The 576,716-nt window shown below is 44.0% G+C and overlaps 1 protein-coding gene and 1 non-coding gene across 2 annotated transcripts; both read right to left on the reverse strand.

The window, feature by feature from the left end:
* Positions 1 to 33,241: 33,241 nt before the first annotated feature.
* Positions 33,242 to 443,434, reverse strand: SLC35F3 (solute carrier family 35 member F3). Its single transcript, XM_052640362.1, has 8 exons — positions 443,382 to 443,434; positions 442,758 to 442,987; positions 138,390 to 138,714; positions 49,697 to 49,916; positions 42,748 to 42,873; positions 40,011 to 40,203; positions 38,426 to 38,515; positions 33,242 to 33,477 (listed from the first exon to the last, which is right to left on the reverse strand). The coding sequence occupies exons 1-8, from the start codon at positions 443,432 to 443,434 to the stop codon at positions 33,242 to 33,244; spliced, it is 1,473 nt and encodes a 490-aa protein (XP_052496322.1).
* Positions 155,147 to 155,218, reverse strand: TRNAG-UCC (transfer RNA glycine (anticodon UCC)). Its single transcript has one exon. It is a non-coding gene; the product is annotated as a tRNA-Gly (tRNA).
* Positions 443,435 to 576,716: the final 133,282 nt, after the last annotated feature.

Below are 576,716 nucleotides of genomic sequence, written 5' to 3' on the forward strand. Positions count from 1 at the left end.
AAGATCTTTAGCTAAACTTCCCCTTTCCAGAAATTAAAAAAAGGAGAGCAAAATTAAGGAAAGTAGGAGGGAAATAATGCTAAAAGCAGAAATGAAATGAGAAGTAAGAGTGGTATCTCAGACACTGCCTGTCCTGAGAGCCAGCTGTGCACACCTCTTCCCAATTCCATAATCAATAGTATCATACTGCTAGCTTGAAATCGCCTCTGATGGGAATCTTCACACTGTGGAAATCAAACAAGATAGTGTTTTGTTTTGTTCAGAGCCAGTGCACTAGCACATCACTTCATACAGTAGATTTTTAAAATCCAAAGTTGATTTATTAGGGGGAAAAGACTAATAACATTGACAAAAGTTTAATAGGATTGGGCAATAAAAGGAGAGATATTAACAACTTATACCAGTAATGAAACTGTATTTTAGAAATCAAGAGAACATCTTATAAACAACTCAATGCAAATATAATTTAGATGATTTTGCAAATCTCAAGGAAAACAACTAGCTCACTCAAGAGAAGAAAATAAACCAGTATATAATTTGAATCAGTATTAAAGAACTCACACACAAATTCCAGGTCCATGTATCCACCAGTTAATTCCTCCAAACTTCGAAAAATTCCATTTTTTATTATATAAGGCTACCATAACTTTTGCACTAATTACAGAGTCTCCAAACTTTGAAAACCCAACTCTTTGGAACTCATTTGGTGAAAAAAAAAAATGTGACTTAGTGACATGATAATCACTTATATATCACTTAGCTGATGATATGTTTTGCTGTGGAAATATTGGTATTTTTGATCATAGGTACTGGCCCATTTCTTCTCATATAGTGTACATTGCATGTTCTGTGGTACCTTTCCAACATCCAGAAAAGTCTGTATTCCAGAACACATCTGACTCCAAGTATTTCAGGTAAATTAGGACCTATATGGAAGAGTGATTTTAAGACTTTAGGTTTGAGAACAACTTTTGTTTAGCCATAAAGGAAATGAGCAATAAATTCAACTACATTAAAATTAAGGACATTTGTTTACTAAATACCACCATAAAGTGAGTGGAAAAGTCACAATATGGGAGAAGAAGTTTGCAAAGCATATAATGAGGAATTAGTAGCCAAAATATATAGACATGTACAAATCAGCAAGAAACAGATGACCTAATACTAAAAATAGGCAAATGGCTTAAGTAGGCATAGCACCTATGAGAAAATATAAATGACAACAGAAAATATGCACATCCATATTAGTAGCCGCAGAAATGAATGTGAAAATCACAATGCCATACTAGTAGGCACCCACCAGACTAAAGAATATTTAAGTCCGACAGTAATAAACTTTCAAGCAGGATGAAGCAAAGAGAATCCTTGAACACTAATTAATGGTAGTGTAAATTGATGCAACCACTTTGGAAAACTGTGACTTTATCTAGTAAAGTTGAAGATACACATTTACTATGACGGCAATTCTATTCAGAATCTCTTACATATGCATCTTTGTAATAGCTAAAAACAACAAACAATCCAAATATATCAACAGTAGGATGGGTAAATTGAGATGTGGTCACACAGTGAAATATAATGCACCAGTGAAAATTGACAGCCATTATAGCCGTCTAAAATAACATGATGAATCTCCATGCTGAGTAAAGGAGCCAAATCGACGAAAGACTAAATATGTTTCACTTACATCAGGTTCAAAAATGCAAAACTCAACTCTACTGTTTTGGATACATACATTAAATAGTAAAACTGTTAAGAGATACAGGATATGACCAGGGAGGGCTTCTGAGGTGCTGATAATGTTCTGTTTCTAAAACTGGATGTTGTTTCATACTTATTCTTTGAACTGTACAAAATATCTTATACACTCTTCTGTAAGAATGAATATATATCATATATAATTTTTAAATAGAGTAGTTATTTGGCCAGATAAAGGTCATCTTTAGTACATTTGAGTCATAGAAAGGTAAAAATAATGGTAATTCAGAATATTTATAGTGTGATTACCAAGTTTTCACCAGCTTATGTGAATTTACCATCTTATGTGCTCTTCTAGGTGAAAAGTCAGTGGTCTCTAGTGCTAACTGCCGCTTGGGCAGCTAAGCAATTCCTGCTGGTGTGCCTGGGGCACAGTGCACGTGCATATGCTCAGTCGTGTCTGACCCTTTGCTACCCCATAGACTGCAGCCCACCAGGCTCCTCTGTCCATGGAATCTTCCAGGCAAGAATACTGGAGTAGACTGCCATTTCCTCCTCCAGATCTTCCCAACCCAGGGATTGAACCTGGGTCTCCTGTGTCTCCTGCATGGGCAGGCAGATTCTTTACCAGTTGCAACACATTGGGAAGTCCATGCCTGGTGCACAGACAAGGTTCAATGAATTGCAATAATGCCCTTTCCCCCACCCTTGCTTATTCTCAAGAAGCTCTGTGGTCTAGCCAAGAGCAAAAACAACTAGAAGAGAGAAATTTTGAGGTGTTGGTATGGTAAATAATAAAAACAATACTGTAGGATAAGAATTGCAGAGGCCATATTCACTACAAAAATTTTGAAGACTGTGGGCAAGTAAAAGAATATGGGTGCCATAAAATGATTTCAGATGTACTGTTTTGACCCAAAGGGAGTGTAATCTCCAACCTATGTTTAGAGAAGAGAGGAGGCGAAGAGACGTCAGGGTGAAGAGGTAGAAGGCATGTTGTATTGTCATCGAGAGAAGCTTCGTGTGGGTGTCCTCCAGTCTGAACTAAGTAGCTCCCCAAACCAGTGGTGGGCAGGGCCAGATAGATCCAGTAGCACTGAAAACCTATGTGTTGTTTTTCTGTTGCTGCCCACAGACTTGTATTTATAATCTGTACTGTTTTACAAAGCAGTTATCACAGACACCTACTCAGGGACACAAACAAGAAAGATTCCTTTGACTTCAGTGTTGTTGCAGAGATCCTTTGAAATTCTTTTAGATCTTTGTGCTGAATCCTTGTCTTCTTCCTCCTGTTAACTATAGCTATGCCTAACTGTAGGCAGAGGAACCAGAGATCAAATCGCCAACATCCGCTGGATCATGGAAAAAGCAAGAGAGTTCCAGAAAAACATCTATTTCTGCTTTATTGACTATGCCAAAGCCTTTGACTGTGTGGATCACTATAAACTGTGGAAAATTCTGAAAGAGATGGGAATACCAGACACCTAACCTGCCTCTTGCGAAATCTGTATGCAGGTCAGGAAGCAACAGTTAGAATTGGACATGGAACAACAGCCTGGTTCCAAATAGGAAAAGGAGTACGTCAAGGCTGTATATTGTCACCCTGATTATTTAACTTATATGCAGAGTACATCATGAGAAATGCTGGACTGGAAGAAACACAAGCTAGAATCAAGATTGCCGGGAGAAATATCAATAACTTCAGATATGCAGATGACACCACCCTTATGGCAGAAAGTGAAGAGGAACTCAAAAGCCTCTTGATGAAAGTGAAAGAGGAGAGTGAAGAAGTTGGCTTAAAGCTCAACATTCAGAAAACTAAGATCATGGCATCTGGTCCTATCACTTCATGACAAATAGATGGGAAAACAGTGGAAACAGTGTCAGACTTTATTTTTTTATCTCCAAAATCACTGCAGATGGTGACTGCAGCCATGAAATTAAAAGATGCTTACTCCTTGGAAGGAAAGTTATGACCAACCTAGATAGTATATTCAAAAGCAAAGACATTACTTTGCCGACTAAGGTCCGTCTAGTCAAGGCTATGGTTTTTTCTGTGGTCATGTATGGATGTGAGAGTTGGACTGTGAAGAAGGCCGAGTGCCAAAGAATTGATGCTTTTGAACTGTGGTGTTGGAGAAGACTCTTGAGAGTCCCTTGGACTACAAGGAGATCCAACCAGTCCATTCTGAAGGAGATCAGCCCTGGGATTTCTTTGGAAGGAATTGATGCTAAAGCTAAAACTCCAGTACTTTGGCCAGCTCATGTGAAGAGTTGACTCATTGGAAAAGACTTTGATGCTGGGAGGGATTGGGGGCAGGAGGAGAAGGGGACGACCGAGGATGAGATGGCTGGATGGCATCACTGACTCGATGGATGTGAGTCTGAGTGAACTCCGGGAGTTGGTGATGGACAGGGAGGCCTGGTGTGCTGCGATTCATGGTGTCGCAAAGAGTCGGACATGACTGAGCAACTGAACTGAACTGTAAGTAGGGGCTTCCCTGGTGGCTCAAATGTTAAAGCGCCTGCCTGGAATGCAGGAAACCTGGGTTTAATCCCTGGGTTGGGAATATTCCCTGGAGAAGGAAACGACAACCCACTCCAGTTCTCTTGCCTGGAGAATCCCAAGGAGGGAGGAGCCTGGTAGGCTACAGTCCATGGGGTCACAAAGAGTCAGACACGACTGAGCAACTTCACGACATGATGATGCTCCAAGATGTCACGACATGATGATGCTCCAAGATGTTGCCTTTTTTTCTTTTCTTTTCTTTGCATTCTATTTTCCATGGTGAGCTGATCATAGCTCTAGTTTGCCGGGGGTTTTTTTTCCCAGAAAGACTTGCAAGTCTGTGTTTTAGTCCTGAAAGAACCTTTGTGCCAGTTCTCTCTTTCCAAGTCTCTACGGTTTATCTCCATCTGTTTGTTCTTCCATCACTCCAGTAAGGTTAAAATTGGAACACATAGTCTTCTTTCTCCAGAACAACTTCTGCTTATAAGCTGTTCTTTTCATCAGTTCTGTAAGTCCTTTGGCCTCTAGTTGGAAACTGTTGACTCTTCTTTCACGCTCCTTGCCCTGTACTTACATAGCCAGATTACTTCACAGATATTAAGGACCTGCACAGTGCCAGGCACCATGGTTGGCCTTGGGGATACAAAGATAAATAAGGATAGATCTTGGGAAGCTCAGTCTTGTGGAGGACATAAGCCATACTGCCCTCTAATAAAGAGTATTAAGAGCTATGGTAAAGGCATGCACCAACTACAGTGGGAGCCTGGAATAGGAATTAAATCAAGAAAGGAAACACAGGCAGTGTCAGAAGTTCAGTGGATAAGAGTGTGACTAGGCTTGAGTCCTACCCCCTCCTCCTGCCAGTAATGTCAAGCTATGGACCTTGGACAGGTTACTGAACTTATATACACATGGGTTTCCTCAACTGAACATGTGGATGATTAGAATATCTACTTAGGTTTCTTGTGAAAGTTAAATGGAATATTCTAAACAAAGCACTTAGAATAGCACATGCAAAGATTTCATTCATTTACTCACTCACTCACCAAATGTTGATTGAGGACTTACTGTGTGCTGGGCACTGTTTTAGAGGCTTGGGAGACATCAGAAGACAATATAGATGAAAATTCCTGTTCTGTGGAATGTGAAATCTAGCAGAGAGAAAATAAGCAGTAAACATAAAAAAAATTCTGAATATAGTGTGTTAGATAAGTGCTCTAGGAAAAAGTGAAGATAAATATTAGTTTTTAATATTACTCTATTTTAGAGGTCACTTGATCTTGAACTTAGAAAACTTCAGTTCAGTTCAGTTCAGTTCAGTCGCTCAGTCGTGTCCGACTCTTTGCGACCCCATGAATCGCAGCACGCCAGGCTTCCCTGTCCATCACCAACTCCCAGAGTTCACTCAGATTCACGTCCTTTGAGTCAGTGATGCCATCCAGCCATGTTCCATTAAATCTAAGATGCGTTAATTATAATTTGCCCCATTGTTTTATGTACCCCTAAGAAAAGAAGATGAAAGTTGCTTAGTGTCTGACTCTTTGCAACCCCATGGACTGTAGTCTGCCAGGCTCCTCTCTGTTCATGGAATTTTCCAGGCAAGAATACTGGAGTGGGTAGCCTATCCCTTTTCTAGGGTATCTTGCTGACCCAGGAATCAAACCAGGGTCTCCCGCATTGTAGGCAGATTCTTTACCAGCTGAGCTACCAGCAAAGCCCAGCTATTAGGGGAGCCCACTTAAGAAAGGGAAAAGCACCGTCAATTAAACTATAGCCCAGTGCTTTTTCATTACTTAAGATTCTTATCTTAAACTGACTAAAACCTATTTAAACATAAAAGGATGAATTAAAAAAAAAATCATATCACAGCAATACAGAAGAAGGAAAAGCAGGTGTTCCTGAAACTTCTTTACGTTTTAACTTCCAGTCCTCAGAATCTCTCTGATTCAGTCACTTTGGGCACTTTAAGCAAATCCTCTTACCTTATCTTCTCCCCTTCCCTCTTCCTGTCTTTCCAGATCCACTGAAGAGCTGAAAACAATCCAGCCAACTTTATAATTAGGTACAAGGAGCCTATTCTTCACTCCTATTTTAGGAATGTTACTTAAATACGTTCAGTGACCTTCCACTACCTAGCTCCCTTTAACATTTTGATTCTTAGAGGTCAACAGTGCCCCCTTCTGACCTCCTAGATTTTCTAGGCCTTGGACCCTCAACTCTGCAAATTTGGATGCTAATGTTTTTTATGTATATGCACACACAGGTAGTGACAACTGTTATGACTGAGGTCTGGCATCTGTAGGATGCGTTTGTCCAAGGTGTGGAAATGCAGGAACAAAAATGGAGTCAGTGAAATACTACATTACTAACTACTCTTAGGCACTGGGCTAAACATTTTACACTTATGATCTCAATCCTTTTATCCATTGAAGTAAGCCCTCTGTTACCCCCATTTTATAGAGCTAAATTATCCAATAGAAATGTAAGGCAAGCCACATATATAATTTAAAACTTTTTAGTAGCAATAAGAAAAAAGTACATTTGAAACAGGTGAAATTAATTATAATAATACAGTTCCTTTAACTTAGTATATTTAAAATATTGTCACTTCATCCTGTAATCAGCCTAAAATATGAATAAGATATTCTGCTTTTCCTTTTTCATACTAAGTCTTCTAAATCCAGTGTGTATTTTGGGGGGAGATTTAAAAAATTATTTTTTTATTTTTTGGTCTCACCATGCAGCATATGTGATGTTAGTTCCCCAACCAAGGATTGAACTTGCCCCCTGCAGTGGAAGCTTGGAGTCCTAATCACCAGGCCACCAGGGTAGCCCCCAGTGTGTATTTTAACTTAAAACACATCTTAATCTGGACTAACCACATTTCAAATGCTCAGTGGCCACGTGTGGATAGTAGCTACTGTATTAGACAATATAGTTATGGATGACAGACAGTTCGAATTGTTTAAGACATACATTAAATGTTAGTAGCTTAGTCATGTCAAACTCTTTGCAATTCGATGGACCAGGCTCCTCTGTCTATGGAATTCTCCAGGCAAGAATTCTGGAGTGGGTAGCGATTCTCTTCTCCAGGGAATCTTCTGGACCCAAGTCCCCTGCAACCTAGGCAGATTCTTTACCATCTGAGCCAACAAGGAAACCCATTAAATATGTGGCAGAGTGGATACTCCAACTCAGATACAGAAATAGCTATGAGAATATCTCTTGACATGTTAGTAAAAGTATGTTTTTGCAACTGTGGAAACTTTCCTAAAAAGATAACTGGTGTGATCCATAATGCAAATTTGGGCCTAAAAGGAGCCTGACAAGACCCCTTCATAGAGTAGATGTGTCCTGCCAATGCTGGGCAGCCTACCTCTGGACTTTTGCATAAGAGAGATATTTCAACTCTTGTCTTGTTGAAGGTATGACTTCAGGTCTTTGTTACATGCAGCTGAAGAAATAAAAAGGATTTGATAGACTCTTTCTGAAAGACAAACAAGAATAAGACAGAATATAAGAGGAAGAAAATTAGTGGATCTGTCCATTAAATCCAGTATCCTACTAAAAGCTTAAGAAAGAGAGAAAAGAGAGGGGAGGAAATTTCCCAGAACCAAAGGACACAAAACCAGCTTGAAATGGCTCACCGTGTGCCCAGCAAAAGTTGTGGAAGAGACTCAAATTGAAGCATGTTATTGGGAAAGTTCAGAACACCGGAGAAGCCCCTGGAACTTCTAGAAAAATAATGACAATTTACAAATCATTGGCAATCAGAACGGCTTTGTATTTCTCAAGAGTGGCATCAGAAGCCAGATGGCAACAAATCCAATGTCCTCGCAGTTCTGAGGGAATATTATTTGCAGCTTAGAATTTGAGAGCCAGTTTTAAAAAAACTTTCAATCAAATATGAAGGGAGGATAGAGACATTTTCAGATTTTTAAAAAACCTCTCATATATTCTGTAAAGAAGCTATGGAGAACACCTTTCCCCAGAACAAGAAATTAAATGGAAGACATGACATAGCATCCAGGAAGGAGGATCTCTGGCAGAAAGAGAAATCTCACAATGATATCTTTGCAGAGAGCAACCAATCCGTTCAGTTCAGTTCAGTCGCTCAGTCGTGTCCAACTCTCTGCGACCCCATGAATCGCAGCACACCAGGCCTCCTGTCCATCACCAACTCCCAGAGTTCACTCAAACTCACATCCATCAAGTTGTTGATGCCAACCAGCCATTTCATCCTCTGTCATCCCCTTCTCCTGCCCTCAATCCCTCTCAGCATCAGAGTCTTTTCCAGTGAGTCAACTCTTCGCATGAGGTGGCCAAAGTACTGGAGTTTCAGCTTTAGCATCATTCCTTCCAAAGAACACCCAGGGCTGATCTCCTTTAGAATGGACTGGTTGGATCTCTTAGCAGTCCAAGGGACTCTCAAGAGTCTTCTCCAATACCACAGTTCAAAAGGATCAATTCTTCGGTGCTCAGCTTTCTTCACAGTCCAACTCTCACATCCATACATGACCACTGGAAAAACCGTAGCCTTGACTAGATGGACCTTTGTTGGCAAAGTAATGTCTCTGCTTTTTAATATGCTATCTAGGTGGGTTATAACTTTCCTTCCAAGGAGTGAAAGTGAAGTCGCTCAGTCTTGTCCGACTCTTTGCGACCCTGTGGACTGTAGCCCACAAGTCTCCTCCATCCATGGGATTCTCCAGGCAAGAATAGTGGAGTGGGTTGCTATTTCCTTCTCCAGGGGATCTTCCTGACCCAGGGATCAAACCCAGGTCTCCCGCATTGCAGGTAGACGCTTTAACTTCTGGGCCACGAGGGAAGCCCTTTCCAAGGAGTAAGCATCTTTTAATTTCATTGCTGCAGTCACCATCTGCAGTGATTTTGGAGCCCCAAAAAATAGTCTGACACTGTTTCCACTGTTTCCCCATCTATTTCCCATGAAGTGATGGGACCAGATGCCATGATCTTAGTTTTCTGAACGTTGAGTTTTAAGCCAACTTTTTCACTCTCCTCTTTCACTTTCATTAAGAGGCTTTTTAGTTCCTCTTCACTTTCTGCCATAAAGGTGGTGTCATCTGCATATCTGAGGTTATTTATATTTCTCCTGACAGTCTTGATTCCAGCTTGTGTTTCTTCCAGTCCAGCATTTCTCATGATGTACTCTGCATATAAGTTAAATAATCAGGGTGACAATATACAGCCTTGATGTACTCCTTTTCCTATTTGGAACCAGTCTGTTGTTCCATATCCAGTTCCAACTGTTGCTTCCTGACCTGCATATAGGTTTCTCAAGAGGCAGAGCAACCAATGGGTTCATACCAAAAGGAAGGCAGGTATTTTCAGGAAATAAATACAACTGTTAATATGCATATGGCGGAAACATCAGTACATTAGAGAAAAAAGATAGTTTGAAATTCAGACTCCCCAAAAGGGCCAGTAGTAAGCCTCAGTAAAAAGGGAGGAGAAAATAGTAAAGAAATATGTAAGTAGTACATTACATGGTTGAGCAATGAAAAAGGTTGGTATAACCACGAAAATGTAAATACCACCTATTCATTTAACCAACAATCAAAATAAAGTCAGGGGGATGAGGGGAATACAAGCAAGGTGGGGAGAGGAAATAGAGAGCTAATAGAATAAAAGCTTAGTGTGAAGTAGCCAAGAGGCTTCACTTCAAATCACAGCTGCTTTTTTTTTTTAATTTGTTTTTTATTGAAGGATAATTCCTTTACAGAATTTTCTTGTTTTCTGTCAAACCTCAACATGAATCAGCCATAGGTATACATATATCCCCTCTCTTTTGAATCTCCCTCCCATCTCCCTCCCCATCCCACTCCTCTAGGTTGATACAGAGCCGCTGTTTGAGTTTCCTGAGTCACACAGCAAATTCCACCCGCCTCTCTATTTAACATATGGTAATGTAAGTTTCCCTGTTACTCTCTCCATACATCTCACCCTCTCCTCCCCTCTCCCCATGTCCATAAGTCTATTCTCTCTCTCTGTTTCTCCATTGCTGCCCTGCAAATAAATTTTTCAGAACCATTTTTCTAGATTCCGTATATGTGCATTAGAATACAATATTTATTTTTCTCTTTCTGACTCACTTCACTCTGTATAATAGGTTCTAGGTTTTCATCCACCTCATCAGAACTAACTCAAATGCGTTCCTTTTTATGGCCACAGCTTACTTCTTACTGGCTGTGTGATGTTAGGTAAATTATTCAATTTTTTTATCTCTGGGTTTCCTCATCTGTAAAATAAGGAAATAATATCACTTACCTCAGTAACTGGCTTTTGTTTTGTTTTCTGGCCATGCTTCTTGACTTGCAGGATCTTAGTTCCCCAACCAAAGACTGAACTCAGGCCCTCAGCTATGAAAGTGCAAAGTCCCAACCACTGGACTGCCAGGTACTTCGACCTCAGTTATTGTAAGGATAAAGTGAGTGTGTGTTTGTGTGTCCATATACAGTTTAAGCATATAAAATGTACTGGTAAAAATATTCTACACAAAGTAAATACTTAGTGAGGGTTTATTATGTTATTGTAGTAACACCGATGTGGTGGGGAGTGCTAAGTGCTAAGTCACTTTGGGGATGTCCAACTTAAGTCTATACTCTCTCTCTAATCTATATTCTCTAAACTTGACTTAGAGTTTAAAATGCCAGTAGTGGTGGTGGTGGTTTAGTCACTAAGTCGTGTCCAACTCGTGCGACCCTGTGGACTAGCCCGCCAGGCCCCTCTGTCCATGGGATTTCCCAGGCAGGAATACTGGAGTGGGTTGTCATTTCCTTCTCCAATATGCCAGTATATGCACACTACTTAAAATATGAAGATAAAAATAGAAGAGACACGGGGGCAGGGGCAGGGCAGCAAAAGAAGGGAGACTGTTAGATCTCGTTGATTTAACAAAAAGCTTCATGCCCAGACTAATACGATCAAAGTAAAACTTATTTCCAAACAAGGTGCCCTTAGTCCTCAAAGCACTCTGCCTATTGGAAGGTCTGAGTGAACTTAATGAGCCTTAATGAGCAATTCCTGCTATCCTCTGATAATGACGTTCAATCCACTTTCCAGCTCACTTCTCTCCCCTTAAGCCAAGTTATCTTTGCTCACTATAAAGCCTGTCACTTAAAGCCCAGTGACTTTAGATAGCAAATTGAAGGCCAAATGAACAAGGTTACTATAACCACGGTAGTGTAAATACCAACTATTCATTTAACCAACAATCGAAATAAAATTAAGTTAGGGGGATGAAGGGAATACAAACTGGAGTGGGGTGAGGAAATAGAGAGAACTAATAGACTTCCCTGGTGGCTCAGACGGTAAAGCGCCTGTCTACAAGGCGGGAGACCCGGGTTCGATCCCTGGGTTGGGAAGATCCCCTGGAGAAGGAAATGGCAATCCACTCCAGTAGTGTTGCCTGGAAAATCCCATGGACAGAGGAGCTTGGTAGGCTACAGTCCATGGGGTCGCAAAGAGTCGGACACGACTGAGCAACTTCACTCACTTCACTCACTCACTCAATAGAATAAAGGCTCAGTGTGAAGTAGCCAAGTGGCCTCACTTCAAATCACAGCTTACTTCTTGCTGGTTGTGTGATGTTAGATAAATTATTCTATTTCTTGTCTCTGAGTTTCCTCATCTGTAAAATAAGGAAATAATACCACTTACTTCAGTTACTCCTTGATACTCCTACCAAGTCAAATGGCCCTACTCCAGAGCATCAAAACAAGCCCTACCGCATTTTTTGTAACAGAGCTTAGAGGTTCAAACTCTGAATCTGTCATTTACTAGCTTCATAATTTTTGGCAATTCACTCACCTCTCTATGCCTGTTTGCTGGGAATTAATTGGAGCAAGGAAATCTTCAGTTGATGCTCTATGCCCTTGTCAGTCAGCTTTTAAGGAACAGTCATCAATACCATGTCAAGCTTTCAGTTAACATCCCCTGAACAGGAAGCAGAGCACTCTGAGGACTCTTCTGTGGACAGAAAGCACATTCTGAAACTGACCCCAGTCCTTCATTACACTCGTAGTCTCATGTACTTAAAAGAAAAGTCGTAGGATGACAGCCTGGCTGTGGCCCAGTTGCTAACCTCCTTGGAAAGACACTGGGAAGAAAAGTATTGTACCTTCACTCATCACATCTGATGCAAACATATAACAAAATTAGGAAATAAATATTTTCTTTTCTACAATAAATGTCAAAACACATATAGGGATTAAAGCTCCCTTGTAGTGTATAGAGGAAAGGAAACAGTATTAGCTATTACAATAATTCGCATATCTAAAGCTTGTTTTTCTGAAAAAACAACCACTGCTGTTAACAAACATGGACATAAAAGACCATCACCACCAAGAACAGTTCAGGTAGGAATAACTATTTAGTCTTTCTTAGATGATGCTCTTTTATCCTATTAAAATTCGAAGTGTTTCTTTGATACAGACCAATGGGTTTCCATGGAAACCTGCTTTATTACCTAGGCAACTAAGGGTTCATACTGGCACTGTTGGATTATTTTAAAATTTTCAGGAAATTCAGGCCTACTTAGATAAAAATTATGCTTCTTGGCTAAGTCAAAACTATTTCATTATTCCTTTGTGCCTTGAAACTTTCCAGTTAACCTCAGTAAACACAAACAATAATGAAGTTTCTAATTGGTCCTTTGAATTCTACAACTCTTTATATTTGACAGATATTAAAGGAGTACAGTGGATCAAAGGTTTTATGAAGGATCTGTTTGACAAAATCCATATTTTCTTTAGAGATTGATTGAAGAACAGTCAGTACAAGGTTGAGATTCAAGTGTCTGGGGAAGAAAGACTTTGCAGTTTAAAATAATGCACAGTAAGTTTCAATAGCTTAATCTTAGAGGGCTAGTGAACGGTAAATCATGTGTATTGAAATAGGCAATCAATAATATCTGCTATTACTGTCAAGAACTGTGAATTGGATGCCATTATATATGAGTATTAACATGGATAAGCCTAGCCCAAAGAATCTGAGTATTCAACCTGATGGGAGGTTACTTTTAGAGTTATGACTATGGTTATGATTTTTATGTATTTTGTAGTTGATTTAGAGAAGCATAATCAAGGATGTCAAACCTATGTGGGGTCTGGGGATGGAGGAGTAGCTCATAGTTTTAATGAAAGACTCAAGGATACCAACAGGCTAGGATGATGGGCTGCAATAAACAAGACAGAATCACGCTATTCCCCTGCTTAATCAATTTTAGTGGTTTCCTATTGCTGACCAACAAATGCCCTAATACCCCAGAATGGTGCTGAAGACCCTCACATTAGGACAGCTCGTCTTCTGGCTTTACCTTCTACCCCTCCCCTACCTCTCTTTATCTGAGCTATTTGCTTTCCCCAGATCTTGCCCTTAACATTCAGCTTTCTTCCTGCTTTTTCATTCATCCAGAGTGCCTTGTCATCCACTTCTTTCTGAAAATCCTATTCATCCTATTAGATTCAACTCAAAAAGCTATTTCTTTATTGAAATAGTTCCCAGTCCCTCCAGATCTAAACAGCAAGAAGTCAGCCTGAGAGTCAACTGTCTCACACTGCCTTATATTAGGGGTCTTGGTCACCTTGATCAGTCCTCTTTTTAACTTCTAAGTTTCTTAAAGATAGGAGCTGGTCCAGGGACTTCCCTGGACATCCAGTGGTTCAGATTTTGTGCTCCCAATGCAGGGGACACAGGTGTGATCCATGGTGGGGGAACTATGATCCTGCATGCTGCATGGCACAGCCTAAACCATAATTTTTTTTTAAAAAATTAAAGATAAGAGCTGGTTCAATTATGCAGATTACATTTTTAAAGTATTTGTAGAACAAATAAATGATAAATGTGAAATCCTATTTGTGTTCAAAACAAAATGATTTCAGGAGAATAGGATGGAATGAACATCAGACTAAATCTTAGGGACCTACTTGACCATAAGTAAAATAAATACTGTGAGTACTAAAAGCTAATGTAAAATAGGTTACGCTGTCCAGATGAGAGGACAATTTTTGTGTTTCCAGATGTGAAACAATGATCATTCTATACGAGCTCTGCCTGTTGAATGCTTAAAGAATTGCTGCAAAGTGTGACTATAGTGGGAAAGGCTTCACCTGCAGGGTGTAAATTATCATTTACCGTGCCAATAACAGCATATCCCTCAGTCTGGGACCTGATTAGATCTCTCCACATCCTCAGACCTACAGAGACTAATAAGCTTGAATCCTGTGTCTCTGGCCATGATTCAAAGGGGAACACACTGGCCAAAAAGGAATAGATTCATCTTATGGTGGGAAATCAAAATGTTGGCAGCTCTCAGGAACAGTCTTAGAACCGTGAATCAGGATGGGGGCAGAAGGATGACCACTACATGTTAAGCTGAAAATGTGTGGGTCAAGTCAAGAGCCATGAACGAAGTGACCACTGGGGGGAGGGGAGCGGGAGCCAGAAGCCTGCAGAGTAACGCAGTCCAGAATGTTCAGAGGGTCTATGGGTCCCTAAGGAAAGGCGTCTATGTCTGAGCAGTTTGTGTTTCTGTAATCATTTACAGAAACCATGGAGGCAATAGAAGGACTGAAACATTTAAAGTGTTGAGAGAAAGCCCCCACCAATCTAGAATTTTGTATCCCACAAAATTATCCTTCAAAAATGGAGATATAAAGAGACAAAAATGAAGGGAATTTGTTGCCAGTTAAATCTGACTTGCAAGCAATAAGTAAAGAAATTCTTTAGAGAGAAGAAAAAAAAAAAAGGTCAGAGACTTAGACCTACATAAAGAAAGGAAGAGCTTTGGAAAAGGAATCAGTGAAAGTAAAATAAAGCTTTTATTTTCTTATTTCTAATTGATCTAATGGATACATTTATTAAAATAATAACAAGGCATGGAATTATGTATGCTTATGTATCTTTTTATGTGTATGTATCTATATATGTTTATGTATGTGTGCGTGTTCAGTCGCTCAGTTGTGTCCAACTCTTTGCAACCCCATGCACTGTAGCCCTCCAGGCTCCTCTGGAATTTTCCAGGCAAGAATACTGGAGTGGGTTGCCATTTCCTACTCCAGGGGATCTTCCTGACCCAGTGATGGAACCCACATCTCTTGCATCTCTTGCATTGGCAGGTGGATTCTTTACCACTGCACCACCTGGGAAGCCCATGTTTATGCATGCTTATATATAAATAAAATTAGGATTATCTTATTATAATGTACTCACACTACGTGTGACATGGTACAGTGTTATCTGAAAGTGGTTGGGTTAGTTGATATGCTAGGAAAGAAGAGAAAATGGAATCATATAAAATGCTCAGTATTAAAACAAATATATAGAATCTACTGTCAATTGGCTTTCCTGATAGTTCAGTTGGTAAAGAATCTGCATGCAATGCAGGAGACCCCCGTTGGATTCCTGGGTCTGGAAGATCCAATGGAGAAGGGATAGGCTACCCACTCCAGCATTCTTGGGCTTCCCTTGTGGCTCAGCTGGTAAAGAATCCACCTCCTATGTGCGAAACCTGGGTTTGATCCCTGAGTTGGGAAGATCCCCTGGAGAAGGGAAAGCCCTACCTACTCCAGTATTCTGGCCTGAAGAGTCCCATGGGGTCACAAAGAGTCAGACAGGACTGAGTGACTTTCACTTTCATTTCATGAGCTCAGGGGATGACTTTTTGCAGATTATGACTTTGAATTTCAAAAAGGCCTTTCTGGAGATGATGTGCTTTGCCTCAGAAGAGTTTTTCAGTAACCAAGGTAGTGAGTGAGACATGTTGTAATAGCTGTAGACATGTTCCCAAAACAGATCTGAATAATCTTTCCTGCTTTCTCACTGTAGGGGGTGCTCAGAGGCCCGGTGTAGACCAGACAGAAACTGTAAAACAATGAATATAGTGATTGCTGCTATTTCTTGTTGCTGCTGTAAAGCTGGAACTGTATCAAATATTGAATTTAATTAATAGACCCTCAAAAGTAATGCTTGGCTAAGTTGGTAAAGAATCTGCCTGCAGTTCAGGAGACCTGGGTTCAATCCCTGGGTCAGGAAGCTGCCCTGGAGAAAGAAATGGCAATCCACTCCAATATTCTTGCCTGGAAAATCCCATGGACAGAGGACCCTGGCGGGCTACAGTCCATAGGGTCATAAGAATCAGACACAACAGAAGCAACTGAGCACACAGCATCAAAAGTAATGCATTACATCAAAACACCATAAATGATGAAGAATCACTTTAGTTTCCAGTTGTATTAGTAAATGTTTAGAACAGTTCCCAGATTCATACATGAGAGTCACAGACGAGTACAGATCAAAGAGTAAATGTGAGCTTTCATATACACAGAATTTTTTAGAATCGATTTCTTCATCAAAAGTGAAGTATTAAATAACTTGGTAAAAGCCTAAAAGAGTCTCAAGATTCCCTATGGTTGAGTTGTTTGGAAGTATGCGCTGCTTCCTGCAAACATCTATTATTAATTCTAATGTTAGTAAAATCATCCGTGTAGTAGACACTTCCGAGTTCCCATAAAAGTTAAAAGTGTTTCTATTTTTAGTTGAATTTTCTGCTTATTGACTTTCCATCAGAAGTCCTCACAGAACTCTCTCTGCCAGACTTTGGCCAGGGAGCTGCCCTCCTTATCGATTCTATGCTTGCTCGATTGATCTAGTCACATTTCTGTGTTGAAAGAGGCCACTCTCAAATCCATTAGCTACTTTTATGAGCACAGCGCCCATGTAACAGCCCCAGATGGGATTCTAGGACCAGTCTGCCTTTCCTGCTCTGACAGCTTGTGATGGCCCCCGGCTCCACTCTTTGTAAGTTTTTAGCAGATGTCTGCTGTCTGCTCCCGCCTAGAGTTCCATCATGGTGCTTGGTGAAGAAGGGACATCTCCCTTTTGGTGTTTTTTGCATAAGCTCCTTCTGGTCACAGTTTAGGTACCATCAGGTGAAGGTGGATTAATACTCATGATTATGCCCTTCCTCTCTAACATTATCTTCTTCCATAAATACTGCTCTTCCCTCTGTTTTAGTAGTCCTCTCCCACTTTATTTACCTTGAAAATGCCCACTTAAGTGGTGTCTTCTCTCTGAAGTCTCCCTGGACTCCTTCTTTTCTGGGCCATTAGTCAGTTCTAGTCCCACCCCATCTGTTCCCTGGATATATGACCTATATATCACTTACCAGATTCTATTTTCTGTCTCCATCCATAGCTCAGTGCTTTTTTTTTTAAGTGGTAAAATAAATATAACATAAAATTTACAATTTTATCCAAGCAAATCAGTGTCATTAATTACTTTCGACTTGTTCTATAACCATCACCACTAGTATTTCTAAAACTTTTCACTCCAAACAAAAACTCTGTACCTATTAAGCAATAACTCCTCAATTTCCTTCTTTCCCTTCTGGGCCCTAATAATCGCCAATCTACTTTTGGGGCTAGAACTAACTAATGTCCCTACTTTTGGCCCTCTGCATCCACCACAAAGGGTGCTGGTTTGAACCCTGATCGGGGTACTAGATCTCTCATGTTGTGCAGTGTGGTCAAGAAAAATATTTTTCTCTCCAATTCTGTGGGTTGTATTTTTTACTTCCTTGATTATGTACTTTGGTGCAAAAAATTTTTGATTTTGATGAAGTTCAACTTACTATATTTTCTTTTGTGTCTCATGCTTTTGCTATCATTGCCAAATTCAAGTCATGAAGATTTACTCTCATCTTTTAAGTTTTTTTTGCTCATATACTGAGGCTTCTGATCCATTCTGAGCTAATTTTTGTGTATGGCATAAGATAGGGTTTGAACTTCATTCTTTTGCATATTGTCCCAGGACTATTTGATAAAGAGACTGATCTTTGCCCAATTAAATGTGCTTGGCATCCTTGTCAAAAATTAATTGATCATAAATATTTGGGTTTATTTATGGATCTCACTGCTATTCCATTGGTCTATATGTCAATCCTCATGCCAGTACCACACTGTTTTAATTATAGCTTTGAAGCAAGTTTTAAAATCAGGAAGTGTGAGTCTTCTGATTTTGTTCTTCAAGATTGTTTTGGCTATTTGGGTTTTTTGAAATTCCATAAGAATTTGAAGATTAGTTTTTTCAAATCTGAAAAAAATAAAGGCTATTGCAGTTTTGATAGGAATTGGCTTGAATCCATATATCACTTTGGATAGTACTGATATCTTAAACAATGTTAAGTCTTGCAATCCATGAACATATGATATCCCCCCATTTACTGAGGTCTCTTTAACTTTTGGGGGGCAACGTTTATAGTTTTCAACGTACAAGTCTTTCACATCCTTGGTTAAATTTACTTCTACATATTTTATTTTTTTATTGGTGTCATTGGTAGATGGAATTGCTTTCTAGATTTCTCTCATGGGTTTTTTAATTGCAGAAATCAGATCACAGTTGATTTCTGTGTGTTGATCTTGTACCCTGCAACTTTGTTGAATTCATTTATTAGCTCTAGTACCTTTTCTGTGAATTCTTTAGAATTTTCTGTATATAGGATCATGTCATCTGAAAATAGAGATAGTTTTAGTTTTTCCTTTCCAATTTAGACATCTTTTCTTTTTTCTTGTCCAGTTGCTTTGGCTTGAAATTCCATTACAATGTTGAATAACAGTGACAAAGCCATTTATCCTTGTCTTATTCCTGATCTTAGGAAGAAAGTTTTCAGTCTTTCACCACTGGGCATGATGTTAGCCATGAGTTTTTCATAAATAATCTTCATTATAATGAGGAAGTTTCTTTCTATCCCTAGTTTTCTTAGTGTTTTTTTTTTTAATCATGTAAGGATGACACCACCCTTATGGCAGAAAGTGAAGAGGAGCTAAAAAGCCTCTTGATGAAAGTGAAAGAGGAGAGTGAAAAAGTTGGCTTAAAGCTCAACATTCAGAAAACTAAGATCATGGCATCTGGTCCCATCACTTCATGGGAAATAGATGGGGAAACAGTAGAAACAGTGTCAGACTTTATTTTGGGGGGCTCCAAAATCACTGCAGATGGTGATTGCAGCCATGAAATTAAAAGACGCTTACTCCTTGGAAGAAAAGTTCTGACCAACCTAGATAGTATATTCAAAAGCAAAGACATTACTTTGCCGACTAAGGTCCGTCTAGTCAAGACTATGGTTTTTCCTGTGATCATGTATGGATGTGAGAGTTGGACTGTGAAGAAGGCCAAGCGCCGAAGAATTGATGCTTTTGAACTGTGGTGTTGGAGAAGACTCTTGAGAGTCCCTTGGACTGCAAGGAGATCCAACCAGTCCATTCTGAAGGAGATCAGCCCTGGGATTTCTTTGGAAGGAATGATGCTAAAGCTGAAGCTCCAGTACTTTGAACACCTCATGTGAAGAGTTGACTCATTGGAAAAGATTCTGATGCTTGGAGGGATTGGGGGCAGGAGGAGAAGGGGACGACAGAGGATGAGATGGCTGGATGGCATCACTGACTCGATGAACGTGAGTCTGAGTGAACTCCGGGAGTTGGTGATGGACAGGGAGGCCTGGTGTGCTGCGATTCACGGTGTCGCAAAGAGTCGGACACGACTGAGCCACTGAACTGAACTGAACTGAAGGGTGTTAGATTTTGTGAAATTCTTTCTCTGCATCAATTGGGATGATCATGTGAATTTTCCTCCTTTGTTCTATTAATGTGATATATCACATTGATTGTTTTTCTTATGTTGAATTATCCTTGTATTCCAAAGGTCAGTCTCACTTGTTCATAATGTATAATCCTTTTAATGTATTGTTGGACTTGGTTCACTAGTATTTTGTGAGGATTTTTGAATGAATATCACAGGGGATATTAATCTATTCTTGTGATATCTTTATCTGACTTTGGTATTAGAGTAATGCTGGCCTCATAGAAAAAGTTAAGATGTGTTCTCATTTTGTCTATTTATAGGAAGAGCTTGATAAAGATTGGTATTTGTCAAATGTTTGGTAGACCACAACTATGGAGTCATTCTTGTCCTGGACTTTTCTTTGCTGAGAGGGTTTTTATTACTCAATTCAATCTCTGTTGAGATTTTCTATTCCTTTTTGAGTTGGTAAAGGTAATTGTGTGTTTATAGGAATGTGTCTTTTACTCTAAGAGTACTAAGGATTTTGCTCTTATATTTAGGCTTCTAACCTGCTTATTTAATTTCTATGCAGAGTACATCATGAGAAATGCTAGGCTGGATGAAGCACAAGTTGGAATCAAGATTGTCAGGAGAACTATCAATAACCTCAGATATGCAGATGACACCACCCTTATGGCAGAAAGTGAAGAAGAACTAAAGAGTTTCTTGATGAAAGTGAAAGAGGAGAGTGAAAAAGTTGGCTTAAAGCTCTACATTCAGAAAACGAAGATCATGGCATCCAGTCCCATCATTTCATGGGAAATAGATGGAGAAACGGTGGAGACAGTGGCTGATTTTATTTTGGGGGGGCTCCAAAATCACTGCAGATGGTGATTGCAGCCATGAAATTAAAAGATGGTTACTCCTTGGAAGGAGAGTTATGACCAGCTTAGAGAGCATATTAAAAAGCAGAGACATTACTTTGTCAACAATGGTCCGTCTAGTCAAGGCTATGGTTTTCCCAGTAGTCATGTATGGATGTGAGAGTTGGACTGTGAAGAAAGCTGAGCACCGAAGAACTGATGCCTTTGAACTGTGGTGTTGGAGAAGACTCTTGAGAGTCCCTTGGACTGCAAGGAGATCCAACCAGTCCATCCTAAAGGAGATCAGTCCTGCGTGTTCATTGGAAGGACTGATGCTGAAGCTGAAACTCCAATACTTTGGCGACCTCATGTGAAGATCTGACTCATTTGAAAACACCCTGAGCTGGGAAAGATTGAGGGCAGGAGGAGAAGGGGACGACAGAGAATGAGATGGCTGGATGGCATCACTGACTCAATGGACATGAGTTTGTGTGAATTCTGGGAGTTGGTGATGGACAGGGAGGCCTGGCATGCTGCGGTTCATGGGGTCACAGAGTTGGACACAACTAAGCGACTGAAATGAACTGAACTGAACTGAATATATTTTGAATTAATATTTATACATGTTATAAGGTAGGGTTTGATCTTTATTCTTTTGCATGTGGTTGGTTATCTAATTTATTTATTGGTACACAATTGTTCATAATATTTTCTTATAATTCTTTTTATTTCCGAATCTGATCACACGGACCACAGCCTTGTCTAACTCAATGAAACTAAGCCATGTCGTGTGGGGCCACCCAAGACAGAGAGGTCATGGTGGAGAGGTCTGACAGAATGTGGTCCACTGGAGAAGGGAATGGCAAACCACTTCAGTATTCTTGCCTTGAGAACCCCATGAACAGTATGAAAAGGCAAAATGTAGGACACTGAAAGATGAACTCCCCAGGTCAGTAGGTGCCCAATATGCTACTGGAGATCAGTGGAGAAATAACTCCAGAAAGAATGAAGGGATGGAGCCAAAGCAAAAACAATACCCAGCTGTGGATGTGACTGGTGATAGAAGCAAGCTCCAATGCTGTAAAGAGCAATATTGCACAGGAACCTGGAATGTCAGGTCCATAAATCAAGGCAAATTGGAAGTGGTCAAACAGGAGATGGCAAGAGTGAACGTCGACATTCTAGGAATCAGTGAACTAAAATGGACTGGAATGGGTGAATTTAATTCAGATGACCATTATATCTACTTCTGTGAGCAGGAATCCCTTAGGAGAAATGGAGTAGCCATCATGGTCAGCAAAAGAGTCTGAAATGCAGTACTTGGATGCAATCTCAAAAACGACAGAATGATCTCTGTTCGTTTCCAAGGCAAACCATTCAATATCACGGTAATCCAAGCCTATGCCCCAACCAGTAATGCTGAAGAAGCTGAAGGTGAATTGTTCTATGAAGACCTATAAGACCTTTTAGAACTAACACCCAAAAAAGATGTCTTTTTCATTATAGGGGACTGGAATGCAAAAGTAGGAAGTCAAGAAACACCTGGAGTAACAGGCAAATTTGGCCTTGGAATACGGAATGAAGCAGGGCAAAGGCTAATAGAATTTTGCCAAGAAAATGCACTGGTCATAGCAAACACCTTCTTCCAACAACACAAGAGAAGACTCTACACATGGACATCACCAGATGGTCAACACCGAAATCAGATTGATTATATTCTTTGCAGCCAAAGATGGAGAAGCTCTATACAGTCTGCAAAAACACGACCAGGAGCTGACTGTGTTCAGATCATGAACTCCTTATTGCCAAATAATTCAGACTTAAATTGAAGAAAGTAGGGAAAACCACTAGACCATTCAGGTATGACCTCAATCAAATCCCTTATGGATTATACAGCGGAAGTCAGAAATAGATTTATGGGACTAGATCTGATAGAGTGCCTGATGAACTATGGACAGAGGTTTGTGACATTGTAAAGGAGACAGGGATCAAGACCATCCCCATGGAAAAGAAATGCAAAAAAGCAAAATGGCTGTCTGAGGAGCTTTACAAATAGCTGTGAAAAGAAGAGAAGCAAAAAGCAAAGGAGAAAAGGAAAGATATAAGCATCTGAATGCAGAGTGCCAAAGAATAGCAAGGAGAGATAAGAAAGCCTCCCTCAGCAATCAATGCAAAGAAATAGAGGAAAACAACAGAATGGGAAAGACTAGAGATCTCTTCAAGAAAATCAGAGATACCAAGGGAACATTTCATGGAAAGATGGGCTCGATAAAGGACAGAAATGGTATGGACCTACCAGAAGCAGAAGATATTAAGAAGAGGTGGCAAGAATACACAAAAGAACTGTACAAAAAAGATCTTCACGACCCAGATAATCACGATGGTGTGATCACTCACCTAGAGCCAGACATCCTGGAATGTGAAGTCAAGTGGGCCTTAGAAAGCATCACTACGAACAAAGCTAGTGGAGGTGATGGAATTCCAGTTGAGCTATTTCAAATCCTGAAAGATGCTGCTGTGAAAGTGCTGCACTCAATATGCCAGCAAATTTGGAAAACTCAGCAGTGGCCACAGGACTGGAAAAGGTCAGTTTTCATTCTAATTCCAAAGAAAGGCAATGCCAAAGAATGCTCAAACTACCGCACAATTGTACTCATCTCACACGCTAGTAAAGTAATGCTCAAAATTCTCCAAGCCAGGCTTCAGCAATACGTGAACCGTGAACTTCCAGATGTTCAAGCTGGTTTTAGAAAAGGCAGAGGAACCAGAGATCAAATTGCCAACATCTGCTGGATCATGGAAAAAGCAAGAGAATTCCAGAAAAATATCTATTTCTGCTTTATTGACTATACCAAAGCCTTTGACTGTGTGGATCACAATAAACTGTGGAAAATTCTGAAAGAGATGGGAATACCAGACCCCCTGACCTGCCTCTTGAGAAACCTATATTCAGCTCAGGAAGCAACAGTTAGAACTGGACATGGAACAACAGACTGGTTCCAAATAGGTAAAGGGGTACGTCAAGGCTGTATATTGTCACCCTGCTTATTTAACTTCTATGCAGAGTACATCATGAGAAACACTGGGCTGGAAGAAGCACAAGCTGGAATGAAGATGGCCAGGGGAAATATCAAGAACCTCAGATATGTAGATGACACCACTCTTATGGCAGAAAGTGAAGAGGAACTGAAAAGCCTCTTGATGAAAGTGAAAGAGGAGAGTGAAAAAGTTGGCTTAAAGCTCAACATTCAGAAAATGAAGATCATGGCATCTGGTCCCATCACTTCGTGGGAAATATATGGGGAAACAGTGGAAACAGTGTCAGACTTTATTTTTGGGAGCTCCAAAATCACTGCAGATGGTGACTGCAGCCATGAAATTAAAAGACGCTTACTCCTTGGAAGGAAAGTTATGACCAACCTAGACAGCATATTCAAAAGCAGAGACATTACTTGGCCGACTAAGGTCCATCTAGTCAAGGCTATGATTTTTCCAGTAGTCATGTATGGACGCGAGAGTTGGACTGTGAAGGCTGAGTGCCGAAGAATTGATGCTTTTGAACTGTGGTGTTGGAGAAGACTCTTGAGAGTCCCTTGGACTGCAAGGAGATCTAACCAGTCCATTCTGAAGGAGATCAACCCTGGGATTTCTTTGGAAGGAATGATGCTAAAGCTGAAACTCCAATACTTTGGCCACCTCATGAAAAGAGTTGGCTCATTTGAAAAGACCCTGACAATGGGAGGGATTGGGGGCAGGAGGAGAAGGGGGCGACAGAGGATGAGATGGCTGGATGGCATCACCGACTCGATGGACATGAGTTTGAGTGAACCCTGGGACTTGGTGATGGACAGGGAGGCCTGGTGTGCTGCGATTAATGGGGTCTTGAGTCAGACACGACTGAGCGACTGAACTGAACTGAACTGAAGGTCAGTAGTAATTTTCCACCCTGTCATTTCTGATTTTAGTTGAGTTTCCTCTCTCTTTTTTGTCTTTGTCGATCTAGCTAAAAATCTGTTAACAATATTGATCTTAAAAAACACAACACCAATTTTTAGTTTTGTTGATTCTATTGTTTTTATATTCTCTATTTTATTTATTGCTTCCCTGGTGGCTCAGTCGTAAAGAATCCACCTGCCAATGCAGGAGATGCAGGTTTGATTCCTGGGTCAGGAATATCCCCCAGAGAAGGAAATGGCAACCCATTCCAATATTCTTGCCTGGGAAATTCCACGGATAGAGGAGCTTGGTGTGCTGAAGTTCAGGGGCTTGCAAGAGAGTCAGTCACAACTTAGCGACTAAACAACAAATAACAATTTTACTTATTTTCATTGTAATCTTACTATTCCTTCCTTCTATTAGCTTTGGGTTTAGTTTCCATTTTTTATATTGTCCCCTGCTGACTAAAGTGAGGTTATTGACTTGAGATCTCTTTCTTTTTTAAATGAATGAATGTGCAGCTATAAATTTCCCTCTGAGCATTGCCTTCGCAGCATTCCAAGAGTTCTGGTATGGTGTTTTTTGTTTTTATTTGTTTCTAAGTGTTTGCTGATTTCCTTTGTGATCTCTTTTTTCATGCATTGGTTGTTTGGGCATGTGTTGTTTAATTCCCACAAATTTGTGAGTTTTCAAGTTTCCTTCTGTTACTGATTTTTCGTTTCATTCCACTGTGGTCAGAAAGGATGGTTTGTACGAGTTCAATCTTTTAAATTTATGGAGACTTTTTTGTGGCCTAGTATATGGTCTGTCCTGGAGAATGGACCATGTGCGTTGGGGAAGAACATGTATTCTACTATTGTTAGGTGGAGTGACTGTATTTGCAGACAAGACAATAAAAAACCTATCATTGACTTTAATTAAAAGCAATATCAGAAGGAAACTTATGTAGAAAATGTTTAGCCTACAGAGCTTTCATGCTTATTGAAGTCTTTGAAAGTCTCAGGAGACTTTTCTTCCAAAAGGTCGATAGACAGAATCACTCAGCAGAGAAGTCTGTCCTAAGAGCCTTTCTCTCTGCGCAGTCTCCCCTCAGGCAAGTCCTGCGGGACAAGGCAATCTGCTTGGCCCCTCCCAGCCATATGGTCTTGTGAAAGTCCCTTGATAATTACTTAATAAAGCCATAGAACATTCTGCGTTATAAGTTACTTTCACAAACATATCCTTGACAACCCTGGGGACCAGGTTTCATTGCAGTTTATGTATTATGATTGATTTTAGCAGTTGACATTTAAGAAGCAGATGGCCTGCTCATTGTCCCTGACCTCAAAATCTTTTCATTCATCTTCTCAGAAGTCCTGGTCAGATTTTCTTTAAGTGGCCTCTTGGCATCTGAAATCCTAGCAGCATTTGTCCTGCATGGGAAAAGATGGCAGAACATGGGTTATTCTCTAAATTTTTATAGAAACGCCAAGCAAAATACAAGAGAAAAAAGCCTAGAATTCACTAGAATTTCATTTCACTCAATACTCATTAGCAAGAGACAATAAAGGATCTGAGAGAATAGGTAGCTGAGATGGCTGAACAGTAACTTAGCATTTTTTTTCTCTGCTAAAAAGAGACAGGAAATCAAATGTTGGAAAATAGAAGAAAATCCAGGCCAAAGTAATGTGTTAATGCTTTTGATGCAATAATACCGTCAGGTAAGCCAGACCTGGGGGCAGCTAAATGTCCAAATGTGCTCTGGACTTTAAATCAGTGCTAATGGTAAGACTGCATTTTAAAAAATTAAGCTATAGAGAAAGACACCAGATCCACCTTAAATGGTGATTGCATGCAATAAAAGATTAAAGAAAGTCATCAGGCTGTAGGTAGACATGTATGTGCTCAGTCACGTCCGCCTCTTTGTGATCCCATGGACTGTAAGCCACCAGGCTCCTCTGTTCATGGAATTTTCCAGGCAAGAATACTGGAGTGGGTTGCCATTTCCTTCTCCAGGGAATCTTCCCAACCTGGGGATCACATCCACCTCTCTTGTGTCTCCTGCATTGGCAGGCAGGTTCTTTACCTCTGTACTACCAGGGAAGCCCAGATGAATAAGTATATGTCTAATCTAAATGGTATCATTTTAAAAATTAGTGATTATTATGTAGTGATTAGTTTGCATGAATATTTTACATAAACAAAATAAAAAAATAGAAATAGCCTAATTCATTGGAAAGATGTGCTAATCAAAAGCCCACAGTAAATGTGGCAAATGCTTGCACACACACTCACACATGAGGTTCCTGAGGAAATCCAACATCTCAAGCAGTACCATTCAGCAGGGCTATCTACACGGTATAGATATTTTGCAAAATCCTTGATAAGTGCCGGGCTGTCAGCATCCCCACAAGGCTGCTCACTCTGCACACTCCAGATTACAAAGGAAGGTACATCATACATGGAGTTTTCTCACTAACGGGATGAAATCAGCTAACAGGGGGAGTGAGGAGTGAATGTAGGTACATCTCCTTGGTGTAACTGAGTTTGCAGTTCCCATAAATGAAGGTACCACAAAAAGAGTGGTCAGAGGCATAAAAAACATCAAACTCTAATCCCTGATAATGTATCATGTATATGTTGAAAAAGATCACCACAGTGACATAACAAAAGCATTTCTTTATTTATACCCAAATTTTCCCCTCATAGGCACTGCTGTATGTGGACACAAGCCTTTAACTCTTATCTGTCCCTAGCCTCTGAGATTCCCCACGTCATTAGCATAGCATAGATTCCTAAAAAATATTTGTGGGCCAGCAGGTCTCTTATGGAGTTACTATTAATAGATGGGATATAAACACTGGGAACTCCTGAAATTTCCATCAGGAGATTTTTTTTTTTTAAGTTCTTCTAATTTTTTTCTTATTTCAAAGAGTCCTTGCTTCTGGGTGCCTGTCACTCTCAGAGAGGAAGTGCCTGGAGGCTCCCTCTAGCCCTTAGTGAGATTGCTGGGTCTGTGGTTCCCTCTGGGCTCACTGTCCTGTGGCAGAGGCCACTGCTAGCACTGCCACTGCTGCCGGAGTACACATGCACTTCTTGCTGGCTTGTGGCTGCATGGGTATTCCTCATTTTTTACAGAAAACCTATGAGAAAAAATTCACATTTTTTTGTTGTTGAGAGTTAAAAAATTTACAATACATCATAATACATTCATTCATAAGATTTCATTTGTTATGATTCCAGTAACCACACTTTTTGTTACCTTAGCTGAAGTTTACCACTATTCTAACTCAAGAAAATGACTTTTTCAAGATTTTGACACTGCTAAAATACATTAAAAATATGTAAGACAAATACTATTCTTTAAAAACTTTTAAAATGTATTTTAAGTGCTGTGAAAAACTTTAAAACCCTCTTTGTTTATATATTGTGGGTGTATTTCTTACGAATCATTCTCATCCATTCTTTAAAGCAGTTTGACCAAGGAGTCCTGCTTGGCCGTAATGAGCCCAGATTCAAGAAATGTGAGTACCAGAGTCAAAAGAAACAAACAACCCCCAAATAAAAGTCCAATTTTTCTTTGAATATTCTACTTTTCTCCCACATGTTATCCAGAGTTCTTGAACTTAAGCAACAGAATTGCATCTTGCTGTCTTAAACAGGAGAGAATTTTTTGGAAGGCTCTTTGGGACTGCATGTATCCAAAGGACCTGTTTGGAAAAAGAAGGAATGGCAGAGACTTGGGGACTGACCGGTCAGCAAGCCTTTCTCGGGCTGTTCCTTGGGGGCTGGCCAAGCCCTGGGAGACTGCAGCCCGCTGGCCAAGGTCAGTTCATACCTTTCCCTCTCCACCGGATGCTGGCATCTGAGATGGAGACTCTGCTCCCTTCAGCTCCTGCAACAATAGCAAAGTGCTGCTTCCAACAAGGATCAGATACTGGGCAGCCAAAACCAAGCCAACCGCCCCACAAGTGTCCTTTATACTTGTAAGATTTTGGCAAAGAAATTGTAAATCATTTTGTGAGGCAACCATTTCATAAACCACTCGACTGAGACATAATTCACATATCATAAAATTACCTGTTTGAAGTATACAATTTATGAAATGTTGGCATATTTGTAAGATTGTACAACTACAGCTACATTCTAATTTTAGGATAAATCATTTATATTCAAAACTGAAGATAAAGAACTCCGTGCCGTGTATCATTGGCTAGATCTGGAAACACCCTTGTTCTATGGAGGTAGGTCTCTGACCACAACTTCCTGTCTCTGCATTCTCCTTATCCGTGACAGCCCAAGTAAGCAGGAGCTCCGGACATGTGCTCCAGCTGGATTCCTTTGTCCACTTTCTGAGAGGGATGGGCTGGAGAGGCAGAGGCCCCATATCCTCTTTGTACCTTCCGTCTTCCTCTTACTTTTATATTCCTTTAAGGAGCGAAGGTAGAATTCTTTAGTTCTTTCCAGCCTGTCCTCTAGAGGGCAGACAATTCCTCAGTGAGAGTAAAAATGGAGCCTGTTTCCCAAAGCCACCCCACGGTTCCATCAGGAAGAACCCCTTCCCAAGAGTTTCTGTTCATGGTCCTTCCTTGGTTTGTCACAGCTCATCCCAGTTCTTGAAATCTGCGTGGTAGGGGTGGAGGGGGTGGGAAAAGTTGTAGTTTGTATTCTTTCTAGAAAAAAAAAAATCCTCCAACCCCCACCCCAACTCATGTTTATAATGTTCTGGAAGAAACATTAACCTCTCCTGAAAGTTTTAACCTTTTAATTTCACATATATTAATCTTGATAGTCTTCTTCTTACTGGAGTAAATTATACATCATATAAAATGTACCATTTGGACCATTTCTAAGTGCACAGTTCAGTGGCATTAAGTACATTCACATTGTAGTACAACCATTATCACCTTCAACTCCAGAACTTTTTTATAATCTTACAAAGCTGAAATTCTGTACCCATTGAACAATGACTCCTCATTCCCGGTCCCTAATAACCACCATTCTCCTTTCTGTCTCTGAGTCTGACTATGCTAGGTACCTCATATTAGTGAAATCAGTTAATATTTGTCTTATGTGACTGGCTTTTTTCATTAGTATGATGTCTTCAAAGCTCATCCAACTTGTAACCTGTATCAGAATTTCATTCCCTTTTGAAGGCTGAATACTACTCCACTACATGTATTTACCATGTTTAGCCATTCATCCATTGATGGACACCTGGGTTGCTTCTACCCCTTAGCGACTGCGAATAATGCAGCTCTGATGATAGGTTTACAAATATCTCTCTGAGTCCCTACTCTCGCATCTTTTGGGTCTTCATAGTATTTTATGCCCATGGAAGAATAAGGGAAACCTGTCATGTGTATGGTTTCCCAGTTTTTCACATTATGGCTTACACAGGAAATGCTTGGCTGTGTACCTGGAGGGGTTGGGAGCCCAGGAAGTCATGGAGGTGACTCCTAGGGGCTCACAGCACACAGGGTCGGCTCGGGCAGGCAGCCCTGTCCTAGATGGCGACATGCTCCAGGTTCTGACCCCATGTACCAGCGGTCCCCAACTTTTTTGGCACCAGGGACTGATTTCTTGGAAGACAATTTTTCCATGGACTGGGGAAGGAGGATGGCTTCAGAATGATTCAAGCATTACATTTATTGTGCACTTTATTTCAGTTATTATTATAGCAGCTCCACTTCAGATCATCAGGCATTAGAATCTTGAGGTCGGGGACCCCAGTGTAGATGCTGTATGTGTGGGTGGTGGGACAAGGTATTCCAAAGAGGCTGTCATCTCCTTTCCATTTGATACCAACCAGAGTTTTTAGCCTCCTTAATCAATCGAAATTGACTAGAGGCCAGACAAGAAATTCAGACAAGGCTTTTACCAGGGCCCCTGATGCAGCCAAGGGAAGCAGGGAGCTTGTTGGCTCCCTGAGGTTGGGCAAGCTTGTTCCTTACACGGGGTGAAGGAAGGAGTATGTCCAGGGGTCGGGCCAGAGGAGTGGCTTCGATGGTTTGCCCAGCCCCTAGGCAGAGTTTGAACTGTACCCTTGGACTGCAAGGAGATCCAACCAGTCATTCCTAAAGGAGATCAGTCCTGAATATTCATTGGAAGGACTGATGCTGAAGCTGAAACTCCAATACTTTGGCCACCTGATGCAAAGAACTGACTCCTTGGAAAAGACCCTGATGCTGGGAAAGATTGAAGGCAGGAGGAGGAGAGGACAGAGGATGAGATGGTTGGATAGCATCACTGACTCAATGGACATGAGTTTGAGCAAGCTCCAGGAGTTGGTGATGGACAGGGAGGCCTGGTGTGCTGCAGTCCATGGGGTCACAAAGAGATAGACACAACTGAGCGACTGAATGGAACTGAACTAGGAGGTGCTGTGTGAGGGGTCATATGCAGTACCCTGCTTTTCCTCCTGACATGTACTTTTGCTTCAGGCTCTTCAAAAATGGCAATTGGGTTTTTTTGGTTTATTTTGTATCCTCTGTCCATAATTTTGCCCTAACTGTGCATGTGCACAGTTATTTTTAGTCCCATACAGGTGGTTTTTTTTTTTTTTTTTTTTTGTTGGAGGAGAGGTTTGTCCAGGTGCAGGCACTTCAGCAAAAGGTCTCAAGTCCAAGCCTGCCTCACGGTTCACATGCCCTCTTAGAGAACTTGGCCTTCTGTGGCTGGAGGATGAGAAATGTAAGACCTCAGAGCCCCTGGCTGCAGCGGCCTGGAACAGTGATACACACGTTACATTAAATTCCTTCTAGAGCCAGGCAGAAGTCAGGTGTGGGAGCAAAGCTGAAAAGACCAGGTCAATTTAGGGACTGAGGCTGCCACTCTGAGGCTCAAGTGCAAGGAAGCCGAGGGACTGGGTTGCACAGGACAGGGAAGCAGAAGCCATACCAGAGATGCACAAGGCGGGAAGGCAGGTGCCCCCAGGAGAGGGGCGGGTGGGGGAGGAGGATAGGAGGAAACCCTGCCTCGAGACATTTCCTTCCAGGGCTGGACCTTTGCCCTGCATTTCACTTTTGTGAAAGCAAAGTGTGTTAGTCATTCAGTTGTGTCTGACTCTTTGTGATCCCATGGACTCCAGCCCATCAGGCTCCTCTGTTCACGGAATTCTCCAGGCAAGAATAATGGAGTGGGCTGCCATGCCCTTCTCCAGGGGATCTTCCCAACCCAGGGATGGGACCCAGGTCTTCTGCATTGCAGGCAGATTTTTTTTTTCCATCTGAGCCACCAGGGAAGTTGTGAAAGCAACTCTGTCTGCATTAAGAACTTTCTTTCCTTGAAGTGGCAAGATGGCTTTCTGTGCCTTGAGGGTGCAGGAGGATGGGGCTTGCTGGGAGAAGAATATCTGGTGAGGAAGCCAGAAAGTCAGATCTACCTAGTGGGAAAGGAACAAAGTTGCCACCAAGACAGCACAAAATGCTTCTTTTTTAAATAGTTTATTCATCTGTTTGGCCAAACAGGTAATGGAAACTGAGAATAATAATTTGCTAAAAAGTTTAGGTCATGAGTACTCCTTTCCCCTAGGAAACAAAAGACTCCATGGTTACAGAGTGCACCATTGGGTTATGACAACATTTCAAAATAAGGTTTCCATTTCGATATGTAACAATGTAAACTTCAAAAATAGTAAACTCTAACCCCCTCATCCCTCTTTACAGATCTATCACAGATAGAATTTTCTGGCAGACCTATAATGTGGAAGTAAACAGCCTGGTGCTTAAAAGTTTCATAAAAAGGTTTGCAGATTCAGTAAATAATTTTTCGGTCTTAGGAAGTAAAAGCAACCAGCGATTCACCTTCTGCGGACTCTGCCTCATATACACACCGTGACCTGCGTTCTGTGACACTGGTCATCAGCTTTGCCATTTTTGTACATACAGACATATATATAGTATTTTGTTTGTTTCTAAAGATTTCTACATCTAAATGATAAGACGGCGCCAGTGACTTATAATGTCACCTCGCTTCACATAGGTAAAGACAAAAGTTCTGTAGAAGGCACTGTAATTTCTCTTGCACGATCTTACACAGACATGTGAGGGCAAGCCAGCTGGGGCTAAGACTTAACTTCCCCTTTCTGTTACCCAGCTTGGCCTGTCCTCCTCTAATCACCACCCCCAGGTTAGCCACAGTCGATGGTTTTCCAAGTCCATTTTCCTTTTCTGCTCCAGCTCTTCACATCCCATCTACCCACCCATCCAGAAATCCATTTATCCCAGTTAACTCAGAGTGATCTTTTGGTTCATTGAAATCCCTTAAAATTAAGAGTGCAGCTCTGGTATAAAACAAAATATGACCTACCATCGCTGAGAAATAATCACAGTGTGCAATGTAATTTTCAGTTGCAAAGATTTGAAACATCTGCCCTGCCATGTCGAGAACACCTGTCATCTCAAGCAATCTAGGCAATCATTTTAAGCTGCTTTACATTCATGTAAAAAGAGCGGAGAGGTTCTTCTTTTCTCTCCCGTATTGAATCAGTACCCTTGAGTGAAAGATCTGATGTGAAAAAAGTGCAAGCAAGTTGGACATGCCAATAAATACCATATAACTTACCGCAGATTACCAAAACTGTACAGGTATGTACACCTCACTGAGGTTCCCCCTGCCAGGAAGAGATTCCGAACCCCCCTCGTGAGCGGTTGCCACAGAGTCCTAGGGCAGATGGTCAGCGGGCGAAGGAGGGCCGGGCCCTTCTGCTCTTGCTCTGAAGCCCCAAGCCCAGGTCTGCTCCACCCTCAGCCGCCTCCTCCTTCTTCCTCACTTTGAGGCGAGTGAGCAGCTTAATCAACCAGACGTCCCACTCCTCAGGCAGGAGGAGGAGGAGGAAGCCCAGGCCGATGATGATGATGGCAATTACCCGGACGCTGTTGAAAACGATCTTACTGGTGTAGTGATCAACCACTGCAGGAGACAGAGAACGGAAGTTACCCGGGGGCCGACAGGCCTGGGCAATCAGGAGGTGGGGGACCCCGCCAGGCCAGGGCCTGGGGCAGCCCCTTCTGCGGGGTGGACGCTGTGCTCCCTTGACCAGGCAGGCAGAGCTGCCTCCAGCAAACCCCCCTTAGCTTTAGAAACGCTGGCTGGCGGGAGGCCTTGCACCAAGTTTCACTTTCCCAAACTGACTTGACCTGGCACCTTAGTTTGGACATCGATTTGGCTGAGAGACAAAACAAAACCCAAGGGGCACTTAGAGACGTGTGTGTGCTCAGTTGCTCAGTTGCTCAGCGTGTCTGACTCTTTGCCGCCCCCTGGACTGTAACTGTCCAAGCTCCTCTATCCATGGAATCCTCCAGGCAAGAATGCTGGAGTGGGTTGCCACTTCCTACTCCAGGGGATCTTCCTGACCCAGGGATTGAACCCGTGTTTCTTGCATACCCTGCATTGGCAGGTGGGTGTTTGTTTTTTTTAACCACTAATGCCACCTGGGAAGCCCTGTATATATACTGGTTGGCCACAAAGTTCATTTGGGTTTCTCACACGCTCTCCTGGAAAAACCCCAGTGAACTTTCAGCCAATCCAGTATATACCAAAATTGATTGTGGCCACCTCTGGGGTGTCAGGACAATTAAAATGTTATTGCCTTCTTTCTATTCCTGGTGCTTTTTACATTTTAAAAAGATTTTATTCATTTTTATATTTCTGGCTGCACCCCACGGCATGTGGGATCCCAGCTCGCCAACCAGGGATCAAACCCGTGGCCCCTGCGCTGGAAGTGCAGAGTCTTAACCACTGGATGGCCAGGGAGGTCCCATAGTTTTATGTTCTAAAGACCAAACTCAACCTGGTTCTTTGAAAGTAATAGATACAAACCTTTACTCCACTCCAGGGTATTATTAGCATGAGGCTCTAATGCCACCTATGTCATCACTGATTATGAACATTTATTAAAGGCCAGAAGCTCATTTCTGACCGATGAGGTGAGGGAACAAAATGAGAACAGGATTCACATCAGTTCATACAAATCTGGATCATCATTCTCTTCATAACTAAAGATCAAAAGTGTTCCAAAGTTGGTTTTCTTTTCCTTTTTCTGCTTTATTTTTCTCTTTTCTTAACTAAATCAAACAAAGCAAATTTGGAGGCAGGTCTCCACATAAAATGGTTGTCTGAGGAGGCCTTACAAATAGCTGAGAAAAGAAGAGAAGTGGAAGGCAAAGGAGGAAAGGAAAGATATACCCATCTGAATGTAGAGTTCCAAAGAATAGCAAGGAGAGATAAGAAAGCCTTCCTTAGCATATTTCCAATGCAATTTTTGCATATTTCCCAATGAAAAGAAATCGATGAAAACAATAGAATGGGAGACACTAGAGATCTCGTCAAGAAAATTAGAGATGCCAAGGGAACATTTCATGCAAAGATGGGCACAATAAAAGACAGACATGGTAAGGACCTAACAGAAGCAGAAGATATTACGAAGAGGTGGCAAGAATACACAGAAGAACTGTACAAAAAAGATTTTAATGACCAGATAATCACGATGGTGTGATCACTCACCTAGAGCCAGATATCCTGGAATGCAAAATCAAGTGGGCCTTAGGAAGCATCACTATGAACAAAGCTAGTGGAGGTGATGGAATTCCAGCTGAACTATTTCAAATCCTGAAAGATGATGCTGTGAAAATGCTGCACTCGATATGCCAGCAAATTTGGAAACTCAGCCCTGGCCACAGGACTGGAAAAAGTCAGTTTTCATTCCAATCCCAAAGAAAGGCAATGCCAAAGAATGTCCAAACTACCGCACAGTTGCACTCATCTCACTTGCTTTATTGACTACGATCAAGCCTTTGACTGTGTGGATCACTGTTGTGGAAAATTCTTAAAGAGAAGGGAATACCAGACTAGCTTACCTGCCTCCTGAGAAACCTATATGCAGGTCAAGAAGCAACAGTTAGAACCAGACATGGAACAACAGACTGGTTGCAAATTGAGAAAGGAGTACGTCAAGGCTATATACTGTCACCCTGCTTATTTAACTTATATGCTGAGTACATCATGCAAAATGCTGGGCTGGATGAAGCACAAGCTTTAATCAACATTGCTGGGAGAAATATCAATAATCTCAGACATGCCAAGGATACTACCCTTATGGCAGAAAGCAAAGAGCCTCTTGACGAAAGTGAAAGAAGAGAGTGAAAAAAGCTGGCTTAAAACTCAGCATTCAAAAAACTAAGATCATGGCATCTGGTCCCATCACCTCATGGCAAATAGGTGGGGAAACAATGGAAACAGAGAGTTTATTTTCTTGGGCTCCAAAATCACTGCAGATGGTGACTGCAGCCATGAAATTAAAAGACACTTGCTCCATGACAACCTAGGAGCTCTGACCAACCTAGACAGCATATTAAAAAGCAGAGACATTACTTTGCTGACAAAGGTCCATCTAGTCAAAGCTATCATTTTTCCAGTAGTCATGAATGGATGTGAATCCATAAAGAAAGCTGAGCATAAAGAAGAATTGATGCTTTTGAACTGTTGTGTTGGAGAAGGCTCTTAAGAGTCCCCTGGACTGCAAGGAGATCCAACCAGTCCATCCTAAAGGAGATCAGTCCTGAATAATCATTGGAAGGACTGATGCTGAAGCTGAAACTCCAATACTTTGGCCACCTGATGCAAAGAATTGACTTCTTAGAAAAGACCCTGATGCTGGGAAAGATTGAAGGCAGGAGGAGAAGGAGACGACAGAGGATGAGATGATTGGATGGCATCACCAACTCAATGGACATGAGTTTGAGTGAACTCTGGGAGTTGGTGATGGACAGGGAGGCCTGGCGTGCTGCAGTCCATGGGGTCGCAAAGAGTTGGACACGACTGAGCGACTGAACTGAACTGAACTCCACACAAGGGAGAATCAGATTGCTTTTCTGAAAAACTCAGTTTGTGAAAGAGTTTCTTCTGACTTGCACGTGCAGCTTTTGAAGCCTGCGTGCTCTTCCTCCCTCTGCGCCCCCTACCCCGCCTCGTCTGCCCCACGAGGGGGCTGCTCTGTCATCACCCTTCCTGTTCCTCCAGTCCTCTTGCCCCATCCCCTTCTTCCTGCACTTCTCGCCTCCATCCAGAGGCTGGGCAGAGAGGTAAAAGGCAAACCTGAGAAAAACATTTTGTTAGCAGTTCTTTTGTGGAATTAAAGCACCTCTTTTATCTCCCTCAAATTCAGAAACACTTTAATTTTTAATACCGGCAGATCCGGCACAACAGCCTGTTAATTTACAAATGAAAGAAAGTGAAAGTGTTAGTTGCTCAGTCATGTCCGACTCCTTGCGACCCCATGGACTGAAGCCCACTAGGCTCCTCTGTCTACAGAATTTTCCAGGCAAGAATACTGGAGTGAGTTGTCATTTCCTCCTCCAGAGGATCTTCCTGACCCAGGATCTTCCAAACCCAGGTCTCCTGCATGGCAGGCGGATTCTTTACAGTGAGCCATCAGAGCCAGTCAGCCAGTCCCGTGAGCTATGCTAGAGAGAGTGTCAGAAAGCCCAGCAAGGACTCTGCTCTGACAGGTCAGAGAACCACCGACTCCTCTACTCCTCCTCCCCTGGAGAACTGACTGTCATTGCTTCCTCTGATACACTGCTGACCTTCTTACATTGCAGAAGATTCTGATTAACCTCTCACACACACTGGCTGTATGATACAGTTCAAGTAGCTTCTATACAAGGGTCACCTGGAATATGCCTCCCTGAAACAAGACTGCTCTGTGACTATAAAGACAACACTAAGATGCAGTGGGGGTATGTTGATGAGTTATTTTTCTAAAGCCTGTGCTGTGTGGACACAGACAGGCTGGACCACTTTTCTACCAGCTCTCCAGCTGTTTAGGGGCTTCCTGCCTTTGGAAGTTCTGCCTCATAAATCATTTCATGTGGTCCTCCTATGAACCAAGGTGATGACTCAGGGACAACCTTCATTTTTAGGGGATAAGTAAGGGCCCACAGAGGTTATGAGAGGGGACTGGTCACCCTCCCTCTGGGCAGGTGCCAGGCCCAAGGAGTCTGGGACCAGGGTAAGACATATATAGACCGTGTGGAATGCAATGCAAGGAAGACCTCTGGAAGTTGACTGTGGTTTTACCTATGCTTCCAGGCTTATTATCACCAGACTGAACAGGATGTGGGGTTGCCATTCCCTGGGAGCCTAGTCCTCTAATGACCCAGAAGTGGGCAGGTCAGGAGATGGCTTTGGCAGGAGCTGTGCCAAGGTCACGGGGGTGAGTGCTCTGGGAAGTGACTCACAGATTCTACAGGGAGGTTGGGGTATAACTCAGGGAGATTCTGGGAGGAAAACCCAAAGTTCATAGCAGCATGAGCCAGGAAAGGGAAGGAGGTGAGGGGCAGCTGATGGCACGCTTTAGAAGAACCGACTGAGTGTGCTGGTCAGTCTCCAGTAAAAAACAGAGTGGGGTCCTGAGCAGTTGGGCTCTCTTCTGGGACTCCGGGAGCAATGTCGACACTTCTCTAGTTGTGGACATGTCTCTATCTCATGCCTGCCATACCCTGAGCTAACATTTTCTAGAAAGCTCTTTATGAAAACTAGAAAGCTTTTTCCTGCTACCGATTCGTCTCTACTTATTAATAATATTAATGATATTCATCTCTGATCTCCACGCTGGCTCAAATAAAGATGATTTTAGACTTTCTGTACCTTTGTGTTAAATGTGAAAATCAACCCATTCTGAAGAAAATATTGCATGTATCACAAACGTCAACATTTTACCCAAGTGGTTTCTTTCTATACAGGAAGTTAAACCTGTACACTGTACCAGGCAAGCAAGAATATATGTGAGTATGTGTGTGCACGTGTGTGCTTGCATGTGTGTGTTTACAAACAGATACAGAGAGCCACAGAAGTTTACCTGCATTCACAGGTACGCTGAGGACGATTCCAAGAGACATCAGAGTTGGATATGTAACAGCAATTCCAAAATTTAATACAATATTGAATGCTGAAATAAAGAATAAAAAGATCGGTGTTATGCATGACCAGCTCTGACTTCCCATCCTTTCTGGCCTATCCAACCCCAGCTTCTCTGAGGAGGCTGGAGTCTGGGGGTTTTGCTCTTTATTATGACTCAGGGGACTTGGTTTCCTGCAAGGGCTCCAGGACTGGGGATTAAGGCCAAACATCCTGATTACTTACTTCTCTTCTCTTCCCTGAGCTCTGAAGAAGAAAGAAATTTTAAAAAGCTAAGTGAGAAGGCACTAGAAAAGAGGATGGGACTATCCTACTTATCTGCCTAACTTTGCTTTTTTCTGCTGCTGGCAGTGATTCTGGGACGACTATGATCAGGAGCTTTGGGATGCACATTTTAGATAGAAATGGGTGAGGCTCCTCCTTGGATGCTTCCCTGCCGAGGACCAGCCTTGCAGCAATTACTCGTGATGAGGATGGTGATGATAATGAAGCAATGGTGATGATGGCACTAATAGTGATAATGTTTACTGAACACCATCAGGCAGTGTTCTAAGAGCTCTGTGTGGATCGTTAACCAACTCTAAGCTTATACTGCTTGCTGCATGACAGGCCAAAAATTGAAAGGTCAGTTTCTGGAGGGAGGAATAACAACTTTATTCATAAAGCTGCCAAACTGAGAAGATCGTTGAGTTCACGTCCCAAAGAACCATCCAATCTGGGTTAGAATTCAGGCTCCTTTTATACTAAAAGGGGAGAGAGTAGAGTCAAACACTTCCTGGTTCCCATCAGTCTCCAGAAAGGATGTGTCAATTTCTTCCTCTCTGCAGTCATTCACAAGCAGGTCTAGTCAGGTTATTTCCTGTGAGCTGCACAAAGGTATTTTCGCTTAATGCACATTACTTGGGGAGCATTATGTATAATTTAAGCTTGTAGGTATCATCCTTTTAGTGATAAACTTGTCATAGAATACAAAAGTTTCTTCCCTATTATAGTGTTAATCTACCAATTTCTAACCAGCCCTATATTCAATGGAAGGACTGATGCTGAAGCTGAAGCCAATACTTTGGCCACCATATGTGGAGAGCCAACTCATTGGAAAAGACCCTGATTCTGGGAAGGATGGAGGGCAGGAGAAGAGGGGGGTGACAGAGGATGAGATGGTTGGATGGCATCACTGGCTTAATGGACATGAGTTTGCACAAACTCGGGGAGATAGTGACGGACAGGGAAGCCTGGCGTGCTGCAGTCCATGGGGTCGCAAAGAGTTGGACATGTCAGCCCTAGAAGTAATGTACTATTATTACCCTTGGCCACTAGATCACTGTTCAGAGCAGCAGACCGTAGTCCTGGAATTAGAGCTAGTGTCATCATCACAAAGGCTTCCTTTGTGCGACACAATGACCTAGAAAACCATGGAGAACTTAAGGCTAATAATAGGCTTGGTTTTCTCCTTCAGGGCATGGGTTTCCGGATCCCACTGTCAGTCCCTGCTTTCTGGGGATTCTGGCAGGGTAGTCGCCACTTACTCAATAAGAGGACTGAAAATCCACAAAGGTTTCCCCATGGAATGTCATCAAAAGAGCTCCAGTATTCCACTTTGGTAAAGTAGAGGATGACAGGAATACAGGTGATGAAGAGGATGTTAAACACACCCAGAATGGAAAGAAATAAGGCGGCTTCTCCAAACTTAGCACTGCCCAGGAGGAGCTTGAACAGGACCTGCCGGAGAGAGCAGAGGAGGAGGGTTGACAGTTCGCCTTGCACTCCAACTTGCCACGGAGAAGCGAGTGCACTTGGTAAGCTGGGGCTGGACCATGGGGCCGACAGCCATGTGATGGGAAATTCCACCTCACGTGGCCTTCAGTGAAGGGCAGTAGGGTTCCTCCATGCTCAGTAATGTGGCGATGGAGGGTTACTCCTCAGGTACACAGAGAGCATTTTCAGGAATCATGGGTTTTCACACCACGCTTGAATCCTCTGTGTTGTATATATGACACCACATCGCAGCCTCATGGCATTGAAGATGAGAAAGCCACTTAAATTAGAAGTATCTGCCATGATTGCATGGGCTTCCAAGTGGTGCTAGTGGTAAAGAACCCGCCTGCCATACAGGAGACCTAAGAGACCCGGGTTTGATCCCCAGGCTGGGAAGATCCCCAGGAGGAGGGCATGGCAACCCACTCCAGTATTCATGCCTGGAGAATCCCATGGACAGAGGAGCCTGGAGGGCTACGGTCCATAGGGTTGCAAAGAGTCAGACTTGATTGACACAAGCCACAATTACACTTTCCTTTCGGGAATCTCTAACATTCATCCCTGAACAGTTTGAAAACCACTGCCCCACCCCACAAAAAGGGATCTGGCTACAAAGGCATTTCCTGTAAACCAAATGGAGAGGTTTTACAACACTCACAGCTTACCTCTGCTCCAGTCCACCACCCACATTCCAGACATGGCATGGGGTTTCAGTGGAACACTCCCGATGGATTTCTTGCCCCTGTGTGTACACATCTCACATGCATGAAAAGCCAGGAAAGGGACAAAGGTGGCTGGAGAAGGCGGGAAGCTGAGCTCCCAAGGGAAGCAGGCCCCGTCCAGCCTCCGAGTTTACTACATTGTTCACAGTTACAGAACTGATGGTCCAGTGTCAGCCTCTGCTCTGCTCCTCCTTCTTCCTCTTGCAGTCATTTCACACCTCTTTGGGGTATCTCTGGACATTTCTGGGCAGGAAGCATGCAAAGGGAAATGAAGTCAAGTCCTTTTACCCTTCTGCCCACCAGCCTGTCTGGATAAAGATCAGCCAGTGGAGGAGTTGGAAATGTAAGTCTAAATCAGAATATTTGTATTCGTGGTGGATGGAGTATCTATCCACTCTGCTTCCCATTAGCATGCAGCTCATTGAAGAGAGCAGAGTATTTAAGTATTTTCTGTATTTGGGCAGTGGCTCTGGAGTCATGAATGGGGCTAGACTATCACATCCTCTGGGTGAGGTGTATTCCTCTTGGGCTGTGTTTCTCTGAGGGCAAAGGGCAGGGAGCTGATGAAAGATAAGAAGGTACAGTTGGGATTTCCCTGGTGGTCCAGTGGTTAAGACTCCGAGCTTCCAATGCAGGGGGGGTACAAGTTCGATCCCTGGTCAGGGAACTAAGATATCACAAGCCTCAGGCCAAGGCCAAAAAAAAAGGTATAGTCATTTCATTTTACAAATGCATAAACGTGTTCCTCCCCATGCTGGAAAAGTTCCTTTTCTTAGAACCTTCTACAGTCGTTTATTTTCTGACTATCTGGATCCACAAAGGGCCGTTAAGACTCAAAGCTAAAATGTAATTTTTCATTGAATCTTCCAGGTCAGTTTCCCAACATGGAGACCAGAAAATATTTGCATTCTTGACTAAGGATCCGAAGAGAAGGGGAGGCAAAGCGGGGGAGCAGTTGAGAAGTGTGTTGGAGCAGAGAGGGTGAGAGATAAGTGTGGGGGAAATAATTGTCTTCTCGAGACATGCAGTTGGCACACACACACCACCAATGGTTCCCAGCATTTTGTCAAAAATATTTTATAATTCCATATGATAGTAATTGTGCTTTTATTTATTCAGTCTAAAGCAATACTTGAAACGCACATGGATTCATGTTGAGTCCTGGTGGCCTCAAAAACCATGTGATAAAAGACTTCAAAGCTGCAGGAGATATTCCAATTTTCATTTCCAATCTGACGGGAAATTATCTGACCAAACACAGAAGCAGGCAGTTAGGGCCCCTGATCCTTCTCTGTGCAGGGGTGCTAAGTCTCCTCAGACCTGTCAGACTTTTTGTGACCCCATGGAATGTAGCCCGCCAAGCTCCTCTGTCCATGGGATAAGGCAAGAATACTGGAGTGGGTTGCTACCCCCTCCTCCAGGGGATCTTCCCCACCCGGGGATCGAACCCACATCTCTCATCTCTCCTGCACTGGCAGGCTGGTTCTTTATTACTAGCATCACCCGGGAAGCCCAATTCTCCCTTGTCGGGCCAAACAAGGAAGTCACTCCCTGGACTCAGTCGATCCACCTATCCTTCCACCCCTTTTATCCCCAGTGCTGCAAATGTATGGCCGTCGGTGGAAAGGTCTGGGAAGCCAGAGCCAAGAGCTGCTGCACGTCCCCGGCAGCGTCAGGCTCGCTGCGCCCGGCGCTCGTCTTCGAGCACCAGCTCCATCCAAGGCTCCCGCAGAGCACCGAGCCGGCCAGGCCAGGAGAGCCCAGAGGGCCCGCTCCCCGCGCCTACCTTGTAGAGGGCGGACATGGATGCCGAGCCCACCACCAGGGCTATGCCGATGACGGAGTGGCTGTGGAAGCCATCCGCGTAGGTCATCATCACGATCCCAGCGATGGCGAGGATGGCGGCCACGATCTGGGCGGAAGGAAGACACTGCGGTCAGAGCAGCGGCGGGGAATCGGAGGGGCCCCCACCTGCCAACAGGGGGAGGAATGTCTGCGAGGGTGCCGTGGAGGGCGCCGGGCCCCCTTTCAGTCCTTCGGAGACCACGCAAAGGCTGCTCTCCTGTCTCAATGTTTGTCCCTGCTTGGAAGGGGGCCCTCGGCAAAGCCTGGCGTGACCCAAAGCCCGGAAATGGCTGACGGCAGGGAGCAGAGGCGTGACTCGGCGTCATGTCTGGGGAGGGCCGGCCATGCGACTCCTGGGGCCGGCGGAGGGGCTGGTCACAGTCGCAACGACAGGTTCTTCGGTCATGACTATGGCCTGCTCACGACCCCCTCTCAGTTCCTTCCCAACTCTCCGGAGGTGCCTCTCAGGGTCCTGCTTTTACGTATTTCACATCTCAACACAGTGACCACGACCACGGATCGTGGCCCTCTTTTATACACCAGCAGTAGAACCTTCTGGACGGGCATGCGTCACTGGCCCATCAGGGCTACATACAGTGCCTTAACCCTGGCCCTGCAGTTCTTTCCTCAGCTACTGGAGGGCCCCCCACTCCAGCCGCCCCCTCCCCCACCCCGCCCTCCCGCTCCCACCCCTGCCCCGCCCCCAGCCCTGTACTCCTCCAAACTCCTCAGGTGGAATCTTTACACATTCCTGTTGTGCAAAGTCAAATCGTCAGACTGCACAGGAGAGAAACTTACTTGGGATAACATTTCCTAAAGGAGGAATGCTTTAGCACTGGGTAAGTACCCGTTCTAACCGGAGGTGGTCCTGGAGCGACATAAAGGTCGCTGGGCGGCAAGTGGGAGGGGCTGCTGGAGGCAGGACAAACGTGGGCGGAGCAAGTTCTGACAACTGGATTTACTGGAGTTCTCTCTCTCAGAGACTGTTCAAATGACCTCTGCTCTCTGCAAAAATACCGGGTGGCTAACATTTACTGAGTGATCAGGGGATAAGTGTTTTCTGTGTACTTTCTCATTTAATCCTCAGACTAGGTAGATATTTCAGTTTATTTCATTTTATAGACACGGGCACTTAATCTCAGTAACTTGCTGAAAGTCATAGAGCTGGCATACACATTTCAGGTTTAAGTGCAAAGTCAGTGTTTCTATATATAAATAGAAAGTAGGATTCACCTCTGAAGCCATTGCCATTTCTACTCTGACATCTGAAGTGAGGTTTCGTGAAGGGTTGAACCATGTTGTGTTTAGGTTGGTGAAAGGCACTGTGTCAGGGCTCAGCAGTTTGAGCTGTAGTGCATTCCCCAGGCAGTGTAAAGACACACGCGCCCTCACACAGGAGCCCCTGAGAGGGCCGGTGGTCATCCTTTCTTGGAGAAGTGCCAGCCCTGCTCTGTCTACCAGCTCTTTCTGGTTTCCTGCTTGACTTTTTATCACTCATCATCACGTAATGCGTGTGTTTTACATTCAAATGCTACATGTACTGTGTACGGCTCTTCATTGAGAAAGAAGAAGAGGAACAGGAAGAGTAAGGGACCTTCCCGCCCAGGAGAACGGGGATAAGTGAAAGGCAGGCAGGGCAGGCTTTGCTCCAGAGGGCCTGCACAGTACAAAAATGCAGCACGGGGCAGCTGGACCTGGCTAGGCAGCTGGGTGAACAGAGAACCAACTAGAAAACGAAGGAAATGGGGGTGGGCGGGGAAGAACACAGCTCCACTCCAGGTGACATGGCACGTCTCCACAGGCACCTGAGTCTTTCCAAACATAAAGATGAAATTTAAGGAAGTGAAGGGGAACCAGGGTTATTCTTCCCTGAAGATCTAGAGGGCAGATTTCAGACCTCCTCATTCTCCTTTCTCTATTGATCAAATCATAAAGAGCTAAAAGCTTCCATCTGAGCTGTGCTGTGCAGAAGAGCTGAGGGGAGGGGCAAGAAATAGAGAGTGTGGGTGGCCACTGGCTTCCCGGTCAACATTTGCCAAGTCCAGACCAGCGAGCTCATTCTGGCAGATGGCACTGCGGACAGTGCTCACCCCGCAGCTGCTCACATCCAGAGCCTCTCCTCTTGGAGGTCCTCTCCATGAGTCACAGGTTTAAGCAACTCGATTCCAGGGCATACTGTCTGGGCATCGGCAGCTCCCTGGGACTCCCGACCCTGAACCTGGGCTCTGACCTCCATGCCAGAGGGGAAGCTGGTGGTTTTCCTTGCGTCTGATATCCCTGAAAGCAGAGCAGAGTTGAAACATACACTACGGATCTCAGAGGAAGACCTGAGCATCCTTCCCCAAGCCTGAAATTCCTTTGACGATGCCAGATCTCTTTAAAAAAAATAAGCGTGGAGTTCACACTTTATACTCTGAAATATCTGGCTTTTGGTTTACATGTGGAAATGTTTCCCAGCCTATTTCCTGTTGTAAGAGGAACTCTCCAGTAAGGCTGGTCCTGCGTGTTCTGTGGTTTCACATAGTCCTCATGTGCTAGATCCCAGCCTCCTGGGGGAGAATGCTGAGTCTCAGGATGGAATAAAGTGGATATCCCTACTTCCCCTCACCCCTGCTTTCTCACCGTCTCCTGTTGCATCCCCAGTGTGTCACACTGAACAAAGACTTGGGGATCCAGACAAATGGCTGACAGTGGCTTTGAGACCAAGAGGAGGGGAACCGCCATCACTACTCTGGGAAAAATGAGCCGGAGAAGAGGAAGAAGCATGGACGTGGGAGACCCCGAGGCCAGCATCTTACCGTTTAACCTCTGGATGATGGTCTTGCCTGTGTGGTTATAGCCTGCCCCACCCCCAGGGCTCTGGATTCATCAGCTCCCTGATGCACCCGTACCCCCCACGGGCACACTGCTCCCCATCAGACGTCAGGCCGAGAGGAAAGGGGCACCACGGAAGGCACGAGGCAGGAGGCTGCATGCCTCTCAGACCAGCACTGCTTCCCACTCCCGCTAGAAATGTGATGGGCTGCATGCCCTCTGCCAAGCAGAGCCTCGTTTGTGATGGGTTTTAGATTTGTACAGTTTGGAGAAGTTTAAAAAAGGGAAAGGACAGGCTAAGTTTTACAGATATGTCCCTCAGCCCTTTCCCTCCCAAGTCCTGCACTGCCCTCACCGATGCCAAGAGTCTGGAGGAATTAGCGGACGCTCTAGCTCACCCCGCTTGTTTCAGAGGCTGGAAAGGCATCTGGGCCCTGAGCCCCCCACCCCACGCTCCCCCACACTCTGTGTGCCCTGTGCCCTTCCCCAGCTGTGCTCGGGTGGTGGGGGACAGCCTCCCCAACAGAAGGTGAAGTCAAGGTCAGCACTAGGGGTTACCGTTCAGGGCTGGCACTGAACCAAAGGCTGCAAGGGGGTGAATTAAGGAAAACATCAGCTGGGGTCAGACTGAGGCGGGGCTTGCTCTTGAAAAAGGGCCAGGCTCCCCAGGACCATGCTGCTGGGGTTTGAGGCCACTCGGATGATCCCTTAGCTGCCCTCCTTGCTGCTTCTCCACTCCTCCTGGTTTGACGCTCTAGCTGGAGTGGGTGGTTCTGAACAGCTGAGAATGCCATCTGCCCTCCCCTCTGAGATGTGGACTGGGGGTGGCATGGCCTTTATCCAGCTGCTGCCACAGCTGGGTGGCCTCTGGCTTAGGAGGGGCCATCTCTCCTTCTCCAGAATTCTACTTGCTCTCATTCTCCCGCTGCTTTTGCTGCCCACAGCTGCCTTCCTAAGTGTCTGTCCGCCTCTGACACTATCACGGAAAGAAGTGGGCTGGTCCATCAGACTCCTCTACTTGAGAAGGAATAAGAAGAATAACAACAGTGAGAGAAGATAACATTTATGGGGTTTCCTGTGTCAGACATGCATCACTTTATTTTATTCTTACAACTATTCTATAAGAAGAGTCCTAACGTTCTATTTTATTTTTTGGCCTCACCCCATGCATGTGGGTTCCTAGTACCCTGACCAGGGATTGAACTTGTACCCCCTGCGTTGCAAGGGTGGAGTCTTAACCACCAGACTGCCAAGGAAGTCGCCAACAACTGTATTTTAAAATGAGGTCATTAAGGCTCAGAGACATTAAGTAACTAGCTTAACATGCAACAGCTTATGAGAGTGGACCCAAACCCTTGTCCCTCAACTCTGGGATTTACCACCTCCTTGTTGCGTTATGACCCCCGAGCCTGGAAAGCCAGGACACATGTGAAAAGCAGAGTCGGGGTGACATGGGGGCCAGATTGGGCTCCTCTCAAACACTAGCCTCTGACGCCACGTGTGGCCACAACCTCCCCAGCATTTGAAGATGAACATTTGCTCTTCCTGGTCTGTCCACCTGACGCAGACCTGCTGCTGTTTTCCAGGAACCACAAACTCTTGTGATCTCAGTCACAGCCTTAATAATGCAGGCCCTCTATGTGGCCTGCTCCACAAACATCTGTCCTCTGTGTCTGCGTGACTCTCAGGCCAGTGTGCTCAGCCATCAGGATGGAAATGAGTGTCAGTTCCCTTCAGTCTCTGGCGATGACCCAGCAGGTGGTGGGCAGCTCACCTAGCAGTCCGAGAGAAGTCTCAGAGAAGCGTGCGTGTTAGGCCTCATCCTGGGCTCAGATCTCCATCTGTTTCCCCAGGGTGACCCCTGTCACTCTGCCCAGCTGCTGGCACCTTACATATTTTTCTTCAAGCTCTCTGAACTCCTGATGATAAGAGGTGCCCCACCTTGACTTGGAGTGGGACGATCTTAGAGGACACGTCACTTCTAGGAGGGGTGACGATTATCAGAGTGCATGGTGCTTTACAGGTTGGTAAATTCCATCCCCAACACTGGCTCCTGGATCTTTATTTTAGTGCTGGCCTCGTGCCGAAGGCCTCGGTATGAAAATCTGCTCCGTCTGCAGTGGTCAGTGCAGACCAAGCCAGTGGCCAGGATGGCAGGACCGAATCACAGCTCAGGGAGGTGAGGGGGATCTTGCATGGCAATGAGAGAGAGATCTGGGTGTGTCACTCTGCTCTCTGTGAGTCAGCATTTTCACACCTCCTTCTCTTAACCTCAAAAACGTTTTCTTCCACACGATGCACAACGAACCTTGCAGCATATTTCCCCAGTAATGTTCCCATCCAGAATCTGCCTTGGACTTTTAGAGCCATGCCCCGAGAGTGCTCCGCCAGGCATTTTTCTTGGCTCTTGGCCTCAAAAGAAAGCCACCATGGGCCTCAGCACATCTGAGCCTTCAGTATCCAGTCAGGCAGGCTGTTGGACAGATTGCTGCTGGCTGTACCTCTTGTGGAGATGTATTCTATAGTTTATTTGCTCAAAGCTTTTCTGGGTGGTAGCACAGTGAGCTGAGTTCTTATTCCAAAATTAACACGAAGCCTCAAAACAAATTTTCCCCCTACTGCAAGCTAAAAATACAACTCAGCAGTTGACTCACGTCCCCACTGCTGTTTGAGTAACGAGGTGGGCGTGAAGCCACCCTGAAGGTGATGTCATTGTTCCCAGGACAGTGAGCCAAGGACACAAGTAGAGAGCCTGGAATCTGCCCCTTTGCTGGGTGCCAGCGGGGTTCCCTCTAATGGGACTGCTGTCCAAAAGGACTCAGCTTCCTGGCCTTCCTATATGTTCTGAGGGTGCAGGAAGGAGTAAGCGATGCATTCTGACTAGCAGAGATCTAGCCTACTCAAATCCTTTCTGTCCCTGTTGGTGACAAAGTGATAGTGCGGCCGTGGTAGCTTCTGGCCACCAGAGGGCGACAAGCAGAAGGCAACAGGATTCTGTCCCAAGGCCTGCTCAGTTCCTTAGTTGTGTCTGACTGCAACCCCATGGACTGTAGCCTGCCAGACTCCTCTATCCATGGAATTGTCCAGACAAGAATACTGGAGTGGGTTGCCATTTTCCAAGGCTAAATGTCGTCTGTTCCTTACATCCTGGGTGGACTCCTCTATCTGTAGGCTCATGTTTCATACTGCATTTATCATATTTCACATAATTGTTCTAAAATATGACTAGCTAAGTTTGACTCTATTTTAAGGGCATTTACTCAGTCTCAGAGGTGACAACAAGAGGTAATTCAGGGGGTATCATTTCATTCTCCCTTCCTCTGGGGTTGAAGCAAGTGAAACTGCCCCTCCAAAATTTGAACTGAGCTTTAGTGGATCTTAAGTGTGTTCAGAATTTGAACTGGGCTTCCCTGGTGGCTCAGCTGGTAAAGAATCCACCTGCAGTGCAGGAGACCTGGGTTCGATCCCTGGGTTGGGAAGATCCCCTGGAGAAAGGCGTGGCAACCCACTCCAGTATCCTTGCCTGGAGAATCCCCATGGACAGAGGAGCCTGGGGGGCTACAGTCCATGGGGTCACAAAGAGCTGGACATGGCTAAGCGACTTTCACTTTCTAAGTGTGTCTGGCCCACTCAGGCATTGAATGCACTGTCCATATAAATGGCCCACCAAGAGGGCATGTCCACGTGGATGAGGACATTTAGTTTTAGATATCAGTGTTATGGCAGTGTTAGCTGAGGGCTCTGGGCTGCAGGGACTGTGAGAAGCAGGCTGAATACATCACCCCTTCCCTAAGGGGGGACCCCAACTGGCACACACTTTAGGGAATGCTTGTTGAAATGCTTGAAATGAAAGGTGCTTTAATGAACGCTTGTCTAGAATGGTTCGCAAGCAAGAAGGTTTGCAAAGCACCCCAAGAGCCTGGCCGTTGGCTGGGCTCCTTTTCTGCTGCAAATCAGAAGGAGAGTGGTTAGCAGCTTAGGCTGAACGGTCCAGCACATGGAGTTAAGCAAGCCGATGGGCAGGTTTTGGCTGGCATGACTGAGTGAGGGAAGAAGACAGAGAATAAGGAACTTACCCTCACTCCCATGAACCTGTCCCTGAGAACGATCCATGAGAGCAAGAACACAAAAGCTTTGTTGCAGCAGAACAATACGGAGACATCCGTAGTGTTTATTTTCTTTATTGCATGTAAGTACAGGTAGTTTGTGAGAGTCCAAAGAACACCAAAGGGTGCTGCCTTGGTAAAAAACACCTTCAAAGTCAAGCCATTGTCTCCAAAAAATCGACAGCACTCCCTAAAACAAGGAAAGAGAGGCAGTGTTATTATCTTCTTGGGTTGAGACAGATCATTTTTATTCCCCTCTACCCAGTTTTTTTTCTGTTTGTTTGTTTTTAGCAGATGCAGGAAGGGGTGGAGTCCTTTTATTTTTTATTATATTTTAGCAACGTCTTTCTACCAAAGCCCTTCAATCTAGTCCACTGAAGAAAGCACTGCACGAGGCTCTCAGCACAGGGATTGGCCACTGTGGATTATTCCTTTGGTCCGTGTTGGGTATGGAATGGTTGGTTTTGGAGAAGGTCATGGTGGGACCATTTGATCTAAAGAAGCCCCAGTTCCACGGTGACCACCTAAGGGATTCTGCTACTTGGTTAGTAAAAGAAGGAAGTCTCTAGACCAGGAAGTCTCTAGGCCTTTCTTCTCAGGGGCCTGGACACTCAAAGAGAACCCCCAAAACATATTTTTTAAAAATTTGCCTCCAAATGAAGTTGTCTCTGGGATCAGGCAGTGGCATTCATTTCTTGGGCACATCTAATACATTTTGACTATTTTATCAGTGATGTTAACTGTACATTTTCTCCATGAGGGCCTTTTCAGCTGGTCATTTCACATGTGGAAGGTCCTGTCCCCACATCATCTGAGAGGTGATCACAAGAAGGATGAGCAGATCCAAGAGCTCAGCGGCTTAAGAGAGAAGGAGCTGAGGAAACAGCTGCAGACAAACGTTTTCCAACATCACCTTTCCAGAATCTAGGGGAAGGATCACTGGTATTTGAAAAACTGCTTGAGAAAAAGAAAGCCAACCTTGCTCAGGCAGAAGAGGATGGAGGGGAGGAAGCGGGGGGGCAGAGGGTGTGAACAGAGGACTAAGTGGCTGGCTCTGCAGACAGCTGCCCGCTGCCCTGCCCAGGAGCAGACAGCATCGTTCTGCTGGGCTGGATAAGCCAGGCAAGGAGAGGGCTGTGAGAGGACATGCTGCCATAGCCGTCACAGCCCAAGCTCACAGCAGGGCCCAGTGTGGCCCAGACACCAGCAAGTGAGCAGGGGAAAAAAGATGGAACTAGAACAAGTCAAATACACCAAGGTGGAGAACAGCCGCAGCCCAAGCCACCTATTAATAACATGAAAATGCCACAATCAAGGAGAACAATGAAAACGAGTCAAAGGGGATTGGCTGCAATTGTAAATTTAATTTGATTGTTCTTTCCATCAATCTAAAATGCAACTTGCCTTTGTTCATTACATCCATAGAAGAAACGGAAAACTCATTGCTGTTTGCTGAACTCTATGCTGCTTCTAAACCAGCAACAGGCAAAACAGTCAAATCACTAAATTTACCAAGACACTGATTCAATTGAATTGACTCCATTATGGCTTTCTATGAACGGAACTTTCATCTAACTGACCTGATATTTCTGTTTGCCCTTTAATTTTCATACAATAGTTCAGTTGCGCTTTTCATGCACTTTTCTCCAGCCCCTGTTTGCAAAAGAGTCTTCCTTCTTTCCAGAGAAGAGCAAGGAAAGATAAGAAGGCCTTCTTCAATGAACAATGCAAAGAAATAGAAGAAAACAACAGAATGGGAAAGACTAGAGATCTCTTCAAGAAAATTAGAGATACCAAGGGAATATTCCATGCAAGAATGGGTACGATACAGAGCAGAAATGGTAAGGACTTAACAGAGGCAGAAGAGGTTAAGAAGAGATGGCAGGAATACACAGAACTATACAAAAAAGATCTTAATAACCGAGAGAACTATGATGGTGTGGTCACTCACCTAGAGCCAGCCAGACATTCTGGAGTTCACAGTCAAGTGGGCCTTAGGAAACATCACTACAGACAAAGCCAGTGGAGGTGATGGTAATTCCAGCTGAGCTATTTCAAATCCTAAAAGATGATGCGTTAAAGTGCTGCACTCAATATGCCAGCAAATTTGGAAAACTTAGCAGTGACCACAGGACTGGAAAAGTCAGTTTTTATTCCAATTCCAAAGAAAGGCAGTGACAAAGAATGTTCAAATTACTGGACAATTGTGCTCATTTCACATGCTAGTAAGGTTATGCTCAAAATCCTTCAAGCTAGCCCTCAGCAGAATATGAAAAGAGAACTTCCAGATGAACAAGCTGGGTTTAGAAAAGGCAGAGAAACCAGAGATCAAATTGCCAACATTCATTGGATTACAGAGAAAGCAAGGGAATTTCAGGAAAACATTTGCTTCATTCATTATGCTAAAGCCTTTGACTGTGTGGATCATAATAAACTGTGGAAAATTTTTAAAGAGATGGGAATACCAGACCACCTTACCTGTCTCTTGAGAAATGTGTATGCAGGTCAAGAAGCAACAGTTAGAACCAGACATGGAACAACAGACTGGTTCCAAATTGGGAAAGGAGTATGTCAAGGCTGTATCAGTTCAGTTCAGTCACTCAGTTGTGTCCGACTCTTTGTGACCCCATGAATCACAGCACGCCAGGCCTCCCTGTCCATCACCAATTCCCGGAGTTCACACAAACTCATGTCCATTGAGTCGGTGATGCCATCCAGCCATCTCATCCTCTGTCGCCCCCTTCTCCTCCTGCCCCTAATCCCTCCCAGCATCAGTGTCTTTTCCAAAGTCAACTCTTCACATGAGGTGGCCAAAGTGTTGGAGTTTCAGCTTCAGCATCAGTCCTTTCAATGAACACCCAGGACTGATCTCCTTTAGGATGGACTGGTTGGATCTCCTTGCAGTCCCAGGGACTCTCAACAGTCTTCTCCAACACCACAGTTCAAAAGCATCAATTCTTTGGTGCTCAGCTTTCTTCACAGTCCAACTCTCACATCCATACATGACCACTGGAAAAACCATAGCCTTGACTAGATGGACTTTTGTTGGCAAAGTAATGTCTCTGCTTTTTAATTTGTTGTCTAGGTTGGTCATAACTTTCCTTCTAACGAGTAGGCATCTTTTAATTTCATGGCTGCAATCACCATCTGCAGTGATTTTGGAGCCCCCCAAAATAAAGTCTGACACTGTTTCCACTGTTTCCCCATCTATTTCCCATGAAGTGATGGGACCAGATGCTATGATCTTAGTTTTCTGAATGTTGAGCTTTAAGCCAACTTTTCACTCTCCCCTTTCACTTTCATCAAGAGGCTTTTTAGTTCCTCTTCACTTTCTGCCATAATGGTGGTGTCATCTGCATATCTGAGGTTATTGAGATTTCTCCCATATTGTCACCCTATTTGTTTAACTTATATGCAGAGTACATTATGCGAAATGCTGGACTGGATAAAGCACAAGTTGGAATCAAGATTGCTGGGAGAAATATCAAACACTTCAGATATGCAGATGACACCACCCTTATGGCAGAAAGTGAACAGGAACTAAAGAGCCTCTTGATAAGAGTGAAAGAGGAGAGTTAAAAAGCTGGCTTAAAATTCAACATTCAAAAAACTAAGATCATGCCATCCAGTCCCATCACTTCATGAAAAATAAAAGGGGAAAAAGTGGAATCAGTGACAGGTTTTATTTTCTTGGGCTCCAAAATCACTGCAGACGGTGACTGCAGCCATGAAATTAAAAGACCTTTGGTTCTTGAAAGGAAAGCTATGACAAAAAGCAAAGACATCACTCTGCTGACAAAGATCTATATAATCAAAACTATGGGTTTTCCAGTAGTCTTGAACCAATGTGAGTGTTGAACCATGAAGGAGGCTGAGCACCAAAGAATTGATGCTTTTGAACTGAGGTGCTGGAGAAGACTCTTGAGGGTCCCTTGCACTGCAAGGAGATAAACCAGTCAATTCTAAAGGAAATCAACCCTGAAGATTCATTGGAAGGATTGATGCTGAAGCTGAAGCACCAGTACTTTGGCTACCTGATGCAAAGAGTTGAGTCATTAAAAAAGACTCTGATGTGAGAAAGACTGAAGGCAAAAGGAGAAGAGGGCGGCAGAGGATGAGATGGTTAGAGAGCATCACCAACTCAATGGACCTGAATATGAGCAAACTCCTGGAGATAGTGAAGGACAGGGAAGCCTGGTGTGAGGTAGGCATGGGAGTGCATAGAGTTGGACATGATTGAGTGATTGAACAACCACCTCCTTTTTTCGGGGATGGTGACCAGGGGCAGCTTCCTTCATGTTTGTGATCATGAAGGCTCACGAAACAGTGATATCAGTCCCTTGAGTATGATCAGTAGGAGAGACAAGTATTTAATGTCATTAATATCAGTGGGCTTCCCAGGTGCCACACTGGTAAAGAATCTGCCTCCTAACACAGGAGATGCAAGAGTTGCTGGTTCGATCCCTGGGTCAGGAAGATCCCCTGGAATAGGAAATGGCAACCCATTCCAATATTCTTGCCTGGAAATTCTATGGACAGAGGAGCCTGGTGAGATAAAGTCCGTGGGGTTGCAAAGAGTTGGACGCAACTGAGCACACACACCTTGAAATTAAACTTAGAGGTTAGCCTTCCAAAGGGAACGTAACACAAGGAGGAATTCCAAGTTTCCCTCGACTATTATAAAAAATGATTCATGTTGTGGCAAGGGGCCATACAAAGACAACTCAGGTATCTCCTCTCTGAGAATCGATGTTTGGCTCATCTGAAGTGCAATGGCTGTCTCAGTGGCAGATGGGGAACAAGTATGGCCGGGTAATGAACAGTGCAGGTTGCCGATCGGAAGTAGGGAGGAGAGAAGGCCCAGATGGCGCGTTGGTAAAGAATCTGCCTGCTAGTGCCGGAGGTGCAAGAGATGCCGGTGCGATCCCTGGGTTGGGAAGATTCCCTGGAGTAGGAAAGAGCAACGCACTCCAGTATTCTTGCCAGGAATATCCCAAGGACAGAGAAGACTTCTGGGCTACAGTCAATGGAGTTGCAAAGAGTCAGACATGACTAAGCACACACTCAGAGTGCGACTACATCCCAGAGATGGAAAAGGCATGATCTCTAGGCCCAGCAGAGCTCTGTTGGCCCCCTGAGGATTCATGGTCGGGGGGATTACAGATCAGGTGGGTAGATTTTGGTTCTAATGAGCCTAAGATGATTGGTCCCTGAGTCAGTAAACCTGAGTTGTTTTCAGACTAGGTACTAAGCCATGTCAGCTGGCTTGGGTATATGACCCACATACACCCTTGATAGGAAAGGGACCCAAGACAGATGATGAGCACAAATCCCTTTCTGCCAAAGACCTCTCCTTGGTACACCAAGAATAGAGGATAGTAGACACCCTCTTGACTGCTTCCACTTGGCTGACACGACGGTCTAACACCATTCATTCCTGGCAGGACAAAGGCCTGAAGCTGGCAAGTTACTCCCTAGAACACCCAAGCCCTTCAGGTCCTACCACCCTGAATCATGTTGGGAAAGATTTCAATGTGTTTGCTTCCAACCCTGCTTGTGTCCATTGTTCTTGGTTGTTTCAAGTGCATAATTCAATTAAATATTTCCTAAATCAATGAAATATGACTGAGAAAAGAACGTTGTGCTTTTCCTACGAAATTTTTGTTGAGAGCTTCAGGGAACACTTAATAAAAGGAATTCACTAAAATATCACTGCTGAATTAGGTGTAGCTGAAACAACATTCAGATAACTAAGATCATGGCATCTGGTCCCATCACTTCATGGCAAATAGATGGGGAAACAGTGGCTGACTTCATTTTTTTGGGCTCCAAAATCACTGCAGATGGTGACTGCAGCCATGAAATTAAAAGATACTTACTCCTTGGAAGGAAAGTTATGACCAACCTAGACAGCATATTAAAAAGCAGAGACATTACTTTGTCAACAAAGGTCTGTCTAGTCAAAGCTATGGCTTTTCCAGTGGTCAGGTATGGATGTGGGAGTTGGACTATAAAGAAAGCTGAGTGCTGAAGAATTGATGCTTTTGAACTGTGGTGTTGGAGAAGACTCTTGAGAGTCCCTTGGACTGCAAGGAGATCCAACCAGTCCATTCTAAAGGAGATCAGTCCTGGGTATTCACTGGAAGGACTGATGTTAAAGCCGAAACTCCAGTATTTTGGCCATCTGATGTGAAGAGCTGACTCATTGGAAAAGACCCTGATGCTGGGAAAGACTGAAGGTGGGAGGAGAAGGGGACGACAGAGGATGAGATGGCTGGATGGCATCACTGACTCAATGGACAAGAGTTTGGCTAAACTCCGGGAGTTGGTGATGGACAGGGAGGCCTGGCATGCTACAGTCCATGGGGTCGCAAAGAGTCGGACATGACTGAGCGACTGAACTGAACTGAAACACCGTGAAAGACAGGGAAAGCTATAAAAATCTGTAAGTTCTACGCTTACATAATTTTAAAAATACTTATGTTCTTGGGGCTCTTTAAAGAACTCTCACTGGGATAGGTTGGTTTGGTGGGATAAGGATGGCTTATCATTTAGTTCAAATCAATGAGCACCTGTTTATCACTTGTTATAGTCACAATTCTAGACAAGGCACTGTAGCTGATGCAAAACAAGTAAATAGTCCCTCTTTTTGAAAGATTATGGTAAAATTGGGGAGATAAGACTGATTCCTCAAAAGGAAGTAATGCAAGTTTAAATAAAATTACCTATTAAGTAGTGTGGAATATAATAATGCTATAAAATTCCTATCTAGTGGCAAGAGTTGGACTGATTGGAGAAGGTCTAATAAGAGATAAGGTTTTGAGTTGAACCTTGAAGGATAGTTGGCATTCCAGGTGGTTCAGTGATCATGAATCTGCCTATCAAGCAGGAGATGTAGGTTTGATCCCTGGGCTGGGAAGATCCCCTGGATAAGGATTTCCCACTCCAGTATTCTTTCCTGGGAAATCCCATGCATAGAAGAGCCTGGAAGGCTATAGTCCAGGGAGTTGCAAAGAGCTGGACATGACTTAGCAACTAAATAACAACAACAACAAAATTGAAGGATAGTTAGGATTTATACAGGTCGGGTTAGGGAGGCGGTAACATCCTTAGAGAGAGGAGAGAAGAGTTGCATCCACGACACAATAATAAATGGTTATAAAAATGGCAGCAATTTTTCAAATTAAATATAGAGTAGCCACATTTAAAAAAGTAACAGAAGGGTTAGAATATAAAGTTGATTAATCTCCAGGAGGGGGAGAGAGTGAGAGAGAAAAACAAAGGAAAAAAAAAAGATAGAATGAGAAGGTCAAGCTAGAAGGTCTAATATTGAACTGAAAAGAACATTAGAAAGAGAAAATGGAAAAAATGAAATGGAGGAAATGACAAAATAAATAATTCAGGAAAGTGTTTTGGAACTATAGGATGTGAGTCTTCATAATGAAAAGGCTGATCAAGTACCAAGCAAAATGAATGAAAAACCATGACAAGGCATATACTCGTGGCAAAAAAGGGATAAAGATAAGACTTCACGCTCCCTAGAGAAATAAAACTGGCCAAAGGATGTGCTTAGTTGCTCAGTCGTGTCTGACTCTTTGAGACCCCATGGACTGTAGCCCACCAGGCTCCTCTGTCCATGGAATTTTCTAGGCAAGAATACTGGAGTGAGTTGCCATTTCCTTCTCCAGGGGATCTTCCAGACCTAGGGATAGAACCAAAGTCTCTTGTGTCTCCTGCACTGGGAACTGGATTCTTTACCACTGTGCCTCCTGGGAAGCCCATATGCCTGAAACTAATACAGCATTCCAGAATACTGGAGTGGGTAGCTGTTCCCTTCTCCAGGAGATCTTCCCAACCCAGGGATCGAACCCAGGTCTCCCACATTGAAGGTGAATTCTTTACCAGCTGAGCCACAAGGGAAGCCCAAGAATACTGGAGTGGGTAGCCTATCCCTTCTCCAGAGGAACTTCTCAACCCAGGAATTGAACCGGGGTCTCCTGCATTAAAGGAGGATTCTTTACGAACTGAGCTATCAGGGAAGCCCTGGGGCTAAAGGATAGGAAATCATAATAGCATCAGACATCTCAACAATAAAAACAGAAGCCAGGCAATAGTGGCCTTAACAATTTTTCAAGGAAAATAACATGCTGACAGGTTTCTGAGGTGGTGGAACATTTTCAAAAAATAGCAAGCATTAATGGAAATCAAGGCAAAGGCAACAAAAAGAGGCAAATACTGCTGGCAGGAGAAACGGGAGTTCCTGGTAAAAGGAGACAGTCGATGAGTTAAATTTGTCCACTTATAACTAGCCAAAAACTGGGATAGCATTACGAGAGAACAGACTCAGGTGAAGAGGGGATGGGGTCTAACAGAAATCAGTGCATCTAACTGTCATAAATATCCATAAGAACTCGGCGTGACTGAGAGTGAGCAGGTGTGGAGCAGGAGTTGCTATTTTTATGATGCTTCTTTTACTGTTATTTTGCTTTTCCAAGATATGTACATGTATCAGTATTAAGTTGCTAAAAACTAAAAACTGTTTAAAAACACATGAGAGGTTGCTGTGGCTGAAGCTGCCACGATGAGTGCCCTGAGATGGCTTTGAGGGGTGCAGTTTGAAAACCATAGATAGAGAGAAAACCTACCCTATTCTTTGATTGAACTCAGAAAATTTAGAGCTCCTAAAAGAGCGCTGAATGAGGATGGGTACTCCTTTACCATCAGGGACGAGATCCTCATGGATGCCGTAAAGCCTGGTTGAAGGCAGGGCACACGTATCACCTTTGAGAAGGAAGGGGACCAGAATCCCAACATCATCTCAGCTGACATCATCTTCATCATAAAGGAGAAACTGCACCCTTGCTTCCGCAGGGAGAACGGCAGCCTCTTCTTTGTGATGTCCGTCTCCTTGAGCAAGGCTCTGACCCACTACTCCATGGAGGTGAAGACCCTAGATGACTCTCTGCTCAACATCCCCACCAGTAACACTGTCCACCCCAAGGACTACAAGAAGGTGCCAGGTAAGGGGATGGTGTTGCCAGAGAACCCCATCAAGAAGGGGGATGTCTTCATTTTCTGCACCAGCCAGTTCCCACCCCAGTCTCACACCCCAGCAGAAGGAGATGCTACTCCAGGCATTGCTGACATGGGCTGGGGCCTGGAGCAGGGGAGGTGAAGGCCAGCTGGGCCTGACCAGCTCAGCCTCAGGGTGTGCGGTGGAGCCAGCCCACTGCATAGACATGACATGAGGATGGGATGGCATGGAACTCTTAAACTGACACAATAACGTTTTTGTTGTTGTTCCGTCGCTAAGTCATGCTAGACTCTGCGACCCCATGGACTGCAGCACGCCAGGCCTCTCTGTCCCTTTATATTTAAAGAAATAAAGTGGTTTTTTTTTTTTTTTTTTAAAAAAAGATGCTGTAACTCAGACAGATTAAGTGATGCTCTCCAGTTCAAGTTTGACTGAACTGCAGCCTGGGCTCACTCCTCAGTAAACACTCCCAAAGACCCCCTTTCTCTTCTGGATCCTTTCCATCACCATTAAACATGTCTAAGCCTCACCAAGCTTAATACTAACAAAATGCTCGCCCCCACCCAAAGCAAGAGCAAGCATCTCATCAACCCCTTTTCCTCTCTCCAGCCCTCTTTCCGAGCCAAGCTTTTAGAAGAGTCCTGGCATTCACGTCCCCCATGACCACCTCTCTCACCCTCAGCTCACCCTGATTCAATGTCTGCTCTCACCACTCACCCAAACCCCTAGATCAGTTACCAGCGACATTCTGTTGTTAAATCCAACAGGCACTTTCAGGTCTTGATCTTACTTTTGGAAACCATCACTGACTGTTCCTCCCTGAAACACCCTTTTTGACTTCCAACTCAGCACACTCCTCTGGGCTTCCTCCCACCTATCCACACCCTCACAAGGCATCCTTGGTATCTTCCAGGGTTCTCTTCTAGTCCACTCTCTTATTACCCTGCAAACAATGACTGAGGCAATCTCATCTACAATCAAGGTTTCAAAGGCCAGCCAGTCACTGTCTAGTGAAGAAACTTCTCCAATCTGGTACCATCCGCATTCTGGACACCAGAAACTGAATATTCAGCCTTTCCTAATGAATGCCCATCTTTCCCCCCAATGCTCAATCACCATAGTCAGTTCAGTTCAGTCGCTTAGTCATGTCCGACTCTTTGCAACCCCAAGGACTGCAGCATGCCAGGCCTCCCTGTCCATCACCAACTCCCGGAGCTTGCTCAAACTCATGTCCATCACATCGGTGATGCCATCCAACCATCTCATCCTTGTTATCCCCTTCTTCTTCACCCTTCAATCTTTCCCCAAATCAGGGTCTTTTCAAATGAGTCGGTGCTTCACATCAGGTGGCCCAAGTATTGGAGTTTCAGCTTCAGCATCAGTCCTTCCAGTGAATATTCAGGACTGATTTCCTTTAGGATGGACTGCTTGGATCTTCTTGAAGTCCAAGGGACTCTCAAGAGTCTTCTTTAACACCACAGTTCAAAAGCATCAATTCTTCAGTGCTCTGTTTTCTTTATAGTCCAACTCTCACATCCATACATGACTACTGGAAAAACCATAGCTTTGACTAGACAGACCATTGTTGGTAAAGTAATGTCTCTGCTTTTTAATGTGCTGTCTAGGTTGGTCAGAGCTTTTCTCCCAAGGAGTAAGCGTCTTTTAATTTCCTGGCTGAAGTCACCATCTGCAGTGATTTTGGAGTCCCCAGAAATAAAGTCTGACACTGTTTCCACTGTTTCCCCACCTATTTGCCATGAAGTGATGGGACCGGATGCCATGATCTTAGTTTTCTGAATGTTGAGTTTTAAGTCAACTTTTTCACTCTCCTCTTTCACTTTCATCACGAGGCTCTTTAGTTCTTCACTTTCTGCCATAAGGGTGGCATCATCTGCATATCTGAGGTTACTGATATTTCTCCTGGCAATCTTGATTCCAGCTTTTGCTTCATCCAGTCCAGCATTTCACATGATGTACTCTGCATAGAAGTTAAAAAAGCAGGGTGACAATATACAGCCTTGATGTACTCCTTTCTTGGTTTGGAACCCATCTGTTGTCCTATGTTCAATTCTAACCATTGCTTCTTGACCTGCATACAGATTTCTCAGGAGGCAGGTCAGGTGGTCTGGTATTCCCATATCTTTAAAATTTTTCCTCAGTTTATTATGATCCACACAGTCAAAAGCTTTGGTGTAGTCAATAAAGCAAAAGTAGATGTTTTTCTGGTTGGCAATTTGATCTCTTGTTCCTCTGCCTTTTCTAAATCCAGCTTGAACATCTGGAAGTTCTCTGTTCACATACTGTTAGAGCCTAGCTTGGAAAATTTTGAGCATTACTTTGCTAGCTTGTGAGATGAGTGTAATTGTACGGTAGTTTTAACATTCTTTGGCATTGCCTTTCTTTGGGATTGGAATGAAAACTGACCTTTTCCAGTCCTGTGGCCACTGCTGAGTTTTCCAAATTTGCTGGCATATTGAGTGCAGCACTTTCACAGCAGCATCTTTCAGGATTTGAAATAGCTCAACTGGAATTCCATCACCTCCACTAGGTTTGTTCATAGTCATGCTTCCTAAGGCCCACTTGACTTCCCATTCCAGGATGTCTGGCTCTAGGTAAGTGACCACTCCATCATGGTTATCTAGGTCATAAAGATTTTTTTGTACAGTTTTTCTGTGTATTCTTGCCCCCACTTCTTAATATCTTCTGCTTCTGTCAGGTCCATACCATTTCTGTCCTTTATTGTGCTCATTTTTGCATGAAATGGTCCCTTGGTATCTCTAAGTTTCTTGAAGAGATCACTAGACTTTTCCATTGTATTGTTTTCATTTATTTATTTGCATTGATTGCTGAGGAAGGCTTTGTTATCTCTCCTTGTTATTCTTTGGAACTTTGCATTCAAATGGGCTTATCTTTTCTTTTCTCCTGTGTCTTTCACTTCTCTTCTTTTCTCAGCTATTTGTAAGGCCTTCTCAGACAACCATTTTGCCTTTTTGCATTTCCTTTTTTGGGGGATGGTCTTGATCACTGCCTCCTGTACAATGTCACGAACCTCTGTCCATAGTTCTTCAGTCACTCTTATCAGATCTAATCCCTTGAATCTGTTTGTCACTTCCACTGTATAATCACCATAAAGAAAGTGAACATGAAAGAAAGTGAAGTCACTCGGTCATGTCTGACTCTTCGCCATCCTGGGGACTGTAGCCCGCCAGGCTCCTCTGTCCATGGGATTCTCCAGGCAAGAATACTGGAATGGGTTGCCATTTCCTTCTCCAGGGGATCTTCCCAACCCAGGGATCGAACCCGGGTCTCCTGCATTGCAGGCAGACGCTTTATCCTCTGAGCCACCAGGGAAGGCCAACAGGTACCACAGTTGCTAGACACTTGGGAGTCGCTCTTAACATCTCCTTCTCCCCTTTCACATCTAATTCCTCACCAAGGTTTATTTCTCCTAAGTTTCTTATCATTGTGACCACATTTGCCTCTGTTCCTTCTCAACTGGACCACGGCTGCTGGGAGCTTCCCTTCATAGTTGCCTCTCCTCCAATTCAACCCATTCCATACTCCATGCTACAATCAGAGAGAGATCCTTCTTTTCCCTTACTTTCATGTAGGATGAGGGCCCAGCTCCCCACAGGCTTACCAGGTCCATCCTGAACTGGCCTCTGCCCATCCCATAGCTTTACCCATCACTTCTCCTTCGCTACTCGGAATTTAAGCCACTTTGAAAATGTTTCGGTCACTTGGCTTCAATGCTCTTTATTCTGCTCTGGGTCTCATTGGATTCTCTATTCCCTCGAAATACTCTTCCTCCTTCTTTAGGTGGTTTCTTTCCAACCACTGGGTATCAGCTTATACATCCTCTTCAATGAAGTGCCTCACGTATGCTTCCAATGACCTGGAAGCCTCATCATAGGTGTAGCATCCTTTATTGTAACTGCTTATTTAATCACCTGACTTCTTCACTAGAATGCAAGATCCATGTGGTCATTATATTTCTGCTTCATTTTATATCCCTAGAACTTAGCCCATAATATGTGTAAATAATTTTTTTTTTCTAACAGAATGAATGTGTTTATTCCTTTCTGGGGACTTCCCTGGTAGCTCAGACGGTAAAGCGTCTGTCTACAATGTGGGTGACCTGGGTCGGGAAGATTCCCTGGAGAAGGAAACGGCAACCCACTCCACTGGTTTTCAAGCACTGATGCACACACCATCAGTCTTAGAAATCTCAGGGAGCTTTTAAAAATACAAATTGCTTGGATTCATCTAAGGTCCGTCTAGTCAAGGCTATGGTGTTTCCTGTGGTCATGTATGGATGTGAGAGTTGGACTGTGAAGAAAGCTGAGCACCAAAGAGTTGATGCTCTTGAACTGTGGTGTTGGAGAAGACTCTTGAGAGTCCCTTGGACTGCAAGGAGATCCAACCAGTCCATTCTGAAGGAGATCAGCCCTGGGATTTCTTTGGAAGGAATGATGCTAAAGCTGAAACTCCAGTACTTTGGCCACCTCATGTGAAGTGTTGACTCATTGGAAAAGACTCTGATGCTGGGAGGGATTGGGGGCAGGAGGAGAAAGGGACGACAGAGGATGAGATGGCTGGATGGAATCACGGACTCGATGGATGTGAGTTTGAGTGAACTCCAGGAGATGGTGATGGACAGGGAGGCCTGGCGTGCTGTGATTCATGGGGTTGCAAAGAGTTGGACACGACTGAGTGACTGAACTGAACTGAACTGGATTCGTCTCTAAACATATCCAATCATACTGTTCCTCGAGGGGCCTAGGATTCAGTCGAGAATGGTGCAGTTTAATGAGAGTGACATTTCTGACAGCATTCCATAATGCAAAACGTATATTTCTTGATGTATTTCCCGCAGTAGCACTGTGTTTCTGTTTGCAACTCATGTTAACACTGCCACTTGGCATTTATAGTTCGCTCCAAGTTGAAACTGTGATTCTTGTTTAACTGTTAAAATCTCAAGGGAGTCACATTATTTGAAATTTTATGCATAAATGAAACATTAGTCATACCTGTATTTTGTTACTGCAAATTTGCATTAAAATGAGACTGTGCTGTATTTAAAAGTTTCCAAAATGATTCTCAGGTGCAGCTAAGTTTGGATCCCAAGGTTCATGCTGTCTGTCTGTCTCTCTCTCTCCCTCCTCTGTTTGCTTTATTTCTTAAAAAAAAATTAAAAATCATGGTAAAATCCAGATAACAAAAGGTACCATCTTTACCATTTCCCCTTTTTTTTCCCCATATGAATTTTTTCCCCTCATTGAATTTTGATCACATCTATGCACTAGATTCTTTAAAAAAGTATTTATTTGGCTGCAGCAGGTCCTAGTTGCAGCATGTGGGATCGAGTTCCCTGAACAGGGACTGACCCTGAGTCCCCTGCATTGGGAGTGTGAAATCTTAGCCACGGACCATCAGGGAAGTTCCCCATCTTAACCATGTTTAATTATTTAGTTCAGTGGCATTAAAAACATTCACCTTATTAGCTAACCGATCTCTAGAACCCTTTTTATCTTCCAAAGCTGAAACGTTGTACTCTAAATGACCACTACTCATTCCCTCTCCTACAGCTGCTGGCAACTGCCGTTCTACTTTCTGTCTCTGTAAACTGCCTATTGTATTAATAGGTACGTCAAGTAAGGGGGGTCATACAGTATTGGTCCTTCTGTAACCGGCTTATTTCACTCAGCGTAATGTCCTCAAGGTTGATCCATGTTGTGGCATGTGTCAAAATTTCCTTCCATTTAAGGCTGAATAATATTCATTTGTGTAAAAAAATATTCTTTTGTGTGTATATATATCACATGCTGTTTATCCACTCATCTATTGATGGACACTTCGGTTGCTTCCACCTCTTGGCTATTGTGAATAACGCTGCTATGGACTTCGATATACAAATACCTCTTTGAGACCCTGACTTCAATGCTTTTTTACATATACCCCAAAGCGGTATATAACCCAGAAGCTGGACTGTAAAGAAATCTGCGTGCCAAAGAATTGATGCTTTTGGACTGTGGTGCTGGAGAAGACTCTTGAGAGTCCCCTGGACAGCAAGGAGATCAAACCAGTCAATCCTAAAGGAAATCCACCCTGAATACTCATTGGAAGGACTGATGCTGAAGTTCAGGCTCAAGTTCCAATATTTTGCCCACATGATGCGAAGAGCCAACTCATTGGGAAAGACCCTGATGCTGGGAAAGATTGAAGGCAAAAGGAGAAGGGGGCGGCAGAGGATGAGACGGTTGTATAATGTCACTAACTCAATGGACATGAATTTGAGCAAACTCCAGGACATAGTGAAAGATAGGGAAGCCTGGTGTGCTGCAGTCCATAGGATCACAAAAAGTCAGACACAACTTAGCGACTGAACAAAAACAACAACTCAGAAGTAGAATTATTGGATACTATAATTCTACTTTTCTCTTTTTTTTGAGGAATTATGACACTGTTTTGCCTAGTGGTCACATCATTTTACATTCCACCAAAAGTGCACAAGGGCTCCATTTTTTTCACATCCTTGTCAACACTGGTTGGATATAAGGTGACACCTCATTGTGCTTTTGATTTGCATTTCCATCATAATTAGTGCTGTTGAGCACCTGTTCATAAGCTTGTTTGCTATTCTTTGGAGAATGTCTATTCAAGCCCTTTACCCATTTTTTCATTGTTTATTTTTGTTGTTTAGTTGTAGGAGTTCATATATTCTGGATATTAACCCCTTATCAGATAAATGATTTGCAATTTTTTCCCATTACATAGATTGCCTTTTCATTCTGTTGACTGTGCCCTTTGATGGAAAAGGATGTTAAATTTCGAAGGCATCTGATTTTTACTTTTGTTGCCTGTATTTTCAGTGTCATACCCAAGAAATCATTTCCAAATATAATGCCAAAAAAGGCCCTTGTGCTTTCTTCGAAGAGTTTTATAGTGCTACCTCTTGGAAATTTGATTCATTTTGAATTAATTTTTGTATAGTGTAAAAAGTTAGGATCTACCTTCTTTCTTTTGCATGTCAATAGTCAGCTTTCCTAGCAGTATTTGTAGAAAAGACTGTCCTTTTCCCATTGGATGGTCTTGGCACCTGTGCAAACATCGTTGACCACATATGTGAGGGTTTATTTCTGGGTTCCCTATTCTATTCTGTTGGTGTATATGTCTATCTTCATGCCAATACCACATTTCAAGCCAATTTTAATGACTATGCTTTATAAGTTTTGTAATCAGGAAGTGTGAGACCTCCAACCTGGTTCTCGTTTTTCAAGATTGTTTTGGCTGTTTTGTGTCCCTTGAGATTCCGTATAAATTTTAGGGTAGATTTTCTTATTTCTGAGAAAACATGCTGTTGGGATTTTGATAGGGATTGCATTAAATTTGTAGATAGCTTTGGGCATCAGTGATATCTTATCAACATTAAGTCTTCCATCCATGAACACTGGATGTCTTTCCATTTGTTTGTGTCTTCTTTAATTTTTTTCTGGTATATTTTGTAGTTTCCTACATGTAAGTCTTTCACCTCCTTAGTTATGTTTGCTCCTAAATACTTTATTCTTTTTGACAATACTGTAAATAAAATGTTTTACTTTTTTTTTAGAAAAATCTTTAAAAATATATAACATATATTTAAGTGCACAAAAACACACAGTTTAATTTTTATAAAGTAAAACACATATCTCTACCAAGATACAGAATATATACTCATACCCCAGAAACTTCCCCTGAGCCCTCTCCTAGTCATTATCTACCCCCTTAGGTATTATACAGTCAGTATAGAGAGTTCTATCTCCATATTTATTTTTTTCATCTTGATAAAGTTGGAACCATACATTATGTACTCTTTAGTGTCTGGTTTCTTTTACTCAGTATTATGTCTGAGAGAGCGTATCCATATTGTTGTAAGTACCAGTAATTCACTTCCTATGCAGCATCTAACTTTATGAATGTTCCACTATTTATTCATCCTATAGTTGAAAGACATTGAGTGGTGTGGATTATGAGCAGTGTTGCTATGAACGTTTACATATATTCGGTGCACATCTGTATGCATTTATGTTGGATATATATCACAGAGTGGAAATGAAGTTTCCGAGGATATCTATATACTGTATATAGATACATTCCTCCCAGATGGTGCTAGAGGTAAAGAACCCACTTGTCAATGGAGGAGACATAAGAGATGTGGTTCGATCCCTTGGTTGGGAAGATCCCCTGGAGGAGGGCATGGCAACCCAGTTCAGTGTTCTTGCCTGGAGAATCCCATGGACGAAGAAGCCAGGCAGGATACAGTCCACAGGGCTGCGAAGAGTCAGACAAGACTGAGGCGACTTAACATACATACACATAGATACATGCACATACGAATAATGGTTTTCAAAATTAGTTGTGCCAGTTTATCCTTCCACGAATCTTTTAATCAAGACTTTAATTTATTTACATTTAGTGTAATTAATGCTCCGTTTAGTTTTAATTCTGTCATTTTACTATTTTCCATTAAAAACATGGTGATGTGTTATGTCTGGGAGGACACGCAGGACACCCCCAGCTGATACCAGGCAGAGATCCCCCACATTGAGTGCAGTGTGGTGCCAGGGGGATGCAACTCAGTGCCAGGGCAGGGAGCTCAGGACTTAGCTTAGATCCCTAGGAGTAAATCCAGTGTTGAGCGCTAGGAAGAAGACTACCGATTTTCTTCTCGGATCTGTCTATATTCAGAGGCGCTGGTGTGCTTTTGTACTTGTGGCTCAGATCTCTGTACTAGGTTCTTTCTTATCAGAGTCATTGGAATAATTCCACCAGACAATGTTTTTGATCCCAACCACCCCTGTTCACCCCCGCCCTCCTTGTGGTTCAGCTAGTAAAGAATTCGCTTGCAATTTAAGAGTCGGACATGACTGAGTGACTTTCAGTTCAGTTCACTTCATCCCTGTCCACAGTCTGTATTAAATAAGCTTGCATTCATGTTACTATATATTGATGGTGATAAAATATGTTATCCAATTTCAGGGAAACACACATACACACATAGTAGAAGATCAAAAATATATAGATTTGAGTAGGTCAATAGATTGGAGGAGGAAATGCAACCCACTCCAGTACTCTTGCCTGGAAAATCCCAAGGACAGAGGAGCCTGGTAGGCTGCAGTCCATGGGGTTGCTAAGGGTTGGCACGACTGAGCGACTTCACTTTCACTTTTCACTTTCATGCACTGGAGAAGGAAATGGCAACCCACTCCAGCGTTCTTGCCTGGAGAGTCCCAGGGATGGAGGAGCCTGGTGGGCTACCATCTATGGGGTCACACAGAGTCGGACACGACTGAAGGGACTTAGCAGCAGCAGCAGCAGGTCAATAGATTAAAAAAGAGAGATTGCCTAATGTATGAAATAAAAATTATAATTAAATGAAATGATTAATTTGGGCTTCCTTTCTGCTGCAAATACCAACTATACTTACTGAAAATAAAAATCATGATTGGAAATATAGGCATGGCAAAATTAGAACTGTAACCACAGCTATATGCTTTCATCTCCTTCCGTTCATAGGTCTTAAGGCCTGTTAATATAAATTGTCATTTAATGGGACCTCCCTGGTGGTTCAGTGGTTAAGACTCTACGCTTCCCCCACATGGTTCATGGGTTCGATCCCTGGTTGGGGAACTAAAATCCCACATGCCACACAGCATGGCAAAAAAAAAAAAGAGAGAGAGAGAGAGAGAAAATGTCATTTAAGTACATTTGGATACACAAAAGACAGTTAAATGTGTGGGTTCTGGCTAGGAAGACAGTAAAAGGAATAAGAAAATCAGAAAATAGTTTCTGAAAAATCAAACTGGTGAATCAATAGTGCAGTAATGGGGGGTTTGGGGAAGGCAGAGGCACAGAGATACAGGATAAATTTCCAACAGACTGAGATAATCCTTCGGGTCCTCCCCTGAGAAATGTGTCTACATGGGTGTGATTACTGTGTCACGCCAGCCCATGCTAAGTCACTTCAGTCGTGTCCGACTCTGTGCAACCCCACAGACGACAGCCCACCAGGCTCTGCCAACCCTGGGATTCTCCAAGCAAGAACACTGGAGTGGGTTGCCATTTCCTTCTCCAACGCCAGCCCATATTGGGCTTTTAAACTGATGACATCTCCTAAGAATGTTCCCTTGATGTTACGTGGTTTTCTACTTACAGAATTATTTTTTGTTTCAACTATGTAGCTCTGGGTCACTGGTATTCTGCATGGATACCTGCGTGGATATTTTGCTATATTCTGTATAGATTTAAGGCTGATGAATTATATTGTGAGAGTTTCAGCTATTCCCCCATTGAAGTGAAGTGAAGTCGCTCAGTAGTGTCCGACTTTTTGTGACCCCATGGACTATAGCCCACCAGGCTCCTCCATCCATGGAATTTTCCAGGCAAGAGTACTGGAGTGGGTTGCCATTTCCTTCTCCAGGGGATTTTCCTGACCCAGGGATCGAACCCAGGTCTCCTGCACTGCAGGCGGACGTTTTACCGTCTGAGCCACCAGGGAAGTGAGTATCCCCCCATTATTAGACACTATATTACATCCATTTTCCCCTATTATAATAAAAAGGTGACAAATACCTTCCTTCTTACAGTTTTATATACATTTTAGAAAAATTTCCTGAAAAATTCGTAATAGAATGCTTGCAAGTTTAATGATGACCCAAGTGTTAGCTTAAAATTCTCTACCAACTCCCATGATTAGCACATGTCTGTATCATAAAGAAAACAGGTGCCATGGAGAGAATTAGGTTACAACCTCTGGGGTGGAGGGAGTTGTATTTGGATGCTCATTTCACATCCAAGGGGTGGTTCTTTAGACTTCAGCACATATTGAAGGACTTTGTTGAAAAAGATCAGTGGCAGAACAGCTAAGATGCACAGCTTATTCATAGAGCCTTGTGCCACTCGGCATCTTGATTCAGACTATCAATGAGCAGATAAAAACTGGTTGTAAAAGATATTCACTCCAGCATCAGGAGGGGAGTTGGACTTCATAAACTTGAATGCTTTTCAACTTTAAAATTCTGAGATTAGAAAATAAGACCTTTTAGGGACTTCCCTGGTGGTTCAGTGCTTAAGACTCTGCCTTACAGTGCAAAGAATATGGTTCAATCGCTGGTGGGGAAACTAAGATCCCATGTGTGTGTGTGTTAGTCCCTCAGTTATGTCAGACTCTTTGCGACCCCATGGACAGTAGCCCACTGCCGAGTTTTCCAAATTTGCTGGCATATTGAGTGCAGCACTTTCACAGCATTCTCTTTTAGGATTTGAAATAGCTCAGCTGGAATTTCATCACTTCTACTAGCTTTGTTCGTAGTGATGCCTCCTAAGGCCCACTTGACTTTGCATTCCATGGTGTCTGGCTCTAGGTGAGTGATCATACCATTGTGATTATCTAGGTCGTGAAGATCTTTTTTGTATAGTTCTTCTGTGTATTCTTGCCACCTCTTCTTAATATCTTCTGCTTCTGTTAGGTCTATACCATTTCTGTCCTTTATTGTGCTCATCTTTGCATGAAATGTTCCCTTGGTATCTCTAATTTTCAAATCCTAAAAGATGATGCTGTGAAAGTGCTGCATTCAACATGCCAGCAAATTTGGAAAACTCATCAGTGGCCACAGGACTGGAAAAGTCAGTTTTCATTCCAGTCCCAAAGAAAGGCAATGCCAAAGAATGCTCAAACTACCATACAATTGCACTCATCTCACAAGCTAGCAAAGTAATGCTCAAAATTCTCCAAGTCAGGCTTCAACAGTACGTGAACTGTGAAATTCCAGACATTCAAGCTGGATTTAGAAAGGGGAGAGGAACTACAGATGAAATTGCCAACATCTGCTGGATCATTGATTGAAAAAGCAAGAGAGTTCCAGAAAAACATCTACTTCTGCTTTATTGACTACGCTAAAGCCTTTGACTGTGTGGATCACAATAAACTGTGGAAAATTCTGAAAGAGATGGGAATACCAGACCACCTGACCTGCCTCTTGAGAAACCTGTATGCAGGTCAGGAAGCAACAGTTAGAACTGGACATGGAACAACAGACTGGTTCCAAATAGGAAAAGGAGTGCGTCAAGGCTGTATATTGTCACCCTGCTTATTTAACTTCTATGCAGAGTACATCATGTGAAATGCCGGGCTGGATGAAGCACAGGCTGGAATCAAGATTGCTGGGAGAAATAGCAGTAAGCTCAGATATGCAGCTAACACCACCCTTATGGCAGAAAGTGAAGAAGAACTAAAGAGCCTTGTGATGAAAGTGAAAGAGGAGAGTGAAAAAGTTGGCTTAAAGCTCAACATTCAGAAAACTAAGTCATGGCATCCAGTCCCATCACTTCATGGCAAATAGGTGGGGAAACAGTGGAAAACAGTGACAGACTTTATTTGTGGGGGCTCTAAAATCACTGCAGATGGTGACTGCAGCCATGAAATTAAAGGACGCTTACTCCTTGGAAGAAAAGTTATGACCAACCTAGATAGCATATTCAAAAGCAGAGACATTACTTTGCCGACTAAGGTCCATCTAGTCAAGGCTATGGTTTTTCCAGTGGTCATGTATGGATGTGAGAGTTGGACTGTGAAGAAAGCTGAGCGCCAAAGAATTGATGTTTTGAACTGTGGTGTTGGAGAAGACTCTTGAGAGTCCCTTGCACTGCAAGGAGATCCAACCAGTCCATTCTGAAGGAGATCAACCCTGGGATTTCTTTGGAAGGACTGATGCTGAAGCTGAAACTCCAGTACTTTGGCCACCTCATGCGAAGAGTTGACTCATTGGAAAAGACTCTGATGCTTGGAGGGATTGGGGGCAGGAGGAGAAGGGGACAACAGAGGATAAGCTGGATGGCATCACGGACTCGATGGATGTGAGTCTGAGTGAACTCCGGGAGTTGGTGATGGACAGGGAGGCCTGGTGTGCTGCGATTCATGGGGTCACAAAGAGTCGAACATGACTGAGTGACTTAACTGAAGTAAATAAATAAATATTTTAAAAAGAAAGAACATAAATCCTTTCTACCAGGCAAGAGTCAGAGTAGCATCCACTACAAGTCGCGAACTATTGGGTAAATGTTTATTTCCCACCCTCGACCCCCCACTTTTTTTTTTTTGCATTTGCCTTCACTTAGAGCTTTAAGCTGACAGAAGCATAAAAGACCAAACCAAACTTATGAATTAAGCTTTAGTTTAGTTTGAACATTTTAAGACATCTTTGGGGAAGTTTTAAGTAAAATGGGTTTTACTATGAGCCACCATGGCTCATAAGTAGGTTAAAATGTGTTTGCATTTCCCAGGAGTGTTTTAATGTTACACATTCCACAGCAGATCCAGGTTTAGCCAAGTATCTTTAGAATCAATTTATAAAGATATGCTTAAACAATTTAAAAGATTAACCTTTTATAGCACAACAAAAATATTGAAGTATTAGTTTGGTTTTCTACACTGTAGTTTTTCTGAGCAACTAGTACAGTGCTCTGTTAGCTGTAAGTCCAGAAATTGTGTCTGTCTATAATTGCATGCATCTGTATCTATCTATATATCATGTATCTACCTACCAATCTATCATCCATCTTGCTATTGATCTGTTCCTAAAACACATGCCTGAGACAGTTAGAGGCAGAAAAAGATAGGTCTTCCAAGATGTGAGTGGTGAGGACTCTTGGAAAGGGTCTGAGAGAAATGAAAGGCATTCAATGTGTACAAAGAATTCTGAGAGATCTTCCCCTAGGAATGAACCAGCCTTAACCACGTCTTGGAGAGGGAACATTTAAGAAGCACAGATTGCATCTGTGTCCCACTAACTAGGAGTTTCACAGCCTCGTCCACAGGGATCTGTTCCCTGTTTAGGGTTCACCGGGTTTCGCATGGATAATCCAACAGCATGAGTGTCTGTAAGTGCTGGGAGACTGCCCCCCTGTCCACAGGGCTCCTGGCCAAAGTGCTGGTCACTGTGAAGCAATTCTGTGTCCCCTCCAAAGGCGAAGACAGAAGCAGTAAAGACAGGGTGGTATTCAAAAATACAACAACTTATTTCTTTGCCAGCTCTCCCCAAATAACAGACATCTCCCAGAGGAGCCATCATCCCTGCCCTGCCAGGCAAGAGCAGGAGGGTAGACCCTCACCTCATGTGCATTTCATGAAAAGCCCTAAGTCCGTCTGGTATCACATTGAGGATATGAACGAAGAAGTACAGGAATAGTTCAGGCCACGAGGTTGATTTCTACCAGCTACCACCAGCATCAAAATTGGGTTCTAACACACTGAATGATGGGTTCCCCTGACGGCTCAGATGGTAAATACTCTTCCTGGAATGCAGGAGACCTGGGTTCAATTCCTGGGTGGGCAAGATCCCACAGCTTCCACTTATATGTGGAGACTAAAGTACCAGCTGGAGTCCTCTGGCCACTTAGGAAGGACAGGCCCCCAGAATTGATGAGCATTTCCTCCCAGTCTGAAACAGCCTCTCAATATCAGAAACCACTCTGCCTGTTCTAGGAGTTCATTCAAATATCTGTGCCCAGAAGAAAGCTGCTCGGGGAACCTTGGCTTGTGGTCCACTTAACCCAGTGAGATTGGACACATGGTTTCCTGTAGCAGGAAGACATCACAGGACCATCTGTTGTAGCAGAGGATGCCTCTCCTGAGCTGGTAGGAGACAAGCTGGAGATGGGCTCTAAAGAGAGCTGTTAGCCCTGAGATAGGACCAGCGCTTCAGGAAGAGTCCGTGTACTGCATTAATGAAGCGCATCCCACTGTGAAGCTGAGGGACACAGCACCCAGCTCTTGAGAAACGGGTCTCAGAAAATAACAGCTGCTGAGCATTTTAGAATTTCCAAAGATTTATTTATGTATTTTTGGCTGCACTGGGTCTTCACTGCTGTGCGCGGGCTTTGTCTGGTTGCGGCGAGCGGGGACTACTCCCTGGTGGTGGCGTGTGGGCTTCTCCCTGCAGCGGCTTGTCTTGCTGCAGAGCAGAGGTTCTAGGGCGCTCAGGCTTCAGCAGTTGCAGCTCACAGGCTCTAGAGCACAAGCTCAGTAGTTGTGGCGCATGAGCTTAGTTGCTCCGAGGCGTGTGGGATCTGCCAGAACCAGGGATTGAACCCTGGTCTATCTATCTGTCTACGTGTCCCCCGCGTTGGCAGGTGGATTCTCAACCACTGGACCACCAGGGAAGCCCCTGAGCTTTCGCATCTACTTCTCTGCCTTTCAGTAAAGATTCATTTTGAGTCTCACTAAGCTGTCAAGACTTAAACCAGAAATATATTTTTATAACACCTGACTCAACAGCACTTTTATCACAGTGAAGAAGCCGTGGCAGATCTGTGGACTTTTTCTTGGTCATCAAAAAGAAGGTGAGACTTAAACTTCATGAGGATGGGGTGATATAGATCTGAGGGTGCCTGCTGGACTCCTGAGCTGGGCCCCACAGCTGTAACTGACGCCTGCATTCACCTGCTGGCTGGACTGGCTTTCTTCCCAGTGGGTGGCTATTTGTCTGGGGCTTCGGAGAGGGCCCATTTAGTTCATCTCAAGGAAGAAGTTTATAAAAACTGTTCAACAAGAAAAAAGCCTTGTTCAACAATGGAACCTGTGTGCTCACTTCTGTTCTTCCACACCACATTTCAGGGACCTAGGATTCTATCCATGTGGAGAGACGACTGGCAGATACTCCCCAAATCTAATGGAATTTCCTGAAGGCCTTGGGTGAGCATCTGTCCCTCTGGCCCTGTCTGTCTCTCATCTTGGCACTGGAAAGTCCGAGGCTTGAGACCGGGGGCCAATGACTGGGGCGCTCTCTGCTTCTGTCACAATGAAAGGCAATGGCATTTGGTCAGTGGCCAGAATGGCAATCTTCAGTGTCCGAGCTCTGAAGGAACTAATGCAATGTACGGTGAGCTATTGCATACAGATGTTTCACAGATCTGTCCACAGAGATGCAACAATGGTATAATGGGACCATTATATTATGCTATGGAATTTCAAAAGACCTTGAGCTTGACTTTAGCCCCTTTGTTGCTCCTGTTGTATCTTCTGATGTCCTGGATCTTTCTCAGAGGAGTATAAACAATATCTTGTCCTGATGGCCTGTCTTTGAAAGATGGCTGCAGGAAGTCATACCTAGGACCTGGCCAGGACAGCAGAGCTCAGAGGCAGGGTCCTGCCTTGTCAGGAATCAAGGCATTTCTCTGTACTGCATTGAACTTGGTTCTTATGGGCTTCAGAAATTCAGAGACATTCTGCCACTGCTATCCCCTCTCCAGAGCTGCCAGGCACCTTCTCACTCGAGGCTTCCTCTTCCACCTCCAGCCCCACCCAGCACCCTGCAAATCTGCCCCACAAAATCCTGTGTCAGCTCCATCACATCTCCCCAAGGTTTTTAAATTCTGTTTTTGAAGACCCCCTGGAGAAGGAACTGGCAACTCGCTCCAGTACGCTTACCTGGAGAATCCCATGGACAGAGGAGCCTGGCAGGCTACAGTCCACGGATTGCAAGAGCCGGACACGACTTAGCGACTAAACCACCACCACCTCTTCCCACTGACTGCTGCTTTCTTCCTAGGTGAAGGAACCTGGCTTCCCTGGTGGCTCAGCTGGTAAAGAATCCGCTGGCAATGTGGGAGACCTGGGTTCGATCCCTGGGTTGGGAAGATCTCCTGGAGAAGGGAAAGGCCACCCACTCCAGTATTCTGGCCTGGAGAATTCCATGAAGTAAGCCCATGGGGTCGCAAAGAGTCGGACACAACTGAGCGACTTTCACTTTCACTAGTCACGTTTGTATCTGTCAGGGCCTAGGATAGTGCCCGACTCAAAATATACTGGTGAATAAATGACCACAACTCAGTTCTTGATATTTAAGCATTTTTGGCAACATTAGCACGTTTATGCTGCTAGAAAGTTTGGCAAATGGATATTCTAAGACTGGACTGTCTATGCTGGTAGGGACGTTGGAAATCTGACTTTCTTTTGTAAAGGTAGGCAACCTCAGGCACAGAGGTGATGAGTTCTGTCTAGGGTTGCAAAGCTGGTTAGTAGCAGGGCTCAGTTTAACTAGGGGCTCCCAATTCACTCCCCCATTCTCCGCATTTATTTTGGTGACACCTTCGTGGTGGCCGATGTACCAGGTAAACTGGCTTATCTTTACCACCCACTCAGCTGGCCCGGAAAGAATGAGAAAACCAAGCCCAGCCTGTTGCAGCGGTTCCCTTGCCACTTCCTGCTCAGTGACTGTGGAAGGGGCCTGCGTGGAGTGCTGACCGTAAGAAAACTGCTTCTCTGCATTTTGTAGAAACGGGTATGTGGATTAAGGGTATATTCCCTGCAACTAATTATGCAGATGTGTGGGCAATGCTCTTTGCTAATTTCAGGAGCTGTGCCCAAACTATTTAAAAGCAAGGGCGTGCTTTGTCTTCAGAAAGAAAAATTCAGGGAAGTTATCCTAAAGGCTCTACCTCTGACTTGTCAATGGGTTTTTTTGCTTTTAAAAAATAGCTTCCTTCAAACTGCAGAGTTTAAAGATTTTTACAATTCAGTGACAGATGACCAGTCTGTGTTTTCCTGATCTCGAACTGGGAATTTAAAACAAAGATGCCACAAACTCAATGGGGGCTGAAAAGTCAGGGTTGTTACTAAGGAGAACAATTTTACAAAGGATGAAATTCTGTTGTATCTCAAGGACAGAAAGGTTTTGGACAAGGTCAATTTCATAACGTGCCATTTTGGATGGGATTGATTTACATTAACTGTAAAGCTTTTCAAGGCTGGTACCAGGAGACTGGTGTGTGGATATGTGTCCGCTGATTTTTGCAGGCAGTTTTCCTCTCTCTCTCTCTCTCTCTTTCCCTTACACACACAGCTAGAACTGCCTCTGTCCAAATGAACAGCACTGACTTTTTCAGAGTTGGATGGATTTCCATGGCACAAACCAACAGCTCCTTTAGAAAGAGATTGGACCTGAGGAATTGTTGAAATACGTACGACTTGGTCCTGACTATTGACTGTAGAAACGCACTGTACACCTTGAAGAAGACTCTGGTGATTCCTTGAGGTTCAAGGATTCAAAAATGGCTGAGAGACAATATGGATGGACCTAGAGAGTGTCATACTGAGCGAAGTAAGTCAGACAGAGAAGGGGCAACATTGTATGACATCCCCTACATGTGGAATCTAAAAAGAAATGATACAAATGAATTTACTTACAAAACAGAGACTCAAAGACTTAGAAAATGAACTTATGGTTGTCTGGGGAGGGGTTAGTTAGGGAGTATGGGATTGACATGTATACACTGCTGTATCTAAAATGGATAACCAACAAGGACCTACTGTATAGCACATAGAACTCTCAAAGTTGTGTGGCAGCCTGGATGGGAGGGGGTTTGGGGTAGAATGCATATATATATGTGTGGCTGAGTCCCTTTGCTGTTCACCTGAAACTATCACAACACTGTTTGCTAATTGGCTATATCCCAATACAAAATAAAAAGTTCAAAAAAAAAAAAAAAGTAGTAACAAAAAAAATGGCTGAGCGAGAGCTGCCTTTACTTTGGGGTGTTTCTCTGGCTTAGTGAGAACTTCAGGGTTTACCTGAATTGCTGCTCTCATTTCATCCCATCCTAGACTTTGGCCTGCACCCCAGGAAGTGTTGTTCTCAGGGGTCCTGTTTACTCCAGGAGCTTCCTGATGGGCCTTCCTATTTCCCATATTCTTTCTGTTCACCCAGAATCTACAAATATCCAGAACATCCAAGTGGTTGTGAGAGAGGCTGTCTATGTTTTCTAGGAAAGTGGAGGCTTCCAAAGTAAAGTGACCCCATCTGCCTGGGGGCAGCAGAGGTATCTGGAAGCAAGATCTCGCTTAAGTGCCCTTTCAGGGAATCTGATAATGAATGTAAGAGTCTTCAGTCTAACAGTGAATTAGCTGTATGTCTCCAGGCCTCAGTTTTTTCATCTATGAAATGCAGGATCAGTTCAAGATCCATTTACAGTCAATCATCTATGAATATGTGATTCATATTCTGGTGCGTTTCATCCTTGCTCAGTCATGTCCAACTCTTTTCGACCCCCTAGACTGTAGCTCACCAGGTTCCTCTGTCCATGGAATTCTCCAGTTACGAATACTGGAGTGGGTTGCCATTTCCTTCTCCAGGGGATCTTTCAGACCCAGGGATCAAACCCGCATCTCTTGAGCCTCCTGCACTGGCAAGTGGATTCTTTACCAGTGTGCCTCTGTGCAGAGCTAATTCATGTTCTAATGGCTTAGACGTCTACCCCCTGGAGCAGAGGCTGGACCCAGGGCTCTGGTCTGTGCAGCAGCAGGAAGAGAGGTTGAGCCTGCTCTGCGGCTTCCCCTCTGTTCACAGGGGCCACCCAACCAGCCATGGCCCCTCACTCTGAGCCTGTGAAGACAACAGGTCCTACTGTACAGTACAGAGAGCTATACTCAATATCCTATGATAAACCATAATGGAAAAGAATATAGAAGAAAAGAACGTATATATATTCATAACTAAAATAATTTTGCTATACAGCAGAAATTAACACAACATTGTAAAGCAACTGTACTTCAATTAAAAAAAAAAGACACCAGCCCAGTGTGGGCCCGGGCCCCACAGTGCAAGCTTGCAGGGCCCTTTCCCATCCAAGGCAGGGATTTCGAAGTGTCAGGATTCTAGGTGTATTCTAGCCTCCCAGAATTCTCCATCAAGCATCACAATTATTTTCATCATTTCTTGGTAACATTTCAGAAAGCAGATGACTTAGGGAGACAGAATCTTCCCCATGTTCTGTATGAAAGCCCAGAATGGTGACCCCACTGGCCTGTAGAGGGCCACAGGTGAGAAGCCAAATGGTTTTTCAGCTGTTCTCAGCCAAACCCGGAAGAGATCAATTGCTTCAACTGTTACTATGCCTGTCACGGTTCTAAATGTGCCAAGTGGTCAAAACTCAGCACAAAAGGCAGTTGACAGGCATCAGAACCACACTTACAGGAAGTCGAATTAAATCAAGGCCTTACGAATCTCTGCCCACTTCATCCTGAAACATACAAGCCCAAGCCGTCAGACATGCAGCCAAGCCCAGACGCGTGTATCCGAGCTATGGTTTCCCTGGAGCCAGGACAGCCGAGCATTGCTCTCTGCCTCTCAACCTCATGCTCCCCTGTGACTCTTATCCCACCTCAGAGCTCAGTGCTTCTTTTCTGTCCTCCGTACATCAAGGACCCTCACCAGCTCCTGATGGTTTTGCCTCTTGCCTTTACATGTATTTGGAAAACACCAGATACCAACTGCAGTTTTTTTTTTTGCCTTCTGAATGCAAGAACACCTTGATTGGGATGAACACAAATGATGGTGGTTTCTCTAACTACAAAAGTCCCTTTAAGTGGGCAGCTCTGTACTAACCCTCTCTATTTTTGGGGGGAAACTGCTCCTCTTCCTGGTGGACCCCTAGCCAAGGTACAAGCTCTAGCCAAGGTCCTCGTGGGGTGGTCCAGGGACCAGAAACATCATCATCGGCTGGGAGACTGTTAAGAATGCAGAATCTCAGACCACTCCAGAGCGTCACCTTGAGACCAGAATCTGCAGAAAACAAGTTCTGCTGGTGATCTGTGTGCAATTCTGCTTTTGAGAAGTGACCTCCAGCCATCTGGATTGAATTGCAGGTGTCTTTCTGGTCCCAATGATTAGTGTGTGTGTGGGCAGGCGGCAGGGGATGGGGGTGGGGAGGGGGAAGGCAGAAGGTCAGGCATGTGACTCAAGCTGGGCTCTCGGCCCTCGCCCACAACAGCTATAGTAATCCCGTGCCTTTTTTGAATCTCTGGTGAAGAGTCTATTCTTCCTTAGTAGAACATGTGAAGTTCAAGACTATATCTTGACACTTCTCCCATCAACTTGGTCTGTATATTGACTGGAAGATCTGACGACAAAGGCCCCCTAGGGCTTCCTGGTGGCTCAGATTGTAAAGAATCTGCCTGCAATGCGGGAGACCTGGGTTCGCTCCCTGGGTTGGGAAGATGCCCTGGAGGAGGGCATGGCAACCCACTCCACTATTCTTGCCTGGAGAATCCCCATGGACAGAAGAGCCTAGTGAGCTGCAGTCCACAGGGTCACAAAGAATCAGACATGACTGAGCAACTAAGCACAGCATAGGACCCCAGAGAGGGCAATCCTCTCCCATGGAAGCTTAATACAATATCATTCACTGGACACCAGTTAATTAGCATTTCAAGGTTCTGGGCACCATGTCTGACTTATAGAATTGTGCTCATCATACATATATTTTCTCCTTCCCCATTTTCCCTCTGAGTTGTACTGTGATGCTTATAATTCTCTGGCCAAACAACTGGGGAAGCCAGAGGCTTCTGGTGAGCTTCAGAGGGAGCAATCACATCTGAAATGGGCAGCACCACAGTTATGGTCAACGAAACCAAGGCCTTTGGTTCCTAGAGCCTTGATCAGAAGGCAGCGTGGGTCAGTGTATGAAACAATAACTTTTGAAGCCAGAGAGATAAAGATGAAACACTGCTTCACTACTTATACTGGCAGGGCCATAAATAACTTGTGGAACCTTTGGGATCCTTAATTTCTTCATCAGGAAAATGGGCAACCTTGGAGGATGAAGGTAGTAGCTAAATGAGAGAAAATAGTTCACTAATCACCAAAGCAGCTGCCATGGTAGAAACACCTTATATATTACCCTCGTCACCCTTTCTATTCTTTCCTTTTGAAAGGACAGACTTTGGAAGTAACCTAAATGTTTACCAATAGACGAATGGATAAAAAAGACGTGATACATATACACAATGGGGATGAAACTGGGTCATCTGTAGAGACATGGATGGACCCAGAGACGCTCATACAGAGGGAAGTAAGTCAGAAAGAGAAAAAACAAATACCATCTATTAACGTATATATGTGGAATCTAGAAAAATGGTATAGATAACCCTATATGCAAAGGAGGAATAGAGACACAGACATACAGAAAAAATGTATGGTTACCAAGGTGGGAAAGGAGTGGTGTTGGGGGAACTGGGAGATTGGGATTGACATGTACACACTATTGATCCTATGCATAGAAGAGACAACTAGTGGGGACATACCGCATGGCACAGGAGCTCCACTTACTGCGCTGCGGTGACCTAAACGGGAAGGAGGCCAAACGGAGTGGACAGATGTATATGTACGGCCCATTCACTTTTCTGTGCAGTAAAAGCTAACCCAGCATTGTGACACAACTATACCATTATTACAAACTAATTAATACAAAATAAATAAAAGGACAGACTTCAATTTAAAGAAAATACTTTGAGGCTTGAGTCTAATCTCTCATGTTGTCAACAGAATAAACTAAAAACGGCCTTAGCATTTTGTACTAAATCACAGTAGACACAAGGACTAGTCTGACTGCATTTCAGAAACTTCTATTAATTGCTGCTACACTGCAAGAATCATAAGTGTTTTTTTTAAGAACTAAATGTATAATGATTTATATTTTGAGCATTTGATTAAAGTTCTACAAATTTCTAGATTGCATTCAATGATCTCAGTTTCCTAAGGCTGTGAGATTTACCGCTTTGCTTCCATGGGGGCGGTGCCCTGGTTTGGAGGTGGGGAGTTGACGCTGTGGTGCAGACACTGCCCTTGACCATCTGGGTAACAAAGGCTTGCCCAACACCATCCTCGACATTGAGGCCACTGTCTTTCAACCCAAAGTCAACCCAAATGAAGGAAATGGAATTTAAGCTTGGAGTCAAAGTAAATAATCCCATTCAGATTTTGAAGTCTCATATCCTTGGGCAAAAGTTTTCATGACATTGCAATGCCCTTCAGTGATGCTGGGAACCAAGTAAAAAATGTGGTTAAAAACACGAGCTCAAGAGCCTGAGTCCAAGCACTGTGTAGGATGGTTACCTGGGCCAGTTCCACAGACTCCCTGCTCCTGTGCCTCAGCTTCATCATCTGTGAAATGGAAACAGCAGTAATATCCACCTCACACGGCTGTTAAATGAACTGCTTTGTATGAGGTACTTATGATTAGTGCCTGTACAAAGTAAGCACTCAATGAACCTTACCTCTTATTACTATTATTATTTATTTATTTGGCTGTGCTGGGTCTTAGTTGCCTTCTTGAAGCATGCAGACTCTTACTTGTGGCATGTGGGATCTAGCTCCCTGACCAGGGATGGAATCTTGGCCCCCTGCATTGGGAGTGGTGAGTCTTAGCCACTGGACCGCCAGAGAAGTCTCATTCTTGTCTTTCTCAAAGTATGGCCGCATACAACATTACTAGTATAACCTGATCACTGCAGAAAGGGACAAAGCTGTCAGTTCCCAAATTCAAATTATTGCAGTTCATCATATAACCTGCTGCTGCTACTGCTGCTGCTGCTAAGTCACTTCAGTCGTGTCCGACTCTGTGTGACCCCATAGATGGCAGCCCACCAGGCTCCCCCATCCCTGGGGTTCTCCAGACAAGAACACTGGAGTGGGTTGCCATTTCCTTCTCCAATGCATGAAAGTGAAAAGTGAAAGGGAAGTCGCTCAGTCGTGTCTGACTCTTAGCGACCCCATGGACTGCAGCCCACCAGGCTCCTCGGTCCATGGGATTTGCCAGGCAAGATTAAACAAAATTCTTTGATGGCCTCACCATGCAAATAACTCATTTTACAGTCATAGTCAACGGAAGCCCTTTTCACATATGTGTGGTTGTCGAGCTGTGCCTCCCCCCCGTCCAGCTTGCTCCTTGTTTTGTAGATTTATGTGGACACTTTAGACAAACTCCTATTGCATTTCGTATTGGATCTGGCCCTGCTTTCTAGCCACCCAGATCTTTTTGGGTCCTGGTTTCACCATGTGCTGTGCTGTGCTTACTCACTCGGACATGTCCGACTCTTTGCGACCCCATGGGACTGTGTCCGTGGGGGTTCTCCAGATAAGAATACGGGAGTGGGTTGCATGCCCTCCTCCAGGGGATCTTCCCGATCCAGGTATCAAACCCAGGTCTCCCGCATTGCAGGCAGATTGTTTACCATCTGAGCCACCATGGAAGCCCCCAAGACATCATTAATCCTCCTAGAGTTTGTCATTTACAATTTTAATGAATGAAACTTTCATGATTTTACCAAAATCACTGATAAACATATCCACTGGACTAAGCCCATGTTCCAGAGTTTGTTTCAGCGGTGGCCCACATTATGGAATCCATTCACTCTCACCATTATTAGGATTTCTCTAAGGGACAGCTAGTCCAATCTGGTTTTCTTGTGGCCCCTAGTACTATTTTGTTTTCACCAGTGCTTTTTTGTCTTAATTTTTTTAAAATTTATTTTTGGCTGTACAGAGTCTTTGCTGCTGGGTGTGCGCTTCCTCTGATTGCAGCCAGCGGGGACTACCCTTTCTTGTGGTGCACGGGGCTCTCACGCAGTGGCTTTTCTTGTTGCGGAGCATGGACTCTAGGCATGTGGGCTCAGCAGCTGTGGCACATGGGCTGTTTGACCCATGGCATGTGAAATCTTCCCAGACCGGGACTGAACCCATGCTCCCTGAACTGGCAGGCAGATTCTTAACCACTGGACCGCAGGGAAGGACTCCCCAGTGTTTTCAAGGAAGCTTCAAGTGGACCTAAACTCCTGGCTGCTAATTAGCCACGAATTGTGAAATTGTTGATTACTTGTGAGAAAATGACAGTAATTAGCAGAAAACACCTGTCCTTTGTGTTTTAAGAATATTTGCTGGATGAAGCATAAGAAAGAGATCATTTGTTCAAAAGGGTTCCTGCAAAATCCAGGTTTGGCTTGTAGTCATGTGCACTCGGGCATGGGCCAGCCTGATGGGAGAGGGCTGTGGAGTCAGTCCTCTGACAGGAGGGACCCTGGGAAGGCTCTGTTCTAGACCTTGGAGAGAGGCAGGGGTGAGAGAACCACCAGCTCCTATCCCACCCGAATCATGAATTAAAGGCCCAGTAGAACTTGTCCGGCTTATGGACCAGATGAACATCTGAGGCTGCAGTCCTGGTTAATATCAGGGACTATGCATCAGGGCCTCCCAAGATGGCATTCGTGGTAAAGAACCTGCCCGCCAGTGCAGGGAACGTAAGAGACGCAGGTTCAATCCCTGAGTTGGGAAGATCCCCTGGAGGAGGGCTTGACACCCCACTCCAGTATTCTTTCCTGGAGAATCCCATGGACAGAGGAGCCTGGTGGGCTACAGTCCACAGGGTCACAAAGAGTCGGACACAACCAAAGAACTTAATACGCACACACGTGCATCAGTGTGGTGGGTCCTTTGATCTCCGCCCCCCTCCCACCTCCCCCAGAACTGAGCATAGCAGAGACTGCCTGGTGAAGGATTTAGGGCTGCTTATTTCCTTTAGAGAGTGGCTGTGTGCATCCTGGCACCACAATGTCAAAAGGCGTTGGGAGGACCCTTTGTAGTGCCTGGCAGCTCGCTCCACAGGGCTGTGAGGCTGGGATCCTCCTGTCCACCCTGTACCAGGGCAAACAGATGCTCCGGTAAAAGGGCAAAGAGCCTGGCTCAGCTGCAGCGGGTAGTCCCAGCCTGCTCCTTGCTCCTCGGGCAGGGCGGCCGCTCTGACAGTAATTTGACATGATGCGTAATAGATGAGCAAGTGGTTGGCTGGGCCTTCACAATGTGTTGTAATCTTGAGTAAAATACACAGAGATCTTCACACAAGCTGGAGATGACGGATTCCCAGGAGCTGATAATGTAGGGAGTCTCCTTCCAAGCGAAAGGTCGAACCATTTCAAAGGTCCCCTTGGCGGCATGGGATATGTGACCACTTATCATGGACCTGTTTCCAGTTCAAGAGAAAAACTGAGCTTCCTGCTTTGTTTATATATACGGATTCTTTGATACAAGTCTAAAGATCCTATTTTAAACTGTTGTTATGATTAAACTACCAGCTATTTTTTGGGTCAGAAGCATTAAAAGAGTCTGTTTTAACACCTCATTGAATCTCTGTTTTTACAGAGATTGATGTGGATTGAGTCCATGTCCTTCCTCTTCTTTGCGAACTGGGGACGAAGAGGAAACAGAAGCCTCTGCTGTAACATGGCACCACTGGCTGGGTGGCTGAGACAACAGATGTTTATGTCCTCAGAGTTCCGGGAACTGGAAATCCAAGATCAAGATAGTAGCAGGGCTGGTTCCTTCTGAGGCCTCTCTCCTCAGCTGGCTGTCTCTCCCCTGTGTCCTCATGGGGCTTCTCTCTGTGTGTCTGTGTCCTAATCTCCTCTTCCACCGGTCAGATTGGATTAGACCATCCTCATTTGAACTTAATCTTTGAACTCTTTCAAGGGCTTCCCTGGTGGCTGAGACCGTAAAGAACCTGCCTGCAATGCAGGAGACCCAGGTTCGATCCCTGGGTGGGAAGATCCCCTAGAGAACAGAATGGCAACGCACTCTAGTATTCGTGCCTGGAAAATCCCAGAGACAGAGGAGTCTGGCCGACTACAGTCCATGGGTCGCAAAAGAGTGGGACATGATTGAGTGACTATCACACACACACACCTCTTTCAATGCCACGTCTCAAAAAAAAAAAGTCACATTCTGAAGTTCTGGAGGTTTAGGATTTCAGCATATGTACTTTAGGGGTACACAACTCAGCCGATTAAACTCAAGTAAGGACACAGTTACCTGGAAAAGCACTTGCTGTCCCCACGCTGACTGCTGCCTTCAGGAGGGCATTTCACACTGACCACAGCTGCTGATGCCGAAGCCACAGGCAATCATCAGGAGGTCCCAGGACCCAGCCAGAGCAGACAGGATGAGGATGCTGTCAGCGAGGCAGCATCTGTGTTTTCCTGGCCACACCACGTGGCATGCAGGATCTTAGCTCCCCGCCCAGGGATTGAACCTGTGCCCTCTGCAGTGGAAGCGCTGAGTCCCAGACACTGGACTGCTGGGCAAATTCCAGCAAGGCCGCATCTGGAGGCACTTTGGGTTCAGATCCTGCCTGTGATACCTGACAAGTTAGTCAACCTCTCTGAGGCTCATCTTTAAAGAGGATATGGCCATAATGCTTACCTCCTAGGATGACTATGCAATAGAAATGACATACAGTAGGTACGCGTGCTTGGCACCCTGCTGGCAACTGGGGAGTTGTTTGAGAAATGGGGCTGTTGATAATAACAAGCAAAGTCAAGTGACTGTCCTGGCCTAGGGAGAGTTCGCCAGGCTATCTAGGGTCCAGCCACCCTGCTTCCTGTCTGTCTAATCCAGTACTACCCAGCTATTTCCCTGTTCCACCCCTCCCTTCTCAGAAAGCACCGGGCTCAGTGAATACTGTGCTGTGACTTCCTGGCCTCGGGGCATCCCAAGTCATTCTCCTCTCCACTGGCCTCCAATAAACAGCAAAGCGAGTTTCAGTTCATTTAAGGATGAAATCTCAGTAGAAGGGTTAAAACACAGCCATCAGCTTATTCTAATTATAGCCCCTCCGTCCTGCAAACATGCTCAGACATCTGAAAGTAGGTGGTGAATAGGAACAAGGAGATAAAGTGTGGGCTGTCTAGGAGGGAGTCCATTTGGTACCCACAGCGATGTAGTGGGCATCCTCATTTGGGGTGAAGCCTTGAGCTGAAAACGAAGCAGGAACCATCTCCACTAAGAGTACATGGGAAGGAACTTCGCTGGTGGTCCAGTGGCTAAGACGCCACACTCCAAATGCAGGGGGCCCGGGTCTGATCCCTGGTCAGGGAAATAGATCCCACATGCTGCAACTAAAGATTCTGTGTGCTGCAACCAAGACCTGGAGCAGTCAAATAAATAAATAAATGTGTTTTTTAAATAGTACACAGGAAAATGAAGATTCTTTGCCATTGAGATGCTAAGATGTTCTATTAAGGAAAGTGGCCCCTGGTGGATAAAGGTGGGGCTCTTCCTGCCCCTGGTGATCAGAGCTGGGTGAGGAGCAGACCTCTCCAGCCACAAGAATCACCAGGCCAGTTAATGGGCCCGTTGCCGGACACGGTTAATAAAGCAAGGATGACCTGGGTAGTGGTGCCCGACATGCCAGCAAATCCAGGGAAGTCTTAACTCACGCGCTGCAAGATACACATCCATTGCTTACTTACATAATGGAGCAAAGCCAACTTCTGGTAACGTAACTGTAAGTGGAACTAATTCCCAAATTAGATTTTTTAGTCTGTTGTTCTCAATCAGGAGGCCGTCTTTGGCCACAACTTTTTTTTCCTGTTCTAGACCTAGCCTGTAGGGGAAGCTGACCCCAGGCCCACTCCCCGAGTAGCCTGGCTATTTCCCCCATCTCCGGCCCACCGGCACTTCCGTGTCGGGCTCCTGGCCTTCCTGACCCTGTGCTCTGCTCCCCATCCTGCCCTGCCTGTGGTCTCTGGGTGCCCCACGAGCACTCTGTTGGGACCTGCTGGCCCCGCCTGCCCACCTGCCTCTCAGGCCCCCAGCCTAACAGGGACTTGAAAGCTGGAAGCCCCTTACTCCTCTCCTCTCTGTCTTTCCATTTCTTTTTTAAAAACCACAAGAGTCAGGACTTTGCTGGTGGTCCAGTGGTTAAGAATCTGCTTTCCAATGCGGGGGATGTGGGTTTGATCCCTGGGCAGGGAACTAAGATCCCACATGCCTTGAGTCATCTAAGTCCGTGCATCGCAACTAGAAAGAAGCCTGTGAGCTGCAACTAGGGAAGCCCGCGTGCGGCAACAAAGGTCTCGCCTGCTACTATTAAGACCCGACGCAACCAGATACATAAATAAATATTTTTAAAAACCACGTGAGTTTAAGCAAGTCTGCATAAAGTTATCTTGGGAGAAAGATACTCAAACAATAACATTCTAGCTTTGGTTCCCTCTCTCCTAAATGATGTAGCGTCCACCTTTTACAGTTGATAACTCTTTTCTCAGCTATTCCTGCTCTCAGGCTTCAGTGTCTCTGCCTTCCAGAAACCCACTTTAGAAGCATAAATCTTGTTTGTCCTAATTCCTAGCCAGGGTCTACCACTGTCTGTTTTAGGAGGCCACGATCACTTGATGAAAAGAATAAGAGGTATCTGCAATGAAGGGGCTTCGGGAGGATGAGAAGAGACCCTCTGTTGTTTTCCTCTTTAGAAAAGTGAGATCAGCATTTATAAGGCTTCAGGCAAGAACACAAACCCAGGCCAAAGACAGTAATTTAGAAGGGTATCAAAGGGCCCTAAGTGTAGACACTGCCTACTTGCTGCTATTACTGCTGCTAAGTTGCTTCAGTCGTGTCCGACTCTGTGCGACCCCATAGACGGCAGCCCACCAGGCTCCCCCTTCCCTGGGATTCTCCAGGCAAGAACACTGGAGTGGGTTGCCATTTCCTTCTCCAATCTACTTATGCAGGACTGATGTAAATTCAGCTGAGAAGTCCTATGGGTGTAAGGGACCTGCCCTTTGCCTAAAGATTCTGGTTAAAGCACAAAGTCCTTGCCTCCAAATTCAGTGTCTCACCCGACCTTCTCTTCTCTCTACAAAATCACAATAAGACAGAACGAAGCTGCTGGGTGAGCCGCCCTTGCTCTAAAGCTCCCTAATCAGACAACATTTGAAACTGTGCTTCAAAAAGCCTCCAAACCAGACGGGAAGGAGTCTCGTCCCTGCTTTGCTGACTTTTCTGCCCACTGGCCCCACCACGACCCTCATCCACAGGGACAAGACAGTCCTCCTACAGAGACCAAGATCCTGGAATAGAGGGCTTTCTTCTTCTGTTTTCTGCTGCACTACCCAGCCCTGACTGCAGTATGGAGACCCACAGGTGGCTATTAAAAATGCCTTTGAAATCCCCATGTATTTAAGTGCACCAGCTCTCTACCAAACAGATTCGTTACATAGGACATGTACAGATTTGGGTACATGGTACATGTCATGCAACACAAGCTAACTTAACTTCACTGAAAATCTCTTCCAAAAGTCCCTAGTTTTATGCTCCTCTTTTGACCAGATCTTAGGCAGGGTCTATTCTTCCTACTGGTTCATCTCCTCTGTATCACGTAAGAGGCATCTTCTTTAATTCCTCGATCGTTGAGAAAGCAGGTGACTTTCTTTTTGGATGCCCAGTCCTGGGAATACAGGTCCAAATTACTCTCCTATATCTTTTTTTGTTTTGTTTGAAAGAAAGTATTGAAGTATAGTCGATTTACATTGGACTAATTTCTGCTGTACAGCAAGGTGACTCAGTTATGCATACATATATTCTTTCGCATTTATCACAGGATAGTGAATATAGCATATGCAGATGACACCTCTCTAATGGTAGAAAGTCATGTACGGATGTGAGAGTTGGACCATAAAGAAGTCTGAGCACCGAAGAACTGATGCTTTTGAATTGTGGTGCTGGAGAAGACTCTTAGTCCCTTGGACTGCACGGAGATCAAACCAGCCAATCCTAAAGGAAATCAACCCTGAATATTCATCGGAAGGACTGATGCTGAAGCTCCAATACTTTGGCCACCTGGTGTGAAGAGCTGACTCTGATGCTGGGAAAGATTGAGGGCAAAAGGAGAAAAAGGTGGCAGAGGATGAGATGGTTAGACAGCATCACTGACTCAATGGACATGAATTTGAGCAAACTCTGGGAAATAGTGGAGGACAGGGGAGCCTGGCATGCTCCCATGGGGTCCATGGGGTTGCAGTGTCAGACATGACTTAGTAGCTGAACACATGGACAGCCCACTGAACATAGTTCCGTGCTATATAATAGGACCTCGTTTCTTCCTATAGCTTTCTGGCCTTGGTTTAGTGCTATCTGTTGTTCAGTTGCTAAGTGGTGCCGGACTCTTTGTGACCCAGTGGACTGCAGCAAGCCAGTTCCCCTGTCCTCCACCATCTTCCGGAGTTTGCTCAAATTGCTATCTGTGGATTTGCCCATCAAGATCCCGGGATCTCTTTCGCTGGAGGCACCAACAATCCTGAGTTACTCCTCTGTTTCTGCACACCTGCCCCCCGGACTCTTCTCTGCTGGCACCTGCTCCCACCTCGGAGAATTCCACCTGGATAGGTCCCCACCTGTGGCTGCTCTCAGACCTTTTCAGCTATAAGTATCACTGCTCTTAAGGGACATCTGGGGTGACCTGTCTCTCATCCTACCCTCTTTCACCTCCAGCAGCACTTGGTGCAGTTCCAGAAGCTCTGGGAGCCGAGGGGAAGGCCGAGCCATTGCTGCACAGCTCCAGGACTAAGACACTCCATCTTTATTGTGTCTTTGTGTAGCAACAACATAGTGTTAACATTCACAGCTCTTGTTTATGGGAGCCACGGTCTATAAAGTAGTGGAGCAGGATTTGAACTCAAGAAATTAGGCTCCAGGATTAGCAGACACAAGTTACTTAATAAAATAAATAACAAGGTCCTACTGTATAGCATAGGGAACTATATTCAATACCTTGTGATAAACCAAAATGGAGACAATATGAAAAGGAATATACACACACGGATAGACATACATTGTGCGCATGCAGTCATGCCTGACTCTGTGACCCCATGGACTGTAACCCGCCGGAATCCTCTCTTTGTGGAAGTTTCCAGGCAAGAATACTGGAGTGGGTAGCCATTTCCTTCTCCAGGGGATCTTCCTGACCCAGGGATTGAACCCACGTCTCTTGTATTTCTTGCACTGGCAAGAAGGTTCTTTACCAGTTGAACCACTGGGGAAGCCATATATATATATATATGTTTAAATATATAAAAATGAATATATTTAAATATACCCATATATATAAATGAATATATATATAAATGAATCACCTTGCTGTAAACCTGAAATGAACACATTATAAATCCACCATACTTCAATAAAAATGAAAAATAATGAAAAAAGAAATCAGACTCCACTGTCTTCACTATATTCACAGTCATCAAAAGTCATGTCCAGCCTTCTTGAAGACTTCTAATTTTTCCCTCTAAAGCAACTTTAAAAATAGTAAAAGTGTAACCCACCCTTGTCCATGACAGCATCTCAACATATTTGAAAACACTGAGGAGATACCCTTCTTCTAACCTTTTCAAGTTAAGCATTTTAAATTCCTCCTAAAGCTAGATTGTACAATATGGCTAAACCACAAGTTGGTTTTTTTTTAAAAAATATAAATTAATACAATGAAAGAAAACTAAACATCCAGTATATCGGTCAAATTAGCCATATTCCAAGCATGCAGTAGTTAGTAAATGGGTGCTGAGTGGGGGATTTGCTCGAAAGGGCAGTCAGGGCATATCCTCCATGGCAGGGAGTTCTGACAGCGCTGCTTGGGGACCTTCAAAGTGCATATTCTAGACGCATCACCATCCCTTTTCATGCAAAATTTCAAGGGGCAGTGAACAGACCCCAGGCCACACAGAGATCCTGTCCCTCCAGTGTAGAATTCCCATCACTCTTCTAGACGCACTAGCATCTCTCCATACCTACTGTGATCCATCCCTGTGACTCACAGCGGAGGCCGCAAGGACCATGATGCACAGAATCAACATACCCTTCAAGATCTGGGGCTTTTGTTGGGAATCATATTTTGTTGCTGCTTTTTTTTAAGTTTTTTTTCGGCCGCACTGGGTCTCAGTTGCTGCATGCGGGATCTTGGATTCTCCCTGTGGCATGCAGAATTTTCAGTGGCGGTATGGGAACTCTGCCTTATTTGTGGTTTGTTGAAGCTGGTTCTCAGACTTGGCATCTTAACAAGCTTCCAAGTGATGAGCTGCAGGTGGACCACGTGTCATATTTTGAGACCCTCCCACTTCCTTAAAAGGACAAGCTCCCCCAAAGCATTTCCTTGAAAAGCATGAGGTTCCTAAAGACTTTCCAGAAACATGCCATCACTTTGCCAGTTTCCTCTTTTTGCCCGGGTCACCCCGGGAGCTGAGTGGCTTTGTCAGCACCTCCAGATTCCCCTGGAGAGGGATTCCTGGATCAGGGGAGGGGGGAGCTGGAGCAGCAGCTGGGGCAGGGCAATGACAGAGAACTCTCTGCCACTTAACGCCTGTCTGGGGAATGCAGCTGGCTGACAGGCCTCCATTTACCCTGGCGGGAAGATGGGCTGGGTCCACTGCGGGGAGCAGCACGGGGCACCCTTGGTGAGGGGCTCTCCAGCTGGGGAAGCTGGTGGCCGTAGGGGTGGAGGGAACCGAAGCAGGCGAGAGCAGACTGGCTGGTGGCTGGAGGAGCGTGGGGTAGGAGTGGGGATGGACCAGCCATTCCCACCGGAGCAAAGGGGTGTGCAGTGAAAGAACCCTGGCGGGGGCGTGGAGGCTGGCGGCTCCCAGGAGTGCTGAAATGCCTTGGATGTTATTTCCCCATCATTAAAACAGGGAATGGGGTTGGAGATAGGGTCTCTAAAGCAACATGCTATGAAAGGCTGACAAGGTCACACAGAGCTCCGCAACCCCTCCTCTCCCCACAGCCTCATGTCGGCACCCCCCTGCCCCACAACCAAAGCTCTAATAAAATGTGAGCTCCATATACACGACTGATGTGCGTGCAGGCTAAGTCACTTCAATTGTGTTCGACTCTCTGCAATGCTATGGACCGTAGCCCACCAGGCTCCTCTGTTCATGGGATTCTCCAGGCAAGAATACTGCAGTGGGTTGCCACGCCCTCCTTCAGGGGATCTTCCCGACGCAGGGATCAAACCTGTGTCTCTGCAGGGATGGAACCAGCGTCTTTTACATCTCCTGCACTGGCTTTTTACCACTAGTGCCACCTGGGATGCCCATGCACTATTGATAGTATGTATAAAACAGACAACTGAAGAGAACATCAGGAGAACGCTACTTAATGCACGGTGGTGGCCTGAATGGGAAGGAAATCCAAAAGGGAGGGGATATAAGTATACATATGGCTGATTCCTTTTGCTGTGCAGAAGAAGCTAACACAACATTGTAAAGTATACTGCAATAAAAACTAAATAATAAAAAGAAAGATCCATAAGACATTATCATTAAGTGAAAAAAGCAAGCCATCAAGTAATATGTATACCTTGATAGTAAACAAACACGTATACATTGTATATTCATTTATTCATTTAACAATAGCAAAATTAGCACCTATTACATGGCAGGAATTACTCTAGTCAGTGGAGATAAAGTAGTGACCAGATAGACAAAGGCCCTCCTAGAGCCGACACTCCAGTGGGCAGGCAAACAGTGAACAAACAAACCAATTAATAATCAAAATGAAAGAAGAAACCCGAGCTCCTTCCCACAGCTGTCCCGGCAATGTTCTTTCCCTCACTTCCATCCCTGGCTCCCCATCACATCTCACTGCTTTGGTCTTACTCACTTTTGTGCTTCTCATCACACCAGAGTCTTTTAAAATAATTTTCTTCAGCAGACCCGCATCATTTGAAACTGCATTAATGGGTATACTATATGTGCACACACATATCTTTATATATGTCATATATGCTTGCACTTATTTGAGCACATACGTGTGTGCGTGTGTGCCCCTGTATATGAATGTGCGTGTGTGCGCCCCTGTATACGAATGTGCGTGTGTGCGCCCCTGTATACGAATGTGCGTGTGTGCGCCCCTGTATACGAATGTGCCTGTGAGCGCCCCTGTATACGAATGTGCGTGTGCGCGCCCCTGTATACGAATGTGCCTGTGAGCGCCCCTGTATACGAATGTGCGTGTGTGTGCCCCTGTATACGAATGTGCGTGTGTGTGAGCCCCTGTATACGAATGTGTGTGTGTGTGTGCCCCTGTATACGAATGTGTGTGTGTGTGCCCCTGTATACGAATGTGCGTGTGTGTGCCCCTGTATACGAATGTGCGTGTGTGTGCCCCTGTATACGAATGTGCGTGTGTGTGCCCCGTACATGAATGTGCGTGTGTGTGCCCCGTACATGAATATGCGTGTGTGTGCCCCTGTATATGAATGTGCATGTGTGTGCCCCGTACATGAATGTGCATGTGTGTGCCCCTGTATATGAATGTGCGTGTGTGTGCCCCCGTACATGAATGTGCATGCATGTATGTGTTCACCGCCTGCTGCCTTCCCAAGAACGCGCGCCCCCATGAGATCAGGCACTGGGTCTTGCTGGCTATGTGATCACTAACGGTTGGGACAGGTCTTGGTACAACTTAAATCCTCAATAATGTTTGCTGAAGAAACGAGTAAGTTATGTGTCAATAATATCTTAATAAAACTGGGGGCAGGGAGAACAAAGAAGTGGTGAATAAGTGAACGATCACAGGGTAAAGCAGAAAAGAAACAAGGCAGGTGTTAAGAATCTCCTTCCACTTTGCAGATGCAGCAGCTGGATGAAAGGAGGACTGAGTGATCTGCTCAGGGTTACAGAAAAGCCAGTAAAGATCAGGGGAAAGAAAGGCCCCAAGCCAGGGACGTCCCTGGTGGTCCAGTGGCTAAGATTTCATGCTTCCAATGCAGGGGCCAGGGTTCCACCTCTGGTCAGAGAACTAGATACCCCACATCACAACTAAGTCCATCCCGTGTGCCGCAAGTAAGATCCGGTGCAGCCAGATAAATACATATTTAGTAGAAAGAAAAGAAAATCCCCAACCCAGGCTCTTTTGTCTCTTCCTCCCTCTGCAGCCGTGGTGGGTGGCGTTTGGACCAAGTTCTGGATCCAGGGGTGGTATAAGGCCACTATGTGGGATACATTACTGCGCTGAACAGGGCTTTTTTTATAACAAGGGATCACTTTCAAGTTTATGCTTAGTTACCTCCTCTTTCCTAAGAAGATACCACCCCCAACATGCACAAGTACCGTGGTTATGCCCCCTTATTTGAACCCTCCCAGCCATGGCATCGCGTCAGTGGGACTGAGGTTCCTCTTGTTGGACTGTGTATGACAATGGATTTTGTAAAGGCCTTCCACCCTCCTCCCAGGTGATGTCAGAGACGGAGGCACAGTCCCTATCAGAATGCCTCTAGCCTTTCCCCTTTTCCTCCCAAGCAACTGAGAAATGGCTATTTTAAGTCCCTTGTGGAAAGACGCCCTGAAGCTGCCCTGGCTGTCCACGTGGGCCCCTCGGTACTCCCTACCTGCCTTCACCATGGTTGTTGGTGGCAAACGGCCAGATGTCGGCCTCTGTGGCCACCAAGTATTATTTATAACAAGGCCTGAGCTGGAGCCACTAACATCCAAGTCAAGATTTGTCCTCATTTTTCATTTTTAATTCGAGCGTAATTCCTACCTACTATTCTGCATGATCCTTTTTTTGTTTCCTCCCGGCCTGCAGATCATTATAAAATAGACACCGAGCCACAGAAAGTGACCTGGCTCAAGAAAGATTCTACCAGGAGGAGAGTTGCCACTGATGTGACCTCGGGTTCTTTCCACCTGGTCTTGCGCACATGCCCACTGTGTTTCTAGTGATCTCCCATCTCAGGTTAGGGTTCGGGTTCTCCCAACTCAGGCCCTGGGCTAGGACCTAATGAGTATTTAGGTCAACAGGAAGGGGCCCTGCCTTCATGGAGGTGCCCACTGGGTTGTTTAGAGAGCATATACTGTAGGCTGTGACGTTAGAATCTGCATGTAATGTCCCTCAGGCAAGGTGGACACGGATCCACAGAGGTGCTGGGGGGCTCCTGGCCCCACCCCCAGGACCCCAGCACCCACTGTCTCCTCTGCCCTGAGGCCCTGCTCTGAGCACGCAGATTCTGGGGGTCGTGTCTCAGGGTGGATGAAAAAAGCCAGGCCTGGAGGGCTCAGCGCCAGTCCAAGGCCAGGCCGTGCCAGAGAACCTCGAATACACGCTGTGTTTCAGTGCTTCTGAGACAGAAGAGACTCAGACGATTTGCATGTGGATTGTCACCGGCTCCCGATGAATAAAAATATTCCACGCATTGGCTGTGAAGCAGGAGTGAGAAAATGCTAAGTCAGTGGCCGTGACCTCCCCCAGCGCTGCTTCAGGGAGGCAACTCCTGCGTAAGCTTGGGTTCGGAGCTGAGGCCTCCACGCAGATTCTGACTCTTCATTTCGTAGATGTGTGTCTTGGGCAGGTGAGTGGTGAAACCTGCCAGGGCCTCAGCCTCACATGGAAAATGAGGACCATCTCGTCACTTCTCCCCTAGCAGGGGCCTAGGGGACTAGGCTTATAATATTTAGTAGAGGCACAGTGCTGAGAAGAGTCTGTGGCACCTACTGAATGTAGCAAAGGCTGAACCAGTGTTACTTATCAACATCATCTTTTGCGTGTATATATCTCTATCTCTGGGGCTTCCCTGGTGCCTCAGCAGTAAAGAATGTGCCTGCCAATGCAGGAGACACAGGAGATGTGGGTTTGATCCCTGGGTCGGGAAGATCCCCTGGAGAAGGAAATGGCAACCCACTCCAGTATTCTTGCATGGGAAAACCCATGGACAGAGAAGCCCGGCGGGATATAGCCTGTGGGGTTGCACTGAGCACACTCATATATATAAATGTATATGCTGTCTGTGCTCAGTGGTGCCCAACTCTTAGGGACCCCATGGACTGTAGCCCGCCAGGCTCCTCTGTCCATGGGGATTCGCCAGGCAAGAATACTGGAGGGGGTTGCCATGCTCCAGGGGATCTTCTCAATCCAGGTATCAAACCCAGGTCTCCCACACTGCAGACAGATTCTTTATCATCTGAGCCACCAGGGAAGCCCATAAATGTATATACACATACTCAGATATATATGTACCACATATATCAGTCCATCTAACTGTCCATCCATCCTTCCACCTATCTACCATCTACATATATCTATATATGTATCCATGTACGTAGGTATGTGTACATGTATATACATTTAATGTTCATAGGCATTTTAAACATCCTTCTGTCTCTGCACAATATTGAAAAAAGCATCTATGTCCCCTTAACTAGGGATGACATAAAATGAGAAGTGCAGGGAAATGCAATTGGAATCTTACTAAAATAAGGAGATGTGAAATGCAGAATTCTCGGTCTTCCGTCTGCAGCACTGACGGTGAACGTCTGTGACAACAGGATAGATGATGACTTGAGGCGAAGCCACCGGCCAGGGAGCTCCTCCTCCTCTGAGAACACTGTCTGCACCATCACACCTGCCCCTGCTGGGGTAGCTCTTCACTGCTGGTTAGCAGATATGCAGAGCAGGGTGGCACTGCAGTCAGCAGGGGGCCCCGAGGTCTCACGCCTCCACCTGGGCGTGTTCACACCCGTGTCCCCTCTCCTGAAATGACTGCCTAGCTCCCTCACTCGGCAGCTGATCATGTGCTGTCTCTTGTGAAGCTTCCTGGGTTCTTTTTTAACATGTCATGTGTAGTTGTTCCAAATGAAACATAATTTCCCCAGAAATACCAGACCATGTCTTTTTTTGTATCTATTCTCATTTTCCTGATTCCTCCACCCATGCTTCTATGTGTCATAGCTCATATTAAGCCTTTATTAAGATTTTTGCCTCTCATAACAGGACCAAAATTCCAACAAGATACTTTTAATTAGAAAAAAATATCCTCCTGAAAACAATCAGAATTTTACTGCCAACTAGTCTAAGTGTTGAGCTAGTTCATAAGTTGCTTATTTCATCTCTACAGCAAGTCCCCTACATACCAATGAGGTTCATTCCAAGAGCACATTTGTAAGTCCACCTTGTTCGTAAGTACAACAAAGTTAGCCTAGGTACCCAACTAACACAGTCAGCTATATAGTAATTACTGAATTAGGTTTATATTACTTTTCACACAAATAATACATAAAAAGCAAAAACAAAAAAAAAGAAAACGTTTTAAATCTTACAGTACAGTACCTTGAAAAGTACAGTCGTACCAGCTACATCATTGCTGCTTTTAGGCTTGCTTTCAGACACCCTGGGCTAGAAATAAAGATGCTTACTACTGTACCCTGTACAGTGCTGCACAGAAAAATACCCAGAAGCACAATCATTGGTAGAGGAAGCACGTGTGTGACAAAGTACGACAGACGTGTGGACTAACTTGTGTGACTGGATATCTGAACATACATTTGCATCTTTGAAAATTTGCAACTTGAAGGTTTGTATGTAGGGGAATTTATATATATATACACACTTAAATGTAAACAAATAAAAATTTAACCAAAATACTATGTCCTAGAGAATGGCCTACTTGGTACACCAATGTTACTAAGTGGTATGTGATGAGAAAGAAAGGCTCAAAAACTGCCCTACCCGTCAGTCTACACTTTTGACTTGGAAACCCCCCAGAGCTGTTTCCTGGCACCCCTGGGCTAGGGGGAACTTCCCAGACTGCTATTTATTTCCCCCATATCTCCAGCAGCTCCAGATTTCATTTCATCAGTTTGCCATCCTTCACCAAGGTCCCACAGGTTCTTTTATCCCCCAGATCCATTCCTACCTGATTCCAGACCCTCACACTTTGATATGCAACCACCTATGCAAAGGGTAGAAAAAATGTGTAAAGATATATCGGAAGTCAGATGTTTGGTTTTGGGAGTGAGTCCAATAAAAATCAGTGCACTGATGTCACTCTTGGGCATATACCTGGGAAAGATGAAAACTCTAATTTGAAAAGAAACATGCACCCAATGTTCACAGCAGCACAGCTCGCAATAGCCAAGACATGGACGCAACCTAAACGTCCATCGACAGACGAATGGATAAGGACGATGTGGCACGTGTCTACAGTGGAATATTACTCAGCCACGAAGAGAGTGAAACACAGCCGTTGGCAGCAACATGGATGGACCTACGGAATATCAGGCTTAGCGAAATGTCAGAGAAAGACAAACACATGATATCACTTATATGTGGAATCTAAGAAATGATGCGAATGAACATATTTATGAACAGAAATAGATTCACAGACATGGAAGATAAACTTGCAGTTCCCAAAGGGGAAAGGGTGGGAGGGATAAATTAGGAATTTGGGATTAACAGATACACATTAATAAATATAAAACAGATAAACAACAACAGATACAGCAAAGGGAACTATATTCAATATCTTGTAATAACCTACAATGGAAAAGAACTTGAAAAAGAACACTATATATATGTGTGTGTATGTGTGTGTACACACTCTCTCTCCAGTTATAACAAATATATACACGCATAATATATATATATGTAAAACCAGACCACTTTCTACACACCTGAAACATCGTAAATTAACTATAAAAGTGAAAGTGAAAGAGTCGCTCAGTCGTGTCTGACTCTGCGACCCCATGGACTGCAGTCCGCCAGGCTCCTCTGTCCATGGGATTCTCCAGGCAACAATACTGGAGTGGGTAGCCATGGCCTTCTCCAGGGCATCTTTCCTAACCAGGGAATGAACTCGTGTCTCCTGCAATGCAGGCCAATTCTTTACCATCTGGTAAAAGTAGACCACCAGGGTATATTTCAGCTTAAAAAATTAATGCATTGAAGGAGGGACTTTGACCTACAGATAGAAAGACAGGACAACTAGAGTGAGCCAGTATCGGTGGGGCTCCAGAGCAAAGGAGGCATCAGATGGTAACATTATGTTCACGTGATTACATAATAGATGGAGCGGCAGAGAAGACGCTGAAGGAAGAGCGTGTCTGGTAAATGCTGACTCCACAGTCACTTCACACCATGGGGTCTAAGGTGCAGACCCTTCCTGTTAATGAATTCCAGGGGCTGCCGCCATCCTATTGAAAAGGAGCAGGATCCTGCCCATTCCCTCATGTCCTCTGTCTGCCTTTTGTCTGTGGGAAAATGTAGCCAAAGATAAGTTTAATCAGAGAAGTGAGAAAATGCAGAAACAAAGGAAAACAGTCAAGTAGGAGTGAAAGTCGCTCAGTCATGTCCGACTCTTTGTCACCCCACAGACTATACAGTCCATGGAATTCTCCAGGTCAGAATACTGCAGTGGGTAGCCATTCCCTTCTCCAGGGGATCTTCCCAAACCAGGGATCGAACCCAGGTCTCCTGCATTGCAGGTGGATTCTTTACCAGCTGAGGAACCAGGGAAGCCTGAAAATAGTCCAAGAGACCAAACGGTAACACTTTAGTCATTAAGCATAGTCAGGGTCCTCTTGTTCCTTCTCAAGGGCAACAGAAAATATTCTGAGCCATGTCCTGTGAACTGTTATGCAGATGCTGAAATCCCATCAGGTGAGGAAGTTGACTACATGATGCCCAGACTGTAGACGACATAAATTACAGTTCTGAGAACTGGCCTCAAAAAACAAGGAAACAAATCAACCCTGGAACTGCAGGTTAACTGTACGTCAAACGATCAAGATGATGCTGGTCAGGTCACGGATGACCCATTCCAAGATGACTGTCAAGAGCTGAATATGCTGTTCCTAGCTGTAGCCCACTGATTGTTGGAGCGGGGGAGCCGGCCTTTGGACTGGAGTCTGTCCTCTCCCCATCCATGGCTGCCAGCGTCCAAAATAAAGCAAATTTTCCAGCTTTTTGAGCAGCAAGCAGCCAGACCCTACTTTCCGTTACATTCTGAAGACTTCAAAATCCATCTGACACTTCTCATACCATGCTGATCCCCGTGACTCACTAGGGGTGTCTTTACTGTCCAAACCAGTAGAATGAGAGGCAGCCACGAGGCAAGCAAAACGACAGACAGGGGCAGGCAATCAGGTCCCTCCAAGACAGCACATGGAACTAGGCAATGTTTCATTGGGAAAGCAAATCTACACAGCAGTGGTCACCATGACAATGGAGGTGGGGGGAGGATAGGAAAACAGGTGGGATTTAAGAAGATTTGACACTGCTTTTACACATCTTCAGAAAAAGCAATAAAGCTCTGATGAAGTCGCAGGACACATACTCTCAGGGGGTGGAAGAGTTCTTAAGAGCACCAAGTCCGACTTTACATCCATCTCCTGACTTCCTTCACGGTCCATCTGATGGTGACTGGATCGGCCAGTGCTTGCACCACACGCTCAGCCCACCTTCCTGCTGTCTCAGGACAGATTCAGATGCAAGGGAGGACCACAAATAAAGAGGCCACAGGTCAAACAGTGCTCCAGCAGCTGCGTATGCTAAAGAGAAAGTGTTCAGTTCAGTTCAGTTCAGTCGCTCAGTCGTGTCCAACTCTTTGTGACCCCATGAATCGCAGCACGCCAGGCCTCCCTGTCCATCACCAACTCCCGGAGTTTGCTCAGACTCACGTCCATCGAGTCAGTGATGCCATCCAGCCATCTCATCCTCGGTCGTCCCTTTCTCCTCCTGCCCCCAATCCTTCCCAGCATCAGAGTCTTTTCCAATGAGTCAACTCTTCGCATGAGGTGGCCAAAGTACTGGAGCTTCAGCTTTAGCACCATTCCTTCCAAAGAAATCCCAGGGTTGATCTTCAGAATGGACTGGTTGGATCTCCTTGCAGTCCAAGGGACTCTCAAGAGTCTTCTCCAACACCACAGTTCAAAAGCATCAATTCTTCGGCGCTCAGCCTTCTTCACAGTCCAACTCTCCCATCCATACATGACCACAGGAAAAATCATAGTCTTGACTAGACGGACCCTGGTCAGCAAAGTAATGTCTCTGCTTTTGAATATGCTATGTAGGTTGGTCATAACTTTTCTTCCAAGGAGTAAGCGTCTTTTAATTTCATGGCTGCAATCACCATCTGCAGTGATTTTGGAGCGAAAGTGTTAGCCACTCTGAAAGTGTTAGTTGCTCAGTTGTGTCTGACTCCTTCCGACCCCATGGACTGTAGCCCGCCAGGCTCTTCTCTCCCTAGAACTCTCTAGGCAAGAATACTAGAGTGGGTTGTCATTCCCTTCTCCAGGGGATCTGCCCGACCCAGGGATGGGACCTGGGTCTCCTGCACTGCAGGTGGATCCTTAACAGTCTGGGCCACCAAGGAAGCCAAGGTATGGAAAGGAAATGTTAAAGATGTCCTTGATGTGCAACTTCTTAACCTTCCCGATCCTGCGGTCCATGGCTGACATGAGTTATTCTGCTTCCAGAACCCTTATGTCCTATTTTCTATCTTCTTAAAAAAAGTTTCATTGATAGAGATCCACTGCTCTTTTTTTTTTTAATTTTTATCTATGTTTGGCTGTGCTGGGTCTTTGCTGCAACACACAGGCTGCTTGCGGTGGTGGCTTCCCTTCTTGCAGAGCACAGGCTCCAGGGCACACAGGCTCAGCAGCTGTGGCACGTGGGCTTAGGTGCCCTGTGGCATGCGGGATTTTAGCTCCCAGCCCAAGGATTGAACCCATGTCCCCTGCATTGGCGGGTGGATTCTGAACCACTGTTCCTCCAGGGAAGTCCCCCACTGCTTCTATGCCATCCTACTTTTCACACTCTGGCAAGTATACACAGTTTCAAAATATTCCAATAAGAGGACCAGCCCATGATCTTTAACTATAATGGGTTTCACCCTCTCTTTGCTTGTGGTCCAAACATGTTTATTAAGGAGAGATCAATCCCCAAATTAATTGAAGGTCAAGGCATTATCACTATTCACTGAGATGATGACATCAGATCAATTCATTGGTGATATTTTACTCTTTCTCTGCAAGCAAAGTCTATTAATGCCATGATAGAGCTTGAGAGTCAAACCTCTGCTGAATGAGATTTTTGAGTTAGTCAGATTTTATTTGAAAGAATACACTTTAAATTTTATAGCATTTTTATGGGTCTCAAAGGACCTCTCACACACCTGTAGAATATAAAAAAAGAAGGAAGTATGATTTCTATGTTGCAAAAGAAAGAAGCTCTGATTCAGAGAAGGTTATTATTTACTAATAATTCCAGGAATGAATCTATTCATCAAGACCAGACTCTAGATGTTTTTAGTTTTTGTACTGATTGTCTTCACAAGATTTCCACAACAAGTATTTCAAGAACTTCTTTTTTTTAACTATCTGTAAAGAATAAAGAATAACTCATCAACTGTTGGTGGTCTATGAAAGTGTTAGTTGCTCAGTTGTGTCAGACTCTCTGTGACCACATGGACTGCAGCCCACCAGGCTCCTCTGTCTGTGGAATTCTCCATGCAAGAATACTGGAGTGGGCTGTCATTCCCTTCTCCAGGGGATCTTCCCTACCCAGGGATGGAACCTGGTCTCCCGTGTTGCAGGCAGATCCTTCACCTATTCTTTCCCTGTCGGAGCCACCATATTGGTGGTCTGTACATGGTAGTAAATAGAAGTTGCCTCTCAGCCCTGTGTCTGTCCAGGACTTCTGCCCAATAGGAGAGAGAAGCTCAGATCAAAAATCTACCCCAGCAGACTTCACTGGTGGTCCAGTGGTTGAGAGTCTGCCTGTCAATGCGGGAGACAATGCCTGGTCTGGGAAGATCCCATGTGCCACGGAGCGACTAAGCTCACATGCAACAACTCCTGAGCCCAAGCTCAAAGAGAAGAGCTTTGCAACAGAGAAGCCTGCATGCCCCGAACTAGAGAAGGCTTGTGTACCATAACAAAGACCCAGCAAAGGCAAACAAACAAACAAACAAAAAAGAGTATCTTTTGGTGGTGAATACCAGAGTCACTCAATGGATTAAATCAACTCATATTTCTCCACATCTGTAAATTTACAGCTAGTCTCCTACTATATTAGGAAGTTTATGATTTGAACTTCATTAAATTTTAAATTTCGCAATAAAATTCCAATGGTATAAAGAAACCAGAGTACATAGGCTATTGCTTCCAAATAAACTGTCCTGCCATCTGAGCCTTGCTGCTGGACTGCCAAGGAAGCCTCCTCCTTGGTGGTTTTCTGACTCAGTGGCAGAAGCACAAGGCCTGTGAGATGGTTTCTTGGATCGGTATGAGTTGAGGGGTGCCCCAAAGTCTGTACAACCAAAAGGAACTGAAACATGTCCATATGTACAAATAAAGGCATTCATTGGGAGGTCTTACACGTTAATTGCGCTTCCCTGGTGGCTCAGGCATGAAGAATCCGCCTGCAATGCAGGAGGCACAGGAGATGGGGGTTCAGTCCCTGGGTGGGGAAGATCCCCTGAAGGAGGGCATGGCAACCCACTCCAGCATTCTTGCCTGGAGAACCCCATGGACAGAGGAGCCTGGTGGGCTACAGTCCATAGGGTCGCAGAGTCAGATAGGACTGAAGTGACTGAGCATGCAAGCACATTAATTGGGATTTAAAATACCAAGACAGCACTTGTTACTCAATTTGTCCTAGAGCGTAAGTGAAAATGGGCATAGGGTTTTACACTTCAAGAAGGGAAGGTTAGGGATGCTATGCTCTGCTGCTTACCAGATTGTGCCAGGAATGCCAAGGGCAGCATGGCAGGCCTGGAGAGATGAATGAGGGTTGGGACAAAAAAGGCTGGAGGGACTCAAGGCAGAGTGGTCTGCAGCAACACGGATGGGCCTAGAGACTGTCATCCTGAGTGAAGAAAGCCAGATAAAGAAGGGGAGATACAAAACAGGAACAGGCTTTCAGACTTAGAGAACAAGCTTATGGTTGCCAGCAGGGAAGGATGATGGGAAGAGATAGTTAGGGAGTTTGGGATCGACTTGTACACACTGCTATATTTAAAATGTAAAACCAACAAGGACCTACTGTGTAGCACAGGGAACTCTGCTCGATGTCATGTGGCAGCCTGGATGGGAGTTTGGGGGAGAATGGATACATGTGTATGTATGGCTAAGTCCTTTTGCTGTCTACCTGAAACAATGACAACATTGTTAATTGGCTACACTCCAGTATAAAATAACAAGTTAAAAAAAGAGAATTCTGTGTAGTCAGCCTGGGCCAGCCCTGCACTTGACTACGGGGTCACTGAAGAACGTGCCACCTGGTGGATCTGGTGGATATATTCTGTTCCATTCTGGTTTCCTCCCACTTTGTAGGATCCTCTCCAAATGTTGCCTCTCAGAGATCACGACTTTGAGGATCTCCTCTAAGAGAGCGCAAACCAGTTATAGGCAGGGTAGGAGAATCGGACTACTCCTGTTCACAGTTTTATACCAGGGAACAGTTCTGTCAAACGTGTGGGTGCTAAGTCGCTTCAGTCATGTCCGACTCTGCAACACTATGGATGGTAGCCTGCCAGGCTCCTCTGTCCCTGGGGTTCTCCAGGCAAGAATACTGGAGTGGGTTGCCAGGTCCTCCTCCAGGCGATCTTCCTGACCCAGGGACTGAACCTGTGTCTCTTATGTCTCCTGCACTGACAAGCAGCTTCTTCACTAACTAGTGTCACCTGGGAAGCCCCTTCTGGTATATAGCTCTATCCATTTTTTTTTTACAGCTGGATTCTAGTTCTTTAAAGCATAAAGTAATTTAACATTAGATGTGAAGAAGCAAACATTTACACCATATATCAAGCAAAACAAAAGGATGCTCAACAATCAGCTTAAGATCTAGAACATTTCCAGGTAAAGCGGGGTTGATTTCAACTCTCTGTCAGGAGCACAACTAGTGGTTTCTTCTATGTCTTATCATTAAAAGGAACTGGAATAGGAGATATAGTGAATCACAGGAGCATGGGTGCTAGCTGAAGACAACTCAGACAGAGAGCTCCTGCCTGGAAGTGATTGCTCTAACCTGGTGCAAACCTTATAAGAGGGAACCAGCAGGATGCCATGAACCAGAGATTGAAGAAAAGTGAAAAGACACTTGGGCATAAAGGCCTGGGTAGAAGAGCCGTCAGTGGGGACAAGGTACCGCCAGCCCAGCAGGAACCTCCGGAGACAACGTGGACCTTATGTGATGAGGATGTGTTCTATGAGGCTAGTGTTCAGGTCGCTGAAGAGGATTCCTTCTCTTACTCTTACATAGAATACATAATAAGAAGTGAGTTTTCTGAACCTATCACGGAAGAAGACTCACTTCTTAAGTCCTTTGTCTGCAAGAAGGACTGGAACAAGAGCTTTCTCAACAGGTTCTTATGGCAAGCTCACTTCTTGAATGTTCCTTGGAATACATGAAAAAAAATTAAAAAGGCAAAACAAGAATTTCCTCAACAGATTGTTGGGCAGAATCCACTTCTTGAGTTTTCTGAGTACAAAACAGGCAAGAAGCTTCCTCCCGGAGGAATACCCAGCACTGACTTTCCAGATCCTAAACAGCTCACAGAATGTATTAGAATGAAGCCAAGCACAAATAAAGAATACGATGCTCCAGAAAAATAATTGTCTTCACAATGGATACATAAGAGAGTTCAAGAATAGAGCATTCCTGGGAAAGCATCTCTGGGTTCACAGTCCCTGAGATCATGGATGTGCAGAATGTGGGAAAGCCTTCAAGGGGAGCACAAAACTAAAAAGCCATTTTCTGGTTCATACTGAAGTGAAGCCATTTACATGTACTCTTGAACGGTCCAGGAAAACATTTTTCCCTGTCCAATTTGTGTTCACATGTACTGGGGAGAAACCTTTTGTGTGTCTGTTTGAAGGCTGTTGTAAGTTTATTCAACCAAATAACATGAAAGTTCACCTCTTAACTCATGCAAAAGCTAAAGTGAGTCAGTGAAAGAAGATGGAAAATAATTCTCCAACAGGATAACATCCTGTTGGATGTGCTTAGCTGCTCAGTCGTGTTCAACTCTTCGCCATTCCCATGGACTGTAGCCCGCCAAACTCATCTGTCCATGGGACTCTCCAGGCAAGAGTACTGGAGTGCATTGCTAGGCCCTCCTGTCGGGGATCTTCCAGACTCAGGGATTGAACCCATGTCTCCTGCACTGCAGGTGGATTCTTTGCCGTCTGAGGTACCAGGGAAACCCTTAAACAGGATAAGCATATTAACAAAAGAGTGACTGGGGACAAATATGCCTCATATGCCTCACTGATTATTGTTTCAGGAAATAATTTTTAAATCAATATAGTACCATATATATATATATATTTAAATGTTACTAAGATGCTCCTATAGTCTGTGATAATATTTTAGAACTCTGTGTATGCAATTACAGTGTGCTTCTAATAGTAAGGTCAGTAATGAACTTACTTCAAAAGCAGAATCTCTAGTTATTATGAATTGTATTTTTGGATATGGGCGTTAATGTCTCATACTATAAAAATGAAATTAACTTTGCTTGTTGAGATGTAGTTTCCAATTGTTTAGCTTTTTCCTTTTAGGAATATACTTCTTAATACATGTGATAATTCCAGGTGGCACAGTGGCAAAGAATCCGCCTGTCAATGTAGGAGACTCAAGTTCAAACCCCAGGTCGGGAAGATCCCCTGGAGTAGGAAACAGCTACCCACTCCAGTATTCTTGCTTGGGAAAACCCACAGACAGAGGAGCCTGGTGGACTATAGTCATGGGGTTGCAAAGGGTCAGCCATGATAGAGCATACATACATAATCCTAGAGAATGTAAATTTTGCATTGAATTGTCAATAAATGAATGAGTAGCTGAACTTTAGTTAAATATGACATTTAATCATTTTACTTTTTATCACTGTATCACTGTAACCATTTACAGTGATATGGTTATTTGATAGTATCAATGGTTATTTGATAGTATCAATCCATTTGAATCCATTTTAGATATTTTAAAATAAAAGGAAATAATCCCACTCCAAAAGAACTAAGACAATATGTCCTTCTTTTTCCTCCTTTCCCCCAATAAAGTACTGCTATCCTGGGCTTATCTTCCCTATATATTTCTTTATAGTATATATACTATATATATATACACCACTAATCAATATGTAGTTTAACTTTGTATGCTTTAAACTCTGCATCAATGGAATTACAGTGACCACCTTTTTCTGTGACTTGCTTTTTTCCTTTTTCTCCTAACACTATGTTCCAGAAAGTCATCCTTAGAGATGCCTACTGCTGAGTTTCATTCGTTGTCACCGCTCTATGGCATTCTATTGTGTGTGTATAACACAAATTACTTCCATGTTGCTTCAGGGGTATTTGGGCTTCCTTGGTGGCTCAGGAGGTAAAGAATCTGCCTGCAATGCAGGAGACCTGGGTTCAATCCCTGGTTCAGGAAGATCTCTGGAGAAGGAAATGGCTCTCCACTCCAGTATTCTTGCCTGGGAAATCTCATGGACAGAGAGAATCCTGCTGGGCTACAGTTTATGGGGTTGCAAGGAGTTGGACACAACTGAGTGAATAACACACACACACACACGGGTATTTGGGTTGTTTTCTGGTATTTTGTTATTACAGACTTTGCAGTTGCTATGAACTGTTTTTAAAAGGGATAGGCCCAACTTAGCTTTCCACCAGTGAGTGCAGGCTCTAGATATTGCACATGGCACCGCCTGATTTGTTAATTTTTGCCAGCCTGATGGGCACAAAAGGCATCTCCCATAGGTCTTCATGTAAAGTTCCTAGATCACTAAAGAAGTTGAGCATTTCATATATTTACTGGCCAGCAGGTTTTCTCGTCCATGGCATGCAGGTTAAACCCTTTGCCCATTTTTCTATTATATTTTTTAATAATAAGCAAGATATTTAAACATCTTAAAATTTGATTAAAAACTAGGTACCCAGAAATATAAAAAAATCCACTGTAACATTAATACAGAATCTTAAAAGATGCCCAATAGCCAAAGCTATCTTGAAAAAGAACAGCAAAATTGATTCTTGGTGTCAGAATATAGTACAAAGCTACAATAATCAAAACAGTATGGTAGTGGCATAAAGACAAACAAAACAATGAAATAGAACAGACAGCCCAGAAATAAATCCTCGTGTATATAATCCAGCAATTTTCAACAAGGTTGCCAAGACCATTCAGTGGGGAAAATGACAGTTTCTTCAACAACCAATGATGGTAAACAACATGAAAAGAATGAATATGGATCCTTACCTTGCACTGTATCCAAAAATGAATGCAAAATGGATAAAAGACTTAAACATAAGACCTAGAACTATACCACCCTTAGAAGAAAACTTAAGAGTAAAAACAGCCTCATGATGTTGGATTGGGCAACGACTTCTTGGATGTGGCACCAAAAGCGTTAACACAAGCGAATGTAGATAAATTGGATTACATCAAAATTTAAAACATCTGAGGTCAAAGGACACCATCCATAGCATGAAAGACCACTACAGAATGGGAAACAATATTTGCAAATCATTTATTTGATGATAGTGGGTTAATGTCCAGAATGTATTGACAAAACTCCTACAGCTCAACAGCAACAACAAAAAGACCAAATAACCTGATTAAAAAACAAGCAAAGGACTTGAATGGATGTTTCTCCAAAGGTGAAATAAGATGGCCAATAAGCATATGAAAAGATGTTCAAAATCAATAATCATTAGAGCAATGCAAACCAAAACCGTAATGAGATATCGCCTTACATCCATTACAAGGGCCAAAATTAAAAAAAAAAAATTTAACACTGAAAATAAACACTGATGAGGGTGTGAAGAAACTGGAGCCCTTGTGCACTTTTGTGGGATGTAAATCAGTGCGATGCAAAACAGTGCGGCGACAGATTCAGAGCACAGCTATCATCTGATTCAGCCATTCCACTTCTGGGCATACAAGAAAGAACTGAGACAGAGACTCCAGGAGGTATCTGCACAGCCATGTTCAGAACAGCCATATTCACAAAAGCCAAGACATGGAAGCAATCCAAGTGTCCGTTAATGGATTAATAGATAAACAAAAGGTGGTGTCAACACAAAATGGAATATTAGTCAACTTTAAAAAGGGAGGAGATTCTGACATAGGATACAGTGTGATGGATCTCGAGGACTATTATGCATAGAGCTAGGCGGCGTAATATTAGTGGCATAGGAGGCATAATTCTAAGAGAAATATCAGTCACAAAAGGACAAATACTGTACGAGGTCTCTAGAATAGTCAAATACATAGAAACAGAGAGTAGAGCAGTGGCTCCCAGGGGCCTGAGGGGAGGGGAAGAGGGATATTGTTACTTAATGCAGACAGAGTTTCAGTTTGGGAAGATGAAATAGTTTTGGAGATGGATGGTGGTGATGGTTGTACAACAGAGTCAAGTACTTAATACCACTGAATTATACAGTCAGAAATGGTTAAGATGGTAAACCTGATGTCACGGATACTTTACTACAGTTTAAAAAAAGCAACACAACACTGCAAACCCACTATCCCTGCGTGCGTGCTCAGTTGCTTCAGTCGTATCCGAATCTTTGCTGCCCCACGGACCACTGCCTTCCAGGCTCCTCTGTCCACGGGATTCCCCAGGCAAGAATACTAGAGCAGGTTGCCATGCTCTCCTCCAGGGGCTCTTCCCCACTTCCCCATCCAGGGATCAAACCTGAGTTTCTTGCATATCCTGCACTGGCGGGCAGGTTCTTTACCACTAGTACCACCTGGGAAGCCTGCAAATCAACTATATTCCAATAAAAATGTAAAAAGAGAGAAACAACACAGACAGAAATTACATCAGGCTTCTTCAGAAACTATGCAAACCAGAAGATAATGGAGAGACTTTTTTTTGATACTTTTCTGGAAATAAACCAGTGAGGGAGTGATCTCCTCTGAGGACATGGAATTTCCATGTTTTTTCCCCACTCTGCTTTGCCTAGCTGTACTGTAAAGGGGAGCAAGGGACTGGCATTTTTTGCATGGTTGCAAAGTGCTTTAGAAACCTAACTTTGACCTTGATATCTTACCCTCTCAAGTCAGTACTTCCTGAAGTACCTGAAGTCAGTACTTTCTGAAATTTGGCTTCCACTCAAGTTACCAATGAAAAGACTATGACTTGGAGAGATTAAATAAACTGCCAAATTAGGATAGCTCATACGTAGTGGAGCTTGAGCCTCAAACAGAGGTCTGTCTAACTTTGAAAGACCTCATGTTGGTTTGTTTTTCTTTTGGGCCATTTGGTACAGCATACAGGATCTTAGTTCCCTGACCAGGGATAGAACCTGTGCCCCCTGCGGGTAGAGCTGTAGAGTCTTAACCACTGGACGACCAGGGAAGTCCCTGGAGAGACATCTTTAAGATACTGAAAGATAAAAATTCTATATCCAGTAAAAACATCTTTCAAACTTGAAGGCAAAATAAACAGCCCCCACACCTGATCCCCCGATATACAAATCAAATGCGTATTCTCTGCAAGGTACTATTCTAGGTTCTGGGTGATGACAGTGAGCAAAGTCAACATACATCCTAAAAGAGAGAGGACACAAGCAAACACTCATGTAAATGAAGAGTGGACTAGCTGCTCTTAAGTACTGCGGAGGAAAGAGAGCAGAGCTCTGAGCTCTAGGATTAGGAAAGGCCTCACTGGAAGAGGGACATCTGAGTGGAGACCTGACTGAGCTCTGCAGATACAGGCAGACAGACCTCTAGAAAGGAGAGAAACCAAGAGCAGAGGCGCAGAATTGGGAGTCAAAGGTGGAGGGCAGGGCTTGGAGGCCCTGGACAGTTCAGAGGTCAGGGAGGAGGACGGAGAAGAGCCAGGGAGGACTGGGGGCTGACACAGAGAGTGTGGGGTCCCAGGAGTCGGGGGAAGACAGTGTCTCCAGAAGGGGGGTGTGCCCATGTGAGGGGAAGAACGGAAGTGAGTGACTCTGGACTTGGCACGTCTGCTCTGATCAGGGCCCCTCGGTGACTGTGGGGTTAAGAGAGAAAGGGAGACAACCAGTAAAGACTGCTCTGCGGGTGAGCTTCTCTCTATTCAGAGATTAATGAGGCGGCCCTGGGGCAAGGGGATTTCGCAAATTCTTGGAGCTACTATATTATGGTTAGCTGATGGGAATGTTCTAACAAGAGGTCACAGTGATGAGCAGGAGGGAGTGAAGGCAGCTGCTGGAGTGAGGTCCTTGAGGAGACAGAGCTGGGCTCCCTGGGGTTGGGGAGAGCTCAGAGAGGATCAGAGCTGGTGGCCCTCAGGATATTAACTCTTTGTCAGTAATTTGCATTGCTAATCTTTTCTCCCAGTGTATGGTGTCTTTTTCTGAAAGATATTAATTTTTTTTTTCTTTTTTGGCATAACATGTAGCATATGGTGGGGTCTTAGTTCCCCAACCAGGGATCGAACCTGTGCCCCCTGCACTGGAAGAAGGATTCTTAACCAGTGGAATCCCAGGGAAGTCCCAAGATACTCTTAATTTTAATGTTGTCAACCTAACCAATCCTCACTTCATCGCTGAGCCCCTGAGCCGCCTAGGGCTGTCAGGATGGAAGCTCCTGATCTGAGGGTGGGGTACGTGTCCCCAAGGTTAATGTTGGGTCCAAGGCTCACCTCAAGCTCTGGATTCTTGCCCCTTCCCGAGCAACAGAGCCCAGAACAGAGGATTAAGCAGGATGTGCCAAGTCTCAACAGTCATGTCCGACTCTTTGTGACCCTATGGACTGTAGCCCGCCAGGTCCCTCTGTCCATGGGATTTTCCAGGCAAGAATACTGGAGTGGGTCGCCATTTCCTCTTCCAGGGAATTTTCCTGACCCAGGGATCGAATCCATGTCTCCTAAATCTCCTGCATTGGTGGCGGATTCTTTACTACTGCACCACCTGGGAAGCAGGATAAATTTTACTTAAAGTTTCACAAAGGAGGCAGAAGAGAGAACTTTTTTTGCATAGGAAACTATTCTTTCTAAGAGTTAAAATTCTCACTAGAAATGTCTGCTTCCCTTTAAAATTCTTCCAGTTCTCTTGGACATCCTTCTTTTAAAAATTTCCCTTTTAAACATCCCTAGCCCTCACTCTCATCAGAATGGAATCTTCCCCAACTCCCACCGTTAACTCCCAGGGTTTCTCTCTGCCTTTGCAAGCCCCTTTCTCAGAGCATCTCTGATCCCCACAGCAGCTGGTGCAGCCGGGTTACCAGGGTCAATCATTTGAGTTACTGTACATAGCAACTCTTTCCTTTCATCAGCAATCCTGTGTGTATGTGTTTGATCCCATTAGCAAGGTAACCAAATGCAGAGCCCCATGACCACAGGCACACCTGCTCCAAATATGAACCGTAACCCAGAAGTCTAACAACCTAGACACGTACGCAGCCTGCTCTTGTTCCAAGGCCAAATCCATTAGTCAAATAGCTGTTTGCCTAACAAAAACTCATCTCTCTCTGGCTAACTGAATGTTAGAACACAAACAGTCCTGTTTCCCTAAGGCAGATGGAGTTCCAGAAACCACCATCTGGGGCCTGTGTCAGGGGGGAAGCGAGAAGGAGAAGGTGGGGAACAGAGCCCTGGGTCTTGGTATCTGCCCTGAGGCCACAAGCAGAACCTCATTCTGGAACCAGCCTCGTGTCATCTGGAAGCTGCTGCAGGTCAGTTTACCCACAGGAAACATGCTGATGGGATGGGCAGGAAAGAGGCTTCATTTGGTACACTCGGGTCCTGATTCTGCCAAAATCAGATGCCGAGGACAACCTGAGGACCCTGGAAGGAAGTGGAGCTGTTTCCTTCTCCTGTAGGAAGACACATACCCAAAAGCCCAACCCCATACCAGCCACTGGGCTAGGGCTTTTGCACGCTGCGTGCTAAGTCGCTTCAGTCGTGTCCGACTCTTTGTGACCCCATGGACTGTAGCCCATCAGGCTCCTCTGCCCATGGGATTCTCCAGGCAAGAATACTGGAGTGGGTTGCCATGCCCTCCTCCGGGGGATCTTCCCGACCCAGGGATTGAACCCACATTTCTTATGTCTCCTGCACTGGCAGGTGGCTTCTCTACCACTAGTGCCACCTGCGAAGTCCAAGATGTACTTTTGTTTTTTTTAACCACTTTATTTTGAACTAATTTTAGATTTAGAGAAAAGTTGCAAAGATAGTACAAACAGTTTCCTTTAGAGGCCTGACCAGGCTTTCCCAAATGTGAGCAATGTTTAACCTCTTATATAATCACCGTACATGCACTCCTTGTTAACGCACAAATTCTCAAATCATTTCGTAGAGTCAGAGCAAACAATCCCGGGGTCAGGAAGATCCGCTGGAGAAGGAAACGGCAACTCTCTCCAGTATGCTTGCCTGGGAAATCCCACAGAGGAGTCTGGCGGGCTACAGTCCATGGGGTTGCAAAAAGTTGGATATGTCTGAGCAAATACACAGCAACAACAGCGGCTCCCCCTCTATCACTGACCTGTTTTCACTCTGCCTATAGTTTTGCCTTTCACAGAACCTCATAGAGTTGGAATCACAGTATCAGCTGTATGAATCATTTCTTTCACTTAGCAGTATGAATCATTATGTCCAACCCATACTTAAGGTGAGGAAAATTAACCTCCAAGGGTGGGCGGGTAATATTTTGAAACCACCATGTACTCCATGCTTCCCTGTCTCTACTAGCCTCTTACTTTTTGCCTGTTTCTTTTTTTTTCTTTAAGTAAAAATCTATGTTTTTCAGTTAATTTTACTTTAGTAAATTTCTTTGGTTATTTAGGTTAAACAGAATACACTCATGATGAGAATACACTCTTGGCTATGTTCATGAGATGAGTTTAACACTCTGGGCATTCAATTATCATCACTGGAAAACTAATGTTCTAGGCCACGGTCTGAAAGAAGTCATGATTGCATTTGGGGTAACAGGCTTTGGTTTCTATCTGTGGGGTCCTTCTTTTTTACTGACTGACCAGTGGTCGATATTTCTTCTATTGCTATAAAATAGTCATGTGGTGGTAATAACAGCCACAGACAAGCCTGCATTGAAGATAAGAAGAGGAGCCCCCGACAGAAGCAGTCATTAGAACCTGGTTTCTGACTGCCATTCAACATGGACCCAAAAACCTGAGGCCAAGCGTAAAGCAAACAGTGAGCATCCTTATATACACAGATGTCGACAGATAAATTTCTCAAAGTAGAAATAGGTGGGTTAATGGGCATTTAAAACTTTAATAGACATTGTCAAATTGACCCCCAAAACTATTGTATCAATCTATCCTCCCACCACAGCATGTGAGAATGCCAAACTCTTGCCTGCCTTCCCTTACACGGGGTACCACTAAACTGCTCCATCTTTGCGGTATGAGTCATAGCTGTTCTCAGCACGTTGGCAGAGAGAAGTAGGGCTAGTATCTGTGAAAACTTTAAGTGTCTTGTTCATTCAACACTTGTGATTTTTATATTCATGATTTTACTGGTATTTTATGCAATCTATAAGAGTAGAGGATGGGAACTGAGGTCAGAAAGGTGGAAGATGGGTCCAAATGGGATGGGAAGTGGTTTTAGCTGACACTGGCTGCAAGTATCCTCTATTGACAGCTGAGTAGCATCCACTGTAAGCCTGTACCATACACTCATTAGTCAGCCTCTAACTGATGAATATTTGAGACTATCTCTAATCTTTAGTTAATTACAAACAATGCTGCAAAGTTACCTTGTTTATACTTCAGGATCCAGGCTTTCTTGTATATCTTGTAACATAAATTACTAGCGGTGAAGTCCTAGGTCAAAGTGCATATGCATTTGTGATTGTGGTAGGTACTACTACAAAAATTGCCCTAAGTAAGGTTTAATAATTTACACCTCACCAGCAAAGTAGTAAAGTACCTGTTTCTTACAGTTTTACCAACACAGCATATTATCAATTAGGTAAAAAAAAGTACCAGTTTTAATTATTTGCTTTTCTCTCACAATTTTTCATTCATTCATAAGCTATTTTAATTTCCTGTCCTATGAACTACTTCTTACATCTTTTGTACATTTTCCTATTGAGTTGTTGGTCATTTTTATATTGATTTATAAAAGCTATTTATTAGAGAACTTAACTCTTTGTTTATTAAATGAATTGCAACCATTTCCCCCAACTTGTCAGTTTGTTTTTCTCACTTTGTTTATGGTGATTATTATTTTTTTTGCCAAGCAGCAGTCTTTAAACTTTTTTTTTTAATGTAGTTTTATTTATAATTTGTTCAACTTTTCTTTGATGATTTCTAGACTTTGAATCAAAGTGAGAAGAACAATAAAAGTTATAAAAAAGATTTACTGTTGCTTTTGTTCAGTTGCTGAGTTGTCTCCAACTCTTTGCGACCCCATGGACTGTAGCCAGCCAGGCTCCTCTATCCATGGGATTTCCCAGGCAAGGATACTGAAGTGGGTAGCCATTTCCTTCTCCATGTAATCTTCCTGACCCAGGGATTGAACCCGGGTCTCCGGCATCGCAGGCAGATTCTTTACCACTGAGCCATCTGGAAAGCCAATAACAGGATTACCTCATATTTTATTTAGCACTCATAATATTTTAAGTTTTACAATTAAATTCCATTTGGAGTTTATCTAGGCTTAGAGTAGTCAAATTTATTTTTTTTCCTAGATGGCTTCCCAGTTGTCCCAACATCACTTATTGAGTGGTTCATCTTTCCTTCACTGACACGAAACAGCACATTTATCACATACTAACACTCTTCATGTATCCAGGTCTACTTGTGATGTTCTGAGGCTTGCTCAGTCCTCTAATCGTGTGGCAGCATCACCCTGCTTTAATTCCTCCAAAACATGGCCTCCTATCAGGTTTTCACCTCTAGAACAGCGAGTTCCCCTTAGTGGGATTTTTTGGTCCATTTTCTAAAACAAACCTTTTGGTGCTTTAATTTGGATACCATTACACTCAGAAATTAGCGTAGGGAGGACCGACATTTTTATGTTGTTGAGTCTCCAGAGTTTTGAAGTCTTCTTCATAGGGGTACTATAAAAGTTGTTCTGTTTATCACTAGGGATTTCAGCTTGTTTTGGTGGAGCTTGTAAATGGGCTCCTTTCCTCCATATAGCTTCCATCTGGTTGTTATTTCCATTACTAGCCCACAGTGCCAAAGGGTCCAACCCAGAGGATCTCTCATTTTAAGGTCTCTCCACGTCTATAAATACGTGTTTCCCTTTCACAAACTTTAGGATGACATGGTCACTTTCTCTTTTTAAGATTTTATTTATATATATATTGTTAATATTACACTGTTTTAAAATTATTTTTTTTTTGGCCATTCCACACAGAATGTGGCATGTTAGTTCCCTGACCAGAGATGGAACCTGAGCCCCTGCAGTGGCAGTGCAGAGTCTTAACCCCTGGACTGCCAGGGAAGTCCCACTTTCTCTTGTGTCCCTGAAATTGTCACTCACTAAGTTGCTTTTCCTTATTGGTCAGATAACACCATTCCTAGTTATTTCCTTTATCTCTTGAGCAATGAAATATTTCTAAAGAAGGTCAAAGGTTTATCAGAGGACCAAAGTCTAGCTTAACGAGGCATCCAGGGATGGTCAAGAATACCCAACTGCTCTTGTGTTTCCACTGGAGTTGGCTGGCATTGTCACCTCTACAAAGCAGGATCCGTCTCTGGCCTCCCTCTGCTGGGGACCATGGCCGAGCTGCTCTGCTCTCCGCCTCTGCTTTCTTCTGTCTCAGCCAAATGCTCTCCTCTTTTCTCCCAACTGCCACGTACTGCATCTCTTTTTTGTTAAGAATTCAATCTATTTCTTTTCCTTCTAATAATTATTTTAAAAATTATCTTCAAAAACATACCTCCCAGAATATTAGCACATGTGTTACGTTCAGTAGAAAAAGGGCTGTGGTGGGAGACAGCCCATATTCCATGTCACCTGTAAGGTTCCAGTGTGTGTTAACACTTCAAGACCAAGAATTGCTGGCCTTAAACACCATGCATTTCACCAATGGATCTGCCCACAGAAGCCTAATGAACACTCTGCACCCCTCACATTTGGGGAACGCATTCCGGGGGACACAGACTCAAGACAATAAGCACCAGATCTGCCTGAGTCCCTCTGCTGGGGACACCTATGATATCCATTATCTTCCTGGGCTGAAGTGTCAACATCATCTATGGACTGAGATGTGGGATAGTGGAGCAGCGATTCTTGAATCTTTTTTTCTATCTAGCATTTACCTGAGTGATCTTTTTTCTAATTAGAAGAAAGTATTTCTATGCTAAATACCCCCAAACCAAAAACTAACTAGCCAACCAATCAACTGCCCAATTGCCCAATCAATTAGCCAGCCAACCAACTAACTAATCTATCAAACAACGAAGTTTAAAACCATTGTTATGGGACTTCCTAACATTGTTATGGTCCAGTGGTTAGGACTCTATGATTCCACTGCAGGGGGCTCGGGTTCGATTCCTGGTCAGGGAACCAAGATCTTGCATGCCTCACAGTGTGGCCAGAAAAAAAAAAAGATGTGCCAAAGCTTAAATGGAAATAAATATTACTATTGTAAAAGAACTGTTATATTTCTTTCCCCCTCCCCCTGCCCCATCCTTCTCTCTTCTTTTCCCAGCACTCAACACCCACTACACCCACGCCCCTAACTGCTTACCGCCTGCGCTTCATCCCATCTGGTTCCACACTTTGGTTTCCAGCCCCGTGAACTCCGAGGTCTTGGACTCAGCCGTGGTTTTCCCTCTTTCGAGACTACCACATCCTGTGGTGTCTGTCACCTCTCCTGTGTCCCCCTGGCCCCTGGGTCAGCACATGGTCTGGCCTTATCCCTCACCTGTACCACCTGACTTGAACACACCGGGCAGCCAAGAGAGACTCACAGCTCTCAGTCCACAGAGCCGCAAGGATACTCTGCTCTGCCATCCCTAAGGCTTCTGGGAGCAATTTCCTATTCATGCTTTAATCCAGCATATGGCTGTTTTGATCTTCTGTGGGGTTTTTTGTTAATGCCAGGTCCAGTGCATCAAAGGACGTGACTTGAGTTATAAATTCCTGTGCTGTCAGGGACCTGTAATACTGCAATCCTTACATTATTTGCATAAAAATAATTCACATCTTTAGAAAGGGAAAAATCAGTACAGAAAAAGACATCAAGGTGATACCTGGACCGTAAACACACAATGTGTTTGTTCCTGTAACTGAGCAGTTTTGGAGTAGTTTGACATTCACTGAGTCAGTTATTATCACTTTTGTTAGCCCTCTCTACCCAGGTTGATATTGTTTTCTGCTTTACTGATAAAGGCTTTGATTCTCAAAGAAGGAAGATGGCAGAGGCAGTGGCAGATGCCTGGGGTGAAGCTGGAGCAGAATCTGACCTGGAGACCCCACAGATGCCCAGATGGGCTGGATGGCTGGTCAGGTCATGTCCACCAGTGTCAGGAGGGCATTGGGGCTCTGATGTCTCCCCAGGTCAGGGGAGAGAAGTGTCTTGAGGCTCCGCTGCATCCCTGATGGAATCCTCCTCCAGAACCAGGTCCTCCGCCTCCCACCCAAGGCTCCTGCCTGCCTTTGGTAGCCCGGACACAGCTCTTTCTGACAGAGGGGTGTCTACCACCCTCCTCCACACACCACACTGGCTTCAGATGTTGTGTATTCTTCAAAGGTGGTGGCAACAAAACCTTCCATTCTAGGCACACTTCCTCCAGGGACCTCACCATCCTCCAGTTGAGAGGTGGGGTCTATGTTCCCTTTGAAACTGCATGGGGATTCCCCTGGTGGTCCAGTGGTTAAGAATCCACCTGCCAATGCAGGGGATACGGGTTCCCTCTCTGGTCCAGGAAGATCCCACATGCCACAGAGCAACTAAGCCCCTGGACCACAAGTACTGAGCCCATGTACCCTAGAGCTTGTGCTCAGCAACAAGAGAAGCCACTGCAAGGAGAAGCCTAGAGGGTAGCCCCTGCTTGCTGCAACTAGAGAAAGCCCACACGCAGCAACAAAACCTATGCAACCAAAACCACAAGCAATAAAAAGAAACTGGGTGGGCTTGTGACAGAAAAAAGGGGCAGTGAAAACATCCCCGGTGGCTTCCGAGACCAGGTCCTAAAAGGAACGAGGCCCCGTTCCCCTGGGGCACTGCACTTTAGGGCTCCTAGCCACGGTGGGAGCAGTCTGACTCCCCTGGGCCACCACGCTGTAAGGAAGCCCAGGCTACCTGCAGAGGCCGGGCAGGTGTAGGTGTGCAGGTCGACAGCTGCAGTGGAGGTAACAGGTGACAGCCAGCCTCAACCACCACACACTGGGAGACCCCCAGAGGATTGCAGCCCCAGCTGCTGAGTTACCCAGCACATCTTCCCAGTGGACGCTGCTGACATCACAGAGCGGGGAACATCCACTCCTGGTGCTCAGCTGGAATTCCTCACCCGCAGACCATAGCAGAGGGGTGCTGACACCAGGAAGTTAGGGGCAGCTTGTTAAACAGTGACCGTAACTGAAACAGCTATAAAGTCTCAACTCTCACAGCAGGTTAGAATGTCTGCCGGACCTTTAAGACCCTGAATGCACAAATCTTCTAAACTCCTCCATTCTGGGGTGCGATGAGCATGTAGTTTTAAAAGAATGTGAAACCCTATACATCTGTGTCTCTTTTGCTGGATTCCTGTTGATGTATGGCAAAACCAATACAATATTGTAAAGTAATTAACCTCCAATTAAAATAAATTTATATTTAAAAAAATAAATAAAGGAGACTTAAGAATATCAACCAAAAAAAAAAAAAAAAAAGAAGAAGAAGAATGTGAAGTCCTAACCAAAATGCCACACTGAACTTTCATGAGGATGGGTTTTTTGCTCTGGCTTTAATCAGACAGCTAAAGGGCATCCCCTGAACTGGAGTGTCCTAATTTCAGACCTAACTTCCAAAACATATCTGATAATCAAGCCCTGCTTTTTCTGAAACTGTTTCATCCTTAAAGAGCTCTTTCAGAATAGGGTCAGTCAGTCATTCTGGCTGGAAGGGGCATGGCTTGTTGTAAGGACAGAGCCGCCTTCCCTGCCCCCCTGGGGCAAGTGCCCTCTGAGAGCGGGTCTCAGCATCAGCTGTGACAGCGTACATGCCAAATGACAAGCTGACACTGCCCACTGGTAACTCCTTCCTCCTCCTGCCCTCTCTCCTACCAGCACCCAGTCTGTGCTCTGTGCCAGGGGCTGAGTTAGGGGCTGGGGATCTGCAGGTGAGACACCCCTCCTTGTGTTTAAGGGCTGCCATCTTCTGTCCAGGTATGCTTTTACAATTTTTATTATACAGTAAGTCCCCTACGGACAAACCTTCAAGTTGCAAACTTTCAAAGACAGGAACATGTGTTCTCAAGTCCAATCAGATAAGTTAGTTCACGTGTCTGGCACACATCATCACGTGCATGCATCCTCTACAAGTGGCTGTGCTTTTGTGTGCTTCACTGTACATATTGAGTAAAGTAGTACAGTATCTTTATTTCAAGTCCAAGATGTGTGGAAGCAAGCCTAAAAGCAGCAGTGATGTAGCTGGCAGTACTAAGGAGTGCCAGCTATTGTACCGCACTATGTACTTTTCAAGGTACTCTACCATAAGATTAAAAATGTTTACTTTTTGTGTTTGCTTTCTATGTACTATTTGTGTGAAAAGTATTATATACCTATTATAGTATAATGGCAGAAAGTGAAGAGGAACTAAAAAGCCTCTTGATGAAAGTGAAAGAGGAGAGTGAAAAAGTTGGCTTAAAGCTCAACATTCAGAAAACGAAGATCATGGCATCTGGTCCCATCACTTCATGGCAAATGGATGGGGAAACAGTGGAAACAGTGTCAGACTTTATATTTTGGGGCTCCAAAATCACGGCAGATGGTGATTGCAGCCATGAAATTAAAAGACGCTTACTCCTTGGAAGGAAAGTTATGACCAACCTAGATAGCATATTCAAAAGCAGACACATTACTTTGCCAACAAAGGTCTGTCTAGTCAAGGCTACAGTTTTTCCAGTGGTCATGTATGGATGTGAGAGTTGGACTGTGAAGAAGGCCAAGCGCCAAAGAATTGATGTTTTGAACTGTGGTGTTGGAGAAGACTCTTGAGAGTCCTTTGGACTGCAAGGAGATCCAACCAGCCCATTCTAAAGGATATCAGTCCTGGGTGTTCATTGGAAGGACTGATGCTAAAGCTGAAACTGCAATACTTTGGCCACCTCATGCGAAGAGCTGACTCATTAGAAAAGACTCTGATGCTGGGAGGGATTGGGGGCAAGAGGAGAAGGGGACAACAGAGAATGAGATGGCTGGGTGGCATTATTGACTCGATGGATATGAGTTTGGGTGAACTCCAGGAGTTGGTGATGGACAGGGAGGCCTGGCATGCTGCAATTCATGGGGTTGCAAAGAGTTGGATACGACTGAGCGACTGAACTGAACCGAACTGAACTGAACTGAACCGAACTGAACTATACAGCCGATTTGTTAGTTAGGTACCTAGGCTAACGTTGTGGGAATTATGAACAAATTGGATTTATGAATGTGCTCTCGGAATGGAAATTGTTCATATATAGGGGGCTTGGTGTATTCAGAATAAAAATACAACTCCACGGAAGCTTTTGGGTAGTGAGGATGCTGAAATGCATGTGGTGGATGACACAGGTTTTCAGGTGAACTTCAGCTCTACAGGCTGGGGGAGAAACATGAGGACTGTACTAATGAGCATATCAGCGGCTGTGTCAACCCCACTGATTCAGTGGCTGAGCACAAGAGAAGTTCAGTACTGATCCGTGGTGTTGGAAGACAGGTGGAATTTTACCACTTGGTGATTCTCCTATTTGCCTTGCCAAAAATGTATGCACATCATGCTGTTTCTGCCCTTGGCATTTCAAAAAGGACCGCAGGATACTGGTGCCGTTCCATCCAGGCTGTACAAGATGAAGGCTGATTTTGATCACTGCCATCGGTGGTGTGGAGATCCCTCGTGGTTTTGCCATGATCCACTTTCACCAAGTGGTGGATTTGCAAGTAGTGGTGAGGATGAAAAGTAGTGGGTTCAAGAATGAACTCAGGAAGAACAAAGAAGACAGTGAGTAGAGACAGCTCTTCTTAGGTAGTCTTTTGTTTTGTTTTAACCTCAATTTACTTAAAAACTTGTCACATTTGGGAACCAGAGGCTCTTCCATCTTTAAGACCATGGGAATCCTGTGCAGGCAGTCAGTGGGGCAGGGAAGAAGGTGGGAAATGTTTGCTCGCCCTTGAGTTACCTTTGTTGACCACCTTTGGGGGAAGTCCCTTGGCCCAGTGTAGATGCAGAGGGAGGCTGGGAGATATAGTTCCTAGCCAGATACTTCTTCTGGCAACAATCCCACAGTGTGGTAGGAAGAGCAGGGACCTCGTGATGGATGTCCCTATCTCTGCTGCAGGATAATCTGAAAGTGCTTCACGGTGCCAGTGACTATGAATTGCCAGGGACTTGGTTCCCCTGGAGAGCTGGGGATGTGGCCGGGAAGCTTACGAGGCTCCGTCCCTCCTCTCCAAGGAAGATGTACAAAGCCTCACAAGCCCCCCAGAAGGATCCTGTAAAATGCACGTGTGCACATGCCCCTCAGTCTGCCTTGTCAATTCCATCTGCTCTCTATTCCATCTCCTTCTCTAGGTGAAGGAGAAAACACCTTCACCAAGAAACAAGGGTTCTCTCCAAGCTGGGCTTAAACACACCAACTTTCACCTAACTTTCATAAAACCAAACGTTTGAAAGACAACCAACAAAACACTGAAAAGACCCAATCCTCCTGCCTCAACACTAATCCATAAGAAAATATTTACAAGCCGGTCTCCATCCTCTTGGAGCATCTAAAGTTCATCACTGAAAAAATTCACTTGCATTTCCACCACCCCCCCACAACCTAGAGAAATGCACAAGAAAATATTCCATAGAATGGTCCTCATGAGATATTCCTGCAATGAGGGAGCTTTAGTTTCCAGTGCTTTTAATTTCGTTTACACTATAAATTAATTATGTATGTATGGTAGAGAGTAACTCATTCAACGTAAGTGTCATAAAGTCAGGCACTTAGAAAAGAAAAGCGTGAAAGGATCCTGATGTGCTCTGAAATGTTACAGTAAGTACATAAATCATTTTGTTTTTTAAAACAGCTGAGGAGGTAAATGAAACGACTATAATTCTATTTTAAAAGGTCCAGGAAGCACGAGAATAGAATTTGTACAAACATCCAAAAAGGCAGTTAGATTTGTCATCTTTTGTGACAAACTCAACTAAACGGTATGAAGTGTGGCCACTAAACCAAGATGTACTTTCAATGACAAAGACCTTGGCAGAGCCAGGTTCAAGGGCTCTGAGGTACAGGAGACCCACCAACCGCTGGAGTCTCTCTTAGAACAAAGGGGTCCACACTGGGAAAGGCACCTGAAGTTTCTCAGGGACCCTCGGCTGGGGACTCACTCCCCTCCGCTCCCAGCCCTGCCATGCACCCAAGCACTACAGGCCCAGACAGACCTGGGTGGTGAGTGGAGGGGAACATTGGCCCAAGGGGGCCTGGTCTGCTCTGGTTCATACTTGAAGTAGACAAAACGTGTTTTGGGACTTTCCCTGGTGCTGAGTGATGAAGAATTAATGCTTTTGAACTGTGGTGTTGGAGAAGACTCTTGAGAGTCCCTTGGACTGCAAGGAGATCCAACCAATCCATTCTAAAGATCAGTCCTGGGTGCTCATTGGAAGGACTGATTTGAAGCTGAAACTCCAATACTTTGGCCACCTGATGTGAAGAGCTGACTCATTTGAAAAGACCCTGATGCTGGGAAAGATTGAGGGTGGGAAGAGAAGGGGATGACAGAGGATGAGATGGTTGGATGGCATCACCGACTCAATGGACATGAGTTTGGGTAAACTCCAGGAGTTGGTGATGGACAGGGAGGCCTGGTGTGCTGGAGTCCATGAGGTCGCAAAGAGTTGGACACAACTGAGCAACTGAACTGAACTGGTGGTCCAGTGGTAGGACGCTGCACTTTCACTGCCAAAGGCCCAGGTTCAATCCCTGGTCAGGGAACTAAGATTCCCACAAGCCTCCCGGCATGGCCACAAATAAGTGTTTTGGTGGAGTGGGGAGGCTGACTCCAGGAAGTGCTCAGCATAGACCCTGGCTATATAAGAGAATATGGTTTGATTTTGCTTTAAAAATTAGGCAAAATACAAAGAGGAAGGGGCTGAGGGGGGGATGGAGTGGGAGACTTAGGTTAGCAAATGTAAGCTATTATATTTAAGATGCATAAACAACAAGGTCCTACTGTACAGCACAGGGGACTGTATTCAATATCCTGTGATAAACAATAATGGAAAAGAATATAAGAATAACAGAAATAAAGTTTAGAACCACAAAAAAATCAGGCATAACAGTTTCCAGTGACTGCTTTTCCCGTAAGTTCCCAATTTCCTAACTGAGGAGTGAATGTCATGTAATGAAATAATATAGGAGACGATGAATGTGTACAAAAGCTTTTTGCTCTGGGGCTCAGTTAGAAGTGAAATAGCTCAGAGAAGTACGGCCAGCGCAGTAAGGCTGTTCAGGTAGAGAATGTAAATTAACCACCACCACCCCAGCAATAATTGTTCTAGTAGCGGGAGGAGCTGTGACTGCTGTTAATTCAGTCCCAATCAACAGTCAAGTTCAAACAAGTACCCTGATCCTACAGCCAGCCTGTGGACATAGGCATTATTGCCCCATTGTTCAATATCAGATCCCTGAACAGAAATGAAACTTTGGAGTCATGCAGAATTTTTTTAGTCATGTGATTTTCATATTACTATTCTTAAAAACTTTTTCTGGAGTACAGTGCTTTACAATGTTTGGTAGTTTCTTCTGTACAACAATGTGAGTCAGTTATATGTACCCATATAACCCCTTTTTTTTTTAAAGATTTCCTTCCCATTTAAGTCACCACTGGGTAGTGGCGATTCATTATGTGGCTTTGTAAACAGTGGATTTGAGAACCTGAACCAGACAGACTTCAGTGCCTGGGATTCCTTCCCTCTGCCATGTTCCTCTCTGCATCCTTGGTGCCTGGTGCAAGGATCACACTAGTAGGTGTGCGAATACTATATGGGGAAGGAAGCGAGGTGAGGGATTTGCAAGCCATTACAATGTCTGTGCCCAGGGTCAGGGGTGGCCATTCCAATTCAGCTCTGCGTCACATGCAATCAAGGCTAGGGTGCTGCCTGCAGAAGAAAGAGGATGGAGCAGGGTTGTGCTTTAGCAATCTGCACAGTACCAGCATTTCCACCCCCTTTTCTTTTTAGCTTCAGTGAACCAAAAATAACATCAAGAGTTTGACAGGACACCGCCGTCGAGACATGTGAATCACCTTGCATTTTTGTCTAACCCTCAGGTCACTCTAGATGACATGACCGTGGCATGGACCACATGAGTTCTCTGCCCTTTTCCTGGCAAACTTGTCTCAAAGCTCACTTCTGCCAAGAAATGCCTCTTTCCCAACAGGCCAAAATAATAACAAGGCATGAATCTGTCCTCTCTGCCATGGGCTCCCCACTGGCTACACGACTTATCTGAATCCTCAGGAGGAGAAAGACTCAGTCAATGTGTGGTTGGGATGTTTTCCAACACCATCACCATCATCATCATCATCACCATCACCACCATCATCATGACCACTATTATCATCACCATCTTTATCATCATCACCATCATTATTAATACCATCTTCATCTCACCATCATCACCATCTTTATCATCATCATCACCATCACTATCATCCTCATTATCACCATCCTTATCGCCATCACTATTATCACCATCACCTTCATCTCACCATCACCATCACCATCATCACCACCATCACTACCATCATCACCATCACCATCATATTACGATCTGCAGAGAGCAGGAGGCAGGATTTGTGTGAGTTTGAAAATTCACATTTGGAGTCAACCAAAGATGGGTCAGAAACCTCTGGACCAGGTGAGGTTTGAGGTTTTATAGACACTAGCATATTTAATTGTGTTCAGTTCAAACACCAGATCTCTGCAGAAACTAGGAGAGCCTGGAATAAGGGAACTGTCAATTGCAACCCTCAGAGGTAGGAATTAGGGTTTCCATTTTATAGCTAAGGAGCAAGGCTTAGAGCTTTTGGTTTACTAAATCATGGCAATATAGCCAAATAAAGGCAAAGCTGGGTTTCAAACATCAGCTGACTAATGGCAAGCCACCTTCTTATCATTTTATCCCAGTGCTCCAAGATAGGCTGGTAGCGTCCTCTCCGCCGTCCCCCCGCATCATCTATCCTGTCCGGTGCTGCCTCCACCTTCCTTCCTATGAGGAAACAGTATCGACCATTTATGCCCTGCTAGCATTTGTGACTTCACTTTCACTTTTCACTTTCATGCACTGGAGAAGGAAACGGCAACCCACTCCAGTGTTCTTGCCTGGAGAATCCCAGGGACGGGGGAGCCTGGTGGGCCCCCGTCTGTGGGGTCGCACAGAGTCGGACACGACTGAAGCGACTTAGCAGCAGAAGGATTTCTGGAGGGGTCTGGGATTGAAGCCAACAAAGGTCTCACGCCCTTCCTCTGAGCATCTGTGGCCGCTCTGACTAGTATGGATGATTTGGGTTAAAGAATCGTCAAAGTTCCTTTTTCATCTTTGAGATCTCCATGCAGGTATCTTTTTTCCTAAATGTGGTAAGATGTTAAAATTCTAATGCACCTGTGAGCTGGCTTGTTAGTCTTGATTCTTTGATTAGGAAGCACATGGAAAGTAAGAAACGGCTTGACATGAGCTGGTGGGATGGCAGGGGTCTGTGCCTCCTGGTGGCTTCTAGCAGTGTCCCCTCTTCCTGCAACCCCCACACACCTGCTTATACCTCTTTGCACCTTCCCTCATGCAATGCACAGGAGATTTTTCCCATCACCTGACCTGTACAATGTTAGCAGTAGTGTTAGTCACTCAGTTGTGTCCGATTCTTTGCGATCCCACAGACTGTACCCTGCCAGGTTCCTCTGTCTATGGGATTCTCCAGGCAAGAATACTGGAGTGGATTGCCATTCCCTTCTCCAGAGGATCTTTCCGACCCAGGGATCAAACCCGGATCTCCTGCATTGCAGGCAGATTCTTAACTGCTTGAGCTACAGGGAAGACATACAATGTTAACTGCCCCTCAAGACCCACTGCCTGGAAGATCTCCCTCTGGGACCTGGAGATTCCCTGTTCTCTACCTCTTATGCCTTTAATACTGATCTTGCAAATATTCACAGTGACCCTGGTGCTTTGTGCTAAAGCTGTTACGATATCTCTTATTAATAAACCCAGCCTGGGGTATCTTGACCATCAAAGAGCTGTAATCACCCACTTATGGCAATTATTTAAGTGGCCAGCATTCTTCAAGTCCACAAATATGAACACTGGAGTCAACCTTTGGAAAAATTTCAGTGAAACTGCCTGAGAAAAACCACACAGCTGCGGCTGAATTAGACATGCTCTGAAATTACAAGGGCACAACCTCCCGAAAAACAACTGCACTGCAAAGACAAACTCTTGATATCTGTTCAAGGCTGAACAGAGACCTCAGGTAACTGGGGGTTGAACAGTGACTGAAGTACATGAGAACAGAGGCGGTCAGAAGCTAATACAGTATTTCCTGTTTGCCTTAGTGAAAGCTGAAAAGTCACTCTTGGATGTTCTGGACTCCACTTTGCACGTGCCTGGCTGTCACTCAACTTCTCTGCAATGAGGCTGGCAGCTGTTGAACCGAGATGTGAAAGTGGGGTGGAGGTGACACCCGAGGGGAAACAAAGTGAGCTAAGCTACAAATACCATGACGACAGGATAGAGCAGCAGGGATCTGGCAGCGGGGACGTGGCATAAAGGCATGAGGTCAGCGTCACAACCCGGGGGACACAGGGATGATGCTCTGTGTTTCATTTCTCCACTGACACAGCCCTGAATGTTTCTGACGCTGTCTTAAAACATGCAGAGACTATCTAAGCCTTTACCAGCCGCCCCCATCTCATTCCTGCCTCTGCTGACCGGGGGACCATTATGACATCTTAGATTCAGAGCATTGACTATGGACGGTCCTGCGCCTACACCATAGGTTCTGACGCTCACCTGACTATGTGTGTGTGTCTGTAGGGGGAAGGAGCTCTGCCTCAGCAGCAAACCTGACCAACGTCTCCTGATATGAAGATTATTTTTTAAAATGTTTTATTTTGATTGAAGTATGTGCATGTATGCTCAGCTGTTTCAGTCGTGTCCAACCCTTTGCAATCCTATGGACTGCAGCCTGCCAGGCTCCCCTGTCCATGGAGTTCTCCAGGCAAGAATACTAGAGTGGTTTGCCATGCCCTCCTCCAGGGGCTCTTCCCGACCCAGGAATCGAATCCACGTCTCCTGCAATGCTGGCAGATTCTTTACTACTGAACCACCGGGGAAGCCCCAACTGAAGTATAACTGAGTTACAACATCGTGTTAGTTTTAGGTGTACAGCACAGTTATTGAGTTACACACACACACACACACATATATTTCTTTTTCAGATTCTTTTCCCATATAGGTTATTACCAAATATTAAGTAGAGTTCCCTGTGCTATATAGTAGGTCCTTGTTGGTTATCTATTTTATATATAGTAGTGTATATTTGTTAATCCCAACCTCCTGATTTATTCCTACCCTTTCCCCCTTGAAGATATTTATGCACAATTACTGTTATTTGCCACCAAGCAGAAGACACAGGCTAAATGAAAAACCACAGTTACCAAATATTGTGCCCATTTTCTCTAAACCAGTCACAAAAAACAAACAACAACCACAACATCAACTGCAAGGGCTCTGGACGTAGCGTGTTGCTTTTTGGGTGGATAATTCTTAGATGGGAAACTTATCCTTAGAAATAAGATGGGAAACTTATTGGAAATAAGACTGCTTCAAGTTAGGAGGAAGACGGATGGCAAAAGGATGACTGTTGTACTTCTGTTTAGTTGCTAAGTAGTGTCTGACTCGTGACCCAATGTACTGGAGCCCGCCATGCTCCTCTGTCCACAGGATTTCCCAGGGAAGAATACTGGAGTGGGTCACTGAGATCTCCTCCAGGGGATCTTCCCCACCCAGGGATCAAACCCATATCTCCTGCATTGCAGGTGTAGTCTTCACTGCTGAGCCACCAGGAAAGCCCCCCAAAGATGACTGCTTGCAGGATATCCTGCCCTCTCCTCCATCCCCGGCCCTGGCGCTGGTGGTCACATAGGACTGTTGGACCCCCTACAGGTCAATCTGGTCAGACTCCCTTGCCACTGGACTCCAGTATCCTGGGCTGCAAAGACAGCTTCATCTCTGGGGCTTTAGACAGACATCTGAGGGGCAGCAAAGTGCTCAGAACCGTCCCTGGTCAGAGTTAATAGTCACAAGTGTACATTACTGTAGGAATGAATAAAGAATGAACGAATCAGTGAGTAACCGGGGCTAACCCAGGCATTTGGGTCTGGATGGGGTAAGGAGATGCTGGAGTAACCACAAGTGCCTCCAGAAAGACACACAGGTCCCCAGCCTGACGTTAATGCCTCTGCACCCAGCACTCCTACTCCAGCCCTGTGCCATCTTTCTCCAGAGCACTCAGCATCATCTGACTTATTCTATTTTGTTTGTTTGCTTCCCAACAAAGAGGTAAGCTCCACAAAGGCCGGGATTTTCATTTGCTTAGGTCACCGCTATTTCCATAGCAGCCAGAACAGTGCCTGACACACAGCAGTCCCTTGGCAGATTTTGTGTCATGAGTGAAGGGCTGTCTCTGTCTTCCTGGAATGGAGGGGTCCCTGTGGCTCTGTTTCGAGTGCCCTCACCCTCTGGAGAAGAACTGTTGGTGGCAGCAATGGGTCACAGCATGTTCAGGGCTCAGGGAAGCAAAAGCGAGCAAGGAGGCCCATCAGCTCCCACCAGGTGGGAGGCCCAACCATGCCAGGAGGGCTGGGCGTGCTGGGGCATCGCTAACTAGGGCGACCTTGGCCACGCCTTCATGTTCACCATGGGCCTGAAAAACACATATCAGTGTTTCCCGGAAAGAAGATACCCTTCCAATTTCCAGAATGGCCGAGTTAGACAAGAAAATAACCACTGAAATGCTTTTCACCAACGTTAACAGTTTGCTTTCAGCTGAAGGAGAAGCTGAAAATTCACAGCAAAAGACCCGGCCTTCAAGGTCTGCACTCCAAACAAACAAACAAAAACCGTAATACTGAATCATTCTGCCTCTGATATGAGATGGGCACGTGTTCTGTGCCGTTATATAATTAGCACTCGGACTCTTAATTTTGAAAGCAGCTCTGATTGGATCAGCCCTGGACTCAAAAACTGTCAGAGGCTCCCACTGCCTGGGGAATAAAGCCCCAGTCCCTTGACCCAACGCCTAACGGTTTCCCCATAGCTAGTGGTACGGTAAGTCCATTAACTGTCTGATTGGTTAGTCTTGCTGTCAACTGAAGCCTGTCCTCGCACTCAAGCTGCAGCGCAGACAGTCTGCCCTGCCTTCTCCTCCTTACACCCTGTTCTGTTTTTCATATGGGCGTCTCTCCCACTTGGATGTGAGCTCCTAAGTTCAGGAACAACATCTGTGTCACTGACACATGCCCGCATGCCTCGTGGATGAAAAATGTCACCTGCCACGTCAGTAAACAAAGGATGTTTCAACCGTCAAGCTGTCGCATTAGAGCCACCCGACAGTGAGCACGGAGGGGACTCAGGATGGAAACAAACAGGATACCCGTCACCAAGCCACCCTCAACCCTGCACCCTGAAGGGACTCAGGATGCGAAAGCACAGGATACTGGCCCCAGGTAGCTGAGCTGCATCGAAGGGATGATTTCAAAGAGCCCAGACTCTTACATCTTGCCATACACAGGAAAGGGCTAAATTCCTTAACTCTGAGATATATGGTTTTCTTTAATTAACAGTAATCTTTTAATGGGCTTTCCAGGTGGCACAGTGGTAAAGAATCTGTCTGCTAATGCAAGAGACACGGGTTTGATCCCTGGGTTAGGAAGAACCCTTGGAGTAGGAAATGGCAACCCATTCCAGTATTCTTGCCTGGGAAATCCCATGGTCAGAAGAGCCTGGCGGGCTACAGTCCATAGGGTTGCAAAGAGAGGACATGACTGAGCATTAAGCATGAAGGCAATCTTTGGATGTTCTGACTATCTGGTCTTTGTTGCAAAAACTCCTATATATTCTGGCTCCTCTCATACATCTTCAGAGTAATTCTTTAGCGCTGAGAGGCTGTATCCCAGGCTTAAGTTCTTAGTATGTCTGCTGAATAAAATATAATTCTCAACTCTTATGCTGTGTATTTTTTTCAGTTAAATCCTTGACACATAGACATTGGGCTTGTGCTTGTTCAACAGGCCTGGCCTCCACTTGCCCTCAGTCCTATCCTTGACAGAGGGATAGTGGTAGAGTAAGCCCCCTACGTACGAACAAGTTCTGTTACGACAGCGCATTTCTAAGTCCAGTTTGTTCATAAGCCCAACAAAGTTAGCCTAGGTACCCAACTAATACAAGACTCTCACAGAAGTAACAAATAAACCTCTTTACACCAGGGCTTCCCTGGAGGTTCAGCTGGTAAAGAATCCACCTGCAATACAGGAGACCTGGGTTCAATCCCTGGGTTTGGAAGATCCCCTGGAGAAGGGAACAGCTACCCACTCCAGCATTCTGGCCTGGAGAATCCCATGGACTGTATAGTCCATGGCCTCGCAAAGAGTCGGACATGACTGAGCAAACTTTACTTTCACACACACACACACACACACACACACACACAAAACAACACAGAAAATAAAGAAAACATTTTAAATCTTACAGTACAGTACCTTGAAAAATACAGTAGTACAGCACAATAGCTGGGCATGTTCTCATCTTTGAAAGTTTGCAACTTGAAGGTTCCTATGTGGGAGACTTACTGTATTGCTAAAGATCCAATCTGATGACTTTTCTGCCATCCCCACCCTCTCCCAACATTCACACCATAACTAAACCTCTCTGCATGCACTGGAGTCACACAGTCTGCCCTCACTGCCCTCCCCTCCTCCTGACCTCCCCCACTCACCTCCCACACAGGATCAGAGCTTCTCAGGCACCAGGCTCTCCGCCAGCCTTAGTGCATTCCCAAACCCCCCAGGATTCAGCACCTACAGGTCCAACTGCTCGTCTTCTAAGAGACTGCTCCTTGGTCATTTCCTCCAAGAAACCCCCCATCTGCTCCGGGACCCAAGTACCTGGGCCTCTCCCCTGGGGCCCCTGCGCCTACCCTCATCCGCTTGTCTATCGGACTCTCCCAGGGATGTGAGCTCCTTGAGGACAGGGACCATGGATAATTGTGTCCCTGGGAAGATGTGCAGTTACCATTTCCAGAAGGCACAGGCCTCCAGCTTGGGACGCCCTGCTCATTAGACTTTGAACGTTACAGCTGCAAGACCCCTTGTGGATCCCGCGTAAGTCTGTCCAGCCAGGGGCACACACCTGGCCCCTCAGGACAGAAGACAGACAGGAGGCGTGAAAACTGTGTTCTCCCCTTTCCTGGCTCAGAACGTCTGTGGGTGTTTCTGAAGCAGAGTCAACTGGCTATCTTCCAGAAGGCGGAAACACTGGTCACCACAGCATCGTTCCCTTTTCTGGCAGCCCCATGTTAGCAGAAGGTTCTAGCGCTAGCTCATGAAAAGAGGTCACCACTGGGAGAAATTCCTGAAAGACCTGATAAGGTCGCGAGTGCCCCAGATCTGCTCTGGCTGATTCCTGCTTGCTGTGGCGGCCTCTGGGATCAGAGACACCGTCCCCGTGTCTCAGGGTCAGAGAAGCTAGAAGGCTGTATGTCATCACCATGCCTGCCCATGACAGTCTTTCCAGGGTCATGAACCTGACATAGTTTCCCCTGCGTGCCTCCCTCTGGCGCCCGGCTTCACATGGACTCCTGGGAGCTGAACCCCCTCTCAGGTCACGCCTGCAGTTTCCACAGCACCCACATGCATCCCTCTGGTCAGAAGCCTCCCTGAGTACTGAGCACCTCAGGGCATCTCTGTGGCTGGCTGTCAGTGAGAAACAGGGATGGTGAGGGTGGGGATGTTGATGATCTGGGGAAAGAAGGAAGTTTTTAGCAGGTTACTGCGGAGGCCACAGGCTTGAGGCTGAAAATTCAGGACAGCTGGGTTTGGGAGGTTTTCCCACCCACACTCCAATTCTTGAGAACAATGCCTGATATCAGGAAGGCCTGATCACTCTAGAATGCCTTGTGTAGTCAGCAGACCTGCATGCTGATTTCTTTTTATTTATTTATTTTGGTTGCATTGTGAGTCATGTGGGATCTTAGTTCCCCAATCAGGGATCAAACCCATGCCCAATGCATTGGAAGTGCAGTCTTAACCAATGCACCACCAGGAAAGTCCCTGCAAGTTGATTTCTGTAAGGTGTAATACCTGCATGAGTCTGCAGGGGTGGGCAGTCCTGGCAGACCCACTCCTGCAGTTTAAATAGGCCAATTCATCCTAAAGGCTGTGAAATGCCATAAAAATGCCAGGAATTATCACTGTATTGTGATATCCTCTATGGGGTCCAAGGCAGCCCATGCTTACTTTATTAGCTGCCTTGTACAACACAGAGGATACCACAACACAGTGATAGTTCCTGGCATTTTTATGGCATTTCACAGCCGTTAGGGCATGGTGTCTCATTTGATCACACAACAATCTTTTGTGCTAAATGGTACATGTGTCATCACCTTCTGTTTACAAACGAGCATCTGAGGCTCCTGGAGCTTAAAAGACTTGCCCAAGGGGCCTCCTCTTCCTCGCAAGCAGCAGCAGATCAGGACTCAAACATCCTTGGGGCCCAAAGAGAGTCACCTGCCAATTGATATGGTATGGTGAGTCCTGCTTCCTGCATTTCAGCAGATCAGCAGCATTTTAAAACCTGTGTAACTGAGATTCAAGAACTCCAGGGCCTTGACAGTCCAAGGGCAGCCCGTGGGCCAGCAGCACCAGCAACTCCTGGGAGCTCATTAAGAAAGCAGAACCTCACGTCCATCCAGACCTACGGAATCATCGTTGGCCCATCAACAAGATCCCAGAGACTCAGAGTTTGAGCAGCTCAGAGTTTGAGGCAACATATGATTTCCTCCCCGTGCTTTGGCTGACTTTTCTAGCCTCGTGTTGGGGAACTAGCCTCAGCGGGGAGGTTGAGAAGGAAAGAATCTACCTGATTTTTCCTGAAAACCACTAGAAAGGTTGGCTTATCTGGCCACCTTCACCTTTTTCCTTCTCTCCCCAGCTTCCTGCTGAAACTTTCACCCAGATACATCTGTTCAGTTGACTCTAGATTTTCCATTCATTTCAATAAAAGTACAAACATGGAAGATGCGATTTCAGTTTGCCTTGATTTCTGGGAACCCTAATATCTGTTTAAAGAACACCCAATGTGATAGGGGATTAAAATGTACAAATTACTGATACCAAAAAGGACCCAATGGGGCTCCTGGCACAAAAGCTTTTCTATATCCCCTGAGAAATGGAGTATTTCCTGTATAGCAGTAAACAAGGATGTCACAGTTATCAGTGATTCCAGCCCTCTGGGGCACTCGGGAAGGAGAGGAATGCCTGCACAATCTGGCAGCCACTAGGCTGCAGCCCCTCCCTGTGGTGAGCACTGAGGAACTCACGATGTGAAGAAACACAGGATATGGCCCCTAGGGTAGCTGAGATGCATATGAAAGGAATGATTTCAGTGAGCCCAGACTCTTGCATCTTGTAGAAAAGTGCTAAATTCCTTAACTTAGGATATCTGGTTTTCTTTAATTCACAAAAATACTTTTGATGTTCCGATTCCTTGCCCTTAGTTGCAAACTTCTATTTAACCTGACACTACCCACACCCGCCTCCATCCCACTCCCACCCCCCACCCCGGCTCCTAGGAGCAGTTCTCTCAGGTTACTTGAGATGCTGTCTCCCAGCCCTGAAGTCCTAAAAATCCCCACTGAATAAAACAAAACTCTCAACTTTTAGGTTGTCACTATTTTTTAAGTCAACACCCCCAGTTTTTGATTCCAGGAAACAGGCTTCATTCAGCCTCCATGACCTTCCCTGAGATCCAAAGAGCAGGTTCAAATAGATGCTAATCAGGGAAGGGAGGGGATTTGGAGATGAGGAAGGAACAGGCAAGAAACAAGAGTGCAGCCTTGGGGCAGGGTCCTGGTTCCCCTCCAGGGATGCACAGAAAAATAAGATTGAACCATTCTGCAGATACTGAAACCCCCACCAGGTGGGAGAAGTTAACTGCATGCTGCCCACAAGCATGTAGACCCCAGACCCATTGGAACAACAGAAGGTTGATGAAGCTGACTCCCACTTTCCTCACCACCAACCCATCCGAAGAATGCCCGTGAGCTGATCACATCCTCTCTGAACCGTTAAGATGAAACTCCTCACCCCGCCCTCCAGGTCAGGACACACAGTTCCGAGGGCATTAGTCTGCTGTGGTCCTCTTTGCTTGGCAAAGCAATAAAGCTATTTTTTTCTACTTCACACAAAACTCTGCCTCTGAGATTTAATTTGGTGTTGGGGTATGGAGGCCTGATTTGGCCTCACTATTAGGTATAAAACAAACTACATGGATATACAGTATAATGTGGGGAAACAGCCAATATTTTATATTAACTATAAATGGAGTATAGCCTGTAAAAACTGTGAATTACTAGCCTGCACACCTAAAACTTATATAATATTGTACATCAACTAAATGTTAATAATTTTTAAAAAACAGCCAATAAAAAAAGAACTCCCAGTTTGAGATGTGACGTAGTCATGAGTTTCTAGGTAAAGTCTGTGATGTTAACATTTTCCTCTCCCTTTTCTGAGAAAGAATATTCTTTCACTCCTCCAGTGGTGCCTAGATTAACTGGCTGCCCAATCATCGACTGGTAAAATCAGCAGCTCTGTTTAGACACAAGCAGAACACAATTTATAACCAGAAAGATTTTTTTTAAAAGTGGTGAGCTCAGCTTTAGCACAGAAATTGGGCAAGATTTTACCTGGCTTCTCTAATCAAGTTATGGTTTTGCCCCTTGCCCTCCACTGTTCTTCAGCTGACATAATCATCACTATGATTCTCTTCTGATTTTTCCCAAATATTTTTAATATTTTAGCAGACCATAAGCTGAAATCAAGGTGTGACATCTTTCTATGTTTAATCTGCTTCAATGATCTTGCGTTTGTTTTTTTTCCCTGTAGACCTTTTAACCAACTGAGCCTGGTTCCTCCTGTGTTGTTTTCAGCACAATTAATTAATGGTGCTGGGCCTGCACTAAATGGCCAGTGATGCCAGTCTTGTCCCAAGGTGAGCGTCATGTTAAAGACACGTGCTTAGGGCAGTAGCTGGTGTTGCCTCTCAGGGAAGCCCTCTTTGAGTCCACATGTTTGAACAAAGCAGAGAAAGACCATTTCATCTTCCCTCCAGAAATTCTCCATGAAGAAAGGGCACATACACCCATTTTGCGAGAGGCAGCGGCATACTATCCTACTCTGTTTAAAGAAAGGCAAACTCCTAATTACAAACTGAATACACTCAGGGCTACTTTACTATTAATGCATTATTTACTGAATATTTGCTTTTCTCTGTGACTAAAAGCAGGCCATTATTTCTGTCTTGACTTTGGGACAATCTGGGGCTCTGTTAAAGTTTCTAAACCAATCTGTTTCAGTCTGCTTTTAGCTGCTGTTCAGAAGAGGTACATTAAGTGCCTCCCGAGTGATTTCTGGCTGGGCCATGAAGCCACTGATTTCAGTCAACACTGACAATGCCCCAGGCCTGGGCCCCGGTTCTGGGTTCCAGGCTGCCACATGCCTGTCTCTGGAACTCACTCCCAGTCCTTTCCACTAAGGGATGCTGGTCACTGAAAGCTCACCAGTGCTCCTTCCTCTAGAACGAGTGCTCTGACTTACCACTTGGCCTTTTAAAGGAGCCAGTCCAAATTATCTCTGAACATTCAAAAACTTTGGCGCCTCACACCTCCAAGTTGAATTTGACATTGACAAAATGGTAGAATCGCAGAAAAAAATTCTGATCTGCATGTAACCTTCATTCCTAAAACCTCTTTACGCCTTGAATTCAATGATGTTTTTTGGCTACCTTGCAACTTCTAAAGGCAACTTTTCAGACCGGGGCTGAAGTTTGAACCAGATGGTAAATGGGACAAGGTGACGGTACAGGGGGTTTGGTGGTGTGGAAGTAAGGGGGTGGGGTGGAAACCAGGCAGTGGTGAAGGAGTGAACAACCCTCAACTTCCAGATTTTTTTCCACCTCTGAGGCTGATGAAAGAGAAATTCCCCAGGCCCACCTGGTCACCTTGACCAATATTCTTTCCTGTTTTGTTTTTGTTTTTTTTCCTGAGTAGATCTGATTTGGGCCAATAGTAAGGTCCTTGACATAGTCACAGAGGACCTCAGCTTTGGGTGACCATGAGAACCAGGGATGGGCATAGTTGATAACCCAGGGCCAACACTAAGCATCTGACTCTGGAGGAGGTTGGGGCACCCTGCTGTACATTGTGGCAGAGGGCTGGCATCTGGACTTCTGACCTCTTTTAAAGGGAGGTCATTTCAATGAGAAAATATGCATGCGTAAATACAGTCAACAAAGTTCAGACAATGCTTTGACTTTGATGGCAACACTGCCAGATATTCAGACACCCGCCTCCAACCACGTAATCAAAAGAGGAAATGTCTTGTGCGGAGAGGAAATGAGCAATCAAGTGTTTGCTATGAGCACCCGCGGGTGGAGAAGCTAAGTTACAGGGAGGAGCCAGCTCACCTGGCTCCATGGACCTATCCTCAGTCCAGTCTGAGGAGGATAACAGAGCCATACAGTTTTCCCGTTTCTACCCTTTCCGGGGACTTAGCACAGCCCATCTCTGGAAGCTGCTGCCTTCTCCCGCCTACTAGAAAGGAATTCCTGGGGTGAAGAGCTAGAGGCGGAGGAAGGGTGTTCACCACTTCTGAAAGGAATGAATTCCGGTCCTGGAACCTCACTAAGACAACGAGTGACACGGTGACTTCTCCCTACGGTGTCTGCTGGCCCATCTCATCACCCACCCAGCAGCATCAGCGTTCCAGAGAGCAGCCCCATGCCGAGCCAGCATCCCAGGGGAGGTGCCTACCTGTATCTCTGCTTCACTGACTGCTTCTCCGCTGACTTGCAGATGTGCCCCGCGTAGTACAAGGGGAAGAATAAAAAGTTCCAGTTGGTGGCAAACCACGTCAGGGTGAAGGGAGCATCGAACTTCCTGAAGGTCAGCTTGGCGAGCTGCGTGGCGCCCGCCCAGGAGGCGCACACGCACAGCACCACCGCCACACCCCAGAAGATCTTCTTGAGCTGCGCGCGGGAGCATCTCCAGCAGCGGCGGCTCGATCTCCCACCGGCCTCGGTGCCCGCCGGCGCCTGGGCCTCCGCCGGGCCCGGGGAGTCCCGGGGGCGCTCCTCCCCTGGCGGCAGAGAAGGGAGAGGTTAACTGGGGCCTCCACACCTTCACGCAGCCAGGCCGAACGGGGTGGGGGTGGGAGGGATGCCAAGAGGGCAACTGACTCCCCCACTGCCATTGTCATCGCGACCCTGGGGAGGAGAGTTGGGGGGTGGGTGGGGGGAATGGGGGCCTGGAGACAGCTTCCTGAAACAAAACTTCAAGACATCGCCTCTGGTTTTCTGGTCCTCTAGAATTGCGATTGTTTGATCGCCAAGTCGTGTCCTACCCTTCCTCAAGAATCCTCTAGAAGCTTGAACCCCAAAAGATGGTTCAGGCGTGGGCTGGCAGCATCAGCACCATCCCCAGCTTGCTGGCAATGCGGAATCTCAGGAACCCTGGCATCAGAATGTGTATTTCAGCAGGTGATCTCTGTGCACACCTGGAGAAGCGGAAACATTTCTCCAGAACCCAGAGTGGCTGAAATATTTTTCCAAATATTTCGCTACTATTTCAGTTTACAGGGATTGATGTGCAACTCCAGCAGTGGGCAGTGCTAGGGGCTAGGGATTCCCTCCTGAGAAGGTCATAGGCCTTGACCTCTAGAAGCTCCTGTTACAGTGACAGAAGCTCCTCCTTGCCTGGCACTTAAGGGCATGGATGCCAAGAGCAAAGCATGCATGTAGAGCAAAGACAGATTGTCCTGGAACCTCCCTGGTGATCCAGTGGCTAAGACTCTGCCCTTCCAATGTAGGGGATGTGGCTTTGACCCCTGGTCAAGAACTAAGATCCCACATGACTGTGGGGTGTGGCTAAAAAAAAAGAAATAGGTATCTGTCACTCATCGGAAAAGACCCTGATGCTAGGGAAGACTGAGGGCAAGAGGAGAAGGGGACGAAAGAGGATGAGATGGTTGGATGGCATCACTGACTCAATGGACATGAGTTTGAGCAAACTCTGGGAGATGGTGAAGGACAGGGAAGCCTGGCCCGCTACAGTCCATGGGGTTGCAAAGAGATACAGCAGGAGACACTGAACAACCCTCTTACTCCTCTATTTGCTCTTACTGACTCCTAGCTGATGGCCATCAGTCCCACTGTGCAGTGTTACTTAAAAACCACAGCCTCTGGCAGCTGGTGCTCTGAAAGCCCTCCGACGATCGGCTGGAGGACCGTGTGACTTCTGGAAGCCAGGCTGCAGCTCAGAGCATGGCTATGCAGCAGCACTGTTCCCACAGACCATGAGAAAATGGAAAAGGCATTCTCTTCCACTGTTTGGTTTCCATTCATGATTGTGTGCAGGTCAGTCATCTGGAAATTTAAACAGAATTGTAACTTGTGTAAGGTGTGACCATGGGTGGGGGCGAATTTCCAAGAGACGGCCTACTTGCCTTTTATATGATCAGCCAGGCACTCAGCTGAAAGACGGCAGACCCTGCAGTGGTACAGGAGATGGGTACAAAGTATATTGGGGTCAAATGGTACTCTATGGAAGCTGTTTAAACTTAATTGCAATTTCAATAGCTCTAATACTATGTCACCCTGCTTATTTAACTTCTATGCAGAGTACATCATGAGAAACGCTGGACTGGAAGAAACACAGGCTGGAATCAAGATTGCTAGGAGAAATATCAATAACCTCAGATACACAGATGACACCACCCTTATGGCAGAAAGTGAAGAGGAACTAAAAAGCCTCCTGATGAAAGTGAAAGTGGAGAGTGAAAAAGTTGGCTTAAAGCTCAACATTCAGAAAACTAAGATCATGGCATCTGGTCCCATCACTTCATGGGAAATAGATGGGGAAACAGTGGAAACAGTGTCAGACTTTATTTTTCTGGGCTCCAAAATCACTGCAGATGGTGATGGCAGCCATGAAATTAAAAGATGCTTACTCCTTGGAAGGAAAGTTCTGACCAACCTAGACAGCATATTCAAAAGCAGAGACATTACTTTGCCCACTAGGGTCCATCTAGTCAAGGCTATGGTTTTTCCTGTGGTCATGTATGGATGTGAGAGTTGGACTGTGAAGAAGGCTGAGTGCCAAAGAATTGATGCTTTTGAACTGTGGTGTTGGAGAAGACTCTTGACAGTCCCTTGGACTGCAAGGAGATCCAACCAAGCCATTCTGAAGGAGATCAACCCTGGGATTTCTTTGGAAGGAATGATGCTGAAGCTGAAATTCCAGTACTTTGGCCACCTCATGCGAAGAGATGACTCATTGGAAAAGACTCTGATGCTGGGAGGGATTGGGGGCAGGAGGAGAAGGGGACTACAGAGGATGAGATGGCTGGATGGCGTCACTGACTCAATGGACATGAGTCTGAGTGAACTCCAGGAGTTGGTGATGGACAGGGAGGCCTGGCATGCTGCGATTCATGGGGTCGCAAAGAGTCGGACACGACTGAGCGACTGAACTGAACTGAATACTATGAAACCAAGTTTTATATATTATACTGTCTGAAATATAATAATGCTTTTTAAAATATTTATTTACTTATTTGGCCATGCCAGATCCTAGTTGTGGCACTCAAGATCTTGGTAACTTTCAACATGGCATGTGAGATCTCTAGTTGCAGCAGCAAGGATTGAACCCAGGTCCCCGAATTGGGAGTGTGATGTCTTAACCACTGGACCAAGGGAAAGTCCCAGAAATATAATAATTCTATGAGGCAAAATCCTGATTCAAGGTAGCCTATTATATGTTGTTATTACTTAGTTGCTAAGTCATGTCCGACTCTTTGTGACCCCCATGGACTGTAACCTGCCAGGCTCCTCCATCCATGGGATTTCCCAGGCAAGAATACTGGAGTGGGCTGCTATTTCCTTCTCCTAGGGATCTTCCTGACCCAGAGATCGAACCCTCGTCTCCTTCATTGGCAGGCAGATTCCTTACCACTGAGTCACCTGGGAAACTCCAGCCTATTATATAGGTATTAGCTAATCCTAGCATTAATTGCTAAGTCTGGCTGTATCTCTCTTTTGTGTTTTTTTGCCACACCACGCAGCCTGTGGGATCTTAATTTTCTGAAAAGGGATCGAATCCAGGTCCTCAGCAGTGAAAGCACAGAGTCCAATCACTGGATTGCCATGGAAGTCCTGGGTTGTATCGCTTTTAGCCAAGGGTAATCCAAAGCCTTTGTAGCTGGCCAAGGAGAGACAATGTCCTTTACTGACCCCAAATCCTTGACACCATCTAGTAAACATATTGTGCTTCTGTGCCTGCTTTATTAATATTTATTCTCCCTCCTCCTCTTCCTTTTCATGTGTGCATATATCTGAGTCAGAAAGCACTTGGAAAACCACATGCTTGATCACCTCTCAGCTTCCAACAAGTTGTGTGTTTCTGGCATGGGCTGCAGAGAGGGGAGAAGCAGAGGGCGTAAAAGCAAGGAAGATCCCTCTCCTTCTGCCTAATACCCTTCCACGAGGACATCGTGTCTGTTCACAGTGAATCCCTACATCTTCCATTTTCAGACAGAAGCACACAGGTTTCAGCGTATACACTAACTCCCTGACATTTGGGGTGAGCCTCTGCAACCCGTCACTGCTGAGTGTTCAAGCAATGTTAGGGCTGGGTGATACCTTGACCACCAGCATCAACTATCAGAAACTCATACCAAGAAGATAATTATGGAGATGAAAGGAAAAATGTCCACATAGAAAGGAAATGCAGTTTCACAGTATTAACTGGCCATTTAAGAATAGAACCTAGAGGAGGCTGAAAAAAAATTCAGGCTCCTAACATGTTCATCCAGTTTTGCCAATTAAGTTTGAAAACTTAAAGAATGAAGCGATGACTGATGCTATGCAGTGTTACAATGAAGGAAAAATCACCAAATCATGGCATATTGTACTGTTAGGACTTCCTGGTGGTCCAGTGGGTAAGATTCTGCCTTCAAATGGACAAGATGCAGGTTCAATCCCTGGATGGGAAAGATCCCACATGCTGTAAGGGGGGAAAAAAAAAACCAGCCAAACAAACAAAACAAATTGAGCTCATAAAAAGTGTAAAATTAAATCTCTCTTTTAAAAGACTGGACTATCTAAATGTCTTTATATATTTGGATTAAAGAAATTATATCCAACTTTTTAACCTCTTGGCTCATTTGACCAGGGCATATTGATAATACAGAAGCAAAATAAAGACATTCTGCACTCTGTTATTAAATAATAAGATAGAACTATGTTTCCCTAAGTATAATGCAATTAACAGGTACAGTATTATCAGAAAGAAGAATCCCAGGATCAGAAGTTTGGGAAACAGATTCTTTTGCTACATGACTAACAGACGTAGTGGATTTCCAAAAGGCAGCTGGAGAATGTGTGCTTCCCATATTATTTCAACATAATACCTGTGGTAGAACTCGGGTCCCCTAGAACACACTTTTGGAAAAACTGGAATAGACGATAAAGAATGAGAGGGATTCAAACCCAATACATTGCAAACTTTCCATTTCATGGCCTGGAGTCTCATATAGTGATAAATCACTTGCCAATTTCATTACCTCACTCATTCCTAATACTTCTTTTAAACCAGACCTACCTCATGTAAACTAAAAATATTCTTTACAGAATCGTTACAAAAGTATTTCATAGTGTAAGTAAAAACAGTGCACTGCAAATTCGAATCTTAGTACCTAAAGATATCACTGGACATTTAGCTGCATTTTCCCCAGCAAAATTTGTATCTTTGCACAACACATACACATTCACACACAACAAAACTGGGGTTCTACTGTATTTTTGGCCAGCAGTCATCTAACTGGATGCATAAGAGCACGTGTTTCTAAATCTCGCAGGGCTGCATATACTGCAACACATCCTAGGAGTGTTTCAATCTGCTAGGAAGTTACCACGAAGCGTCCGCCCTGTGCCAAGAACTTTGGCGGTCAATAAATAAATATAAAACATGGCTGCATCCTGCTCTTCAGGAACTTGCAGTCTATCTGGGAGTGACAAAACAGATCTATGAAAGAATTACAGAACAATCATGGATGGAGAAATTTTGACTGCAAGGCAAACTCTGAAGACAGTGACACCAGTGTGGCCATGATCCCAGAAAGATCAGAGGAGGCAGAAGCTTGGCTTGGGTATTGCAGGATAGACAGGATGAAGGACAAGAGAAGCGAAGATCAGGATCAGGACCTGGTCTGCCCCAAGAGTGGTGAGGAAGACGGTGAGCTCTGAAATCCCCCACTGCCTGGCGCCACTGCAATGCCCAGTCTTGCTCTGGCCAGATACACAGCAGGAGAAGTTGCCAGGCTAGCAGAAGAGACGTGAGCAAATTCAGATTTTGGAACTTCCTTTTTCTAGGAAGTAAACATACATTATACATGCCCCAGTGTCCATAACAAACAGATAAAATTAAAGAATAAAGATAGAATGACACAATTAATTTGGTTAGCAGATGTGTTTTTTCTCCCGTATCTGAAAGGCAGCAAACACGTCCCCCCCCATGCTACCGTTCTCAAGGTCATTTTCAGCAGCCGTCCAACTGATGCCAGATTTCAGAAAGGAAGAATGACACCGAGGGGGCCAGTTGCCCCTTTCGAAATCCTCTTGCATACTCCTGTGCAAGAAATTCTGGTTTATTTTCTCTCCCCTCCTAAATGACAAGTGACTCCTCCGTACCAGTGCCTTCGTGGTCACAGCAACACAAGTAACCAAGTGTTTGTTGTTGCTCCTTATCACCCCTGAAAGAGGCACTGCAGAGTGTCACTAAGAAATCAGGGCTGAATGAGCCTCATGCTGCGTCCCGCCTCAGCTCCTCTGACCGTGACGACACAACTAAAATACTCTTTATGTCATCCTCACTCGCCAAGACCCCCTTCCCACTAACAAGCCCTCTATGATCTTGAGTTGGCCATCCTAACCTTGCACTTGAGCCAAAGGTTCTGGGCTCAGTGCAAAGGAGATGATATATTCTGACCGCATGGTTGTACTGACAGATGTGGTCATTGTGGCGTCATGCATCACCCTTTGGCTGTGTTGTCTCTACACGTCCTGTGTACACCACTTGATTCACTCGAAACAGCTGGGAGACAGGTGGGCGTTTCCCAGTTACCGTCACTGGAGCTGCTTCCACTGAGCATTTTGGAGAAAAGTATGTGTGTGTGTAGGAAGAGTGTTCTCCTACACACAATGCATATTCCACGGCATGCTAAGATATAACCATACCTGTGTGTAAACTTCCATCCTGAGCTGTGTTCATCCATGCTAAGTTGCTTCAGTCGTGTCTGACTCTTTGTGATGCTACAGACCGTAGCTTTTCAGGCCCCTCTGTCCATGGGATTTTCTAGGTAAGAATCCTGGAGTGGGTTGCCATGCCCTCCTCCAGGGGTCTCCCTGACCCAGGGGTTGAACCCATGTCTCTTCAGTCTCCTGCATTGAAAGGTAGTTTCTTTACCACTAACATCACCTGGGAAGCCAATAATTATTATAATATTATATATTATAATCAATTAACAGAGTGGGTTGCCAGTCCCTTCTCCAGGGGATCTTCTCAACTCAGGGATTGAACCCAGGTCTCCTGCATTGCAGGTGGACTCTTTACTGTTTGAGCCAGTGTTCAGTGTCACACAATTTGCTGGAACCATACATTAGTCCTACCTGCAAAATCATATCTGATACTTCTCTCTTAAAAGGGATCTAGAAAAATTTGCACTCTTCACTCAAGCAGTGCCTAGAGGCTGTGTTCCTACCTAGCAGAAAGAAACTCTTGGAGGTCTGGTTCAGTGGCTAACTCATTCTGGGACCTAGGCAAGTCCTCTGTCCCATGAGATGTCTATTGTTTTTTGCTGAGAAAATTATGAATTGAGGGCCTTTTTGGGTTTAGTTAGTGAAAGTCATTTCTCCAACAAGAAAGCAAGAACAATTGGAAAATCACTCACCGTCAACTTCAAATTCCCATAAAATGGCTCCTCCAAGCCTCTGAGAGAATACAAATGGTGACTTCTCTAGTGGTGCAGTGGTTAAGAATCCACCTTCCAGTGTAGAGGATGTGGGTTCAATCCCTGGTCAGGGGACTAAGATCCCACTGACCTTCTGCTTGACAACTACTGGGCCCGTGGGCTCTAGAGTCCGTGTTCTACAACTAGAGAAATGTCCACGCGCTGTAACAAAGACCCAGCACAGCCAAAAAGAGAGAGACAGAACACAAATATTTCTTTTCTGAAGTCCCCTAGTAAAAGCAGATGCTTGTTGACTCTTTCTCTGAAGTAGCCAGGAAGTTCTGCACTTAGAAAGTGCAAGAGTCACTGTCTTAGGGATGAGGGACTCAGAGCTGGACTCAAGGATAACCCACAGGCTGGCCAGGTCCCAGCCTCCTGGAAGTGGAGGGGTTATCATCCTGAAGAGAACAGGAGAAGAGACTGCCCACGACGCCTCCATCAGTAAGACCTACACGGTTAATTTTTCAAAGCTTTTTTTTGAGGACTAATTTTCCTAACTGCAAAATTCACTTGTTTCAGAAGTGCAATTCACAATTCTTAGTAAATCTACAGAATCGTGAATCTATCACCCCATCCAGTCTTAGAACACTTCCACCATCTGAAAATGGGTCCTCATGTGTGCTCTGAAGTCACTCCCCAGGCCCCTGCCCCCATCCCAGGCAACCACAAATCTTCTATCACTACAGATTTGCCTACTCTGGTTTTTTCATATAAATTTGTTGACTTTTGCATCTTTTCACTCAGCATAATGTATTTGAGGTTCCTCCATGGCACTCCTGGCATGCGGCAGGAGCTCATTCTTTTTACAACTGGATAGTTGGGCATATGGCTAGTCTAAATTTTGCTTATCCAGTTATCAGTTGATGGACAAGGGTACAGTTTCCAGTTCTTTGGCTACTGTGAATTACGCTGCTATGAACACTCATATATACAGTAAGTCCCCTACGATGAACCTGCAAGTTGTAAACTTTCAAAGATGTGAACGTGTGTCCCATCAATGTCAGGAGTGAGAACACTGCAGCTTGCCCCTCGTCTCCTATTGCTGATGATCTTTCAGCTCCACCATCTCCCATCTCCACCCCCTCCTCCAGGCAGTAACTCTTGCCTGTTCACTTGACGCCAGACCCTGTATGCCAGCAGTTATACTGTACTACTGTGCTCTTCAGGGTACTGTACTGTAAAGTTAAAATGTTTTTTCATTTGTTTTTATGTATTGTTTGTGTGAAAAGTATTATAAGCCTATTACAGTACAGTATAATATAGCAGATTGTGTTAGTTGGGTACCTGGGCTTACTTTGTTGAACTTAGGAAAAAATCAGACTTAAAAACACGCTCTCAGAACAGAACTTGTTTGTATGTTGGGGACTTACTTTAAGTCTTTGTACAGATATGTTTTTGTTTCTCTTAGATGGACTAAAGTTTTAGCCAATTTATTGACATGTACTGTAAGGCATAAGAAGGCAATGGCAACCCATTCCAGTACTCTTGCCTGGAAACTCCCATGGATGGAGGAGCCTGGTAGGCTGCAGTCCATGGGGTCGCTAAGGGTTGGATGAGACTGAGCGACTTCACTTTCACTTTTCACTTTCATGCATTGGAGAAGGAAATGGCAACACACTCCAGTGATCTTGCCTGGAGAATCCCAGGGACAGGGGAGCCTGGTGGGCTGCCATCTATGGGGTCGCACAGAGTCAGACACGACTGAAGCGACTTAGCTGCTGCTAGCTAGCTGTGAGGCAAAAGGTAGACACACACCCTTTCCTAGGGGAGCTTGTCTGTCCAAGTGTTGGGGTTCACAGTATCCACGTTGTAGATGGGTCAATGTCTCCAATTGACCCACACAAGACACAATTGATGGCTGCTCTGGGAACAGAGCCCCCACCCTTTTCTTTTTCTGGATTGCCCTGGGAATAGGGCTTGATGAGCGATTTCCCCATTTGCTGATCACTGACGCATATATCCTTTCAGGGCCTGGTCACCCAACAAAACCGCTTTTATAAAATCAGGAGCTTGGAAGAAAGCTTTTGTTTATGGCCATTTGCAAGTGTAATTCATCTCCCAAAAATGCAGTTCAGGTTTTGTTTACTTCATCTGCTCATTAAATACTTGCTCAGTGAATTTACGTGTGACTGTTTCTTTTAAGACATGGTTTCGCGGGAAAGGAAGAAAAGGCTGCCACATGTGTAAAGCCACCCCAGCCCTGGGTGTCCCCAAAGCAATCCTGATGTCACATATCCTGACAGATGATGCTCAGCTGCACTTGTCAAACTTCTGTTTGTATTCCTGGCCTTTGGGTCAGAAAATATTCCCATTATTCATGCATGATGAAGGATCAGTCACACTCCTGTCTGGCAAAGGGCCCCAGGAAAGATGGACTCCACAGATAATTAAAGCTGACCCTGAGTAAGGGAGAAGAAGAGGGCACGGGGAAGCAAAGGGCAGGTGATGAGGTTTTTGTTTTTTTTTTTTAAATTTATTTCAGACTGTGTGGTCATGCAATTGCACTGCTTGCAGGATCCTAGTTCCCCAACCAGGGAATTGAACCCAGGTCCTTGGCAGTGAAAACATGAAGTCCTAACCACTGGACCCCCAGGGAATTCCCCAAGTGACAGTTAAACATAAGTGTATATGCTCTCTGCCAGGAGATTACACAGCTGTTTCCAAAACTTGCCTTAATGTTGGCAAAATATGACTTTTTTTCCTTTGTGGGACAGCTGAGGGTCTCACAGTTAGTCTCCCAAGGTCACAGAGTAGTGAGGGGCTGAATGCAGTTCCAAGCATCCATCTGGCCCCAAAGCATCCAGAGGAATGGACAGCATCCTTATTCTTCCCTTTGGAACTGATTGGTGCTGACCACCCTGGTCACATCTGCTGATCACTAAAGAGGGGCTTTAAGTTTTCAAAAGGACAGACTCTATTTTTAAATTTGGAGCATCCTGAGTGTGTATGGAACTCTGGGTTGGGGTTCACCAATATGAAATGAAGACTTTTGTGAGCTGAATGTCTATGTCCTCCTTCAATTTATACATTAAGACTGTAACCTCCAACGGCTGCATTTGCAGTTGAAGCCTCTAAGGTCATAAGGGTGGGGCCCTGATCTGATAGGGTTGGTGGCATTATGGGAAGAGAGACAGCAGGGAGCTCTTCCTGTGGATATAGAGAGGAGCTGCATGAGGACACAGCAAAGAAGTGGCTGTCTATAAGGCAGGAAGAGCACCTCCACCAGAAGCCAACTTTGCCTACAACTTGATCTTGGTGATTGCAGCCATGAAATTAAAAGACGCTTACTCCTTGGAAGGAAACTTATGACCAACCTGCTAAGTCACTTCAGTCATGTCCGACTCTGTGCAACCCCAGAGATGACAGCCCACCAGGCTCCCCCGTCTCTGGGATTCTCCAGGCAAGAACACTGGAGTGGGTTGCCATTTCCTTCTCCAACCTAGACAGCATATTAAAAAGCAGAGACATTACTTTGCCAACAAAGTTCTGTCTAGTCAAGGCTACGGTTTTTCCAGTGGTCATGTATGGATGTGAGAGTTGGACTGTGAAGAAAGCTGAGCACCAAAGAATCGATGCTTTTGAACTGTGGTGTTGGAGAAGACTCTTGAGAGTCCCATGGACTGCAAGGAGATCTAACCAGTCCATCCTAAAGGAGATCAGTCCTGGGTGTTCATTGGAAGGACTGATGTTGAAGCTGAAACTCCAATACTTTGGCCAGCTGATGCAAAAATCGACTCATTAGAAAAGACCCTGATGCTGGGAAAGATTGAAGGTGGGAGGAGAAGGGGACGACAGAGGATGAGATGGTTGGATGGCATCACCAACTCAATGGACATGGGTTTGGGTAGACTCTGGGAGTTGGTGATGGACAGGGAGGCCTGGTGTGCTGTGGTCCATGGGGTTGCAAAGAGTCGGACACGACTGAGCGACTGAACTAAAACTGAAACTGGTCTTGGACTTCCAGCCTGCAGAACAGTGAGAAAGTAGTCTATTAAGTCATCCAGGCGGTGGTACTTTGTCATGGCAGCCTGAGCAGACTGACCTGAGCATGTTTAAGCAGGGAGTGCACTGTGTTTGTGAAGGTGTGAGGCATAGACCGAGAGCTGTCACTGTGCAGGAAGTGGTGACAAGCTGTGGATGAGTATTTATTGTGATAACCTCTTAGAAGAAATGTCGCCACATCGTAACCAAGAGAAGACTGAGGAGGCATGTGATATGGCATGCTAGACAGCATCCTAGAACAGAAAAAGATGGGAGGTAAGAACCAAAGAAATCTGAATAAATAAGAATTTTAGTTAATAATAACACACCAATGTTAGCTCATTAATTGTGATAAATGTACCATACCAATAGAAGATGTTAATAATAGAAGAAATTGGATGTGAAGTATTTAAGAACTCTCTGTACTATCTCTGCAACTTTTCTGTAAATCTAAACTATTCTAAAAGAGGGCATCCCTGGTGGCTCAGTGGTAAAAAATCCACCTGCAATGCAGGAGACATGTGTTTGATCCCTGGGTTGGGAAGGTCTCCTGGAGAAGGAAATGGAAACCCACTCCAGTGTTCTTGCCTGAAAAATCCCTGGAGAGAGGAGCCTGGCAGGCTATAGTCCATGGGGTCGCAAAAGAGTCAGACATGACTTAGCGACTAAACAACAACAATTCTAAAATACAAGATATATTTTAAAAAAAAAAAGAAAGAAAGAACTGTCATGGATGACTACATTAGAAATACCAGGTACTTCTCTGAATTGCTTAAGCCTTTGCTGTAATTCAATGTCTAGTGGGCCTTAGAAAGCATCACTATGAACAAAACTAGTGGAGGTGATGGAATTCCAGTTGAGCTATTTAAAATCCTGAAAGATGATGCTGTGAAAGTGCTGCACTCAATATGCCAGCAAATTTGGAAAACTCATCAGTGGCCACAGGACTGGAAAACGGCAGTTTTCATTCCAATCCCAAAGAAAGGCAATGCCAAAGAATGCTCAAACTACCACACAATTGCACTCATCTCACATGCTAGTAAAGGAATGCTCAAAATTCTCCAAGCCAGGCTTCAGCAATACATGAACCGTGAACTTCCAGATGTTCAAGCTGGTTTAGAAAAGGCAGAGGAACCAGAGATCAAATTGCCAACATCCGCTGGATCATGGAAAAAGCAAGAGAGTTCCAGAAAAACATCCATTTCTGCTTTATTGACTATGCCAAAGCCTTTGACTGCGTGGATCACAAGAAACTGTGGAAAATTCTGAAAGAGATGGGAATACCAGACCACCTGACCTGCCCTTGAGAAATCTGTATGCAGGTCAGGAAGCAACAGTTAGAACTGGACATGGAACAACAGACTGGTTCCAAACAGGAAAAGGAGTACGTCAAGGCTGTATATTGTCACCCTGCTTATTTAACTTATATGCACAGTACATCATGAGAAATGCTGGGCTGGAAGAAGCACAAGCTGGAATCAAAATTGCCAGGAGAAATATCAATCACCTCAGATATGCAGATGACACCACCCTTATGGCAGAAAGTGAAGAGGAGCTAAAAAGCCTCTTGATGAAAGTGAGAGAGTGAAAAAGTTGGCTTAAAGCTCAACATTCAGAAAACTAAGATCATGGCATCTGGTCCCATCACTTCATGGCAAATAAATGGGGAAACCGTGGAAACAGTGTCAGACTTTATTTTGGGGGGCTCCAAAATCACTGCAGATGGTGACTGCAGCCATGAAATTAAAAGACGCTTACTCCTTGGAAGAAAAGTTATGACCAACCTAGATAGCATATTCAAAAGCAGAGACATTATTTTGCCAACATAGGTCCATCAGGTCAAGGCTATGGTTTTTCCAGTGGTCATGTATGGATGCGAGAGTTGGACTGTGAAGAAAGCTAAGTGCCGAAGAATTGATGCTTTTGAACTGTGGTGTTGGAGAAGACTCTTGACAGTCCCTTGGGCTGCAAGGAGATCCAACCAGTCCATCCTAAAGGAGATCAGCCCTGGGTGTTCTTTGGAAGGAATGATGCTAAAGCTGAAACTCTAGTACTTTGGCCACCTCATGCGAAGAGTTGACTCATTGGAAAAGACTCTGATGCTGGGAGGGATTGGGGGCAGGAGGTAAAGGGGATGACAGAGGATGAGATGGCTGGATGGCATCACGGACTCGATGGATGTGAGTCTGAGTGAACTCCGGGAGTTGGTGATAGACAGGGAGGCCTGGTGTGCTGCGATTCATGGGGTCACAAAGAGTTGGACACGACTGAGCGACTGAACTGAACTTACTGTAATTCCTGGAGATTAACATGCAGAGATGGATGACAACATGGCAGCTGCAAAGTTGTTTTTAAAAAACAAAATTATTTCCCTAGTGTGGATACAGAATTGGGAGGTGAAGGAAGGCTGCTTTTTAAAAGGAGGTGGAGCCAGTTGGCAGAAGGAACTTCACTGGAAGTTCCACCTGGCCGCAGTGCTCGTCTGAATCAGCCCCAAATCTGGCCTGCTCCCCGGCCATCATCACCACCTCTGAGAACAGACTGGCTTTTCCGCCCCACTCCTCACATCCTTAGAGGTCCCCAAATAACTCCCAATACCCAAACCACACTGCCTCTTGCAGTGGATTTAAAATAATTCTGGAATGTTCACAGCTCAAAGCAAACATGACTTCTGAGAAGGTGAGTGGATACGGGTAAGCTTGAGATAATGCCCTAGCGCCTTGGGGGAGGGAAGAGGCCACCTTGGGAGGGGAGCAAGGGCCTGTTTGGATCCGTGGTCTGAAGACACCTGGGCTGGAAGGGATCAGTTTTAATCCCAGCACCTGCCAGTCGTGGCCTGTTAGCCTCCAGAGTTCCACTGCCTGCCCAGGCACATCATGCTTCTGTTCACAGCAGGCACTCACCCCAGAAAGATCAGGGGATACTCCTGAGCTGCTGGGACCCGCACACAAATACCAACTTATGTACTTCTCTCAAGTCTGTGTGGTGGGAGTCAGGCTGTCGTGCCTCACAGGGAGATGGGGGTTACAGGAAGGCAGACTGTGTGCAGCACAGCCCCCCAGGAAAGAAGGGGCACATGGAGTCTCCCCCTCCAACGGGGAGCAGGGAGACAGGGCGACATTTTAACTGGTGGCCTAGGCGGTTACACAACTCATCTTGATGCACAAAGAGCATCGTCTTCTAGAACATCTGGTTCTCAGCAGAGTCATATAACGTCCATCTCTAAGGCAGGACTGAGGGTGCTTGCTCAAGGACCCAAGTGCGGTCAGCTTAAGGTATCAAAAGTCCTCCTTGGCTTCGCTCCACCCCTCTGCCTGGGCTGAGGGTGATGGGCTGAGCACATCCCAGGCAGAGAGGCTTTGTTGTGGAAACACCCAGGCCAGCTCCAGGCAAAGCTGGACATTTGCACACTCCTCTTTGGGGTCTTTCTAGACGTCTTTCTGTACCCCCATCATGGGGGGCTATTGTCTGGAGTCCATTGCTTTCCTGCTGCTGAAGATTCATAGAATCTAAGTACTCATTTAACTTTTCTTCTTCTTCCTGCCCAGATGCCAAATCCCACCCCTGAAAAACACACACGCACATGCACACATGTACACACATATACATAAATACAAGCATGCACACACACACAAGAACACACAGACATACAAGCACACATACACACACACATGCGTGCACACACACGTGGGGCTTCCCAGGTGGTGCAGTTGTAAAGAATCCACATGCCAGTTCAGGAGGCGCAAGTGACTCGGGTGCGATCCCTGGGTCAGGAAGATCCCCTGGAGGAGGAAATGACAACCCACACCAGTCTTCTTGCCTGGAGAATCCATGACAGAGGAGCTTGACGGGCTACAGTCCATGGGGTCACAAAACAGTCAGACAGGACTGAGCATGCATGAAGACACATGCACACACACACACACATCCACACTTATATACATGTGCGCACACACACACACATCAAATTTCTGACTTGCTCTGGGTCTTGTTCCCTCAGTCTTGCTCTCTGATAGTAAAGAGATTTCATTAGATAAACCAGTCCCTGCTAATGAGTAAGCTATTTACTAGACTCATAGACTCTTTCTGCTGAAGCAGCCAAGGAAGCTCGACTTTAATCCCCTTTCTTTTCAGAAAAGAGAAGCCCAGGTTCCAGGAGGTGAGAATTAGCTAGTAGGGAAGCAGGACATGAAATGCCAGCATCCTGTGCCCACAGGGCGTTCTTCCTCCACACTCCCCTTCAGTGACACGGTGTCTTAACCAGTGAGAATAGATCACTGGCCAAAAAGGCTTTTAAGAGTTATATCTCTCCTGGGCTCTCCCACACAGCTTCTCCGAACCCTTTCTCACCTCTGTGAGCCTTCATCTCCATCCATCATTGCTGGCAGATGGTGCCACTTCGTACATTACAGAGAAGATCCAAGTCATCAGCTCAGATCCTCGGCTTCCCTCCCTAGCAGCCGACATTTCTGAGGTCTTTGATCTCATCTCTTCCCTTCTTGCCAGGCTAACCATCCCTTCTCTGGCCTGGTCTGTCCTCCCAAGCCCCTCTGCCTCCAGTCTTTGCTGCCTTAATCACACTCTCCTGGGGCAACTCCAGACCTGCCCCGGCACTAAACTCCTTCCTCCGATTTTCAGAAACATCAGCTCTCCCTAGGGCTTCCCAGGTGACTCAGTGATAACAAATCTGCTTGCCAACCAGGAGATGCAGGTTCGATCCCTGGCCTGGGAAGATGCCCTGCAGAAGGGAATGGCTACCCACTCCAGTATTCTTGCCTCAAGAATTTCATGGACAAAAGAACCTGGTGGGCTATCATCAGTCCATGGCATTGCAAAGAGTTGGACACAAGTGAATGACTAACACTTTGACCCGATCTCCCCAAATCTCTCCCCTTTCCCCTAAAGAGAACCTAACTCCCCTCACCTCTCTTACTGACCAGCACCTTTACTGGCCTCTGCTTTTCTTCTTTGCCAAACACTCACCCCTTGCAATCTGGTTTGTGGACCAGCAAAATTGTTTCTATAAAACTGTGTCCTGGGGTCCAGAGGTTAGGACTCTGTGTTCTCACTGTCAAGGACAAGGGTTCTAGTTCCACAAACTGAACAGTGAGGTCAAAAGACAAAACCAAACCTGCTTCCTTTGGCCCTATTTGATATTGCAGCACGATTTCTCATTCTTGGTTTTCCTCCTGGGATTTCCACGATGCCCTTTGATCTGGGCTTTGCCTCTTCCATCTCCCCAACGTCTGCGACCAGCAGGCTTCTGGGCCAGCCCGTTCGTCCCCACAATGCCACCTCCCACCTGATTTGTCACTGGGCCGTCACCACCTCTTTCTCCCAGGTCCTTGCCTCCTACACGCAAATACCTGCACTCAAAGGCGCTGCCAAGGCCTCACTCTTGTCTCGTCTAAATTTGACGCATCCCCTGTCTCCCTGCTGTGACTGCCAATGACATCTTAATCTTTATTTGTTTTTATTTAATTTTTTCAGGGGGACCCATGTCACTCAACTTTCAGGATCGTAGTTCCCTGACCAGGAATCGAACCTGTGCCTCTGAAGTGGAAGTGCAGAGTCCTAACCACTGGACTGCCAGGGAATTTAAAGCATCTTCATCTTTAGAGTCCTCTTGGATGACTCCCTCTCTGCCCTCCTACTTCAACTCAGCCTGTGATATACTTGACTGTTTTTGATTCTACTCTAATTCCTTTATAAAGATTTACTGTGATTGGTGAAATCCCCTTCATGGTTCATTCTGAACATCATAGCCATGTATCCCAGACTCAGTCTCCCTTCTCTTCCACACCACCCTCTTTCTACTAGTTTCCGTCTACTCTCCCAGGGCCAGAATTTGAGAGGCCCTCCAAGTTTGCCTGGGGCCAGCCTTGACCTTGGACCTTCTTCCCCTGACTTCTACGTAAGCTCTGTCCCCACCAGACTCCCACAGGTCTCTGCCAAATGCTACCCTCTTCTAACTCTGCATCTTGGTCCATAGGGCTGCCTCTGCCTGGAACCCCATGTTCTTACCTTTCACCTATGACACCAGGGTTTCACTAGTGGCTCATATAGTAAACAATTCGCCTACAATGCAGGAGACCTGGGTTTGATCCCTGGGTTGGGAAGATTCCCTGGAGGAGGGCATGGCAACCCAGTCCAATATTCTTGCCTGGAGAATCCCCATGGACAGAGGAGCCTGGCAGGCTACAGTCCATGGGGGCCGCAAAGAGCTGGACATAACTGAGCAACTATGCACAGCACACGAGGACAGCAGAGGGCAGAGGCGTGGCCTCTACCACGATGCTGCGATCATGCTCCCAGAAGACCAGTGTGAAAGGAAACATAACCATCACCTGGAGTTCAGTGATGAGAAAGGTTCTGAGACCACATCCAGGCTCAGCAGGAAACAGTGTCCTGTTAGATTGCGTCATTTTGACAAAGCAAGGGTAAGAGCGACAAGAGCGGCCATCTGCGTCCCCGCCAAAAGCGAGCTTCAGGGATTTCCCCGGCAGTCCAGTGGTTAAGACTGTACTTCCAATGTAGAGGGCCCAGGTTCCATCCCCAGTGGAGGAACTAAGAGCTCACGTGCAGGGGGCACGACCAAAGAGAAAAGTTACCTTCCAACATGCAATCTTTCTTTGCGACATTTCTCACCTGTTTGGGTCAAGGATTTTAACTGGCTCCTTTTAGCACCTCCAGTAATATCTGGTTCCTTCTCTTGCACATATTAGGTAACACACTGGATCAATTCAGGAGTGATTTTTGTCCTTGAGGTTTTAGGCCTAGAGCGATGCAACCTAGGAAACATTTTGGGCACGGGAACCCTTCAGCAGTATACTTCTCAAGACAAGAGGTTTCTAAGGTTGACCCTCAGGGCTGCATGTCCCCAAATAACAGTCTTATTCCTTTAAAAAAAGCAAAGCAGGTGGCTTCCCTGGTGGCTCAGTGATAAAAAATCAGCTTGCCAATGCAGGAGACACGGGTTCGATCCCTGATCTGGGAAGATCAGACATGCCACGGAGTAACAAGGCCTGTGCACCACAACTATTAAGCCTGGGCTCCAGAGCCCAGGAGACACAACCACTGAAGCCACATGCCCTAAAGCCCGGGCTCCACAACCAGAGAAGTCACCGCAATGAGAAGCCCGTGTATCCCAAGTAGGAAAAACCCTTAGAATCAACAAAGACTCAGCACAGCCAAAAAGTAAAATAAATGAAACCATCTTTCAAAAAAACAAAAAACAGAGGGACTTCCCTCGTGGTCTAGAGGTTAAGAATCAACCTTCCAAGGCAGGAGACATGGGTTCCATCCCTGGTTGGAGAACTAGGATCCCACATGCCTCGCGGCAACACACCACAGCAAGAAGCCCCGCCCGCAACAAACACCTAACAAAGTCATAAATGAATAAACAAAGGAGCCAGATCGAGGCTGGGGGAGGCTGAGATGGGCTGACCACCCTGAAGCAGAGGCAGTAGTGACAGCAACAGTAGTGGGCCCTGTGAGCCATAGCAGTGGTCCAGACCTCCAAGTCACACTGTGACGGGAGCAGATAGGTACTGAGCACGTACAAAGTGCCAGGCAACTATGCCTGTGTAGCCTGGCACCCTTGCTTCTTCCTTTTTTTTCTAATAGAATTTTATCTAAAATTTTTTATTGGCCATGCTGCAGTTTACAGGATCTTAGTTCCCTGACCAGGGATTGAATCCAGGCCTTCTGCGGATTCACAGATTCTTAAAGCACTGGACTACCAGGGAATTGACAGTACCCTTGATTTCTCATTGCATAGCTTCTATGAGTGAATCCCAGATGCCTCAGTTTCCTCAACTGTAAACTGCAGTAATAATGCTTGCTTCTTTTAGAAGGCAAAGAGATTATGTAGCCACCTCCCCCAGCAAAGTGCCTGCAACCTATTGATAACACTCATTAGCAGGAAACTGTTACTCTCATTATTATTAGAGACAGATCATCACCCTCATTTCCATTTGAAAGAACTGATTCTCAGAGAGCTTTAATCATCAAGCCAAAGTCACTTGCTTCAGCAGGAGAGGTGGGCCCCAAACCCAGTCCACGTACAGTCCACAGGCCATGGCGGCCTCCTGGGGGAATTTATTGTCCTGTTCTCAGCCATTAATTCCTACTGAATGCAATTTTATTGAACATGAATTAGTTGGTTGTGAATACAGACAATCCAAGTAAAGATGCGTTACTGATCAATATTCAGTGTCTGAGTCCAGGGGGAACGCCAGGAAAGGAAGATGAAAAAAAACAAGGTGTGCTGTCAGACAGGACAGATGCCATCAGCCGGGCTGGAAGTCCCTTTTCAAGACGCAACCTCTCCTGGAGCCCAGGCCTCTCCCAGAGCCCAGGCGCAGTCCCCTTCTCATGCTTTCTGGCAGGACCTGTGCACTTACCCTTCCCTCTGCCTGGACCAGCCTCCCCTCCCTCCCTGCCTGACAGGTTTCTCACTTCAATAGCAAGGACTCTACCTCAGAAGACTTCCTCCACAGAAAAATCTCCCCCTCAGGAAGGCCTCCTCCTCCTCCTCGGGGAGAGCTCCTCCTCCTCATCTTCTTTCCCGGGAAGGCTTCCTCCTCCCCCTCCTCCTCTTTAGGAAGGCCTCCTCTTCCTCCTCAGGAAGGCCTCCCTCTCCTTCTTTTCTTTCTCCTCAGGAAGGCCTCCTCCTCCTCCTCAGGAAGGCCTCTTCTTCCTCTTTAGGAAGGCCTCCTCCCCCTCCTCCCCCTCCTTCTCCCCCTTCTCCTCCTCAGGAAGGCCTCTTCTACCTCCTCAGGAAGGCCTCCTCCTCCCCCTCCTCAGGAAAGCCTCCTCCTCCTCCTCCCCCTTCTCCTCTTCAGGAAGTCCTCCTCTTCCTCCTCAGGAAGGCCTCCCCCATCTCCTCCTCCTCCTCAGGAAGGCCTCTTCCTCCTCCTCAGGAATCTTTCCCCTTCCCCTCCTCAGATTATCCAGTTATCAGTGTCCCTGCAATTCTCTGTCCTCAGTTCTGAACCAGAATTTACTGCCTTGCACTGGATTGCCTATTCATTTCTATGGGTCTCTTTCCCACTCAGCTGAAACTTCCTTCTAAGAATGAAGTCTCATTGCTCCTATTCGCACTTCCAGGGACACAGAGCAGGCTCAGAGGAGGTATTTGTTGAGTAAATGAAGTCATCTTGTCCACCATCCTGTGCTTGAGTTCCACCAAGAGTTGTATTTTCTATTTTGGTTTTATATGTACCACATGCTGGGGCTTTCTTGCCTCCCCTTAGAAGACATACCACACAAGCTAATAAATATTCTTTGCTAGCTGCCTTCCATCACTGGAGCCTGTCTGCCATCCACACAGAGACAGCCACAGTAGGGGGACCACCTTATCCTGTGCATCCAGGCAAAACAAAATGATTCAACACTTCCAAAACAAGCACACAGATGCAAATGGTTTCAAAAAATAGACCCCAAACCAAACTGAACACAAATACCAAGGGAAGAAAAGCAGACAGACAGAAAGAGCTACATGAAAGTCTAGCATACCCAGGGCAGATTTAATTAGCTCTGCCCTGCAGACTTTTTCTGATACTCACACAGGTATCCTATACAAAAAGGCAACTGGAGGTCTTCTGGTATCACTGGAACTCTTCAGATGCTTCCAGATACTTCCAAAAACAACTAGATACCCCACACAGGTACTCTTTTTGAGAGCAGCAAGAAGGTTCACCAAAGGTGTGGGACAGTCTGTGACTGGAGGATTGCCAGACATTTATTAAGCACCTACTGTGTGCCAGGCATGTGCCAGGTATTGTCACCTACCTACCTACTGACCTAACTGCATTCATTTCCCAAAGTCCCCTGAGGTAGATTGTTAGTTCTGTTCTACAATTGAGGAAACTGATGCTCAGTGTTTATGATTTATACACTGCAAGGGGGGAGTCTAATCCCCTGAGCTGTCCGATTCTTAGTTTAATACACTTCCCATTATCCACAGACATTTATGTGCAAATGTTAATTAAGAAACCAAACCTGGGCTCTTCTAGGTCATCCATGTGAAGAGTAGGCTCAAGGCTCACCTGGTCGTAGCCCTAAGGGACTTGGGGGAGGGAATCCCCATCTTCACTCCTTGCAGGCCAACCCTAGGCCTGGCTGGAGGGGGGCCTGTGCCTGGCAAGTCACCCTTGCCCTCTGTAGTACCTCTGAGGTCACAGTGCCCAGCTCTGGAGGCCTCACCATTCATGCCCAGCCTGGTTCCGAGTGCCCCCTGGGAGGTGTTCTGCCCAAGGTGGGCTGGGGGCTGCCTGGGGGAGGTACCCCACAACTAGAGAGCAGGGTTGACCGATTTGACTTAATCAGTGAAGACAGAGCCACTTCCCATGAAGACCCCACGAACGAGCTTCCCCAAGGGACACAACTATCCAACTCTTCCCCTCCCCAACTTGCTTATACCTTTGGGCAAGATCCTCAGGAAGGCTTGAATATGCAATGGTGAATAGCTACCCACTCCAGTATTCTTGCCTGGAGAATCCTACGGACAGAGGAGTGTGGCAGGCTACAGGCCATTGGGTCACAAAGAGTAGGACAGATGGAGCGACTAACACGTTCACTTTTTTTCACCCCCACCCCAGAGGTAGGCGATGCACTAAATTCAGGTGTGGCTCACTCATACCAAGTCTTTCCTAAAATTGGGGTGGGGGATGGGAGAGACAGCCATATGCAGGAATAAAACAACCAACCAAACAAAAAACCCCAACAATCTTCTAAAGGTAGGAAAGGAGAAATAGTTAAGTATTAAGAAATATATAGAATATAAGAAATTGCTGAGTTGCAGGTTAGTGCAAAGTGATGTTCTGAAAAGCATGGCTTTTGGTTCCAACAGCTGAGATTCCATTCCTGCTTCTCCACCTCCCGTTGTAGGTCTTGGACAAGTCCATCCACCCTTCTGGGCCTCAGAGGCCTCCTCTCTAGTATGGGGGCAACGGTACCAGGATGACGACTGGCAGGTGCCCTGCCAGCCTCCTCTCCCTCTCAAATTCCCTCTCTCCTTGTAACAAACAAGAGCTCAGGAGGGAATACAGGGTCCTCAGAAACCATCACATAGAGGTCCCAGCTCCAAGCTCCAGTCACAGGGGAAGCCAGGTTTGCACTGGGATCCTCAGTCTAGAAGGAGGGGTCTGCTTTCCTCAACCCACTGACGGTCCCTCCGCAGCCCTCACCTGGCTAAGGAGACTCAGCCAGTCCACCGTGGCCTCCTGGGAGGAGGAGCTGGGGGCTGAGGCTGTCTCCCTCTGTTTTTCCTCCTTCCCCCATAGAAAGGCAAGGTCCTCTTTACTCCAGCTGAGTGTCCGCTGGGTCTGAGTAAGGTGGCTCTCCCGAGCCACTATGGTCTCTGCTTCAGATCCCCTGAGGAGGGGGAAAGAAACGTTTTCCAGACTGCTGGTGGCTTTTCGCTCACCTGCTGGGCCTGCCACGGAGCGGGGCATCGCTTGGCTTGTGGGCTGGGGAAGGCTCAGAGCGCTGGGCGGGAGGTCTCCGCCTGCGGCAGCCAGCCCTCTCTGAGCTATATCTCTGGTCTGCCCGGGGGCGGGATGGGGTGAGGGAGGGTGACGCTCCCAACCCAGGGGACTCCGGACAGGCCTCGAAGGAGCTGAAGTGCTGGACAGGAGGCAGCCGGGTGGGCAGCCCGCAGCCCGCTCCCCGCAGCCTCTCGGGGCAGCCGGGCAACCGAGCCGCCACCTCCGGAGGCGCGCGGCGCTGCCCCAGCGGCACAGGTAACAGGGTGCGAGGATCCCCGCTCCAGGCCCCGCCGCCCCGGTCCGTTACCTTCCACTTTGGTGAGGGTCAGGACCGGACTGTTGCAGGCGCTGAGCGGGGCCACCCGGGCCGAGTGCTTCTTCATGATGAGCCGTCAGCCTGCAGGAGCGCCGCCGCCGATCGCCTACATCCTGGGGCCGGCTGGAGCGCGCCTCGCGGGCCCGTTGGCCTCCTCCGGGGAGGAGCGCGAGCTGCTGGCCGCCCCGGCCCTGCCTCCCGGGGCCGCCGGCCGGGCTCCCGTCGCCGCGCAGGGCTCACTGCGGCGGCCGCCCCGCGGAGCGCATGGTCGCCGGCAGCGCACCCACTCCGCACCCGCGCGCACAGCCTCCCGATCCGAGGTTGCCGCAAACTCCAACGTCACGGACAAGTGCACTCCCCGCTCCCACCCCGCGGGCTCACCTGCTCCGCCCCCGCCCCGGGCCGCCCGCCCAGCCCCGCAGCCCGGCTTCCTCCCTCGGAGCTCGGCCCCGAGGGTTGCCTCCGGTCCAGGCGGGGGCCTGCCCGCAGCTCCCCGGCGGCCCCTGTCCTTTGCTGAAACCAGCGCACGGAAGGCGAGGCCCTGAGAACTTAGCCTCAGAGGTTCACAAGTTTAAACAGGGAGCTACTGACTTCGGATGGGGAGTCAGCCTCCTCCCTGCGCAAAATCCTTAAGTATTGGTTTACGAGAGGAGTCAGAAAAAGGCAAAGCTTTCCCAGGCTGGCATTAACTTCTTTGGAAGTCTGGGGGCAAGTTATTCTGCCTGATCCCCTGGACAGCTCTTTTTCCTCTTGAGGACGGTGCCAAGTCCAGAGAAGCAAGGCTGCCACAAGAAAACAAAGGCGTGGGACTTCTGCGCCTGTCCTGGTGCCCCAGTCCTGAGAGGTTCGACTGCTTGGGAAGCAGGGAAAGCTTCATTTCGGCCCAGATTCTAGGTTTCTGCCGCAGCTTTTGCCTCTGCAAGCCCTGGTCTCACTGCTTCTATTATGACCCACCTGTAAGCTACTGGCCAGTGATGCTTGATTAAAAGTAATGACATACCCCTTGCATCACTGGCTGGGCGATCCCTGAGTGACTACCCAGTCCCCAGGACGTTTATCTCATGATAGTGCATCATCACAGGTGCCCAGCCATCATCCTTGTGGAAAGGACGCACAGGACTTGTGGGGTCCAGGAACTCAAGGGCTTTAGGGGCATCTCATTCACGCAGCCATCGGTTTTGCTCTCAGTCTCCGCTGGGAATCTGAAGACTCCGTGCTGCTTCCAGGTGGGTTTCGTTGTTATTGTTAAGCCCATACCTCCCACTCTACCTGGTTTCCTGTCACAAAGTGGGTGTTCCACTCTACGATGTCATTTTTATCCCCCATAAGGGTAACTCAGTGGCATGGCAGAGGTGGAGAGGGGTCTTACAGCAATCCGGTTTCCCTAGCCTGGAACTACCAGGTGTCTCTGGTGACATCCATCTGCATGCTCCCAGATCTCTCGTGGAAGTGGTTCCTACCAGTTGCTTTTGAAAGGTTCTTGTTATTTGCTTGCTCTCTAGAACTCCTGAAATGAACAGTATGACTGCTGGGTCTCCAAAAAGCCAGGGCTTCCCAGGGTCGCTGCCTCATTGCTCTAGCAAAGGAAAGGCCCTCTAGTGGTGGCCTTCACACTATGAGCCTTTTACTCGGACCTTGTCCCCAGGACTCTAGAGATGCTGCTGCTGCTAAGTCGCTTCAGTCATGTCCAACTCTGTGCGACCCCGTAGATGGCAGCCCACCAGGCTCCCCCGTCCCTGGGACCCTCCAGGCAAGAACACTGGAGTGGGTTGCCATTTCCTTCTCCAATGCATGAAAGTGAAAAGTGAAAGTGAAATCGCTCAGTCGTGTCCGACCCTCAGCGACCCCATGGACTGCAGCCCACCAGGCTCCTCCGTCCATGGGATTTTCCAGGCAGGAGTACTGGAGTGGGGTGCCATTGCCTTCTCCGAGAGATGACACCACAGTAAGTCAATAAACCATTCCCTTCTTTCTAAAAATTAAGCACAAACAAACAAAAAGCAAACCAAAAACTCAGAAAATCTCATCTATTAAAGAAGACCTTTCAACATAATATTCCCATGTGTTGTTTCATCAATCAACATTTGCCATATACACAATAACTAAATAAAATAAACATCACATCATAACTTACCCACTTTATGAGCACTATGTATCAAGTACTGTGCTGTGTTTTACATAAATCACTTCATTTTCTACTCACAAAAGCTCTGCAAATTTGTTGTTACTTAGTTTTACAAATGGGGAAACTGAGGCTAAGAGAAATGAACTAAAATGTCCCAGGTAATATACAAACCAGCTGAGCAGGGATTTATTTATTTTTCTATTTATTTTTTAATGGAGGAAAATTGCTTTACAATGTTATGTTGGTTTCTGCCATACAACAACTTGAATCAGCCTTTATATACATATCCTCTCCCTCTTGAGAGTCCCTCCCTTCCCTGCAACCCCCCTCCCCCAGGTCATCATAGAGCATCAGGCTTGTCTCCCTGTATTAGACAGCAAATTCTCTCCAGCCATCTATTTTGCACATGGTACTGTACCTATGTCGATACATTCTCCATTTGTCCCACACTTTCCCCTCTGTGTCCACAAATCCGTTCTCTACATCAGTGTCTCCATTTTTTCCCTTGAGCTGCTGCTGCTGCTAAGTCACTTCAGTCGTGTCCGACTCTGTGCGACCCCATAGACGGCAGCCCACCAGGCTCCCCCGTCCCTGGGATTCTCCAGGCAAGAACACTGGAGTGGGTTGCCATTTCCTTCTCCAATGCATGAAAGTGAAAAGTGAAAGGGAAGTCGCTTAGTCGTGTCCAACTCCTAGGGACCTCATGAACTGCAGCCCACCAGGCTCTTCCGTCCGTGGGATTTTCCAGGCAAGAGTACTGGAGTGGGGTGCCATTGCCTTCTCCCTTGAGCAACTCTGAACAAATCAAAAGCCTACACCTACAACTGCTATGCTATTCTCTTACGTTATAAAATGTAAAAATTCCATGTAACTATTCCAGCTGAGGTGGGAGACACAGCAATCTGTAATCCATTTCCTTTCATTTCACTGTGGTTTTAGAAGAGGTCGTCATGCTCATGCTTGTCTGGACTGCCAAACGCATTGTGCTGCACAGGTCACAACCGAAATGTCCAATAAGCGTCTGCCTAGCTGATTCTTTAGTTATCTGTGCTTGTGTGCACACGAAGTCGCTTCAGTCGTGTCCAACACTTTGTGATCCTATGGACGGTAGCCCACCAGGCTCCTCTGTCCATGGGATTCTCCAGGTAAGAATACTGGAGCGGGTTGCCATGCCCTCCTCCAGGGGATCTTTCATGACCCAGGGATCGAACCTACATCTGTTATGTCTTCTGTACTGGCAAGCAGGTTCTTTACCCCTAGTGCCACCTGGGAAGCCCTTTTAGGTAACTACTTTCTATTTATTGCAATCTTAAGTATAATTCAAATATATAACTCAGTTCAGTTCAGTTGCTCAGTTGTGTCCAACTCTTTGCGACCCCACGGACTGCAGCACACTAGCCCTCCCTGTCCAACACCAACTCCTGGAGCCTACCCAAAGTCATGTCCATTGAGTCAGTGATGCCATCCAACCATCTCATCCTCTGTCATCCCCTTCTCCTCCTGCCCTTAATCTTTCCCAGCATCAGGGTCTTTACAAATGAGTCAGCTCTTCGCATCAGGTGGCCAAAGTATTGGAATTTCAGCTTTAGCATCAGACCTTCCAATGAACACCCAGGACTGATCTCCTTTAGGATGGACTGGTTGGATCTCCTTGCAGTCCAAGGGACTCTCAAGAATCTTCTCCAACACCACAGTTCAAAAGCATCAATTCTTTGGCACTAACCTTTCTTTATAGTCCAACTCTCACATCCATACATGACTACTGGAAAACCATAGCCTTGACTAGATGGACCTTTGTTGGCAAAGTAATGTCTCTGTTTTTTAATATGCTGTCTAGGTTAGTCATAACTTTCCTTCCAAGGAGTAAATGCCTTTTAATTTCATGGCTGCAATCACCACCTGCAGTGATTTTGAAGCCCCCCAAAACAAAGTCTCTCATGGTTTCCATTGTTTCCCTATCTGTTTGCCATGAAGTGATGGGACCGGATGCCATGATCTTAGTTTTCTGAATGTTGAGCTTTAAGCCAACTTCTTCACTCTCCTCTTTCACTTTCATCAAGAAGCTCTTTAGTTCACTTTCTGCCATAAGGGTGGTGTCATCTGCATACCTGAGGTTATTGATATTTCTCCTGGCAATCTTGATTCCAGCTTGTGTTTCAACCAGCCCACCGTTTCTCATGATATACTCTGTATATAAGCAAGGTGACAATATACAGCCTTGATGTACTCCTTTTCCTATTTGGAACCAGTGAGTTGTTCCATGTCCAGTTCTAACTGTTGCTTCCTGTCCTGCATATAGGTTTCTCAAGACGCAGGTCAGTTGGTCTGGTATTCCCATCTCTTTCAGAATTTTCCACAGTTTATCGTGATCCACACAGTCAAAGGCTTTGGCATAGTCGATAAAGCAGAAATGGATGTTTTTCTGGAACTCTCTTGCTTTTTTGATGATAGATAATTAAACATTACTGAATACCCTTGCCATTAATTTCACTCTAGGCCGCTTTGATACCCAAGAGGTCATCAGCTCCTTGCGGCTTTCGAGCTCTGCTTATCAAAGAGGTGGTATGGTACCAGTGCTCGACTTCTTCCCCTTAGTTTTAACATTGAGTGCTTTTCTCTATTCAACTCTATCAGCCTGTGTGCTCCCTCACCTGTGTTTCAAATAAAAAACAAGCTTCCTCCACTCCTTTTAAAAATATTATGTTTATTTATTTTTTTGCCACACCACCAGCTTGCAGAATCTTAGTTCCCTGGCCAGGGATGGAATCCATGCCCTTTGCAGTGGAAGCTTCGATTCTTAAGCACCAGACACCAGTGAAGCCCCCTCCACTTCTTTTTAAATCAGGAGGCCCTGCTACTTTCCATAGGAACACTGATACTCCTCAGTGCACATCTTTTTGGGAGTAGGTGTGATGCATGCAGGCTAAGTCGCTTCAGTCATGTAAACTCTGTGATCCTGAGGGTAACAGGCAGGAAGGCCAGGGGTCTCCAAATGGAGGAAATAGCCTGCAAGTGTCAGACATTTTTATCTCTCTTAAGCAGCAGGAGGAAACAAACTAGCAATATTTTTTCCTTCTCTATACAAATTTAAAAGGAGGTTTCTCTTAAAATACTGTGTTGCCATAATGATACCTGGTTTCACCTGGAGTTAACTATTCTCAAACCTTGAGTTCACCAATACATTTTGCTTACGGAAATATTTGTACGGAAATATTTGTCTTAAGCTATGTTAATGTACTATGCATTTACCCCAGACTCTGTCTTCAAGTTGGTTCCCCCTAATGGCTCAGAACCTACTTGACAAACCAGTATGTTATACTCAGATATTGTTCCCCTAATCTATGTAAATGAAACTATTTGTATGGTAATCTGCCCTTCTACAAGATCCAAGTTAATCAATTTATGGCCTGGGATGAATCATCTGGTGCCAAGATTATCCCAAAATGCATCTTATGCGTGAGGGGACATTCCTTTCTTTCATTGACAGACTGCTGGTGACTATATAACATCCAGCTGAAGACTAGCAGGGGGGCACTCTTTCTGCCCCCTTCTGATGCCTATGTCAGAAGCTTTCTCTGTCTCCTTTGTACTTTAATAAAACTTTATTACACAAAAGCTCTGAGCAATCAAGCCTCGTCTCTGGCTCCGGATTGAATTCTTCTCCTCTGGAGACCAAGAATCCTGGCCTCTTTTCGTTCAGCAACAGCCTTTCAATCCCAAGAACTTTAGCCTGCCAGCCTCCTTTGTCCATGGGATTCTTCAGGCAAGAATACTGGACTGGGTTGCCATTTCCTTCTCCAAGGTGTGATGGGGATGCATATTTAAAAACTCACATACATAAAAGTATTCTAGAAAGTTAACTGTGTACTGGTGTATGAGTATAAACCAGTATCTTAAAAATTCAAACAATTTAAAACTATGCTGGAGCTAGGCTATAATGATCTAATTCAGGGATACCCAGAAAATCACCAAGTTTCCCACTCAACACCCAAACCTCAAATTACCAAAAGAAAAAAAGTGCTAATAATTCTTTCAACAACAACAAAAAAGAGACATGATCCTTGAAATATCAGTGGAAACAACTCTGTATAAAAAATATCCAGGACAGAGGATGGGTCACTTGACCTCTCCTCTTTTTTGGAGGGTATGTTGTTTAGTCACTAAGTCATGTCTGACTCTTGCAGCACCAAGGACTGTAGCCCAGCAGGCTCCTCTATCCATGGGGTTCTCCAGGCAAGAATACCAGACTGGGTAGCCATTCCCTTCTCCAGGGGATCTTCCCCACCCAAGGGAAAATCCTTGGGTCTTAACCTGGGTCTCCTGCATTGCAAATTCCTTACCACTGAGCCACCTGGGAAGTCCCTTTGGAGAGTACGAGTGGGAGCCAATAACTCAACGATATTATTGGGCATCCACCTGTCTTAGATTTAGTATTACAGGGATTAATCCGAAAGCAGATCTGGGATGACATTTTCCAGGTCATATTCATTAACAGATCTTCCTTGCCATCTTCTAAAAATGTAAGGTTCACTCATCAAAGTCAAGTGTTTCGTGAGCTCGACATCCGATGGCCGCTGTTCTGACAGAAGCGTGTTCTTTGGCTCTGACGCCACTCTCGTTTGTTTTTCTGTTTCCCTCAATGCAGTTGAGGACGTGGGATAGTTAATGGCAGTTTGCGGCAGCCTGGTATGGTGTGCTCACAGAGAATAGATAGCCTAGCTTCTCTGCTCTATTTTGGTTTTGTTTTCTTCAGTGTTTCTCCTTTTATTTTTTTAATTGCAGTATGATTGCTTTACCGTGTTGCTGTGTGAATTACTGCTGTACAATGAAGTAAATCAGTTATATGTATACATATATCTCCTCCCTCTTGAATCTCCTCCCAACCCCTCCCATCCCACCCCTCTAGGTTATCACGGAGCACCAAGCTGAGTTCCCTGTGTTGGACAGCAGGTTCCCCCTAGGGAAATATATAGGTGCTTTTGAACTGTGGTGTTGGAGAAGATTCTTGAGAGTCTCTTGGAATGCAAAGAGATCAAACAAGTCAATCCTAGAGGAAATCAACCCTGAATATTCATTGGAAGGACTGATGCTGAAGCTGAAGCTCCAATACTTTGGCGACCTGATGCGAAGAGCCGACTCACTGGAAAAGACCCTGATGCTGGGGAAGATTTAGAGCAGAAGGATAAGGGGATGGCATAGAATGAGATGTTTAGATAGCATCATTGACTCAACGGACATGAATCTGAGCAAATTCATTCACTCCGGAGACAGTGGAGGACAGAGGAGCCTAGTGTGCTACAGTCCATGGGGTCACAAACAGTCAGGCATGACTTAGGGACTGAACATCAACAACAGCAACAACATCAGGAGACACATAGAAAAGTGTCCATAGTATTAGAGATCCGTGTAGCCACAAACTGTAAATGACCCAAGTCTATCAACAGAGAAGCAAACTGTCACATGTTTATGTAATAGAATACTTTAAGCAATGTAAATAAGAAAGTAGATGGTCTCTGTGTGTTCGAAGTAAGTTCAGTGAATAGACACGAGGGTAACAAGCCTTTGATGCAGAATTTACACACCACAAACCCGATTTTTATACTCCCTGACCTGCCCCTAACAACCTTCTTGCTATCGCCCCGCTTCCCACTTGCAAACCAAAGAGGAAAAAGTGAAAGAGGGGTCCCAGAAAAGGAAGCAGATGAAACAGCTGGTTTCTCCTACCACCAAGTGGCTATATTTCAGTTGCAGCCCACAGGTAGGGGCCTGCTCATGGCCTGTTAGGAAGGAAGAGGCAGATAAACTGGGGGTGAATCACCCCGAAGCAAGTGCTATGTAGGGCCCGGCCGATTCCTCAAATTCTGGAGGCCTACCACACTTCCTCCTGGCATGGAGCGTCCAGCTCTGGGCTTACATTCAGGCTTCAGCTTCCCTAAATAACTCATGCTGCCCAAATATCCTAACCTGACTTCCTGAGCAGACTCACGATTCTGCCATCCACAGGGGTCACTGGCCTATTCCTTCCTCTCTGCTGGTATGTGGATACATATAGGGCCTCCCTGGTGGCTCCGATGGTAAAGAATCCACCTGCAATCCAGGAGACCTGGATTCAATCCCTGGGCTGGAAAGATCTCCTGGAAGGGAATGGCAACTCACTCCAGTATTCTTGCCTGAAGAATTCCAAGGACAAAGGAGCCTAGTGTGCTGCAGTCCATGGGCTCGCAAAGCGTCAGACATGACTGAAGTGACAAACACTTTCACAGGATAGTTCAACTGAGGCATCCAATCTCTTTGGTGGGGTTAAATTGTACTTATGACTCTCTTGAGCTTCCATGCAAGACAGCATGGAAAAGACCTTGAACAACGGCCAAGAGCTTGAGTCTGAACTCCAGCCCTGCCAGCTGGAGTGACCAACCTTGAGTGGCCACTCAGACACTGTTGTCCTCAGTTTCCTAATCTGGGCACAAGAGGGTTTTCAGACTGCTTCCTGGTCTCTGTGCAAAGCAACTCTACCTTACTTGTTGGTGTTCCATGGTAGATCTGGCTTATAAAAACCGTTGTCACTGCAAAAAGAAAGTTTTGAAAACCATTGACTGGAGAGTCTCCAAGGTGCTGTTTGGCTTTAAAATCAGTGGTGTGTGAAATTATCTTTTTAGGTACAACAATGTCAGTGCCTCCAAAGATCTTAAATGAATCTTATTCTTTGTGAATATCTCCACTTAGTTAAGCAGATTTTTGCTTTAAGTAGTTTTCTCACTTTTTGGACAAAGCTAGAAGTACATTTACATTTGTCAAAATTCATAAAGTTGTATAATACAAAAGAAGAATCAACTATTTGTAAATTACATATCATTTTAAAAATTAGGCATATGTTTTACATAGACAAATATATATAACTGATTTTAATATTTAATAAAATATACCTTTTATCATGTTTTGGCTATTCTTTTCCTATTCATTTTGTTCTATTCTGTTCTTTCATTGCAAAAAAAAAGGAAAAAAAACCACTGATAGTGATCAACTAAGTTGGTTTGATTATACTTCACTCATGGGTCATAATCCATGTGATTTGAAAAATGTTGTTAACAATAACATTCTTTGTATGCAAAAACATTTACTTAATCTGTTCAAGATAAATAATAAAAATTTTAAATCCAGTCAAGATTTTCAACAGATAGAAAACAGACCACTTCAATTAATTCACTCTGAAATATTTAACACTGTGTCCTTTACAGTATTAAGGAGGAAGAGTAACAAATTATTCCTGTGGTTACTCGAGTTTCAAAATTATCACTTAAAGTAGCTCCAGGAACCAGAAATGAACTCTTACCCAAATAAGTCAGTCTACAGGATTCAGAAGCTTTCAGAGAGGAGCAACCATTGCAAAGGAGAAAAAATCTAATGATTAAAAGAAATTAACCCTCATGCACTGGGCAGCTCATTGCCCTGATCTGGCAGGAATAACTGACAACCTTTGTCAGGAACTTCAAGTGCAGGTGCAGGGCAGCCCTCTCTATCTTCACTTCTCCCTTCTCTGCTTCGGTGAGGTATATTACCAACAAACCTGGGCTCACTGGTGTCCCGCTAGGATTTCTCCTCTTTCTCTAAGGAGGAATGTCAAGGTTGGATAACTCCGGGCAGGACACCAAGAAGCAGGATCACTGGATGTCACCAGTGGGTTTCCAGACACATTCGTCCAGGCATCTCCTTGCCTGCTCCATGACCACTAGACACCAGCTGGCCCGGTCGTCATGCTGAGCCCCGAGCTGGGATCATGACGAGCAATGGAGGGTGCCCAGAGGCTGCAACAGGATGTCTGGTAGCTTCCTCTATGGATCCCAGTCAAGAGCTTGTCCTTGCTCAGTGGCAGACAACAGGGGGCAGACGTCCTCGAAAAGCAGCATGGCTGGGGGTAGGGGCTCCTAGGTGGACACCTGGAATAGCCTGGGGTTCCCCCTCCTGGGACTTCAGAGTCCTAACTGAGTATCAGCACAGATGAGGCGTGTAGAAGGACCACACCATGTCTAGTCCCCAACAGGTATTCAAGAAATGATGGTTCTCCAGCCTGGATAGGAGGAGAATTTAGGTGAGAATGGGTAAGTGTATATGTATAGCTGAGTCCCTTTGCCGTTCACCTAAAACTATCACAAAATGGTTAATCAGCTATATTTATATATAAAGTATATATTTTAGAAAAGGCAGAGGAACAAGAGATCAAATTGCCAACATCTGCTGGATCATCAAAAGAGCAAGAGAGTTCCAGAAAAACATCTATTTCTGCTTTATCGACTATGCCAAAGCCTTTGACTGTGTGGATCACAATAAACTGTGGAAAATTCTGAAAGACATGGGAATACCAGACCACCTGACTTGCCTCTTGAGAAACCTGTATGCAGGTCAGGAAGCAACAGTTAGAACTGGACATGGAACAACAGACTGGTTCCAAATAGGAAAAGGAGTACGTCAAGGCTGTATATTGTTATCCTGCTTATTTAACTTATATGCAGAGTACATCATGAGAAACGCTGGGCTGGCTGAAACACAAGCTGGAATTGAGATAGCCGGGAGAAATATCCATAACCTCAGATATGCAGATGATACCACCCTTATGGCAGAAAGTGAAGAGAAACTAAAGAGCCTCTTGATGAAAGTGAAAGAGGAGAGTGAAAAAGTTGGCTTAAAGCTCAACATTCAGATAACTAAGATCATGGCATCTGGTCCCATCACTTCATGGCAAATAGATGGGGAAACAGTGGAAACAGTATCAGACTTTATTTTTCTGGGCTCCAAAATCACTGCAGATGGTGATTGCAGCCATGAAATTCAAAGGCGTTTACTCCTTGGAAGGAAAGTTATGACCAACCTAGACAGAATATTAAAAAGCAAAGACATTGCTTTGCCAAGAAAGGTCTGTCTAGTCAAGGCTATGGTTTTTCCAGTGGTCATGTATGGATGTGGGAGTTGGACTATAAAGAAAGCTGAGTGCCAAAGAATCGATGCTTTTGAGCTGTGGTGTTGGAGAAGACTCTTGAGAGTCCCTTGGACTGCAAGGAGATCCAACCAGTCCATCCTAAAGGAGACCAGTCTTGGCTGCTCTTGGTAGGACTGATGTTGAAGATGAAACTCCAGTACTCTGACCACCTGATGCAAAGAGCTGACTCACTGGAAAAGACCCTGATGCTGGGAAAAATTGAGGGTAGGAGGAGAAGAGGACGACAGAGGATGAGATGGTTAGATGGCATGACCAACTCAATGGACATGGGTTTGGGTAGACTCTGGGAGTTGGTGGTGGACAGGGAGGCCTGGCATGCTGCGGTTCATGGTGTCTCAAAGAGTTGGACACAACTGAGTGACTGAACTGAACGGAACTGAACCCCAATAAGAAAAAAAAAGAAATGATGGTTCTCCTCTGCCTTGGGAAATGGATGTACCTACCAGCTTCACAAAGACCTCCCAATACTGTGAGCCAGTATGGAAGGGGGCCCTGCTTATATATGGTTTCATTAGGGTGAGTTGTTCAGTCTCTCTATGCTCAGCCATTTCATCCTAGAAGTGAGATCAAATGAGCAGATACCTTATGGTGCTGTTGTGAAGAACAAAGGAACTGATGCACGGTGAGTGGCTGTAACAGTGTGTGGCAAATGGCAGGCGCTCAGCACACGCCAGGCACTATTTTCAGTCTCTCCCTCTAGGTTCTTTCATGGGGAAGGGCCACCCCTGGTTTGTTGTATCTCCAGGGCTGGATACAGTATATGGTTTACAAAGCAGGTGCTCAAAGCAGGCAGAAAGGAACGAGGAAGGCAGGAGGGAGAGAGGGAGGAAGGGAGGGAGCGGGTATCCACAGACCCAGAGTTTAGAGCTTTTATAGAACTGTCGGCTTTGCCCTCCTCCCAGACCATGCCTTCCGCCCACGAGGTAACAGGAGTGACTAAGGCGCTGGCTGGCTTTTGCCCGGGCTCTCTGCCCCTCACTGGCTCCAGCTCAGAGGGAGCGCTCTGCAGACCAGGACACTGGACTCAAGGTGAGGAGGCAGATCAGTGGCGTTTGGCTCAGAAATAGCCGCCTGCCGTTTTCCGGATGATTCATCGACCACAGCTGGCCTCCTGCCTGATCCCTCTGATCTTCCTCCCCTGAAGGGTGGGGACCAGGAGACTGACCTACATCAGATCCCCATCAGTATCCCGGGCAGACTCCCTTGGTGGTGTTTGTTTCCAAGGGTGAAACAAGGGGACTGGCCTTAAGACTCAGCTTAAAAGAGGAAAAATGTGTGGATTTGGGAAGGAGCCACCCACACTTTTTTTCCTTAAGTATGCAGCAATTAATGAATTCATTCTTTTTGCCATTTTTGTGGGATCTTAGTTCTCCAACCAGGGATGGAACCCTTGGCCCCTGCATCGGAAGTTCAGAGTCTTAACCACAGAGCCATTAACGAAGTTCCAAATTTCTCCACTCTTGAGTTACTAAGTGTCAGTCAGGACCCACAGGCAAGATCCTGTTCAGGGAGGACCAGGCTCCAAGAGAGGCTGATAGAAGTTCTGAAGTTCTGATGTCTCAGACTGATCAGGAGCTGCTCTTAACACCCTTTGTATCGTTGGAGGCTGTGATCCTCTCTGCCCTATCTTGCAGCTATTTTTATACTCTTTTCAGCTTCCTTGTTGTTGTTCAGTCGCTCATTTGTGTCCACCTCTTTGCGACCCCATGGTCTGTAGCACACCAGGCTTCACTGTCCTTCACTATCTCCTGAAGTTTGCTCAAACTCATGCCCATTGAGTCAATGATGCCATCCAACCGTCTCATCCTCTGTCACCGCCTTCTCCTCCTACCCTGCTGGGCTGTGAAGGCCCTGACAGAGAGATCTTGCCCACAGACAGAGCCTCTGTAGGCATCATGGAGGGAAGGAATGAAGAATCGCCAGAGCAGAAAGAGCTGGAACTTGCCAGCTTGAGATGGACTAGAGACTCACTGTGGAGAAGTAGATTCAGCAGGACTGCAAGAGGCAAGTTCTGTCAGGATGGGTGTCCTGAACCAGCCCCAGAAACAGTTTCTTCAGGAATCAGGAAAAGTGCATGTTAGTCACTTAGTCATGCCTGACTCTGGGACCCCATGGACTGTATCCCACCAGGTTCCTTTTGTCCATGGAATTCTCCAGGCAAGCATATTGGAGTGGGTTGCCATTCCCTTCTCTGGGTAATCTTCCTGTCCCAGGGATCAACCCAGGGTCTCCTGCATTGCAGGCAGATTCATTACAGTCTGAGCCACCAGGGAAGTCTCACCCATTCGTCCAAGGAATCTCAGGCAACACAAATGCCCTGTGAGCTCTTCAGGGCAGCATTGATGCCCAGTGACTTCTTTCCTCTCCCGAGGACCTGGCTCTTCTTGATCCCTCATGTAGGCTGGGGGATCCAGGAACCAGCTCAGCTCTCCTGAAGCCTGGCTGAGTCCTGCCCCTCCATGTATCATGAAAGTAACAGGGGCCCCCAAGAATCACAGAGTCTGCATTTCCCTGTAGGGATGGCACAGGGGGGTCATGCCTCCTCCCCCCCCCCCCCCCCCCCGCCACATTTTCCCAGTCCCAGCTGTTACACGCCCCTCACCCACACAGCACCTTTACCTGCCCTTTCCTCAACCCACAGCTCCAGGTCCACCATCCACCCCACCAAGCAAAACTCCTGGGAAGTGTCTCTGCTGACCTGACCCTGGAATTCCCGTGCCTAAAATCCTCCTCCTCGCTGACTGGCTTTTCTGAAGTCTTGGTCTGGCTCTTTCCTCCCACCGAGGATGAACTTTCCTCTGGCTATTGGGGTCCTCTCCTTCCATCCAAAGAACAGACCACTTTGCTCCCAGCAGAGGGCTTCACTCTTGGCCAGGTTGCTCTCTCTCTTTAGAAACCCTCAAGGGGCTTCCTTGGTAGTCCAAAGTTCAAGAATCCGTGCAGGATACAAGGGTTCCATCCCTGTCCAGGAAGATCCCACATGCTCAGCAGCAACTAAGCCTGCATGCACATCTACTGAGCCAGCACTCTAGAGCCCGGCAGCCAAAACTACTGAGCCCCCACGCTGCCCTTACCGAAGCCTGCACACCTTAGAGCCTGTGCCCCAGAGAAGCTGTTGCAGTGAGAAGCCTGCGCATTGCAACAAAGAGCAGCTCCACTCCCTGCAACTAGAGAAAGTCCTTGGGCCACAACAAAGACCCCCTTGCCCCCTGGCCAGCCAAAAAAAATAAAATAAATAAATGAATAGATACTAAAAATAAAAAATAAAGGATGTCCTCAGCCCAGGCAGAAAACTAAATATGAAATACGATAGAAAAAATAAAAAAGAAGCCCTAATGTCCCATCCTGGCTTCTGGCTGTTTCTGCCACCTCAGTCTCCGGTTTCACAGAAAGCGGGGCCCTGATGGGGTCCTGGCAGGGAAGGGACCAGAGCGTGGCTCTGCCCTTCCTGCTTCTGGAACTCTCTTTCCAATCGCTTTGCTGGAAGTCTTTCATGAAGAGCACATTCTGTTTCTGGGGATGTGCTTCCTGCTCCGTGACAGTGAGTTCTGACCAGCGACACTCCGTGGGATGACACACTGAGGCCACATCTCAGAGCACAGCTGACCAAGTCCTCTGGAGCTCTGTCAACTCCCCGAGGGAGCGTGACCACTCTGCCCATCAGAGATCACTACCAAGGGACCCACTGGCCAAAAAGTCTAAAGTGCCCCAAAGAAACAACTGTGTCTTCCCCCCAAAAAAGCAGTGAGAATTGTCCTTTTCTTTCTTGTTTTGCATGAGATATCTATTGGCTTGTGCTGAGCATGTGGGGATCTGGTTGCAGGGCTCACCAGAGGAGCTGGTGCAGGGCAAAGGTACAAAGATGTTCCCCAATTTAATCAGACATGAGGAACACACCTCATTTTTTTAAAGCATCAAACCAAAATCCTGCTTAAGACCAAGTCTCTTGTTTGCTTGGAGGCTGAAAGAGATGTTACCATTGATTTTGGATAAAAGTGAGAAGAGGCCAGAGGTCTCGAGGTTACATTCTGCTACTCCTGATTGAGGCAGTCAGTTAGCCTTTCTCTCCCAAATGACTGGTGAATGTAGAGTAAGGCGACAAGCCTCGAGGTGTCCCTAAAGCTCCAGTGGGGTTTGGAGAGTTCAATGCTCACATCAGTGTTAGTCGCTCAGTTGTGTCCGACTCTTTGCGACCCCTGGACTGTAGCCCGCCAGGCTCCTCTGTCCATGGAATTCTTCAGGCAATAATACTGCAAGTGGGTAGCCATTTCCTTCTCCAGAGGATCTTCCTGACCCAGGGATAGAACCTGGGTCTCCCTCACGGCAGGCAGATTCTTTACCATCTGAGCCACTAGGGAAGCCCCTAAATGGTTGTTCCTAAAATTAGCTCCTTGGTATTAGAGTATTTCTGTCTTCCGGATTCCAAAACTATATTCAAACAAGTAACTCCTTGTCATTTTGACAAAGATGAGCTTCTCAGTGTTTTAAGGGCACACTTGAGGCAATGGGTTAGTGACCAGTCCAGGGCACTCCTTCGTGAGACCACCAGGTTTGGTTTAGGTTGGCCACAGCATGTCAACACAATCATAATTTGCTAGTTAATGGGAACCTTTGAAATTACCTAGTCAAAATTTCTTCTTGGATTTTTGTCAATCCCCATTTTGCTTTTAAGATGATTATCTTTGAATCAATATACTGCTGGTGGGAGCAAAAATAGACCCTTTCTGAAAGCTAGCAGTATCTATTAAAATTCCTACAAAATAAAAATTTTTTTGGTCTGTTACCCACTATTTCCATTTTTAAGAATTCTTCCCAAGAAATCATCTGGTGTGAATAGAGATATATTACAAGGATGTCCATCCAAGTTTTATTCTTAATCAGCAAAAAGTTGGAAACAACCTAAGTGTTCAACCACAGCGAAACAGGAAATAAAGTATGGTGTATTTACACAAAAGAGCTGTGTAAAACACACCTGATGAAACAAGTTATTCAATAAGATAGGGAACGTGCTAGAGAAAAAACAATGCACACAGTTTATCACATTGGATAAAAAACTAAAGAGGCTACCATTTTCCCCCCCTCTTTCTTCCTCTCACCACCAAAAATAAAAATAGTGATTCATTCCCTTTCTCCTCCAGACTTCTCTAAAGGAGAACTTTGTCTGCTTTTAGAAGTTCAGTTCAGTAGAGGATGGGGTGGGGTTGAAACCAATTTTGATACTTAAGAATAATCTTCAGGGTCTAAAAATGTGTCTCTTGTAAACAGATAAAATGCTAACAAAAACAGGAAAAGTCTTCATGTGCAGGAGAGCATAAAATAATGGTGTGGCTGGTTTTTCTTTCAAAATATTTAGACAATTTCTATTCTTTTTATAGAAAACACTTTTAGGTCCATGCTTTTAAAGCCATTGTTCCTCTGTCTTTGTAGAAGTGTCTATTATAACATCAAAAATAAATATACAGTTCCATTCTCTGTATTCTAAATATTTTGCTTTCTCACATCCTTTTTGTATCCTTACTGTGTAAATTTTCAGATAATACTAGTAATGAGCAAAGAGAAGGGAGGATGAAAAAGGTGCTTTAAGAACAGCACTGACTTCTTCCTGCAGGCGAGAAGGACTGCAGACCTTGGAAGCTCTTGAGCTGGTGAGAGACACTGAACCCCTCTTACCTGAATGGTACTCTCCTGGGGACTTGCCAGGTGGCGCTAGTGGTAAAGAACCAACGCAGGAGATGCAGGGGGCATGGGCTCAGTCACTGGGTAGAGAAGACCCCCGGGAGAAGGGAATGGTACCCACTCCAGTATTCTTGCCTAGAAAATTTGACAGGCAGAGGAGCCTGGAGGGCTACAGTCCACGGGGTCCCAAAGAGCTGGACACAACTAAGCGACAAACACACATTCCTGGGCTCAGCAGCGACCAGTTGCCTAGACTGACTGCTTCTGCCTTTGCTCCAGTGTTAGTGAAATCCTTCCTCATCCTCTCTCCGCCTCATCTTTTTATTCCTGCTTCCATGTAGGTTTAGATTTCGCCCTTGAGTACTGATGCCGTTTAGTCTCTAAGTCGTGTTGGGCTCTTTTTCAACCCCAAGGACTGTAGCCCGCCAGGCTCCTCTGTCCATGGGATTTCCCAGGTAAGAATACTGGAGTGGGTTGCCATTTCCTTCTCCAGGGGATCTTCTCAACCCAGGGATCAAATCCAGGTCTCGTGTATTGCAGATGATTCTTTACTGTCTGAGCCACCAGGCAAGCCCACCCTTGAGTATACAAGAGTGGAAAGGCTGATGGGCCGGCTGGAAGGCTAATGGAAAGGCTAATCTTTCCATCTTGGATAGGAAGATGGCTGTCTCCTTGCAGCTGGCTGGGTTCCCTGCTGCCCCATCACCTCAGCCTCAGGGCGAGGGGCAACAGTTATTATTAGACACAGTTTTTATTAATGGATTTGTGTATACCCATTCAGTTCAGTTCAGTTCAGTTCAGTCGCTCAGTCGTGTCTGACTCTTTGTGACCCCATGAATCGCAGCACGCCAGGACTCCCTGTCCATCACCAACTCCTGGAGTTCACTCAAACTCATGTCCATCGAGTCAGTGATGCCATCCAGCCATCTCATCCTCTGTTGTCCCCTTTTCCTCCTGCCCCCAATCCCTCCCAGCATCAGAGTCTTTTCCAATGAGTCAACTCTTCGCATGAGGTGGCCAAAGTACCCATTCAGTTCAGTTCAGTTCAGTCGCTCAGTCATGTCTGACTCTTTGTGACCCCATGAATCGCAGCACGCCAGGCCTCCCTGTCCATCACCATACCCATTACCTATTGCTTGTTAAAATACTTCCCAGCTTGGATTTATTTGGCCTGATCCATTCTCTCTGCTTCCTAAAAGCTCAAATGTACAAAATGTGACACGATTCAATATCCCCCTTTCTCTCAAGCTTTCTTTCTCTCTTTGACGCTGTCTAAAACATGCCCCTTTCCATCTCCACTCTACCCCTCCTTTAAACCCACTCTTCTTGTAAAACTATAAAAATGGAAACAAAAAAACAGTATCAAAAGGGGATCATTACACAAAACCGTAATTCGAAAAGATACATACACCCCCGTGTTCACAGAAGCACTATTTACAACAGCCAAGACATGGAAACAACCTAAACGTTCAGCGACAGATCAATGGATACGAAGGTGTGGCACATACATACAGTGGAATACTACTCAGCCCCCCAAAGGATGAAATAATGCCATCTGCAGCTACATGGATGACTTTAGAGATTATTACACTAAATGAATAAATCAGAAGGAGAAAGACGCCATATGATAACGCTTATATTTGTAACCTAAAATGAAACACAAATGAGCTTATCTAAAAAACAGAAACAGGCTCACAGACATAGAGAATAGACTGTGGTTGCCAAGAAGGAGACGGATGGAGGAGGAAAGCAGTGGGAGTTTGGGATTAGCAGATGTAAACTATTATATATAGGATGGATACACAGCAAGGTCTTACAGTATAGCACAGGGAACTATTAATATATTCAGTATCCTGGGATAAACCATAAGGGAAAAGAATGAAAAAAAAATTTATATGAATCACTCTGCTGTCCAGCAGAAACTAACCCAACACTGTAAACCAGTGATACTTCAATAGAATTTTTTAATTAAAAAAAGTAAAAATAATAAAAAAGGAAACCATCACAGACACTTGCATTCAAGTATTGAATTCTCCACTTTTGGCAGTGAGAATCAAGCCTGGTGCAGTTCTGTTTGGGGTCCAGGTTATGGGAAATACAAGAGCCACTCATTGATTTTTGTTTTAACCTTGACTGCTTATTTAAAGTGAGCTGGCATCAAACACTCTGTTGATAGCAGAATTCTAATTTGGGATGAGTAACAGCCTAAAACATCTCAGACATGATGACTGGAACTTGAAAATCTGTCCCCAGTAGTGGCATTCTCAGAATTTAAGGTACACTTCATTTGTGGTCCTGGAAGCATTATTCGAATCATTCATAAGATGGGAAAAATAAACCACAGAGGGTTCAACTCAACTATCCTCAAAGCTAACTGGAAATAACAAGCAAAAAACCCCCCCAAAAAAACCAAAAAAGGTAACTTAAGGCATTAGCATAAACTGTGATAAAAAAGTCACTTTCATTGCAAAATATTTGCCCACAACCCTGCCAAGAAAGGATATATGTAAACATAATTTGTCTTCACCCAAAAAAATATTTGTAGGAAACTTCTCTATGAATTTGAACAGTCCCAGGTGGCCTTAGTGGTAGAGAACCCACCTGCCAATGCAGGTAGACCTAAGAGGCGCAGGTTCGATCCCTGGGTGGGGAAGATCCCCTGGAAGAGGGCATGGCGACCCTCTCCAGTATTCTTGCCTGGAGAAGCCCATAGACTGAGAAGCCCGGTGGGCTGCAGTCCATAGGGTCGCAAAGAGTCAGACACGACTTCGCTATTGAGCATGATATAATTGCATTGGGATTCAGAGGGCTTGAGCCTAATCCGATTCACAGCTGGGACCTCTTCTGCATTTTGGCAACAGTTCAGTCCTGCTTACACTGAGTATGGCTTACAGATGACACTGTGTGCCCAGGCAAAGGAGAGCATGGACAGTGATTAAGAACACAGACCCTCTGAGGTGGAAAGGGCTTTGGAAATCACCTAGTACATCACTCTTAATTTGGGCCAGGAAGGAATAAAGCTCAAAGGGATGCAGAGAAACCAAAGCCTATGGCTATTCTGGGAACACTCAATAGAAACAACCTAAATATACCAGTAGAAGTGCAAACGGCCAGAATGATGAGGTCTGTCTTGCAGCTGCTGCTAGGAAGCCGAGAGCATTTGAGATGGATGGGACCCGCCTGCATTTCAGAGACTCCTCTGGAGGTAAAATAAAGAGGCTACTCTTTTTTGGACTTCAGTTTTAAACTTTGGACAAGATTCAGGTAAATTAGAACATCTTTAAAGTGACTTGTTTTTAGAAAAGGAAGTTGTGCCTCTAGCAAAAAAAAAATTCGGTCTTAAGAAAAAAGACAATGTGAGTGCTTCCTAGCTCCACATGAAAGCTTTCTGGGAGAGGGGGTTTCACAAGGGGAAATCAGGTGAATTAGACTGCAAGAGTCCTCAGCCTCAGGGATCTAATGCCTGATGGTCTGAGGTGGGGCCGATGTAATAATATAGACATAAAGAGCACAATAAATGTAATGTGCTTGAGTCATCCTGAAAACCATACCCACCCTCCATCCGTGGAAAAACTGTCTTCTACGAAACTGGTCCCTGGTGCCAGAAAAGTAGGGGGCTTCTGAATTAGAGCATCTGTTAAGGCTTTTCGTCAGAAATATAGGCAAAGGAAAAAGAGCAAACTCATATGCTTCTCACCATTACGAAACCAAAAAGATAACAAATGAAAGGGGAGAAAATATGCCCAGACCACATATCTGACTAGGGACTTGTATCCAAAATATAGGGGCTTCCCAGGTGGCGCTAGTAGTAAAAAACCCACCTGCCAATGCAGGGGAAGTAAGAGACGGGTTCAATGTCTGGGACACGAAGATCCGCTGGAGGAGGGCATGGCAACCCATTCCAGTATCCTTGCCTGGAGAATCCCATGGTCAGAGGAACCTGGCGGGCTCCAGTCCATGGCATCACGAAGAGTCAGACACGACCGAAGCAACTGAGCATGAGTATCCAAAATACATAAAGAACTCTGATGACTCAGTAATAAAAGACAACTCCACTAAAAAATAGGCAATGGTGATTTAAAAATGGGCCAAAGAATACATCACCAACCAAATACCTCAGCAAAGAAGATACACAGACAGCAAATAAGCATATGAATAGATGCTCCACATCGTATGTCATCAGGGAAACGCAAATTAAGACAATGAAATATCACTATACACACATATTAGGACAGCCAAAATCTGGAACACTGACAACACGAAATACAGGCAAGGATGTGGAACAACAGGAACGCATATTGTTTTGGGGAATGCAAAATGGTACACCACTTTGGGAGGCAGTTTCATTCAAAACTGAACATACTCTTACCATATGATCCAACTATTATGCTTCTTGGTATTTACCAAAAGAAGCTGAAAACTTATGCCCACACTAAAACCTGCACGTAGATGTTTATAGCAGTTAATAGCCATGGTATGGACCTAACAGAAGCAGAAGATATTAAGAAGAGGTGGCAAGAATACACAGAAGGATTGTACAAAAAAGATCTTCACGACCCAGATAATCACAATGGTGGGATCATTCATTTAGAGCCAGACATTTTGGAATGTGAAGTCAAGTGAGCCTTAGGAAGCATCCCTAGATCAAAGCTAGTGGAGGTGATGGAATTCTAGTTGAGCTATTTCAAATCCTGAAACATGATGCTGTGAAAGTGCTGCACTCAATATGTCAGCAAATTTGAAAAACTCAGCAGTGGCCACAGGACTGGAAAAAGTCAGTTTTCATTCCAATCCCAAAGAAAGGCAATGCCAAAGAATCCTCAAATTACCATACGATTGCATTCATCTCACACGCTAGTAAAGTAATGCTCAAAATTCTGCAAGCCAGGCTTCAGCAGTACGTGAACCATCAACTTCCAGATGTTCAAGCTGGTTTAGAAAAGGCAGAAGAACCAGAGATCAAATTGCCAACATCCGCTGGATCATGTAAAAAGCAAGAGAGTTCCAGAAAAAACATATATTTCTGCTTTATTGACTATGTCAAAGCCTTTGACTGTGTGGATCACAATAAACTGTGGAAAATTCTGAAAGACATGGGAATACCAGACCACCTGACTTGCCTCTTGAGAAACCTGTATGCAGGTCAGGAAGCAACAGTTAGAACTGGACATGGAACAACAGACTGGTTCCAAATAGGGAAAGGAGTACGTCAAGGCTGTATATTGTTATCCTGCTTATTTAACTTATATGCAGAGTACATCATGAGAAACGCTGGGCTGGATGAAGCACAAGCTGGAATCAAATTTCCAGGAGAAATATCAATAACTTCAGATATGCAAATAACACCACCCTTATGGCAGAAAGTGAAGAAGAACTAAAGAGCCTCTTGATGAAAGTGAAAGTGGAGAGTGAAAAAGTTGGCTTAAAGCTCAACATTCAGAAAACTAAGACCATGGCATCTGGTCCCATCACTTTGTGGCAAATAGATGGGGAAACAGTGGAAACAGTGGCTGACTTTATTTTTTTGGGCTCCAAAATCACTGCAGATGGTGATTGCAGCCATGAAATTAAAAGGCATTTACTCCTTGGAAGGAAAGTTATGACCAACATAGACAGAATATTAAAAAGAAAAAGACATTCCTTTGTCAACAAAGGTCCGTCAGGTCAAGGCTATGGTTTTTCCATTGGTCATGTATGGATATGGGAGTTGGACTATAAAGAAAGGTGAGTGCCGAAGAATTGATGCTTTTGAACTGTGGTGTTGGAGAAGACTCCTGAGAGTCCCTTGGACTGCAAGGAGATCCAACCAGTCCATCCTAAAGGAGATCGGTCCTGGGTGTTCTTTGGAAGGAATGATGCTAAAGCTGAAACTCCAGTACTTTGGCCACCTCATGCGAAGAGCTGACTCATTTGAAAAGACCCTGATGCTAGGAAAGATTGAAAGCAGGAGGTTGGATGGCATCACTGACTCAATGATCATGAGTCTGAGTGAACTCTGGGAGTTGGTGATGGACAGGGAGGCCTGGCATGTTGCAGTCCATGGGGTTGCAAAGTGTTGGACATGACTGAGCAACTGAACTGAACTGATAGCAATTCATAATTGCCAACCAACATGTATTTCTATAGGTGAATGGGTCTATAAATTGTGGTCCATCCGGACAATGGACTACCTGGTAGCTCAGCTGGTAAAGAATCCACCTGCAGTGCAGGAGACCTCGGTTTGATTCCTGGGTCGGGAAGATCCGCTGGAGAAGGGATAGGCTATTCACTCCAGTATTCTGGCCTGGAGAATTCCATGGATAGAAGAGCCTGGCAGGCTATAGTCCATGGGGTCGCAAAGAGTTGGACATGACTGAGCAACTTTCACTTTGACTTCACAGACAAAGGAATATTATTCTGTGCTAAAAGAAATGAGTTGTCAAGCCATGAAAAGACATAAAATGCACCTTAAATGCACCTTAGTAAGTGAAAGATCTGATGTGACAAGGCCTATGGTAGTATTCCCACTATATGATATTATGGAAAAGGCAAAACTTGGAGATGGTAAAAAAGATCAGTGGTTGCCAGAGACAGGGTTTGTTAGAAGCAGGGATAAATAAATATACAGAGTACAGAGGAATATTAAGGCAGTAAAGATACGATCATACTATAATGATGGACATAGGTATATGCATTGGTCCAAACGTACGGTACCAAGAGTGAGTCTAAAAGTAAACTATGGACTTTGAGTGATTATGATGTGTCCATGTAGGTTCATTCTTGGTAAAACATGGACCACCTTGATAAGTGATGTTGATAGTGGAGACTATTTATGTATCAGGGTTGAGGGTGTGTAAAAAATATGTGTACCTCACTCTCAGTTCTGTTATAAACCTAAAACTGCTTCAAAACAATGAGATCTTTAAAAAACGAAAAGAAAGAAGGGCAAAAGATCTGAATATCCATTTCTCCAAAAAAGATATACAAACGGCCAATGAAAGCACATGAGAAGATGCACAGCATCCACAGACCTCAGGTCAGTTCAGTCGCTCAGTCGTGTCTGCCTTTGTGACCACATGGACTGCAGCACACCAGGCTTCCCTGTCCATCACCAACTCCCGGAGCATGCTCAAACTCATGTCCGTTGAGTCAGTGATGCCATCCACCCATCTCATCCTCTGTTGTCCCCTTCTCCTCTTGTCTTCAATCTTTCCCAGAGTCAGGGTCTTTTCCAAGGAGTCAGTTCTTTGCATCAGGTGGCCAAAGTACTGGGGCTTCAGCTTCAGCATCAGTCCTTCCAATGAATGGACTGATTTCCTTTAGGATGGACTGGGCGGATCTCTTTGCTGTCCAAGGGATCCTCAAGAGTCTTCTCCAATATCAGTTCTTTGGCGCTCAACTTTCTTTATAGTCCAAATCTCACATCCATACATGACTACTGGAAGAACCATAGTTTTGACTAGATGGGACTTTGGTGGCAAAGTAATGTCTTTGCTTTTTAATATGCTGTCTAGGTTGGTCATAGCTTTTCTTCCAAGGAGCAAATGTCTTAATTTCATGGCTGTAGTCACCATCTGCAGTGATTTTGGAGCCCAAGAAAATAAAGTGTGTCTCTTCCCATTGTTTCCCCATCTATTTGCCATGAAGTGATGGGACCAGAAGCCATGATCTTAGTTTTTTGAATGTTGAGTTTTAAGCCAGCTTTTTCACGCTCCTCTTTCACTTTCATCAAGAGGTTCTTTAGATCCTCTTCGCTTTCTGCCATAAGGGTGGTGTCATCTGCATATCTGAGTTTGTTGATATTTCTCCTGGCAATCTTGATTCCAGCTTGTGCTTCATCCAGCCCGGCATTTTGCAAGATGTACTTTGCATATAAGTTGAGTAAGCAGGATGACAATATACAGCCTTGACGTACTCCTTTCCCAATTTGGAACCAGTCTGTTGTTCCATTTCCAGTTCTAACTGTTGCTTCTTGACCTGCATACAGATTTCTCAGGAGGCCCATAAAGTGGTCTGGTATTCCCATCTCTTTCAGAATTTTCCAGTTTGTTATGATCCACACAGTCAAAAGCTTTGACATAGCTAACAAAGCAGAAATAGATGTTTTTCTGGAATTCTTCTGCTTTTCCTATGATCCAAAGCATGTTGGCAATTTGATCTCTGATTCCTCTGCCTTTTCTAAATCCAGCTTGAACTTCTAAATCTGGAAGTTCTTGGTTCACGTACTGTTGAAGCCTAGCTCGGAGAATTTTGAGCATTACTTTGCTAGCATGTGAGATGAGTGCAACTGTGTGGTAGTTTGAGGATTCTTTGGCATTGCTTTTCTTTGGGATTGGAATGAAATCCAATCCTGTGACCTTTTCCAGTCCTGTGGCCACTGCTGAGTTTTCCAAATTTGCTGACATATTGAGTGCAGCACTTTCACAACGTAATCACAGCATCAACAGACCTCACGGAAATGCAAATCAAAACCCCAACGAGGTACTACTTCACACTCATTTGGATGGCTAGAACCAAAATGTCAGACAACAACAAGGATTGGAGAGGATGTGGAGAAACTGAGAGGAAAACCTCCTACACTGCTGGAAGCACTGGAAAATGTGCAGCCACTACTAGAAAAGTCTGTCAGTTACACAGAAGGCTCAACACAGAGTGATAATCCTGTGTTTATTCAGAATAATCACTCTGTGTTGAACCTTCTGTGTAACTGACAGACTGTTCATATTATTATCCAGAAATCCCAACTCTATGGTCCATTTCAGGTTATCAATATGAAGTCACTGAACATGAAATTGGAAGGAGATGTGTACAATTGCCCCTAGTGAGCTTGCAGGAGCCAGCTTCTGCATACTGCTAGGTGTGTTTAAGCGCACATGAGTGACATACATTTCTAGACCATCCAGTTCAAGGATTACAGTACCACTGTCTACGTGCAATGCAATTCCTTGCTCAGTCTTGTCCAACTCTTTGCAACCTCATCAGGCTCTTCTGTCCACGGAATTCTCCAGCAAGAATACTGGAGCAGGTAGCCATTCCCTTCTCCAAGGGATCTTTCCAGTCCAGGGGTTGAACTCCAGTCTCCCGCATGGTGGGCAGATTCTTTACCATCTGAGCCATCAGAGAACGGTTTGAGTACATATCAGTAAAGGGATGGTGAGTCAGCTAAAACACGGACTCTACACTGCTCACTGTGATCCTCAGACTCTGATCTCCACATGGCCCCAGTTTTCCACCAGCTGTTAACCCCCCTGGGCTGGCTGACTGCAGTGGTACAGACAAGTGAAGTCCAGTACTTTGACATCTATATGGAAACTCATTCTAGTGTAGCTTCAACTATTAGGATTTCTGGTATGTGCTTTTTCAAAATATTTGCTCAGGGCCTCCCTGCTGGTCCCGTGTGGTTAAGAATCCTCCTGCCAATTCAGGGGATATGGGTTCTATCCCTGGTCTGGTAAGATCCCACATGCTTTGAGGCAACTAAAGCTATGTGCCACAAGTACTGAGCCCACTCCAGAGCCGGTGTGCTGCAGCTACTGAAGTCTCCACGCCAGAGCCCATGCTCCACGGTAAGACAAGCCATTGCAATAAGGAGCCCGTGCACTCGAGAGGAGCTCCCGCTCACAACTAGAGAAAGCCCTCACATAGCAATGAAGACCCAGTCCAGCCAAAAATGAAGTTAAAATATACATTTGCTCAGAAGGGGGATGCTAAGAGCAGCTCCAAAGCACCTACGAGACTGGAGTGCAATCCCATCCATCAGTTTCCTGGCAACAGTTTCATCTTTAAAAAGAAACACTTCATCCAGGTAATCAACAGGAAAATGAGCAAAACACCTTCACAGGAATTCATTTCTTACTTGAGTAAAAGATCTTAATCAAGACATGAAAACATCGGTTGAGGGCTGTTCTAGATATTCCCTTTCCTTTTCCTCTGAGATCGCTGAGCTACCAAAGTTGATACTCACTAGGTTTAACAATCTACCAAAAAGTCTCTCCAGAGCCTCTCGGGTGTGAGTTGGTATTCACGTGTCAACGCATCCTTCTGTGTTTATATTTACAGTGTGTTACAGGTGAGGGGAAAACCTGGAGGGCATTCCTAACAGCTCAGTGTTAATGATGACCTTGGTGTGTACGGGATATCACAGGAGTAAATACACTTAATCTTTTAAGAATAAAAAAAGGTGGGTGTTGTTCAGCTGTCTGTGTTTTTCTTGTTGGTCTTTCATCACAACAGCTTACTGCAAATACACTTATATTACAACCTGATCTGGTTCTTCTCACTCCTGGAATCAATGATATGAAGTCCAGGTCAGTGAAGATTCTGAAGCATCTCTGCACATGCTCTAGAGGACGTCAGTGCTCTCTGGGGCAGGCACAGCCCAGGCTCCACTGAGTTGTCACCCTCCACCCTGGGATTCTCCATAGGTGAGCAAATGCCTTCCATTCTCCCTGCACCACCTGGTGACCCACACCAGGCTGTTCCTCCTTCTCTCATTTATTCCTTGATTCAATGAATGTTTACCGAGCATTTACTTGTTGACTGAAAAAAAAATACACCACCTAAAGTTGAGCATTACGTCTTATTTGACAGACATTCTGAAGACTTCAAGCCTGGGACAGGGTTTCAGATAACACTGGCAAGTTTCTCGGCTAGGAACCGAGCCCACGTGGTTTCAAGGCCTCGATAAATCTGGATTATTAAAATTTTCCTTTATTTCCTGCTGCCCCTTGCTGGGGCCATGCTGGGAGCCAGAAGTGGGGGAAAGTGGGAAGAATAAAGCCGAATTTGAATCAAGACATTGTACAGGGGGAATGGGATGGCAGTGAGGCAAGAGGTTAATTTGTGGTGCGATAGTCAGAATCGTTCTGTGGCTGGGGGAGGCTGGAGGGAAGGAGTGGGGGACCGGGATGGTTTCTGAGTTCTTCAACAAAGGCCATCTTGGCAAATGCTCCTGGGAAGGCCTGGCCAGGACAGCCATAGGATGGAGGAAGCAGCAGAGAATGGAAGGGTTCTGGCCACGTGCGATCTCTGGCTACTTCCCTTCCCACTGATCCACTTCCTTGTGGTTGGTCTTCCTTGCCCTGCTGAGAGCCTCGTGCAGCTTTAAGAAGCAGGAATGCTGAGCTGTTGTTTTATCCCCTGCTCAGAAAGGAGTGTCTCCAGCTCATCAGGCACCTGGCTGGAAGGTTGCTTATGCGGTTCCGGGCAAATATGCTCTTTTCAAATGTGCAGACACACCTGTTGTCTTTTTTTTTCTCTTTTGGCTGTGCTGTGAGGCATGTGGGATCAATCAGGGATGGAACCTATGCCCCTTGCAGTGGAAGCACAGAGTTCTAACCATTGGGCTGCTAGGGAACTCCCTGTTGTCTGTCTTTCTAACTGCTCTTCTGCAGAGCTGGGCATGGTAGGAAACAGGGAAATGGGGTGAAAGTCACCAGAATTGGAACATTCTGGGATTGGGATGCCCTGGGGAAATAAAGTCACTCCCTATCACAGAGAGAGTCTGGAGATGCCCAGTGTTTCTTATGGAAGGGCTCACATCTATTCCTAAGCCCTGAACAGGTCTCGTTGACCCTGTGTGTATCCAGAAGCTGCTCACCCTCACTTTCTGTGTCTGGGATCCTCTCTCTTCCCCTCCTGAGTCACCTTCTGATAACCCTGTGCTTGTATGGGCGAGCCTGGCTGGTTCTCTGTTTACCTACAGAAGCTTTAGGTACGGCATCTGATGTAAAAACCTTTCACACAGGTGGGGTCAGCAGGTGATAACTGGGGCCCCTAAAGAGGTGCCTCTGGATAGTGACAACAGCTCCAGAGTCGAGAAACTAGGGACACAAGGTTGATTTTCCCCTTCTGATAGAGGAGTTGCTGATCAATTTCCCTGGAGTCCAGAGCCAGGAGAGCTGGCCACACGGGGAAGGGTAGGAAAGCTGGAGTAGCTAAGAGGAGGAAGGAGGAACCAGAGAGAAGGAAGAACAGGAGCCAGGCCAGAGAGCAGAGAGCACAGCAGGAGCTGAGAGAAAGGGAAGAGGCACAGCCTCTGTTTCTCAAGTGCCAGGACTGCCCCTGGGCCCTCTGCCACGGTGCCTATTATCATGATAATAACAGAGATTATGACCTTGCAAAGGGTGCCATGAGGATTAGGTGAGGCATGTTCACCAAACGCCTAGCCCAGCACTTTGCACACAGTGAGTCACTATTTCTGCAGTTACTGAAACTAATGGCTGAAATGGCAGACTCACCAGATGTAAGTTATGTCAACAGAGCAGCATATACGTGAACAGGCTGATGGGGAAGAATCATAATTGTCACCAGTGATCCTGACGGCATGTCTACCCTCTGTACCTGCCACAGGACACCGCAAGTCTCTGGGTTCAGGTCTCTCTCACATCAAACAGGTGTCAGGCTGGCCCACAGAGAGAATCTGAAAAGACTGGGAGGAGGAAGTGGCACTAGGAGAGGGTGCCTTGCTTTTCCCACTTCTCAGAGTAGGGGGCTGAATCAGCCCATGGCTTGGAACTTGCTGTGCAACCAACTCCACTGAGACTTGGCCCCATCCCTACACTGACTCTCTGTTTGCTGACCACATCATATAAAGGAATGTTGGTCGATTCAAAGTCACTTAGCCATGGCAGCCAAACCCAGGACTTGGTCAATACCATACGAGGGTGACTTCAGCAGGACGAGACCATCCCCTGCTTGAAGGATGCTTTACAACAAACCAGGAGTATGAACGGGCAGCCTTGCGGGCAGCTGAGTGGACAGTGTGACCCTACCCCAGGGCCTCCGTTCATCTCTTAATGGGGACCTCTTGGCAAATGCTGTCTTCAGACAGTGTCACATGGCCCCCAAGCCTACAGTATGTAAACAGGAGGCTTTGTTGAAAGTCTTGTTTCCCAGAGAGTGGAAATGAAAACCAGCAGGACTCCATGAGTGGCTCAAGCCAAGAGAGGGATAAAAGCATCAGTAGCAGAGTGAAAGGAGCCATCATCCCATCTTTTTTTTTTTTTAATTGGAGTATAGTTGCTTTGGGACTTTCCATGTGGTGCCAGCAGTAAAGAATCCATCTGACAATACAGGAGACATAAGAGATAAGGGTTCCATCCCTGGGTCGGTAAGATCCCCTGGAAGAGGGCATGGCAACTCACTTCAGTATTCTTGCTTGGAGAATCCCACGGACAGAGGAGCCTAGTGGGCTGTGGTCCATGGGGTCGCCAAGAGTTGGACACAACTGAAATGACTTAGCATTTCAATTGCTTTACAATGCTATAAACGTACAAAGTGAAAGTGAAGTTGCTCAGTCGTGTCCGACTCTTTGCAATCCCATGGACTGTAGCCCACCAGGCTCCTCCATCCATGGGGTTTTCCAGGCAAGAATACTGGATTGGGTTGCCATTTCCTTCTCCAGGAGATCTTCCCGACCCAGGGATTGAACCCAGGTTTCCCGCATTGTAGGCAGACGCTTTACCGTCTGAGCCACCAGGGAAGTTCTATAAACGTACAGCAATGTACAATGTTGTTAGTTTCCAGTGTACAATGAAGTGAATCAGCTGTATGTATACATATATCCCCTCTCTCCTGTTCCTCCCTCCCACCCCACCTCCATCCCATCCCTCTAGGTCATCGCAGAGCACTGAGCTCAACTCCCCGTCCAGCTTCCCACTAGCTATTTATTTACACATGGTAGTGCATGTATGTCAATCCTAAGTTCCAGTTCATCCCACCCTCCCCTTCCCGCCTCTTCTCAAGCCCCACACCCCCAGCCATATATCTGTTTTCTGTGTCAGCATCTCATTGGCCCTGCAGTTAGGTTCATCTGTGCCATGCAACTCAGTACACACCTGAGGTGCACATCTGCTGCTGCTTATGTGTTAAGACATGTCCGACTCTTTGCGACCCCACGGACTGCAGCATGCCAGGCTCCACTGTCCTTCACTATCTGCTGGAGTTTGCTCAAGCTCATGTTCATTGAGTTGATGATGCTATCCAGCCATCTCATCCTCTGTTGCCCCCTTCTCCTTCTGCCCTCAATCTCCCCCAGCATCAGAGTCTTTTCCAATGAGTCGGCTCTTCGCATCAGGTGGCGAAAGTATTGGGGCTTCAGCTTCAGCATCAGTCCTTCCAATGAATATTCAGGGTTGATTTCCTTTAGGATTGACTGGTTTGATCTTCTTGCTGTCCAAGGGAACCCCAAGAGTCTTCTCCAACACCACAGCTCAAAAGCATCAATTCTTCGGCCCTCAGTCTTCTTTATGGTCCAATTCTCATATCTGTACATGACTACTGGAAAGACCAGAGCTTTAACTATATGGACTTTTGTCTGAAAGGTGATGTCTCTGCTTTTTCATATGCTGTCTAGGTTTGTCACAGCTTTTCTTCCAAGGAGCAAGCATCTTTGAATTTCATGGCTGCGGTCACCATCCGCAGTGTATTGTGAATGGCCTCAAACTTATACTATTATTGTGTGAATACTATACAAATCTTAATTGGTTAATGGTGCTTTTCAGGACCACTATATCCTTCTACTTTTCTGTATACCTATTAATTTTTGAGAGCTTGATATTGAAACTCCAAATAAAAAATCTTAATTTATCTACTTAAGAACAATTGTAATATATAGTGGAACTATAGGTAACTATATGTAACTTTTGTTCTGTATTTTCCAAGTCTCCTGTAAATGTGGTATCATACTTTCATAATTTAAAAAATAAGGAAGAAAGAGGAAAAAAGTAAATTTATACTATGAAATACATTGGCTGGCCCCCCACATGTTCACTTTTCTTCAGGGTTGCTTCTTTCTGTTCTTTGAAGTGAAGACTCACTTACACTCGGATGATCCAGGCTCCTCCTATCCAAGTTTTCAGAATCTGCTTCACCTCCTCACTACTATGGAGGGGAATTTCATGTCATCCAGTAAAATGATGCATGTGTTTACTTTGTGCTCCAACAATGCCTCTTCTGGGTTTCCCAGGTGGTGCTAGTGGTGAAGAACCCGCCTGCCAAAGCAGGAGACCTAAGAGACACGGGTTCAATCCCTGGGTTGGGAAGATCCCCTGAAGGAGAGATGGCAGCCCACTCCAGTATTCTTGCCTGGAGAATCCCATGGACAGAGGAGCCTGGTGGGTTCGTAGGATCGCACAGAGCCAGACACAGCTGAAGTGACTGAGCATGCTCACACAATGCCTCTTCCAGCTATTCATCCTTTAAGTATTTCTGAATTCCACTGCTGAAGTCAAAGAGGCTTTGCAGTCTATCTCAGACAGCTGGCAGGCTTCACACTGCTATCTATCCCTCCCCTTAGTCTCTTTAATTGAACTTGAATTGTGAAGTGATTTTTAACACAATTGGTCAAAATTTAAGTGTTAATACCTTGTCCCTGGACTCATAAAAACTTATTCATCCTTGGATGTGTTCCAACTCAGTGCTGATAAGAAAGTGGGTATTAATTGAGCATTTCTGAGCATTTGAGTTAAGCTTGCTGTCCCAATAATTAAGGTTTGATTTTTAAAACATTGTCTGTATTTTTCTTCACATTAAGATACTTTCAAGCTCCCATCTGTCAGCTTCATCAAGATAAGAATAAAAAATACGGACCTGCAGCCTAATTGGAACATTCCCTAAAATTCTACTCACTGAAACCATCGCCTTAGTTCTATTCTACTCGAGTCTGAGGTCATCACAGTTGAGGCAATGCACAGGCAGCGGTTCATGGAGGGAGCGTGGGTCTAGGAGTCCTGAGACTGAGGTTCTTAACCATGTCACACACATCTCTGGGCATCAGTTTCCAGGTCCATCAAAAGGAGACGGAAGTTCAGCTGTAGGGCATTCCAAAAAATGCAAAAATTGTGGAGCAGTGAAAAGATCAGTGGTTGCCGCCGGTTTGTGGGAAAGAAGAATGAACAGGTGGAATACAGGGCACCTTCACGCCAGCATGTTAACATGGCAGACACATGTCATTGGACACTTGTCCAAATGTCTAAACAGGATGTCAAACATCAAGAGTGAACCTCAAGATAAATGATGGACTTTGGGTGATTATGGTGTGCCAGTATGGACTCACTGACTGGCACAAATGTATCACTCTGGTGGGGATGTTGATAATGGGGGAGGTTCGACATGTGTCGGGGAGGGAGTAGATAGGAACTCTGCTTTTTGTTCAATTTTGCTCTGAGCTTAAGATTGTTCTAAAATAAAAATCTATTTAAAAAACAGAAAATGACAACTCTCCTATCTTAAAGGGTTGCTGTGAAGTTCAATGATAGAAACAATATGAAGGCTGCTTGAAGACAGCCAGTTATCATTAAAAAATCATAAGATTTGATTCCAAGTGCAATTCTAGTAAGAGTTGATTCTGACGCCCGCAGTCAATTGACTGCAGATGTCAGGGGCGGGGGCTTGGGTGCCGGGGTGGGGGCTGGGTACTGCCTCTTCCCACTGAACCTGGAGGCTTCATGTAACAAGCATCCCAAGTGCACAGTGGACTGTCACTATACACACTGGAAAAAGCTCATCCAAATGACCAGTGCCTTTCAGGTGACTGTAAGACACTGGGGGATGGTCCTCTTATTACTAAAATGTTATCACTGCTCAAACACTGCTGGAATTCCTGTTTTGAAACAGGCTGCCAGAATGGTATTTTAGTATTCTCAGGGCCTGGATTTAGTTTCTGGAAAGAGTTAAGTCTGATGAATAAAGTGTGCCTTGAACGATGTGTGGCTATAAATTAGCCATGAACTGATTTTCTGCGTTAGCTGTGAGAACTGCAAGAGAAAACATAACTAGAACCACTGTAGTTGTGAGAGCATGACTTGCAAGAGAGAAAATCTGTACCAGACCATGAGATATCACAGGCACTGTGGAGGCTGATGTGTCATTAGGACCTGGTCTGAAAGTGCTTCCCCTCTAGTAGCACTTCTGATTCAACCTGAAGACTCAGAAGATCCAAATTCAAACCAACATGCAAGATCCCCAAGGGTAATCCTCCAAAGACAGAATTTCAGCTATGGAGCCATTCTGGTATGAGGAAAAGCTTAGTCAGAACCCCTGAAACAGTAATTATCAGGGTTTAGAGACTATAACAAGAACCCGGAGAGAAGTATACTTGATTTACAATTTTGTGTTAATTTCTCCTGTTCAGCAAAGTGATTCAGTTATACATACACACACACACACATGTATATATATTCATTTTCATATTCATTTCCATTAAGGTTTGTTACAGGATATTGAATATAGTTCCCTGTGCTATACAGTTGGACCTTGCTATTTATCCATGCTATATATAATAGTTTACATCTGCTAATCCTAAACTCCCAATCCTTCCCTCCCCTGTTTCCCTCCCCGCTAGCAACCACGGGTCTGTTTGGAGAGAGTTTTTAAAGCAGGTTCCTGATTACCTCCTGCAGATGCTCTAATTCAGTACATCTGGGGTGGGGCCCAGAAGTCTGAGCTTCTCACAGGTGCCCAGGCTGAGCAGTAGTGGTTCTGAAGGAGATGGTTTGGGACAGACAAGGCCGCTCAGGGGCTCCCTGTCAGCTCCCCAGCTGGGTGCTCTTCTGGGAGCCATCAGAGTGCACAGGACTCTGATGCAGGCTGACTTTCTGAAAGGACTTTCCAGTCTGTTCTGACGGAGATGCTGTTCTCTCAAAACAGTGGAAACTGGGAAGGCCTGAGGGACCAACTTATTCAGCACACTTATGGCCAAGGAGGGGGCTGCCGGTTTCCCAAGTGGAACCCGGGTTTCCTGGGACTGACTCTCTTCTCATCATCACAACAAAGATCGCAAAGATCTTCTGTTTATGCCTGCTTGGAAACTGGCTTTTCCATAGAAGAGAGTAGCATCCAGACACTCTAGGAAGAGATGGACCAGCTTCCTTTTCTCAAAAATGAACTAACTTCAGGCTTCCCTTGTTGGCTCACTGTAAAGAATCCGCCCGCCAATGCAGGAGTCCTGGGTTCCATCCCTGATCCAGGAAGATCCCCACGTGCTGCCAGGAAGCTAAGACTGTGCACCATGACTACTGACCCTGGGCTTTAGGGCCCGAGAACCACAGCTACTGAGGCCAGCGTGCCCTGGAGCCTGCGCTGTCGCAACAAGAGAAGTCACCACAACAAGGAGCCAGCGTCCCTCAACTCAAGAGCAGACCCCGCTGGCCACAGCTAGGGAGCAGTCTGTGCAGCAGTGAAGATTCAGCTCAGCCAAAAAAACAATTCTGTTTAAAAAATGATCTACTTCAAACGCTGATCACTAGCCATCAGCAACGGCCATGAAACTCTCCCCCGTTTGGCAAAGACTACAAACCTACCGTCCAAAGCAGAAGTGAAAGTCACTCAGTCGTGTCCGACTCTTTGTGACCCCATGGACTATACAGTCCATAGAATTCTCTAGGCCAGAATACTGGCGTGGGGGGTGGGTAGACTTTCCCTTCTCCAGGGGGATCTTCCCAACCCAGGAATCAAACCCAGGCCTCCTGCACTGCAGGCAGATTCTTTAACAGCTGAGCTACAAAGGAAGCCCGAGAACACTGGAGTGGGCAAAGCAGAAGTGTATATAAAGTCTTCAGAGCCTCCTGGTGGAACGGGCCTCATGGAGAACTTCAGCACATTTCAGGAAGGAGATTCATCGACGTCACAGAAAAGGGTCAGACTTTGCTTCTGAGCCCCTCTAACCTCTCTGGCTAATAGGGCTGGGGTGGATGGGGGATGGGTATCCAGCACATGCTATTGGGAAGCCCTTTGAAGGCTGAATCGTTTGAAGGGTAAGGATGGGCTCAGGGCTGCGCTTGGGAGAGAGGAGCCTGGCAGATGTGAAGGGAGGGAGAGACTTCAAACAGGAAGGAAGGAAGAGGCTGCTCTGGGAATAAAAAGAGGACGTGGTGTGTGTCTGGGTCTGATCCCTGTTTTCCTACACCCCGCGCTGGTCCCGGGGTTTTTCCCTTTGCCCTGACCTGGCCGTGCTGGGGACCACTGAGTTTCTGGCCGTGCCTTCTTGCCACCTAGAATCCAGAGACAGCGTTTCAGACCACCGGCTTACCCAGACTTCCCTTCTAACCAACCGATACGCACTCAGCTTTTCTTCCAAGACAGGATGACATAAACAGGCTTGCAGAGCAGCCCTAATTACTGACTTCCTCCTGCCCTGTCTCCTTTTCTTCACCCAAAGGTAAAGGAACGTTTCTTCCTGCCTGTAATGCACAAGAGGAAATTAAGATGGTTTTTAAGAATGGCTTCCCAGGTGGGGCAGTGGGAAAGAATCCGCCTCCCAGTGCAGGAGACATAGGAGATGCAGATTTGATCCCTGGGTCAGAAAGATCCCCTGGAGGAGGAAATGGCAACCCAATCCAATATTCTTGCCTGGAAAATTCTATGGACAGAGAAACCTGGGGAGCTACAGTCCATGAGATTGCAAAAAGTCGGACACAACTGAGCACGCACACAGCCGGCAGATAAGAATGGAAACTAATTGTCCTCCTTCTTCTAAACATGATGAGAGAATAAAATAGCTAATACAGAGTGTTCTTTTTGATTAAACTGAAGAGGATTTTCCCAGGGTAGATACTGCTGGAACTTTCTTGATGAGAAATCTGAATAAAATAATATATGGAAATGAGAGGCATAGAAATGAAAAAAGTTTATTGGACAGGGTAACTATGGTGACATCTCCACTTGAGATACAGAAGCTGTAGGCACATTTCTGAGCCCAAGAAAATTCTGAAATTCACAAGAGATCTCCAGGTGGCTCAGCAGTAAAGGATCTGCCTGTCACTGCAGGATACGCAGGTTCAATCCATGGGTCAGAAAGATCCCCTGAGGGGGAAATGGCAACCCACTCCAGTGTTCTGGCCTGGAGAATCCCATAGAGGAGGCTGGCAAGCTACAGTCCATGGGGTCGTAAAGAGTCGGACATGACTAAGCACGCACTCAAAAACAAAATACAGGATGGTGAGCAGAAGCAAAATCCACCTCCAAATGTGCTGGTCCATCAGGTGATAAGATCTCTCTCAGTTCCCATTGGGACTGAAATATTTTTTGAACAAGAATCTCAGCTTTCTCTCCCTCATTCTCTGCCTGATGGTCCCTGACAGTGAAAGCTTTCCCCATGTGGCTCAGGTGAGGACGTTGCTCTTGGTGGGCAGGTATCAGGCTGTTCCCTGAATCACGTTGACAGGTTATCAAGGATGACGTTTCCTACAAACATCTTCCAGAACTTCCTGCTCATCAAGGAGAACGTACAGCCTTCTGGTTGCAGACATTTTGAGCTTTCCTCAGTGATAGGGTTTCTACAGGGCCTCTGACTGGGAGGTCTGAGCTTTTGCATCTGCTAAGACATTCATATACATGCACGCAGTGGAGTGGAATCTGATTCAGCACCTGGTACTTGGCCTCAGGCAGGTGGCTGATGCTCTGAATTCCAGGTTCCTCATGTGAAAAATGAAGACCATAACCACCTCTCTCCTAGAGACATCGGAGTGATTAAATAAGAGGATGTCTTATAGCTCAGCAGTAAAGAATTCTCCAGCAGTGCAGGAGATGGAGGAAACGCAGGATCATTCCCTGGGTAGGGAAGATCCCCTGGAGGAGGGAATGGCAACCCACTCCAGTATTCTTGCCTGGAAAATCTCTTGGACAGAGGAGCCTGGTGGGCTACAGTTCATGGGGTCGCAAAGAGTCAGACACGACTTAGCGACTAACAATGTTCTTAGAGAACAGACTTACAGTTGCCATGGGGGAGGGGAGGAGGAGGACTGATGGACTGGGAGTTTGGGATTAGCAAATGCAAACTATTATATGTAGGATGGATAAACCACAAGGTCCTACTGTATAGTACAGGGAACTGTATTCAGTATCTTGGGATAAACCATAATGGAAAACAATATGAAAAAATAAATATATATATATATCTGAATCATTGTGATGTACAGCAGAAATTAACACAACAGTATAAATCAACTATACTTCAATAAAATAAATTTTTAAAAAGATAGGGTCTGTAATACATCAATATAAACAATGTTTGGCACATAGTAGGTGCTCAATAAATACTAGCTATTATAATGCATCATGCATTATATATAAATACATATATTTTATAAACTATTATGCATCCAAAGTGGCTGAAATGACTGGTTTTTTGGTTTTATTTATTTATTTTTTTTGGCTGCACTGTGCAGCTTGAGGAGTTTTAGTTCCCTGACCAGGGACTGAAGCTGGGCCCTTGGCATGGAGTCTCAATCACTGGACCATCAGGGAATTCCTCCAACTGCCCATTTTTTAATCCACTGATACAAGGTCAGGTTGACATACACTAAAGCGGGGTTGGGGGGCCTAGCAGTCCTGTAGGGACTCCACCTCCACTGGGTTTTTTTAAAGTAATTAAACATCTTTATTTATTTTTGTCTGCGCTGGGGCTTCATTGTTGCTCTAGCTTTGGTGATTGGGGGCCGCTCTCCAGCCGCGGTGTCGGGCTTCTCACTACAGTGTCTTCTCCTGTTGCAGAGCATGGGCTCTGGGCTGTGTGGGCTTCAGCAGCTGTGGCTTCCAGGCTTGAGAGAACAGACTCAGTCAGTTACTCCAAGGCAAGTGGGGTCATCCTGGATCAGGGATCTAACCCATGTCTCCTGCATTGGCACACAGAATCTATGCCACTGAGCCATCAGGAAAGCCCTCCACTGGGTCTTGGATCTTGACAGAAGTCTGCTTGCCCTTGGCATAAGCTCAGGGTAAACAGGGGCCCCAGGCACCCCCCTTGACTGGTCCCACATCCTTGTCACAGACGTGCAGAGTTGGTGCCACAAGGAGATTGCCAGCACAGGGACAGGGCATCTTCCCATGGCAACATGGCACCATGGCAACAGCAGCACAGGACCTCTCTGCAGTCACCCAGGTTGCGCCAGGGGAGTGACTGAACACGCACACGCAATGCCTCTTCCAGCTATTAATTCTAAGAAAGTACTCCTGAATTCCACTGCTGAAGTCAAAGAGGCTTTGCGATCTGTCTCAGATAACTGGCATGCTTCACGTCACTATATAGCCCTCCCCTTATCCTCTTCTTTAATTCAACTTGAATTGTGAAGTTATTTTTAACATAATTGGTCAAAATTTAAGTGTTAATGCCATGTCCCTGGGCTTATAACTTATTCTTCCTTGGATGTGTTCCAATTCAGTGCTGATAAGAAAATGGATATTAACTGAGCATTTGAATCAAGCCTGCTGTCCCAGTAATTAAGATTTGATTTTTAAAACTTATGTCTTTTTTTTTTTTTCTTCACATTAAGACACTTTCAAGTTCCCATCTGTCAGCTTCATCAAGATAAGGGTCAAGAACATGGACCTGCAGCCTAATTGGAACATTCCCTAAAATTCTTCTATTCACTGAAACCATGGCCTTAGTTCTATTCCATCTGAGGTCGTCACAGACAAGGCTGCACCCACCCAGCCTCTGCTGGCTAAGCCTCACCCCAGCCCCACCCAGTCCAGCAACGTCTGGAAGAGCCCTCTCGTTCTAATTACCCAGAGAGCCCTGTTCTACTTGGCAGGAAGGTTACGGATGCCAGCAATAGATATGAGAACAGAAGGGAAGTTCCCCTTCTTCAGTGCCCACAGGCACCTCGCTCAGTGTCCAGGGGGAAAAACCACTCACAAGCCCATCTTCTTACTCTCAGATGTGATGAATCTGTCAGGGTGAAGAGGAAGCCCTTGTTTTTCACAGAAAGAGTCTTAATGGCCTAGCAGGTGGCTGCACAGCTCCTAAAGGCAGGGACTATGGTCAGAATGGCCCTTGGACAAGGCAAGGTGAAGTCGCTCAGTCGTGTCCGACTCTTTGGACCCCGTAGACTGTAACCTACTAGGCTTCTCCGTCCATAGGATTCTCCAGGCAAGAATACTGGAGTGGATTGCCATTTCCTTCTCCAGGGGATCTTCCTGACCCAGGGATCGAACCCGGGTCTCCCGCATTGGAGGCAGATGCTTTAACCTCTGAGCCACCAGGGCCCAGCCTGGTCAAGGCAAAATGTACTTAAAAATTCCAAGTCTTATCCTCAAAATTCCCAAGGACTTTCTAATCCTCATGATGACTGCTTTTGGAGTAATATCAAATATCCCACCCTTCCCAATTTGGCCCTACGGTGAGCAATGGGCTTCCCTGATAGCTCAGCAGTAAAGAATCTGCCCGCAGTGCAGGAGACATGGGTTCAACCTCTGCATTGGGAAGATTCCCTGGAGGAGGGCATGCCAGCCCTCTCCAGTATTCCTGCCTGGAGAATCCCATGGACAGGGTACAGTCCCTGGTGGGGTACAGTCCATGGAGCCAGACACGACTGAGCATATACACACACACACTGCCAGAACCATGCCTGGCAGGTAATGGTAGCATGAAGATGTTTGATATTTTCATGATTCTCATACATGAGCTTTGAAGTTGGGAACAGACGATCACAGCTTCTGTTGAAGCCACTCCCTAGCCTTGATGTGATGATGAACTGGAATTTCCACTCTTTGATAAGCTAGACATTAGAATCCTTAGCTCACGGCACACATGTGGCACATGGGTCCTCTTCATCCCATTTCCACAACATCCTGTGAGTCTTCATGATCTCAAATAAATCGTTAGAGAATGATAGCTGGGTCCTTGGGCCTGTGACATTGACCACAGTGCAATACATCCTGATATTTCTGATCAGGATCTAGCTAGAAGGGCAGGTGGGAATGTGAAAGTTAGGAAGCGGTATGGATGGAGGCTCGCGGTTAGGAAAGGTCAGGACACAGGCCACTGTCAGTTGCAAACTTGCACTCACGGATGACCTGGACACCTGAGTGCCCTGGGGTTGTTCAAGAAAAGCCAACCCAGACAAGATCTCTGTGTCATTTTGTTCTCTTGCCTGGCAGGGCTATCTGCTCTGCAGAGAGGAGATAAGTGCCAAGAGATTTCACACAGAGCAAACGGGGCTGGAGAGAAGGCGGAAGAGCTGGGTGCAGACGGCCCAGTGTCTGCCAGGGCAGTGGCCGCTGCTTTCCTGGCCCTGCCCTGGGCAGGAGGCAGGGACGAATCGTGTTTAATCTGGAGCATTCAGACTCCACCCACCTCTCCCACTCCTTCCTGCACCTGAGCATTTGGAGTTCCCCCAGACCTGGCCCATGGTTGGGGCCGAACTGTGTCCCCCAGAAAGAGATGTTGACATCTTAACCCTCAGCATCTCAACATGTGACTTGATAGAAGACGATGGAGGACAGTATGGAGGTTCCTTAAAAAACTAAAACTGGAGTTGCCATGTGATCCAGAAATCCTACTCATGGGCATATATCCAGAGAAAACTCCAATTCAAAAGGATACATGCCCTCTAGGTTCATAGCGGCACTATTCACGATAGCCAGGACATGGAAACAACCTAAACATCCATCAATAGAGGAATGGATCAAGAGCATGTGGGACATGCATACCGGAACACTCCTTAGCTATTAAAAATGAAATAATGCCATTTATAGCATGGACCTAGATGATTCCCATCCTAAGTGAAGTAAGTCAGAAAGAGAAGGGCACATATCACATGATATCACTTATATGTAGAATCTAAAAAATGATACAGTGAATTTATTTATGAAACATAAACAGACTCACAGACCTCAAAACCAAACCTATGGTTACCGAAGGGGAAAGGGAGTGGGTAAATTAGGAGTTTGGGATTAACAGATACACGCTGTTATATCTTAAATAGATAATCAACAAGGACTTATTGACAGTGCAGGGAACTCTACTCAATATTCTGTAATAAACTAGACAGGAAAAGAATCTGAAAAAGAAAAAAATATACATGTATAACATACATATATATATACATATTTATATAATATATAATATACATATTTAGTTCTGTGTGTGCTCACTCACATCCAAATCTTTGCACCCCCATGGACTGTAGCCCACCAGGCTCCTCTGTCTGTGGGATTCTCCAGGCAAGAATACTGGAGAGGGCTGTCATGCCCTCCTTCAGGGGATCTTCCCATCCCAGGGATTGAACCTGCATCTCTTAAGTCTCCTGCACTGGCAGGCAGATTCTTACCATTGAGCCATCTAGGAAGCCCAAAAGAAAAACAAACAAAAAATGTGACTTGATTTAGAAATAGGGTTCTTGAAGTTGCCAATTAGTTAAGATCACCCTGGAGCCAGGAGACCCCTAATCCAACCATTGTGGCATCTTTATAAGATGAGGAGGAGAGACACAGAGATGCACGGAGGGAGAGATACAGGGGATTCGGCTGAGGCAGAGACTAGTTTCATGGCTGAAAGTCAAGGACCTCCTGGAGTGGCCAGAGACAGGAAGAAATAAGCAAGAATCCTCCTCTAAAGACTCTGAAAAGAATGTGGCCCTAACAACACTCTGTCTGTTCACTTCTGGCCTCTGGAATTGTGAAACCCAAAACTCCTCTTGTTTTAAGCCACCAGATTTGTGCTGTTTGTTACAGCAGCCCTAGGAAATGAATATATCCGTGTTCTGTATTCTATGAATCAGAGTGGCGATAAGCACAGCTGGGTGCTTTTTTTTTTGGCTGGTCTGGGTCTCCATGGCAGCGTGGGGGCTTCTCTCAAGGCGTGGCTCGACGGCTTAGTTACCCTGTGGCATGTGTAACCTTCGTTCCCCAACCATGGATCGGGCCACGTCCCTTGCATTGGGAGATGGATTCTTAACCACTGGACCACTAGGGAAATCCCAAGCTGGGTGTTTGGAGCCTGTGTTTCTCAGATTAAGGTTGGCAGACCATCCATGTCAAAAATCATCTAGGGAGTGTATTCTGAATGCAGATTCCTGGGACAAGCCCTGCTGCACAGAATCAGAATCTCTGAGGGTCCAGCCATGGAACAGACATGCATTACAGGAGAAGAGGTGACAGAGGATGAGATGGTTGGATGGCATCACCGACTGAACGGACATGAATCTGAGCAAACTCCGGGAGACAGTGAAGGACAGGGAAGCCTGGCATGCTGAAGTCCACAGGGTGGCAAATAGTTGGACAGGACTTGGCAACTGAACAACAATAGGTTTTCCAGGTGATTTCACAGACATCGCTTAGTCTGAGAAGGGCTGCTGTGCCCAGGTGCCCCCCAGATCAAGAAAGCAGGACCTCTGAGGCCAGGGCTGAGGCGTTACTACTCTCCAGATGTCCCTCAGTGATCCCATGAGCACCACACATGGCTATGTTGGGGAGGCATCCATCAGAGTCGCCTGGAAGGCACACTGCAACTCAGATTCCTGGGCCCCATCCCAGAGGTTTCTGACTCAGGATGTCGGAAGAGAGGCCTGGGAATGGGTGTTTCCACCAAGCTCCCAGGAGATGCTGATGCTGCTGGTACCTGGGCCACAGTTTGAGAACCACTGCGCAAAATGAGGAGTCTTGAAGCTGTGAGATACTTAACCCACTTACATTATCACAGGGTGTACGGAAGGATCTCCGAAGTGAGCTAAGCATGAATGTGCAAATTAAATTTCTTAATTGTCTCTTGGCATCACCCAGCAAGGACGTGTTTGGCTTGCCAAGATCCTCAGAGGGCGACTGTCCCCATGGCAGGGCCGCGTCAGAATGACTTGGGAGGAAAGGAAGTGATGCTTTACTGACAGTGTAAGTACTTGCTGTAAATGCACTTCCTTGAACTCTGCCCAGATGCCTCCGCAGCTTTTGGTCTGTACATGCTGTGGATCCTGCAACTCTGAAGCTGGATTCTGGGGCTCCTGGGGGCCAGGACACGCACAGGGCTACAGCGAGAGCACGGGGGATGCCAAGGGAGCCTGAACTTTTGTCTCTATGCCCAGAAAGGGGTGGATGCCTGAGAGGGGTCTGCTGTCTACCTGGGGCTGGGTTTGTGGGAATGGGCACGTTATACCCCCGGGGTTTGCCTGACAGTTGGTGGCTTAACTACCAGGAAGCCTCCTGTGGACCACTGGCCAAAATGCATGATCTGCACTGGCTGAAATTTCACCTTTGCGCTGGTCCCTGGGCTTCAGTCCCTACTTGGAAGGTGGCATGGTGAGGGAGAAACAGCTTTGCTTTAGGCATCAGTTTTATTAAGCTTGAGCCTGACCAACCTCCATTCCCAGCACATGGTTTATCCTCTGGAAGCCTCAGTGTCCTCCTCAGTAACGGAGCAGGCCAGCGGCTTCACAAGGCTCCGGTGAGGAGGAAATGAGATGGGGATGCGGGTGATGTCCCCAGTACAGGGCCTGAAACACAGGGCCTTCACATTTGTCCAGAGGTATTTTAAAGAACTGGGTCATGTGATTGTGGAGGCTGGCCCATCCAAAATCTGCAGGCCGGCCAACCGGGGAAAGCTGGTGCTACAGTTTGAGTCTAAAGGCAACCTGGAGGCAGAATCCCCACTTTCCTGGAGGAGGTCAATTTTTTTTCTCTTAAGACCTTCAGTTGGTTTAATAGGGCCCACCCATGTCATGGAGGGTGATCTGCTCTTCCCCAAGTCTATTGATTTAAATGTTAATCTCATCTAAAAAGAACTTTAACGTATGGAGATTCCTTTACAAACTAAAAACAGAGTTACCATATGATCCAGCAATCCCACTCCTGGGCAAATATCTGGAGAAAACTATAATTTGGAAAAATATATGTACCCCAATGTTCATAGCAGCACTATTTATAACAGCCAAGACATGGAAAGAACCTAAATGTCCAACAGATGAATGGATAAAGATGTAGTCCATATACAAAATGGAATATTATTCAGCCATAAAAAGAATGAAATAATGCCATTTATAGGAACATGGATGGACCTAGAATTATCATACTAAGTAAAGTCAGAGAAAGACAAATATCATATATCATTTATATGTCAAATCTTAAAAAAGGATACAAATGAACTTATTTACAAAACAGAAACAGACTCCCAGACATAAAAAACAAAGTTATGGTTACCAAAGAAGATGAGATGGGGGAGGTTTAAATTAAGAGTTTGGGGTTAACATATACACACCTCTCTATATAAAACAGGCAAATAATAAGGACTTACTGTATAGCACAGGGAACTATATTCAATGTCTTGTAATAACCTATAAAGGAAAATAATCTGAAAAAGAATATATATATATATGTATGCATCCAGTAGTCATGTATGGATGTGGGAGTTGGACTATAAAGAAAGCTGAGCACCGAAGAATTGATGCTTTTGAACTGTGGTGTTGGAGAAGACTCTTGAGAGTCCCTTGGACTGCAAGGAGTTCCAACCAGTCCATTCTGAAGGAGATCAGTCCTGGGTGTTCATTGGAAGGACTGATGTTGAAGCTGAAACTCCAATACTTTGGCCACCTGATGTGAAGGGCTGACTCATTTGAAAAGACCCTGATGCTGGGAAAGATTAAAGGCAGGAGGAGAAGGGGACGACAGAGGAGGAGATGGTTGGATGCATCACCAACACAATGGACATGGGTTTGGGTAAACTCTGGGAGTTGGTGTTGGGCAGGGAGGCCTGGTGTGCTGCGGTTCATGGGGTTGCAGAGTCAGACATGACTGAGCGACTGAACTGAACTGAACTGATGCATGTATATAAAAATATACACATAATTAAATTAGTTTGCTGTACACCTGAAACTAATACATTATCGATCAACTGTATATCAATAATTTTTTTCTAAAGTCACAGCAACATCTAGACTGGTGTTTGACCTGAGTAATATGCCTAGCCAAGTAGACACAAAAATTAACCATCATAGAGACTGAGGGCGGGGCTGGAGAAGACATATACAGGCTGAGGACAGAAAGTGATAACATATGTCACACAAGGTGTCTCTCAGGGATAACGTGCTTCACTCTCCTTACTGGGTATATGTGGGGCTCTGCAGTGATCCACTGGACCAAAGGCTAGCAGCCTCTGAGCCTGGACTTTCCATGAAGCTGGTGGGTGGCTGCCTCCTGCAGTGGGACTGTGGTTCCTGTGGTTATCAAGGTATCAGGGAGCAGGATGGATGCCTCTTTCCAGGGCATTACTCTCAGCCAATCATAGCCAGGAATGCTTGGGGGTCCAACAAAGCTTTCAGGCAGAGATCAGTGCCCCTTTGGCTACCAAATGCCAGAGCCCAGAGGCCCTGATGGGAAAACTGAGCGGGGTTGGAGGACAGCTGTTCCAAGGTGACATCACTAACTGGCTACAGAGCTGGGCTGAGAGCCCAGCCCCCTGACCACAGCTCTGGCACAGCAGGAAAGGAGCCCTCCAAAGGTAGCCATGCCTCCTGGGGAAGGGCCTCCCCTGGGGGCTTGTCTACAGGGACATCAGTACCAGCTCTAGCTGCTGATCCAGGGGAGACACCTGAGCACAGCCAGGCCAGCTGACTTCCTACTGCTGGGGACTGGAACACCAGCCGAGACACACAGACCAGGAGTCGTGGGGCTGGGTTCCTGAAGGTGGCCATTGTGCTGAGGGTCACGCATCATGGTGGTCCTGATTTCCCCTCCTAGACTGGCTGTCTCATACTTCTGTGGATTCCAAGAAACACCTCTGGTCCTCGATCAGAATTTCCTTTATGCTTAAGGCATCCAGAAACCCAACCCTGGTCCTGATGCTAAGCGTGCAGGTATAGTACCCACAGCCCTGACCCCTGGGCCAGTGAAGGCAGGTGGGCAGTCGTGCCCCTCCTCCGTATGGACCACACCTGAGCCCCTCAACAGGCAGGGGTGGGGGGTTTGGCTGTGTGTCTGCTCCAGCCTCAAGTCATCTGATCGGAAAGAGTCCCCAGGGGTGGGTCAGATTCCTGAGACCCCAAAGTCTCCCCCTACAGCCGTTCCAGCCTCACCATCCACCAGGAATGGTGAACTGCAGCCCTGAACCTTCACCCGGCACTTCTGGGCAGGTAGTCAGCAATAGAATCACAGACGCTGTGTTCCACACACCAGGAGTCATTAAGAGCCACTGCTGTAAATAACGGTGACCTTCTGGCCAGCGGTCCTGTCCACTTGGAATGCCGAGGCACGGTGGCCAGGATGACACCAATACTTCCAGGACGGGCAGAGCCACAGCCCGGCACCTCCACCTCATTCATTATGGGCAACAAGGACACAGGGCTCTTGAGGTCCCTGGAGAGGTGACTTCAGCCTGGCTGGGTCGTGTGGGGCGACTTGCAGGGACCAAGAGGGAGCGCCCTGGCCACCTCCGGTTCTCTGAAAAGCTCGATGACACCAAGGTGCAACAAACCTTTAGCTCGTCTGAAAGTCATATCCTGGCCCTAAGGTGCAGGGCCCTGGGGCTATGGTTTTAGGACGGCCTGAGGGAAATTCAGTTATATCAGCGGTTCTTGTCTCCAAACAGCTGTGTGGACTGGGGTCTGGCCTGCCATTTGTCTTGGTCAGTACAGCTTCATCAGACACGGCCATACCTTCTTGCTTAGCTACTGTCAGCGGCTGCTCTCTGGGCTGCAATGGCAGAGCTGGAACCACATGGCCCACAAAGTCTTAAAATACTGACCATTTCCAGAAAAAGTCTGTGGTCCTCTGGACTAAGGGACATAACATGGGCTGGGCAGCAGGTCAGCTCCTTTGGGGAACCTTAGCCAAATTAGCCTTAACATGTCCCACATTTTTCATCTGATCAGTGACATCCACCTCACCAAGTAGTGTGTGGGAGGAAAATAAACGATGTGATTTCCTGGCAAAAGGGGTATATTCAATCATCATTTCCCCTCTGCTGGATATGGAAGGCGGCTGCAGATGGCAGCCTGACCTGCTTCAAACGGTTATTATTTTATAATGGACGTGAAAGCATTCTGAAAAGCTAAAGGCATTCTGTAGTTGCAAGACTCCACTACAAGTACTGTTCTTGACACGAGAAGTCTGGAGCTGAACGCCAAGAGGGATCAAAATAGGTCTGTGTCGGGGGACTTCTCTGGTGGTTCCAGTGGTTAAGAATCCACTTGTCAATGCAGGGGACGTGGGTTGAATCCCTGGTCAGGAAACTAAGATCCCATGCCTTGGAGCAACTAAGACCAAGCGCCACAACTAGAGAGCCCACGGGCCACAACTTCTGAGCCCTCGAACTCTAGAGCCCTCGAGCTGCAACTAGAGAAAGCCCTGCACACCAAAACAAAGAGCCCTTGCAAGCAAAGTTAAAAAAAAAAAAGTGTCAAAATAGTTCTGTTTCAGTTGACATGTCAATGAGAAACTCACCCACACATGGATATGGACAGCACCTCTTTATAGTACTTGCTTATCTGCATCCTTGAGGGGCTCCCTGGAGGTGGTGTGTCTTCCCACCAGGGCTCCAGCCCTTGCAAGCTATGGGAACCTTGGGCACTTCCTTTACCTCTCTGAGCCTCAGGGCTCACGTGAAAAACATCGATGCCAGTCACACTTTTCTCAGAGAAGTGCTGTGAGGATGTCATGAGATGGGATGACACATAAAAAGCTCCAGACAGGAAGCTCTAAAGTGTTAGTTATTATTTTCACGTGATTCTAGCACAGTTGCAGCGAACAGCTGGCAGAGTGGCAGGAATGTGCTCGGGGTCTGAGGTGGAGGGAGAGGACGATGAAGAATCCTCTAGTTGCAATGGTATGTGGTCCTGATGGGGGCCCTGCAATGGGTCCGACTCCCGGGGACAGGAGCCATCTCTCCATCTCTAGGTGGACCCCCGAGTGACCTAGAATCCTAAGTGATCCTCCTATGGGCTAGGGGCAGCCGACATCAGTAAGGGGAGGTGAAAAATCCTTTAAAATCCTGTCTCCCTTGGGCATGCAACTGGACTGGGGAGCCAGGCAGTTTTTACATTTTTGCTGCTTGTCTGGGGATATTTCTTCTTCTGTTATTTTTGGCTGTACTGCACAGCCTGTGGGATGTTAGCTCCTGGACCGGGAATCAAATTTGCGCCTCTTGCAGGTGAAACTCAAAGTACTTAACCACTGGCTAGCCAGGGAAGACCCCTAGGGATATTTTTTTAATCCCATGAAACCAACAGCACTGAAGAAATGCAAATTCAGAAAGGAACCTCAAGATGAAGCATTTTTAAAAGAAGACCTTAAAATGCCTTAGTGTGAGCCAAGAGGCCTCACCTCATCCAAAACCGTTCAAGAGTCCCAGATCTAACTGCCGTTGACACGATGCTCTGCTGCTCAAGGTCAGAGGGGCCTCCCCTGCTCCCTTCTGCCCTGAGGAACCTGGAGGGTCACAGAAGCTCAGGAACTGTGGCCTCAGGGCCCCCCAATCCTCCCTTCAGATTCCTGGGCCCCATCCCAGCCTGTCCTGCTGGACAGAAGCCGCCAACCACGAGGGACAGGCACACAGCATCCCACCCACGACGGCGCACCCCTCCCTGCCGGGGCAACCGCTGGCTGTGGAGATGGACTTTCTTATTTTCCATTGTATTAAAATCAAGGCTTCCTTATGGCACAATCGTGGCAGACACACACCATCACACATTGGTCCAAGCTCATGGAATGTACAATACCAATAGTGAACCTAAGGTAAGCCATCACTTTGGGTGATGATGGGGAACAGCAGGTATGTAGGAACTCGCTGTAATCCCTCTTAATTTCACTGTGAGCCTAAAACTGCTCTAAAAAATAAAGCCTTTTTTTTTAAAAATTGAGGCTAGAGATAAGCTGGCCACGAAATGAAACCAGCAACTCTCCCAGGAGGCTGTCCTAGTTGTTGTATCTGAGGGCCACAGCTTCTCACAGAGGGGTTCTATCAACAGCTCAGATGCTCTTCTCTTTACAGACAATATGATGGAGTTATGACTGTTTTCATTTTTTAAATTAGGAGCCCTTTTCAGAAAGACATTGCTACTGTTTATAAGATGTTATTTTTGTAAAATAAAGAAAAGACTGTCTTAAAATATCACAGTTTCTCGTGCAAAATGTCAGCAAAATATCTTTCTCAGTGTCTCGGGGATGCTAAACACAATTGTGCTTGAGAAAAGTGCCAGCAATAAGCTGGCGATGTTCCTACAGAGGGCAAAAGGGAACTGGCCCACTGGATGTCCCATTCGGATAGGATTCTTTCTTCATCTCTGCCACCAGGGATGGGCTGGCAGGATTGAAGCAACCCTGTCTTCTGCTGAACAAGAAGGGAAAATGACAACTGGAAAAGCCTGGGCACCTGTATTTAAAGTCGGACTGTTGGGGTAAGCTGCATGACCAGGGTTCTAATGACTGTGCCTGGGGCAACAGCGGTGGTGAGCGGCTCAGCTGTCACTCACAGCTGGGGGTGGAGGGGAGATGGAAGGAGGGATGAGGGACAGACAAAAAGAAACAGGGGAGGGGAGAGAGAGAGGAACGCTTCTACCAATGAGATCGCTTCTCCATACAGTTTCTCCTGCATTTTAATCAGTCTTTTTTTCTTATGCATTATACAGGAGAGATCTTTTTCCTCTTTCTTTTCTGAGGGAATATTACTTTGATTTTTAAAATCGAGAGAAGCTGACAGTTTCTGAATAAGCTCTTCCCCTCCTGGGTGCTGAGCAAAGAGAAGATGAGTGATTTAGAGGACACTGGGACCCTCTCAGGAGGAAGGGGACCCTCTCAGGAGGAAGGGCTGGCAGAGCTGGAGGAGAATCAGAGTTCAGTTCAGAGGTGGTTTGGGAGAGAAAAGGACTTGCATTTAAAAATATGTCCAGCGTGTTTGATGGGTCAGCTGAAAAATCTTTTCTGCTCTTGGTCTCCTCCCCTATAGAAAGAATTTCCTCTGGGAAATCTATCAAGATGAGGGGGTTTCATACGGAATGGACAGAGGCTCCAGGCTACCCTTCCTCCAGGAATTGCAAGCGCATCCCTCACTGGTCCCTGTGCTTTCCTTGCCCATCACCGTCACCAGAACAGTAGGCATCCAGTTCCCCGCACACATCCCCAAGTCACATTTTCACCCTCACCCTGCTGCCTCGGAGGAGCAGACCCTGCCCTGCAGGAGGTCTCCTTCTGGTCTTCCTTCCCCATCCTGCCTGCAACCAACCCTGAGCCCCCAGCTTTCCTCCACTTCCTCCCGAGCATCAGCATCGTCCAGCAGCTAAGAGATGTGCCACTTTCCCAACCCCCCTCGGTGTGTAGGAGAGAACGAATATCTTTGCATCAGCACCCAATTATACAGGGCAATTTGTGATAGAAATATTGAATACTGCCGGGTTAAAAAAAAAAAAAAAACTGAGGAAAGTTCAAAATGTTGTGAAGCCTTAGAAATAAAGACAATCTTCGGGGGCAAAGGCATCAAAAGCAACCTGCAAGGCAGAAGAATCTCCAAGGAGCAAAACTGTCTGCAAACAGGTAGGACAGCTGTGATGGGGACCTGGAATTTACAGACGCTCAGCACGAGACCTAGGTCACCGTTTTGATGACTACTTACCTTCTCAAGGTATTACTACACTCAGCACTACATGGACATCCAAGAGAAGCAACATGTGGGACACCTCACTCTTAATTAGCACAAACATGGCCAGAGGAAGCCATCTTCACACGCCGAGTTCCCCAGGGAAATACGTGGAGGGAGCCTCAGGCCAGCAGACCTGGCTCATTACACAGGGCTTGGAGCCTTATCACTTGCTATCCTCCCAGAAAGCTGCACGGGGCCTATCTGATCTCCGTGACTTTCCTGCACTCGCATCCCTGGTCCCTTTTGCTAAGGCCTGGAGTTACTAACTCACTGGCAAGGAATCTGCCTGCTAATGCAGGAGATGCAGATTTGATCCCTGGGTCAGGAAGAAGACCTTCCCTGGAGAAGACAAGATCTCCTGCAGCAGGGGATGGCAACTCACTCCAGTATTCTTGCCTGGGAAATCCCATGGACAGAGGAGCCTGGCAGGCTACAACCCATAGGGTCGCAAAAGAGTCAGACACGACAGAGCAACTAAAGAACAACAAATGAAATAACATTCTCTTTCATTTCTGAATACAAAACCATCCATTTCCTAGCATTTTTTCAGTAATTGTTATCATTATTTTAATTCTGACCTGTTCATGAATCTATCTTCCATTCTATTAAAATATGTATGTTCAGACAATACCACAATATTTTAATTGGGGTATTTTATAAAAGATATTTGAAAAGTCGTTAAGGCAAATATCTCCTTAGCATTTTCCCCTCTTGAAAGTTTCTTGACTATCTTCTGTTTTTGCTTTCAAGTGAATTTTGATAGTTTTTCAGGCTCCTCCCTGCAAAAACCCAATGATAATCCATAAATTAAGCACTATTTAAATCAGACTAACTCTGGTAAGCATCTGTATAATATGGAATTTTGCAACACAAGTGAAACTGAGCAGGACTCTTGCATCCTTGCCCCGCCACCATATCCTCGGACTGACTTCTGTCTGTGGAAAAACTTTAGCCAAAGACTTAGTTTAATCAGAGACATGAGGACATGCAGAAACAAAGGAAAACCGTCAAAGAGACCAAATTAACAGTTCAGTCATTAGCAAAGCTAAGGACTTTAGCTCCTCCTCGAGGGCTACAGGTAATATTCTGAGCCATCTCCTGTGAGTTGTCTTGTAGATACTGAAACCCCTGCCAGGTGGAAGAAGTTAACTACATGATCACCAGACTGTAGCCATGACATCAGCTGCCTCAATTCCAAGAACTGGCTTCAAAGGAAAGGAAACAAATCAACCCTGGAACTAAGGATTAACTGTACCTAAAACAATCAAGATGACGCCCGTCAGACCACCACATGACCAATCTCAGGATGACTTGTCAAGGCTGACTGTGCTGTTTCTGCACCTAACCCACCCCACCCCACCCCACACCTATAAAAGCTCTTGCCCACTGACTCTCAGGAAGGAGGGGGAGTTGGCCTTTGGTCAGGCGTCTGCCCTCCCCCCACCTCAATTGCCAGCAGCCAAAATAAAGCAAATTTTCCTTCCCACCAACCTTGACTCTTTATTGGTTTTTGAGTGGTGAGCAGCTGGACCCCACTTTCGGATACACAAGGGTGAGAAACTTCCTATTTATTCATGTTTTGTCATAGATCTTACATTCTTCTGAGTTAGTTTATTTTAAACATTTTACATATGTCTACTTTGAATAGGATTTAGAATTAATGTATTTCCTACTGGTCATTTTTAGTAAGTAGGAAAACATTTTATTTTTTTCAAATTTCTCATGTCACCATCAGCTATATTTATTACTACACTGCCTATCATGCTGTTGTGTGCTTAGTCACTCAGTCATGTCCGACTCTTCATGACGCCATGAACGGTAGCCCACAAGGCTCCTCTGTCCATGGGGATTCTCCAGGCAAGAATACTGGAGTAGGTTGTCATGCCCTTCTCCAGGGGAACTTCCTGGCCCAGGAATCAAACCGGGGTCTCCTGCATTCCAGACAGATTCTTTACCAGGTGAGCTACCCTTATACGCTAACAGATTGTATTGATTCCCTTGGCTTTTCCAGGTAGAGATTCATTGTGTGTGTGTGCACGCATGCACGCACATGCATGCTCAGTCATGCCCAACTCTTTGCAATCCCACGGACTGTAGCCTGGCAGGCTCCTCTGTCCATGGAATTTTCCAGGCAAGAATGCTGGAGTGGATTACCATTTCCTCCTCCAGGGGATCTTCCTGACCCAGGGACCAAATCTGTGTCTCTTATATCTCCTGCACTGGTAGGCAGAGATTTGATCCCTGAGTTGAGAAGATCCCCTGGAGGAGGGTGTGCAACCCACTCCAGTATTCTGGCCTGGAGACTCCTCATGGAGAGAGGAGCTAGGCAGGCTACAGTCCATGGGGTCGCAAAGAGTTGGGCAGGACTGAGAGACTTTCACTTTTTCACTTTACCACTAGCACCACCTGGGAAGTCATTACTGTCCACAAATTATATTCTTTCAGCTTCCTGTCCAACGCCTTGCTCTTACTTCTGTGTCCTTTCTATACTGGTCAGAGTTTTCAGGATAACAGTAAATAAGGACAATCCTAGTGGGTGTCCTTGACTGCTTTTTACTTCAGTAGGAATAGAAATGCCCCCAGTGTGGGCCTTGGGTCTCAGACATACAATTTTGCTGGAGGGAAGAGGTATTTGTTAATTTCTAGTTTACTGAGAACTGTTTTAGTTAAAATCGGGAGTCAGTTCTTACACTGAATGCTTTTTAAGCATCTAAGAAGAGAATCATATGGATATTCATTGTTAATACATAAGTATTGAATAGCTCATGTTAATACATGTTAATAGCTCACTGATAATACATTAGTACTGAATATATCATGAACAGCTTTCCTAATATGAAATGATAGGGTTAGGGTTTGGATTAGCCCTACTGATTGATGCTACATTACTCTTTTTAATATACTTCTGGGTTAGATTTTCCAGTCATTTATTTAGAATTTCTACATCTGTCTTTCTAACAGATTCATGCTTTTTCTCTCATCATGACTGGTGGTGGCACTGGTGTGTCTTAGTTAATTGTGTCCTTCCCACTGTCCTGGTCCATTCTAATGCTGACATTTTTTGGCTCACAAGAAGAGATAGTGGTCTACAGCTCTGCTGTCTGGAGGAGAAGAGAAATGACATTCACTGCAATTCAGTGCTGTTTAACAGTATTTGCTGTAGTTTAGAACCAAGACCAGAGAAGGCAATGGCACCCCACTCCAGTACTCTTGCCTGGAAAAACCCATGGACAGAGGAGCCTGGTAGGCTGCAGTCCATGGGGTCGCGAAGAGGCGGACACAACTGAGTAACTTCACTTTCACTTTTCACTTTCATGCATTGGAGAAGGAAATGGCAACCCACTCCAGTGTTCTTGCCTGGAGAATCCCAGGGACGGGGCAGCCTGGTGGGCTGCCATCTACGGGGTCGCACAGAGTTGGACATGACTGAAGCGACTTAGCAGCAGCAGCAGAACCAAGACTGACAAGATCCTGTGTCACAGAAAAATTAATTTGGATGAAGCTGTGATTCTAGACTGCCTAAGCCACTCAAAAACTGGAGTTTATCACCATTATCTTTCTGGCAGCTACTGACACAATCAACGTCATTACCAAACTGTCCAAGCTAGCACCTCATTTATATTCATGGATTGATTACAGTCAAGATCTGCCAACTCCTCAAAGCACACGAGCTGCTCAACTGAAAGAATATAAAATGCAGACATGAGAATGTTCAATAGTTTCTCTGAGCACCTTCTGGAGCCAGGCAAGCTCCCAAAGAGCATGCTGCAGGCTAGGTCATTAAAGAGACTTGCAAACCTCTTCACGCCTTCTGGTTCTAAAAGTGCCTGTTTGCACATGGAAGCAACCTAGATGTCCATTGACAGATGAATGGATAAAGAAGCTGTGGTAAGTATACACAATGGAATATTACGCAGCCATAAAAAGGAATGCATTTGAGTCAGTTCTAATGAAGTGGATGAACCTGCTGCTGCTGCTGCTGCTAAGTTGCCTCAGTCATGTCCACTCTATGTGACCCCACAGATGGCAGCCCAACAGGCTCCCCCGTCCCTGGGGTTCTCCAGGCAAGAACACTGGAGTAGGTCGCCACTTCCTTCTCCAATGCATGAAAGTGAAAAGTGAAAGTGACCTAGAACCTATTATACAAAGTGAAGTAAGTCAGAAAGAGAAAGATAAATACCGTATTCTAACACATCTATACAGAATCTAGAAAAATGGTACTGAAGAACTTATGTACAGGGCAGCAGTGGAGAAACAGACATAGAGAACAGACTTATGGACATGGGGAGAGGGGAGGAGAGGGTGAGATATGGAAGGAGTAACATGGAAACTTATATTACCATATGTAAAATAGGGAGCCAATGGGAATTTGCTGTGTGGCTCAGGAAACTCAAACAGGGTTTCTGTATCAACCTAGAAGGGTGGGATGGGGAGGGAGATGGGAGGGAGGTTCAAAAGGGAGAGGATATATGTATACCCATGGCTGATTCATGTTGAGGTTTGAGAGAAAACAACAAAATTCTGTAAAGCAATTACCCTTCAATTAAAAAATTAATAATAATTAAAAAAAAGTTCCTGGTTGGGACTTCCCCTGTGGTCCAGTGGTTAAAAAATCCACCCTTCAATGCAAGGGACATAGGTCTGATCCCTAGTCTGGGAGGATCCCAAATGGCATGGAGCCACAACTACTGAGCCTGGGCTCTAGAGCCCTTGGGCTGCAAAGAAGATCCCATGTGGTGCAGCCAAATAGTTGTTTTGTTTTGTTTTGTTTAAGACTGCCTGTTTAGCTACAGCCTTTATTAACCAGAAGCCTGTGCCCACTCAAAGGTCCTGCACAACACAGTGAAATTTTAATGGGCAGAACTGAATGGAAGAGAGAAGCACTTCGTCACCACCACAGTGACTGGTTCTCTTGCACAGGTGTGAGTAGTGCAGGGAGAAGTCAATTCTTATTCCATGCTGCAACTGTTTCTTTGACTTGCTTTCCATTGCTTTTGTTATTATAATCATACATGATGGCAGAGAATCCTGCCCTTCTGCCTGACCAGTGAGCTAAAGTGCCTTTGTCCACAACCCTGTCCACCTGCAGATTGCAGGAAGAAGAAATTAGCACATTCCTCTGCCTGAGGCTTGCCATTCTAGGAGACATGTGCAAGATGAATGGACTTTTTTACTTTGTTTCCTCACCTCCCCTACCCATCTCTAATCCATAAAAGAATCTGGCATCTAGACCCGACAAGAGGGTTATTTTGAGACATTAGTTTGCCATCTTCTCGGTCAGCTGGCTCTTCGGATAAAGTCATATTCCTTGCCTCAACACCTCGTTTTTCAGATTCATTGGCCTTTGGTGCAGTGAGCAGAGAGAGCGTGGACTCAGTCCCATCAGGACTCCATGATGGAGGCATTTCTGATATAGGAATGGTTCATGCCCCTTTATGGGCTGCAGGCTCTCGAGACTGTGATGAAAACCATGATTCTTAGTGCCAGAAAAGCTGTGCTCATGAGTATACATAAACATGTGAGCAGTCTACCTACCAACTAAGAGATTCAGAGCATCCTCCAGCTTGGTCAAGGATCTGAATCTGGCTGTGCCTCAGATTCATCTGAAGAAGTTCTGAAAACACGTAATTTTAGGTGTTATTTCTAAGGAGATGGATGAAAACCTCCCCCGATAGGAAGATGTGCTCTTCATCCCCTGGTACTCATGACAAAGCAGGGTGCAGAACCGCATGGAGACCCAAGGTCCCTTGATGGAGCCCCATGTTAGCACCCTCTGCTGTAGATGCTGAAGGGGTGCAGGGGAAGATTCTTCAGACAGCCCAACTCGGTGAATCACATGAGCTTATTTCCTCTGGTCTTCTTGGGATATGAAACAATCTAAGAAACTCTACTACTGTTAGGGGAAGCACACAGATTGAACCCGCCCTCCCTGGCCAGGCACCATAGTAACCATTTGCATGAGTTGTTTTATGACAAGAGATCCTGATAAGGAATATGGAACTAATAAGCCACCACCAACCAGAAGAGTTCGGGAAAGGTCAAAAGGAGACACCGCGTGTCCGTCCACTTCCCAGAATCCCTCTTGCTAGCATCCATCTTGGCTGAGTGATGCGTGTGCCACCAGGAAAGACTCTGAATTAGAATGATTGGCCAAAGACCACCCGGAAACTAATCCCGTCACCATAAAACTCGAGACTGTGAGCCACACAGCAGAGCAGTTCTCCTGGGTTCCCTTACCCTACTGCTCTCCACCCGGGTGCCCTTTCCCAATAAAATCTCTTGCTTTGTCAGCACATGTGTCTCCTCGGACAATTCATTTCGGAGTGTTAGACAACAGCCCAGTTCAGGCCCTGGAAGGGGTCCCCCTTCCTGCAACACTACAATATTATAGCATCTAAGATGGTTAATGAACTCCACGGATGTGGAGATCTGACCTCGGAAAGTAGCCAGAAGGACATGACTGAGGAATTGGTGGGCAGTAGGCAATGGCGCCCCACTCCAGTACTCTTGCCTGGAAAATCCTATGGACAGAGGAGCCTGGTAGGCTGCAGTCAGTCCATGGGGTCGCTAAGAGTTGGGCACAACTGAGTGACTTCACTTTCACTTTTCACTTTCATGCATTAGAGAAGGAAATGGCAATCCACTCCAGAGTTCTTGCCTGGAGAATCCCAGGGACAGAGGAGCCTGGTGGGCTGCCGTCTATAAGGTCGCACAGAGTCGGACACGACTGAAGCTACTTAGCAGCAGTAGCAGCAGCAACATAAAGAAAATCATTTAAAACTTTACAATTGAGAACTGACTCAGTGAAAGAATGAGAAACTAACAATTTTCAAACTTGTTAATATCAGTTGTGAAATGACAATGTCTCCTGCCATATTAATAAACAAGAAATGTCACAGCCATCAGCGATTTCTGGCCTCCAGACGTGAATAAGGGCTCCCAAACTGCAGTCTATTGCTAAGGAGCTGGGGGGATTCAGGTAGCATGCTGAGCAAGGAAACAGGACTGGCCCCAGACAGCTGAGGTGCAGCGAGCCCAGAGGCTCCCACCTTCCCACCCACAGAATGCTAAATGCCTTAATTGATACCTGATCTTTGAGGTTAAGACGGCCTGCTTCCTTTGTTGCAAACTTGTATATAGCCTGACTCCCACTCCTGCCTCCTGGGAGCAGTTTTCTCAGAGCTGCTGAGATGTTTCCCAGGCTTGGAGTCCTAAACATTCCTACCAAATAAAATAAGTCTCTACCTTCTGGTTCTGACTATAATTTTTAGTCGACACAGTGATGGAACTTGCTTCCAATCAAATGACTCAATTCCAATTGTTTACCTTGGATGTTTTGAGTGTGTATGGCTCATAATTGAAAAGGCCTAGGGATCAGCTAACTATCTGATTCAACATATAATAGCAAATAGCGGTTTTAACTCAGAAGGGCAGGGAAAAGTATCAAGACCCTTTAAAAGAAGGGGACAAGGATCAAGGCATGAGATAAATATTCATTAGACAATCTGTCCCTAATATTTCTCCCTGAAATAAAGCTGTCTTAAAACAATAAAACAAAGAAAACCAGAAAGGAATTCTACCTGTACTTGCTTATTCTGCTCCCTGGTGGATGTCTTTTGCCATTACAGCAGTCAGGGGCTGTTAAGCCCTGGATCAGAGCCCTTGGACAGGCTACAGGCTGAATTAAAATCTTTAGAATACCAAACACTAAAAATGCTTATGATGGCATTTCATGCCCATATATCAAATAAAATTTGCTGACATGAAAGTAAGTATAAGGAAATCTCACAAAGATCTGATTTTTTAAAGTTTTAATTATGATGGCCACTTAGATTTGGAGGGTGAAGGGATGATGTCAAACATCAAATTTGTCCTCCTTAAATTTGCTTTGGTACCCCTGTATGGCCCTGTGGTTTCTTTCTGTTTTGTCTTATGCTTTGCCAGTGAAATTTTTATTATACAGATAATGAAATAAGTCCATTTATAGTTTTCATACACTTAGAGAAAACTGAGTATGACCCTGTGATTCTTTTTTTTTTTTTTTTTTTTTAAATTTTGGACCTTAAGTTTCCCTGATGAGGGATTGAACCCATGCCCCCACTGTATTGGAAGGCAGAGTCTTAAGCACTGCATCACCAGGAAAGTCTGACCCCATGATTTCTGATAGCTTCCTCACTATCTGATATTCCAAGAGATCCCAGGTTCATTTTGTATATTTTCTGTCCAGACCTCGAATCAACTATTCTTGCAAGAATCCTTGCAAGTGATTCTAGAAAATACTGAACTAGAGAACTAGAAAATATTCCGATGGAGACAGATAATAGACACATCTGTGAAATACCTGTTGAGTTCATAGTGAGTTCCAACCAAGTCCAAGACTTCAGGGCCCTTATTTGCTGTCCATTACTGTCCCTGATCTCCTATCTTGCACATTCAGAATATGGGCTTTCAAAGGCTACAGGGGATGACCGAATTAAAATACAGTCTGTCACAATTATTCATTTGCTTTACCCAATAGAACACACACAACAGTCTCTGAATAAGTCTGATACAACGTCCCACATAAGTGCTGAAAATACTATTCCAGGTTCTCAATGTATTCTCCCTACGGTTCTATCTACACTGTCAGAACGTCATCCCAACACTGAGCTCATCTCAACTTGGCTTAACACTCCACACTAGTCCTTATGTCAACATCTCGCTAGTTGTTTGGTTGTCCGAAGACAGTGTTCAAGAAGATTCCACGGGAAATGTTCATGGGAACAACATGCCCTGAGTTCTTCATACTCGATATAAAACCCTTGGATCACACTTTTGTTTTCACTTGTGTAGGTAAATGTGATACTCCATTTTCTTCTGGGATTGCTGTTTGAAAACTGATAATAACCTCTTTTTCTTTTGCTTTGAAATTATGTTTTCTTTTTTCCTAATGGTCTAAATACATATTTTCTTCATCTCTAAAATCCAGTTGTTTTACAAGGCAGTGTCTTAGTGTTGCTATTCTGAGGTCATTCTTTTCAGATACACATTATGCTCACTTCATATGTAGTTTCAATTTGTCTTTATTTTGGGAAAGTTTTCTTGAATTACAGTTTTCAGTATTCATTCCGTCCCATCATTTTGGGCTTTTTCTTAAGCAACTCCTATTAATCATATGTTTGATCTTTTTGTCCATCTTCAACACTTACAACAAATTTTTTCATCTAGTCATTTCTTTTTCATTGTAACAATTTCCTTTTTTACCTTCTATTTCTTTTAAGCCATTACGTTATGTCTTTTTGTTTCTGTGTTCCTTCTAGATCGATCTTAATCTCTGAAGTTACTTTTCCTTTCTTTTCTAATTCTTTCCTGAGTTGTCTCACCTCATTTCTGGGTTGTGGTTAATTCTGTTGTTTATTTCATGTCTTAGATAATTTCCCACTATTTTGAAATTTTAGGTGACACTGTTATTGGGCATGTCTTGGCATCGTGATTTTATTGTGTAAGGGTTTTATTCTGGTCCTTAGTCTCTTTTTTCTGACAATTAAACTCTGCATGGGGTTTGACTATAGAATTTTTCTGTTGTTCATTTTGATGTGAAATTGTTTCCCCCACCCCGAACTTTCAGAATGAGATGGGATTGGGGAAAGCTTCTCTAGCTCTGCAGGGCTTCTATTTTGCGTGTAGTTTACATAGATGGCAACTTGCCTCTGGGCTGTCCTGGCTCTGTCACCTTTCCCAGCCATTTTCTGGAATTTCTCTCTTCTTCCTTCCTGTTTATCCCCATCATGGTCAATCTTGACCACTAAGCAGTACCCCGCTGGTGAGTTTTGTCCTGGGAGGGAGGTCTGGTGAGGGGGTCATCTCCAGCACCCACCCACAAGGACTCTGGCTCCAGCTCCTTCAGTCTTGCTGTGGGCCCCCTCCATTGACCTGGTATCAGAGAGAACAAAACCCGATCCTGTGTTAGAGGTCCTTAAAATGGTCTGCTCTTTCCAGAGATGATCTGTTGGCCACTTGGAGTCCTCTTGTTCTCACATTGATCAGCAAGCTGCCCATCCCTTCCTTCTCTCCCTCACAGGTGCCACCAGCAGGCAGGACCTCTGGCTTGTTCATCATCCATCTCCACCTGCTTGTATTCTGGAATCCTGGGATATCTTTTTGTTTCATTTTGTTACAAATTCTCACGGGCTTCTGTCTTTGCTTAGTTATTTAATTTTAATTTTACATTGGAGTATGCTTGATTTTGAAATTGTGGAGCTGGATAAGACTCTTGAGAGTCCCTTGGACAGCAAGGAGATCAACAGTCAATCCTAAAGCAAATCAACCCTGAATATTCATTGGAAGGACTGATGCTGAAGCTGAAGCTCCAATACTTTGGCCGCCTGATGCAAAGAACCAACTCATTGGAAAAGACTCAGATGCTGGGAAAGACTGAAGGCAAAGAGAGAAGAGGGCGGCAGAAGATGAGACGGTTAGATAGTCCATCACTGACTCAATGAACATGAACTTGAGCAAACTCTGGGAGATAGTAAAGGACAGGGAAGCCTGGCGTGCTGCAGTACATGGGTTCACAAAGAGTTGGATGCAACTTAGCAACTGAATAACAACAAGAATTGATTTGCAGTGTTGTGTTAGTTTCAGATGTACTAACACACCTGAAAAGTGATTTAGTTATACGTATACATACACCTCCTCTTTTTCAGATTCTTTCCCCATGTAGGTTATTAGAGAATACTAAATAGAGTTCTCTGTGTTATAAAGTAGGCCTTTGCTGATTATCTATTTTTTATATAGTAGTATATATATGTTAATCCCAAACTCCCAATTTATCCTTCTTCTCCACCTTTCCCCTTGGTAACCATAAACTTTTTTCTATGTGAGTTTGTTTTGTAAATAAGTTCATTAGTATCATTTTTTTAAGATTCCACATATAAGTGATGTCATAGGATATTTGTCTTTCTCTTAGTAGGATATTTCACTTAGTATGATAACCTCTAGGTTTATCCATGTTGCTGCAAATGGCATTATTTCATTTTTTATGGTTGTGTAATGTTCCACTGTATTGTATCAATATCTATTCTATGCATCTTTATCCATCTTCTGTCACGGACACAGACAGAAACGCTACACTGTCACTGCTACCATCTGCTTGGAACCTTCTCCACACCTGGACAACTTTTAGATAATCAGTGGCAGATTTCAATGGGATATATTCTGATGATATTATCCAATGAGGTAAGATGTGGGAGGGGAGAAGGATGAAAAAGAAGGTGAATACATATTTTTTTAAAATCTTGGGACCACAGAGAGGTCTTTAAATAGACAGCATAAAAGTAGACAAAGTACAGACCCATGGGCCTGGCAAAAATGTATGACATGGTGGTATTGCACTGTCTGGAGATACAGAGAAGCTCAGAGAAAGCCCAGTCACCAGTCCTTCCTACCTCGCAGTCAAAATCAATATCGTCTGTCCCTTTAACTGGGTCATCAAATTGGGCTACTCCTTAAGCAATGGGGAAAAAAACAAACAAACAAATAAATTGGTTGCTTTATTTACAATGAGTTCCCATTCATACATATCCTGCCTCAGGAAGTACAGATAATTAGCCGTTACATTTGAGAAAAATTTAAATCAAACAATTAGCTGAAACTTGAAAGAATAAATCTCCTTCCCTAGACTTCATTGTTCCAAGTGTTGGGTTTGGTTGAGCAAATACTATCAGAGGGAGGTTTCACTTCCGGTTCAAAAGGCCATATAAGGGTCAAAGCACATATGGGGTCAGGATGTATGGGAAAACCTGGCAGCCCTGAGACCTTACCATGGCAGAGAATGAGCATCAGGCATCTCTCTGGGGAAAGGCATAAATTGCCACCTGCACCACGTGCTTACTATTGATCCTTATACTGCTAAAAGGATTGAATTTCCAGGTACCACCTGGTCTGCTGGAGATTGGATTGTTTGGGGCAGTTAAAATCAATTGTGCACGACAAAACACAAAGTATTTACTTGTTTACATTGTAAATGTTTCTCTCTTGATTGCAGTGACTTCTTATACAAATATTTGAAACCGTGTTTATTCATCCCAAAAGGCTGCTCCTGATTCTACTGATTTTGGCCAGTGATATGAGGCAGCTCACATTCCTTTTGAAATATCAATCACGAGAACATAGCTCTCAGGGGTGTTCTTCAAGGAGAGGAAGAAAAGAGCATATGAAATGGATGTCCCAGAATTCACACAAGATCAAGGATGCCTCTTTTTTCTTTTTTTTGGTTTTTCAGGAAATCATGAGGGACAAGCTGATGGACAGGAGTCAGGGAATTCTCTGGATTAAATTACTGTTGGAAACCATTCATGTAAATATCACAGTTACAGTATCATGGCCACTTGGGACATCTCCCATCAGTAGGCACATTATCATTCTCGAAAAAACATCACTAACTCTTTAATAACACATAACAACTAAAAATGTAGAGAAAGGTTGAGCATTCAGATTGGACTTTGGGAAAAAAAAAAAGACTTATAGAAGCTTATGACTTGAAAGTCACTTTATCCAACTTTTTTTTCCCCCCAATTTTTATTGGAATATATTCGACTTACAATGTTGTGTTGGTTTCAGGTATACAGCAAAGTGAGTCAGCTGAACTGTTCCGAGACATGTGGGATCTTAGCTCCCTGCCAGGGATGAAACCTGCATCCCCTGCATTGGAAGGCAGATTCTTAACCATTGGATCACCAGGGAAGTCCCCAAGGGCCACATTTCATGCTCTGGAAAACACTGAATTTGTAAGACTTCCAGCCGTAGGGTCCCACATGCCGAAGTGTCATACTCTCTTTTTGAGGCTGACATAACAATTTTATCAAAAGCACAGGAGTCCAGACTCCTTCTTAAGACCAAATTGTTCTTCCCCATGTGCCATCAGGCAGCAAATATTCCCATTTGATTAAAAAGGGATTCCTGTTTATGCTGATTCCAGCGCTCTGCCTCTGGACCCAGAAATTTTCCTCCAGGTGTTTCCGTTTTCCCCATCAGTCCTGAGATAAGCTTCTGTCTACTCTGACTTCCTCAGGGGGCTCAGGCCCATGGAGTGAGCTCCTTCCTGGTTTTTTAACAGCATAATCCCGTGAGCTTTTGGGGCCAAGAGGTGAACTTTGGTAAAATGCCCCTCTGTTCACTCCACCCAATAGGTCTTCCTTTTTTTTTAAGCTCTGATTTTCATTCTCTCCCAGCAAGTCCCTCACGCCCTCAGTGAAGCCCTGAAGAACAGAACTGGTAAGACTTATGTCAATTTCAATTATGTCCCTGAGCCCCTTTCAGGCACTCAGAACCACCTAAAAGATTTCTTTTTTAGAAATTTTTATTGGAATATAGTTGATTTATAATGTTATGTTAGTTTCTGCTGTATAACAAAGTGAATCAGTTATACATATATATACTTGCACTCTTTGTAAGATTCTTTTTCCCATATAGGTCATTACTGAGTATTGAATAGATTTCCTTGTGCTCTACAGTAGGTCTTTAAATTGCCAACATTCGTTGGATCATAGAGAAAGCAAGGGAATTCCAGAAAAAAACATCTCCTTCTGCTTCACTGACTACGTTAAAGCCATCGACTGTGTGGATCACAACAAACTGTGGACAATCCTTAAAGTGTGGGAATACCAGACCACCTTACCTGTCTCCTGATATAAACCTATATGCCAGTTAAGGAGTAACAGTTAGAACCAGACATGGAACAATGGCCTGGTTCAAAACTGGGAAAGGAGTACGTCAAGGCTGTGTGTATCACCCTGCTGACTTAACTTCTATGCAGAGTACATCATGCAAAGTGCCAGACTGGATGAATCACAAGCTGGAATCAAGATTGCCAGGAGAAATATCAACAACCTCATATGATGTCACTCTAATGGCAGATAGTGAAGAGGAACTAAAGAGCTTCTTGATGAAGGTGAAATAAGAGGGTGAAAAAGCTGGCTTAAAACTCAACATTCAAAAAACTAAGATCATGGCATCTGGTCCCATCACGTCATGGCAAATAGAAGGGGAAAAAGTGGAAGCAGTGACAGATTTTCTAATCCTGGGCTCCAAAATCATGGAATCCCAAGTTCCATTCAGTAGCATATGTGTGTATATGTCAGTCCCAACTCATCCCTTCACCCTTCCTTATACCCTGGGAACTATAAGCTTGTTTTCTACATCTGTAAGTCAGACAAAGATAAGTATATGATATCACTTATCTGTGGAATCTAAATTAAAAAGATGCAAATGAACTTGTCTTCAAAACAGAAATAGAGTTACAAATATAAGCATTTCTTAAGTCTTCCTTCCAGTGCATGAGTGCTAAATCTCAGCACTTGACTAAATCACTTCAGTCATGTCCGGTTCTTTGTGACCCTATGGACTGTAGCCCTCCAGGCTCCTTTGTCCATGGGATTCTCCGGGAAAGAATATGGGAGTGGCTTGCCATGCCCTCCTCAAGTATTATGAGCTTATCCTTATGATCATCTACCTTCACTCAATATATACTTGCTGAGGGATGACCGTGACCAGGCTCCCCGGGAGGCAGTGAGGGGCAGAGCGGTGGGAAAGGCAGGTGTGGTCCTTGACGTGACTTGGCTCACGCAGGTGTGGTCTTTGATGTGACTTGGCTCACGTCTGCTGGGGACAAAGATCACCTCGATATGATGAAGCAAGTGCGAGGCTAGAGAGGAACAGGGGACACTGTGGGGACTCCCAGAAGGGTAAGAATGGCCACCGGGAGGAAATAATAAACAGTAAACAGCTAAGGGATGAGTAGGTGTTATTTTGGGGCTAGGAGGAGGGAGGAGGAGCTAGAGAGGGGTGTTCAGGCAAGGACTCACCATGGCCAACGGTCTGGACATTACAGAGGACTTAGCAAGTGGTTCAGTGGGTGGAACTTGATGCAAAGAGGGGTTTCTTCAAAGAAGAGCTGGCAAGCATGAAGAGCCTTGTGAACTGCTTTGGAATTGATTTGAAAGGCACTGTGGAGCCACGGAAGGACAAAGAGAGGTGAGGTGAATCACTCATCACACAAGACCAGGGATGGAGAGTGCTGAGTCCAGTGCCTGGGTCTCCACCTACACCAGATGGAACATCTGGAAGGCTTTAGAAAGGACATCACTCATCAGCTCACAAGGCTCTGTCATTATTTTGAGTTTTACTTCCTCATTTATTAGAAGCCTTCTTTTGGTAATATATTACCCAAGAAGAAGCCAGAGGAGATGCCACAGGCATACCAAACAAGAGCATGCTGCCTGTCATTCTCGCAGGCTCAGCCTCACTGACTGCTCCACACATGGTGTCTGTGACACCACATGGTCGCTCCATAATTGAATTGCCACCCTGAGCAAAATGCCCAGCGATAAATTTCATCTAGTCCAATTAATAGCTGCCACATTCCGTGTCATCCTTCTCTCTCTGAAGTTTCAAGTCCACCCATCAAAGATTCTAAAGAGCTCACCATGCAGTGAATTATTTTGTCAACCCAGGAGAACAGCGACTCTTTGGCAGCAACGCCAGGTGTAAATCAAATTGCCATTGGGCAGAACTAATCAGGGAAGGGCTGTGAGACAGACAAGGTCAATCTTCTTATTCTTAGTTTTTCCATAAACCGAAGAGGCTCGGTAGTGCTCCCTGAATCTGAATTAGAAAACGAGGGGGAATGTGAAAGCCAACACATCAAGTTGTTTCCATTGCTGAATTTTTTAAAGATTATTTTGATGTGGACCATTTTTAAAGTCTGGTGTGCTACAGTCCAAGGGATCACAGAGAGTTGAACAAGACTAAGCGACTGAACAGCAACAATTTTAACAAGACTAAGCAACTGAACAGCAACAATTCTAAAAGTCATTATGGAATTTGTTACAGCATTGTTCCTGCTCTTCACGTTTTAGTTGTCTGGGGCCAGAGGCATGTGGGATCTTAACTCCCCAACGAGGTGGCTCCGTGGATAAAGAACCCACCTGCAGTGCAGGAGTCACAGGAGACTGGGGTTCGATCCTGGGTTGGGAAGACCCACTGGAGAAGGAAATAGCAACCCACTCCAGTATTCATGCCTGGAGAATCCCATGGACAGAGGAGCCTGGCAGGCTACAGTCCAGGAGGTTGCAAAGAGTCAGACATGACTGAGCAACTAACACTTGGGGAATAGATAGCACTGTTCCAGGAAGAAGAATAAGTATGATTTGCTGTCTGCTTGGGCTTTCTACATCTTACGTAAGAACCTGAAATGGGCTCTGAACTGGACTAGATGTCAGAGGTGACATATTAACATTTCCCCAAAATTGTCCTAATATCTCATGGAAGGCAAAACTCAAGCCTATATGTAGCCATGCATAACAGATTTTAGTTTTGTGAAACTTTTAAACAACTTACAAGGAACGGTCCCTCTGGGAACTACACAGGGTTGTTCTAGAACACAGAGAAACCATCTGACCCTCAGTAGATGGCATCGTGTGGAAGAAGCGTTAACACAGCAGGCCTAAGATGGCCCTCCTTAAAAAGGCTGGCATCTGGGGACTCAGATTTCAGATAAAACACAAACATGTGGTTTCTACCGAACACTTTCTGCTTTCTACTTTCCTTCTGGGAGTCTGGATTCTTCGTGTTAGGCAAGAGTGCCTACAGGACGAGCACCTAAGAAAGACCCCAGGTGCTACATCTCACATGCTTCCTTGGGGGATGACATTTCACATGCATTGTTGCCACTTGACCCTCCAGGTCTTAAGTGTGTCCTGTGTGACTCCACAGAGGGAAACCACCCTGAAGCTCACGGCCAGTTTCCACTAGATCTAGCAGAGTGTGCCTGTCCCCTTTGCTGGTTTTCCCTTTGTATCCTTTTTCTGTAAGAAACCTCAGTCCTGTGTAGGACTCAGTGGTGAGCCTCCTAGGAAACTGTGTAATCTTGGGGTGGCCTTATGTTGGGGTGACCCCCAACATAAGGTGCCCAGTTAATTTAATCCTCTCCAGTAAAGCTTCACTGACATCATCCTATATACTGATGCAGTCTGTCCATTCATCTCTTCACTCCTTCATGCCTCCTAAGTGCCGGGTGTGGAGCTGGATGCTGGCAACACAGCTTTTCCAAGCATCCACAGGATGGCCTTTCATCCAGCCTCATCTCTGCTCAAATAGAGGGGCCCTCTCTGACCAGCCCATCTGGTGAAGGGTCCTGTCCTCATTCTCTGACTTGGTGGTTCTCACCTGGGCTGGACATTAGAAAATATCACCGCCAGGGCCCATCCCGAAGGTTTTAACCCCCTTGTCTTCAGGCAAGGATCTGGGCATCACTATTTTCTAAATCTCCCTGGAAGATTGCAGCATGCAGGCAGGGTTGAGGCTGAGGACCGCAGCTGTCTCTCTTTATCCTGTTTTCCTTCATTGTACTTAATGTTACCTGATATTTAACTAGAAAATACTTTTCATAAGAGTAGGAATTTGGCCTTTTCTTTTCCCCACTGTTATATCTTTGATGGCAGAATGGTACCTGCCATCCAGTGGCTGCTCAGTAAATATTTTTTAAATGAAATAAATTATCCTCTCGTGTGGCTTTCAGAGCTCTTTGTGATTTTTTTTTCTCAGCTGAACCACAAAGCACACAGGATCTTAGCTCCCTGACCAGGTATTGAACCTGTGCTTCTTGTGGTCAAAGCATGGATTCTTAACCACTGCACCACCAGGAAAGTCCCTCTCTCTGATCTTAAAAAGCTGACTTATCTTGCCATGCTTATTCTCTCCTGTCAAATACACTTCATGTATTCTGGGCTATGCTTTCTCCCCTTATTTATATTCATCCCATTCTCTCTATCTGGACTCATCTGAGTATATACCCACCTACCTCCTCCATGAGAAGGGATACATGTCTCCCAGGGTCACTGAAGATGCTGACCTGCTCAAAGCAGTTGTTCTGCTTGTGAATTGCACTGAATGTGTTCTGTATCCATAAAAGCAATGGGTTTCAGAGAAAGGATAATTAAGTCACTGATAATTAGGTCACTTACCAGAAGAGAGGGTGACAGCTGCTGTCTTACTCCTATCTTGGAAAATGCCTGATATCATTGTCCAATGCCTGCTTTGCTTCTTCCTAAGTTCAGCTCTTTTCTTAAATTTAATTTTTTTTAATTGAAGTATAGTTGATTTACAGTGGTGTGTTAATTTTTGCTGTATAGCAAAGTGACTCAGTTACACACATATACACATTTTAAAAATATTCTTTTCCAGTATGGTTTATCCCAGGATATTGAATATACTTCCCTGTGCTGTACAGTAGGACCTTGTCATTTATCCATCCTATAAGTAATAGTTTGCACCTGCTAACCCCAAACTACCAGTCCACCCCTCCTCCCACCCCGCCACGGCAACCACAAGTCTCTCCTCTATCTCTGTGAATCTGTTTCTGTTTTGTAAATAAGTTTGTTTGTGTCATATTTTAGATTCCACATATGAGTGACATCATCTGGTATTTGTCTTCTCTGTCTGGCTGACTTCACTTAGAATGATAATCGCTAGGTCCATCCATGTTGCTGAAAATGGCATTATTTTGTTCTTTTTTTAATGGCTGAGTCCTATGTTCATTCAACTCTTCATCAGCTGGGCCAGGACTGAAACCCTCCTGCAGAAAACAGAAAATCACAAAATGCCAAAGTGCTAGTTCCAGTGTTTGTTGCTTAGTCACTAAGTTCAACTCCCCTGCGACCCCATGGACTGTAGCCCGCCCAGCTCACCTGTCCATGGCATTTCCAAGGCAAGAATACTGGAGTGGGTTGCCATTTCCATCTCCAGGGGATCTTCCCAACCCAGGGATGGAAACTATGTCTCCTGCATCGCAGGTCAATTCTTTACCACTGAGACACCAGGGAAGCCATGTTCCAATACTAATCCCATGTCAAATTTTTCTGCTGTTTTATGTGCTGCAGGGAACTAGAATTCTGAAGAGCTGGGGACCCTCTGGTGAAGAATGTGTCCTCCATAGAACTGGTCCTCCAGCAAGTGAAAAATCGTCATCCAGGTCTCTAGATGCCTTTAAAGTGAAAGTGAAAGTCGCTCAGTCCTGTCCGACTCTTTGCAACTCCAGGCCACAATACTAGAGTGGATAGCCTTTCCCTTTTCCAAGGGATCTTCCCAACCCAGGGATCGAACCCAGGTCTCCCGAATTGCAGGTGAATTCTTTACCAGCTGATCCACAAGAGAAGCAGCATGATGAAAGTGAAAGTCACTCAGTTGTTTCCGACTCTTTGCAACAGATGCCTTTAAACATAAGTCAAAGGAAAGCTCCCTCAGGAATCTAAGTGACATTTCAGTTCTCTGGGTCTTTTAAAAAGTTACATTGTTCTTGTTGTTGTAGAGTAGATTTGGGGACTTTCATTCTTTCAGAAATTTATGATCTTATTCTTTCTAAATTATTCCAGCTATTTTGGGGTGAGTTTCTAGTAAATAAAAAAGAAAGTTGTTCTAATTCTTTAAAAAGACACTACCAGGAAAAAATTGAAGGTGAGAGAATATTATGCACAGTTAGACTTACTATATTAAAGTTCCACCTTCATTACTAGCTTTGGACCCTAGATAAGTTACTTAATCATTCTCTGCCACAGTTTACCCATCTATACAATGGGCACAACAATAGTAGCTTACCTCATAGATAGTAAGGAAGATTCAATGACATCATAGATAGTAAGGAGGGTTAAATGATTCCATAAATGTAAAGCACTCCCAACAGTACTCAGCATAAAGTTAGCACTCAATAGCTGTTAACTATCACTAGAACCTTAGCATGAAAATTAAAACATAAAAGTTCTAAAAGAAATTTGTGTGAATAGTCATATAATATTAGAATGGGATTACCCTTTCTAAGCATGATAAACCACAGTGAATAAAATTCACAGACAAATGCAAAATAAAGAAAAAATTTTGTAGCATAAAAGCTCCAACTTATTAATAATAGAAAATATAATAGCATGATAAAATTCACAAAAGATTGGAAAAGTTAATTCAGAAAACTATGGTCAACATCACAACATACAATGTTTCCTCCATCAAATCAAATTAGAACTATCAGATGAAATGTTAGTATACAATACTGTCAAGAGTGCAATGAAATTGCTCACAGACTGCAGGCAAGAATTACAACCTTGATGTCAACTTGCCCATGCTGCTGCTAAGTTGCTTCAGTCGTGTCCGACTCTGTGCGACCCCATAGACGGCAGCCCACCAGGCTCCCCCGTCCCTGGGATTCTCCAGGCAAGAACACTGGAGTGGGTTGCCATTTCCTTCTCCAATGCATGAAAGTGAAAAGTGAAAGTGAAGTCGCTCAGTTGAGTCTGACTCAGCGACCCCATGGACTGCAGCCTACCAGGCTCCTCTGTCCATGGGATTTTCCAGGCAAGAGTACTGGAGTGGGGTGCCATTGCCTTCTTGCCCATACAGACCAAAAAAATTTTATATTTGCATATCCCTCGATTTCAACAAATCCACTTCCAGAAATTGTCTTAGGTAAAACAATTATAGATGTATACCAATGTATATTCATCACAGCATTGCTCAGAGCAACTACATAGTTTAAATAACCGAAGCATATAACAAAAAGAGGCCATTTAAATTAGCAATTTATTAGGCAGCAATACAAATGGTGTTGAAGCAGGTTGTGCCACCATATGAGGAGATTTTTAACATATTTTTCAGCGGTGACAGCAATTAAAAGACAGGACGCACACCAGCAAGTTTTTCTTTAAAAGCAAATGCATATAGAAAGAGGCACTGGAAAAACAAGCTCTGAGCAATGAGGGGTAGGTGCCTTCTTTCCGTTTGTCTTACTTGGATGCGAGCGAGCATGAATTAATCTGGTGATAAGCAGAAAGAAACAATACACGCACACCCAGAGAGAGAGGGAAATGGAGAGACAAAGACAGGTAGGTGGCAGGACAGCAGTCTCCTCTGACCTCCGCCTTGTTAGAGGAAGTTCATGCTCCATGTGCTCCAAAACTTCCCTCCTGCTAAATATTTCCCTTCTGACCTCTGTGTTCAGGCAATGTTTGTGATGTTCCCAGTCTCAGCTGCCTTGAGGGAAAAGAGCTACACAGCCTCTCCTCTGCCCCACTCCCTCGAGCTGATCCATAGTCTAGAATAAACAAAAACGTTGTTTGCACAAGAGAACCTTATTATTACTACATATTATTTGCCGAGCATCAACAGTTATTTATAAAAAGAGAAGAGTGATCTGTTCTAAATTAGGCTGACTAATTAGTGCCTGGCCCCAGAGAACAGAGCCACCTGCCAAATGCTTTCTAGTTTGGCATCTGTTAAAAGCTCTTCCCCTCCAGACTCCTCTCTCCGATAAGGAAGAAGACACTGCGGGTGAATTTGTTACAGATTCTAGCTGGGAAATGATGGGATTGCCAACATGCATGCTGATGGATGTTGGGCTGGACTCCTCTCCACAACCATGAGCTTAGACCCATCAGAGGTATGGCAGCCATAGTCTTCAACCTTAGCTCCATCTCTGATTTGCTTCTGACCTTGGCCTAAGTTATTCATTTACACGGTGTCCATAAATACTCCACGAAGATGTCAAGCAAGGGAATAGCAGCTGCTGAGACAGGACTGGGGAGGAGGGGGGCTGGGTGGGGGAGGATGGATTATAGCTCCAAGGTGAAGCTTTCCTTATAGCGGAAAACTGCAAAGACAGATATGCAAATAAGACATGCAAGTATTCAACTATTTCCCATTGTTTCTAAAATCTTAAATACATCTGAAAGAGATAATAACACTTGATCAACTTTAAAAAAATTAATTTATTTAATTTTGGCTGCGCTGGGTCTTTGTTGTGGTGAGTGGGGGATACGCCTTAGTTGCAGTGTGTGAGCTTCTCATTGAGGCGGCTTCTCTTGTTGCAGAGCATGGGCTCTACAGCACAGGCTCAGTAGTTGCGGCGCTGGGCTTAGGTGCCCCTCAGCATGTGGGATTTTCCCAGACCAGGGATCAAACCCGTGTCCCTTGCACTGGCAGGCAAATTCTTAACCACTGGACCACCAGGGAAGTCCCCTTGATCAACTTTTCATTCCAGTACAACACAAACATAGAGAGATGAAAGATGCTAAGCATATGCATCAAGAGCAGGAAGGACCCAGAAATTACCTTCCTGGTAGTCCTTATCTGCCGGGAGCCAGCATGGGAGAGCCACCCATGACAAGGTCATGCAGGACTCGAGGGAATCCCTGGGCCATCCGACCCATGACAAGGTCATGCGGAAGAGTCCTGATGAGCAAGGCCTCAGGACTCAATGGACCCCCTGGACCTGCTCGAGCATCTACCCCCAAACCAGAATCTGTCTGTCTTATTATTTTATGTCTTTCACCAGCTCTTCTGACATTAGCAGGGGGCTGTCCCTGACCAAAAGAGTTAACTTAGGGCTCTAGTTGATAAATCTCCTGGGCATGAAAGGAGTGTTTCAAACCCTCTGTTAGCGTTCTAGCTTATTTGGCAGGTTTATCCAGACTCTTGCAACATTGTTGAGCCTATGCTTGCGGCCAAGTTCTCACATCCCTTATCCATTGTGTTCCTGGGCGAGCATATAGTTAAGATATAGAAATAATAAGCAGCAGTTTTAACATTAGCAACATTAGACTTTGAGTTAATAAGTTCTTTCTTTTCTGTAACCTGCTGAATCTTTGCTCCATAAAAATGTAACTCTGTACTTTAAGGGTGACGCAGGCTAAGAATTTAAGAAGAAACACTTTAAAGGAAGATTATTGTTCTGGCTGACCAACATTTATCAAAAAGAGGTCATGGAATATCAACAGGCCTCTGGAACAGAAGATGATGTACAGAGAATAAGACTCGTACAAGAAGGAACCTGATATTGATGAAAGTTATTACTGATGGAATGTTGAGCTGACTCTGCATTTTTCACCTTGCTGTATGTATAACTCAGGGTATAAAAGCCCCGAGAAGAATAAAGTAAATGGGCCTCACTCACTGAAGCTTGGCCACCCCTTGTCGTTCTTTCCTTATCTCTTTCTCTATCTTTCTTCATTCGCCGACGTCGTCCATCCTGAGGATATCCCTGGACTCTGCTGAGGCTGGACCACGGCACTTCTCTTTATTCCCTTCTTTATCCCCAAATTAACCAATATCTGGACTTCTAATACCGAAGATTCATTTTGCCTCCTTTTTGAACTATATAAACATAAACGTAACATGGCACAACCTGTGAGACTGTCCCACATTTTTTACAAAGTATCTGTACCAACTGACACACCCAACAGCAGTGTATGAGCGTTTCACTTGCTCCACATCCTTTCCAACATGTGAGATTGCGACTCTTTTAAAATTTAAATCACTGAGTGGGTGTGTGTGGATGTAAACTGGTGATTTTTCTAAGTTCTGTGAACCACTCTAGCAAATTAATCAAACCCTAGAGAAGGTAGTGGAAACCTCCAGTCTACAGCCAGTCGGTCAGAAGCATGGGTGACAACATGGCCTCGTGATTGGTGTTTTAAAGTGGGAGGTTCGGCGGGCAGCTTTGTAGCACTGAACCCTAAATGTGTTGGGTGTGATACTTGGTAGCTAGTGTCAGAATTGAGTTAATTGCTTGGCAATTGTATACAAATAATAAAAACAACAACACCACCACCGGATTTGGGTACAGAATCTTCAGGTGGTATAAACTGTGATTTATGGAGGTATGGTTAATTTACAACGTCATGTTCGTTTCAGGTGTCCAGCACAGTAATTCAGTTATATATACTTTTATATTCATATATATTTTCAGATTCGTTTCCATTATAGTTATTATAAGATACTGAGTAGAGTTCCCTGTGCTGTACAGTTATATATAGTAGTGTGTACATGTTGGAGTAGGCAGTGGCGCCCCACTCCAGTACTCTTTTGTCTGAAAAGTCCCATGGATGGAGGAGCCTGGTAGGCTGCAGTCCATGGGGTTGCTAAGAGTCGGACACGACTGAAGCAACTTAGCAGCAGCAGCAGTAGCAGCAGCGTGTACATGTCAATCCCAAACTCCTAATTTATCTCCCCCCTCCCCAGTATCACCTTTGGTAACCATACATTTGTTTTCTATGTCTGTGAGTCTGTTTCTTAGAAACTGGAATTTTAACACCCCGTCATCTGAGAGCAATGATGCTGAACAATTTTTTACATGCTTATTGTCTATTTGGGGTAATTTATTTTGTAAAATGCCTATTAAGTCTTCTGCCCATTCAAAAAAAATCAGGTGGTTTGAACTTTTATCACTAATTTGAAAGAATGATTTATCTACCGGGGAAGTTCTTGCTTAGATACACACATTGTAAATATGTTTTGCAGCTTGTGGCTGGTTTTGCTTACTAGTTTTCAAGTTTTTATATCTGTTAACATGAATTTAACAGTTTTTTCTTTCATTATTAGGCTTTTTGGATCCTTTCTAAGAACTACTGCGTGCATGCTACGTCGCTTCAGTCATGTCTGATTCTTTGTGACCCCATTGATCGCCCCACCAGGCTCCTCTGCCCATGGGATTCTCCAGGCAAGAATACTGGAGTGGGTTACCATTCCTTTCTCCAGGGGATCTTCCCAAGCCAGGGATCGAACCTGGGTCTTCTGAGACTCCTGCATTGCAGGCGGATTCTTTACTGCTGAGCCACCAGGGAAGCCCCTTCTAAGAAATATTATCTCAAGGTAATAAAGATATTTTTTCTATCCTTTTTAAGAGAGTTTTTTATTTTTATTTTTTAGAGCAATGATTCATCTGGAAGTAATTTTTGTTTATGGTGAGAGGTACAGGCCAAAGTTTATTTTTTCCGCAATTGAGTATTCAGTAGTTTCAATATCATTTATTGAAAAGGCTCCATTTTTCCATATTATTGTGCCATTGGCATCTTCAGGAAAACTCAAGCAGCTTCAGGAGCTGCTGTATTTACGAACTCTGTGTTCGTTTGTCTATTTGTTTATCCTAACACCAATTCCTCACTCTCTCAATCCGTGTAACATCATAATTTTTAGAATCTAGTGGTGTACTTTTCTAAACTTGTTCTTTGCTACTAGGTTTTCTGCTACGCATTTTATAATCTGTTTATCAATTTCTAAATAAAAGTTCTCAAGAACTTTGATTGTAATTTCACCAGCTCTATGGAGCAACTGTGGGGAACCGACATCTTAGTATTGATGTCATAACATAGACATGATGTATCTTTCCATTTACTTAGGCCTTCTCCATCTAGCATTTCTCAGCGATGTCTACGGTTTTCACTGAAAGCCTTGTACACCTTTTATTTGTGTCTTTATTGCCCAGGTGTCTGGTAGTTTGCGGGTATACTGTATTACTATTTTCTTTTAAACTGTGACCATTGAATAGAGGTACTGGGGTATCATTTTGGTTTCAGTTAGTACTTCCTTGATGACCAGCAAGGTTGGGCACCATTTCATGTGTATTAACCAACAGAACTCCTCTTTTGTAAAGTGCTTGTTGATATCTTTAGGTCATGTCAGCATAAGCGGGCTGTCTTTTTCTTGTTTATTTGAAAGGATTCCTTATATATTCTGAATTTTTAGGGTATATATGTTGAGAATACCATCTTCTGCTCTTTTGCTTACTTCTCCCCTCTCCTGATGAGCATAGGTGCAAATCCACCACTACACCCTGTGTTCAGCTGCAGAAATATTGATCTCTTCCAATGCAGGAGAATAATGTGTTTGTGTTGAACTCACTGCATTTTATGGACAACTTCAGAGATTTTTAAGGACCAACTCTGACCTCTTGCACGCTGCCTTTAGAGCCTATTCCCTAAATGAGTCTACTGAGATGTACTAAATTTTATGACAAAGCAAAAAAGGTGCGAGCTGCAACGCTTTATCTCCAGACACTCGAATCTTGGGTAAGGGGACAGGTGCACATTACCGCACCGAGGAACTATTATAACTCCCTGAACATAACCTACAACCTGCCTTTTCCATATCGCCTTTTTGGAAGCTCTTTGTCCAGAATCCCCTTTCACTTGATCCCTATATATTTTTCAAAATGAAGCTCAAGGATCACCTCCTCTTTGTATATTTCCCCCGTGGAAGTCGGTTCTCAGCCATGGCTCCAACACTGCTCTTATTCATTGCCAGTTTTTCTCCAGCACTCTGTGAAATCTACTTTGATTCTCAACCCTCATCCCACCTTTTGAGTCCTGACTTTCAGAACTGACACCTTCCACCTCGGAGACCCTGTGTATGTGCTGCCCCCGTGACCAGCCTTCTCCTGAAGAACTCAATCCACAACCACTCTGGCCTTCAGGGCTGGCCTCTGCAAGTTCCTCAGCCAGGTGATTAGAGTCACTGAAGAGCAGAACCCAGCCCTGCTGTGAATCTGCATTCCTTCCTGACTTCTACCGTGTTTCTGAATCTCTTCCTTTCTGACCTTTCTAGATTTGACTCTTCTTTATGATCTTGATGCCAACTCATTTTTTCCATTGCAACATTGCTTTTGCAGTGTTGAGGACACAGCAGGCCAACATTTCCTCTTGGCTCTTCTGACTTCTGTTAATCATCTCTCCCCTCTGAGCCCTCACCCTGGGACACCAACCTGATGTCAGGCCTGTAGAGTGTGCCCTGGTCCTCTGGTTGGAGTAATGGACAGAAGATTCTTAAAGGTATGCTGCAAATCACCAGGCATGTCTGACTCGTACCATGTTAGGACCTTAGCCATAAATGTGTGTGTGCAGGTATGTATGTATTAAATATATGTGATGTTTAAGTAGATTTTTATTTTGACACTTCCAGTGCATTATTGGGCAATGTATTATCTTTTCCTGGTGGCTCAAATGGTAAAGGATCTGCCTGCCAAACAGGAGACCGGGGTTTGACCCCTGGGTGAGGAAGATCCCCTGCAGAAGGGAATGACAATACACTCTATTATTCTTGCCTGGAGAATTCCATGGATAGAGGAGCCTGGCAGGCTAGTCCATGAAGTCAGAAAGAGTCAGCCACAACTGAGCAACAGACACTCTCTTTCAATCTTTCCAAATTCATGCTGAAAAGGAACACCGCCACACCTACAAATCTCTTCTGCTCTAAACTGGTGTTCAATCTATTCCCTTTAAAGAAAGCCTAGGGCACCCTACTTTTAATACTCTGCTTTCACTGTGGTAACACTTGCATTTCACAACACCTAAGCTATCATCCCCCATAGGAGGCTTTTAGATCAGTGTATTGATGATACCATCTTACTTTTAAAAAACAGTCTCCTTGTTCTATGATTTTCTTTTACACAGAACCAGGAACAACTGCCCCTTCAGCTGCACCAAAATGACAGGATTATTCAGTCTGCTTGAATCATGTCAGGAGACGACTTCACATACAAAATCTGCCTGAAAGATACTCACATCAGCAACACTGGGGGCCACCAGGAGAGGTGCTGCCTTTTACTTTAACAAAGCTAGGAGAGGGCACAGCTTGATGGCATCAAGATGTGCACAAAGGCACCAGAAAGAGATATTTATACAAAACGACGTGAAATAATGCACGCAGAAGTACCTTTCAAACCCTGAAGAGTTATGCAAATACAAAACCTGGTTATTAAATAGCTTCAAATCACAGAGAGGTATTCAAGAGTGATACATGAGCAAAAAACACGTGATTAATTCCAGTCAGGGGCCCTGATATAGTTTTGTGGAGGCCTTCAAAGATGAGTAGGCAGCAATAAAAAGGGACAAATTATGAATGCCCACAACTTGGATGATTCTCCCAGAAATTAAGCTGAGAGAAAAAAGGCAACCCCAGAATATTGCATACTGTATGCTTCCACGTTTTTGAAATGACAAAATTATAGAGATGGAGGACAGACGAGTGGTCATCAGGGGTTAGGGAAGGGGGTGGGGTGGGGAGGGAGGTGGAGGTGCAACTATAGAAGGGCAGCGAGACACCCTTGTGATGGAGCCTTGAACTTATACATGTGATAAAATAACACACACACTCACACAAGTACAAGTCAGATCGCTGACACTAACATCAGTGGATTGTACCAAGGTCAGTCTCCTGGTTGGACTATAGTTTTGTAAGATGCTAGCACAGGAGAACCTGGGTCAAGGGTGCGTGGGATCACTGTGTCATTTCTTACAATGGCGTGTGAGTTTGCGGTTGCATCTACTAGAGAATCAGTTAAAGCAGAAAGATAACGAGGACTTCAACAGCTTGGGTGTGGGTGGGGTGGGAGAAGTCTTGATGGCAAAGGAAGCGGCTTTGGTTGAGGTGGGTGAATCTGAAAGATACTTCATCTAAAATAGTAGTAACAGGGGCTTTGCTCGTGGTCCAGTGGTCAAGACTCCATGCTGCCAGTGCAGGGGGTGCTGGGTCGATCCCTTCTTAGTTAGGGAACTAAGAAGCCACATGCTACATGGCACAGCCAAGCAAATACTAATAATAAAACCAGTCACAGCAGCAGAAACAACAGTCCCCATCAATCGAGCGCTGCATCAGCCAGGCATAAGCTTGTCACACATTTACTCCTTGGAAGTCACAGAGCCCTGAAAAGTGCGCCCTCTGATCCCCATTCAACAGCTGACCCAGAAGCCTAGGGTCATGGAACTGTGCAGCTTCAGAGGCCACACTGTTAACCATATCCTTTATGTCCCCAGGGGGGCTAGTGGTTCTGTGCAGTTAGAGTAAGTGATGCTGTGTTTGTTATGGAGGAAGATGGAGGGGTAGGTTACTGCCAGACCTGAGATGGCTGTGAGCAGCATGCTAAGTACTTTTTTTTGGAACTTATTTATTTGATTTGATTTTGGCTGCACTGGGCCTTTGTTGTGGCTCAAGGTCTCTTCCTTGCGGCACTGGGGCCTTCTCTAATTGTGGGCTCAGTGGTTGCAGCACACAGGCTTAGCGGCCCCACAGCATGTGGGATCTTAGTTCAGCAACCAGAACCCATGTCCCTTGCACTGGAAGGTAGGTTCTTAAAAACTGGACTGCCAGGAGAGTCCTCTTAAGTAATTTCGACTATAATTCATGAGTGATGCCTATGAGGAAAAGCCTTCCCAAAGGGAAGTGACAGAGCTGCTCTCTAGGAAAATAACTCTGCTGGCATCAAAGAAGGTGGATTAAGGACACGCGCAGACAAGGGAGTGGAGTCAGGACACGGCGGGTCTCATAGGCGGTGGTTAGTCAGGAGCTGGGAAAGCCCGCTGCCCAAACATGAGCTGCCTCTGCATGGGGTGGGTGGATATCAGACACAAATAAGGAACCGAACGTGCCCCTCCTGAGCCCATGAAGTCAAGAACACTCACCTGATTGAAACATGACAGGTGTGGGACTTGCCTGGTGGTCTAATGGTTGGGAATCTGCCTGCTAATGCAGGGACATGGGTTTGATCCCTGGTCCGGGAAGACTCCACGAGCCTCGAGACACCTGAGCCTGTGTGCCGCGGCTGCTGAGCGCTAGGGCCTGAGAGTGGCAGCTACTGCAGCCCGCAGGTCTAGAGCCCATGCTCTGCAACAGGAGAGGCCACTGCAGTGAGAAGCCCAGGAACTACCACTAGAGAGTGGGCCCCACTCGCCACAACTAGAGAGAGCCCTCACGCACAAACAAAGGCCCGGTGCAGCCACAAACAAACACGTAAACCAAAAAAAAAGGTGATGTGAGTCAGAGTGAAGTCTGCCCAAAATGCACGTGCAGCTAAAGTGAGAAACAAGCCCACACTGTTACCAGCTCGTGAGATTCGCGGGTCACTTGTCACTGCGCCATACACTGGGTGACCTTGACTGATATAAGCAGGATAATAAGGAGGAGAAAGGACCTAAGTGGCCAGGTCAGGTGTGGGTCTGTAAAAGGAAAGCAGTGTTGGCTTCATCATTCACGAGGCAGGCTATGGAAGCACACTGAGTTATTTTCTGAGACAGCCCCCATCCAAATCTCAGTAAAAGTGACAGAGGCTATGAAACACAATGCCTAGAATCTGGCACAGGGCACTGCCACTTGGAGGTCAGCAGGGTGATCTTATGAACCAAAACAGAGCTGAGAAAAGATGAGTGTATCGTATGCCTGCACACACACGCACGCACACACACACCCCATGGTCCCCATCACCAGAACTATGAATCTCCAGATCCACAATTCCTTTAGCTTCATTCTTTCTCTAGAATATTTTCATCTCTCTTTTCATCATCTTTGTTTTCATTATTTCCTCACCTAAAACAGAATGCTACTAAACAAGACTGTTGGAGAAGGAAATGGCAACCCACTCCAGTGTTCTCGCCTGGAGAATCCCAGGGACGGGGGAGCCTGGTGGGCTGCCGTCTCTGGGGTCGCACAGAGTCGGACACGACTGAAGCGATTTAGCAGCAGCAGCAGCAGCAGCAGCAGCAAACGAGACTGTGTTGCAAGGTAATGACTTATTTTAACCTCTAGGGGGCAACATGTCCTCAGGTTAATGTGGGAAGAGGACCAAAAAAGTCAAGCCTGATTTCTCTTGCTGTTCAGCCACTCGGTCGTGTCTGGTTCTATGACCCCGTGGACTGCAGCACTCCAATCTTCCCTGTCCTCCTCCATCTCCTGGAGTTTACTCAAGTAAACATCTCATCCTCTGACTTCTCTATTTACCTTCAAATGTGTGCAAATGTGTGTAGGGGAAACTCAGCAGAAATACTGGGTGGAAGACATTTGATTAATAAAGATAAATTCTGAGTCTTTTCTTGGGTTCCAAAATCACTGCTGATGGTGACTGCAGCCATGAAATTAAAAGACACTTGCTCCTTGGAAGAAAAGCTATGACAAACTTAGACAGCATGTTAAAAAGCAGAGACATCACTTTGCGGACAAAGGTCCATACAGTCAAGCTATGGTTTTTCCAGTAGTCATGTACGGATGTGAGAGCTGGATCACAAAGAAGTCTGAGTACTGAAGAACTGATGCTTTTGTATTGTGGTGCTGGCGAAGACTCTTGCAAGTCCCTTTGGACAGCAAGGAGATCAAACCAGTCAATCCTAAAGGAAACCAACCCTGCATATTCATTGGAAGGGCTGAAGCTGAAATTCCAATCCTTTGGCCACTTGATGCGAAGAGCTGATTCATTGGAAAAGACCCTGATGTTGGGAAAGATTGAGGATAGGAGGAGAAGGGGCAACAGATGATGAGATGGTTGGATGGCATTATCGACTCAATGGACATGAATTTGAGCAAGCTCCAGGAGATAGGAGAGGACAGGGAGGCCTGGCGTGCTGCAGTCCATGGGGTTGCACAGAAGCAGATATGACTGAGCGACTGAAGAACAGAACTGAGTCTTGGACAAAATGCCATCTTTGCTGCCCCACCCAGGAGAGCTGAATGCCTAGAAAGCATCAGGGCACTGTCCAGCAGCGCCACAGGGAGGTTTCACTGATGCTCCATTGTCTCCGAATCCTCAGTGCCTAGTGCACTGGTTGGTATCCAGTAAGCGATCAAAGTTGTGGGTAAAGTGAGCACTGAAGACCATCAGCAGGAAAGCTTCCTGACCTCAACAACAGTGCAGCTCTTACCACATCTCTGCTGTGGGCTCTGTCCCCTGTCACACCATCAACCCCCGGATGTCAGATACTCAGATGGCTTCCTGCAGGGAGCTCATCTGAGGGACCCAGCCCTAAGGCAACCAGCCCACTGGGACCAAGCAGCTTGCCAAGCTAACTCTAATTTTGAGTGGAGAACTCTAAAACAGTTATATGATAGACATGTTATCACTGACTGCCAATGCTTTAAGAGAAGATATTGAGGATTTATTTTCACTCTGTAAGAAACGAGCATTCCAAGATCCATTCAGTAGCAATAAGGGTACCAGTCATTCTTGTTGCTTCAATTTTACCTCTAAGAAACACAGAGACGTTGCCCAATGGACCTTTCCAGCCAGGGTGCTTTTACAAAGGCAGCTCACAAATTACGGTCAGATTCCAAGAGAAAAAAGTCGCTTTGCTCTTTAAATCACTGAGGACTGTATTACTGTTGGTGGGGGGTGTGCAAAGGAGAAAAATCTGATGTATGTTGCTGCCTGACGGAGGTTTACTTCTCATAGAATAGGCAAGGATGCTATTTTTAGCAGCTCATCTGTACTTTCTAGTTATTATCACTATTATGTTCACACCCTCACCAGAATACTAGCTGGTTTAGCTGTCTGAGTATAATTGTTAATCACCTAATAAAAGAGGCTAGAGGATTTTTTATCTCCCAGGGGTGCAAGTCAGATATGGTCTACCGGTCAGACACCAGGCTCACATAGGAAGTGACTGGGCTTCATTTCTGCTTCAGATCAGCAGAAAGGACCCATCTCCTGCACCAGAGATTTTGTGATGCTGCTGATAAACACGAGACATTTCTACACCATAGGTGACACACGACATTATTCTAAACATTTTCATAACTAGTCAGCTACAGATGGTCACAAGTCAGATTTTTTCATGTTGCATTTGATTTTTCCACTCCTGATGTCTCCATGAGATTGTGGTAGTTAAGAGATTTTGTTTTCATTAACACTTGGCTCTACTGGGTTGTGGCAATGCTACTGGATTAGAGCTGAAGGCCCAGGCAGTACAGGCTTTGGGGGACAGAGGTAGGTTGTATTACTGTGCCAGAGGTTGCATGCCCCTTCCTACCTCCCAGCCCTGTCCTGGGATCCTGTGTGGGAAGCAGACAGCCTCCTCCCAGTGCCCTGAGCTCAGTCAGGAGTGCTGCAGCTGATGTGTGTGGATATAACACGTGCCTGGTCCAAGCAGAAGCTTCCAGAGGGGTCGTGAGCTCCTGCCAACCCTGGCTTCTGCTCCCTTGCAGCCAAGCCAACTGACACGGTGTGATTCAGACAATTCACTCAGACCTCCTCGGCTCTGTTTGTGGTCTTCCTCTAAATAAGCTATGCTGGCTTTTCATTAAAGGAAAAGCAAACTAATACATCAAAATCCTGACTGTTCTGCCAGAATAGCTGGCACCCTGGTCTGCCATGTATCGGTGTGTGACTTTGGGCAAAGGTCATTTGACCTCCATGAATCTCAGTTTCCTCAATTTTAAAATGAGAGTAAGGAACTTCCCTGGGGGTCCAGTGGTTAAGAATTTGCCTGTCAAGGCAGGCGACTCAGGTTCTAGAGAGTGGCCCCCCCGCTCACTGCAACTAGAGAAAGTCCATGCACAGCAACCAAGACCCAGCGCAGCCCAAAATAAATAAATAATGTAGAAAATAATAAGAAGAAAAGAAAGCAGCTAGGACTTTTGGTCCTCTGAGCAGTCCATATGTAAGGGCACATAGAGACCAGATTACATCTGGTGAAGGCATCTCTGTACATTAACAGACATAGGGGCAGCAGTGGGCAAAGAGGGCAGAGATATGAATGAATGAAGATGGGATGGGAGGTCAGACTAGGAAATCTTCCCCAAGGCAGAGAGAAAAGTTGCAGATTAAAGCTCTTCCAGGAGGCACTTTCCTGGTTGTCCAACGGTTAAGAATCTGTAGGGGGTGTGGGTTTGATCCCTGGTTCAGTTCAGTTCAGTTCAGTCGCTCAGTCGTGTCCGACTCTGCGACCCCATGAATCGCAGTATGCCAGGCCTTCCTGTTCATCACCATCTCCCGGAATTCACTCAGACTCATGTCCATCGAGTCCCTGATGCCATCCAGCCATCTCATCCTCTGTCGTCCCCTTCTCCTCCTGCCCCCAATCCCTCCCAGCATCAGAGTCTTTTCCAATGAGTCAACTTTTCACATGAGGTGGCCAAAGTACTGGAGTTTCAGCTTTAGCATCATTCCCTCCAAAGAAATCCCAGGGCTGATCTCCTTCAGAATGGACTGGTTGGATCTCCTTGCAGTCCAAGGGACTCTCAAGAGTCTTCTCCAACACCACAGTTCAAAAGCATCAGTTCTTCAGTGCTCAGCCTTCTTCACAGTCCAACTCTCACATCCATACATGACCACTGGAAAAACCATAGCCTTGACTAGATGGACCTTTGTTGGCAAAGTAATGTCTCTGCTTTTGAATATGCTATCTAGGTTGGTCATAACTTTTCTTCCAAGGAGTAAGCGTCTTTTAATTTCATGGCTGCAGTCACCATCTGCAGTGATTTTGGAGCCCCCAAAAATAAAGTCAGCCACTGTTTCCACTGTTTCCCCATCCATTTCCCATGAAGTGATGGGACCGGATGCCATGATCTTAGTTTTCTGAATGTTGAGCTTTAAGCCAACTTTTTCACTCTCCACTTTCACTTTCATCAAGAGGCTTTTTATTTCCTCTTCACTTTCTGCCATAAGGGTGGTGTTACCTGCATATCTGAGGTTATTGATGTTTCTCCTGGCAATCTTGATTCCAGCTTGTGTTTCTTCCAGTCCAGCATTTCTCATGATGTACTCTACACAGAAGTTAAATAAGCAGAGTGACAATATACAGCCTTGACGTACTCCTTTTCCTATTTGGAACCAGTCTGTTGTTCTATGTCCAGTTCTAACTGTGGCTTCCTGACCTGCATACAGGTTTCTCAAGAGGCAGGTCAGGTGGTCTGGTAATTCCCATGTCTTTCAGAATTTTCCAGTTTATTGTGATCCACACAGTCAAAGGCTTTGGCATAGTCAATAAAGCAGAAATAGATGTTTTTCTGGAACTCTCTTGCTTTTTTGATGATCCAGCGGATGTTGGCAATTTGATTTCTGGTTCTTCTGCCTTTTCTAAAACCACCTTGAACATCTGGAAGTTCATGGTTCACGTATTGCTGAAGCCTGGCTTGGAGAATTTTGAGCACTAACTTTACTAGCATTTGAGATGAGTGCAATAGTGCGGTAGTTTGAGCATTCTGTGGCATTGCCTTTCTTTGGGATTGGAATGAAAACTGACCTTTTCCAGTCCTGTGGCCACTGCTGAGTTTTCCAAATTTGCTGAACTAAAATCCCACATGCCCCAGGGCGACTACAAGCAGAGAAACCACGCCCTGCATAAGATAATGAAGATCCGAGTGCCACAACTGAGACCTCAGTCGGCTAAATACAGATTTTTTTTTAAAGTTCTTCCAGGAGATTCCAACAAGTTTCCTTCTTGGAGCAGATACCAACCTGAGCTCTTAGTCGACCACAAGCAAGAGAAGGCAAGATGAATACGCTTCTTTGGAAAGAAGAGAAGTCAAGGGGACAGAGGCAACCCCCCTGCCCTCCTCACATTGATCTGTTCACTTCACAGTCTTCACGAATTCTTTCCCACCACATTTTTGCATTAATTCAGTACTGATCTCCTCTTGAAAGATCCTTAAACACTCATACACACCGATGTAAATCACATCTTAAAATTACTCATTTCTAAATATGGTTTTAAAATAAAGGAACCATGCTTAAGAGACACTCCTTTAGCACCATCTTGTGTCTATATTTACCTGATGAAAAATTTCTCTTCAATTCTCCCACAAATGTCCAAGAAAGACCATCCCTTCTCAGGCCAACCTAAAATTCTGCTAGGTGTTTAAATCTCTTGCTCTGAGGCTGATTAAAAAAAAAAACAAAAATAGATTCAAAACAATAAAATTTATATTCTCAACAAACAAGGGCATCATTTTTAATGTCAAGTGTACATGAACCCAAGGAGAGATTGATGGTTCTGTCCAAAACAGAATAACAAAACTGAATCAGTCATGACTCACAAATATTTTAACTCTCATAGTATTCTGCAATTTTCCCCTTAAACTAATAGTCCTTCATGGAACCTCTGAAATGGAACCTCCCCTAATTACGTCAGTTTATAATTAAAGATAAATCAACCATGTTGAATATGTAGTTTTATTTACCTTCATTTTTTCACACCTAAAGGAACACATATGCAATCTTCTTTTAAAAAAATTATAAGCCTTTCACAGAAATTCAAATGACTCAAGAGCACATTTTCAAATTTTTCTCCCCAAACTTAAGCAAAATTCAGTATATTTCCATTAGCAATGAACACGCATGTTATTTCCAAAAAACAGTAGAAATCTATTAATGGTGTGCTGTGATGTTTCAGGCTAACTCCTGCTGGCTCATAAGAGCATTATGTGCATCTTCTCCTAAACACACATCTGGTGATGTCACTCTGGAAGTCTGAAAACAGCAGTGTGGCAGCAGTGACACCACAGAAATCGGCAAAATGCTGCAAGAAGAGCTCCGCCTCCCCTCCTCGAGATTTTTGTGTAAAATATCTACCAGAGCATCACTGCATAAGGAGGACAAGAGGACACTTGCATCAGTCTGCATACTTCGGTGAAAAGTATCCTACAAGTCGCCATGTGCCATGAACTAAAGCCAAAGAAAGGAGAAAGACTTCATTTCAGGGTATATTATAATTAAAATTAAATATGCATTTATTCTAAGTTGCTACAGTCATGTCTGACTCTTTGTGACCCCATTGACTGTAGCCCGCCAGGCTCCTCTGTGCATGGAATTCTTCAGGCAAGAATACTGGAGTGGGTTGCCATTTCCTCCTCCAGGGGATCTTCCTGACCCAGGGATCGAACCCGTGTCTCTGAGGTCTCCTGCACGGCAGGCGGGTTCTTTACCACTAGTGCCACCTGGGAAGCCCCATTTTCTATTCCTTAGTGTTAGTTAGTGAAGTCGCTCAGTCGTGTCCGATTCTTTGCAACCCGTGGACTCTAGCCCACCAAGCTCCTCCGTCCATGGGATTCTCCAGGCAAGAACACTGGAGTGGGTTGCCATTTCCTTCTCCAGGGGATCTTCCTGACCCAGGGATCGAACCCAGGTCTCCCACATTGCAGGCAGACGCTTTAACCTAGTCCCTCTGTAAAATTCCTACCTGCCCTAAGATTCTAAACAAAGAGATCTTCAGTAGGGAGTGTTACTTTCTTTCACAAATCCTTAAGCAATATGAGAATTTATTTATTTATTTAAAAAAATTGTACAGTGTTTTAGATGTACAGTAAAGTGATCCAGAATATACGTTTTCAGATTCTTTTCCATTCAGCTCAGTTCAGTCGCTCAGTCGTGTCCGATTCTCTGCGACACCAGGGACCGCAGCATGCCAGGCCTCCCTGTCCATCACCAACTCCTGGAGTTCACCCAAACCATGTCCATTGAGTCGTTCATGCCATCCAGCCATGTCATCCTCTGTCATCCCCTTCTCCTCCTGCCCTCAATCTTCCCCAGCATCAGGGTCTTTTCCAATAAGTCAGCTCTTCGAATCAGGTGCCCAAAGTATTGGACTTTCAGCTTCAACATCAGTCCTTCCAATGAACACCCAGGACTGATTTCCTTTGGGATGGACTGGTTGGATCTCCTTGCAGTCCAAGGGACTCTCAAGAGCCTTCTCCAACACAGAAGTTCAAAAGCATCAATTCTTCTGCACTCAGATTTCTTTATGGTACAACTCTCAAATCCATACATGACCACTGGAAAAACCATAGCCTTGGCTAGAGGGACCTTTGCTGGCAAAGTAATGTCTCTGCTTTTTAATATGCTGTCTTTTCCATTACAGTTTTTTATAAGATACTGAATATAGTTCCCTGTGCGAGAAAGTAGGTCCTTATTGTTTATCTATTTTATATATAGTAGTATATATCTTTTGATCCCAAATTGCCAATTTATCCTTGCCCCTGCCTCCCCTCTTTGGTAACCATAAGTTTGTTTCCTATGTCTGTGAGTTTATTTCTATTTTGTAAATAAATTCATTTGTATCTTTTCTTTAGATTCCATGTAGGAGTGATATCATATGACATTTGTCTTTCTCTGGCTGACTTACTTCACGTAATATGATCATCTCTGGGTTCATCAGTGTTGCTGCAAATGGAATTATTTCACTCTTTTTTCTGACTAATATTATACGTATGCCACCTGGTTGGGAAGATCTCCTGGAGAAGGAAACGGCAACCCACTCCAGTACTCTTGCCTGGAGAATCCCACAGACGGAGGAGCCTGGTAGGCTACACCCCATGGGGTCACAAAGAGTCGGACACGACTGAGCAACTTCACTTTCTTTATCACCTGTCGATGCACATTTAGGTTGCTTCCACGTCCTGGCCACTGTAAACAGTGCTGCTGCTGTGAACACTGGGGCGCATGTGTCTTTTCAATTCAGTTTTTCTTTTAAGGTAGATCTCATGGGGATGGATTTCCTTAGTTTTTGTTTGTCTTAGAAGTCTTTATCTTTCATTTCTGAAGGATAACTTTGCTGAATAGAGTATTCTTGGTCGACATTTTTTTTCTTTTAGCCCTTTGAAAATGTCCCACTCCCTCCCAGCTTGTAAGGTTTCTGCTGAGATCTATCTGCTGATAGCCAATGTGGTTTCCTTGTACGTTATAAGCTTTTCTCTTGCTGCCTTTAGGATTCTCTCTTGGTCTTTGATTTTTGATATTTTTATTATTATGTGTTTTAGAAAAGGTGGGTTTGGTTTGAAATAATAGGATGGTTTTTAGCTTCATGAACTTGGAATTCCAAATCTCTTGCTAGTTTGGGAAGCACTCAGCCATCATGTCTTTAAACGATCCTTCTACCTCCTTCTCTGTCTCTTCTTCTGAAACTTCAGTGATTTAGCTATTGATTTTCTTAACACTGTCTCACAGATCACATGGGAGAAGACAGAACACATAGGCAAAGACTCTTTCCTCCCTTTCTGTCTTTTGTCTCCTCAAACACAGTCACTTCTTTTTAAAATAATACATTTATTATTATCATTAGGCTGTGCTGGGTCTTTGCTGCAGCAGGTGAGCTTCTCGTTGTAGCACTCAGCCTTTCTAGTTGTGTGTGGACTTAGCTGCTCTGCCGCATGTGGGATCTTAGTTCTACAACCAGGAATCAAACCCACTGTCCCCTGCATTGGAAGGCAGAGTCTTAACCAGTGGACCACCAAGAAGTCCTGAACAGGCTCCTCTCCTCAGTCTCACTGGCTGTTTTCTTCTATTTAATCTACTGTAATGTTGATTCTTCCTGTCGCATTTTTTACTTCATTCATGGAATTCTTCAGCTCCGGAATCTGGTTCTTTTTTTTGATTTCTATCTCTTTGTTAAATTTCTCATTTTGGTTGTGTACTGCTTTCCTGATTTCACTGACTCATCCTTCTGTGCTTTCTTGTACCTCAATGAGTTTCTGTAAAAGTGCTATATCTAATTTTTTATCAGGTTAATTGCAGATCTCCACGTCTTGGGGCTCAGTTACTAGAAGATCCTGGTGATCTTTCTGATGATGCCACGTTTCCTTGCTTTCTCACGGTCCTCGGAGTTCTGCAGTGTTGTTTGCATATTTGAGGTAGCATTTGGGAAGATCCCCTGGAGAAGGGAATGGGTACCCACTCCAGTATTCTGGCCTGGAGAATCCCATGGACTGGTGGGCGACAGTCCATGGGGTCGCAAAGGGTTGGACATGACTGAGAGACTTTCCCTTTCACTTCCTCTAACTTTTACTAAGTGCCTTCAGGGTAGAAATACCTTTCATCACTTTTGCCAGATTCTGAGGCTTTCTCAGACGCGTATGCATACACCTGACCCAAGCTTCCCGCTCCCTCTCCTGGCAGAATTCTTAAGCCCGAGAGCCTTCTCTACATACAGTGTGGACTGTGGATCGCCTTTCCTGTGTCTTCCTGAAGGTGGCACTACAATTCAAGTTTGTGGCTTCACCCTTGTGGGCAGACTGGTCCGACTTTCTGCCGTGGTCCTGAGGAGCTCACACAGGGAACTGCCACAGAGTGGGTGAGGTGTGGGTTAGCACATGCTGTGTTGGGGTTGCACACGGGCCAGCTGGGGGGATCTGGGGGTGAGATTTTCCCCAGGTTCATGAGCTGGCTTCCTGATGGAACCAAGGATGCTGTCAGCTGGAACCATGTCCTGTAATGCCCTCCACGTGTCTTATACACTGCTCTCCCAGTCTGCCCCCTCCTCCCAGTCATGGAGCTCCCAATTCAATAGTCTGGATGCTGTGAGAGCTAGAAATAAGTCCCTGTGGCAGCATCCTGCCCAGTTGGGAAAGCTGGGCTTCCTCAGTGGCTCTCCCCTCCCCACACAGGAAAACTCACGGGGTGTCTTATGACTAAGTGTGCTGTCACTGGGGACGGGTGATGCTGACACATTCACATGGTAACCAAACTGTTCTTCTTTTTTTTCTCCAATAAGGTGCTGGAACTTCTCTGGAAACCTGGGCTTCCACAAAGACTCACCCATCCATGCATGACTCCCCAGCTTGTGTTCTGCAGGCGCTCATGGACCACAGCCCAGAGAGTTCACAGTCTTGGGTAGGGTCCACAGTCTGCACCAAAGCCCATCTGTCCATGACCCACGCTTCACGATCCTTGGCCTCTGAGGGTGGCCTTGAAGGCCAGATGTAGCTGTGATCAGAGGCAGATGCTCAGATGCAGTTCATTTCTCTCATGAATAATCATGAAGCAGAATTGCCCAGGCAACATCAGGGACACATTGAGGAGGGTCTGGGAGTCATCGAGGTACGAATGCACATCCTCTCTTGAGTCACCTTTCCTTCGAAACTTGCACAAGCACACTGAACTTGAATGCACTGGTGTCTCTCCCACATGTCAGTTAGAAGGCTGGCTTCCAAATGTCACCCCAAGCTACATTCACCATTCTTTGCCTTCTGTTTGCTGCTGCTGCTGCTAAGTCGCTTCAGTCGTGTCTGACTCTGTGTGACCCCATAGACAGCAGCCCACCAAGCTCCCCGTCCCTGGGATTCTCCAGGCAAGAACACCGGAGTGGGTTGCCATTTCCTTCTCCAATGCATGAAAGTGAAAAGCGAAAGTGAAGTCACTCAGTCGTGTCCGACTCTTGGCGACCCCATGGACTGCAGCCCACCAGGCTCCTTCGTCCATGGGATTTTCCAGGCAAGAGTCCTGGAGTGGGGTGCCACTGCCTTCTCCTGCCTTCTGTTTACCGGAAGTCTAATCTTGCACGTGCATTTCCAGGTGCTTCTGTTTGCCGGAAGTCTAATCTGGCACGTGCATTTCCAGGTGCTTCTGTTTGCCGGAAGTCTAATCTGGCACGTGCATTTCCAGGTGCTTCTGTTTGCCGGAAGTCTAATCTGGCACGTGCATTTCCAGGTGCTTCTGTTTGCCGGAAGTCTAATCTGGCACGTGCATTTCCAGGTGCTTCTGTTTGCCGGAAGTCTAATCTGGCACGTGCATTTCCAGGTGCTTCTGTTTGCCGGAAGTCTAATCTGGCACGTGCATTTCCAGGTGCTTCTGTTTGCCGGAAGTCTAATCTGGCACGTGCATTTCCAGGTGCTTCTGTTTGCCGGAAGTCTAATCTGGCACGTGCATTTCCAGGTGCTTCTGTTTGCCGGAAGTCTAATCTGGCACGTGCATTTCCAGGTGCTTCTGTTTGCCGGAAGTCTAATCTGGCACGTGCATTTCCAGGTGCTTCTGTTTGCCGGAAGTCTAATCTGGCACGTGCATTTCCAGGTGCTTCTGTTTGCCGGAAGTCTAATCTGGCACGTGCATTTCCAGGTGCTTCTGTTTGCCGGAAGTCTAATCTGGCACGTGCATTTCCAGGTGCTTCTGTTTGCCGGAAGTCTAATCTGGCACGTGCATTTCCAGCTGGTTTTTCAATGCACTAGACTGTGTGTGCAGAAGGACATGTCGCTTTGCACGATGTGGATTCAGTGAGTTTCCCAGGCTCTGCTCCGCTCACTCTTCCTTCTCTCACACGTGTTTGGCTTCTGTTTCAGTTACAAGCAGATCAATGAGCTTGTTGGGCCATCTGTGGATGTTTCCAGCCAAGTATTTTTTGCAGAAGTTCAGACTTCAGCTGCTGCGGTTTGGAATCTTCATGTGGAAAGTCGACAGCTGCTTGGGCAGCTTAACTCCTGGGCGTGTTTAGTGGGCTGTGTAATTGCAGAAGGAATGAGAGGGGGCATGGAGGGCCCCGGATATGTTATGTCACCAGCAGCAGTCACGGTGGCGGCAACGTTTGGGGTTTTGGTGCTTTTCAGAGCTGTTTGAGTCTCACCCCCTAGACAATGAAGCGTGGCACAGGCCAGACCCTCGCTCACTCATCTTTCATCCACTCTGGGGAGGAAATAATGTTGACGGTTTACAGACCAAGAAATAAGCATGTGTGCTGAAAGGATGGATCTTGCACAAGGCTGGACTCTTCTGGAAAAGACGTTCGGTATCCTTCCTTGCTCAGACAGTCCAGGACACATCCTTAACCTTGTTTTCCTATCTTCTCCCAAACAAGGAATAAGATAAAGAACAATAGCAAGTCTTCTCCCCTCTGCCAAATCAATCCAGAGATGAATCTGGTCTGAGATCCTGCTCTCAAGTTTCCAAGAATGCAATGACTTTAAAACTCAAGCTTTCATACATACTGTTGCTGCTGCTGCTGCTGCTGCTAAGTCGCTTCAGTCATGTCTGACTCTGTGCGACCCCATAGACAGCAGCCCACCAGGCTCCCCTGTCCCTGGGATTCTCCAGGCAAGAACACTATTATATATATAAAATAGCTAAACAACAGGGACCTACTGTATAGCACAGGAAACTGTACAAAATAACCTATCATGGAAGAGAATGTAAAAAAATAATAAATGTATGTAAAACTGAATCACCTTGCTGTACAACTGAAACTAACACAGCATTGTAAATCAACTATCTTTCAATAAAAATTTTAAAAAATGCAAATAAATAAGAATTTAAAAAAACCCTCAGGTTTTTGTTCAACAGATAGAGTGTCTGTTTTCTGAAGAAGTTCCAGGAAACGGAAGATATGAGGTTCCTCTTTTTCTCCCATGTGGAAAGGTGAAGAGTAAACTCATTCTATGTAACCATTGGTACTAATACCATTTTTCATTTTTAAAATTTTTATTTTAGAGTACAGTTGGTTTACAATGTCGTATTAGTTTCAGGTATAAGCAAAGCGATTCAGTTATACGTATAGATCCATCCTTTACGTTTTAAATTCAGTACCAATACTTCCTTTAAAGGTTTTATTAAGTTTGTTACAACACTGCTTCAGCTTTCTGTTTTGGTTTTTTGGCCTCAGTGCATTTGAGACCGTAGCTCCTCCATCAGGGATTGAACCTGCACTCCCCGGTTTGGAAGGCGAATTCTTAACCACTGGACCAATGGGGAAGGCCCCCGTCCTGTTACTCTCTGAAGGGCTGGAAGCTGAACCCAGAAACTACCATGGCAGTCAGTTACGTGTGGCATGGCATGCACTCCTCCAGTGAATAGTAGTGTGAGAATAAACCATTCTCCTCTCTGCTGAGCATAACAGGTCTCCTCCAATCTATGCTTCAGGCTTCTTGAATCTGAGGCAGAAAATGCATTTGGCCAATTTTAAGCTTATCTAGATAGTGCCATGACAAAAATCAAACCCTTTGCCCAACTGTTGCTGAAGGAGGAAGAATGTCTGCCATTACTAGACCTATGGGTTTTCCGATACCTTTCCGGAATGATGTGGAAAGACATACCTGGCTGCTTCGGTGGCTCAGGGATGGATGTCTCCTCTGAGTTCCACCAGGGTAGGAGACTTAGCTCATCTGAGATGAAAAAGTTAGACAAAAAAGCATTCCCAGCAGTGGGCAAGGCATGGGTGCAGACCATTTGGTGGGAAGTTGCTCATGTTTCAGGGACTAAAAGAAGACCCAAGAGGATGAAGCGTACTTGATGAAATGAAGAGGGATAAGAGAGGAGGCTGATGAGATCGCTCACCACCATAGAAGAGCTCTGTGGGCTTCCTCGGTGCCTCAGACAGTAAAGAATCTGCCTACAATTCCAGAGACCCGGGTTGGATTCCCTAGGTCATGAAAGTCCCCTGGAGAAGGGAATGGCTACCCACTCCAGTATTCTTGCCTGGAGAATCCCATGCACAGAGGAGCCTGGTGGGCTACAGTCCATGGGGTCGCAAAGAGTCAGGCATGACTTTCACTTTCAAAGAAGAGCTCTAGAAAAGCTCTCTCTTTAGAGATAAGGATATGTGACACAGCGAATGAATGACAAAGTGGCTTAGCTCAGGTCCCTGCTCTATCCTGACACTGCCCTTTCTGGCACAAGTTACAGGTTCTGTGGAAAGAAATACAGTCATGATCCATCCCCCTTACAAGGCACCAATTGGGAATCCCCGGGAAGAGCACATTTGACTTTGAGTTAAATGGAGATAAAAGGACCACCTTCCCCCTCCCCCCCATTCTCGTCTCCCTCCCACAGAGTAGAAATGTGCCTGTGTGCGTCCACACTTTCACTCTATTTATTTCCAAGTTAGAACATCAAGTTGTTCCAGGACTGTTTGGTTTCATTAGAACAACAAACAGATTCAGGAAATATTCTGCACATTTCCTTGGAAAATACGTAGAGAAACTGACCAGAAATATCCCAGGGATTCTGAAGGGGAAAACTCACCAACCCTCTTTGATTATCTGTCTCAAAGGCAACACCAGCTTCCTGGGTGCCCTTTCACTTTTCAGAGTGGTTTTCACACAAAAATATCCCTTGAGGCACAAGATATAGAAAGCGAGAGGGCACTATGGGTACATATACATAATAAGATCATCTCCAGTAGCTGCTATTGGAGATGTTACAGAAGAAGCTGAGGGACTGCCTTGGGGGGTGCTGGAGGGAAATCAAGTATGTGAGAAAGTCTGGCTCTTTCCAGAAATGTTTTATTCAGAATCTTGACCCAAAGGTAATTGTTGTTTATAGAAATGGTGCTCATAATGGTATTTGTTTTGATTTTGTTTCTTTCCCTTGACCGTCATTCAGCTGTCACATTTTATGAACATCATAAAATCTAGTTTATATTTATTTAAGAAATAAGATTCACACAACCAATTATTCAGAATACATTGGGTCTTCAGAATACATGTCCTACAATGGATGCATATTATGGAAAGCAAATGTTAGGCAAAGCTCATTGACATTCTAAGATCTTTCTATTAACTCTGTTAGTAAAGCTGGAGGATGCTCTGGGCTGTGAACTTGGTGACTATTTCTAAATCAGGCTTGTGATAACAAACTCATGTCAACTGAGCGGTGCAGAATGTTTCCATTGTCCATTCCATGCCAACATTTCCCCATTAGCTCCTTTGGTCATCCAAGGGTTACTGGACATCGGCTTTGTTCCACACACTGGGCAGGTGCCTCCCACCTGGAGAAGATAATCTTTGTGGAAGTAGGTGTGCTGGAAAAGAATGCACCTCTGTGCTCTCATCATGTTGGTCTCCGAACCAAGGTGCAGTCAGTGCATTTCGCCAAAACCTGCTTCAAAATACGACTGCGTTTTCAGGTGTCTCTAAGTTTATGTCAAGAAGAGCCGAATTCTTACTCAAAATGATTATATCTGTTCTTTGTTGCTTCCCAGAAACCACTACTAAGTATACTCTGGCAGCTTGAGTTTTAGCCTGTCCATAACAGACTCACAACTCAATCAGTAGCGCACGGTATGATTTCTGCCTCCTCTGTTCACACGTTTCCCTCTCAACCAGAAAAATGGAAAGGATGAAAAAATGATGACGATGTCAACAATCTGTCTCCACTCCATTGTTGTTCCTTCTATGCAGTTGCCACGACCATCACCACTACCTCCACTACCATCACCCACCACCAAAACCACCTCCCCTTCAACCTCCACCATCCTCATCACCATCACCCACCACCACCATCACCACTACCTCCCAAACCACCTCCACTTCAACCATCCTCATCACCATCACCACGACCAAGGCCATCACCACACCTCCAAAACCACCTTCACTTCTACTTCCATCAGCCACACATCCAACATCAACACCACCACCTCCATCACAGCCCTTATAACATCGCCTGTACCACTACCACCATCACCACATCACTCCCACTTGCCAAATGCCTTGATTTTTTTTCCCTTGATTGAGCTGCATGATTTGTGCAACCTTAGTTCTCCAACCACAGACTGATTCTGTGTCCCCTGCACTGGAAGCTCATAACCACTGGACCACCAGGAAAGTCCCGGCATGTACCTTGAATGTGCAAGCACCGATTAGTTTCTTCATCTCCTTCATGTTTGCAAAATTGTCATTTCTATTTTCTTGGGCGCCAAAATAACTGGATGGTGACTGCAGCCTTGAAATTAAAAGATGCTTGCTTCTTGGAAGAAACGCTATGATGAACCTAGACAGCATATTAAAAAGCAAAGACATCACTTTGCTGACAAAGGTCCGTGTACTCAAAGCTATGGTTCTTCCAGTAGTCATGTACAGATGTGAGAGTTGGACCATAAACAAGGCTGAGTGCTGAAGAATTTATGCTTTCAAACTGATTCTGAAGACTCTTGAGAGTCCCTTGGACTGCAAGGAGATCCAACCAGTCAATCCTACAGGAAATCAGCCCTGAATATTCATTGGAAGGACTGATGCTGAAGCTGAAGCTCCAATACTTTGGCCACCTGATGCAAAGAGCCGACTTATTGGAAAAGACCCTGATGATGGGAAAGATTGAGGGCAGAAGAAGGGGACAACAGAGGATGAGATGGTTGGATGGCATCACTGACTCAGTGGACATGGGTCTGAGCCAACTCCGGGAGATAGTGAAAGAAAGGGAGGCCAGGCGTGCTGCTGTTCATGAGGGCGCCAAGAGTCTGATACTACTGAGGACTGGAAACCAACCAACCGAATCTGCATTTTCTGCAGCAGCCTACATCTGTAGATCACACTAGTATTCACTACTCAGACATACCCAGGCCCTGGGAGTCATCCTGGATTCCTTTCCATTTTCTTCCTCCTCAAATCCAATCACCAAGTCAGCTGAGTTTTACCTCCTCTTCTCATATTCCACAATCATTGACTCAGTTCAGGTTCCATAACTGACCTCACAGACTGGGGAGGTTATTCATGGTAGGTAGTATGAAGTGGGGGGAGAGGGAAGGGGTTTTGACTCAAGTCTCAGCTCTGACTCTGCCGTCTCTTCATTTCTCTGAGCCCAGATGCTTCCTCTGTAAAACGTAAGGTGATATTTGCTGCCCTTGGCTACTGTGAGGCTTGGATGAGGTCCTGGGGTATATAGTAAGTCTCCTGCATACGAACCTTCAAGCTGCCAACTTTCAAAGATGAGAACGTGCATTGTCAATGTCAGGCGTAAGTGAAACTGCACCCTGCCCTCCGTCTCCTATCGCTGACGATCCTTCAGCTCTACCATCTCCCACCTCCTCTCCCTCCTCCAGGCAGTAACTCTTCTTGCCTGTTCATTCGATGCAGCCCCTGCATGCCAGCTGTTGTACTGTACTACTGCACTTTTCAAGGTGCTGTACTGGAAGATTTAAAATGTTATCTTTATTTTTGTGTGCTTTTATGTATTATTTGTGTGAAAAGTATTATAAATCTATTATAGCACAGTACTATAATGTCGATTGTGTTAGTTGGGTACCTAGGCTAACTCTCTTGGACTTAGGAACAAATTGAACTTACAAACGCACTCTTGGAATGGAACTTGTTCATATATAGGGGATTTATTGGTGGCTCAGACAGTAAAAAATCTGCCTACAATGTGGGAGACCTGGGTTTGCTCCCTGGGTTGGGAAAATCCCCTGGAGAAGGAAGTGGCAATTCACTCCAGTATTCTGGCCTGGAGAATTCCATGGATGGAGGAGCCAGGAGGGCTACAGTCCTTTGGGTTGCAAAGAGTCAGACACAACTGAGAGACCTTTTACTTTACTGTGTATAGTGCATATTCCAAGGTGGGTGCTCAAGAATGGAAGTGGTTGTTTCCATCACTGTGATGTTAGGTCACAGAAGTAGCTTTCTAAGAGGGTTCCCTGACCCCACTCTGCCATCCCCTCCAGGGTGGATGGCAGAGGCTCCATCCACTACCCTCTAAGTGAGACTGCCTTTCTTTGGTACAGAACTGAGTGAGGTCCTATCCCAGTGTCGGTGAAGCCTGAACATCCAGATTCAGGATGTGCCTCCGATTCACCTCTCCAGCCCTGCTTCCCACCACTGTCCCAGGGCCCTGTTCTAACCATGCAGAGTGGTAGTTCCTCAAACGTCCCACAAGTAAGGACTTTCTGGACATGGAGAGACTCAAACCTATCAAAATAGAGAAGGAGCTACACTCTTTGCAGTTCCACAGGTAATAAGGCCTACCTAAATCCTGAGGAAGGATGGACAATGAAATGAATGGGGAGGAGTCTGAATATGCTTGGGACAGCAGGGTGGGGGGGTTTCCAGCAGAAACAGACACAGACGTAGAGAACAAACACGTGGACCCCGCAGTGGGAAGGAGGGTGGGATGAACTGGGAGACTGGGATTAACATATATTCACTACTACCTATAACACAGATAACTAATGAGAACCAAGTGTATGGCACAGAGAACTCTACTCAGTACACTGTGGTGACCTAAATGGAAAGGAAACCCAAAAGAGAGGGGATATATGTATACATATGGCTGATTCACTTTGCTAAGCAGCAGAAATGAACCCAACACTGTGAAACAACTATACTCCAATAAAAATTTAATTTACAAAATAAAATTTACCCTTTAGAAAAAGGGATGCGGAGGAGATGAGACTTCAGGAGGAACAGAGCCAGAGGGGGCATCTTTCTTTCAGAATCTTCTCCCAGTGCATCTTTACAATTGCTTCTTCCTTGGAAGCAAAACAGAGAGGAACTGGCTGCAGTTCCAGGGAGGCTGGGAGGGGGCAAGGTCAGAGGGTGTTGGGGCATAAGAAAACCAAGAGCTTTGCTAAGGTTTTCTGATTTCTTAAGAGACCAGTGAGTTTAGGAAAGACCCACAGATAGTACCATCTGTGCAGAGAACACTGAGAGGGCAAAAGGAAATATTTCCAGAATATCTGGGTTGTCAAACAAATGTTAGCAAGTAGACAAGGTGCCGAAGGCCTGCTCTCATCGATAGAAGCTGCACGCTGTGCCTCTGCCAGCCTGGTTTGAGTTAAAAACTCTTTTTTTTTTGTCTAAGTAGAGACAACACAGGACAAAGAGGAAACTAAGCAGAATGTTTCACATATGTCAGATGGGATTAGGAATAAATCCAGCCCCCACTTCGTGGTATAAAAGTATCCTCTGAGATACAAGATTAATAGCTAACACCTTCTGAGTATTCATGATGTGCCAAGTGCATTTCTTTTTTTCTTTTTAATTAATCTTTATTGGAGTATAGATGCTTTATAATGTTGTGTTAGTTTCTACTGTACAGCAAAATGGATCATCTATATGTATCCATATATCCCCTCTTTTTTTAGATTTTCCCAAGCACACTTCTAAGTGCTCCACACACATGAACTCCTTCTTCCTCATCATCTCCCTATGAGAGACATTGCTACTATTCCCACTTTACAGATGAGAAGACTGCAGTGTGGAAATGCTGAACAACCTGCCAAATTCCTCCAGTGAGAAAGTGGCAGGTCTATAGCTGGCCCCCAGGCAGCTGGGCTCCAGGCATGTTCTTATCAATGCAGACAACCTGCTGCCTTTCAGAACACCGAGTCCCAAGTTCTGACACTTTCAATCCTTTCTCATTCACATGAAGTGTGCCTAAGGCATTCATATGGGCTTTGCTGGTGGTTCAGTAGTAAAGAACCCACCTGCCAATGCAGGACATACAGGTTCAGTCCCTGGGTCAGGAAGATCCCCTGGAGAAGGAAATGGCAACCCACTCCAGTACTCTTGCCTGGGAAATCCCATCAACAGAGGAGCCTGGTGGGCTATAGTCCATGGGGTTGCAAGAGTCAGACTCGACTTAGCAACTTAACAACAACAAGAAATTCATATGGTCTCCAAGTGTGTAAATCACCTGTAAAACAGCACACAATGATATTGGGAAATATCCTGAATCCAGACCATGAGGTCAATAGAATTTTATCTCTTGAGCGAATAAAAACAAAAAAAAGGTGATGTGATGTCAAGTTATATCACCTTTCTTGGCTTCGAGTCTATCAATCTTACCTAACTTATACCTTGTTCCCCTTTCATGCCCACCCTCCACTCCTCATCCAGCTTCAACATACATACGTGTTCTCTGATATATTCCCACCTACCCCCTTTCCCTTATTCATATTCACCAAGCAAAACCTCTATTTGGTTAATATTGATACACACGGCCATAAATGGCTGGTCTACTTGTAGTGAATGACCACTAACTTCACCTCAGCCCTTGGTGCTTTCCCGCAACCCCGCTCTAGTTTCCTAAGCTTAGATGGTCTGCTCCCGATTATCTGGGGGTAATTCCAGGTTCAATAGAAAAATCCATGGAAAATGACAGCAACCTGAAAAGAGTAACGCCGCTGATAATTTAGACCTTTTAGGAATGAAGTTTTAAGATACACCATCAGATAAAAAAACCCCAATCAGACAAGTACCCGCATAACAGTGCAGTCATAACGCACGGTGTGAAAAGAAAGTTGGAATACCAACAATGGCCTTCTGACCAGTTAGAGCAGCAGGTTCAGTTCAGTTGCTCAGTCATGTCCGACTCTTTGTGACCCCATGAATTGCAGCACACCAGGCCTCCTGGTCCATCACCAACACTTGGAGTCCACCCAAACCCATGTCCATTGAGTCAGTGATGCCATCCAATCATCTCATCCTCTGTCATCCCCTTCTCGTCCTGCCCTCAATCTTTCCCAGCATCAGGGTCTTTTCAAATGAGTCAACTCTTCACATGAGGTGGCCAAAGTACTGGAGTTTCAGCTTCAGCATCATTCCCTCCAAAGAAATCCCAGGGCTGATCTCCTTCAGAATGGACTGGTTGGATCTCCTTGCAGTCCAAGGGACTCTCAAGAGTCTTCTCCAACACCACAGTTCAAAAGCATCAATTCTTCAGCGCTCAGCTTTCTTCACAGCCCAACTCTCACATCCATACATGACCACTGGAAAAACCATAGCCTTGACTAGATGGACCTTTGTTGGCAAAGTAATGTCTCTGCTTTTCAATATGCTATCTAGGTTGGTCATTACTTTCCTTCCAAGGAGTAAGCGTCTTTTAATTTCATGGCTGCAGTCACCATCTGCAGTGATTTTGGAGCCCCCCAAAATAAAGTCTGACACTGTTTCCACTGTTTCCCCATCTATTTCCCACGAAGTGATGGGACCTGATGCCATGATCTTCGTTTTCTGAATGTTGAACTTTAAGCCAACTTTTTCACTCTCCTCTTTCACTTTTATCAAGAGGCTTTTTATTTCCTCTTCACTTTCTGCCATAAGGGTGGTGTTATCTGCATATCTGAGGTTAATGATATTTCTCCCGGCAATCTTGATTCCAGCTTGTGCTTCTTCCAGCACAGCGTTTCTCATGATGTACTCTGCATATAAGTAGTGGCCCTTAAACTGTGGGCCTCTGGGTCAGTGCATAGCTACTTTAAGGGTTAGGAGGTGATGTCCCCAGAAATGACCATCAGTTGCACACTGTTTCTATGGAAACAACTAACACAATTGGGCATCAACTGAGAACTGCCTGTAGCATCTAAACAGCCTCTCTAATTGTAGGGCATCCCTCTTCTGATGCAGAGCTGGCTTTAAGAAACTTAACCATGAGCACTTGGTGCTTCTAACATCTAACGCCTTGCTTCAAATCACTGCATGAAGTGTGGATTTGGAGGATTTAAAAGGCAAGTCAACTTTCTCCCAGTTCCTGTTGGATTCCAAAGCTGAGGATCATTTAGTTGGCCTCCCTCTAAATATGGAGGCAGAGGAGGAACTGGCATAGATTCCTTCTTTTGTCTTAAAAATAACAGGCTTCTAATACCTCCCTCAAGTTGAAGTTGCTGGTATTAACAGACGGAATCAAACTCTGGGCAAAGACTCAGCTCTGAGTGGCAAAGGCAAGTTTACACTGTGGGAAATGAGACACAGAAGACCCCAGTCTGATCAGTCTGATCTGACAGTTGAACGCATCCAACTGCAGGTCTGAGCCCTGGAAACGCTGCTGCCCCACCTGCCTGTGTGTCTTCTGGGTGGTCCGCTGTTTGCAGAGTTGGTGGAGAGTGAGCACCAGCCTCAGCTTACATGTCTGCATCTGGCAAAAACATCCCGCAGCTGCAGACGCCCCCTCCAGCAGCGTTCCAGTTCCCCTTGCCCTCCTCTGCCTGTTTGTATCATCTTGTTACCATGTGCACAGGGGAACTGGCCAACACAGAGGAATGCGTCCTCACTCCTGCCCAGGGTGCATCTAAGAGGCTGGTTACTTCCTTCTTCCTCAGCTGGACGGTTTCTCCCTCTTAAACTGGGTGGAAAGTGTGCTGGAGAGGCTGGCGATGGGAGACGAGACTTCTCGTCCCCATCCCAGGCACGCGAATAGCTGAAGACCTCCTGGGGTCTTCCATGGAGGAGCTGGTCATCCAGGGATGTTTGCTGCATATTTAAGCAATTTTAGGGGAGAAACAACAGGAAGAAAAGGCTTGGTCTTTCTCCATGAAATGACTAACATTAAGCACAGAGAAAGGCTGGAGAAAAATCACCTTGAGATGGGAACCAGTAAGAACCAGGTCGGGTTATCATCGTGGACAGTCTGTAGCACTTTTCCATTTGAGCTCTTTTTATATACACATTATGCTATCAGAATGGATTGAGAATAAGTCAGGAAAGTTATCTTGGAGCAGAAACTCTCAAAACTGGGACAGATAAAGCCTTTGCTCTCACATCTGTGTTCTGGCAAAGGGATGGTGCCAGGACACATTCTGTGAAGAACTGCACACGAAGGTCCCTGATAGGGACTTCCTTGCTGGTTAAGTGGCTAAGACTCCTCACTCCCAATGCAAGGGCCCCAGGTTCAATCCCTGGTCAGGGAATTAGACGTCACAAGCAGTAATGAAGATTGAAAATCCTGCAAGCTACAACTAAGACCCGGCACAGCCAAATAAATATTAAAAAAACGCCCTAATATCCCTAATGTCCACATGGGTTTTTACAGTTTCCAAGGGCTGACATATATATTAGTTCATGCTGTCTTCACATAATAGCCTGCAAAACTTCCCCCAGATTAGGAAACTGAGGCCCAAAGCTGCTAAAAGAGGGAATTCCCTGGAGGTCCAGTGGCTAAGACTCAGTGCTTTCATGGCTGGGCCCCAGGTTTAATCCCTGGTTGGGGAACTAAGATCCTGCAAGCCACAAAGACAAAAAAAAATTTTTTTTTAATATGTTAAATGAGTTTACCACAACTCAAACACTCAACACTCTATGTGGTAAAGCCAAGCCAGGACTCCTGACTTCATTCACAGGGATGTGAACCCAGTGCTGGAGGATTTGCCCTGGAGCATAAACAGATGAAGCCAGGTCCACTGAAGACAGACAGTGGGGGAGGCTCTGCCAGCGGAGGCCACACGTGTTTCCTCAGTGACTAACATTTATTTTTATTTGCAGCACTCCATAATGCAACATTACCCCACACTGGTCAGAACAGTCATCATCAAAAAGTCTACAAACAATAAATGCTGGAGACCGTGTGGAGAACAGGGAACCCTCCTACACGGTTGATGGGAATGTAAGTTGGTTCAGCCACTATGGAAAATAGTATGGAGGTTCCTTAAAAAACGAAAAACAGAAGCACCATATCATATAGCAATCCCACTCCTAGGCATATATCCAGAGAAAACCATAATTTTGAAAAGATACATGCATGCCTATGTTCACTGTGGCACTGTTCACATTAGCCAAGACATGGAAGCAACGTAAGTGCCCATCAACAGAGGGACGGACACAGAAGACGTGGCAGACATACACAATGGAATACTGCTCCGTTGTAAAAAAGAGCAGAACAACGCCACCTGAAGCAGCATGGATGGACCTAGAGGTCATCAAAAGTCAGAGAAAGACAAAGGCCTTACGACATCACTTATATGTGGAACCTAATAGGAAAACGATACAAATAAACTCTTTTTGGATCATGGAAAAAGCAAGAGAAAAACATTTACTTCTGTTTTATTGACTATGCCAAAACCTTTGACTGTGTGGATCACAATAAACTGTGGAAAATTCTGAAAGAGATGGGAATACCAGACCACCTGACCTGCCTCTTGAGAAATCTGTATGCGGGTCAGGAAGTAACAGTTAGAACTGGACATGGAACAACAGACTGGTTCCAAATAGGAACAGGAGTACGTCAAGGTTGTATATTGTCACCCTGCTTATTTAACTTCTATGCAGAGTACATCATGAGAAATGCTGGACTGGAAGAAACACAAGCTGGAATCAAGATTGCCAGGAGAAATATCAATAACCTCAGATATGCAGATGACACCATCCTTACGGCAGAAAGTGAAGAGGAAATAAAAAGCCTCTTGATGAAAGTGAAAGTGGAGAGTGAAAAAGTTGGCCCAAAGCTCAACAGTCAGAAAACGAAGATCATGGCATCCGGTCCTATCACTCCATGGGAAATAGACGGAGAAACAGTGGAAACAGTGTCAGACTTAATTTTTTTGGGCTCCAAAATCACTGCAGATGGTGACTGCAGCCATGAAATTAAAAGATGCTTACTCCTTGGAAGAAAAGTTATGACCAACCTAGATAGTATATTCAAAAGCAGAGACATTACTTTGCCGACTAAGGTCCGTCTAGTCAAGGCTATGGTTTTTCCTGTGGTCATGTATGGATGTGAGAGTTGGACTGTGAAGAAGGCTGAGCACCAAAGAATTGATGCTTTTGAACTGTGGTGTTGGAGAAGACTCTTGAGAGTCCCTTGGACTGCAAGGAGATCCAACCAGTCCATTCTGAAGGAGATCAGCCCTGGGATTTCTTTGGAAGGAATGATGCTAAAGCTGAAACTCCAGTACTTTGGCCACCTCATGCGAAGAGCTGACTCATTGGAAAAGACTCTGATGCTGGGAGGGATTGGGGGCAGGAGAAGAAGGGGACGACAGAGGATGAGATGGCTGGATGGCATCACGGACTCAATGGACTCGAGTATGAGTGAACTCTGGGAGTTGGTGATGGATAGGGAGGCCTGGCGTGCTGTGATTCATGGGGTTGCAAAGAGTCGGACACGACTGAGCAACTGAACTGAACTGAACACACTCACAGATCTCAAAATCAAACTTACCTTACCAAAGGGTAAATGTGGGGAGAAGTGATAAATTAAGAGACCGGGATTAACATATACACTACTGTATATAAAACAGATAATCAACAAGGACTTACTGCACAGCCCAGGGAACTCTACTCAATGTTCTGTAATACCTTATACGAAAAAGAATCTGAAAAAGAATGTATATATGTATGTGTATAACTGAATCACTTTTCTCTACACCTAATACTAACACAATATATATTGTAAATCAACTAACTTACAATAAAAATTAAAACAAACAAAACACCAATCTGCAACCCAGAGGTCAAATCTTCACATTCCATGCTGGTTCCAACATCTTCTTCTGTAACAACATGGTCCCCTGGGGTTCTCAGAATTTGCCAGAAACCCTAGGGGAAGAAGGGCTATAACCATCTGCTTAAGAGAGCCCCAGAGGCGATGGAGGAGAGAAGGGACACCCTTGGAAGGACATTCAAAACTCTCTCCATCCTTTACTTCTCTGCTTTCATGAAATCCTACTGATGTTTCTGCAGAGACACTGGCAGATAAAAGCAAGACAGAGATAAGCTGGCAGAAAGGAAATCCTCCAACCTAAGAGAATATCCTTCAGAGTTTAAATCTCAAGGAAAAGTTTCCCTAGCTCTGTTATGTCCCCTGCAGTAATGACAATCTATTCAGTAACATACGGGAATGATAACATTTAATACTGCAGAAAAGGTGGTGCAATAAAATGTTGTGTCCAACTCTTTGCAACCCTATGGCCTGCAGCCCACCAGGCTCCTCTGTCCATGAGCTTCTCCAGGCGATAATACTGGAGTGCGCTTCCATGCCCTACTCCAGGGATCTTTCCAACCCAGGGATTGAACCTGGGTCTCCTGCACTGCAGGCAGATTCTTTACTGTCCGAGTCATCAGGGAAGTCCCAAGTAAATTTAAAAAAAAAAAAAAAAAGCTCACCAACACTGTTGCTGAGGAAGAGGATGAAGGATGTACAGTGAAGTAGAGCTGTGAGCTCAGGTCAAGAGTCCCTGGCCCAGCCTGGCTTGTTCACTCACTAGCTGAGCAACACTGGGAAGGACATTAACTCTGGGCAGCCCTATGCCCCTTCCTCAGTATAATGGAGCGACCTTGGATTGCCGACTTCATTCTGAATCTGGGCACTGAGCATCTGGTAACACTTAACAGGTACATCACCAGCTCAAGCAAGTGTTTAGTCACTGTCCCATGTGGCTGGGCGGGCACATGGCATCGGAGAATTCTGGAAGCTCTACAGGTGAGCACGGAATCCTTATTCTGAGACTTCCCTGGTGGTCCAGTGGTCAAGAATCTATCTGCCAATACAGGGGACATGGGTTTGATCCCTGGTCCGGGAGCTAAGATCCCACACACTGGAACTAAGATCTGAGAAGGCAACTACGCTCGTGTGCCGTGACCACTGAGCCCACCCTAGACCCCATGCTCCGCAACAAGAGAAGCCACCACAGTGAGAAGCAACTAGAGAATCACCCCCGCTCACCCCAACTAGAGAAAGCCCCTGCAGAGCAATGAAGGCCCAGTGCAGCCAAAAATAAATAAATAAGCAAAACAGAAATAAATCTTTACTCTGAATGACTTAGGATAAGACAGGAATGCCTCTCCCCACCCCAGGTGAACACAGCCACCCAAAGGCTTGGAGGCAACAGTGGAGGCAGAGAGGCCCGTGGCCAGAAAGGAGGGTAGAAAAGGAGAGGACTTCCTCTCACCTGTTCCTTTACTTATCAATCACCTTCCCTTCCTGAAAGTTTCTTCAGGTCACGGCAGGCTCACAAAGTAATGGAACGATCAGAGGGAAGGCTAACTTATTACCGCCAGAGAAATCGGGCTGATCATCCTGCGGGGCGTCCAGCTCACATTTTGGTGCTGCTGTGACAACCGGTGAGAAATGCCTGCTGAGCAGGAGAAAGCCGCTGAGGGGGCGGAACTGGGGCCAGGGTCTCTAAATGTGGCCCACAACGCCTTCCTGAAGTGGGCTCGCCAAAGACACCATCCACCTTCACTGTCCTGACATTTACCAGCAACAGCTACTCACTCTTCAGGTATGTGCAACCTAGATAAATCTTTTATGATCTATAAATACATCCCAGCCAAGAAAACGCAACATTCAGGCAAACTGCAATTATTAATCACATATAATCAAGCTTATACTGTGTTATGGGAAGGATTGAATGCACGTAAATTAGCCCTTTCCTAGAGGTAAATACAGTTCTCTTTTCAATATTAGCATTCTGCCCATTAAATTAAGAAAATTGTTTTCTTTGAAAAGAGAGATATGTGGATGGGCCCAGAGACTGTCATACAGAGTGAAGAAAGAGAAAAACAAATATCATGTATTAACTCTTACGTGAAATCCAGAAAAATGGTACAGATGAATTTATTTTCAGGGCAGGAATAGAGACACCGATGTAGGGAACATACGTATGAACACCAAGGGGGAGAGGAAGGAGGGGACGGGATGAATTGGGCGATCAGGACTGACAAATATACATTACTATATATAAAATATATAACTGATGAGAACCTGCTGTATAGCTCAGGGAACTCTGCTCAGTGCTCTAAATGCTCAGAGCTTCCCTAAATGGGAAGGAAATCCAAAAAAAAGAGGGGATATATGTACATATATATATAGCTGGTTCACTTTGCTGAGCAGCAGAAACCAACACAGCAGAGTAAAGCAACTATACTGCAATAAAATGGCAAAGTGAAATAAATAGAGATATGTTCAGCCAACTCCTCTGCTTCAAAGCCCAGAGATAATTCCCAGATGGCTAAAGACTAACGTCGCAACTCCTGAGCATGGTTCCCCAAGCTCTTCATAATCTCATGCCAACACCCAGCCCCTGACTCATTCTGCCCACTCATCAGCTCACATTATATGCTTGAGCTAAGCGAGACAGCTTGCCATTTGCCAGTTCGGGTGTCATGAAGGGTCATCTTCTGATTTTAAGGATATGGATGCAGCATGCAGAAGCAAACGCAGAGCCTGAGTTAGACACGAGTAATTCAAATAGGCACCAAATTCATTCATTCACTCATTCACTCAGTCATTTCTCCAGCGATCTTACCAATCACCATGTTAGGGTACTGCGATAGAAATGTAAGAGAAAAATGAATAAATACCTTATGATTTCATACTCTTTTTATTAAAACATATGTAATTGCTGATATCTGACAGTTTTTGACCCACAGAACAGGTGTTCCCAAACTATTCCAAACTGATTTCTCAGTTAAGGACTAGACAGTGTCCCTGCTGAACTCAGACAGCCCCTGAAACTCCCCAGAGCACAGTGAGAATCAAAATAGACTTACTCTGGGCCCCTCATCATACACAGACAACCTCCGCCCCACCGCCCCCCCCACCCCCCCAAGAACATCCAAACATCAGTAAAACTGGCATGGAATTTATTATACGACCACTGAGTTTCCCATGGTTCAGGGTCATAGAAAAGAGGCTATATTCAAGGCACTGTCATTGACAGGAGTCTAAGGCTTGTGACCTTTGTTGCCTTCAAATAAAAGCAAATCTCTATGGGACTCCCTGGTGGCCCAGTGATTAAGACTCCATGCAGCCAATACAGGGGGTCGGTTTTGATCCCTGGTCAGGGAAATAAGATTCCACATGCCACGTGGCCTAGGCAAAAAAATTAAAGAAATAAATAAACCTCAAAGTGAAATTTAAAAAGGAGCAAACTAATAATAATTAAAAGCAAATATCTAATGGGAAGGATGTTGAGATCCAGATACAAGCTTGCCTGGGTACAAATTACACCTCAAAACTGGCTGCCTTATAGACCCAGACTCCAGTCAAAACAAAATATCCCATTCCAGTTAAGAACAGAAGGGAAATAGGAGACACAGTTTAAGGATGGTTGAGGGAATGCTTATTCCCAAATCTGCAAGTCAAAAATCCTAAGATGCATCATTACTGAAGGTCCAAGTTGTTCACAAACTGGGCACAAGGAATTTAAAACTATCACCAAAAGCTGGGGAAATCTCCATGACTGCCCCTCACTTCTCTACAAGGTGTGCCTCTGCCAAAGGCTTATGGGAGAAGCCAACAAACTGTCTGGACCCATTCTAGGCAAATCTCCGCTGTGAGTACAGAACTGGGGCTCTTCTGTAAGAGGTAGTAAGAAACCCGACGATACTGGTGTTCTTAGTCTGCCTTCCAGAGCTCCTGCCATTTGCATAAAGGACTTAGGCTGATTCTAGAATGCCCACTTCTAAGGAGGCCCTTTGGTCTTTGTGAAGGTGAGCCCTCCTGCCCCCTGTGGGACTTCCTGGTGGCCCAGTGATTAAGATTCCATGCAGCCAATACAGGGGGTCGGTTTTGATCCCTGGTCAGAGAAATAAGATTCCTCCAAAAACAAGCCCAGGAAGGTGCTCCAATTTGAAGATGCTATGAGATGTCCAACCAGTAAAAAGGACAAGCAGATCTTGTCATGCACATAATCCAGCAATCCCACTCCTGGACATATATCAGAGAAAACCAATTGAAAAGAGACATGCACCCCCATGTTCATTTCAGCACTGTTCACCATAGACAAGACAAGCGTGCACATGTGTGCTCAGTTGCGTCCGACTCCTGGTGACACAGAGAGCCCCCCAGGCTCTCTAGTCCATGGAATTTTCCAGGTAAAAATACTGGAGTGAGTTTCCATTTATATGCAGAGTACATCATGAGAAATGCTGGGCTGGAAGAAGCACAAGCTGGAATCAAGATTGCCGGGAGAAATATCAATCACCTCAGATATGCAGATGAGACCACCCTTATGGCAGAAAGTGAAGAGGAACTCAAAAGCCTCTTGATGAAAGTGAAAGAGGAGAGTGAAAAAGTTGGCTTAAAGCTCAACAGTCAGAAAACTAAGATCATGGCATCTGGTCCCATCACTTCATGGGAAATAGATGGGGAAACAGTGGAAACAGTGTCAGACTTTATTTATTTTGGGCTCCAAAATCACTGCAGATGGTGACTGCAGCCATGAAATTAAAAGATGCTTACTCCTTGGAAGGAAAGTTATGACCAACCTAGATAGCATATTCAAAAGCAGAGATATTACTTTGCCAACAAAGGTCCATCTAGTCAAGGCTATGGTTTTTCCAGTGGTCATGTATGGATGTGAGAGTTGGACAGTGAAGAAAGCTGAGTGCCGAAGAATTGATGTGTTTGAACTGTGGTGTTGGAGAAGACTCTTGAGAGTCCCTTGGACTGCAAGGAGATCCAACCAGTCCATTCTGAAGGAGATCAGCCCTGGGATTTCTTTGGAAGGAATGATGCTAAAGCTGAAACTCCAGTACTTTGGCCACCTCATGCGACGAGTTGACTCATTGGAAAACACTCTGATGCCGGGAGGGATTGGGGGCAGGAGAAGAAGGGGATGACAGAGGATGAGATGGCTGGATGGCATCACTGACTTGATGGATGTGAGTCTGAGTGAACTCCAGGAGTTGGTGATGGACAGGGAGGCCTGGTGTGCTGTGATTCATGGGGTCGCAAAGAGTCGGACACGACTGAGTGACTGAAATGAACTGAACTGAACTCCAAGACAAGACATGGAGGCAATCTAAATGTCCATCCAGAGGAATGGATATATCCATTTCCCATCTCATTTCTGTGTGATTCTAGTAACATGTAACTCCCTCTGAGTCCAACAAAACACCTGGAGTTGAGAAGCCTGGGATAAAGTCTGGAAGCTGGGGGTTCCATTCAGTCAATAAGAGGTTGCTTCCACTTATTCCTAATTTTCCTGTCATCAACCAAAGTATGTTCTTTGGAACTTTTCATAATACATCAATTCTATTAACAGAAACACATCTTATAGCCATGCTGAGGCTGCAAAATTTAGTTGGTTCCAGGCCTGGCAGAATATGCTGTTTTTTGCTTTTGGATTAAGCCGATTCAGCTTAAGGAATCTGTGTCTCATATTTACTTGTCATCCTACACCCAGTTAAAAGAGATTCAGTGGTGCTAGTGGTAAAGAATCCACCTGCAATGCAGGAGACGTGGGTTCCATCCCTGGGTCGGGAGTATCGCGTGGAGTAGGAAATGGCAACCCACTCCAGTATTCCTGCCTGGGAAATCCCATGGACAGAGGAATTAAGGAAGAAAAGATAAAGAAGAAATGGAAAGCGGGAAAATGTCTTCTTACTTCTTCTTCTGCCCAATAGGTAACTTGAGATTTTTTAACAATCCTTATATATACGTTTTTACATATATTCTTTTTTATTATGGTTTATCACAGAATATTGAATATAGTTCCCTGTGCTACTGTATAGCATTGTATAGCTACATAGTAGCACAGTGAACTGTGCTAGTTTCTTATTTAGTCTCTCTCTCTATATTGTGTATATATATAAGCTTACATCTGTTCAACTATACTTCAATAAAAAAATTTAAAAACCCATTAAATCCTTAGACAAGCTTCCAAAGACTATGGGATTGTTCAGGGTGGGGAGACAGATGAGCGAGGCCAGGCTCGGCTCCCTGGGATGGAAATCTCTATGTAAACTAAAATATCACTGGAACACATTTTACAAAAGGATGCCTGTTAACTCAGGTTTCCAAACAGAATGCTTATACAAGTGACACATGGCATTACCTTCCACGGGGAATTAAAACAAACACGAAACAAAACAGCAAGCAAACCTTCTTAACTCTCTTAACGCTGCTCTGTCCTGGTTTTTCCTTCTTAAGAATTTTTTGTGATGTAGGCAATTAATTTCAGCCCTCAGCAGGCAGTAAGTTGAAATCTTAGAACTGAATAATGCATGAAGTCATGATGTCTACAGGATTCTTGCTATTTACATATAAAACCCTTCAAAATACTTCCTGAGAAGTTGTCTTGTACATAAAGTGACTGAAGAAACAGGAGAGAACAAGAACCACAGAGAAACGAGATGCAAATGACCAAATTTTATAAGGACACTTCTCTGGCAAACATGAATTATTACATGAGTCTGTTTTGTATATTAATATAAAAACCAACCCCTCCTAGTCTCATGGAACGAATACAGACAGATCTGCTTTGAAGGGGTGCCAAATGCCAGCCTGCCCAAGGGGTCCAGACCTGGAGAGTGCAGAATTGACTGTGTGTTCTGCTTTCTATTGGACCAGACCGAGAGCAGAAAGCCTGGCCAAAGACATCAAGTAATGGAGGCACACAGGAAAGCATACCCTCACCAGCTGAAATCAAAGCAGAGTATCACATATATTTACCAGATAAAGTGATTTAAATCCATCTGATCCAGGGAATTTCAGAAACATTCCCTAGTATCTAAGGAACCAGAAGTCAGGGTAAGGTATTATGATCCGTGGGCTGGGTGGTTTGATCAAGGTCTCTGCTCTGGCCTCCCTTCTCCTCCTCATTGCTGTGTCTCTTGTTCTGTTTATCCATCTACGCCAAGGGTCTATAGAAGGGCTGCAGAAGTAATGGTTAGCACACCTGCCCATCTGGGATTGGGATTCTGGTGGGTGTTGGGACCTGACCTGAGCCATGACAGGCTCGACAGGCCACACTAGGCCTAAGCCTCAGGTTCTTGTAAGCATGAGTCACAATTCTGGGAAGCCCCACCAAGGTCCCCGATGACACCAAGGTCCTCCCTGATGATGCCAAGGTTAAATCAATCACCACAATGACCCAAGGTTGAGTCAATCACCACACGCCAACTACACTATTGCTGAGACAAAAGACCACCTGTATATAACCAGCTGTGATTTAGAGCTCGGGGCCCTCGTCAAGATTCCACTGTGCTGGATGAGACTTGGGCCCTAACTTGAGCTAGCAATAAACCCCTTTATGCTTTTGCATTGCTGTGGATGTCTTATTCTCTCAGTTTTGGGGACTTGGACACTGGGCATAACATCTGGGGGCTCGTCCGGGATCCCTTTAACTGGGAAGAATAACACTCTCCCGGTAGAAGGGGTTTCCTCACTAGGAGGAAAGATATCTGAACACCGGTGTTAAGTCTGGTTAAGTCCAGCATAAGGGCGAGGCCCAGCATTGTGCTGGGAAGGCAGCTGGCTCTGTAAAGGGAGTAAACCTAGCTGGCATAAGGCCGAGGCCCAGCATCGTGCTGGGAAGGTGGCCATCTCTGTGGACACCTTGTTGGTAAGATAACCTCAAGGGAAAAGAAGTTTTGGGGGGGCCCAGGAAGACCTAGTGCTGTGTTCTCAGCCGATGTGTATTTGTTATCTGTTTGTCATGTCTGTGTGAGTGCCGGCATTGTCTCTGATCTTTGTGTGTTCATTTTGTCTCCTGTGTTCTTCTCTGTAATCATGGGGCAAGCAACTTCTACTCCTTTGTCCCTTATGACTGACCACTTTTCTGATTTTAAGTCTAGAGCACAAAATCTATCGGTGTTGATGAAGAAGAACAAACTAATGATTTTTCGTTCCGCCGACTGGCCTGCCTTTGATGTCGGCTGGCCGTGAGAAGGAACCTTCAGCCTGCCAATTATTCAAGCAATTAGAGAGAAAGTGCTCATTCCTGGCCCGTCTGGACACCCAGACCAAACTCCCTATATTTTGGTCTGACAAGATTTGGTAGAAAATCCACCGGCCTGGCTGAGACCTTTTATTTCCCAGCTCTTTACTTCCCCTTCCCCCACTTCGTCTATCCCACAGGTACTTGTTATGAAAACATCCGAAGAAAAAAAAATACAAAGAGAGCAACGGCCGGGGTAAAGCCGGTATTCCAGGAATCCTCACTATATCCTAACCTAATTGTCCTAGAAACTGATCTCTCCCCACCCCGCTATGCGCATCCACCTTTGCCCCCTTAGGTACCTCAGATCTTGTCCGGAGGAAAGCGAAGGGATACCGAACCCTTGGCCCCAACCCAGGAGGGGGGCCCCGCCCAGGGAACTCGAGAAAGAACTAGGGGAGCCCTAAATGTGGTGGATGAGGACAGCCCAGAAGCCCCCACCTCCACGGTCCAGGTGCTTCCTGTTCGGGCGGGGCCAGCCCGCCTGGACGGGGAACAAATGTACCAATACTGGCCCTTTTCCACTATGATTGTCAGCAGCTGTTACAAGTGCTTTTCACCACAGAGGAACACGAACAGATATTGTCGGAAGCACAGAAGAATGTTCCAGGGGTAGATGGGAGACCTACAACGCAACCTAATCTGATTGATGAGAGATTCCCCCTAACGCGGCCCCGATGGGATTTCGAGCGCGCTAAAGGTAGGGAGCGTCTCTGAGTGTACCGCCAGACTCTAAAAGCCAGGAAACCAACAAATTTGGCTAAGGTAAATCTGGTTAGACAGGCGCCAGAAGATAGCCCAGCAGCCTTCCTTGAGAGATTAATGGAAACTTTTAGGCAGTATATCCCCATGACCCACAGGCCGATGAGTCATGCGCGGCAGTTATGCTAGTATTTGTAAATCAGGCAGCCCCAGATATCAAGAGAAAACTGCAAAAATAGAGAGGCTGGGGAACAATCCATACAAGACCTGGTGAGGACAACAGAGAGGGTTTTTAACCATAGGAAAACTCCAGAGAAAAGAAAAGAATGTGTTAGACGGTAAGAGGAAGTTCAAGGCCAAAGAAAACCGCAGGAATCAAAAAAAATTAGCCCAGATATTCTTTGCAGGGGTGAGACAAGGAGCTAATTCTCAGGGAACTAGTAAAGTCAGGCCGAGACACAAGTTAGACAGAGACTAAGAAAGGACCGATGTGCATATTGTCAAAAGCGAGGACACTGGAGAAGAGAGTGCCCTAAAAAAAAAACAACAAACCTGGGGGAAAAGCCCACCAGGGAAGAAGCACCTTCCCCGGGGGCCCACGTCTTATATGCAGGAGATGATAACAATTAGGGGGGGTCAGGGCTCAGTCCCCCTCCCCGAGTCCTGGGTAACTATACATGTGGAAGAAAAACCGGTCGGCTTCATGGTGGACACGGGGGCCCAATACTCAGTCCTTCTCGTCCAGTGAGAGAATTTCTTGGGACTATTGGGTATTGCAGGCTATGGATCTTGGGGTTTGCTAAAAATGCCCAGCCATTATATGAAGGGAGCGAAGAGAGTAAAAACTGGACTTGGACTGAGCCAATGAGACAGGCATTTCAAGAACTTTGGCAGGCTCTGCTAAAAGCCCCGGCCCTTGCTCTCCCTAACCCGTCTAAGCCCTTCCAACTGTTTGTGGATAAAAAACAGGGAGTAGAAAAGAGAGTCTTATGCAGCAATGGGGGCCTTGGAAGCGACCTGTAGCCTACCTCTCTAAAAGACTGGACCCAATAGCTGCGGGGTGGCCACCCTGCCTCCGAATCATCGCAGCCACTGCTCTCCTGGTCCATGATGCCGACAAGTTAACATATGGACAACAGCTCCTGGTCTACACTCCCCATGCCATTAAAGGGATTCTCAAGCAGCCCTCAGAGATTGTAAAACCCCCATACTGATTGTGGGATTGCCACCCCCTGGAATGGGAACCCTGCCCCCGACCCCCGAGTATTCCTCTTCCGATCTAAGCTGGATTCAAGAGAATGCCAACTGTCCAGAGGGCAAAGACAGATGGTATCGAGACCAAAATGACAACTTGTTGCTTCCGGCTAACTTGGGTCAACACCTTTGCACGCACCTACATCAGACCACCCATCTGGGAGAGAAAAAAACTCTAGCACTCTTACAGACAGCACGTCTGCGGTTTCCCCGACAAAAGGCAACTATACAAGACATAGTCCGTGCCTGTAAGGCGTGCCAGATAATGAGACCAGGAAAAGGACAGCACATGGGTATAAGGTACCGGGGAGAAAGGCCGGGACAACCCTGGGAGATAGATTTTACAGAGGTAAGGCCAGGCAAGTATGGGTACCATTATCTGTTAGTTCTGGTCGATACTTTCTCTGGGTGGATGGAAGCATATCCCACTAAGAGGGAAACAGCAACAATGGTAGCTAAAAAACTCCTAAAAGAGATAGTGCCTAGGTTTGGGCTGCCGGTAACCATTGGCTCTGATAATGGACCTGCTTTTGTGAGTCAAATTGTTCAGGGACTGGCCTTAGCTCTGGGGACCAAATGAAAACTACCTTGCGAATACAATCCCCAGAGCTCAGGACAGGTAGAAAAAATGAATCGGACTCTAAAACAAACTTTGGCAAAACTGGCAATAGAGACTGGTGGGGACTGGGTGACTCTCCTTCCCTTCGCTCTCTTCCGAGCATGTAATACCCCCTCAAATGGCATCAAATCAAGACATTAGAGCCTAGGTGGAAGGGCCCTTATGTTGTTCTTACTACCCCTACTGCCCTGAAGGTCGACAGTATTGGACCTTGGGTGCACTGTAACCATGCGTGCTGTGCCACTCCGGAGGAACTAAAAAGGCCCAGAGAAAATGAAAGGTGACACCACATCCCTCCAACCCTTTAAAGATGAAGCTCACCCATCGACAGGACCCAGACGAATCACCCTGGACCCTCAGATAGAGGAAGATTCCTCTATATGATCAAAAGACAGGGGGGAAAGTTGGGACCTGACCTGAGCCATGACAGGCTCGACAGGCCACACTGGGCCTAGGCCTCAGGTTCTTGTAAGCATGAGTCATAACTCTAGGAAGCCCCACCAAGGTCCCTGATGACACCAAGGTCCCCGATAACACCAAGGTCCTCCCTGATGACGCCAAGGTTAAATCAATCACCACGATGACCCAAGGTTGAGTCAATCACCACACGCCAACTACACTATTGCTGAGACAAAAGACCGCCTGTATATAAGCAGCTGTGATTTAGAGCTTGGGGCTCTTGTCAAGATTCCACTGTGCTGGATGAGACTTGGGCCCTAACTCGAGCTAGCAATAAACCCCTTTATGCTTCTGCATTGCTGTGGACGTCTTATTCTCTCAGTTTCGGGGACTTGGACACTGGGCATAACAGTGGGGAAAGTACATGCACATGAAAGAGGTCAGTAGGTGGAGTCACTCCGCAGACCTCCAGGCCACTGCCATGGTCTCTCCTGGGTGGGTCTAGGAGCTCCTCTCCTCCCCCAGGTCTCCCAGAGTCTACCTTTGTTCTCCTACCATCTGATTTTCCATAGAACCAACCAAAGTGATTTTTTTTTAAACTCACTAGATCATTGGTTTATTATGAAAGGAGATAACTCAGGAGCACATATAGGCAAGACATGTACAGAGCAAGGCACAGAAAAAGGGCATGAAGCTTCTACCTTCTCTATGAACAAGTCATTTTCCCCACGTGTTCACCACCCCAAAAGCTCTCCAAAATCCATCCTTGTGGGCTTTTTATGGAGGCCTCATTATGTAGACACGACTGATCACATCACGGACCAACAACCAAAGTAATTCTTAAAAAACCTATGTTAGTTCACAACACTCTTCTAACCAAAGCCTTCCAGTGTCTCCCTTCTTTCCCCACCAAGCTGAGGTCCTTACAAGGTCCTCTGAAGCCTGATGTGTCTGGCCCCTCACTCCTTCTCACCTGCATCCTGCTACTCTTCTCAGATTTCACTGCCTCAGTCACCTTCCTCATGGTCTTCACTCACTTCAAGCACAGCCTCATCTCAGGGGGTCGCACTGCCTTTCCCCTTCACCTGGAAAACTTTACTGCCCAATATCCACATACCCCCAGCCTTTCCTTCAAGTTTCTGCTCAGTTACCATCCTATCCGTGTTTCTTCCCTGACCATTCCCATGAAAGACAGCCAGTTCCCTTCCCTACTCCACATCCTTCTCATAACATGGCTTTGTTCTCCTTCATGGTATGAAACACTCCCCAGCATAGCACATGGTCATCTGCTCCGTGGGTCTCTCCCACCACACATCAGGGCAGGGATCTTACATATTTTTTTGTATCTGGTAAGAGTTTAATATTCAGAATGTATAATATTCAGAATGTATACAACTCAACAACAAAAAGGCAAGAACACAGTTGAAAAATGCACAAAGGATTTTTTTAAACATTTATTTATTTATTTATTGGCTGCCACTCACGGCATATGTAGTCAAAGCTATGTTTTTCCAATAGTCAGTTGTGTATGGATGTGAGAGTTGGACCATAAAGAAGACTGAGTGCCAAAGAAGTGATGCTTTCAAACTGCGGTGCTGGAGAAGACTCTTTAGTGTCCCTTGGACAGCAATGAGATCAAACCAGTCAATCCTAAAAGAAATCAATCCTGAATAGTCATTGGAAGCACTGATGCTGAAGCTGAGGCTCCAATACTTTGGCCTGATGTGAAGAGCTAACTCACTGGAAATGACCCTGATTCTGGGAAAGACTGAGGCAAAAGGACGAGAGGGCAGCAGAGGATGAGATGGTTAGAGAGCATCACCAATCCAATGCACATGAATGTGAGCAAACTCCAGGAGATAGTGAAGGACAGGGAAGCCTGGTGTGCTGCTGTCCATGGGGTCACAAAGAGCAGGACACAACTTAGCACCCGAACAACAACAAGTATGGGATCTTAATTCCCCAACCAGGGATTGAACTCATGTCTCCTGCATTGGAAGGTGGAGTCTTAACCACTGGACCACGCAGGAATTCCCTGGACAATGGATTTGAGTAAGCTGTCAATAAGCATATGAAAAGGTGCTCAATAATTTTAGTCATTGCTGCTACTGCTAAGTGGCTTCAGTCGTGTCCGACTCTGTGCCACGCCATAGACCGCAGCCCACCAGGCTTCCCCATCCCTGGGATTCTCCAGGCAAGAACACTGGAGTGGGTTGCCATTTCCTTCTCCAGTGCATGAAAGTGAAAAGTGAAAGTAAAGTCGCTCAGTCGTGTCTGACTCTTAGCGACCCCATGGACTGCGCACCAGGCTCCTCCATCCATGGGATTTTCCAGGCAAGAGTCCTGGAGTGGGGTGCCATTGCCTTCGCAAATCAAAATCACAGTGAAACATCACTTCACACCTACTAAGTGGCTCTTTTTCTCTTAAAAAACAAAAGAAAACCCAGAAAATAACAAGTGTAAGCAAAGATTTAGATAAATGTCAACTCTCATACATTCCTAATGGAAATGCAAAATGGTGCAGCCCCCATGGACACAGGTTTTGATTTCTTAAAAAGCTAAACATAGAGGGACCCTGTACTGTTAGTTGCATTAAATCCATCAATATCTGACAGGTGCACAGAAAATATCTGTAGAATGAATGAAGAGCTCAAGGACAGGCAGAGGCAATTGTCCCTAACTCTATGTCTGGATCTGAAAAAAACACAGATGGAAGCATACGGCCACGCAAACTCCTTTTATTAACTGCCAGCTTCTTCGGAGATAAATGCAAGCTTACAACAGAGCTGCTCAGACAAGACTGGAGAAAATACAAAATAAACTGGCACTATTAGTCTACATGTCCCTGGAGCTGGCAACAACACACAAAAGTCAAGCTGCCCCTGACATCCCCTGCTGTTGAATTAATTTCAGTAATTACTTACATACATCTGACTCTGAAAACAATTATTTCCCCTCAGATACATGGGCCTCCCCTGTGGCTCAGCTGCTGAAGAATCTGCCTGCCAATGCAGGAGATGCAAGTGACGTGGGTTCAGTCCCTGGGTTGGGAAGATACCCTGGAGAAGGAAATGGCAACCTGCTTCAGTATCCAGAGGATAAGGAATCCGCCTGCAATGTGGGAGACCTGGGTTCGATCCCTGGGCAGGGAAGATCCCCTGGAGAAGGGAACAGCTACCCACTCCAGTATTCTGGCCTGGAGAATTCCATGGACTGTATAGTCCATGGGGTCGCAAAGAATCAGACACGATTGAGCGACTTTCACTTCACTTCACTTCAATTCAGTACTATTGCCTGGAGAATTCCATGGACGGAGGAGCCTGGACATGACTAAGCGTGCACACATACACAGACACACACTGTAATCAGTTCTTTCATTCACAGTGGGAGCAACTGTACTCTCATTAGCCTTCTGGATCAACCTTCTAATCAGGGCTTAAAACTGTGCCCTTTGAATAGAAGGCAACTTGACTGACTAGAGATAGTAAAGTCTTTTAATTCCCGTATTTGAACAACTAGCCTCCAACACCAGGAGGAGAAAAGGTGGTCCATGTGACATCTTAATGAGAAATACCAGTAGGAAGTACAGAGTTTGAGAGGAAACGAGGTTTAGACATTCTATTGCTTTTACCAGTATATTTGATTCAGCAGCTGTAAATCTTTGAAAGTATCCTGCTTCTTTCCTTTCAAGGCTGTACCGACTCAGTGAAAGATCCCATACTCACGGCTCTGTGTAACATGTGATATTTATTAAGTATTCTGAAAAAATATATTTATTGCAACCACCACAGTGGGAGTGATAGACCCAGGTCTATTACGTGGATCATTTCCGTTTGTCCCATAGATGCTCTAGTCTTACTGGTGGTAAAAGAAATGGCAAAGATTTGGAAACAGATGAACTTGGTAAGTTAAGTTCATTCACCCATGGACTCCCAGGCTCTCTGCCAGGACACTGCAGAGTGACATGGATGTAGTCTTTGCCCCCAGAGAGCCCTGATGGGACAGAGAACTCATTCTGAGAATGATTCTAAGATAAGCACAATGAGGGCATTTGCACTAAAAGTTTATTTTTTCTTTCCCATTATGGTTTACCTCAGGCTACTGAGTATAGGACCTTGCTGTTTATCCACCATTGTTGTTGTTTAGTCACGAAGTGAAGTCCGACTCTTCGTAATCCCATGGACTGCAGCACACTAGGCTTCCCCATCCTTCACTATCTCCCGCAGTTTGCTCAAACTCATGTCCATGGAGTTGGTGACTCTCATCCTCTGTTGCCCCTGTTTCCTCCTGCCCTCAATCTTTCCCAACAACAGGTTCTTTTCCAATGAGTTGGGTCTTTGCATCAGGCAGCCAAAGTATTGGAGCTTCAGCTTCAGCATCAGTCCTTCTAAGGAATATTCAGGGTTGATTTCCTTCATGCTAAGTCACTTCAGTCATGTCCGACTCTTTGCTACCCCCTCGGACTGCAGCCCACCAGGCTCCTCCATCCATGGGATTCTCCAGTCAAGAATACTAGAGTGGGTTGCCATTTCCTTCTCCAAGGGATCTTCCCAGCCTAGGGATTGAACCCATATCTCTTTTGTCTCCTGCATTGGCAGGTGGGTTCTTTACCACTAGCACCACCTGGGAACTGATTTGATCTTCTTGCTGTCCAAGGGACTCTGAAGAGTCTTCTCCAGCACCAGAGTTCAAAAGCATCAATTCTTCGGTGCTCAGCCTTCCTTATGGTCCAACTCTCAGATCTGTACCTTATACATTAGTTTGCATCTGCCTACCTCAAACTCCCAGTCCATCCCTCCATTCTCTCCCCCTTGGCAACCAGAAGTCTGTTCGAGGGTAGAGAGATTTTTAACTGTTCTGTTTGAAGGAATAGTCTAAGCACCCTGGACGGTGCCTGACACACAGGTTCTCCGTGAGTATTTGTGGGGAAAAGAGAGCATCTGACAGCACGTGGTGCCCAGGAGAGCCTCGTGCTGCTGCCACCCAGGTGCATCTCCAGGCCCCGCCCTGTCACTGTGGCGCCCCACCACACTCGGGGCAGACACACGCTGGCTCCGCTTAAGGAAGTCATTTACCACGTATGTAACAAGACAGACTGTGGGACAGTCATGAGGAACACCCACCCGGAGGCAGGCCTCCTGTCGGACAGGACAGGTGACCTCTCTGCATCTTTCTCCCCACCTCCTAAAATGAAGGTTCAGTACACACCTTCGGAAGTGGGGTCTGACCGTTTGATGCTCAAAAGCCAGTGCTCAAGAGGCAAGGTTAGTGCCAAGGCAAGTTGACTTCATTTCCAGCACCTGGCAACTGGTGGGGAGGGAGGATCCATGTCCAAAGGCCAACTCTCTACCAACAATCAGTGGGGATGAACATTTATGGGGAGTTTCACGGGTGTATAGGCAGAGGGAGGGGGCTACGTGCAGAAACAGCACAGTCAGCCCTGATGGTCTTCTCGAAACTGGTCACACCGTGGTCTGACCGGCATCACCTTGATTGTTTTGAGTACAGGTAATCTTCAGTTTGAGGGTGGCTGTGTTTTCTTTCCTTTGAGGCCAGTTCTTGGAATTGTGGCAGCTTATATTCATGGCTAAGTCTGGTCACCAGGTAGTTAACTTCTTCCATGTGGTAGGGGTTTCAGTATTTACATGACCTATAGCCCTTGAGATGGAGCTAAAGGTCCTTGACTTTACTTAATGACTGCTGCTGCCACTGCTGCTAAGTCGCTTCAGTCATGTCCGACTCTGTGCGACCTCATAGACGGCAGCCCACCAGGCTCCCCCGTCCCTGGGATTCTCCAGGCAAGAACACTGGAGTGGGTTGCCATTTCCTTCTCCAATGCATGAAAGTAAAAAGTGAAAGTGAAGTCGCTCAGTCATGTCCGACTCTTATTGACCCCATGGACTGCAGCCCACCAGGCTCCTCCGCCCATGGGATTTTCCAGGCAAGAGTCCTGGAGAGGGGTGCCATTGCCCTCTCCTACTTAATGACTAAACTGTGATTATTTTGTCCTGTTTGACTGTTTTCCTTTGCTTCCGCATTTTCTCACTTCTTTGGTTAAACTTATTCTTTGGCGAAAGTTTTTCTATGGACAGAAGGCAGGTGGAGGATGTGCTGTGTTTCATAAGCACCAGTACTTCCAATGGTAGCTCCATGTGCAAATCTAGAAGAGTAAGAGGACCACTAACGGCTCTAAATTTTAAAGTAGCCATCCCATGAAATTGCTGCAGGCACCTGACTGGTCATGCAGTAACGTAAAAAGGATGCCAATCATGACATTATACAAAATCTACAGAAAACAAAGAAGTTCTTTACATAGGGAAAAACAGAAACAGATGTTAACTACTGTGGATCATTAGAACAATGTGATGGACTTGATTAGGTAAAATACACATGCAAACCATCTCCCACGTTAAAAAGAAAATGAGAACATACTCAGCATCCTGTTATATTTGACTATGGGAGAAAGGACGAATATGAATGTGCTGATCACGTTCTCTAAGCCAGAAACCAGGACACAATATTTGGAATATGGACTGGGCTACAGTTCACAGGGTTTGCACAGAGTCGGACACAACTGAAGCGACTTAGCATGCATGCACGCATACACACACACACACACACACACAGATGGAATCACGGTGCTGTACACCTAAAACACAACATTGTAAATCAACTATACTCCAATAAATTTTTTTTAAAGTCTAGTAAGATTTTTATTTGGCTTTTCAGCCTATGATATAATATTCAAATACAGCAAATCAGAATCGTTAATAGACATTGTCTGTTCAAGGTGAGTATGCTGACTGTGACAAAACTAGCCAGGTGAAAGTTTCAGAGCAAGAAGAATAAATGAAGCAATTATAGAAACCTAAATTGGAATGTCAAGAATCTTAAAAGTCAGCGGTCATTTGTAGATGTAGGTCAAGAAATCACAATGGCCCCTGCAATACATCTTCATTAAAACAGGCTATGACAAATGATGATCATAGCAGTGAGCTTTGATAATACAAGTTGTAAGAAAGCAGGATAGAATGGTACATATTTTTAAGAAGTTTCATTATAAATTATTGATAAAACTTTTGGTGTTTTAAGGGGCCAAGTTTATTTATACAAAAATTAACTTATATGCAGTCCCTAATGATTCCCATGGAAAGGTACAATAAAACCTGTGATAATACATATCTCAATACAATCTGTGTGCGTGTGTGTGCGCATGTGTGTGTGTGTGCGCGTGCATGTGTGTGTGGGTGCGTGTGTATGTGCGTGTGTGTGTGTGTGTGTGTGTGTGCCTGTGTGTGTGCAGGGATGGAGAGGAGCTTCCATTCTTTGCCTGTATCCAACTCCTTTGTAAAAAGCGAGGCAGGGACTACAGTTTTTATCTTTGCGGGGAGATGGGGAGGAAGTGTAGAGGGAGGATGAGACGAAGAGCATGATCGAAGGCGACCCTATTTTCACAATTGGGAAGGCCCAGGAAGGTGGATTTCCGCGTCCCCAGGGTCCTTCCATGCAGATTCCTGGACTTCCTGCTGCTGTGTGGATTCCTGGACTTCCTGCTGCTGTGTGGAGTCCCAGCCAGCAAGTCTAGAGGGGCCAAGAAATGGTGAGGAGGCCAGCATGGCAAGGAGAGGGTGAGACCATAAGAAGTCAGAGAGGTGGGAAGAGGGGAGGCAGATTTGAAAACCTTGCAGACTGTGGGAGTGCGATGGGAGCTGCAGTAGAGGACAGACTGACAGCCGCAATGATGAGAAAAGTCTTGGGGACCTGGTAATGTTTCTCAGCCCTTAACCAGCCAGCTACATGATCCCCAGTCATTCCCACTGATGGTGAAGCAGAAGTGGAATGCTGCCACCAGGTGGCGCCAAGACTAAGTCCAGAGGGGATGGATTTGGCTCTCACAAGACCCCTGACTGCTACCACTGGCTTGCTGCAGGGGCCAGTTAATCCAGGTCATTTCACCGACCTCACAATAATCTAACTCCCTGTTTTATGAAATTTCTAGATCCCACAGATGGAGCATTTTGACTGTATTAATTTGCTTTGATTTTAACTTTTCATTCACTGCATTTTCTGAAACGGCAGCACACTCAGCTAAACTCTTATTCTTCTAAACAAATGGTCAGTTTCGGAACTATGAAGAGATATTTGTGCAGAACTGCAGGAAATGAACAGTTGTTAAGCTGTGGTCAAGCCAAAAGATCAAAAATGCTTTATTTCCAAAAGGTTGTACCTTTATGTTAAAATTTACATGCCCACCAAAGGAGGACATGATTTTGTTTTATACCACTCACAGCCCACTCATATTATGAAAAATAAAGCTTGTTCAAAAACAACAACAATGAAAGGCGGTAACTATAAAATTCAATTTTCCATCCTCAAGTCCTGAACCTTCCTAGACTTGAAAATGCAAAAGTCAACCCAGAAGTCAATTTTTTTTTAAAAGAAGCACATTTCATCAGCAGATCTCAAATCCTTTGCACTTTCTCCTTCCACACACCCACAACTGCGAGTACCTGCAAGCAATCCTTTCAAAGGCACACACCAACTGTGCTAATATTCCCCCTCTCGTCACAGACACTCTCCATATTTTGTTGTTTTCAAGTTACTTGAGGCAACTGGCGTTGATTTTCATTGTCTTCTTTTTAAGTAATTCCAAAATAAAATAGAATAATAATGGTTTCAGTGTTCTGATACTTCAGGGTTCTTAATATCCCACTCTGGGTTTGAGTGTCTGCTTCCTACACTATCAGGAATAAATGCACCAGAATCCCTTAGTGTAATGTGTTGCTGTAGAGGAGAAACTCTGGTAATAGGTAATTCGTATCTCCAGATACTATACTACCTAAACTGTATACGATTAACCCTGGGATTGGTTTGGACACGGTATTTTTTTTTTTTTTAATTTTAAGACAGTAAAGTCAAACAAATTTTGTGTTTTATTTTAAGAGGACACATTAAAATCCTATGGAATTAATTACATAAAGTAAATATAATTAGCCACAGCACCACTACTATATGGAAGGATATTACATGTGATTAAGTATGTCAGGGTGAGCCATGGGTCCCTGAGGGAGTATTTGCTGTTTTGTTATATAACACAACCTTCTGGGGGACTTGCTTACAATCGTGGAACAGAATCGTGATGACTTTACTGAGCGGTGGGACATTAACAGCTACGAAAGACCTTAGAACTTTGTAAAACCCCAGTACTTAGGATGAGGACATTCGAGTCCCTAGTCTTTGCTTCCTCTTCCACACTCCCCTCTGTCAGCCTACACTTGTACTATTAACATGCCAAGTCTAGTGACATTAATATTTTGACCTGCAAGTATAACCATACCTTTCTAGCTCTTTGTACACACTAAAATCTGAGAATAAATAAAGAGACAAATTCAGTTGTGGTGATGTCAACATTATGGTTCAATTCATGGCCAAGAACTGTTTAGCTTTTTCAAAATATCTAGAAGAGTACTTTAATAATTTCAGGGAAAAGTATTTCTTAGACAACAAATATGTATTGATAAGCCGTACATGAAAGTACTCATAAATATAAACGTTGTTGTTGTCAGGCACTAAACCATGTCTGACTCTTTGTGACCCCACGGACTGCAGCATGCTAGAGCTCTCTGTTCCTCACAGGAAGCTATATTCAATGTCTTATAATAACCTATAATGGAAAAGAATCTGAAAAGGAATATATATATATAACTAAATCACTTTGTTGTACACTTGAAGCTAACACAAAATTATAAACTAACTATACTTCAATAAAAATGGTTTAAAAAATATGATATTTACCATCCATACAGTCAGCAGAGAATTAGGAATCAGAATTTATGAAGAGCTCTGATAAATTTGTAGGAAAATAATTATTAAAAAAAACACTAAACTGATAAAAAACAGGCAAAGGAAATGTACAGGAAACGCAGAGATGAAGAAACTGAAACAGAAATGTGTTAATAATCCAAGAAAGGCAAATTAAAATGGTAATGAAATACAAATGTATGTTTATCAAACTGGCCCAAAACTGAAAATCTGAATGCAACGTGTCAATCTTGTAGAACAGCAGGAACTCGAATACATCCAGTCGGTGTATAAATTTGCACAGCTACTTTGGAGAACAATTTAGCAATTATCTAGAAAAATCAAAGGTACACAATCTTTTCAGCAGAAAGATTCTCCATCTAGCTCCATTTGGTACAAAACGTCACAAGAAGATGACAAGGATATTCATTGCAACTTTCTTGGTAACAGGGAAGAAACTAAAAACAATCCAAATATCTACCAAGACTAGGAAGCTCAGTTCAGTCACTCAGTTGTTTCTGACTTTTTGCAACCCCGTGGACTGCAGCTTGCCAGGCTTCCCTGTCCATCATTAACTCCTGGGTTAATCAAACTCATGTCTATCGAGTCAGTGATGCCATCCAACCGTCACATCCTCTGTCATCCCCTTCTCCTCCCGCCTTCATCATCCCCTTCTCCTCATGCCTTCAGCACCCTTCCCAGTATCAGGGTCTTTTCCAATGAGTCAGTTCTTCACATCAGGTGGCCAAAGTATAGGAGCTTCAGCTTCAGCATCATTCCTTCCAGAGAAATCCCAGGGCTGATCTTCTTCAGAATGGACTGGTTGGATCTCCTTGCAGTCCAAGGGACTCTCAAGAGTCTTCTCCAACACCACAGTTCAAAAGCATCTTCGGTGCTCAGCTTTCTTTATAGTCCAACTCTCACATCCATAAATGACTATTGGAAAAATCATAGCTTTGACTAGATGGACCTTTGTTGGCAAAGTAATGTCTCTGCTTTTTAATATGCTGTTTAAGTTGGTCATAGCTTTCTTCCAAAGAGCAAGTGTCTTTTCATTTCATGGCTACAGTCACCATCTGCAATGATTTTGGAGCCCAAGAAAATAAAGTCTCTCACTGTTTCCATTGCTTCCCCATCTATTTGCCATGAAGTGATGGGACCGGATGCCATGATCTTTTTTTTTGAATGTTGAGCTTTAAACCAGCATTTTCACTTTCCTCTTTCACTTTCATCAAGAGGCTCTTTAGTTCTTCGCTTTCTGCTGTCATTTGTACATCTGAGATTAATGATATTTCTCCCGGCAATCTTGGTTCCAGCTTGTGCTTCATCCAGCCAGACATTTTGCACGATATACTCTGCATAGAAGTTAAATAAGCAGGGTGACAATATACAGCCTTGACGTACTCCTTTTCCTATTTGGAACCAGTCTGTTGTTCCATGTCCAGTTCTAACTGTGGCTTCCTGACCTGCATACAGATTTCTCAGGCGGCAGGTAAGGTGGTCTGGTATTCTCATCTCTTGAAGAATTTTCCACAGTTCATTGTGATCCACAGTCAAAGGCTTTAGCATAGTCAATAAAACAGAAATAGATGTTTTTCTGGAACTCTCTTGCATTTTCAACGATCCAACGGATGTTGACAATTTGATCTCTGGTTTCTCTGCCTTTCCTAAATCCAGCTTGAACATCTGGAAGTTCTTGGTTCATGTACTGTTGAAGCCTAGATTGGAGAATTTTGAGCATTACTTTGCTAGCATGTGAGATGAGTGCAATTGTGCGGGGAGTTTGAATATTCTTTGGCATTGCCTTTCTTTGGGATTGGAATGAAAACTGACCTTTTTCAGTCCTGTGGCCACTGCTGAGTTTTCCAAATTTTCTGGCATATGGAGTGTCGCATTTTCACAGCATCATCTTTTAGGATTTGAAATAGCTCAATTGGAATTCCATCACCTCCACTAGCTTTGTTTGTAGTGGTCCTTCCTAAGGCCCACTTGACTTCACATTCCAGGATGTTTGGCTCTAGGTGAGTGATCACACCATCGTGGTTATCTGGGTTACAAAGATCTTTTTTCTATAGTTCTGTGTATTCTTGCCACCTCTTCTCAATATCTTCTGCTTCTGTTAGGTCCGTACCATTTCTGTCCTTTATTGAGCCCATCTTTGCATGAAATGTTCCCTTGGTAGCTCTACTTTTCTTGAAGAGATCGCTAGTCTTTCCCATTCTATTGTTTTCCTCTATTTCTTTGCACTGATCACTGAGGAAGGCTTTCTTATCTCTCCTTGCTATTCTTTGGAACTCTGCATTTAGATGGGCATATCTTTCCTTTCTCCTTTGCCTTTAACTTCTCTTCTTTTCTCAGCTATTTGTAAGGCCTCCTCAGACAACCATTTTGCCTTTTTGCATTTCTTTTTCTTGGGGATGGTCTTGATCACTGCCTCCTGTAAAATGTCACAAACCTCCATCCATAGTTCTTCAGGCACTGTCTATCAGATCTAATCCCTTGAATCTGTCACTTCCACTGTATAATCACAAAGGGCTTGATTTAGATCATACCTGAATGGTCTAGTGGTTTTCCCTACTTTCTTCATTTTAAGTCTGAATTTTGCAATAAGGAGTTCATGATCTGCGCCACAGTCAGCTCTTGGTCTTGTTTTTGCTGACTATATAGAGCTTCTCCATCTTTGCCTGCAAAGAATATAATCAGGTATTGACCATCTGGTGATGTCCATGCATAGAGTCTTCTCTTGTGTTGTTGGAAGAGGGTGTTTTCTATGACCAGTGCATTCTCTTGGCAAGACTCTGTTAGCCTTCACCCTGCTTTGTTTTGTACTCTAAGGCCAAATTCGCCTGTTACTCCAGGTATCTCTTGACTTCCTACTTTTGCATTCTAGTCCCCGGTAACAAAAAGGACATCTTTTTTGGGTGTTAGTTCCAGAAGGTCTTGTAGGTCCTCATAGGACCATTTAACTTCAGCTTCTTCAGCATTACTTGTCAGGGCATACACTTGCACTACTGTGATACTGAATGGTTTGCCTTTGAAACGAATAGAGATCATTCTGTCGTTTTTGAGATTGCACCCAAGCCCATTTAGGGCTACTCCATTTCTTCTAAGGGATTCTTGCCCACAGTAGTAGATACAATGGTCATCTAAATTAAATTCACCCATTCCAGTCCATTTTAATTCACTGATTCCTAAAATGTCGATGTTCACTTTTGCCATGTCCTGTTTGACCACTTCCAATTTACCTTGATCCACGGACCTAACATTCCAGGTTCCTATGCAATATTCCTCTTTATAGCATTCGACTTTACTTCCATCACCAGTCACATCCACAACTGGGTGTTGTTTTTGCTTTGGCTCCATCCCTTCATTCTTTCTGGAGTTATTTCTCCACTGATCTCTAGTAGCATATTGGACACCTACCAACTTGGGGAGTTTATCTTTCAGGGTCCTATCTTTTTGCCTTTTCATACTGTTCATGGGGTTCTCAAGGCAAGAACACTGAAGTGGTTTGCCATTCCCCTCTCCAGTGGACCACGTTTTATCAGAACTCTCCACCATGACCCGTCCGTCTTGGGTGGCTGGCCCTACATGGCATGGCTCATAGTTTCACTGAGTTAGACAAGGCTGTGGTCCATGTGATCAGTTTGATTAGTTTTCTGTGATTGTGGTTTTCATTCTGTCTGCCCTCTGAGGGATAAGGAGAAGAGGCTTATGGAAGCTCCCTGATGGGAGAAACTGACTGAGGAGGAAACTGGGTCTTGCTCTCATGGGTAGGGCCATGCTCAGTAAATCCTTAATCCAATTTTCTGTTCATGGGCGGGGCTGTGTTCCCTCCCAAAAGGTCCCATGCACTCCTGCACTCAATGCCCTCAACCCTGCAGCAGGCCACCGCCGACCCACACCTCTGCCAGAGACTCCTGGACACTAGGAAAAGTATCTAGTATTCATAGATTTATATATGTATGATAAAACTGTTAAACTCATTTAAGCTTGTGTTGCAAGTTCATAAATATTAAAACACCACATGGAAAGAATAATAGAGCAAATTTCACAATAATACGTACAGCACAGCACAAAATACACAAAGTCTGAAAATCAACAGGATAATTTTATATAGTTTCTGGCTATATTTATCTGATGACACAAAACAGTGGTTCTCAAAGGGCCTCTGAAACCTTAGAAAGGAGTTCTGTGATGTCAAAACTATTTTCATATCATACTAACACTTTTTCACTCTTATTCCATCAGGAAGATACAGGACATGAAGCACGTGAATGTGACAGTAACTGAATGTAGAAGCAAATATGAGATCCAGTTGCTTTTTATTAAGCCAGACATAAACTTGCAAAATGTAAAACACTTCACTCTTCTTTTGCTTTGGAAAAGTAGTTATTTTTCATAGAAGTGTTATTTATGTTCATGTGTAATGAGTTTATTACTGTCTTAAATAAATTAATAAATATTTATAAAATGTCTCAGTCATTGTTTCAAACACTATAAATCTGCATAGCAACATTCCACATAAAAATATTTGGGGGCCCTCAATAAATTTTAAGAATGCAAAGGAATTATGAGATCAACATGTGTGAGAATTGCTGATGTGAAAAGCACACATGGGAAAGATGAATATTAAGTTCAAGGTCCAAGTTACTCCCTGGAGAGAAGAGACAAAGTGATGGGATCTGGGGGTGGGGACTGTGGGGGTATAAGTTTGCAACAATTTTTTTCTTAAAAAACTGAAGCAAGGTACAGTAAGACAGTATTCAATAGAGCTGGGTGGTAGTTATGCTGTCTTTTGTATTATACCTTTTGATGTATTTAAAATACTTCAGAATAAAAATAACTACAGTTGTATGCATATTATTTGGACTGATGGAAATAATTACTAGATATAGTAATAACCAAAATAGTTAAGAAGTTTCCAGTTGGGCTTGAGACTAGAGGTGGGTGAAGGAAGGTGGAAAATGATTGCTCTTTCATAGCACTCTTGTAACATTTCATCTATTAGTTACTATGTACACCCACTGCACTTTCATAAAAATAGAATAGACTCCAAAAAGTAAATAACAAAGAAGGAAAAAAATTACATTAACTATACAAAACATATAGAGAATAAAACCTGGAAGGAAATACAGGCAAGTTAAAACCACTGTATTAGAATATTGGGATTATGGATATGTTTTCTTTCATTTCCATATTCTGTAATGTGGTTATGTTGCTCATACAATATAGGGTTATTTTAAAATTAGCACTGTATTAAAAAAGACACACAATTATTTTTTTCTCCAGTAGAAGAAACTGATTATGGCTGTCACACAGTGTCTTTTTATTCCTTTGGTTCTTTTTACATCAGTAGTTCAATTCAGTTCAGTCACTCAGTCGTGTCCGACTCTTTGCAACCCCATGAACCACAGCATGCCAGGCCTCCCTGTCCATCACCAACTCCCGGAGTTCACACAAACTCATGTCCATCGAGTCGGTGATGCCATCCAACCATCTCATCCTCTGTCGTCCCCTTCTCCTCCTGCCCCCAATCCCTCCCAGCATCAGGGTGTTTTCCAATGAGTCAACTCTTTGCATCAGGTAGCCAAAGTATTGGAGTTTCAGCTTCAACATCAGTCCTTCCAATGAACACCCAGGGCTGATCTCCTTTAGGATGGACTGGTTGGATCTCCTTGCAGTCCAAGGGACTCTCAAGAGTCTTCTCCAACACCACAGTTCAAAAGCATCAATTCTTCGGTGCTCAGCCTTCTTCACAGTCCAACTGTCACATCCATACATGACTACTGGAAAAACCATAGCCTTGACTATATGGACTTTTGTTGACAAAGTAATGTCTCTGCTTTTGAATATGCTGTCTAGGTTGGTCATAACTTTCCTTCCAAGGAGTAAGCGTCTTTTAATTTCATGGCTGCAATCACCATCTACAGTGCTTTTGGAGCCCAGAAAAATAAAGTCAGCCACTGTTTCCACTGTTTCCCCATCTATTTCCCATGAAGTGATGGGACCGGATTTCATGATCTTAGTTTTCTGAATGTTGAGCTTTAAGGCAACTACCAATCTTTTACACTTTAAAGACAATGATCACAGATCCCTTTTTTATCTTGTAACTACATGAGCCTCTCTTTAGTGATGCAATAAAGTCATGGAATAATACAAAATATATACCATGTCATCAAGGTGCATTAATGACTATGACACCATCTCTCAGTGTTTTCTTACAATCACGGTAAATCACACATTAATTTGGATATAAATGACTTGATGATGAGCCACACTGGAGGTCCAAACGAACTATTCACTGTGCCTTTTGCCACACACCATTTCTTCGGACTGTTGGGGACAGATGTTTGCTGGATAAAAGCAGAGTCTCTAAACTCCAGGGATAAGACAGGGGACATACCAGGCAGCTGGCCTGGCTCTATATTCTCGGACTGGATCAAAACGTCAAGGTGGACACACATATCCAGAAAGATGATGGCTTGAGCTCAGAGGGCACTGACCAGGACACTTTCCCCTGAATCATGAGAAGCAGTGATCAAGGGTCTAGGAAGTTTCTCTTTCTCCTTAATATGGAGCATCTAAAGAATGACTTCCAGGGTATGATGTTAATGTAACCTAAGGGAAGACAGTTTCACAAAAGTTCCCCTAAGTAGATGGGTGCAAAGGCTTTATTTGGCCAAAACTGAAAGAATCACGCTTATGCTGTGGCCAGGTTCAGTTCAGTTCAGTTCAGTTACTCAGTCATGTCCGACTCTTTGCGACTCCATGAATCGCAGCATGCCAGGCCTCCCTGTCCATCACTAACTCCCGGAGTTCACTCAAACTCACGCCCATCAAATCGGTGATGCCATCCAGCCATCTCATCCTCTGTCGTCCCCTTCTCAAAAATAAAAGAATTTCCGCATATGAAATCATAAGTAAATACTTTTTGAGAAAAAAGAAATATTCCAGTGGGTGATCAAGGAGTGTATCAGTTTTCTAGGACTGTCACAGCAATTTGTCACAAGTGAGAGAGCTTAAAACAACAGTCATGTATCCTGTATTTATTCTGTGAAAGAGGTGAGAAGTCCAGAATCGGGTGGTAGCAAGGCTGGGTCCTTCTGGTGAAGGGGAAAATTTAAAAACTTGTACCCAGCTAGAAATAACCTCATGTTTCTTCTGCTTATGCAACTCAGCAGCTGTTGCTGCTGCTAAGTTGCTTCAGTCGTGTCCAACTCTGTGCGACCCCATGGACGGTAGCCCACCAGGCTCCCCGTCCCTGGGATTCTCCAGGCAAGAACACTGGAGTGGGTTGCCATTTCCTTCTCCAATGTGTGAAAGTGAAAAGTGAAAGTGAAGTCACTCAGTCACGTCTGACTCTTAGCAACCCCATGGACTGCAGCCTATGGGCTCCTTCCTCCATGGGATTTTCCAGGCAAGAGTACTGGAGTGGGGTGCTCCTTGAAAATCATGTAAGTTACATAGTTTTAAGTTACATAGTTTCAGGAAAACAGAAACTTACAACAGTGCTAGGCCTTGAAACTTACCTCACTCACCCTTGTCAATTACCCAGGCCCTGTAATCCTGCTTAACCATGTTTGTTGGCGTAGAGGTCAAACATCCCCCCTGCTGTGTCCGTGCATGCAAGACCCCTAGTTTGAACCAGCCTATTCACAGTCAGCACTGCCACTAAAGCCTGGTGTCATGTACTATCTATAAAAACTCTGTAACTCCTTCGTTGGGGGCTCAGAGGGGGAAGTGTTAACTCCTCTAGGCCCGCCGGGGTCATAAACCTGAGTTCTCCAGCTCTTCAAGTGTGGTGCCTGGTTTCTCCACAGACTGACTTCTGCAACATTTCTGGAGGCCCCAGCGAGATTCCAACCATGCTGGCCCCTTGAGCTGCCTGACCGGTGGCTTGGCCAGGCCGGAGCAAAGGAACTCTGATTGAATGAGGAGGCATGCACCCTGATGGTTTCCCGGGTTCTCTCTTGGACTGTTGTTCCAACTCTCTGGATGGCCAAGCCCTGACTGACTCACTGGAGGGACGAACCAAGTCACCAGGAATGGTCGCAGGATAAGGTAAGGCCCTGGGGCACAGAACCCAGTCAGGTCTGGTCTCCTAAGGTCTTCAGTAAGAAGACCACCAGTTAGGGACCTTCCCAGAGAGCGAGGCTCTGTGATAAACTCTGGTCCATTCTGGTCTGAATGGTTCGTCCTCGATCCAGGGCGATTGTGTGGCTTGACAGCCTTCGTGGCTACAGAGTCTGAGGGCCCTAACCTGCGGTTACATGATGACCTCTTACGGCTCAAGGCGGTGTCTGTCTCTGGGGGACTCAGTCCCTCCCTGCGAGTCAGATTCGGGTCAGGGGTTTATACTCACCCACCAAAGCTAAGAGGTGCTTAAGTGCCCCACAGGGACATGGCCAGGCGGGCACCTGAATCGTCTCCTCAAATGAGGGAGCACCCACCCTTATTTGTCTTCGCTCCACCGGGGAGGGGGACAATTGGTCACCGATTTGATTTAAAATTGTGTATGTTCAAACGGCCCTTAGTCCTAGGACCAAAATTATTTTCTTAAAATTTTTAAGGCTCACTCTCCCCTCCCATCAGCTGACTCTTTGAGCTGACTTATTGAGAAATTAGATCTCCCTTGAAAAACGTGCCCCTTCTGCCAAACTGATCTGTACCTCCCTCTCTCTTGGTCCCCTGAACCAGCCCATGAGGAGTAATACACTCAGATGTGCTCCTGCACACTTCTGGATTCTCTTTACGAGGCTACCTTCGTCAGCATTCCTGCGTAATCCCGATTCCCCAAGCATTTCAGGCCCTTCAGCTAGGTGAGGAGTATGTATATTGCTCTCCCCGCCTGCTCAGTGCCCTTGAGAGGGTCAGTCACCCCACACCCACTCCGGAGCCCCACCTGAAGTTATTCCTCTGGGAATCCCATTACAAGGGATGTCCTCCTTTCAGTCCCATCTCCCTGAGACACGTAATTCTGCTGTCTGGGAATCCTGGGCCTTCCAGGAGTGGTGACATCAGTGCTACCTAGAATATAAGGCCCTAGACAAGGCCCTTCCCATGCGCAACCCTCTCATTCCTGGTCAGAGTGGTAGATTTTATTTGTCAACATGGGCGGAGGAGGAGTTCTTCTAAGCCAATGGTTTTAGATTGTATGCTGAAAAAACTTTAAGAAAGGTTTCTGGAGACTATGGGGTTAAGATGACCTCGGGAAAGATCTGTATCCTGTGTGAATGGCCCACCTTCGGGGTGGGATGGCCTGCCGAAGACCTTCTTGTGGTCAGAGCTGTATACCGAGTGATGAGAGGGACCCCCAGGCACCCAGACCAGTTTCCATACATAGACTCCTGCTTACAAATCGCTGATCAGCTACCCCTTTGGGTTCGGTTCTGCGAAACAGGCAGGGAAAGTGTAGGATCTTTGTGGTCCTACCAGTTCTGAGAAAAGGCAAAGAAAAGCCAGCAAAGGTTATCCCCCAAGGGGACCCCAAAGAAGAGTGCCCCCCACCCCGTGCCTCTGCCTTACATTCCAATTGCTCTGCCAGTTCCCGTTCAGCCTCTTCACCCTTTACCGGACAGCCCCCCACCATCTGTGTCTCCACCGCCTCCAAGTCCAGAGCGCCCTCCGAGCCTGCTGCAACTTTGCTCGGCCAACCAACCAGCCCAACAGCCCACAGCCCTGCAGATGCCCTTACGAGAGACCCGAGGCCCTCCCCAGGTTAATTAGGATGGCTCTGTCCAGCCAGGACACCGAGTCTTTTACTACCAACCCTTTTACTAACCTCCTGAACTGGAAGCACCACACTCCATCCTGCTCGGAAAAACCACAGGCAGTGATTGACCTATTGAGTCTCTTCTTCGCTACCTGGGATGACTGTCGCCACCTCCTCCTGGCTCTCTTCAACACTGAGGAATGCTGCTGGAGCCTGTCAGAGGCTCAGCGATGGCTCCAAGGGCCCACACCAGCTGGTACAGTAGACCCTGCAGCCAACGCCCTGCGGGTTGCACTGGACGTTTGGCCCAACTGGGACTTCAACGCCCTGGATGGGAAGCACTCCCTCAACAAGTACTGGCAAGCCCTGTTGCAGGGACTGACTGAGAGGAGCCAGAAAACCAACCAATATGTCCAAGACAACAGAGGCGCACCAGAAGCCAGGTGAATCACCCATGGAGTTCTATGAGAGACTGTGTCAGGTGTCCTGGGTGTACACCCCTTTCAACACTGAAGCACGAGAGAACCAACGCATGATCAACACAGCGCCCACAGCTCAGTCTTACGCTGACATCTGCCGTAAGCTCCAGAAGCTTGAGGGCTTCACAGGAATGAATGCCACTCAGCTGCTGGAGGTTGCAAACAAGGTGTTTGTAAACCCCGACCGAGAAGCCCCAAAGATGGGTGACAAGCGAATGAAGCAAGTATCCCTGCTGGTTGCCGTGCTGAGGAACCCAAGTCCTGTGAAACAAGACTGCTCCCCCGCGAAAAGGGGACGTCAAGAGACCCACACTACATCACGACCAGTGCGCCTACTGCAAAGGGGCTGGACACGGGAAGGATGAAGGCCCCCTTCGCAGAGGGGCGTCGAAGGGTCAGAGAAGTTTGATCAACCCAGCAGAGAAAGGTACCAGCCTGAGCCAGTCGTCCAAGATCTTACTGGCCTGGCCAGAGCAGACTCAGGCTAAGGAGGACCAGGGTCCCTGATTCTGGACCCCCAGGGAGCCTACAGTCGCAATGAAAGTAGGGGGCCAATCAATAACTTTTATGGTGGACACCAGAGCTGACCACTCTGTGGTGACCAGACCTGTGGCTCCCCTCACAGGTCGAACAGCAACTACTGTCCGGGCCACTGGGGACAGGACTGCTTGCTCATTTTGCAAGGCCCGCTCATGCCAGCCAGGGGGCCATCTAGTGACTCATGAATTCCTGTACTTACCGGAGTGCCCCATTCCCTTGCTGAGAAGAGACTTGCTGACAAAGCTTGGGGTGCAGATCACCTTTGCTCCCAGGGAGCTCACGAGCCTCACCCTGGGGAGTCAATGGGCTCTGATGATGGCTGTGACTGTGCCCAGAGAAGATGAATGGCACCTCTATTCTTCCAAGAGAGAACAAACAAATTCAACCAGCCTGCTTAAAGAGTTTTCTGCTGTCCTGGCAGAGAAGGGGTCCCCAGGTTTGGCCAAAACCCATGAGCCCATGGTGGTCAATCTGAGGCCAGGGGCCACTCCTGTCAGACAGAGGCCATGTTCCTAACCCTAACCTTAACCCAGTACCATGGGAGGCACACCTGGGAATTCGGGACCACATCCAACACTGACGCAATGCTGAAATTCTGATTGTCAGTCTCCCTGGAACACTCTGCTCTTATTGGTTAAGAAGCCGGGAGGGAACAATTATCGCCCCATCTAGGACTTCCACATTGTCAACAATGTAGTGATCAGTATTTCATCCAGTGGTCCCAAACCCTTACACCCTCCTGAGCCTCTTACCTGGCCAAGCAAGCTGGCTCACCTGCCTTGATCTCAAGGATGCCTTCTGTCTCCAGCTACCAGCCAGCCAGCCCTTGTTTGTCTTTGAGTGGGAAGACCCACACACTGGGAGAAGGACACAGCTGACTTGGACCTGACTGCCGCAAAGCTTCAAGAACTCACCTACCCTGTTTGGTTAAGCCCTGGCTGCGGATCTTGCTGCCTTCCCAAGAGAAACCTTGAACTGTACCTTATTCCAGGATGCAGATGAACTGATGCTAGCCAGTCCCACCCAAGGGGACTGCTGGAAAGATACTAAAGCCTTATTGGCTCTACTCTCCACCACGGGGTGCAAGGTGTCATGGAAAAAGCCTCAGATCTGCAGACAGGAGGTCAAGTACCTTGGGTTTGTCATTTCAAAAGGGCCTCAGGGGTTCGGACATGAGAGGAAGCGAACCATCTGTTCAATACTTCAGCCAAGCACCAAGAAAGAAGTCTGAGTTCCTCAGAGATGCCGGATTCTGCCAGATCTGGATACTGGGCTTTTCTGAAATTGCCAAACCATTGTTCAACACCACAGTAGGGTCTGGCAAGGACCCCCTAGAATGGGGGCCTTCAAGGAGATAAAGAGACTCTTGACCAGCGCTCCAGCATTAGGGCTGCCAGATGTGACATGGGACTTTAACCTCTTGGTGCATGAGAAAAGTCACACTGCACTGGGGTCCTCAGACAAACAGTTGGGCCATGGCAGTGCCTGGTCACATACCTATCCAAACTGGATCCTGTGGCTGCGGGATGGCTGCCATGTCTCTGGGCATTGGCTGCCACTGTGGTCCTGGTCAGAGAAGCAGGTAAACTTACGCTGGGACAAAATATATATGTAAAAGTTCCCATGCTGTTCCTGTGCTGATGAACAGCCAGGGGCACAAGTGGCTGACCAATACCAGGACTCACTATCAGGGACTGCTTTGCGAAAACCCACGGGTCTGCCTAGAGACTGTGTGGATGCTGAATCCCAGCACCTACTTACCTACAGAGATGGGAACCCCCAATCATAACTGTAAGGAGGTCATAGATGAAATTTATTTGAGCAGGCCAGACCTGATGGACGCGCCCCTCCAGAACCTGGAACTGGAACTATTTACTGATGGAAGCAGTTTCATCCAGGATGGACAACGCAAAGCAGGCTATGCAATAATGACAATGGATGAGATAGTAACGGCTGAGGCCTTGCCACAAGGGTGGTCAGCACAACGGGGTGAGCTGTGGGCACTCATCCAGGTGCGAAGGCATGCCGAAGGAAAGAGAGTTAACATCTACAACTGACTCAAGGTGTGCCTTTGCTACTTTACATGTTCATGGAGCTATTAATAAAGAAAGGGGCTACTGACCGCAGAGGGAAAGGATATCAAAAACAAAGAAATCCTTCAACTGTTAGAGGCAGTATGGAAGCCTTCCCAAGTGGCAGTCATCAAGTGCAAAGGCCATCAAAGAGGAACTGATCCAGTCAACAAAGGAAACTGGTTGGCCGACTAGGCAGCCAAGGAGCTGGCAGCCCAACCAACCCAACCGAGTCCCACAGTGGGCCCTGAGCCAATCTCTAAGGTCCTCTTGGCACCAGAACTGTCTCCATCCCTGAGATATACCAAGGAAGAAGATCAATGGGCTTTGGATGAGGGAGGAACAAAAGGAAAAGAGGGCTGGTGGAAGCTTCTAGATCAAAGACTCTTTGTCCCCAGCAATCCAGCAATCCAGCTGGTGAAACAGCACCGTGAGACAACTCACTTAGGGAAAACTAAGCTGGAAAGTTTCCTGAGCTGTTACTATTTCATTCCTAAGCTCCCAACCCTGTGTGATGAGATCAACGCTAGATGAGTGACTTGTGCGCATAACAATGCCAGCCAAGGACCAAGACCCAGCCTAGGGTTGCAGACAGCTGGGACACTGCCCTTTGAAGATCTAGAAGTGGACTTTACTGAAGTCAAGCCCTACAGGGGCTGTAAGAATTTACTTGTGGTAGTCTGCACCTACTCAGGATGGGCTGGCTGAGGCCTACCCCACGTGCACTGAACGGGCATGAGAGGTGTCCAAGGTCCTGCTAAGAGACATAATCCTGAGATATGGGCTACCTCTCTCCTTAGGGTCCGACAACAAGCCAGCCTTTGTGTCTGAGATAATCCAGACTTTGTCCAAGACACTAGGAGTCAAATGGAAGCCCCATACCACTTATAGGCCACAAAACTCTGGGAAAGCTGAGTGCATGAACTGGACCCACAAGACTACGTTAGCTAAGCTTTGTCAGTAGACCCAGTTACTGCTACTGTCAGTAGGCCGAGTTACACGCTACCCCTAGCCTTACTCGATGCACCCGAGGTCCTCAGGCTATTCTCCCTTTGAGATCTTATACGGGAGACCACCCCCAGTGATAGGAAAGTTCAAGGGAGAACCCCGACAACTAGCTGACCTGGAGATGTCCTGATACCTTCAGGCCCTGGGAGAAGTCTTCTGCCATATCACCTGAGAAACCTTAGGAAGGACTCCCATTCCTTTGGGAACTGAGTTCATCCTTATCAGCCAGGAGACAAGGTACAGGCTAAAGACTGGAAAAAGGAACCACTTCAGCCAGTCTGGACAGACCCCCATACGGTCGTCCTGGCAACCTCTACTGCTGTTAAAGTTACAGGTGTCACCCCCTGGATCCACCTCACCAGAGGCAACACAGCAGCAACTCCCCGTGACAAGACCATCTGGAAAGCAGTTCAAGACCCCGAGAACCCACTCCAAGTCTGGGTCCAAAAGTGACAGCTAGTCACTCTAGGAGCTGACTAGTCAAGGCACAGCCGAAGCTTGAGGATTTGACAGCCCTGCTCCAGCCACATCCCAGCAGTTGGCTGGTCAACACACAGTGGAAGCTTGAGAATCCGGTTATTGGATATAAATGGGCTTCCATGGTCACCCCTGGCCCCTTCCCTGATGGGCATTACTGCCGTGCTCTTTGCTATAGAACTAGCTTCAGCCACACACCAGGACTGGAATTTGGGTCAGAAGCTGCTATTAGCTGTCTGCTATCTCATCATAGTGGGGAGTATCATCCTTATTAGGTGCCTCTTGTAATCGTTACTGGATCAGACCATCACCACCCCTCCGCCCCCCACCACCTTCCCTTCTTCAACTAGGGACATCGGAGAGTCAAGGTTACAATGACACCCTGCCAAATGGGGACAGGTTATTCCACTGGCCTTGATGCTTTCTGTGGGTCAGATACAAAAGGTCGCCTTGATTACAATCTACCTAAAGGCAGTGGGATTGTTAAGTGGAATCAAATGTTTTGTGTAATAGTGGTTTATATCCAGCTAAGCTGTAGTGTATTAGAAAGTAAAACAGACCCCACATGTATTTCATGCATTCACATGACTAGATCAAGTCAGGGGGTCACGTAGACCTTGCTTTACCATACTCACTTCTCTTACCAAGAAGAGGTCAAGTAACTTGTGCACATAATAAAACAACCTATTCTAATTGTCAACAAGAAGGCCAATATATTTGTTTTGACCCCCGGTTCCACCCCCAGTGAAAACTGGTTAGCAGTTTGCCACCTAGAAGGAAGGCTCCTGATGAACAGGACGCAAATCACGGCTTTGGAACACTGGTGTCGGTGCACTGTGCCGTGTGCGCTGCTGCCGACAAAACCCCAGCCTTCTAAATCACAGGGGCTCATCACAGTGAATGAGAACATTCACTTGATGACAAATATATGTGTAACCCGGCATCCCATAACACGGGGTGTTATGAAGACAACTGGCATCGCTGCTGGACCTCGGCCTGCATCAGATGTGCGACGTGGGAAAATACAGAGGCGACCTGGGAGAATAAGGACAAAGTAGCACTCCAAAAGGGAACTGTTGGTCCCAAATTAAGTCAGAGACATGGAGCCCAGTCACTTTCACTGTTTTCAACCCCAGAGACCCAAGATGGAAAAAGGGTCACCAAATCGGCATCTATATTAATGGGAGAGGTATTGACCTAGGAACTGCATTGATATTCCAGAGCATTTCTGTTCCACTCCGGGTTTCCACACACAGGCTCTTCCATTCCTTTTATGAAGAGATGGAAAGTGGCCCCCCCTCCAATTTCAGCCAAGACTAAAAATCTGTTCCTAGCCCTAGCAAAGACCATAGCCCAGACTTTAATGCTTATTTCTTGCTATGTGTGTGTGGGAACTAATATGGGAGACCAATAGCTCTGGGAAGCTAAAGAATTAGATCCCCAGAGACCCTTTTACAACTCAGGAAAATTCAAGCAGACCGGGGTCAGAATTTGGCATTTAAAGACTTCCATAATCAGCAAAAACTGCCCGGCAAGGTGGGGCCCATCATTCAGTGTTCCAGTAGGAAACCTCACTTGTTTTGGCCAAAAGCATTATAATACACTGTGATACTTATGGTTGATGGGGAAGCCCAAACTATATAGAACCTAATCCTCACTCTCTAACAAGCTTCCCCGATTTAAAGACCCAATGGGATGATTTGTCCACTGAAGGCCATTGGTCAGATCCAGAAGGATTATATTGGACTTGCGGGACTAACACATAATTCAGTTTTGCCAACTGGTCAGGGGCATGGGTGTTGGGGACTATCTGTCTCCTTTTTCCCACTCCCCCTAGCCAAAGGTGAATCACTGGGAATCCCAGTTTATAAAGACAGAGGCCCCACCAAAAAGCACAGATCTCTACAGATTGGAGACTGGAAAGATGACAAATGGCCTCCTGAATGCATAATCCGATAACTACATGCCAGCCACGTGGGCAGAAGATGGGTCCTGGGGCTACCAAACCCCAATTTACATGCTTAACAGAATTATCTGGTTCCAGGTGGTAACTGAAATTATTACTAATGAAACGGCCAAGGCTCTTGATTTATTAGCAGAACAACAAACCAGGATGTGTAAGGCTATTTATCAAAATCACCTAGCCCTAGATTACTTTACTGGCTGCAGAAAAGTGCATCTGTGGAAAGTTCAATCTTAGTAACCATTGCCTACAGATAGATGATAAGGGAAAGGTTTTAGAAGAAATAACCAGAAAGATAACTAACATAGCTCATGTCCCAGTCCAGACTTGGAAGGGATGGAATCCCAGAGAGGTATCTGGGGGATGGTTTTCTTATCTAGAAAGATTCAAAGCTCTAGTAGGAATAGTCCTACTCCTCCTTGGGACCTTGCCTTTTGCCATTATTCATGAGGACAATTTCCAGCCTATCTGAGGCTGTTGTGGACAAGAGGGTCATCACACACCTCCTAGCCCTGAAAAGTTATTGGCCCCTGAGCCAAGAAGATCAAAAGGTTGATGCCTTATAAGATCTGAGGGACATCAGGAGCAGGTATTGAAGAAGAAAATTTTAAAACTTGCACCCAGCCAGAAACAACCTCATGCTCCTTCTGCTTCTGCAACTCAGCTAGCTCCTTGCAAAGTCATGTAAGTTACATAGTTTCCGGAAGACAGATACTTGCTACAATGCTAGGAGCTGAAACTTACTCACTCACCCTTGTCAATTACCCAGACCCTGCAATCCTGCTTAATCATGTTTGTTTGTGTAAAGGTTAGGCATCCGCCCTGCTGTGTCCTAACAGCTGTTCTGAAGTTCAGGAGACCCCAAGTTTGAATCAGCCTATGAACAGTCAGTGCTGCCCACTGAAGTCTGGGGCCATGCACTGTCTATAAAAACTCTGTAACTTCTTTGTCCGGGCTCAGAGCTGGAAGGGTTAACTCCTCTGGACCTGCCAGTGCAGTAAACCTGAGTTCTCCAGCTCTCTGGGTGCGGCGCTTGGTCTCTTGAGGGACTGGCTTCTGCAACACTGGGATCTGTCCACACCCCTCCTGGCTTCTACTGTTCCCAGAAGTCCTTGGCTTGTAGACGCAAGACTTCAACCTCTGCCTCCTTTGTCACTTGGCTTTCTCTGTGTCCTCTTCCTATAAAGACGCTAGTCATTGAATATAGGGTCTACACTATATCCAGGATGATTTCATCTCAAGATCCTCAGTTATCTATAACTGCAGAGATCTTATTTCCAAATAAGAGCACACTGTAATTCCAAGTGGACATGAATTTTAGGGGAACAGTACTCAATCCACTCTAAAGAGCCAAATAAAATAAAGTGTTAAAGGCCTATGTCCACTGAATTCTTGTTGCAAGTGATGGGAAACTGATTAAAAACAGCCATTTGAGAGAACTCTATATTAACATCACTCATGGCAGAGGAAGTAAATTAACTCTTCCAAAACAGCAAAAATGATTTTTGATTTGTTCAGTCCACTCATCATTCACCCATCTAAGGATCTACTCATCAATACAATTATTGAACACCTATATGTTTTTGCACTGTGCTGAGCATGATGTACTTATACTGAAACAGGTTTCAGAGGAATCATTAGTTGTAACAGAATACAGTCACATTCATCTTTAAATAAGCCATAATGCTGCTTTGGTTTGCAAACAAAACTTCTGCAACAAAACGTGCACAAGACTAGGAAAGCATTTGTGAGGAACAACTCGGAAACATGCTACAGTTTGCTTTTGTCATTTAAATCTGCTGTGTGTGTCTGCGTAGACAGGTGATGGATGGATGAATGGACAGACAGACAGATAAGACAGACAGATAGCTAGCCTAGATGGATAGCTGAGTATCTGCTCTCAAATCTCATTTTCTCTTTCTGGACAAGCATGATTACACTGCACACGTTAGTCTCCTTTGCGGTTAGGCTGGGAGCACGATACTGGATTTTGGCCAGTGAAATTATGTGACAGTGACATACGTCATTTCCAGGTTTGGAAAAATAGTCCTGCTTCCCTTCCGTGGAGATCACAGGCCAAAGGCGTTTGGTTCAAGATGGAAGAAGCATGGATCTCTAAGGAACATGGAGGAGAAAGACCAAGTAGACCCACTGAACTCATGTCAGACAGTGATGGGAGTAAGAAGCCAACGTCTAGTATAGTAAGCCATAAGCACTGGAGGCTACCATCACAGTAGCTGTAGCACTTTCCTGGGGCACCTGCAGGCATTCTCTCCTTCCCACCTGCAACCTGATGCTGCTTACTGGTCAACCCGCTCGCTTTCACCCTGAAAGTATCTTGCTTTTGCATTAGCTTATTCTTTTATCATTTGTCTCTCCCCCTTAGAACGCACTCTCTGAGTGCGGGAACATTAGCTTTTTTCTTTTGCACATGCATGCTAAGTCACTTCAGTTGTGTCTGACTCTTTGACCCTAAGGTTCGTAGCCCGCCAGGCTCCTCTGTCCATGGGATTCTCCAGGAAAGAATTCTGGAGTGAGTTGCCATGCCCTCCAGGGCATCTTCCTGACCTAGGGATCAAACCGCGTCTCAGGCATTAGCAGGCAGATTCTTTACCACTAGCGCCACTTGGGAAGCCCTTCCTACTGCTTACTGCTAAAACATGAAGGGCTCCCAATAAATCTCTGTTAAATGAAATAAGAAATGAACAGACTAAATTTCTTTCTCTTCATTCAAAAAACTGGTCACCAAGTTTTACCAAGTGTATTTCTTTAATATCGCTCACATGTGTTCCTTTCTGTCCATCATCTGTGACCACATTAGTTCAGGCCTCACTTTTCTCTACTTAGGTAAGCAAACAGCTTTCTGGTCTACCTATGGCTGACCTAATACTCCGTATTCCATTCTCTACATCACTACCAGATCCACTGAAACACAAAGCCAATCATGTCACTGCTCTGCTTAGAGCAGTGCCCCTACGCTAAACTTCCATTATTTTAAGTACCTCCTCAGCTCCTGTCCTTAGCATAAGAAGACACTCCAGGCTTATCTGCATATTTCTGTCCCAACTCTATTTCCCCATTGGCTGCCTCTTTTAGAACTCCCTTTCCCCCTCTCCATCCCTCTTCCCTGCTAAAATAATTCCTCATTATCTTCAACACTCAATGCAGACAACTCCTTTAACGGAGGAAACTTCTCTGACTTTCCTCCAGGGTGGGGTGTTCAGTCCTGCTCTGCTGTCCCCCAAGCCCCTTTTTTCACTGTAATGTATCAAGGTGTTTACTTGTTTGACACCTCTACTGCCTGAGCTGCCTTTGGGTGGGGACTGTGTTTTCAGCACCTAAGAAAGAGCCGGACTCAGAAAGGCCTCAGTTCAGTTCAGTTCAGTCGCTCAGTCGTGTCCGACTCTTTGCGACCCCATGAATCGCAGCACGCCAGGCCTCCCTGTCCATCACCAACTCCCAAAGTTCACTCAGACTCACGTCCATCGAGTCAGTGATGCCATCCAGCCATCTCATCCTCGGTCGTCCCCTTCTCCTCCTGCCCCCAACCCCTCCCAGCATCAGAGTCTTTTCCAATGAGTCAGCTCTTCGCATGAGGTGGCCAAAGTACTGGAGCTTCAGCTTCAGCATCATTCCCTCCAAAGAAATTCCAGGGCTGATCTCCTTCAGAAAGGTCTACCACTAGATATTTCTTTTGGCAGATCATTCATAAATGCTTAACTGAATTATCTTGTGTGCAAAATATTTTGATGTTCTCCATGGGCCTTTTTGAGAATAGTGAACAACAACAGCATCTTTAGAAGCGCTTCTCAGAAATGCCTGAGCTCGGAACTAATAATCACGCTTAACAAAAGGATCAACCCTGGGCCTTCCCTGGTGGTTCCAATGGCTAAGACTCCGCTCCAAATGCAGCAGACCCAGGTTTGAACCCTGGTGAGGGAACTAGCTGCCACACGCTGTATCTAAGAGTTTGGAAGCTGCAACTGAAAGATCCCGCATGCTACAGCTAAGACCAGACACAGCTAAGTAAATAAACAAGAACCAAGCTTGCACCCACCACGGAGGTATAAGTTGCCTTATGGGAGAGAAGCTAGGTACAAAACATACTCTCTGCATAAATCTGAATCTAGTCACACCACATGTCACCAGTAGCATCTTTTTTTTTTTTTCTTTTTTTGAGATAAAAGCTTGTGAAAATGAATATTACAGGTGGTCCTAAGATGGGAAACACCTAACCAAGAACAATAGCCTAAATGATGTGTGAATACCAGACCACCTGATCTGCCTCATGAGAAATCTGTATGCAGATCAGGAAGCAACAGTTAGAACTGGACATGGAACAACAGACTGGTTCCAAATAGGAAAAGGAGCACATCAAGGCTATATACTGTCACCCTGCTTATTTAACTTATATGCAGAGTACATCATGAGAAACGCTGGGCTGGATGAAGCACAAGCTGGAATCAAGATTGCTGGGAGAAATATCAATAACCTCAGATATGCAGATGACAGCACCCTTATGGCAGAAAGTGAAGAGGAGCTAAAGAGCCTCTTGATGAAAGTGAAAGAGGAGAGTGAAAAAGTTGGCTTAAATCTCAACATTCAGAAAACTAAGATCATGGCATCAGGTCCCATCACTTCATGGGAAATAGATGGGGAAACAGTGGAAACAGTGTCAGACTTTATTTTTGGGGGCTCCAAAATCACTGCAGATGGTGACTGCAGCCATGAAATTAAAAGACGCTTACTCCTTGGAAGGAAAGTTATGACCAACCTAGACAGCATATTCAAAAGCAGAGACATTACTTTGTCAACAAAAGTCCATCTAGTCAAGGCTATGGTTCTTCCAGTAGTCATGCATGGATGTGAGAGTTGGACTATAAAGAAAGCTGGGCACCAAAGAATTGACGCTTTCGAACTGTGGTGTTGGAGAAGACTCTTGAGAGTCCCTTGGACAACAAGGAGATCCAACCAGTCCATCCTAAAGGAAATCAGTCCTGAATATTCATTGGAAGGACTGATGTCGACGCTGAAACTCCAGTACTTTGGCCACCTGATGTGAAGTGCTGACTCATTTGAAAAGACCCTGATGCTGGGAAAGATTGAAGGCGAGAGGAGAAGGGGACCACAGAGGATGGGATGGTTGGATGGCATCACCGATTCAATGGACATGAGTTTGAGTAAACTCCGAGAGTTGGTGTTGGACAGGGAGGCCTGGCGTGCTGTGGTTCATGGGGTCACAAAGAGTCAGACATGACTGAGTGACTGACCTGAACTGAACTGAGACTCTTTTATTAACCTAATATTCCTAGGAGTTACTGAAAGAGGAAGAATGAACTTCTGAAGAGTTGTCTAAATTCGAACAAACTTCTAGTGAGCTAATCCTTTTATTGCCAATTTAGAATACAGATAATGCACAATCTAAAGAGAAGTGGAAGGAAGGGAGGGAGGAAAAGAAAGGAAAAGGTTTTCTACTGCTTGAATATTTGATTTCTAACCTCAGGAGGAACAAGGACTTTATAACAGCCTGTTTCTGCCCATGAATTTAGGACTTCCCTGGTGGCTCAGATGGTAAAGCGTCTGCCTACAACCTGGGAGACCCAGGTTCGATCCCTGGTTGGGAAGATCCCCTGCAGAAGGAAATGGCAACCCACTCCAGTACTCTTGCTTGGAAAATGCCATGGGTGGAGGAGCCTGGTAGGCTACAGTCTATGGGATCGCAAAGAGTCGGACACGACTGAGCGACTAAACTTTCACTTTCACTTTCCAAGTACAAAGAGAGCACTTTACTTCAATGAAAATGGAAATATATCATATTAGAGAATTCACCTTAAGTATTTAGGAACTCCTGCTGGATTTGATGGCTAAAATTACAGTTGTGAACTCTGTAAATGCCAGGAGCTAGGGATTAATCAGTTCACACATTCTGATGAAGGAGTTACCAACCAACAAGTTTCCTCTTAGACTTGTGAAACACACCTCTCCGTTATTTGGTCTTGATTTCGGTTCTGGCAGAAGTGTGCTGCGCAGTTCCTCTGGGCCAAACTGAAGCCTGCTCCCACCTGATCCAGCTGGAACATGAACCAGATGGAAGGTGATTTTGATCTTCTTTCGTCTTCAAATATCTAGCTGCTATTCCCTGAATTACCAATGGAATGGATGCACAAAATCGACCCCTCTCCAGAAAGGTAGCATGCAATCACTGTAATAAATAAAGGAATTATTTTAGGGAAAAAAGATGCTTAAATAAATCTACAGAAACAATTCAAAATCTCCCAAATGACACTCTGGATCACATTGCCAAGACAAGTTCTATGTCAAGGAAAGGTGGGCCAAAATGAATTTTAGGCAGAGGTGCCTGGATCAAAAGGCTTTCCAGGTGGTTCAGTGGTAAAAGAACCCGCCTGCCAATGCAAGAGAAGCGAGTCTGATCTCCAGGTCAGGAAAATCCCCTGGAGAAGGGAATGGTTACCCACTCCAGTATTCTTGCCTGGAGAATCCCATGGACAGAGGTGCCTAGCGGGCTGCAGTCCATGGGGTCGCAAAACAGCCAGACACGACTGAGTGACTAAGCATGCATGCACTGGTAACTCTATAGGTGTGGCCTTTTATCACTAAGATTCTGGAGTTGAGAAAATGAGGTTAACTGGAGTTAAGTGACTTACCCACGGTAATCACAGAGCCAATAACTGTAGGGGCCGGAATCCAAATCCAGTCAGTCTCATTCCAGAGTCCACACATGGATCCTCTCGGCTACAATGCCTGCCACCCACCTTCCTATGCCTCCTGGGGGCAGAGACTGGTGAGTGGCTGCAGAGACACCAAACCAGAGCTTCTTAACCTGTCATGCCACAGAATCCTTTGGCAAGCCAGCCTACAGACTCCTTTTCAGAATAATGTTTTTAACCTCTTAAAAGAAAGCAACTCATTTTATTGCAATTCACTGATCAAATTCATTAAAAGTTCTCAGGCACAATCATATACGCACTTGCCGGGAGCCAGCGTGAGGAATCCCACCCGTGACAAGGTCATGCGGCAGAGGCCTGATGGGCAAGGCAAATCAGGCCTCAGGTTTCCCCCTGGTATTTCCTGAGTATGTACCCCCCCAAAATAAGAATATGCCTGCCTTATTGTATTGTGTTTTTCTACTTTTCTGACACTCTCTGGAAAAAGTTAATTCAGGGCTTCAGTCTCCTGCAAAAGAATGTCTCGGCTTAAAACTCCCTCTGATAACTCTCTAGCTTGCCTAACAGGTTCCCCGGACCTCTTACAGCTTGTGAATTGCTTGCAGACCCCCAACTGCAAGAGGCACAAAGCTTGAAAACATCTTAAAGATACAGAGCCTTTTCTAAAGAGCTAAAAATCATATTGGTGACGGATTTCACTGTTGACTCAATGATTGCTGCCAGGCCTCCATATTCCTTTTCTTTTAGGCACCTGGGAGGATGTTAATCAATGTAAATGGGATATGGAAAAAGACATATAATAGTTTTGATGTTAGCAACACTAGAATTTTGAGTTAATTACTTTTCTTTTGTTATAAATCAATGTACTCATTTTACTTGTTATAAATTGCTGTATCTTTGCTATGTAAGAATGTAACTTCATTTAGTGTTTTCTGAGAGTGGCACCAGACTTTGAGAAGAACAACACAAATAAGTCTTCTGGTTGACAAGCCTTTATCAGAAAAAAGGCTGTAAAATGTTAATTGGCCCTTTTGGCCGGAAGATGATGTAAATCACCTAAGACTTGTGTATACAACTAGGTATGCAGAGAGAAAAGCCTGGTTTTGATAACAGTCTGGGCTGCTAACGCTGCATAATTTTGTATTACCCACTGATCTCTATGTACAATCAAAAAGGTATAAAAGGCCTTTCTAGACAATAGAGGCCGGGCCAGTCATTGGAAGGACTGGTTTCCCCTGTGTCTCCTCTTTACTCTAATTTCAGGCTGAATTCCCATCTGGGGTGTGGAGGCTTGCCATGTCTACTTACTTGCCCCAGCTTCTAAGATCTGTAAGAGAGGGAGCCCAAGGTGGGGCACCCTCTGATATTCAAGAGGACGCCGGTGGCCTAACGTAGATGGTGCAAGCTCCTTGTCTGGAACGTTATTGGCTTTCCACGTAAACCAAGTTATTCAGCCTCTTTTCTCCACTAAATTTTCTTACTACACTATTTCTTCCTAATCTAACCTTATATTTATAAATAAATAAGTTTTTTCCTCACCAACGCAGTCCCCACTTTGAATTCCTTGGATCCACTGGGGCTGGACCCTGGCAAGCACTTATTTATTAATGCATTAAACAATATAAGATCTTGCAGAGGTCCCCCTAAAGAATCTAATTTTGAAGTACTGATTAGTACAAAAATGTTTTCAACTAATATAACATGATATGAAAATGTTATTTCTATGGTGACAAAGTCACAGCTGCTGTGCTTTCCACTGCAGTGTTTGCCAACATCCGAATGAAGGAAATGCTCAATTTCAGTCAGAACTTGAAAAATAGACCCTGTCTTCCATGCCCTGCTCAATGTAGGTTCCTTTTTCCCATGAATTCTTTCCATGATGCCTTGGTTGAAGTCTCTTACACCAGCTGAAGTCAGCCCTGACTGAGAAAGCTGGCTAAAGGTCATCAATGTATGTGAAACTTTGGGGGCTCTGAAGTAATTTTTTCTATCTTTACTAGCCCATCAGGAAATAGACTAGTTTTGATCTAGCATCCTTTCATTCCTGGGCCCCTTCATTCACAGCACAGAGTGTGAAAAAAATAGAATGGATTGAGAGAGAGTGGGCCTGGAGGAATTTGATAGCTATTTGACTCATAGGATCTGAGAAGAATTTTTGGAATAGGCCTCCCAGGTTGGCTCAGCAGTAGAGAATCCTCCTGCCAATGCAGGAGACCCAGATTCGACCCCTGGGTTGGGAAGGTGCCCTGGAGGAGGAAATGGCAACCCACTCCAGTGTTCTTGCCTGGAAAATCCCATGGACAGAGGAGTCTGCTCTGGCAGGCTACAGTCCACAGGGTTGCAAAGAGTTGGACACAACTTAGCGACTAAACTACTGCCAGTACCCGGTAGCAGAAAGGCAGTCAAAGGTAGCTACATCCTTCTTTCTGGATGTAAAAGAAGAAAAGCACCTCAGACCATATATACACAATTCACAGAGTTGACCATATCTATAAGCAAAGTCTTAAACAGACAAGCATTTGTGGCAATCATCTCAGCTCATTAGCGTAACTCCCAAGTTCTTACCAATTTCTCACAATGAAGACTAATTAAAAAAAATATTTATTTATTTGGCTGCTTCAGGTCTTAGCTGCAGCATGCAGGATCTTTAGTTACAGCACTTGCTCTCTCAGTTGTGGCATATGGGATCTAATTCCCTGACCAGGGATCGAAACTAGGTCTCCTGCACGGAAAGTGTGGAGTCAGTCACTGAACCACCAGGGAAGTCTCTGAAGACTAATTTTTGAAGGGCAGCAGTTTCTGTGAACTGTCTCAAATAAGAAATTAACATAAATCTCTCTGAGTAAAATGATTCTTCATGGAGCTGAACTCCTAAAAGGGCCTTTTCAGTAAACTGCACAATTCTGGTGCTTATGTGTATATTAATAATTATTCAGCAAAGCTGGAGAAGGCGGCTGGGATGTACATTCCACTCCCCCGGAGGCAGACTGGGGAGTGAGTGTTGATTTTCTTTGCCCTGATCAAAAAGGCAGAAAGCAATTTTAGACTGAGATAAGTAAATTAAAAGAAAATCCTGGTGTAGAGGAGCCCTTGATGATTGCATGCTCGCCTCCGAAACTGGGATGGGAACAGCCACTAACTGAATGGAATTATGAGCACTGCACTTGAATCAACGTGAACGTGAACTAAATTGATAACAAGTATCTAAGAAAATTAAATTCCACAAGCATCTGCAAACACAGAGTTGCCCGTGGCATTCAGCTTGGAAAGCGGGAGTGTTTTGTGAAACACATCTGAAAAATAGAGGAGAGGAAGCCTGTACCACTTGCTATTCAAACGCCTGCCTTTCCTTCAAAAATGAAATGCAGTATTTCTGCTGTGCTTATGTTTAACAGACAGGAGTGCAGGCACTCACAGAGATAGAGACCCATGTTTCAGTGAATTTCAGAAGGACAGAATCAACAATGATGTTAAAAACAAATACTGTTTAGTATATGTACCTTATGGAAACAGCGTAGGTAAGGAATGAGATATTTAAAATCAAACTTTTACCCTTTTACCTCCATTAAAAAAAGAGAAAAAGGAAAAGCAAGAATCAACCTAAGAACTATATGAAGGGTTTCTTCCTCTTCCCTCCCCATCCTGTCCATCAGAAACGGAGGAGAAATTTACCAGGCAGATTCCAGGAGCCTGGAGCCTCAGTCTGGAGGTGGCTGGGAGCAGATGTGACAGAAGGACCCCTCTGGGTTCTGAGTGATGGCCAGCAGTGGCTTCAGACACCAGGGCCATCCTCAGGAACACTCAGGAGTGGGCAAGGAAGGCAGTGCCAGCCACTGCTCCAGGATATGCTAGGAATTTCCTCAGCACCTATCCCATCTAAGTGCTGTGGAGGTCCAAGCAAGGGGAGTCGGGGAGAGAGGGACAGGGGGACAGAAATGAATAAAGTGTGTTAACACAGAGCTAAGAAAGGACTGGCTTTCTGTGGTCCAGAGGAAAGGGGAATCTTCACTAACAAATGGCTCTAACCCAGAGGATGGAGAGGAGAGAAGAGGGGGGAAAAAGGTGGAAACATGCCCCTTTTGCTCAGAACATACTGGCCTAAAAGGGGACATTTTCAGGGGAAATACAATGGATGGTGGATCATGAACAAGTGCCTGAAATATTTGGCTTCAGGACACCTGGCTCCTGACAGCACGTGTCATCCTGACTCTGCCCCTGGAATTGGCATGTTCTCCTTTGGCGTTTACAGCATCATCAGCATGAGATCTATGAACAGAAAGCTGTTCTGGAGAAGGAGCTGAATAGGTGAGTGAGAAAGGACAGGATGGAGAGAAGAAAGGACATTCCCAGGCACTCTCCAGTTCAAAAGAAACCACGGTCCCTGGCATCTGCTCCAAGAACTCTGGAATCCGGAACACAGAGAAAATAATTCTTAATAATTCTCAATTATCGGTTTTTATCGATTAAACCTGGTCTTTCCTTAAATATATTCTTCTATTTAGTTCTAATCTGAGAATGCCTCTCACCTTCAAACTGAATTGGTCATAAAACCACATGTGAGAAGGCATGTTAAGATACATGCATCCCAGTGTTCACTGCAGAACTGTGTACAATAGACAAGACATGGGAGCAACCTGTGGCCATCGACAGAGGGATGGACAAAGAAGATGTGTTACATGTATATGATGGACAGTTACTCAGCCATAAAAAGGAATGAGATTGTGCCATTGGCAACAACATGGACGGACCTAGAGATTTTCTCAGTCTGACTTACTTCACTTAGTATGATAGACAAATGCTATATGGCATTACTTATATGTTGAATCTAAAAGAATAATACAACAGAATCTATATACAAGTCAGAAACAGACTCACAGACATAGAAAACAAACTTTTTGTTACCAAAGGGGAAGGAGGAGAATAAATTAGGAGTTTGGGATTAGCAGATACAAACTACTATATATAAAACAGATAGGCAATAAGGATTTACTGTGTAGCTCAGGGAACTATATTTGATACCTTATAATAATCTATGGAAAAGAGTCTGAAAAAGAGATAGAGACACAGATATAGATGACAATCACTTTGGTGTACACCTGAAACACTGTAAATCAACTACATTTCCGTTTAAAAAAAGAAAGAAAACATGTTACAGGATCAAACAGGCCCCACAGACATATTCCTGGGGAATCTGTGAATTCTTTATGGTAGAGTTTAAACATTTTTATAGTTTTATGTTTCTGATAGTCTTTAAAATGTTAAAGAAAGTGTATTCAGATCACCTGTTCATCGAAAGCTTCAAAGTGCACCATTCACATCTGCGTTCACGACCTAGTGGATTTCAAGCTGTGCTTCTTCTTTGCCAGTTGCTTTAAGAGCTTGCTGAGAGCAATGGCATCAAAGCAAGCATGACACGCAAGAGGACAGTCACATACACAGAGGCCAGTCCATACCTAGAGCAGCTCCCATCTCACTCAGGGTAAAAGGCCCCTGTCCTGGCGCCTGGGCCTCCCTCTCTGATCTCAGTGCCCACTTCTCCCCTTCCCTCCTTCTACTACAGCCATGCTGGCCATCTCCATCACAACAGGCCTCCTCATGGATGGGACTTTGCTCGATTCTTCCCTCTGCCCACAACACGCTTCTTTCATGACACCACATGGCTTATTCACCTCCAAAACTTGGCTCAGACATCCCCTTCTGATTCTACATAAAAGCACCACCCTCAGCCCCTCAGCACTTCCAATCCTTTTTCCTCTGCCCAATGTTTTCTCTTTCCATAGAGAAAACATATGATCTTCTGGCTATATCTTATCTCCTTATTAGGTTTATTGCTTACTGTCTGGAAGAGAGGTCCAGTCATATAGCCCTCCAAGCAAATGTGGCCCACCACTTGTGGTTTTAAATAAAGTTTTATTGGAACACAGCCACACCCACCTGTCCACAGGTCTAGCATCTGTGACTGCTTGAGGCCAAAATGACAGAAGTGGGTCATTTTGACAGAGATTGTAGGGCCCACAAAGATGAAAATGTCCACTCTCTATAGTCTGCCAACGCCCGGTTTAGGAGATAAACTCTAACTGAACAAGGAGATAAACAAGAAACTGACTTGTTTCTTCATTGATGTATCCCAAGTTTCTGTCACTAAATATCTGTAGACAGAATGAGTGAATGGTGTCTTCAAGGGCTTTGTTCTAGTGTTTGTTCTCTTTTGGTAGATTAAGTAGAGTAAGGTGGGGAAAACTGAGCCACCCACCATGCATGGTATGTGGAACGCAGATGGCTCTGGGTGGTAACAGTGAGTGGCTTTCAGGTTTATACCGATTAAAAAAAAAACACAGGGTGTTTATAAGAATTTTCTCTCCCATTAAAAGGGGTCTGTGCATTTCTTAAACTTGAGAAGTACAGGGATAGAGAGTTTGATCTGTGAGCAAGTCAACAGTTTGTTCTTAGTGTCTATGACACTGGTGAAGCAATACCAACCGCCATGTGGTCTAGATTTTTAGGAGAGCCTTACTTCTCACTTGTCCCCTTGTTCCTGTAAGTTTAGCTGCATTTATAAGGATCTGTATCATAATATCTGGTTCACACAATGTTCTCTAAGGGGGAAGAGAGGCTCCAGAAGAGAGATATCCTTGGTCTCAGTCTCATGACTGGAGGAGAGAAAGGGCTGGTGCCAGGGGATTCACACCTCTCCTTCCTCTCGAATCTAAGAGAAGAACCAGGAAAATACTTCAATTCCCTTTCTTCTGAAGGACTGAGGATACCTGTTCAAGTCTAACAGAATCAAGGAATTGGCCTGTTATGGGGCGTTAAGACACATCTACGCCAGTGTGCTCTTCTCCCACTCACTCTGGTTTCTACACTGCTGTGCTGCGCTCAGTCACTCAGTCACGTCCAGTGCAGCCTCATGGACTGTATCCACCAGGCTCCTCTGTCCGTGGGATTCTCCAGGCAAGAATACTGGAGTGCATTGACATTTCCTTCTCCAGGGGATCTTCCCAACCCAGGGATCGAATCCAGGTCTCCCACATTGCAGACAGATTCTTTGCCATCTGAGCCACCAGGGAAGCCCATGAATACTGAAGTGGGTAGCCAATCCCCTCTCCAAGGGATCTTCCTGACCCAGGAATCGAACCGGGGTATCCTGCAGTGCAGGCAGATTCTTTACTAGCTGAGCTACCAGAGAAGCCCGTTTCTAACACTATTCTCCAATAAAAGGAATTAGGAGGACTTCCCTGGCAGTTCAATGGCTAAGACTCCACACTCCCAATGAAGGAGGCCCAGGTTTGACCCCTGGTCAGGGAACTTGATCCCATATTTTGCAACTAAGAGTTCACATGCTTCAATTAAACAGATCCTGCATGCCACAACCAACACCTGGCACATAAATATTGAAAAATAACTTTTTCTTAAAAGGAATTAGGACTCCTTAGAGAAATGGCTGATTTGAGGACTAGGGCAGGAAACTAAAATACCTAATGAATGCCTTGATGACAGGAAGATGTATTTTCCCATCATTTCTCTAGATATCTGGTCTGGTAAACCAGACCAAAAAAATAGGAAATAAATGTGGATTGGAAAACATTGTTCCTATGAATCATGTGAATCTCGGGGCTATTTCTTAATTCTCTGTAGCCCTGTTAAGAGCCAGTTGGTGGCCATCTCCCCCACCCCACCCCCATCCATACATTGAAGCCCAGCTCCCAACATGACTGTATTTGGAGACAGGGCCTTTAAAGGGGTAATGGCACCCCACTCCAGTACTCTTGCCTAGAAAATCCCATGGGCGGAAGAGCCTGCTAGGCTACAGTCCATGGGATCGAGAAGAATTGGACATGACAGCGACTTCACTTTCACTTTTCACTTTCATGCATTGGAGAAGGAAATGGCAACCCACTCCAGTGTTCTTGCCTGGAGAATCTCAGGGACGGGGGAGCCTGGTGGGCTGCCGTCTATGGGGTCGCACAGCGTCAGACACGACTGAAGCGACTTAGCAGCAGCAGCAGCAGCAGCAGCAGGAAACACAAAAAATGTGCCTGAAGCCTCCTGTAGTAGCCGGAAGGAAGGACATGTTCAAAACAAAACAACAACAACAAAAATCCCACCCACAAGACTGAGGTGAGTCAAAATGACTCAGAGGCCACATGAAGGAGCTCCTGATGGACCAGGGGAAACGATCTGGGTGAGCAAACGAAGAGTCCTGGACAGTAACCCAAAGGATAAAATAAATGTCTGAGTCCACTCTGACTTACCTAACTGATTGAATACATAAACAAACAGGGGAAGAGAGACAATTCTCCCTTTCAGAAGAAATCCAAATGATTTATGTAGACTCTCCATCCTTTAACAAAGCAGACCACAGTCCCCGACTCCTGATGCGAGGGCCAAGCGTGGTGATGTCCTGCCAAAGAGGATGGTACCGAGATGGGGGGAGGGGCAACTCTGCGGAGGAGAATCCTGATAACACTACCTGAGCCAGGTGACCTAGGTCAGTATCCGCAGAGTGAAGCCATGGCAGTGGCCGGCCCTTCCTCTTTAACACGGTGTCATGAGAATGGCCTGTATGCTCTTCTCCAAACCCATAATCCCAGTCTAACCATGAGAAAAACACTGGACATACCCGCACTGAGGGACGGTTTACAAACCCCTCCCTCGTCCTCCTCACCTGTCCAGGTCCCCAGAAACAAGGAGATTCTGAGAAACTGTCACAGCCAAGAAGAGTCTTACGGAGACATGACAACTAAAGGTAATGATGTGTCCTGGATGGGATCCCAGGACAGAAAAAGGACATTTGAGTGGAACTAAGGAAACATGAATAAAGCATGGACTTAATAAATTATCTCTACTGGTTGATCATTGTGACTAATGTATGACATTAACATATGATGTTAATCACAGGAGAACTTGGGTCCATGAGAACTCTGTGTACTACACAATCTTTCTGTAAATCTACAACTACTCTCAAATAAAAATCTTACATGAGTAAAATGGAGAGATGCAAAATTATCTTTTCATTCAGCGCCATTGGTGACAGACTGCAAACCCTACAGCGAGAAGCACAACTGGGCCCCAGGCAGAGGCTGGTCCTCCTACAGGAAGAGTGAATGACTGCTTCTCAGCACTTGGAGCCAATTCATTTCAACTGGCTTTCCATCCTTCCACTGCTCTCACCAAACCTTTAGGAATTTAGGACAGCTTGATGATGACAGTCAGCAAGGTAGATGATGGATACACCAAACTGGACAACCACTCAGGGCTTATTTCCCCCAACATGGGGAATCGCAGGTTTGATTCACGACATTCAGTACAGATAGCCGTATGCAGAATATAACTACTCTGATTCTGCCATCTTCCTCGCTAAACTTTTCTTTTCCACTGAATGGGGAAAAGATTTCTTAAACTTTGGGACCTAGAGAAAACTGACCACAAACTGCTATATTCTCTCTGATGCATCAGTCAGACTTGTGATAACCTCTGTAAGCTTCAGTTCTCTTGAGTGTAAAAATGGGAATGGTACCCAACCCACTTATCTTCCAGGGTCATTGTGAGGAAACGGAGGGACTACAGTAAGTCCCCTACATACGAAGCTTCAAGTTGCGAACTTTCAAAGATGCAAGTGTGCGTTTGCACATCCAATCACAGACTCACGTGTTTGGCATACACCGTCAAGTGCATACATCCTCTACAGGTGGTTGTGTTTTTGCGTATTTCACTGTACAGTACTGAATAGAGTACAGTAGAACGGTATCTTTAGTTTAAGCCCAGGATGTCCAGAAGCAAGTGTAAAAGCAGCAGTAATGTAACTAGTATCACTGTAGTTTTCAAGGTACTGTACTATAAGATTAAAAATGTTTTATTAACAATTAACTTCTTGTTAATTTTTCTCCAGGAGTGTTTTATCTCTATACTGTATTAAGAATGTCCACTTATCTCCATTTTCATGAAAATGTGGGCATTCATATAAATGTACTGAATGGTTTTAAGAAAGCCATGGTAATTTTTTCTTATTCTATTCAACCAAAGAAATTATGATTTTTTTAAACAAAAAAATTAAAATGTTTATTTTTTGTGTTTGTTTTCTATTATTATTTGTGCAAAAAGTATTATAAACCTATTACAGTAAAGCACTATATAGCCAATTGTGTTAGTTGGGTGCTCATGCTAAGTCCCTGCAGTTGTGTCTGACTCTGTGCGACCCTGTGGACCATAGCCAGCCAGGCTCCTCTCTCCAGGGGATTCTCCAGGCAAGAATACTGGAGTGGGTTGCCATGCCTCCAGGGGATCTCTCTGACACAGGGATGGAACCCGAGTCTCTTATGCCTCCTACGCTGGCAGGCAGATTCTTTACTGCTAGCCCACCTGGGTTAGTTGGGTCCCTAGGCTAACTTTGTTGGACTTACGAACAAACTGGACTTATGAACCCGCTCTTGGAATGGAACTCCTTCATATGTAGGGGACTTACTGTATTGAGGTAAAGACAGCTGGAGTCTTATAAAGCACAAAATAAATGAAAACTTTCAAAGGCAAGACTGGCAAAAATGATGTCAAGAGCCACTCAGTATTGGAAATCCAATTTCTAGTATCTGTGGTATGATAAACAGAATGCAATATTGCCTTAGCTATATTTTCTGGAGCTTATCCAGAAAGTGGGGCTTCCCTTGTGGCTCAGCTGGTAAAGAATTCACGTGCAATGTGGGAGACCTGGGTTTGACCCCTGGGTTGGGAAGATCCCCTGGGTTGAGAAGGGAAAGGCTACCCACTCCAGTATTCTGGCCTGGAGAATTCCATGGACTATACAGTCATGGGGTCACAAACAGTCGGACACGACTGAGCGACTTTCAGTTCCAGAAAATACTGCTTGTTCATCAAGGGGTGTACGAGGAGAGAAGTACCACTGCTTCCCCCATTACTGGCTTCCTCATCATATTAAGAAAAATGATCACAAACTAATTTAAGGTTCCTGATATGTCACCAAATAAGATTCTGTCTCTGAAAATGCAAACCCTTTGAGGCTGCAGATTTCTGCCTTGCTGTTCATCTTGATCCAACAGGCCAACCATGAGCATCACCCCAAAAGAAAATGGCTTTATTTAAGGCTTTCTCATGTGGTCGCACATATTAGGGTCCAACTCTCCAGTCTGGATTTTATTTTCAAGAAGCCAGCCCCTGTGAGGATCAAATTCCCTGAGCTCCTGCCTCCTGGCTTTAGACTTGCTCCTTTTCTTTGTCTCTCCCTAAATTAAAGAATTAGCCCTCGAGGGGAATGTCACTGTCCCTGTCACGCAGTGGCAGCCATCCTGTCTTGATGCCAGTTACAGCAACAACTGCCCAAGGAAGCAGAGCTCACCCCCCCAAATAAAGAAATTAGCTTCCCCGACAACTCATCTATTCTGGCCTGCCCCTTCCTCGGAGGCTCTGACAAAGGTCCAACTGAGAAGCCTCGTTTTTAAGTTCAATAATGTGCTAATTCACTTTTCGACTCTAAAAATCAGAAAGCAAGATTTTTAAATTTCCATTCGCAGTGAATGCAGAGCTTTCTTAGCTTCTGTTCCATTACCTTTCTTGGTCACAGAGGGGCACTCCACGGTTGCTGTTGGACTCTAATTCAGAAATCAGTAGCATCCTCAGACACAGTAATGACTCATAAGACTGTCTCCTGTTTGACATGATGGGTGTTCCTGTGTCTCTCTTAACAACTCTCTATGGCACAGAGGACCAGGCCACGCATATCAGGATGTCATGAATACACTCAATTTCAGACAGCCTTGCTAACCAGCAGTGTGTCCCCTGCTACACCTAAAATTGGGAACAAAACCAGGCTATTTTCACACTAATGACAACACCAAACCAAAATCTAAATCAAAGTGAACGGCAAAGACTTTAATTCCATCTTTAGCTTCTAAGTCAAACTTCACTTCTAATTAGCTGCCTATTCAGATGGTAAAGAATCCGCCTGCAATGTGGGAGACCCAGGTTAGACCCCTGGGTTGGGAAGATCCTTCAGAGGAGGGCATGGCAACCCACTCCAGTATTCTTGCCTGGAGAATCCCCATGGACAGAGCATGGTGGGGGCTACAGTCCATGGGGTCACAGAGTCGGACACGACTGAGTGACTAAGCTTAGCACACATGCTTATTATTCCAAGAACAGGAAGCTGCTTTTTCCCCAAAGAAATGAGAGCAGTCCTAATTTCTTCTAAATCCATATATGAATTCCTCGCTGAGTTAGAACCTTGGTCATTCTCTGGCAGTGTTCACTTTAAAAATTTTCAAATATCTTAATTACACAGAGATTAAAGTTCTTGTGATGAAGAGAGTATATTTTGTGATTTTATAAACAAAGGGCTTTCCTGGGAAGATGGTCCCATTGTGAGTGAGTGCCCGGGGTTATTCTCAAGATAAAAGGACTAGTTTAAAAGGAGAATAATATTATAAATACTGATCTATTCCCACTGATTTATTCATTCATTTTTAAATTTTTTAAAATTGGAATACAATTGTTTTACAATGTTGTGTTAGTTTCTGCTGTACAATGAAGCAGCCATATGTGTACATATATCCTGTCCCTCTTAAGACCTCTCACCCACCACCCCAACCGCCCCCTTCTAGGTCATCACAGAGCACTGGTTGAGCTAAGCTTCCTGTGCGTTATAGCAGTTTCACACTAGTTGCGTATTTTACACCTGGTGGTGTGTATGTGCCGATCCCAGGCTCCCAATTTGTCCCCCTCTCCCATTTCCCCCATGCCCACGTGTCCATTCTCTATATCTGCATCTCTATTCCTGCCTTGGAAAATAGGTTCATCTGTACCATTTTTCCAGATTACACACATATGTTTTATTCCATCCATACGATACTTGTTTTACTCGTTCTGACTTACTTCACTCTGTCTGACAGACTCTTGGTCCATCCACATCTCTACAAATGACCCTGCTCTGTTCTTTTTTTTATGGCTGAGTAGTTAACTTCAGTCACTCAGTCATGGCCAACTCTTTATGACCCCATGGACTGCAGCACACCAGGCTTCCCTCTCCATCACCAACTCCCAGAGCTTGCTCAAACTCAGGTCCATTGAGTCGGTGATGCCATCAAACCATCTCATTCTCTGTCGTCCCCTTCTCCTCCTGCCCTCAATCTTTCCCAGCATCAGGGTCTTTTCTAATGAGTCAGCTCTTTGAATTAGGTAGCCAAACTATTGGAACTTCAACTTCAGCCATCAGTCCTTCCAATGAATATTCAGGACTGATTTCCTTTAGGACTGATTGGTTTGATTTCCTTGCAAGGAACTTTCAAGGGACTCTCAGGAGTCTCCTCCAACATCACAGTTCAAAAAGCATCAATTCTTTGGTGCTCAGCCTTCTTTAAGCTTCAACTCTCACATCCATACATGACTACTGGAAAAATCATAGCTTTGACTAGACAGACCTTTGCTGGCAAAGTAATGTCTCTGCTTTTAAATATGCTGTCTAGGTTGGTCATACCTTTTCTTCCAAGAAACAAACGTCTTTTAATTTCATGGCTGCAGTCACCATTCATAGTGATTTTGGAGCCCAAGAAAATAAAGCCTGTCACTGTTTCCATTGTTTCCCCATCTATTTGCCATGAAGTGATGGGACCAGATGCCATGATCTTTGTTTTTTTAATGCTGAGTTTTAAGCCAGCTTTTTCACTCTCCTCTTTCACTTTCATCAAGAGGCTTTTTAGTTCTTCTTCGCTTTCTGCCATAAGGGTGGTGTCATCTTCATATCTGAGGTTATTGATATTTCTCCCGACAATCTTGATTCCAGGTTGTGCTTCATCCAGCCTGGCATTTCGAATGATGTACTCTGTATTTAAGTTAAATAAGCAGGATGACAATATACAGCCTTGATGTACTCCTTTCCCTATTTGGAACCAGTCCGTTGTTTCATGTCCGTTTCTAACTGTTGGTTTGTGACCTACACACAGGTTTCTCAGGAGGTAGGTTAAGGTGGTCTGGTATTCCTACCTCTTTAAGAATTTTCCATAATTTGTTGTGATCCACACAGTCGAAGGCTTTAGCATAGTCAATGAAGCAGAAGTAGATGTTTTTCTGGAATTCTCTTGCTTTTTCTGTGACCCAAGGGATGTGGGCAATTTGATCTCTGGTTCCTCTGCCTTTTCTAAATCCATTATATATATATATCCATTTACCATACATTCTTTCTCCATTCATCTGTCATTGGACATTTAGGTGGTTTCCATGTACTGGCTATTGTAAATAGTGCTACAGTGATCTTCTGGGTTTGGAATGGTGATACTGTGAGGAACACAGAAAGACATCTGTTTTCATGGAATTTAAAGTCTAGAAATATATGCAAATGCTGTGAGGCAGGACAAACACACACAGAGGTGTGAATGAGCGTGGGAAGGGAGCACATGGCATATAGGCACCTGCCTGGCAGAGGCAGCCTCCAAGCTGGGCAGTGGGGGACTGAGTCTCAGTAGGCAGGAGAGAGACGGCACTGTGGCAGCCAGGGCAGGGCAGGCACTGCAGACAAGCAGCAGAGGGATACAGGGTGACAAGTGTTGAAATCCTTCAAAAAGAAGGCCGAGGAGAGGAAGAGTGTCCAGAATCTCCGCCATGAATGGGCATCCAGAATTGGTGCTAAGCCCCGATGTTCACAGCAGCACTGATCACAGTAGCCAAGGCATGGAAACAACCTAAATGTCCACTGATGGAAGAATGGATACGGGAAATGTGGAGTACAGCCAGTGGAGTCCTACTCAGCCACCAAAGAGAAGGAAATCATGCCACTTGCGGCAACATGGACGCAACCAGAGATGATCATGCTAAGTAAAGCAAGTCAGTCGTGTCCACCTCTTTGTGACCCCGTGGACTGGAGCAAGCCAGGCTCCTCCATCCATGGGATTTTCCAGGTAAGAATACTGGAGTGGGTTGCCATTTCCTGCTCCAGGGGATCTTCCTGACCCAGGGATCGAACCTGGGTCTCCCGCATTGCAGGCAAACGCTTTACCATCTGCGCCTCCAGGGAAGATGTTAAAGTAAGTCAGACAGACAGACAATTACTATATGATATCACTTACATGTGGAATCTAAAATAGGATGCAAATGAACCAATTTATGAAACAGAAACAGAATCACAGATGTAGAGTCTGTAGCTGCCAATGGGGAAGGATGGAGTGGGAGTCTGGGCTTAGCAGATGAAAACTACAATACATAGAATGGATACAACAAGGTCCTACTGTAAACATAGCACAGGGAACTATAGTCAATATCCTGTGACAAACCATAATGGAAAAGAATGGAAAGAAAGAAGAAGGTACCTATATGTATAGCTGAATCATTTTGCTATACAGCAGTGATAAGCAACAGTTAGAACTGGACATGGAACAACAGACTGGTTCCAAATAGGAAAAGGAGTGCGTCAAGGCTGTATATTGTCACCCTGCTTATTTAACTTCTATGCAGAGTACATCATGAGAAACGCTGGGCTGGAAGAAACACAAGCTGGAATCAAGATTGCCGGGAGAAATATCAAGAACCTCAGATATGCAGATGACACCACCCTTATGGCAGAAATTGAAGAGGAACTAAAAAGCCTCTTGATGAAAGTGAAAGAGGTGAGTGAAAAAGTTGGCCTAAAGCTCAACATTCAGAAAACGAAGATCATGGCATCTGGTCCCATCACTTCATGGCAAATAGATGGGGAAACAGTGGAAACAGTGTCAGACTTTATTTTGGGGGGCTCCAAAATCACTGCAGATGGTGACTGCAGCCATGAAATTAAAAGACGCTTACTCCTTGGAAGAAAAGTTATGACCAACCTAGACAGAGTATTCAAAAGCAGAGACATTACTTTGCTGACTAAGGTCCATCTAGTCAAGGCTATGGTTTTTCCAGTGGTCATGTATGGATGTGAGAGTTGGACTGTGAAGAAGGCTGAGTGCCGAAGAATTGATGCTTTTGAACTGTGGTGTTGGAGAAGACTCTTGAGAGTCCCTTGGACTGCAAGGAGATCCAACCAGTCCATTCTGAAGGAGATCAGCCCTGGGATTTCTTTGGAAGGACTGATGCTAAAGCTGAAACTCCAGTACTTTGGCCACCTCATGCGAAGAGTTGACTCATTGGAAAAGACTCTGATGCTGGGAGGGATTGCGGGCAGTAGGAGAAGGGGACGACAGAGGATGAGATGGCTGGATGGCATCACCGACTCAATGGACACGAGTTTGAGTGAACTCCAGGAGTTGGTGATGGACAGGGAGGCCTGGCGTGCTGCAATTCATGGGGTCGCAAAGAGTCGGACACGACTGAGCGACTGAACTGAACTGAACTGAATGATAATATTCAATATCCTGGATAAACCATAATGATCATACAGAATATAAAGAGAAAAGAATGTGTGTATATATATGTGTGTGTATATATATATATATATATATATATATATATAGCTGAATCACTTTGCGGTACAAATAATTAATTGCTCATAGATCATAAATTGATTTTACTTCAATAAAAATAAATAAGTAAAAAAGAATTGGTGCCAAAATAATCTGGGAAACACACTCTAAGCCAGAGGGTACGCAGGGTGCAGAGTGGAAAAACAGATCACCCCAACTTGTGTGGGAACACAGCTCAGATCAATGGGGGTGCTATGGCTCACATCCACCTCATCTGCCTTCCCTCAGCAGACCTGAGGCCAGGAACCAAAAGTCACATCCAAATCTATAGTAAGATAATAATGTAATAACAAGAAGATAAACAGCTGCCATCTTTAATAGACGCCAGGCTAAAAGAATTTGCCTCTAAAATAATCCTAGAAAGCAGGCATCAGAGATATCATTTTACAGATGAAGGAAACCTCTGGCACCCATAGACTGACACTTGCTAATTATGTGGCAAACTCCTCATCATTATTCATTCAAAATGATCACTGAAGGACACACTGACAGGAAACACTGTCTTTTTCACTATCAGCAGATATTAGACTTTAAATTTTCATTCATCTTTTTTCCAATTCTACTGAGGTATAACTACAAGCAAAAATTGTTTATGTTTAAGCATAGAATGTGATTTTTTTTCAGTTCAGTTCAGTCACTCAATCATGTCTTACTCTTAGCAACCTCGTGGACTATAGCACACCAGGTTTCCCTGTCCATCACCAAATCCCAGAGCTTCTGAAACTCCTGTCCATCAAGTAGGTAATGTCATCCAACCATCTCATCCTCTGTCGTCTCCAGCTCCTCCTCTCTTCAATCTTTCCCCGCATCAGGGCCTTTGTGATCACAAATGAGTCAGCTCTTCACATCAGGTGGCCAAAATATTGGAGTTTCAGCTTCAGCATCAGTCTTTCCAATGAATATTCAGGATTGATTTCCTATAGGACTGACCAGTTTGATTTCCTTGCAGTCTAAGGGACTCTCAAGAGTCTTCTCCAACATCACAGTTTAAAAACATCAATTCTTCGGTGCTCACTTTTCTTTATGGTCTGATCTCATATGCAGACATGACTACTGGAAAAACCATAGCTTTACCTAGATGGACTTTCGCTGGCAAAGTAATGTCTCTGCTTTTTAATATGCTGTCTAGGTTGGTCATAGCTTTTCTTCCAAGGAGCAAGCGTCTTTTAATTTCATGGATTCAGTCACCATCCACAGTGATTTTGAAGCCTAAGAAGATAAAGTCTGTCACTGTTTCCATTGTTTCCCCATCTATTTGCCATGAAGTGATGGGACCAGATGCAATGATCTGAGTTTTCTGAATGTTGAGTTTTAAGCCAGCTTCTTCCCTCTCCTCTTTCACTTTCATCAAGAGGCTCTTTAGTTCTTCTTCACTTTCTGCCATAAGGGTGGTGTTATCTGCATATCTGAGGTTATTGATATTTCTCCTGGCAATCTTGATTCCAGCTTGTGCTTCATCCAGCCTGGCATTTCACATGATAAATAAGCAGGGTGATATATATATATATATATAGCCTCGACATACTCCTTTCCCAGTTTGGAACCAGTCTGTTATTCCATGTCTGGTTCTAACTGTTGCTTCTTGACTTGCATATAGCTTTCTCAAGAGGCAAGTCAGGTGGTCTGGTATTCCCACCTCTTTAAGAATTTCCCACAATTTGTTGTGATCCACACAGTCAAAGTCTTTAGCATAGTCAATGAAACAGTAGTAGATGTTTTTCTAGAATTCTCTTGCTTTTTGTGTGATCGAACAGATGCTGGCAATTAGATCTCTGGTTCTTATGCCTGTTCTAAATTCAGCTTGAACATTTGGAAGTTCTCAGCTCACATACTGTTGAAGCCTCATTTGGAGAAATTTGAGCATCACTTTCCTAGCGTGTGAGATGAGTGCAACTGTGTGTTAGTTTGAACATTCTTTGGCATTGCCTTTGTTTGGGATGGAATGAAAACTGAACTTTTCCAGTCCTGTGGCCTCTGCTGAGTTTTCCAAATTTGCTGGCATATTGAGTGCAGCACTTTCACAGCATCATCTTTTAGGATTTGAAATAGCTCAGCTGGAATTCCATCACTTCCACTAGTTTTGTTTGTAGTGATGCTTTCTAAGGCCCACTTGACTTCACATTCCAGGATGTCTGGCTCTAAGTGAGTTATCACACACCATCGTGGTTACCAAACCAGGCTTCAACAGTACATGAACTGTGAACTTCCAGATGCTCAAGCTGGTTTTACAAAAGGCAGAGGAACCAGAGAACAAATTGCCAACATCTGCTTGATCATTGAAAAAGCAAGAATGTTCCAGGAAAATGTCTATTTCTGCTTTATTGACTATGCCAAAGCCTTTGACTGTGTGGATCACAATAAACGGTGGAAAATTCTGAAAGAGATGGGAATACCAGACCACCTGACCTGCCTCTTGAGAAATCTGTATGCAGGTCAGGAAGCAACAGTTAGAACTGGACATGGAACAACAGACTGGTCCCAAATAGGAAAAGGAGTATGTCAGGGCTGTATATTATCACCCTGGTTATTTAACTTATATGCAGAGTACATCATGAGAAATGCTGGGCTGGATGAAGCACAAGCTGGAATCAAGATTGCTGGGAGAAATATCAATAACCTCAGATATACAGATGACACCATCCTTATAGCAGAAAGTGAAAAGGAACTAAAGAGCCTCTTGATGAAAGTGAAAGAAGACAGTCAAAAAGTTGGCTTAAATCTCAACATTCAGAAAACTAAGATCATGGCATCTGGTCTCATCACTTCATGGCAAATAGATGAGGAAACAGTGGAAATGGTGGCAGACTTTATTTTGGGGGGCTCCAAAATCACTGCAGATGGTGACTGCAGCCATGAAATTAAAAGAAGCTTGCTCCTTGGAAGACAAGCTATGTCAAACCCAGATAGCATATTTAAAAGCAGAGACATTACTTTGCCAACAAAGGTCTGTCTAGTCAAGGCTATGGTTTTTTCCAGTAGGCATGTATGGATGCGAGATTTGGACTATAAAGAAAGCTGAGCACTGAAGAACTGATGCTTTTGAACTGTGGTGCTGGAGAAGACTCTAAGAATCCCTTGGACTGCAAAGAGATCCAACCAGTCCATCCTAAAGGAGATCAATCCTGAGTGTTCATTGGAAAGACTGATGTTAAAGCTGAAACTCCACTACTTTGGCCACCTGATGCAAACAACTGATCCATTAGAGAAGACCCTGATGCTAGGAAAGATTTAAGGTGGGAGGAGAAGGGGACAACAGAGGATGAGATGGTTGGATGGCATCACCGACTCAACGGACATGAGTTTGAGTAAACTGTGGGAATTGGTGATGGACTGGGAGGCCTGGCGTGCTGCAGTCCATGGGGTTGCAAAGAGTTGGACAAGACTGAGTGACTGAACTGAACTGAACTGATCATGGTTACCTGGGTCATTAAGGTTTTTTGTATAGTTTTTCTGTGTATTCTTGCCACCTCTTCTTAATATTTTCTGCTTCTGTTATGTCCATACCATTTCTGTCCTTTATTATGCCCATCTTTGCATGAAATGGTCCCTTAGTATCTCTGATTTTCTTGAAGAGATCTCTAGTCTTTCCCATTCTATTGTTTTCCTCTGTTTCTTTGCATTGATTATTGAGGGAGGCTTTCTTATCTCTCCTTGCTATTCTTTGGAACTCTGCATTCAGATAGCTATATCTTTCCTTTTCTCCTTTGCTTTTCACTTCTCTTCTTTTCTCAGCTATTTGTAAGACCTTCTCATACAACCATTTTGCCTTTTTGCATTTCTATTTCTTGGGGATGGTTTTGATCACTGGCTCCTGTACAGTGTCATGAACCTTAATCCATAGTTATTCAGGCACTCTGTCTATTAGATCTAATCCTTTGAATCTGTTTGTCACTTTCACTGTATAATTGCAAAGGATTTGATCATTCATACCTGAATGATCTAGTGGTTTTCCCTACTTTCTTCAATTTACATCTGAATTTTGCAATAAGGAGTTCATGATCTGAGCCACAGTCAGCTCCCAGTCTGTTTTTTGCTGACTGTGTAGAGCTCCTCCATCTTCGGTTGCAAAGAATATAATCAACCTGATTTTGGTATTGACCATCTGCTGATGTTCATGTGTAGAGTCTTCTCTTGGTGTTGTTGGAAGAGAGTGTTTGCAATGACCAGTGCATTCTCTTGGCAAAACTCTGTTAGCCTTTTCCCTGCTTCATTTTGTATTCCAAGGTCAAACAGTAACATGCCTGTGACTCCAGGTACCTCTTGATTTCCTAATTTTGCATTCCAGTTCTGTATGATGAAAAGGACATCTTTTTTTTGGTATTAGTTTTAGAAGGTCTTGTAGGTCCTCATAGAACTTTTCAACTTCAGCTTTCAGCATTAGTGGTTGGGGCACAGACTTGGATTACTGTGATATTGAATGGTTTGCCTTGGGAATGAATAGAGTACATTCTGTCGCTTTTGAGACTGCACCCAAGTATGGCCTTTCGGACCCTTTTGTTGACTATGAGGGCTACTCTTTTTCTTCTAAGGGATTCTTGCCCACAGTAGTAGATATAATGGAATTAAATATGCCAATTCCAGCCCACTGGTTCACTGATTCCTAAAATGTCAGTATTCACTCTTGCCATCTCCTGTTTGACCATTTCTAATTTACCTTGATTCATGGACCTAACATTACAGGTTCCGATATGCAATATTGTTTTTTACATCTTTGGACTTTTCTTCCATCACAAGTCATATCCACAACTGAGCACTATTTTTGCTTTGGCTCCATCTCTTCATTCTTTCTGGAGTTATTTATCCACTCTTCTCCAGTAGCATATTGGGTCCCTACCAGCCTGGAGTTAATCAGTGATGTTTTGTTATATGTGTATGTGATGAAATGAATAAGCTGCTCAGTCATGTCCGACTCTTTGTGACCCCGTGGACTATACAGTCCATGGAACTCTCCAGGCCAGAATACTGGAGTGGGTAGCCTTTCCATTTCCAGGGGATCTTCCCAACCCAGGGGATCGAACTCAAGTCTCCTGCATTGCAGGCAGATTCTTTACCAGCTGAGCCACAAGAGAAGCCCCACAATCAAATTAATAACATTTTTCACCTCATATAGTGACCATTGTGTGTGTGTTGAGGACACTTAAGATCTACTCTGTTAGCAAATTTCAAGAATCCAATATTGTACTATTAACTATAGTCATCATGTTGTATATCAGATCTGTAAAACTTAGCCTACAGAACTGAAACTTCTTCCTTCTGACCAATATAACCCTATTTCTCATACCACCCTGTCCCCCTCCCCCAACAACAACCATTCTACTCTCTGCTTTTCCAAGTTTAGCTTTTTTTAAAAAAATTATTTTTGGCCACACTGCACAGAATGTGGGATTTTAGTTCCTTGATCTGTAATCAAACCCATGTCCCCTGAACTGAAAGTGCAGAGTCTTAACCAACTGACCACCAGAGAAATTCCGGGCTTTTTAGATTCTACATATAAGCAATACCAAGCAGTATTTGTTTCTGTGATTAGACATTTCTGTAAAGCCTGCTTCTAAAACTATCCAATACTATAGCCACTAGACATTTGTGGCTATTTAATTAAAATGAAATTAAATTTAAAATTCAGTTTCTCAAAAACTAGCCCATTTTTCAAGTGTTCAGTAGTCACATATAACCAGAGACTACTGAGCTGGGCAGTACAGATATAAAACCCTTTCATTATTGCAGAAAGTTCTACTAGGCAACAGTTCTCTATAACCTCAAAGGATTTTCTGGGAGAAATACTTTCCCAGGTAGAAAGTCACTACTAGTCAGGCAGACCACCTTCTCTGAGGAGCCCTCCACATTATCCCCCAGTGACATTACAGAATTTCAACAAGCAACTGTTTTGCACCTATTCTCCATCGGGTATAATATTCATTAAATGTGGGGGACAGAGACCAAAGTCAAACATGATTTCTGCTCTGAAAGAGTTTACAGCCTAGTAGAGGAAGAAGAGCTATATGAATTATAATTAAATGTTGTCACAATTGCAACATATATGACAAACAATTTGGTAACTGAAATATACAAGGCATGGAAACCACCTCCACTGGGGAATGACTGAATTGTGGCATATTCATAGCACAGAATACCATAGGAGCAGTTTACATGAGTGGACCAACATTATATATGTCAACATGGGTAGATCATACAATCAAAACATGGAGGAGAAAAATGAAATTATAGAACAATGTTTCTACTATGGTATTAAAGTTAATAGCAAAATTTATAAAATTTAAAATTAAATTTTAATAAAATATAATAATATGAAACTAATAATAAATTTAATAAAATAAATAAAATGTAAAAAAGAGTAATATATGATGTTTGTGGATATACTTATCTATCCACGTGTGCTAAGTTGCTTCAGTCATGTCTGACTCTTTGCAACCCTATGGATTATAGCCCAGCAAGCTCCTCTGTCCATGGGATTCTCCAGGCAAGAATACTGGGGTGGGTTGCCATGCCCTCCTCCAGGGGATCTTCCCAATCCAGGGGTCGAACCTATGTCTCTTACACCTACCTGCATTGGCAGGCGGGTCCTTTACCACTGGTGCTACCTGGGAAGGCCTTAACATCTTAGCTTTTCATTAAAGATAGACTTGAAGCAAATATGAACACATAAGCAGCTGTGCATTCCAACTGAGAGTATGATATTTCACAAAATCAAAGAAGGAAGTGAAGGAGCAGAGAAAAAAAGGAAAAGAAAAGAATCAGTGTTCCGGTGGAGGAAGGACGGAGCATGCGCGGAACAGAAAGGAGCAGAGGTTCCTATGAGGACAAGTGGATGCAGAGAGGCTGGAAGACGGAGTGACACGAGGGCTGAAACACAAAAGACAAGTCACGTGGGAACAAACACCAGGACAACAACAAGGTGCAGGATGAGCAATGGTGTCCTGGGAAACCCCAAAGCTGTTTGGTCTGGCTGGAAGCAAAGCCAAGAGGGAGGGTTGGTGACAGACACTCAGAGGCTGGTAGCAGCTGGGTCACTGAAAGGCTGAAAGACTTGACTGAGTATCCAGTCCCTTCCCCTGTGGGCAGCAGGAAGATACGGAAGCATCGGGGGCTGTAGGATGGCAGAACCATGAAACTAAAGACTGTCTGCTGAAGGTCTTTCGAGAAACACTGTTAAGAAAGAGCCCCTCCCTGCTCTTCTGAGTCACAGGACAGAGTCTAGCCACATGGAGAGTCAGAAAGACTGCAGCAGACAGGCAAGGAGGGCAAAGCCCCACCGCACTGGAGGATGTGCCCAGCACGTTCTGAGGTTCCTCTCAAATGTCACTGCCAGGCTGGCCCTGAATGAATGGCCAGACAGCTAGGCCAGGTATGACTGCTCAGTTCCAAATTTCCCCTTCCTCTGCTCCATGACAATGGGCGGAATGGATTCATTTAACTATCTGTCTGCTGCAATGAGCACAAGATGAAGCTTTCTCAGTGGAGGATGCTAAGACTTCTCTGTCTGATTCCAGGGCTGCCCCTTTGGCCAGCAATGTGACCATGAGTACATGGAGGGTTGAGGTGCTGTGTTCCAGGCACACCCCAGAACTCGAGGTCCCCCCTGCAACCTCTTGGCACTGGCTCACCTGGGGACCTCTTTTGCATGGACCTGAAGACTCACCTGCACCAGAGCCCTGGCTCCCTATACCCACCTGCCCCCATTCAGGAGGTCAGTCTCCTGTGGCCCTGCCCACTCAGACACTGGGTGCCCCACGCCCTCCACTAACCCTCGTGCCCTCATTCCTGTGCACACCATGCAAGCTCCATATGCCTGTGCCCTGGAGAGCTGCTTTTTGCAAACCACCTCTAGCCCTGGCAATGCTCCCAAACCTTCTCCAGTGGGGTGAGCCCCCCGGCCTCAGGGAGGGGGCTCCATCCAAATTTGTCCTTTCCTGGGTAGTCTCCCTCAGCCCTGAGGTACCCTGTAGAGCTCTCTAACACCTTCTTGTTATGCTGTCAACCCAGCTTAAAAACTGATTACGTTAAACTCCCTGCTGAAATCACTTTGTGGTTTCTATCTCCTGACTGGACCAGACTGATACAGTATCTTTTAAACTGTACTTACTCACAATTGCTCTTTTGATGCCATCTGTCTGTCCACTAGGCCATGCGTTCCCCAAAGGCAAGGGTCATCTTTTATTACAGAGACAAAAAAAAGGGTAGTGGGGGGAGGGAGTCCCACATATCAAAAGAGGCACCGCAAGGGCACAAGTTTTGGCAAAATGCATACCTGTGCAGCAGTCAGGAGAGAGGGTAGCAACCCATGCATTTAGCCTGGGAGCAATTTATCTTCCTCTGCTGTTTTCTTACTGATGCAGTGAGCCTCAATCAGCACTTTGTTCATAGAAAAGGCTTAATAGAGCTTTGCTGCAGACAGACTGCTTTATATAGGATGGAATCGTGTCCTTCCCCAGTAGCTAAAGTGGAAAGTGATGAAAAACATGTCCTGGTTCTGTATATGAAGTTTGAGAGCTTCCCGAGGAACAGATATCCCTGAGAAACTACGTAACTGAACATAAGTGTGAATCTTGCTCTCTGGATGCCTAACATTTACAAGCTGTATTATGAGTTTACGTTTTAAAACATATAGCCTTTACACTTCACTGAACAAAATCCTGTAGCCCCCCAAAATTAGGAATAATCATGACCCAGAGGAGCAGAACCACACCCATCAAGGCAGGAGAGCTTAGACATATGAGCCTGGATTGCAGGATCACCCCATATGAAGTCACATCTCATTCTACCCATTAACCAAGTTTTGGCAAGCTTCCTAACAAAGTCAAGCTTCCATTTGCTCACCTTATTAAAAGAGTATAGGATTACCTGCCTGCTGTTAGTATCAAATGAGAGGATGCAGAGAAGTCCCACTCAGCAACGGGTCCCAGTAATGGTGAATCTGAATTAATCACTGTAGAAAGGGGTGTCCTCAGACACCCTGAAAGTGGATGAACACAGTTCAGGGCACTGAGATGTTCACCTCACCTCATGAGCCAACAAATTCCTGTGGCAGCACATGCCAGAGAGGGAACGTGTTGATAACTAGTGTGAGTGCCCTAGGGAGCCCACTGATTCCTCATCCCCACAGAGGAGCTGTCTTAGCTGTTTCTCAGCTGAACTATCATTCCAAATTCACACTTGATCTGAGCATTAGAACAGCATGTGTAACACTGATAAAATGTTCCATCTGTTCAAAGATGACAATAAAATGCCCGCAGGTGAAGACAACGCAATTCTAGTTAGCTAAAACTCTGTACAGGCCAGAACAGAGTCCAGATAAGGAAAACTTCGTTCACCTTCCTCTTCTCTCAAGCTGTGCTATTCCTAACGTGCCCAAAAAGACTCGCTAGAAAAATGTGCAATGATGGGGCTTTCCCAAGAGGCTACAGATGTTGGATGTAAGCAGAGGCAAGGTCCCACCTGCCAGCAGTAACTCCTGCATCCCAGCCCTGCTTCCTTGCCAGGGGAGGATGTGGTCACAGACGAGGCCCCTCCCCTCACTTCTGGACTCAGGCTGGCAAGTGTGTGAGCAATGGCATGATCAGCTGCTTCCAGGTATACATATGCTACTTACAAGGGATCAGCAGGGAGCCTTTACCTTCCTCTTTCTTCTGGTGTTGGTACCCTGAGACTTGTCTAAAAAAAGCTTCCATTGTCAGGGCATCAAAAAGTATTTAAAAGTGACTCAGATGATGACTGCCTGGCTGGCTTTATCAGAGATCAAAGTAGCCTCCTCTTCAAAGATCAGCAATCAGTCTTCATACAAGTGGAGGGTCGGGGCATTTCATCTCAAATAAATGGCACTCATGTATACGCAGGCTGCTGCTCCAGCCAGGCACAGCTGCACCCTTCTTACCGGGGGCTCCCGGTTCCTATTCCCACAGCTTTCAATCCTGCTGTTACTCACTGCCTGACTCTCCCTCCTTCTCTTTCTCATCAAATCATCCTCTATTATCACTCAGAAATACTAGTTGCAAATCCTTACTACACTAACCTTTGCATCCGGCTCTATCCTGTAGAGAAAAAAAGTGTGTGTATGAAAATGTTTTAATATATTTTTAGTATTGAGTTCTAGACTATTTTTATTCCACATCGTCCATGAGTGATGATGATGATAATGACAACGATGATAATGATGGTGATGATGAAAACAATGATAGTGGTGATGATGGTGGTGATATGATGGTGACAGTGATGATAAATGGAGATGTGATAACGATGATGATAACGATGCTGATGGTGCTAGTGATGATAACGATGCTGACGGTGACGGTGAAAATGCCTAATATTTACTGGATATTTACTGTATGGTTGGCACTGTGCTATGCATATTAGCTTGTTTAATTAATCCTCCCAATGACTCTATGAGATAGACCACTCTATTCTTACAAATGTGACACCTGAGGTTTGTGGAAATTGAGAAATCCGCACAAGAGCACACAATTGGAAACTGGAAAGTGCAGGGACCCAGACCAAGGTGAGCTGTCCGCAGAGCCTGCATACTTCCTGTTAGTTTTGACATACTTTTATACTGGGAGGATTTTTTCCAGAGCTAGAAGCTGAGAAATCACCTCTTTGAAAATCTTCCATTTTAGAGATAAAAAAATTGAGGCCCAGAGAACTGCCTTTTCTAAAGTCACATGGGGGTTAATGGTTGAGCCTGGACTACAATCCAGTCACTTGGTTCCCATGGGATACTTTTAAATTTATGCTGGAAAGCCTCCCCAGTCGTAATACTTGCCTGCATCATGGAAAGAGGAGAAAGAAGGCTGAAGAAGCCTGATGAATTCCCCCTGGGGCTGCGCAGGCTCTTCAAATGCAAGCCAAGAAGGAGTAAGGCAGATTGCTTCTGTCTGGATCACAACTTAACCAATGCCAAGTGGTCTCAGAAAATGGGCCATGGGCCCACTAGGAATAACTAATACATACCACAGTCTGCTATGTTTATAGAGATGCTGAATAGTATTGTAGTTAAGAGTCTACACTCCGGAGTTACATCAACCTAAATATAAATTCTTTCTGCTTCTGATGTCTGCCACCTTTGATAACCTTCCTCATCCTCAGTTTTCTCATCTGTGACATGTGGATTCTAAGAATACATGCATCAAAATGCTCTTATGAAGTTTCAAAGGTCCGGGACTTGGCCCCAGGCCTGGTCCATAGAGGTGGTGTGCTAAGTCATGTCCAACTCTTTGTGATCCCATGGACTGTAGCACACCAGGCTTCCCTGTCCTTCACTATCTCCCAGAGTTTGCTCAGATTCATGTTCATTGAGTTGGTGATACTGTCTCATCCTCTGCCACCCCCTTCTCCTTTTGCTTTCAATCTTTCCCAGCATCAGGATCCTTTCCCGTGATTTTGCTCTTCATATCCAGTGGCCAAAGTACTGGTCCCTAGTGGGGACTAAGTTCATCTATCATCATTATGAACAGTGTTACTACTAATTTCTCCACTGACCTGTCCCTCACCAGCCCTGTTTCTGCATGGTGCTGTGGACAGGTGGCTGATACCGTGGTAAGACAAACCACCGAAAGTAGCAAATGTTTTCCATCTGTCAGGGATGTGGCCTTTAACTCCACTTCTCCAAATTCATGGTGACAGTTAAATACCCTCCTCCCACAGCCACAGAGAAGTACAATTACTTTGTATTTGTCACTCTGGTAACCAGGCAACTGACAGTCTTTTCACACAATGAAAATGCTCCAAATGCTTCACTGATTCATTTCAGCAGGCAGCCGGTTGGGCAGCTGAGTCATCTGTACTTCCTGAGAGGTACAATTAGGGGCCACGGTTTTCCGCAGAATCACTCATCATTCCCCAGGTATCAGCTAAGCTGAGAACAGAGGCAGAATCCCCAGTGCACATGAACTCCACGCAGATTCGAGGCCCAGGACCAGAGCTTTTCAGGAGCTGGTGTGTTTTTGAGAATGAACACTGGATCAGATTTCAAAAGACTGGCTCTGGTCTCGACTCTACCCCGCACTGAGCCACGTGATCCTAGATGAGTCATTTAGTGGCCTGGGTTTTTGTTTCCTTACTTTTGAAGTGAGGGTGTTAAAGCAGAGAACCTCTCAAAGAGCTTCTTGTTGTCATTATCTGGTTGCTAAGTCATGCCTGACTCTTCTGCGACCTCATGGACTGTAGCCAGCCACACTACTCTTTTGACTTTCCAGGCAAAAATACTGAAGAGGGTTGCCATTTCCTCCTCCAGAGGATCTTCCTGGCCCAGGGATCAAACTCAGGTCTCCTACACTTCCCGGCAGATTCTTTACCACTGAGCCATCTGGAAAGCCCTCCCTCTTAGCTCTCAATCTCTATGATTAAATAAGAATAGCTACTTGCAGGGGAAAAATCCATACCCTGACAAAGGATGCCTTTCAGACTTAAGAGACTTTAGGTCAACCTATTATAATACACCTATGACCTGTAGTGAGTTGGGGCTTCTAAGCAAGTTCCTCATGAGGTTAAAATTGGAAGAACTTCTAGTGAACACATTTCTTCCTCTTCCAAGGCTGAGTCTGCTCCAGAAAGACAGATGAAGCTGTACTCACTGGAGTTGGCTGATAGGATCAATTGTATCCTTTGGACTTTCTTTTTCTTTCCTTTGAAGTTAGTGGCAGGCTTTGATGAGCAAAGAACTCCCCGTGTGAATAGCAAAGGATGAGGCAGACAAGAAAGTCATGTCAAATGTGCTTGAATGACAAGGTGTATTAGTGAGCAATACACCTTGCTCTACAAGGTGTATTAGTCCTCTACAGCACGGGAAGCAACGACATAGGAAGTATTCTCAGCGCTTCCACAGGAGCCCATACAAGCCACCCTCTCACTTTCCTTCCTTGTCTTCTCTCCTTTGCCCCAGCCCAGCCCACATGCCCTAAGACTGCTCCCACAATCCCCAACCCTGCCACAGCACCCACATGTCCAGACTCTTGTAAGAACAGCTGCGTAATTGAATTGTCCAAGGTGGATTCCTTTACCAAACATTATTTACTGCTTGTCCAGTAGCTAAGACACTGAGCTTCCAAGGCAGGGATCCCAGGTTCAGTCCCTGGTGCAGGGAACTAGACCCCATATGCCGCAAGTACTAAGGGTCCACATGCTTCAGCTAAAGATCCCATGAGCCACAATGTCAATCAAAGACCCGACGTACTACAGCTGAGACCCAGTGCAGCCAAATAAATAAATAAAATAAACGTTAAAAGCTTCTTTCAAAAAAAATAATAAATGGAAATTCTGATATCTTCCTAATGCTACTAGTATGATTTCCACCCTTGGAGACCACCGCCCTAGACCACCACACCCTCTGCCTCCAGTCATCTAGACAGCCCCGCTGTGACAATCAAAGAGCAGGTCTGAAATTCTTTGGATTTTTTAAGAGGAGACTTCTGATAAGACATGGCAGAGTAAATCCCTGTTTAACCTCAGTGTCTCTGGAAATCACACTTAAATAATAATAACAGTGTAATGAAGGCAAAAGTCCATAAGCACAGAGAGAATGGGAAAGAAATGCATAACAGTCAAGAGACAGCCACATAATTTTAGAAGCAGAACAGCTGATGGATAAATGGCAATTGACTCAGCAGACCAAACAAAGTGTGGTGGGGAGTAAGCCGGAGATGTTTACAGGACCTCTTACGAGGTCCACCTTCATTAGCACTGAGTACTTCTAAAGGTGGCTTCCCAGGCGACTTAGATGGTAAAGAATCCACCTGCCAATGCAGGAGACACAGATCAGACTCCCGGGTCAGGAAGATTTCCTGGAGGAGGAAGTGGCTACCTATTCCAGCATTCTTGCCTGGAAAACCCCACGGAGAAAGGAGCCTGGTGGGCTACAGTCCATGAGGTCACAAAGGGTCAGACATGACTTAGCAACTGAGTATGCACGCACGCACACACTTCTGAAAGGAAGGGTACATGCAGTGTACTTATTTGCTTCTAAAATGAAATCCACCACTGAAAAAATATGACCCTTGCACCTGGAGCACCCATACAGCCTTTCTGTGCCTCTGTCTTAAATATGAATGGACAGCAAAAATCATCAGACATGAGAGGAAATATTCTGACATAAAACACAGAAATCAAATGAAACCAACAAAGAAAGGCATTTAGAAGAAATAGGATTGATGTAGGAAGCATCAATTAAAACTATTAAAACTTAAAAGCTATTACAAAACTATTAAAACTTAAAAACTATCTCTATAATTACAAATCTTCAAAACTTTTGAGAAATGGGAAGAAACTGAAGCAACAATATAAAAGAGCTTTTTAAAATTAAAATATGGTATCAGAAGAAAAGAAATTAATATAAAAGTTAAAAGACAATTTTGGAGAAATCTCCGTAAAAGATAGATATTCAGAAAATGAGATAAAATGTTAAAAGATTGAATTATAAATATAATCCAGGAGGTCCAACAGCTGAGTTAAGGTGGCTCAAAAGGAGAAAAAAGGAAAAATTAAAGGAGGAGAAATTATCAAAGAAATACTATTAAGAGATGTCCCAAATATGAAAGAACGTAACTTTCTAGACTGAAATATTCCACCAGGTGCCCAGCAAAAATTATTCTTAAAAATCTTACAACTAAGACATATTATTGTATGGTGTCAAAGGATAAGAGATAAAAGTAATACCTCAAAAGCTTCCAGAGAGACAAGGTAGATCAAAATCAAAGTATGGAGTATATACATATGTGTGTGTGTGTGTGCATAGCTGAATCACTTTGCTGTACACTTGAACCAACATATTGCAAATCAACTATACTTCAAAAAAAAAAAAAAATCAAAGGATGGGAGTGTCAGAATACTCTCAGATATCCCAACAGCAACACTGCAGTCCAACTAGAACACAATAGAAAATGCCTTCAAAATTCAGACAGAAAATGCTTTGCTACCTAGAATTTTATCCTCAGCAAAAAGCTTTTAGTCAAGAAGAGGTTCACACAAAGGCAAGTTCACAAAAATTATATCAATCTTATATGATTTCTCAAGAAGCTTACTAAAGGACATGGTTCAACAAAATAAGGAAGAAAACAAAGAAAGGGGAGGAAATGAGCCCAGAAAACATGGGATCCAATATAGAAAGGTAATGATGATATGGAGAATTCCAAGAGGCCTGGAGAGTAATCAATCCAGGCTGGAGCAAAACAAGGACTCTGGAAGAGAGGTCTATAAGAAAGAAAACAAAGAGATGTTCCAGACATCTGAACTCATTAAGGGGAGGCTTTCATGTCTGTTGGAGACTGTGAGTTCAGTTAGTAATACATAAACAAAAAACAGGAACTTTTAAATTATTCAATGGTAAACTTCAAGGGAAAAAGAAAATAGACCATACTGCGCAAGATGACTCAGACATCTGTATATAATAGCCAACAACACAAAAGCTACTTTAAATACTGATTTAATACATAGAGGATGTGAGGACTACGAAAGCTAAGCTTATTTTTTATATTTGGAAATTAACTAGCCATTTTAAACACTAGAAAAAATCTTCAGAATGGAAGTAGTTAACAAGACAAAAAGATAGGAGTTGAAAGCAGCTGCTTCTCATAAGTGGGAAACTTGGGGTGGAAAGACAGTCGGTGCAACATAAACCTCAAAAAACTTCAGGATGGGGGACATGTGTACACCCGTGGCTGATTCGTGTCAATATACGGTGAAAACCACTACAATGTTGTAAAGTAATTAGCCTCCAATTAAAATAAATTAATTAATTTTTTAAAAAAGAAGAAAAAAAACTACATGGATTTTTAACATCCAAAGAAAAACAAAAAGAATATTAAGGGCCATAGAAAGCATAACAGCTAATGTATACTGCACATATCTTGTATTCAAAGCACTTTTCAGGTGTTTACTTTCCACTGGTCTCCTGTGAAACCTGTATGCAGGTCAAGAAGCAAGAGTTAGAACTGGACATGGAACAATGGACTGGTTCCAAATTGGGAAAGGAGTATGTCAAGGCTGTATATTGTCACCCTGCTTATTTAGCTTATATGCAGAGTACGTCATGTGAAATGCTGGGCTGAATGAAGCATGAGCTGGAATCAAGATTGCTGGGAGAAATATCAATAACCTCAGATATGCAGATGATACCACCATTATGGCAGAAAGTGAAAGAGAATGCTCTTGATGAAAGTGAGAGAGAAGAGTGAAAAAGCTGGCTTAAAACTCAACATTCATAAAATGAAGATCATGGCACCTGGTCCCATCACTTCATAGATGGGGAAATAATGGAAACAGTGAGAGACTTTATTTTCTTGGGTTCCAAAATCACTGCAGATGGTGACTGCAGCCATGAAAGTAAAAGACGCTTCTTCCTTGGAAGAAAAGCTATGACAAACCTAGACAGCATATTAAAAAGCAGAGACATTACTTTGTCTACAAAGGTCCATCTAGGCAAAACTGTGGTTTCTCCAGTGGTCATGTATGGATATGAGAGATAGATGACAAAGAAGGCTGAACGCTGAAGAACTGATGCTTTTGAACTGTGATGTGGGAGAAGATTCTTGAGAGTCCCTTGGACTGCAAGGAGATCCAACCAGTCAATCCTAAAGGAAACCAGTCCTGAATATTCATTGGAAGGACTGATGCTGAAGCTGAAGCTCCAATACTCTGGCCACCTGATTCGAAGAGCCAACTCTTCAGAAAAGACCCTGATGCTGAGAAAGACTGAAAGCAGAGGAGAAGGGAACAACAGAGTATGAGGTGGTTGGACGGCATCATCGACTAAATGGACGTGAGTGTGAGCAAGCTCTGGAGACGGTGAAGGACAGGGAAGCCTGGTGTGCTGCAGTCCATGGGGTCACAGAGTCGGACACGACTGAGCGACTGAACAATGACAGCACATTGTCACTGACACACAGGCATGTGTACACACACACACACATGAAAGAAGAGCTACAGTTTGGGTAGAATTTATAGCAGGATAAAGATATGATTTATTTGAAGTTTTTAGTAGGTTGTTATCTGTAGTCATGAGAAGAGTCTCCTTTTGCATTTCCCTGCCTCTTTTTGGTTGCGAGAGGATTAATTCTAGCACACAGGACTGTCTCCAAAACCACATCTTCCCCAGAACCTGGGGTCAGTGTGTGTTAGAGGACACCAAGCCTGGTGTGCTGCAGCCCATGGGGTCACAGAGTCGGACACGACTGAGCGACTGGAAAACAACAACAATCCCCACAACCCAATGAGGAAAGTGTTATTATCATATGACCCATTCTCAGACCAGGATACTAAGGCTTACAGATCATGAGTGACTTGCCCAAGGTTGTCCATTTAGGAGCAGTAAAAACAGAATTGTAACCCACACAGCATGGCTCCACTGCTTCGAGTTTGAACCACTCTGCTAGACTGACATGGGAGATACTTAGGAGGCAAACCGAGAACATTTGTCTGAATAAAAGTCCATTCACCTCTGTAAGCGGTTCCTGCAGGCAGAAGTTTTTCTCCAAGCACAGTTCTGGGTCTGTGCCCACACATAGATGAAGGAGGGGCTGTGGTTTCAATATTCTCTGCCTCATACTTCTATGCATGATTCTAGCTTAGAGAATTACCCAACATAGTCATTTAAAACGTCCTAATAAAGTACCCCTAGAATGTCTACAGAACAGCAGATTGCTGAAGGGCTGTGCTGAACACACACTCCCATTAACTTACATGATGTACCAGCGATTGTAAGGAGAGCAAGGCGGAGAAAAAACTCTGTGGGTCTCAAAAGCACTGCACCACCCACATGAAGTATTATGAAAATACAGACTTATCAGTCTTCCATATGTCTATGTTTGGAAGCAGTTGATTCTTCCAAGACAAATTCGATCACGGTGGGAAGATCAGAGAGAAGCAAAAATGAGTGCATGATTAATGTAATATTTAACTGACATGACGGAAAGAATCCTCATGGAGCACAAAGAGAAAGCACATGAAAAGCCTCCTTGGGTCGATTTTTCCTCTGTGTCATGTTCGGTAAATGTTATTGTTTCTCAGCGGGGGAGGCTCCTCTGAAATCAGAAGACATGATGTCACATGTCACTGGGGGGTCTTATTGACGTGCTCAGAAAGCGGCTGGATGAACTCACAGCAGTTCTTCCTATCTCTCAAGCGCCTTTGAGTGGGGGCTCATATCAGGAGCACCAGCGTCACTAACAGTCTTTCATTGCATTGCACACTTTTCAAAACACATGTTGCTCTTCTTCCTAGTTCTACAGAGACACAGCAGGGACCCAGAGAAATGCCCACGGTGTATCTGCTCAAGAGAGTGCGTCATGGAGCAATCTGCACCTCCCAACCTCAGGAAACAGCACCACTGCCTGGCCACCAAGCACCTGGGGACCTGCTCTTGATCTGCTTTCTCTTGATGACCATGTGAAGGGGGAAGAGCCAGAGCAAAGGGAGCAGGGAGGCAATGCAGGCTGCATCGGGGCAATAGTGAGGGGCAAGTCAAGCGTCTTGAGTGTGGGCACCCCCTTTCCTTAACTTTCTGTCACAGTGATGATTCTACAAACATATCTCCTTTTACTGCACCTCAACTTGTTGCATTTACAGGTATTATTTTATACAAATTGAAGGTTTGTGGCAACCCTACATTGTCAGGAGGCAGCATTTTTAGCAATAACGTATTTTTAATTAAAGCATGTACTGTTTTAGACATAATGCTATTGTACACTTAATAGACAATAGTAGAGTGTAAACTTAACTTTTATATGCATTAAACCAAAAATTCCTGTGACTCACTTTACTGCAAGGTTCATTTTATTGAGACGGTCTGGGACCCAGCCCACAGTACCTCCAAAGTCTGCCTGTACTGTGTCCTGGTGTCAGGCTATGATGTGGTCTGATTTCAGCTCAAGAAGCACTGTCTCCAAATCTATAGGAAATCCACACGTGCTTAGATATTCTACCTCTGGGACTCTTTCATTTGTTTCCAAAATTTCAAACCTAGACAGTATATTAAAAAGCAGAGACATCATTTTGCCGACAAAGGTCCGTATAGTCAAAGCTACGGTTTTTCCAGTAGTCATGTACAGACATAAGAGTTGGAACATAAGGAAGGCTGTCACCAAAGACGTGATGCTTTCAAATTGCAGTGCAATAGAAGACTCTTGAGAGTGCCTTTAACTCAAAGAAATGAAACCAGTCAATCTTAAAAGGAAATCTACCCTAATTATTCATTGGAAGGACTGATGCTGAAGCTGAAGCTCAAGCTCCAATACTTTGGCCACCTGATAGGAAGAGCCAACTCATTGGAAAAGACCCTGATGCTGGGAAGGACTGAGGGCAGGAGGAGAAGGGGATGACAGAGGATGAAATGGTTGGATGCATCACTAACTCAGTGGACATGAGTTGCAGCAATCTCCAGGAGACAGTGAAGGACAGGGAAGCCTGGCATGCTGCAGTCCATGGGGTAGCAAAGAGTCGGACATGACTTAGCAGCTGAGCTGCAACAACAACAGAAATTCCAACTGAGAGAAATGGGCCCTATATATTGCTTATGACTGTGAGGGAACCAGTGGGGTTCTCACTTTTGAAACTATGTATATTGAATCCAGACTGTCTTAAATCCTGTTGATGAAGTGGTTTCTAGAGGAGATAGCTGGCAAGGATTGCTAACAAGGGAAGTATAAAGTCAGCAACCATGGAAACAAAGAAGAGAACACCTTGTGAGCAAGTCTTACCAGATAAGTTAAGAAATAGCATGCATCAAAATCAAAGATCTTCACATTTTATACTCTTGAAGCTCACTATACTTCTAAGGAGGTACTGGACAGAATTAGATTCTAGATGTTTGGTAAAATTACTCAAGTTTCAAACATTAAATGTGCATGAGGGCTACTATAATATTTATAAATCCAGTTATGTTCTAAATGAAATTATCACCTTACCCTTGTACTAGGGCACTTACTCCCAAGTTCAATCAAGATCGGGTCACAAGAGGAACAAATAGTAGCTCTTTTGGCTTGATCAGGCCATTGTCAAATTTTTTATTTTAACATGATGAGTTTCATGATGGTGAAAAATTTGCAATGTACTTTCCGATGGCTGAGAAGTTACAGACAGAGAGTGGGGAGAGAGAGCTAATCTCAAGAGGTGAAGGAAGACATAGTTCTGGGCTTTCTTTACTGCCATGTATGCATTTCCTAATCAAAGACTAAAACTCAGCTCCCAGAAAGAGCACGGTAGGATGCATGTAGGGCCATGTGGATGCCTGCAGGCAACTCCACCCCCACCTACCCTACTCACAGTTGTTCCAGGAGACCTCCTTCTCCTTCAGATCTCAGATCAGCTCCTGGACGCCCTGACCCCCTGGTCAGGTGACGTCTGTCTTAGCCACTCCTTGTTCTCAGGCACCACAGTTCACTGTCACGGTCCTCACGACCATGGCTAAAAATCCCTAATGTGTAAACAGTTGTTAATGTCTCCCTCCTCATGAGAGTAGAAGCTCTCTGTGGGCAGAACAAAGACATCTGTTTATCACTGAATCCCCAGGTTCTGGGTCAATGCCTTGCTCAGCTGTCAATAGAAATGAATGTAGGTGACTGACAATGGACTCATACCCAGAATATAGAAAGAGCTCTCAAAGTGATCAAGTAAACAGAAAGAATGAAAACAATCCATTTAGAAAATGGACAAAAGAGATGAACACACTTCATCAAAGAGGATATCTGAATGGCAACTAAGCACATGAGAAGATGTTCATCATTTGTCATTAGGAAAACACAAAGGAAAGCCATGATGAGCATCGCTAAATACCTATTAGAACATCTATCAAAAATAAAAAGGCGACAATACCAAATGCTGTTGAGAATGCAAAGAAATCTGATCACTTGCACATCGATACTGGACATATAAAATGACACAGCCACTCTGGAAAATGCTTTGGTAGTAAACAATCAGACATATTTGCCACAGAATCCAGCAACTGCATTTCTGAGCATTCACAAATACACACACACACACACACACAAGTATATGGAAAACTGCTGCTGCTGCTGCTGCTAAGTCACTTCAGTCGTGTCCGACTCCGTGTGACCCCATAGACGGCAGCCCACCAGGCTCCCCCGTCCCTGGGATTCTCCAGGCAAGAACACTGGAGTGGGTTGCCACTTCCTTCTCCAATGCATGAAAGTGAAAAGTGAAAGTGAAGTCGCTCAGTCATGTCCGACTCTTTGCGACCCCATGGGCTGCAGCCTAGCAGGCGCCTCTGTCCATGGGATTTTCCAGGCAAGAGTCCTGGAGTGCGGTGCCATTGCCTTCTCCATATGTAAAACTGCTGAGATCTAATTAAGGTCTATGGATGGTACCAATGTCCATGTCCTGGTTGTGATACTGTACCACAGTTACGCATGATGTTTCTGACACGGTATACTGAACAAAGGGTATACAAGATCTTTTTCTGCATCTTCCTGTCCATCTTTAATTATTTCAAAATAAAAAGGTCAAGACAGGGTTTCCTTCCCTGGAGGATCAGTGGAAAGAATCTGCTTGCCAGTGCTGGAGACATGGGTTTGATTCCTGATCCGGGAAGATCCCACAGGCTGCAGAGCACCTAAGCCCGTGAATCACAAGTACTGAGTCTGTGCTCTAGAGCCCGGGAACCACAACTACCAGCCCACAAGCTGCAGCTACTGAAGCCTGCACTCCATAGAGCTTGTGCTTTGCAACAAGAGAAGTCACCTCAGTGAGAACCCCATGCATCACAACTAGAGAAAGACCATGTGCAGCAACAGACCCAGCATAGCCATAATTAAGTATATATTTACACACACACATAAAGACAGTCAGACTCTCGGTAAAGAGTCTGCCTGCAATGCAGGAGACCCGGGTTTGATCCCTGGGTTGGGAAGATCCCCTGGAGAAGGAAATGGCAACCCACTCCAGTTTTCCTGCCTGGAGAATCCCATGGACAGAGGAGACTGGCAGGCTACAGTCCATGGGGTCGCAAGAGTCAGACACGACTTAGCGACTAAATCACCACCAAAGACAGTCAGGCAGAATGAATGTAGGGAGGGAAACTGTGAGCTCAGAGGGGAAACAGCATCCCTGGCAAGCAACTGGGTACACAGAACAGGGCTGTGGAGGATGTGGGTCAATCCGGAAACTGGCAGGCCCGTGGGTGGGGTAAGGACACAGGCTTTATCATCAGATTAAGCGTGCTCCCAAGGATGTGCTGAGTTTGGGTTCAACCAGCAGGAAGCACCAGTACCTCTGGGTAGAGATGATCAGAACCAAGTGCTCAGACTAAGTAAGATGACCTCACGTCCCAGTGCATCTCAATTTACATCAAGGAAATATCGGTTCACACCTGTAATGACTTTTTAGCAAGATTTTTCACATTTATGAGGGCTCAGGAGGCATGGTAAATTATTCAGACACCCCCACAGGCGACCCTATCATGGTTCTTTAGGCATAAACAAACTCAAAGCAGGATGAGGATGGGGACATGATCAAGATGGCCTGGGCATCTTGGAGGGCCTGGCAGGGACCCTGGAGATGGTCAGGGACAGGGTAAGCAGGGGCCACAGGAGACACAGGAGTCTGGGTAAGAAGAAAACTCATTTAAACTAATCCTCTCTTGACCTAAATTTTTCTATTTTATTCACCCTGGATTTTTTGGCACTAAGTTTAATTCTTTAAAATGGGAGAAGGAAATGGCAACCCAATCCAGTATTGCCTAGAGAATCCCAAGGGCAGAGGAGCCTGGTCGGCTACACTCCATGGGGTTGCAAAGGGTCGGACATCATTGAGCAACTAACACTAACATTTAATTCTGTAAAATACTGCATCAAAATAGAGTCCATCCTTATTATTTGCAGATTACAGATTTGTAAATTTGCCTACTTACTAAAATGTAAATGTAACCTCCAGATCAATACCTGCAGGTTTTAGGGTCACTGGTGGGCACGAACATGCAGAGGGCAAAAGATTGAATCATCCAAGGTTCACGTTCCCAGCTGTGGATGAAAAAGAGGACCCTCCACTTTCCTGTTTCTCAGGAGTTCTCAGTAGTGATCCACTACTGGGTACCACATTTTTCAAATTTTTGTGTTTTTTAATGGTGATTTTGCTGTTCAAAATGGCTCCCAGAACGATACTGAAGAGGTGTCTGGCATTTTGAACTACAGTGTTGGAGAAGACTCTTGAGAGTCCCTTGGACTGCAAGGAGATCAAAGCAGTCAATCCTAAAGGAAATCAGTCCTGATTATTCATTGGAAGGACTGATGGTGAAGCTGAAGCTCCAATATTTGGCCACCTGATGCGAAAAACTGACTCATTGGAATAGATCCTGATGCTGGGAAAGATTGAAGGCAGGAGAAGGGGACGACAGAAGATTAGATGGGTGGATGGTATCACCAACTCTATGGACGTGAGTTTGAGCAAGCTCCAGGAGTTGGTTAGTGATGGACAGGGAAGCCTGGCATGCTGCAGTCCATAGGGTCACAAACAGTCAGACATGACTGAGCAACTGAACTGAACTGAATTGAAATACAAAAGGCTGTGATGAGCCTTATGGGGGAAAAAAACGTGGTAGACAAGCTTTACTCAGGCATGATATACAGGGTTGTTAGCTATGAGTTCAGTATTAATGAATAAATGATATGCATTAAATAAGGTTATATATGCATTAAATAAGAGAAACCCACATAAAACCAGGTTACGTATTGATGGATAAATCAAAATGTGACCAGAGGCTCTCAGGACCCTAATATTATATTTTCCCTGGGAACATAGTTCAGTATTCACTGACTCAGTATTTGCAGCAACTTTATTGAATATAATTACTGTAACAAAAATTCAGTGTATTATTTCTTTTGATTTCTGGTATACCAATCTTAGCCCTAGTGACGGGCTTGATTTTCCAAGACCAAATTTCTCCCAAAGTGCTGGATATCAATATATGCTCTCCATGAAAACAGACCTCTTACACTGTTCAACCAGTCCATTCTAAAGGAGATCAGCCCTGGGTGTTCTCTGGAAGGAATGATGCTAAAGCTGAAACTCCAGTACTTTGGCCACCTCATGCGAAGAGTTGACTCATTGGAAAAGATGCTGGGAGGGATTGGGGGCAGGAGGAGAAGGGTATGACAGAGGATGAGATGGCTGGATAGCATCACTGACTCGATGGGCATGAGTCTGAGTGAACTCCAGGAGTTGGTGATGGACAGGGAGGGCCTAGCGTGCTGTGATTCATGGGGTCGCAAAGAGTCAGACACGACTGAGCGACCGAACTGAACTGAAGTGAACACTGTTGGGAATGTAAATTGGTGCAGCCACTGTGGAGAATAGTATGGAGGTTCCTTAAAAAAACTAAAATTAGAAATACCATATCGTCCAGTAATCCCACTCCTGGGTATATATCCAGAAAAGATGAAAACTCTAATTCAAAAAGATATGAGCACCCCAGTGTTCATAGCAGCACTATTAAAATAGCCAAGACGTGGAAGCAAGCTAAGAGTCCACTGACAGATGAATGGATAAGGGTGTGGCGTATATATACAATGGAATATCACTCAGCCACAAAAAGAATGAAATAATGTCATCTGGACCTAGAGATTATCATATCAAGTAAAGTCAGTCAGAAAAGAAAGACAAATACCATATGATATCACTTATATGTGGAATCTAAAATAGATACAAATAAACATATCTATGGAACAAAAACAGACTCACAGAGAACTGACTTGTAATTGCCAAGAGGGGGTGTGTGAGGGAGGGATGGACTTGGGAGTTTAGGATTAGCAGATGTAAACTATTGTACACAGGATGGACAAACGACAAGATCCCACTGTACAGCACAGGGAACTATATTCAATATCCTGTGATAAGTTATAATGGAAAAGAATACGTGTGTATAACTGAGTCATTTTGCTGTACAGCAGAAATTAACACAATACTATAAATCAACTATACTCCAATAAAAATTTTTAAAAAACTATGCTCTCCACCATTTCATCCTGCCAAGTAAGATATGCAAAATACCCAGGATCATCTATAATGACTATACATTGACAAAAGAAAAAAAATTAATATAAAAATATGGGAATGACAAAATTCTCAGAACAGCCTTTTTCCAAAGGCTACAGTAATAAAATTTACATTATTTTAAAGGATATGTTTTTAAATTTTATGTTGTTTTAAATGATATGTTTTTAAATAAAATAAAATTTTATTTTAAAATACTGCTTTGCATGTTACATTTTCTTGACGTTTGTCAATTTCAATATTTAGAGTGAGGTAATAAATATTCTTTTTTAAAACTGAGGTATAGTTAATGTACAATATTACTTAAGTTTCAGGTTTTACAACATAGTGACTCACAATTTTTAAATGTATACTCCATTTATAGTTATTTTAAAATATTGGTTACATTGCCTGTGTTGTACTATATATCTTTATAACTTATTTATTTTATACATAGTAGCCTGTACCTCTTAATCTTCTACCCCTATATTGCCCCCCCATCTCCTTACTGGTAACCACTAGTTTGTTCTCTATATCTGCAAGGCTGTTTCTTCACAATCATGTTCACTAACTTGTTTTGTTTTTTAGATTCCACATATAAGTGATTACATAAGGTGCTTCTCTATTCTTAAATTTATCTCCAGCCAGACCTAAAAGAAGATAGGACAGATTCCCCAGACTGACTGGGTTCAAATCTTATCTCTACCACTTTCTAACTATTAAGTTTAGGAGACAGAAAAAAATAACTCATCTGTGCTTGACTTTCTTCACTTTTAAAATGGAGGGAATAACATAACCTACTAGATTTGTTGTGAGGATTAAATTTGCTAATGCATAAAAGGATGCTAAAACAATGCTTGGCACAAACTAAGCGCCCAGTGAATGAATGCCAGTTCCTATCATTTGAAGATAATGAGAATTATCATTAATACAGTTGATGACACAATTTGAAGGAAACTCAAATTTCCAGCTGATTTCAGTATATTGCCCCAAATCATAGGCATTATGAAAAAATTTGCTTTCACATAGGTCAGATGATGAAAATGTAATTTCATTCCATTTGGAAATTCTACGCTGAAATAAGCTGAGAATCTACTGCCTGCCCTCAATCTTCAGTCATGTCCTTGCCTCCTCCCAGAAGGGTCAGAAAATATCTGCAGGGGATGCAGGCTTAGGAGTCTCAGGCTTTTGGGAGGTGGGTGGGGAGGGTGGTGGGTAGCATGATGTGGAGGAAAGAGATCAAGGCCAAGTCTCAGTGGGCCACTGATTTATTTATTCTACCTCTAAGTTCCCCTTCTGAGGTCCAGGCTGGGCATTCTTAGATATCTAGAACCCAACACAGGGTCTGGTAGGTGTTGAGTACAAAATAAATACTGGCTGGGACTTCCCTGGGGGTCCAGTAGTTAAGACTTTGCCTTCCAGTGCAGGGGGTGCAGGTTCAATCTCTGGTCAGGGAGCTGAAATCCCACATGCCTAGAAGCCGAAAAATTAAAACAAGAAACAGAAGCAATATTGTAACAAATTCAATAAAGACTTTAAAAATGGTCCACATCAAAAAAAATCTAAAAAATAAACAAAATATGGTGTTATATAGAGAACAGAAAAGGGAGGAGGGAGATAGAGGCTAATAAACACATGAAAAGATGTTCAGCATCATTCATTATTAGAGAAATGCAAGTTAAAACCACAATGAGGTATCATCTCACATTGGTTGGAAAGGCCGCCATCAAAAAGTCTACAAACAATAAATGCTGGAGATGGTGTGGAGAAAGGGGAAACCTCTTAACACTGTTGGTGGGAATGCAAACTAGTATAGCCACTATGGAGAACAGTGTGGAGATTCCTTAAAAATCTGGAAGTAGAACTGCCATACGACCCAGCAGTCCCACTGCTGGGCATATTCACCAAGGAAACCAGAAGTGAAAGAGACACATGGACCCCAGTGTTTACTGCAGCACCATTTACAATAGCCAGGACATGGAAGCAACCTAGATGTCCACTTGGCAGATGGATGGAAAAGGAAGTTGTGCTACATATACACAAAGGAACATTACTCAGCTATAAAAAAGAATGCATTTGAGTCAGTTCTAATGAGGTGGATGAAACTGGAGCCTATTATACGAAGTGAAGTAAATCAGAGAGAAAAATACCAATATAGTATATTAATGCATATATATGGACTTTGGGAGGACTTCCCTGGTGGCTCAGATGGTAAAGTGTCTACAATGTGGGAGACCTGGGTTCAATCCCTGGGTCGGGAAGATCCCCTAGAGAAGGAAATGGCAATCCACTCCAGTACTATTGCCTGGAAAATCCCATGGACAGAGGAGCCTGGTAGGCTACAGTCCATGAGGCCGCAAAGAGTCGGACATGACTGAGCGACTTCACTTTCCTTTCCTATGGACTTCAGGAAGACAGTAGCGATTCCATATGCAAGGCAGCAAAAGAGACACAGATGTAAAGAACAGATTTTTGGACTATGTGGGAGAAGGTGAGGGTGGGATGATTTGAGAGAATAGCATTGAAACATGTATATTACCATAGGCACAATAGATGACCAGGGCAAGGTTGATGCATGAAGCAGGGCACTCAAAGCCAGTGCTCGGGGACAACCCAGAGGGATGGGGTGGGGAGGGAGGTGGGAAGGGGGGTTCAGGATGGGGGACACGTGTGCACCCTGGGTAATTCATGTCAATGAGTGGCAAAACCCACCACAATATTGTAAAGTAATTATCCTCCAATTAAAATAAATTAGTTAATTTAAAAAGAAACAAAGAAATACTGGTTGAATTGAGGCTCTGTAATGCCTCCTACATTCCCTCTAACGGGCAGAGTCCTACCCATCCTTAAGGTTAAATCATATGTTCCTATGGGGCTGCTGTGAGGTTTAAATGGAAGGTACACGAAAGCACAGAACAGAAACACACACACAGCCCTCCCTGTCCCCACCAGGAAGCCCAGTTCCGTGGCAGAAGGTACAGCTGGCGGGAACCAGGTGAGGAGGTGACAATTCCCCTTGCTCGGTGAGCCCATCTCAGCCTCACCGGGTCAGCTGAAGTTGATGGTGACCACACAGACTCTGCTGCTACCTGTCAAACTATAAACAAGGTCCATGAGACTCCTTCAATCTTCACATTATCCTTCCACGTCAGATGGCATGGCCCGTGCAGAACCCATGGCGACCCACCCGCAGAAGCAGGTGGTTAGACGCATCATCACCCCCACAAACAAAGCCTGACCGTCAGCATCTCAGTGCATCCAGCCAAGCAGCTCCTCTCTGCGGTTACCTCACCCCAGCTCGCCAATGACCAGACAGCGTGTCTAGGCGCAGAGCACAAGCTATTTAACATCTGTGCTTCAGGGTCAGGCCTCTGCAAGATGCATGAGCCCACCAAGGTCATTTGTCAAAGTGAGGGAGCAAAGACAGGCTGCCAGACAGCAGGACACAGTGACCTTTCCCTTCCTATCACCCTGATAGGCTTGGGTTCTGTGTGGCCTGAATAATTCACCATATGCTTGCTGACATTATTCCTCTGGGCTTTTTGACTCCAATCACTTTTCTAATCATTGAGGAGTTAAAAATCTCCTTAACCTCCATCGGACAGCAAGACTTGATGTCCATGTGGGATTGCTTCCGCCACTTTACAAATGAGAACACTGAGGCTTGGAGGTCAAATCTTCCTGGAGATGGTGGAGGGTGGAGCAGGTGGGTCAGGATTCAAATCCAAGTCCTCAAGACCACGCTCTGTGATCCTGACCTTGAATCACACAGCTCACTTTATTTCTTACTAACCACATCACTCAGATCAGCTCTTCCCTCTTCCTCTTGCATGAAATCAACAGAGGTGATGTCCCATAAACATCACAGACACCACACTGACTCATGGACAGATCAAGGAGGCAAGACCTTGAGAGCTGAGCAGTGATGGGGAAAATTCATGAACCCATGCTCAGGCACCCTGAGTCCTCATGGGGCCTCTGATCTCTGTGCATCTGCAGTCCTCACATCACCAAGGTTTTGTCCAGGAAGCCTAACTATTTACAGTTATTTTGTGTCTCACTGTCTTGCGCTAAAGGATGGCTTTAGATAACAATCAGGTCCTTCTGAAGACTACTCTATCCACACTCTATACAGAGCCCAGCCACTCATCCCATCACTCCCTTACATATTTTTTTTAAGCAAGGCTTCTTTGCAAAATAAGAAGGCTGCCATTTCTGCATTGATGAAGGAAGCGGTGGTTCTAAAAAGGCACCTCCTATCTCTATGGGAGGGCATCAAGTGGGTTGATAGTGGCCAACAAGGACTGGGGTGTGCTGGGCACCTCCAGCCAGCCACCGTGTGCCCAGTTCCTCTGCTCTGTCCTGACCCCCTCCCTTCCCCACCTCTCTCTTTACTCAGAGGTTTATCTTATTGAATGGTCAACACTGGCTAGCCTCTAGCCTCTGTGATCAGCCTCCTGGGAGGCTGAGACATCTCAGACATGTGCAGGAATGCTGAGGAGACATGGACATCTCGTGGGACTGCTGACTTACAGCCAAGAAGGGGACCTGAGGGTCACTCGTCTCTGAACCTGCATAAGGCACATGGACTGTCACTTCCTGATAACTGAGGTCATCAGCGTCCCTTCTCATTTTCACTGTGAAATGGACAGCATTCACTGACCCAGCCTAAACATCCTGGCTTGACCATTGCAGATTTTGCCTAGTGTGATAAGACCTGTACCTGCATCCAGAGCTTAGAGCAGTGACTGCAAAACAGTGAGCACTCAGTGATCAAGGAACTGAACTGCTACATAAAGCCCAGGACAGGCTTGATGCCATAACTTCGGCAAGAAATTGGCCAAAAATGCTTCATGAATGATGATGATATTAGTGTTGTTATCAACACAAAGCAATAGTGCCTGAAATATACAATAGCGAGTAGCCCTCATGCAGGCAGGTCATTATTGCAGCAGAAAAAGAAACCCACCAGAAGGGACCCTATTGTGTAGTGTACCTCCCTCTTTCTCCCATCAGGTGACAACAGAACCAGGGGCCCTGGTGTGTCAAAAGGTGAGACAGCCAAAGAAACCTGTGCTTCTATCTAGGAGCTGTGATTACAAAGGTCTATCTTCACTGTGAATTTTCTCCTCTCAAGCCAAAGCTTCAGCTTTCTAATTCCATAGGCATATAGAGGAGGATGATCTGCTCAACCTAGTAATAAAATTCACTTCCAAAAAACAGCTATTGTGGGAAGAGAAAGGAATTCTTGTAAATATGTAAGGCTGCAAAACACAAGCCCAGAGTGACACCTGGCCCCCAGATGCCAGGTCGAAGCCCAGCTCTCAGACCCGCAGGGAACAGCTGGGTGGGACACAGCTGAGCTAACCACAGGGCATGCACAGGATCCTGTCTGCCAGGCCAGAACTGAAGGTTATCACCTTTGCCTTTAATAAGGATGCTTCAAGAAAGGTCGCAGGGAGCTGGCTCCTGAATTTGCTGTAAATACACAGTCAGATCAATTGTCAAAATGTTACCAGGATCACATCTGGTTGATAACTTGTTTTTTAAATTTAATGCCAACCACACCATGAAATGGGCTTCCCACGTGGAGCTAGTGGTAAAGAACCCACCTGCCAATGCAGGAGACATAAGAGACCTAGGTTCAGTCCCTGGGTTTGCAAGATCCCCTGGAGGAGGGCATAGCAACCCACTCCAGTATTCTTGCCTGTAGAATCCCATGGACAGAGGAGCCTGGTGGGTTACAGTTCATGGGGTCACAGAGTCAGACACAACTGAAGCAACCTAGCATGCATGCATATAACATGAAATAAGGCACAACGTTGCACATTATGTTTTTAAAAAATAATTTTCAATGACCTAGGGGTAAAAATAACCTCACAGTAGGATATAGATTGAGAAAACAAGAGGTGCAAGTTATAGTCTGGAGCTTAAAAAACTGTCAGAGCACAGCAGAACACTGGTAATTGCTTCGTGTCTGATACATATCACTACTTTGCTTTCTATTTCTGCCTTAAGCCTGAAATTCTCCATAATAAAAAGTTTAAAAGAAAAAGATGCAAAGTTTTCAATGCAATAAGATGCCAACTGTTTTTAATACTGGGTAGTAGGATTAGTGATGATTTCTACTTTTTTTTGTTTATATGCAGTTTCAAATTTTTCTACAAGACATATTTTATAAGAAGCCAAGCTACTTAAAAAATATGTGCCGTAACAATAGATTTTGAAGGATTATTGTTTTTTTCTTCCTCTCCCTTCCCCTTCTCTTTTAAAAAATTTTTATTGAAGGATAATTGCTTTACAGAATTTTGTTGTTTTCTGTCAAACCTCCACATGAATCAGCCATAGGCATATACATATATCCCCTCCCTTTTGAACCTCCCTCCCATCTGCCTCCCCATCCCACCCCTCTAGGTTGATACAGAGCCCCAGTTTGAGTTTCCTGAGCCAAATAGCTAATTCCCGTTGGCTCTCTATTTTACATATGGTAATGTAAGTTTCCATGTTACTCTTTCCATACATCTCACCCTCTCCTCCTCTCTCCCCACATCCATAAGTCTATTCTCTATGTCTGTTTCTCCACTGCTGCCCTGTGAATAAATTCTTCAGTACCATTTTTCTACATTCCTTATATATGTGTTAGAATACGATATTTATCTTTCTCTTTCTGACTCACGTCACCCTGTATAATAGGTTCTAGGTTCATCCACCTCATCAGAACTGACTCAAGTGCATTCCTTTTTATGGATGAGTAATATTCCATCATATAGATGTACCATAACTTCTATATCCATTCACCTGTCAATGGACATCTAGGTTGCTTCCACATTCTAGATATTGTAAATAGTGCTGCAGTGAACAGTGGGATAAGTGTGTCTTTTTCAATTTTGGTTTCCTCAGGGTATATGCCGAGGAGTAGGATTGCTGGGTCATATGGTGCCTTTATTCTTAGTTTTTTAAGGAATCTCTATAATGTCTTCCATAGTGGCTGTATCAATTTTCATTCCCACCAACAGTGCAAGAGCTTTCCCTTTTCTCCACACCCTGTCCAGCATTTACTGTTTGTAGACTTTTTGATGATGGCCATGCTGACCAGGGTGAGGTGATATCACATTGTGGTTTTGATTTGCATTTCTCTAATAATGAGGGATGTTGAGCATCTTTTCATGTATTTGTTAGCTATCTGTATGTCTTCTTTGGAGAAATGTCTGTTTAGGTCTTTTTCCCACTTTTTGATTGGGTTGTTTGTTTTTCTGGCATTGAGTTATATGAGCTGCTTGTATATTTGGAAATTAATCCTTTGTCAGTTGTTTCAGTTGCTATTATTTTCTCCCACTCCAAGGGCTGTCTTTTCACCTTGCTTAGAGTTTCCTTTGTGGTGTAAAAGCTTTTAAGTTTAATCAGGTCCCACTTGTTTACTTCTGTTTTTATTTCCGTTAGTCTAGGAGGTCGGTCATAGAGGATCTTGCTTTAATTTATGTCATCAAGTGTTCTGCCTATAATTTCCTCTAAGAGTTTTATAGTTTCTGATCTTACATTATTTTGAGTTTATCTTTGTGTATGGTGTTAGGAAGTGTTCTAATTTCATTCTTTTACACATAGCTGTCCCATTTTCCCAGCACCGTTGATTGAAGAGGCTGTCTTTGCCCCATTGTATATTCTTGCCTCCTTTGTAAAAAATAAGGAACCCATAGGTACATGGGTGTATTTCTGGGCTTTCTATCTGGTTCCATTGGTCTATATTTCTGTTTTTGTGCCATACTGTCTTGATGACTGTCATGATGACTGTAGCTTTGTGGTATAATCTGAAGTCAGGAAGGTTGATTCCTCCAGCTCCATCTTCTTTCTCAAGACTGCTTTGGCTATTCTGGGTCTTTTGTGTTTCCATATGAATTGTGAAATTTTTTGTTCTAGTTCTGTGAAAAATGCCATTGGTAATTTTTTAAATTTTACTTTACTTTACAATACTGTATTGGTTTTGCCATACATCGACATGAATCTGCCACGGGTGTACACATGTTCCCAATCCTGAACCCCCCTCCCACCTTCCTCCCCAAACAATCCCTCTGGGTCATCCCAGTGCACTAGCCCCAAGCATTCTGTATCCTGCATCAAACTTAGACTGGCGATTTGTTTCTTACATGATATTATACATGTTTCAATGCCATTCTCCCAAATCATCCCACCCTCTCCCTCTCCCACAGAGTCCAAAAACTGTTCTATACATCTGTGTCTCTTTTGCTGTCTCGCATACAGGGTTATCGTTACCATCTTTCTAAATTCCATATATATGTGTTAGTATACTATATTGGTGTTTTTCTTTCTGGCTTACTTCACTCTGTATAATCGGCTCCAGTTTCATCCACCTCATTAGAACTGATTCAAATGTATTCTTTTTAACGGCTAAATAATACTCCATTGTGTATATGTACCACAGCTTACTTATCCATTCATCTGCTGATGGACATCTAGGTTGCTTCCATGTCCTGGCTATTATAAACAGTGCTGCGATGAACACTGGGGTACACGTGTCTCTTTCAATTCTGGTTTCCTCGGTGTGTATGCCCAGCAGTGGGATTGCTGGGTCATAAGGCAGTTCTATTTTCAGTATTGGTAATTTGATAGGGATTGCATTGAATCTGTAGATTGTGTTTGGTAGTATAGCCATTTTCACAATATTGATTCTTCCTACCCAGGAACATGGAATATCTCTCCATCTGTTTATGTCATCTTTGATTTCTTTCATGAGTGTCTTATAATTTTCTGTGTACAGTTCTTTTGTCTTCTTAGGTAAGTTTATTCCTAGATATTTAATTATTTTTTTGCAATGGTAAACAGGATTGAGTCCTTAATTTCTCTTTCTGATTTTTCATTGTTAGTATATAGAAATGCAAGTGATTTCTGTGTAATCATTTTGTATCCTGCAACTTTGCTAATTTTTGCTAAATTCACTGATTAGCTCTAGTAATTTTCTGATACTATCTTTAGGGTTTTCTATGTACAGTATCATATCATCTGCAAACAGTGAGAGCTTTACTTCTTCTTTTCTGAGCTAGATTCCTTTTATTTCTTTTTCTTCTCTGATTGATGTAGCAATGACTTTCAGAACTATGTTGAATAATAGTGGCGAAAGTGGACACCCTTGTCTTGTTCCTGATCTTAGGGGGAATGCTTTCAGTTTTTCACCATTGAGAATAATGTTTGCTGTAGACTTATCATATATGGCCTTTACTATGTTGAGGGAGGTTCCTGCTATGTCCATTTTTTGAAGAGTTTTAATCATAAGTGGGTGTTGAATTTTGTCAAAGGCTTTTTCTGCATCTATTGAGATGACCATATGGTTTGTCTCTTTCAAATTGTTAATATGGTGTATCATATTGATTGAATTGCATATATTAAAGAATCCTTGCATCCCTGGAATAAACCCAATCTGATCATGGTATATGAGCTTTTTGATGTGTTGCTGAATTCTGTTTGCTATAATTCTGTTGAGGATTTTTGCATCTAACATAGATGATAACATCAGTGATATTGGTCTGACAAGTTTTCTTTGCTTGTGTTGTCTTTGTCTGGTTTTGGTATCAGGGTGATGGTGGCCTCATAGAATGAGTTTGGAAGTGTTCTTTCCCGTGCAATATTTTTGAAAGAGTTTTAGAAGGATAGGCATTAGCTCATCTCTAAATATTTGACAGAATTCTCCTGTGAAGCCATCTGGCCCTAGGCTTTTGTATTTGGGGAGATTTTGGTCACAGCTTCAATTTCAGTGCTTGTAATTGGGTTGTTCATAATTTCTATTTCTTCCTGGTTCAGTCTTGGAAGACTGAACTTTTCTAAGAATCTGTCCATTTTTCCAGGTTATCTATTTTATTGCCATATAGATGTTCATAGTAGCCTCTTATAATCCTTTGTATTTCTGAATTATCTGTTGTAACTTCTCCTTTTTCATTTCTAATTTTGTTGATTTTATTCTTCTCTCTTTTGTTCTTGATGAGTCCAGCTAAGGTTTATCAATTTTGTTTTTCTTCTCAAAGAACAAGCTTTTAGTTTTATTAATCTTTACTATTGTTTCTGTCATTTCTTTTTCATTTATTTCTGTTTGGATTTTTATAATTTCTTTCCTTCTACTAATTTTGGGTTTTTTTTTGTTCTTCTTTTTCCAGTTGTTTTAGGTATAAAGTTAGGTTGTCTATTCAATGTTTTTCCTGTTTCTTGAGGTAGGATTTGCTATAAACTTCCCTCTTAGAACTGCTTTTGTTGCACCCGATAGGTTTTGAGTTGTGTTTTCATTGTCATTTGTTTCTAGAAATGTTTTGATTTCCCTTTTGATTTCATCAGTAACCTGTTGGTTATTTTGAAGCGTGTTGTTTAATCTCCATGTGTTTGTGTTTCTTACAGTTTTTTTTTTTCTTGTAATTGATATCTAGTCTCACAGCGTTTGGTTGAGAAGATGCTTGATATGATGTCAATTTTCTTAAATTTATTGAGGTTTGATTTGTGACCCAAGATGTGGTCTATCCTGGACAATGTTCCATGTGCACTTAAGAAGAAGGTGTATTCTTCTGCATTTGGATGGAACGTCCTAAAGATATCAATGAGATCCATCTCATCTAATGTATCATTTAAGACTTGTGTTTCCTTATTCATTTTCTGTTTTGATGATCTGTCCACTGGTGTGAGTGGGGTGTTAATGTCTTATTGTGTTACTGTCAATTTCCCCCTTTATGTCTGTTAGTGTTTGTCTTACGTACTGAGGTGCTCCTATGTTGGGTGCATCAGTTCAATTCAGTTGCTCAGTCATGTCTGACTCTTTGTGACCCCATGGACTGCAGCACGCCAGGCCTCCCTGTCTGTCACCAACTCCTGGAGTTTACTCAAACTCATGTCCATTGAGTCAGTGATGCCATCCAACCATTTCATCCTCTGTTATCCTCTTTTCTTCCCTCCTTCAATCTTTCACAGCATCAGGGTCTTTTCAAATGAGTCAGCTCTTTGCATCAGGTGGCCAAAGTATTGGGAGTTTCAGCTTCAACATCAGTCCTTCTAATGAACACTCAGGACTGATCTTTAGGATGGACTGGTTGGATCTCCTTGCAGTTCAAGGGACTCTCAAGAGTCTTCTCCAGCACCACAGTTCAAAAGCATCAACATGCTGGTTGCATAGATATTTACAGTTGTTATGTCTTCCTCTTTGATTGATATTTTGATCATTATGTAGTGTCCTTCCTTATCTCTTGTAATATTCTTTAAGTTCTATTTTGTCTGATATGAGAATTGTTACTCCAGCTTTCTTTTGCTTCCCATTTGCATGAAATATATTTTTCCATTCTTTCAGTCTATATGTGTCTTTAGACCTGAAGTGGGTTTCTTGTAGACAGCATATATATGGGTCTTGTTTTTGTATCCATTCAGCCAGCCTGTGTCTTTTGGTTAGAGCATTTAATCCATTTACATTTAACGTAATTATTGATATATTTGTTTCTACTACCATTTTCTTAACTGTTTGGGATTGATCTTGAAGATCTTTTTTCTTCTCTTGTATTTCTTGACCATATAAGTCCCTTAAACATTTGTTGTAAAGCTGCTTTGCTGGTACTGAATTCTCTTAACATTTGCTTGTCTGAAAAGCTTTTGATTTCTCCATCAATTTTGAATGAGATCCTTGCCAGGTACAGTAATCTTGGTCATACAGGGTCGCAAAGAGTCGGACACTACTGAAGAGACCCTGCACGCATAGATGCAAGACATTTTCTGCCTATGGCAGCTCTGCCCCAGTGACAGTTGATTGTGAAGGTGGCCCAGCTGCTTGGCTTGCAGGGACTCTGGTGGCGACAAGTGTGCAGGGACACAGACTACCTCTGCCACAGGAGTTATGGCCCTATCAGTCTTTTATCAAGCCTCTTGTAGCTGGCGATCAGAAGGCCTCTTTGGTCAACTTTTCTCCAAAATTCCACCAGTTCAGGCACTTAGAGGGCTCCCTTGTCTGGGGTTCTTCTCTGTTGTTTGGCACATTAGGGACACAGAGGGGCCCCATGGCTGGGGTCCTGCACATCAGGCACTTAAAGGAGCACTCTGGGTGGGGTTCTGCTCTGTAGTTCAGTGCATCAGGCATTTGATGGGCCAGCCTCTGTATTGTTCAGCTGCCAATGCTGGTGTGGGGGAGAGACAGGCTATGGTGATGGCTCCACCCACTACACATGACTTAGCAGTATCACCTTGCTTCCATGGCTTGCTCGGCTTTCCTCCACAGGTATTTCCCACCACAGTCTCCTCCCTCACATCCCCTCAATCCATCTCTCTGCAGTCAACAGCAGCCCTCACCTTGGGATTGCTCCACAATCCCTAAACTCCAGCTCCCAGCTGCTGCACCTTCCAGGGGGCCTGTCTCCCTGTCCAGAGTATGTATGGCTGCGGCAAGGACTGTTTGATTCTCATTCCATTTAGGCTGCCACAGATCAGCTGTTTCACTCTCAGCCTTAAATGTTTCTCCTCTGACTCAGACAATTGCCCCAATGTGGGGATCGGACCCCTGCTTCCATTTCCCCATCTGCCGAGAGCAGGTCCAGTCCTGCTAACACCCCCTTTTCCCCCCCTAGCTCCTTCATTCTACTGAGTTTTGCATGGGTCTATATATTCTTTCCTCTGGTCAGGTACTCCTGTCCGCTCTCAGCTGGTGTTCTGCATGCACTTCTGTGTCTGAAGGTGTATTCCTGATGTATCTGTGGAGAGAAATGTACTCCACCTCCACCTCCACCTCCTCCTCCACCATCTTGTTCTTCCTCCTTCTCTTTTTTTAAGGCAAGAAAAATCACACAACCAAGATATTTTCTTTTCTGCCCTTTATGTTAATGACCTGAGCTCTCACAGTTATCTGGTTTTCTTCCCTTTCTCGTGACTCTGACACTCCACACTATGCAAACAACACATTCATGTCTTTTATCTACATGCTTCCCAAATCCTTATTGGAATGAGATGAGATTACCATATACAAGGCAGAAGCTGGGATATCCCGGTATAAAAGATGCCAAAACTCACCTTTCTCCTAGCAACCTGTACCCCCTCAAAAAACACCTGAGCTTGTCAGTAGGAATTCCCAATCTTTCATGTATCTGCTCAAGTGTCTGGCTGACTACATCCTCAGTGGGTGGCTTGTGGTTCACCTTCCAACCATCATCCTGCCCATGGCAGCTCAGAAGGAAGAATCTGGGACCATTCCATGGCTGAACTCTTTCTGGGTTCCATTACCAACTCTGAATCCTAAAGGAGATCAACCCTGAATGTTCATTGGAAGGACTGATGCTGAAGCAGAAGCTCCAATACTTTGGCCACCTGATGCAAAGAGCTGACTCATTGGAAAAGACTCTGATTCTGGGAAACATTGAAGGCAAAAGGAGAAGCAGGTAGCAGAGGATTAGATGGTCAGATAGCATCACTGACTCATTGACATGAATCTTAGTGAACTCCAGGAGATAGTGAAGGACAGGGAAGCCTGGCATGCTTCAGTCCACAGAGTCACAAAGAGTCAGACATGACTTAGTGAACTGAACAACAACGAACACCAAGTCCAACACTAATGAACAGAATTGGTGGCCCTTACTGGCACCATGGTTTTCCTCATTAGTCAAATGGGAGAGAGAGAAACCTGTCTTCAGTGAGTTCCAGCACACCATCCTCCAGATGCACGGGACTGTGACCTGCAAAGGTTATTCTAGCTTCCCAGAGGCGGGTATGGCATGGATACTAAGTGATAAGATTTTCCAGGACCCCAAGGAAGTTCCACCATCCTCCTCTCTGAACTTACTGGCATTTGCATCTTGTAATGCAAACATTAGTATCTGATGACACAGATGGCTCTACCACTCTTGTTTTAATTTTTTTAAATTAATAATTTATTTATTTGGTTATGCTGGGTCTTCATTGCTCTGCAGGCTTCGTTGCTCTGCACTTGCCAGTTGCAGTGAGTGGGGCTACTATCTAGTTGCGGTGTGCAGACCTCTCACTATAGTGGCTTCTCCTGTTGCAGAGCATTGCCAGGGTCCAGACCCGGTGGATCCAGGGAATTCGAAGGTGGGGACGGCGTCGGCATCCTTGGAAAAATACATATTTAGTTACAGAGATAGAAAGATTAGAAACGGATAGTGTAGTAGGAAAATTAGTGGAGAAAAGAGACTGAATAACTTGGAATTCAGCCAGAGAAACGGGGAGCAAGAAAGAAGCGACATGGGGGTATCAGTCTTGCCGCAAACTGATCCGATTTCTTTATTTTTGGGTTTGCTTATATACCTTTTGTTACACATAGGGATGAATACAGAGTCACGTGGGGGTCAGCAGTCCTGACCTTTATCAAAATCAGGTGCTTCACATAAATGTATAAAAAAAAAGGTCTTAGGGATATTACATCATCTTCTGGCCATGAAACCTGCTGACATTTTATGATTCTTTCTTTCTGATAACCAAAAAACTCATTTCTTCCAAGGGTGTTTTTTCTTAAACCAGGCACCACCCTCCAAATAAAGTTACATTCCTATAGGGTGAGGGTGTAGTGAGTTACAATCAAGAAAGGAATTTATTTAGCCCAAGGTTAACATGATTAATCTTAAAGGTTAGTACTTATTTCTCCTATATGCTTAAAGGTTAATACTTATTTCTCCTATATGTTAGTTATATTCATTACAAGGGCAGGGAATATGGAGATTTAGCAGCAAACATCAGCCCAACAAATGAAAATCCTTTCACCAATGCTCCCCTTAAGATCTATTTAGTCTTAAGATAGTGATAAAGTTACATTTTTACATAGCAAGGACACAGTGATTTATAACAAAGTACAGTGATCTATTACAAAAGAGAAAATTCATTAACTCAAAAAGTCTAGTATTGCTAACCTTAAAAACTACTGTATTTCCTTTTCTATATTCCAAATACATTGATTAATATATTCCCAGGTGCCTAAGGATATGGAGGCCTGGCGGCAATAATTGACTCAACAATGAGAAAAGCCCTATGCTAATTAAGACTCTCAAAATACTCCAAAACTCTCTGTGCTGTTTATGGTTGAGAGGTAGTAAACAATCATGTGGCAGGAGTATGGATATCCTGTCACACAAGCTAGTCTGTCAGCAGAGAGGTTTGACCTGAAACACCCTTGTCACACTCAGGGCAGGGAATTAGCAGCAATTATTGGCACAACAAATGAAAAACCCTTCACCAATATAATTCCTAACCAACCCATTATACTAATAATTTCTAACTCCCCCAAAGAATTTGCCTTTAGTAAGTCTAAAACATCTCATGCCTCTCAGATCGGGAAGCTGTAAACAATCACATGTGGCTGGACGAACCTATACAGGTGGGCTAGATAACCTTCAGAGGAGTCTGTAAACTGAAACACTCTTGTCACGCCCAGGAATTTTTATTGCCTTGGAGCTGCACGTTTACTCCTTCTCCGAGAGAAACGGTTATGGAGGAGAGCATAAAACAGACTCTGGTTTTGGGGTAGATGCTCGGGAACAGGGGGTTTCCTGAGGCTTGATCACGCCTTTGCGTATGCCAAGCCTCCTTCCTCATGACCTTTGCCATGGGCGGAGTTCCTCATGCTGGCCCCTGGCAGAGCATGGGCTCTAGAGCTTGCAGGCTTCAGTAGTTGTGGCTCCCAGGCTCTACAGCACAGGGTTAATAGTTGTGGTGCACAGGGCTAGCTGCTTTGCAGAAAGTGGGATCTTCCTGGACCAGAGATCAAATCCGGGTCTCCTGCATTGGGAGGTGAATTGTTCACCACTCAGCCACCTGGGAAGTCTTCTTTTAAAATATACACTCTGTGCGACCCCACAGACGGCAGCCCACCAGGCTCCCCCGTCCCTGGGATTCTCCAGGCAAGAACACTGGAGTGGGTTGCCATTTCCTTCTCCAATGCAGAGAAGTGAAAAGTGAAAGTGAAGTCGCTCAGTCGTATCCGACTCTTAGCAACCCCATGGACTGCAGCCTACCAGGCTCCTCCGTCCGTGGGATTTTCCAGGCAAGAGTACTGGAGTGGGGTGCCATTGCCTTCTCCATTTTATACAGTATGTCTCTTCAAATATAATCTCGAACAATTACAGTCTACATTTCTTGTGCATGGTAAATGTCCTGACCTACGTTATCACATTATTCAGAGACACAGAAGGAACTAAACTGTGGTTTCTGAGGAAACTTAGGGGCCTTTGCTAGATGTTTAATCTGTTACAGTCACTGATGTGTTGGTGGAAAATATAAAGTCAGTGCTCAAAAAACATGAGAAGTGATTCCAGGAGTCAAGGAGAGCAAAGCAATAAGAAACAGAAAGTGCATGTACATTTTTATTAGAACTAAACACTGAGGGGACTGCCCTGGTAGTTCAGAGGTTAAGACTCTACAATTCCACTGCAGAGGGCATAGGTTCGATCCCTGGTTGGGGAACTTAAGATCCCTCATGCTGTGGCCCCCAAAAAACTGAACGCTGAGTAAAGGGGGTGTGCTGTGCTCAGTCGTGTCTGATTCTGCAACCCCATGAACTGTAACCCGATTGGTTCCTCTGTCCATGGGATTTTTTCCTGCAAGAATATTGGAGTGGGTTGCCATTTCTTCCTCCAGAGGATCTTCCTGACGCAGGAATTGAACCTGCATCTTCTGTGGCTCCTGTATTGCAGGTGGATTCTTTACCACTGAGCCACTGGGGAAGCAAGTAAAGGGGGATGTTAGGTTAAATAGAAGGGCTGAACCACTCTGAGGCACCCCAATTTTGTGTAAAGAGGGAGAACCCAACTTGGTGACAGGTCACCAATAAGATTAGCTTTATTAGAAACCAAATGGAACTATATCCTGCAGTTATAATCACCTGCCTCTAGGTTTAGTTTCTTCCTGAAAAACTAACTTTCTAAGAGAACAGGGCCATCAGACAATCTCTATAATGAGCGAACACATCGAGTCATCAGCAAGGACTTCAGTTTAGCCAGAGGCCTGGAAAATAATCGAAAATCAGTAAAAAGGTGCTAGAAGGATTAAAATGTTTTTTCAGAGTAGACTGTCTAGCCAGGTCTGTAATCAGACTACTGAGAAATCTTGCACCAGCCATATAATAAAAAAGACAGTCAGTACTTGTTTTCAAAAAAAATAAGCAGGACTTCCTGCGCAGTACAGTGGTTAAGATTCTATGCTTCCAATTAAGGGAGAATGGGTTGGATTTGATCCCTGGTTGGCTCAGAGGTTAAAGTGTCTGCCTCCAATGCAGGAGACCTGGGTTCGATCCCTGGGTCGGGAAGATCCCCTGGAGAAGGAAATGGCAACCCACTCCAGTATTCTTGCCTGGAGAATCCCATGGACAGAGGAGCCTGGTAGGCTACAGTCCACGGGGTCACAAAGAGTCGGACACGACTGAGCGACTTCACCTCACCTCACCTCACCTCACCTCAGGGAACTAAGATCCCACATGGGCACAGGGTGGCTTAAAAAACAAACAAACAAAAAAAATTTTTTAAACAGTTTTTGAAAAGGGCCAAAGCAAAAACTACCCTAGCTCTGCCACCAAGACAGCTTGCCTATGTGCACTGGAACTCACCCCCCTTCCACATCCCAGAGAAGAGGACTCACCTTGGTTCCCCATCCACATGGGCGCGACAGCCCGTGCTCCACCCTTTGGGCTTCCCTGTCTGCATTACAACCATGTCCGTTGTGCTCAGCCTCCCTTTTGTCTTATAAGCTTCTCAACAGCAGGAAACCCACATTCCAAACAGGAATGTGAATACTCAACTCCTCCCACCACCTTGGCATATAAGAGAAGACGATTAACATTTGAATACTTGCTGGCAGGCCCTGTTGTGCAGTGTCAGACTGAACCCCACCACGTGCAGGTTGGCAGAATTGGCTGTCCACCTCACAAACACAGAGGTGGTCCCCTGGACCACTGCTTGGAGGATAGTGACCATCTGTCACTTCTCCTAGTAACTGCTCACTTCTCCATGGCACCTCCCCACAGCTGGAGGTGCCCCAACTGTGACCTCAAGTCCCACAGCTCTGCTTCCCACTCTGGGACTCTTGGAGATGGTCAGTTTCAGCACCACGATAGGATAGTATTCTAGACTTCCCAGGAGACACTAGAGTCACATGTCTCTGATGACAAAGGGGCCTGGAGATGTGGCCCTTGAGGCACACAACTGTATTGTGACCCATGGAGACAATGTCTTCAGTCCCTGGGGGACATCCATTCATTGCCAGGGACAAGGGTGGTGAGATCTGGATGTGGAGACAAGTCTAAGGTCTGTCCTGCAATCACAATGGAAACCAAGGTGTTGGGGCTGCTCAGGGAACGGTGGGGCAGGGCTCTCTATAACTGAATGAAGTAGCTGAATCTTACTTCTCTCATCTCTAAGACAAGGCAACAACAGCTAACCATCAGAGTTTAGTGATGATGCAATTATACCAGGTGTGTAAGTCACCAAGATGCCTCATTCAATAACCCAAGTAATATGGCTAAACAGAGAAACAAGAAAAAAGTTGTCTCTGTCCATCCTGTCCTCTCCTGAAAGTCTGTTGTGATGATGACGATGATGATGGTGACGACAATGGTGATGATGATGATGACAGTGGTGATGATGTGGATGGTGGTGGTGATGGTGGTGATGGGGATAAGCATGATTTCTTGAGCTCACCACGTCCTGCATATCTGGCCCATTTACTTCTCTCAACAACCATGATATAGTCATTAGTATCACCCACAAGTTCAAGACAATGAAGCTGAGGTGCAGAGAAGGTCAACAGATACAGGGGGGCAGAGCTGGAACTCCAACCCAACTGTGCCCTAATTCACTACGTTCATTTTTATCCCCTCCTTGAAAAAAGGGGGAAGTAAAATCGTAACAGAGCTCACACTGTTTATAATGTGTCATTGTGTAAAATGCTTTTGCACATGTTATGCTCTTTAAGGGGCTTCCCAGATGGTGCTAGTGGTAAAGAACCCACCTGCCAATGCAGCAGATGTAAGAGATGCAGGCTCAATCCCTGGGTCAGGAAGATCCCCAGGAGGAGAACATGGCAACCCACTCCAGTATTCCTGCCTCGAGAATTCCATGGACAGAGGAGCCTGCAGGGTTATGGTCCATAGAGTCACAAATAGTCAGACACGACTGAAGTGACTTAGCACGCACATGCTGTTTAAGATTCAGACAATTCACCAGTATAATCCTGAGGCAAGCGAGGCAGGATCTGAAGCCTGGCAGTCAAATGCCAAAGTTCCTGGGCTGAACCAATCACCACGCTGCCTCCATCACACGTGCTCGGTCACACATTTGGAGCCAACAATGTTGGCAGTTAATGGCCAAACTGAATACACTGCTTCAGATACTTCCCCCAACCATCTCGAGCCATGTCTGGGAGGAGACAGGGCTGCTGGGAGCATTCAGGGTCACTGCTCGCTAAACACCACCTACTCTGGGTGGGGCTTGTGTGGCCAGAGGAACCTCCCCCCCAAGCCACTGGGGCAGTGGGGGATATCCGTTCCCATCAGGTGACAGACCTGGGACATGCAGGGTATATGTGGATGCTTTGTCCTCTCCAGGACGGCCCTGGGTCTCTTCTCACCCAGCCGTACCCACACTGATGAGGCCTGCTCTGGGACTAACTGTGGCCTCCTTGCTTACAACGAGGGAACGAGCAGAAGAGACCTGGACATCTTTTGATAACCCTACTCATTATCATAGGATTGCACCTGAATGATGACTTTTCTCCTCCATTCTTTCATTGCTGTCACCAGATGATACATTAAACTTCTATTTGCCAGTGATTCTCGGAAATGGTCCTTCCTCTTGGTAATGATGTTGAGTTTTGGTCAGAGAGAATTGTGGGTATGGGAAAGGGGTATCTCTTCTTTCCGGGCATCTAACTCTTCCTGCAGACAGCTGAACAAGTCTGTGATTGGAGAAGGTGCCACAGACAGCGGTGTTATCTAAATGGGCTCAGCAGTCAAATTCCATACATTAGCTTAGTGTAATAACCTTCTGCATCCAGAAATGCCCCCAATTTAGACATACTGTCTCTGAACCAGGATCTAGAGATGAGTGGAGAGGACGGCCATGGACATAAAGAGAACAGTAAAACCACTTTGCTATTATGTGCCGCTGAACAAGCCCTGCTGGATTATCAGGCAGGTTTAGGAGTTGACTATAGTACAAATTACTGACTCAATGGACAAGAGTTTGAGCAAGCTCCAGGAGATGGTGAAGGACAGGAAAGCCTGGTGTGCTGCAGTCCATGGGATCACAGAGTCAGACGTAACTGAGCGACTGAACTGAATAGTCCAAATTCCTCTTCTGAGGACAACAGATGGATTAAATTAGGCCCCACACTAATTTAATAGTAACCTCATTTCAACCTAATTCCCTCTTTAAAGACCTCATTTCCAGATACAGTCAAATCCCAAGATACTGGGGGTTAGGACTTCATTGTGTGAATTCAGGAGAGGGCGCAATCTGGCCCATAACACTGCCTTTGTTCCCTGAAAATTCACATCTTTCTCACATGCAAAATACTTTCAACTCCATCCCCAAAGCTCCAGAGACTTCAATCATTTCAGCCTTAACTAAATCACACCTAAATTGGGTTTGTATGAGACCTGCAGTGTGGTTCATCCTGAGGCCACAGGTCTTATCTTTCTTTAGATCACATAACCCAGAAGTACAGAGCTTCTTTGAAAGCTCTTACTGAGTGTTTCTTACCAAGCCCTTTCCAATGCCCCCTAGTAAGTTCTACCTATGGTGTCCACTCAGCAGACAGGAAAAGACTGAGGTCTGTGGAACTGCTGGTGTCCAGGGGTCTTCCCTGGAGAAGTGGGTCTTCTCCACTGTCTTCCCGTCACTTCCACTTCCCTCTTCTCACTAACAGGACCCCCACTCTGTTGAAAGGTAGCAACCTGCTCCACTCAGATACATTTTTAAGCCTCCTGTGTCAAGGGTAGGGGTGTGGGGGTCCAATGAGATTGGGAGAAGCCCAGGAGAGCTCCATAATGGGGTCAACCTCAGGGAGGAGAGAGTCCCCTCCCCCATCCATTCATTCCTCCTGCCTCAACTACAGGTTCCATGACTTGATAACAGAAGGACGGAGCAGAAAAGCAAGAGAAGCCTGAGTCTCTGACGGTCTCACGGCACTGATGCCAAAAGCTTGGGCTCTGTGCATTATGCCAAATCAAATCTTGGAGACAGAGTTTTGGGTGAAGTAGAAAAGAATAGCTTTATTGCTTTTCCAGGCAAAGGAGGATGCATCTGGCGCGGGTCATCCCAACCCAGGAGGATTTGGTGAGAAGTTTTATACCAATGGTTCAAGGATGGGGCTGTTGATAAGATTATGGTGTGTGCAGGGCCTGTACTCCTTTAATTTGGCCTCAGGCGGTCTTTCTATGGAATGAAGAATGCTAACATCTTCCATTTGTTGTTATTGTTCAGTCACTCAGTCTGACTCTTTGAGACCTCATGGACTACAGCATGTCAGGTTTACCTGTCCTCACCATCACCTGGAGCGTCCTCAAACTCGTGTCCACTGAGTCGGTGATGCCACCCAACCATCCCGTCCTCTGAGGGCCCCTTCTTTTCTGGCTTTCAACCTTTCCAAGCATCACGGTCTTTTCCAATGAGTTGGCTCTTTGTATCAGGTGGCCAAAGTAATAGAGCTTCAGCTCCAGCATCCAATAGCTCAAAGATACTGTCATGTGTATTTCCTGAGGGAGAACCATGACCCTGCTCCAAGCCTTCACTACTGCCTCGTGGCTGCCCCTCCCTTGTCTCTGCATCCCACCCCTTCCCTGATTAGTGACTTTGGGTATTTTCCTTTTGGAGCTCAGGGAAGGTCATGGAACCTGCAGTCTGCTCCCTACAAACAAGGAATGGAGGACAGAAAGGCTTCCATGCCCAGGAGTCCCACAGGGTCTTTCTCAGTTTAAGCACCAACTCACCGTGTATTTTGGAACTCACATTAAATGAGAGAAAATAGATGCCTATCTTTCTTAAGGGACTATTTCAGGTCTCTGTCAACAGAGTCATTAAAGAGAACTTGCCTTCTGACACCAGGGGGATACTGCAGTCCACACTCGGGAGCTAATTAGTCACGGCTTTCATGTGACCTTTTTTCTATGAAGAATCAGGGGTGCCGCAGAGAGAAACCTCACCCAGTTAATCTGCCTCCCACTGTCAAACAGGGGGTGGAGGGACATCAAGAGAGAAGGCAGGAGGTGGCCACGGACAGGCAGGAAGGGCACTCGGGAGGAGAAGGGAGGGAAAAGCGCAGCTGGAAAGCAGTGCTACGTGGAGGAGGTGGCGTTGTTGGGCTGAACCCACAGGCTTGCAAGTCCTGTGCTTGCCCAGCCTCAAAAGCAAAGAAAGAGCCTGGAGTCAGCAGCAGAGGCATCAGCGGTTTAATGAATGGAAGACCTTACAGGTCTGAAGCCAGGTCCTGGAGAGACGCCCCACTGTGTGCAGTGGATAGCAGGCAGAGCTGAGAAATCTTTGCTACTGGGGATACGGGGAGGTTACCAGTTGAAACGGGAATCAGAGTTCTTGCACACAGAGCTAAAGAATGAACTTCACGAACACACAAACACTCAAGCAAATAGGATTTACTAAGGAGAAGGAAAGTACAAAGCTCTCAACATAGACCACTGAGAGGGAGTAAAGAGTCCCCCTAAGGAAGACTTACAGAAGTTTATATCCTTACCAGTATTAATCTGTACATTTTCGGTTGGCTCCTCTCATTAAGATGCGTCATTTTTAACCAATTAGTTTAAAGGTCAAGATGTTTAACAACATCTTTATGGCTTCTCTTGATTCTTGGATTAAGTCGTCACCCTTTTTCATGCCCCCTGGCCACTTTACAATGGACCAGATGTATGGGCTAAAAATTAACAGTCATCAATTGTTTTTCCCTCAGGCACATGGTACAGAAGTTAATTACTGCCTCCTCTGGATCTCAGTGCTGATAATTTATCAGACCAAGGACACACTCCAGGAATTCAGGACAAAGGGTAGAGCTTCAGGTTAAAATGGAATGAGATGTTTACTGAATGAAAATAAGACTGAGGTCTCAGAGTCCTACACTGACTGCCTAGCAATTTCTACCTCATAGTTATGGGGGATGTGATGTCCGATTGGCTCATTGGTTACCAGGAAAACTGGCAGAGAAGCATGCTCCTCTTCACCCCTTTGAGTAACGATTTTTGTTGCTGTTATTGTTTTTGGCCACACCGCCAGTATGTGGGATTCTAATTCCCCAAACAGGGATTCAACCCAGGCCCCTTGCCTTGGAAATGCAGAGTCTTAACCGCTGGACCACCAGAGAAGTCCCTGCACTGCCCCTTTGACAAGCTAACATGGTAGAGGCATTCCAATCTAAAGATTAGAATCATCACTAGGTGAAGCAGGGGGCATTAACTGATCAGGAAGGTCAGTCATGGGAGTGGGGTGTGGGTGAAGCATGGCCTGTCCAAGCAGGGGATGTACATAGAGCAAGAGAACAGTCACCTTGGGGGACTTGACTATACAGGTGTCTAGGTCAGCCTTTGAGCCAGGCCTCTGGATAGAAACCACATCACCTCTCCGCAGGCAGTGCCGCTAATGACCACACACACAACAGCCACAAGGAACTCTGTCCTAGCGTAGGAGAGAGTGGTCCACTGAAAACCAGTCCTCCCTATAGCCCCTCCGAATTTTTTAAAAGGGGGATGCCACTGCTCATAGCACCTGTATCACAGGCTTGTTATGAAAACTACATGAGCTTTTACTTATTTATTTTATTCTTGCTTATTTGGCTGTGCTGCATCTTAGTTGGGGCATGCAGGATCTAGTTTCCTGACCAGGGATCAAACCTGGGCTCCCAGCATTGGGAACACAGAGTCTTGGTCACTGGACCACTAGGGAAGTCCCCAGCTCCTTTGAATTGACTGCACTTATGGAAAGGTAAACATTCCACGGGAAATCTATCAAAACAGCATGGGAAACCACACACACAGCCATCTGAAAACTCGAGAACTGTAAAAAGGAGGGAAAATGTCACAACATTTGTAGGTATTCTCAGGTTGTAACATGACCACCCTAGATGATAAATTGAAATATGACCCCAAGAAAGACAGATTGAGGTCCATTTAACCCCCAGGACCTCAGAATGTGATCTTATTTGGAGAGAGGATCATTCTGCAGATGAATTATTGAAGATAAGGACATATCAGAGTAGAGTGGGCCCCTAATCCCACATGCCTAGTGTCCTCATAAGAAGACAGGAAGAGGGGGTCAGGGCTGGAGTGGGGCATCTGAAGCTGAGGACCACCAAGGATTGCTGGCAACCCCCAGGGACTGGGGTAAATTCTTCTCAGAGCCTCTAGAAAGAACCAATGCTATTGACACCTTGATTTGTCTTCTAGCCACCAGATGGATGAGACAATAAATTTCTGCTATTTTAAGCCACCTAGTTTGCTGTACAGTAAGTCCCCTACATATGAAGGAATTTTGTCCCTAGTGTTTGTAAGTCCAATTTGTTTATAAGTCCAACAGTTAGCCTAGGTACCCAACTAACACAATTGGCTATACAGTACTGTACTGTAATAGGTTTGTAATACTTTCACACAAATAATACATTAACAAACACAAAAAATAAAAAAGACATTTTTAATCTTACAGGATAGCATCTTGAAAAGTCCAGTAGTACAGTACAACAGCTGGCATACAGGGACTGGCACTGAGTGAACAGGCAAGAAGAATTACTGACTGGAGGAGAGAGAGGAGGTGGGAGATGGTGGCGCTAAAGGACAGTCAGCAATAGGAGAAGAAGGGCAACCTGCAGTTTCACTCAGGCCTGACGCTGATGGCACAGGTTCTGGTTCCCTGCTGGAACCAGGTGCATATTTGCATCTTTGAAAGTTCTCAATCGGAAGGTTCATACGTAGGAGACTTACTGTACTCTGTACAGCAGTCCAGGGAGAAGATACACTCTATATTCCTAAAGCTTTCGGTTCAGTGGTGAAATTCTAGTTTCCATTTGGAAGCCAAGTTTTTCTTTTATTCCCCTTTTAAAATCAGACATAATTTAACATTAAAACATCAGAGAACTTGTTTTTTTTCAATAGTAATTAAACCTATTTCAGGCTTCAAAATAAATAAATACTCCAGAGCAGAGCCTTTCAATACTCCAGAGCAGAAAAACTTATGGAGGCATGGGCTAGTTTTTCAGACTCACTTAAATTTGCTTGGAAAAGAATTATTTTAATGAAAAGTCACCCTGCATGACGTTTCTAGTATAAAATTTCTTTTGCTTGGGTTCTATAGTGTCTCTGCTCCTGAGATGCTATCACATTAATGGATTACCATAAACATGATCATTAAAATAAGGTTCCCATATTGTAAAGAATGCGGTAATACACATACTGAAGTTTAATGTCAAATTTTACATTTTCTTCTTCTGGAAACAAAGATTGAGGAACAAGTATTGTGAGCTTCCCAACTGTTAACATTCAGGATACTCCATTAGTCAAGTAGTCTATCTAAAAAATTATTGTTTTATCTAATATAACAAAATTCAATCTACATATGGATGCCTAGAATTCCTTACCAATGATCCTGTTTCATTTTTTACAGCAGCCTTTAAAATGGAATGGTGCTTCTAAAAGAGTGCCTAAAATATATTTCTGAGGCAGGGCTCTGAATTTCAAATGAAATGCCTTTACAATAGGATTGCCATATCATATATAAGATGCTTGGCAAAATTTGAATTTTAGATCAACAATTTTTTTTTTCAGAATAAGGATGTGTCATGAAATATCTGACACAAAATTATACTAAGACATGATTTATTGTTGATCTGAAATTCAAATACACCTGGGTGTCCTATATGTTTATGTGCTAAAGTTAGCAACTCTACTTTGAAAGTATAGACCGGAAAGCTGAGTCACTGCCCTAGGTAAATTCTACTGATGGAAAGGAGCTTTTAATCCAGGAAAGCCAATTCCACACTACATCATACAGGGCTGGAGGGTCTGTTGATACTTGCTTAATCTAGGCCTGCCTTGATGATTTCTCTCCAAAGAAAACAAAGGAACTGAAAAACAATCATGAGTTTCCTTTGCTTTTCTACCAAATTCTGAGAACCACCCCCATAAACCTGTATTTGACCCTTAGCAAAATTAGCATGTGAGAAGAGGAAGGTTTTCTATGACTTAGGAAACACTAAAGTCATTCTTTGAATGGATTTCTGGTTCTAAGAGCCCCGGAAATTGTTTCTCTACTTTTATTTCTCTACTTTTTCAAAGAACTGTTAGAATTTACTGAAGTGGACATTCTTGAGGCTATTTAGCTGGCCAAGAACTGATAGTAAGTGGGCTTCCCCATCCAGATTAGATCTGACAGAGTCCAGATCCATTTCTGCTTATTGAAAACTTCACCATCTGGGACTTCCCTGGAGGTACAGTGGCTAAGACTCTGCACTCCCAATTCCAGGTTCTATCCCTAGTCAGGGAACTAAGATCCCACAGGCCACAACCAAAAAAACATCCTGTGTGCCACAACTAAGATCCAGTGCAGCCAAATAAATATTTTTTAAATGATAGGGGAGAAAAAAAAGAAAACTTCCCATCTTTTCCTGCTACTACATAACAAATTAACACAGAGTTAAAGATTTACACATTTCTTAGCACGGTTCTATGGGTCAGGAATCTGGACACAGCTGAAAGGAATCTTCTGTGGTAATCAATCTGGTATGAAGGGCTGTGTTCTCATCTGAAGACCCGGCTGGATGAGAATCCACTCCCAAGCTCACTCTGGTTACAGGTAGATTTTATTTCCTTGAGGTTGTACCTGGTAGGAGGCTGTCCTCGACTCCTAGAGGTCACCTGTGGTTTCTTGTCATGTGCGCTTCTCAATATGAGCCCTTGCTTCATCACATCAGCAAGGAGAGCCTCTCCAGTGTCTGCTAGCAAAACAGACTAGGAGAGCCTTATATAATGTAACATAACCACAGGAGCAAGAGCGCATCATGTCTGCCGCACTGTACTGGTTAGAAGCCAGACACAGTTCTCATCCAGGGTGAAGGGAAGGGACGGGATGAAGGGGTGAGAACCAGAAGGGAAGAATAAGGTGCTCAGCCCTCAAGCTGTAAGCTTACAAAGTTGCTTAAACATCTTAATGCAGATTCCAAGTACAAGTAACCACACTAAAGAATATATCTTTAGTGTCTTCTGTCTTTGAGTCACATTTTTGAACAGCCAGCATTTACTAAAATTATGAGCTCTTGGAAAACTTCTTTAGTTGCATAGTTTCACAAGGACCCCAGGCTTAGAGTCTGAATTAGGAGTTTAAAAGAAATCAGATTGTAGATAAAGATCTTATCAAAAACAACTCCAGTCTCAGTATTCTATTTCTTCAGGCCCCCAGTGTTCAGAGTCCAACAGCAATATCAGTCTGGTGACAGAGTAGTAGAGGGCTGGGGACAATTTTACTAATAAAAATCTTGGTGGCAGATCAATTTCCTTTCATTTGTACAATAGAGTGGTGTACTCTAAGCCACTCTAATGATGGCATGGTCCTCTGAATTCTCCACGGCAGTGGAGGGTTATCATATCCTCACTGGGGGAACATCATGGTCGGAGCAAAGGCAGGACAAGCTATGGTGGCAACCAGGCTGGGAGGAGCTCACGAGCACAGAACAAGGCCCAACATCAGGATCGCATCATGCAGCTCTCCCTTGTGCAGCTGTTTCACGTGTTGGTCCCTCTGTCTGGAACACGTCCTCTAACCCTTGGTCCAGCTGGCTTTGCTCATCGTCCAGGTTTCGACTTGAACGTCAGCTCCTTGGACATGCTTCTCTGAACACAGGAGCCAAAGCAGGACTCTGGTTAGTCTCATTACTCTGCTCTGCTTCCCACACAGCACTGCCCTTGGTCCTGGAAGCAAAATCCTCCCTTATTTACATTACCATCTGTCATTGGACTCACTCCACGTTGCCTCATGCACGATCAGGTCCTCAGTGTTGCCAACATGCCTAGCACTTAGGCTCCAGTGAGTACTTTTGGATGAATGAACACGTGGACCAGAGCCTTCATTCAACTTCTGGCTACTTCAGAAAGAACAGCCAGTGGCAGCTTCTAAGAATCATGTGCCTGTTTCAGGCCACATCCCACATCTGCCTCCTGACTAGTGGGAGATGAAAAAGATGATTTCCACCCTTTAACAAAACATTAAAGAGTTCACAGTGGTCCAAGTGTGGTCCAAGGCAAATCTCTCCGCTCACAGAGCTGGAGCCTAGTTTGCTGGATGTGAAAGCTAGGGTTGGGTGGGGGAACATCTTGGAATGTTAGGAGGTTTTAGAGATGCGGATGTGTCCAGGAACACTTCGAAAAGTTCTAACTGCAGTATTTATACAGACAGTGGCATTAGCTTGTGCTGAATTCTTTTACTTATTTATTTGGTTGTGCTAGGTACGCAGGATATTAACTGCAGCATGTGGGATCTAGTTCCCTGACCAGGGATCCAACCCGGATCGCCTGCATTAGGAGTGCGGAGCCTTAGCCACTAGACCACCAGGGAAGTCCATGAGCTCTTCAGAAATGATGGCAGTTCTTTCAACCTGCTCTGGGTCATGGGCAAAGCCTCGGTAGCGAAGTCCATACCTGGGGTTCAGGTTCACTCAGATATTAGCCAATCTGATTTCAGAAGAAATGAGGTTTCAAATCCAGACTGTCTGAAGCTGATCTAGAAAGCAAACTCTAGTCCAAATATAAGGTATTTCTGAGAAATCTGTATGCAGGGCATGAAGCAACAGTTACAATCAGACATGGCACAATGGACTGGTTCCAAACTGGGAGAGGAGTGCATCAAGGCTGTATATTGTTGCCCTGCTTATTTAACTTATATGCAGAGTGTTAGGTGCTATACATATTAGAATAACATCTCTACATGTTAAAGTATGCAGAAATGCCCATGAATACATCATGTGAAAAGCTGGGTTCTATCACTCATAAGCTAGAATCAAGACTGCTGAGAGAAATGTCAATAACCTTAGATATGCAGATGACACCACCTAAAGGCAGAAGGCAAAGAGGAACTAAAGAGCCTTTTGATGAAGATGAAAGAGAGTGGAAAAAGCTGGCTTAAAACTCAACATTCAAAAAACTAAGATCATGGCATCCAGTCCGATTACTTCACAGCAAATAGATGGGGAAAAAATGGAAATGGTGACAGACTTTATTTTCTTGGGCTCCAAAATCACTGTGGAAGGTGACTGCAGCCATGAAATTAGAAAATACTTGCTCCTTGGAAGAAAAGTGATGATGAACCTAGACAGCGTATTAAAAAGCAGAAACATCACCTCGCTGACAAAGGTCCTTATTGTCAAAGCTGTGATTTTTCCAGTAGTCATGTATGGATATGAGAGTTGGACCATAAAGAAGGCTGAGCACTTAAGAACTAATGCTTTTGAACTGTGGTGCTAGAGAAGACTCTTGAGAGAACCCCTTGGACTGCAAGGAGATCAAACCAGTCAATCCTAAAGAAAATCAACCACAAATATTCATTGGAAGGACTGATGCTGAAGCTCCAACACTTTAGACACCTGATGCTGGGAAAGATCAAGGGCAGGAAGAGAAAGGGGTGAAAGAAGATGAAATGGTTGAATGGCATCACCGACTCAATGGACATGAGTTTGAGCAAACTCCAGAAGATAGTGAAGGACAGGGAAGCCTGGTGTGCTGCAGTCAATGGGGCCACAAAGAGGTGGACACGACTGAGCAACTGAACACCAGCTACTGGGTTACCGTAAATGACTGACTTAAAGCCTCGCAGGAAGATGCTCTGACAGGGATCTAGGTTAGTCACTAGCATGATAAATAAGACTGTCACCTCCCAGACCTATAAAGCCAGATAGCTTTGCAAGGTGCCTATGTTAGCCTATGAAACTCTAGGCTTTTTCTGGCAGCCTCCCATGATAAAAGCTGACCTGAATTAAAAGGTGCCCAAGCAGGCGGCAGAAACCCTCACCATCGCAAAAGACTCTCCACACTGGGGAGAGAGAGGGTGGCGAAGTGGGTCAAGTACGTGAAAGCCACTGTTATGAGCTGAGTTGTCCATCACTTAAGATGTGGAGAAAGGAACTTCCCTGGTGGTCCAGTGGCTAAGACTTTGCACTTCCAATGTAGGAGCATGGGTTCAATCTCTGGCTGGGGATCTAAGAAGCCACATGGCCAAAACATTTAAAAAATTTTTCTAAGATTTTTAAAACAGATGTAAAGAGTGAAGTCCCAATGATACCAATGCAAGTTTGCAAGAGCAAAAGTGGAGATGGCCACAGAGAACTAGAAATGCCATCTGCCTAATATCTGTCTCTCTGCCCCAGGGGGGCTTACAGCTGAGGATTACAGACATCCCCATCACTGCTGGAAGAGACTGCAGTTATGCACAAAAGTCACTGTAACTCTTTTGAAATGCTGAGCTACTTTGCTATGCAAGTCATAGCATTCTCTGTTATGAGGCCTGTGAGAGCACTGGTGATGAATTCGTCACTGCCAGGCCCCCAGATGCAATATTCCTCTTCCAGGGCCTTAGCCACAAGGCTCAAGTATGAAAAGGAATGAGCTGGAGAGGTCTGAGAACATCTTGAAAATGTGATGTTTGGGTTCTGTCTGAGATGTTAACTGCTGTATGCTCAAGGATGAATTTTTGTCAGTGTCGCCTTCTTCAGTAATGAAGGGCTGCGTTGTCTGTGAAATGTCAAAAGAAGCAACTCCTCAAGGTAGAAAATATACACAAACAGATGTACAGGGTAAAATACCAAATCTGACCCTCTGTAGAAACTACCAAAGGGCTCAATTCATTTCACTACAAACTCTTTGCTAATAACTCATCAGCAGCTTCAGGCTCAGCAGGAACTCAATAAACACATTCCCCTCCGCCCCCCCAAAAAAATTCCCAAAGATTCATGGGCATGGATATTGAACACAATGCTACTGATACCGTAAGAGCACTGGAGAGGAAAAACACTAAATTTCCAGCAATAAGACCATGGATAAGCAATAATAATACAACCATTTAAAATCTCACTCTGGTCCAGGATACAGGCAGGTGGAGGCCCTGATGGGCACAGGTCTCCCTCCAACAACCTAGCATCCCAGGCCTGGGATAGGAAGTAGCTGTTACTCCCAGGCCAGACAGATGGAGAACAGGAGTTGCACTGAGTCCCCTACCTACGAACCCTCAGGTTGCGAACTTTCAAAGATGCGAACACACGTCACTGGATTGTTTTTTCAAGACAATAGATGGCATTGAATCTAGCAAGGAACCAGAGCCTGTGCCATCAATGTCAGGCACGAGTGAAGCTGCAGCTTGCTCTCCATCGCCTACTGCTGACTGTCCTTCAGCTCTACCATCTTCCACCTCATCTCCCTCCTCCAGGCAGTAACTATTCTTGCTTATTCACTCAATGCCCACCCCTGTATGCCAGCTATTGTACTGTACTACTGTGCTGTCCAAGGTACTGTACTAAGATTAAAAATGTTTTCTTTATTTTTTGTGTTTTTTAATGTATTATTTGTATGAAAAATATAAATCTATTATGAGCGTGTACTTAGCCCTGTCTGACTCTTTGCAACTCCATGTACTATAGACAGCCAGATCCCTCTACCCATGGAATTTTCCAGACAAGATACTGGAATGGGTTGTCATTTCCTACTCTAGGAGATCTTCCCAAGCCTATTACAGAACAATGCTATGTAGCCAATTGTGTTAGCTGGATACCTAGGCTAAGTTCATTGAACTTATAAACAAATTCGACTTATGAATACACTGTTGGAATAGAACTCGTTCATACGTAGGGGACTTACTGTACTAAATGTCAAGGTCAAAGGAACTTACAGCTTGTCAATCAGCCCAGTGTAAGCCATGCCTTAAGGGGATGCCAGCAGGAGGCCTCTGTTCCGGTCACTCCTCCACGCCTGCCTTCCCCCAGGAGAGAGTGAACTAGGACACCAAGTGAAATTGATACCAGGGAGAATCTGCCAGGATAACGTGAGAAATGATCTAACCTAGGAAGGAACACTGATAACTAGCATCATCCACAGCTGAATGAGCTGGGGTGGGAGAAACGACTTCTCTCCCTGTGGGCATCCAAGTCCAACCTGCAGAGCCATCTGCCAGGCATAAAGAGAGAGGACTTCAGCCAGCAAGAAACCAATAACCTTCAAAGTCCTTTCCAACTCTAAATTCTGGGTTTTAGAGTGACATGAGGTTATTTGCCTGGGGAGAAAAGTGGTCCTCTATATCAGAATATAAAGGAAAAAAAAGACAGGAGTTTAACTGCCTCACCTGAAGATCACAGAGGAGCTTTTGCACCCTGTCATCTCCTGGAAAGGTCACAAGTGAGGGGAAAGTAGGGAGAAGTTATGGCTGTTCACACAAGTGAGGACAGGAGAGCCAGCGGACATGGCCTCACTCAAGCTGCAGGGACCAATTAGTACGCCAGATACACAGGCTGATATGAGTAGGGGACCCACACCCAGAAAGACTGACTGTGATCTCAATTTTGACCATCTTGTTCAGGCCTGAGACCACGAGGTGAATCTGTAAGAAGAAGAAAATGGGATACGGACTCAACTGAGTTTCATCTCTGAAATGAAATTTTGCATCTCTCTTCCCCATCCAGCCCATGGGTGTCATTGGTAGTAAGCTTATGTGTACTTAGCACAACACCTGACACATTACAGACCCCCAGTGTTTCTGAATGAATGAGTTATTGAAAGTCCTCTCTCTACAACCTCAGTGATCAGTCTATAATCAGATTTGTGCTAAACAGAATATTTTCTGTAACACTTAAATTGCTTTTGTTATGGTAGGAATGATGTTAACTGAATCATCATAGATGATGTTAACATCATAGATGTTAACAACTATGAAGTATTTTTGGCGTTGTAAGGGAACTCTCAAACAAAACAGAATTTCTCCGCATAGATCACAAAATAGGCAAGTCATTTATATTATTAGGAAATAAATATATTATAAAATGAATGTGGTATTTTTTGAGGTTTTATTTCACAATGGATATAGAAATCAAATCAATCAAAAAAGAAAGAAAGAAAGTGGGATATGGAAGCCAACAAGTGTCTGTACGAAGGGAAAAAACATACATCCCACCAGCCACAAAATCCTGCACGGAATGGACCATGTTGGAAAACCAAACTGCAAAAAAAGGTTGGCGGTGAGGTCCTAGTGTGCAGGTCACCCCCTGACAAATTTAATCAGATTGTCTGAGGTGGATCTAGGCCTTGGAACTCCCAGGTGACTGCAAGATGTAAGCACAGGTGAGAAGCGTGGTTCTAGCCCCATCACCAACAAAACAACGCTTGTGGAGTCACTGAACACGAGAAAGATCCATCTGTCGGGTCTCCTCCAGCAATAAAGTTCCATCATTCCAAGAAACTTTCAAAGCTCACAGTTTTTCTGCTCATTTAGTCTTAAAATCTGACTGACACTCATCGTACTTAGAGCAATCAAATCACCATTAGTTCCCCAGGGTGACCTGTTACTGAAAAAAATTATATCTTTTCTTGCCCTTTAATACTGCTGGCTGCAAACCCTCCCTATTTCTGCTCCCCAGTCAAATACTTTCCCCTGGGCTGAGAGGAAATGAAAAGGCCATTGGGGAGAGATTTCCATTATGTGTACTTATTGCGTTTTTGTTTTTTTTTTTTCCTTTTCTTCTTAGCTGCAGGCAAAAAGTCCTTAAGTATTCTGAAATATCTTGCTGTCAAACCATCCAATGCTGGAACTGCTGATAACACTAAGCTGCCTTCTTTAAAAAAAAAAAAACAAACTGAACAAGTGATAAGAAACTGATGTATAACTACTGTATACCATATATATTTAAGTATGCATAAATACTTCATACTGGGGAATAAGGCATTAGAAAATAAGAGTAACGTTTATGCCATTAAAAATCATTCAAATGTGTACAATTTTATAATAGCCTCTAGGGATGTTTAGCAAATGGAAAGTAAACCATGTTCCCGTGGGAAGCAAAGGTTTTTTTTTTTCATTGTTTTTATTCATTTTGGAGGTACCTGATCATATCCACAGTTCAGAAGTAAAAAAATAATATAAACAGTTGTTTGAAATGTTTTTCTATTTTCTACCATGGAAAAAAGGGTAAGGGCTAGGGCAGTAACTCATGTGTTGTTGAGTCTTCAAAGGTCAAGTAAAACGTGAGTGAGTTTGAAAGAACTTGCGTGCATTTTCTTATTTTATATTTTGTAACTTGGAACTAATCTTTAACTCTCTCCTCTCCAAACATTCTGGGGTAACCTTGGACTTATACCCTGGGATACAGCTATCAATGGGTATAATGAAATTAACAATCACAGAACACTTTGCTTTCTGTAATTTTAAAAATACCCTCATGCATTATCGTATGTATTAGACTGTCTCACTCTTGCTTTGAAACTCTTTTTTAACCAAGATGCACAAAATCTTTAAGTTGGAAAGGACCTCAAGTGTCACTTGACCAAAAATGCAGAAGTATGTCATACAAAAATCCTTTGATGGGGACTTCCCTGATAGTGTAGTTTTTAAGAATCCACTTGCCAGTGCAGGAGACACAGGTTCCTAGCCCAAGAAGATCCCATATTGCTTCGGAGTAACTAAACTGGTGCACCACAACTAGAGCCCAAGCTCTAGAAACCAGGAGACCCAACTACTGAAACCTGCCCAACATCCTAGAGCCCGTGCTTGGCAACAAGACAAGCTACCGCAATGAGAAGTCTGAGCACTGCAAAGAAGAGTGGCATCCCCCCACCCCCACCCCCACCACTTACCACATCCAGAGAAAGCCCACGTGCAACAACAAAGACCCAGCACAACCAAAAATAAATTAATTAATTAAGTCCTTATGATGGTCATGTCTCCCCTACTGGAATAGTCCTCAAAGGTATGAATGAGTTCACTCACTCATTCAATCAACAAACACCTATTACCTGCCTGCAGTAAGTCCACTAGTCCCTCTTGCTAGCACTAACGAAACCAGAGTGAGAAATTCAGGACATCTGGGAGATAATAGTCTAATCAGGAAGAAAGTGGCAAGGAAACAAAATCTACGTTCAGGGCACAAGAGGTTATCAGACCCGAACTGAGTTGATACATGTTATTCAGAGCAGACTCAGGGACCAGATAGGATGTATCGCTTAGAAGGATCATCACAAGCCAAAAATCAGAAACATACAATAGTAGAGTCTTCAGTGTGAGGAGTTCAGCAGCAGGGATGCTGTGCCCATCCTGAGCTAGCCTCTAAGAGGTAGCTTCTATTTTCTCCTTTGGGATACTGGAGTAACCACATGGAGAAGCTCCATGAAAAGGTCACATGGAGTGAAAGGTCCCAAAACTAGAAGAGATCCGGTCTCCCCAGCTCCCTAGCTGCCACCTGACCACAACCACAAGACTCGAGAACTACCAGCAGAAGAACTGCTCAGCAGAGCTCAGGCAGCCTGTAAGCCATGAACTGATCAAATGGTGGTTGCTTTCACGCCACATAACTTAGACGTGGTTTGCTATACAGAAATAGATAACAGAAATGCCTAGAACACTTCACACTATTTAGTAAGGCTAGAATATAAAGTATCAATTTCCCTGGTGGCTCGAACAGTAAAGCATCTGCCTGCAGTGCAGGAGAACCGGGTTCGATCCCTGGGTTGGGAAGATCCCCTGGAGGAGGAAATGGCAACCCACTCCAGTATTCTTGCCTGGAAAATCTCCATGGACAGAGGAGCCTGGTCAGGCTACAGTCCATGGGGTCAAGGTATCCTGAAAGAAGCAAAGGATGAGGCCAGAGGGGGACAAGTCCAGATCCAGCAGGACAGAGAACATCAGCTAGTGGACTGAAGACACAGTGGTTCCTCTTCCACCTGCCACTCGTAGCTATGGGCCTAATCTTCCTCTACCCTCAGCCTCCTTTAATTCCCCTTCCCAGATCACAGTCTTGTCATGTCAAAGGGGCTTACATAACTCAGTGAAGCTATGAGCCAAGCCTTGAAGGGCCACCCAAGACAGATGGGTCATAGTAAACAGTTCTAACAAAACATGGTCCAATGGAGGAAGACATGGCAAGCCACTCCAGTATTCTTATCACAGGAACCCCATAAACAGCATAAAAAGGCAAAAAGATAGGACAACAGAAGAAGAGCAGGTTAGAAGGTGTCCAGTACGGTACTGGGGAAGAGCAGAGGGCAATTACTAATAGCTCCAGAAAAAAATGAAGTGGTTTGGACAAAGCAGAAATGACGCTCAGCTGTGGATGTGTGAAAGTTAAGTCTGATAAAGACTGATGCAGAAGCTCCAATACTTTGGCCACCTGATGCGAAGAACCAACTCATTGGAAAAGACCTTGATGCTGCGAAAGACTGAAGGCAAAAGGAGAAGGGGACGGCAGAGGATGAGATGGTTAGATAGCATCACAGACTCAGTGGACATGAATTTGAGCAAACTCTGGGAGACAGTGGAGGACAGAGGGGCCTGGTGAGCTGCATTCCATGCGGTCACAAAAAGTAGGGCACGACTCAGTGACTGAACAACAACAACTCTCTTAATTAGGGTACTAGTGTACTCAGTTCAGTTCAGTTCAGTCCAGTCACTCCGTCGTGTCCGACTCTTTGCGACCCCATGAACTGCAGCACGCCAGGCCTCCCTGTCCATCACCCACTCCTGGAGACCCCCCAAACCCATGTCCATCGAATCAATGATGCCATCCAACCATCTCATCCTGTCGTCCCCTTCTCCTCCTGCCCTCAATCTTTCCCAGCATCAGGGTCTTTTCCAATGAGTCAGCTCTTCGCATCAGGTGGCCAAAGTATTGGAGTTTCAGCCTCAACATTAGTCCTTCCAACGAACACCCAGTACTAGTCCAGCTTTAAACTCCAATGTCATACCTGATACAGTCTCTACCCCCTCAGGAGGCTAGACTGTGGACTGGAAGTCTTGGAGTGGGGATGGGGGCTCTCTTACACCCCTCCCCCTGACTCTCTGAGCCTCCTGGTCCTTCACACAGGTCCTTTCATTCAACTGGGGACCATTGTCACCCATTCTTGGTTAGCCACATGGATAAGTGAAAGCCATCCACATGCTACCTCTGCAGTGGGGTGCCTGGGTGGGGTTCCCAGCAACTACATATATCCCTTATGGGGAAGTTAAGGCTTCTGTTCCATCTCTTCCATGCTCCATCCTCCCAGGCATTTCATCCACAGCTGCTTACTGCCGGAGTCTCCTCCCTGGCAAGCAGCCTCTTGGGTGGGGTCCTGGCAAGAGGTCTCATGTCTACTGACCTTCCAAGGAAAACTCACACATCATCAGCTACACTAATGGTGCATGGGGGCCGCTCCCTACTGCCCTCTCTCCCTGCCACATCTTTCTAACTCTTTTTCCTGCTCAAATTGGCCCAGCGCAAAAGTAGATGTCCACCTTCCTCTTCTACTGGCACTTCTCTCCTCTCTGGCATCGACAGAGAGGAAGAACCCAAGGAGGAGAGGGAAGTCTCAGCACAAACACCGTCCTTCCCCCAGCCAATAACAGCTGCATCCAAAAGGCACAGCCTGGTCCTCTCTCTGTATAACTGGAGTTGGTGGCAGGGGATGCAATTGTAGCAAGGCCATTTCTGTTGCTTCTTTAGTGACACCGGGTTGCTTGCATGTGGGCGAGTGGGGTGTTCTGGTCCCAGTGTTTACTGACTTTGTTTAAAGTATGGACTCTGTCACCAATTTCAGGGCAATAGGAAAAGTTATACTCAACTTTTAACTTTTAAACCAACTTAAGGGTTTGGGTTGTAGAGACATACTCTGTGGGATTTTTAAGTAGAGATGTAACTGGAACAGACATGCATTATAGGTAGTCACTTAACATTAACGTGAAGGGTTAGAGGCTGGGAGACAGTAAGAAATACCCTTTAGTTGTACACACAGAGATGGCAAGAGCCTGGACCAAGGCAGCAAGAAAGGGGACAATGTGGTGACATGAAAATAATGTCACATACTTCATATATGTCATCGTCACGTGTATATGTTCCCTCACAACCCTGCAAACGTTACAGACATAATTCAACCTAAGTTCTCCACCAATTAGATACATGAGTTGTAGGAGGATGAAGCAAGGTTGACTCCTCGTTTCTGACCTGGCTGAACAGATAGCAGCTGCAGGGGACACTCACCCAGTAAGGGTACAAGGCGGGAGTTACAGGAAGGAAGAGCTGTTTCAGAGCAAAAGATAAAGGAAGTCCATCTCATGGTTGAAGTACCCCAGTCAACAGAAAGGCCTTCTTGACTGAACTTAAATCTTTCTTCCTGCAATTGAGCACAGGATATCTGTCTCAGTTAAAAGCGAATTCAGTTGCAAATTACAGAAAGCCAGCCAACACTGACTGAAACAGATGTGGTCGATTGTTCTCAGGTAGGGAGAAGGTTGGAGATTCACGGTCTCAGGCTGGTCTGACTGTCTACAAATATCAGCCAAGACCCAGACTGCTTCCACCTTCCTGGTCTACATCGTTCCCAGTGAGCTTTCATCCTCATAGTTGCAAGAAGGTTACTGCAGTGCATTCAGATCTCAGCAGGGCAGAGGTGGGAGGCCAAAGGACACACAGCACTTTCTCTAAGAAAGGCTTCTTTTTATTCAGTAAGGGACTCCTTTCCCAGGCATTTCCGTGAATATTTATTTCATTACCCAAAACAACGGCGGCCACCTTAAGCTACAAAAGATGCTTAGAGATTGCATTGCTTGCCAGTAATGTAAAAAAGACAGTTCAGTTCAGTTCAGTCACTCAGTAGTGTCTGACTCTTTGCGACCCCATGAATCACAGCACGCCAGGCCTCCCTGTCCATCACCAACTCCCGGAGTTCACTCAAACTCATGTCCATCGAGTAAGTGATGCCATCCAGCCATCTCATCCTCTGTCGTCCCCTTCTCTTTCTGCCCTCAATCCCTCCCAGCATCAGAGTCTTTTCCAATGAATCAACTCTTCCCATGAGGTGGCCAAAGTATTGGAGTTTCAGCTTTAGCATCAGTCTTTCCAATGAATACCCAGGACTGATCTCCTTTAGAATGGACGGGTTGGATCTCCTTGCTGTTCAAGGGACTCTCAGGAGTCTTCTCCAACACCACAGTTCAAAAGCATCAATTCTTCGGCGCTCAGCTTTCTTCACAGTCCAACTCTCGCATCCATACATGACCACTGGGAAAACTATAGCCTTGACTAGACGGACCTTTGTTGGCAAAGTAATGTCTCTGCTTTTGAATATGCTGTCTAGGTTGGTCATAACTTTCCTTCCAAGGAGTAAGCGTCTTTTAATTTCATGGCTGCAATCACCACCTGCAGTGATTTTGGAGCCCCCAAAAATAAAGTCTGACACTGTTTCCACTGTTTCCCCATCTATTTCCCATGAAGTGATGGGACCAGATGCCATGATCTTCGTTTCCTGAATGTTGAGCTTTAAGCCAACTTTTTCACTCTCCTCTTTCACTTTCATCAAGAGGCTTTTTAGTTCCTCTTCACTTTCTGCCATAAGGGTGGTGTTATCTGCATATCTGATGTTATTGATATTTCTCCCGGCAATCTTGATTACAGCTTGTGCTTCTTCCAGCCAGTGTTTCTCATGATGTACTCTGCATATAAGTTAAAAAAGCAGGGTGACAACATACAGCCTTGACATACTCCTCTTCCTATTTGGAACCAGTCTGTTGTTCCATGTCCAGTTCTAACTGTGGCTTCCTGACCTGCATATAGGTTTCTCAAGAGGCAGGTCAGGTAGTCTGGTATTCCCATCTCTTTCAGAATTTTCCACAGATTATTGTGATCCACACAGTCAAAGGCTTTGGCATAGTCAATAAAGCAGAAATAGATGTTTTTCTGGAACTCTCTTGCTTTTTCCATGATCCAGCGGATGTTGGTAATTTGATCTCTTGTTCCTCTGCCTTTTCTAAAACCAGCTTGAACATCTGGAAGTTCATGGTTCACATATTGCTGAAGCCTGGCTTGGAGAATTTTGAGCATTACTTTACTAGCGTGTGAGATGAGCGCAAAGACAGGTCAGCCACAAAGGCTGACCATCAGTTTTCTGAAACTTCTTCTACCTCTTCCCTGATACTCTCTTCCTCTGACCTAACTTCTGCATGATGTAGGGAAGGGCTTACTATCCGGTCCCTGCCCCTACTTCTTTCTGGCACAACTTATGTTGTTGGAATTTCAGAGTCTTTCTTTAAAAGAAGCTTCAGCTTTGGAGCTGCATTCAGACGAAGCCTAGCACTGAAGAAATATAATGGGCTTATCACCTATCATGATTGTGGCTCAGGTTGTTTGTACTCTTTTCCTTTTGGATGCTGCACCTTTCTAATACTGTTCCTGACTCTCTGATTTGGTTCTGATCCAGGTACTCTTCTTCCTATCATTCTGTAAATATCATTGCTTCAAAAAGAGCTATCTTTAGTTGCTGATTTTCTCTCTCTTCCTAGCCTGTGAAACCTCATGGATTCCTTATCACCTGGATTTGTGCAGGTGTCACCTGGCTCCTAAATCTCCCTCCTGTGGATACAGATCCCATCAGCCAAGGCAGCACAGGGCATCAACATCCTCCACAAGGATGGCTATGCCAACGGAGCCATGATGGGTGGTCCACCAAGACTCCACTCCTCTGGAATGCAACTGAAGGGCATCTGTGTCTCTCCAATCTATCATCTTAAGGTGACTGTACAGCTCCACGACCATTACTTTTGTGTTGACATTCAGTTCACTCTCAGAGGGTAATCTTATTTGTTTTATCAAAAGTACTGAGTCTCAGTGAAATCCCAACGATCAGTCCACAGACTGATTTATTCTACTTCTCAGTTTCAAACTTGAAATCATTCTTAACTTATCCTTCCCCATCAAATCTAATATACCATCCAAGGATTATTGATGTTTCCATCTCACCATTTCTTGTATTTTTCTTTCCTTGGCAATTCTATCATCGCTGGTTCAGTTCAGCCCATTGTTGTTTCACACCTGGTTGGTACCTTAGATTTCAGGGTTCTTGCCCAGGCTCTAATACTTCTTAATTTGAACTGATCCTCTGCAATCCATCCATGATGTTACTCCTTAGGCTTTTCCTCCATTTTGTTTCACTATTCAAGAATTCTAACAGCTATCCATCATCACGGGCTAAAGGGCAAAGCCCTCCACTTGTTGTTGTTCAGTTACCCAGTCGTGTCCAACTCTTTGAGACCCCATGGACTGCAGGACACCAGGCCTCCTTGTTCCTCACCATATCCCAGAGTTTGCCCAAGTTCATGTTCATTGCATCGGTGGTACCACTCAGCCATCTCATCCTCTGATGCCCTCTTCTTCTTCAGCCCTCAGTCTTTCCCAGCATCAGGAACTTTTTCAGTCAGTCAGCTCTTCACATCAGATGACAAAAATATCACAGCTTCAGCTTCAGCATCAGTCTTTCCAATGAGTATTCAGGGTTGATTTCTTTACAACTGACTGGTTTGATCTCTTTGCTGTCCAAGGGACCCTCAGGAGTCTTCTCTAGCACCACAGTTCAAAGGCATCGATTCTTTGGCCTTCTGCCTTCTTTGTGGTCCTGCCCTCACAACTGTACATGACCACTGGGAAGACCACAGCCTTGACTATACAGACCTTTGTCAGCAGAGTGATGTCTCCGCTTTTTAAAACACTGCCTAGGTCTGTCATACCTTTCCTGCCAAGAAGCAATTGTCTTCTGATCTCATGGCTGCAGTCACCAACCGCAGTGATTGCAGAGCCAAGAAGAGGAAACATGTCACTGCTTCCACCTTTGCCCTTCTATTTGTCATGAACTAATGGGGCCAGATGCCACGATCTTAGTTTTCTTAATATTCAGTTTTAAGCCGGCTTTTTCACTCTCCTTCTTCAGCCTCATCAAGAGGTTCTTTAGTTCCTCTTCACTTTCTGCCATTAGAGTGGTATCATCCGCATATCTGAGGTTGTTGATGTTTCTCCCGCCTATCTTGATTCCAGCTTGTAACTCATCCAGCCCAGCATTTCTCATGATGTGCTCAGTTCAGTTCAGTCGCTCAGTCATGTCCAACTCTTTGCGACCCCATGAACCACAGCATGCCAGGCCTCCCTGCCCATCACCAACTCCTAGAGTTCACTCAGACTCGAGTCCATTGAGTCGGTGATGCCATCCAACCATCTCATCCTCATCGTCCCCTTCTACTCCTGCCCTCAATCTTTCCCAGCATCAGGGTCTTTTCAAATGAGTCAGCTCTTCTCATCAAGTGGCTAAAGAATTGGAATTTCAGCTTCAACATCAGTTCTTCCAATGAACACCCAAGACTGATCTTCTTTAGGATGGACTGGCTGGATCTCCTTGCAGTCCAAGGGACTCTCAAGAGTCTTCTCCAACACCACAGTTCAAAAGCATCAATTCTTCGGTGCCCAGCTTTCTTTATAGTCCAACTCTCACATCCATACATGACCACTGGAAAAACCATAGCCTTGACTAGATGGACCTTTGTTGGCAAAGTAATGTCTCTGCTTTTTAGTATGTTGTCTAGGTTGATCATTACTTTCCTTCCAAGGAGTAAGCGTCTTTTAATTTCATGGCTGCAATCACCATCTGCAGTGATTCTGAAGCCCAGAAAAATAAAGTCAGCCACTGTTTCCCCATCTATTTGCCATGAAGTGATGGGACCAGATGCCATGATCTTAGTTTTCTGAATATTGAGCTTTAAGCCAATTTTTCACTCTCCTCTTTCACTTTCATCAAGAGGCTCTTTAGTTCTTCTTCACTTTCTGCCATTAGGGTGGTGTCATCTGCATATCTGAGGTTACTGATATTTCTCCCAGCAGTCTTGATTCCAACTTGTGCTTCCTCCAGCCAGTATAGGTTAAATAAACAGGGTGACAACAGACAGCCCTGTTGCACTCCTTTCTCAATACTGAACCAATCAGTTGTTATATACAGGGTTCTAACTGTTGCTTCTTGACCCACATATAGGTTTTTCAGGAGACAGATAAGATGGTCTGGTATTTCCATCTCTTTAAGAGCTTTCCACAGTTTGTTATGATCCACACAGTCAAAGGCTTTAGCATAGTCAATGAAACAGAGATAGATGTTTTTCTCGAATTCCCTTGCTTTATCTATAATCAAGAAAATGTTGGTAATTTGATCTCTGGTTCCTCTGTTTTTTCTAAACCTAGATTGGATATCTGGAAGCTCTTGGTTCATGTAATGCTGAAGCCTAGCATGCAAGGTTTTCAGCATGACCTTACTAGCATGGGAGATGAGTGAAACTGTCCAATGGGTAGCACATTCTTTAGTACTGCCCTTCTCGGGAACTGGGATGAGGATTGACCTTTCCCTGTCCTGTGACCACTGATGGGTCTTCAAGATTTGCTGACATATTGAGTGCAACACTTTGACAGCATCATCTTCTAGGGTTTTGAATAGCTCTACTGGAATTCCATTGCATCCACTAGCTTTATTGACAGCAATGCTTCCTAAAGCCCACTTGATTTCACACTCCAGAATGTCTATTTCTGGGTGACTGACCACACCATTGTGGTTATCCACTGCATTAAGATCTTTTTTGAACAGTTCGCCCTCCACTTGGAAGGACCACTGTTTTGGTTAATACAAAGTCAATATTTTCCAATTTTATTGGAAGTCATCCAAAAGCAGCTCCCTTTGGTGAAACTAAGCATTAAAACCCCCAAAGTCTTTCCAAAGACTAGTGGAAAGCCTGTGTCAATGGGGGTCCATGTGAGAGGGAAAAGAGAGAAGCACCAGAGGCTGAAGGTTAAAAACAGCTGAAAAGGCATCATCCTCAAAGGGAAGAAGCATTTCTGAGGTGTCAAACCTAAAGGCTCCGGGTGCTGCCGCAATGTGTGCCATGTGGCAGGCACTGGGCCAGGTGTGGAAACAGGGCAAGGCCAAGGGAGAAAACCCAGGAAGAAGTCTGCGTGCAGGAGGCAGGCAGTTTACCCCTGTGGCTGCGGTGGGGAAGAGAGACACTTTACTGTGAAAAACCACACCACTTAGCCCTATTAGGTAGGAGGGAGAAATGAAATCAAAATGAATTTAAACACATCCCAGGATCATGAGGAATTCCCAGCTGTCTGGGCTCCCACAGCTCCTTCACTTACAGCTCCCCACAACTGTTATAGGAGAAAGTCACCACTTCCATGACAAGTAATTAAAAAAAAAAAAAAAAAAAGAGAGAGAGAGAACAGGCATAGAAAAAGCAAGTGGCAGATAAAGGATAGTTACAGGAAAGAGTTTCCACTGGAATAGATGGAAAATGTGACTATTTCCCATGCATTTACAAGAAAATGAAGTAAGAACGTCTCTGAAGAAATTGTATTGTTGAGATCAGGAAAGAAGCAGAAGAAAAAAATAACTATGACAGAAATACATGCAAAATGGTGAGAAACACAAGGAAGAACTATGGATAAAAGCACAAGTAATAAAGGTTAGAAATGAAAAATCAAGCAAAGTGGGAAAAAAAATACGGGAAGAGTTTAATGTGATTAGCAAGAAAATGACAAATGTGAGACAGACAAGGACAGCCGACATACATGCAACTGCAATCCCTGAGGATGAACACTGGAATAAGGGGCAGAATAAATACTAAAAGATACATTTTATATGTAAGAAGACTTGAATCTACATGCTGAAAGGTTACAACACGCCCCATGAAAAATTGACACAGAAGAGTCAACTATAAGAGGTAGTAAAATTATTGTATTTCAAAGAAAGAGAGAAAAAAAGAAACTCTTTGGCTAGTCAAGCAAAAGACATTCAGTCACTTACAACAGAGAACCAGAACTTAGGCTAAACTCAGATCTCTCCACAGAACGTTCAACGCTAGGACCCAGGGGGCCCACAACTACACGATCCTCAAGCAAAGAAAGGAATACCTAGCCTCACTGAGGTTATGTCCTCATCATTCCTTCCTGAAGAAAACACCAGAGGACAAAGTGCAAGCAGTAAAAGATGGAACAGCTAGCTCAAGGACTGTCAGTGAGCCTCAAATTTATTTGACTACAAGAGTATGAAACTAAAACAAATGTAGGGAATTTTAAAAATGGAAAAGAGGCCCTTCCCTGGTGGTCCAGTGGTTAACTCCGTGCTTCTAATGCAGAGGGTTCAGGTTCAGTCCTCGGTCAGGGAACTAAGATCCCACATGCCGCACAGTGCAGCCAAAAATAAAAAGTAATTCACCCTTTTAAAAAGAAAAGAAAAAAGAAATGGAAGAGAACACCAATGTCACAACCCCTGACAACGTCACAATGTGACATTACTCTCAACACAAAACGTCCCTAATAGGTCCAACATTTAAAAGTAACATAGATAAATAAATTACAAGGAGAAAGCAGAGGTGCCTGCTTTTTAAAACACTGAGTGAAAGAAGCCTTTCTAATTAAATTAACACACATAACCCAGAAGCCAAGAAACAAAAAAAGGACTGGTAAATTTGACTATGTAAAAAAGTTTTCATGGTCAAAGCACCAAAACATAGTAAAAAAAACAAATGATCAACTCAGAAAATTAATTAAACTTTTTATTACAAATTAATACTGTTTTGGTTTTGGTTATCTTTTTCAGGGAAGAAAGAGTGGGAAAGCCCACAAATTAATGACTTGAGCATTAACCATTTATTTGCTTGCTTTCCTTGAGTTGACAGTTCAGGCTGGGCTCAGCTGAGCAGTCCTTTTGCTGGTCTCTTCTGAGTTCACTTAAACACAGTCATAGTCAGCTGCTGGGGAGACTGGCTGGATGGCTCAAGGTGACCTCACCCAAGGGCCTCATAGTTGGCAGTACCTTGTAATTTCTCATCCTTGAGAAGCTAGCTCGACTTCTTTACCTAGCCCTCTCAAGGTGGCAAGGGATGACAGAGACGTTCTCTGAAGCCTTGCTCAAAAAGTCACACAGTATCGTCCTTCCACAATCTACTGGTCTGAGTAAGTCACAAAACTAGCCCCGATTCAAGGCATGGAGAAAGAAGACTTCACCTCCTGATGGGGAAAGCTGCATGGAATTTGGGAGCTTTTTAAATACCATAACACATCTGATACATATTTATAATAATGCCTATAAATCAAATTTTTAAAAGGCAATTGACTGAAAGGGCAATGAATATAAAGAAAGAACTCCCAGAAAAGGAAATTTAAATAGCTCTTAAATATATAAAAAGATACTTAAACTCAATCATCAAAGGAGGAAAGAACATTAAATTCCACCGAAGTTTCTGCATTTCCATCAGATTGTCAAAGATCAGTTAGATATCACCGCTTTGACAATGGTAGGAGAGGAAGGCACACTCATTCATTTCTAGTAGGAGTGCCAATCGATGTAACCTTTACTGAGAAAAATTTGCAGATATCTATCAACACCACCAATGGATACTGTTTGACCAGCAATTTAACTTCTAGCAATACATCTTACAGATATACTCATAAACATGGCAACAGAGGGTGTACTGTCTATTCTTTGCAGACTTGTTTGTGTTAAGATTGGAAATGGTCCAACTGTTTTTCAGTAAGGGCTGGTTAAACAGATTGTGGTTCCATTATACAGTGGAATATGATATAGCTGTAAAAATGAATGAGGAGATTAATTATGTATGGATACAAGTACCACTACTTGTGTGTGTGTGTGTGTGTGATATAAACATAATCCATCTCTCTGGTAGGATAAATAAACATTAGGTAACATTAATAGTATTATATATTTTTTTGTTCCTTTAAAATTTTGAGCTATGTGAAGTACAAATTACTATACATAAAACATAAAAAAATCAAGGCCATTCAGTATAGTATAGGGAAATATATTCAATATTCTGTAATAAACTACAATTGAAAAGAATATAAAAAATGTACATATGTATATGTGTTGCTTTGCTCTACACAAGAAACTAACACAATTTTGTGAATCAACTATACTTCAATAAAAATTAATATAAATTTAAACAAAAAAATTTTGAGCTATGTAAATGTATTAGCTATTCAATAAATAGTTTTTCAAGGGCTCACTCTGAAGTGTAAAGCCTTCTCCATGTTAGCTACAGATTCTCTGCCTAGAATTACTTTTCTCCACCCTGCTTCACAGTACACTGGCTTTCACAAGGATGCTCTAATCACTGCCCTCTTAACTTACCTAGAATCTGGATTCCAAACTTTTATCTTTCTCTAACGTGAGACTGATGCCCAGGTGGCACAGTAGTAAAGAATCCACCTGCCAATACTGGAGAAGCTGGAGATAACGGATTCCATCTCTGGGTCAGGAGGATCCCCTGGAGGAGGAAACAGCAACCTACTCCAGCATTCCTGCCTGGAAAATTTCATGAGCAGAGGAGCCTGGTGGGCCATCATCAACGGGATCACAAAGAGTCGAACGTGACTGAGCGACTGAGCATGGACATACACAACCTGAGATTTCCTCTGCGTTGTCCACCAGCATGGACCCAGCCTTCCAGATTCATCTCAATGATTCCTGAAGCTTTGTCTGACTGCCTCAGCCTCAGAGCTTCCTGAAGTTCCACCGTCTCTTCTGTTTCCCCCTTAGCACTTTAACAATCATTTTTTCATTCTCTCCTTTTTGTTCATCATTTAGATGTCTTTGTTCCCCAACCACACTATATCTATGTAACGGAGACAGTGAAGCCAGGTGACCTGCTCCAGGTCAGACCCTGAATGAGCACAGACAAGATCAGAACCCAGGTCTCCTGACATGCAGTCCAGGGTTTTTTTGTGATTCTGTTTGCCTCATCCCTTCAAGAGTCTTGCGGTGTGCAATCCCAGAGCCGTATGGTGTGGAGAAGACTGAAGCAAGGCCAGCTTGTCTGGTGTGATGGAGCTGCCCTTCTTGATTACCCACCTTCTTGGAAATGATGACCCTAACAACTCCTGTTCTCCTGAACTTTGAGAGTTCACTGTTTCCATGAAACAGGGGATCTGACTCATCTGCAATGGAGTGTTTTCCTAAAGAAGCAGCCCCTCCCAAAGTCCCTGCTCAGATAACTGGGGCATGCTGCAGCAGGAAATACCATACACCTCTTGCTTGAGCTAATGGAGGCCTTGACCTTTAGAACTCAATTTTTTTAAAGCCCTGATCTACCACAGCTAGATACGCCTGACCTAAGAGACATGGCATCATATATAGCTGAGGACAAGGATGGACACTGTGCCTGGAAAGCATTTCTCTGAGAAATCTGCTCCCACGGCCTCTTCCCCCTCCCACCTCAAACTTCCCAGGGAGAAATGTGTCTATCAGAAATATTTCCTAAAGGAAAACCCTCCAACACCGCTGGTGGGAATAAAAACTGGTACAGGCACTATGGAAACCAGTATGGAGATTCCTCAAAACACTAAACACAGCTAGTATATGAGCCAACAACCCCACTCTTAGGCATATATCCAGAAAAAACTATAATTCAAAAAGATACACGCACCCCTATGTTCACAGCATCATTATTCACAATAGCCAAAACATGGAAACAACCTAGAAAGAATAAAGAAGATACGCATATACAATGGAATACTACTCAGCCATAAAAAAGAATAAAATAATTCCATTTGCAGCAACACAGATGTACCTAGAGATTATCATACTAAGGGAAGTAAGTGAGAAAGAGAAAGACAAATATCATATGATACCGCTTCTATATGGAATCTAAATATGACACAAATGAACTTATTTACGAAACAGCAACGGACTCACAGACACAGAGGACAGACTTGTAGTTGTCAAGGGGGAAGAGAGGTGGGGGAGGGATGGATTGGGATTTGGGGGTTAGCAGATACAAACTACTATATAGAGAATGGATAAACAACCAGGTCCTACTGTACAGTACAGGAAACTATATTCAATATCCTCTGATAAACCATAATGGAAAAGAATATGAAAAAGGATATTTATACACACATGTGGGCATAACTGAATCACTATTTTGTATAGCATAAATTATTAATAACACAATATAATATAAATCAACTATATTTCAACAAAATAAAAAACATCTCCTATTCCTTCGTTTGGGGTTACTATCATTAGAGCTTATTATTTTAACAGTTAGGTTTGTTCACAGTGTACTTAAAATTGGACAGTATTCTAGATACTGAAGATACTGCAGGGAACAAACCAAAGCTTCCACTGAGGGATGGCAGACACAGATAAATGAATAAAAATACATAACATCAAGGGCAACTTCGAGGGCAAAGTCCAGTGAGGATAATGCAAGGCAAAGAGATAGAGCATGATAGAGGATGCTCTTAAGATTCCCGCCCCCCCACCCCGAGAAAAACCTGTTTTCTGTGCAGTTTTTGGCTTGAGGTATCATTTAACATAAAAAGGGAGGGAGGGAAAGAGACATTTTTTGACTGATGTTCGTTTTCTAGTTTTTTTCTTTTTATTATTATTTTCCTCAGTTGAATGTTCCCTCTGAGAACTGATCAATATGATGGAAACAGATGGCTGGCTTTTGTGTCCAAAAATGCTGACGCTCACAGGCTTTCATACCTTATGCATAGAGGTGTCTGAGAAAACCAACCTGGGAGTAACAGACTGTTTCCAACCAGGTCTGACTACAGGCTACCTTTGCTTGTGAAGAACATCCTTCACATCTCTGCCAAGACTGCTGTGTGCCCTTCGGGTCTTACAGCACCCCCATCCTTTCCAACATCTGGCTCGGGGATGCCCCATCAAGAGCAGCAGCTTTGGTTCCCCGATGTTAGATATTCTTAGCTCTCATCCAGTTTATCCCGAAAATCAGATTATGAGAAAACAAGTCAGCCGTCAGCGGGTCTGCAGGACAGAGTGGGGTGAAGGGAAGAATTTCTGGATGAGAGTCACTTTAATGCTAATGCAAAGGGGCCTGAAATGGGGATTGAGGGCTCTAAAGCTGGTTCCACCACCAGCTGGTTGTCCTCAGGCCAGTTCAGCCAGCTCCTCCCATCACAGAAAACATCTAAATTGGGGCTGTATTTGTTTTCAAGCAGGCAAGCCTATTAGTGAAGCGACTTGGCTTAACTTTCCTCCTCTTCTTGCCTCACCTATAATCCTCTGTCATAAGTTCTTCCTTTACATTTTCACTACTATGCTGCTCATTTGAGTCCTTGACTTCCCAGGACATCGATCTCAATTGCAAACCACACAGATTAACGTGAAAACTCAACAAACAGGACCGAAGATGGCACCGGAGGAAGAACAAATTTAGATAATGACAAACCAAGATTTCTCTTTATGTGACTCTCAGCCCTGAGAATAAGCCATCTTGCTCCTTGTTTACACCTGTCTGCAAGTGGAAGACCTTTTCCGATTCCCTTCCCATATAGGTTATTACAGAATACTGAGGATACAAAATTAATACACAGAAATCTGTTGCATTTCTACACATTAACAACAAACATCAGAAAGAGAAATTAAGGAAACAATCCCCATTTATCATCAAAACAAAAAGCATAAATAACTGGAATAAACCTACCTAGGGAGGCAAAAGACCTGTACTCTGAAAACCCTAAGACACTGATGAAAGAAACTGAAGACGACGTTTGAATGGGAAGAATCACTATCGTCAAAAATGACTACCCAAGGCAATCTGCAGATTCAAAGTAATCCCTCTCAAAGGGCCAATGGCATTTTTCACAGAACTAGAACAAAAAAAGTTTAATTTGCATGGTAACACAAAAGACCTCGAATAGCCAAAGCCGTCTTGCGAAAGAAAAATGCACCATCTCCCAGGGTTCGCTCAAGCTCATGTCAACTGAGTCAGTGATGTCATAGTAATTTTCTAAAGCTCTGTGCTGTGTGCATGCTCAGTCACTCAGTTGTGTCTGACCCTTTGCAACCCCACAGACTATAGCCCACCAGGCTCCTCTTTCCATGGAGTTTTGCAGGCAAGAATACTGGAGTGGGTTGCCATTGCCTTCTCCTTTAAAAGATCTAATCAGTTGAAAATATTAAAGGTTAAGAGCTTTTACCCACAATGCTTTGGACCACTCTGAGACAGTCTCAAAACCACTCACCCTGCCTGTGTCAGTGGTGTTTTCGATGAACAGCCCAGCCCTCATTGTAGAAGAACGGCTTTGTACCTGCCTCCTATTTCTTCCTAAACCTCATCTGAAAGGAAGTACACTGACTGTCAGTGTGGTAATTTTCACTCTTTCCCTCTTGCCGAATCACATTCCAGAGGCATTCTGGGGACCAGGGTCTGTGCTGTGTGAATGAAGCTTCATGCAGCCTAGCCATCGCGGGCACTGGCTTTATTTACGTAGCAGTGCCCTTTCTGCTTGCACGTGTCAATGGTTTCCATCAGAAATGACCCTGAGTCATTTCCTGGTCTGCATCAGTGTTCACAGCATAATCATTAACCAAATGGAAAGTCCTTCTTTTTTTAAATTTTTATTGAAGTACAGTTGATTTACAATGTTGTGTTAATTTCAGATGTTACTGCAAAGTGACTCAGACATACACACACACACACACACACACACACATATATTCTCTTTTACCTTCTCTTCCATTATGGGTTATTACAAGATACCAAGTACAGCACCCTGCACTATACATCAGGTCCTTATTGGTTATCTGCTACATATACAGAGGGGCTTTCCAGGCAGTGCAGTGATAAAGACTCTGCCTGCCAATGCAGGAAACTCAAGAGACACAGGTTGAATCCCTGGGTCAGGAAAGATCCTCTGGAGGAGGAAATGGCAACCCACTCCACTATTCTTGCCTGGGAAATCCCACGGACAGACAAGCCCAGCGGGCCACAGTCTGCGGGGTCACACAGAGTCAGACCCAGTTGAGCACTGAGCACTGCACCGCACTGGGTATTTTAATCCCAAACTCCTAATTTATCCTCCATGAGAAACTCTTCTACTTGTATAGACTGTATAGATTTTCTTTCTTTTTTTTTTCCCATGCAGCATATGGGATCTTAGTTCCCCAACCAGGGACAGAATCCACACCGCTTGCACTGGAAGTACAGAGTCTTAACCACTGGACTGCGAGGGAAGCCCCTAGATTTTCAATTATGAACAGAAAAAACATGTCCCACCAAGCCTCTGCCCCTCCCACATGTGAGCATATCCATAGTTTCATCCCAGTGAAAGCAAAATACCTCGGCAACGATGCACAAGCAATAGCAACTGTTCCTCCAGTCAGATGCAACTGACAGCGCCCAACTGGCAACAGTGCCCTTTACTAAGGGATTCTGCCATAGTTCCTCCTGTTCTCTGCACAACCGCAAAGCTGTAATTTACCACGAACGTTGCTGCTGGTTTTATAAGCTTCTTGACAAGGGTACAACTTGAACCTGTTTCTGCCATGAGGAGGCCACTAATGATGAATGCTTCCTTCCGTAGCTTGGATCTCTTCTCTGTCATTAGCAACAACATTCAACCCTCTTACAGTGGGGGGAAAAATGCATCCTGTGCTTCTCTGGAAAGGGCTGATTTATTAAAACAGGTCAGTGAACTTCGCTTGAAACTGACCAGCAACAGACTCTGCATGACTGACCCAGACTGTGGGCATCAACAGAATCAACCCTAAAGACTGGAATCTGCTCTTCCCCAGACGTGAGGTTCAAGGCATCATTCTTCCAACTCAGTGTGAAAGCCCTGACCCGGAAACTAAAGTGAACACTGGAAACCACAGTGGAAATTGGGAAATATTTACAGCTGAATGCCCATATAAGCACCACAGAGCGAAACACAGACTGGTACTTAGCCCCTTAAATACATATTTTAAAACAGAATCGAGTATAGAAGTAGATGAAGCAAGTGTTCAACTCAGGAAGCTATAAAAAGGAAAAAAAAAAACTGGAAGAAACTTCCCCCCAGATTAAGAAAAAAATTAAAATTAATGCTGAATTAAAAAAAATGTGTATCTCAAGAGTTGTAAAGTTTTATCAGAACACACTTGTGCCCAGAGACAAATAAATTGGTAATCCTGCAAACTTCAACTGTTAGCTATTCATCAAGGTTCAGTTTTTAATACTTTTCCCTTCACTATCTCATGCAAAGTTATCACAGTAACATGCATTCATGACCCAGCCCATACAGACCTGTTCTGTTTTTGCACTGCAGGATCTCCCTGATGGTCCGGTGGTTAAGAACCTGCCTGCGAGCTCAGGGTACACAGGTTTGATCCCTGGTCTGAAAGAGTCCACTTTACCACAAGGCAACTAAGCCCACGTGCCACAGCTCCTGAATTTCAAGCACCCTAGGGTCCGTGCTCTGCAACAAGAGAAGCCACTGCAATGAGAAGCCTGTTCACGGCAACAAAGAGTGGCCCCCACTCTCTGCAAGTAGAGAAAGTCCTCAACGCAGCAGTGAAGACCCAGTGCAGCCAAAAATAAATAAATAAATATTTGCACTGGAATCTTCTGCATTCTTCAAATTTAGATTATCCTAAATTATATTATTTACGTTACTCTTTCATCCATGCTTCCTCACTCTGATGAACCAGCATTGCACTACTTATGTGTTTGTTTTTTTAATATCAGGGATAAAAACGAAACAAAGCAAAGCACAAACTTAGTAGAAATAACAACTGGAAAATGACACATAAACATATTAGGCCAATCTACTTTCATTTTGTTAACCAAACATGATTTGCGTTATTGGCTAACTGAGCTTTAAATAACAAAATAATTAAGAATTTCATGAGACTATGGAAAAGTCATGTGCAATTTTACTCTTTAAATTGGGAAAGTATCTGTGAAAAAGATTATTTCACGTTTTCACTCAGAAAACTAGCAAATTCCCCTTGGGCTATTAATGACTGATAGAGGTCTACAGGCTCCAAATGAGACAGTCTTCTTGCTTTATAAGTGAGGTTTGTTTCAAATGTCACAGAGCATTATCCACTATGTTCTCCCATTTTTATCACCTGAATTCAGTTCAGTTCAGTTCAGTTGCTCAGTCATGTCTAACTCTTTGCAAACCCATGAACTGCAGCACATCAGGCCTCCCTGTCCATCACCAACTCCTGGAGTTCACTCAAACTCACATCCATCAAGTTGGTGATGCCATCCAGCCATCTCATCCTCTGTTGTCCCCTTCTCCTCCTGCTCCCAATCCCTCCCAGCATCAGAGTCTTTTCCAATGAGTCAACTTGTCGCATGAGGTGGCCAAAGTATTGGAGTTTCAGCTTTAGCATCAGTCCTTCCAAAGAACACCCAGAACTGATCTCCTTTAGAATGGACGGGTTGGATCTCCTTGCAGTCCAAGGGACTCTCAAGAGTCTTCTCCAACACCACAGTTCAAAACCATCAATTCTTCGGTGCTCAGCTTTCTTCACAGTCCAACTCTCACATCCATACATGACCACTGGGAAAACCATAGCCTTGACTAGACGGACCTTTGTTGGCAAAGTAATGTCTCTGCTTTTGAATATGCTATCTAGGTTGGTCATAACTTTCCTTGCAAGGAGTAAGCGTCTTTTAATTTCATGGCTGCAATCACCATCTGCAGTGATTTTGGAGCCCCCCAAAATAAAGTCTGACGCTGTTTCCACTGTTTCCCCATCTATTTCTCATGAAGTGATGGGGTCAGATGCCATGATCTTTGTTTGCTGAATATAGAGCTTTAAGCCAACTTTTTCACTCTCCTCTTTCACTTTCATCAAGAGGCTTTTTAGTTCACTTTCTGCCATAAGGGTGGTGTCATCTGTATATCTGAGGTTATTGATATTTCTCCCAGCAATCTTGATTCCAGCTTGTGCTTCTTCTAGCCAGCATTTCTCATGATGTATTCTGCATAGAAGTTAAATAAGCAGGGTGACAATATACAGCCTTGACGTATTCCTTTTCCTATTTGGAACCAGTCTGTTGTTCCATGTCCAGTTCTAACTGTGGCTTCCTGACCTGCATATAGGTTTCTCAAGAGGCAGGTCGGGTAGTCTGGTATTCCCATCTCTTGAAGAATTTTCCATGGTTTATTGTGATCCTCACAGTCACAGGCTTTGGCATAGTCAATAAAGCAGAAGTAGATGTTTTTCTGGAACTCTCTTGCTTTTTTGATGATTCAGCGGATGTTGGCAATTTGATCTCCAGTTCCTCTGCCTTTTCTAAAACCAGCATGAAGATCAGGAAGTTCATGGTTCACGTGTTCCTGAAGCCTGGCTTGGAGAATTTTGAGCATTATTTTACTAGCGTGTGAGATGAGTGCAATTGTGAGGTAGTTTGAGCATTCTTTGGCATTGCCTTTCTTTGGGATTGGAATGAAAACTGACCTTTTCCAGTCCTGTGGCCACTGCTGAGTTTTCTGAATTTGCTGGCATATTGAGTGCAGTACTTTCACAGCATCATCTTTGAGGATTTGAAATAGCTCAACTGAAATTCCATCACCTCCACTAGCTTTGTTCATAGTGATGCTGTCTAAGGCCCACTTGACTTCACATTCCAGGATGTTTGGCTCTCGGTGAGTGATCACACCATCGTGATTATCTTGGTCGTGAATTATCTCTGGATAATTCAGAACAATGTCTGGCTATTTTCTAAAATAAAATTTAGCCTCCATTCTCCTGTCAATGGACACTTGGGTTGTTTCCATATGGTGGCTTCTGTGGAAACAGGAAATCCCGCCAACTGCAACTACACAGATGAACTTGGAGAACATTATGATAAGTGAAATAGTGTTAGTTGTTCAGTCATGTCCGATTGTTTGCGACCCCATGGACTGTAGCCTGCCTGGTTCCTCCGTCCATGGAACTTTCCAGGCAAGAATACTGGACTGGGTTGCCATTTCTTTCTCCAAACTGAAATAAGCCAGACACAGAAAGACATATACTATACATTTCACTTGTATGAAGAACCTAAAACAGTACTAACAGAAGCAGAGAGTAGAATGGAGGTTGCTGAGAGCTGACAAGGGAAAAGAAAGTTTCAGTTACAGAAGATAAGTAAGTTCTAGAGGTCTGCTGTACAATACAGTACCTATGGTTAATAACACTGTGCTGTGCACTTAAAAATTTAAGAGAAGGGATTTCCTTGGTGGTTCAATGGTTAAGACTCCAGACTGCCAATGCAGGGGCCACAGGTTCGATGCCTGGTTGTGAAACTAAGATCCCACATGCCTCGTGGTCCAAGAGATTAAAAAAATATATAAATGTTCTTATCACAAAACAAAGAGACACAAGGAAACTTTTGGGGGTGATGGATTAAGTTCAGTGTCTTGATGAGGGGATTATTTTGTGGCTATATGCATATACCCAAACTCATCAAATTGTACATATTAAGTGTGTGTAGTTTTTTGAATACTAACTATACCCCAATGCAGTTGTACAAAAAAATCTAGCCCCAAAGGTTACTGATCTGCCTTCCCAAGGATAATCAAAAGAAAAGTATGCTTTTGATGCAATTTATCAAGGAAATTCCCTTCAAAGGGTTCTAAAAATAGTCTGAGCACTGGCAGCACTGGTGTAAGTAGGGATGGATCTCAACTTGACCACCGTGTAGCCAGGATAGTCATTTCGGTGTCCAAGCTGTAGCATAATCGGTTTTTTGAAATCCACAAAGCTTTAACTGATTGGCTAATTTACTCTACAAAGATGCTGTGAGTACAGACCATGGGTCAAGCACTGTTTCAGCTGCAGGGGTACAAAAATGCACAGTAAGATGACCCCCACCTTTCTGGAGGGTCCTCAGGTGGGGTTGGTCTCATGGAGAACATCATTAAGTTAATAATAATTCAGCAATGATTTTCCTACAGTAGCTTTGAAGACACATCTCTTCCCAGAAAATCTTGTTACGAGATTTTTAGATCTTATACTTCCACCAGTTACAAAGTTATGATGTAAGATCACAACAGCTCTGATTAAATGGTTTTCTGAAAAGCACCCTGGTGTGCAGCGAATAATGGAAAATATCAAGTAGAATTACCAAGGGACTGAAAGACCATAGTAACAAAAATGAGAGAAAGGCATGATCACAGGGACTCGGTACCCTGGCTACAGCCATATAAGGTGCCTTGAAAGAGAACAGCTCATTCCCTTAACTGCTCCAACCACCTACGCTAAATGCACCGTGTGGCAGCCAGTCAAGGGAGTCTTGGTGATGGGAACTAGAGGGAAAAGAAAAAAAAAAAAAAAGAAGGTATGGCCTACCTATGCCCGAGGAATTGGGCATCGTCATGGACAGCTAGTGCAAGTTGTAGCCTAATTGGTTTTTTGAAACCCACAAAGCTTTAATTGATTGATGGATTATTCCACAACGATGCTGTGAGCGCAGACCATGTGTCAACGATTGTGCCAGCTGCTGAGGTACAAAAATACACAGCAAGATGATCCCTGCCTTTCTGGAGGTACACAGAAAGTCAGTACATGCTTTCTGGAAGGCATTCCACAGCAAGAACATCTTATCGGTAATATTAATGTGCATTCCTTTCAACCTCGTAATTGTGTTTCTAAACATCGATCTCACGCAAACATCAAAGACAAATCCACACGTGTGCCAGGACGGTGACTGCAGAAATTTTAATAGTAAAAAACTGGAAACAACTTCATTGTCCTTCACCAGGTATGTCCTTCATTAAATCAATGACAGTCCCCTGCAAACAGGGGAACCAGAATGACATACCTTATGTATGAAAGAGGTTTGTTTTAGTCAAAATTATCTCTGCTTTCTGTTTCTTCAGGTAAGGAGGAAAGGCAGGATTTGGTCGATGCTTAGGAATCCTGCTTAGGGATTCTGAGGAAGGGAGATTTTGTGCTCAGTGTGGCCAAGGGCACGCAGCTAGAATGCATGACCCGAGGCCTACTGCAGGGAGAGTGGATGGAGCAGCAGGCAAGCAGGATCAGCCAAACCACTTAAATCACGTTTCATTCCTGATCTCTGTGTAGGCATCGCTGTATCTCTTTGCCTTTGTCTGTGCCTCTTCCTCTCAAGCCCAATAGTTACGTACAGCCATTTCGTCATATAGTTGATAGGCACTAGCATTGAAAGATGGGAGAAGGCGATGGCACCCCACTCCAGTACTCTTGCCTGGAAAATCCCATGGACAGAGGAGCCTGGTAGGCTGCAGTCCATGGGGTCACAAAGAGTCGGACATGACTGAGTGACTTCACTTTCACTTTGCACTTTCATGCATTGGAGAAGGAAATGGCAACCCACTCCAGTGTTCTTGCCTGGAGAATCCCAGGGACGGGGGAGCCTGGTGGGCTGCCATCTGTGGGGTCGCACAGAGTCGGACACGACTGAAGCGACTTAACAGCAGCAGCATTGAAAGATATCCGCAATAGTGTGTGTGTGTTCGTGTGTATTATTATGTGAACAAAAAGCAAACTGCAAACAATGTGCAAATTATAATCCCATTCTAAAAAACATACAGGTATGAATGGATGTATTTGAGTATGAATGCCTGTGATAAATGAGATGATACTCACATCAGTATATAAACAGGAGTTACCTCTCCAGAGTGGGGCTTCCCAGTGGTAAAGAATCCGCCTGCCAATGCAGGAGACGCAAGAGACAAGGATTTGATCCCTGGGTTGGAAGGATCCCTTGTAGTAGGAAATGGCAGCCCCCGCCAGTATTCTTGCCTGGGAAATCCCATGGACAGAAGAGCCTGGTGGGCTACAGTCCATGGGATTGCAGGCAGACACAACTGAGTGACTTAGCATGCAGGCACCTCTCTATAGTAGTTTCAGAAAACTGAGCATGGCAATTATTTGATGTGATTTCTTGTGTACATGGCTTAAATTTATCAGAATACTTTGACACTTAAAAAAAATATTTTAAAATATGGGAACAAGGGCCACTGTGGTGTTTTACCTCTAAGCTTTTGATGGTTTTCCCATCTTCTCAGCTTCATCTTCCTCCCTGAATGTCATGCTCTGCCTTGCTTCAAAAGATGTTCTGTCCCAGGAGAGCCTAAGTGAAGAACCACCCTTCTAAGTGGAATTCACATTGTGATTTCTGTAAGTGATTCTCCCATCTGTGAACCTGCAGTGTCAGGACAGGACTGAGTGTGACTGTGATTCAGGCACTCTGGCATCTCCCAGCTGTGGCAGTGGCGCTCCTCAACTCTCTGTGACACATGTTCCTCATTATTACCCCATCTTATGGAGATATTTCCAACCCAACCTGAGACCTCAACTCCTCTTTGAAAAGCGAGATTCGCCAAGTTCACAACAATACACTGTTATCAAAATCAATTAGACATGAAGTAGGATTTATGCACTTAGCTCGGTGTTCCAAGCGCTAGCTTCCAATTTTAGAGCCTATTAACTTGAAAGAGACTGAAGCATCCTAAGAAAGATTGGGAAGCATGGATATGCTTGCCATTCCAAATCCTACAGTCAATAACAGCGAGTGGGTGCTCAGAGAGTAATTATCCAAGGATAAACCAAACTCCATGGATATGAGTTTGAGCAAACTCTGGGAGACAGTGAAGGACAGGGAAGCCTGGTGTGCTGCAGTTCACAGGGCTGCAAAGGGTCGGATATGACTTATTGATTGAACATAAACCAAACAAATATCCTATTGTCCTCATCTTACTTAACTGCTACATTTCATTTAAAGTTATTGACCAGTCCTACTTTCCTATCACTTTTTCCTTTCCTTGCTTCCTTGAGCCTATTTTATTGTTCTCCTTTGGTCTTTCTGACTCTGCAGTTGCCTACATGAGTTCCTTTATATCCATATATCTGTACAACCATCTGTCCATCCATTCACCCATCAACCCAACCATCCACCCATCTACCATGTTTTCGGCATTCTTTCCTCACTGGCCACACCTTCCTTAGTTATAATGACCTTGTTGCTGTTTTCTGAGATCCATCCCCTCTATAAGTATCCCAAAATCCATTTGGGGGGAAATTATCACTGCCTATCATCTTTGGAGAAGGTAATATTCTGAGCTTGCTCTTGCTGTGGCTTCCAACCATCTAAGCTATGGGCAGAGGATTCTTCAACATCCTACCTCCTGGTACAGCCAGAAGACAATCCCCTGACCCAGATTCAGCCAATCAAATGCCTGTAAGTCTTGAGCAAGTAAAGCAAGATGAGATTGATCAATTACAGGCCTTCTTCTTTGGTAAGAATTTTGCTGTGGTCTCTGCTTCCTAGTATCCGGAGTCCCAGCACCACATTCGTTTCTCCAGTTTGATGATTTGATCACTCGCAGTTTACATGAGTCTTCAGTGCTCTTCCAGAAAGTGCCTTTTTACCTATGACTAAGATGGGCTTCCCCAGTAGCTCAGCTGGTAAGGAATCTGCCTGCAACACAAGAGATGCCCTGTCAATTCCTGGGGCAGGAAGTTCCCCTGGAGAAAGGACAGGGTACCTACTTAAGTATTCCTGGGCTTCCCTGGTGGCTCAGATGGCTCAGAATCCACCTGCAATGAAGAACACCCAGATTTGATCCGTGGGTTGTGAAGATCCCCTAGAGGATAGCATGGCAACCCACTCCAGTATTCTTGCCTGGAGAATCCCGTGGACAGAGGAGCCTGGCGGGCTACAGTCCGTGAAGTACAGTCACAAGAGTCGGACAAGACTGAGGGACTAAGCACACAGCACACAACAGACCGGATATCGATGGCCTGTGACTAAGAACACCAACTCATCCACAAGGGCAATGGCAGTGATAAACTTCACTTATCAATATCTCCTGTCACCCATAACAAGATTCAACCCAGATGTGTCTTATGACTTCTGGAAACTACCTCCAACTAATCAATGGTCATCACTACGTGAAGATCACCCAGTTCCCCAAGTCAGCAATATGAGCATCAGCCTCTCCTCATCCCTCTCACCAATGCTCTGACTGAAGTCCATCACATCTACTCCCAGTTACCCTGGCTTTTATCCTAACTTCTACATCCCACTGACCCAGCCTTAGTTGTGATGGTTATTGTCTTTTGCCTATATTATAGAATTTAGCTTCCCAACCAGGCTTCTCAGTCCAGTCTCCCTTCTGATTAAAAGTGAATTTTCTAAAATGCAAATATGATCCCATCACTTCTCTTTCCCAAACACTCCAAAAGCTCTTCTCTGCCTTCATCAGAGTATCTAAAACGTATTCTTCCAGAATATTAGACAATTTCAACTGAAGTGCTCTAAGGGATACTTTGTTGTTCAGTCACTAAATTATGTCTGACTCTTTGCAACTCCATAAACTGCAGCACCCCAGACTTCCCTGTCCTCCACTATCTCCCAGAATTTGTTCAAGGTCATGTCCATTGAATGGGTGATGCTATCTAACCATTTCATCCTCTGCCACCCTCCTCTTTTGCCTTCGATCTTTTCCAGCATCTTTTCTATCCACAAAAGGGCACTAGAGGAGAAGAAGGGGACAACAGAGGATGAGATGGTTGGATGGCATCACCAACTTGATGGACATGAGTTTGAGCAAGCTCTGGGAGCTTCTAATGGACAGGGAAGCCTGGAGTGCGGCAGTCCATGGGGTCACAAAGAGTTGGACATGACTGAGCAACTGAACTGAACTGATAGGGCACTTCAGTAATATAAAATAACTGATATCTTAAAATTCATAGGAAAAGTCTCAATTTCCGTAATATTGGGAAAGCATAAACAGAGAGAGAATCAGATGTACTGGGATTATTTTTACTGGGGCAGAGGTCTACAGCCAGACAGCTTTGGATAATTTTTCCCCTTACCTTTTTCTTTTTTTTAATCAGAGATGTATCACATCTTGAATTTTTAAGAGTGGATATTCTAAACCTTCTTTACTAATGTGGTTTACATTCAGCTTCTTTGGTATTTTGGCTAAAATCTTTATCAAAGACATCACTTTCCAAGGCAAAGTCCTCACATGCATGGCATTCCAATTCACTGAAAGGCTTTTCCCTGCCTCCTACTGCCTGAAGGTGGGGTTCTTTATCTTGTGCCCTTTCTATGAAACTTGGGGGAGTTTTGATGTAGGGGAGGCATCTAGTGTCAATGTGAACTGCTGGATTCCTGGGGGTGGATAGGAGGAGAAGTAGTGATCATTCAGGGCTAAGTGGCAGGTCCTGTTATCACAAAATGCCAGAATCTATAACAAGACCCTGGATGGTAATCAGGAAGGGAAGTAACGAATGCTCCTCTCCCAGCTTCCTATCTTGTTCTGAGATGTAGGTTTTGATAATGACAGGAACGGACTATAAGATGTGGCAAAAATATGGTACAGACAAGACAGTAGGTAACCTATGTAAACTCACTGAATCAGTTCAGCTCAGTTCAGTTGCACAGTCATGTCCGACTCTTTGCGACCCCATGAACTGCAGCACGCCAGGCCTCCCTGTCCAACACCAACTCCCGGAGTCCACCCAAACCCATGTCCATTGAGTCAATGATGCCATCCAACCATCTCATCCTCTGTCGTCCCCTTCTCCTCCTACCCTCAATCTTTCCCAGCATCAGGGTCTTTTCAAATGAGTCAGCTCTTTGCATCAGGTGGCCAAAGTATTGGAATTTCAGCTTCAACATCAGTCCTACCAATGAACACCCAGGACTGATCTCCTTGCAGTCCAAGGGATTCTCAAGAGTCTTCTCCAACACCACAGTTCAAAAGCATCAATTCTTCGGTGCTCAGCTTTCTTTATCGTTCAACTCTCACAGATATACATGACCACTGGAAAAACCATAGCCTTGACTAGATGGACCTTTGTTGACAAAGTAATGTCTCTACTTTTCAATATGCTGTCTAGGTTGGTCATAACTTTCCTATCAAGGAGTAAGCGTCTTTTAATTTCATGGCTGCAATCACCATCTGCAGTGATTTTGGAGCCCCCCAAAATAAAGTCTGACACTGTTTCCACTGTTTCCCCATCTATTTCTCATGAAGTGATGGGACCAGATGCCATAATCTTCGTTTTCTGAATGTTGAGCTTTAAGCCAACTTTTCTCTCTCCTCTTTCACTTTCATCAAGAGGCTTTTGAGTTCACTTTCTGCCATAAGGGTGGTGTTATCTGCATATCTGAGGTTATTGATATTTCTCCCAGCAATCTTGATTCCAGCTTGTGCTTCCTCCAGTCCGGCATTTCTCATGGTGTACTCTGCATAGAAGTTAAATAAGCAGGGTGACAAAATACAGCCTTGACGTCCTCCTTTTTCTATTTGGAACCAGTCTGTTGTTCTGTGTCCATTTCTAACTGCTGCTTCCTGACCTGCATATAGGTTTCTCAAGAGGCAGGTCGGGTGGTATGGTATTCCCATCTCTTGAAGAATTTTCCACAGATTATTGTGATCTACACAGTCAAAGGCTTTGGCATAGTCAATAAAGCAGAAATAGATGTTTTTCTGGAACATTCTTGCTTTTTCGATGATCCAGCAGATGTTGGCAATTTGATTTCTGGTTCCTCTGCCTTTTTAAAAATCAGCTTGACTATCTGGAAGTTCACAGTTCACGTATTGCTGAAGCCTGGCTTGGAGAATTTTGAGCATTACTTTACTAGCATGTGAGATGAGTGCAACTGTACAACAGTTTGAGCATTCTTTGGCATTGCCTTTATTTGGGATTGGAATGACAACTGACCTTTTTTGGTCCTGTGGCCACTGCTGAGTTTCCAAATTTGCTGGCATATTGAGTGCAGTACTTTCACAGCATCATCTTTCAGGATTTGAAATAGCTCAACTGGAATTCCATCACCTCCACTAGCTTTGTTCGTAGTGATGCTTCCTAAAGCCCATTTGACTTCACATTGCAGGATGTCTGGCTCTAGGTGAACCAGGAAACATTCCTTTGACCTGAGCTGGAGAGGCCACTTTGTCTGCTTCACTTTTAGAAACAACTATCAAAAGGCAGTAGTGTTTCTAAGATTCATCTCCGTTTCACTAGGTTAATGCTAGGGACCACAGAGAGGTCACAGCCACTAAGGAGGAAGGATTTCATTGTGTAATAACTATTTACCTTCTCTTATCTCTTCGTACGTTGGTGAAATGCTTACCAACACCAAAGACAAATACATAATTAATATTGACTTAAAACCAAGTTCTATTTCTCTTAAAATGTAGAAAGATTCAAGAGAACATTACATAAACAACAACAAAGAGCTGGATAATAAACAAATTATAGTATTTATTTATTGAGCCTAGCAGAGAGCAGAGGTAGCAAACAAGTAAACTAAATTCCAAAATGTGACAAGTGCCTCCAAGTTGAGATGAAAACAGCACCTGTTTCATTTTTTAGCAGAGCATGGAAGAAAGAGAAGGCTTCCATACCACTGGGTAAGAAGAGACCAGCTAAATGTTTAATAAAGTCTTAAAGGAAAAGTATAGACCTGTGCATCAATCTGGAAAAGCTGGGAGTCTCAGTTTATTTCCTAAGCCTTCCCACCCACTCCAGTATACTGGCCTGGAGAATTCCATGGACTATATACTCCACGGGGTCACAAAGGGTCAGATGCGACTGAGCGATTTTCACTTTCACTCTCACCAAGTAGTTCTCTAGAAGAACTAGGGGAAGGCCAGGGACAGAGCCTCTCAGGGTAGCAAAGGCTCCTGGCAGGAAGGCTGTTCACTTTCCCAACACTTCTCTTTTTTTCCAAACTTTAAACTTTTTATTTTGTATTGGGGTATGGCCGATTAACAATGCTATGGTGGTTTCAGGTGAACAGTGAAGGGACTCAGCTATGCAAATACATGTATCCTTTCTTCTCCAAACCCCTGTCCTATCCAGGCTATCACATGACATTGAGTAGAATTCCATGCGCTATACAATAGGTCCTTGTTGCCCAACTCTTCCCTTATACAAAGCAGAAGTCTAAAGCCACTGGGCCACAGACTCTCTTATCTCAGCACCAAGAAAAACAATCTCTTGCTTATAGGGTAGGAGTAGGAACAAAGCCAGCTCGCTCTAGGGATGAAGTAGAAAATCATCTTGACCTCAGGTTATAAGCAAAGATCCACCGCCACTGCTGCAGGGGGAAGGGAAAAGGTTAAAATGGACTCACCCCTGGGTCCCATGGACAAAGAATCCCATGGACAGAGGAGCCTGGCAGGCTACAGGCGTGGGGTCACAAGAGTTGGACACGACTTAGCAACTAAACCACCACCATCAAGAAATAAAGCAATCAATAGAAGCAGACACAAAGACCACCAGACATTGGTTCTATCAAAGAGGAGTGCCTGAGTGCATGCTCGGTTGTGTCTGACTCTTTGCAACCCCGTGAACTGTAGCCCGTCAGGTTCCTCTATCCATGAAATTTCCCAGGCAAGAGTACTGGAATGGGTTGCCATTTCCGGAGGATCTTCCTGACCTGGGGCTCAAACCTGGGTGTCTTGTCTCCCACATTGGCAGGTGGGTTCTTTATTGCTGCACCACCTGGAACTCTGTTTCAATAACTATGATTAAAATGTTGAGGCATCTAATAGAACAGGTGGACAAACATGCATGAAGAGATGTGAATTTCAGCAGAGAAATCTGCCTTGAAGACAGTTCTTCTAAAGGGGCATTAAAATTATCAAGCAAACCTGGAGCTTCCAAGAGCTTCCAAGCATGATGAGATCCCACTTTTCCCATGATGCTCATATTAGAAGGTATAAAAAATACCCTAATCATTACAACAAACACCAGTGCTAGACACAGCTTCCTTATTTTCACTGAAACATCTTTCACCTCTGTAGGAAGCTACCTTCGTAACAGAATGAAAGCTTATGGCCTTTTTGACCACTTTAAAGTTAAGTAAGGAACACTCCCATGTAAGTGTCAAAAATAAACAGCTTGTAGTATTCTGTTTCTTGATATGGATGCAGGAAACACGAGTCTATTCATTTTTGTAAAAATTCATTCATCAAGCCGTACACTTAAAACTTGCATTCATTTAATTATGGATATTTTACTTCAATAAGAATGTCTTCGTATAATAGCTCATTTGAATGAGGACCTAGTATATAGCCCAGGGAACTCTACTCAATACTCTGTAATAACTTATATGGGAAAAGAGTCTGAAAAAAGAAGATATATATATATATACATATAAAAGTATGTATGAACAACAAATCACTTTGTTGTTCACTCAAAACTAACACAACATTGTCAATCAACTATACTCCAATATAAAATAAAAACTGTAAAAATAACTTGTTAAAATATATCTGGTAAAAGTTTAATATTTTCTTATCTATTCACAGCTTTTTAAAGCAAGCTAAATGTGTATCAGGTTTTACAGCTCAATAGTATAACCCATGTAGCTGACTAGTTATTATCAAGGCAATTATCTGGACTACATGGGTGAGTTTGTAAAGAGTTCTTTTAAGAGTAAGGAACTCAAAAAAAAAGAAAGAACAAGGAACTCAAGTGCACAGAAAAGATCTGGAAGCTAATGCAATGGAAACACTAGCAACAAAAATATCTTGGAAAATGAGGATCTGGATATAGATCCCTAAGGCCTTCACTTTTCTCCAAAACTTTACTTAGGGAAGCTCACATGGATAGAGGCCACTTGAATTCATAAGATAAAACTCACACCCGTTTTGAGGCCCGGACATATCTAACCCTAAAGACATACATCACCTTCTTAGTCAAACTATTGATATCCTATATCATCCTTCTTATTAGGAGGTAAAGACTGGTATTTAAAGTGTGGTTCTAAGCATATTTATTAAGTATCACTCACTTGCTGTCAGTTGTTCAGTTGTTCACCCCGTCCAACTCTCTGCAACCCCATGGACTGCAGTCTGCCAGGCTCTTCTGTCCATGGGATCCTCCAGGCAAGAATACTGGAACGGGTTGCCATTTCCTACTCCAGGGGAATCTTCCCAACCCAGGGATTGAACCCGTGTCTCCTGCAGCTTCTGCATTGGCAGGCAGATTCTTTACCACTAGCACCACATGGGAAGCCCCCTCTATATTAAGTCTATTTCACACTTTACAAAAAAGAAAAATCACAGGCTTGTTGGCAGCTCTTTGCAGGAAACCACCATCAGCAAGATTCCCTTATGGCACAGTGGTAAAGAATCCGCCTGCTAACACGGGAGTCGAGGGAGACTCAGGTTCAATCCTTGGAGCAGGGAGATGGCAACCCACTCCAGTATTCTTGCCTGGAGAATCCCATGGACAGAGGAGCCTGGGGGTTACAGTCCATGGGGTCACAGAGTCAGAGACGACTTAGCAACTGAACAACGACAAACATCAGCAAGAAGCCCCTTCTCTCGTCACTTTAGCAAAGCTATATGGTAACTAACTTTTAAACCAGACACCCCCATGCTGTACTCATCTCCGCCCCAAGCACACCTTTAAAATCTTTTCATCACACAATATCTTGCCTAACTTGTCAGTTCTTTTAGTAGGTCAAAGAAGTAAAACAGAAATGAAACATAAGTAATGAACAGATGACCAGATCAATTCCCTAACTCCCCCTTCAGGAATCTCATGAACAAAGTGTGTGGACAGCTTCTAGAGGAAAAATCATAAGAAGTCGACAAGCCTGCGTGCAGTGGGTGATGCTGAGGACTCTGACCTCCCATCTCTATGATTCACTGAGGTTACTTCCCTATTCCCCTTTAAAACCTTTCATAGCTGAGCAGAATCTTCAAAGGTGGTTTCTGGGGACGTTGCATCCACCATCTCCCCAGATTGCTGACATTCTGGTTAAAGGCACTTTTCCTTTCTATCAACATCTGTGAGGACTGATTTTGTAAGCAGTGAGCAGTGGGACCTGATTCATTCGGTAACGGGTGGAGAGACCACATGTATGCTTTGCAGCTGCAATTTTCTGAAGACCAAAATCCACAGAGAGAACAGTACCCCAAATTACAGTCAACAATAAGTTTGTAATTGTTGTTGTCCCGTCGCTCAGTCGTGTCTGACTCTGTGACCCCATGGACTACAACACACCAGGCTTCCCTGTCCTTGCTTGAACTCATGTCGACTGAATTGGTGATGCCATCCGACCGTCTCATCCTCTATTGTGAAGCACGGAAATTTAAACAAAGAGAATCCTCAAGCCTTAGCTCTAGCTATTTCTTTTATAAAAACTTCCAATTATCATGGATAAAACTTCTAAGAGAAGCAATCTATACATCACCATTCTTCTGCCTCCCTGGTCATCTTCTGGGGGAAAACTAGTAAGCAGTAAAATACCGGTAAAGAATGGCACAAAGGATTATATCCAAAGTCCCAATTATTTTTGCTATGATCTTGTCATTACCTGAAGAGCCAAAACCTGTGGCTTCCTTTCTTTGGCTTTAAAAAATATTTACCTATTTATTTGGCTGCATCGGGTGTTAGTTGCCGCATACAGGCTTCTCTCTAGTTGAAGAGTGCAGGCTCAGCAGTTGCAGCCAGTGGGATCTTAGTTTCGGGACCAGGGAAGGAATCCATGTCCCCTGCACTGGCAGCAGATTGTTAACTACTGGACTGCTGGGGAAGCCCCCTTTGGTTTTCTTTAAGCACACACTTCTTCAGAACTTCCACTACACTAACACAGTATCGAAATCTGAGTTTACTTTGCAAAAAGGGAAGAAAGGTGGCCTTCCTTCAAAAAAGGGAAAAATGAGGTCTGCTTCTATTTACAAACATCTAGATGTCCAAAACAAGTGGGATTACGGTTTAGACATACCCTGCTATTCGCAGCTTCAGTGGAACCATGCCGAGGACCACTGAGGAGCCAGAGTTCTAATTTTAAGTTCTGATTCCCACAGGTCCTAGAGTTTGCGCAAGGTCCTAGATGGTTATCATCCTCCTCAAACAACCTGATCCATCCAGGGACCAATGTCTCTACATAGAGCAGTCCGCTCCCCCAGTGACCATATTTTATAAAGAGATTTTTAGTTGTTATAACATATAGGGCAAACTACTTGATACATTTTTACATGTCTGCATCCTTTTACATACATATACCCTGGCCCCCAGATTCCCACATAGAGTATTTCCACCACATCATGAAGAAGGGCTCCCTAACGTCTTTTCCAGTCCTTAAACCCCAAGTGTAACCACTTCCCTGACCTTTATCACCACAGATTAGTTTTGTCAGCTTTTGAACTTCATATAGATGGAATCATATAGTATGTTGTAATAATCCTCTTTTGCAAAGCTCATCAACCTCACAGGGTCTTGGAGAACCACTTAAAAGTACAAGGGTTCTGTGAATGGATTGTTCAACAGTCCTTGATCCAGACTTCTGGCATCCACAGCTGGCCAGGTGGGAAGTTAAAGCACCTCTTTGCAGTGAGGGAAAAAAAAAAAAATCAAGAGACCAACCACAGCTCACTTGAATGCAAAAAATCAAAGGAAACTCCTGCTGCCCTTGAAGACTAGGAACAGCTGGGTCCTTCCTTATCTGACACTTGATAAACTGCTTCCGGGGAGGAGGATCAGCCAGGGGAAAAATAAAGCACTTTCTGCCTGGGGAGCACGAGTTTCCTTATCAATTTCTCTTAAAGGGGCAACTCCCCAAAGATGGTCCTCTCAACAACCACTCCAACTTTCTCCATTTCTATTTTTCTCTTTCACCTCCAAGAAGAACTCTGCAGAGCTGCTCATCACAAAAGCTGCAAGGAATTTATTCAAAGCCCTATAACAGTCTTACAGAAACAACACAGTGAAAGCCATGTTAAGTCTCTTGGTCACCCTTTTAGCTGCCTAAAAGGTGTTACCCAGGACCAGGTAGGTACTCCTGTGGTTCAATAGGAAATCCTCATTTTCTCTAAGAGGTGCATTAGAACCGTTATTTCTCTTATTTTCCAAGCTGTGAAAGGCAAACACTCTCCCATGGTTGAGTGTTCAGCATAATTAATCAAAGAATATTCAGTCAATATATCTTTGGTTGATGTACCAAAAGAAATGAGAAAAAGTAGTGGAATGAAAAGGAACTCTTTCATCCATGTGTTTCCCTTTCCAGTGACTCAGTAGCAGGGCGTCAGCTCATACAAACAGATGAAATGATTCAGATGGGGCTGATTTGCTAGATAGGACCCAGATTTGTCTAGCCTCCTAATTTTCTATTTTTTTAAAACAACCTCTCATTTTTAGAATAGATGACCTCCTCTGATACTGTGGATAAATCTAAGACTCATTAAAATTCTAGGCTGGTGGGGGTTCAGGAGGTAATCTTGCCAAATCCCTTCTTTCTTTTTAAATGTATTATTATTTTTCAAATTTTTGGCCACACCACGCAGCATGGGGGATCTTATTCCCAGACCTGGGATCAACCCATGTACCGTGCATTGGAAGTGCAGATTCTTAACCATTGGACCACCAGGGAAGTCCCACCAAATCCATTCTTTGAACATAAAAACTAAAGAATGGCCAGGCTGGGTGAGGGACCAGGACAATGAGACCCAGTTGGTAAATGGCAGAACCAAGCCCAGCCTTCAGGTCTCCCTTAATGCCCGATTCATTTCTGTACCCTTGTGGTAGCCTGCATCTGTGCCTGCTTGACCATTCAGTCATGTCTGACTGTTTGTGATCCTATAGACTGTAGCCTGTCAGGTGCCTCTGTCCACTGGCTTTTTCAGGCAAGTATACTCTGGTGATTACCATTTCCTTCTCCAGAGCATCTTCCCAACTCCGGGACTGAACCTGCATCTCCAGTGTATCTTGTTTGGCAGGCAGATTCTTCACCCCTGAACCACCTGGGAAGCCCTGTGTTATCACATTATTCTTCTTTCCCCTCTATACAGGAAGCTGAAGGCAAGATGTTGGCAGGACTGGTTCTCATCAAAAAGCTCAACTAGGGAAGGATTTACTTTTCTGCTTGTATGGCTGTTGGGCAGCCTTCAGCTCCCTATGATTATAGAGCTAACAGCTTCAGTTTTTTGGTGGCGAGAGGCCACCCTCAAGTATTAAAGGCTACCCACAGTTCTTTGTCACACAGGCCTCCAAAACATGGCCCACGGTTTCATCAAGGCTGGAGAGAAAAGATCTAAAGGGAGTTTGCTGGCAAGGTGGAATCTCACGTAACACAACATGACCATGGAAAGGATATCCCACCACCTGCCATATTCTATTGGCTAAAACCAAGTCACAGGTCCCACCCACACTCAAAAAGAGGGAATTACTCAAGGGCTAGACTTCTGAGGCAGACATCACTGGGGATCACCTTCAGGTTTGTCCACCATGACACCACAACCTGACATTCCCCTCTTGGATGTATATCCAGTGGAAATGAGTGTCAATATTCATCTGAGACAACTACAAAGATGGTCACAGAGCATTGCAAGGTACTTGTCACCTCTCCTCCCTCAGCTGAGCACCTTCACACATGCTTCTTCTCATAAAAACTGTTCGAAATTCAAACCCCACTCTTGCCTCCCATTCAGTACTCTTCCTCTGACCTTGTGCAGACTTGATTCTGAAACCAATCAATCCTTTCCACTCTCAGCTCAAGGAAACTTGCTCTTAATAGACTGCAGCATTTCTGCTTTCTCCGTTTCACTGGGGATTCCAAAAGAGTCTCTCTTTCTGTTATTCATAACAAGATCTTCCCTTTTATCAAAAGGTGAAAGTGAAAGTTGCTCAGTCATCTCCAACTCTTTGCAAACCCAAGGGTGATACAGTCCATGGAATTCTCCAGGCCAGAATACTGGAGTGGGTAGCCTTTCCCTTCTCCAGGGGATCTTCCCAACCCAGGTTTCAAACCCAGGTCTCCCACATTGCAGGCAGATTATTTACCAGCTGAGCCACAAGGGAAGACCAAGAATACTGGAGTGGATAGCCTATCCCTTCTCCAGTAGATCTTCCTGACCCAGGAATTGAACCAGGGTCTCCTGCATTGAAGGCGGATTCTTAACCAACTGAGCTAGCTGGGAAGACCTTTTTCACAAGACGATCCCCATAATTTAAAATAATGTCTCCAATTAAATGCATTCATTTAGAGGCATAAGTAGTATTATACCTGAGTAAATAAAATTGAGCAGGAGCCTGTAGAGCTCCTCAGCACAAAAGCTTTTCTGTATCCCCCATTTCTAGATTGGGCTTCCCAGGTGGTACTAGTGCTAAAGAACCCACCTGCCAATGCAGGAGGCATAAGAGATGTGTGTTTGATCCCTGGGTCGGGAAGATCCCCTGGAGGAGTCTATGGCAACTTACTCCAGTATTCTTGCCTGGAAAATCCCTGTGGACAGAGGAGCCTGGGGGAGTACAGTCCATAGGGTCACACAGAGTCTGACATGACTGAAGCAACTTAGCACACATATATGCACGTTTCCAGAAAGAATGAAGAGATGGAGCCAAAGCAAAAACAACACCCAGCTGTAGATGTGACTGGTGATGGAGGTAAAGTCCGATGCTGTAAAGAACAATACTGCATAGGAACCTGGAACGTTAGGTTCATGAATCAAGGCAAACTGGAAGTGGTCGGCAGGAGACGGCAAGAGTGAACGTCGACATTCTAGGAATCAGTGAACTAAAATGGACTGCGATGGGTGAATTTAATTCAGATGACCATTATATCCACTACTGAGGGCAAGAATCCCTTAGAAGAAAAGCAGTGGCCCTCATAGGTAACAAAAGAGTGCAAAATGCAGTAATTGAGTGCAATCTCAAATTGCACAGAATTGAACAGGATAATCTCTGTTCATTTCCAGCTACTGCTGCTGCTAAGTCACTTTAGTCATGTCCGACTCTGTGCAACCCCATAGATGGCAGCCCACCAGGCTCCCCCATCCCTGGGATTCTCCAGGCAAGAACACTGGAATGGGTTGCCATTTCCTTCTTCAATGCATGAAAGTGAAAAGTGAAAGTGAAGTCACTCAGTCGTGTCTGACTCTTAGTGACCCCATGGACTGCAGTCGTTTCCAGGCAAACCATTCAATATCACAGTAATCCAAGCCTACGCCCCAATCAGTAATGCTGAAGTTGAACGATTCTATGATGACCTAAAAGACCTTCCAGAACTAACACCCCAAACAGATGTCCTTTCATCACAGGGGACTGGAATGCAAAAGTAGGAAGTCAAGAGATACCTGGAGTAAAGCAAATTTGGCCATGGAGCCCAAAATGAAGCTGGGAAAAGGCTAACAGAGTTTTGCCACGAGAACACACTAGTCATAGCAAACACTCTCTTCCAACAACATAAGAGAAGACTCTGCACAGGGACATCACCAGATGGTCAATATTGAAATCAGGTTAATTATATTCTTTGCAGCTAAAGATGGAGAAGCTCAATAAGGTCAGGAAAAACAAGACCAGGAGCTGACTGTGGCTCAGATCATGAACTCCTTATTGCCAAATTCAGACTTAAATTGAAGAAAGTAGGGAAAACCACTAAACCATTGAGGTATGACCTAAATCAAATCCCTTGGGATTATACAGTGGAAGTCACAAATAGATTCAAGGGATTAGATCTGATAAGAGTGACTGAAGAACTATGGACAGAGGTTCATGACATTGTACAGGAGGCAGTGAGCAAGACCATCCCCAAGGAAAAGAAATGCAAAAAGGCAAAATGGTTGTCTGAGGAGGCCTTACAGATAGCTGAGAAAGAAGAGACATTAAAGGCAAAGGAGAAAGGAAAGATATACCCATCTGAATGCAGAATTCCAAAGAATAGCAAGGAGAGATACGAAAGCCTTCCTCAGTGATCAATGCAAAGTAATAGAGGAAAACAATAGAACGGGAAAGACTAGAGATTTCTTCAAGAAAATTAGAGCTACCAAGGGAACATTTCATGTAAAGATGGGCACAAAAAAGGACAGAAATGGTATAGACCTAACAGAAGCAGAAGATATTAAGAACAGGCGGCAAGAAGAACTGTACCAAAGAGACCTTCATGACCCAGATAATCACAATGGTGTGATCACTCACCTAGAGCCAGACATCCTGAAGCGCGAAGTCAAATGGGGCTTAGGAAGCATCACAAAGCTAGTGGAGATGATGGAATTCCGGTTGAGCTATTTCAAATCCTCAAAGATGATGCTGTGAAAGTGCTGCACTCAATATGCCAGCAAATTTGGAAACCTCAGCAGTGGCCACAGGACCGAAAAAGGTCAGTTTTCATTCTAATCCCTAAGAAAGGCAATGCCAAAGAATGCTCAAACTACTGCAGAATTGCACTCATCTCACACACTAGTAAAGTAATGAAATTCTCCAAGCCAGGCTTCAATAGTACATGAACTGTGAACTTCCAGATGTTCAAGCTGGTTTTAGAAAAGGCAGAGGAACCAGAGCTCAAATTGTCAACATCTGTTGGATCACTGAAAAAGCAGGAGAGTTCCAGAAGAACATCTACTTTTGCTTTATATGCCAAAGCCTTTGACTGTGTGGATCACAACAAACTGTGGAAAACTCTTCAAAAGATGGGAATACCAGACTACCTTACTTGCCTCCTGAGAAACCTGTATGCAGGTCAAGAAGCAACAGTTAGAACCAGACATGAAACAATGGACTGGCTCCAAATTAGGAAAGGAGTACATCAAGGCTGTATATTGTCACCCTGCTTATTTAACTTCTACACAGAGTACACCATGCGAAATGTTAGGCTGGATAAAGTACAAGCTGGAATCAAGATTTCTGGGAGAAATATCAATAACCTCAGATATGCAGATGACACCACCCTGATGGCAGAAAGCAATGAGGAACTAAAGAGTCTCTTGATGAAAGTGAAAGAGAAGAGTGAAAAAGCTAGGTTAAAACTCAACATGCAAAAAAAAGATCAGGACATCCAGTCTCATCACTTCATGGCAAATAGATGGGGAAACAATGGAAACAGTGAGAAACTTTATTTTTCTTGGGCTCCAAAATCACTGCAGATGGTGACTGCAGCCATGAAATTAAAAAACATTCGCTCCTTGGAAGAAAAGTTATGACCAACCTAGACAGCATATTAAAAAGCAGAGACATTACTTTGCCAACAAAGGTCCATCTAGTCAAAGCTATGTTTTTTCCTGTATTCATGTATAGATGTGAGAGTTGGACTAGAAAGAAAGCTGAGCACCAATGAATTGATGCTTCTGAACTATGGTATTGGAGAAGACTCGTGAGAGTCCCTTGGACTGCAAGAACAAACCTGTCAATCCTAAAGGAAATCAGTCGTGAGTATTCATTGGACTGAAGCTCCAATACTTTAGTGATCTGATGCAAAGAACTGACTCACTGGAAGACCCTGATGCTGGGAAAGATTGAAGGCAGGAGGAAAAGGGGATGACAGAGGATGAGATGGTTGGAAAGCATCACCAACTCAATGGACATGAGTTTAAGCAAGCTCCAGGAGTTGGTGATGGACAGGGAAGCCTGGCGAGCTATAGTCCATGGAGTTGCAGAGTCAGACGTGACTGAGCAACTGAACTGAACTGATGCGCATTTCTAGAATAGGCTTCATTCAGCCTCCTAGACCTTCCCTGAGTTCCAAGGCGCAGGTTCAACGGTTGCTACTCAGGGAAAAGAAGGGATGCCCATACAAGGGAGGAACAGTTGAGAAACAACATTGCAGCCCCGGGGCAGAGTATGGGTTCCCTCTCAAGGGATACACATAACCATACCTTTGAGCTGTTTTGCAGATACTGACACCCCAAAGATGTGGGAGAAGTTAACCATACACTGCCTACAAGCACAGAGACCCCAGACCCATTGGAACCAGAAGGTTGATGCTGACTCCCACTTATCTCACCACCAACCAATCAGAAAAATGACCACAAGCTGATTATGCTCTTTGAGCCATTTCTATAAAACTCTCACTAGCCCCTCCAGGTCAGACACACAGTTTTGAGGGCACTAACTGACTGTGGACCCCCTTGCCTTGCAAAACAATAAAGTTATTGTTTTCTACTTTACCCAAACTATATCCAAGATTTAATTTGGTGTCGGGGTACAGAAGCTGGATTCAGCTTCAGTCCCTAGGAATTGATTTGAGTGATGGCACTTGCTGACCATTAGGAAGCATCAGTTTCAAAGATGTACAGCCTTCTCTCCATGATGAGATTTGCATGTGCTCAGCTCCAAGAGAAGGTGGAATTCAAAGGAGGCAAGCAAGATAGGAAGGGAGGAGTGAATAAGATACTGTCCTTCGACAACCCAGCCTCATCCTAGACTTTAACTCACACCTCTGAGACTTAGATTCATCCGCACGTGGAAAAGTGACCCCAGGATCACCTCACACTGGTCACAATGGCCATCATCAAAAAGTCTACAAATAACAAATGCTGGGGAGAATGTGGAGGAAAAGGAACCCTGCTATACTGTTAGTAAGAATGAAAATTGGTGCAGCCATTATGGAGAATTGTATGGAGGTTCCTTCAAAAACTGAAAACAGAATTACCATATGGCTCAGCAAGGGCAGCCCTGGTGGCTCACATGCTAAACTATCCACCTGCAATGCAGGAGAGCAGGGTTCGATCCCTGGGTAGGGATGATCCCCTGGAGAAGGGAATGGCTACCCACTCCAGCATTCTTGTCTGGAGAATTTCATGGACAAAGGAGCCTCACAGGCTACAGTTCACAGAGTTGCAAAGAGTCAGCATGACTGAACGACTAACACTTTCACTTTCATGACCCAGCAATCCCACTCCTGGGCATATATCTGGAGAAAGCCATAATTCAAAAAGACACAGGCACCCCAGTGTTCATGGCAGCACTACTTACAAGCCTTGGAAACAACTCAGATGTCCATCTGAGATGAAAGGATAAAGATGTGGTATGTACACACAGTGGAATATTACTCACCCCGAAAAAAGAATGAAATCATGTCATTTGCAGCAACGTGGATGAATCTAGAGATTATCACACTGAGTAAAGGAAGCCAGACAAAGACAAATACTGTATATCACTCATATGTGGAATCTAAAAAAATATGATGCAGATGAACTTACAGAACAGAGACAGAGCCACAGATATAGAGCAGTGGGGCGGGACACGGGAATAGAAAGGGGGCTTAGGATTGACATAAACATCCCACTATGCATAAAAAAGGTAGCCAGCAAGGATCTACTGTATAGCACAGGGAACTAGGTAAAGTATGTTTACAATGTTTTGTAATTGCCTATCAGGGAAAAGAATCTGAGGGGAAAAATATATATGTATATATATACACACATATATATGTAAGACTGAATGACTTGGCTGTTCACCTGAAACTATCACAACAGTGTAAATTGACTATGAAGTGAAGTGAAGTGAATTTGCTCAGTTGTGTCTAACTCTTTGCGACCCCAGGGACTGTAGCCCACCAGGCTTCTCCCTCCATGGGATTCTCCAGGCAAGAGTACTGGAGTGGGTTGCCATTTCCTTCTCCAGGGGATCTTCCTGACTCAGGGATCGAACCCAGGTCTCCTGCATTCCAGGCAGACGCTTTAACCTCTGAGCCACCAGGGAAGCCCATACTTCAATAATATACACATATATATATTCAAAATAACAGTCACATTAATCAGATGTTTTTATTTTTGTTAACTTATAAAAGTAGAGCTGCCACCTGGAAATATCCCATCTAGAAGAACTGGACAGTGTTATGAGATTCTTAGGCTGAACAGCCAAGAGAAGAGCTTTAAAGGAGTATTTCTGTGGATGTTGAGGATTTTCTCTTACAGGAACTAGAGAAACAGCATAGTAAGCACAGACAGCCAGGCAGCCAAGAACACGTAGAGCTGAAAGTAAATCTCAACTCCCCTGAATTCCAGTCTGTCCGCTGCTATTTCTGATAGGGCTCAAATTAGAGGAAGAAAAACATCTCAGATCTCAGGCAAGCTTTGTTCAAAACTGGAAAGAAACTGAATGCCCGCAACAAAAAACATTAGGGAAGACATGTGCAGGTTTAGTCGCTTAATCTCATCTACTCAGTCAAAACTCCTCGCTGCTGCATGAGTACACACACAAAAAAGAAAAATATGTTTCATGGCTGGGCTACAACAAATGAACAAATCAGAACTCTCACTACAGCAGCAGACAACTAGTTTCCAAAGGAAGAGAAAAAGAGCTTTCCTGAGGTTCAGACCCGATCCAAAATATATGATCCAAAATACCCCAATATATTTAGTTATGGAAGCACCAAAAAGAAACATGGAGCCCACTTGTGGGACAGCCCTAAACAAGAAAAGCATGTAACTTCATGGACTAGGATATGTCTGTCTGGTTTCTCAATTCAATCGTTTTCTAGGAAATAGGTAATACGCCATATATTTAGTACAGCTTATCTAAGAAGTAAATATATTTACTGCCCATTAGAAGCAGTGAACTATTTGATGTCTGAATAAACGAAAGAGTGAGTAAGTGAGTGACTGGATGAAAAAAATGAATGAATGGATTAATGATTAAATGAATATGTATTCACAGTAAGTTCCACTGTTTGATCTGTTACCAAATCACTGACCAACGAGCCTTCCCATGAGTGGTATTTGAAATTCCCTGCAGTGATTTTCTGAAGTTCCTGCCTGGCCCACGGGCTGCTCAAGAGGGAGCATGGTGGCAGTGGGGTCTGGTTTGAAAGAGTTCTTTTCTCCACCTTCCCAGCCACCACACCGAAAACCTTCCATGTATTCTGAGAGAAACACAAGGTTTCAGATAGAACAAACACAATGATATAGGCACCAGTACCCATTTTTTTAGAATACATTTGTGTTTCTAGAATAAATTTGAATTACAAAACCTTCATGGAACTGAAAACACACCTGTGGCATGAAATCAGATACACCTACCGAGATGCTTATGTTGAATATTTAATAAAACAAAATATTGACTTAAAAGAAAAGAGTTTGGATAAACCCTTGAAATCTGCTGTTCTGGGTTATGGCATTTAAACAGTCTTCAAACGATTTCATTCTTTCTTTTCAAAGAACTTTATAGAGGACAGAAGTTAAAGTCCTTCCTCTGAATTATTTGCCAACATAATGCACTTGTCACTAAAGAGTGTTTCTTAAACTCCCACACATGCATGGGATGAGAAGAATACAGCACAAAACCCAAACGTTTCATACCTACAATCATAATTATATTCCTTTTTTTAAGAACAGGGCATCTTAATATATGTTCACTGAAAATGAGCAAACTCTATAAAAAGAAAACTAAGAAAGCAAAGTCATCATTCTGAAAGAAGTCATCATTTCTTCTGACCCTACTGAAAAAAACTCTGAGGATATATGCAAGCTTTTCTAACACTACCTAGGTATAAAGTAGATGATAAAGAAGGATAAAAATAATCCTAAGAGATTCTTATCTAGCCAAGTACTATGGATGATACATAACAGAATGACAAGGAGCAAACGTGAATATCACAGAAAACATGTGTCAAAACCAGAAAATGGTTCTGAGAAGTTACACTGAAAATTTCTCTGCCTCAGGAGTCCATTAACAGCCTCAAGCCTTCTCAGCTGCAAACCACCCGACAGGAGCAATTTATTTCCTACCCTCTCAAATATTGTCATAAATTAAGGCAACCTGCAGCTGCACGAGAGAAAAATGTGCCACCATCATTAACCAAAAAAACTGGCCAGATTCCTGGGGCTTCCTTGGTGGTCCAGCGGTTAAGAATTCAATACAGGGGACATGGGTTTGATTCCTGCCTGGGAACAAAGATCCCACAAACCACGGATCCTGTATGATGTGACAAAGATCCTGTGTGCTGCAACTAAGACCTAACAGAGCCAAATAAATAAATATTTTAAAAAATTGACCAGATTCCTAACTGTCCAATCCCTTTAAAGGCTTTGCAATAAGATAAGAAAACAAAACTGGTATCACTCTACTGATCAACGCACAGTCACCAATGAACTGAACCAAAAGACATCGTGTGTGTGTGTGTGTGTGTATTTTTAAAAAGGTCTACTTCAATCCTGACACAGGGTAAGGAAATACTCAATGCAGCTGGGCTTGCTAGGTGTTCACCTCTTTCTGAAGCTCTCCAGTGACGGAGCCTTTGTCATCTCAGCACTCAGGAAGTGATTTCTTATTTCCAATGAAAAATTATTTGATATGTACATCCTTGTTGTGTCCTACATGGGCCTGAGCAGAAATGGCTTAAGAATCTTAAGCCAGGAGTCCACAGTTGCACGGGACAAAACTTAGCTTCTGCTCACTTCACAGGAAGGTGTCTCCTGGTGCTTGGAGGAGGAGCTGTAACAAGATCTTGACCGTACAGGGGAATAGTACTCAGCATGGGGTGCAGGAAAATATCAAGGCTCTCTCTGGGTTGCTTACGCACCTGCCTTATTCTTCCCTCTATGTGGACCAGCTTTCTCTGTCTCTCTATCCACACAAAAGCGAGAATGGCTCTCTCTCGGCTTCTCCTCCACTGAAAAGACCATGCCAACTAGATCACAATTTCCTGGTTTTAATCTCAAATTCCAGGAGGGAGAAACTGATACAGTGACCTTGGGTCAAGGGTCCACTCCAATCTGATCCACGGTGTCCAGGAGGAAGATGATGCTAAGGGCCTACCCTGAAGATACAGTGCAGGGCAGTCACAGGGGTCAGGCTGAGCTGGGAAGATATTCCCAAAAGTGTCCACTTCAACTGTTCTCATAAACACATGCCATTTTCCTGATTCACCTCTCTCTCCCCCAATATTTACATCTTGCCTCTAGAACATGTTTTAAATTCCAGCGACCCATTTTCTCTTCTTCCTTTTCATTTCTTCCAAATCGTTTCTAAAGTGAAGTTATCAGAAAGAGGCAAAACACTCTGGCATGAGCCTGGGAGTGGGACTGCATGTCAGTGTACTTAGGTGACCAAGCAGTGGGCGTCCCAAATCTTGACAGAGGAACACAATTAGAAGAGTTCTGTGCAGGATAATCCTGGAAGACCCCACAGAAATGGAGATGGAACTACTTCTGTGTGCGTCTAAATGGCCTTTCGCTAGTACATTTAATGAATGTTTATCGACTGAGGTGCCAGAGATACTCTCTGATCTGGGAATAGAATCATCACAGTTCTATGTTCCACGAGCCACACTGAGGACTGGAGACCAGTGATGAGCCTTGCCCTTGCACAGCTTTCCATCTGTACATTTCAGACACACGATTAAGCTAGCCATGATAACATGTAAGGGAAGTGACAGCCTCACGGGAGTCCCAGCAAGGATACCTCACCACATCCCACACGGTCAAGGCAGCTCCCTGGAAGAAGTGACGCTTAGCCTGGGCCCTGGATGAGTGAGGGGGCATCTGTGCATCTGTGGCCCTTCTGGTGACACACAGCAGATGACCAGAGAACAGGGTCAGTTTCTGCTCACAGTCCAGCTTCATCTTGTACATTTCTGTGATGCTGTGTCCCAGCCGAGCTGGGTGACCTCCCAATAACAGCTCATGTGCACTGCTGTGCATACACCATCCCTTTGCCCGAAATGCAGCTCTTCCCTCCACCTACTTCCTGCGGTTTCTTACTCCTCCAGCTTCTGATCGGAAACTTACCGCTCCAACGCCAACCTTTATCACACCCTATTATTTCACTTGCCCCTTTCTCCAGTCTGTGAGATTTTAAGGCAAGAATTCTGTCTCCCATAACTTATATTCTGGAACTTTCAGATGTTAGAAAAGTTTGCAAGGGATTTACCTGGTGATCCAGTGGTAAAGACTCTGCTGGCCAGTGCAGGCGACACGGGCTTAATCCCTGGTTCAGGAAGATTCCACATGCCGTGGGACAGGTGAGTCCATGCTCTAGAGCCCGTGAGCTGCAACTACTGAGCCCACGCCCCTGCAGCCTGTGCTCCACAAGAAGAGAAGCCGTCACAGTAGGAAGCCTGTGCACCCCAACTAGAGAGCAGCTCCTGCTTGCCGCAACTAGAAAAAGCCCCCGCACAGCAATGGAGACCCAGTGCAGCCAAAAACAAAATAAAATTTTAAAAGTTTTCAAAATGAATAAATGGAAATAAAGGCACATTTCTGGATGCCAGGCAAAGGGCTTGATGCTAGATATACATTATTTCATTTAATTCTCAAAACCATCCTGGAAAACAGTTATATTCGCCCCCATTTTGTAGATAAGAAAACAGAGGCTGGAAGAGATGAATAACTTGTCAGCATTGACACTGCTGAGATAAGAGGGCAGCTCCTGGGGCGGATTTCATTCCCTCCATTTCTCCCAACAACACAGAAAATACTGTGGTTGTCCCCTCCTTCCTGAGGGGCTACAATTCAATCAGCATACTTATCAACTCACTGAAACACTTAACAGAGTTCAACAGCTCATACACACGTGGATTCTTTTTTAACACAACTCACCTGATTTTTTCCAGCCACTTAAGGAAAGGGGAAACACTCGCCGCTGGAGTGATTTCTTTTAGACTAGGCACTTTGTCGGAGAAGGCGATGGCACCCCACTCCAGTACTCTTGCCTGGAAAATCCCATGGATGGAGGAGCCTGGTGGGCTGCAGTCCATGGGGTCGCTAGGAGTCGGACACGACTGAGCGACTTCACTTTCATGCATTGGAGAAGGAAATGGCAACCCACTCCAGTGTTCTTGCCTGGAGAATGCCAGGGACAGGGGAGCCTGGAGGGCTGCCATCTATGGGGTTGCACAGAGTCGGACATGACTGAAGCGACTACGCAGCAGCAGCAGCAGCAGGCCCTTTGTAGAGACTCAGGATAGACTTACGAAGAACAGTGAGAAATCTCCTTGCCCAAGCCTCTCCTATGGCCAGGAAGAGTAGGTTTTCCTGGAGTGAGAATTTGGACGATTAGCAAATGGTTTATAACCAACGACCGATGATCTAAGTGTCCTGGAGACAAACACGTTCTCTTAAAAAAGAATCGTTCTGCATTTTAATCCTGCCTAATCTCAGAAAAATACTTACTAAATTGTTAGCATGTATTCATATTCAGGAATAAAATGGACTCTCTGAGACGTTAGAAAATGTTATGCTTTATTCCTTCCCTCCAACTTTTTTTCCTTTAAAATCTTTTCCATCTATAATGCCATTTGCAGGAACATAGGCGGACCTAGAGATTGTCATACTAAGTGAAGTGAGTCAGGAAGAAAAAGACAAATACCATATGATCTCACTTATATGTGGAATCGAAATAGGACAGAAATGAACTTATCTACAAAACTGAATCAGATTCACAGACACAGAGAACAGACTTCATGGTTGTGGCAGAAGGGATGGTTTAGCAGTTTAGGATTAGAAGATGCAAACTGTTATAAATAAAATGAATAAGCAAGGTCCTGCTATATAGCACAGGGAACTCAATTCAATATCCTGTAATGAACCATAAGGGAAAAGAATATGAAGAAGAATACATAAAAAGTCTTTTCAATCTACAATTTCATATGCCAAGCTCCACTGTAAAATAACCTTTTACAACCAAATTATACATCTCTTCCAAGTGGGTCGTTTTTGAATTGCTGACCTGACCTTTACTATTTTGGGAGGATCAAACAGAAGTTGCTCACTATGAATTCAATTATACTATGAGCCACTGTTCCAGTTATCACTGGAAACAACATCAGCAACCTTTACTCATGCACCGGTCTGAAAGGGCAGAGTGAGTAGACAGACTGTCCGTCTCCAAAAAACTCTCCCTCTCAACTTACAGAAACCCTTCCTAACATTTGAAAACTAAAGGACCCTGAAAACAAGGGAAAACATGCTTTTCTCTTGTCACTAGGGGAGTTATTCAATGCCCCGCATTTTCTACCTTGAGCTACAAAACCTCCCCCCAGAAAAACTGGGTTTTGCTCAGTATTCCACATGCTCTGAGTCTTGATTCAAGCAGTCAATGGCAGGCCAGGATGGACCAGAGACGTGGTGTTCATTTGGGACTAGCCTACACTCTACTCTACAAATGACTTAAAGCTACACTCATCAGCATTTTTTTAAAAATCAATGGACAAAGAAGATGTGGCACAGACAGACAGATCTACAATGGGATATTATTCAGCCATAGAAAGGGACAAAACTGTGCCATTTGCAGAGATGTGGATGGACCCAGAATCTGTCATACAGAGTGAAGTAAGTCAGGAAGACAAAAACAAATATCATTATTAACAGATATCTGTGGAATCTAGCAAAATGGTACAGATGAATCTATTTGCAGGGCAGGAAAAGAGAGGCAGACATAAAAATGGACTTTGAACTGGAAGACCGCAATGTGCACGGCCATGTGTAAAATGGAGAGCGAGTGGGAAGCTCCTGTGTAACAGAGGGAGCTCAGCTCTGTGCTCTGGGATGACCTGGAGGGATGGGATGAGGGGATGAGGTGGGAGGAATCTCCAAGAGGGAGGGGATGTATGTATACACATAGCTGATTCACTTCATTGTACAGCAGAAACCAACATAACATTGTAAAGTAACTATGTCCCAATTTTTTTAATTATTTGTATTAATATTCACATATACCAGCACCACGCACACTACACGGAGTGTTGAGTGTGCTCAGGAGACAAGTGTACTTCATTTTCAGCAATAAACATGACCTCTCCACAAGCTATTCCTAGAAAATTTGTTTACTTGAAAATGCTGTGAGCTCACTATTGGAAAACATCCTTTAGGGAAACCTTTTGCTAAGTAACACATCCCTGCTAAAATGTAAATAATGTGTCTATTTTCTAGATGTAAGTATTTGTGGATTTCTATTTCTTGACAAGGACATTTCTCGGCTGTGAACATCTCCCAACTCTGATCTGTGTTGCTGGCATGGAGTAAATGCTCTCAAAAACTTTGCTAAATGAGTGATTTCCCTGGTGGTCCAGTGGCTAAGACTCCATTCTCCCAACGCCTGGGTTTGATCCTGGTTGGGGAACTAGACCCCACAGGCTCAACTAAAGATCCCACATACAGCAACAAAGATCAAAAATTCCAAGTGCTGCAACTAAGACCTAGCACAGCCAAATTAAATGAATAAGTAAAACTTTGCTAAAGGAATAAGTGAAAATAAAGGAACATATATAGATGCTCTTTTATCCTGCATAAGAACCTCCATCTGAGATCTCCAAGCTCCACTACTTCAGTCATTCTATAGCCAAATGTGGCCAGTCCCCCACAGCATCCAGGGCCTGGGGCCTCACTGTCCATCTTTAGGATGGCTCATTCCTGGACTCTGGTTCTCCCTCTGCCCTCCACAGTCATCTCCTCCCCAACTGGTGTCTATCCCAGAGAATTATGAAGGCAGAAGAGAGTCCAGCTGGCCATTCCTCTTCTGCTGTGGCCCTGGTGGGAGCGGAAAGGAAGTCACTAGAAAAGCTGTCCTATATTCCTATATAGAAAAATGGTATAGATGATCTTATTTGCACAACAGAAACAGAGAACAAAGGTATGGACACAAAGGCAGTAAAGGGAGGGATCAGATGAACTGGGAAATTGGCCTTGACATATACACACTATTGATACTATGTATAAAATAGATAGCTAATGAGTACCCATTATATAGCACAGGGGACTCTACTCAGTGCTCTGTGGCGACCTAAATGGGAAGGAACTCCCCCAAAGAGGGGATATATATACACATATAGCTGATTCACTTCACTGTAGAGTAGAAACTAATATAACACTGTAAAGCAACTATACTCTAACAACAATTTTAAACAGTGAAAATCTATCCAAACTGTTCCGAATTCTCGAGCACTTTCTACAGGGTATCAATTTACATGAGTGGGTACAGAATCACGTTAGCTGCAGAAGCAACCAGTTCTTTGCAAAAGGTGGTTTATTTTAGCCTGGCCCCTCCTGGAAACACAAGACGCAGTCTAGGAAGAAGGAAGAGAAGGCCAAGAATTGAGAAGGCAGGCCCGCTACTGCTCCAGGTAAGACAGTTCACTTGCAGCAGAAATTTGGAGTGAGGCTAAATGAGGACTCTTCACCTCTCCATGAAACATCTGGCATTGTTTGGAAACACTTTCGGTTGTCACAGCTGGGGGGAAGGGTGTACCTATTGTCACAGGCCAGGGATGCTGCTAAACACCCTTCTATGCACAAGACGTTCCCCGCCCCCCCATAATAAAGGATTATTCAGTTACCAAGTGTCAGTAGCACTGAAGATGAGAATCCCTGGGTTAAATGAAAGCGTGCCATCAAGAATTCTGGCCCATTGTGGCAAGGGCCATATTTCAAGTAAAAGTCAGAATTTCCATAAAAACAAAAGAAGAATTCTGGTCCACATGTATCCATATGACTGATCCATGTGGATGTACAGCAGAAACCAACACAACATTGTTATTATCCTTCAGTTAAAAATAAATAAATTAAGAAAAAAAAAAGAATTCTGGTCTATTGTGGTTGCCAAGATGGATGCAGGTGAGGGAGGGACGGATTGGGAATTTGGGATTAGCAGATACAAACTGTTATATATAGGATGGCTAGACAACAAGGTCCTACTATATAGCACAGGGAATCATATTCAATATCCTGTAATAAACCATAATGGAAAAGAGAATGAAAAGGGATGTCTGTATAACTGAATCACTTTGTGGTACACAAGAAACTAATACATTTTAAATCAACTATACCTCAATTAAAAAAAAATCATGAGGGTTTGCCATAGGCATGCAAGATTATTTTAACTCTATAAAATCAGTCACTGCAACTGCTATAATAGAATAAACTAAAGCCACTTAAAAAAAAGGATTCTAGTCTAGTCTATGGTTCAGAAAGCCAAAGATGGCACTCACCATGGAAGAATAAGGAAAGGGCAAAGCAAATTCCAAGCTAACATAAGTGAGCATAAAGAACTAAACAATACAAAGCATTATGATGTACATTCAAAGGTTTTCTCACTCAGAGGTCAATGTTTCAGGTCATATCCATTCCCTTGTTCAACAAGCATTAACTGAGCAACTACTTTGGACCACATGCCTTCTGGGCTCTGGATACACTTACAACTGGGAAGCCAAGGACTTTCTAAGAATGAAAGTGAAAAGTGTTAGTTACTCAGTCGTGTCCAATTATTTGCAACCTCATGGACTGTACTCCACCAGGTTCCTCTGTCCATGGAATTCTCCAGGCAAGAATACTGCAGTGGGTAGCCATTCCCTTCTCCAGGGGATCTTTCCAATGCAGAGATTAAACCTGAGTCTCCTGCTTGGCAGGCAGACTCTTTACTGTCTGAGCCACCAGGGAAGGCACCCTTAAGAATACTGTCCAGCAGTATTTTTGTTCAGAGACAGAGAATGTGGAATCGGAGGACTGTGGCTACTGAAAAGAGGAATCCCACCCTTCCACCAGCTTACAGCTTAATTCTCAGATGAATGTTACATACAAACCATCCCTCTCAGACCCAGGGGCCTTTAGGATTTTTTAAAAAAACAATTCTTCACAGAAAGTCCCTTGTCTACAGGGAAATTTGTTCATCTCATTGATTGGGCTCAGAGTCTTGAGCAAAGATTATTCCTGCACTGTTCCCAATTACCTCATTTATCTTCACGGCCCCAAACAAGGGCTTCCCTGATAGCTCAGTTGGTAAAGAACCCACCTGCGATGTGGGAGATCCTGGTGCGATCCCTGGGAAGGGAAGATGCCCTGGGGAAGGGAAAGTCCACCCACTCCAGTAGAATTCCATAGCCTGGAGAATTTCGTAGACTGGATAGTGCATGGGGTAGCAAAGAGTTAGACACGACTGATGAACAAAGTCTAAAAATTAAGAGGACAACAATGAATACTTGGTCAATCAATAATATCTGCTGCTATAAAGGCAGCTTACTTACACTCTCCACTAACCCAGATACCCTCACTGTCAACTCCCTCAGTGGGGACACAGAGAAGCCACTTTGAAGATGAATCAAAGGTGACATCATAATATCAAGGATAAGGCTTGGAACATTCCCTAACTTGCTCTTGATGCCCTGAGAAGAGTATTTTGTAATCATCATCGCTTCCAGTTTGTTGAGTGTAATTATTAACCAACAAAATAACTCACTGACACCAACAGACAGATAAACCTTTATTTTCTTTTTTTTCCTACTTGGGTAGAAATGGAAAACAGCCAAAGGACTGCCCTAAAACATACTTGGCTACATTAATAAAACATGAGCTTCTCTAAATTTAAACTCAAAATCCAATTAATTCATCAAAATGTCAGTTGTCACCTCAAGCATTTTAGTAAAACGGAGCTCTCTTGGAATAAAGAAGAATCTTCACAGGAATAGAGGGTGCAGTAAAGTGATTTTCTGATCACAATGATCACTGTAGCCTTATCCCCTGATATTTACTCTTTCAATGAAGCCTCAGAGAAGGTATTTAAGAATACCACTGGTGGTACAAGAGACTCATTTTCCATATGGTCTTTTCCCTGCCTTAATTATTAACTGTATTTGTACCAAACACAATCAATCACTGCTGTAAGCTCCCCACCGACACCCAGAGTCATGAACCTTGGTGAAAATTTCTACAAAGCACACGGGACCAGTCACAAATAGAATTACAATGATAAATCTTACGACTTCAGGGCCTAAATAGACAATGCTAGGAAGGCTATAATTTGTACAATTGTCTTTATTTAGACAATTCTAATTTCTTATTAAGAGAGCTGAAAACAGCAATAAGAAAGAGACATTGTCTAATAGAAATTTAGAAAGCAGAAATAGAAACTGAGAGTCCTACCCTTATCTATAAGAGAAATCGCTTCCAATGGGTTTTCATTCTCTTATCCTATACCCAGTGTTTCTCAGCTGAAAAGGAAACTTGGTCCTTCCTTCTGTGATCCAAAGCCCATTTATCAGCTACAGTTCTAGCATTAGCAGCAGGAGATTGGAGGAGACGCAGATGCCCTTTTAAAGATTGACACGGAGTTAAATGCAATCACTCTCGTCCTTTAAAAACAAGTAAGGGAATGAAATAAAACATTATAAAATCATGTGCTTCCTCCTGCACATAACTTAAAAGTTACCAGCTAACCCCCAGCATACCACTGACCTTTGGCTTGGAACCAAGGGCTTTAGGGAAAAACTAAAGGTAGACATGTTTTTAGAACTCAATATGATTAATTTACAAAAGCCTGATTTTTTTTTCCTGAAGACTGATAAAATATGGTCCAATTTAAAGTACTGAAGGATAAAACCACATCTCAGAATCATTAAGCCATCAGTCTTGATTACAAATGGAATGAAGCAATACTAATTTCTTGGACTGACTGAGGTGGTAAATGGCTCTCTTTCTGCTTGTGGACAACAGTGATGGAATCACCAAATTATGACTTACAGTTATAGGTTCCAGAGTTCATTGTAGCCAACTTCTCTCTTCCAAATGAGAGAGAAATCCCCACCAAATTAGTCCTGATCACACAGGTTATGTCTGTATAAACTGATCACAGCATTGCCAAAGCCATCAGCTGAAGCCACTGGCATAGAAAAGTTTCAGCTGCTCCACCTGGCACCAGCCATTCATCTCTCAAGGACCAAATGCCAATCGCTAGAATGATCCATAGGCAACCTCCAAACTGAGGACAAAGGGAATGAAAGAAATCTAAAACGAAGACCCCAATAATTCCTGCAATATCAGGCCTAAGGGATCCAGGGAAGAGTTAAAATCCAGGCGTGCCGAGTCTGCGGTTACTCACTAAGCCAGCTGAGACCCAACCTGGGGCAGCTAACACTTTCGGATCCACAGAGAAGCCACACAGGACAAGAATCCACTGAGTTTCCAATCTCCTGTGACACCTCAAGTGCAAGGGGATAAAGACAGAGAGATGTCTGTGGGAAGGAGAGAGGGTGTTAAGAAAACGGATCAGAAATTCTTAAAGGTCCGAGAGAACCGTCTCCAGGCCTCTTCCTAAAACTTGCAAACCTGGATCTGTGTGTGCGGGCAGGACAGCAGGGAGGGGCTGGACTCTGCCTGGGCGCGCTCCCGGAGACTGCTGAGCCAACTGCAAGGCAGATGCGCCAGCGGACCAGGAAAATGGGGCCGGGCGGGAGGCGGTGGGGGGCGGGTGTCTTACTTTTGTAGCTCGTCGCCCAAGGCTGGTAGCCGTAGTAGCCGGTGATGCGCAGAATCCGCTCCTCGATGGACGTGAGCCCCACGGGCCCGCTGGTGAGGTCCTCCACCGAGCGCGACCATTTCAGATCCTCCTTAATCGCCTCGTCCACCACCAAGTATTTGAGCTGCCGGAGCTGGGGGCTGATGTCTGACAGTCTCCGGGGGCTGACGTCCGGTGACCTCCTCATGCCACTGAGGCCGCGGGCAGATTGGTAGTGGGGGGGGGGGGGGGTGGACAGAAGGGGCGGGGGAGAATGTGGGTGAGATCCCAGCGCGAGCTGGGCGCAGCCCGGGGCCCTCTACGGGCAGGTGCGGCCCTTCCCCGCTCCACCGCCCCCTCCTTACACCCCCCGCCCCCGCCAGCTCCCTCGGCAGCCTGGGCGTCGGGTCCCGTCTCCGGAGCCCGGCACTGGGCGCTTCGGGGCAGAGCAGGTAGGGGCGAGTGGCGAGGGAGAGGATGCCCTAAACTTCCCAAACAGCCTCGCCGCGCGCGCCGCCCCCTCCCCAGCTTCAGACTGCTCGTGTCCCGGCTGCCGAAAGCCACCCCGCCGCCCGCTCGCACACCCGCACCCGGGGCGCTACTCACATGGCGATGCCTTTGCCCCTGGGTGCGCTGCCAGGAAACTCTCGGATCCCCATAGGCAATGTCAGAGTAGGGCCGGGAGCTCCCAGACTTGAGGCTGAGGGGCCGCGGGCCCGAGCTGCCCGCGGCCGCGGCCCCTGGGAAGGTGGGCGCGAGGCCCGGGGAGGGTCCCCACGCCGCCCGGGAGCACTGTCCGCGAAAGCCTCGGCGGTGTGCGGCGCGATGCGGGCGCGGCGGCTCAGCCCGGCTCCAGCCGGTCCGCGGGGCTCGCTGCAGCCCGCTGGCCGCAGGGCAGTGCCAGCGAGGCGCCCCTTGGCTGTAGCCGCCGCCACCGCCCCGGGCACACGGCAGGCGCCGGAGCCCCCGATCCCAGAGAGCGCCGGCGGCGGTATGCGCTCTCGAGGCACCTGGGCGGACCGGAGGTGCTGGCCCCCAAACGCGGGAACCAGGCGGGGGCGCTGCTGCCCCCTTCCCGCCGCCCACGTGTGCGCGGGGCTCCGGAGCCCGCACCAGCCGCCCGCGCTCCGCCCCGCAACCTTGGGGCTAGGGGCGCGCTCCTCCTCCCCTCTCTTAGGACCTATCACATCATTCTGTTCCTGATTGAGTAGTTCAGTTCAGTTTCAATCTCTCTCTTTCCTCCTTCTAAAATAATGAGCAAAAACTACTTGGAAAGACAGAAACCTGGTTCCAAACCCACCAAAATCATGCTCAGAATGCCAAATGCATAAATGGCATTTCATAGTCAAAGCTGAGACTTGATTTATTGTGCTGTGGGCATCCTTCGGTCACCCCCTGACCCTCAGAGAGCTTACATTCTCGTGCTGACCCTGTTACTAAATCAGTTCTCTCTTCTTAGATTTCTACTTTATTTAGCTTCTAATATTTTTTCTTCTGTCTGCAAATCATTCTTTCTGGAACACCTAATCAGTTTTCATAATGTTATTTTTCTGTTGTAAAAAAAATACATATAGGTTCATTCTGAAGAATTTAGAAAATACAGAAATAGGTAGAGAAAAAAATACCCAATTTTCAGCCCAAAAGGACTACTTTGAATTAAGTAGTCCACAAATTTTTCCACTCTTTTTTTTTTTATCAATGCAAAATACCTTTTTCACAAAATCAGGATGGAACTGTACACACTGCTTTTGGTACTTTTTTATATTAAAATTATATTGTGTCTCAGCAAATTAGAAATAGAGAGGACTTCCTCACATTATAAAAGACATCTTCAAAAACCTACAGTTAGCATCATACCAAATGGAAAGAAACTACAAACTTCCTTAGGTTAGGAGCATGGCAAGGATGTCTCAGCACTCCTCTTTAATATTCTACTGCAAGTCCTGGCTAATGCTATTAGATAAGAAAAGGAAATTTAAAAGTTTGTCTATTGGGAAGAAAGAAATAAAACTACTCTTTGTTCACAGATAACATGATCATCAAAAGTTTATCTATTGGGAAGAAGGAAATAAAACTACTCTTTGTTCACAGATGACATGATCACCTAGGTAGAAAACCTCAAAAAATCAACCAAAACTTGACCTGAAACAGATATGAATTATAGCAAGATTGCAGGATTCAAAGTGAATGTACAGAAGTCAATCAACTTCCATATACAGGCAATAAACCATTGTAATTTGAAATTGAAAATGTAGTACCACCTACATTGGCACACAAAAATGAAGTACTCAGGTATAAATTGGACATAATAGGTATTGAGATTTATATGAGGAAAACTGCAAAACTCTGAGGAAAGAAATCAGAGATGAACTAAATAAATGGAGAGAGAGTTCAGGTTCATTTGTAGAAAGATTCAGTATATTTAGGATGTAGTTCTCTCCAACTTAACATATAGACTCAATGTAATCCCAATCAAATCCTCAGCAAGTTATTTTGTGGCTATCAACTAAGTGCTTCAAAAGTTCATATGAAGAGGCAAAAGACCCAGAATAGACAAGAACAAAGTTGGAAGATTAACACTACAGTGCTTCAAGACTTACTATAAAGCTGCAGTAAGCAATACAGTATGGTACTGAGGAAAGAATAAACAAACAGATAACTGGAATGGAATAGAGAGCCCAGAAACAGTCACACAATTATGGTCAACTGATCTGTGACAAATGAGCAAAGTCAATTCAATGGCAAAAGGATAAAAGTGAAAGTGAAAATCGCCGAGTAGTGTCTGACTCTTTGTGACCCCATGGACTGTAGTCCAGGGAATTCTCCAGGCCAGAATACTGGAGTGGGTAGCCTTTCCCTTCTCCAGGGAATCTTCCCAACCCAGGGATCCAACTCAGGTCTCCCGCATTGCCAGTGTAGTCTTTACCAGCTGACCCACAAGAGAAGCCTGGAGAAAGGCTAGTGTTTTCAATAAATGGTGTTAGAACAACTAGACATCCACTTGAAGAAAAAAATGATCATAGGCCTAATAAAAAATTAAAAATTCTAGAATATAATATAGGAGAAAATCTAGATAACTTTGGATTTGGTGATGTCTTTTTAAATATACGTATCTTCCATGATAGAAAAAATTGGTAAATTGGACTTCATTAAAAGTAAAAAGTTCTGCTCTTCAAAAGACTCTGTCAAGATCATAAGATGATAAGCCACAGCCTTACAGAAAATATATGCAAAAGGAATATTTGATAAAGAACTAGAATAAATAAGATAAATAAATAACTAGAATAAATAAGAACTCTTGAACTCAACTATAAGAAAATTAACAATCTAATTTAAAAATTGGAAAGATATCTGCACAAATATATCACCAAAGATGATATACAGACCATCAATAAACATATGAAATGATGCTCAACATCATATTCCACTAGGGGATTGCAAACTAAAACAGTGAGTAAGATACCACTACACACTTACTAGAATGGATATAATTCAAAATACTGACAACATCAAATGCTGACAAGGATGTGGAGCATCAGGAACTCTCTTTCATTGCTGGTGGAAACGCAAATGGTATGGCCACTTTGGAAGACAGTTTTGCAGTCTCTTGCACAACCAAATATCTTCTCACCATGTAATCTAGCAATTGTACAGGTTGATATTTATCTGCATTGAGTTGAAAACTTAAGTTCACACATATATTTACAGAAGCTTTAGTCATAATTGCCAAAATATGGAAACAAACAATATGTTCTCCAATAGGTGATGGGTAAAGGGTGGTATATTCATATACTGGAATATTATTCGGTGACAAAAACTAGTGAACTATCAAGTCATGAAAAGACATGAAGGATCCTTAAATGTGTATTGCCAAGTGAAAGAAGCCAATATGAAGGGGTATATAGTATATGATTCCAATTATAGGACATTATGAAAGAGACAAAGTTATGGAGACAGTAAAAAGATCATTGATTACCAGGGGGTCCTGGTGTGTGTAGGGATAAATTGGAAGAGGAGGGATGAATGAGTGAGCATGGGGGATTTTTAGGGCAGTGAAACTCTTCTGTATGATATTATAATGGTGGATAACTGTCATTATACGTTTGTCAAAATCCATAGATTGTATCAATACAACACCAAGAGCTAACCTTAATGTAAACCCTAATGTATCAACTTTGGTTGATAATGATATTATAATGGTGGATAACTGTCATTATACATTTGTCAAAATCCATAGATTATATCAATGCAACACCAAGAGCTAACCTTTATGTAAACCCTAATGTATCAACTTTGGTTGATAATGATATGTCAGTGTCAGTTCCCTGACTGTAATAAGCATATCATACTAAAGTAGGATGTTAATATTGGTGGGGAGGCTGTGTGTGTATGTGGGGGGTGGCAGGAATTTGGGGACTCTACTTTCTCAGAATTTTACTGTGAACCTAAAATTGCTCTAAAACAGTCTATTAACTGAAAAAATTAGATTTTTCAGCTTTTCAGTGTTATAATATTCTTCTAAAAGATTATTTTTACTGGATGTATTTTAATTTTTATGACTGCTATGGTCATAAAAGCAACAAAGCCATTATAAATAAAGTAACAAGTAATATCAGGTATATAAATTTAAAAAATCAGTATTCTTGTACATACTTGTTAATCTCTGTGTGTGGGGAGGTGGCTTAGGAATAAGGCACTTCTCTGCCTCTGTCTCTCTCTGTCTGTGTGTGTGTGTTCTTGTGTGAAGGATTACTTCTTAGTGCCTTCTTTTGAGAAATGGGACAACCTTTTTTACCCTTGTATCTGAACTATCTCATCTTAAGCTTATCTTGAACTGGTGTTCCTAGGGTATCCTCAGAGTTCACCTGATGTTGGAATCACTCAGGAAGGTTGTTTAAAGTGCTGATTCCGAATTATTACCTGTGAGTGTAAGCATGGAACTCTCCGTGTTCCCTGGATTCCCTGGATGGACTCTAAGCACGCTAAGAACCACTCATGTAAATAAGAAGCAAAGTTTCATGAACTCAGAATTCTCTACCTTGCTTTTATAGGCACAAGGAAAGATCTGGGCATGGCCAGAAGAAGACAGGTGTCTCTCCTCATTCAGTAACCACATTCTGGCTACTGTAACCCTTGGCAAGGTCTTTGATCGGAGCCTCCGTTCCCTCCATATAAAGAAGATAACCTTGTAATATTGTGATGAAGATAAAATGAGTTAATGCATGTAAAGTATCTAGAATAGGACCTAGCACATGGCCAGGGTCAACACTTAAAATACATAAGCTATCATTATTAGCAATGCAGTCAAAGGTTGAAATAATTTTATTTTTGACAGTCACATCACACTGTTGACTCATGTCTCGGTTTATTGCCTAAATCATCTACATAATTTTTACATGTGCAGCTGCTAAGCCACATCATTCTCCTCCTTTTACAAAATAAATATCATGGGATTTAGAGTCAGATAAAAATGACTTAAATAGCAGCTTCACACACCAACTAGATAACTTGTGGACCTTATTTGACTCCCTCAAGCTTCATTTTTGTATATCAACCTCAAATAGTTACTCTGAAGATTAAATTCAAGTATATTAAGAACTGAGCACAGTGTAGAGCAGTCCCTGGTGTCACAAAGCGTCAGACATGACTTAGCAACTAAACCAAACTGAACTGAAAGCTTGGGCTTAGTACTCAATAAATGGGAGCAGTAACAATTATTGTCACTTCTATCATGTTGCCACCTGCCAGATGCAGTCATTGCCATGACATTTCTGGGTGTTTGGGGACAGTGATTTTGTCAGTCACCGCAATCACTTCCCCCGACTCACCAAGTATTCTGGGCACCTCTTTTATCTCCTTATCCTTCAGCACTCTCACCTCTGTGAGCAGTCCTCTTAAAATCTCATTCGGAAATATGTAGCTCACATACATACTTCAGCCTGTGTGGTGTGACACCATACATGCACTGCCTCTTGGACATCAGGGCCAACAATCTACCCTTCCAGTGAGGTGTGGTCCACCAGCATAACAGCGTAAAAGCCCCCCATGGGCTTTCCTGTTAACCATGTGTCAATCAATACCTGAAGCTTTGCTTTATAGCACACTGACTGTCAGAAATGAGTTATTACTGGTGAAATTATTGGCTTGTTCAATGACATAACAGGCTTTCCTCATGGCTAAGATGGTAAAGAATCTGCCCGCAATGCAAGAGACCCAGGTTCAGCTCCCAAGATCAGGAAGATCATCTGGAGAAGAGAGTGGTTACCCACCCCTGTATTTTTGCCTGCAGAATCCCACGGACAAAGGAGGCTCGCAGGCTACAGTCCATGAGGTCAGAGTCGGACACTACTTGAGCAACTAACACTTCACTTTCAATGGTGTGACACATGTTGGGAATGGGCTCACATGGGAAAATGATGGCATTTAAGATATGTGGACTGGATACGATATCTCAGAGATCATCTCCACCTTTGCATCAACTGGTTATACAGGATTTGTAAACTTTCTCCTTAGAGATGGTATCCAAGGTTTGCCATCCTTCTTCCAGCCAATAGGTACAAGGTTTTAGAGTTGCCCTATGGCAATAACAAATGGCAAATATAAAGATAAAGAAATTCTACTCAAGAACACCATCCTTCTAAGATTTCCCTGGTGGTCAAGTGGCTAAGACTGTGGGCTCCTAATGCTGGGCACCCAGGTTTGATCCCTGGTCAGGAAACTAGATCCCACATGCCACAACTTTGAATTCACATGGCACAACTAAATATCCTTCGTGCCTTGATGAAAATTGAAGATACCATGTGCCACAAGACCCAGTGCAGCCAAATAAGTAAATAAATTTAAAACAAGTGAAAAGATCATCATCTTTCTGCCTAGAGTGAGTGTCAGGTATGGTCAGAGCAACTGAAAAAACAGAATGCTGCAAGTTCATCTAACTTAGAGAATAGGCCTTATAAATTTTTTATGTACATTTATTAATAAATATTGTTTGTTTAATAGCTGTATACATGTATGGTGCCATATGGTATAAGTTACTTTTATTATAACATAATAGCTGGATTATAGGTTACTACCTTTCCAATTACTCATCTAAAATCTTTCATTGATAACACTGTCCTCTGAGAGAGCCTAAGAACTTTGTGTGAACATGTGGGGTTAGTTAGCAATACAACATTTACAAGGCAGTGTGTGCAGGAACTTTGGCTACCCCAAGGATGTAAGTTAGATCCTGATACAAGATCTGTAACATCTAGAATCATTAAAAAAGCAATGGTAGGAATTTTTATAAATCCTTTATACTGGTAGTTCTGAAACTTTATCATTCTTCAGAATCACTTCAGATGCTAATGGATTGAAGACTTAAATATGAGATCTAAACAATAAAACTCCTAGAAGTAGGAACAGCTTCTTGAGAGATGTATACATATATATATAATATATATAATTTTTAATATTTATTCAACCCTAAAAAAGAAAAAAAAATTCTGCCATTTACAATAAATGGATGGACCTTAAGGGTCCATATGCTAAGTTAAATAAGTCAGACAGAGAAAGTAAACACTGTATGATCTCTTGTACATGTGGAATCAAAAGAAGGCAAACTCATATTAATAAAAAAAGATTAGATGTGTGGTTGCCAGAGGGATGGGAGGTATAGAAATTGAGTGTAGTTGGTAAAAAGTTACAAACTTCCAGTTGTAAGATAAATAAGTACTGGGGATGTAATGAACTACATGATAACTCTAGATACCAACTATATGATAACTCTACATACAAATGCTGTATGATGTATTTGAAAGTTGCTAAGAGTAAATTCTATCATTTTGCAATGTATACATATGTTGAATCATTATGCTATACACCTTAAACTTACACAATGTTGTATGTCAGTTATATCTCAATACAACTGGAAGAAAAATAAAATAAATTGGACATGAGTTTGAGCAAACTCCAGGAGATAGTGAAGGACAGAGAAGCCTGGCATGCTGTAGTCCATGGGGTCACGACTTAGCAACTGAACAGCAACAACAAAGTAAAGCAAAATATAGATTCTCATACTCTATTCATGGTGGGGGATTTCCCCACACCAAGCCTGGAAATGTGCATTTTAATGAACATCTTTGATAAGGCTGGTACATATGAGCAGTGAACTACCATCCTCATACTATCAGGCACTCTATCTATCAGATCTAGGCCCTTAAATCTATTTCTCACTTCCACTGTATAATCATAAGGGATTTGATTTAGGTCATACCTGAATGGCCTAGTGGTTTTCCCTACTTTCTTCGATTTGAGTCTGAATTTGGTAATAAGGAGTTCATGATCTGAGCCACAGTCAGCTCCTGGTCTTGTTTTTGTTGACTGTATAGAGCTTCTCCATCTTTGGCTGCAAAGAATATAATCAATCTGATTTCGGTGTCGATCATCTGGTGATGTCCATGTGTAGAGTCTTCTCTCGTGTTGTTGGAAGAGGGTGTTTGCTATGACCAGTGCATTTTCTTGGCAAAACTCTATTAGTCTTTGCCCTGCTTCATTCCGCATTCCAAGACCAAATTTGCCCGTTACTCCAGGTATTTCTTGCCTTCCTACTTTTGCATTCCAGTCCCCTATAATGAAAAGGACATCTTTTTGGGGTGTTAGTTCTAAAAGGTCTTGTAGGTCTTCATAAAACCGTTCAACTTCAACTTCTTCAGCGTTACTGGTTGGGGCATAGACTTGGATTACTGTGATATTGAATGGTTTGCCTTGGAGACGAACAGAGATCATTCTGTCGTTTCTGAGATTGCATCCAAGTACTGCATTTCGGACTCTTTTGTTGACCATGATGGCTACTCCGTTTCTTCTGAGGGATTCCTGCCTGCAGTAGTAGATATAATGGTCATCTGAGTTAAATTCACCCATTCCAGTCCATTTTAGTTCACTGATTTCTAGAATGTCGACGTTCACTCTTGCCCTGTCAAGTTTGACCACTTCCAATTTGCCTTGATTCATGGACCTGACATTCCAGGTTCCTATGCAATATTGCTCTTTACAGCATCGGACCTTGCTTCTATCACCAGTCACATCCACAGCTGGGTATTGTTTTTGCTTTGGCTCCATCTCTTCATCCTTTCTGGAGTTATTTCTCCACTGATCTCCAGTAGCGTGTTGGACACTTACTGACCTAGGGAGTTCCTCTTTCAGTATCCTGTCATTTTGCCTTTTCATACTGTTCATGCGGATCTCAAGGCAAGGATACTAAAGTGGTTTGCCATTCCCTTCACCAGTGGACCACATTCTGTCAGACCTCTCCACCATGCCCACCCATCTTGGGTTGCCCAGCGGGCATGGCTTGGTTTCATTGAGTTAGACAAGGCTGTGGTCCTAGTATGATTAGATTGACTAGTTTTCTGTGAGTATGGTTTCAGTGTGTCTGCCCTCTGATGCCCTCTTTTTTTTTTTTTTGTATTTGGTATTTTTATTTTTTTATTTTTATTTTTTTGAATCCACCATGGGTGTACATGCATTCCCAAACATGAATCCCCCTCCCACCACCCTCCCCATAACATCTCTCTGGATCATCACCATGCACCAGCCCCAAGCATGCTGTATCCTGCGTCGGACATAGACTGGCGATTCGATTCTTACATGATAGTATACATGTTACAGTGCCATTCTCCCAAATCATCCCACCCTCTCCCTCTCCCTCTGAGTCCAAAAGTCCATTATACACATCTGTGTCTTTTTTCCTGTCTTGCATACAGGGTCGTCATTGCCATCTTTCTAAATTCCATGTATATGTGTTAGTATACTGTATTGGTGTTTTTCTTTCTGGCTTACTTCACTCTGTATAATCGGCTCCAGTTTCATCCATCTCATCAGAACTGATTCAAATGAATTCTTTTTAACGGCTGAGTAATACTCCATTGTGTATATGTACCACAGCTTTCTTATCCATTCCTCTGCTGATGGACATCTAGGTTGTTTCCATGTCCTGGCTATTATAAACAGTGCTGCGATGAACACTGGGGTACATGTGTCTCTTTCAATTCTGGTTTCCTCGGTGTGTATGCCCAGCAGTGGGATTGCTGGGTCATAAGGTAGTTCTATTTGCAATTTTTTAAGGACTCTCCACACTGTTCTCCATAGTGGCTGTACTAGTTTGCATTCCCACCAACAGTGTAGGAGGGTTCCCTTTTCTCCACACTCTCTCCAGCATTTATTGCTTGCAGATTTTTGGATCGCAGACATTCTGACTGGTGTGAAGTGGTACCTCACTGTGGTTTTGATTTGCATTTCTCTAATAATGAGTGATGTTGAGCATCTTTTCATGTGTTTGTTAGCCATCCGTATGTCTTCTTTGGAGAAATGTCTATTTAGTTCTTTGGCCCATTTTTTGATTGGGTCGTTTATTTTTCTGGAATTGAGCTGCATAAGTTGCTTGTATATTTTTGAGATTAGTTGTTTGTCAGTTGCTTCATTTGCTATTATTTTCTCCCATTCAGAAGGCTGTCTTTTCACCTTGCTTATATTTTCCTTTGTTGTGCAGAAGCTTTTAATTTTAATTAGATCCCATTTGTTTATTTTTGCTTTTATTTCCAGTATTCTGGGAGGTGGGTCATAGAGGATCCTGCTGTGATTTATGTCGGAGAGTGTTTTGCCTATGTTCTCCTCTAGGAGTTTTATAGTTTCTGGTCTTACATTTAGATCTTTAATCCATTTTGAGTTTATTTTTGTGTGCGGTGTTAGAAAGTGATCTAGTTTCATTCTTTTACAAGTGGTTGACCAGTTTTCCCAGCACCACTTGTTAAAGAGATTGTCTTTACTCCATTGTATATTCTTGCCTCCTTTGTCAAAGATAAGGTGTCTATATGTGTGGATTTATCTCTGGGCTTTCTATTTTGTTCCATTGATCTATATTTCTGTCTTTGTGCCAGTACCATACTGTCTTGATGACTGTGGCTTTGTAGTAGAGCCTGAAGTCAGGCAAGTTGATTCCTCCAGTTCCATTCTTCTTTCTCAAGATTGCTTTGGGAATTCGAGGTTTTTTGTATTTCCATACAAATCTTGAAATTATTTGTTCTAGTTCTGTGAAAAATATGGCTGGTAGCTTGATAGGGATTGCATTGAATTTGTAAATGGCTTTGTGTAGTATACTCATTTTCACTATATTGATTCTTCCGATCCATGAACATGGTATATTTCTCCATCTATTAGTGTCCTCTTTGATTTCTTTCATCAGTGTTTTATAGTTTTCTATATATAGGTCTTTAGTTTCTTTAGGTAGATATATTCCTAAGTATTTTATTCTTTTCGTTGCAATGGTGAATGGAATTGTTTCCTTAATTTCTTTTTCTACTTTCTCATTATTAGTGTATAGGAATGCAAGGGATTTCTGTGTGTTGATTTTTTATCCTGCAACTTTACTATATTCATTGATTAGCTCTAGTAATTTTCTGGTGGAGTCTTTAGGGTTGTCTATGTAGAGGATCATGTCATCTGCAAACAGTGAGAGTTTTACTTCTTCTTTTTGTTGTTGGATTCCTTTCATTTCTTTTTCTGCTCTGATTGCTGTGGCCAAAACTTCCAGAACTATGTTGAATAGTAGCGGTGAAAGTAGACATCCTTGTCTTGTTCCTGACTTTAGGGGAAATGCTTTCAATTTTTCACCATTGAGGATAATGTTTGCTGTGGGTTTGTCATATATAGCTTTTATTATGTTGAGGTATGTTCCTTCTATTCCTGCTTTCTGGAGAGTTTTTATCATAAATGGATTTTGAATTTTGTCAAAGGCCTTCTCTGCGTCTATTGAGATAATCATATGGCTTTTATTTTTCAATTTATTAATGTGGTGAATTACATTGATTGATTTGTGGATATTGAAGAATCCTTGCATCCCTGGGATAAAGCCCACTTGGTCATGGTGTATGATCTTATTAATGTGTTGTTGGATTCTGATTGCTAGAATTTTGTTGAGGATTTTTGCATCTATGTTCATTAGCACTGCTTTTATAGTGTCCCACAGGTTTTGGGTTGTTGTGTTTTCATTTTCATTAGTTTCTATGCATATTTTGATTTTTTTTTTGATTTCTTCTGTGATTTGTTGGTTATTCAGAAGTGTGTTGTTCAACCTCCATATGTTGGTTTTTAATAGTTTTTCTCCTCTAATTGAGATCTAATCTTAATGCATTATGGTCCAAAAAGATGCTTGGAATGATTTCGATTTTTTTGAATTTATCAAGTTTAGATTTATGGCCCAGGATTTGATCTATCCTGGAGAATGTTCCATGAGCACTTGAGAAAAAGGTGAAATTCATTGTATTGGCGTGAAATGTCCTATAGATATCAATTAGGTCTAACTGGTCTAATGTATCATTTGAAGTTTGTGTTTCTTTGTTGATTTTCTGTTTAGTTGATCTGTCCATAGGTGTGAGTGGGGTATTAAAGTCTCCCACTATTATTGTGTTATTGTTGATTTCCCCTTTCATACTTGTTAGCATTTGTCTTACATATTGCGGTGCTCCTATATTGGGTGCATATATATTTATAATTGTTAGATCTTCTTCTTGGATTGATCCTTTGATCATTATGTAGTGGCCTTCTTTGTCTCTTTTCACAGCCTTTGTTTTAAAGTCTATTTTATCAGATATGAGTATTGCCACTCCTGCTTTCTTTTGGTCTCTATTTGCATGGTATATCTTTTTCCAGCCCTTCACTTTCAGTCTGTATGTGTCCCTTGTTTTGAGGTGGGTCTCTTGTAAGCAGCATATAGAGGGGTCTTGTTTTTGTATCCATTCAGCCAGCCTTTGCCTTTTGGTTGGGGCATTCAACCCATTTACGTTTAAGGTAATTATTGATAAGTATGATCCTGTTACCATTTACTTTATTGTTTTGGGTTCAGGTTTATACACCCTTTTTGTGTTTCCTGTCTAGAGAATATCCTTTGGAATTTGTTGGAGAGCTGGTTTGGTGGTGCTGAATTCTCTCAGCTTTTGCTTGTCTGTAAAGCTTTTGATTTCTCCTTCGTATTTGAATGAGATCCTTGCTGGGTACAGTAATCTGGGCTGTAGGCTATTGTCTTTCATCACTTTAAGTATGTCTTGCCATTCCCTCCTGGCCTGAAGAGTTTCTATTGAAAGATCAGCTGTTATCCTTATGGGAATCCCCTTGTGTGTTATTTGTTGTTTTTCCCTTGCTGCTTTTAATATTTGTTCTTTGTGTTTGATCTTTGTTAATTTGATTAATATGTGTCTTGGGGTGTTTCGCCTTGGGTTTATCCTATTTGGAACTCTGTGTGTTTCTTGGACTTGGGTGATTATTTCCTTCCCCATTTTAGGGAAGTTTTCAACTATTATCTCCTCACGTATTTTCTCATGGTCTTTCTTTTTGCCTTCTTCTTCTGGGACTCCTATAATTCGAATGTTGGAGCGTTTCATATCGTCCTGGAGGTCTCTGAGATTGTCCTCATTTCTTTTAATTCATTTTTCTTGTTTCCTCTCTGATTCATTTATTTCTTCCATTCTATCTTCTATTTCACTAATCCTATCTTCTGCCTCCATTATTCTGCTATTTGTTGCCTCCAGAGTGTTTCTGATCTCACTTATTGCGTTATTCATTATATATTGACTCTTTTTTATTTCTTCTAGGTCCTTGTTAAACCTTTCTTGCATCTTCTCAATCCTTGTCTCTAGGCTATTTATCTGTGATTCCATTTTGATTTCAAGATTTTGGATCATTTTCACTATCAATATTCGGAATTCTTTCTCAGGTACATTCCCTACCTCTTCCTCTTTTGTTTGGTTTGGTGGGCAACTCTCCTATTCCTTTACCTGCTGAGCATTCCTCTGTCTCTTCATCTTGATTATATTCTGCGTTTGGGGTGGCCTTTTTATATTCTGGTAATTTGTGGAGTTCTCTTTATTATGGAGCTTCCTCACTGTGGGTGGGGTTGTATCAGTGGCTTGTCAAGGTTTCCTGGTTAGGGAGGCTTGTGTTGGAGTTCTGGTGGGTGGAGCTGGGTTTCTTCTCTGTGGAGTGCAGTGGAGTGACCAGTAATGGGTTATGAGACATCAAGGGTTTTGGAGTAACTTTGAGCTGCCTGTATATTGAAGCTCAGGGGTGTGTTCCTGTGTTGCTGGAGAATTTGCATGGTATGTCTTGTTCTGGAACTTGTTGGTCCTTGGGTGGAGCTTGGTTTCAGTGTAGGTATGGAGGCATTTGATGAGCTCCTATTGCTTAATGTTCCCTGAATGCAAGAGTTCTCTGATGTTTTCAGGCTTTGGACTTAAGCCTCCTGCTTCTGGTTTTCAGTTTTATTTTTACAGTAGCCTCTAGACTTCTCCATCTATATAGCACCGATGATAAAACATCTAGGTTAAAGATGAAAAGTTTCTCCACATTGAGGGACACTCAGAGAGGTTCACTGAGTTACAAGGAGAAGAGAAGAGGGAGGGGGTAGTTAGGGGTGACTGGAATGAGGTGCAGTGAGATCAAAAGAGGAGAGAGCAAGCTAGCCAGTAGTCACTTCCTTATGTGCGTTCCATAGTCTGGACCGCTCAGAGGAAGTTATACAGGAATTATACGGGGAAGAGGAGAGGGAGGAAGTAGACAGCAGTGGCCAGAAGGATAAGAGAGAGGAATGAGAAGGAGAGAGACAAATCCTGCCAGTAACCAGTTCCTTAGGTGTTCTCCACCGTCTGGAACACACAGAGATTCACAGAGTTGGATAGAGAAGAGATGGGGGAGAAAAGAGACAGAGGCCACCTGGTGGAGAAAAAGGAGAGTCCAAAGGAGGAGAGAGTGGTCAAGCCAGTAATCTCGCTCTCAGGTAAAATTGGGTAGTGAAGTTTGGGTTTTTAAATGTACAAAATTGACAACAAAAACCAAAGAGCAAAGATTAAAAATCTAGAGTAGAGGTTGGACTTTCAAAAATACAATATTAAAGAAAAGAAGCAGAAGGAAAAAGGAAAAAAGAAAAAAAAGAAAAGAAAAAAAACCCACAAGAATTATTAAAACAAACAAACAAACAAACCAATAACCACCCAAAGACTATCTATGGTGTTTGCCTTAAAAAACAAAAAAAAAGAGTTGTGTTTTTTTTTTTTGAATAGTAATAATAGGTTATAGAAATAAAAATTAGAGGAGAAATAGAAGACTTAACTATAAAAAAAAAGTTGGAACAAAAAAAAGAAAAAAAAAGGAATAATTTTAAAAATAGTAAAAATATATCTGGCCCTTCTCTGATGTTGTGGGCAGTGTGGGGTCACTTCCAAGGCGGTTCCCTCTGTTTAACTTCTTCTTTATGCTGGTTTTTTAGGCTCAGTAGTTCAGCCGCGCTGTGGGGAGGGGGGATGCTGCAAACAAATAGCGCTGTCGTGTGCACACAGTGTCTCAGCCCCGCTGGACCTGTCCCTTCTCGCGGTGTACAATCTGCTCCGGCTCTCCGATGCTCAGCCGGGAACCGTCTGAGGCCGGCCCTAGGCTGCGTGCACTTCCCCGGTCCAAGCCGCTCAGGTTCGGCGCTCAGGTAGCCCTCAGAGGCATAGATTCGGTTGGGACTGCGTTTTGTGCCCTTCCTGGGTCCGAGTAGCTCAGGAGTTTGGCGATCGCGATCGCTGCGACTTGTCGCCTTTTCTGCCTCTGCTGCTCAGTTTTCTGGGTGGACCGCTGGCGCCCCTTGTGAGGCAGATGGTGACTGTCCAGCACCCCTAGAAGTCTTAGCAAAGAAGCCTGTTTGCAGTTTGGTAAGTAAAGTCTCTCCGGGTCTGCAATTGCCCCTTTCCAGCCCTTATGGCTCTGGCTGCCTGTCCGGTCTGCAGCCGGCTTTTTCCGTTCCATCCTTTGTTCTGTGCTCGGTCCTGGCGCTGTCTTATGTTCGAGCTTTTCAGGCGGTAGCTATCCCACAGTCTGGTTTGCTAGCCCAAGTTAGATTGTTCTGGTTGCACGTGGGGCGTTCCTGCCCGATTCTTACAAAGCACTGCAGCCTGCGCCTCCCGCGCATCCCTGCCCTGCCCCCACTTCCTAGTGGCGGATGCAGGCGTCTGTGCTGCTTTTCCGCTGGGGGAGTTACTGTTGGGCTTGTAATCTCTTGGTTTTATTTATTTATTTATTTTCCCCTTCCTGTTATGTTGCCCTCTGTGTTTCCAAGGCTTGCCACAGACTCGGCAGGGAGAGTGTTTTCTGGTGTTTGGAAACCTCTCTTCTTAAAATTCCCTTCCCGGGACGGGCTTCCCTTCCTGGGACGGAGCTCCCTCCCCACCTCCTTTGTCTCCTTTTTCGTCTTTTATATTTTTTCCTACCTGTTTTTGAAGACAATGGTCTGCTTTTCTACCTTTTTTCCTACCTGTTTTTGAAGACAATGGTTGCCTAATGTCCTCTGCCAGCCTACAGAAGTTGTTTTGTGGAGTTTGCTCAGCGTTGAAATGTTCTTTTGAGGAATTTGTGAGGGAGAAAGTGGTCTTCCCATCCTATTCCTCCGCCATCTTAGGACCGCCTCCCTCTGATGCCCTCTTGCAACACCTACCATCTTACTTGGGTTTCTGTTACCTTGGGCGTGGGGTATCTCTTCACGGCTGCTCCAGCAAAGCGCAGCCGCTGCTCCTTACCTTGGACGAGGGGTATCTCCTCACCGCTGCCCTTCCTGACCTTCACCATGGGATAGCTCCTCTAGGCCCTCCTGCGCCCGTGCAGCCACTGCTCCTTGGACGTGGCGTTCTCCTCCCTGCCACCGCTGCTGGTCTCGGACGTGGGGTGGCTTCTCCCTGCTGCCTTGGCAGGTATTAATCTCCTGAGTTATAAAAGACTGCAGAAAATCTACTTCTGCTCTTCAGAGATTCCCAACCCAGACCCCCAGCCTCTCCTTCATGCATTTTAAAAAACTGTTAAATATCTTAAAGAAAGATTGCTGTTGATCTTTAGACAGGACCTTTCTCCTATTGGGTCTTTATTGCTTAATTCCCCCACGAGACTGTGTTAAGGTTCCTTTTGCCTTAGAAGCTCTTGACCTGGCTCTGAGTTTCCAATTTGTCCTCCAACTCTGCTAAATCACTAAAGGTTTTACTGATTTCATCAGTCTTTGGCAGAGACTCTCTTTCAAGGCCATTTTCAATTTTCAGCTTTCACCCCAAATTGGCAAATACCCCTGGGGGGAAAACAGTTGAGAGCTATTAGCTCACCTTAGAAGAGTTTTGCTTCTCTGGAATACAAATTCACCTAATCATTGTTCTCTCCACAGGTCTCTGCTATGTTTATAGCATTATTTACTTTTCAAGTTGTTGCAGTGAAAGTATTGATCTGCCAAGACCTGGTACATCCTAACTGAATGTACCATCTTCCTATATCTATTTATAGATATATCTATACATATTTTTAGCAGAGACATCACTTTGCCAACAAAGTGTGTGTAGTCAAAGGTATGGTTTATCCAGTAGCCATGTATGGATGTGACAGTTGGACTATAAAGAAGTTTGAGAACTGAAGAATTGATGCTTTTGAATTGTGGTGCTGGAGATGACTCTTGAGAGTCCCTTGGGCTATAGGAGATCAAACTAGTCAATCCTAAAGAATATCAACCCTGAATATTCATGGGAAGGACTGATGCTGAAGCTGAAGCTCCAATACTTTGGCCACCTGATGTGAAGAGTTGACTCATTGGAAAAGACCCTGACACTGGGAAAGATTTGAGGGCAGGAGGAGAAGGGGGCAACAGAGGATGAGATGGTTAGATAGCATCACCGACTCAATAGACATGAGTTTGAGCAAATTCTGGGAGATAGTGAAGGACAGGGAAGCCTGGCACACTGCATTCCATGGGAGCACAGAGAGTTGGACACGACTTAGCATGTCCAACAACAACAAATACACGCTTTAATAGATATCTATGGATATTTTTGGACTTTCCTGTAGCTCGGACGGTAAAGAATCTACCTGTAGTGTAGGAGAGCAGGGTTGGATCCATGGGTTGGGAAGGTCCCCTGGAGGAGGGCATGGCAACCCACCCCAGTATTCTTGCCTGGAGAATCCCATGGACAGAGGAGCCTGGTGGGCTGCCGTCTGTGGGGTCGCACAGAGTCGGACACGACTGAGCGACTACCACTGCCACTGCCACTACCACCACTGCCCTTATGTTTTATAGCTCGTTGTTTTCTTTTATTTTTCTAAAGCAGCATGTGTTTATATTAAAGCGAACAGTTTTTATCAAGCTACCCTCATAAATTTGCTATTTTAAGATTCTTTTTTTTTTTCTTCCACTGACTCCCCTTTGACTCCTTGGCTAATGTGAAGGAAAGAGGTCAGGGATGGAGATAATTGTGTGCTGGCTTCATTGTATTTAGTCAACAGTTTATTCATTTATAAATGACTTCAGTTCTGAGACTAGTGTTAACAACAGTAGCAATCTGTATATCCACATGCTGTGTCAGAAGAAATCCTACTAATTTTTTCACCTGAAAGAGGTTATGTATTTTTCATTTTCTGCCGATGATGAAACCTCAGCTAGTAAGTTCATCTTAATGGGTGGTGTGTTACAAGTCAAACTAACCAACTGCTGCTTATTCATCAGGAGTATATTCTGTAAATATGTTTCTAGAGTTTAATTTCTAAATCAGTAGATGAAATTGATCTCATTAACTTTTAAATATTACTTTACTAAAAGTATGCTTTTTGATATGAGAAAGATGTATTCTTCACAAAAAGTCCAAGTACCTTGAAATATTTATGATATTAAGATATATTAATTTTTGCAGTTAATTAAACATTTGCAGTTAATTACACATTTATTTTATGCATACCTTGTGCAAGGTTTTGTGATAGAAGCTAGTAATACAAATGAAACATTTTCTTCCGTTAATGTACCCATGGTATAATAAACACAAACAAGCAAATAAATAAGCAACTGAAATATAGTGCAACAGAGGCCATGATTGATGTATGCAAGACTCTATGGAAGCATGCAGGAGGGACGTTTGAGTCAGTATTGGGAGAAGAGTAGAGAAGGAAATGGAGCATCAGGGAGATGTCATGAAGGCTTCTTAGATTAAAGAGAACACAAAGTATTTTGAGAAATGAATAAAAATTAGGAGAAGGAATAAAGAGGAGGAGCAGGAGAGGAAGAAGAAGGAGAAGAGGAAAGATGAGGAGAAAATGAAGGAGGAGGAGGACAGGAGATGGAAAGAATAGAAAAGGAAGAGAGAGAAGAGGAAAGAATAGGAAGTGGAAAGCAACAACATTCCGAAAGGAAGAAGCACTGAGTTCAGAGGCCTGGAGGCATGAGACGCCAACCTGTCTGGAGGGCACTCTGAACAGGGAAGCTACAGTAGCGTGGAGAGGTGGACAGCGTCACATACAAAGGGCTTTGTAAACAAAGCCACCATCACGTCCCAGGCCTGCGGAGACAATATCCTAACTGGTCTTCCCACGTCCACTGCTGGAGACCTCTGAGCCAGAGTAATGATTTCAAAGGCCAGATGGACCCTGCCCCTCTCTTCTGTAAAAGGGTTCAATGGCATCTCACTTCTTTAGGTTGGAGATCTTGATCCTGCCCCACCCAGGCTGCACCTTGCCACGTGCTCTGTGTCTGTTCTCCATCCACAGCAGCCTCTTACAGCCCATGAAACAAATGTACTTCATGTGCTCCAGCTGCCCTGAAGGCTCCGATGGGAAAGAACATGCCTGCAGTGCGGGAGACCTGGATTCCATCCCTGAGTCGAGAAGATCTCTTGGAGTAGAAAATGACAACCCATTCCGGTATGTTTGCCTGGAGAATTCCATGGACAGAGGAGCCTAGAAGGCTACTGTCCAAGGGGTCTCAAAGAGTCAGACACGACTGAGCGACTAACACTTTCACTTTCTTCCAGGATGTTGCACAAGACACTTCTCTGCCTGGAAAGCCCTATCCACCTCTACCCGCCCCCTACCTTTTCAGATCCTTCAACAGTCCTGCTGTGACTCAGACTCTTTCTCTCCAGAAAGACTTTTCTGAACCTCCCAAACTGGATTAAATCCTTTCTATACAACACTTTAATACTCTATAATTGCCTTTATAACCCTTATCAGAGCTGTATTTTTACCTGTTAATTTACATGATTATTTGACTAAAACCTCTCTTCTCCACTGGCCCAAAGTTAAAAGAGGCAGAGATTGCTTTGCTCTCATTGTGACCTTTATATCCAGCATAATGCCTGTTCAGTTCAGTTCAGTTCAGTTGCTCAGTCGTGTCCGACTCTTTGCGACCCCATGAATTGCAGCATGCCAGGCCTCCCTGTCCATCACCAACTCCTGGAGTTCACTCAGACTCACATCCATCGAGTCAGTGATGCCATCCAGCCATCTCATCCTCTGTCATCCCCTTCACCTCCTGCCCCCAATCCCTCCCAGCATCAAAGTCTTTTCCGATGAGTCAACTCTTCGCATGAGGTGGCCAAAGTACTGGAGTTTCAGCTTTGGCATCATTCCTTCCAAAGAAATCCCAGGGCTGATCTCCTTTAGGGTCTGCTAAAAAACAACAACCAAAAAAAAAAAAAAAAAGATTTGCTAAATGAATAAGAAAAAAATTGTAAATGAAGGAAAAGACTATAATTGGATGGTAAGATATGTGAGGAATGTATTGCACACAGTTTTCAAAATTTATTCTCACTTTTTGTTCCTCTTAGTTCCCATTACCAGGTTAAGACTAGATTAAAAGATTGCCAGGGGTGTGACTTCTATGATGAATTTCCTCCCAGTCTATCTCCTCTGAGGCTCTAACTTTCAGTCTTTCTACAATTCTAATTTTTCAACCCAGATAGTATGTGTAGCAATAAAATGTCCTAGATTTTCTGAGTTAGTCTCGATTTTAAGTATTCTGTTACATTGTTCTCAAAAAACTCTCTATTGTCGAAGAAAAATGTCCTAATTTTTGGTTCAGAGAATGTAGTCACTGTGATATATGTCTCTGATAAGGAAAATATATAGTTCACTTTTGGTAGACGATACATACATACATACACAGATAAGGGCTTCCCTGATGGCTCAAGCAGTAAAGAATTCACCTGCAGTGCCAGAGGCACAGGAGACGCGGGTTCGATCCCTGGGACATGGAGAAGGAAATGACAACCCACTCCAGTATTCTTGCCTGGAAAATCCCATGGACAGAGGAGCCCGGTGGACTATAGTCCAAAAGATCACAGAGTCAGACACAACTTAGCACACACACACATAGATAGATAACAGATAGTGATAGATGTTGTGCAATGGTAAAGAATCTGCCTGCCAGTGCAGGAGACACAGGAGATGCAGGTTAATCCCTGGATGGGGAAGACACCCTGGAGAAGAAAACAGCAATTCACTCCAGTATTCTTGCCTGGAAAATTCCATGGATAGAGAATCCTGGTGGGCTATAGTCCTTGGGGTGGCAAAGAGTTGGACACAACTGAGCACGCTCACAAAGTGATAGATGGGTGGGTAGATAAATAGATAGATAGAATGAATGAATGGATGGGTGGGTGGATGGACAGGTACCACGCATGCTGTATTTGTTTTGTCTTGCCCCTATAAATGGTAACATTCTTTAATATAAGGATCATGTTTTCTATTTATTTCTCCTATAGTTCAATGATTAAGTGAATCCTGTTATTGGATTAACCAATAGCAGGCAGAAAGAGTAGATTTCTAATGTGGTACAATGTGAAGTAGGCAATGATGCCTTTAAACCCACAGATGTTTGCTCTGTTCAGCGAAGATATATATTTTGACATTTTTACTGTAGTGAAGACAATGCTAGTTGTTTCAAAGTATTCCTCTGCGTTAGCTACTGTCATCTGTGTTTGGCAAGGCATTATAGGAAGAGATGAACTCAAGAGAGAAAGTTGATTTATAAATAGAATAGAAACAAAACAGATGCAGTCTAGAAATTTGGAGCCTACAGGACTGGGAAAGCCTATTGCTGCTACATTCCAGAGAAGAAGAAATGAGACTTTAGAGGCTCTGGGAAAAGAAGATCAAGTGAATCTTCTTATATTAACATATGTGGTACTCCCAACTCTGGGCTTCCTCAGTAGCTCAGCAGTAAAGGATCTGCCTGCAACACAGCAGCTGCAAGAGGCATGAGTTCAATCCCTGGGTCAGGAAGATCCCCTGGAGGAGGGCATGGCAACCCACTCTAGGATTCTTGCCTGGAGAATCCCATGGACAGAGGAGCCTGGTGGGCTACAGTCCATAGGGTCACAAAGAGACGGACACGACTGAAGTGATTTAGCATTCACACATACATACCCAACTCTGAGAGCCTCAGGATAGATGCCATCATGTTGAGACAGAGAAGGATGTGGGTAAAGAAGCCGAGATGCAAGGGAGACATGAAAACTATGTTTAGCAAACAATTCTGGGCATAGTTAAGGGCACATAGTACGAAGTGGGAGACAAGAGATCATTTTTTAATACAAACATACTCAAAGCACAAGTTTAAACTAAAAATACTTTTGACTCTTACCCACTTGCTACAACCTTCAGACTCGGACCCAAGAACAGAAATAGCCTGGAAAAGCTTTACAGACCTCATCATCCTTAACACTGATTTCAGCCACAGCCAGGAAGGATAACTGGAAAGAATGAACTCGCCCAAAGGCTGAGCCCAGTGCCGTGGGGAACAAAGGACAAAGCATTCCCTCCTAAAGAGCAGAATTTTGGGGGTTAAGCAAAGAATTTTCCCTCCCTCTCCCAACTAGAGTAGAAAGCCAACCCAATGCCTGCTCTATAGACCTCATTACTGTTACGGACCAATGACTTCTGTTTATTGCTCATCCTTCTTTTTTCTCCAGGAAGTATGTGTCCCTGCCATCCTGTCCCTATTCAACCACTATATCTTGAGTGCCAGTGTGGAACCAGATAATTTAACTTTCTAGTCAAAGTTTGCTTTAAACAGTCACATTTGAATTTGAGGAAGAGGAAAATTGAAGAATCAATACATCACAGGGAGATCTTGGACGTGGAACTATAAGCAGTGACCTGTCGGGACTTTGAGTTGTTTCCCTAAAGGAAGCACATTCTAGATGCTCATGAAGTGATAAAATGGGTACATGATCACTATGGCAGAGACAGTGTTTACCAAACCTTTTTCATCTACTCTATGTGCCCTAGCATGGGCATCTAGAAAGACTACCTAGCTCAGCCTCTCTTAAAAGTGAGGCCATCTTGGGGCTTCCCTGGCGGCTCAGTGGTAAAGAATCCACCTGCCGATGCAGGAGACATGGCTTCAAGCACTGGGCCAGGAAGATTTCACATGCCACAGAGCAACTAAGCCAGTGTACTGCAGTTACTGAGACTGTGCTCTAGAGCCCAAGAGCCCCAAGTATGGAAGCCCGTGCGCCCTAGAGCTCTGCTCCTCAATGAGAGAAACCTGCCATCAGAAACCCATGTACCACAGCTAGAGAGTAGCTTCCACTTGGTAACAACTAGAGAAAAGCCTGTGCAGCAAGAAAGACTCAGCGTAGCCCAAAATAAATAAATAAACAAACACAAATTTTTAAAAAGTGAGGCCATCTAGTACATTCTTTTCAATGACATGTAGATAGAAGTTGTGTGTGCTTCTTCCAGACTTGACCCTTACAATTTCTTGAGAAATATGTCATGTGTTCCCTTTTTGCTTTGGTGCTAAGGAATGATGGTGCCACCAGGTACGAGATGCCTGCGTCTCTGAGTGTCCAGTTGAAGAAGAGCTATCTTGGAGAGCTATCCAAACAGCAATATCCCTTTTGATCATTTCATGAGCAAAAAGCAAAACTTTAATTGTATTAAAATAAAAATAAGCATAAACTTTGTACATGCACTAACCTATGGACATTCCAGAGTTTCTTTGTTTGTCTGTGCAACATAGCAACACTATCTTGATTTGCTTGCCTTGGCAAATACAGGGCACCAGCACAAATTCAGTGGTTCTCTTCTCACCTTCTACTTTGCCCTGTATTTCCTTTTAGCTACAGAGTTCCTGCAGGGCTCCCCTGATAATTCAGTGGTAAAGAATGCGCCTGCCAATGCAGGAGATGCAGGTTCAATCCCCCGGTCGGGAAGATCCCCTGGAGTAAGAAATGGCAGCCCACTCCAGTATTCTTGCCTAGAAAATTCCATGGACAGAGGAGCCTGGTGGGCTACAGTCCATGAGGTCTCACAGAGTTGGACACCACTTAGTGACTGGACAACAACAGAGTTCCTACATTTTGTACATTTGTTCAATTGCAGAAAACCAAAGAGAAAAAAAAAGATTACTTTCAACCGAAACATAACCTACTTATATCTTGTCCAAGATTTTCAAGCAATCTGAATGATATAAAGTTGAAAGCTCTGCTCTCAAGGAATGGCAAAGCAGTAGGGGACAAATCACAGTGGAAAGGAGAGGGTGGGATGAATTAAGAGGATAGCATGGAAAAATACACATTACCACGTGTAAATTAGATAGCAGGTGGGAATTGCTGTGTGATAGGGGGAGCTCAACCCAGTGCTCTTTGACAACCCTAGAGGGAGGGGTTTCAGAAGGGAGGGGAAACATATGTATACCCGTGACTATTTCATGTTGATGTATGGCAGAAACCAATACAATATTGTAAAGCATTTATTCTCCAATTTAAAAAAAAAACTGAATGAACAAACAAACAAACAAAAGCTAAAAAAAAAAAGTACAAGGTGCTTGAGTTAGACACAGAGCTCTGTAAGAATTTGGAGGAGGAAGTGATGGTTTCCTGTACTGCCAATTAAATGGGGCTTCCCAGGTGGTGCTAGTGGTAAAGAACCTGGCTGCCACTAAGGAAATGTAAGAGATGTAGGTTTGATCCCTGGGTTGGGAAGATCCCCTGGAGAAGGGCATGGCAACCCATTCCAATATTCTTTCCTGGAGAATCCCACGGACAGAGGAGCCTGGAGGGCTACAGTTCATGGGGTCACAAAGATTCGGACACAACTGAAGCAACCTAGCACATGCTAATTAAATGGAAATAAACCCATGGCCCCAGTTTTAAGAACTTATGACTATGCCCCTCCCTCCATTCCTAACAGATTACTTATCACCTGGACATGCACTTTTTCCTGCTTCAGATTTAAAACTCTTGGCTGATTCCTGCCTGTCACTCAGCATATATCAGAATTGTCAACTACTGTCAGTGTACATGGGCTCTTGGGGATTAAACCAATCCAAAACAGATACTGGTAGGTACAGGAAACTGACTTCAAGAACAAAGCCCACAAATCAAAGTTCTTTAAGTATATATACTTTGTGACTTTGCCCTCTATATGCACAGATAATCAATGTGAGATTCCTAACAGCTAAGTAAATAAGTTTTGGGGAAAGACTCGAGTAATCAGCTACTTCTGCTGCCTTTTCAGTAAGAAATCTCTTTCGTGGCATCTCTAAGAGGGTGAAACCTCATCTCTGCTTAAGCACCCTCAGTGTCTAGATCTCCTGATTTCCAAAGAAGCCTTTTCTGTGGATGGACAACTTAAAGCCTAGATCTACATTCATCAGTCTAAGCAAATAAGTCACCTACATTTTGAACTCTATTCAACTCTTGTTTTATTTCGAATAATTCTTCATCGATTCATTGATTCTTCAACTCTTTTATTTTATTTGCCATAATTCTTCATTGAGAAAGGATTATTATGTGGAGTTAAAAGAAAAAACACCTACATTGGGGAAAAAAAGCATAAGAGAAGCTGTAAGTATTTTCCCACAGCCCCACTGGTCAAGGATATAGGTGCCTGACCCTGGTGCCTCCTACTCTTGGCTATGTTTATGATTTATGTTTGTTTTGTTATCCGATAGGTCCTGGGAAGTTTCATCCACTCCATCATGATCACTTGAAACCATTTCATTCCCTTCAGTGACGCCAGAGCTCTGTTTGGAGCATTTCCAGTTTCTTTCTGCTCAGGCCTACATACCCCTCCAGGGAGGTCAAGACTTGGGGGGAAATTGGCAATAAATGCACTCAGCACAGCAGTTTTTTCTTCTGGTACACTGACCCTTTAACTTCTTTGAGATTCTGCTGTCAAGCACTGAGATATCTCCCTGGAGGGTCTGGGAGGTTGTGTATGAGTCACAAATATGCATACATATGACTCTGAGTTTCATTAAAGAAATTCACAGACCTGAAGATGACCTATGAACCTCAAGAATCCGAGCCTTCCAAGCAGAGCTGAGTTACTGACTCCTTGCATCCAGTTCAAATTACCAAGTCCTCACTTAACACTGACTCCTGTCAAACACAGCACTGGGCATGAATAAAGCAGAGTCCCTACACACAAGGACACACCCTCTAGAGGGCAAGTAGGCATACACTTGATTCTAGTACATCATGTTCTCCTCTTCTCGTTTATTGGAGTCGAGTTGATTTACAATATTGTATTAGTTTCAGGTGCACAGCAAAGTGATTCAGTTATATGTATACATTTTTTAGATTATTTTCCATTATAGATTATTATAAGATGCTATATGGTAAGTCTTTATTGCTTATCTATTTTATGTATAATAGTTTATATCCATTAATCTTAAACTCCTAATTTATCCACCAATTCCTCCCAGTGGGGCTTCCCGGGAGGCTCAGATGGTAAAGAGTCTGCCTGCAATGCGAGAGATCTAGGTTTGATCCCTCAGACAGGAAGATCCTCTGGAGAATGGAATGGCTACCCACCCAAGTATTCTTGCATGGAAAGTTCCATAGACAGAGAAGCCTTGTGGGCTACTGTCCATGAGGTTGCAAAGAGTCGGACACAACTAAGTGACTAACACTTTCATTTTATTATTTTTTAATAATAATTTAATAATCACCACATGTAAGTGATATCATATATTATTTGTCTTCCTCTCTTTGACTTACTTCACTAAGTTTAATATTGTCTTGAGTCCATCCATGTTGCTGTGAATGGCAATATTTTGTTCTTTTTTAGGGTTGAATGCAATTATTCCACTGTATTTATGTACCACACCTTCTTAAGCCAGCTGTCTGTTGACAGTCATTCAGGTTGCTTGCATGTCTTGGCTGATAGTGCTGTTATGAACATTGGGGTGCGTGGATCTTTTTGAATTAGCATTTTTGTCTTTTCCAGATACATGCCCAGGAGTAGAATTGGTGGGTCATACGGTAGTAACACCGAGCAGTCTCTGGTATATAACTGTAGCTAAATGTGCTTCCAGAGAGATGGATTGCATCTTAGTGGACTTAGTTGCGACCACTGAGGGCTATGTGACCACATTCTGCAACACTCAAGGTTATTACATTCAGTCTTGCATCATCACGTTTGCTATGACACATGATTAATAGCCATATAATCTTAGGCGGAAATTTCATTAACTTCCAGAACATCTTTTAAGTGTCCTCTTAAACAAAAAGGAGCATTGTCATAGAGGATTTTAAGACCTATTCCAATTTTCTTTTTTATGATTCTATGCAAAGTGATTTGAGTTTTGTATGTGTTTTCTACTTGTTTATTCAAAACTTCTGGGTCGTTAGGAGGCTGGCAAGAATGTCTGAAGTTTATTTCATTGGAGATAGTTTGCCACTGCTGAAGTTGATCGGCACTTGACTCTAATATTTTCCATTCTTACAACTGCCAGAAGGCAAGGCAGCTGGTCCAGCCAGCAGAGCGTGGAGAGGAGGTTCCTACTCCTGTGCACAGGAATAATTGGGTGAAAGCAAAGTCATGCCCTGGAGAGAAAAGCTTCTTGAGTGTCAGAGAAGAGGACCAAAAGGGAGCTCCCTAGGAAGAGAACCAAGGCAGGTTTCTGAAGTTAAGATGCAGAACCATGAGGTCAAAAACTCAAATGTCAGTGGCTTCACACAGAAAAACAGGAGGGTGTCTGGGCAAATAACAGGAATTAGGAGCATTGCTAAGGAGGGATTTTCCAGTGTCACTGAAGCATGGTCTCAGTGGGCTGAATCCACTTAAATCCAGGGCGTGGATCAACATAGGCACACCTCTTTCTCCATGTCTGCTCTCACTTCCTCATCACCATCATTGATGAGTCATCTTCCAGGCTACCAAGGATCTATTTAATCATGATTTCTTTTTTAAAAATCTGTATTTATCTGGCAGTGCTGGGTCTTAGTTGCAGCACCCAGGATGTTTGATATTAGCCAAACTTAGTTGCAGCCTGTGAGATTTAGCCCCCTACAACCATTCACTCATTCACTTAAACCAAGTTTTAATTTACATCTCATCAAATTGGTCAACAGACCTGCTAGCAAATAATTTCTGGTTCTTATCTCTTTTCCTCTTTCCTTGTCTATCTGATAGAAATTTGGTGTTGTAAAGATGTGTGCTTAGTTGCTCAGTCCTGTCCAACTTTTTGCAACCCCACAGCCTGTAGCTCGCCCGGCTCCTCTGTCCATGGGCTTTCCTAGGCAAGAATACTGGAGTGGGGCTCCTACTCCAAGGGATCTTCCCGACCCAGGGATCTCTTGCATCGATTGCATTGGCAGATGGATTCTTTCCCACTAGTGCCACCTAGGAAGCCTATGGTAAGAATGACCTGGCAATAACTTGAACCAGTGTGTTTCAAATTTCTCTTTCTGTAAACAACTATTCTCTGGTAGCCATTTAGCTAAAGCTCTGGAGTGGGGGTGGGGGCTGACAACACCTCAGGATGAGGAGAGTGTGTTGTCAGGGAAGTCTTGCCCAGACTGGAGAAGGAGGGAACCTCCCATCTGGATTGTGGGAGATGAGAGAGGCCAAAGAAGTTGAAAGTCAAGATTTCCACTTGTCCCAGAGTTGAGGCTACATCTCCGAGAGTGAGGTCCAGTTGTTGCAGACACTTCTTGGTGAGTCTAGGGGACACCAAGAGCATCAGGACTCCTGGCATATTTCCCTGGGCAGAAGAAAGACAGGCTGTGGATTCCTAGTAGAGAAGGTGGCATGCCTTTGGTACTTCTGACAGCCAGTGAGGAGGTGGGGAGAAAGTATATGTGGTACTTCCAGACTTGGGAGCTATTAATACTTTCAGATAAAGGAGAAAGAGAGAAAGTGCATGAGCCCTTTCCTTTCCAATACTGGCCACCTGTCCTACTGCTGAGAAGACTACAGGATTGGCACAGTCCTCAGGTCTATCAGACAAGACCTCTATAGAAGGGACTCCCAATGGTTAGGAGCAAGGCAGGCCAGTGGTCAGAGGCAATGGATGACATCACATACCAAAAGGCTAAAGGGACTACTTGCACTTCAGAAGATACTAGTCCCAGCCCACCCAACTATTCCACAACAGAGACCAGAATGAATCCAGAGGACCCTTCGTGGATCTGGGACACTTTTTAAACACTTTTAATTTTATACTGGAATATAGCAGATTAACAATGTTGTGATAGTTTCAGGTGAACCGCAGAGGGACTCAGTAATGCATATACATGTATCCATTCTCCCGCAAACTCCCTTCCCATCCAGGCTGCCACATAACGTTGAGCAGAGTTCCCTGTGCTATACAGTAGGTCTTTGCTGGTTAAATTTTAAATATAGCAGTGTATACATGTCCTTCCCAAACTCCATAAATATTCCTTCTGGGACACACTTAGCTGTCAACACTGTCTAAATATTTCCTTGGAGGAGAAGGAGAAGGTATAGAATTGTGAAAGAAATTGTTTTAATAAAAATGGAGACCTTTTAAACTGGAAAAGACAGATTTGCTGTTAGTGGGCTGGTTGAAGTTTCCCCACTACTCAGGAAGTTGGCAAAGAGTGGAAATGATTACAAATGCCAATTTTCTTTTCATCATTGAGGACAGAATGGAAAATTTGTGACCTACTCTTCTAAGCAGGAGGGAAAAGACTGCCAGACACAGTCAGTCAAGAGGAAGAATAACCAAGACAGTGCAGAGGCAGAATGATTAGCTTCTGAATAATTAAGATCTTTCAATGGACTGAATAACCCACTATCTTATAGAGAAAAAAACTTATTTCTGGAGAGTAAACAAATTGCCTGGGGGCAATCACACCTTCCCTGCAGAGCTCGAGGTGGAATTCATGGACACTGAGCCCAATCTTTCAGTCAGTTCAGTTCAGTCACTCAGTCATGTCCGACGTTTTGCGACCCCATGGACTGCAGCATGCCAGGGTTCTCTGTCCAACACCAATTTCCGGAAGTTGCTCAAACTCATGTCCGTCACATCAGTGATGCCATCCAACCGTCTCATCCTCTGTCGTCCCCTTCTCCTCTTGCCTTCAGTCTTTCCCAGCATCAGGGTCTTTTCCAATGAGTCAATTCTTCACATCAGGTGGCCAAAGTATTGGAACTTCAGCTTCAGCATCAGTCCTTCCAATGAATATTTCCTAAAGGAAATATTCTGATTTCCTTTAGGATGGACTGGTTGGATCTTCTTGCAGTCCAAGGGACTCTCAAGAGTCTTCTCCAACACCACAGTTCAAAAACATCAATTCTTCAGCACTCAGCTTTCTTTATGGTCCAGCTCTCACATCCATACATGGCTCCTGGAAAAATCATAGCTTTAGCTATACGGACCTTTGTCAGCAAAATAATGTCTCTGCATTTTAATATGCTGTCTAGGTTGGTCATAACTTTCCTTCCAAAGACCAAGCATCTTTTAATTTCGTGATTGCAGTCACCATCTGCAGTGATTTTGGAGCCCCCCAAGATAAAGTCTGACACTGTTTCCATTGTTTCCCCATCTATTTGCCATGAAGTGATGGGACCAGATGCCATGATATTTGTTTTTTGAATGTTGAGTTTCAAGTCAGTTTTTTCACTCTTTTCTTTCACTTTCATCAAGAGGCTCTTTAGTTCCTCTTCGCTTTCTGCCATAAGGGTGGTGTCATCTGAATATCTGAGGTTATTGATATTTCTCCTGGCAATTCTGATTCCAGCTTGTGCTTCATCCAGCCCAATATTTCGCATGATGTACTCTGCATATAAGTTAAATAAGCAGGGTGACAATATACAGCTTTGGTGTACTCCTTTCCCAATTTGGAACCAGTCCATTGTTCCACGTATGTTTCTAATTGTTGCTTTTTGACCTGCTTACAGATTTCTCAGGAGGCAGGTCAGGTGGTCTGGTTTTCCCATTTCTTTAAGAATTTTCCACAGTTTGTTGTGATCTACACAGTCAAAGGTTTTGGCATAGTCAATAAAGCAGAAGTAGGTGTTTTTCTGGAACTCTCTTGCTTTTTCTATGATCCAGTGGAGGTTGGCAATTTGATGTCTGGTTCCTCTGTCTTTTCTAAATCCAGCTTGAACATCTGGAAGTTCTTGGTTCACATACGATTGAAGCCTAACCCAATCTTTAGTCTTATTAATTATCTTCACATACTTTAACTGATTTTTATGCAATGTGTCTTTATGTCCATAGTCTAGATGGAAATGCTGAGAGTTAGTAATCAATTAATGCAAATGATGCAAATTAACACTAGTCAGAAAGTCACAAAACTTAGTGCTGGGTTTGCATTTCACTCTGGGTCACAGATTCTCAGCTCTATGGAACCAGTGCTCAATGAAATTTCTCAGAGTGCATGCATGCTCAGTCACTCACTCACGTCTGACCCTTTGTGATCCACAGACTGTGACTCCTCTATCCATGGAATTTTCCAGGCAAGAATACTGGAGTGTGTGGCTGCCATTTCCTCCTCCAGGGGATCTTCCCAACCTGGGGATCGAACCTACATCTCTTGCATCTCTTGCACTGGCAGATGGATTCTCTACCACTGCACCACCTGGGAAGCTCTATACCTCAGAGTAGCTTTCCTCTAACAAGGACATGGCATTTCGGTGACTGATGTAAAGCCAACACTGTGAGCAGAACTTATTTTCAGAGTTGAACTCTGAGTTGCTGGGAGTTGCACAGAATTGGCAATAGATTCATCCTGCCTTAGGGCAGGTGTAGAGAAAGTTCTGCGTATCATACTCTCAGAATGCAAATCCAGAGGTGAAGGAGAAGGTCAGGCTCTGGAAAGAAAGAGAACAGTGAGAAGGATTTACAGTTAGAACTGTCCCAGAGAATTTTCTTAAAGTTGCTTCACAAGCAGAAGCATCACCCAGGGTAGCATCAAGGCCACAGAGGTCCTGTCTTTCTTGGCTCTGATTTCTGGAAAAGAAATAGGTAAAAGAGAAGAAGAAGGCAACTTCATCCTCCAGTCTGGGTCCCACTGGCTCTCACAGCTGTATCACCTCTGACAGTCTTGAGGTCCCAGCTGGAGGATCACACCAGAGTAGCCTTCAGTCCTCTTCATGCACTTCACCACAAGGGGTGCTTCTCACTCAGCCACCTTCACACTCCTGCCGTTGTCTCCTGGGCCCGCCTGAATTTGGAACATCTGAAAGTAGCAAAAGGGGTTCTTGTTATTCTAGACCTTATAGAGGCAAGGAAAAGAAGAGTAACTTGAGAATGACATAACAGTTAATTGGAGGATATAACATACACATATATACATCCAAATATATATATATATATACACACACACACACACACCAGACTTCCCTGGTGGTACGGTGGATGGGTGTCCACCTGTCAATACAGGGGACACAGGTTCCACCGCTGGTTTGGGAAGATTCAGCTTTCTGTGGAGCAACTTAGCTCCTGTACCACAATTACTGAGTCAGCACTCTAGAGTCATGTGCTGCAGCCACTGAAACCCACGTGCCTAGAGCCCGTGCTCCACAAGAAGCAGGCACTGCAATGAGAGGCCCAAGCGCTGCAAGGAGTAGTCCCCACTCACTGAAGCTAGAGAAGGCCTGCAAGCAGCAACGAAGACCCAGAGCAGCTAGAGAAAATTCTTCTTAATTTTTAAAAATAAAGGCAATGAGCTTTTACAATGGAGTAGCATACATTTAAATAGATATAATATATATTTTTTGTTTGTTTAGTCATTCAGTCATGTCTGACTCTTTGTGACCCCATAGACTATAGCCTGCCAGGCTCCTCTGTCCATGGGATTCTCCAGGCAAGAACACTGGAGTGGGCTGCCATTTCCTTCTGCAGATATAGATATAGATATAGATATAAAGTTAAAATATTTTACGTTATGACCCTGTGTCATGTGTTATTAGGCACTGATGAAACCCTCAGCCAAGATTGTCCAGGAAGATGATCTGGCCCAAGCCTCTTCCTTTTGCACATGCTTCCAGAATCCTTTTCTGAACTCTACTCCAGTCCGCATTTCCCACTAAACCTCACAAGTCCACCTCTTCTGATCAATCAGGTGTCCTTGCCTATATGCCAATTAATCACTGAGATTTCTGAGAGAATTTGTGCAATTACTGAACATTTAGACTTTCAAGTACTGCGTCTGTGGTTAATTGCATTGCAAGATCCCCATCTATTTCTGTTCTATATCTGACCCAGTTTTCTGTGACAAGTCTCTCTCATCTCTATGGGAAGTAGTCAAGAAGTCCCAAGGCTGCTAGTGGAAGGGGAAGAATTTATAATTTGGGTGTCACTTGAGAAACATACTCCTTTACTTAAAATCATTAACACTGCTCCATCCCGAGGCACTAGGACCCTGCTCTTACTGACCAAATCTGGGTCCACTGGCCCAGAGCCAAGGATGGGGTGGTGATCAGCTCATGGAAATTCTTCTGATTGGTTGGTGGTGAGGTAATTGGGAGTCAGCATCATCAAACATCATCATCACTTCCAAATAATCTGGAATCCACGTGCTTGTGTGTGTGTGCTCAGTTGTTCAGCTGTGACTTTGTAGCCCACCAGGCTCCTCTACCCATGGAATTTTCCAGGCGAGAATACTGGAGTGGGGCACCTTTTCCTACTCCAGGCATCTTACCGACACAGGGACTGAGCTAGCATCTTTTGCGTCACCTGCACTGGCAAGCGAGTTCTTCACCACTAGCACCAGCTGGGAAGCTCTCTGTGCTTTCGGAAACATACAATTAACTCTTTCCACCTGGTGGGAGTTTTAATATCTGCAAAACAGCTCAGACATGCTCAGAATATTATCTGTAATCCTTACGATGGAACTAAAGGTCTTTGAATTTGTTTAATGGCTGAACTATTATTATTTTGCCTTGCTTGAGTATTTTCCTTTCTCTCTGTACCTCTATGATTAAATTTACTCTTTGGAACTTGGAAAGGCCTACGGGGCTGAAGTTTCTTTACAGATAGGAGGCAGCACATGGTGGGGAGGGGTCTGCTCCAGGAAGGCACCACAGGGTCCTGTTCAGCTACTGATTTTCACATACTGCCTCCCTGGGGTTTTGCTGTTTCATGCCCACTGGGATGAATCTCGTACAAAGATCCTATCTTCACTATTGTTACTCACTGTTGTAAACCCTCAGGTCTGTTTTTACAACAAAGCAGACATCAAAACATAGTGACTTAAGGTCAGGTTTTGAGAGAGCCTATATGTATATATATATATTGGAGAAGGAAATGGCAATCCACTCCAGTACTATTGCCTGGAAAATCCCATGGATGGAGGAGCCTGGTAGGCTGCAGTCCATGGGGTCACAAAGAGTCGGACATGACTGAGCAACTTCAATTCCATTCAATATGTATATATAGCATATAGACCAAATAAGTGCTATTTTCTTCAGTGCCACCCCTGAGGCAGTTACTCTTTCAATTCAATCCTATTGTTATTGCTCAAAAAATTTTCAGAATTCTACTTTTGAAATGGTTCTTAGAATCTATAGCACAAACTTTTCAATATCTTCTGTGATGATGATCTTTCTTCACGTAGTGTGGCTCAGGGTTTGGAAAACAGTCAAAACTCATTTGGAGCAAACTCTGGTTAAAATGTGGTTGATTAAGCTGAAGTGAAATCAGTTTGGGGTTTTGCTTTTGCTTTGAGTGTTTTTTTGTGTGTGTCAAATATTCACTCAGTTTTGGAGAATTGTCAGGAGACAGAAGCGAATCAGTGGGCCATGGCACAGTGTTTTTCTATTGCATAAAATCTCTCAGATGCTTCACTTTTTACATAATGATTCTCCTGGACTATTTGATGGTAGAGAGTAAAATCTACATAAACAATATATTATGTCAAGGAAACAAATGAACATTGAATCATTTAACAATTTTGCTACACCTATTTTCTGGAATCTCTAAGACACTGTCAATTTAATTTTAGCTTTCAGATCATGTTCAAAAATAATTAACTAAAAATCTTTTGCTTCATCTCTGGGCATTTCCCCAAGAGTTTGTGAAAGACACATTAAAAGAAGAGGTTCATGCAATTTTGAAGGCTGGTAACTCCAAAATGTGCAGAGCAGATGACCAGCTTGAATCCAAAGGCTGTCAGGCTGACGAATTCTCCCTTACAAGGGGGAGAGTTAGCCTTTTGTTTTACACAGGCCTTCAGCTGATTGGACAAGGCCCACCCACTTTATGGAGGTCAATCTGCCTTACGCAGTATACTAATTTAAGTGCTAAACTCATCCAAAAATGTCCTCACAGAAACACCCAGAATAATGTTTGACTGAGTATCTGGGCACCTCATGTCTGTCAAGTTGACACAAAATCAACCATCACACAATCTATATTCACATTTTTTCACCATTGCCCCTGATGAAAGACGCAATCTTTCTTTGTCCCCAGAGTATCATAGAATGCTCAAGCTTTGTATATTCACCTTATGCAACTCACATTTTTTGCAGTTGGTACTAGGGGAGTCTCAGGTAACGCACCTGCTCAGGATGAGAACTTAGTTCTAGAACCAAGTTTTGAACTCCAGTGGCAGTATTCTTTCCACAACCACATTCTGGTGTATTTTCTGTACAACTGACCTTTTTCTATGTAGTTGGTTTGCATCTTTATTTACTTGTATTGCTTTGGGCATCACTGTTAAAGTTCATAGGACAATTGAACCAGTCAAGGTTTTGATGTGAGCTGCAGTGTAAGAATGAACACAAGGTTACTTTGAGCAGCACTGTGTCATCATAGCATCTTTCCAAACATCTTCAAATCTCTTTGTGCAATCAAAAACACTCATTTGACACTTTTTACTCATACACTTATTTCAATATGCCAGCTGTCTACTTGGCAAATTGACTTAACTTTCTTCAAAATGTGATGTGAATTCTTTGTTCTGATTACCAGCTACTCCTTTGTACCATGCAGTGAAGCAATGTGCATTGAAGCTTGCTCTAAGTAAGACACAAGGACTGTTGTGTGTGTTTAAATTTTCCGTTTGAAAATTGGAAGAAGGAGAAGGAGCATGGAACTAAAAGTCAGGAGATGTTGCCTATGGAATTTCACTGCAGCTAAATAGTTTTGAGACCTGGATCCAATAATTTTATTTCTAAGATTATCGGTAAAAGGAGATACATTCCCTTAAGCTATCCTTTCTCTTTCACATTTGTGCAATAATTCACAAGATACACTCATATACATTGTTTCATTCAACTCTGGCAAATTCATCTTGAAGTGGATATTATCTTTTATGCTGTAGTGCCCATCAGGAGATCTACAATTAAATGTTGCCATATGTCTCTGATAGTATCTTCCTTCTCTGCTTCTTAAGCCACAAAGGAGAAGTTATCCGCTTGTTACTGCTCAAGCAAATTGAATAGCTATTCAGGGATCCATGCATAGTAGATCCATCCATTGATTAGATGCTCATCTTGACTACAGGAAATGCAGAACACCCAGTACTTAGGATGGACAAAAACATCATAACAAAACTTGGTAACTCTTCTAAATCATAGAACAGGTGAGCTTTCAGCCTGGGGGCAGCCTGGTGGTGCTGCTGGAAAGCATGGTGTAGGCTTAAGAACTTGAGGAGAAAAGCATAATTTCCCTTCTGAAAGGAGTGAAAGAGAGAAGTGATTTTCTCACCCATCTGACATTCTGACATACGTATCTCAAGCCCAAACCTCTCCAACGGCCATCTTCCCATGAATGTCTAATGGGTATCTCAAGATTAACATATATAGAAATAGATTAAATCCCAATCTTCCCCTCCATCATGAAATTTACTTCCTATAGTCATTCCCTCTCAATTAACAGCAGATTCACCCTCCTACTGACTCAGGCCAAAACCCCTGAAGTCATTCTTGAAACCTGTCTTTCCCTCATACCCCACATCCAAACCATGAGGAAGTCAGATTAGTGCTGCTGCTGCTGTGGCTAAGTCGCTTCAGTCGTGGCCGACTCTGTGCGACCCCATAGATGGCAGCCCACCAGGCTCCCCTGTCCCTGGGATTCTCCAGGCAAGAACACTGGAATGGGTTGCCATTTCCTTCTCTATATCAATGCATGAAAGTGAAAAGTGAAAGTGAATTCGCTCAGTCGTGTCAGACTCTTAGCGACCCCATGGACTGTAGCCCACCAGGCTCCTTCATCCATGGGGTTTTCCAGGCAAGAGTACTGCCACTTTCTTACAATTTCTACTACTAACTTCCCATATGGCCTCCTTTCTTCACGATTGCAATAATCTACTAATTACTCTCCCTGATTTTATCCTTACACTCTACTCCTTAGCGTCCATTACCAACACAGCATTCAGAATAATACTATTACAATAAATAGTATTGGAAACACTGCTTGGAAATTTCCAATGGTTTTTGCTTCAGAGTGAAAAACTGAAGAAACTTACCATAACCCCCAAGCCTTCTGCTCTCTCTGATCTCGTTATTTCCTCTCTTTAGGCATGGCTCACTGATCAGCAGTTACAGGGAACTCCTTGCTGCCTTTCAAAAACTCCAGCAACCTCCCAGCAAAGGTGTCTTCTTTACAATAGTTTGGTCACAGAAATATAACTTCCATGAGAGCAAGGATTTTGTCTGTTATGTTTGCTGATATATCCTCAGTGTTTCACATCATGCCTGGTACAGAGTGGGCACTTAATAAATCTTTGTTGGATTAAATTTAGTGCATAGCCCAGACCTGGATCATTCCATCCTCTCCTCAGGGACAAAGACCTCAGTTCTGTGCAGAAAAGCACTTCTGTGATTGGAAACTTCCCAGTGTCAGGTTCTGCACCTGGATCCCTGGTGTCTTGTCTTAGTTATGAATGAACATTAGGCACCCTATACATTTAAATTAAAAAGTAACTGAAAATTGATTCTGCTAGAAAAAATGTCTTGACACTGGCTTCAGGCACCCTCAAACACTTCTTGGCGATATTTTATGCTTCCTTTGTATAACCTTTCCCACCCTGGCAACAATATTAAACAAATTTGGTGCCTCTGTTCCAAGTCTGCATTCAGATGACAATGCAGTTCGCATCATCTTTTCATCCACCTGGATGGATCTGAGGCTTCATGGAAGACCCTAGTTAAAATCTGACCAAATCCTGAGACTTCTCTGGTAGTCCAGTGGTTAAGAGTCTTCCCGCCAGTGCAGGGGACATGGGTTCAGTTCTCTGTTCTGGGAAGATTTCACATGTCATGGGGGCAACTAAGCCTGAGTGTCCCAACTACTGAACCCTTGTGCCCTAGAGCCTGTGCTCCACAACAAGAGAGGCCACCTCAATGAGAAGCCCACACACCATAACTACAGAGTAGCCCGAACTCTCGACAACTAGAGAAAGCCTACGTAGCAACCAAGACCAGTGCAGCCAAAAATAAATAATACATAAAAATTTATTTAAAAAAAAGAAAGAAATTTGACCAAATCCTGCCAAGCAATCTAAGGAAGGGAAAGTTAGTGTGTGCCTCATGCCAATTACTATTGGAATAAAAGCAGCTTTAGCTGAACAATAAAAGCACTGTTCATCTGAAGAGCTCATCGAAATTGTATATACAGATGTGGAGCCAGGTTTCTTTGATTTTATAGGTCATTGACAAAGTATATGAGAGCAGAAAGCTTCTACTGTGACCAGAGGCACAGGGTGGAGAGTAGGGAGGTGAGGGTAGCTCACAGGGGCAAGTGTGCCCTGACCTTGGTTTAGCAGTGCAGGGAGCAAAGGCTGTGACCCAGACCCACATTACCATGCCTTTTCAATGTGGTTCCAATGATAAATGAAAGCCATGGCTTTCCAATAAGCTGACATCACTACAGATATACACAGCGTCATGTCTCCTCACCAGGTTTAAACACATTTGCTTGACAAATTCATTGTTCCATGATCTATCTGCTATAACACTATGCCCAGTTGTTAACTTTAAGACAGCAATTAGCCAAGTGTAAGAAAAACAACACAATGATTTCAGCTTCTTTGGATGCAGATTGGGAAACCCCTTCTCTTTTTTCTTGCCATGGAGATCTCCTTAAGAGTGGGATGGCAATACAAGTTAATGAACATGTATGTCTCCTAGAAAAATGCTCTTATTACATTACAAAAATCTCAAATCTTTGTGCCCTTGAACAACACAGAGGTTAGGAGTGCAGGCCCTTTGTTCAGTTGAAAAATCTGTGTATAGTCAGCCCTCTGTATATGACGTTCCTCTATATCAGTAGTTCCGCATCCATGGATTCAACCAACCCCATGTTGTATAGTCCTGAATTATTTTTAAAAACCTAAATGTAAGGGGACCTGCATATTTCAAACCTCTATTGTTCAAGAGTCAACTGTATATGTATTTTAACCTTGAAAAGCACAGATTGAGACAAAAGCAGAGAGTTGTGTTTTCTTAGGGAACAAATATTTTTAACTGTCATAATATGAAAACAATGACAATAACCTTTTTATGTACTTGATTATTTCCTTTTGAAGACCTCATTATACACAGGCATATGGAGAGAGGAAAAATAATTGTGACTAATTATTTTGGAAATCGGATGTCGTGTTTAAAGGGAAAAAAAATGTATGAGTAATCCTGAACCGAGCAGCTGGGGGAAGTGTGACTACTGTTCATCCCTAAAAGAAGCAGGATTTTAAAGCAGTTCATGAACTGAGGTAGCTGAAGAATCCCGAAGAATATTTAACCACTATGCAAAAACTTGAACTTTTATGGAAAAATCAATAGAAGTTTCCATTAAAATATAGGCTGCTTGTTAAGAAATAGTTGATATCTTACTAAATCACAATCCAAGTGTTCTACTTGCATCAAGGATACTTTTTTTCAGAAAACAGATATAAGATCGGATAAAACCAGCAGACTCAGATATGTAATTTTTTAAATTACAAAAGAGATCTACAAAAAGAAAACAAAAACTATGATGAGGAGTGATAAAAAAGAAAGTGTATCATGAGTAAGTCAGAAATATTGGACAATTAAAACAATTTAAAATTAAAAATAGATAAGACTGCTGAAGAAATATTTAGAGAGATTAGAATCCAAACATACCCACGTGAGAACATCTGCAAGAGGTCTGGTCCACCAAGTGGAGCAGCGTAGGCTGCAAAGAGAGTGAGCTCAGTCAATGAGAGCTCGTGGAGAAGCCATCTCCTTCCCTGCTTGTTCTGACCTGTGGCCTCAGCAGCCTTTGCCTCAGATTCATTTATGGGCAAACGCCCTGGAGCCAGAGAGGCAGGAAATGGTCCAGGTGATGACTCTAGAGAGGAGACAGGAATTGCCAGGCAAAGAGGAGAAGCCATCGGGAAACCCTGCTGTTCCTCGCCCCCTTGCCCACCCCACACACACACATACACACACATACACAGCTGAGCAGGAATCATCTCTCTTCTTGTGTGAGTCTCAGTATATTGTGTTCAAGGAATCAGTTCATTTTATCTAAGTTCTTAAATCTGTGAGGATACAGTGGTTCATAATGTTCTTTCACTGTCTTGTTAATGTCTATGGGATCTGCAGTGGTGGCCACTCTTTCCTGTCTGATACTGGATTTCAGCCTTGCAATTCTTTTAACTATAGTCCACTGTTCTTATACAGAGAAGCTCTGTTGAGGTGGCAGCAGGGCACTGGGGGCGGGGAAGCATTCTCCCACCTTACCACTGGGTCTCAGTCTTTTCTGAGCCTGGGTCCCAGCACTTGAGGTCATCACAAAGGCTCCTCAGCTTTCTTCTTCCCACCTAGGTGAGATAGGAAGGTTCCATGGGAGCCAGAATTGGGTATGTTGAGTCTCTGTGGTGCAATCAGTTAGTGCTATTGGCTATTAACTGAAAGGTTGGAGGTTTGAACCCACCTAGGGACGACTGCAGGAGAAGGCAATGGCACCCCACTCCAGTACTCTTGCCTGGAAAATCCCATGGATGGAGGAGCCTGGTAAGCTGCAGTCCATGTGGTCACTAAGAGTCGGATATGACTGAGTGACTTCACTTTCACTTTTTACTTTCATGCATTGGAGAAGGAAATGGCAACCCACTCCAGTGTTCTCGCCTGGAAAATCCTAGGGACGGGGGAGCCTGGTGGGCTGCCATCTATGGGGTTGCACAGAGTAAGACACAACTGAATTGACTTAGCAGCAGTAGCAACAGCAGGGACAACTGACCTTGCGATATTTTTAGTATGTAGTTTAAGGGTTTGCAGTGGCTCAGATGGTAAAGAATCTGCCCACAATGCAGGAACCTGGGTTCGATCCCTGAGTTGGGAAGATCCCCTGGAAAAGGAAATGGCAACCCACTCCAGTATTCTTGCCTGCAAAATCCCATGGACAGAGGAGCCTCTTAATTATATTTGTTTATCCTTCCCCCCTGCTGAAAGAAAACAGGAATTTTTCCAGGATCTTCATAGAGAGAACTTGATGGGGCTCCTGGAGGTAAAACTCACAAAAGTGGAGGGGCCCTTCTAAGACTGGGCCCTTGGAGTTTTGAATGCTCAAATTTGTTCACACTGAGCCTCCTGCAAATATCAATTAGAGTTTAAGTTTTCCTACTAGTACTGGCTCCTGGCAGGCTTCTGTTCCTGAGTTTCTGCTCCTGGTAAGATGTGATTCTCAGCATCCACTTCTCATCTACTTCTCTCTCCCAGGCAAAAAAAAAAAAAAAAAATCATTTTCCCTGTGACCACACTTCTTTGAGGAACCTTACAAGAGCTATTTTTTTCTCAGTTTGTTCAGATTTTCTCTTGTTGCAAAAATTGGAGTGGTAAACATTTGTTATGAAGATGTTTCTAAGAATCTTGTTTGTAAGCTGCTTTGCAGATAGTATTGTATCAGCAAATTAAAGTTATATGCTTCTGTAAAGCATATGGAAAAGGGTTTAAGAACTGTCTCTATAGAGATATTTCTAAGAATCTTACCTGAAGCTGCATTGGGGGAAATAAAAGAAAGAAAAGAAAAAAAATAGTGGGTTGATGCCTTCCAAGTGCTTTACTTGTAGAACTGAAAGTGCAGGAACAGGAAAATGAGCAAGCACTTAAAAGTCACCAAATAATGTGAAGAGGACACAAATGGGAGGGACAAATAATGAAATTAAGAAATAGCAAAAAGCCTGAGCTTTTAGGACAACTGAGGAAGATTTAAACAGATATAATTAACTGTCTCAAAGGGTTTTACATCAAAAAACAAGAACAAATTGTTTTTTTAAAGCTTAGAAAGGAAAAACATATAAGCATTGATTTTTTAAAAATCAGCTTAATACATGAGGTGAAAAGTCAAATAACAAATACAAAGAACAAAATAGTGAACTGGACAATGGAGGTAGAAAGTCTCTTTGAATGTTGGGCAAAACTACCCCAAAATAAACAAATCATAATAGAAAGTTTGGAGACCTAGAGGACAGATGTTGAATGCAGATTGAGAAAACAGAATTGAAGGAAGGAAATCATTTTCTATGCTCATTGTCTAAGAGGCAAACAGTTGTTGGTTTTAAAAATAAAAATTGTTTATATTTAAAGTGTACAACATAATGACTTGATGTGTATACACAGTGAAATGATTAGTATAGTCAAGCTAATTAACATGCCTTCACATAGTTATACCATTCTTTATGTGTGAGGAGAGAGCCTGAAATCAATTCTCTTAGCAAATTTCCTATATTTAACATGGTATTATTAACTAGATTCATCATGCTATACATTGATTCTCTAGACTTATTTATCTTATGTAACTGCAACTTTGTACCATCTGATCAATATTTCCTCATTTGTTCCATAAAGAGAAAATAATTTTTAGGAGCGAGAGGGAGACCTAAATTAGCATCAAGCAGTCTGTAATGTCCTCCGTCTTAAGGAAATCAAGAACTCTTCTAAGATCCTTCCATCCATCCCCATTTCTCGGCTTTTTATAGAATCTCCTCAAATGACTTGTACATATTCACTGACTCAAGTGTCTCCCTCCAGCCACTCTTGAACACTCTCTGTTTTGCTTGCTCTTTTTTTTTTTTTTTTTATGAGCTCTAGATGTTGCAGGCTTCAGCTCTGAGACTTCTTGTATTCACAGTCACCCGTTCAATGGTATGGTTCAGTCTGATAGCTTTAAATACCACCTGTACGCTGATGACTCCCAAACTTGTATCTCTAGGCTGAATCTCTCTTTTGAAACCAAGCCTCATACATTCAGGCTGAATCTCTCTTTTGAAACCAAGCCTCATACATTCAATAGTCTATATAACACCTCTGCATAGAAGTGAAATAACACATCTGAAACTGTCTTTGAATCCCCTCCTATACCACACATTCCCTCCAAGGACCTCCCCTGTCTCAGTAAATATGATTGCTTCATCTCCTTTGCTGAGACCAAAGCTCCTAAAGTCATCCTTAATTTGTCTCTTCCTCTTACATGTCATGTTCACATCTCACACAATGTTTACTAGCCACAGCAAACCATGTGAGCTCCACTTCAAATGTATCCAGGCTCAGTTACATATGACCTCCGCCACTCTCAGGCAAATTAAATCCAACATTTTCCACCTGCAGTAGCTTCCCAACAATTTCATGCTTCCACTCTTCCTACTGAAGTCTCTGGTGGTAAAGAATCTGCCTGCAATGCAGGAAATGAAGGTTCAATCCCTGCATCAGGAAAATTCCCTGGAGTAGGAAATGGCAACCCACTTCAGTATTCTTGCCTAGAGAATCACAGATTGAGGAGCCTGGTGGGCTACAGTCCATGTGTCGCAGAGTTGGACACAACTGCACAACTACCAAACTCTTCCTACTAAGTGTTGAGTACTGTATATAGTCAGTTCTTCACACAGTTGACAGAATTTAGAAAAATTAGACTGTTATTTCCCTGTTCATTCACTCCTGTCTATACCCATAGCTTTCCATGATGCTCATGTTAACATTTAAACTCATCACTATGGCTTATGAGCCTCAGTGGTCTGACCTCTGGTCAGCTGTTGACTATCTCTCCTACCACTTTCTCTCCATGCTCTTTGCTCTGATCACACTGGTTCTCTTTTCCTTTCTTAAACATACAAAACTGATTTCAGCCTCAAAACTGTGCTAATTACTCTACCAAGAACACTCTTTTCAGGCATGTGAAATGACCCCTCGAGTTATTAATATCTCTACTCAAATGTCTCCTCTCAGGAGAAGTCTCCTCTAACCACCCAAGTAGCAACATCCCTTGCCTAGTCACAATATATTTTCATACTGTGCTTTATTTCAATTCACAGTACTTATGAATAATTTAAATTTTATTATATATATTATACACTGCATCTATTATGTATAGTCTCCTCATGAAAAGGTGGAGTTTGTTATATGCACTGCTGTGCCCTCTGTGTATTATAAAACTACCTGGTACATAATGTTTAATGAAGCCTTGTTAATGACTAAAAAAAAAATAAATGAATCATGACAATAAAAAAACAACATTCTAGCTGAAAGAAAGAGATCTAATCATTATGTGATGGTATTTCAGAATAGAAAGGGTACAGGAGATATTTCTAAAACTTCCATAAAGAACATGAGTTACTTCTTAGAACACGGTTTATCTCATGAAAAATTGTAGAAAGCACAAACAGGCTTAAGGAATAAAGAGGTTGTATTATCACCTCTCAGGAAAGCCCAGTAATGGGACAGCTTTCAAAGGCTGGTTGATTTAGTAGCTCAATAATGTCACCAGAGATCCCCTTTCTTTTCATCTCTGTTCTGCTATACACAGAATTAATTCTTTTCTAAGACTGGCTTATTGTATTGACTGCCAATCTCAGTTGGAGCTACATGCTTCTTTGTTTATACAAAGGGAGAGAGAAAGCAAGCTTTTTCTTTAGAATCTCCGGATTCTAACCAAGATTAGGATTAGCAGACTTCTTTAATACATATACTCCCAGACTTTCCTGGTGGTCCAGTGGTTAAGAATCTACCTGCTAATGCAGGGGACATGGGTTTGATTCCTGGTCCAGGAAGATTTCCACATGCCATGGCGCAGCTAAGCCTGTGCACCACAGCTATTGAGCCAGTGCAAGAGGAGAAGCCACTGTAATGAGAAACCCACACACCACAACTAGACAGTAACCCCCACTCATTGCACCTAGAGAAAGCCTGAGCAGGGCAGTGAAGACCCAGTGCAGTCAAAACAAAAAAAACCAAACTCACATATCCCCACACCTGGACCAATGAAGAAGTTTGCAGGAATGCACTGTGATCACTGGCTTAGGCCAACCTAGGGCCCTGAAGCTGTGGGGTGTGGGGAGCGTCATCTTTGTCCATAGCACATGGAGTAAGAGGCACAAATGTGAACATGCAAAAGAAAACCTAGGTGTTGGGAAGAAGAGAGGTGGAATGAGTGCTGGAAAGTGGTTAATGTGAGTCACACCCACAGAAGGATGGCAGTCAGAAGGGTACCAGATGTCACAGGTAACTCTGTGATGGGAGAAATCAATCCAAAGGTCTGAGGAGAAAGACTTTGAGCCTAGAATTCTATAACCAGCTAAACTAGCCAGACTCATGGCTGAAGCAAGGATGACAATGCACACAGAAAGAATAAAGTTTATTGACCACAAATTCTCTCTGAAAAGTTATTGGAAAACATACTCTAGTCAAACAAATGTTTTCAAAAAAGAGGAAGCTATGAGATATAAGGAATAGTAACAAAGAGACAAAGTTAGCATCAGTATTAATCATTGCTGCTCCTGCTGCTGCTAAGTCGCTTCAGTCGTGTCTGACTCTGTGCGACCCCATAGACGGCAACCCACCAGGCTCCCCCGTCCCTGGGATTCTCCAGGCAAGAACACTGGAGTGGGTTGCCATTTCCTTCTCCAATGCATGAAAGTGAAAAGTCAAAGTGAAGTCGTTCAGTCGTGTCTGACTCTTAGCGACCCCATGAACTGCAGCCCACCAGGCTCCTCTGTCCATGGGATTTTCCAGGCAAGAGTACTTAAGTAAAAACAAATCAAGCACAGGATGAAAGTAAAATCACAGAGAAGGAATTCTCTGGTGGTCCAGCGGTTAAGAATTCACCTTGCAATGCAGAGGGTGTTGGTTTGATCCTTGGTCAGGGAACTAAGATCCCATGTGCCTTGCGGTCAAAAAACAAGAACATAAAATAAAAACAGAAGCAATATTGTAACAAATTCAATAAAGAATTTAAAAATGGTCCACACCAAAAAAACTTTAAAAAAAAAATCACGGGTAACATCATAGAAGAAGTAGCAGAAGAAGAGAAGGATGAGGTAAATTAAATCATGTTACAATGCTTTTCTTTTCATATTAATAGGATGTAGATAGTGCATTACTTAGCTATTGAAAAAATATTGCATCTAAATTTGTGTGCTTAAAAGGTAACAGTATTAGAAATAGAAAGTATATCTTCCAAACTATTTGTGTGTGGAGAGGAGTGGAAGATGAAACTATGAAATCACAACTAAATGAAAACTTTTGAAAGATATTTATTTATTTATTGTCAGGTCTTAGGTGGGGGTACTTGGGATCTTCATTGTGATGGGTGGGCTCCTTTCCAGTGGTGGTGTGCAGGCTCCAGAGCACATGAGCTCAGTAGTTGTGGCACGTGAGATCTTAGTTCCCCAACCAGGGATCAAAGTCATGTTCCATGCATTGGAAGGAGGATTTTTAACCTCTGGACCACCAGGGAAGTCCTGAAAATCTTTTAAAATATAAGAAAGAGAAAAGAGAAATAATAGATAAGAAAATAGAAAAAAATGAGAGGAATAAATCAGAGTCTATCAATGGAACCATATGTCAAGAAATTAAAATTTTATATTTAATTTGTTTTAAAACTCAAACAAAGTCCAGGTTTATCCTATTTATCAGAGACATTTCAAAATGCTGACTTCTATGATATAGTCCTACATTTGTGATGAATTCCTCTTTCCTGTGTGAATCGGCTGTAATGTTGCTTTAAAGCAAAATTCTTAATCAGTATTAGTAGAATGAATGTGTAACTCCTTTCCTCAAGTCCATTGTAAGACCTTAACAGCAAGAAACATGTCACTTTCATTCATTCAACTAATATTTAGTAAGCACATGCTAGGTACCAGACACTGGTATAGGAACCTAGAACACAACAATATCGAAAATGCCTATATCAGGATGTACTAGTATAGACAAGACAGTCAGGGGAGACCTCTCTGAAAAGGCGATATTCAAATAAAAATCTGACAGAGGTTAGGGAGTAAACATTGATGTTGACGGGAAAAGAATAATAAATGCAAAGGTACTGAGGTGGGAACGTGTTTGGCATTTGAGGAAGAGGAGCCAGAGTCGCTGGGGCGGAGTGGGTAAAAAAAGTGAGTTGGGAATGGAGTTGATAAGGGAGCCTGATTCCATGTTCTGTAGAGCCTTGGATTTGAATTGTAGGGTGATGGGAAGCCACTAGAGGGCTTAGAGAAGGAGAGAGCCTTATCTGATAGATACTTTTAAGTGATCATTCTCTTTGGAGTGTAGAGAATTAACTAGGGTGGAAATGAGAAGAGGGCAAGTGAGGAGGGGGAAAAAGAAACTGAAAGGGCTACTCTTACAGGATCCAGGCAAGACAGAAAGATGCTTTCACTAGAATGATTGTGGAGGGAGTGAGAAATGGGCAAATCAGAATGGAATCCAAAGACTGAGCTCATAGGATCCCCCATAGATGTAATATATCTGCCAAAGAGATGAAAAAAGAGGATTTGAGAATGGCTCCAAGGATTTGGGCTTAAGTAACTGGTAGACTGCAACTGCCATTTCCTGAGAAAGGAAAGACTTGGAGGGAAGTAGTGGGTAAGGATATTACTCAGTTGCTCAGTCATGTCCAACTGTTTGCCACCCCATGGACTGTACCCTGCTAGGTTCCTCTGTCCATGGGATTCTCCAGGCAAGAATACTGGAGTGGATAGCCATTCCCTTCTCCAGGGGATCTTCCCGACCCAGGGATTGAACCTGGGTCTCCTGTGTCTCCTGCATTGCAAACAGATTCTTTACTGCTGAGCCATCAGGGAAGCTGATTAGGAAAACAAAGAATTATATTTTTCACATGCTAATATTATAATAAATTACGTATCCAAATGAGATGTCAAAGAGGCTGTTGGACACACAAATAGAAGCTCAGAGCAGAGCAGATTCATGAATACTCACTTTCCTGTTATTCTTCATATCTCTTTATCTGGCACAATATTATAGATAATTTTTTTGTACCTATTCAACTTCTTTCAAAATATTTTGAAAGGGGAAGCAAGCTTGGTGTCATAATATTATAACCTTATATTTGGAAGCAGGATCATAAATATTTGTTTCATTATGAGGCTTCATACATTACACATGTATTTCATCTCTTCTTTTGTGGGTATGAAACAAAAGAAAAATGAAAAAAGAGACTGGGAGGTTAAGATATATAAACTGAAGTTTGGATAACTCTTGAGCTTGAAACTAAGAAACAGCAGAGAACTCAGGCTGCAGTTGAAATCTGACATGGGATCAAACCCATGCTGACTGGGTGTCAGCATGCTTGCGTGTAGATGGAATGACCAGGAAAGAAAGCACGATGATACAAAAGAGGAGAAACGGAACCCACTGCACATTGCTGCAGCTGGCCTTGGTGTTGAGTAAGCCATTTTCCTCCATCTCAGTAGGGAAGGGCTAGTGGGTGTTTCCCATGGGGCACATTGAGCAGGCTGGCGGTTTCTCCTCGGCATCCACGATACACCTGCAGGCCTCCCAGGTGCCCCTCAGCCGGGACTGCTTTAAAAGAAAATGGAAGCTTTTGCGCTTCCCTGGTGGCTCAGTTGGTAAAGAATGTGCCTGCAATGCCGGAGACCGGGGTTCGACCCCTGGGTCAGGAAGATCCCTTGGAGAAGGGAATGGCAACCCACTCCAGTGTTCTTTCCTGGGAAGTCCCATGGACAGAGGAGCTTAGCGGGCTATGGTCCGTGGGGTCACAAAAGTTGGATGCGACTAAACCACCACCAAAAATACCTAACGCCTAGACCTCACCTTGAACCAGTCAAATCACATCCTGTAGGAACGAGGCTTTGGTTTCGTTTTAAAGCTTTTTATTTGTTTAAAAGCTTCCTGGGAAATTGGAATGTGGGTCCAAGGTTGAGAAATAAAGTTCTAACTCCTGAAAATGCATTGAGTGGACCAAAGAAGGCAGCAAACGTCCTTAGTGGATGAGGTAGCAAAGCCTTCAATAACCTGGACACGGAAATGCCATTTGGAAAAATGTCTCAGGCCCTGCTAAGCTGTGCCCTGGGAGGCCTGTAAATTCTCTTTTCTCTGTCCAGCCTCGACCCAAACTCCTCTCCATAAAACTTCATTAGCATTCCCAGAGCACCTACTTTTGGCAAAATATTTCACTGTGTGGAAAGGAAATACATTCTATCATACCCACAAGAGGAAAATAAAGCTCATGGAAAAGAGGACCAAATAAGACTTTGTGGGCAGAATTTGATGGTCAACATCAGCACTTGCTTGATTTTGAGTTTTTCTCCGACCTTTGAGCTTCACTCTCCCCTTTTCTCTGCAGTGTTCCTTAGACTAAGCCTGTGATATTTAGAACTGGGAGAATCCATGGGAATGTCTGCACTGATGGCTTGTGACTTTTGTTTTTAAATTGAAGCCCCGCAGTCTCTATCCAAGCAATGTATAAGCTGACATGGGTCAGGGGGCAGGGCAGGGAAGTTGACGAGCAGCTTCTTGGGTAGAAGAGGCAGAGGGAGCAACAGGAGCCCCACCTCCCTTCTTCGGGAGGCCAAAAGAGGCCTGTGAAAACCTTTGCAGAACGAATCCCAAGTCTGTAGATGAAGAAATGGGGTAGGGACTTCCCTGATGGTCCAGTGGTTAAGAGCCCACCTGCCAATGCAGGGCACACGGGTTCCATCCCTGTCCTGGGAAGATTCCACAAGCTTCGGTACCACAACGACTGAGGCCCATGAGCCCCAGAGCCTGTGCTCTGATCCACAGCAAGAGCAGCCACCGCATTGGGAAGCCCACAACCTCAAACAGAGAGTAGCCCGGCTTGTCATAACTAGAGAAAGCTTGTGTGCAGCAACTAAGACCCAGTACAACCCAAAATAAATAGATAACATTTTTAAAAAATAGGCTAGAAGAGCTGATGTATCTTGTTCAAAGATAACCAACCAGGGAAGGACCAGATTCAGCAGATGGCCCAAGTCCCAGCCCCTGTGTCTTCTATACCCCCAAACTTCCTTCTGCCTTTGTAGAGACACAGTGCACTGGCTAGGAAGAAAAAAAGTTTAAAAGCTATGATCAAGAGACTAATCAAGGTGTAACTTGCTGTCATTGCTACTGTTTAGTCATGTCCCACTCTTTGCAGACCCATGGACTCTAGCCTGCAGGCTCCTCTGTCCATGGGATTTCCCAGGCAAGAATATTGGAGTAGGCTGTCAGTTCCTTCACCCAGGGATCTTCCTGACCCATGGATCAAACCTGAGTTTCCTGCTTGGCAGGTGGATTTTTTACCACTGAGCCATCTGGGAGGCCCCTGGTCTACTGTATAGCTTACCAAATATGGAATTAGGTTTCCAGAGATAGCAAATAAAAATACAGAACACAAGTTAAATGTAAATTTCAGATATACAATAAATAACTTTAGTATAAGTATATCCCTTGTAGTACTTGTGATATACAAAAATATTGATTGTTTACCTGATCTTCAGATTCAGCTGGGCATCGTTATTTTATCTGACAGACTTTTCTGAAGCTAATCTTGAAAACACTGTTAATTCTACCACATTCTGATTAACTGAGTGATGGTCAAAATCATTTCAACATAAGGGAATTATGAAGGAGGGAATTCAACACACTCTAGTTAAGAAAAACACACACCATCTCCCAGACAATGGTAAGTAATGTAGATCCAGAGTTGAGAAACAGAATTCCAGCTCCTGAAAATGTATTGAAGAAATAAAGCAAAAAAGAAAATTTTGGTAGTGAATGAGTCTAGCATAGTCTGGCGTTGCAAGGCATTCAGTCATTTTACAGACTCAAAAATCTTAAAGTCTTGGAACCATCTGAAGGAGGAAAACTAAATTTTAAAACTCATGATTTTTCCAAAGATATGGTTTGTTCAACTCTTCTTTCACAAAGAAAGCCCAATTCCTTCTCAGATGGTGACTTGCTGTCAGCCTCGAAGGGCTGTGGAGGATTCTTTTTTTATCCCAATAATCCATTAGCCATAACAATGGCCAGCCTAAGAAATCAGAGAGGGATCTTAGGTCACAGATTGGAGGAAGTGAGTCCTTTTTATTTGGCACTTTGGGAAATTCAGAATGCTTTTAGAATCTTGATAGTATTATCAAGAATTCAGCTCTCATTCAGCCTTGCAAAGAGCTAAGAAGACTTAAAAAAAAAATCTATTTTGGCTGGCCAGATTTCACCCCATTGCACCATAATTGCCTACTGCTTAAAGCTCAACATTCAGAAAACTAAGATCATGGCATCCAGTCCCATCACTTCATGGCAAATAGATGGGGAAACAGTGGAAACAGTGGCTGACTTTATTTTTCTGGGCTCCAAAATCACTGCAGATCGTGACTGCAGCCATGAAATTAAAAGATGCTTACTCCTTGGAAGGAAAGTTATGACCAACCTAGACAGCATATTAAAAAGCAGAGCCATTACTTTGCCAACAAAGGTCCATCTACTTAAGGCTATGGTTTTTCCAGTAGTCATGTATGGATGTAAGAGGTGGACTATAAAGAAAGAGTGCCGAAGGATTGATGCTTTTGCACTGTGATATTGGAGAAGACTCTTCAGAGTCCCTTGGACTGCAAGGAGATCCAACCAGTCCATCCTAAAGGAGATCAGTCCTGGGTGTCCATTGGAAGGACTGCTGTTGAAGCTAAAACTCCAATACTTTGGCCACCTGATGTGAAGAGCTGACTCATTCAAAAAGACCCTGCTGCTGGGGAAGATTGAGGGCGGGAGGAGAAGGGGACGACAGAGGATGAGATGGTTGGATGGCATCATGGACTAGATGGACACAGGTTTGGGTGGACTCCGGGAGTTGGTATTGGACAGGGAGGCTTGGTGTGCTGCGGTTCATGGGGTTGCAAAGAGTCAGACACGACTGAGCGACTGAAATGCACTGAACTGAACTGAACTGACACACATATACCTCTTTTTAAGAGTTAACTCCAGCCTGGATTTCCCAGGAAAGTCTCACCAAAAGGATGTTGAAGGACATGTCTCTAAGGAGAAAAGAGAAAGTAAGAAATTAAATACCTTGCTTAGAGGATGATGGCGATCATGCTTATTTAAAATCCACAGATAATTTCAGACATGATTGCTAGTAACTTTAACTTGTCACTTCCCCTTTTTGTTTTTAAGTCAAACATACAAAAAGATTATGCAGTGAACCCACTTTTATTGCTTCCCTCTTACCCTTTACCCTCTGGCATATCCAGGCTGTATTGGTGTGTTCACACCTGACAATGGGCAAAGCACCAGATGGGGAGGAGTAGGAGGGGTTGGGGTAGAGCGGTGGTGGACAGATGGGAGGGAGGCCAGGGCAAGGAATAGAGCAGGAGGCTTTGATGATTCACATTTTTCATGTTTATTTCCTCAAAAATCAGAATTCTTCTTTAAGGGAGGGTGGGATGAATTGGGAGGTTGGGCTGACATATATGCACTACCATGTATAAAAGAGGTAGCGAGAACCTGTTATAAAGCACAGGAAGCTCAGCTGGGTACTCTGTGATGAGCTGCAAGTTGGGGATAACAGGCCAGGATGGGAGGGAGGCCCCAGAGGGAGGGATATATGTATGCACATGGCTGCTTTACTTCATTGTACAGCGGAAGCTAACACAAAACTGTAAAACAATTATATCCCAATGTTTAAAAAATGTTAGAATTGACTGTGTGCCTTTGAAGAGGGCAAAGGAGAAACAAAGCTAGAAGGCAGTGTGGGGGGAAATTACAGAGAAGGAACAGAGAAGTCTCTTTGAGTTATACCTTCATTTAAAATATTTAAGAGTGTAGGTGTGTACCAAAGAATTGGCAGAATATTTCAATGCCAGAAGTTAAGAATGTACTCTAGTAAATCAATTCAATTTTTATTTTAAAATAAAAATTAAACTAAAAAAATAATATACTCTAGTCCTTCATTTTAACTCTGGGGTTGGGCAAGGGCTCTGACTACATGTCAGGCTGGGAGCTGAAGCCAGATAAGCCTCTGTCATCACCTGCTTGGAACAAGCCTGATGGGAGAAGAAATCGACAGGCTTTGGCACCTACTTCCCACTGGAAGATGGCTGGGGACCAGGTGGTACCTGAGCCAACTTTGCCCTAGGTCTTGCCAGCTTCCTTCCATAAGAATTGTGCAAAACGAGGCATAGCACAGCAGAAGTGGTTTCCAGAAAATGATGCCTCCTTTAAGGTTTTGGAGCTGATGGCACAGGCATGAACCTGCACCTGGAGTGGTGATTTTCACTCTCAAGTGTAAAGACTTGAAGGATCTGACTCAGCATGACACCACCCCAAGCTGCATCCTAGAGCAATATGACACTGTTGTGTTGGTTTAGGCGCTTAGTAGCATCTGACTCTTTTGCAACCTCATGGAGTGTAGGTAGCCTGTCAGGCTTCTCTGTCCATGGGATTCTCCAGGCAAGAATACTGGAGTGGATTGCCATTTCTTTCTCCAGGGGATCTTCCTGACCCAAGGATCAAATTCTTGTCTCCTGCATTGGCAGGCAGATTCTTTGCCCCCCAACCACCAGGGAAGCCCATATCTTTCTGCAAATACCAGTACATGAAGATAATCCTACATTGTAGAAATACTGAGAAAGCAATGTCAACAGCTGGGAAAACAGCTTGTCCAGCCTCAGAAACTTACAAAGGATTTATGTCTAGCACACTTAAGAAACTCATGAAAATAAATAGAAAAAAATCAGGGAACCGTTTAGAATACTAGTAAAGGAAATGAATAAGCAATTCACAGAAGTGAAAAGCTGAAGAGCTAACAAGAATTTAAAGACAGATTCTTATTCATTAGAAATTAGAGGTGCAGAAATTAAAGCAACAATGCAATAATATCACTCTACTCATTTTTTAAATGATGGATAACATCCAGTTCTAGGGATGATCAGAGGCTGCAGGAATCCTCACATGCTGCTGAAGATAATATGAATCGATATGGCCTTGCATGCATGCTAAGTTGCCTCAGTAGTTCTATCTCTTTGCAGCCCCATAGACTGCAGCCCTCCAAGCTCCTCTGTCCATGGGATTAACCAGGCAAGAATACTGGAGTGGATAGCCATTCCCTTCTCCAGGGGTTTTCCCAACCCAGGGATCGAACCCATGTCTCTTACATCTCCTGCATTGGCAAACAGGTTCTTTACCATTGGCGTCACCTGGGAAGCCCTGGATATGGCCTTAATGGAGAATAATTTTTAATGCCTAATGGAATGAGGTATGTATACCACTGTATCTAGCAGTTCTATCCCGGTAGACATCTCAGAAACAGTAGCACCCACCTTCATAAAGATATAGTAATACATTCCTAACTACATTAGTAGTGTCGATGGCAGCAAAGAGCAGGTGGTAACATTTATGTATGTACCTACAGAAGTAGATGAGTAAAATCTTATGTGCCTGCAATGGGATATTTTGTAGCAGTCAGAAGAAAGGAAGGCTACATGGAGGGTCTGGGAAAAAGCAAAGTAGAATGAAGATTTTGCAGTACTCTTGCCTGGAAAATCCCATGGACGGAGGAGCCTGAAAGGCTGCAGTCCATGGGGTCGCTGAGGGTTGGACATGACTGAGTGACTTCACTTTCACTTTTCAATTTCATGCATTGGAGAAGGAAATGGCAACCCACTCCAGTGTTCTTGCCTGGAGAGTCCCAGGGACAGGGGATCCTGGTGGGCTGCCGTCTGTGGGGTCGCACAGAGTCGGACACGACTGAAGCGACTTAGCAGCAGCAGTCAAGGCTATGGTTTTTCCAGTAGTCATGCATGGATGTGAGAGTTGGACTATAAAGAAAGCTGAGCGCTGAAGAGTTGATGCTTTTGAACTGTGGTGTTGGAGAAGACTCTTGAGAGTCCCTCGGACTGCAAGGAGATCCAACCAGTCAATCCTAAAGGAAATCAGTCCTGAATATTCATCAGAAGGACTGATGCTGAAGCTGAAGCTCCAATACTTGACCACCTATGCAAAGAACTGACTCATTCGAAAAGATGCTGATGCTGGGAAAGGTTGAAGGCTGGATGAGAAGGGGATGACAGAAGATGAGATGGTTGGATGGCATCACCGAGTCAATGGACATGAGTTTGAGTAAGCTCTGGGAGTTGGTGATGGACAGGGAGGCCTGGTGTGCTGCAGTCCATGGGGTCACAAAGAGTCAGACATGACTGAGTGACTGAACTGAACTGAACACATGTATGTACATACACAACTATTTGTCTAAAGTCATGTTGAAGACTACAAATTGGGGAAAATTCTGAAGTATCTAGGAAACTGATCACACTTTTACTATTTCCTGGTTTATAACTGATCACATTTCTGAACAAAGTGAATATTAACTGTAAAACTGTCTCTGTTTTATGATCCAAAGCCTTACCAATCATCATGAAATAAGGAACATTCTAACTGTGAGGATGACGGAAAGAATCTAGGGGTTCTTTAAAAATTTAATTTGCATCAGGTTAGTGATGTGCTACATGCTTTTTCAATATGTTTTTCCTGCTCTGAGTTTTAGGCAGAACTTGAAAAACTTCCTGTAAAAAACTTATGACCCCAGAGGACAAGCATTCTTTCCTTCCACATACACGACTTATCAATATTTCAATGTGTTTTGTTTTTTTTTCCGTAGCTGTCTGCAAAGTCACAAAGAGATGAGGACCAGAAGTCTTTCCTTCCTGAGATTTACTAATTTATGACTCTATGAGGGCATTTTTAATGAATATAAACTGGGACTTCCCTGGTGGTCAAGTGGTTAAGACTCTGAGCTCCCAGTACAGGGGACACAGGGTCAATCCCTTGTTGGGAAACTAAAATCCCACATGCCACTTGGCATGATCAAAAAAGAAAAAAAAATGAGGTGCTTAGTGAACACACACTGGGCAGTACAATAATGACACAGACTAAAGAAAACTACAGTTGTTACTAGAGATTTGGGAGATCGAGAAAGAGAAATCTTGATTGGTAAGCAAGATCACTTTTGTCCAGTGTTTGAATTCAAAATACAGTTTCTCTGTCATTATGGGCTTATTTAAGTACAAGGAATTTTAACAGGGATTTGAACTGGGAAGAAAAGAAATAAGTTCAATCATTTTATTTGGGTCAGTCCAAGGTCAAGTGCAGGTATTGAAATGTTCAATGAGCAAGGTAAATGAGAATACTGTCTTTGATGATCTTCATAAATGGCCATAATGTGATAGAAGATTGAAAAGCAAGACTTTTAAAATTCATATCCCAAGGAACCATGTAATATCTGTGAAGAACAGCTGGGTTTATTTTCATGTCCAGAGTACTAATGTCAGAAGAAAGATGACCAGCTTTGGGATTTTTCATCTATTTATAAAATGCATAACCGTTTGCACACCATTTAAATTGCTAATGACTACAAACCGTGGGATGCAAAACATCACTTAAAATATGAAGACATGATTCAAGGGTGGTTTTATGACATTAGTGGCTAATGATGTTGAGCATCTTTTCATGTGCTTATTTGCCATTTCCTCAGTGAAATACTCTTTTGAGACTTGATTGGAGTGTTTGTTTTTTGATTATTTGACTTTTGTGAGTTCTTTATATATTCTAGATATAGTCCTTTGTGGACATACAGTTTGCAAATATTTTCTTCTAGTCTGTAGCTTATCTTTTCATGCTACATATAGGGTGCTTGAAAAGAATGTGAATTCAGCTGTAGGGCAAGTATTTCATAAACATCAATTAGATGACCTTGGTTGAGTATGCTGGTGAGTCTTTCTCTATCCTTACTGACTTTCTTCTAGCTGTTATGACTATTTTTGAGAGAGAGGTATTGAAATCTAGAAGCTTAATTATGGATTTATCTATTTCTCCCTGCAATTTTTGCCAATTTTCCTTTCCCTTGTTTTGCAGTCTGGTGGTTTGGCCTGTGCACATTTAGGATTGTTATGTTTTCATGGTAGATTGACCTTTGATTGTTATATATTGTATGTCCATCTTGGGTAATTTGCTTTGCTTTGAAGATGACTTTATTTGTATTGATGTAGCTACTCCTGCTTTGTCTTAGTTCATCTTTGTGTGACATATCCTTTCCTATGCTTTTACTTTCAACCTGCCTGTACTGATAAATTTGAAGTGAGTTTCTTACAGATGGCGTATAATTGGGTTATGTTTTCTAAATCCACTCTGAAAATCACTGTCTTCTAATTAAGAGTCTTTTCTCAATCAGTTTAAGATTTTACGGACTCTTGGTATGACGAGAGATTTTCTGTTGAAACCTGGATATTTTCCTATTATACTCTGTGTCTCTGAATCTTACTTAAACCTATGTTTTAGCTGTTTAGTCTGACACCATTCCAGTAGGGAAAAGGAGGGAGCTGCCATCATGTAACTGCTGGCACATGTAAAAACAACATGTGTGTGGGTAAGGAGGAGAAGGCTGGACTTCTAACTTTACATAGGAGTTACATATTTCACATTATCAGTGACAATATTAATATTAGCAAGTGCAAAATAATTTTGCATCTTTATCATCTAGATTTATGGGATAGACTTAATCTCCAACATGGGGCCTGAGATCATTAGCTATAGCATTTTATATTTGCACAAGGGATTTCAAAGTCAAATCAGTTTACTGACTGTTTTTCATTTTTATAAATCTGACAACTTTATCATTTTAATTAAAAGTATGACATAATATAGTAATATTTAAGCATTAAAACCATAAAGCCTCTGATCCACAACGAAAGAAGCCACCACAATGAGATCACACACCACAACTAGAGAGTGGCGCCCTGCTTGCCGCAATCAGAGAAAAGAAATAAAGACCCAGCGCAGCCAATAATAAATAAATAAAATTATTTAAAAGTAAGGAAAATTACTTTCCCCTGATTTCAGTGTAATATTCTGGAATGGAGTTTGCCTGTGACTGTCAGTAAACTTTGACAGTCACATCTGTAATTCACTGGTCCTTTGGCTTTGTTGACTCCTTGTTCTTAATACGAATTTCTCAGACACTCCTTGGGGAAAAGGAAAAAAAAGAACATAGCTTAAAATACACAAAGCAAAGTTTTCTAGAAGTGGGGGAAGAAATTTAGAAAGAAATACATGCAGAATTGTTAACAGGCTACCCAGGGTCCTCCTCTAGGCAAACCTGCTCTTATCTTTCACTCCCTGGACCCTTCCTGCCTCTATGCCTCCAGTCATGGAGTAAAGAGATGACCAGACCAAGGGGGAGTGTCTACCTAGAGCCAGGACCTAGATCACAGTCTGGGTCCTTTGGACCCAGGAGTTGTCTGCTCAACTGGCCCCAAGCGTTTTTTCAGGACTCCGGGCACGTTTACCCACTTCTCTTGGGCATGATGGGGGTTCACGATTAGAAAGTGGCCCTGAACAGCTTTCAGGCTGCTGAGTGCTCGGCACCATCATGATTTCAAATCATTATCCATTTGTACAAAATCAAGCTTTGCTAATAATTTATGGTGCTTCTGGCCCTCTCCTGCACAGGTGGCAAACGTTCACTGCTGACTGCACACAGACTGCTGGGCTGGGACATCCTCACTGTCGCTGGGCTGATGCCTTCATTAAGCTGTGATGCTCTCTAGATTGTTGCAGGCATCAATCAAAGTTTACTTAGAGGTTTTGTTTGCTTGACACACTGTCCCCTGTAAATGGAGGCAATTCCCTCCCCTATCACGGACCCACAGTGTCTTCAGATGGATGGATGTGGGTAGGGCCACTCCGGTGAGGCATGAGGACCCTCACCATCGTGATCAATTTCCTTCTCTCTCATAGCAACAGAGTGTGGCCGGCAGCCCACCTAGGTGCTGGGCCTCAGGAAATGAGGAAGAGGAGGGAGCTGGTGTGAAGGGTAGAGAGGGAAGGTTCTGAGGTCCTCTCAGAGCATCAGACCTTCTCTTCCGCCTCCTGGGGCTTCTAGCCCCTTCTTTTCATCCACTGACCCACAAAGGTCAGTTCCCTCTGCTATGCCTTTGGTTTTTTTCATGGGCTCCCACTCACTTCAGACCCAAAACTTGGATGCTGCAATGGCCACCTGACCCTCACCTTCAGTCTCTCCTCTCCTGCCCATGTAGCCAAGTTAATCTTCACTGAATGGAGTTTCCATGATGCTATTCTTCTTCTAAAAATATCTTGCCTTTATTTGCATTCATTCAGGCACAACTATTAAGTATCTATGGCTTATCGGGCACTTTTAGAAGAGTTGGGAATACAACAGTAAACTAGAAAGGTCATGGTATATGGAGCTTCCATTCCAGCACGGGAGAAAGAGAACACACACCACATGCAAATACATACAAGAATGCCAGGTGGTGACTGGTATGTCCTCTGGAGGTAAAAGAGATGAGGGGATAGAAAGATAGGAATGGGAATAGATGGGGTGAAGTGATAATAAGGGAGTACTCCATTAAGGAGACAGGTAAGGTGATCGATTCCACAGTGACCCCTAGTGACCCTGCCTTCCATGCTCATGTATTCTCTTCTTCCTTGGAGTGTGGGTGGAGCTGGGAACTCTACTAAAGGAATACAGACAGAAAGGTAATGGAAGGGCACACCCACAATTCTAGCCTCCTCTCAGGTGGCAGTCTTGCTTGCAGTCTGTCTACATCACCGTCTTTGAAGAAAATGCTAAAAGCATTTGTATGTAAATCTTTGTATGGGTACATGTTTTCATTTCTCTTGACTGGATACCTAAAAATTGCTGGATCATATGGTAAATTTGTGATCAAATGTGAAAAAAAAATTGCTAAACTGTGGTTATGTGTCCTGAATTTAGTTTGGAATTCAATTGCTTTTGTTTGCAAATGAACTGATTTTTCCTCTTATGTTCATTGACAAATTTTCCCCTACTATCCTCATGTTTATTATCCTTTCCCTATTATTTTGGATAGGATGGGTAATTCATTTATTCTGTTATTATCATTCTTTCTTTGTCTTTTAAAGACTGAAAACACGAAGGCTGTAAATTTGTTTGTTAGTACAGGCTCTGGCTACACCAAAATCAATGGCAATAGCTTGAGTATAAATACTAAGTTTCACAGTTAATGAAAGTGCTCTCCCTCTGGTTTTCCAAGCATTTTAGCGTGTTTACAAAAAAGGTTGTACAGGGCTCACCAGTTGGGTGCCATTTTAAAGCAAAAGTTCTCTGTATTCACAATTGGTGTTACTTGTTTTTTGAACAGTTTCCAAAATGGCAAGGACACTATGTTATCATCATCCCTGTATTCTGGGCTCTCCAAGTGTAGCATGGTGGAATGCATCGACATGGGAGAAATACACGGTTTCATTTTATCAGGAAATTCAATCTCATAAAAAATACCCACAACTAGGATTTCCCTGGTGGTCCAGTGGTTAAGACTACGTGATTCCAATGCAGAGGGCATTGGTCTGATCCTTGGTTAGGGAACTAAGATCCCACATACCATATGGTGTAGCCAAAGGGAAAAAAAAATACCCACAACTATTTATTTCACTCATCTACAACATGAACTAGACACAAGCAATACACTACCAATGTCTCCAATTCAATCTCAAAATATATTAATTTTATTTTTTTACATAAAATGAAATCAACATAATATGGCTGTTCTTCACATTTAGGTAGCTGTGTTAGTTGTTTTACGTGTCAACTTGACTGGGCCACAGTGCCCAAATAATGGTCAGATGCTATGCTGGAAGGGTGTTTTGGGATGAAATAACATTAAGATTGGTGAACCAAGTAAAGCAAAGTGCCCTCCATAATGTGGGTGGGCCTTATCCAATCAGATGAAGGTTTGCAGAGAATGAAAGATTGACTTTCCTGAGCAAGAAGGAATTCTGCCAGGAGACAGCCTCAGACCTGAACTGCATGATTTCTTCTTTGGGTCTCCAGCCTGCTCGCCCACTCTGCAGATTTTAGACTTATCAACGTCCGTAACTGCATGACCCAATTCCTTAAAATAAATCTCTTGGGACTTCCCTGCTGGTCCAGTGGCTAAGACTCTGCTCTCCCAATGCAGGGGGCCTGGGTTGGATCCCTGGTCAGGGAACTAGACCCCACAAGTAAGAGTTCCCATGCCACAACTAAAGATCCTGTATGCCACAACAGAGACTGAAGATCCCACATGCTGCCAATAAGACCCAGCCCAGCCAAATGAATAGAAATTTGAACATAAATAAATAGATACCTTATCTATTCTTCTACCTATCTGTTTTTCCAGTCTCCTATTGGTTCTGTTCTGGAGAGCTCTGACTAATATGATGGTGAACAGCTAGCCACTTAGACTTATAGGATTCCAGAATTAAGAGGAACCTTTGAGATTATCTAGTTCCAGAAGTAATCATCAAAGGATATTAACAAAGCACACTTCAGTGCTTGATGGTGTACGAAGCCCTGCATAAATCATCACAAGTGTCCAGCTCTGCTGCCTAGTGATTTAAGATATAAGGCAGGCAGCCCCAAAGTATATAAACAACACCAGAAAAACATAGAACAACCACAACATGAGCAACACAAGGCTAATTTTTTTTTTTATCACTTTCTGCTTTAAAAATGTTTAAGTGGTACTCATTTGTTCACAGGAAATATAAAATTCCTTAACATGAAGCCTAAGCCACTAAAACCTGTAACCCTCAGGTAGTTTGCCTAACTGACCCCTGACCCTTCCCTCCCAATGTCCTGAGCAACCATGGTCTTTCTGAGATCCTTCTCTTTGTTTCAAACTTCTCTTCATTTTTATGGTCGAGCTCAGTGCCTCTACCCCGACATTGTGGGGCACTGACACTGTGAGGCAAAGGATGACTGAGCTGCTCTGGTACTTGCCCAACAGTTCAGAGAGCTTGAAGCTGGCACCTCTCCCTCTAGTTTGGAAGCATCTTGAGGGACAGACCACATCTCATTCATCATCCTACCCCTGTTGCCCAAAGTCAAAGCAGTCTCTACACGTTTGCGTAATGAATGGAGCAGCTACACGTAATGAATGGAGCAGCTTCACATAATGAAACATCAGCCTTTGACCCTTGTTGGCTGTTGTTTTAGTGGTAGTGGTTGTGATTGTTGCTTCCTTTGTGCCAACTTTGCACAAAATGCTTCTCTCATTAGAGGACAAATTGGGCGATCAATGAAGGTGGTATCCCTGGCAGTCCTGAAGACTGGAGTACACTATTTCATGTAAGAATGCCCCTACATTCTAAGGAGAAGGTCCCAGGTGAAGACACTGGAGGAAAAGCTACAGTGGGTCAAAGTCATTGACTCCTGGTCAGTAGCCAACAGGATGAGCCGTACTGAAGGGAGCTGGGTTATGTCTTCAGGTAATATGGTGATCTTCTCTGCTTTGAGATGTAGCAGATTTTTTTTAACAAGGTGAAAAGAGGTGATAACTATTGGTTTTAATCCAATCAATAATACAAGGGAGGTGAGCTCTTCAGAGAGTCTTTACAATAAGAGAAGTGTGACCTCATGGACAAGATCTATCCCATTTGACTGGTTCCTGTATCACAAAGGATCAGAGAAAACAGACCTCAGCAACATGATCTCAGAAAAAAGCCAGCAGAGCACTCTATGAGGCCATAGGAAGATTGAGTGTCTTTAGAAAGGGATCAAGGTGAAGTGACGGGCATATTGGAGCATCAAACAATGGAATTCTCTAGATGCATTAACAGTTCATCGGGGTTACTGTACCCAAGACAAGGAGCAGATCACATGTGTACAGGGAATGGAATCATGACAGCAGTGATGCTCCTAAAGATGGAGGAGGCAGTTGGGGTCCAGTGTGTGGGTTACAGATTGATGCACAATCCCTGGGGTCCTGAGCTCTTGGGAATTCTTGCAAGGAGAGAGGTGCTAGGTTGTACAGCAGAAAGGATAGATCACCCACGTGTCTAGGCAGATACTCAGGATAAAAGAAGCATCATGAACCATCACAAGAGAAGTCAGCTCCTTTAAGCCACAGGTGTCTTGGCAGAAAGGCTATTACTAAACAAATAAAAGCACACGTGACTATTATTTGCAAGAAAGGGAGATTAAATTCAGATCCTTCACAAGGAAGGAACTAGAGAGCTTTGTGTTTGAAAAGGAAATTCTAAGGCTCGGGTCACTCCAAATTAACTACCTAAAGATCCTATATTTCCTAGTCAGCTTTCTCATCTCTATCATAACACAAATTAAAACAATTCATACTTTCCTTAAGTTGAAGTATAATTAATTTACAAGGTTGTGTCAATTTCAAGTGTACAGCACAGTGAATCAGTTATATATATATATCAAGTCTTTTCCTTCATAATCTGTGAACACCCCTTCTGGTTTCCAGCTCTTGGCTCCTTCTGCTCTTCTGGATGCTTCTCTGTATTCTTGGCAGGTCCTTTTGCTTGACCTGCATTACAAGCATGTTTCTCAGGGCGCAGTTCCAGGCTTTCAGCTCTTCTTCTAATGCTAGCCTTCACTGCACCTGGGCTGAAGGAGTCACTCTGAGATGGTCAATGACCATTTCTGTGCTGACTGCCGAGTAGGTATTTCCAGCCCAAACCTCTCTCCCAAGCCCCACTTAGACGTCTGAAAGGCACCTCCAATTTGGCATGTCCAGGTGGTCCTTATCTCCCACCCCCACACCCAAAACTTTTACTTGCTATCCCCTCTCATGGCACCATGATGGTCCAGCTTTCCCTCCCTCATCCACCCCATCTGAACATCTACTTGATGCCCACTTCTTCATGTGGGAGTTTCACCGGGCACAAATTCTGTTTACCTGAACCTATCAACAAAGCCTGTTCCTATAGATCCAGCTACTTCACAGGGATGAGATAACATTATATCATTTGGTAACCTTTTATGAACAATTTATGCAAAGTAGGGGCTTCCCAGGTGGCTCAGTGGTAAAGAACCAGCCTACCGATACAGCAGATGTAGGGGTCGTGGGTTTGATACCTGCGTCGGAATGATCCCCTACAGTGGGAAATGGCAACCCCAACTCCAGTATTCTTGCTGGGAAAATCCCATAGAGAGAGGAGCCTGGTGGGCTATAGTTCACAGGATTGCAAAGAGTCAGACATGATTGTGCAACTGAGTACATGCATACTAGATCAAAGTTTAAAATACAAGGCTTTAAAAAAAAGGCTGATACTTAAAGAAGACAGGAACAATGAGACTAGGAACATTCTCTTCAATATTCCTAAAGTCCACATTTTTCTTGTGGCATATTCTTACTCAATAATGCGGTCTTTCGATATCAAACACATCCCTGGAAAAACAGCTTCCCCTGCTTGCTTTCTTGGTTCCAGGAATTTGGACTATCAGGCCAACTTATTCAGATGGAAAGAAAGATGGGGTGCCATGTTTTACATGCTTATAGTCTGAGGATATTTTCAGATGCCTCTGCCTGGCATGGCAAGTATAGAGTGCCCTCTTTATGAATAAATCACAGAGCAATTACCACCCGAGGGAGGAAGGGTTCCCTCCACCGTGCTGAGCACTCCAGGGTCTCAGAAGCCACCTGGCCACAGTGTGGGAGTGGGTCTCAGAGGGCATACCCCTCAGACCCAACATCAACAGCAATTGCCTGGGATGGGGGTTTAGTGGGAGGACTTGATCCTTATACTCAAGCCTCATTGCTGCTTTGGTGCTTGACACATGAAATGATATAATCCGGTCTGAGCTTCTGTACCTTCAGAAATTTCAGTTTTCCCTGCTGCTGGCTTTAGAGTCAAGTTCTACCTCCAGCTTTACGCAAAGCCACTGAGAGCCTGAATGGATAAATGGACCACAGCCAGACCACACATAAAAAATAAAACTCTGGCCCACAGCCAGGAGCAACCTGCCCAGGATACCAAACCCTGTAGAAATCTATAATAACCAACCTAGGAAGTCAGTCGGCTACCAGGCCAACTTGCAGGAAGTCAGATGCTGTCTCTAGCCACAGTCCATGAAGCTAAACAACAACTTTTGTAACAGCTGGCCCCAATGGCCAGGACTTGATTAATAGCAGCTTTTCCTAGTTATTGTCCCTGCTTCCAACTTAGGACCAACCAGAGAAAGCCCAATACATTCCTCTAACTAATCACATTGGATGCTCTAGTTAACCTGCTCCCTAGCTTCCCCAAGACCCAGAGCCTCTGATCAAAGCCTCTGCCTTTAAGCCTCTACCAAAACATAAATGACTGTGGCTGACTCCCTTGTTCCAGCCAGGTCTGAATAACAGTCTTCCCTTATTCATCTGGTGGGTCTCCATTCATTGCCACCCTGCCATTCAGAGCCCCCAGCTTTAATCTGCAGCCACCAGCTCTCAGCTCCCGGTTTTGCCTTTTTCATACTTTTCTGGCATGCTCTTGAGAATGCACAATAAATAACTGAATTTGAGTACAAGAGTTGGGATAGGGCGAGATCATTGTTTTTGAATAATTTTTAAGAAATGTTAGAAGACAAGATAGCATTCTCATCTTTGGAAAAGTAAAGTTTTATTGTGAGGCACTGCAGAAAGGATAGACAGGTATAGGTAAAGATGTAGTTTTTTTTCCTCTATTTGGTGTAAAGGATGAGGCGATGGGAAGAAATATCACATTGAGGGGAAAGAATTTTATCCCGTTAGACACTAAGTTGATAAGAAAGTAGCAGGAAAAGGAAGATCGGAAACTGACAATTCTAACTATGATAATAACATTTCTCCTTGAAAACTGGCCACACATCAGCTGACTTGTGTGTGCATTTACAAATTACACATACAGAGTCTACCTTTTAAAAATATTTTGCTTATTTATTTGGCTGTGCCAGGTCTTAGTGGGAGCATGCGGTATCTGGTTCTCTCCCTCGTGTATTGGGAGCAAGGAGTTTTAGCCACTGGACTATGATGGAAGCCCCACACAGATTCTATTTTAATGCCCAGATGACTTTTCTTCTTCCTTACCCATAGGCAACCTTATGGTACTTTATATTTGCATTTAAAATTATTATATGCTCTGAAATATGATATTAGCAATCCCTTTCAGTTCAGTTCAGTTCAATCGCTCAGCCGTGTCCAACTCCTTGTGATCCCATGAACTGAAGCATGCCAGGCTTCCCTGTCCATCACCAACTCCCAGAGCTTATTCAAACTCATGTCCCTCGAGTCGGTGATGCCAGCCAACCATCTCATCCTCTGTCGTCCCCTTCTCCTCCTGCCTTCAATCTTTCCCAGCATCAGGGTCTTTTCTAATGAGTCAGTTCTTCATATCAGGTGGCCAAAGTATTGGAGTTCCAGCTTCAGCATCAGTCCTTCCAATGAATATTCAGGACTGATTTCCTTTAGGATGGACTGGTTTGATCTCCTTGCAGTCCAAGGGACTCTCAAGAGTCTTCTCCAACACCACTTTACCAATGTTTGAAATATTCTAGATGTTAGAATATAGCAATGGAAACAAAGACAGACAAAAATTATCTAAACCAACATTCTCTTCTCATGCTCTTTATAAAGTAGTAACTGTACTCATAGGCACTCACACTAAACATTCTAGTAGGAGCCAGAAGGAAACGAGCAAGTATTTCCTACGTGAGCTGACCATATGGTCTTCCTTACCTGGCTCCCTCCATGCTCTGCTCCCACACAACCCCCCGAACCCCCCAACAATCTTTCACTCATTTCTATCTCTGTTATGCAAGTCTTAAACCATATTCATTTAAAAAGCATTTGTCTCAAAACCTAGAAATTTAGGAATTCAGTGGTTACATACTAGACCAGGTAAGTGTCCATAGCCTTCTGAAGTGAAATAAACAGGTCCCATGTTCTTCCCTGGTGGCTCAGATGGTAAAGAGTCTGGTTGCAATGCAGGAGACACAAGTCCGATGCCTAGGTCGGGAAGATCCCCTGGAGAAGGAAGTGGCTACCCACTCCAGTATTCTCACCTGGAGAACTCCATGGACATGGGAGCTTGGCAGGCTACAGTCCATGGGGTTGCAAAGAGTAGGACATGACTGAGCGACTAACTCTACACTGTGTTTAATTTAGAAGCTCCCTGACACTGGAGTGGACCCAGTAACGGTTATCAGAAGTCCCTCCTGCACATTTCATTTATCCCCATACTGGCTTGTCCTTCTTTCCCTTTTGTGACCCTGTCAGCTCCAGGAGTAGGCCTGAATGCTCCGAAAGCCACATGTAACCTCAGCTTGGCATCATTTCCCTTGATGATCATCCCCCTGCATCTGCTGTTTATCAGTCATTCTGTGAGGTAAGGAGCTTTCAGAGTATTACTAGGGAGGCCAAGGGTGCATCTGTCCTGGAAACTTGCTTTCCACCTGCCTCTTTCTTTAAAAACATGACCTGACTTTCTTTGAAATACTGATCAAAAACACTTCGACGAAGATGTCCCAAACGAATCCCAGTGGGCCCTTATTAAAGGGATCCCTCTAGCCTCTGGGCTGCACTCCAGCTGAAACATGCAACTCTCCACATTCCTACAATTTCTTCCCCTGACTCTGCCCCAGTGACGGTAAACATTGTTCTCAGCTCCCATGTGACATTATCAATTCTGCTTCTCAAGGAACACGGATGCTTCCACTCCTGTTTACATCCCTGTGGAAAACAGCAAGGAAGGAGTCTTGAGAATCTGTCTCTCAACCAAAACACTTAATTACATCCTCCCTCGGCAGGAATTGTGTTTGGCAGGAAGGAAGCTTGATGCTCTTGAGTACCCGTGTTTGGATAAGTTTGCTCTCATTAGTGGCAGAAAGATGGTACATCAGTTAAACAGAGCCAGAGAGGCCGAGCTGCCCAGGAACGAAACACTTGCTAGCATCTTTACAAACCCTCTGCTGGGCCTTCAAAGTATAGCTTAACTCAGTGTGACAGGGACAGAAAAGCTGACTGCCGGGGGCTTCGCCTCCCCCCAATCCCGACCAGTCTTTCGAATGAGAACCCACAGTTTCCGGGCTCACCCACTCACTAGCTCTTGTTTTCCCTGAAGATGTTAGATGTGGAGACACAGACCTAGAGAAAATAAGAAAGACGCAATGATCTGTAAGGGAAGGGTCATCAAGATAGATTCCTCGGGCAAATGATAATAATAACAGTGGCAACTTGAAGGGCGTGGAGGGCTGACGGAAGCCTGGCTAAAAGTAAGAGAGCAGTGGAAACAGTGGTGTGACTTGGGAATGTCTGGAGGCAGAAGGCAGCTGGCGTTGGGGACAGTCCTTGTGGTGAGTGGGCAAAGAGTCGGGCATGACGGAGTAACTACGCTGAGCTGAAGTTGTGATGAGAGGGCTTCCCTAGCGGCTCAGATGGTAAAGAATCTGCCTGCAACACAGGAGACATGGGTTCAGTCTCTGGGTCAGGAAGATCCCGTGCAGAAGGGCATGGCAACCCACTCCAGCATTCCCGCCTGCAGGATCCCAGGGGCAGAGGAGCCTGGCCGACTACAGTCCAAAGGGTCACAAAGAGTCGGACACGACTGAGGGGCTGACAGTAACGCACTTGTGATAAGTGATGCTTTGGGGAAGAGAGATGCTTGGATCTGGTTTTCCATATGCCTCTCCATGAGCTATAGGAGGTGAACACCCACTTCACCGAGGTGCTCCCTGCACATGCCCAGCAAATCTTCAGAGAAGACCTGCATTGTTTGGCAACACTGTCATGGTGCTGGGCTTTGTGTCTTCTGGATGCTGTGCTATTCAAGGAGGAGCAAAGGGGCCTGTTTGGCATTTGTGTGTTTGGTGGACAGCCAACTGGGGATGGGGACCAACGTACCCAAGCACACCTCGATTTATATACCAGCTTAGGTCATCAGAGTGATTTCACCACCACTGCCAAGGTACTGGCCTGGGGCTGTGAGAGGCTCTCAGTGTAGCAAGCACCATCTGTGATGACCCTTGGAATCAGAACAGAAGTGGAGGAAATTACTCTGACTTTAGAATTATGGTTTTCGGGAGAAAGCACCAGCAGTCTGTGTACATCACACGGAAACCCAGCCTTTGCATGGATCTGCCACTGTCTGATGGGAAAGTCTAAGAAAATTTCTCACAAGAGTGCAGGCTGGGAATTAGTATTTGGCTCAAATTCTAGGTAAGTACAGTTCTACAGGAAGGGAAGAGGAGTCTGACTTCCCTTTGGGGCCACTGCCCAGCGCCCTGGCTGACGCAGCTGCTGCACTGCCCTGGGGGTGACGGTCACGTGGGTGTAGAACCTACATGGCTCCATCACATCACGGCAGGAGAAATCTATAGCTGGGAGTTTCTTAAACTTACACTTCTCTAAAAGCCATATGCATTCTAGAAACTGGCAGTGCCTGTGTTCAAAAGACAAGACCGAAAAGCAACACTGGGACCAAAATTGGCAGGGGAGACCCGGGGGTAAGTGTCATATGTGTGACCCAGTCTACTAAGGGCAGATTGTTTTACAAATAAGGACTTAGTGGGTGGCCACAAATGTGCTTTCCAACCCTCATCATGTCTCTCCCACCGGTGTCTGCCCTCTCATCCTCTGGTTTGGATCATATATGATGCCTTTGATAAGAAAACCTCGGTACCACTTAGGACTTGAAAGAGTCAATATATCCTTGCATTGAACATGGCTTTGATGATGAAACACACTGGGTGGCAGATTGTGCCCATGAGGAAAGAACTCTGTGAAAACCCCATCTTCCTTCTCTAACAGAGGGTTTAGGCCCTGGGACCAGGGAATGACACTCACAGCACCCCATGGAACCTTCCATGGTGTTTTATTCCCAAGACACTATCCAAGGTTGGTGTGTAAACCTATGTTAACTCATATTTGTTATATGTGAACCATGTTTAGTTATCTTAGATAGGAATGGAACACTCCATACTTTTAAAAATTATTATTAAATTTTTTAATTTTAGATTGGAGTATAGCTGATTTATAATGTTCTGTTAGTTTCAGGTGTACAGCAAAGTGATTCAGTTATATATACCCATTTCAGATTCTTTTCCCCTAGAAGTCATTGCAGGATATTTAGTAGAGTTCCCTGTGCTCTCTGGAAGGTCCTTGTGGATTTGTTGTTGTTGAGTTGCTCAGTTGAGTCCAGTTCTTTGCAACCCCATGGACTGCAGCATGCCAGGCTTCCCTGTCCTTCACCAACTCCTGGAGCTTGCTCACACTCGTGTCTATTGAGTCGATGATGCCATCCGAGCATCTCACCTTCTGTCGTCCCCTTCTCCTCCTGCCTTCAACCTTTCCCAGCATCAGACTCTTTTCGAATGAGTCGGCTCTTCCCATCAGGTGGCCAAAGTATTGGAGCTTCAGCTTCAGCATCAGTCCTTCCAAAGAATATTCAGGGTTGATTTCCTTTAGAATTGACTGGTTGGATCTCCTTGCTGTCCAAGGGACTCTCCAGAGTCTTCTCCAACACCACAGTTCAAAAGCATCCGTTCTTTGGCACTCAGCTTTCTTTATAGTCCAACTCTTACATCCATGCATGACTACTCAAAAAACCATAGTTTTGACTAGATGGACCTTTGTTGGAAAAGTTAAGTCTCCACTTTTTAATACATTGTCTGGGTTTGTCATGGCTTTTCTTCCAAGGAGCAAATGTCTTTTCATTTCATGGCTGAAGTCACCATCTGCAGTGAGTTTGGAGCCCAAGAAAATAAAGTCTCTCACTGTTTCCATTGTTTCCCCATCTATTTGCCGTGAAGTGATGGGACCAGACGCCATGATCTTAGTTTTTTGGATGATGAGTTTTAAGCCAACTTTTTCACTCTCCCCTTTCACTTTCATCAAGAGGCTCTTTAGTCTCTCTTTGCTTTCTGCCATAAGGGTGGTGTTATCTGCGTATCTGAGGTCATTGATATTTCTCCCAGGAATCTTGATTTCCAGCTTGTGAGTCACCCAGCCTGGCATTTCCCATGATGTACTCTGCATATATGTTAAATAAGCAGGGTGACAATATACAGCCTTGACATACTTCTTGCCCAATTTTGAACCAGTCCCTTGTGGATTATGTATCATATATAGTAGTCACAGCATACTTTGTGTCATCGAAGTTTAGGATTAAAAAAAAAATTCAACAGCTTTTCACTTAGGTGGTGGGGTTTCTGAGTACAAACAATTTTAAGGGAGGGATTGTTTTATTAAGGTTTTATTAACATTTTTTGTTTCATTAAGTTTTTTTTTGAAAGAATAATTTCTTTCCCCTCCTTTGATATGTCAGAGCACATAAGCCTCAGGAAAGAACCAGTCTATGCTGGGTGGTGCTCCTCCCCCTTCCCTGCTGCAAGTGACTGGAAACTTTGGGGAAGAAACCTACTTCTGCACAGAATAGAACATTGGGGGAGAGGGAAAGGTCTCAACAGGGTACCCTGGAAGTCTTGTAGGGGAATTCCAACAGAAATGCTCTCTTCCCTGCTCCTGAAGCATCCTGGGTGAGTACTGGTCTTCTAGACAACTCTTCTCAAGTTCGCTCTGTCTTTTTTCATGGGCAGACCTGCCTCAAGGCTGGACCAGCTCTATACTGTGTCCATGTGGGCTATGATAATGAAGACTATCAGGTCCAGCATATTAAAACATATACATAGAATCTAGAAAAATGGTATAGATGATCTTATCTGCAGAACAGAAATAGAGACACAAACATAGAGAGCAAATGCATGGACACCAAGGAGGGGGAAAGACAGTGGGATGAACTGGGAGCTTGGGATGAACATATATACCCTTACTACATATAAAATATGAGTAGATAACTAACGAGAGCCTACTGTATGGCACGGGGAACTCTAATCAGTCCTCTGTATTGACCTAAATGGGAAGGAAACCCAAAAAAGAGGAAATATATGTATACATATAACTGTACAGTAGAAGGTAACCCAACATTGTAAAGTAACCATACTCCAATAAAAATTAATTTGAAAAACAACTCTGTGGTCCATACACTCAAATGCAAACACACACAAAGTCTTGTCAAGATGAGGGTTGGACACAAGTCCTGTTGGCAGAGGTGAGATGTGGGGAGGAAATGTATCTCTCCTTGCTTGGCCTAACCCCTGCCATGAATTATTTCACATGCCCCATAGAGATAAGGGAACAGGCAGTCAAGGTCACGGGGACCAAGGAGGGATGCTCCATGCAGAATAGAGGCAGACTCTCCACTGGGTGTAGCCCCTCACAGAGAGTATGGCCCTACCTGGACACTGGGCTTGCCATTGGTGGCTTCAGAGGATGGGTCCTTGCCTGGAGAGTCATCACCACCCCCACGAACAGTGCTGCCGCAGTGTAGCCTGTAGGCAGCTCTCGGGGTCTCCTTGTGTGCACATCAACAAGGGGCCCGAAGGGAGAGAGACATTTAGAGACCTCAAGTCCTGCCTCGTGGGACTTTGAGAAGAGGAGGGCTGTCCACGAAGTGTAGGTGAGACAGGAAATAGTCAAGTGTCAATGAATAATTTATGCAGAGATGGGGATCCCAAGGAACCTAGGATCGCTCAGACTTAAGAGATACTACTTGAGCATTTAAATAAATAATACAACCTGCTCTCCTTCCGTAAAGAGGCAACTATTGATCCATCATTAGGAGGACACTCACTTGACATCTTTGCTGCTGCTGTTGTTATTGGGTTTGTGGTTATTGTTGTTGTCTGTGTGTTGTGATGCTTTTTAGCAGTGATGACAGATTCTCAGGTGAAAAGTCCACAGTGTGCTTTGAATGATAACTTGCCTACTGGACCTTGCTGAGTAGGCACGTTCCTAGAGACAGAGGCATAGTCTGTAACTGAGGAATAAAGACAAGACAATGGTCAGATGAGGTAAAATCTGCTGCTGTTGTTCAGTCACTAAGCCGTATCTGACTCTGTGGCCCCATGGACTGCGGCATGCCAGGCTTCCCTGTCCTCCACTGTCTCTTGGATAGTTTGCTCAAGTTCATGTCCATTGAGTCGGAGATGTTATCCAGCCATCTCATCCTCCGCCGCCCTCTCTCCTTCTGCCCAGTCTTTCCCAGAATCAGGATCTGTTACCAAAGCCCTAATGATAGCTTTTTCTATTTCACTCCTTCACTTAAGACTTCTCAGTTCAGTCACTCAGGCATGTCCAGCTCTTTGTGACCCCATGGACTGCAGCACGCCAGGCTCCCTGTCCATCACCAACTCCTGGAGCTTGCTCAAACTCATGTCCACTGGGTTGGTGATGCCATCCAACCATCTCATTTTCTGTCATTCCCTTCTCCTCCTGCCTTCAATCCTTCTCAGCAAAAGGGTCTCTTCCAAGGAGTCAGTTCCTCACATCAGGCAGCTAAAGTATAGGAGTTTCAGCTTCAGCATCAGTCCTTCCAATGAACATTTAAGACTTCTAGTGAGTTTCTACTCATGCCAAGCTGATAAGGCCATGTGTGCACGCTAAGTCACTTCAGTTGTGCCTGACTCTTTGTGACGCTATGGACTGTAGCCCACCAGGCTCCTGTCCATGGGATTCTCCAGGCAAGCATACTGGAGTGGGTTGCCCTGCCCTCTTCCAGGGGAATCTTCCCAACCCGGGATCAAAGCTGCATCTCTTCCATCTCCTGCATTGGCTGGCGAGTTCTTTGCCACTAGAGCCACCTGGCAGGGGCAGTGCCACCTGGTCAGGCCATAGAGATGAACAATGCACTGTCTTTGCCTTTGATGTAGGGTATGGCTGGATGGCATCACTGACTCAATGGACATGAATCTGAGTGAACTCTGGGAGTTGGTGATGGACAGGGAGGCCTGGCGTGCTGCTATTCATGGGGTCGCAAAGAGTCAGACACGACTGAGCGACTGAACTGAACTGAACCTAAACACAAACGATGTCAATGCAACATTGAAAGTGCTAAAGCAGAGTTGCATTTGAGAATAGCTATGTGAAAACAAGATTCCTTGACTGGAGATCTGGGAATTTTTCACAGAGAAAGTGACAACTGAACTGAATTTTGAGGGGAAGGAAGATTTCCTTGAGGAGAATATTTTTTTTAAAAAAAGAGGAATACTTTGTACTACATACCAGCTTCCTCAATGACCCATCTTCCCCTGAAGCAGACAATTAAGACTTGGTATTCGGACTGAAAATGCAGTATCAGTCGACCAAGAATGTCTGCACGTGCTCCTGGCAGATGTTCCAAGGAAGACACTGGAAGCACTGATAAGGTTCTCACTCAACAATTACACTGATCATGTTTTCTTTACTTAAAAAAACCTTCTCTTTTATTGAAGTATAATTGATTTACAATGTCTTGTTAGCTCCTGGTATACAGCAAAGTGATTCAGTTATACATATATACATGGCTTTCATGTTATTTTCCTTTATTGGTTTATTGCAGGTTATTAAATATAGTTCCCTGTGCACTATAGTAGGTTCTTGTTTACCTATTTTATACATAATAGTTTGCATATGTTATCCCAAATTCCCAATACTTCCATCCCCCATCCTTTTTCCCCTTGGGTAGCCATAAATTCGGCTTCTACAGAAACCTTAAACGTTTGTCTGTTTCTAAAACATGAACGTTTTCTGATGTCAGCTGTACACCTGCAGAGGTAAGGAGATCAGGAAGTTATCCTGATGTCACTGTTACAAAGCAAATCAGCCTGTTCTGAGGTTCTTTCCCCTTATTTATATAAGAAAGAAGTAAATAGCAATTTTGAATGAAAGCTTCCCCCAAACAACCCACATTACTGTGGAATTTATTATATACATTCTTACTTCCAAAGAACCAAATATATTCTGTAATTCAGAGGAAGGCCTAGTATTCTTAATGTTCTAAGACCCATTTATTAGTAATGAATGCATGTGGCTCTAGATGAGGCCATTTATCTATATTATAAAATCTCAGTCTTTTTTTTTTTAAATAACCCAATGCACTTTATGTGAAATCACCCCATATCAACATAAACATCCTTTGAGTCAAGTTATAAAAATCTTATCCTTTCAACAACTCTTCAAGACATATATTTTGAATGTGTCTAACCTCATTTGTGATGAAAGAAATACAAATTAAAATAAGGATAAAGATGTATTTTTTCCTATCAATTTGGTAATACATAATAATAAAGATATACCTGTGTATATATATCTGAACATAAGTGTATCATGAATGAGGGACAATAAGCTTGAAGTACGGTTAACAAAGTGAGTGAACACCTTAAAGAAAAGACATCGTATATTAATGCATATAGGTAGAATCTAGAAAACTGGTACAGATGAACCCGTCTGCAAGCAGAAATAGAAACGTGGTCATAGAGAACAAACACATGAACACCAAGGAGGGAAAGTGGCAGGAGGGGGGTAGGTAGGATGAACTGGGAGACTGGAATTGACATATGTACACTATTGATACCATGCATAAAATAGGTAACTAATGAGAACCTACTGGATGGCACAGCGGGCTCTACTCAATGCTCTGTGGTGACCTAAATGGGAAGGAAATCGTAAAAAGAGTGTATACATGTATGTATACGTGTATGTATGTATACATGTATGCATGTATGTATGTACACATGTAGCTGATTGCTGTACAGCAGAAAATAACATAACATTGTATAGCAACCGTAGGCCAATAAAATTTTCTTAAATAAAGAAATAAATAATGCATATATTCTGATGATGTCTTTTGGCTATAAAACAATTAAGAATAAAACAGCAAGCTGCTGCTGCTGCTGCTAAGTCACTTCAATCGTGTCCGACTCTGTGCGACCCCATGGACGGCAGCCCACCAGGCTCCCCCGTCCCTGGGATTCTCCAGGCAAGAACACTGGAGTGGGCTGCCATTTCCTTCTCCAATGCATGAAAGTGAAAAGTGAAAGTGAAGTTGCTCAGTCGTGTCCAACTCGTAGCGACCCCATGGACTGCAGCCCACCAGGCTCCTCCGTCCATGGGATTTGCCAGCATGAGGTCCCAAATCAGACAATGTAATGGATCAGGGCCCCATGGAGTCTTCCCAGAAGTGGAGGTCAGAGTCGCTCATCCTCGGGTGACCCTCACTTTCTCATTCTCCTGCCTCATCACTGAATGAAAGCCCAACTGAATGCTCTCTGATGTGAAATGACTGGACACTGGGAATGTTAGAGACCTCTGTTTCACGCTTCCTGTTTTCCCCACACAGGCAAAACGTAGCAAGCTGAGTCTTCATGACTCGCACTCTGAGATTGGACCGTTATTCCTGAAAGTAGCACTACTCTGCTCGAATGCCCAGTTTCAATTTTTCCAGAATCATGTGGAAGATTCCAGATCAAAGACCAGTCCTACTGACTGATCAGCAGAGCCCTGTGAGACCAGATGTACTAGAGCTGCAGGCGGGTGGTGGGCGCTGGCCGAAGAGGTGAATCCCAAACAGGACCCACGGTTATGACCCACCAAGTGCTCCATCCTGGAGTTCTCCCTTCAGTTGGAAAGCAAAAATCTCAGAGAGCATCCCTGTGAGAGAATTGTTCTTTGGAAGAGAAGAAGCTCTAATGGAACATGAACTCCCCAAAAACGTGTGATCCAGGAAACAGGCATCCTAACAAACTCCGCCACGAACAAGGCAGTAAAGTGGCAGACAAAAAATATTTGGAGGTGCTGATGGTGCTTGTGGAAAGTTTGTCTAAGCCATGAACTGGAATACGATGAGACGCGAGACCAGGGAGGTTCCATTCACACAGCAGCTGCCTCATCATATGGTCTGTGCAACAGAGATGGGGCGTGAGATGGAGCCTGAAGATGAGCTGACTCTTAGACTGGCCAGACCTGAAGCCCATTCACCAACCACTCCTCTGATTCTGAACGTCTGTGAATGAAAATGACAGTGAAATTTATCAATAACCGTTTGGTTCATCTGCTTCTGTTTCCCTCCAGGTGGGATTATAGTGCTTTTCAGGTAACAGAACCTCAGTGCTCAAAATAATAGTTGCTTATCTTGACTCATTTCACTGGAACACTCCCAAAAGACAGAAACTGTTTCAGTTCATCTTACATTTTTTTCCCCCTCAGAGAAAGAAGTTCATGAATAAAGATTAAATTCTCTTTTCTCTCCATCCCCTTAGGAGCTTTTAAGAGATCAGACTCAGATTGTTGGCCGTAAGATACCGTCTTCTCTCTCGGGGAGAGACAGGTTTGTTTTTCCAACCATTACCCGTAATTAATCAGCACTTTCATAGATTAAAATACCCTTCTGATAGCAGATAGGCTGTACAAGGTTTTTTGTTTAATTAGATTTTTTTCCTTGGCAATCATAAATTGTTTTTGTCATTTTGCAAAAGCAGAATTAAATTGGGAGAAAAATGGGGATTCTAGACAAGTTCACAGTCAATAGAAGTAAACAGTTTCAAATAGGTACCCTCTGGTTGTGAGGGCTTGTGTGGGGCTCCCTCATCTCTAGCACCTGATTATTGAATTAGATAGGCAAGACAGACAAGGCCAGCTAGAGGTGGTGAGATTTTGTTTTTGCTTTTGCTTTTTATTTTTTAATTAATTAATTTATTTTAATTGGAGGCTAATTACTTTATAGTATTGTGGTGGTTTTGGCCATACATTGACATGCATCAGCCACGGGTATACATGTGTTCCCCATCCTGAACCCCACTCCCACCTCTCTCCCCATCCCATCCCTCTGGGTTGTCCCAGTGACCATTTTCAATGGAAGCTTTCTTCCATACATCTATAATATCTGGAATTTTCACCTCATTTAGGTTGTTGAGTCTTTTTTTTTTTTTAATTGGAATATAGTCCCAGGTCTACAGAAAAGTGAATTGGTTATCCATGTATCCACTCTTTTTTTTAAGATTCCCATATATGTCCTTACACAGTATTGAGCAGAGTTTCCTGTGCTACACAGTAGGTCCTTATTTTATATACAGTAGTGTATGTAGGCTTATATATATACTGTAAGTCAATCCCAATCTTCCAGTTTATCCCCTTTTCCCTCTAGGCAACCATAAATTTGTTTTCTACATCTGTGACTATATAATCTGTTTTAATGAAAGTTTAGTCACTTTCATTGGAGTTTTTAAAATTTCTTTTTATTCCAGTTTTATTGAGGTATAATTGACGTACAACACCGTGTAAGTTTACGGTATAATCAAGACTTGGCTTACATACATCATGAAATGATCATCACAGTAAGTTTAGTGGATGTCAGTCATCTCTTACACAAAATAAAAGGAAAATAACAGAAATATTTTTGCTTGTGATGAGAACTCTTGGGACTTACTCTCTTGACAACTTTCATGCATAATGTACGGCAGTGTTAACTGTCATGCTGTAAGTTGTATCCCTAGAACTGGTTTCTGTTCTAACTGGAATTTCGTACCCTTTGACCACCTCATTGTTTTCATGGGAATGTGACTATATCTGACACTCTTTAAAATATGCTTTCAACTTAAGCTTTCCCATCACCATTCTGCTTCCTTCCTTAAGAGTCACGGGGAATAAGGCAAACCTCAGTTAATCTGGCTGAATTACCCCACAATTCCAGATGAGTGGATCTCAATTTAATGAAGCTTTAGGACAATTTGCAAAAATCAGTGGAGTAGCAGATATGTCTTGGTTTCAGTCATGTGGTAATCACATCCCACTTCTCCATGTCTTTCTAGCTGTTTCCATGACGTCGCAGAGCATTGAGGGAACTCAGGTTGCTTCCAGAGAATGGGCTGTTGCTAAGATTTGCCAGACTGTGGCCCCTTTTGTCTAAGATTTGGAGCCCATTTGCCAACCAGTGCTTTGACTCTCTGAGAGAATAACTCTGGCTTTTGTGGTTTAATGAAATCACTGTGGTAACAGGAAATATTATTAACCAGAGGATGGAGCTGGTCTCAAACATCACCAGTTCTGAGAAGCCCGTGTGGCACAAGGAAGCATGTGAGAACAGATCTACAGCCTTGAACCAGCTTTCCCCATTCCTAGAAAGTCACCCAGGCTCAGAAGAGGCAGGAATCCCATCCCATGATGGGATCTTGTCCACCTCTCAGCCCTCTTGTGACCACTCCATGGTAGTGCAAAATCTCACTTAGATCTTTAACTCTTCAGCGTCTACCCTTATACGAAAGGCAGCAACCCTGGCAAAGCTACACACAGCCAGGCTTGCCCTTCGGGATGATTAAAGAATCTGGAAAGGGACTTCCTTGGTGGTCTAGTGGCTAAGAATCTGCCTTGTAAAGCAGGGGACACTGGTTTGATCCATGTCTGGGAAGATCCCAGATGCTGTGGAGCAAATAAGCCTGTGCACCACAACTGCTGAAGCCCGCACGCTCTAGAGCCTCTGCTCTGCAACAAGAGAAGCCAGGCAGTGAGAAGCCTGTGCATTGCAATAGAGAGAGGCCCCCACTTGCTGCAACCAGAGAAAGCCCACACACAGCCATGAGGACCCAGCCCAGCCAAAACTAAATAAATAAAGTTTAAAAAAACCTAGAAAAAAAACGGAGAAAAGGGGAAGGAGAAAACATTAGGCAGAGAAAGTGTTTTAAAGCTGAGGAAGTGAAGGTACATTTTTTTTGGATGCTGCATGCGAAAGGAAGACTTGAAAAGGCATGCGAGGGACGTAGCACTGAGCTGCAGGAGTGTATAGATGGCTTCACATGCTGCCGCAGGCAGGGCCCCGCCTCCGGGAGCAGCCACAACTGTGGGCCTACGGAGTGATGCACGGGAGAGAGGCATGGCAGGACGGGCCACAGAAGTCTGTGAAAAGCCCAGGTGTGTGCTGTTGAATGTCAACGCCTCTTCTACCTGGGGCCAGGGGCCAGTTGAAATTTGCTGAAATAAATTCTCCCAAATCCCACACGCTCCTGTTGAAAGAGCCCGGGGTGCATTTCCCTAAAGGAGCCCTAAGTATTTTGTGTGTAGTGACTCTCTGAGGTTCCTTGAGACACAGAGAAGCTACTTGGACAACCGTGATCATTCTCCGCTCACCACCGTGGGTATTGTGACCTGCGCATTTGACGGATGGCGGGGGTGGGGAACTGGGAATCTTGACTCACTGACCATCCCGCCTACAACTGGTTAAGAATATACGGAATCTGTGAGTGTTGTGGGGTGTACCAGCAGAGTCCTCCAGAGAAACAGAACCAGAAGGGTGCAGAGAGATCCAGATTAGAGGAAACTGATGATAAGAACTGGCTCACATGATTACGGAGCCTGAGGCATCCCACCATCTGCCGTCAGAAAGCTGGATGCCCAGGAGAGCTGGTGGCATAATTCAGTCTGAGTTTGGAGGCTTGAGAACAGGGGGTCCAAAGGTCTGAGTCTGAATCTGAGTCTGAACCCCAAGGCCCGAGAAGCAGGAGCCCCGATGTCTGAGGACAAGAGAAGAGAGACAGCTCAGCTCAAGACGCGCACAGGAGGATGCACCCTTTCTGCCTTTTTGCTCTATTGGGGCTTCGATGGATTGAAAGATGCCCCTTCAATGAACCAGGTGAGAGTGACCTCCTTTACTCCGTCTACCCGTTCAAACGCTAATCTCCAGAAACAGGCTCACAGACACACTCAGCTGCGTGCTTCACCAGCTATCTGTGCATCCCTTACCCGGTCAAATCGACCCGTAAAATGAGCCCTTACGCAGGTGGAGTGGGCACTACCTACACTCTTCCAGAAGACACACGGCTGGGTTAGCCATCTGCGCAGTGGCAAATGGCTTGGGGAATGGCTTGTTTATTTTCAAACCTCTGCTAGGTAATAGAGGCGCGAGCTACTCCATGGTACAAGGAGCTGGATAAATCACACTGCAGCGAGGCAGGCCCATCCCGTAAACTAAGCCACCTTACGGTGTGGAGATGCTGCTGGCCTTGCTGGTTTTTGGCTGTCTGTGCCAGGAGGCGCCCAGGATGCAGGGCCGGGCTGCCTTTAAGGCAATATATATTCGCTAGCTGTGATGTGTGGAGGGACAAAAAACATGTTACCAGACGTATTCAGAGCATCCGCGTGGCTCTGACTGAGCACAAATTTCAGCTTCGCTGACCCTACATGGTGTGCCCTAATTCTGTTTGTCGTGTTGAAAATTACCTCACATGAACCAAGGCGAAAAATGACATCTGCCTCCCTCCTCATTGCATTTTATTAAAAAGCATACTATGGAGCCTTCCCTGGTGGTCCAGTGATTAAGAATCCACCTTCCCAATGCAAGGGACATAGGTTCAATCCTTGGTCGGGGAACTAAGATCCCGCATGCTACAACCCAGCCCTTGCACAGCAACTGCTGAGCCCGTGTGCTCTAGAGCCCGTATGCCATAACCAGAGAACCCCGTGTACAGTGAAGACCCAGTGCAGCCCCCAAAAGCACACCGTGGAGCTATGCTATATTCTACTCTGGTTTGGATCAACAGGAAATTCAGAGAGAAGGGTATGAATTGAATTTTTCATTCCCATATATATTGCGTTGAAATGACATTTTTTTTTTCAGTGAAATAGTCTTTAAGAGACAAACAGGAATATTAGACCCCAAATTTGACTATTCTTTCATGTTAAATTGCCAAGTGGGGTCTTCCTACTGTTGTCCCTAAGGTTTGAAATAAATGACGATGGAAAATATGTCCAACCCCAGCCCTTAAGGAAAACAAAGCGCAGAATCCTGAAGCCTGTCACCCGTGGTTCCATCGGAACTTCTGTGTTGTGCTCTCACAAAGCCACGAGAGGGCGCACGAGCTAACTAACGTGCCTGCTCCCCGGAGCTCTGGCACCTTACGGGATGGACGTACCTTCACAGTCGCTCAGCCCTGTCGAATTCTTTGCAACCCCATGGACTGTAGCCCTGCCAGGCTCCTCTACCCGTGGGATTTCCCAGGCAAGAATGCTGGAGTGGGTTGTGATTTCCTCCTCCAGGGGATCTTCCCGCCCTAGGGATCAAGCCCGAGTCTCCTGCATTGCAGGTAGATTCTTTACCGTCTGAGCCACCAGGGAAGTCCTCGCAATTAAATTTAGGACATAGTATGAATGCTTCCATCTTGGTATTTTGTTTTGCAAAAATACGGAGTGAACTGGAAACAAACTCAGTCAGGAGACTGGGAGAGCAGCCTTTCTCTGTCAGAGTGTCCTTGGTTCCTGGAAACTCCAGGCACTCCAAGAACAGAAAATAACATCTCCATGCTGGATAAAGAGCTTTAGTTGCCAGGAACGCACAGGCCTCAGGAAGGTCTCAGCCGATTTCCAGCTCACCTTCCTGGAGGAGAATGAGGATGCGGGTTCTCTGATGTGAAATCCAGGCATGTCCCCATGGAGAGAGGGGCGGTATACAGAATGTGTGTGTGTGTGTGTGTGTGTGTGTGTGCGCGCGCGCGTGTGTCTAGGGCCAGAAACAGACTCTCTAATTGTGCATTCTTTTCAATGTCTCCTACCAGATCAGTAGCTGGAAAACATCTCCTGAATCATAATAACCAGAAAGCGTTTTCCAGTGAGGGCAGCAGCAGGAAAGACATTTTTACTTTATTTTTGACTCAGTTCATAGGAAATACTGTCCACACTCGTTTGTAAAATTGATAGGTAATTTATTGCTCCCAGGAAGAAAACAGAATGTCCAAGTTACCTCATCACTTTCTCATCCATTTTGTAGTATGGAGGATCCTTCCTTCTTTAGGTTCAAATTATACTGCAGAGTATGTCATATTTCTCCAAAAGGATTCTGAGGCTTAAGAATGGAGCCCAGACATATATCCAGACAAAACTATAATTCAAAAGACTACGTGCACCTCAGTGTTTATTGTACACTATTCACAATAGCCAAGACATGGAAGCAATCTAAATGTCCATCTACAGATGAATGGATAAAGAAGATGTGATATATATATTCAACGGAATACTACTCATTCTAAAAGAGGATGAAATAATACCATTTGCAGCAGTATGGGTAGACCTGGAGATTACCATGCTAAGTGAGGTCAGAAAGAGAAAGACAAATGCCATCTATATCAATTACGTGTAGAATCCTGACACAGATGAAGCTGTCTACACAACAGAAACAGGCTCGCAGACACCAAGAACAGACTTGCAGTTGCCAAGGGGGAAGGGGAGGAGGGGTGGAGTGGGAGTTTGGGGTTAGCAGATGCAAACTATTATATAGAGAATGGATAAAGAGCAAGGCCCTACTGTATAGCACGGAGAACCGTATTCCATGTCCTGTGATAAACCATAGTGGAAAAGAACATGAAAAAGAATGTATGTATGTGTGTGTATAACTGAATCACTTCACACTGCACAATAGAAAATACCACATTATAAAGCAATTATACTTCAACTTTTAAAAATTTTTTAAAAAGAAAAGGGCCCAGAGAGTAAAGATTAAGGGCAGCACGCACATTGAAAGGCATTTCTTCATTTAGTCATTATTTACTGTGTTTTTACTAAATACTAGCTGGGAATCATGTCCTCCAGGAGCAGGTAGACTGGTAATTCAGAAATGTAAGAAGTTCTCTTTCACCAAGAGCATCATTGCCTCCCCTCGGTAAAGTAGCTATGGCCCAGGGAGCAGGAGATTTTGTTTTTGCTGAAAGAAAAGCCTAGATGCCGTGGTGGAATGATACAGCAATAAAAGAGAGGATCTGGTCACTGGAAATAGTCTTCTAAGATCTGGGACAACTATACTCACAGACCCAGGTGACCTCAGACACACCATCCATTCACCTGAGTCAGAAGGCAAAGGCAGCACCACCCGGGGAACTGCAGCTTCTTCCTAGGCACCCATTCAGTAAATGCTTATTAAGTGACTGAATGAGTGAGTGAGTGAACACTATGATAGAAAAAGTACAGGATACTGAAGAGTCGTGAAAGAGGGTGGGGAAAGGAGGGTTTGCAGATATTTGGGGATGATGAAGCCTGAGCCAATTCCTGGAGGATGATTGGAAGGCAGAGGTTTAGGGAAGATGAGGCAGCATTAGGGGTGGGATGGAGCCTTGTAGACAAAGGAAGGAGCATGTCCACAGATGCTGGGAGATGTGAAAGAATGAGCACTTAAGAGAAATGGCAGGTTTCTTAACATGATGGGGTCATAGAGATCACAAAGACCTTAATTAGGCATAAAGATCAATTTATTGGTAATTTTGAAATTTGATAAGCATTAATAATATCTAACAGCTAACAACCAAGCCCAGTACCAAATGCTTTCTGCCTATTAACACACTTAGTCCTCACATCAGTATAAGGCGGTATTCTTATTTCTTATAAGGTAATCCTATTTTACAAGCAAAAAAACTGAGGTGCAGAGTAACCTGTTCATTGCTGGGAAATAAAAGTCATAACAGGCCTAAAAAAGAAGAAAAAGAAGAGGAAGGGAAACCAGAGCTCATTCACTCTCTGATACATGAGGACACATGAGAAGGTGACCATCTGCACGTCAGGAAGAGAGCTCTCACCAGGACCAAATCTGCCAGCACCTTGATCCTGAACTTCCCCACCTCCAGAACTCTGAGAAATAGATGTCTCTTGTTAAAAGAAAATAAGAAACATGAGCAAAGTCACATGGATCTAATGTGTTATTAGGAGGTTCTGAAATTTATTTGCAGAAACCCAACAACTTAGAAAGGATATTTGACAAAAACTATAATATTTTATTGGAGAAGGCAATGGCACCCCACTCCAATACTCTTGCCTGGAAAATCCCATGGAGAGAGGAGCCTGGTAGGCTGCAGTCCATGGGGTCGTGAAGAGTTGGGCACGACTGAGTGACTTCACTTTCAGTTTTCACTTTCATGCATTGGAGAAGGAAATGGCAACCCACTCCAGTGTTCTTGTCTGGAGAATCCCAGGGACGGGGGAGCCTGGTGGGCTGCTGTCTATGGGGTCGCACAGAGTTGGACACGACTGAAGCGACTTAGCAGCAGCAGCAGCAGCATAATATTTTATAATATAATCTTTAAAGGCTATAGTCTTTCAAAGCTATCCCTTGGAAAGACTTTCAAAGAGGAAGTGAATGGATCACTGGTTTGACCACGTCTGGCTTTATTGGTATTTAGTTGGAGAAAAAAATAAATACAAGTCATTTCAAACAAAGAAGACTTCCACATCATCAGCTCAGTTCAGTCCAGTCGCTCAGTCGTGTCCGACTCTCCGCGACCCCATGAATCGCAGCACGCCAGGCCTCCCTGTCCATCACCATCCCCCGGAGTTTACTTAGACCCACGTCCATCGAGTCCGTGATGCCATCCAGCCATCTCATCCTTGGTTGTCCCCTTCTCCTCCTGCCCCCAATCCCTCCCAGCATCAGAGTCTTTTCCAATGAGTCAACACTTCACATGAGGTGGCCAAAGTACTGGAGCTTCAGCTTTTCCACATCATAGATTATCTTAAATGGGGGAGTAAAACTTTACATATAACTTAATATACTCAATTATGAATACTATAGCCAATTCAAAAGTGTTTAATAGAACTAAAAATCTTGAAAGTTAAAAAAGCAGAATTGGGAAAGAGAATAGTTAGAATTAGGGGAAATGCCTAATTCTTAGTGAAAGTATTGGCATTAATATAATGTAAGATTAGACTCCAGCTCATATAATTTAAAAAATTTCCAAATGTCATTATTCAATGTTAAAAAATGAAACTATGCAGAAAAAGTAAATACAAATATTTATATTATCTTGGAGAAGGCAATGGCAACCCACTCCAGTACTCTCACCTGGAAAATCCCATGGGCGGAGGAGCCTGGTAGGCTGCAGTCCATGGGGTTGCTAAGAGTCGGACATGACTGAGCGACTTCACTTTCGCTTTTCACTTTCATGCATTGGAGAAGGAAATGGCAACCTACTCCAGTGTTCTTGCCTGGAGAATCCCAGGGACAGGGGAGCCTGGTGGGCTGCCACCTATGGGGTCGCATAGAGTCAGACATGACTGAAGTGACTTAGCAGCATATTATCTTAGGGTAAAGAAAGCATAGAGATAAAGATTAATAAAGTTAATGAAAATTACCTACATTTTCTAGGTTAAAAAAGTGGTTATATTTCCAAAGAAGACACACAAATGACCAATAAGTACGAAAGGTGCTCATTGTCACTCATCATCAGGGAAACGCAAATGAGAACCACAGTGAGATAATGCCTCATACGTATTGTGGTGGTTTAGTCGCTAAGTCGTGTCCAACTCTTGTGACCCCATGGACGGTAGCTCGGCCAGGTTCCTCTCTCCATGGGATTTCCCAGGCAAGAACACTGGAGTGGGTTGCCATTCCCTTCTCCAGGGGATCATCCCGACCTAGGGGTTGAACCCACGTCTCCTGCATTGCAAGCAGATTCTTTACTGACTGAACCCACCAGGGAGGCCTGATATCTATTAGAATGGCTCATATTAAAAAGACAAGAAATAACAAGTATTGGTGAGGATGTAAAGAAAAGGGAACCCTTGTGCACTGTTGATGGAAATGTAGATGGGTCCAGCCACCATGGAAAACAGCTTGGAGATTCTTAAAAAAAATCAGCAATCCCATTTCTGGGTATATATCAAAAGGAAATAAAATTCCTATTTTGAAGAAGTAGCTGCACACCTAAGTTCAGCAGTGTTATTTACAATAGCCAAGTTATGGACATAATAAACTAAATGTGTATTGACAGATGAATGGGTATGAACTATATATACACACAGTGTAATACTGTTCAGCCTTAAAAAAGAAAAAATCCTGTGGACTGAACTGGAGGGCATTATATCAAGTGAAATAAGCAGATTCTGAAGACAAATACTGCTTGACCTCATTTATCTGTGATAGCTACATACAGACTGAACTCACAGTAACAGAGGAGAATGGTGGTTTCCAGGTACTGAGAGAAAAGCCAATGGAGATTACTGTATAATAGTGACAAAGTTTCAGTTTTGCAAGATGAAAGAAAAGAGCTCTGGAGATGGAGGGTGGTGATGGCTGGACAACAGTATGAATATACTTAATATCACTGATCTGTATACTTTAAAGTGATTAAAATAGTAAATTTTGTGTTGTGCATATTTTACCACAATAAGAAAAAACTGGTTAAACTTTAAAGATCTTCAAAAAATAACATTTGCAACCTGTTTGACTTTTTAGAAATTAATGAGGAAAAGAAATGCATCCAAATGCAAAAAAAAGTAAATAGGGCTAAAACAAGAATAGCACATTTGTTTAATAAAAAGAATAATATAAGGAACTAATGATCTGAAAAACTGAACTCATTAGGCAAAAAGAAACTCTAATTAAAATATAATGCCCATTGAAATAGTTGATTTATTTCATTAGTAAGATAGCAGGTTGGTTTTAAATTCTTGAAGGAAAAATTGGGATATTTAAAATATTTACACTAAAATATAGAAGAATGCAAATTATGCTGTCAATATGAGTAATCTGGGTGGAGAGGAAAGAATGTTGATGCAGGAAAGAAGAAGCCAAATAAAAAGGAAGAAAAAAAGGTGAATAATGGGGGTGTGTGTGTGTCTGTATGTGCTTGTATATAACATATGTGTGTTTATATGTTTACGCTGTCCTTCTATATCTGTTAGGGATGGATCCAGGACCCACACCTGGGACACCTAAATCTGAAGATGCTCAATCCCTAAGCCTCTTATATAAAATGGCGTAGTATTTGCCATTCTGCATATATATGTTAGAAGGAAATGGCAACCCACACCAGTATTCTTGCCTGAAGACCCCCATGGACAGAGGAGCCTGGCGGGCTACAGTCCATGAGGTCACAAAGAGTCAGACACGACTGAGTGACTGACAACAACAGCAACATATATATGTTAAATCATCTCTAGATGAGTAATGCTATGTAAGATACTGAAATACAACGTAGATAGTTGCCCGTGTGTGTGCATAAAATTCAAGTTTTGCTTTTTGGAAATTTCTGGATTTTTTAAAGTGTTTTATATCTGTGGTGGGTTGGATCCAGGGATGCAGAATCTGTGAGCATGGAGGGCCGATCATATACATATATATGTACATATTTGTATATGTGTGTGTTTATCAGTTCTGTTCAGTTCAGTCGCTCAGTTGTGTCCGACTCTTTGCGACCCCATGAATCACAGCACGCCAGGCCTCCCTGTCCATCACCAACTCCCGGAGTTCACTCAGACTCAAGTCTATCGAGTCCGTGATGCCATCCAGCCATCTCATCCTCGGTCGTCCCCTTCTCCTCCTGCCCCCAATCCCTCCCAGCATCAGAGTCTTTTCCAATGAGTCAACTCTTCACATGAGGTGGCCAAAGTACTGGAGCTTCAGCTTTAGCATCATTCCTTCCAAAGAAATCCCAGGGTTGATCTCCTTCAGAATGGACTGGTTGGATCTCCTTGCAGTCCAAGGGACTCTCAAGAGGCTTCTCCAACACCACAGTTCAAAAGCATCAATTCTTCGGCACTCATGTAAGGGAATAAGGAAGAAGGATTGAAACAGTTGGCTAAAAACTTGGAAAGAATCAAGTCTGATTTCTACCTCATATAAAAGACATTTTAAAAAGTTCCCCCACATCTTTTTGACCTCATCATTTCATTTCTAAGGAAATAATCAGAGATGCAAATGAATATTTATTACAAGGATATTTATTTTAGTCTTATCTATCCTAATAAAAACTATAAATAAAATAAACATACAACATGATGGCTTACAGTTAATAAAATACTGTATTTACCGCTAGATGACAGATTACTACCCAGCCATTAAAAAGTCTTGATTTAAACATTATTCAAGTCCATGGGGAAGTGCTGACCACAGGAGTGTTTAAAAATAGAACTCAAAACTCTACCTACTATTGTTCCAATTTTAGTTTAAAAATCTATACATTTAAATATAAGAAAAGAACCCATATGGGAAAAGAATCTAAACAGATACATGTATAACGGAGTCACTTTGCTGTGCAGGAGAAACTAACACAACATTATAAATCAGCTGTTATAAAATTTTTTTAAATCTAGGAAAAGAGGGAATCCAATCTAACAAGATGCTGTGTTTAAGAGGTGAATTCAAAATTATTTCTGTTTCTTCTATGCATAATATATACATACATTTCTTCCATAATATATACATACATTCTTTCTTCACAGAACTACAGAGGCTGTGTGCTCTTTTTTTGAATTCTCAAAGAGAACTGAAGGCTAATTATGAAAAAAAAGAAAAGGAAAATAAGCCAGGCAGAGTTCCTTTAGTTTGTGAGGAAAACTCTCTTCACTGAGGCTTTTCAGTTAAAGTCCCCATGACTCATGTCTGGGGACTTTGGGACTAAAATTATGTCCTGGATTTCATGTGACAGAGAAACTTCATTTGTTTTCTCTTGGAGTTGAATAATCCCAACTCAAGTTTCATCTGTTATAACACCTTGGAGTTTCTGATTAAGCAATTATTTCTCATCTGATTCTTGCCTTTGCCTTACTAAATTTTCATCCAATGCCTTGAATCAGCAGCTTCTGTCGTTCTGTGTCCTGCTCACATCATTCCAGCTTTCTCCATTAAGTGGCACTGCCATTTAAAATTTTTATTTTTATGTTATGCTCTTTGGAAGGCTCAGAACATTTTGTATAGGAGCAATTAAAAAATAAAGGTCTACATTCCCCCTTGGGTAATAAATCATTCACAGACTAATGTTTTCCTTTTAAATGAGTTCACTGGCTAGGCTTAATATCTCACATTCAGCTTCTGCTTTATGAAAGCTTAACTGCATGTGTGTCCTAAATGGAGTTTATAATTTATGCTGAAGTTATTTCTGGGAAAATTTAGGATAGCTTATGATAAAATATGCATGCATTTATTTATACACACACATGTACTCAAAAGAATATGCTTTCTCCTTGGGGGTGATATCACCACCAATGGGATGAAAATTGGGGCTTGGTGCTTGGGGGGAAATCAAAAGATCTTAGATACTATAATAATCTGTGGCCCTCCAAAGCTCCCCTCTATCCAACACTGTCTTATTCTTTAGTATTTAATTTCTCTCATTACAAGAAAATTAAGTTTAAATGAATATAATCAATAAATATGTAAGTAAAATTTAAGTTCAATGTATTTTTCCCCTTTAGTGTGGGCAAAAATGGAAAAAGACTGAGAAACACTGTAATGGAATAACAAGATGAGAAAATAAAAATGAAAGCTAGGTGACACAGATGGAGATATATATAGTCATAACTTTCAGGCAATGGGACTTTAAAAAGTACAGGATAAGGGATGGACAAAACTGTAACGTACCCCCATGTTCATAGCAGCCTAGACGTGGAAACAACCTAAATGTCCATTGACAGAGGCATGGATAAGGAAGATGTGGTAATATACACAATGGACTATTACTCAGCCATCAAAAAGAATGAGATAATGCCATTTGCAACAACATGGATACAACTAGAGATTATCATTCTAAGTGAAGTCAGTCAGGCAGAGAAAGACAAATACCTTAAGATATCATTTGTATGTGGAATCTAAAACAGGACACAGAAGAACTTAGCCATGAAACAGCAATAGACTCACAGACACAGAGATCAGACAGAGGGAGGGAATGGAGTGGGAGTTTGGGATTAGCATATGCAAACTATTATATACAAGATGGATAAACAAGGAGGTCCTACTGTATAGCACAGGGAATGATATTTAATATCCTATAATTAACCATTAAGGAAAAAATATTTAAACTAATGTAAAAAATATACAGAACAGGAGACACAGGTGGGGTAGAATGCTGGAGAACCTGGAGTCCTGTTTTTCTGGTTCACATAAGAGTATGGACTGCCCCTATGACCTGCCCATGAAATCCACGTTCTATCTGCCTTTGTGATGTTTTACCCACTGTTGACACAGATGTGTGAATTCCAAGCTGTGATTTCTTAAGCATGCTCTGTCCACAGTATATCCTTCATGTATAAACGTTCTCACAGCAATTGCTCTGGATAAAAGAGTTTTGGGGAGGGTCTCTTTTGACATGGTCAGTTTTTTTTAGTGATATTATTTATTTATTGACGTATATCTGATTTACAATGTTGTGCCAATCTTTGCTGTACAGCAAAGTGACTCAGTTACACACATAGCTCAGATGGTAAAGAATCTGTCTGCAATGCAGGAAACCCAGGTTCAATCACCGGGTTGGGAAGGTCCCCTGGAGAAGGGCCTGGCAACCCACTCCAGTACTCTTGCCTGGAGAATCCCACGGGCAGAGGACCCTGGTGGGCTACAGTCCACGGGGTCTCAAAGCATCAGACATGACTGAGCGACTAACTCTACAACTACCAGAGATTCTTCTATTTACTTATTTATATATTTTCTCTTGGCCATATCTCATGGCATGTGGAACTTCCCCAACCAGGACCCAAACTCGTGTCCCCTGCAGTAGAAGCACAGAGTCTTAACCACCAGGGAAATCCCTGATATTGCCAGCTGATGAGGTGAACATAAGGGCAATTTCAGGTGACTCTGTTAATAAAGTAACTGCCTTGTTTGCAAGACTGCCCCAGAACTGTCATACTTTCCTCCCCAGCAGTCTTGCCTCTTGTCAAACTCCCCTCATGTTCTTCCCCAACCATCAGTCAACATGGAGTTCCCCAGACCCAGCCTGCATGTGCCTGCATCCACATCTTTGTCCTGTCTGTCCCTTTCATCTTCCTAACACATCCTCTTCCTGTCACTCTGTTAAGAAATTCTACCCAATCTCTGAGCTCCAACTCAAATGTCACCTCCTACAGGGATCTTTTCAGCTTCCCTCCCCTGTCCCCACTTTGTGATTCATATCTCTGTTCTCTGTGCTCCTGCTGTTCCATCGTTGCACCGATCACATTCTGCTTGTCTTAGGCTGTGTCAGAACACCTCTCCCGTTTCGTACAACTTCTTTACTGGAAGGCTAACTTCTGTCCCTTTGAGTTGTGTTTTGTTTTTTATTGGGTATAGTTGCTTTACAATGTTGTGTTAGTTTCTGCTGTACAACAAAGTGAATCAGCCGTATGTATACATACATCCCCTCCTTCCTGAGGCTCCCCCCCACCTCACCCCGCTTCCACTCCTCCAGGACATCACAGAGCACCAAGCTCAGCCCCCGGTGCTATACAGCAGATTCCTGCTGCTGCTGCTGCTGAGTCGCTTCAGTCCTGTCCGACTCTGTGCGACCCCATAGACGGGGGCCCACGGTCTCTGGGATTCTCCAGGCAAGAACACTGGAGTGGGTTGCCATTTCCTTCTCCAATGCATGAAAGAGAAAACCGAAAGTGAAGTCGCTCAGTTGTGCCCGACTCCTAGTGACCAAGTGGACTGCAGCCTACCAGGCTCCTCCGTCCATGGGATTTTCCAGGCAAGAGTGCTGGAGTGGGGTGCCATTGCCTTCTCCGAGATTCCTGCTAGCTATCTATTTTACATGTAGGCTTCCCCAATGAACTCAGTGGGTAAGGAATCCGCCTGCAACGCAGGAGACGGAGGTTCAATCCCTGCGTCGGGAAGGTCCCCTGGAGGAGGGCATGGTGACCCTCTCCAGTACTCTTGCCTGGAGAATCCCATGAACAGAGGAGCCTGGGGGGCTACAGTCCATGGGGTCGCAAAGAGTTGGACATGACAGCGTGACCACAGCCAGGAGAGTGTATACATGTCAGTCCCAATCTCCTGATCCATCCCAGCTCTTTCCCCACATCCCTGTCCATCATCCACTCGCTGCATTCGTGTCCTTACCCCTGCCCTACAAATAGATTCACTTGTACCATTTTTTCTAGATTCCACAGATATGTGTTAATATATGATGTTTTTCTCTTTCTGACTTACTTCACTCTGTATGCCAGACTCTACATCCATCCACATCTTTACAAATGACCCAATTTCATTCCTTTTAATGGCTGAATAAAATTCCATTGTACATATGCACCATATTGAGTCATGGATTAAAAAAAAAAAGCATTTATTAAAGGAATTCCCTGGCAGTTCAGTGGTTAGGACTCCATGCTTTCACCGCAGGGGGCACAGATTTGATCCCTGGTGGGGGAACCCACATGTAGTGGGATTTGACAAAAAAAAAAAAAAAAATTGCTGTAAGTTTAGGTGCTTCTCCAAAAAATTATTTAAAAAATTATTAAATTGACCAACCATTGTATTTTCTTTAAAAGAAATAAAATGTTTCTAAAATGTTTAAAATAGAAAAAAGAAATCATAAAAAAGAGTCCCTTCTATCAAAGCAATTCCTCTAGGTCTTGAGATTATGAGCATCTTGACATGTGCTTTTCAGTAAATTTTCACCTAGGCAACTATGAAGCTGTACTTTTTTTCCAAATCAAAACTGAACACAATTGGGATTTGTTTTCTTAGAAAAGGCAGGTAGTCCTTACACTAAACTAAGATGGAAAACTCCGGGTTAGACCAGAATACAATCAGTTTCCGTCTCTGGGATCACCTCTGCGTGATTGACGGTGCCTGTGCAGCGGGAGGTTTGGGGAAGATTTGGCACTTCGCGGAGAGGCGGGTTTAGGCAGACAGCCCTTGTTTGATCACACGTGGTTGTCTTGGTTCTGCAGCAGGAGCGTTGATTGCTCACTGGAAGTAGCAACCGGGCTCCATGCACAGCTCACCCTCCTAGCGTGGGTGGTGGGCATCATGGAGAAGGCAGCAGCCTTGCCTGGAAATACATGTGTCATCTGCAACCAGCCTGCTGGGAAGCAAAACTGGTGAGGGGGCCTGGGCCTTGTGATAGCTTCAGTAAATTCTTTTAACCCTCAATGATACCATGAGGTGACGTGCTTATAGAGGTGAAAATCTTTTTTCTAAACCTCTAAACCTCACCCCAGTGTGCTCTGGAGGCGCCCAGCTGATGTAAATAACTCCACATCCAGCAGTAAAGAATCCCACGGGCCTACTAAGTATTTGTGGCTTCAGATTACCCCAAGAAGGTTCAACTGCTTCAGGAGTGGCAAGTGAACCCGGACATCCACATTTAACAAACACTGGCTTTCTGGGATTTTAATGTTTATTTTCTCAAAGGAAAAAAAGGCATCTTCAGTGTAAAGAAGTGATCTCTCCTTTCCCACTGGCAAGATGGGCAAATAATCAGAAATGCAGGTCTGTGACTTTGTTTGAACCTTAACGCTGATGGTGGCGCTAGCGGGAAAGAACTCACCTGCCGGTACAGGAGACATAGAGGTGGAGGTTCAGTCCCTGGGTTGGGAAGATTCCCTGGAGGAGGAAATGGCAACCCATTCCTATACTCTTGCCTGGAGAATCCCCATCAGCAGATGAGCCCGGCGGGCTACAGTTCATAGGGCCGGAAATAGTCGGACATGACTGAAGCGACTGAGCAGGCATGCACTGATTAAGGCTGAATGTCTATCTTGTCTTTCAATAGAAACTGGCCCGGGCAATTTGTAGGGGTGATGAAAATGTGTATTTGGATTATGGTGGTGATTATGTGACTCTATATATTTTCTAAATTCACCGAACTTATCACTTAAAGTAGGTGAGTTTTACTGTATGTAAATCATACCTGAAGAAGGCTGCTAAAAATAAAAGCAGAGAAAGGTTGAAATGCCCAACAGATCTGAGTATCACAGAGAGCTTGTCTTGGTGGCTGGAGAGCATCAGGTCACTAAATTAACTGCACGTGTGTCTTCTGTTGTCAGGACTCAGAAGTCTGTGTCCTGGCCTCCTCAAACCTGGACCATTCATGGTAGAAGGCAATGTGGCAGGATTTTATTTACTTTGTAGGTCCTCAGTCAATTTGATTGCATAGGTTCTGGTGGTTGCTTTTAAAATTCTGTCGATGAGATTTTATATATTTAAAAATTAGAGATACCAAGGGAACATTTCATGCAAAGATGGGCCCAATAAAGGACAGAAATGGTAGGGACCTAACAGAAGCAGAAGACATTAAGAAGAGGTGGCAAGAATACACAGAAGAACTGTACAGAAAAATCTTCATGACCAAGATAATCACGATGGTGTGATCATTCACCTAAAGCCAGACATCCTGGAATGTGAAGTTAAGTGGGCTTTAGTAAACATCACTATGAACAAAGCTAGTGGAGGTGATGGAATTCCAGTTGAGCTATTTCAAATCCTAAAAGATAATGCTATGAAAGTGCTGCACTCAATATGCCAGCAGATTTGGAAAACTCAGCAGTGGCCACAGGACTGGAAAAGGTCAGTTTTCATCCCAATCCCAAAGAAAGGCAATGCCAAAGAATGCTCAAACTACTACACAATGGCATTCATCTCACACACTAGTAAAGTAATGCTTAAAATTCTCCAAGCCAGGCTTCAACAATACGTGAACTGTGAACTTCCAGATGTTCAAGCTGGTTTTAGAAAAAGCAGAGGAACCAGAGATCAAATTGCCAACATCCGATGGATCATCGAAAAAGCAAGAAAGTTCCAGAAAAAAACATCTGTTTCTGCTTTATTGACTATGCCAAAGCCTTTGACTGTGTGGATCACAATAAACTGGAAAACTCTGAAAGAGATGGGAATACCAGATCCCCTGAAGTGCTTCTTGACAAACCTGTATGCAGGTCAGGAAGCAACAGTTAGAACTGGACATGAACAACAGACTGGTTCCAAATAGGAAAAGGAGTATGTCAAGGCTGTATATTGTCACCCTGCTTATTTAACTTCTATGCAGAGTACATCATGAGAAACGCTGGGCTGGATGAAGTACAAGGTGGTTGCCGGGAGAAATATCCATCACCTCAGATATGCAGATGACACCATCCTTATGGCAGAAAGTGAAGAAGAACTAAACAGCCTCTTGATGAAAGTTAAAGAGGAGAGTGAAAAAGTTTACTTAAAGCTCAACATTCAGAAAACTAAGATCATAGCATCCAATCCCATCACTTCATGGAAATAGATGGGGAAACAGTGTAAACAGTGACAGACTTTATATTTTTTGGCTCCAAAATCACTGCAGATGGTGACTGCAGCCATGAAATGAAAAGGCGCTTGCTCCTTGCAAGGAAAGTTATGACCAACCTAGACAACATATTGAAAAGCAGAGACATTACTTTGTCAACAAAGGTCCGTCTAGTCAAGGGTATGGTTTTTCCAGTGCTCATGTATGGATGTGAGAGTTGGACTATAAAGAAAGATGAGCGCTGAAGAACTGATGCCTTTGAACTATGGTGTTGGAGAAGACTCTTGAGAGTCCCTTGGACTGCAAGGAGATCCAACCAATCCTATCTCCTAAAGGAGATCGGTCCTGGGTGTTCATTGGTAGGACTGATATTGAAGCTGAAACTCCAGTACTTTGGCCACCTGATGCGAAGAGCTGACTCATTTGAAAAGACCCTGATGCTGGGAAAGATTGAGGGCAGGAGGAGAAGGGGATGACAGAGGATGAGATGGTTGGATGGCATCACCGACTCAATGGACATGACTTTGGGTGGACTCCGGGAGTTGGTGATGGACAGGGAGGCCTGGCGTGCTGCGGTTCATGGGGTTGCAGAGTCAGACACGACGAGCAACTGAACTGAACTGAACTGAACTGAAAGGGGTGACAATTTTATTCTGGGAGTTAACTAAGGAATCAGTTATATTTCCACCCAGCAAGTTATTTCTGAGGGTTTGAGAAGGAGTCAGTCACAGTTGTGGATAGGCCAGAAATGACAGAGATTACCAAAGCCATAGGAGAAATCAGCATCTTTGTGTTTGAGACTGTTTAACCCTTTTCCCATATCTCTGTCTTTTCTTCTTTTTTTCCTGCATAAAATACAATGTGATTATATCTTCATACACAACCAAAATACAAAACATCATAGTAAATTGATGGCAATAAAACATGGCATTTCATTTGTGTGGCATTTCATAACCTTAGTCATAAATGAGTTCTTAGAAACCACTAACAAGGATTTCTCTGGTGGTTCAGTGGTTAAGACTCCGATTTTCCACTGAAGGGGGCATAGGTTCAATCCTTGGTTGGGGAACTAAGATTCCTACATGCCACAGGGCACAACTGAAAAAAGAAACCAGTAACAAAGACACTGATACTCCAAAAGAAATGAAAAATAAGAAGAAAATGAAGTAACACAAATGACTAGTAAGGATTAAACAGATACGAAGACGACTGAGCTGCACAATAGCAGAAGAAAAGCATATTATCAAAGATTAAAAATCTAACACTTGTACAGTGGGGGACAAGACTGATGAGGTCACATCTATATAGGGGGAAATTTATAATTTAGACTCAAAACACAAACTTTGGACATTCTTATCTTGGCAGCTCCCACTCATTAGAATATGATAACTCTTTTCTTTTTTTATTGAGATGTTATCAGCATACAACATTGTATTAATTTCAGGTTATAATATCATGATTCAAATGTGTATGTATTGCAAAACGATCACCACAGTAAGTCTAGTTAATATCCATCACCTTAGTTAAAATATTTTTTTCTCATGATGAGAACTTTTAAGACGGGCTCTCTTAACTTCCAAATATGCAATAGAGCATTATTAACTAGTCACCATGCTCTTCATCACATCCCCAGGCCTTATTTATTACGTAACTGGAAGTTTGTACCTTTTGACCCCTGGACCCATTTCATTCCTGCACGCCTCCCACCCCACAATCTTGCCCTTGGCCACCACCAATCTATTCTTTGTATTTATGAGTTGAGTTTGAGTTTTAGCTCATTTTTCTGAATAATAAATTTAAACAATTATAATGTCTTTAGGATATTGTAAATCTAAAGGTTAATGGAACATTTTTCCATTCCCCAAAGCTATTTCAGTAGTGAACAAGACCTCAGCAGATTCCCAGAGAGGGGTGAACTATTTGTGTTTTGATCTTTATCCCTCAGTGAGACAAAAACTTTTTAAAAAGCAAGCTTGGCTCTCAGTAAGAGGTGATACAGCTCCCTCTAGACAACTATTTTTTTCCTCCAAACAACATGGCCACATAGCAGCATCTGAGGATTTGTAAATAGAAGCCTTCATGATGCTCCTTAAATGGCTTGATTTGCCAAAGCAAAACTACTCTTTACAACATTTAAAAATAAGTACAAATATATCTGTTGAGAGGGTTGTATATGCAGTTACAACATGAATTCTTGAAACCACTTCCATCTATTAATACATAATCAGAATGACTAAAAAATTTAAGACAAGACATTTACTGCCAATGGCATACCCTCTGAGCTGGGCTGTTGTGTGACTGGGTCTTCCTAAGCAGACTCTTCCCCCATATCTCCTGCTTTAGTTCTTCTCTGAAGTACTTAGATAATAGTATCTGATGCACATTTTTTGAATTATTTTATGGATGTGAAACCCCCACAACATAGAAGATGTTAACTGCCTGATGAGTGTGAGCACGTAGTCTCCTGGAGCCTGAGGATCCCTGATGTTGACCCCTGTGACACTGCCTTATGACCTCACCATCAACCAATCAGAGAATTGTGTGTGACCTGATCTCATACCCTGCAACCTTGCTTCCGCATGCTCAGGCTGTTCAGTCGTGTCTGACTCTGCTCTGTCCATGAAATTTTCCAGGCAAGAATATGGGAGTGGGTTGCCATTTCCTCCTTCAGGGATCAAACCCGAGTTTCTTGTGTCTCCTGCATTGGCAGGCAGATTCTTTACCACCGAGCCACCTAGGAAGCCTTTAAAATGCTTTGCTGAAATCCCTCAAGAAATCAGGCTTTTTCCACATAGGTCACTTGTCTCATTGCTTGGTCCTGCAATAAACCTTCCTCTGCCCCAAACTCTGACATTTTGTTATTGTTCGACCGCCCCGTATGTTAGGCATGTGAACTTGCATTTGGTAACAGTTGAATTCTTGTGGACTCTGCCTTATGTTGTATAAAACTTCACAATAGTAGAGAGTGCCCACCTGGGCTTGGAGTCTGGAAAGAGAAACACCAGTTTCCAGATCACCGTGCATTTGGCTCTCTTGTTTATCCAGACATTGATCTGCTGTTTTTGTAGAAGTTGCAGAAATACCATAACCAAGGCAATAAGAGACAGGCTTAAAAAAAAAAACAAAACAGAACTGAAAGTTAAGTAGAGAAGTAAGAACATACACTTCTGACTCAATGGACATGAGTTTCAGTAGGTTCCAGAAGATGGTGAGGGACAGGGGAGCCTGACATGCTACAGTCCATGGGGTTCCAAAGTGTCAGACACGACGGAGTGGCTGAACAGCAACAAAAGAGCGTAGATACATGGACCATTTCAGTATCGCTGCAATCAAGCCTGATTTTCCAACGGCACTCTGGGTTCTCACACCGCTTGCAGAGCCCAGGCAAAGGCACCAGTAGAAGCTACATCCCAGGTGACTAGAACATTCAGAACCAAGTCAGCAAATTAGGGACTCCCAGGTTGCGCAGGGGTAAAGAACCCACCTGCCAATGCAGCAGAGTTAAGAGATGTGGGATCGACTCCTGGGTCAGGAAGATCCCCTGGAAGATGGCATGGCAACCCACTCCAGTACTCTTGCCTGGAGAATCCCATGGACAGAGGGGCCTGGTGGGCTACAGTCCACGGGGTCGCAGAGTCAGACATGACTGAGCATGCGCCTACAGCACATAAACTTACCTAAAACACATTTGCTCCTTTTGCGTCACCACGTATGCCTTCACAGTGATCTGAAGACCAGGCTGGTCCTGAGGATGCTCGGTGTCCTGGGCTAGATGATGGGGCAGGAAAAACTGGCCCCATCCTGCACCTTTCTCTTCCCACCTTTCATTCCATTCAGCCCTACGAGGTCCTTACATGGGGGTGTGGACTCACTGCCTAGGTAATACAGCCCTGTTCCATCAGCATCCTCTCGCAAAGACTAGCCCCTGGGCCTGGGCATGTGTAGGGGTGCACACCAGTGATGCAATGCCCTTTGGGGATGGTGGACCCAGGATAGAGACCCTTGCAGGTACCGTCACCCCTGTGGGGTGGGGACATTGTGCAGAGAATTTCCAAGTTTTAAATACATAGAACATATTCTGGGTGGGGGATGGCATGAGGTCCCAGAGGGCAAGCCCCACTGGCCCTGCAGACTCCTCAGTCCATAGAAGAGGCATGATCAGAGTGAAAGGGCTTCTATACTTTAAGGCCCAGGTTAGGGGCTCCTCTTCCCTGGACCTAAAGGTGGTCTCAGAGACCAACAAAGACTCTGCAATCTACCCTATGTAGACCTTGTAAACACAGAGACAAAGGACAAGTGGGAAGTGGCACCTAATTCATTAAAAAGCCCCAGAAGGCAGAAAAGACTCGCAGTCAGAAGTAAGAGCTGGTAACAGCACAGGCACTGGGCTTTCTTAAATGCTGCATGCGGGTTTCTCCTAGAAGATCAAGAATGAAAAGTGGATCCTAAACCACCCTTTTAGAAAGAGCAGATGGAGTCCAGCACTAGGAAGTTGTTCTACAAAAGCCAGGAAGATGCTGGGAATTCCCTGGTGTCCAGTGGTTAGGATTCTGGGCTCTCACTGCCAAGGGCATGGGTTCAATCCCTGGTCAGGAAATTAAAACCCCATAAGCCATCGGGCGTGGTCAAAAAAAAAAAATGGTGCTGGGAAGACACTGAATCTAAAGATGAAGCATTCACTCATGTACAGATGTGAGAGATACTCACCGAGGCCCTTCTGTGTGCTTGGCACTGTCTTGGCTGTAGACAAAACCTAGATGAGCAAGACAGGCAAGTTTCCTGCTCTGCTGGTGCCTAAATTCCAGTGGGAGAGAAGAACACAAGAATAAAGGGATCCATTCCTGCCTGTGGCAGATTCCCTGGGGAAAATGGAACAGGGAGTCATATGAATGAAGTTGGTCAGAAAGAGAAAGACAAATATATTAATACATTTATGTGGAATCTAGAAAAGTGGTAAAGATGATCTTGTTTGCAAAGCAGAAGTAGAAACACAGACATAGAGAACGAACATATAGACACCAAAGGGGAAAGGAGGATGGGAGGAATTGGGAGATGGGGATGGACACATACGCTATTGATACTGTTTGTGAAATAGATCACTAATGAGAACCTACTGTGCAGCACAGGAAACCCTAGTCAGTGCTCTGTGGTGACCTATGGGAAGGAAATCCAGAAGAGGGTGGATGTACGTGTACATACAGCTGACTCACTTTGCTGTGAATCTAACATAACACTGTAAAGAAACTATACTGCAATGAAAGTTAATTTTAAAAAGAAAGAAAGAAAAGCGAATGAGGAGGCTATGAATATGTGTGTGTGTGTGTGTGTGAGAGTGTGTGTTAATGGGTGTGTGGAGGGGTGGCTGCCTCAGCTAGCGGGTCAGAGATGACCACAGTGACAAAGCCAAGGAGCTCAGTGACCACTAGTGACGCACGCTGTCAATGGGGTGGTCGGGCTCTCGGGCAGATCTGCTCTCCTATGGGGTGATGCTGAGTCTGAGAGGCACAGAGGTTCTATTTTTCATGGAAATTCCAGGGGCTCTCTAGTCAGTTACATGTCCTGGGATAAATCCATGCATCTCTCCCTGCCTCATTGAGGGATTTACGAATTTTTGTGAGCCCTAAATAGGATCAGACAAACAAAGTAAAGAAGCCCAGTTGCCAGTGTAGACCGCAGTCAGGACTGCTGCGGCTGCCAAGTCACGTCAGTTGTGTCCGACTCTGTGCGACCCCATAGACGGCGGCCCACCAGGCTACTAAACCATAATAATTACCCATAGTTGTGATACATCTTGATTGCCAATGCTTTTCTTACACAGAGTATGATGAGGCTCAGTTCCTGGAGAAGTGAGCACAGCTGTAAGATGAAGGAAACAAATCTGTTGGATGGAGAATGTCCCCTGAGGCCGCCAGATGACAAGTACTGTGATGACGGTGCAGGAGGGGGTCAGGGAGAGGGTATGAAAACACAGCCTGGCAGTTCATGGAGATTTTTGCAAGCAAATAGTACTTGGCTGGCTTAGGGTCCTGAGAGTCACCCCGGGCTCTGCCACAAGCTGGCTGTGCCACCTTGGGCACGTATTCATCTCCGTGGGCAATGGTTTTCTTAAATTTCTATTTTTTAATCACTTTCAGAATAAAAGAATGAATGGAATCTATTTGCATTTGAATACCACAAGGATAAAGGATCTTGTTAAAAGTTAAAGATCCTGATTCAGAAGGTCTAAGGTGGGGACAAGGAAACTGTGTTTTTACTAAGCACCCAGATAGTTCTCAGATGTGGTCCTCTGAGCCCAGTTTGAAAAAAATGGAACTGGATGACAATCGTGGGTCTTAGGTAAACACTTTGTGAAAATTGAACCCAGGTTTGACTCAAGAGTCTGGTTGTATTATCGGATCAGATGACCCTTCAGGTGAGCAGGCTTGGGATCAATTTCTCTAACTCCCACACAGGCTAGATGGTTCACTGGATAGATGAATATTTGCAAACTGCTTTGGGCACCTCAAGAAGGGTGTTGTATCAACATGGAAATAGGTAAATGGGTGTTTGCTACAGCTCTGAGGTTCCCAGGAGATAGGGGAGCTGTGGAAAATCAGCATTGTGTTGTGTATTATAATTTTTCAACTTGGAGGAAAGCAAACCCTGATGCTTCTGTCGGGCTCCTGGGAATCTGGTCTTTCAGTCAGGGTAGGAAGAGACAGCTTCTATCCAGCTCATACTCTCAAAACTGATAATATTGGCTCTGGGAGCAACGGTTTTGGTAAACATGCTTCTCTGCCTCTAATTCAAATGATCCTTTCTGTGTAACAACAAAATAAAATAAAAACAAACAAACAAAAAAGGACATAGCGCAAACAGCCAGGCTATCTGGTGTTACTAACTTCTGAGCTATTGCTTAGTGGTTGCCTGCCTTGGGCTTTGGGAGACTTAGTCTTTTCATTTATAGCAACATCACCCCTTTCTGGGCTTCCCCAGCAGCTCAGCAGTGAAGAATCTGCCTGCCAATGCAGGAGATACGGGTTTGATCCTTGGGTTGGGAAGATCCCCTGGAGGAGGACATGGCAACCCACTCCAGTGTTCTTGCCTGGAAAATTCCATGGACAGAGGAATCTGGTGGGCTACAGTTCAAAGTGTTGCAACAGCTGTGCAACTGAGCATGTATGCACACACCCCCTTCTACTAATTTGTGGATGGGGGAGATAATGGCTACGGACCCACATTGGACATGATGGAGCTTTTCACCCACTTTCTATCATCCTAACTAACAGCATCTCTCCATACTGAATCTGTAAGGTTGCTCAGAAGCCGTCAAATATTCAAGGATGCTGGGAGAGTTTAGGATGGCTGCAAGTGAGGGCAGGGTGGGGGGTCATCAGAGGAATAAATTGTGGTCAAAGCAATTGTGCGGAGGAAGGGGAGCAGAGACTGTGATTATTCCGCTGACAACAGAGGCTATCACACATGGACGGAGGAGCCTGGTGGGCTGCAGTCCATGGGGTCGTGAAGAGTCGGACATGACTGAGCGACTTCACTTTGACTTTTCACTTTCATGCATTGGAGAAGGAAATGGCAACCCACTCCAGTATTCTTTCCTAGAGAATCCCAGGGATGGGGGAGCCTAGTAGGCTGCCGTCTATGGGGTCGCACAGAGTCGGGCACGAATGAAGCGACTTAGCAGCAGCAGCAGCAACAGGGCATAAAGAAGAAAAGAGACACTGGAGGCAGATGTGTGAAATCTCATCAGATGCTGAACGGGACCAGGAAAACCAAAGATGAGACCCGGGCACAGGGCAGAGGCAGTGTGGTCACTGCGGTCCTGTACACTCACGGAGTCATTTTCTCAGTCCGATTTCATTTCCTTGTTGATCTTATTGACTCTCCTTCCATTTGATTCTCTTCCATTTATCATTTTTTCTGGTTGAAGCTGCCTCAGGAGCTGCTCCACATGAGCTCATCATCCTTCACTTTTTTTTTTTTTTAAGATTTTTTGACGTGGACCATTTTAAAAGTCTTTGTTGACTTTGTTACAATACAGTTTCTGTTTTATGATTTTTGGGGCTGTGAGGCATTTGATTCCCTGACCAGGGACTGAATCTGAACCCCTTGAATTGAAAGGTGAAGTCTTAATCCCTGGACCTCCAGGGAAGTCCAGAGCCCCTCATCCTTTAAGTCCTCAGTATTAACTCTGCCTGTAAGCTGATGATTTCCACTTGGAATTTTCTAAATCACTAAGATCACTTGATATGGGCTCCTTTTGCAGTCTGCTTTCCACCAGCCTCTCTGTGTTCCAGAAACACTGGCTTCCACCCAACCTAACCTTGAACCTGTCTTCTCCATCTCATCCTCATCGCTGTGACATTTCCCCATCTTTATACTGTAAGGTGTCCTTTTTCTACTTCTGCCCTGCATCCCTCCTCCTCTGCATCTTCAGCCTGGCACCGTCTCCCCTGACTTCCAGAAATGTATTGCCCCCTGGGGACCACATTAGATGAGCCAGCATCTCCTCAATTTCAATTCTGAGCTCATACACAAAACCTCCCACTCAAAAAAAAAAAAAAAAAAGCCTCCTAGATTCTTTCTTCATATACTGTTTATTTATTTGGCCGGGTCTGGTCTTAGTTGTAGCATGGAGGCTCTCTAGTTGCAGCTTAGTTGCTCCGAGACATGTGGGATCTTAGTCCCCCAACCTGGGCTCTTAGTTCCCCAACCCAGACCTGCGTTCCCTGCATTATGTGGCAGATTCTTAACCATTGCACCACAAAGAAGATTCCCCTCTAGGTTCTTGTATAGCTCTTTCTTCATTTCCTTTTATCATCCAGACTTCAAACCATCTTTTACAACTTTTTATCATCCTTCACCTGTAAAAAGCCAACAATTGGGATTTTTTTCTTTGTCTTAAGAACATTTAATTAATGGGTGAAGAATTTAGATATAATGGTTATTAATCAGTATCAGGCCCATTTGATGTATTCACAGAAATTCTACACTAAAGATCTTAATTCTGATTTTAATGTTTATTAGAGTGCTAAATTTTACCTGTCACATTTCTTTGATAAAAACATCTAAATAAAATGTTTAATGTTTTAAAAGAATAAATTAAGGAATATTTCAATGTAATTAAGATTAATTAATTGTTTAAACATTTTAAATTTCCCTACTTTGACCATCTCTATGAAGTTCTAGAGATTCCTTAAACCCCTATCACTTTTCACACCAACTACAAATTTGGGAGTTCTCAAGACCATAGTCAGATTCAGTCATTCACTATACAAGTTCTTGCAGAACCCAGACAAGCCATTATACTTATGGTTGCAGTTGATCACAACAAAACACGTTAACATCAGAGGGGAAAGATGCATGTAGGGCAGGATCCTAGAGGTCCGTTGAAGCTTGGAGCTTTCAGTTGTCTTCTCAAAAATTTGAACTTTTGTTTTAAGACATTAGCCAACTGTGAACTTAAAGGAGTTACACCTCAGATACTCAACACACTCAAAAAGAGGGAGCATTTAAGTCTAACTGGGGGACTCATCTTCTGCCCAAGCCAGCCCTTGCATGCCTATGGCAATGATTTTCTGCTCAGAAAAGCAGAGGACTGGTCTCATCCATCCCTCTGCTTGCTGGTGTGAGGCTGGTATAGATGAACAGGGGTGTAGACACAACAGGGTGGCCATGTGCCACCCCACGCAGTGTCAGAGAGAGAGCAAGGGCTTTGTGGACACAGTTCTCCCCCAGCCCCTTCTATATCCCCTGAGCTTTCTCCTAGTCTCTCCATTCATTTCTCAGGTCTGTGTTATATGCATGTTTTTTCTGTCATCTTCAGGGTTTAGATCCAGGGAAAACTGGCAGACTTAGTTTCCAATGATGTCCAGAAAAAATAAAATGATTAAGAAAGTAGAATATAGTGTAATAAATAAAAGTTTAAAAAATAGTTTTTGAAATTGTCAGAATGAAGAAAATTTAAAATAAATACTATTTCACATAATGAAATTAAAGTCAATATTATTTCTATAAATAGAATTTAGGGGGCTGCTACATAGATTGGGGGACCTTAGTTCCCAGATCAGGGATTGAACCCAGGCCGCCTGCTGTGGAAGCATGGAGTACTAATCACTGGAAGGCCAGAGCATTCCTTATAATTTAAAAATAAAGGAGGAGAATAGCAAAACCTCCTAGGTAGAATAGAAAAAAAGGAAATAATGAAATAAAATTTTAATTTTGTGTGTGTGTGTGTAGCAGAGTTTTATTAAAGTGAAAAAGGGACAGAGAAATCTTCTGACAAAGATATCAGAAGGGGGACAAAGAGTGCCCTCCTGCTAGTCTTATCAAGGCCTTATATACTTTTTTCAGACCTACTCCCACAACATACACCTTAAATTAACAAGATTAGAAGAAGCAATAGAAAGCTCTTACCAGACCCACTCCCATAATAAACATTTTAAGCTGACAGGATTAGTCAAAAGATTCTTGTGAGGGAAAAACGTGTCCTCGAGCAAGATACATTGTTATATTGACTAAGACAAAGCACTGTAGAAAAGAACGTTTGTCCTTTTCTCCTTGAGAGCCCCAGACCACCTCCTCCCCCTCCTCCTCCCCCTCCCCTTCCTCCCCCTCCCTCTCCCCCTCCTGGACTTCTCATCAACATACCTAGAAATCTCCTTCCCCCCTTTTCTTTGAGGAGAATTATGTTGCCAAGGGAAAGGGGCATCATTTTCATTCCATAACTACTTCCTGCTGTTGTGGGGCATCATCCTTAAACTGTTGAGGCAACATATTCTCCTAACCCTCTTATAGAGGGTTTCTGATCCAGGGGGCCCCAAGTAATAGTTGGAGGAGGCTGTGGCACTCAAAGGAGCTTGGACAACCATTGGTAACTTAAAAATTTTCAGAAGGTTAGAAACAAACCCTGCTTTACAGTTATAGATGTAAGGCAAAATAAGCATTAAACCAAGTTAAAAACTAATCAAAATTAAAAGTCACATTATGTCCATAGTTAAGGTACAATATGTTATACTAGTCCATCTTAGGATTGTGAGATGTCATCATAGAGTTGAAAAAGTCCTTTCCTTGAAGTGGAGAGACCCGCCGTGGGAAGCCTTCAGTTGATGAGGAGGGTAGTGCTCCACAGACCCAGCAACTATGTCGATTGTGGAATGCAGCATAGGAATGAGCCCAGGACAGAAAGGCGTTGTCTTGAGGGTCAAATGTCAGGCTCAGGACTTTTGGAGTCAGCAGAAGCAAGCCCACATAGATTCTTAGGCCCGTCTTGGTTCCTGGCTCAAACAGCAGCTTGTTTGACTCAAAGGCTGGGCCAGGAGTTAACCCCCCAGTAATGCCTATTGAAAAGCTAAAAGCTCAGTCACATAGTTAATTTCAAGGCTTCAGGATCTATGACAGTATCTGTGCACAAAACGGTCTGTCATAGAGACAGTCCCTTCTTTTGCAGCGGGGGCAGTCCGAGCCCTCATTAAAGCTATGGGTAGAACTGTAAACCAACTGTCTTGTGTTTCCTGAGTTAGCTTACATGGATGGCCTTTAATAATGTCATTAGCCTTTTCAACTTTTTCTGAAGACTGGGGTCTCCAGGAACAGTGTAAGTGATATTCTATCTTAGAGCCTTTGACGACCCTTGAGTTATAGCAGATTTACAAATGGAGCCATTGTCATTCTGAACTTTAGGGATTAAGATCCCACTTACATCATGAGAAGTCAGTACAGTAAGATTTTGTCCATTCATTAATCTCGGGCTTTAGTGAATACTGCTGTTAATGTGAAAATAGGTGAGGATCTTTGAGCTTGATAATGACAGGAACAGCATTTTCTGCTTGACCCAGTGTTTTTTTATCAGCCCACATTTTAGGATTTACCTTTTGTTCAATTAATGGGAGAGAAAGAGCAGGCTCCATATTCATGAAAACAGAGGCCTGGACCTTGCTCAGTATGTCCCTCCCCAGAAGGGGTGAGGGAGACTCCAGCATGATCAGAAACTCATGGGAAAACAGCACAGACTCCCAGTTGCAGTCACAGTTAAATAATAGCATTTGGCTCATCCTGACAGTCCCATTACGGTAGTGGATTAGGAGAAAAGCAGGACAGGGGCTTCCGTGAGCACAGAGAAATTTGCCCCCGTGTCCAAAAGAAAATCGATCGACTGGCCCCCCACAGTTATTAATACCCAGAGTTCCTCAGGTGTAATTAGGACGGGAGCTTATGTGGGGACCCCCAGGCACCTTCAGTCCAGATTGTCTTGAGAGTATGACCCCTGGGGCCTACACCTCAGAGGGCAGTCTCTTCTCCACTGTGGTCCTTTGCAGACCGGACCTGAAGCCGGGGCGGCTCGGATGCCTGAGGGCAATCCCACTTGAGATGCCCCTCCTTTCCACAGTAATAATAAGTCCATCTCTTTTCACCTGGGTTTTTCTGCACATTTTTCCTCAGGCTATTTCAGAGCAGATCTAACAGCCATTGTTGGGGCTTCAGTCTTTTGGACGCCACCTTTGGTTCTTTCCCCCCGCTATTTTCCTCCTCGTATTCTCTACTGTAATATACCATCTGAGCCAGTTGCAACAGTTTTTTTAAAGGCTGATTTAGTCTAAACACCTGTTCTCCTAACTTATGGCAGATATCTGGAGCTGACTGAGTAAGAAATCTATCTTTTAAGATAATTTCTCCCTCTGTAATTTCAGGATCAATGTCAGTAGACTTGCGGAGAGTCTCCGGTAGTCTATAGTAGGAATTTACCAGGAGTTTCCTTTTCTCCCTGTTCTATGTCAGACAACTTAGCATATAGTCTTAGCACATGCTCACTTGAGTCCTACAAGAATACATCTGGCAAAGTGGTTCTGTTTTGGGAACCGTTTTGCTCCCAGTAGGAAGGAGGGCTATTTTGTGTTCCCTCTTTCCCCTTGTCTCACATTCAAGCCATTCATCTCCAAAAGTAGTAGCTTCCCCCCAAACTCAAGTTTTCAAGTCAGGAATCAGTGTCTGTCCCAACACATACATTACATTTCACCCAGTAAGGTCATAAAGTAAAGCTAGTCCTATAAAGTCTTCTATGTACTTTTTGGATCCTCTAAATAGTCTTGACTACAATTTGGACTGTTTGAATGTCTACCAAGACTGAGACAACCCCTCCTGGAAGGGTGCCCTGATTCTCAGCCTGTTCAGCTGGGGGTTTCAGATACAGGGGCAAAGTAAGAGGACAGGAGGGAGCTGTAGGTTTCATACCCAAACCTGCACCCTTAGGACACAAGTCTCGCTTGTCTCGCAGAGAGATAAAGAGCAACACATATGGCACTTCTACCCATTTCCCTTGTTTCCTACAGAACCAGTCTAGTTGTAAAACAGCAATAATTGAGATCTTTCAATGGATCAGCATTCCCCATCTTCCAAAGGATTCCGTGGCCATTCAGTATCACAGAAGAAGATCAGACATGTCTTTTTAAACTCTGGGGATCAAACTTGTCCCAGCATTTTTAAAAAAATACATTTTAAAGGAGTTGTTCTGGAACTGCTAGCTCCCATCTGTAAGAGAGAAAAAAGCAGCATCTATAGCCGTGGCTTCTTTCCACCTTAAGCGTCCCTCCCTGCTCTAGATGGGGGTGTAGACAGACTTCCCACCGAAGCTTTCCTTCCCTGGTCGAACTTGGTCTGTCCCTTACTGACGCAGGTGCCTTACTCATCCCTCCTGGTTCTGCCACCGAGGTGTGGTGGAGATGCCCCAGGGGCAGACCTGATGGCATCCCAGATTGATGTCCCGTTCCTCACCATTAAGACCTTTGCCTGATTTTCGCCTCTCCTCTGATGCCACCCAGGGTCGAACAGAGTAGCTTTCCCAGAATGTTTCCCAAGCTAGGACTACTAGGGGAAGCATCCATGTTCCATGTCCCTGAGCACATTCCCTCGTACAGTCCTGGCTGCAATAGAAGCGTTGAGTTATAAAGCGATGAACAAAACACCCAAGAAGTCTCTTCTGAGTGTCACCACACCAGTATATGTGGTGGCAAAAGAGGCAGTGGAGGGTTGGCCAGCAAGGAAAAAGTGATTTTTGTCCTCCAGCTACTAGGGCCAATCCTTTCAGTTCATTTCTACAGCTTCCACAAAAGAAATATCTAAGGAGTTGAGACAGAAGCCATCAGAGAGACTTCTCTGGTCTGTTAAGAGCTAGTGCTGCCAAAGGAAGAAGCCCATTGCATTTCCAATCCTCGACTGGATCCTGCAATTCCCAATCTGTGTCCTCGAAAACCTCATGGTCACCAGCAGTGCTTCTATCCACATAGGTGGGAGATAGAGCCGTGAGAAAGACTCACTTTCAGGTCACTGGCCCCTAGGGCAGGCAGCCAAGAAAGTGACCTCTAGCCTGAGAGACGTTCCTGGAGCTAGATCTGAGCCTCGCTCCCAAACATGCTCTTAGTAACTTTCTAGCAAGGCTTGCCTAGTCTAGCAAGGCTAAGCACTTCCATACATGGGGTTTAACTCAAAGTACAAAATAACAGCATAGATCACAAGTCCCTTGACAGTCTATGATCTGACAGATTAGGTTAGTGGTTCTAATTTCCCAGGCAATTATAAAATGGTCAAAGAGACCAGGAAAAGCTGACCGAGAAGGGAAAGTTTGGTTCACACACTTTGCCCATCTCTGGTCGCTCCCTTCACAGGGACCTTGGGTGTCTTTTGGCGTTGACAGGTCAGTATAAACCCCCAACAAGGCTCCCATTTTGAGGGCTGCCTTCAGTCATCATGAGGCACTGTGAAACCGCAGAGCAGGGCTCATCACTTTCTTCACACAGGGCATGTCGTTCATTCACACAAGCACACCAAGAGTTAGTAAAGTAAAGCAGAAAACGTGTATACTGAGAAAGCAAAGAGGCTATAGCTCTGGATGTTCTTACCTTGTCCTGAAGATCCTGGATGAGCCCCCAAGATAATAGCTTGTGGTGAATGATGTCAGATTCGTGATCTCTGAAGAAGATTTAGCTTTGGGATCAGGGACCAGGCTTGATCACTCAAGAGCTTTTGTATAGCACAGTTTTTATTACAGTGAAAAAGAACAGAGGAAGCTTCTGACATAGACATCAGAAGGGGGACAGAGAATGCCCTGAAATCAAATGTTAAAAGAAATTTAAAATGTACATATAAACTTTAAAAAGACAAAAGCAAAGAATGATAACCAAAAAGGCAAAAAAAAATTTTTTTAATTGAAAATCAAGAAGATGAGAAAGACAGATGGTGAAGCTGGATAAAAACAGAAGGCAGAATATACCAACCCAAATACCAACTCAAGGCCATGGCAGATTATTGAACAAAAAAATTCATAGTAAAGTAAATACACAGAAAAACCATAAAAACACAAAATCCTGGGAAATGAGTATTTTAAATGTTTTATTAAACTGAAAGTACTTTATCACAAGGAAGGATTCTAGGCATGGAAGACCTCGGGGGGAATGGTTCGAGAATGGAGTTGCCCAGGGGACTGTAATGTCTACAACCAGCTCTCTGCCTTTCCATCATGGGTCCAAATGAGACGTATTTTGTTACCAAGTAGCTAAAACACTATGACTCTGGAGCTGGATGGCTGATATTCCAATCTTTGTTCTTCTGTTTAATAACTACGTTGCCGTGGGCAAATCATTTAGCTTTCTGTGCCTCCAATTTCTCAAATATGAACAGGCTTAATAACAGCATTTATCTCACTGGGATCCCTTTAAGTATTACATAGGTAATGTGCTTAGAACAATGCTTGACTTTCCATAAGAGCTTTATGAGTTAGTTGTTGCTAATTATGGGCCTCCAAGAAAATACTTAAAAATATATTTCTATTATGGAAAATTTCAAATATCAGCAAAAGTAGAGAAAATAATATAATGAACCCCAAAGTGCATATCACTTAGCTTTGACAATTATAAACTCATGGCCAATTTTATTTTTTTAAAGATTTATTTTGATATGGATCATTTTTAAAGTCTTTATTGAATATATTAAAATACTATTTCTGTTTTGTTTTGTTTATTGGCATGTAGACTCTTAGCTCCCTGTCTGGAGATTGAACCTGCGCCCTCTACATTGGAAGATGAAGTTTTAACTATTGGATCACCAGAAAAGTCCTCCCCCCTGCTTTTTATGGTCAGTCTTATTTATCTGTTCCCTATCAACTCTGTCTGCATACAATCAAATCCAAGATGTTATATTAGTTCATCTTTCAACATTTCAATGTATATCTCTAATAGATAAGATTTTTTTTTCAAAAAAAGAGAACCTAACCACAATATCATTTTTGTACCTAGAAAATATTAACATTTCAAATCAATTATTTGATAGGTTTTAGAACTGCGTGCGAGCCCTTTAGAACACCAAGGGCTTGTATGAAGGCCAAAGGTTTATTATTATTCCCTTTAGAATTCAGCACAGAAAGCACATACTTAATGGTATCCTTGAACTGAAACAGATTTAAACTTTTTTCTTGTCTAATAATTTTGTCATGGTTCATATTATACAATGACAGTAGTTTTGTTCTTTTGAAAGTAAAAAAAAAAAACAAATATTTTTTTCTAAATCTTCCAGGAATACATTCTGCGAGGTATGTTTTAGGAGACCACTGACAACTGTACTTTTTCTCTCGAGTCATTCGGTTTTTGGCATTGTCAATTTTGCCAGTTGAATTCTTGAAGCTACCATTGCACAGTGTGTAGTCTACAAGGAAATGCTTCCTTTCTTTTTCATGTGAAAGACACATTTCAGTTCTAGAAATGTTATCGTTGTCTATTCCATATCTTTATTCTATATCCTCTTCCATATCCTTAAAAGTGTAACAGAAGCAGAAGATATTAAGAAGAGGTGGCAAGAATACACAGAACTGTACAAAAGAAAACTTCATGACCCAGATAATCACGATGGTGTGATCACTCACCTAGAGCCAGACATCCTGGAGTGCAAAGTCAAGTGGGCCTTAGGAAGCATCACTATGAACAAAGCTAGTGGAGGGGATGGAATCCCAGTTGAGCTATTTCAAATCCTAAAAGATGATGCTGTAAAAGAAAGTGTTGCACTCAATATGCCAGCAAATTTGGAAAACCCAGCAGTGGCCACAAGACTGGAAAAGGTCAGTTTTCATTCCAATCCCAAAGAAAGGCAATGCCAAAGAATGCTCAAACTACCACACAATTGCACTCACACACTAGCAAAGTAATGCTCAAAATTCTCCAAGCCAGTCTTCAACAGTATGTGAACTGTGAACTTCCAGATGTTCAAGCTGGATTTCGAAAAGGCAGAGGGACCAGAGATCAAATTACCAACATCTGTTGGATCGTTGAAAAAGCAAGAGATTTCCAGAAAAACATCTATTTCCACTTTATTGACTAAGTGAAAGCCTTTGACTGTGTGGATCACAACAAACTGTGGAAAATTCTTCAAGAGATGGGAATACCAGACCACCTGACCTGCCTCTTGAGAAATCTGTATGCAGGTCAAGAAGCAACAGTTAGAACTGGACATGGAACAACAGACTGGTTCCAAATAGGAAAAGGAGTACATCAAGGCTGTCTATTGTCACCCTGTTTATTTAACTTATATGCAGAGTACATCATGAGAAATGCTGGACTGGACGAAGCACAAGCTGCAATCAAAATTGCTGGGAGAAATATCAGTAACCTCGGATATGCAGATGACACCACAAAAAAGTGAAGAAGAACTAAAGCACTTCCTGATGAAAATGAAAGAAGAGAGTGAAAAAGCTGGCTTTAAAATCAACATTCAATAAATAAATAAATAAAATCAACATTCAATAAATAAATAAATAAAATCAACATTCAATAAATAAATAAATCAACATTCAATAAATAAATAAAATCAACATTCAGAAAACTAAGATCATGGCATCTGGCCCCACGACTTCATGACAAATAGATGGGGAAACAGTGGAAACAGTTACAGACTTTTTTTTTTTTGGCTCTAAAGTCACTACAGATGGTGACTGCAGCCATGAAATTAAAAGACGCTGACTTCTTAGAAGAAAAGCCATAACCAACCAACCTAGACAGCATATTAAAAAGCAGAGACATTCCTTTGCCAGCAAAGGTCCATCTAATCAAAGCTATGGTTTTTCCAGTAGTCATGTATGGATGTGAGAGTTGGACTATAAAGAAAGCTGAGTGCCAAAGAATTGATGTTTTGAACTGTGGTGTTGGAGAAGACTCTTGAGAGTCCCTTGTACTGCAAGGAGATCCAACCAACCCATCCTAAAAGACATCAGTCCTGTATATTCATTGGAAGGACTGCTGCTGAAGCTGAAACTCCAATACTTTGGCCACCTGATGCGAAGAACTGACTCATTTGAAAAGACCCTGATGCTGGGAAAGCGGTGATGGAAAGTCATCAGTGGTGGCTTCCACTGATAAAGGCGGGAGGAGAAGGGGATGACAGAGGATGAGGTGGTTGGATGGCATCACTGACTCAAGGGACATGAGTTTGAGTAAACTCCGGAAGTTGGAGATGGAGAGGGAGACCTGGCGTGCTGCACTCCACGGGGTTGCAAAGAGTAGTACATGACTGAGTGACTGAACTGAACTTAATTGAAAAGTGTATGAATACTATGACCTGAAAATCTTGGGTTACTGAAGGGAAGGAGGGAAGTATGAAAAATGTGCTCCTGTCACACCTGTCCATGTTCTTCCCCAACTTTACCTAACCACCTTAGATGGCTAGTTAGTAAATGGTAGAATCTTTGTTCTGCCTCTATTCCTAAGGCAAACCCAATATTGAAATCTGAACAGCATCTGGCTCTGTGTTGCTTTATCGTGCTCAGACAGAATTCATTTAGTCTCTTGTTTCTCTGCAGTTCCCAATGTGCTCACAGAGGTAACTTTCAAGAAAGATGTATAACCTGAATGATGATTAAGGTTTTACTTTATAATAATTAGTTCAGTTCTCTAAATTAGACTCCTTGACTTGGCCAGAAAGTGAAGTTTGACATTAAGGTGTGATTTAGTCGATTCTTCTGAGAGTTGAGTCAACAGTATTTGTCTCCAGATGCAAATGGAGAAATTGAGGTGTAGCCTGCGAGCTTAGAGCATGCATTGTTCATGCATAGTAACACTATTATGTTTACATACTATTCCAGTAAATAAATTCTTAGATGATCAGTAGTTCATGTGCCCTGGGTTGATAATAATAATAGAAACAGACTCACTAAGGAAAACCCCAACTCAGGACTTTCCTGGCTGTCCAGCTGTTAAGAGTCTGTGCTTCCACTGTACAGGGCACAGTTTCGATCCCTGGTCCAGGAACTAAGATCCCACATGCCTGGTTGTGCGGCCAAAGAAGTGAAAAAACAAAACCAAGAAAATACACAAAAATCCAATTCAATACAAGAAGCCCAAAATTGGAGTGCAGTTTTTAAAAGGATGTCCAAATGCACATTATAAGTATTCATCATAAGAGGATGATAATTAAGTTCAGGTCTTTGCTAGGGCTACATCTGATTAGAAGCTGTCATGTATTTCCTGGCTGAACTTTTGCATAATTGCTTTTAATTTCCCCTAACGAAATTGTGGAAATAGAAAATCATATAGTGAAATGGCAAAAAGGATCATCTTGCAATTCAGTCCATCTGGTCATCAGCTTTGCTGCTGCTGCTGCTGCTAAGTCGCTTCAGTCATGTCTGACTCTGTGTGACCCCACAGATGGCAGCCCAACAGGCAAGAACACTGGAGTGGGTTGCCATTTCCTTCTCCAATGCAAGAAAGTGAAAAGTGAAAGGGAAGTCGCTCAGTCATGTCTGACTCTTAGCGACCCCATGGACTGCAGCCTACCAGGCTCCTCCGCCCATGGGATATTCCAGGGAAGAGTACTGGAGTGGGTTGCCATTGCCTTCTCCAGGTCATCAGCTTTAGGGACAAGATAATCAAGAGAGTTGTACAGTGAGTGAGTACAGTGAAGGGGTACAGTGAGTGAGTGAGTGAAAGTTGCTCAGTCATGTCCAACTCTTGAGACTATATGGACTGTAGCCTGCCCGGCTCCTCTGTCCTTGGAATTCTCCAGGCAAGAATACTGGAGTGGGTAGCTGTTCCCTTCTCCACGGGATCTTCCCAACCCAGGGATTGAACCCAGGTTTCCCTCATTGCAGACAGATTCTTTACTGTCTTAACCACCAGGGAAGCCCAGGGTACAGTAGAGGTTCCTGTATAATATATTGGTTGGCCAAAAAGATCTTCTGGAAAACCTGAATGACTTTTTGGTCAACCCAATGTTTTCTAGGCAGGCAGTCACACTCACTGAAGGATGACCTAGATGTGGGTCTAGATCCAAAAGACCTTCCAGGGGTGCACAGATGACCTCTAGGGGAAATTTCTGCTGTTACATTAGGAATGGGATACCTGTGTGAGAAGTTTAACTTTTATCAAACTTTCTCATGATTGAAGTTTTACTTCTGGATATTCAACAATAGTAATGATAGGAATGCTGGCAGATTTCCTGAAGAAAATAAAACAAGGAGAGAAAAGCAGAAGGAGGAGGGCTGCTGTGTGTGTTTGTATATCTGTGTGTGTGTGTGTGTGTGTGTGTGTGTGTGTGTGTGTGTGTAGGGATGGATGCTTCAGCTAGAAGGTCAGAGGTGACCTCAATGACAAAGTCAAAGTGCTCAGTGACAACCAGTGACACATCTGGCTGATGGGATGGTTGAGCTCTTGAGCAGATCCTGTCTCCTATGGAATGATGCTGAGTGTGAGATGCAGGGAGAGTCCATTCTGCATGGAGTCTGAGATGCATGTCTTATGCCACCTCCAAGAGTTCCCCCTAAGGGATTGCGCCCCCAAAGCCCACTGTGGAAGCTGCTTTAGTAATTCACACATATAGGCCATCTTCCCACTCCTATATCACCTACCCATCTCCCTAATGGTCTTCTCTGCATCTCTCAAGACTACTGTACTTGAATTTGAACTCTTGTCTTAGGAGTTCACTTGTAGGGCAAACTGGACCAAAAGTAGCTGAGGCCTGACCTCAGTCCCTCAGCACTAGTAACAACTATCCTATTTTCTGGCCAGTCTCCTTAAATGAAGAATTTCCCATTAGAGTTTCCATTAGCTGATATAAACTACTAAATACAAACTAGATAAACAACAAGGACCTGCTGTATAGCACAGGGAGCTATATTCAATTTCCTGTAATAAAGCATAATGGAAAAGAAAATGAAAATGTATTTGAAACTAATGACTATTTTTCAGTTAAAAAAGAGAGTTTCCAGAGATCTCAGTAGGTGCGTAGGGGCAGCTAAATCTCGAACAAGAAGCTCCAGAGGCAGATTGGTTTTCCTGAGAGCTCCCTCAATTCGGAACATAGTTGGCCTCCCGCCTCCTGCTACACTCTGACTTCTGGGGAGTGCAATCCCTTTTGGTCTCTTTGCCCCATCAGAAGTGTCCTTTCCTGACAGCCTTGGTTGCGGAGGAAAAAGCTGATGTGCCCTGCTTGGTGCTGCCTTTGCCTTCTGACTCAGATCAATGGATGATGTGGATGAGGTTGCCTGGGGCTGTGGGTATGGTGGTCCCCAGATCTCAGAAGACTGTTTCCAGTGACCGTTCCTCTCTTTTATTGCTGTATCTTTCCACTGAGGCATCCATGCTTTTCTTTCAGCAAAACCCAAAATCTCCTGCTCCCTGGACCATAGTTTATTTACCCAGGGGAGACAATTATGCTCTTAGAGACAGAGAAATGTCTTGGACACAGAACATCTGAGTTTATGTTCTCATTCCAGCTGTGTGACCTTCCACAAATCATTCAACCTTTCTAAGCTCAGGTTTCTTGTCAGCAAAATGGGCAAGATTAACAAAATGATACTTACCTAAGAGGGTTATGTGTGTGTGAATGCAGGTGTTTTGTATATCTATGAGTATCTTGGAGAACATATTCCGGTGAGCAGAATTGCTACGTTAAAGAAGATGAAGAAAGATGGATGATAATGACAGTATCTTGTGTATGTGAATTGAACCTAATGAGATGCCATTTTTCACCTATCAGGTTAGCAAATATAGGAATGTCTAATAATACACTGTGCCCCCAGTCAGGATGGGGAAACAGGAACTCTCAAATGCTGCCAATGGCAACGTAAATTGTTATCACTTTCTGAAAGAAATTTTGACAAAAGCTTTCAAAATTTCAGATACATGCCCTTTAGCTTAGCAATTTTGCTCACCGGAATATGTTCTCCGAAATACTCATAGACATACAAAACACCCACATTCACACACACACACACATACATAGAAGTGTGAATATTAACTGCATTGTTTATGATAGAAACATACTTGAAACAACCTACATAGCCATCAATAGAGAAAAGGTTAGATCTTCCCAGGTGGTCCAGTGGTTAAGAATCCGCCTGCCATTGTGCAGAACATGGGTTCAATCTCTGGTCCAGGAACTAAGATCTCACATGCTGCAGAGCAGATAAATCCATGCGCCACAACTACTGAGCCCGTGCTCTGCACAGGAGAAGCCTGTGCAGCACAGCTAGAGAGTAGTCCCTGCTCAGCAACTAAAGGAAGTCAGTGCACAGCAACAGAACCCCAGCACAACCAAAAATAAAATAATGACCATAATAAATGTTTTTTAAAGAGAAAAGTTTAAAAGAGTCACAGCTGAGTGAAATTCCATGCAATTGTGAAGAGACAAAAAGAGTTATCTTTGAAATATATTGATATATGAAAAAAAAAGCTAGATACAGAGCAGCATACGCAGCTTGCAACAAGTTGTGCAAAAACAATTACACAAATGTGCAGACAACACCTCTGGAAGGATACACAGTTGTCCCTGGAGAGGAGAATCGCATAGCTGGAGGAGTTGAAGGAGTTTTATCGTCTTCATACTTTTTTGCATCTCTTGAGTCTCAAGACATGTATGATTATTACTTATCACTTTGCATTTAGTTTTGGGTTTCTTTCTCATATTTTTAAATTGAAATATAATTCTTATACTATAAATCTGCCCTATAAAGTATATAATTTGGTGGTTTTAACATAGAGTTTTGTAACCATCTCCACCATAATTTCAGAACATTGTCATCACTTCAGAAAATAAACCCTGTGCCTACCAGCAGTCACTCCTCATTCTTCCTTCCCCCTCAGCCCCTGGCAATCACTGATTGACTTCTGTCTCTATCGATCTGGCTGTTCTAGACATTTTATATAAGTGGAATCATGTGATATATAATCTTTTGTGTCTGGCTAAAGATTCTTCCATATTGTAGCATGTGTCAATACTTCATTCGTTATTGCGGCTGAATAAAATTCTTTTATATATAAAAAAAAAGAAATATTATCTCTTCAAATATCATTAATTTAAAAAATTGGAAATTGTGTATGCAATATGCAAAATTATTAGACCTAACAATCCATGTGAATAAAAACTGATAATAGTGCTTGCAAAGCAAAATCCCACAGATAAGGTTCGGGACAACTTGTGGAAAAGGCTGGCTGTCACCAGCGACAGCTCAGCCTCAACCCTAGTGGCACCATGACGCTCATGCGATCTGGTCCTGAGATCCACGTCTGTCTGATCCCATTGGGTCACAGCGTGAGGGCAGGGGCAACCTGGTTTCTTTGTATAAAGAAAGATTTGGCAGGTGGCCTGCTGGTCAAAGTAATAAGATTAATCATTTCCCCCATTTCCTTACCCCATATTCTCTCTCCACATCCAGACAGTAGCTCCTGTTGGATGCATTTGCACAGATATATTCTCAAGTCCCATAACCAGATGTGTTTTTGTTTACTCCTGCTCTGCTTTTCTGTGTATTTGTTTTCCTCACACTTGCTCTCATTAGGCCATCTGGGAATGACGTGCTTGTCGTGTGGACTGTGCATCTTACTGCCTTACTTTGTGAGGGATTGTCATCTTGGGCCCCAGTTCTGGAAGGGACACAAAACAGTGCTGAAATGTACTGACTGCGCTTCCTTTTATTACTTTTTAAATTTATTTTTAAAGTTATTTTGTATTTTTCTTGTTGTTTTATTTACTTTTCAAATATTTTTGGCCATTCCACGTGGCATATGGGGTTTTAGTTCCCCGACCAGGGGTCATACCCTTGTACCGTGCAATGGAACTGTGAAGTCTCAACCCGCTGGAATGCCAGAGACTTTCTTGGGCTTCCTTTCAGAAGAAGAGCACCTGTGGAGGCTGCCCCAGAGCTGTCCACTGTCTTAGTCTTTCCAACTGCTATTTAAAAATGACCATAGTCTGGGCTGCTCAGCCACCAATTCATGTCTCACAGTTTTGGAGGCTGGGAGCCCAACAGTAGAGTGCAGGTGATCCAAGATGCTGTGTCTTCACAGGGCAGGGAGAGAGGAAACACACTCTCCTATCTCTTCATATAAGGGCACTAATCCCATCCTAAGGGCTCCATCCTCATGACCTAATCACCTTGCAGAGACCCCACCTCCTAATACCATCCTGCTGAAGGTCAGAGTGTCAAACTATGAATTTGTAGGGAATGCAAACATACAGGTCATGATACTCGGGGACCAGCCCAGCAGGGGGGCTTTCAGAAATCCTCTGAGAGTGATCACAGGTGACACAGCTGCTACCTTGAGTGTGTAAACTGATGAGGTGGTGGCCTCGAGGGTCAAGAAGTGTGGCGTGCTAGGGAGTTCAGGTGTGTGATAGGCCAGAATTTCTCAATCCTATCCAATCAATGTCCCTTTTTAACAAATAAATTATAGCATCCTCCTTATTATTCTGAAATGAAATCTATAAATATTACCACTTACACGTAGAATCTCAAGAAAAGTCATTCTAACTGCAATATAAATTAAACCCAGAGAAAAGTCCCTTGTAATAAACTGCTGTGTGTTTCCATATGGAAATGCTCAAGTCTTCTCACACTGCAGGACATCAGGGGTGATGTAACTGGATGTTTGCACCAACTGTGTATTGAGTTGCTAGGAATGTAACATCTACAAACAAAACCACGATGTAGTGTATTTTATTACTGATGCACACATCCAGAGGGCAATGACAGAAGCAGTGGAATTTTCTGAAACCAGAAATTACTCCTGTTTATGCTCTAAACAGAACAAAATGCAATCTTACAGTAACATTCTGGGAAAATTTAAATCATGGGGAAATACTTTGAGTTTCTATGTAAAAGAAAGTTTTACATATAAAATGGACTTAGATAAACAAAAATTGGGTTTTCATGACATAAAGGTCCAATGGGATACTTAAAAATCATGGAGGATGTGTGGACAATTCCTTATGGGGCATGACTATCAAATGGATTGAAGGATATTTAGCATTCCCGGCCCGTGTCTGAATGCCAATATCAACCTGACTCCCTAATAATTGTGACAAATGAGAGACACACACATTTTCAAAACACAGTGATGGAGCCAGCCTTCTCTGGGCTCGGCCTGGCCCAAATGATCTCCCCAGCTGGCTTCCAAGAGCCCTTAATTGTCCACCCTCAGAATCACCAGTTTGGGTAACTTGTTCTTCACAGTCTCACTGTAAAACCTACATGTTAGCTGGAAAGGAGGCAGAGCCCACAGCTTAGCACAAATTCATATGTTGAATACATTAACTGCTATATTAGAACATGCATCCCTTGGATAATAGAAATTAGGCAGAAATGTTCAGATTTGGGATGGGGATGGGGAGAAAGTGAGAGATACCCTAATATGAAATACCACAGAGAAGAAACAGGTCCTGGTGTAGTGATACAGAGACAGCTAGCCTCGGGGAACTTCAGTGTACCAGTCTTCAAACTTCTTTTGCCTGGGGGCTCCCAAAAGATATGCCCAGTCTATCATCTAGCATATTTTGAGGTTGACATCAAAATTTTATCTTAATTTAGTATGGTTGCAAAAATGATAGTTTCTGGCGTATTGTACATATTGTCATTACAAACATAACAGTTGCATTCAGTTTTTAGATTAAATACCAAAGTAGTATGATACCCTCACCCAATATCTTCTATTATAAAAAAACTTTAAACATGCAGAAAAGGTGAAGTTACTTTTACATGCACAAATCTTCTAAATGTATCACTTAAAGCTCAAACCCCTATAAAATATAGAACCTTACCTTCATCTGGGAAAGATCGTTTGTTCTTCCCTGCATCTCTCCATCTCCATTCTCTCAAAGATCTTATTTTTTCTTACTATACAATAGTTTTGTCTATTCTAGAAATTCGTATAAACAGAGCCACACAGAAAGCACACTTTTACTATACAAGTTTCTGACATTCATCCTCTTGTTGGGCATAGCAGTCTATTCCATCTTATGGTAAGTAGTATTCCACAGAATGAATTTGAACATATCTCCTGTTTTTACAGGCACAAAAGGCTAGATTTATTCAACTAAATTTCTGATCTAAACCTTACAGCAAAGCTCTCAAATTTTTCCACCCTTAGAACTCTTTGTGTGTGTGTGTGAAGTCGCTCAGTCGTATGCGACTCTTTGCGACCCCATGGACTGTAGCCCACCAGGCTTCTCTGTCCATGGGATTCTCCAGGCAAGAATACTGGAGTGGGTTGCCATTTCCTTCTCCAGGGGATCTTCCCAACCCAGGGATCCAACTCGGGTCTCCTGCATTGCAGGCAGACGCTTTATCCTCTGAGCCACCAAGGAAGCCAGTAGAGCTCTTCAGAGAGTAATATTAATCATATACAAATACACATCCCCAAGTACTACCTCAAGAATGGAATCAAGTACTGATTCATACTACAGCATGGATGAACCTTTAATAAATGATGCTAACTAAATGGGTGCTTCCCAAGTGGCTCAATGGGTAAAGAATCTGCCTGCAAGGCAGGAGACACAGGAGCTGCAGGTTCTATCCCTGAGTTGGGAAGTTCCTCTGGAGAAGGGGAGGGCAACCTACTCTAGTATTTTTGCCTGGAGAATCCCACGGACAGGGGAGCCTGGTGGGCAGCAGTCCGTAGGGTTGGAAAGAGTCAGATACAACTGAAGCGACTGAGCACACACACGCACTAAGTAAATGAAACAAGTCACAAAAGAACACATGTTATATGATTCCATTTATGTGAAATGTCCAGAATAGGCAGATCTGTAGAGACAGAAAGTAGATCAGTGGCTGCCTAAACCAAAAGTAGGGAATACTGGAGAGGACATTAAGGAGTGACTGCTCTTGGATACAAAGAGCAAGTTTCTTTTTAGTTGGTAAAAATATGCTAACATTAGATTTCAGTGATGGTTGCAAAACCGTGAATATACTAAAAATCATTGACTGATGCACTTCCTATGGGAGAACTGTATGGCATCTGAATTATATCTTAATAAAGGTGTTAAATATTAAGATTGTATGTCTGAGAACTTTAACATAATAAATGTCACTTGTATTCATCCCCAGTATTAGGAACAAATTATTAGGGGTAAATGTGTCAAACATTCCATATTTCAAAACATTCAGAAACCAGACATCATCAGAATGAGAGTAGATTTGTAGACACAAATGTTTTCCACAAATTTGAATTCTGGCTGGTTTGTGGATTCGACTGTGATATACATAGGAATTCATAAGAAGTATATTTTAAATAACACTGAACAGGTTTTTTCACATGGCTTTTTATCATTTTAAATCTATTTTATAGCTTTTAACTCTGACACATCGATCCTCTAGCAAACACAGCATAATTGAGCTTCACTCAAATTTTTCTCCAGGCTATTGTCATTTGTTATTTGACAGAATCAAAGCCATCACAGTGTCTCTGCTCTGGGAGAATTTGCTCTTCCTACAGACACAGTGCCATAGTGAGATGCCTGCTGCCATTTCTTCTAATTCCTAAAATTATGATACTGTGGTTTATACTTTATTTTCATCTCCTTTCCATTTGGACTAGATGCAAAATGGAAGTAATTAAAAGTGCAGTCAATGAACAACAGGCCAGCAGGCTGCCTCATTTTTTGAGCCTTGCCTGGTATGCCAATGCAGATTCATTCTTAAAGCTCTGAGCCAGCCCTGAGTCTCCCTCTTGGAAATGGCCAATTTCATTTCTGGTAAGTGAGAATGAAGTGAAGTCAGAGCAGAGGTTGCTGAAAAATGGTGCCTGGAGGCCGTAGACATGAAGTATCTGACTGTAATTGACCATTTTTATCCCTTCACTGATGCTGTTTCAGTGAAAGGTCTTAATTCCTTTCCCATCTTGAAGGACTTTGGGGCATAAGGACAAAATTAATTGCCAATCATTCAGGATTCCACTTTTGTGATTGTTTCTGGGTCTCTTCAAAGGATAGATTTCACAAATGCACGATTTGGGTCACATTTGACAAAATTGAGTCATGCTTTTTTCCTAGATTACAGAAATGAATCTAATTAAAAAAAAAAAAAAACACAAGGAAGAGGACATAAACAGCTTCAAGAGTGAGTCCCATGATAACACTTTTAGGAGAGCAAGGTAATCCTTGCTGTTAGAGAAAATTTCTTTCTGATGACCTTGTTTTATTTATGTATTTTTAATTTAAAAAATTGTTTTATTAATATATACAGTGTACTTCTTGAGACATTAGTTTTAAGAACATATGTTGTTGATATTGCCTTTAAATTACCCTTTGCTGGCTGGTTGTGGGAAATTTTTTATCTTATGGAAGTTAGTATGCCTACTGCAGAAAAGTGAGCTTCATAACTCGGAGTTCAAACTGTAGTCTTGAGGATGTAGCGATCTTAAATGCTAGGTGTGTTTGTGCATGTATATGTGCTCAGCCGTGTCCAACTCCCTGCGACCGCATGGACTGTAGTCCCCCAGGGTGCTCTGTGCGTGGGATTTCCCAGGCAAGAATACTGGATCAGGTTGCCATTTCCTTCTCCACGGAATCTTCCCAACCCAGGGATCAAACCTGCATCTCTTTCATCTCCTGCTTTGGCAGGTGGATTCATTTACCACTGTGCCACCTGGGAAGCCTCTATACACCAATATCCTTGGGCCCATTTTCAAGCAATTTAAAAGAAGAGATTTCAAAGTTTCTGATGACCTCATTTTAAAGTAAACCCCTGTAAGCACCTATACTGTGGGCTCATGGTATCTATCTGTCTACTAGTCAGGCTTCTGATGAAATAGCATCACACAACCAGCTCCTCAGTAACAGTCCATACTCCCCATAAGGGCATTTGACAACTCCGGATGGAATTAGCTGGGCTAGGTGGCTCAGAGAGAGTGGGTGAAATGTGAACAATGCTTGAATCTTGTTCGTGTCTCCCAAGGGTGTGTACGCACATGCAAGTGAGCCATCCTGGAATTCCCCTTTTACGGGTCACCTCCATACACTCCTCCTAGCTTACGGCCAGTGAGTACTATCACCGTCTGACTGTTTGCCCTCTTCCTCCTTTTCCTGTAGCTTCTCAATCAGGTCTGACCTACTAACACCGTACTTTTATATTACATGTTAGAAAGCAATCTAATTAAATTCCATTGTCATAGTACCCCCGAAAGATAGTTTTTTTAAAAAGTTTGTGACTCCAAAGGTCTTTCTTTTTTTTTTTCTTATTCATCCTTCCAGTTCCAGATTCCTCTAAAGTATGAGTTATCTGTGATCATAACAAGTTCCAAAAGATTTTGTTGAGGGATGCAGAGGCAGGAACTTCCCCCTCCCCCACCCCAATCTCCAGGACTAAACGTCTTTCATTCCCAAATACTGAGAGTTACGATATGATCACTGGCCTATCACTCAATCTCCAAGCCAATCCAGATTTTTACTGAGGCAGCATCTTACTTCTGCTGCTGCTAAGTCGATTCAATCGTGTCAGACTCTGTGCGACCCCAGAGACGGCAGCCCACCAGGCTCCTCCATCCCTGGGATTCTCCAAGCAAGAACGCTGGAGTGGGTTGCCATTTCCTTCTCTAATGCACGAAAGTGAAAAGTGAAAGTGAAGTCGCGCAGTTGTGCCCGACTCTTAGCGACCCCATGGACTGAAGCCCACCAGGCTCCTCCGTCCATGGGATTTTCCAGGCACGAGTACTGGAGTGGGGTGCCGTCACCTTCTCCGATCTTACTTCTAGGTACCCATTTTTGTTATCAGTTAGTTGTTTCTATGTAACAAACCACCACTAAAATCAGTGGGTGAAGAAACAAGCTTATTGAGTTCAGGGGTCTGTGTGGCACTAGGCAGTTGTGATTATCTGGGCCGGGCTCTGCTGGTCTCGGCCGGACTTGCTCCTGTATCTCTGGTCAGCTGGTGGCTCTGCTAGGGGAGACTGGCCAAGGAGGCCTCATTGGGAAATGCTCATTGATGGTCCATGTGCTCTCATCCTCCACTATCTTCCAGCCTGCCCAAACTGGCTCACATGGCAGCTGGCAGAGCGTGAGAAAGAACAGAGCACGCAAGGCCTTTCGAGATCAAACTTGGAGCTGGGACATCAGTTCTATTGCATTTAAACATTTTTTATTACTATGGAAATACAGTTGACTTACAATATTGTGTTTCAGGTGTACAACAAAGTGATTCAATTATATACATATTTTTCAGATTATTTTCCATTATAGGTTACTATAAGCTATTGAATATAGTTCTATGTGCTATACAATAAATCCTTGTTTTCAAACTAGTTTATATGCAATAGGGTATATCTGTTTAACTCATACTCCTAATTTGTCCCTTCCCCCCACTTCCCCTTTGGAAACCATAAGTTTGTTTTCTATGTCCGTGAAACTGCTTTTATTTTGTAAATAGATTTAATTGTTTTGTTTTTTAGAGTTCACGGATAAATGGCATCATGTAGTTGCGTTGCAGGCAGATTCTTTACCATCTGAGCCATCAAGGAGGCCTCTTTCAATTGTATTATCTTTTATAGTCCACATATAAATGTTACCATATAGTACTTGTCTTTCTCTGTCTGACAGTTCACAAAACACAGTACTGTCTGGGTTCATCTGGTTGTTGCAAATGGCATATTTCATTCTTCTTCATGGTTGGGTAATATTCCACTGTGTATACGTACCACATCTTCTTTATCCATTCGTCATCTACCGATGGACATTTAGGTTGTCTCCATGTCTTGGCTATTGTAAATAGTGCTGCAATGAACATTAGTATGTCTGTATCTTTTCCAATTAGAGTTTTCTCCAGATATATGCCCAGGAGAGGGATTGCTGCCTCAGAAGGTAGCTCTATTTTTAGTTTTTTAAGGAAACTCCATACTCTTCTCCATAGTGATTGTGCCAATTTACATACCCCCCAACAGTGTAGGAGGGTTCCCTGTTCTCTACACTTTTTCCAGTACTAATTATCTCAGACTTTTTGATGACAGCCATTCTGATTGGTGCGAGGTGCTTTGATTTGCATTCTCTGTTTGCATTGTAGTTTTGATTTGCATTCTCTGTTGGCCATTTGTACGTCTTCTTTGGAGACATGTATACTTAGGTCTTCTGTCCATTTTTTGATTGCAATGGTTTGTTGTTTTTTGCTGTTACTGAGTTGTATGAGCTGTTTGTATATTTTGGGTATTAACCCTTTGTCAGTCACATCATTTTTAAAGATTTTCCCCCATTCTGTAGGTTATCTTTTAGTTTTGTTGATGTTTTCCTTCACTCTGCAAAATCTTTTAAACTTGATCAGGTCCCATTTGTTTATTTGTGAAGTTCTGCTGCAAAATAAGAAACAATCCTAGGCCAGAATCAAGGCACAGGGAAATAAGCTCTTGATAGAAAAAGCTGCAAAGTCGTAGGCAATAGGATATGAACATGGAGAAAAGAACTATTACAGCCATTAGGAGGGGTGAGGGGTGTCCTATTGTTTCCCAACTTCTCAGAGACCCAGCTTATACAAGGAAATTTGGGGGTAAGTCTTTTATTTCCAACTATTTAGTATTTTAGCAAGTTAATCACTGATATCTTGGAGTCAGTATGGCTTAAAGAAAAGCAGAAGAGCATCTTCATTAAGTTCAGATAGTTGGAAATGGGAGCAGCAGCCACATTCTCTAGTGAGAGCCCAGAGGTCAAGTAGTCTCCCCACCACTTCCTTATCCCCACAGCAATCTCAAAAATGATCTCTTCCAACTACATGCACAAACATTTCATTTCATTATATCAATACAATATTAATAGTTTCCATTATGATGAATTATTTACTACTAGACTCTAGTTACTGGATTGTAGAATACTAGTGTCTACACCAGAGTCTTTTAACTATAATTTTGTTTTATTTAAATATTAAACTATTCATATATATTTAATTTTCACACGTTGTTACTCTCCTAGCTTGGTTGTCCTTTTCCAACTTAAAAAAATTAAAGTAAATATCAATTGTAAGATAAATCTAGCCTGCTTATGTTCTGGGTCCTGATTACCTAAGCTCTCTTGATTCATCTGTTCAAGATCAGCAAAGCCTCTGAATTAGGGTTGCCAGATTTAGAAAATAAAACCCAAAGCCAAATATCGCATGGGATGTACTTAATACTAAATAATCATTCATTGTCTGAAAGTCACATTTGGCTGAGTAATATTTCATTGTGTATATATATACCACATCTTCTTTAGCCATCCTTCTGTCGATAGACATTTAGGTTGCTTCCATGTCTTGGCTATTGTGAATAGTGCGTCTATGAACGTAGGGCTGCATGCATGCATATGTACTAAGTTGCTTCAGTCATGTCTGACTCTTTGTGACCCCATGGACTGTAGCCCGTGGGCTCCTGTGTCCATGGGATTCTCCAGGCAAGAGTACTGGAGTTGATTGCCACGCCCTCCTCCAGGGGATCTTCCCTACCCAAGGACTCTTTATGGCAAGTCTCTTTACCTCTGCTGCATGGGCAGGAGTGTTCTTTACCATTAGCGCCACCTGTAAAGCCCCAGTGGCTGCATATTTCTTTTCACATGAAGAGTTTTTCTGTATATAGGCCCAGAGCATCCAGTATTGTACCTGGCAACCGGATCCTATGCACTGTGCTGTGCTCAGTTGCTCAAGTTGCTCAGTTGTGTTCGACTCTTTGCAGCCCCATGGACTGTAGTCTGCCATGCTCCTCTGTCCCTGGAATTCTCAAAGCCAGAATACTGGAGTGGGTAAGCCATTCCCATCTCCAGGGGGTCTTCCCAACCCAGGGACTGAACCCAGGTCTCCCGCATTGCAGGCAAACTCTTTACCGTCTGAGCCACCAGGGAAGCCCGATTCTATGTGAGTGGGGGAAGAAGTCAAAGAGTGAAATACAGGCCTTGGGAAAGTAGCACCTAATGAAGACAGTGATAAATTCCATGTAGTAAAAAGAGGGGACTGATCTGACTCTGTATTATAATAATATAGTCAAAAAGAAAGAGCAATCTGAAAAAAAAAACCAACATAATTCAATCTCATGCATTAGACACTTAGAGAGATCTGGTAGTAGATTTAATTCTGTTATTAATTTTTTATGTGACTCAGAAAAACTGACATTTTCCTAGCTATTAGGGCCTGGCAATGCACAAATTTATAGTGGAAGACTGGTGAAAAGTCAAACAACTGTTTTATATATGAAAGTAGCTAACTTATGTTATGTTTGTACTGTTCAAATATAACACTTCCTGTTAAATCTGTTCACTTTTTCCCCACAAAAATCCTATGAGAAATCACTTTGCATCCATTAATTTACCAGGCTTGGGTTATAGTCCTGAAATCACTACAGATCAGTGTGAATGTCTTCATGTTAGCAGTGAGGGGACTCCCTCCTCCAGATGTCCAGTCTGAGGCCATGTCCATCTGACTAGATGGATCACTAGACATGTAAGTTACGGTTTTGCATGTAATACATAGGGGAAGAAACTTCACTTACCATCGCCCCACACTGGTTTGTTTAACAAATAGTATATTTCACACCTGCCATGTGCTAGTCATGTCAGATTGTCGAATTATAGACTAAGTCTCCATCCTTCCTGATACACTTCTCCAATGTGAAAGTAAAAAGAAACAAACAATTTCTCCCCTAAGCTTTTCTGTTTACATAGTCAAGACAAATTTCCATATTGATTTCCAGCTGGACATGATTTACACATGTAGGGGAGGAAAAATAATTTTCCCTCCACCCTTCTCAGTACTTGGCCAAGAACCCTGTAAAAGATTAATGAAAGAAAAGCAAACAGAAGTTTCCTGATATGCATTGCATATATTTATGGAAGATACTCTGAAGTTACACATCAGAGAGTAACTCTCTGTGGTGGCTTGGAATTTAGGCTGAATAAGGATGTGGGAAGGGGAATATAGGCCTTTTGGAGGAGACTAAGTAATTCTTAGGGGAGACGAGTGGGCCCTTGGAAGAACAGATGGGAGGTGTGATAGACTGTGACAAAGTGTGAGTGTGGTGCCATTTTTTTTTCTAGTTTTATTAAAGTATGGTTGATCTACAGTGTTGTGTTAATTTCTGCTATACAGTAAAGTGACTCATTTACACACATATATATTCTTTTTCATTATGATTTGTTGCAGAATACTGAATACAGTTCCCTGTGTTATACAGTAGGACCTTGTTGTTTATCCATCCTTTATATCATAGTTTGCATATGCTAATCCCAGATTCTGAATCCACCCCTCCACCCCGTTGGCAACGACAAGTGTGTCCTCTGTGTCTGTGAGTCTCTTTCTGTCTTGTACCTATGTTCATTTGTACTGTGTTTTAGATTTCACTTGTAAGTGATATCATATTGTATATGTCTTTCTCTTTCTGACTTACTTCATTTAGTATGATAATCCCTAGGTCCATCCATATTGCTTCAAATGACACTACTTCATTCTTTTTTATGGCTGAGTAATATTCCGTTGAATACATGTACCACATCTTTATCTGTTCATCATTGATAGACATTTAAGGTGTTTCCATTTCTTGGCTATTTTAAGTAATGCTGCTGTGGACATTACGGTGTGTGTATCTTTTAGAATTATAGTTTTGTCTGGATAGGTGCCCAGGAGTGGGATTGCAGGATCATATGGCAACTCTATTTTTAGTTTTTTGAGGAACTTTCACATTGTTCTTCATAGTGGCTGTACCAATTTGCATTCCCATGCAGTATCATTTCTAGTCTCTTCTCCTATGACAAAAGTCAATCATTCCTGGTCGAAGAAACTCCTGAGGGAGGTGATCTATGACAAAAGTGAGTTACTTTTGGAGGATTTGCCTTTAGGCAGATAAGGGGGGTTCAGGAAAAGCCTGTCCTTTCACTTTTTGTCTTTTAAGTACCTATAGCTCAAAATAATCAGTATACCAAACCAGCATAATTTGGGGTGGGCATCCTATAGTCATATTTTGGGATGGCATACTCTGCTACCTTTCAAGTGCTACCACATTAGAATATTTGGTTGACTTTTCTGACTGGATTTGGAACCATTCTTATTAATGTGGTGACTCATTGGCACTTCAGGTAAGTTCAAAAGAAAAAAGTGCTTGTTTGGAGGTAAAAGGAAAAACTCTCAATTTGGCAGTGAGATAATAAGAGTTCAAAAACATAACCTTGATTCTATTTTTAAAAGTAAAGGAGGCATAAAAAAGTGATGATTCGTTTATTTCTGGTATGTTGTTTATAAACTGTAAGCTTTGAAGATTTCTAAATATACATTTTGAAGGGAGAAGCAGAGTAAATATGCCTTCAATTGAAAATTAGGGGGAAAGATCTATAAAAGAAATCAATGAACTTATTTAGTTCATTCATAAGAGCTCTGTTGGCATGAAAAGTATATATACAATATCATTTATGTCAAGGACAATCTACTGGAGTAGAAACCAGCAAAAGTTACATCATTCAATATGACCCTAATTAACTGGAATCAGATTCTGGAATTAAGTCAAACAGAAGTAGCTAAAAATCTCGTATTTTTTATTCACGATGGAAAAACAACCTCCAAATAGAGATTGGCTAATATTTATTCAACATCATTGTCAGATACTGTTCTAAGACCTTAACATGTATTAACTCACTTCATTCTCCCAGCAACCTTATGACTCAGGAACAATTGTCATTTTCATTTTACAAGTAAGAGCACTAAACACAGAAAGACTGGCTGAGATCCCATAGCTAAGTGGGCCAGGATGCAAATCCAGTGATCTAGATCAAGACCCCAAATGTGGACTCTAGAGTTCACTTTCAGAAAGAAAAGTTATGTCTCTAATAATTCACACAGTAATTCATTAGCAGAATCCTAAGATATTGGAGACCCACCTGGCCCCTTCTTCTCATCGTCAGATCTAATCTGTGACTGTGTACAGATCCCCTAAAACACCTTTTCATTTGCAAGACAGCTTTTAGCCAAGGGCAAAATCTCTTATTTAAAATACTCTGTTTGGTTTAACAAGGCATTCAGTACTAGACATCTCCATTCCCTGGTTAAGCAGTTTATATCTGTGGCTAATGGCATAGCATGGACTCCCAGTACTCCCATGCCTTGAACAGGTGGGTAATAAGTTTTGAAATACTTGCCTCGTATAATGGAATATGTATGGGACTTGAATTTGAGCAAACTCTGGGGGATAGCGGAGGACAGAGGAGCCTGGCGTGCTGCAGTCCATGAGGCTGCAAAGAGTCAGACATGGCTTAGCAATTGAACACCAACAATGGAGTATGATTGTTTTGTTTCTGTGGTTTTCTAAGTTCTAGACCTTCTCTTAACCTCTAAGAAGAGATGTAGGCTTCATCACCCCAGGCCAGAATGTGAAGAGAAGAAGGAAGCCAGAAGTGATGCCCGGCAGAGCTGGTGATGGGCCCCCAGGAGGAGATATCGTCAGTCACTGCCATCATTTTCTTGGTCCCCACGTGAACTTTACAGAGGAGCAAGAAGGAAAGTGCTCCCTGTGTACCAGGTAGTCTAAGACTGGGAGGCTTTATCGGCTGGGAAGAGCAAGTAACTCAGTTCTGTGCTACCCTCATTGGGTAGTCTTCATAGGTATCTTTCAGACTGGCTGAGCACCGTCTCTCCCTTCTTCGCTTCTTCCTTCCCTCTCTCCCTCCCTCCTTCAGTGCCATCCTATTATGATACTTCCTAAAACTGCCTGTCGGTTTGTCCAACCCTCTAATAGAAGCAGTAATTTTCTACTGAATAACCTTTGAGGATAATAGTACTGATGTCTTACACCCTGCACAAGATAGAATGAGAGCTTAATGAATGAGAACAAAATAAAAGGAAGGAAGGAGAAAAAGGGAGAACAATAATAGAAGCCACATGAGAGAGAAGAGGACTTCCCTGGTGGCTCAGATGGTAAAGAACCTGCCTGCAATCCAGGAGACCTAGGTTTGATCCCTGGTCAAGAAGATCCCCTGGAGGAGGGCATGGCAACCTGCTCCAGTATTCTTGCCTGGAGAATTCTGTGGACAGAGGAGCTTGGTGGGCTACAGTCCATGGGATTGCAGAGAGTCAGATACGACTGAGTGGCTAACACTTTTACTTTTCAAAGAGGAGAGGAGAGCAAAGTTGGAGTAGGAGCTCGAGGGTGTCTCGGCAAAGACTCTCTGATTCAGAGATTTCATTCTGCATTCTGGCTGACATTGGCTTGAAATTCACTTAGCAGGGAGAAGGCCAGGACCTCAATGCTCACCTTGGGAAAATTCTTTCCTGTGTCTGCATTTTGCCAAAGTTGAATGGAATGACATCCGCCTTTTTGTCCCCAGTGTAGCATTTTCTGTCCTGGAGTGATTCTGGGTCCCCTGGGTAACAGAATCAATGTCTGCTTGATCCATATGACCTTGTAAAGGTGAAGGGGAGCTTTTTCAGATGGTGCAGGTACAGAGCCCTAGGCAGTTCATCCAGCTAAATATAGATTGGCACTTTGAAAAATGCGATCTTGGCTTCTCCGAGTCTCTGAAAAGACCTGCCTGTCATTGCCAAGGGCAAAGGAAGAGCTTTTTTCTAGATGGTAGGCGGATGCAAGGACCTATATGGAATTGAAACAGATCATCTGTGACTTATCCCTGGGAAATTATCCCAGCTAATTATGGACGTGTTGCCTCTCGGCTTAATTTCTCTGCAGGTGGCCACAGAACCGTTTTTATCACAGTTTTGCAGAATCCCTGGAAGCAGGACTAACACAGTTTTATAGACAAGGCACTGAGACTTGGTGTCAGCGCCCCAAGCATTCCCTGGGATCTCAGGGGAAGAGGGTGCCTCTAGGAGAAAAGAAATAATGTCACATGAAATAAGGGCTTTGTCACAAAATGATGGACCACAGCGAAGAGAGAGCAGA

This window comes from Budorcas taxicolor, chromosome 5, assembly GCF_023091745.1.
Source record: "Budorcas taxicolor isolate Tak-1 chromosome 5, Takin1.1, whole genome shotgun sequence".
Lineage (NCBI taxonomy): Eukaryota > Metazoa > Chordata > Mammalia > Artiodactyla > Bovidae > Budorcas > Budorcas taxicolor.

What these genes read in the sequence shown, in the direction of transcription:
- SLC35F3 (XM_052640362.1), bottom strand. Translation starts at nt 443,434, where the DNA reads ATGGGGATCCGAGAGTTTCCTGGCAGCGCACCCAGGGGCAAAGGCATC. An exon ending in TCAGTGAAGCAGAGATACAG is followed by an intron (nt 49,917 to 138,389) that starts GTAGGCACCTCC and finishes TCCTTGTTTTAG; the next exon opens with GGAGTGCTGTCGATTTTTTG. An exon ending in CCATGTCCGCCCTCTACAAG is followed by an intron (nt 40,204 to 42,747) that starts GTAGGCGCGGGG and finishes TCTCTCCGGCAG; the next exon opens with GTCCTGTTCAAGCTCCTCCT.